The following is a 576,716-nucleotide window of genomic DNA, read 5'->3' as shown; positions in this document are numbered from 1 at the left end:
GAAAAAACTTTCACGGATCATGCAAGAATTCTCTGTAACTGTCCTATTCTCTTACCCAATTCTCAGGCCTCCATAGACACAGCCAGAAGAAAGTCTCCAAAGTTATCCATCCGACTCCCCTCACCTCCTCTCTAGATGGCAAACCCTAAGCAATGAACAGAGCAGACCAAATCAGTAAGTAGTTCTCATAGTGCCTTACATGTAAGCAGCAGAGAATCTTCTATGATATTCCAGGGGTTTTCTGTTGGTTCAAAACCTCGGGAGCTTCTGAGGGGAAATCTAAAACTGGCCACTTACTTAGAGCACAAGGAGAGAATTATCTGGGTTCAGTCATGTGTACCATCCAGATGGTCTCAATACCACCTTATTCCCTCAAGTCTAGTTCTTGAAACAGATCCTAATGCAGAAAGAGTGGGCAGAGCAGAGACGTTCCACGGACAGGAGAGTGGGCGAGGAGCCTTCCACTGCCTGGGACCAGCTCCCTGGTTGACCAGCAGTCATGTCCTGTTCATGAACTTCTCCAACACTTTCCCAGGATTCCACCTCTTAGCGTCCCAGTCAGGCGTCTTCACAAGTTCTCAGACCTCAATGGCTTGGGCCCTCCTGCTTTGCAAAACAGCACACTAAGGTCCCCAATGGTTTATCCTGCTAGCCTACCTTGTCTGCCAGAGCAGGAGCTAGCAGAGAAGGACACGGCATGTTCTTCTCGGACCTCAGCTCTTTCTCCAGCTCCCTAAGCAGAGCTTCAGACTCCGGCTGGGCGTCTGCGGAAGCTAAACTGCCCAGTGAGGCCAGCACCCTGCAGCCAGGCGGGCCTCTTCTCCACGCACGCACCCTGTGCAGCCCCTGAAGGACAGACGATCCAGCCCCGCAAAGAGGCCAAGGCCAACTCCAGGTTCCCCTCCGATGCCTCTTTCCCAAGGCCCATTATTACCTGGCCAACTGTTGCTTCGCAAACTTGGGAGCTTCCTGGGTTATGTTTGGGCTGGTACTCAGAGACCAAGACAGAGGGGACACGGGGGCCACTCCAGAATGTACGTGGTGGTTTAATTAGCAAGGAACATGCAAGGCTGGTCACTGTAAGGTGACAGATCTCCACCACCACCCACCCCCCCGCCCACCAGAAGCTAAACAGTTTATACCGAGGTCTTAATAGGCTCCAGTCACATATACTGTCCAGGTGGTCTCAACACCGCAATGCTCTCTGAAGGCTGCGTCCTTGATGAAGGGTCCAGCTGTGAGAGCAGCAGACAGAGCAGGCATTTCAACTGCAGGGGAAGAAGGAGGAGCCTCTGATTGCGGGATCCAGCCTCCATTTAGTGGAGTTCCCGTCCAGTAGATGACCGACACCAACAGTGTCATCGGGAACTAAGATGCTAGCTACTGTAATATAATTAGTTAAGATACAGTCATTAGGGTGGGTCCTAATCCAATGTGACTAGTGTCCATATATACATACACACTATATATATATGTATGTATGTATATAGTTTGTATATACAGTGTGTCCGTAAAGTCATGGTGCACTTTTGACCAGTCACAAGAAAGCAACAAAAGACAAAGAAATGTGAATCTGCACCAAATTAAAAGAAAACTCTCCCAGTTTCATACCTATTCAGTGCAGTTTGATGTGAGCTCACGCACAGATTTTTTAGGGCTCCTTAGGTAGCTATCCTGTATAGCCTCTACAGGGGTCCCCAAACTACGGCACACGGGCCGCATGCGGCCCCCCTGAGGCCATTTATCCGGCCCCCGGCCCCTGCCACACTTCCAGAAGGGGCACCTGTTTCATTGGTGGTCAGTGAGAGGAGCACAGGATGCCGCAAAGAGCAACGTGGCTCACATACAGTACTACTTCCGGCAACACGGGAGGCATGCGTTACGGCTCCGGAAGCGTGTCATATCACTTGTTAGGCTAGCAGTGACAAATATGAAACCGAACATTGACCATCTCATTAACCAAAAGCAGGCCCATAGTTCCCATTGAAATACTGGTCAGTTTGTTGATTTAAATTTACTTGTTCTTTATTTTAAATATTGTATTTGTTCCCATTTTGTTTTTTACTTTAAAATAAGATATGTGCAGTGTGCATAGGGATTTGTTCATAGTTTTTTTTATACTCCGGCCCTCCAACGATCTGAGGGACAGTGAACTGGCCCCCTATGTAAAAAGTTTGGGGACCCATGCTCTACAGACTCGTCACTGACTGATGGCCTACCAGAACGGGGTTTCTCCACCAAACTGCTGGTTTCCTTCAACTGCTTATCCCACCGAGTAATGTTATTCCTATGTGGTGGTGCTTCGTTATAAATGTGCCGATATTCACGTTGCACTTTGGTCACGGATTCTAATTTAGTGAGCCACAGAACACACTGAACTTTCCTCTGTACCGTCCACATCTTGACTGGCATGGCCGTGGCCTGCTCCACTGTATACATGGTGTTACGTCATCATCTGTGCATGCGCACATGCTACCACACATCCTACAGAAACTGGGAGGGTTTTTCTTGTATTTGGTGCAGATTTCACATTTCTGTCGTCTTTTGTTGCTTTCCTATGACCGGTCAAAAGTGCACCATGATTTTACGGACACACTGTATATGTATATGGCCAAACAATGAGTGTCAAGCCTGCTATACTGTTTTGGGGACAGGAGTGGTAGTGTGGAGGAGAGCCCCTAAGAGCCGGCCTGGAGAGTGGCTAAAAAAATGGCAGTGAGAACAAAATGGTATCTTGTGATACTGGAAAATGTTTAACAAAACAACCTGAGGATATGTCAGTAAACAATGAAAAATAACTAGCAACCATTGATCATCTTCTGTGTGCCGTGTGCTTTTTTCTTATCTGCATGATAGATCATCTTTTATTTCTATATCATCTTCATCCTCACATATCCTTACAAAATGGATATCTTGCAATGCTTACTTTACAGATCAGGAAAGCAAAGCTCAGAGAGATTGAGTAACTTGTCCAAGGTCACACAGCTTATAGAAGTGGTAGTCAGGAGCTGGATCTGGTTTTGTCAGGCTCTAAAGCCACACTCTAAATTTTATTATAAAGTTATGGTCAGAATGAATAGCACAATGTTTAAGTAGCACAATGTTTGACACTCTGAGTCAAAGTGTCCTGAAACCCTAACGATGCTACTTACTGGCTGTGCAACTGTATAAGTTCCCTGGGGCTGCTATAATTAAGTAACACAAACTGGGTGGCTTAAAGAACAGAAATGTATCACTTCACAGTTCTGAAGTTCCAAAATCAAGGTGTGCTGGCTAAGTTGGTCACTCCTGGGGGCTGTGAGAGAGAAATCCTGTTCCATGTGTCTTCCTGCCAATCTGACCTCTGCCTTCATCTTCATATGGAGTTTTCCCTGCTTGCATCTCTGGGTCCAAATTCCCCTCTTTATAAGACCACCAGTCATATTGTATGATATTAGGACCCACCCCAATGACCTCATCTTAACTAATTGTATCTGCACCAACACTATTTCCAAAAAGGTTATGTTCTGAGGTCCTGGATTTGGAACTTCAACATATGAATTCTCAGGGGGACACGCTTCAATGCATGAGAGCAACCACTGACAATCACTTTTTCTCTCTGTGCTTATCCATCCGGCAAAGTGCTGACTGCAGGGTTAGAAGCAGTAAAAGAGTTAACATATACAGTGGCTAGAACAAGAAGCAAATACGGCCTGTATTACCTATTTTTGGACAGCCAGCCAGCTAAGAATGGTTTCTATATTTTCAAAGAGTTGAAAAAAAAATCAAAGGAAGAATAATATTTCATGACACATGAAAAGTGAAATTTACATTTCAATGTCCATAAATAAAGTTTTAGTGGAACTCAACCACGCCCATTCATTTACATACTGTCCTGGGTTATTTTTACACCACAGGAAGAGAGTTGAGTAGTTGCAGTTCCTACAGAGACCATATGGACACAGCCTAAAATATCTACTGTCTGGCCATTTACAGACAACGTTTGCCAAATACTAACCTAGAAGGTTATCTAGTATGTAGTAAGAACTGTCTTAACTTTTTTTTTTTTCCATTTTCTTTCACTGTGGTTGCAGTCTCTAGGATCCTTTTTGTAGCAAGGGGCATTTTCAACCCATGTGACGCAGGTGTCCCCATCCACAGCCACCCCTGTGTGCCTTGGGGGGGCGGGAGCAATCTTCTCCTGAATTTGCTGCTTCCCTCTGCCCTGCTCCTCAGCTGCTCCCCTGGTGGAATCAAGTCCAGGCCAGTAAGCCTGCTTTGCTTTTCTCCCGCTTGTCTCAGCAATTTTGTTTCCCCCGCTGCACAAGTTCCCAACAGTTCCAATCGGGTCCAAAGGTGAGCACTTCCAAACCTTAAATTATTTACATCTGAGGAACTCGAGGGCTTTTTCTCCATCAGTCATGGCAGCCAGTGGCATCTCTCACCCCACACCCCTCCTTCCTGTCAGAAGCTCCTGCCTCCTTACCACAAACCATGGGACACCTGCCTCATTAAAAAAAAAAAAGAAGAAGAAGTGTGTGCACATCTCCCCCCCCCTCTATTTTTCACTGTCATTAAAAAGAAGAGAAGCCTCATTTTAGTCAGAGGCTCAGGTGGGATACCCGGGAAGAAGGCAGCAGAGGAGGATAGAAGTTGACCAGACTGCAACCTGTGGGGGCGTTTGGGGGAGGGAGCAGGGAATTGATTCTGCACTGAGTCGGCAGAATTGGCAGGCGAGGAGAAAAATCTGCAGTTCAGATGGGGAGAAGAAACACGTTTTTTTTTTCTTGCAGCCATCTGAAGAGTGCAGTGTTTAATTGCCAAAGAGAACACAATTGTTTTGGCTCAACATGTTATGGTTTTGTATTGGATGGCATTTTGTGTCCTCTCAATTTCTTTTTCTTTGAAAAATTGTGGGATTTAGGAATAAAACCAAGTTATAGGCAGATTGAAGCCTTTAACTCTTAATTAAAGGTTTTTGTTCATCCGTTCACATCCAGCCCCAGAATTTTTTATCCAGACATTTCAGTTGCTGTTGAGGAGAAATGAGATATTCTAAAAATAAGTCAGTTGCATGCACAGTCCCTCTGAGGTCAGGCCATTGTCCCCAAGGAGGACACAGCTGTTGTTGCTGCTGTTGTTATGCCAGTCAGGCTAGAGTCAGGCTCGGATGGAGACACCTCCCCGCTGAAAACCCCGCAGGAGAAAACACTCCCCTAAGAGGACCCCAGTATAGTTCCCAAGTGACCTCCTGTTCTAGAAAATTCCCTCTCTCTGCAAGTCTCTCTGTTCCCTAACCCCAGTCATCCCTCAAGTTTTCTCATCTCACTCAGTGGCAACTCTAGTGTCAGTTGCTGAGGCCCAAAGCCTTTGTGTTATCTATGACACCTCTCTTCCTCTCCTAACTCACATCCAGTATCTGTCGACAAACCCTGTCGGTTCTATTCAGGACCAGGTCTGTAATCTGTGAGGCCCAGAGTGAAAGGAAAACGGGGGTCTTTCTGAGCAAGAGACCTTGTATGACATCATAGGTCACAAGCCTGTGGTTCTACCCACAAAAACATACCTAAAATCTGACCACTTGTCATCATCTCTATGCTGACCACCTGGCTTATGTCCTCCCTTTGCCCCTTCAGTCAATTTGCAGCAACCAGAGTAGGTGGATAATGTCCCTCCTCTGCTCAGAATCCTCCACTGGCTCTCTGTTTCGCCCAGGGTAAAAGCCAAAGTTCTTACAATGGCAGACAAGTGTGTTCACACCCCCTGGATAGGCTCACCGCTGACTCTCGTTGCTCCCCGTGCCCCAGCCGTCCTCAAACAAGCCAGGTGTGTTCCTTCCTCTGCCTGGACTCTCGTCCTGTGTGCACACTAGCTGTGCTCGCCCTCACATCTCTCAGGTTTATTCATTCAACAAATATCTACTGAGCACTGACGATGTGCTGGACACTGTCCTAAACACAGATGGCTGGACCCACCGTTTCTGTGATCATTACTGACATGGAGCATCTTTTTGTAAACTGATAGGCTAGTTTATACCTATTTTTCTAAATATTTGGGGTTTTATTATTTTTTATTTTTCAATAGACGAATTCAATTTTTTAAACAGCTTCCTTGAGAAATATTTTACATATAACCCAGAAATAAACTCACACCTGTATGGACAACTGATATTTGACAAAGGAAGTAAGAGCATACATTGGAGTAAAGACAGCCTTTTCAACAAATGGTGTTGGGAAAATGGAACAGCTACCTGCAAAAAAATGAAACTAGACCACCAACTTGCACCATTCACAAAAATAAACTCAAAATGGATAAAAGACTTAAATGTAAGCCGTGAAACCATAAGCATCTTAGAAGAAAACATAGACAGTAAGCTCTCCGACATCTCTTGCAGCAATATATTTGCTGATTTATCTCCGCAGGCAAGTGAAATAAAAGACAGGATAAACAAATGGGACTATATCAAACTAAAAAGCTTTTGTACAGCTAAAGACAATTAAGAATAGAATAAAGAGACAAACTACACAATGGGAGAACATATTCGATAATACATCTGATAAGGGGTTAATAACCAAAATTTATAAAGAACTTGTGAAACTCAACACCAGGAAGACAAACAATCCAATCAAAAAATGGGAAAAAGAAATGAATAGACACTTCTCCAAAGAGAACATACAGATGGCTAGTAGGCATATGAAAAAATGCTCAACATCACTAATCATTAGAGAAATGCAAATTAAAACCACAATGAGATACCACCTCACACCAGTCAGAATGGCGCTCATCAACAAAACAACACAGAATAAGTGCTGGCGAGGATGTGGAGAAAAGGGAACCCTCCTGCACTGCTGGTGGGAATGCAGACTGGTGCAGCCACTGTGGAAACCAGTATGGAGATTCCTCAAAAAATTAAAAATCAAACTGCCTTTTGACCCAGCTACCCCACTTTTAGGAATATACCCCAAGAATATACTGTTTCAAAAGGAGAAATGCACCCCCATGTTTATGGCAGCATTGTTCACAATAGCGAAGATCTGGAAACAGCCCAAGTGTCCATCACTGGACAAGTGGATTAAAAAGCAGTGGTATATATATACAATGGAATACTATGGGACTATGAAAAAGAAGGAAATCTTACCTTTTGCAACAACATGGATGGACCTGGAAACTATTATGTTGAGTGAAATAAGCCAGACAGAAAAAGAAAAATATCATATGACCTCACTCATTTGAGGAATCCAAGGAACAATGTGAACTGAGGAACGGAATTGAGACAGAGGAGGGATCAAAGGGACCAGAGGAAAAGAGGACAGAGGGAAAGGGAATGATAGGATGGGATAAAGCTGAAGGGAAGGGGGGAGGGCACTATTGGGAGGGGGACAAGGAAGATGTTGAGGGGAATATGGGGGAGGAGGGATGCATTCGGGGCAACACTAGAATCTATGTAAACACAATAAATTAAAATCAATTAAAAAATAAAATAAAATGTGCAACTTGATATTTTAACATAGATATACATTGTGAATATACACATTGCATATATATATATATATACACCATGATCAACTAATTAACATGTCCATTACCTCTATATAGTTACCAATGTGTGTATGTTGAGAAGATTTAAGATCGATCCTCTTTGCAAATTTCAAGTATACGACACAGTATTGTTAACTATGGTCACCATACTGCAACATTAGATCTCTATACCTTATTCATTCTATATAAATGAAATTTTGTACCCTTTGATCAACATCTCCCAATTTCCTCACTTCCCCAACCCCCGCACCTGCTACCCACCATTCTACACTCTACTTCTGAATTTGACTATTTTAGATTCCGCATATAAACAAGATCACACTATATTTCCCTATGGAAATTACCAATTTGTTTTATGTAACAAACACCTAGTGATTACTCTGTGCCAAGCAGGACTTTGTAAAAGAATCACTTGATTTTCCCAATTTTACAAATGAGGGAACAGATTAAGTGACTTTACCCAAGGTCACAGACCCATTTTTCTGTTGTGTAATAAATCTTTCGCATATTGATTTATAGAAACTTTTTATATATAATAGCCATTACCCACTTGTGTGTTATATATTCTACTTTCTGCATAATAGGAGAAAGACTTGTCATGTTGCCTCCAAGTATCTTTGTGGCATGCTTTCTATCCACTGAACTACATACTAACTAGCAAGATCATTTTATTTAACTTTGTGTTACATTTATCTATTACTGTATAACAAATTATTTCTCTCCCACCCTCTATAAATTAACTGTTTAAATCCCACAAATTATCTCACCAGTCCTAAGGGTCTTATCCAGGTGGTTCTGGCTCAGAACTGCTCATGAAATTTTAAAAAGCAAAAGATGTATAGGAGTGAATAGTCGTAGTTAAGTTTGGAAAGGAGAGGGTGGCATAGCTATTGGGAAGGGGCACAAGAGGACTTCTGGGTACCAGAAATGGTCTATGTTATTAACCAGGGTAATGGTTTCACATGGGCTTGCTTTGAACTATTTCATTAAGCTTTACGTGTATGGTTATTTTTTTACTTTTCTGCATGTATGTATACATTAAAAACATATTGAAATCTTATTTCATGCATAAACAGGAAGCAGAAGGGACATCTAAGGCATTTAAAAAACAAATCCTATGGCCTGACCTGTGGTGGCGCAGTGGGATAAAGCGTCGACCTGGAACACTGAGGTCACCGGTTCGAAACCTTGGGCTTGCCTGGTCAAGGCACATATGGGAGTTGATGCTTCCTGCTCCTCCCCCTTCTCTCTCTCTCTCTGTCTCTCTCTCTCTCACTCCTCTCTCTAAAAAATCAATAAATAAAATGTTTAAAAAAAAAAAAACAAGTCCCAGCTGGCACCATGCCATCACCAGTTCCACAGGTCACTTGGCAGGTTACAGCCCTCTTCATGGGCTGCAGACACCAGACACAATGATAGGTGCTGTGGTTCAAGACCTTTTAAAGCAGGCCTCAGAGCACACCCAGCCTCAAGCATGGGCAGAGGAAAGGCTTTTGTCAAGCAGCTGTCTGCATGACGGGAGCCCAGAAAAACACTGCCATATGGCACGGCTCTTAAGTAGGGGAGCCTGAGGGACTGAGAAAGAGAATGAAATTCAAAGTGCTACTTAGGATGACATCCAATTTCGGTTTGGGGTTTTCTATGGGGGCAGGTTGGGGGATTTTTCTCTGGTTTTTAGAAGCCACAGTAAGGTTTGTTTTCTGTTTCCCTTCTTAGTGGTATGTCTACCAGCCTCTCTCCAAGAATGGAGGGGACTTCTAATGACCCCAGGAAACTGCTCTTCCAAGTGGGAAAAGGACACACCTGAACCGGAGAGGGCAGCACCGTGATCTGTATTAGTTTCCTATTGCTGCTGTAACAACTCACCATAAACTCATTGGCTTAAACAACACATTTATTGTCTTGCAGTTCCAGAGGTCAGAAGTCCAAACTGTGTCTCATTGAGTTACCACCTAGGTGTTGATAAGGCGATGAGCCTTTCCAGGGACTCAAGAAGAGAAGCCATTTTCTTGCCCTTTCCAGCCTTGAGAGACTGCCCGCATCACGGGGTTCATGATCTCCCATCTTCAAAGCCAGTAATGGCCTGTCTAGTATTTCCCTAATTCTTTCTCTGACTGAATTTCTGCCTCCCTCTTCCACTTTCAAGGGTCCTTATGAATATATTGAGCCCAATTGCATAATCCAGGATAATCTCCCTATTTTATGGTTCATTGATTTACCACCTTAATTTCATCTGCTATTGATAGAGTAGGCGTTAGACAGACATGGGCAGGGTAGGAACAATAGGCCAGGTACAGAGGGTCACCAGGGTGGAAAATCTCAGGTGCCTAGCAACAGAGGACCTTGTCCCCTAAAATTCCCACCTTTGGAAACCAGGTAAAACCCATTAAGATGAAGGACCCAGCACTAGCACATTTCTTCTCCCTCTATCTCTCTCTCTCTCTTTTTCTCTTTCTTTCTCTCTCTTGAGCATTCCCCCCTCCTTACCATTCTTCCTTCTTTCTTCCCTCAAAGCACGTACCTTTGCTTTCTCTCTCCTGAGCTCCACAGACAGTTCTTCTGCCTCTGTAACCTGTTGCCTGAGCCCACGCAGCCCAGCTGGCTCACTTCTTCCATGCCTGTGACTTTCTAAATAAACTTTTACTTGTATTTGAGTTCTTGCCTCTGAATTCTTTCTTAGCCAGAACTCAAGTACGAAGATCTAATTAATATCTAGTGCCCTTTGCCGTTAACACTACCTTAATTCCCACTTGCCATGTAATGCAATACAATCAAAGATTCTGGTGACTAGGACATGGACATCCTTAGGGGGGGAATTATTCTGCCACCCATCCCCATTGTGGATTCATTTCTTGCTGTCTGTCGCCTTGTTGTCTCTGTGAGGGCAGGAACCTTTTCTCCCTCACTACCATTTCCCCAGCATTTGGATCAATATTAGTCTCAAAATAAGTATCAATACTTATTTGTTTGGTGCTGGAACATCTTTACACATTCACTGCACGACTTAAGAGCAATTAATTTTAAGAAATCCTTTTCACATAACATAAATATGCTAGTATTTTAATGCACATGCACGTAGGAGCCGTAGAAGTCAGAGGACAAAGAGTGGACAGAGTGAAGGGAAGTTTCATTTGGAAACTTCAGAAGCCTCCAGAAACCAACTCTCAGGTTCACTGAGGACTTGTGGTGGCATTGGCCTGGGACTTACAAAGTGCTCAGCAAAATAGGGGGGGGGGGGGTTAAATGACTCAGAAGAAGTATAAAGTACAGACACTAAATAATTATAGGAGATTGGAATTTTAAACAGGTCTTATAGGGTATTGACCCCAGTATCCCTTTGATGCTAATTATTAAATCCAATTATTGATCCCAAGTCTGTATGACGCTAATTATTTTAGGTAGGACACAAACAGGGCATCAAAACACAGATTCACAAAATAGGAAGTTTATCTCCCTTTCTATCCTCTGCAATCCTTATTATGTAAAACAAAGTCTCTTCTTGGTGTTGCTCTGCCTTTACTTTAACACCTGGCTAACACCTGATAATCTTTCTCTTTTTTTAAGTTTTTTATTTTATTATTTTTTAAGTGTTCCGAACACTGGGTTAGAATCTTTTTTCTATTTTATTTATTGATTTTTAGAGGGAGGAGAGGGGAGAGAGAGACAGAGACAGAGAGAGAGAAAGGGGGAGGAGCAGGAAGCATCAACTCCCATATGTGCCTTGACCAGGCAAGCCCAGGGTTTTGAACTGGTGACCTCAGCATTCCAGGTTGACGTTTTATCCACTGCACCACTACAGGTCAGGCCTGATCATCTTTTTAATAGAGAGAGCAGGCCTCAGGCTAGAGGCTTGGAGGGGCTCCATCGAGATGTGGCGTTTGTGGCCAAACAGTGCAGGTGGCTCCAGATGGCTGGTTTGGGCAGCACTGGGGCCAACTCCCTGTCTTCGCAGCGGAGGACACAGAGCTGGTCTCCTGAACCTTCCTCCAGTGTCTGCCTCTTGGGTGAGAAGGTACTCAGGATAGAACAGGGGAGAAAACAGACTGCCCATCACTAAAATGATGATACAAGAGACAAGAAAAGGGGCAGGAGAGTGGCTGTTTCCTTCTCTGGCCTGGCCGGGGACACCAGGCCTGGGAGAGAAGACAGAGCATTGGGAGGGAAGAGAGGGAAAATGAAGCAGTCAAACACCCCGCTGTCAGGAAACCTGCTCCATTCTGGCCACAGCCACCGGCAGGAGGGATGAGCTGGGTGCACAGAAGGAGGAGGAGCAGTGCCAGGAAGCAGCAAGGGGCCGACCGAGAGCCAGGGCGCAGGACTGCCCAGCACCCACGAGGGCGGACAAGAGGAAGGGGTCCTAAAACGACCTTGCGGGCCAGTCAGTCCTCTTCAAAGTGCTGCCCTGCACTCCCCAGCCTCCCAGACCTCAAGGAAGCCGGCCCCTGCCCCCTCCAGCCAGGCCAGACTCCTGGGAGCCATGCAGATGGCTTGCCTTAACTACAGCCAAAACTACCTTTCCAGGAAAATGCTTCCACCTTCTGAAAAGGACACTGAGAAAATACTGCACATAGCAAAAGATTTCAAACTTTTTTTTTCTTTTTGTATTTTTCTGAAATGAAAATCAAGGAGACAGAGAGACAGACTCCCACATGCGCCCGACCCGGATACACCCAGCATGCCCACCAGGGGGCGATGCTCTGCCCATCTGGGGCACTGCTCTGTTGCAACCGGAGCCATTCTAGTGCCTGAGGCAGAGGCCATGGAGCCGTCCTCAGCGCCCGGGCCATCTTTGCTCCAATGGAGCTTTGGCTGCAGGAGGGGAAGAGAGAGACAGAGAAGAAAGAGAGGAGGAAGAGTAGAGAAGCAGATGGGCACTTCTCCTGTGTGCCCTGGCCGGGAATCAAACCTGGGACTCCTGCACACCAGGCTGATGCTCTACCACTGAGCCAACCAGCCAGTTCAAAAAGATTTCAAATTTTTTTAAAAAGATGAATCTTTTTGTCATGAATGAAGGGTGCTCATCATTTCATGACCTGACAATCAGAGCTTTTAAAAAGTATTTGACTGGAACAGAATTAGTACAGAAAATGTATTTGTTAAATGAAATTGGTACAGTAGGCAGTTAGACATGAGCAGAGCAGGAACAATAGGCTAGTATAGAAGGTCACCGGTTGGAAAGCCCTGGGTGTCTAGCAATGGACAACACTGGGAACACAAGTGTTGCAGGGTAGAACCTCACCCTCAGGGTAACCTTTCTTCCCCTAACATATTGCTGATAATGCGGTTTAGAACCCCTGACCTGTCATATCACTGACCGTGTGCTTCCAACCCTCCCCTGACCTTTCATCTCCAGGAATGTCACACTAGTCATGCAGTTGACCCCCTTAGAGGAGGAACAAGAGGGAGAAGTGTAGCCTCCTAGGACTCCCATACAAGCCCTTGCATAAGCACTGCCTTAAACATTAAGCCCGTAGGACAATGAGGTTCTAACCCACATCAAACAATCTTAAGAACAAAGCCTCGAATCTGTTGACCGCAGAGACAGAGTTTTGGACAAACTATAGATAACACCTATGTCTCAGTTGTGTTTCAGCTCCAGGCTCAGAAAAGGCAGCAAAAACAGATTATGTGACACCATGGCTGGCATCAGGACCAGCTGCAACAACTAATGACCCCCTACCTTAGTGCTGACCAATCAGTAGGGACCATGACCCTGAAAAGGACACACCTTTAAAGCTGATGAATATTCTATTGAGGTCCTCCTCTGAGACCTTCCTTAAAATCCCCGCTTTAAGAGAACAGATAAAACCCCTTAAGATGAAGGATCCAGTGCACACTCTCTCCCTCTCTAGAGCATGCCCGCGCCTTTCCTTTCCTTCCCCTCTTTCTTCCCCCAGACACATTTTTTTTCGTTCTTTTTCTTCTAAGCTCCAAGGGCCCTTCTTCTGCCCCTTGTAACTTGTTGCCAGAGTCCAAACAGCCCAACTGGCTCCCTTCTCCCACCCCTGTGACTTTCTAAATAAACTTTCACTTGAATTTGAATCTTGGCTCTGAACCGTTTCTTCGCCAAACTCAGAGACCTAAGTTGAACATCTGGTGCTGTTCACCATTAACAAAATGAATGTGTATATATCAGCAAACAAAACTAGAGCTGCTCTGATTAAAGTTGGTTGGGGATAAGGGGTGCAGGTGGGGGGGGGAGCAGGTGGCAGGTTCCAGAATTTCAGCTTCTTGCCCCATCTTAGTCACCTCTTGTGAACGGCTAATCGTAGATCAGGAAGGCATCTATCCTACTCCCTTCTCTGCAATGTTGGGAGGGACCTGGGTCCAGGATTTCCTTAGGTCTAAAGTTGCTCGTATTTGAGGAGTCAATGATGAGAGACATTTAGAGTCTAAAATAAAATGATTTTTACCTAGAAAACTCTTGACTGTATGTCAGGGATACAAAATCAAGATTTTCAAACTAAGCCTTGGGTTCTCTTGGCAGTTTTGGTGAGTTTAGCTTTGCCACCCATCCCTACACAGCCAGTGAATCAGGTACTTATGGCAGTGCAACGAATCACCCCAAAACTTAGTGGTTCAAAGCACCAATCATTTATTTCATTCACCATTTTATGGATCCGCAACTTGGACTGGGCTGGGGGGGGGGTTCTTCTGGTATGGGCTGGTTTAGTTGAACTCACGTGGGGTTCATGCATGTGTCCGTGGTCAGCTGGTAGTCAGCCGGGCTTCCCTGGGGATAGCCTCACTAATGTGGCTGGTGGTTGGCAGGCTGTAGCAGGAGTAAAATGGGGTTTCCAACCACATGTCTCTCATCCTCCATTATGCTATGGTGATGGGTTCCGAAAATATTAAGAGGAAACTGCAAGCAAGCCTAGGCTCAGAACAGATACTATCCTGTCTATCACTTTCTATTGGTCAAAACAAATCACATGGACATTCCTGATTCAAAGGGTAGATAAAGTGGCTCCACTGCTTGCAGAAAGGAGCGTATGGCCAGTTTTGCAATCTACTACAGAGACACAAGAGGCACTTGCCAGAAGTGGTGGGAAGGAGAATAGTTTATTTTGGAAGTCCCAGTTGTCTGCTGAGTGAATGATTCACCTGTTAGCCATCAACTTATATCCACAAGGTCCAGGAGCTTATGGAACTGGGTTCCCAATTGTCCTTTTCCTCCCAACACATCCAATAATGAAACACAGGAGAGCACTCTGTCTCATCTGCTTCCTGCCACCCTCCCCTCAGGAAAAAGACGTAACCCATTCCCTCATCAAAGGCCGGGCTCCTGAGTCCCCAGGCTTCTCTGATCTTCCCTCACTCATAATACACCCCTCATCCAACCCCACATCCTGGCTTTTCCGGCAGTATACCTTGTCTCCCGCTTCTACGTGTTAGCCAATGCACACAGACTGTGGCGACAACAGCTCCTAAGTTTCAGAGCCAGAATTCACACCTAGACAGTCTGGCTCCTAATGTGTGCTCCAGCCACCGCATTTACTTCTTACATGACAGCTAGGTTTCATTGCCACGTCAATTCCACTTACTCAATAGAAATCTGAAGGGTTATTTTGGGAAACACAGTGAGATGGAGTACATGATCAGTGGAGAATGTGTGCTGGGATTGATTGACAATGTCTACCAAGCCACAAGACTGTGGACCAATGGTATGGTCCCAGGACATTGCTTGCATTTCTGTCTTATCTTCCCCACACTGGTTCCCAGCACTGTCTGATTCAAAAGTGAAGCCCCTCCAGATTGAACAAAACACATGTATTTACAGAATCTCTATCCAGGAATTCACATGGCATATCTGCACATTAAAGGTGCTTCCTCTCTCCCTCCTACCCCCTTGACTTCTATACCAGTCTTTTTTTTTTTTTTTTTTTTTTAGTATATATAAAATTTATTTGTGTGTTTGTTAAAACTTGAGGTGTAGCCTGTGGACCCACAATTTTTTTTTTTAGGGTGAAAGGTTTGGAAGATATTTATTAAATTAAGTACATCTAGTATGTCCTTTAAGTCTGCTGTTTCTTTGTTAATTTTTTAATTTATTTTTAATTTTTTTAATTTTTATTAATTTTAATGGGGTGATATCAATAAATCAGGGTACATATATTCAAAGGAAACATGTCCAGGTTATCTTGTCATTCAATTATGTTGCATACCCATCACCCAAAGTCAGATTGTCCTTCCTCACCTTCTATCTAGTTTTCTTGGTGCCCCTCCCCCTCCCCCTCTCCTTTCTTCCCTCCCCCTGCCCCCTGTAACCACCACACTCTTGTCCATGTCTCTTAGTCTCGTTTTTATGTCCCACCAATGTGTGGAATCCTGCAGTTCTTGTTTTTTTCTGATTTACTTATTTCACTCCATAAAATGTTATCAAGATCCCACCATTTTGTTGTAAGTGATCCCTGATGTCATCATTTCTTATGGCTGAGTAGTATACCATGGTGTATATATACCTGTTTTTCACATTTGTGTTTCCATGGCCCGCTTAGTCTGCTCTTGAGGTGGGCTAACAATCTACAGGACCATTTAGGAGGATGAGCTGCTGTCAAACACACTTGGCTGGTTTTAGGAAGGTGATAACCATGAAATGCCCTGATGCTTGCTAACTACAAAGAAGAACATTTAGACCAGATGTCCCCAAACTACTGCCCGCGGGCCATATGCGGCCCCCTGAGGCCATCTTTCCGGCCCCTGCCGCTCTTCTGGAAGGGACATCTCTTTCATTGGTGGTCAGTGAGAGGAGCACTGTATGTGGCGGCCCTCCAACAGTCTGAGGGACAGTGAACTGGTCCCCTGTGTAAAAAGTTTGGGGACCCCTGATTTAGACACTGTAGGGAAAGGATTTTGAAAAAAGCAAGGAATTTTCCTGACTTCTTCAATTTTATCTTTACAACTCATGTGACTTCTGCATATGACTTTGTGTTATACCTGTATTTGTTTTAATATAAACCTAACTTTTTTATTACTTTCATCAGGAACAAATGATGCACCAAGAAAGTGGGCCTCATTTATCCTGTGGCTTGTCATTCTGCCTGGAAGCTGGCCTCATCCCTTCTACTTTAGACAACCTCATCCTGCAAATTATGATGAAGTGAAAAGATTGTAGGATAAATGAACCCTATGCAGACCTGGCTCAAATCCTAGCTTGCCTGCTCAGTAGCTGGATGACCTGAGGTAAATTGCTTCACCCTCAAAGGCTCAGTTTCCTCATATGCACTATAGGGAAGTTGTAAGAATTAAAGAAAATCTATTGCTCACAAAAATTAGGGGATATTTCAAGATGAATATGAAACAATGTTGGTCAAATAAGTTTGTAAATATGATATATAGGTTTGCTCACTTATAGTTTACATTGGGTGTGGGGGACAGACTGTAAGCAGGCAGGGTCATTATACCCTAAGGCTTAGTTTTATTTATATTTTTATTTTTATTTATTATTTTTTTTTTTTACAGAGGCAGAGATAGACAGGGACAGACAGACAGGAACGGAGAGAGATGAGAAGCATCAATCATTAGTTTCTCGTTGCGCGTTGCGACTTTTTAGTTGCTCATTGATTGCTTTCTCATATGTGCCTTGACCATGGGCCTTCAGCAGACCGAGTAACCCCTTGCTGGAGCCAGTGACCTTAGGTCCAAGCTGGTGAGCTTTTTGCTCAAACCAGATGAGCCCACGCTCAAGCTGGCGACCTTGGGGTCTCGAACCTGGATTCTTCTGCATCCCAGTCCAACGCTCTATTTACTGCGCCACCACCTGGTCAGGCCTAAGGCTTAGTTTTAAGACTAAGGTTTTCCCACTCTAAGTGACTTTGTATCAGAGACTTCATTGTTTGTATACTGGATTAAAGGTTTGGATTTCTACACTATAAAATGGGGCAGACCAGGAGCTTATTCTCTCTTGGTTCCTGAGATTAGCATTAGAGGAAAGAGCAGAGAAAGGAGAGCAGAGAAAGGCCACGTGGAGCAGAGAGAAGCAGCCAAGATGGCAGAGTGCTAAGGAGAAGCCAGTTTGTGCAGAGAGAAGGAGATGGGGAACTGAGGTGAATAAGGCTGATGAGGTAGAAAACTTTGATTCTAGAAAACGCGGATAAGTCAGAGGCTTTGGGAGCCCTGAATGGAAAGGGAAGTGTTTTCTCACTGTGTGTATTTCTTGCCCGCTAGTGCAAGCTAGGATAAAAATGATGGTCCACCATTTCCTGGCTCCATTGTTTCATTACCATCTGTCCGAATATAATGCAAACCTGCATGGGCCAGGCAGCTGTGATGGTGGCCATGGCTACTGGCTTTACAAGCAATAAAAAAAGAAGAAGCACTTGATTTTTCTTTTTATTAAACAAGAACATCAGAAAAGCAAATGACAAGTCAGAGAAAGTTATTTGATTATGCAAATGAGATGCAAAACCAACTTTTATTTTATTGGTGAAAATACACTATACAGAAGGCTGAAAGTACTGGAGTATCTGTGGGTTCAATGACCCCCTAATTCTTGTGAGCAGTGTATCTTTGAAAGTCCTGAGGACTTAATAAATGCTACTTCCTTTCCCCTCCTGTCACACCCTCCAGGTTATTGCCAGCAAGCTTTGGTCTGGGTCAGGAGTAAATGCCTCACTGGTGAATTAACATGACAAAGGAATTGGAAGTTTCTCACTGTCCCTCCCATTGCCCCCCCCACTTTCAGAATAACTGAACTTGATTGAATCAGTTGGAGTCTCTCTTTGTACCTGGAGGCTTAGAAAAGATTAAAACCTTAAAGCTGCAGTTTAGCTAAAATCAGATTCTGCCTGGTAAATTAACTTTAACCTCTATCCCTAGGTCCTGTGTTTGTGCGTGCCTGGTTTTTTGTTTTATTTTTATTTGTTTGTTTTTTAGTTTCTAATTTTAAAAATATTTTCAATAATACATGCAAATCATTTTCAAATAGAGAGTATTTCTCCTCTTGTTCCCGACTTCTTACCTACCCCACTCCCCATTTCTTCCTCAGAAATGCAACAAAAGGTATTAGATTCCTATAAAGCTTGCCAGAAATAATCTATTTGTAAAAGTAAACAAAACAAATATAAACAGGCTTTTAGATGGGTATAGCTGTAGGTGTAGGTATTGTTGTAAGGTACCAAAAAACTGAAAAATTAATATTGATATTCTAAGAGGAAAGGTCAGGCTTTCCTGTCCAGTCCCTCCTTCAGGGAGGGGAGGGAGAAGAATATAGAAGTTTCTGGCTTGCAAGAACAATGGGTCATTTAGTTTTATATCTAAAATAAAGGTTAATGGAGAAATTTCTTCTCTTTCAATGGGAGACAGAATTTACATATCACCTTGCATTGACTGTAGTTCCTCCCCCTCCCTGGAATCTTGAGAGTAAAATACTTCTAGGTTAGTGAGGGAAGATGAACCCTGAAAGACTTATAAACATATTTGATTATGTTATCTTGAAAGTCTTTTTTTTTTTTTTAATGGGGTGACATCAGTAAATCAAGATACATATATTCAAAGATAACATGTCCAGGTTATCTTGTCGTTCAATTATGTTGCATACCCATCACCCAAAGTCAGATTGTCCTGTCACCCTCTATCTAGTTCTCTTTGTGCCCCTCCCCCTCCCCCTTCCCTCTCCCTCTCCCCCCTCCCCCCGTAACCACCACACTCTTATCAATGTCTCTTGGTCTCACTTTTATGTCCCATCTATGTATGGAATAATGCAGTTCCTGATTTTTTCTGATTTACTTATTTCACTCCGTATAATGTTGTCAAGATCCCACCATTTTGCTATAAATGATCCGATGTCATCATTTCTTATGGCTGAGTAGTATTCCATAGTGTATATGTGCCACATCTTCTTTATCCAGTCATCTATTGATGGGCTTTTTGGTTGTTTCCATGTCCTGGCCACTGTGAACAATGCTGCAATGAACATGGGGCTGCATGTGTCTTTACGAGTCAATGTTTCTGAGTTTTTGGGGTATATACCCAGTAGAGGGATTGCTGGGTCATAAGGTAGTTCTATTTTCAGTTTTTTGAGGAACCACCATACTTTCTTCCATAATGGTTGTACTACTTTACATTCCCACCAACAGTGGATGAGGGTTCCTTTTTCTCCACAACCTCTCCAACATTTGCTATTACCTGTCTTGTTAATAATAGCTAATCTAACAGGTGTGAGGTGGTACCTCATTGCATTTTTGATTTGCATTTCTCTAATAACTAATGAAGATGAGCATCTTTTCATATATCTGTTGGCCATTTGTATTTCTTCCTGGGAGAAGTGTCTGTTCATATTCTCTTCCCATTTTTTATTGGATTGTTTGTTTGTTTGTTGTTGAGTTTTATGAGTTCTTTGTATATTTTGGATATTAGGCCCTTATCTGAGCAGGTGTTTAAAAATATCATTTCCCAATTAGTTGGCTGTCTATTTATCTTGTTATCAGTTTCTCTTGCTGAGCAAAAACTTCTTAGTCTGATGTAGTCCCATTCATTAATTTTTGCCTTCACTTCTCTTGCCTGTGGAGTCAAATTCATAAAATGCTCTTTAAAGCCCAGGTCCATGAGTTTGGTACCTATGTCTTCTTCTATGTACTTTATTGTTTCAGGTCTTATGTTTAGATCTTTGATCCATTTTGAGTTAATTTTAGTACAGGGGGACAAACTGTAGTCCAGCTTCATTCTTTTGCATGTGGCTTTCCAGTTTTCCCAGCACCATTTGTTGAAGAGGCTTTCTTTTCTCCATTGTGTGTTGTTGGCCCCTTTATCAAAAATTATTTGACTATATATATGTGGTCTTATTTCTGGGCTTTCTATTCTGTTCCATTGGTCTGAGTGTCTATTTTTCTGCCAATACCATGCTGTTTTGATTGTCATGGCCCTATAATAGAGTTTGAAGTCAGGTATTGTAATGCCCCCAGCTTCATTCCTTTTCTTTAGGATTGCTTTGGCTATTCGGGGCTTTTTATAGTTCCATATAAATCTGATGATTTTTTGCTCCATTTCTTTAAAAAATGTCATTGGAATTTTGATGGGAATTGCATTAAATTTGTATATTGCTTTGGGTAATATGGCCATCTTGATTATATTTATTCTACCTAACCAAGAACAAGGTATATTCTTCCATCTCATTATATCTTTTTCGATTTCCCTTAACAATGGTTTATAGTTTTCATTGTATAAGTCCTTTACATTCTTTGTTATGTTTATTCCTAGGTATTTAATTTTTTTTGTTGCAACCGTGAAGGGGATTATTCTTTTGAGTTCATTCTCAAATGTTTCATTGTTGGCATATAGAAAGGCTATTGACTTCTGTATGTTAATTTTGTATCCTGCGACCTTACTGTATTGGCTTATTATTTCTAGTAGTCTTTTTGTGGATTCTTTGGGGTTTTCGATGTATAGGATCATATCATCTGCAAAAAGTGATACCTTTACTTCTTCTTTTCCGATATGGATGCCTTTTATTTCTTTGTCTTGTCTGATTGCTGTGGCAAGAACCTCTAGTACCACATTAAATAAGAGTGCAGAGAGTGGACAACCCTGTCTTGTTCCTGATTTAAGAGGGAAAGCCTTCAGTTTTGTGCCATTTAGTATGATGTTAGCTGATGGTTTATCATATATGGCCTTTATCATGTTGAGATATTTTCCTTCTATACCCATTTTGTTGAGAGTCTTAAACATAAAATTGTGTTGTATTTTATCAAAAGCCTTTTCTGCATCTATTGATAATATCATGTGGTTCTTGTTCTTTGTTTTGTTGATATGGTGTATTATGTTAACCGTTTTACGTATGTTGAACCATCCTTGAGATTCTGGGATGAATCCCACTTGATCATGATGTATTATTTTTTTAATATGTTGTTGTATTCGATTTGCTAGTATTTTGTTTAGTATTTTAGCATCTGTATTCATTAGAGATATTGGTCTGTAGTTTTCTTTTTTTGTGCCATCCTTGCCTGGTTTTGGTATAAGGGTTATGTTTGCCTCATAAAATGTGTTTGGAAGTATTGCTTCTTCTTCAATTTTTTGGAAGACTTTCTGTAGAATAGGAACCAAGTCTTCTTTGAAGGTTTGATAAAATTCACTGGTATAGCCGTCTGGGCCTGAACTTTTATTTTGGGGGAGGTTTTTAATGGTTTTTTCTATTTCTTCTCTACTGATAGGTCTGTTTAGGCTTTCTGCTTCTTCTTGACTCAGTCTAGGAAGGTTGTATTGTTCTAGGAATTTATCCATTTCTTCTAGGTTGTTGAATTTAGTGGCATAAAGTTTTTCATAGTATTCTACAATAATTCTTTGTATATCTACGGTGTCCGTGGTGATTTCTCCTCTTTCATTTTGGATTTTGTTTATATGAGTTCTTTCTCTTTTTTCCTTGGTAAGTCTTGCCAAGGGTTTGTCAATTTTGTTGATCTTTTCAAAGAATCAGCTCCTTGTTCTATTAATTTTTTCTATAGTTTTTCTGTTCTCTATTTCATTTATTTCTGCTTTGATTTTTATTATCTCCTTTCTTCGGCTGGTTTTGGGTTGTCTTTGTTCTTCATTTTCTAGTTCCTTAAGGTGTGAAGTTAAGTGGTTCACTTGGGCTCTCTCTTGTTTGTTCATATAGGCCTGAAGTGATATGAACTTCCCTCTTATCACTGCTTTTGCTGCATCCCATAGATTCTGATATGTCATATTGTCATTTTCATTTGTCTGTATGTATCTTTTGATCTCTGCACTTATTTCTTCCTTGACCCATTCATTCTTTAAAAGTATGTTGTTTAGTTTCCACATTTTTGTGGGATTTTTTCCCTCTTTTTTGCTGTTGAATTCTAGTTTCAAGGCTTTATGATCAGAAAATATGCTTGGAAGAACTTCGATTTTTCTGAATTTGCTGATGTTGTTTTTGTGGCCCAACATATGGTCAATTCTTGAGAATGATCCATGTACATTGGAGAAAAATGTATACTCAGTCACTTTGGGATGAAATGTCCTGTAGATGTCTATCATATCCAGGTGCTCTAGTGTTTTGTTTAAGGCCACTATATCTTTGTTGATTCTCTGTTTGGATGACCGATCTAGAGCCGACAGCGGTGTATTGAGGTCTCCAAGTATGATTGTATTTTTGTCAGTTTTTGTTTTAAGGTCAATAAGTAGCTTTCTTATATATTTTGGTGCTCCTTGGTTTGGTGCATATATATTAAGAATTGTTATGTCTTCTTGATTCAGTGTCCCCTTAGCCATTATGAAATGGCCATTTTTGTCTCTGAGTACTTTTGCTGTCTTGTAGTCAGCATCATCAGATATGAGTATTGCTACGCCTGCTTTTTTGTGGATGTTATTTGCTTGGAGCATAGTTTTCCAGCCTTTCACTTTGAATTTGTTTTTATCCTTGTTACTTAGATGAGTTTCTTGTAGGCAGCATACAGTTGGATTTTCTTTTTTGATCCATTCGGCTACTCTGTGCCTTTTTATTGGTGAGTTTAATCCGTTTACATTTAGTGTAATTATTGACACTTGTGAGTTCCTTATTGCCATTTTATAGATTGCTTTCTGTTAGTTTTGTGCCTTGTTTGATTCTTCTCTTTTGTTTTTCTATCTTTTGTTTTTATTTGGTTGTGTTCCATACATCTTTCCTCTGTTGCTATCTTTTTTAAATCATGTGCTTCTGTGGTGGTTTTTTCAATGATGGTTACCATTAAGTAATCAAAAGGGTTCCTACCCTGTTCATTATCTTGAAAGTCTTAATGTTTCTGTGTATCCCCTAAACAAATGTTGCCAGCCTGTGCCATGATGTCATGCTCCTCCCCCCCCACCGTGTGTGATTAAGGGTATATAAACAGCCCCTGAAATATTTTGGGGGCTTGCACATGATTTGGGCTTCCAGAATGCCCCATGTAAGCTATATGCAGCCGGCATATTTAATAAGTCTCCTCCTTTAATAAAACTCTTCAAAATTCATCTGGACTTGGTGTCTCTACATAAACCCACAGAATTGAGGTATGGGTACTTTACAACAGTAGAGCCATAGATACAAATAGAAATACAAACACAGATATTGTGGATAAAAAGGGTCACATACGAAACTTGACAAGCTCAGGGGAAGTCTGCATGCTGGCCTTATAAACTCAGAGACCTAAAGTAATCACACAGGATGTTCTGAAATTAAAACTTCCTAATTAGCCTGACCAAGCAGTGGTACAGTGAAAAGAGTGTTGGCCTGGGATGCTGAGGACTCAGGTTCTAAACCCTGAGGTCTCCAGCTTGAGTGTGGGCTCACCTGGCTTGAGCGTTGGCTCACTAGCTTGAGTGTGGGCTCACTAGCTTGAGCATGGGATCATAGACATGAACTCATGATCACTGGCTTGAGCCCAAGGTCGTTGTCTTGAGCAAGGGGTCACTGGCTCAGCCAGAGCTCCCCCTTTTCAGTCAAAGCACATATGAGAAAGCAATCAATGAATAACTAAAGTGCTGCAACTACAAGTTGATACTTCTCATCTCTCCCCCTTTCTGTTTGTCTGTCTCTTTCATTAAATTAAAAAAACAAAAAACAGTGCCTGACCAGGCGGTGGTGCAGTGGATAGGGTATCAGACTGGGATGCGGAGGACCCAGGTTCAAGACCCTGAGGTCGCCAGCTTGAGCACAGGCTCATCTGGTTTGAGCAAAAGCTCACCAGCTTGGACCCAAGGTCTCTGGCTCGAGCAAGGGGTTACTTGGTCTGCTAAAGGCCCGTGGTCAAGGCGCATATGAGAAAGCAATCAGTGAACAACTAAGGTGTCGCAATGCAAAACGAAAAACTAATAATTGATGCTTCTCATCTCTCCGTTCCTGTCTGTCTGTCCCTATCTATCCCTCTCTCTCTGACTCTCTCCCTGTCTCTTTAAAACAAACAAACAAACAAAAAACATTAGTAGAATAAAAACACCCTCATACTAGGTCTTATGCACCTCAGTTTTTGGTAGTGGGCTTTTGGCAGCTGGTCCAAACAGCTCAGCATGTTGGTACATTCCAAAAGTTTGGTGAGTATAGACGCTGCCTAAATAAACCCCTCTATCAGTGATGGATAAAAATAAAGAAGCTCTCCCATTCTCTTCCCCTTGTCCCCAAAAGGAGCCAGATTAGATTGCCATAGCCCCAACATGCCTATTGTTATTATGACAAGAAAAAATATTAATTTTTGAGATCAAATACTATTAGAGCATCTTAGAGAACTGAGGATGCTCATTGCTCCCAGCCCCTTTGGAAAAAAATGAACCTACAGCTGATTTGGGGTATCAGGTTCACACACATTACCCCTCTAATATGCAGATATAATGAAGCTTCCTTTATTACTGATCTACTCTTCTTCCTGACCCCCCACCTACTAGGTAGCAGGGGAAAAAACCCCACAAAAAATAAATTTGAGTCCAGTCGAATGCAACAATTTAACCCATTTCTTCAGGTTAAGCACAGCCTTTCAGGTTACTCATGTTCCACAAAGCACTATTTAAAGTACTTTAAAGGGGGCAGATGCAGGAGGTGGACACATGGTCATTGTCAACAGAAAGAGTCCATCTCAGTCCATAAAATAGAGATGCTCTACCTACCAATAACATTGTTGGGTGGAATAACTCAAAGCCTGATGAATGGACATCACCAGGCACATGATGGGCACTTTACCCCTCCCCCTTTCTTCCCTTGTGTTACCCGTTCCCTGTGTGAAAAGGAGGCTCCCAGATTGAGATCCAGTTGCTCAAAGAGGACTTAATACAGAGGAGGTGTCCAGGGCAGGTGGCAGAATTCCACAGACATCATCGAGAATACCAAGAGCCCAGATGGACGCATATCAAATGTGCCACCTGCATAAGATTTGGTCACCTCCCTGCCCAGCAAGCCAAATATCTACAATTTAACAGTTTTGAAACATAAAGGTTTGCTGCTGGTTTTTCATTCCCAAATTTGGGAGGGGGGTGATCATCACTGGCCTGGCCAGGCAGCTTTAGAGGCCTTCTGAGCACTAGATGCTTATCAGCATCCTTTGCGATTGTTTTAGATGACCATGCACTTACTGGCTTCCAAACACGAGCAACACAGGGCTTGTTATCTGTGTGCAGGGCCAGGCGAATGTTGGAAAGAGACATGGTGAGCAGGGCAAATGCCACGTGGGGCAACAAAGCTCTGCAGTCACAATGATCAGATGAGGGCAGGTCCGACACCCTCCAAGATGCATGGATGCATGCAGGGATGTCCTGAGTGTGTGTGGACTGGGGGAGCCGGACTGGGATATCACTGCTCTCCATCTCATAGAAATAAAAAGTTCCTGAGGGCTCTTTCGCACACTAAGTTATTAACTCTTATGACTCAACCATTCATCACAGCCCCTCTTGGCCCATTTCAGGGTGACACGTTCTCAAAATGTTCAAGCCTCTGCAAAGAGCGTTCCAGGCAATTTCGAGAACTAGAGCCGAAATGCCACGTTTTGGTCGAGAGTCACCCACTCACAACACAGAGCACCCAGTGCTGAAATTCTATTGAGCTTTTTTATTAAATCTTCCTTTGAGATCCAAAAAGCATGTCAGGGTTTTTCAGAACCTGGTCCTGGAAGGAAATCTGATGTCGGATGTTAAAGATAGAGGGACGGAGCTGAATTGAAGAAGACCTTTTAATCACCCCAGGCGGAAGACTTACTCGTTTGATACGGTCCCAAGGGAAGCTGGTTTTATCAGACACTTCCAATAAAAACAGAACAAATTCATATCACAATATTTTAAAATTCCAGTTGTTTACCTTGTTTTAAAAAAAATCATAACATACCCAGGAAAATGACTGAAAGGAAATAAAGACACCGATTTTTTTCTTTTTTCTTTTTTTTCGTGAGAAAGAGAGAGAAAGGGACAGACAAGAAGGGAGAGAGATGAGAAGCATCAACTCTTTGTTGCAGGACCTTAGTTGTTCGTTGATCACTTTCTCATGTGTGCATTGAACAGGGGCTCCAGCCGAGCCAGTGACCCCTTGCTCAAGCCAGTGACCATAGGCTCAAGCCAGCAACCATTGGGTTATGTCTATGATCCCATGCTCAAGCCAGTAATCCCATGTTCTAGCTGGTGAGTCTGCACTCAAGCCGGTAACCTTGGGGTTTCGAACCTGGGTCCTCAGCGTCCCAGGCTGATGCTCTATCCACTGTTCCACCACCTGGATATTACTAACTGCAGATATTATTAATGCTCTATCCACTGCACCACCAAATTATTAACTGGAGTTTTGTTTTGGTCATGATTTTTATTTCCCTCTTAAAGTACTTTTTAATTTTTTCCAAAATTTCTTCAATAAGCAACTATTTACTATTATGAACTTTTTATAAAGATTGGTATTGTGTTTTAAATTCCTCTATTTGACCTTTCTACTTGAGATTTATTTTTACAGCAAACATTTATGTGCTATACCCTCGGCCCACAACCTCCTTTTATAAATAAAGCTTTATTGATACACAGCCACACCCTTGGTTTCCTTATTGTCTAATGGCTGTTTTTGCACTTCAGAAGCAGAGCTGAATAGTTGGCAGGCCATTCACCACATGGCACACAGTGTCTAAAATATTGTTTACCTGGCTCTTACCTGAAAGCTTGCTGACTCCTGTGCTATACGAGAGGCTCTAGGTTAGGTAATTAATAGAAATCAACAGTTAACAACAACAACAAAAATATATCCCCAGGAACATGGAATTTGTTGCTTTTTGCCTGCAACTTCAGGGGTTCCCCTATCCCTAAGAACAGCACTCTGCGGTTTCAGGAAAATGCAACACGGCTGTGATTGTCACAGCTCTAGTCTCTTGGTTAGAGCAGATTCTTAATGGTCCAGAGATGGAGAGACCGCCAATTTTGTTTTCCCAATTAACAATGGAGGCAATATTAACCTGTGCTCCGCCCCCCCCCCATCCCAACACAGTGCCTGGCATATGGTTAAGCACTCAATAAACTTTGCCTGTTAGTATCAGCACATCCAGGAGCCCCCCACACACACACACACACATACTCACCCTCCTCTGCCTAGCAGTCAAACTTCACCCCAAGTTTAAGAGGTCCATGTCCCTTACTTCAAGCCAGCGGAACTCTCAGTTCAGGGGAATTTAATAAGCCTCTGTGTTTACCCGAAATAGCTTCTTTGCAGGCCACAGAACTGGAAGTTTCAGCTTCATGGTACATAGAATGCATACAATTCCTTCTCTCACCCAGCCTGGGAACCAGAGACGAATAATAAAAGAAATGAGTTTGAAGTTTCTAAACCCAGTTCTGTAAACAAGCTTCCAGCAGCCACCTTTTGCCTTCTGCTGGACTTCATCTCCTTGGAAACATCATAATAGGTTTAACAAAAGCTCAGAAGATTCTTCAAAGACCTGCTGTTCACCCCGCAACAGGAACGTGCTTATGTATTCTATTAAAGAAGCGTGCCGTGGGGTTGGCCTCCGCGTGAACCCGCTAAGCACGCAAACACATCAGAAACAGGTGGGGAGAAGAGCTGGGCTCAGCGCCTCCTCTGCAAAGGGAACTCTGCGGGTACATTCTCAAATTAGGAGCTCAGGGTCCGTCCAGCATTTGATAGGAGCCTTCCAAGTCTGTCTCTTTTATTCAATTAAGAAATGATAGGAACCTGAAATTTTCCCTATGATTCAAAATAATGATAAATAATCAGGTAGAGTTTGCGGGGTTTGTTTTTTGGGTTTTTTTTTTTTTTTTTTTTTTTTTGGCACATCTCTAAGAAACTTCTGCTGAATTTAATCATGTCTGCTTCTGGGAAACAGTCATCAGGCAGGCTATTCGCAATTCAAATCATCTTGCCCACACAAACACACCCTTTGTCGGTGGCGGTACCAGTCTCAGAATAAGTCATTCAGACATGTGAGGCAGCGCGGTGTTTCCAAGATAAACAAGACAACAACAATAATAATAATAATAGTTGTTATTATTATTAAGCTAATTTGGTTCAGAAAGAGAGAGTAGACGTGACTCAGGTAAATGTTCAACTTGGAAGGGGTAACAAAAGAAGAAAGAAAGAAAAATACCCAGTGATGGGTAGATATATTTGGTGAGCTGCACCACCTGCGTGGGTCTCACTGCTTGGAGGACCATTTTTTTTCTGTCATATTCTGAATCTAGTGCCTAGTATGCTTGAATTTTTTTCCTGTAAAGTATTTTCTATTATTCAGGGTCCAACTACCCAAGATATTTTTTTTTAATTTTTTTTTTCTGTATTTTTCTGAAGCCGGAAACGGGGAGAGACAGACTGACTCCCGCATGCACCCGACCGGGATCCACCCGGCACGCCCACCAGGGGGCGACGCTCTGCCCCTCTGGGGCGTCGCTCTGTTGCGACCAGAGCCACTCTAGCGCCTGGGGCAGAGGCCGAGGAGCCATCCCCAGCGCCCGGGCCATCTTTGCTCCAATGGAGCCTCGGCTGCGGGAGGGGAAGAGAGAGACAGAGAGGAAGGAGGGGGAGGGGTGGAGAAGCAGATGGGCACTTCTCCTGTGTGCCCTGGCCGGGAATCGAACCCGGGACTTCTGCACGCCAGGCCGGCGCTCTACCACTGAGCCAACTGGCCAGGGCCAAGATATTTTTTTTAATTCACCTTTTTTATTTGGGGGCCATTTCTGGAATGAGGAATAAGAAAAAGGAGGTGAAATCTTATGAGCTTTTGGGGAGCTGGAGTGGAATAAGGTTCACCTAAGCCAAAGTATAGTTTTGGGGTTCACACTGAATTTAAATCTTGCTCATGGGATGAAATGACCTTTCCCAAGTTACCTAACTTCTTCTTTTGCCATGTGGTGATAGTAGTAATATGTCCTCGGGCTGTTATTGTGATGATTAAATGAGATAGCACTTATCATGGTGCCTGGAAAACAGGAAGTGTGCAGAGCTGTTAGCTGCCAGTATTATTATTATTATTAAGCAGCCTAATCCTGGAGCTAATGCTTAAATCCTCTGGACAACACCACATGTAAGTGGTTGACCAGCCTTTGTCTGAAAACCTCCAAAGGTAGGAAGCTCACTATCTACATCTATGTATATCTCTGGCTCTTAGAATGTTCTTTCATGTATTCAGCTGAAATTTCTTCCACTGTGACTTGTGCTCTTTGGTCTTAGTTCTATCCGTTGGGAGTCTTAAAGGATGGGGATAATTCCTCTTGTATTTGTACTAGGGAAGGTTTGGCTTTATTGTAAGTAATAAAAGCCAACTTTGGGAAACTTTAGCATGAAAAGAAATCAACTCCCGCATGCGCCCGACTGGGATCCACCCGGCACGCCCACCATGGGGCGCGCCAGGTGGATCCCGGAAGGAGGAAGAGTAGGAGCAGGAGGAGGGGGAGAGGAAGAAGGAGGAAGAGGAGAAGGAGGTGAAGGAGAAGAAGAAAGAAGGGAAGAGAAAGAAGAACGAAGAAGAGGAAGGAAGAAGAGAATGGGATGAAAGGGAAGGGGAAGGAAGGGGGCAGGGAGAAGAAGGAGGAGGTTGAGGAGGAGGAGGAGCAGTTGAGGAGAGGAAAAGGAAAAGGAGGAGGAGAATCAGCCTCAGGGAATGCAGGAACCAGGGCAAGTTCAGAACCGACATTATCAGGAGTCACCAAAACTAGGTCTCCAGCAGTACCCTTACCCACAGCCACAAGAGTATGACTATTTCAGCCTGAGTCAGGTGTCCACCCCTGAATCAATCAACTCTGGCCAGAGGCAGAGTCACCTCCTGCAGATCTTGGTGCTGGGAGCCCACCTGTATATAAAGGGGTGAAAAGGCATCCCACAGAAGGGCAAGTTGTTGTGAACTTAGCAGCCTCTCAGCAACCATACTATGAGGAAGCTCAAACCATGTGAGGGAACCATGGCTTTGAAAACCTATTCTCAATACTTTGAGAACCTATTCTCTAGGATAAACATCCTTCAGTCCTTTCAATCACAAAGATTAAATTAATTATTAATTTAAAATAATTATGTGATTCTTTATTCAGTTTTCTGACTGTTAAGCTTCCTAAATGTTAGGCTTCCTGAAGACAGAAGACCGTGTCTAACTCATTCACTGACACATCTCATTACCTAGCTAGGGACTTAGACCACAACTCAAATAATTGTGGAATTAGTAAATTGATTGATTAATGCATTAACAAAATTATCAGTTTGGAAATCTTGTGGTTACCTGCTTTCAAATGTCGTTAAATCTCTCTCAGTAAATTGTCACTCATAGTAAAAGGAACTCCATTGTTAGAAGATCTTTTGTACAAACTAGGAAAGAAGGTCAAATCATGCAAATAAGTCTTATTTTCAATCACCTGAGGGTTTTATTTGTCTGTCCACTGGCTGTCTATTCCTGCATAACACATTCTAAAACAAAGTAGCTTTAAACAACAATCATCACTGACTTGGCTCATAAATTGGTTAGGGCATGATGGGCTGGCTCATCTCTGCTCTACATGCCATCAGCTGAAGTAGCTTGGCTGGGAGCTGGAGAATCCACTTCCAAGATGGCTGGCAAGTTGGTGCTGGCTGTCAGCTGAAAGCTCAGCTGAGGACACAGATCAGAACCTCAGGTCCTCCGCACAGGTATCTCCCTGTACCCATGCTTGGTCACGCCCAGAGCATGGTGGCTGGGTTCCAAGAGTGAGCATCCCAAGAAAGCAAGACAAAGAAGAACACGGAGTTTTTATGACGCAACCTCAGAACTCACATGGTACTACTACTCCTGCCATATGCGATTGGTAACGGCAGTCAGAAAGGTCTGCCCATTTCAAAGGGAAAAGGCATAGACCTCATCATACTATGAGTGGTGTGAAGGTCACAATAAAAGGTGAGAGATATTGCTGGGAGCATCTTTGGAAAGTACAGTCTTCCCCAGCATCTCTTCTCTTTTTGGCACGGGCAAACAAACTGAATTTCATCCTTGAAAGCTTGAACACTGTTGCCCAGTCCTCCACTTAGTCATCATTTTTTAGTCATCTATGCCGGGCATTGAATGAAGTTCTGAAATTACAAAGATAAATGAGAAAACGTTCTTCCATTGGGAGTCCACAGAGGGGTAGAGAAGATGAATAATGAAAATTCAATGTGATAAGTGATTCAGCCAAGGTATAGATAGGCAGTGTTGACGTAGAAAGAAACAGTCGACTTTGCCTAGAATGGAAGTTTGATTACCTTAACACTTTTTTCTGCAGTAGACATGGGTTCTGTCATGTTTCTAGGTTATCATTTTCGGAGTTAATATTTCCCTAGATGAGCTTGTGGACAGCCAGATCACTCAAGTTGTACCATGTGGGAACCACAACCAAAGAGCAGTACTTATTGGCCAACAAAGGCTGTCATGAGTAGGATTGATGTCTAGACTAATAGGTCCTCCTGGGAGCCTTGAAATTTTCATAGAAGAGAGAACTCAAATAGTGATGATGATGATGATAATTTTTTTAAATATACTTTTTTCAAAACATTTTTATTTTTATTACTTTTTTATTGGATTTAATGAGGCAACATTAGTTAATAAAGTTATATAAATTTCAGGTGTACAATTCCATAGTACATCATCTAGATATTGTATTGTGTGTTCACAACCCCAAGTCAAGTATCTTTTCATCACTGTTTATCCCGTTACCCTCTCCTACCCCCCCACTCTCCTTTCCCTCTGTTAATCACCATACTATTGTCTGTGTCTATGAGGCTCTTTGTTTCTTTTTTTGCTTAATCCCTTCACCTTTTTCACCCAGCCCTGCAACTCTCTCCCCTCTGACAGCTATCAGTCTGTTCTCTATATGAGTCTGTTTCTATTTTGTTTGTTAGTTTATTTTGTTCATTAGACAACACAAAGAATTCCCATATGCCTTAAGCCCAGTGTCCATTGTTACCATCTTAGATTAGTTTGGTAATTTATTACAATTAATGAACTGGTAATGGTACATTATTATTAACTCAAGTCCATGATTTATTCAGACTTTCTTAATTTTTACCTAGTGTTTTTTTTTTTCTATTCCAGGATTTCATCCAAGATACCATATCACATTCAGTTGCTGTCTCCTTAGGCTCCTTTTCACTGGGACAGTTTTTAGACTTTCTAAATCTTTGAAAACCTTGACAGTTTTGAGGAGTACTGTCATGTGTTTTGTAAGATTTCCCCTCTATTGGGATTTGTTTGATGTTTTCCTCATGATTAGACTGGGATTTTGGATTTGAGGAGGAAGACCACAGAGAAATATTATCATTTTTATCGCACCATCTCAAGGGCACATAGTATCAGCCCTGGCCAGTTGGCTCAGTGGTAGAGCATCGGCCTGGTGTGTAGGAGTCCCGGGTTCGATTCCCGGCCAGGGCACACAGGAGAAGCGCCCACCTGCTTCTCCACCCCTCCCCCTCTCCTTCCTCTCTGTCTCTCGCTTCCCCTCCCGCAGCCAAGGCTCCATTGGAGCAGGGTTGGCCCAGGCGCTGGGGATGGCTCTATGGCCTCTGCCTCAGGCGCTAGAATGGCTCTGGTTGTGGCACAGCAACACCTCAGATGGGAAGAGCATCACTCCCTGGTGGGCATGCTGGGTGGATCCTGGTCAGGCACATGTGGGAGTCTGTCTGACTGCCTCCCCATTTCTAACTTCAGAAAAATACAAAAAAAAAAAAAGAAAATATATGAACTAGTCAAAATCTCTCTTTAAAAAAAAAAGGGGGGCACTTAGTATCAACATGATTTATCACTGTTGACTTTAACCTTGACTTGGAGGAGGTAGTGCTTATCGAATTTCTTCACTGTACAATTGCTCCTTCTCCCACTGTTTTACTGCCCACTTTGGAAGGAAGTTACTGTGTGCATCTCACACTTAGGGAGTGGGGAGCGATGCTCCACCTCCTTGAGGAAGGCGTGGCCACATACACTGTCAATCATTTCTTTGTGAGTATGGACTCATGGATGTTTACTTTATACTTTGGGTTATAATCCAACACACATTTATTTTTGTTGCTCCAAGTGTTCAGCTTTGCCATTGGGAGATTTTTAGGTGGAGCCATCCATCCCTTTAAGATGCCCCCATTATTGGGGTGTCATAATAACTTTTTTGTCTATACATACCAGCACTCAAATAGTAAGGGCATGTTGTTAAGTGTATTCCTAACTTGATAGTTCAAATAAGCCTATGGTGTGCTTTCATTTACAGATAAGGAGACTGAGATGCAAAAGGGTTCGGTATAATGTCCAAGGTCACAAAGCTTGTAAGTGGTAGAGCTAGGATGTGAAGCCATGCTGGCTCGCCCCACACCCCCACTTGTAACAAGCCGTGTGAGCGTTCAAAGGAATACAACCTTATGTTATTCCTCTACTTGTTGAAACACAAACATTGGTTATATATATTGGTATATAAAAGAAACACAGAGCCAACTGAAAGAGCTTCCAATGACCTCAAGCAGTGGCAGGCACTCCTTTGTATCTTTTGGCCTCCATCCTTCACCCCACACCCACAGTGCATAGTCAAGAAGAGAACCACCCACATGGAAGTGTTACAGACTTAATGTGCTTTCCCCTTGTAGGAAGTTGTGGAAAGATGTGATGGACAGAGAGGGATGAATGCAAAAGCTGACATTTCCCAAATCTGAAGGGGTGATATTTTGGGGGGTTGAGTGGGTCTTCTTGGAGTCCCTTAAATTAGACCACAGAAGCCCAATCTGCCCACTCAGGAGCAAGCCCTCTGCACAATACACTCCCTTCCAAACCTTGGAGCTTAACTCCCTCCATGTTCCCCTCTAACCCTGAAAGATGCCAAAATATCTCCAGGAGAGCCTGTTGAGAATTGCTAATCATTTTGACACTGGGTTGGACAAAGCTCAGAGCAGAAGGAAAAACAGAGACCCACATTCCCTTTTGAAAGCCCCACAATAACCAGAGATCTGGGACCAAAGACAGAGTCCAGTGTCCCTGTGCTCTATGCCCAGAACACAGGAAGCTTGGGTAAGTTGGTGTCTGCTCTATCAGACACCAGCCTGGTATTACAATATAGAGCATTCATTTCTGTGTCACTAGATTCTATACCAGTCCTCTTACCTCCCCCAAATCATACCCTGTTCCTTCCAAGCTATCAGCTTGCTTTCTGTTGGTTAGAAGACAGTAGCATCTTGCACAATACAAGTCCATTTTAGCAATTTCTCTGCTGCCTCCGAGAACAGGGGCAAAAAAAAAATCTCAGTATGAGGACAGCCTATCTTTATTAGCTTCTGCTTTGGAAAATGACAATGCCATCCTTTAGATTTCTTAAGGAACTAGAGCAGAGCCAAAGTAGTCGGTGGCACTCAGCTGGAGTTTAAGACCTTGTTCACAATGCCTAAAAACTTCAAAAAGTCTCAAGGACAATACCTAGTGTAATGTCCTCATCGACATCTAAAGAGCCAAAAAAAAAACTAGGCCATGGATACAATGAGAAGCCAAAGTACTGATGAATGGGAGGGGAGATGCCCCAGAGCCCCCCTGTGAGCTTCTGCTTCCTGCTTTAAGGATAAAATTGGATGGGAGCAGTGGCTTTCAGAAGATGTCAAAGCTGCCTCACCACTCTGGCAGGAGCTAACTCGATTTCCTAAATTTAAAGATATTGAGTTCTGTAATTTGTCCTCAAAGAAGCTATGTCAATGTTTGGGATCCTGGCTTTGCAGCTACTCACTGTGTAGACACAGTTTACCCTCTTTAAGAATATTCGGTTTACTTGTCCATAAATCAGAGACCCCCCACACGATTACAGAGAGGTTTTTACCTGAAAGATTTCTTCCCCAGGCACTTGGGCCAGATGTGAGTTAAGATGCCCAGGTCCCTCTGAGACAAAGCAGAGATGGTTCCTGTCCTCCAGAAGCTTAATTATGTAACAGAGCATGTGGAGTACATATTGACACACGATGAAAAATTGTCTGGAACACTCACACAAACACACAAACACAATCCCAGAGCTGCTGGATACTCCCTAAATTCTTGTCTCTTCCTGATTTAATATACTTGCCAGAAAATAGCAGTTAATTCACTTAAAGGTAAAAGTGGTTGTTTTCATGCAAGGACACTTTCCCCTGGTTTAGGTCAAGGTCATTGGTCAAGGTTAAAGAGTATCTTGACCTTTTGCTGTGCAAGTCTTCTCAGCAACCTTCTCCCCTGGGACCATCGCCCATTAATTAGCATGACCCTAACAGAGGGATCCAAAGAACGAGAAGGGACAAAAATCCAAAATGAGCTGTGTTCTGCTGGAAGCAGCTATGTTCAAAGATCTCATTGGTACATTTAGTCATTTGTTCCTTCAACAAATACTTACTGAACTGTACTAGCTGGTCAAGTACTTCATTAGGCACTGAGAATAGAGCAGTGAGTGAGATGCTCACAGCCTGGGGGAGGAGATGGAAGTAGGGGTCGTCAAACTTTTTATAAAAACCGCCCACTTTTGCAGTGCTGGTCAACCTGGTCCCTACCGCCCACTAGTGGGTGGTCCAGCTTTCATGGTGGGCCAATCGCAGCGCTGTTTGGTTGTGCGGTAGGGACCAGGTTGACCAGCACTGCAAAAGTGGGCGGTTTTATAAAAAGTTTGAAGACCCCTGTGCGGGAGCACAGATACTAGGCACCTTCTCTCCTTTGAGGCAGTAAGAAAAGACCTCCTGGAGGGGGAGGATGACATGGAAGCCAGGACCAGGACAAGTAGGAGCTGACTAGGTGAAATGACAAGGGCTGAGCTGAGAGGGCTCAAGAAAGGGAACAGCAGGTGCGAAGGCAGAGATGGTGGGAGAGAGAGAGCATAATGCATTCCTGGTGAGGGCTGCAGGGGGAGGGCAGGGTGGAAACACTGAGGCTGCAAAGATCAGTTTGGGTGCACAACAGGAGTCCGTGCAAAACCGCCAACGGCCTTTAAGGAGGGAAGTGAAAGGGTCAGATCTGCATTTTAGGAAGATCTCTGTGACTATGGTAGATTAGGTAAAGAAAGAAGATCTGGGGATTCCCTAGAGATCTCAATCCTCAGTGAAGATGGCCACCACTTGTAGAAAGCGTTCTCTGCCATATTACCATCTTTAATACCTAGAACAACAAAGTGAAAGAAGTATAGCAGCTACTCCCCTTTTACAGATGAAGGAACAGAAACCCTAAAACAGGGTTCTCACTCTCAGTTTTATCGATATTTTGGATTAGACAATTCTTTGTGGAGGAGGCCGCCCTGTGCATTGTAGGATATTTAGCAGCATCCCTGGTCTTTACCCATAAGATGCCAGAAGTACCCTCCCACCAAATGTGACCATTAAAAATGGCTCTAGACATTGCCAAATGTCCTCTAGGAGGGTACAATGACCCCTAGTTGAGAACTACTATTCTAAAAGGTCAAACCCCAATTTTACACGAGCAAGGATGCCAATCAGGCTTCTGTCTGCCTGGTCTACCCTCTTCCCACCCTGTCAAACACAAGCATACTCCCTTCTCTGCTGGCCTCACCCCTCGTGGCCTCGACACATCATACGCATCAATTTGCCTCTAAATGACCGAAGTTTTCACTGGGAATCTTAAGAACAGATGTCGCCTTCTGCTGTCATTTTGGTTTTCCCCGTACATTTAAAGCAAGGACTCTTTTTTTGTCTTGTGAGCTAAAAATTGTTAGCTTAACACTCTGGAAGCGAAAGAGATTTCTCTCATCACATGTTCATTCTCATACATTGCCTTTCAAACCAGTAGAACCCTGGCACCAAAAATGGTGGGGAGTGAGTGGCGTGACATCAGAGTCCATTTCTGCCCGATTCCGAGGTTGTTTGTCCTTTGCCTGGGACGGCACAACCCATTTGGTGATTTGAAGCTTCCTCCCAGAAGTATGCATTTTTTGAAAAACCCAAATTACTCTTCTCATGGATCTTCATCAGAAACGTTACCTTGTGATTAAATTTGCAGATGTAAAAAGAAAAAAAAAATAGAATTTCCGAGTGGTAGAGGCAGCAAGAGCATGCAAGAGCCAATTTCCTCTGCTTCCCTGTTCCGTGCGAGTGCGGCAGCCGGGGAGCTTGTCTACCCCATACCCAATTACTCTGCTAGGCAAAGAGAGTTTTTCGGTCCTGAGCATGTAATTTTATTACCTAAGCACCAATTTTAATATAATTCATGTAATTTTTTTCTGCAGGAGAAAAGTTATTTTCTAAATGCCTGGTAAAATAAGAGCTGATGGATTTTTTTTTTTTACTTCCACCAACTCTCTCTGTAGAATTTTCCACTAAAAGAAGCAACCTTAGAGAGGTGCTCAGCTCAAACAGCCTCACCCGCAAGCAGAGAGGGTTTGAAGGGCCTTTCAAGCTCGTTGATGTCTAATGACTCAGTGTCTCAGAAGATACCAAATGTATCTCAAAAACTGCCACCTTATCCAGATCACACCAAGGTCAGACTCAGTCAGGGTTCTCGATCCCTGCAATATGGCCAGTTAGGGTTGAATAATTCTTTGTTGTAGAGGCTGTCCTTGTGTTGTGAGATGTTCAGCAGTATCCCTCGTCTCTACCCATGTGATGCCAGTTGCATACTACCCAAGTTGCGGCAACTGAAAATGTTCCCATTCATTGTCACATGTGAGAATCAGTGAGTTTTGTCTCTTTGTTCCAGGACCCCTCTGGCTTTCTCCTGGGACCCATCTAAGTAGTAGAGAGGAGAAAGCTGCTGCATTCAGTGCTCAAAATTAATTTTTAGGCAATCAAGAGTTGTTGTTGGATGACCCAAGATAACTGCAAAGGTAGGTTTAGCAGGTATCCAACATAATTACAACCTGCAGTTTCCCTCCAGTACTTAAGGGTGAGTGTGCAGAGCAGGACGCTAGAGTTGGATGTTACTTTTCTTTCTGTTATTTACTTAGCAATATTCATAGAGTCTACCATGGGCCAGGCACTGTTCTAAGTGCTTCAAAGAAGCAACTCATTTATTTTTGATCCTTACTAAAATCCTGCAAGGTAGGTACTATTATCACCCCATTTCACAGATTAGAAAAATGAAGCACAGAGACATTAAGTATGAGTTACTGAGTAGCACACAAGAATTCAGACTAAGGCATTTGACATAGTCTGGACTCTTAATCAGTAGGCTATGGTGAGTACAGTATACCTGGGGAAAGTTAATTGAATTAAGACTCAGATTTATCTGGGTTCAACTCTTGGCTCTGTCACTAACTAGCTGGTGAACTTGGTTAAGTTTCTTGATGTTTCCAAACTTAATTACCTCCCATTTCCAACACCATTACATTGGTATTCAATACATACATTTGGGAGGGTAGGGAAGACACAATTCAGTTCATAATAAACTTTATCCAAACAATTGCTGGCATGATCATTTTAAAACCTATGTCAGAGTATGCTTCTCCCCTGATTATAACTCTTTAGTGGTAACTATCACAATTAGAATAGAATTCAGATCCCAAACAGTGATCCTACTAACCCTGCCTATCTCTGTAATCTTAGTGCTCACCACTCTCCATTACTCTGCTCTGGTCATGCTGGCGTTTTTTCTGTCCCCATCACACAGCAACTTTGTTCCTGCCTCCAAGCCCAGCACATCACAAGAGCTCATTAAATAACCAGTGACTGAGGGAAGAACAGCAAGGAGGCCCTTTAGCTCAGGCACAGACAGCTCTTTCTCCACCATCACTCTTCAAGCCTCCCTCCAAGCTAAGTAGCTCATGAAAAATATAGAGAGAATTCTGTCCGACAATCACCAGATGTGCCACTCAAGAACAAAGTGGAATTAGACTTGAAAATTACATCACAGGCAAACCCATGCTGTGAGGCCTTATTAAAACCAAGGAGAGCTGACTGCTTGTCACCTCCCATCACCGGATCATAAAAGGAGAGAAAAAAACACACTCCCACCTTTCTTTGTGGCTCATAAGGGGGGGGGGGTGAGAAAGGGGTGGGGATTCTCCTTTGCTCCCTAAATCTCGTCCATCTTTTAGTCCTATGTGTGACTTTCCTAAATAACAAGCAGAAATACACAAAAGAAGAGGAACCTGAACCATGGCTGTCTGAAGAAGCAAGACACACATGGCGCTGAACACCCCTTATGACCAGATGCCTATGGTGGTGCCTCTAAGTCCCACCCCCGCCAGAGAAAGAAACAAATTCCTCTCATCTTCATCCTGCGGCAGGGCTCATCCTAGCAGCCCCCATGCAGACAGGAACCCAGAATCACCCCCTAGTAACACTGTGAATGTCAGAGGTCCCTAACTGCCAGATCCCGGGTGCCGAACCCACAGATATGTCTTGTCTGACCTGCAGTATTCATTTTATTTGAATTAGATGCCAGCATTTGAGATTCAGATTTTATAGAAAAATCTATATTGCCAACCTCTCTGAAAAAAAAAAAATCAATCTGACAACGGGCTCATATGCCTGCAATGCAAAATTCTCCTGGGACTGGGAAGAAACTGCCCACAGTAGCGTTCTGGAACTCTCAATTTCATTACAGTTTCCACTCCGCCCTCTTGGCTCATTGATATTACCTGTCTGGACCTCATTGGTATTGAGTTTGCAAGCCTGGTTTCACACACACACACACACACACACACACACACACACACGAAATGAATAGTCTCAGAACTCCCTTGGGGGCCAATAGCATCATCGCACATCTTGAGTGGAGGTGCTCTTTACAAGCCAACCCTCTTGAATCAAATGGGAGCAGCCAGAATTCTAAACCTCTCCTTGGCCACATCTCTGCTGCCACCTCGCAGGAAATAAGGCAGAAGAGCCACAAATCCTGTCTCCTCCCGCAAGAGCGGCATTTGCTGCAACAAACAGGAAGATATCATTCTCATGAAAATAGATTCACCCAAGGGCAGGAATCTGATTTTAAAGACACTCAATGTGGCAGAGATTGTTATCTGTTGACCATAATCCATTTCTTCCTCCTGGGCACGCAGCTAGCCTGTATTTCTCCTGCCTTCTCTTGCGGTTAGCTGTCACCACATGACTGGTTCTCCGGAAGGGACACAGCTGGAGACCGATGATGGAGGGGCTCTAAGGACAGTGCAATGACACAAGATAAGAGGATCTTGGGTTCCTGAATCACCACCCAGAAGTGAGCCATCCAACTTGGATTGGTACATGTATGTAACAAATCATCTTGTGTTGAAGCCACTAGACATTTGGAAGACAATTTGTTGCCTCAACTATTTATCCTAATGTACCCTGTAAACTTCCAAGAAAAAAGTAAATAAAATAAAAACTCAGTGCACATGCTGAGCCACTTTAGTAGCTGCCACAGGTAGGTGTCAACTATGTGCCAGGTGCTTTCGTGGAGACTCACAGGAACTAAGTCATTTTCCCAGTTTCATGGCAACAGGGTGGAGGGAGGTCTGGAATTGAAACTCAGATCTGGCTCTGAAGTCCATGTTTTTCTTTTTTTCCTTTTTTCTTCTTTTCCAAGTGTGAGGAGGGGAGATAAAGAGACTGACTTCCATACCTGCCCTAACTGGGATCCACCTGGCAAACCCTGTCTGGGGCCGATGCTCTGCCCATCTGGAGCCATGCTCACAACCGAGTTATTTCTAGTGCCTGAGGCAGAGGATCCACAGAGTCATCCTCAGTGCCTGGGGCCAATACACTCAAACCAATCAAACCAATCAAATCAATCGAACCAGGGATGCTGTAGGGGAAACGAGAGAAAGAGAGAGGAGGGGTAGAGGTGAAGAAGCAGATGGTCACTTTTCCTGTGTGCCTTGACCAGGAATCGAACCCGGGACTTCCACATGCCAGGCCAATGCTCTACCACTGAGCCAACCAACCAGGGCTCATGTTTTTCCATATGAATACTCACTCAGGAGTTCCTAGGATGGACCAGTTTCTCCACAGATTGTTTTATCACCCTTCCTTGAATCTGCCCTACAAACAAATGAGGTAGACAGCATTATTATCTCCATTTTATATCGGAAATTGGGGCCCAGAGACAAAAAAGTACCTTTCCTGAGGTCCCTGTTTGTGTGAAATCCAGACCCATAACTTTCCGACTCTTTCCACTGTTTGCCACCTGGCAAACCCTGTCTGGGGTCGATGCTCTGTCTGTCTGAAGCCATGCTCACAACTGAGCTATTTCTAGCTATTTCTTTGCACAGCAAGAAGGTTTGGCAAGACTAAGGAATGCTGACACATTTTTCTCATTTTTGATAAATGAATGACAGTGTTTATTACTTTCAAATTAGAAACTGTAAATATTTTCCTTTATAAAAACTTATATTATTAATGCATTACTTCTAATATCATTATGTTCATATTAATGTAGTAAATGTAATATTAATGATATTAATTAATATTGGTGACATTCATGTAATATTACTTGCCATAACATGTGACTTGAAATAGCATTACAAATATTTTCATTTGTATCTTTATACTTGAAAGATCAAGTACATCCGATGGAAATGATGGTGTCATATTATAGGCACTACAGTATAGCATCATAGTATGTATACTACATTTTAATGTCATATTGTAGACACAATAAAGGTTGAGTGAAGTCACATGAACATGAAACTCCTTGGAGGTCCCCACACATATACTACTTCTTCATTTTTCCATGATTTCGCCTTTTCTGTTTCTTTTGCCGGGGAAAAATCGATCTTAGTTACCTGACCAATTTCTGCACATCTCTGAAGACTCAGCTCCGGCCCCTCTCCTGTTCTATTGAAACTAAATACATGTTCCTCTGTGTCTTCCTCACTAATCTGTAAATCTCTTAAGGACAAGAACTAAATATTTCTGTATATTTTTGTATGAAAAATAACAGTGTTCTGCCATGACAGCATTCTTCACAGCATCTCAGTTGTGTACACACCTGTCTCAGCCCACCCCTGGGGGAGGGGCACCCCTCCGCACCTCTGTAGACCCAGAGCCTACAGACAGCAGGAACTCTCAGTGAACATCTGTTGGAGTACGTTCGCGAGAAAATGCTTTGAAAGCCCGCATTCAAGAGTTTTGCCTCTTTCACTGATATTTCCAATTTACTTAAAATGTGAATATTCCTGTAAAACAGTGTTTGATTTTTTAAAATTAATTTTTAGAGAGAGAGAGAGAGAGAGGGAGGCAGAGAGAAAAAAAAATCAGTTAAATGTTCCACTTATTTATACATCCATTCATTGATTCTTGTATGTGCCCTGGCCAGAGATCAAACCCACAACCTTGACATGTTGGAATGACATTCTAACCGAATAAGCTATCGGGCCAGGGTTGTAAAACAGTGTGTTAAAGCTTTATTTATTTTAACCCTTGTATTCAGACAAGGAGAGGCCAGATGGGCACCAAATACATAAAGAAAAAGTTGAATGAATTAGAGGAAAGCAAAGTCCCTACAGACAAATTTCCTTTCCTCACAATGTTGTCCAGAGCCCACAACTTTGGACTTATTCATTGGTAACTCTTACTAATTCCCACAGTCCCAGGACTATATTTGGTAAAGGAAGACATGTATGAATCACCAACACAGAAGTACCGCAGTTCTCCCACTGATGAGGTTATCCAGTCCAAGTGGTGAATACAGTCCTGGAATCCAGCAGATCTGGATTCAAATGCTGATGTCACTCACTATCTTTGCAACAGCCATTTTCAGCCAGTATGCCCGAAGAATTTTTTTCCTTTTTGTTGAATTTATTGGGGTGACCCTGATTAACAAAATTATACAGTTTTCAGGTGCACAATTCCACAACACGTCACCTGTGCACTGTATTGTGTGTTCACCACCCCAAGTCAAGTCTCTTTCCATCACATCACCATTTATCTCCTCTCTACCCTCCTTACAAGACCTGACTAGTCAGAGGCACTGACCTCTTTTCCCTTAGATTGTCAAATAAAAAAAATGATGACAGCCAACACAAAAATTGCCATCTGGTATGAATAAACAAAAATTATGCCTTTTTTTCACCAAATTGGCAAAAAATACATTTTCTGGTGTGCCACAGAATTTTAGTCATTAGTGTATGTGTGCCACAAGATGAAAAAGGCTGAAGATCACTGTTTGTGATCTTTAGTAAGTCTTTTAGTCTTAGTTTCCTCATCTGGAAAATGGGGATAACGTACACTGGGCAGAATAAATCAGTTAATGAATGGAATATGCCCAGCACAATATCTGCCATACAATAGGACTTAATAAATGTTTTCATTATCATCTTTCAAATACGACCTTGAGTTCCCGGAAAACCTCTGTGTCTCTGTCAGGGACAGAAAGATATGGATTTCTTGAATAAGGGTCAAAGCATCAGCCCGTGCCAGAGCCTGTAAGAGAAAGGCTGAAAGGACAGATGATGCAAGAAGGGAATAGTTCCAGAGGGGAAGTCAGAAAGGGATTTACAGGCACGCGAAGGTTGGCAGGACCTGATTTCTCCCTAATACACCATCCCCTGCCATGACTGTCTGCTGAGATAAGCCACCTGCTAGGAATCATCAGGAGAGAACTGCCACAGCCAAGTTCCAAAATTTGAGCATAAAATATAAATATTACAGTCTCAAAGGAAAACCATAGGGTTCCTCAGGGGTGGAAATGGTTTTGAATGTCTCCAAGAAGCAGGACTAATCAGAGGGAGGAAAGGCAGCTGTCACCATGAAACCATGTGCAAAAGAACAATCTCCTCTAAATGAAGAAACACTAAATAAATGGCTCCCAGGGTTCCAGGAGCCATGAACAAACCCCCACCCAGAGCTAGAGCATCCAGGGGTATGGACTGCGTACTACATCACACCAACCCGCACCGGAGACTGGAGATGTGCGTGAGAAGAAAACCATGTCAAGAAATGTGACTTCCCCGTGTTGATTTCCCATCTCTCTCCAGACACCTCCAGGGGGCTTAACCCTCCGTGGAGGAAGCAATAGGCAGGAAAAACAGTAAGGTACCAAGTCACCACAAGAGATAACAGCCTATATTAACCAACATCTTTTTATTGTCTGTATTCTGATGCTTTGAAAGATGAGGCCTTGCTGACCTAGAGGGACTACCCCTCCGAAAGTTAGCCAGTTCCTAGAGAAAGCAAACAACTGTGAGTGTGCTTTTCATACATAAGCCCATCAATCTGGGGCCCAAACCCCCAACTGCCTCCTTTACAGGGCTCTCACACTCTAGACAACTCCATCACCCCATGTGATCACCCCTGGGGCAGGTACCAGACAACTAGGGACACTCCCTACCCCCCCAAGAGCCTGCTGAAAATATTCAAACTAGCCCAACCTAACCCTGTGTATCCTGCTCCACCCTTCCTTTCAGTGGAAACCCCGATAAAGCCTCTGGCTATGTCTTCAACAGCAGCTCTTCCCTGATCGGTTGGCCCTGCCATACCTAAATAAAATAAAACCTACATTTTAAAACATACCTTAAGCCATCTCCCAGAAGCCACCAGTCCATGAGATCGTCGTCTCCCAGTCTCAGAGTTTCCTTCCATGCAAGAGTAGCCACCAGATGAGACCAGCTGAGACAAGGTAGATTTACAGAACAGATTCATTTGCACTGACAATGACTTTGGAGAGTTCCCTTTTACTGACAACACAAATGTATCTTCTTGAGGTCTTCTGGCATGAGTAACTCTCTTTATGTACCAGCTCACCCAAAAGCCCAAGCCAAAAGATTTGATTTAAACAACACAGAATTAGTGCTGGCGAGGATGTGGAGAAAAGGGAACCCTCCTGCACTGCTGGTGGGAATGCAGACTGGTGCAACCACTGTGGAAAACAGTATGGAGATTCCTCAAAAAACTGAAAATCGAACTGCCTTTTGACCCAGCTATCCTACTTTTAGGAATATACCCCAAGGACACCATAGAACGGCTCCAAAAGCAGAAATGCACCCCCATGTTTGTGGCAGCATTGTTCACAATAGCGAAGATCTGGAAACAGCCCAAGCGTCCGTCAGAGGACGAGTGGATTAAAAAGCTTGGGTACATATATACTATGGAATACTACTCAGCCATAAGAAATGATGACATCGGATCATTTACTATAACATGGATGGACCTTGATAACATTATACGGAGTGAAATAAGTAAATCAGAAAAAAAACTAAGAACTATATGAATCTGTACATAGAAGGGACATAAAAATGAGACTCAGAGACATGAACAAGAATGTGATGGCAACAAGGGTGGAGGGTGGGGGGAGGGGGGAGGGGGCGAAGAAGGAGAGAGGGGTTGGGGGAGGGGAGGGGCACAAAGAAAACCAGATAGAAGGTGACAGAAGACAATTTAACTTTGGGGGAGGGGTATACAGCACAATCAAATGTCAAAATAATCTAGAGATGTTTTCTCTCAACATATGTACCCTGATTTATCAATGTCACTGCATTAAATTTAATAAATAAATTTTTTAAAAAAAGATTTGATTTGCTGGAACTTTCCCAAAGAATAACCAGTGTTTAACGAGACCAGCAGGTCCCGCTGGGGAGGCAGAAAGGATATTGTAAACACAGCAGCAGCCCTAACTAAAAATACATCATTTCATTTCTCCGCTTTCTGTTTCTCCTTTCTGCCCCCAGGGAAAAAGCTCATTACTAATAGACTCAAACCAGCTCATGCCCACTTTTCTGTGTCTTCCAATACTTAACCCAGTGGTTCTCAAAGTGTGTGCCCTAGAAGATTTCCAGGTGCCCCTTATGGTAAGTATTCCAGAGAAATATGTGCCTGTTGGGGACCAAAAAACCAACAGGATTTTTGGAATTTAGATTTTTGGGGGACAGAGGTGTGGGGAATTGGTTGTAAGCTGACAGTCTGCCCAACCCCACACCTCACTTGCCTGATTAGGTTGCAAAAGGCTGTTAAGCTGTGGTGCTGGATTGTTTACACTCCCCCACATGTTACCTGGAAAGACTGGAGGCAAGTTTCTTCTATCCTTTGTTTAGAGTAAAGTTTAAATGACATGTATGGTGGGGGTTTTCTGCACTCAACACAATTAAGAGTAAAAAGAGAAGAATTCTTTGATGTATTGACGAGGAACTGAGAGTTTGCCTTTCAAATATATGCCCAAACATTGAAGAAATCGCTAGAACACATCAGGCTCATGTTTCTCATAAACACAAGAATGAAAAAACTTAACACATTCATGCCAGGACCTGCTGAATTTACTAAATCTTACTAAGAAAGTATCTATATATACATATATATAAAAAGATAACTTCTTTGTTGTTTTTTTTTTAACCCCTCTTTTTTACAAGTTCTAAAAAGCATAACTCAAAAAATATAAAAGTGTTTTTTAATGTCAGAATAAATTTAATTGTGTCATATTTATTTCATTTAATTACCATAAAGGCATGCTTGGACTTTTTTTTTCTTTAATATTTGACTTAATTATTATAACATATTTCTCAGAAATTTGTATATAGTGCACCTACAATTATTTATAGCACATTTAAATTATTTTAAATGTGCCCCGACTTCAAAAAGTTTGAGAACCACTGACTTACCCTAACGCCAGCTTTTTATCTGGCGTCTTTGAATTGAATCGTCTCCATCCTGCTTCCCGTTCTTCTCCCCTTTGATTGAATCGTCTCCATCCTGCTTCCCGTTCTTCTCCCCTTTGATTGAATCGTCTCCATCCTGCTTCCCGTTCTTCTCCACCTAGATCCTTCAGGCTTGGGTCAGAAGAACTTTTTAACAGAAAACTTTATCATGTTAATGTTAATGCCCTGCTCTGAGACATTAGATGACTCCCCACTGCTAATATAATAAAGTTTCCATTCAAACAGGGACTCCATGGCAGGGTGACGCCAACCCCTTCCTTCTGCTGCCAGCCCCATTCCTAATGGAATGAACACCGTCACCAACCATTCTATCAAGTTTTTGTTTCATTGCTTATCCTTTCTCTGCCAGAAATATCTGTCCATCCTTCCTTCTTCTGTCTATAAAATCTGTCTCATCCTTCCAGGCCCACACCTGTCACCAATTTGGGGACATCTCTGCCAACTTTCACCCTCAGTCAAGCTCCCTTTTCTATCCTCAGTGGCATTAGTCGGGCTGATGTGTTCATGATAAGAACATCTCAGGCAGATAAGGCCTGCCTTGAAGATGGGCACCTTGCCTTGGTTAGCACGTGGGTCAGGTCAGTCCCTAACCCAATGACGGTCCCATGTGCGCCAGGACATAAACCGGTTTGAGAATTCTCAAGGACACCAAAAGGATGTTTAGCGAGGCATCCCGGACTTCCTGAGCCTTCTCGCTTCCATCCAGATGAGATCTGCAGCGGAGACCTTGGGTACTAATTAAGCATTAGGACATTTCTGTGCTCAGACTCAGGCATCCGTGTACTTCAGTCACACTCCCACAGAATGACACCACCAGCCCATGTTCTTCTTTCTTAATTCATGAATATTTGACTTCTCCGGCTCTCAGATGTCTTGAATATTTTAATTACAGAATCTTATTACATGCTTTGGGACTTTTTTTAAAAAAAAACACACAATTTCCATAAAAGTTTTATGAATCTGACTCAATATGAGAATATATTTCAATCTAAGAAGTATTAATAGTAATTAAAATTTATGGCACACTTACTCAGTGCCAAGCATTAGCTCATTTAATCCTGACTGCTGTCTTAATGAGGTGCAGAGAAGTTAAGTATTTTTCCCCAAGGTCACATGGGAGTCTGACTCAACCAACATAATTTGCCAATTTCCAAAGTTGATTGTCTCATTTTTTTTTATTATTATTATTAAGAGCTACTACTTATGGAACCCTGACTACATTCAAGATGGTAGGATTCTGATCTGAAATGGCAGGAAATCAATACTATCCTCCTTCCCCAACGCAGCCCTCAGCCAGCACCTGATTCTACTTCCTAGGCAGAATAACTCAAAGGCCAGATTCCACACTGATCCCCAGAGCTGCCCAGTGGGATTAAGTTCCCTTGGATAATACACCCATCATTGGTCACTTTTCCTTTTCACTCTTCAGTGATGTTTCATGGAATCACCTCCCAAACAAATACTTGCCTTCAAATTCTGTATCAAGGCCTACCTCTGAGGTAACCCAAGTCAAGGTAACTCTTTCCCTCAGAGTCAAGAAACTTTTTCTGCCAGGGGCCAGGCAGTAAATATTTTCAGCTTTGCAAGCCAAACTGTCTTTATCATGGCTACTGAACTCTGCTCTTGTAGCACAATTGTGTAGAGAATATATACAAAAGAATTAAAGTTTCTATAAAACTTTACCTGTGACACTGAAATTTGAACTTCATATAACTTTGATATATCATGAAATATTACTTTTTATATTTTCTTTGAACATTAAAAAGTGTAAAATCCATTCTTAGCTCATAGACAGTGGTTTGCAGGCCACTGCTTTAGAATTTTCTCTTGTGACCCCACCCTTCACCATCATTGTTCCCATTTTCCAAAGGAGGAAAACTAAAAGTTGAGGAAGGTTAAGTGGCTTTCAGATAACACACATCCAAGTTCCAATGAATGAGCATGGTCTCCTGGGTCACCTGTTCGAAAATTCTCAACCTCGCAACACTAAGACGAACACAGCGAGGACTGCTCCAGAGGTCCCTGGAGGGCACCTTCCTCTCTGCACAACTCAGCTATTTCAGAGCCACGTGGTGACTTAACATACAGTAGGGACAGCAGCTGCATTGCAGAAACCTAAGACGCATTGCTGGAGTGCGTCTTAGAAGCAGCTGTTCCCCTGACTGTGCTAAGACACCATGCGTTGTCACAGCAGGACAGGACAGTTTAGAAGATCCGAGGGTCGAATGAGCAACACCCTGGAGACAGGATAGCTGGAGCAAGCCTCTGTTTCCTTGCTGTTCTCTCGGCACGAGACCAACCTGCATTTCTCTATGATGTTTTTGTACATATACAGATATAACTGTAGGTGTGATTAAGAACACAGTACATCGCACACCTGGGGCTGAACAGAGCTTGGCTCAGACAAACTCGAGGCTCAAAGCTTAGTCAATATAGCACAGAAGCTCTGCCTCGCTTTATCCAGTCCCTCCAGAGCCCCTGTGGAGTAATAATACTAGGTAGAACTAACATGGCGCTTACCATGTGCCAAGCACTGGAGTAGGACTCTACATGCAATAGTTCATTTAATCCCCACAGCGATCCTATGAGACAGGTGCTATTGAAATGATTTTACAGGTGAAGAATCTGAGTAGTCAGGTCATTTGCCCAAGTTTACAAAGCCAGTAAGTGGTTTTGGACCCAAGAGGACTAACTCTAGAATCCATGCTGTAAACCAGGGGTTGGCAAACGTTTTCTGTAAAGGATGAGATAATAAATATTGTAGGTTTTTCAGGACACAGATGGTCTTGGTCACAAATTTTTACTTCATTATTTTTACAACCTTTTAAAAATGTAAAGTCATTCTTAGCTCAAGCCCCGTTCAGAAACATCCTTCTCTAAACCATTATCCTATGGCGTAGAAGTTAGTAAAACTCTCCATCACCCCCTCGCCCCCATGTCTGCCCACACCCTTTGTCACACAACTCTGCAGCGCCTGCCCACTCTTTGGTTTGACCAAGTGACCTGCTTGGGCTAATCGGATGTAAACAAATGTGATACAGACAGAGAAAGGCTTGAAAAGCTTTTGCAAATTTCTCACTCTGGAATCTTATCTGAACTCACCACAAGAACACGTCCATGCTGGTTGGCTGGAGGGTGAGAATCACGCAGGGCAGAACTCAGATGTCCAATCCCCCTAGCGGAAACCAGCCTAAATTAGCCAATCCCCCATCGACCTCCAGACTCACTCTTTCACAATGTTCAAACCATTCAACCAATACCTGCAATTGCATACATTTGGGGATTCTCATTACAGGAGAAAAATACAGTCTGAAGGGGTATCCTGAAACTCATGAGAATACAATACAAATGGAGCCAGCTGAGTCTGATCCTACAAGATGCTTCTCCACGAGACGATAGTACGAATAAGTTTGAGATATGCTGCATCCTCGTACTAAATACCTAGTACAACGTACTAGGAGCTCCTGAATTGTGCATGTTGTGGGGAAAGACTGCTTCTCTTTGCTCTAGGCTCCAAGTACAAATCCCAGGAGAAAGGGTCCATCAGTTTAAGGGGCTGGCATAGTGTGAATGTTCCAGTTTGATTCAAACAATCACTGTCGGTGGCCACCGGACCTCGGTACACAGCTGCTCCTGCTATCCACCTGTGCCACAGGAGGAGGGGCAACCCCTAGAAAGGGATGCTGTGTATCCCCCACTGGAGTGCGTCCCAAGGTGAGTCTCCTAGAGTGAGGAAATCACTGTGGTGAAGGTTATAGGACATTAAAGGCTCTGAAAAGTCCTGCAGTAAAGATACCTATACAATTTTACTTAAGTCAATATGTATCCAACACATGGGATCATGACCCTCTTTTCCAATTTTTTAAACATTTTTACCTTGCTTAAAAATCAGCTTAACATGTCATAATAACAAACCATGAATTTTGTGTTTTTCAAAATTCGCTTTGGGAAACTAAGCTAGAACAAAGCCAGCCTTTTCACTGGCCCGGTCCAGGGGCATTTTCATGTTGGCACTGATGTTAATTTATTTACGCACAAGACTTCTCCAGGGAGAAGGACAGAGATGAAAATAGTCAAAGATGGGCTGAGATAAAAAGAGGCCTTAGAAATGAGCCGGTTCAAAGTTTTCTTTGTACACATGAGGAAACGGACGATCCAGGGAGTAGCTCACTCAAGGGGCCAGCGGTTCTGGCTGTTGGCGGAGCACGGTTTCTCTGAGCGCAGAGCACCCTCTCTCCCACGGTGTGGGCTCGGGTCCTGGAGGGCTTCCCTCTTGAGAGGACAATCCTAAGGGTATCAGGTTTCACACATGGAGGTTGCCCACCATAGAGCACCCCCATGGAGCAAACGGCAGGGCAAGGCCCAGAATGTGGCTCCGGATCACCTTAGTTTTCACGTTTCCTCAGAGCTCGTCATTAAAGGTTAAGAATACATTTGGGGCCCTGGCCGGTTGGCTCAGCGGTAGAGCGTCGGCCTGGCGTGCAGAAGTCCCGGGTTCGATTCCCGGCCAGGGCACATAGGAGAAGCGCCCATTTGCTTCTCCACGCCCCCCCCCTCCTTCCTCTCTGTCTCTCTCTTCCCCTCCCTCAGCCAAGGCTCCATTGGAGCAAAGATGGCCAGGGCACTGGGGATGGCTCCTTGGCCTCTGCCCCAGGTGCTAGAGTGGCTCTGGTCGCAGCAGAGCGACGCCCCGGAGGGGCAGAGCATGGCCCCCTGGTGGGCGTGCCGAGTGGATCCCGGTCGGGCGCATGCGGGAGTCTGTCTGACTGTCTCTTCCCGTTTCCAGCTTCAGAAAAATACAAAAAAAAAAAAAAAAAAAAAAAGAATACATTTGGGGCAGACCACCTGGCAACAAATGGCTGTCACTTAATAGCTGTGTAACCTTGGAGAAGCCAGTTAGCCTCTCTGTGCTTCCGTCTTCTCTGACATATGGGTCCGGGGGGTCTCCTCTTGATAGGCTCGTTGATGAGGATTAACTTGATTAATACCCTTCAAACGTTGTGCCTGGCATAGAGAGAAAGTGCCCAGTCACGTCTGCCTTTATTGTCTGGTTCCATCTATATAAAATTCCCAGAACAGGCAAATCTTTGGAGATAGACTGCAGATGCGTGGTAGCCAGGGGTTAGGGTTACTTTTCTGTATGTGCTTTTTATTTAGAAAGTGGATGGAATTAGAAGCCTCCTATAGACTTCAATGTCAAATAAGAAGACCCAGGCACACAAGGAAATGAAGAAAGAGAGAAGACTTCAAGATCAAATCTGGAAGATCACAGTGTCTGCCGCCCCACCACACACAAGAGAAGAGCTCTGGGGAGGCATCTCCTGCCCAAGTAACTGAGAGGAAGGGTCTGCTCCACACCAACGTCTCGCAGAGAAATCTGCAAGGTGACCCCACGCAGGAACTTCAGGCTATGGGGGGCGGGGCGGAGGGAGCACTCCACCGAGGCATAGGACAGGAGAGGGTGATATTCACTTTCCCAAGTGGCTCAAAACCCAGCGCTGCACCTACACTTAGCAATTTAAAACTGAATAAGGGAATTCAAGCAGAACCATTTCCATCGAAAGCAGCAAGCACTTTGGGCTACACTGTCAAGTGGAGACCATCGCACTGAAAAGCGGAAATGAATCTGGGAGATGAGACAGATAAGATGGACAAGGAGAAAAGTGCCTTTGGAAAGTCCAGATCGGGGGGTCCGATTCTGTCACCGGCGGTAAAGCAGACCCCCCTTCCGCCCGGCCCTTCGAGACATTTGCCTGCCTTAGAACATGTGGTGTTGCCCCTGGAAAACTTTCTACAAAGAAAAAAATCTTAGAAGTCCCCCTGGATATTACTCAATAAAAAGCCCTTTTTAAAAATGTCTAAGACAACCTGTTGTGTGTTTTAATGAGTTGAAAAGTGCGCCTCCATTGGCTGAGATTTTAAAGAGAGCTTCTTCCTGCCTGCTGCCCCTGGCTTCTCCTAGGTCCTGTTCGATTCTGCATGTTCATAAAATACTCAGCAGGACACATCACAGTTCAAGTACACTTTCAGCTTTGACAATAAGCCTGTTCTTCTCCACAGGGCAGTAAATTCACTGAGCTCCGGAAGACGCTCCTACTGGGCATGTTGAGCTGTGAGTTGGCGGAACAGCCTGCAGATTTCAAAGGCTGATAACCACCTTTGTTGGGGGACCAGGGGAAAGGGGCTCACCAGATGGGCTCCTACCCACTTCTGATTAGCATAGGAATTAAAAGCCGTCCCCCATGCCAGTTTGCAAAAGTTTGTACTTTCCTTTCCTTTGTCATCTTCTCTTTGGGGAATTTCTGTTAAGCAAGAAGGCAGTTGTAAAACCCAAAGAAGAAAACGGAACGTAGAGAAATGCCAGTAACTTGTTAAAAACAAACGTCCTTCCTAGCTCTTGACATCATCCACTTCCCCTCATCTGTGTGTCGATATCTTAGGTCAAGGCCACCTTGATTTACTTGGTTTAGATCATCAGCTTCCTCACTGGTCTCCCTGCCTCCACTGTGTCCCAGTATCCTCTCTGCCAGGCGACTAGAGTGACACTTCTAGACCACAACACTGCTCTATGTTTCTTCAGTTATTCACTAAATAACATATGGAGCATCTACTACTGTGTAGATGTTAAGCTTTGGGGCAGCGGTTCTCAACCTGTGGGTCGCGACCCCAGCGGAGTCGCCTAAAGCCATCGGAAAATACATAATGCATATCAGGTATTTACATTCCGAATCATAACTGTAGCAAAATTACAGTTATGAAGTAGCCACCAAAATTATTTTTTGGTTTGGGGTCACCGCAACATGAGGAACTGTATTGCGGGGTCACGGCATTAGAAAGGTTGAGAGCCACTGCTCTAGGGGGATAATGGTGAGCAAAGCCATTGGTTTTGTCATATAACTGCACAAACAAATGTGAAACTACAGGTGTTTGGGGGTGGAGGTTGAGAAAATGTGGACTCCTGGAAGCATATAACAGGTAGGAGCAGGAGATCGGGTAGGCTTCCCTGTGGAGGTGATGGGTGAGAGTCATCTGGGAGACCTTCAGAAATTATATAAATGCAGGATGGGTTTGAGTCAGGAGACCCAAAAAGAGCATCCTTGCAGCCTGACCAGGCGGTGGCGCAGTGGATAGAGCATCTGATTGGGATACAGAGGACCCAGGTTTGAGATCCCGAGGTGGCCAGCTTGAGCATGGGTTCATCTGGTTTGAGCAAAGCTCACCAGCTTGGACCTAAGGTCGCTGGCTTGAGCAAGGGGTTACTCGGTCTGCTGAAGGCCCGCGATAAAGGAACATATGAGAAAGCAATCAATGAACAACTAAGGTGTTGCAAAGAAAAACTAATGTTTGATGCTTCTCATCTCTCTCCATTCCTGTCTGTCCCTATCTATCCCTCTCTCTGACTCTCTCTGTCTCTGAAAAAAGGAGCATACTTGCAAAGGGGACAAGCTTAAACAAAGTTCTAGGGTGGGAGGAGGCATGAGAAACTGGGGCTCTGAAATCTGTCCATCTTCTGCTTTATTTGATCTAAAAAAAAAAAAAAAGACAAAAGGCCCTATCCTGACCTCCAGACACTGCATGATCTAGCCCCTAACTGCCCCATCTTCTTCCAATCCTGTTCCACCTCTCACACTTCTACCTTCCAGCCAACACCAAGCATGTCCTTCAAACTCATCTGTGGGACTCTTTATAGGGAAAACAAAGGCATCTCATTTGTGGAGCATCTAGCCAAGCATTGTGCTAGATACATTGTCTTTACACACACATACACACACATCCCCCACTACCATAATCACAACATTTCCTACAAGGTAGATGATGATATTTGTCCCCATTTCATAGGAGAGAAAGTTGAGGCTCAGTATGGATAGCAATAAGACAAAAATCACACAAGATCAAGGTGGATATAGAATTCAAACCACAGTGGTCTGATTCCAGAACCCTAACTAATGTGTTATGCTGCTTTCCTCCAAATGAGGGAAGTCCGGAAGAAGAAAATGGGTGAGATCCTGGGAAGGGCATCAAGGAAGCTCAGTCAAGTCCCTCTTTCAAGCCAAATCCATTTGATTGGTAGTGGCTGCCTAGAATGCAGTGTTGAAAGGGCAGGGAAGCCACATCCAGGCTCCCAGGACAGCCCATTGTAATTGATTAGCGATGTCTGCCATGAGTGCAGGACAGGAAAAAGGGTGCACATGTGCCAGGTATATATCATCCCTGGGCTGGCCAAATGCATACTCTCAACTCCTCCCTCAAGCTCAAATTTGGGATATGTGGACTAGAGTTTCTTCTCGAAAGACTTTCCTGGGCCTCTTCTCACTGCTCCAGGGCATCTGTTTGAGACATCCCAACTCAGTTGCAGGCAAAGTGAGAGATGCAACCTAAACTAAGTCAGCCAAACTCTCCCCCAAAGCTGCCACATTTCTTCTCACCAGGCTCTTCCTCCCAGGGTCCCCAGAGTCCTTATGTGTAAGAGAATTAAACCCTTCTCTCTCACACCATGTGTGAAAACCATTAGCTCCGCGGCTTCATCTTCACTACCTCCAACAAAAACCAAGCACAGCCCTGGCCGGTTGGCTCAGTGGTAGAGCATCGGCCTAGCGTGCAGGAGTCGCAGGTTCGATTCCCAGCCAGGGCACACAAGAGAAGTGCCCATCTGCTTCTCCACCCCTCCCCCTCTCCTTCCTCTCTGTCTCTCTCTTCCCCTCCCGCAGCCAAGGCTCCATTGGAGCAAAGTTGGCCCCGGACGATGAGGGTGGCTCCATGGCCTCTGCCTCAGGCGCTAGAATGGCTCTGGTTGCAACAGAACGACACCCCAGATGGGCAGAACATCGCCCCCTGGTGGGCATGCCGGGTGGATCCCTGTCGGGCGCATGCAGGAGTTTGTCTGACTGCCTCCCCGTTTCCAACTTCAGAAAAATACAAAACAAACAAACAAAAAAAAAAACCCACTAAGCACAGACAGCAAGGACCTCATGATGTCAGACTCCAGGATCAGCCCTCTCCCACCTGCAGGCCTCCCACGTTGGGAGGCCCTCACTGGTTGGAGGCCCAACACCCCTGCAGGGGCTTCACCTGCACTTGGAATACCAGCATGGCATCACTTCCCCTATCCATCTATTACAGTAACACCTGCGGGCTGGCAGGGTCCAAAGCCGTGCCCACATCTGCTGGTGAAGTTGAAGCAATTTTGACCACACCAGCTGTGTCAAGGGCAGCAGAGAGAAGTGGCTGCTCCTCTTTTCCACACAGAGCTCCCGAGCCTGGAGCTTTCTGGATGAAACATCAATATGCACACGACTTTCATCCCTCGCTCCTCCTCCGCTCTGATGCTCGCATTACGAAGAACACTCTTGATGACTGAAAATGCATTCAGATGTGGCTGCCTTTTTTTTTTTTTAAGGCAGCCTTTATAACCATCTCTCTGGGTCTAATTATTTTTTATAGGGAGACTAATCTTTACGTAATTCCTCTGTGTTTTTTCAGGCTTAGCAGCCATCTTCTCTCCCTGTGATAATCTAGCCACATTACAAAACACACAAGAATGGTCTTCACGGGACTCCGGGGTGCTTTCTGGGAGGGAGACAGAGAAGGAAATGGCTGGTCCTCACCACGCTTTCCCAAAACTTAACCACCTCAGCCTCAGAGCAGTCTGGCTCATTTGCATTCTCTTTTCTCAACTCCTCCAGCGGGACTTTACATTAACTACAAAGCAAAGGTTCCTTTTTCTGCTTTGTTTTGAAAAGCTGTTGGAATAAAGGTTTAAAATATAGGCTCTGCAGTCAAACTTCCTCCATTTGATTCCTGGCTGCATCCCTTATTAACCACATGTCTGCAAGTTGCACGACCGCTCTGGCCTCAGTTGCTCATGTGCACTATGGGATTAACAGTAGTAACACCCTGTCACGTTGTTATGAGGGTGAAACCAGCAGATATTTGTGCTTAGGACGGGGCTAGTACGTAGTAAGCAGTAAGTACTATGTACTGCTTTAAGTATTTGTTTAATAAAGTTAATATTTATATTTTGGTCAAACATCTGCGCCTTGACACCTCGCTTTTCCATCCCGACAGCTGACTGTGTCTCAGAACGGCATGTGGACAGTGAGGACACACAGACACTATGAAGTCAGCTGCCGTGGACTTTCTAAAGGACACGAAAGTGTTGCCGCCTCACAGCCAAGTGGACAAGTTCTCAAGGAACCTCAGATTTCTCCTTTCTCTTCCGTCCCCCCCCCCCACAATGTCTAAAAAGGGTTAACTAGTCTTTTTTTTTAATATTTATTTTTTTTAATTTTTATTTAATTAATTGTGTTTACATAGAATGCCTCCCCTCTCCTCTCCTATTCCCCTCAACATCTCCCTTGCCCCCCTCCCTACAGCGCCCTCCCCCCTTCCCTTCAGGTTTATCCCATCCTATCCTCCCCTTTCCCTCTGTCCTCTTTTCCTCTGGTCCCTTTGATCCCTCCTCTGTCTCTATTCCGTTCCTCAGTTCTCATTATTCCTTGGATTCCTCAAATGAATGAGGTCATATGATATTTTTCTTTCTCTGCCTGGCTTATTTCACTCAACATAATAGTTTCCAGGTCCCTCCATATTGTTGCAAAAGGTAAGATTTCCTTCTTTTTCATAGTCCCATAGTATTCCATTGTGTATATGTACCACTGCTTTTTAATCCACTCGTCCACTGACGGACACTTGGGCTGTTTCCAGATCTTCGCTATTGTGAACAATGCTGCCATAAACATGAGGGTGCATTTCTTTTTTTCAGTCGGTGATATGGTGTCCTTGGGATATATTCCTATAGGTGGGATGGCTGGGTCAAAGGGCAGTTCCATTTCTAATTTTTTGAAGAATCTCCATATTGTTTTCCACAGTAGCTGCACCAGTCTGCATTCCCACCAGCAGTGCAGGAGGGTTCCCCTTTCTCCACATCCTCGCCAGCACCTATCGTGTGTTGTTTTGTCAATGAGCGCCATTCTGACTGGTGTGAGGTGGTATCTCATTGTGGTTTTAATTTGCATTTCTCTAATGATTAGTGATGTTGAACATTTTTTTCATTTGTCTATTGGCCATCTGTATGTCCTCTTTGGAGAAGTGTCTATTCATTTCTTTTTCCCATTTTTTGATTGGATTGTTTGTCTTCCTGGTGTTTAGTTTTACAAGTTCTTTATAAATTTTGGTTATTAATCTCTTATCAGATGTATTGTCGAATATGTTCTCCCATTGTGTGATTTGTCTTTTTATTCTGTTCATATTATCTTTAGCTGTACAAAAGCTTTTTAGTTTGAAATAGTCCCATTTGTTTATCCTGTCTTTTATTTCACTTGCCCGTGGAGGTAATTCAGCAAAGATATTGATGCGATAGATATCGGTGAGCTTACTGCCTGTGTTTTCTTCTAGGATACTAATGGTTTCATGATTTACATTTAAGTCCTTTATCCATTTTGAGTTTATTTTTGTGCATGGTGTAAGTTGGTGGTCTAGTTTCATTTTTTTGCAGGTAGCTGTCCAGTTTTCCCAACACCATTTGTTTTTTTTGTTTTGTTTTGTTTTGTTTTGTTTTTTTTACAGAGGCAGAGATAGACAGGGACAGACAGACAGGAACAGAGAGAGATGAGAAGCATCAATCATCAGTTTCTCGTCACGCGTTGCGACTTCTTAGTTGTTCATTGATTGCTTTCTCACATGTGCCTTGACCGCGGGCCCTCAGCAGACCGAGCAACCCCTTGCTGGAGCCAGCGACCTTGGGTCCAAGCTGGCGAGCTCTTTGCTCAAGCCAGATGAGCCCACGCGCGACCTCGGAGTCTCGAACCTGGGTACTTCCGCATCCCAGTCCGACGCTCTATCCACTGCGCCACCGCCTGGTCAGGCCCAACACCATTTGTTAAAGAGACTGTCTTTACTCCACTGTATGCTCTTACCTCCTTTGTCAAATATCAGTTGTCCATAAAGATGTGAGTTTATTTCTGGGTTCTCTGTTCTGTTCCATTGATCTATATGTCTGTTCTTATGCCAGTACCAGGCTGTTTTGAGTACAATGGCCTTGTAGTATAACTTGATATCCGGAAGTGTGATACCTCCCACTTTATTCTTCCTTTTCAAGATTGCTGATGCTATTCGTGTTCTTTTTTGGTTCTATATAAATTTTTGGAATATGTGATCTATATCTTTGAAGTATGTCATTGGTATTTTAATTGGTATTGCATTAAATTTATAAATTGCTTTAGGGAATATAGACATTTTAATTATGTTTATTCTTTCTAACCATGAGCATGGTATATGCCTCCACTTGTTTGTGTCTTCCTTGATTTCTTTTATCAATGTTTTATAATTTTTTAAAGGGGGGAATGTTTTAAATTAAAATAAAATCTTATGGTTTCTCTTAAAAAAAATTAGAAGATTTACCCCCTGGGCTCACATCCCCACACAGGAGGCATAGGATGGATGGGGCAGGCTCTCTGCAGCTCTCTCTACCCCCTCTCTGCCTGCCTTGTCATCTGCTTCACCCACCTGGGCCTGGTGGGTATTAGAGGCCATCACCCCCACCCTGTGTCCTGGGAGTGATTCCACAGGAGGGAGATACCCAAAGTTCAGACACTGGCAGATGGATCTGAGCCAGCCTCCTTCTGTTCCTGGCCCGGGCGTTTGGCCAAATGTCTCCTGGGGTGCCCCCCCACCTCCCCCCCCACCCCCGCGCCTGTTGAGAACCCCTGGTCTAGAGGTAATCAGGGTCTATTGTTAGAAAAAGAAAGGTGTTAGTATCCTTTGATTTTAAAAGTTTTAAAAGGAAACACTGCCTCTCCCTGGGTGTATGGGGCCCCTGGGAAGAAGAGGAAGTGGTCGCAAATGTGTAAGCTGTAAGAAGCTTGTGCCCAGATCACTTGTGCTGCTGTTACCAGTGCAGCTGTGTTTGAGACCAAATGTACTGAATACTAAGTTGGAACATCCTCAGCCAGATTTGGTACCAACAGATCATCTAAGGAAGATGATTTATGTGGACCACAGGGAGCCCTGAATTAGCTGTGGACCCGCTTTGCCCATTACACTTGGCCCAGTGTTCCACAGTGACACCGTGTGGCAGTAAGAAGTAATGGCAGTAGTAGACTGCTGTGGCTTCAGCCTCTTCCACTGAACACCTACCTCTCCCTTAGACTAAATCACCAATTTTTCTTGGCCAATTCATAAGGGGGAGGGGTAGAACCCCTAAAAGAGATATTAAAATTCCTACGAATATCTCACGTGGGGACTTTTACCCATTTTTATTTTAAGTTAAAATAAAACAATATAGCCATATTTGCACCCCACGTTTGTGAAGATGATCCCGGTTTCTAGAAGATTTGATGCCATTGGGAAGGTGCTGCATGACACCTTCATGGCAGCCAGGGGCCCCAGCTCTGCCATGGACTAGCTGTGGGATCTTGGGAGAATCACTTCACCTCCCAGGGTCTCAAAGCTTTGAGGGAGGGTTTTTTTTTTTATCTCTGAGGATCTCTGCATCTATGCCCTCTGCTCATAAGTGAAGCTTTAATCTAATTTTATGTGTCACTTAGAGCTTCATGATTTTGTCTTTTGTATTTTACTTGACCTTTGTAAGTTCTCTTTCGTTCTTCACAAGTTTGCAAAGACTTGGAAGAAACATCCCTGTGAGTCTCATGTTAAGAATGATTATGACATCTAAATAACTGAAACTAAGGAAAAAGAGTGAGGCCAGCATCTCTGACACCAACTGGTCAAATGTCAAAAGATGCCTAAATAGCACAGAAAGATAGACAGTGGACCTCAAATACCAAAGGTCATCTACAGTTCACTCTTCCAAACTGTGATGGCTGAATCAGGATCCAGGTTTAAGTTTAAATTAGTAAACAACACATTGGAGATCATTTAAACAGGGCACTTGAGTGGTCCATTACTTTGTAAGATGAGAAGCATTAACTTTTACAGCCTAGAAGAGCGGCGTCAAGGTCATATAGAAAGGGCGGGAAATGCACAGCAATTGCACTGCGTCTCCCATTCCTGCATCCATGACAGACATCACCAACTGACCATGGTGTTCAGCCTCCAGATTCTTCTCAACACGGAACTCCAGACACCATCAGCTGTGGAATGAGCTGAAATCTATTTGATGTCCCTCATCTATGATTGTTCTCCTATTTTCATAAGTCAAGATCTTGAGTCCTTTGAGATGATACACTTGGCCCAAGGTCACAGAACATTTAAATAGCCAAGCCAGTATCCTGACCCTTTGATTTGCTACTAATCTTTCAAATACCATGCTGCCCTAAAACCTCAATAAAACATAATTTTAAGGTTGCCTTATTAAAACAAAACATCAAGTTTATGTTATTGCTCTAAAAGTCAAAGAAAACTTTTAAAAATGAAATAGAGGACTACCTGATCACATTGAAAACTCAATTTCCTTTGCATCTCATCAGAAAGGTTTTCTCAAGCACCTTTCTTGCTTACTTATAACAGCTATAGAGAAGGAACCTGAGCATTATTAGAAAGAAAATGGCAAAAATGAGGTGGTTTCAGGCACTCTAGTTGGACATTTTCAATACCTAGAAAATCCATGCTGTGCTGTTATTAATTCAGAAGACAATATTAAGTCCCAGAAAAAAGTTCTCAAGTACTACAGCTCCTTTGAACAAGAACTGCCTAACCTATCCATCTACAGAAACTGTCCTGGTGCTTGAACCTCAAATGGAGATTCATGTCCATATTAGTGTGAGTTAATATTGAACTATAAAAAGATAATTAAAATTTGCCAGTGTTCTGCTATCTGTTATTGCTTACTTAATTGCTCCCCAAATCTGCAAATGGAATCTGGTCTTGAAAAGCTCTTATCTCATGAAGGTATTTGTGATTAAAAAAAAAGTGAAAGATGAAAACCAGGAGACAAAAGGAGAGACAGTAAGATGTTATCAAAGCCAAAAAGGAGCCCTGGCCGGTTGGCTCAGTGGTAGAGCGTCGGCCTGGCGTGCAGGAGTCCCGGGTTTGATTCCCAGGCAGAGCACACAGGAGAAGTGCCCATCTGCTTCTCCACCCATCCCCTCTTCTTCCTCTCTGTCTCTCTCTTCCCCTCCCGCAGCCAAGGCTCCACTGGAGCAAAGTTGGCCTGGGCGCTGAGGATGGCTCCGTGGCCTCTGCCTCAGGCACTAGAATGGCTCTGGTTGCAACAGAGCGACACCCCAGATGGGCAGAGTATCGCCCCCTGGTGGGCATACCGGGTGGATCCCGGTCAGGCACATGCAGGAGTCTGTCTGACTGCCTTCCCGTTTCCAACTTCAGAAAAATATAAATTTAAAAAAATCCAAAAAGGGCATTTTTTCCAAAAGAGGCTCTAAAGAGTGTCATCCCGATACACCAGGATTATAGGTTCGATCCCTAGTTAGGGCACATACAAGAATCAACCAATGAACACATGGATAAGTGGAACAATAAAACTTCTCTCTTCTCTTCCTTCCTCTCTCTCTAAAATCAATAATTAAAAACTTTAAAAAAGAAGAAATAGGCACAGTTCTTGCATAGTGCACATATCTTTAAAAATAAAATAGACAAAGAATTCTGTTGGCCAGTTAAAGAATGCAGAGAATTTAGAAACAGAAGGCTAGGAGACTTAAGGGCTGTGAGAGTAATTCCTGTGAGAGATGATAAAGTCTGAACTAATAAGCCAGTGGCAGGAAGAAGAGTTGTCAGCTGGGGAATGCTAATATGAAAATTAAGCTGAGAATCAACAGGACCTGACAATAGAAAGGGAGGGAGAGTGAGCAGTTGAGTAAGACTATAGGAGACAGTAGCTTCATTAACACATTTGTTTAGCCATCAGATCCGTTGCCAGCTGTGGTCCTGTTGATGTATGGCTACCTGCCTCATGTCAGTGCAGCCTGCAAGCCTTCTAGAAGCCTCCAGATAGTTCTAAAGTACACTGTTCATGAACCACGGCCAGAGAAGCTCAGCCCGCACCATGCTGTGATGTATAAGTCATTCTTCACATTCGTGTCTTCTCTCCGAGAAGCATCAACTCATAGTTGCGGCACCTTAGTTGTTCATTGATTCCTTTCTCATATGTGCCTTGACGGGGGTAGGGGCTCCAGCCAAGCCACCGCCCCCTTGTTCAAGCCAGCAACCTTGGACTAAAGCTAGAGACTCCACACTCAAGCTAGATGAGCCCACGTTCAAGCTGACAACCTCGAGGTTTTGAACCTGGGTCCTCAGTATCCCAGGCTGACATTCTATCCACTGTGCCACCGCCTGGTCAGGTGCACTGTAGTGTCTTAAAACAATCTTTTCTCCCTGTGTTCTTCTCATTGTGTTAGTTCTATAGACAGCTACAAAGCTGTTTTCCATTTCTCACTTAAGCCCAGGAGTAATCACAAAGCAATCCTGGCTTAGTTTCCATGCTCAAGTTCTGCCCCTGTCTGGTAAATTACTTCACTTAATATCTTGGCCACATGAAAATGAAGACCTTTAATGACAATGATATTGGACACTGAAGCAAACACCAGTGTATTGCTTTCAGAGTTACAGGAAAAGTCATTTTGATCCATAAGGGTGAGAGGAGAGAAATGTTCTTCAGGAGATTATCAGGTCTCAATAAATTTTATTATCTCCCAAGCACTTCCTGAGTGTGAGCCCCACCCCCCACTGCCATCATATGTAGCACTGTGGTTTGAACTTACCTATTTATTTGTTTGTCTAGATTTGGGGTTCAATGTGGGCAAGGGCCATGCTTTCTCTTTACCTGGATGAAGAGAAACAGCGTTACCCTCTTTCTAGGATGTTTTCCCCGAGCCCTGTCCCCATGTTTCTAACAATTGGCCAATTCCAAAACACCTTAGAGCACTTACTAGGAGTTGACTTCCTCCAGGAAGCCTTCCCAGACCTCCAAAGTACCAACACATTTTGTACTTGTATTTAACACATATTTCACCATATTGTAATGTCCTGGCTCCCTTTGCCCCTCCCAGATATTTAAACTGGGGAAAACCTCAATTAAACAGCCCATGATCTCTGTGAGTTCCCTCCCCCAGGTTCCTCCCGCTTCTCTCTGCCTCTGTTTCAGCTCCCTAAGGAGACTGATGCAATACTCACAGATTGCCCAGGAACTGGGACGTGTAGTATGTGTTTTCCACCCCCACCCCACGCCCGTGCTCCTCAGAATGAGGGGAGTCTGGGCAGCCCTGAGTTAGCCCCGGTTCCTTGGTTTCATTCCCATGCTGAGAACTCTCCCAGGGGATTCAGAAGTCTCAGAAAATGCCACGTTATTTTCTCATCTCTACCCCTAAAAGACTATTCTATACAGTTCTTTAAAAAGAGATAGAGAGAGATGTTTAAATGAGCAATAAATTATACATGTGGATCAAGATGTAACCACGGGGATTTTCGGAGCAACATTCTCTACAATAAACATCGAAATCAACCTAAATGTCCACCAATAGGGAGCCGGTTAAATATTGAACATTTTAACAACATGGTGGAATTTTAAGCAGCCATTAAAACTGACGAGATATTTCTAAATGTGTTGACCCAGAAAGAGGACTGTGGCCCAGTGATGAGTAAAAAAAGCAGGTTCCAGAATACAAGAACAAGCAGGATGTGATCTTATTTGCATAGAAATGTATGTGGGTGTACGTGTGTGTGTGCGCTCATGGGTATGAGTGTGTGTGTGAGAGAGAGAGAAAAAAATGTGAATATATATTTAGAAATTCCCAGAATATTTATCAAAAAGTTAACAGTGATTATCTCTGGGTAGTAAGAAAGTTTTCCTCCTTCTTCTGTATATCTGTATACATGTTTACATCAATACATATATCCTTCTTGTTTGTCTAGTTATACTGCGTGAATTTTTCATAATGAGCATTTATGGCTTTACAGTAGAGAGGGCTCTTTCCTGGGTTTTATGACTTTCAAGGAAAGCTATGAACAGGGCCCAGAGCCACGGTGAAACTACCTCTCTCCTTTTTGCTTCTTGATAAAGAGAAAAGGGTCATGAGCTGTCTGACTATAAATGAGTTTGGCTTCTTTTAAAAAAATTTTGTGCCTGCAACCCAGAATCACTCTCTTGCTCAAAAGAATCTAAAACTGCAGACCCCCTTCCAGGGCCCCAGTGGGGGCATTTGCCTCAGTTTTCCACTCCTGGGATGCCTCTTTGCCCACACGCAGCAGAGATTTTCAGTTGCATCTAGAAATTTCCAAGAGGATCTGTGGTTAGCTGTGCAATCTCCCTGTGAGTCCTCCATAAGGAAGGGTCTTCTCCCCTGAGAGCAGCGCTGTGGCTGCTAGACTCCTTTGCAAAGGCTTCAGATGTCACCTGTGGTCCTGCCACCAACCACCTGTCTCCTCTAACCGGGGGCCTTCCATAGACATACACCTCAAAGCCCACCCACCGCCATCCCGAACCCTTTCAGCATGAGGGGAAGGCGATGGACCACAAGGGAAAAGAATAAAAAACCTTTAGAGCTATTTTGTGACGGGAGCCATCAGCACTAAAAATGCTCACCTGGACTTCATGGAGTTCTGCTCACAGTCCCAGTAGGTTCACCCTTAAAATGCTAATTAAGCATGGCCAGGAAAACGTACCAGCCCTGTAAGAGATGATCAGTAAATAGGGTCTGAACAGGCGAGCCCTGTTATGGAGGAAAATATCAAAGGTGTGATGAAATCATTCAGGGGTACAAAGTGAGCTGTCCCAAACCCTGACTTTGGCTAAAATTTCCCTCTTTCAGGTTGAAAGGGTGCGTGAGGGGTAGTCGTGTGGGCTGAAGGTACCCACAGGCCTTGATCAACTGCTTTCCCTCCTCCCCTCATTCAGACCATGAGCAAAACTTCATGGCCTGCCCTTGAAATAGATTCCAAATGTGTTGTATTAGGCAAGGTTTCAACAGAGACACAGAGCGATACGCAGTGAGTTGTTAAAACTATTTAAACTGTGTGGTCACAGAATGGCCAATCAGGTGCAGTCACGGGAGACACGGGAAATGCGTGTTAAACAACGTATATTATTTTCACAGGTTTTTTGGGGGGAGCATCATAGGAGACACAAGGTCACAGGAAAAACATATCAGGGTTAAGGTGAAGATGTTAAGAGGCAGAAGACAGTAGTGGAGAAAGCTCTTAGAGCACAACCTTAATCGTAGTTTCTGCAGGGAAAGCAAGGCAAGAGAGGATAAGCAGTCTATGATCAGTTAGTCTGAACCACTCCTATGGTCTTTGGGCTATAGGTCAGTGGTCCCCAACCCCCGGGCCACAGACCGGTACTGGTTCATGGGCCATTTGGTACCGGTCCGCAGAGAAAGAATAAATAACTTACATTATTTCCGTTTTATTTATATTTAAGTCTGAATGATGTTTTATTTTTAAAAATGACCAGATTCCCTCTGTTACATCTGTCTAAGACTCACTCTTGACGCTTGTCTTGGTCACGTGATACATTTATCCGTCCCACCTTAAAGGCCGGTCCATGAAAATATTTTCTGACATTAAACCAGTCTGTGGCCCAAAAAAGGTTGGGGACCACTGCTATAGGTGGACTCTAGTGGCCTGGTATCTGACCCTGGGATGATTAATGCAGAGGAATATTGTCTCTTGGGGTGTGAGGGCCAAAGAAAGGAGGTGTGATTCTGGATTAGTTTGCACATCAAAGGCGTGCTGGGACCTTTACTCTAACTCAGAATTGGCTCACCTGGGAGGGGTAGTTTCTCCTTACAGAAAGCAAGGCTTTTTAAGATGTCAAAACATCATAATATATAGGCAATAAATATGCATATAAAATATATATGCAATTTAGACAGAGATAGAGATCTCTAGTTAACAAGTTACATATGTGTGTGTGTGTGTGTGTCACTAGTAGAATGTCAGTAGTACCTACATCAGACTAAGAAGTTTTTGCTCAGCAAGAGAAACTGATAACAAAATAAACAGAAAGCCAACTAAATGGGAAATGATTTTTTCAAACAACAGCTCAGATAAGGGCCTAATATCCAAAATATACAAAGAACTCATAAAACTCAACAACAAACAAACAAACAATCCAATAAAAAAATGGGAAGAGGATATGAATAGACACTTCTCCCAGGAAGAAATACAAATGGCCAACAGATATATGAAAAGATGCTCATCTTCTTTAGTTATTAGAGAAATGCAAATCAAAACGGCAATGAGATACCACCTCACACCTGTTCGATTAGCTGTTATTAGCAAGTCAGGTAATAGCAAATGTTGGAGAGGCTGTGGAGAAAAAGGAACCCTCATACACTGTTGGTGGGAATGTAAAGTAGTACAACCATTATGGAAGAAAGTATGGTGGTTCCTCAAAAAACTGAAAATAGAACTACCTTATGACCCAGCAATCCCTCTACTGGGTATATATCCCCAAAACTCAGAAACATTGATACGTAAAGACACATGCAGCCCCATGTTTATTGCAGCATTGTTCACAGTGGCCAGGACATGGAAACAACCAAAAAGCCCATCAATAGATGACTGGATAAAGAAGATGTGGCACATATACACTATGGAATACTACTCAGCCATAAGAAATGATGACATCGGAACATTTACAGCAAAATGGTGGGATCTTGATAACATGATACGAAGCGAAATAAGTAAATCAGAAAAAACCAGGAACTGTATTATTCCATACGTAGGTGGGACATAATACTGAAACTAAGAGACATTGACAAGAGTGTGGTGGTTACGGGGGGGAGGGGGGAATGGGAGAGGGATAGGGGGTGGGGAGGGGCACAAAGAAAACAAGATAGAAGGTGACAGAGGACAATCTGACTTTGGGTGGTGGGTATGCAACATAATTGAACGACAAGATAACCTGGACTTGTTATCTTTGAATATATGTATCCTGATTTATTGATGTCACCCCATTAAAAAAATAAAATTATAAAAAATAAAAAAAAAAGTAAAAAAAAATAAAAATAAAAAAATAAAACTGAAAAAAAAAGAATGTCAGTAGTACCAAGGTTGAGAAACCCTAATCTTTGGTATGTAGGACCATGTCTAGGAGCTGACTTCTGAAGCAAGTCAAATATCAGATCAACTGTGTAATAAACAGATCAAGAGATATGTGTTTTTTTAAAAAACCTTCCAAGTTGTTGGCAACCAAGCAAATTAAAACAAAGGCCCACTTTTGGCCTGTTGCTTTAACAAAGATGGTTTTAGATGTTTTATTAGATGCTTTACAGGCTACAGGGAGGCCGGTGCAGGCTATGATGATAGCCCATTGCTGGAGGGAGTATAATTGGTCTGTCTTTTCCTGAAAGCAATTTGGCAATTGTCAGCAAGCTCTTTACAATGATCCTACCTTTGACCAAGTAACTGCACTTCTAGGACAGTATCCTCAAGAAATAATTAAGGAAACAAAACTCATAGTAACTGTTGGGAAAACAGCTGTATTGGGCTTGCTCACTGGTTTACTGGCTGCAAGCACTTTGCTTGATTAGTGCATGACTACGTGGAAGGGCCATGTGTGCACAGCCTATATAAGGCTGTGGGTGCTTGCAGTCAGAGGAGATTGCAGATGGATTAAGGGTTGCCTGCCCATTACTGCAAAGGGATGTTTTGCTGTTCGTTCGCCTGCTGCTGTGAGAAGAGGATTCCCCTGCCTGTGTGCTTGCCCGCTATTGCGAGACTCTATTACACTGGAATGGCCCAACACTTTTTGGCTCCACCGTTTTTCTACCATCTGCCCGAATCCAATGTGAACCCGCCTGGCTTTGGCCACCAGCATTACAATAACCTAAATGCTCAATAATTAAGCAGAGATAACAGACTAGAATATGGAGGAAGCCATTTTAAATAATGCTTACAGTAATTTTAATCACATGGAGAGATGCTAAGAGGGAGGAAAAAAATCAGGATTAAATTAAATATACTACATAATCTCAACAATGTAAAATCAAGTAAAATGTCTTTTGTGGAAACATTGAAAAATGATCTCTGGCCACATCTGTTCTTTGCCAGAGGTTTCTATATTTTAATTTAACCAAAATCCTCCGTATTGGTTAATATGTTTCAATCGCAAGTGATAAAGCACCCACCTCAAACCACATCAACAATATGGGATTTATTTATTGACTAACAATACTAGAACTTCAAGACACAGGACGAGCTGCAGGAAAAACATAAACTAGCCTCAAATAAAATCAGCAAGAATCTGGTCTGTCTGTCTCAGGGCTCTGTGTTCCATATATTGGTTTTAGCCTCTGTCTCTAAGCAGTAGTCTTGACCCTCTCTTTCTCTCTGCTTTATACACATACACGCATGCGCGCGCGCACACACACACACACACACACACACACACATACACTCTTGCACATGCAGGCAGCTCCAAGATGACTCTCTCATGATAGCAAAATGACAATAACAGAAGCTGTTTCAGACCTCACCAACTCACACAGAAAATAAAAGAGAGGGTCTTTCAGACCACTCTGGCACAAATCTTAGGATTCACTTTTCCCATTGGCCTGAATATATGATGACCCCATCCCTAACCTAGTCACTGGGGTGCATGGTATGTGATTTACTAATTGGTTTACACGGAGCACAGCCCACCCACTGTGGTAAGAAATAGCATCAACTTCATCTAAATCACATGGCTGAGAATGGTAGAGGGTGAATCCACCAAGGAAAACCAAAGTGCTTTCTATTGTGACAAATGGGTGCTACAGAGGCAACCAGGCAATATCTCTGGGTCATTTGTTGCTGTTGGGAAGTTGCCCAAGCATGTCTACATTTCCCAGCATGCTTTGTGTGAAAGTTGGACCATTAATTAGTTCTTACCAATGGAATAGAATGGAAACTAACATAAAATGGTACTAGACTTATCAGGATCATCACTTCATAAGGTATATAAATGTCTAATTACTATATTGTACACCTGAAATTAATCTAATGTATGTCAACTGTAAGTATAAATGAAAAGTAATTTTTAAAAATAATATTTAAAAAAAAACAGAAAGAGGCCTGACCTGTGGTGGTGCAGTGGATAGAGCGTCGACCTGGAAATGCTGAGGTCGCCGGTTCAAAACCCTGGGCTTGCCTGGTCAAGGCACATATGGGAGTTGATGCTTCCAGCTCCTCCCCCCTGTCTCTCTCTCTCTCTCTCTCTCTCCTCTCTAAAATGAATAAATAAAATAAAAATTAAAAAAAAAAAAAAAAAGAAAAAAAAAAAAAAAAAACAGAAAGAAAACTAAAGTGGGAGTAGAGAATCCATAGGCCCTTAGAGGAGGGAGAAACACAAATTAAAGGAGATCATTCCCCCGTTAACCACATGGAAGGCTACCTGCCCACTGAGAATACCCACTCTGCAGTTCTGTGTAAGCTAGAAAAATTTTAATAACCCATCAATATGTATGATTTTCTCCCTACCTAATACATGCCCTGAAATCATATATTATTTCTACATAAACGATCATAATATTTTTTAAATATTTTTTATGCTTGGGAGAAAAAGTCATGAGCTTATCCTCCCTGATTTGTGTATGCACCATAGGCAACCATAAAACAAGTTATGATTAATAGGCAAACTAGAATAAAGTCATGAAGCTTTAAATAGAGCCTAGTATTAAATCTGCTACTTATACAAATTTAGTGTATGGGAAGTTTCAAATGCTCCTGACTGAACCTTCTCAGATCAAAGAATCTGATTGACAGCCAGAAGATTAAAGGCCATCTGATCCACAGATGAAACGCTCAACCTCCTAGGTGAAAGATTTACATAAAAGCAATTATGTAATTTTTTACATAATCTTTTTAATGGCTATGTTCTTGAAAGGGTCATTTATTCCTTCTCTTTTTTCATGTATTCAATAGCTATTTAGTGAACCCCTACCATGTGCTGTGTTGGATTAGGTGCAAGGGATGCTAATGAGAAATGACTTCTAGTTCTTTTGCTCAATGAGCTTATAGGTTTGGGGCTTGGCTGTGTTAGTAAACAAGCAATTACAAAAAAAGAGAGAGAGGGTCTGTGATTGAATAATTTGAGAACACATAGGAAGGACACTCAGCCTAGTCTTGAGGAAGTAGCAGAGATTGTTAATCCTCCACAAATAGTCCATGGTCTCCCCTACATGTCCAGCTTCCTCTGCAGTTAGGATGGAACCATGTGACTAGTTTTGACCAATAGACTGTGAGCAGAAGAAACACATGTCACGTCCAGTTTAAGGCCATTAAGACAGTGGTCCCCAACCTTTTTTGGGCCATGGACCAGTTTAATGTCAGAAAATATTTTCACGGATTGGCCTTTAAGGTAGGATGAATAAATGCACAAAATAAAATTATGCAACCGGCGTAAAAACTGTGGTATTTTTAAATATAATTGTCGAACTTACAAGACAAGCATCAAGAGTGAGTCTTAGATGGATGTAACAGAGGGAATATGGTCATTTTTTTTTTAAATAAAACATCGTTCAGACTTAAATATAAATAAAATAGAAATAATGTAAGTTATTTATTCTTTCTCTGCGGACCAGTAGCAAATGGCCCACAGCCCAATACCGGTCCGCGGCCCAGGGGTTGGGGACCACTGCATTAAGAGATCTGTGCCTCCCTTCCCTGCCTCAGAGGACTTGGTGGCCACACGGTCCAGATGCCTCAGCAGCAAGACAGAAGACTGAATAGGATCAGGCAGACAAAGGGGGGCTGCAAAGAGTGGTCCAAGCAGAGGGAACGGTGTCTGGCAAGCTTTGGAACTATTTGCTTATAAGTAGAATTTGGATTAAAAGGATCCATTTTTTCAAGTTTTTGTGTTTAATTTACCTTGGGGTTTTAGAAATTTCCTCGCATCCATTTCTTTATGTTCAATGGAAAAAATTCTAACTTCTAATTTGAAGCTTTTCAACATATTGTTCCCCATCTTCTCCTTCAAACAGCTAATGACCAGTAAATAAGCCCGCTAGAGCCCAGCCTAGCTGCTGTTTAAACAAACATTTTATTGAAATGCTCTGCAAAGAGAAGCAGCCTGCAAGCTCTCCCGAAAGTCAGCAGTTTAGTTTATTGGCATTACTGAAACTTGCACTTTTGCATCATAAGCCTTTTTCTTTACTTTCAACTGTGCTGGAAATGGTCTGCTTTAAACTGTTTAGTGAGAGGGGTTTGCTTCCACCTATAGTTTCCAGCCCCCAGAACTTGCTTCCCATAATGCACCACGGCAAACCTATCTCTAATGATACCCCAGCCTTCGCAGAAAGAACTTCCTGCCAGGAGCTCCTGGATGCCTGGCCCTCAAGTGATCAGTTTCAGTAGCCAGTGGGTGGAACTTTAACCTAAGCCAGTGACAGTTGAATTTCCTATCTACCTACCTATCTATCTGTCTGTCTGTCTGTCTGTCTATCTGTCTATCTACCTATCTATCTCTCTGTCATTTATCTGTTTCTTACAGACAGTTCCAAAAAGAACAATTGCAAGTAGTGGTAAATGTCAGAAGAGAGAAGACCAATTTACAGCAGTTACAGGCAGAAATTCAAGTCCCAGTAGCCAAGAAAAATATATTCAACCCTAATTTCCAGAGGTAGGGATCCATCTCATTGTCTTCTACTCCAGGAAAAAAGAAAAGTGACGCAGGGGCTCTGGGCTGCCATTTGGAGCCCGAATAATGCACAAGATCAGGCAGCAGAGAAGCTGGGATATTCTGTAGCCCTGAGGTATGAGTGGAAAGAGTTATTTAGCAGTGATATAAGGAAGAGGGCACAAGCCTAAGAGTGAGATGTATCTGAGTTCAAGTCCTGGCACCCCCCTTTACTTCAGTTTCCACTTCTGTAAAATGAAGTGGCATTCTCTATCTTGCATAGCTGTCACGAGGATTAAGAGATAACGTGTTGGAATGCTGCTGCTGCTGCTGCCTGAAACTTCTAGAGGCTGTACATACATTAGCTCGTTTAGTCTTCACTACAACACAAAGGAGCAGGTACAATCAATATCCTCATTTTGCAGATATGAACATTTTACAGAGATGACCGGGAGTTTATCCAAGACCGCATGGAGTATGCCAGTTGGACTCAAACACATACAATCTGGCTCCCAAGTCCATAGTCTTAGCTGTCTAGTATGTAGTTACCTTTCAAACAGAAGTTACTTGTGTTAAGTCTCAGGGAGGTTAATAAGTCAACCATATGTGAAGCACCATGTTAAATGCTTTATCACCAACCCATTTAGTCCTCATGATAACCTGGTCACAGGATGACTGTTACTGATTTACAGATGGGGAATGGAGGGGATCAAAGACTGAGTATTAACCACTGTGCATACCACCTCTCCAGGATAGGAGCAAAGGGCTAAAAAGGAATTGTTTGTAATAGCAAAATACATGGGAAAATCATAAACACTCATCATGGAGGGGGCGTCTAACTCAAATGTGGTTCAGTTACACAAGGGTTAAAGTTGCGCACAGCAGTTTAAAATAATGAACCAGATCTCTCTTAACACAGGGAGCAATCCTAAACACATATTTTTCATTTTATTTTATTTTATTTTTACAGAGACAGAGAGAGGAATAGACAGGGACAGACAGGAACGGAGAGAGATGAGAAGCATCAAGCATTAGTTTTTCATTACGCATTGCAACACCTTAGTTGTTCATTGATTGCTCCCTCATATGTGCCTTGACCGTGGGCCTTCAGCAGACCAAGTAACCCCTTGCTGGAGCCAGCGACCTTGGGTTCAAGCTGGTGGGCCTTTCCTCAAACCAGATGAGCCCGCGCTCAAGCTGGTGACCTTGGGGTCTTGAACCTGGGTCCTCTGCATCCCAGTCTGATGCTCCATCCACTGCGCCACCACCTGGTCAGGCTTTCCTAAACACATATTGAGTGAGAAAAGCCAGGTGCAGAACCATTCACACACGATACCATTCATAAAATTATTTAAAACCCATGAAAGTATATATAGTTGATATATTAGCCACAAGTTTGTTTGTTTGTTTGTTTTTTAATGTAGATCAGGAGCATTTACACCAACTTCATGGAAGTGATTGTCTCTGATGAGTGAAGAGGAGGATGAAAAGAAAGGGAGGTGTCCAGTTCGCATTCCTCTGAAAACAGAGCCTGAAATAAGGAGTTGAGTTCAGATCATTTATCAGAGAGAGCCCATCGCAGAAAGCACAGTGAGGATGTGAGGAGAGACAAGGATGGGAGAAAAGCCAATGAAGTGTGCATTCGTCTGAGGGTCACTGCTGTGGGCTACTGGGGTGACTGTCACTGGAGACCCTCAGAAGAGCCAGGGAGAACATCACTCCGAATTGATTCACAGTGAGACGAGGAATCTGGGATACCTACTTTCCAACTCCCATCTCTCATTGATTGAGAGTTGGCCTCCAGCATTACATCTCTGGGCCCTTATTGGTTGCCCTGTGGACAGGCTGAGCCAGCTCCCTTGTCACTGGAGGGAGCCCTGCTCCACAGAATCTTAAAGATGCCGCCACGGATGTGGCAAGCAGTCAGCATGCACCAGAATTGTCCGCCAGAGCTGCGAGGGGCTCAGACACTGGCCACGGAGACGTGACAGGGGCATTAATCACGTATGTTACAAGGGAATAACTTGGTCAGCAATGTTTTATTTTCTAAATATCTAAGGAAAATATAGTCAAACATTAATATCCCTTCATTCTACCCAATGGGCATGTGTGATGGTTTTACATTCTGTTGTTGCTTAATTTTTTCTGAATTTTTCTACTTTTATGTTTTCTTTTGGTATTTCTTTCTTTAAATTTTCTTAATTACATTGATGGTGTTGTGCAACTATCTCCACTATCCATTTCTAAGACCATTTCATCATCCTACAGAGAAATTCTGTACCCTTTAAGTAATATGTCTTCATTCCCCTCTGCCTCAGCCCTTGGTAACCTCTAATCTACTTTCCGTCTGTATGATGCATATTCTAGATATTTCATACACATGGAATCATACAATATTTGTCATTTTATGTTGGCTTATTTCACCTAGCATAATGTTTTCAAGATTCGTCCATGTTGTAGCATGTAGCAGAACATCATTCCTTTTACTGTCGAATAATATTCCTTTATGTGCATACATTACATTTTGTTTATCCATTCATCTGTTGACGAACACTTGGCTGGGTTTCTATGTTTTGGTGGCTACTGTGAATAATCTTGCAATAAATATTGGCATACAACTATCTGGTTGAGTCCCTGTTTCAAGACTTTGTAGTCTATGCCTAGGAATGGAACTGCTGGGTTCTATACTGACTCTATATTTAAATATTTGAGGACTTCCCATGCTGTTTTCCATGTTGAATGTACCACTTTCCATTCTCACCAACAGTGCACAAGGGTGCCAATTTCTCCACATCTGTGCCAAAACTTGTTATTCTCTTCTCTCTTCTTTTAAATATATAGCTATCCTAATAGGTCTGAAGTTGTGTCTTATTGATGTTTTGATTGGCATTTCCCTAATGACAATATCGAGCATCTTTTCATGTGCCATTTGTATCTCTTCTCTGGAGAAATATGTATACAAACTCTGTATTTTTTAAACGTTTCAAAAGTAAAAACAATCCCGGACAAGCCCCTCCCCCCAAAAAAAGTAAAAACGTAAGGTCTGGCACATGCAATGTAGCTGATTACTTGACTAAAACTGTTCCTTTTTTCCAGAAAAGTTACTTTCTTAATATTTCAGACAATCTACAGTTCACCCTACTTCATCTCTCGGCAAATTTCAACCTCACTGCATCACTCATTCCTCGGTCAGCAAGTTCTCAGGGAGCATTTTGCAAAGCTTCTCTGCAGCATGAGACGTGACGGGCAAATCCAACTTGGGCAAAGGTCCAAGAAGTCACACTCCAGGAAGCAGGAGCAAGGGTTAGATCAACCTGTCATCGGTCGTCAGCCTATCTTTCATTCTGGACTAACAAGACATTGACATTTCTGGACTAACAAGATTTTGACATTTTCCTTTGGTTTAAATAAGAAAATTATCTTTTCCCATGCCCTAGTCACAGAGCAAGAAATATATTGTAGAAATGAGGAAGATAAAAAGGCGGAGGGGGGGGATGTTTCCTTCAAAAATATACAAAAGCATCAGTGTTAATTTATATGCAGTTTCAAGTCCTATGAAGTTTATCAAAAGTTATAACATAACTATTTGTTTCACTAGAGTTTGGACCTAACCAATTTTTTCCATGTGCCATTGTCTATTATTCCACGTTCTATGAAAATAATGAGCCTTAGTCAATATTCTCCAAAATTTCCCTCCCCTAGTTGTAAGTTTTCTCTCTCTCTCGGCCCCAAAGTTCTGGCTAACTCCCACACACTTTCTGCATTGTGTCACTGAGAGGCAACAGCCTGGGCTTGGATTCAGGGCTTGAAAGGTGGTCTGTAGAGTCAGACTGTCATGGGTTACAAAACTGTCTCTGTCACTTACTATTGTTGTTGCTGGTTCTGTTGTTGTTGTTTCACCTCTCTGAACTTCAATTTCTTTTTTATCTGTTAAAAGAGCCATAATATTACTAAAACTAGTCAAAACACCAACTTTATCTGGCACAATCAATAAAAGTGTTTGTAATATATCTGATTATCAGAAGCCCAGAGGTTGAGTGGGCTTCATGGCTGGTTGATTCAGCTCCTCAATGGTGTCATTAAGGACCAAGCCAAAGCTTTAAAGCCATCTTAAGGTTAGTGCCCTTCCAGTTATAAGAAAGCTATCAGCTACAGGCTTCTCTGCCCATATCCCACAGAAGGGAGCAAGCTTCCCCCTCAATTTGGTAATGGCTGGGGGGTTGTTCTTTCCTAGACCAATTGCATCCACTTGGGTCACATACTCACCTCTGGATCAAGACGTATACAGAAGAGTGTTGAACATTACTTGTCTTAAGCCTAGTTCTGGAAACAAACACTGGCATGAAGGGTGAATTTATCACAAATGGCTTCAACCTAACATGGAGCTGAGACAGGAATGGTCAGCTGTATATAGGATGGAAAAAAACTGGAAAAAATATTAAGTATTTTATTGAGAAAGAAGAAGAGAACAATTAAATGCTAGAAAGACAACAGTAGTAACCATTACACTAAATAGCAAACTTCTTTTAAGTGCGTATTAATACATATAACTCATAAGTTTATAGATGTTATGTATAAGAGCATATATTTATACATGGTTAAAAGAAGCAGATCTATTATAAATATAAATATAAACCTGGGCCTGACCAGGTGGTGGCGCAGTGGATAGAGTGTCGGGCTGGGATGCAGAGGACCCAGGTTCGAGACCCCAAGGTCGCCAGCTTGAGCATAGGCTCATCTGGTTAGAGCAAAAAGCCCACCAGCTTGAACCCAAGGTCCCTGGCTCCAGCAAGGGGTTACTCGGTCTGCTGAAGGCCCGCGGTCAAGGCACATATGAGAAAGCAATCAATGAACAACTAAGGTGTCGCAATGTGCAACAAAAACTAATGATTGATGCTTCTCATCTCTCTCTGTTCCTGTCTGTCTGTCCCTGTCTATCCCTCTCTCTGACTCACTCTCTGTCTCTGTAAAAAAATAAACAAATAAAAAAAATTTTTTTTAATATAAACCTGGTATATAGTAAGTAGGTGCTCCACAGATGGTAGTTTTTACAATCATTTAATAATTATCAACATATCTCAAATTTCTTAACAAGACTCTATGCTTTTTAAGAATGGAAATTATTAAAGGTGATCCTTAATTTTTATTTAAAAAGGTCAATGTTTCACCCTGTCAACTGGTGTGAAATCATACAATACTCTTTCAGCTAGCAATAGAAGGGTTCAATTATCCATCCGCCTACCTGCCCATCCACCCCACCCCCCTCCATCCATTCAGTCAGATATTCCTAGAGCTCTTACTTCGGAGTCAGGCCTCCAAACTCCTAAGAGAGCCACCGGATGGGGCAGGGGAACTCCGGGAAACTGGAAATCCTTTGCGTGTCTTTGACACCTGAGGAGCTCAGCTTTGTAAAGCAGTGACAGATGGAAAGGACAGTGTCTCAGGGGAAAAACTAGCCCCTCTGGCACCTCCTCTTCTTTACAATTCAGGCCAGACCCCAAGAATCCCAGGTTACACTTTGAGGGGCAGATAACTTGAGTGCAGACAGGATGTGGCCCGCATTGATTACAGTGGTAAAGACTTGGGGTCTCACCTTTAAGGATGACTGGACCCCCAATGAAGCAAGGTATCCAGTAATAATCAGAAAGAAAGGGATTCGATGAAGGGATCAGAGATATGAGAGAAGGCAAACCAGACAATCATCTCTCCGCTTCTGAAATCCCTCATCCTGGCCGGGGTACAAACAGCAGTGGAGCCTCCTATCTAGCGGAGGCCAGAGGACAGGGTCTATGTGAGCCACAAGCCCGGAGAAATCCGCATTGCAGCATGCTAACACAAAATACATAAATAAATAGAATTTATAGCTGAAGCAAGCCGGAGTGGGCAAACTTTCCTGTTCTTCCCCCACCTGCTTCTCTCTCCCCTCTCCTCTTGGCCCTGAACGCTGTCCTCTGTCCCGGATTCAGGCAAGAATCCTTGGCAAACTCAATAATATTTACACATTTGGAATAAAATCACTGCATCTTGTCAGCATAGAAATGTAAAGCAAACATGGATGAGGGCTGCAGCCTTCTGCTTGTGCTTTCGTCCAAAGAGCCCTCTCTCCAGCCAGCCCGGCTTCCAACGCAAGCATCGGAGTGCCATCTTGTGGTAAAAAATAGGAAGGACACTGCTTTCCAAGCTAGGAGCACCCCAGGTTCCGAAGCCACACCTGGGCACATTTTTCTGCCATTTAGAAAGAGAAGAAAAGCAAGCACTTCGCTCCACATTTTCTCTCTCAAGTTGGGCCACATCTCATCAAATCTCACCACAGCTTCCTGGCCCAGAGTCCCAGTGCTCATCTCCTTTGTTTTCGATTGCAGAAAAGGTTGGAAACTCTAGAAACTTCTTGTTCTACACTCAGTAAAGCTGTGTTTGGGGAGAGTAATCAGTGATTTGGCCAAGAATCAGTGATAGGGAGTTTTCTTTTTCAAAACTGAGCTTCACTGGTCAAACTTCTTCAGTGCCTGAACTCTCCCGTCCCAACCCTTCCCCCGCCAAAAAAAATTGTGGCCTCCCCTGGGTACTGCAGGAAGCACAGAATATGGAGGTGAGTCTGTGAGTCTGTGGGGCAGAATGTCATGAAATTTTCCAGGCTTTGCTGGGCCTGCCATATTCTAGCACTAACTACTTGCAGGTCAAAGGAGCAAGCTTTTGTAAAATTTTGCAGAGCCCAGGACTTTCACCCCATTGTCACATGACCCAAAATCTGCCCCAGGCTCAAACCTTTCTCTTCACATATTGAGCCAATGGAGGCAGCAGAGACTGTCATGGGGGAGCTGGGAAGGCTGGGCGTTGACCTTATTGGGTTGTTAAAGGATTAGGAAAGTGGACGCAAGTGAGGTGCTTAGAACACTGCACCTGGCACATAGTAAAAACTCTTTGTTTGGGCCAGTATCACTTTTATTAGTATTATTTTATACAAATTTTGGTGCTTGTCTTCAGAGGCACCTGGATATATAATATATTCTGTAATAATAAACATTTATTAAGCATTTGTAAAATGTTTGTTTAAACCACGTTTGAGATTCTCAGCCATCACAAATAAGAATTGACATTTATAAATGCCAGGAATTGTTCTGATCTAATTGTCCTCAACTGGGAAGGGGGTCAACTGTGGCCCCAGGGACCATTGGCAATGTCTAGAAATATTTTTAGTTGTCAAAATGAGCGGGAAGGGTGCTATTAGAATCTAATAGGTAGAGAGCAGGGCTGCTACTAAAATAAACATCCTACTGTGCAGCTCCCCTCCCCCGAAATGAAGAATTATTCAGCCCAAAATGTCAATAGTGTCAAGGTTGTGAAGCCTTGCTCTTACTCTATATATGTTTCATCCTTTAATGTTCTCAACACTCCAATAGAGTAGGTGTTATTATTACTCCCATTCTATAGATGAGGAAACTAAGACATAGAGAAGTTCTACCACTCACTCAAGGCCATACAGTTGGCAAGTGAAGATGGAATTAGAACCTAGGCCTTTCCAGCTCCAGAGCCTGGGATTTAACCTCCCCAGTGGGGCCCTTCCAGCAGCCTAGTGTTGGAGACATACTCGGAACTCCCCCAAATAACATCAGTTGGCAAATTTCCAATTATACATGAACCCAACACAGAAAATACAAGGAAGGGAAAATTGAGACTCTAATTCTACCCCAACTGCTACAGAAAACCTTAAAGTATTCTGAAACAAGAAATGCAGCTGCACCTGTGTAGCCCAACCATATCACAAGGCTCTGAAGACCCTAGACCAGGGGTTGCCAAACTACAGCTACCAGGCCAAATCCAGCTCCCTGCTTGTTTTTGTAAATAACACTTTATCGGGACAGAGCCGTCCATTCATTTACAGATTGTGTATGATTTTGTTCTGTAATAGTAGCATCGAATAGGTGAACAGAGACTGTCTGCTCCGTAAAAGCTAAGTATTTACTACTTGGTCCTTTATAGGAAGTGTTTCCAATGTCAGCTCTAGAACAACATGGGCAACTGGCTAAACAGCTGAGACATTCACTGCCAACATTTGCCTTTTATTTACGCCCTGGGTGAGAAGGTTTATACCATGCCTAAATGAATACGTCTCTGCCCCTGGGTACCTCCTCAGCACAAACAAACCACAGCAAAACAGGATAATGATCAGAAAACTTTGTTTAGTCTAAATCATCCATGTTCTGCCCTTTCTGCCAACTGTCTGTCCACCCATAAAACATGGGCTGTAGACTGTAGGAAGGCCCTGACCCATTCTAACTATCTTTTATGTGCCTCACCTTCATGTGTCCCAAACAGATGACATCACAGAGACCAAAACCACCAACAATAAACATTTATTGAGCATTCAAATGGTTTGTCACATATTTTACTAATGAGGTATGAGCTCTGTTAATCCTCACAACAATGCACATGGTATTATCATTATTCCCATTTTAGAGATGGAGACCTTTTCTTTGCCTAATCCAAGGTAGGAAAGCAATTTGCCCCCATCTGAGAAAATTCAATGTTATCTTGTTCAGCAAACCTTATAAACAAGTCAGGTCCAGGCATTAGCTACAATGCATAAGACACAAGCTCTGTCCTCACAGCTCAATAACCTGTAGGAAATATAGGTTGTGAGCGGAAAATGAGAAAATACCCTAAGAATCTCACTAAGGAGAAGCCCGATACCGTAAGAGCAGAAAGGGTGTCTTACCCAGTGTGGAGCTTCCCTGAGGAAAGGACATCAAATGATTCTTGAAGGGTAAACAGGCAGTGAGCAGAGCCTGAGGAAAAACACAGTAGTGGGGCAGAGTTCACATGGACAAGTGTAAGAGTCTAAGACCAGCTAACCAGCAAACAGCTTTCTGCCCCAAACCTGACTACTCATCACTCTGTTAGTGGCCCTCCAGTGAGTCATCCACAAGAGGTCTCATGTGGTGGCCCTAGGTTGACTTCTGCCTATAGATATATATCGTATATATTGTTTGTTCTGCACAAACTTCTTGATGTTGCTTGATTTCAACATTTTCATCTTTATCTCCTTGGCATTGCACATGTTGTTCCATCTGCCAAGACCCTCCATTTTTTGTCCTGTTTACCCAGAAAACTCCTCATTCTTCTTTCAAGACAGTTTAAATGTCATCAATTCCTCTATAACACTTCCTTTGAATCCTACCAACCCTCAAACACACCTTTCTGCTGGGGTCTCATAACACTATATGCCTTGCTCTACATTTGCCAAATTTATTTTCCATTGATTTGAGAGAGAGAGAGAAAGAAGGGAGAGAGAGAGAGAAGCATCAACTCGCTGTTTCACTTAGTTCTTCCATTTAGTTGTGTACTCATTGATTGCTTCTCATACATGCCCTGATCTGGGGTCAAACCTGTAACCTTTGGCATGCCAGGACGATGCTTTATTCACTGAACCATCCAGTCAGGGCACCAAACTTTATTAACCACAATCCATACTAGGCCGTCTATTTTTTATTGTGACTCAACACAAACCAAAGTTTAATAAGTTCTCTTGTGTCTCTTATTCTCTTATGTGTCTTACTTATTCATGGAAGAAGTGTATGGAGACCCCCAATGATGACATTTTCCTTCACCGCCCCCTCAGCCTAGCCACAGACTTTAAATCTGAAGCCATGCTCTCACTCCACCACTTTCTCTCACCACCACAGCCTGGATATAGGCCGCCCACCTAAACACCGGAAACAACTCTGAAACACACTAGGCAATAAGTTCTTATCTGAAAAAAAACTAGAAATGATGCTTCACGTGCTTTCTTAAATACCCATATTGTTCTATCCAATAATATTTCTCTTGTGATTCTACTATACTGAAAAAATCAGAGGTTCAGTACAAAGGTTCGCCTTCAAAGATAGTCAGGGTAGCATTATTTATTAAAGTGGAAAATTAGAAACAATTAAAATTTCCCATAATGGGGATTTAAAATGATAAAATATGATTCACCTATGCAATGGAAAAAATTTTTAAGTGTTTTTGAAGAATATTGAAAAACATAGGAAACTTCAAATTATGTTAAGTGGAAAAGAATGATAAAAGTTTTATATACAAAGATGTTTAGAGGCAAATTGTACAGATGTCTGTAACTTACCTTAAAAAGCACCACAAAAATAAGGTGCATGGATAGAGGTACGGATAGATGAATAGAGGGAGAGAGATGGGTGGATGGATGGATGGATGGATGGAGACATAGGTGGGTAGAGGGATGGAAGGAAGGATGAGTGATCGAACAAGAGAAGGAGGGAAAGAAGAAGAGAAGAATAAAGATAAATGTTTATGGCAGAATCTACGTGGTGAGTATATACTATACATTTCTTTCCATTTTTCTGTATGTTTAAAATATTTTTACAATTTAATGTGAAAAACTATGCACAAAGGTATAATAATCTTGTAATATATGCTTGCAATCATATAAATATAACTATATTTATACAGATATTCACACATATACTCACTCATTTAGATAATACTGACATAAAATTAACCGAAATAATAATAGTAGTTATTTTTGACAGTAGAATTATTGGTGCTTTGGACTTTCTTTTTAACACTCTCTTTTTTTTTTTTATTTCCCAAATTTTGAACATGCCTGTATCCCTTTGATAACCAGGGGGGAAAAAGATATTTGAGAGAAAAAGGATTGCCAGAAAAGAATGTCCAATGCCCCTTCTTTTCTTGTTTGGGATTTAAAAACTGGAAACAGCTCTGAAAATAATAAATTGTAAATAATGGAAGATCTCACTGAGGCTCCCTCCTGGGTTATAACCCTCTCAGGCAATTAAACAGAAGGAAAACTGGAACATTCTTCTGGAGCAGAGCCACAGAACGCGTCTGCAGCTAGGACTTGGGCGGCACGCTAATATGCTTGTGGCAAAGGGAATGATTTTCCCATGAGAGACTCTGGGAAAAGGTCCGGGACTCGAATGGGGTGGCAGTTATGAGGGTTTTCAGGTGCCTGTTTTGACCAAAACCTGAGTCAAAGTCTGTGAGTCAAAATATAAACCCTTTTATCTCTCTCTGTTCCTTCCAGATTCAGAGCAGCCTTTCTGGGAACTTCTTTCATCCCTGACCAGGAAAAGAGACCAAAGGCCCCCTGTGGGAGAAGCCTGGCTCCGAATCCCTGGATCCCCACCCATCTCTGTCTGGGAGCAGAATCTTCCACCCAAACCGGCCAGTCTTGAGCCACCACCCAGTTTCTGATCATTCACCATTTTATAAGGCCAAAGTTCATGCAAATCATTTTTTCTTAAAGTTCAAAACCATGTGTCAGAGTTCACATCGTCACAAATAGCAAGACCCTAGAGGAAATCAGAATTATTTTTAAGCAACACTTGCTATTTCTTTTTAGATGATTATTTCCTCTATTCAAAGCATATACCTATAAATGGACTCTGATTATTTTAGACCTATTACACCATTCATGTAGGGCACATAACACACACACCGAGTCCTCATATTCCAAATTAATTCATCGGTAAGTGATACATTAACCAAAGCATCTTTAGCAGAGAGAAAACATACTATCTTACAATTCTCAGTGCTAACACTGGTGGAAAATACTTCATTCACTTTTTCATTCACTTTCAAACAATACTTATTGTACCACTGCTACATGCTGAGCATTGTCTAGTTACTGGGGATAGAGTGTACTTGGGAGGGGGGGAGGCAGACAAAAAATTCAACCCTCTTGGTGCTTATAACCTAGTAACTAGGTCCTAGTTGAAGGATTTAATGGTTTGAATGGTAGTTCCCTAAAAGATATGTCTATCTAGAACCAGTGAATATGATCTTATTTTGAAAAAGGTCTTTTCAGATCTAATTAAGAGTCTCTAGATGAGGTCATCCTGGATTAGCGTGGACCCTAAATCCAACAAGTGTCCTGATAAGAGAAGCGAAGAGGCCTGACCTGTGGTGGTGCAGTGGATAAAGTGTTGACCTGGAAATGCTGAGGTCGCCGGTTCGAAACCCTGGGCTTGCCTGGTCAAGGCACATATGGGAGTTGATGCTTCCAGCTCCTCCCCACCTTCTCTCTTTGTCTCTCTCTCTCTCTCTCTCTCCATTTCTCTCTCCTCTCTAAAATGAATAAATAAAATAAAATTTAAAAAAAAGAAGTAATTTTAAGAGAAGCGAAGAGCAGCACACAGAGAGGAGAAGACATTATGAAGATGGAGGCAAAGACTAGACTGACGTATCTACAAGCTACGGAACACTAAAGATTGATGGCCAGCCTGACCTGTGGTGGTGCAGTGGATAAAGCGTCGATCTGGAAATGCTGAGGTCGCTGATTCGAAACCCTGGGCTTGCCTGGTCAAGGCACATATGGGAGTTGATGCTTCCTGCTCCTCCCCCTTCTCTCTCTCTCTCTCTCTTCTCTCTCTCTCTCCTTTCTAAAAAAATGAATAAATAAATAAATAAATAAATAAATAAATAAAGATTGATGGCCACCTCCAGCGTCTAGGAGAGAGATGGAATCAATTTCTCTCAGACTCCCAAAGGAGGCAACCTGCCAACACCGTGATGGCAGACTTCTGACTTCAGAACCATGAAACAATGCGCTTGTGTTGTTTGAAGCCACCAAGCTTGTGGTCATTTGTTACTGCAGCCACAGAAACTAATCCAGCAAGGATGGAAAATAGTCAGATTGGCGAGGGGGGGGGGTGGGGGAGGGGGGGACAAGAAATGCCATGGAGTGAGGATTTTAAGATAGGACAGTTCGGGAAGGCATGTCTGAGAAGGTGACATTGGAGCGAACTTGAAGGAAGTGAGGGATGAGCCACCTGGACGGTGGGCCAAGAGCTTTCCAGAGAAAGGAGACAGGAGGCCAGCATGTCGAAGAAGAGAGGGAGGAAGAGGCTCCTGGAGGGGGGATGTGGCAAGGCCTTGTAAAACTTTTGGTTTTCATTCTGAATAAAAGGAATCATTGGAGGGTTCTGAGCAAAGGGGAGCCGCAATCTGGCTTTCACTGAAAACAATGATGCTGGCTGCTATGGTGAGGGCAGACTGTAGGGAACCAGCTAGAAGAGGAGAATCCAGAATGGGAGACAGTCATGGCCACTCCAGACCAGGATAGGAAGAGGGAAAAGTGTTCAGATGATGAGTATACTTTCTTTTTTTCCTTTTTTTTTAAGTTTACAGACCAGGATGGGAAGAGGGAGAAGTGTTCAGATTCTGAGGATATTTTCTTTTTCTTTTTTAAGTTTAGTTATTGATTTTACAGAGAGAAGAGAGGGTAGGGGGGAGCGAGAAGTAACAACTCATAGTTGCTTCACTTCAGTTGCTCATTGGTTCTTTGTCATATGTGCCTTGATCGGGCAAGCCCAGGGTTTTGAACTGGCGACCTCAGCGTTCCAGGTTGAGGATCTATACACTGCACCACCATAGGCCAGGCTGAGGATACGTCTAAGGTAGAGAAAACATGATTTGCTACTTGATATTTCTGTCTTTCTTTGGTGTGTTAAGGAAGGATAAAGAGAAGAATAGACTTTCACTTTAAATATTCAACACAAATATTCTTCAGTGGGGATGGGGAAGTATATAAAACAGGTCTCATCCCATCTTCTACTAATCAACACCTACCCTCTCCAGGGCTCAATGTTATGGCTGTTGCCTCTGTGTCCCCAAAATTCTTTCCAAATACTGAGGACAAAAATTACATATATTATACTATACATATGCATTAGGAATATACATATATATATATGATAACATAAAGACATATAATTTAAGAATGAAACTATTACCAACATGGAAAGTTCTCCAAGATATATTATTAACTGACAAAAAGCAAGTATATATATTTTTTCTCTTTATATATATGTATATATAAAGAAATAATACTGTATATTTTATTATGTACATGCAGAGATTATCTCTGGAAGAATAAACAGGAGGTCGTGGAGGGGGCCCAGGTGGATGAGAGAGAGAGTGGGAAGGAGATTTACTCTCCAGACCACACCCGAAGAATCTTGTCTTGTGCATCTATGACCTACACAGAATCATACATTTTTGTAGAACGATCTCACAGATATTACAGCAATGTATTATATGTATCAAGCATTTTATTTGTGATCTAATGTGATTGAGACAGTGTTAGTAGAGAAACACTGTTTTGTGATAGTAATTGTGTGAACCCTATATGTTTTATACATCAATTGTACTTAAAAAACTTTTTCTTTTTTTTAAATTAATTTTAATGGGGTGACATTGATCAATCAGGGTACATATGTTCAGAGAAAACATCTCCAGGTTATTTTGACATATGATTATGTTGCATACCCATCACCCAAAGTCAAATTGTATTCCATCACCTTCTATCTGGTTTTCTTTGTGCCCCTCCCCTCTGCCTACCCCTTCCCTCTACTCCCCCCCCCCCATTACCATCACACTCTTGTCCATGTCTCTGAGTCTCTTTTTTATGTCCCATCTATGTATGGAATCATATAGTTCTTAGTTTTTTCTGATTTACTTATTTCACTCAGTATAATGTTATCAGGGTCCATCCATGTTGTTGGAAATGATCCGATGTCATCATTTCTTATGGCTGAGTAGTATTCCATAGCATATATGTACCATGAGTGGATTCTTTATCCAGTCATCTATTGAAGGGCTTTTCGGTTGTTTCCAATGTCTTGGCCACTGTGAACAATGCTGCAATGAACATGGGGCTGCTTGTGTATTTACGTAGCAATGTTTTTGAGTTTTGGGGGTATATATCCAGTAGAGGGTTTGCTGGGTCATACAGTAGCTCTATTTTTAATTTTTTGAGGAACCACCATACTTTCTTCCATAATGGTTGTACTACTTTACATTCCCACCAACAATAGATGAAAGTCCCTTTTTCTCCACAGCCTCTCCAACATTTGTTATTACTTGCCTTGTTGATAATAGCTAATCTAACAGGTGTGATGTGGTATCTCTTTGTAGTTTTGATTTGCATTTCTCTAATAGCTAATGAAGATGAGCATCTTTTCATATATCTGTTGGCCATTTGTATTTCTTCCTGGGAGAAGTGTCTGTCCATGTCCTCTTTCCATTTTTTTTTATTGGATTGTTTGTTTGTTTGTTGTTGAGTTTTATGAGTTCTTTGTATATTTTGAATATTAGGCCCTTATCTGAGCTGTTGTTTGAAAATATTATCTCACATTTAGTTGGCTATCTGTTTGTTCTGTTGTCAGTTTCTCTTGTTGTGCAAAAGCTTCTTAGTCTGATGTAGTCCCATTCTTTTATCTTTGCCTTCACTTCCCTTGCCTTTGGAGTCAAATCCATAAAGTGCTCTTTATGACCGAGTTCAGTACCTATGTTTTCTTCTATGTAATTTATTGTTTCAGGTCTTATATTTAGATCTTTATCCATTTTGAATTAATTTTAGTACAAGGGGACAAACTGTAGTCAAGTTTCATTCTTTTGCATGTGGTTTTCCAGTTTGCCCAGTACCATTTGTTGAAGAGGCTTTCTTTTCTCTATTGTGTGTTGTTGGCCCCTTTATTGAAAATTATTTGACCATATATATGTGGTTTTATTTCTGGGCTTCCTATTCTGTTCCATTGGTCGGAGTGTCTATTTTTCTGCCAATACCATGCTGTTTTGATTGTCGTGGCTCTATAATATAATTTGAAGTCAGGTATTGTAATGCCCCCAGCTTTGTTCTTTTTCCTTAGGATTGCCTCGGCTATTTGGGGGTTTTTATAGTTCCATATAAATCTGATGATTTTTTGTTCCATTTCTTTAAAAAATGACATTGGCATTTTGATGGGAATTGCATTAAATTTGTTTTTAGGTCAGTCAGTAGCTGTCATATATTTTAGTGCTTCTTGGTTTGGTGCATATATATTAAGAAGTATTATGTCTTCTTGATTCAATGTCACCTTTATCGTTATGAAATGACCATTTTTGTCTCTGATTACCTTTGCTTCTTGTAGTCAGCATTGTTAGATATGAGTATTGCTACACCTGCCTTTTTTTGGATGTTATTTGCTTGGAGTATTGTTTTCCAGCCTTTCACTTTGAATTTGTTTTTATCCTTATAGCTTAGATGTGTTTCTTGTAGGCAGCATACAGTGGATTTTCTTTTTTAATCCATTCTGCTGCTCTGTGTCTTTTTATTGGTGAGTTCAATCCATTTACATTTAGTGTAATTATTGACATTTGAGGGTTTCCTATTGCCATTTTATATATTGCTTTCTGATAGTTTTGTATCTTGTTTGGTTTTTCTCTTTTGTTTTTCTATCATTTGTTTTTGTTTGGCTCAGTGGTAGAGTGTCGGCCTGGCATGCAGAAGTCCTGGGTTTGATTCCCGGCCAGGGCACACAGGAGAAGCACCCATCTGCTTCTCCACCCCTCCCCCTCTCCTTCCTCTCTGTCTCTCTCTTCCCCTCCTGCAGCCAAGGCTCCATTGGAGCAAAGATGGCCCAGGCGCTGGGGATGGCTCCTTGGCCTCTGCCCCAGGTGCTAGAGTGGCTCTGGTCGTGACAGAGTGACGCCCCGGAGGGGCAGAGCATCGCCCCCTGGTGGGCGTGCCGGGTGGATCCCGGTCGGGCGCATGTGGGAGTCTGTCTGACTGTCTCTCCCCGTTTCCAGCTTCAGGAAAAAAAAAAAAAAAAAGGTAGTCCATACTTCTTTTCTCTGTTGCTGCTTTTTTCAAGACGTGCTTCTGTGGTGGTTTTTTCAGGGGTAGTTACCATTAAGTAATGGAAAGGGTACCTATCATGTTCATTATAGTACATTATCTCATGAGTGCTTCTGCACTCCATCCTCCTTTCCTACTGTTAATCTTTGTTCTCTCCCATTTTTGTTTTTGTTGTAACAAATTAAATTTGATTTTATTGTGTTCTTGATGGAATTTTTACTTGTGGTTTTGTTTTGTTTTGTTCTTGTATCTGGTCAAAAAACCCACTTTAGTATTTCCTGAAGTGGGGGTTTTCTGGTGATAAATTCCCTCATCTTTTCTGTATCTGTGAATGTTTTTATTTCTCCTTCATATTTAAAGCAGTGTTTTTCAACCAGTGTGCCGCGGCACACTAGTGTGCCGTGAGACATGGTCAGGTGTGAGTATAAATACATTTAGAAACTATATTATTAACTATATGTATAATATGTACTGTGTTAGAGTGTCATTTTGTGTCATTTTGGTAGGTGGTGTGCCCCAGGATTTTGTAAATGTAAAAAATGTGCTGCAGCTTAAAAAAGGTTGAAAATCACTGATTTAAAGGATAGCTTTGATGGGTATAGTATTCTTGGCTGGAATTTCCTCTCGTTCAGAATTTTAAATATTGGAGTCCACTCTCTCCTAGCTTTTAGAGTTTCTGCTGAGAAATCTGATGATAATCTAATGGGCCTTCCTTTACATGTTGTATTCTTCTTTTCCCTGGCTGCCTTGAGAATTTTTTTTTTTGTCATTGGTTTGTGCCAATTTCATTATGATGTGCCTTGGAGTAGGTTTGTTAGGGTTAAGATAACTCAGTGTTCTGTTTGCTTCTTGAATTTGAGGCTTTAGTTCTTTCTACAGGCTTGGGAAGTTCTCGTTTATTATTTGTTTGAATATGTTCTCCATTCCATTTTCTCTCTCTTCTCTTTCTGATATACCCATTATTCATATGTTGCTCTTTTTGATGGAGTCAGACAATTCCTATAGGGCTTTCTCATTTTTTTAAATTCATGATTCTCTCTCCTCTTCTTTCTGTAGTCTCTCTAGTTGCCTATCTTCTTTTTTTTTTTTTTTTTTTTCATTTTTCTGAAGCTGGAAACAGGGAGAGACAGTCAGACAGACTCCCGCATGCGCCCGACCGGGATCCACCCGGCACGCCCACCAGGGGCGACGCTCTGCCCACCAGGGGGCGATGCTCTGCCCATCCTGGGCGTCGCCATGTTGCGACCAGAGCCACTCTAGCGCCTGGGGCAGAGGCCACAGAGCCATCCCCAGCGCCTGGGCCATCTTTGCTCCAATGGAGCCTTGGCTGCGGGAGGGGAAGAGAGAGACAGAGAGGGAAAGCGCGGCGGAGGGGTGGAGAAGCAAATGGGCACTTCTCCTGTGTGCCCTGGCTGGGAATCGAACCCGGGTCCTCCGCACGCTAGGCCAATGCTCTACCGCTGAGCCAACCAGCCAGGGCTGCCTATCTTCTATGTCACTAATTCTCTCCTCTATCTGGCCTGTTCTATTAGCTAAGTTTGTTATCTCATTTTTCAGTTCATGAACTGAGTTTTTCATCTCTGTTTGATTTGTTTTCAATTTGATAGTTTCAATTTCCCTGGTGATGTATTCTTTCTGTTCGTTGAACTGTTTTTTGAGCTCCTTAAATTGCCTTTCTGTGCTTTCTTGTATATCCCTGAGTATTTTTAGGATTTCAATTTAAAATTCTCTGTCATTTAACTCCAAGGTCTCCAAGCTATTTAATTTTTTTTTCTATAGATTTTTCCTCATCTATCTGAGTTAGATCTCTGTCTTTTATCCACGATATTCCATTTATTTTTCCTTAATGGCATTTGAGAGTGGTATTGTTAATAACACTAATAAGAGTTGATAAAAAATTTAAAAATAAAGATAAAAAGTAAAAAAAAATTTTTGAGAAAATACAGTGAAAAACTGAAAATTATATTGTGCTAAATGGAACAAAAACTACACAGAACAGAGGGCCTGAGTTGGGGAGAAGTGAAAAAGAGGCAAAAAATGAGGTAAGAACCCACAAAATGCTACAAGGAAAAAATTTGAATCAAGAATAAAATGATTTGTTTGTAAATGATGGTCAAATGAGAGATATAGTGAAAGAGAAAAGAAAAAGAAAAAAATACAGTGAAAGAAGCAGATTATATTGTATTAAGTGAAACAAAAACTACATAGAATGGAGAGCTAGAGTTGAGGGAATGCTAATGAGATAAACAGCAAAGTAAAAAGCACACAAAATGCCACAAAGAGAAAATTTGAATCCAAAATAAAATAATTTGTTTGTGAGTGAGGATTGAATGAGAGGAAAAGTGAAAGAGAAAAGAAGAAACCAAAAGAGAGGGAGAAAAAAGAGAAAAAATGAGAGAGTTAAGGTTTTTGAAATATAACCCTGATAGAGAGAGAAAAAAAGAATGGAAAATGTAACACCTATGAGTAATGAAGTTCAAAATGAAAAGAACAGAATAAAACAAAAAGACTATAAAAGGACCAAGGTGGAAGAAAAAATATACAAAATTGAAAAGAAAAAAAAGTGTAAAAAGTTATAAAGACTGTATTTTTTTTCTGGTTTTGAAAGGTTATCTTCTTCCTTTTTCTTCTTTCTCTCTCTTTTTGGCCAGTAGCACTGTACCCCAGGTTCTGCCCCTGTGGCACTCTTAGGTAGGGATTTGTAGTTGATGTGTTGCTATGGCAATGACATAAACTAGGCCTCAGTCCCGTTGGTAGGCAGGGCTTGTTAGCGTTTGCAGGCTCTGACAATGGGAGAGTCCATTTTCCCGGAGCCTCTCCCCCAGTCTCTCCTTCCTGAACCAGTAGCCTGGGGATCCAGCTGTGAAGTTGCTGCTGCCACTGCCTGAAGAGCAAGAGGCTCTAAGAGCTGCCAGAATCCCCCTCTATCCTCACTCAATGCAGGGTTCTGGGTAAGGCCTTGCCAGCCTGAGCCGCCAGCGTAATCAGGCAGGGCTGAGAGTAGATTGCTCCTCAGGTGTCTTTCTATGAGCCTCCAGGTATGTCTAGTGTGCCTCAGCACTTTGTGGGATCACTCTCCCCAGGTTTTTTGCACTTTGTAACCTGTATTGGCTGGCAGGAAGATGCCCTAGTCACTGCCTGCAGAACAGGAGGTCTTAAAAGCTGCCAAGTCCCTCTTCCAGGTCCTTTTAAAGCACAGCCCTGGGTATAAAAGCTCTGCCAACCAGAGCCACCAGTTTAAGCAGGCAGGGGGGTGAGCTGACTTCTGGTCAGGCTCCTTTCTAAGGTTCCCAGGTATGTCTAGTTAAATTTGCCCTAGCACTCCATGGGTCTGCTCTTCACAGGCTTCTCCCTTGTTGGGAAGCCTACAGCCCAGCCTGTCCAACTTCTGCAGTGTTCTCTGAGGTCTGCTCTGTAGAAATGTGTTTTTTACCCTGTATCAGCTGGCAGGAAGTTGCCCCAGCCACTGCCTGCTGAGTGAGAGGCCCTAAGAACTATCAAGTCCCTCCTCTGGGTTCTCTTAAATCATAGACCTGGGAAAGAAGACCTTATCAGCCAGAGCTGCTGCCAGCATAAGCCAGCTGGACAATGAGCAGACTGCGGGTTAGGCTCCTTTCAGCGATCCACGGATCTGCTCTCCAGAGGCTGCCTGCAAGCTGCCTGTGCGCCCTTTCCCCAGCACTTCCATAGTTTTCTTCCTGGGGAATTTGCTTTGTTAGCCTGTACGGCTGGAGGAGGTGCCCCGCTCGGAGAGGTTCGGGCGTAGGGAAGCCGGCTTTCGTGCACTCCTCATGTGCTGTTGTTTGGGGCACAGGGATTATATACAGAGACTCTGGCTGCAGCCCACTCAGAGGGCCACTGCTGACAGTCTCCAACCCAGCCCCTCTGTCCAGGAATGCAGGTGCCCACACCCCAGGCGCCAGGAGGAACCACTTGTACACTGCCCGCGTTTGCTGATCCGGAGACCAGGGGTAAACAAAGCCCACTCTGCAGGCAAACCACTCGCCGTCCTCTGCTAGGGTTTGCTGCTGGTGTTAGCTCAGCGTAGGTTGAGCCGTGGGCACACTGTCTCCTCGGCTTGAATATTTCCGCCCTAGCCCTTCCTTCCTCTCAGTTCCAAGTGAAAAAAAGTTTCCTCGATTCAGTGAGGGAAGCAGAATACTCCGTTCTCCATCCTATTTCCTTCAGGGTGGTTTCTCAGCCACCTTTTCACCCAATTGTACCTTTGGTGTATGTGTATTTCAGATGCTCCTGGGATTGTTTTTCTGTCTCTAGTTGTTGAATTTGTTGAAATTTCAGGGAGAGGTATCGGGAGCCCTCCTCATGACACCATTTCTCTGATGTCCAGGGCTGTACTTAAAATTTTAATTATAAATTATTTTAAACATAAGCAGAAGTAGAAATTTAAAATTGTATAAATCAAGGGATGGCAAACTCTTTCTGTATGGGGCCAGATAGTATATTATTTTAGGCTTTGAGGACCAAATGATCTCTGTTGCAACCACTCAACTCTACCATTGTAGTGCAAAATTAGCCAGAGAAACTATATGGCTCACAAAAATTGGGGGATATTTCAAAATGAATATGAAGCAATAAAATATCCCCTGATTTTTGTGAGCAGTATATGTAAAACAGGCAGGGCTTTGTTCCAATAAAACTTAATTTTCAAAAACAGGCAGGAGGTTGGATTTGGTCCTCAGGACACGGTTTACTAATCTCTGATATTAATGAGCCCCTGTGAACCCATTGCACAGCCCTAACTAGCATCCACCCTCAACCAATGCTACCCATCACCTGGTCCCCCAAATTACTTGGAAGAAAATCTCAGATATCATATTATTTTATCTTTAATGTTTCCAAATGTAGTACTTCTCAAAGATAAAGGCTCATTTTTAACATCACATCTAAAAAGTCAACATAAGGTCTTAATATCGTCAAAATTTAGTCACCATTCACATGTCTAATTGTCTAATACATGTAATTCATTTTAACATTTGTTTTCTTTTTATTGATCAGATACAATTTTAATTAATTGTACCACAAAATGCTTTTAAGTCTTCTTTATTTCTTTTACATTAATTCTATTTTTATGAATTTAACTCTAAGTCAAAGTTGGATTTTTCTGAAAAATATAATCAAGTCCAATGATTTTCTGTGCTTCCTCCAGATATTTTTATTACTATCTGAGGAACTGCTACCGAGTAGATAGTGACACCAAAATTATAGTCACCTGTCCACGACTGGTTAAATAAATCTAATATTGTTGCACAAAGTAGTAACCACTTCCCTCCCAGGCTTCAGGTATTAAAAAAAAAAAATTCATCTGCATGTGCCAATCATCTCACTCCTAGGAATTTTTGCTATAAAATATTCAGAGATACAGTCAAAGATGCCTGAGGAAAGATTTCATGGCTACATTATTTATAACAGTATGATATTAAAAACAACCGAAGCATCCAATAATAAGGAAATGATAGCATTAATTATATACTGGTTCATTGACTAATTCATTACCTGCAATACAGGTAGAATATTAAACGATGATTAAAAATCATGGTTTTAAAGGAGAAAAAGCAAACTCCAAACTGCATACACATAGAATCACGTGAACATCTCAATGGAAAGCAATAAAAGGTTGCCTCATTATAGCTAGACATGCAGTAATGTGGCTTTAACTTAAATATTTACCCTTTGGTAGACTTTCTAAATTTTTTTCTAATATGCTTGCTTTACTTTTTTAATGATAAAAACAAAAATAGTATTAATTTTATATAAAGACTTCCAGCTCTACCTTTCTCGGTCTTCTATTGTATGCCTCTCTTTGTTCTTGTCTGTTCTAACTCTCTTTCTTGCCTCCTTTCTCGGGCTTGTAAATGTATCAGGCATTATTACATCATCCCATTAATTTTGCTCAGGGCCAGAAAGGCTGCCATTCCTGGCCCTAGAGGTCAACGGCATCACGCCTCCACAAACCCAAATGAATGGGTGTTGAGAACAATGACTCAAAGATTCACCCCACATGTGAAGATGGGCTGGCACTGAGCCCCCTTTCCTGCCTCTGCTTCCCTTCTTTGGAGCGTGACAATCAGTAAGTGAAAACCACAACAAATAACCCATCATGTTGGAAAACTAGAAATGACGTGAAAGTCCAGTAATGGGTAATGGGCTACATTTATGAGGGCCCATAAGGAAGCTGCCCTTAGAGATCCTGTCTTAGAAACACAGTGAACAATAAGGAAGGAGCCTCAATCTCTCCCTCTGTTCTCTCCACTCACCCCGGTGGGTCTCCTCACAGTTCCTGGGACAAGTCAGGCACACTGCGTGCTCTGGCTTTCACACTGACTGTCACCTCTCCCTGGGAATGCTCTTCTCCCTTGTCTTCTCCAGAACTTTCCTCAGAAATCACCTTTTTCATGGGCATTCCAGATCAAGTTTCAACTCTTCTTAACACACACATTCACACACCCATGCATTCTTCATATCCTTGTTTCTTTATATTTTCTCTTTAATTTTTATTATTTGACAAATATGTATTATTATTATTATTATTATGTGTTTTGTTTCTTCTTCATCAGCCCCTACCCCACTTAGAAGGCAAGATGCTGGTGGGTAAGGGGTTTGCCAGTACTGTATGTCCAGTGCCTAGAAAAGTGCCTGGCACGTGGCAGCCACTCAATATAGAACTTTGAATGAATTCGTGAATAATGTATCCTCAGAAAAAAACAAGCTATAATACAATACTAAGTATTTCAATCTTGTTTATATGTGGGTAGGTACAAGGAAAAGAGATTGAAATTATATCAATACATACAGAATTTCAACTGGGTGACTCTAGATGGTGGAATCATGGGTGAGCAAGTGATTTTATTGTCTCTATTTATGTGTATTTTTTAAGTTTCCCACAATGGGCAAGCACTGCTTTCATAGCAAAATGCCTGCAAGCTGTTTCTTAAGATGTTGCAGTGAATGAAAGGAAGACTGTTCCTTTGGCTCTGTAGGCATAGGAAACTTCTCAGAGAGAGAGGATCCTCTCGGAGTCTTCCCTGAACTCCTGCGTGGGCAGGTTTCAGGTTCACAGGCACCCACTACCCAGGAGGCAGGAGTAATAAGAGCCTCATAGCTTGGCAGGGGCTGCCCCTTCTAATACTTTGAACTGGCAGCTGGGGAGGGTATGGGAAGATCCGTCAAGGGGGCCATGAGTATTTTGAGGAGATAGGGATGAAGAGACCTCTCTTCCTCTGAGATGATAGTGAATCCTCCTAGAATCTCCAGAATGCTCTGAGGTGGTTAGTGTTTGGAAACGGACACCAAGGCTGCCAAGGGGCTGCTCACCTCGAGGGCCTCTAGACCAGTGACTGGGCCTCAGCACCAGCCACTGGAGGTAGGCGTTACAAGATTGGTTTCAGTCCAGCACCGGAAACAATCACGAAGCTGAGGGCAGACTAGACAGGTGGTGAGAGCTCACACGGCAGTTCAAGCAGGACCCTCAGCAGCGAGTGAAAGATACACCAAGTTGGCAGGGCTAGTTCCCAAATTGCTAGTTCTCTCTTTGCCTGGATTTGGAAGCCAAAATATCCCCTTCATACTGCATAGCCTCCTTCTTGGATTCATGTATAATTTGGAGAAGGGTTAAAGTTCTCAAGAGGGAAGATACTGGAATTATTAATGTGAGTATGAGGGGTGATTAATTAGAAAAATTGAAGAAGTAGTATACTTTACTCCCATCTGAGGAAGTAACAATTCTGCTCATAAATAAATTAACATTACCTCTAGTAAAGGAATAAGTAAATAATACATATACATTATATATAATGAATAAGTAAATGAATAAGTTAATAGGTAAGTAAACAAGTGAGTAACTGAACAGGTTGTTTAAAAAGAAAGACAGAAACATGCCCTTCGAGTCTTTGAAGCATTGCATGCCCGCTTTCGATTCATGTGAGTTCTGCTTTCCGGAATGTTATGCTTCAGTTCACATCATGAAAAAAAAAAAAAGCCCAGCTTGCACCCATCTCACAGTGAGGAGACAGATCTCTACTGCAGTGCCTCTGCATCCATCAGCATCTTTCATCATCCCCTTCCCACAGAGCTTTGTCATCCTTCTGGTGATTCTATTAGTCAGTCTGCTATTAGGAGGGCAAGAACCATTTCATCTTTGTGTTGTCAGATCATATCTTTCCATTATAAAATATTGAAAACCAACAGCATAAAAACCAGGGATCCACCGCTCAATGGCTCTCTCTCATGCAGTGCTAATGGAAGGCCCCTATTTCTGAATGTGGCCATGTTGAATGACTTAAGGTAACTTCAGATAAGTTTTTCTACAAAACGTTTAATTGCAATCCCAAAGATGGTAAATGAAAGTAATGAACACATGTTAATGGCCACTTTAATGATGCCAGCAAAGGGCTGTGTGTAAATGCTTGTGCAGAAATAGAACTGAAATGGGGCGCTTTGGGAGAAGATAGTGGAAGGAGAAGGCGTAGGTGTTAGTCAGGGTTCTCCAGAGAAAAAGAACCAATAAGATATATAGATATAAAAAGGTTCATTATAAGAAATTGGCTCATGCAATTTCATGAAGGCTGACAAGTTCCAAGATCTGCAGTTGGCAAGCTGGAGACCCAGGAGAGCTGAAGGTGGAAGTTCCGGTCCAAAAACTGGCAATCTGGAGACACAGGAAGAACTGATGTTTCGGTTCAAGTCTGAAAGCAGAAAACAACTTAGGTCCAGCTCAAAGGCAGGCAGGGAAGAGGCGGTCTCTGTTACTCACAGAAGGGTCAACTCTTGTTTTATTCAGGCCTTCAACTGATTAGATAAGGCCTACCCACATTAAGGAGTGAGTACAATCTGCTTTGCTCAGTCTATCGATTTAAATATTAATCTCATCCAAAAACATGCTCACAGAATAACGTTTGACCAAATGTCTGGACAGCCTATGGCCCAGTCAAGTTGACACATAAAATTAATTATCACAGGGTATTTAGAGTAATTACACAGGGAAGAAGGTGACATCCATTATCTAGAGTCAGGAGGGAAATGGTGTTCAGTTTAGGCCCTAATTTGGAAATTACTCTCCCACTAATAGGAAAAATGTGAACTGGCTATAAATGCAAGGCACATAAAAAGATGGTCGGCCCTGGCCGGTTGGCTCAGCGGTAGAGCATTGGCCTGGTGTGCGGGGGACCCGGGTTCGATTCCCGGCCAGGGCACATAGGAGAAGCGCCCATCTGCTTCTCCACCCCCTCCCCCTCCTTCCTCTCTGTCTCTCTCTTCCCCTCCCACAGCCAAGGCTCCATTGGAGCAAAGATGGCCCCGGGCGCTGGGGATGGCTCCTTGGCCTCTGCCCCAGGTGCTAGAGTGGCTCTGGTCGCGGCAAAGCGACGCCCCGGAGGGGCAGAGCATCGCCCCCTGGTGGGCAGAGCATCGCCCCTGGTGGGCGTGCTGGGTGGATCCCGGTTGGGCGCATGCGGGAGTCTGTCTGACTGTCCCCGTTTCCAGCTTCAGAAAAATACAAAAAAAAAAAAAAGATGGTCAACATCATTAGTCATTATCCACTAAAATGGCTAAAATAAAAAGGTCTGACCATTTTAAGTGCTGGTGAAGAAGACACCAAGCAACTGAAGGTCATGAAATGCAAAATGGGCAAGTCCTATAGGCATTCACTTACTACTATATGACTCAGGAACTACCCTCTAACGTTCACGAAAGTAAATGAAAACATATGTCCACAAAAATTCTTATAAAGAATGTTAATTGCTGCTTAATTCATAATATGTATAGTTTAAAACTGGAAACAACCCTAACATTAATAAGTACAAATATGGGTAAATAAACCACAGAATAATCAAAGTAGAACACTACTGAACAAAAACAAGGAATGAACTTCTAATCCATGCAACAAGGATAAATCTCACAGACATAGACAGCAAAATAAGTTCAAGAACATGCAAAACTAATCTATAAAGATAAAATTCAGAACAGTTATCTTTGAAGAAGAGGATTGATGGGAAATGGGTAGATAGATCTCTCTAGGGTAATAAAAATGCTCAGTATCTTTATATGAGTTTGGATGATATAACTATAAGTATTTTTCAAACTCATTCAACTGTACACTTAAATTCTGTGCATTTTATTTTCTATAATTATGTACCAGAAAAAAAAATCCTGCAAAAGTGCAGGTCTCAAGATTGGTAGATAAAGACGAAAAGTTGTAGAGATGAGCAAAGAGGAAAACTAAAAACTTTCTTGGGCAAATAGCATAGGTATTTTGCAGAGTTAATTGGAGGGAAGCTAAGTCTCTGGAAATAGAAGTGAAGATGTCCTTGTTGTTAGACATCAAAACTTCAACAAATTGGCAAGGCAGAGTCTAAGAATGAATGTCCAGAAACAAACAGGTCCAAAGCATTATCCCACTACAGACCAGGAGGTTCAAGTACAAGGAGAGAAATGCAAATGCTCCAAGCCCACAAGAGGAAACTCACTCTCTTAGCCACAGCAGACTAATTGTCTTGGTAATCCCTCTGTACTTCCTTTATGATTATGGTAAATATTTTAATGAACTAATTCTGTAGCAAACTCTATCAAAATCTCCTGCCATTGGATAGATGCAGTCAGCTAATGTTAATGTCTTTGTTAAGTCCTGAGTTAACAGAAATAAGAGAGAGGGCTTATTAGATGCCAGGAATGTGCTAAGCACTCAACATGCATTCATTTATTTAATATTGTTCCACTCATGTAGTAGGCATTGACAACAGAATTCCTATTTTTACAGATAAAGAAACTGAGGCCCAACAGGGTAAAAATTTGCCTAAAGTTACTGAGCCAGGAAAAGAGAAACAGGATCCAAACCTGGGCCATCAGACTTCAGAGGTGACTAACACTAGTGCTCTATTTCCTTCTTCTAGGAATTTTTCAAAGTGAATGGCTGCCACTCAATCATTGTAGAATCCGAGGGATTCTTGGAATCCTTACATTATATGTGAATATCCAGCAAACCTACAGAAAGAAATTGTGACCGGCAGGACCAAGAAAGATACTACCCAAGAGCCTATTTATTAATTCATTAGTTCAACAAACATTTAAGAGACTACTGTTTGCTAGGCATCACTTACTCCTGGAAAAATTAGAACCAAAAACTATTCTAATACACTTGACAAGACCCTACTCCAAAAAGCACTCATAGGCAACAAAGCAAAAAGCTGTAACCTGATGGCCAATATCTCTTTAAGAAGACTGGAAACTGAAGTGTAGAGCTGGTGTAGCATCAGCTAGAAATCTGTAGAATGGTAGCCATGGGCAATCTGGTATGAGGCTGAGCATTCCATTCCTGCTCAGGGGCTGCCTCTGCGTCTTGAACAGTTTCATCAGACCCTATGATTACTCTGTAATGTAGAATTTGATCATAAATCAATGTTGCCTAAGCAACACACTTAGAATAATAAATCAAGACAGGCTCCTCAACAACCCAGCTCTGGGAAATTCCTGGCATATTAGCATTGACCGATTGCTGAGACACTACTCTTCTTGGCAGAAGGGAGATGCAGGATGGATGATAAGATGTTGCAAAAACAGATACTGCTGGATGAGCAGACTCAGTGAGACTCCCCAAAGGGGATGTAGAATAAATACTGGAGGAACACAGTGTCACCTACTGAAGTAGGGAGAGCAGGCTTGAATTCTGCCTGTGCCAACACTAGCTGTGTGTGTCTCACATCAGTATCGCACTTGTCCTCTCCAGGCTAAGTTTCCTCATCTGTAAAGTGGGGTAAAAGAATTTCTGTGGCTGGTGGGAATGCAGACTGGTGCAGCCTCTGTGGAAAACAGTATGGAGAGTCCTCAAAAAATTGAAAAATCGAACTGCCTTTTGACCCAGCTATCCCACTTTTAGGAATATACCCCAAGAACACCATAGAACTGCTCCAAAAGGGAAATGCACCCCCATGTTTGTGGCAGCATTATTCACAATAGCAAAGATCTGGAAACAACCCAAGTGTCCGTTAGAGGACGAGTGGATTAAAAAGCTTTGGTACATATATACTATGGAATACTACTCAGCCATACGAAAATATGACATCATATCATTTACAATAACATGGATGGACCTTGATAACATTATACGGAGTGAAATAAGTAAATCAGAAAAAACTAAGAACTATATGAATCCATACATAGATGGGACATAAAAATAAGACTCAGAGACATGGACAAGAATGTGATGGTAATGGGGGGGATGTGGGGTGGGGGTTGGGGCGAGGAAGGAGAGAGAGGGGGGATGGGCACAAAGAAAACCAGATAGAAGGTGACAGAAGACAATTTGACTTTGGGTGAGGGGTATGCAGTATAATCAAATGTCAAAATAATCTGGAAAAGTTTTCTCTCAACATGTGTACCTTGATTTATCAATGTCACTGCATTAAATTTAATAATAATAATAAAAAAAGAATTCCTGTGATGTTGAACTCATCAAGTTACTGTTAAATGGATGCAAAATTGTGTAACCTATGATAGCACAAAAATGAAGGTTTTTTGGGTCTGGGGGTGTTCATCTCTATCCAAAATATTGACCCAACTAAAGACAATAAGATAGGAAGTATCAGAACATCAGCTTCACCAGTGGTAGCTGAACCCTTTGCTTGCATTCAAGATTTCTGCCTTTTCTTGCCTTGCTTAAGCTGAGTATCAGAAAAACAGTAGAAGGGAGAAGAAGAGGAGAAAGAGAAGAAAAGCGTGCCTCGTCTGCCAGCAGAGACCATAAACAAGAAGACAACTCTTGATCATTCTCAGCAATCAGACAAGCTACTCTTGCACCCACAAGGAGAAGTATCTGAAGCTTCCTTTACTTAGTTTCTATTTTTTCCCTTTTTATTAAATAATTGGCATGACACTGGTTAACAAAATTAGACAAGTTTCAGTTGCACAATCCTACAACACATCATATGGCTAATGTAGGCAAACTAGTAAAGCTTCTAGACCAGGGGTCGGGAACCTATGGCTCGAGAGCCAGATGTGGCTCTTTTGATGGCTGCATCTGGCTCACAGGCAAATCTTTAATAAAAAAAATAATAACATTAAAAATATAAAACATTCTCATGTATTACAATCCATTCATTTCCTACTGCTCATGTTCATGGTTGCGGGTGGCTGGAGCCAATCACAGCTGTCCTCCAGGAAAACACCAAATTTTTGTTGGATAATGCATAACGTACATGGGTCGTTGTATGGCTCTCACAGAATTACATTTTAAAATATGTAATTGGTGTTTATGGCTCTCTCAGCCAAAAAGGTTCCCGACTCCTGTTCTAGACAGGTCATCTCTCCATGTGTCTCTTGCCATTGAAGGAGCTGTGGCTTCCTAGAGTATGTTCTTCTCATATAAAAAGTTGGAAATGTCCAAAGAAATGAGAAGATATATACCGTACATACCTCTGAAGGTCTAAGCTTGGAAATTCATACTGTCACAATTCAGTCTATAGCAATGCCTAAGCTGTAAGACTTTAGCCCCTATGAGAGCACAGCATTTAGCCCCGGGAGATATCAGCATTTGTCTGATTCTGCTAAACCAATGATAATTTTATTGTTTATCATCATAAATAATGTACTGAAGCTTGGAGCATTTATGCAGTCATTTACTCAACAGATATGTATTAACCACCCACTATACACGGGCCACTACTTTAAGCATGGGGAATGGAGCAGAGAACAAGGCACATACAATCCCCATCCTTGCAGAGCTGACATTCTAATAGTGTGTTAGGGGTTTGAGAGCAGCAATAAATACAGAAACAAATAAAATAAATATAAAATGTGATAAGTGATAAGTGCTAGTAGAAAATTAAATAGCAGAAGGAAATAGAGAATGATGAGGAAGGGAATGATAAGTTCAGATGGTCAGGAAAGTCCTCATTTCTGATTAGCACATATTTAATTAAAGAATTGGATTAAACCAGGAAGAGAGAGAGCCATGTGATAATGGGGGAACAGCATTCCAGACAGAAGGAGCAGTCAGTGCAAAGGTTTAAAGAAGACCAAGGCCCTGTCCTGTTGGCTCAGTGATAGAGCATTGGCCCTGCGTGCAGATGTTACGGGTTCAATCCTGGGTCAGGGCACACAGGAGAAGCGACAATCTGCATCTCTTCCCCTCCCTCTTCCCCTTCTCTCTCTCTTCCCGTCTCACAGCCAATGGCTCAGTTGGTTCAAGCATTGGCCCTGGACACTGAGTATGACTCGGTTGATTTGAGCATCGGCCTCAGATGGGAGTTGCAGGTGGATCCCGGTTGGAACACATGCAGGAGTCTGTCTCTCTATTGCCCCTCCTTTCACCTAAAAAGGAAATAAAGAAAGAAATCAAATAAAGGAGATCAAGACCTTTGGGGGCAAGAGTGAAAGAAGCAAGGAAAACGTGGTAGAAGAAGAGAAAAGGGGAAGAGACAGGAGGCAGACCACGTAGACCTTGTAGTGATAGATCTAATGAGTTATCGTTCTTAGACATATGCCTTTAAAGGGAGAGGAGGGGAAACTAACTAAATTGTACAGCTATTGTTTTAGTCAGTGCAGGCTAAAATATCCCATAGACTGGGTGACTTAAACAACAAACATTTACTTCTCACAGTTCTGGAGGTTAGGAAGCCCAAGACCAAAGCACCGGCAGATGGGATGTCTGGTGAGTGCCTGCTTCCTGCTTCATAGATAGCCTTCTTCTCGCCGTTCCCACGCATGATGGAAAAGGGTACAAGAAGAGCTCTCTGAGGTCTCTTTTTTAAGGACACTAATCCTGCTCATTCAGGCTTTACTCTTCTGACCTAATCACTGCCCAAAGCCCCACTTCCTAATACTCTCACATTGGAGGTTAGGTTTCAACATACAAATTTGAGGGGGGGGTCACAAACATTCAGTCTATAGTACCTGTTATATGTCAGAAACTACACTAGGAACTGTATGCCCTCCATATGCTGATTTGCATTTAAATAACAAAGCATAATCAGCAGTTCTAGAAATCAAGACCCATTTTATATTTCAAATCAACAGGAAGGTGTGAGGGGAACAGGTGTGCATGTATACCTCTCTGATCCTTCCTTGGTTCATGATGGAATAGATGCCTGATTTCACATGGGGGCTGTGAAGGGCATATCAACAGCACATTAGATTCATCCACATAATAGCCTGTTTTCTATCCCACTTGGCAGGTTAAATATCCAACTTTTAATTTCCAAAGGGTGTCTTAGGCAATCATCAAAATTACCATCCTATTCAACTGCTGAGGTAATTTACACTGTGGGTTGCTTCTGCATCAAACAATCTATGTGTAATGTGCAATTCTGGCTTGGATTTCAAGGATAAATATTATCCTCCAAACAAATTGAAGTTAAAGGTAATTCACAAATAATGGTTTGTAAAGAAATAAACGGTGTGCCGACAAAACGATTGAATAATCAAGAAAATTAGTTGATGAAATATAGGAATTAATAAAAGAGTTCAGTCAGATGGCTGGATATAAGATAAATATACAGAAATCAACAGCTCTCCCACAAATCAACATCCTACCAAGGTTCCACTCACCAAATTATATATGCTGGTCTAAAGTCTAGTAATGACCTTTACAAAAAGAGTCTGGCTTTTATATGAAGAAACTACAAAACTACTGCTTAAACACAAATTAAGAGTAACTAGACTGAATATGAACAAAAATAATATCTTTATGTATAAATGCCGCTGCCATGGGATTCTGCCCCCAAGAGACCTGATTGGCTGCAGGAGGAAGAGGGAACATACTTCCTGGTTTTTGCTTTCTATTCCTGTCCGCGCCACCCCTGCAATGCTTTTTTTTGTCACAGCAGCGGTCATTTATTCCAGAAACAGCAGTTGGTTACAGTTTGCAGTTGTTTTCAACACTCATAGCCTCCCTGCCTCCCCTCAGTGACACGGAAACCAGCACCAAGACATTCCTTCCTTAGAGTTCTGAAGTGTCAACCACCTGTCCACGCTTCTTAGCTCTAATCATTCCCTTTTATTCCCTTTATTCTTTTAGCTCTAACAGCAGGTAATTCTAGCAGGTTCCTTCTCTATCCTACCTTACTGTTCTCTTTTTCCTTTCAACATTTTGCTATCCCTTTACTATGTAAAATCGGTGGTCACTAAACTTTTTCTTGTAAAAGATTGTATAAATATTTAGTCGACCTGGAACATTGAGGTTGCCAGTTTAAAACCCTGGGCTTGCCTGGTCAAAGCACATATGGGAGTTGATGCTTCCAGCTCCTCCCTCACTTCTCTTTCTGTCTTTCTCTCTCTCCTCTCTTTAAAAATCAATAAATAAAATCTTTTTAAATTTTTTTTTAGATTTTATTTATTCATTTTGGAGAGAGAGAGGGTGGTAAGGGAGGAGCAGGTAACATCAACTCATAGTAGTTGCTTCTCATATGTGCCTTGACCCAGCAAGCCCGGGGTTTCGAAGAGGTGACCTCAATGTTCCAGGGGTGATGCTTTGCCCACTGCACCACCACAGGTCAGGCAGTAAACTTTTTCTGTCAAGAGCCAGATAGTGAATATTATAGGCTTATGAATCACACAGTCTCTGTTGGTGCTATTCCATTCCTCCATCTCTTAGCATGAGGGCAGCCATAGTCAATACTTACATGTATGAGCATAGCTGCCTCCCATAAAACTTTATTTACAAAAATCAGCAGTGAACTGGATTTGGCCCACCTGTATTTAATGATAGCCGTGTGTTACTTCATGTGAGTCAGTAGGCAATTTCATTACTGGGCAAACATAGAGTGCACTTACACAAACATAGATGGTGTAACCCAGTGTTTTTCAACCCCTGGTCCATGACCAGTCCATCAGAAATTCCATGCCAGTCGGCAAAAGAGTTAACCACCCTGATGCTGTATGAAGATTATAGAGCCAGTGATCTTAGTAGAATTCACTTAGTAGAATTTGCGGTCCCCAAAATAATTCTATTTTCACCGGTCTCCAAGAGTAAAAGGGTTAAAAACCACTGGTAACCTATTGGTCCTAGCCTGCAAGCCTATACAGCTTATTACTGTACTGAATACTGTAGCAATTGTAACATGATGTTAAATATTTGTGTATCTAAACATATCTAAACATTGAAAAGATACCTTAAGTATTTGTTTGTCTAAACATAGAAAATATACCATAAAACTATAAAAGATAAAAATAGTACAACTGAGTAGAGCATTGGCCTGGCATGTGGAAGTCCTGGGTTTGATTCCCAGTCAGGGCACATAGGAGAAGTGCCCATCTGCTTCTCCATTCTTCCCCCTCTCCTTCCTCTCTATCTCCCTCTTCCCCTCCCGCAGCCAAGGCTCCATTGGAGCAAAGTTGGCCCCGGGCACTGAGGATGGTGCCATGGCCTCCACCTCAGGCGCTAGAATGGCTCTAGCTGCAATGGAGCAATACCCCAGATGGACAGAGCATCGCCCCCTGTTGGGCATGCCAGATGGATCCTGGTTGGGCACATGCGGGAGTCTGTCTGACTGCCTCCCCACTTCTAACTTTGGAAAAAATAGTACAACTGCACAGAGCACTACCATGAATGGCGCTCAGAGGACTGAAAGTTGCCCTGGGGAGTCAATGAGTGAGCGGTGAGTGACTGTGAAGGCTAGGACTTTCCACTGTACACCACTGTAGACATTATAAACACTGCACCCTTAGGCTAAATGTATTTTAAAATTTTTTCTTCAATAACATATTAACCTTAGCTTAGTTTAACTTTCTAAACTTTCTATTTTTTAACTTTTGACTTTCTTATATTAACATTTAGCTTATAATACACATTGTATAACTGTCCAAAAATATTTTCTTTCTTTTTTTTTTTTTTTTTTTTGTATTTTTCTGAAGCTGGAAACAGGGAGAGACAGTCAGACAGACTCCCGCATGCACCCGATCAGGATCCACCTGGCACGCCCACCAGGGGCGACGCTCTGCCCACCAGGGGGCGATGCTCTGCCCCTCCAGGACGTCGCTCTGCCGCGACCAGAGCCACTCTAGCGCCTGGGGCAGAGACCAAGGAGCCATCCCCAGCGCCCCAGCCATCTTTGCTCCAATGGAGCCTTGGCTGCAGGAGGGGAAGAGAGAGACAGAGAGGAAGGAGGGGGGGTGGAGAAGCAAATGGGCGCTTCTCCTATGTGCCCTGGCCGGGAATCGAACCCGGGCACCCCGCACGCCAGGCTGACGCTTTACCGCTGAGCCAACCGGCCAGGACCTTATTTTCTTTCTTTCTATCCCAATTCTATAATATTCTATAATATTTTTCCTTCTATTTTTTTTTTTTTTACTTTTTTAAACTTTCTTGTTAAAAACTAAGACACAAACATACATACTAGCCTAGGCTTACACAAGGTCAGGATCATCCATGTCACGGTCTCCTGCCTCCATGTCTTGTCCCCATGGGTGGTCTTCAGGGGCAGTCACATGCATGGAGCTGTCATCTCCTATGATAACAACGCTTTCTCCCAGAACACCTCCACCTCCTGCGGGACCTGCCTGAGGCTCTGCTTGAGGAGGTGTGAATCTTCAGAAATATGTCCGTGGTGGTTTGCTTGGGTTGTTTCTTTTTTCATCATTGATTTGCTGTGAGCAGATAATGTTCCGTGAATAGCCCTCATTTAATAAAAACCTTTCGGTGTTGGGGTCCATGTTTTCAAATATTTTAAGGCACTTGCTTCTGCTAACTCCTTCACTGTGAATTTTCTAGAGGGTTCTTTTCTTTTGCTCCATCAGTTTCCTTTTCTCTTCTTCAGCTCTGCATTCCTGCTCCAGTTCCAGCAGCAACTCCTCACTGGTCAGGCGCTCAGGAGCCACCTCTAGGAGCCCCTCAATGTCATCCTCGTCCACAGCCAGGTTTGGCTTTTCTGCCATCACACCATAGTTTGTTCATTTATGCAACCTTTGTGCTGCGGTGTATGGTGGCTATGATGCTACAGCTACTATGATGTCCTTAGGTGACAGGAATTTTTCAGCATTGTAATCTTATGGGATCACCACATACGTGTGGTCTGTCATTGACCAAAACATCATTATGGGGTGTATGAAAGTATTCCTGTTAAAATAACAGTGTGTTTTTCTTATTTTTGACTGGTCCCTGATTGACATAGTGGGCATATGTCTTAAAACCTGCCATATTCTAGTAAAAGGTTCTGAGAAGGATTTTGATCCCAAGTCAGAACAATCAGAGCCAATAAGACTTTGGTTGACAGACATTCTTACTCCTGTCTGAGACAAGATATTCTTATCACCTGAACTCAAAGCTAAAAATTAAGTCTTCACAGAGGTACTAACAGTCATTCTACCATCATGAGGGTATAGGATACCTGAGAATAAATCCAATAGAGAGGAAAAATTCATTGGAAAAGACAGAATCTTGTTCTAAGAATTCATTGAAGCCCTAGATCCAGCCATGCCTGAAGCCCATAGTTTAAATTATAAGAACTAGTAAATTACATTTTGTCTCTCTCTCCTCTGCTCTGCCAGCTCAGAAACCTAGAAATCTTTACAAGGCCCCATTTTCTTTTTTTTTTTCTTTTTTTATTTTATTTTATTTGTTTATTTTATTTTAATTTTTTTTTTTTTTTTGTATTTTTCTGAAGCTGGAAACGGGGAGAGACAGTCAGACTCCCACATGCGCCCAACCGGGATCCATCCGGCACGCCCACCAGGGGCGATGCTCTGCCCACCAGGGGGCGACGCTCTGCCCACCAGGGGGCGATGCTCTGCCCCACCGGGGCATCGCTCTGCTGCGACCAGAGCCACTCTAGCACCTGGGGCAGAGGCCAAGGAGCCATCCCCAGCGCCCTGGCCATCTCTGCTCCAATGGAGCCTTGGCTGCGGGAGGGGAAGAGAGAGACAGAGAGGAAGGAGGGGGGGGGATGTGGAGAAGCAAATGGGTGCTTCTCCTATGTGCCCAGGCCGGAAATCAAACCCGGGTCCCCCGCACACCAGGCCGACGCTCTACCGCTGAGCCAACCGGCCAGGGCAAGGCCTCATTTTCTAAGTCCAGAGATAACCGGGTCTGTAGTTAAACCACATTCTTATGAATGGGTTTAGGACTTTGAAGTGGGAAGGAGTAAAAGGAGCCGGGCCCACCACAACCCTGCCTGGGGCAAGGAGCACAGAGCACCACACTGTTTAAATGGGGAAGGTAGGAGAGAAACACCAGGAGACGCAGGAAAATAGGCACATCTCAAAACATGATCCGACACACGATTCTTGAAGAAGTTTAGCAAACGATTCCTCAGCCTCCCTCTGAAAACATTACATTTTTTTTCTTCTCTTCTGGGAAACCCTGGCAACAGTTTTTGCAAGATCATACTTCTACAAAAAGTTGTAAGTTTCCACTTAATAAACACTGCCAATTGAGAAATTCATAATACATGAAAGCAATCCTGAAGGCCATGAAATCAGACGGATTTGAAGTAATACCATAAGCCTTATTGTGAAGAAAAACAGTTGTCAAGTTGATCTTTGAAGTAAAGAAAATAATGAAAGCAAGCGCGCACAGTCTAAGAAAATTAAAACGGATAATCTTCCCCCAAATGGTATGATTAAATATGCTAACACACGCAGGATTCTGTTCTCTGGCCCCCGAGGCCTGTGCGCGTGATGATCTGCACTTTGTTCTAGAAAACCTGTGATTGTCTGCAAGTCTCTTAAATGATTAAGGAGCAGAGATGCGAAGGATAACAAATGAAACAACGCAAGTTTCATATTTTATGGCGAACTGGGCCTGACTTCAAAGTCAGACTGAGCTACTAATCAAAATATGAAATGGGGAGAGAGCTTGAAAGTGATGTTAAGCATTAATTCAGGAGGAGTACTTAAGGTTAGGAACTCTTCAAGGGTTTCATGAAATTTGCAGCACTTTTTCCAATAACGCTGGGAGGTTGTGTATTTTTATTTGCCTCCCCCTCAAGATCCTTTTAAAGAAATATTTAAAATAGTCTCAGGGTCGGCCCTGGCTGGTTGGCTCAGCGGTAGAGCGTTGGCCTGGCGTGCGGGGGACCCGGGTTCAATTCCCGGCCAGGGCACATAGGAGAAGCGCCCATTTGCTTCTCCACCCCCCCTCCTTCCTCTCTGTCTCTCTCTTCCCCTCCTGCAGCCAAGGCTCCATTGGAGCAAAGATGGCCCCGGCGCTGGGGACGGGCTCCTTGGCCTCTGCCCCAGGCGCTAGAGTGGCTCTGGTCTCGACAGAGCGATGCCCCAGAGGGGCAGAGCATCGCCCTGATGGGCGGAGCGTCGCCCCTGGTGGGCGTGCCGGGTGGGTGGATCCTGGTCGGGCGCATGTGGGAGTCTGTCTGACTGTCTCTCCCGGTTTCCAGCTTCAGAAAAATACAAAAAAAAAAAAAGTCTCAGGGTCAAGATCACTTAAAGAAAGGAACATTGTTTGGAGTTATCCCTTTAGAAAATGCCTCAGAAAACAACACACAGGACATTTGTTTTTAAGTAATTAACAGTGACATCATAATTTCTTTCCTGTGGTGTCATTAAATGCTGGGTCACTGGAAGCTATTATACTGGCCATAAAGGTTTGCTTTGCCTTTTACAGTTTAAGTTTAATAAATGGACAAGCCCCCTTTGTGAGGCCCTGGAGCCATTCCCCTTGGTGGCTTAATTCTTAAATCAATAGTTAACAAACTCCCAGGTTTTGCTTTTGGCACATTTCAGCTTTGTGGCAGCATTTTTCTTTTAAGGCAGGAAAGGAAGAATAAAGTTTAAATCTATAAAATGGAAACCTTCCCAAGAAGAAAATATATATATACTGTATATATTTCCAAAGGAATATATGAAATTAACATTGATTCATCTGTCAGTCTCCATTTTTCAACTGACTCACGAGTAGAAATTAGTTACCAACATGTTTCAGATGAGAACACTAAGACAAAGAGACTCACATGAAGTCACAAGTTCACTTCAGATGTGACAGAATGAGGCACAAGTCAGTCTCTACCAGGTTGCAAACACAATACCCTTTCTACTACCCAGGTTAAGAATCACCTTTGACTATACTCCTTGTGCCTAGTTCAGTGATTTGCAAAATAGTGGAGAAAAGAGGGAGGGAGGGGAAGTTACTTCAGAGTCAAATTTTATTTCTATGACTCAGAAAGTGAAACGGAGATTTGACAACTATCTAATCATTTTGATCTGGGTAAACAGCTCAAACAGGACTTGACTCAATTCAGTGATTCTAAAAATGTGGTCCCTGGACCACCAGCATCATTGTCATCACCTGAGAACTTGCTGGAAGTCCAAATTTTGGGTTTACTCCAGAGCTGCTGAATCTGAAATTCTGTGGGTGGCCTCAGCAAGTCTGAGTTCTAACAAGCCTGTCTGGTGATTTTAACACAAGTTCAAGTCTGAGAAACAGACTTGAAACCAGCTTGCTAGAAACCTGGCACTGCCTCTGTCAGCCGTCTGAATGTGGACACGTCATTTAACCTTTTCTGAGAACTTCTCAACCTGTTAGGGAATACTTCTCAACACTGTCATGGGAATGAAAAACAAGGAAAAACTGAGAGACTAACACAGACCAGAGAAGACAGGGCAGCATGATGACCACATGTAATGTGTGTGGTACAGTGGGACAGACCTTGATCAGAAAGAGGACTGCTATGAACTGAATGATTGTGTTGCCTCAAAATTCTTAGGTTGAGGTCCTAGCCAGTGGCTCAGTAGATAGAAGGTCAGCCGGATATATAAACATCCTGGGTTCAATTCTGGTCAGGGCACACAGGAGAAGCAACCATCTGCTTCTCCTCCCCTTCCTCTCCCCCTGTCTCTCCCCCTTCCCCTCCCACAGCCGGTGGCTTGATTGGTTCGAGCATGGCCCCAGGTGCTGAGGATAGCTGAGTTGGCCGGACTGCATCAGCTTCAAGAGCTAAAAATAGCCCAGTACTGGAGCATCTGCCCCAGATGGAGTTCCCAGGTGGATCCCAGTCAGGGTACATGCAAGATTCTGCCTCACTATCTACCCTGCCCATCTAAAATAAAAATAAAAATTCTTATGTTGAAACTCAGAGTCATGGCATCAGGAGGCAGGACCTGTGGTAATTAGGTCATGTGGGTGAAGCCCTCATGAAAGGAATTGGTGCCCTAATAAGAGAGAACTGGTAGAACTCCTTTGCCCCTTCCATCATGAGGACACAATGAGGAGACAGTCATTTATGATGGAGAAAATGGGCTCTCACCAGACACCAAATCTATCATTACCTTCATCTTGGACTTCCAGCCTCTAAAACTGTTAGAAAAAATTTCTGTGTTTAAGCCACACATTTTTTTTTTGGGTAATTTTTTCCAAATGGAGTAAGACAAAGGCATTAATGAAATGCAAATAGAGTGTGGAACTTGGTTAATAGTAACCTAACAATGTCAGCTGCTTAGCTTTGACATATGCACCTGGTGCTATAAAAGAGTGACAAGGGGGAAACTTGGGAAGGGAGGACACTGGACGTCTTTGTACTATCTTTGCAACTTTTCTCTAAATCTAAAGTGTTGGGCAGATAAGTTATTTTACGCTCACTCTGTTAAAGATGGACGCTGCTCTCACGGGGTGATGCTCTCACATGATACAGCTAATTGCCTTTCACACTTGGGAAGGGGCTTGGTTATTCTAATGTGTGTTGGGGGAGGGCTTTCGCGCAGAAAAGTTTTAAAAGGAGGAGGTAGGAGGCCATTTTGAAGGCAGAGAGACCACGTTCCTGCAGAGAAGGGAGGAGCCCATGTTGTAACAAGGCAGGGAGGCCACGTGGAGGCGGGGAGGCAACCAAGATGGAGGTGAACAGAGGTGGGGGCCTTTGATTCTAGGAAATAAACGGAAAAAATGGGTTTTGGTGCCCGTGTGTTTTTAACTCGTTGGCTGGTTCAAGTCTAGAATAAGGGGAAATGGCCCACCAGTTCCTGGTTCAACTGTTTCTTTACAATCTGTCCAAATTAAATGCGAACCTAAACCTGCATGGGCCAGGTGGCTTTGAGGGTGGCCGCGGCTACTGGCCTTACATAAAGCTATTCCAAAATTAAGTGATTATTTTAAAATAGAGACAATGCTACCTAACTTTTACAGATACTGTGATCATTGAAGATAACACCATAAGCCAAGTGCTCTCTGCACATAACAGAACCCAATAAAGTAGAGAGCTGTGATGAAACTGGCTTTCCATGAGCCCTGGGTACCTTTCCTCTCCCCACATCGGCGCCTTTCAACAGATATCAGTGTAGGGAATAGCGTGAGATCAGCAGCTTTCATCTCACCCTGAGTTCTCTTCTCCCTCCTCTGCCTCCTACCAAGCCATCCCTCTTCCCCAAGAAGAGAGCAGCAGAAGCCTTCCCACACAGCTATGACTACTTCTTGAGTAGCTTGGACCAAGATTTATTGTCAACAGCCCAGTAAGTAACAGCTGTTTGCATTTCTTATCCCTCTTATTGCCTCTTGAATGTCAAGCCTCTCAGCTAAAAGAGCATCCTTCATTTGGCTTTGCTTGCTTTAAGAATTATTTTTGCATGGCATTATCTCCAGCCACCCATCCTGCACTTCCACTCTGACAAGTCGGAGACAAATAGGAACGGAATGGCAGATTAATTCCACGTACTACCTAATTAATTAATTTAGCACACATCTGATTGTCCATCATTGCTATTCTGGCTGAGCCTTTGCATTTCCCTTTCCCACTGCCCTTTGGCCTCGGTTTGTAAATATGCAGTAATCGGAGTTGAATTCGACTCCTGTCACTTTCTTCTGGGAGCCTCGCTGGAGGAGATGCTACCCCAGCATCATACCCCAGCATACAGACACATTTTCCCTCTTACCAGTGTTTCTAGATCCTGCTCTTGTTCCTCATTTGTAATCTTACCCTGGTGGACTACCTGAATAAATTCAGCACCCTAGAGGTATGTATTTGTCATCAAAAGGTGACAGCAAAAGCACCATCACGGTGAAAAGCAACAGGAGGAGGGGAGAGAAAGGAGACCTGAGGGCACTCCCTTCCCGGTTAGAGTAAGAAGAATGAGGCTTCTTGAAGAATCCTTGGTTGGGGCTTGCTGCAGAGACAAAGCAGGCAGTAGCCACCTGATTTTTGTTTCCTCTGCAGTCTTGTTCTGTTTTTAATACAGCTGTTCTGACTAAGCCATTATAAAGCTGAAATGCATGCCCAAAGAAAACACTGATTTATCCTGGGCCACGTTAAACACGATCTCCTGTCTACCTTCACAGATATCTTTCCCTCCTGCCTCCGCCTGCTGGGCTCCCTTTAAAGGGGATGAAAAAATGCCCGAAGGATGGCAGTGTGGACCCGCCCAGCGCGCCTGCGCGCTGAGTGTGTTTATTTACCCAGCATGAAGTTTCCAGCAAAGTTCACCGAAGAGAAGAGCGACATTTCTGAACTAAGGATTTAGAGGAGGGTGGGGGTGATGCTGGCATTTCCATCTACGATGAGAAAGCAAAGGTTTTAAAAAAGCCAAATATTCTTCTTTCAGACCTTTCCGACGCCTTCCTGCCGGGAGCTCAGCTCCCTGCAGCTGGGACCACATCGCTCCTGTTGCCCTGGCACCGGGCGGGAAATGGCAGCCCACGTGTACTGACAGCATCACGCCAAGTGCTCTCCATGTAGTAACTCATCAAATCCTTCCCATACATCTAAAAGCTAGGAACTACTGTTACTCCCATTTTACAAATGAGGAAACTGAAGCCCAGAGAGGTTAAGGACATGTCCTAGAAACACCCAGCTGTAGATGATGGAGACAGAATTCAGATTCAGGCAGTCTGCACACACTCTCCCTCAGAAAACCTGCCCTGAGCTTTCCATTTGGGAGTTGCAAGCTGTGGTATAAACAGAGATGAGGGTAAGGAAGGTAAATTCCCCAGCAAGCTGGAAAGAAAACAAATCAATGTCTATACAAAGCAAGCATCAGACAAAAAAGCAAAAAATGAATTTCTAAAAATAAAAGTATTTTTTTTGTTTGATCAATAGAACAAGAGGGAAATTAAAACTGCATCAAAAATCCCAAGGTATAGTGATGAAAGGGAACAGATTTTTTTTCCTTTCCCTTCGGTATCAAACAAATTAATAGATTTCAGCTCAGGCAAATTCCACAAATGTCATGACAGAAGAGAGCAATATTCTGCCCCTTCCCAAGCCTGTCTACCTTTGAACATGCTGTTCCCTCTTCCAGGAATGCCTGTCTCTCCTTCCCATTTGATAAGCTTGCTCTCACCCTGGAGACCCAGTTTAGCTATGGCCCGCTTTATGACATTTTCTCCAACTCTCTGCTCTGTGCTTTCAAAGACTCTGATTTCACATTCTCTGTTGTACTCATTATGCCTCATTGTACAGAGATTACAGACGCAACTGCCACAGGACCAGCATGTGTGTAATGAAAGTGGATCAGGTGCATAGTAGGGAGTAGTGGGGAGTGGGGAACAGGGAAGAAACTAAGTGGAGAAGCTTAGCTTACTTAGCTCCAACCAACCACTGCCGTCTGTGTGTACTGCTCCTGTGTTGCGAAAGATGTTGAGTAGGTTGTTGTTGTTTTTAATTTCCCAAGAAAAACCAGTTGTAATAATTAATTTTTTGTGTCGAGTTGACTGGGCTAAGGGATACCTTCCATAGCTGGTAATGGTCTGGGTGTGTGTGAGGGAGAGTTTTCAGAAGAGATTAGGATTTGAATCAGTAGATGGGCTGAACAACATCACTTTGCCAATGTGGCTCAGGCAATAAGACCTCAGATGGGACAAAGAGGTAGGGGAGGGGTAATTCTCTCTCTCTGCTTGAACTGAGGTGTCCGTCTGCTTCTGCCCCAGACATTGGCGCTCCTGGCTCTGGAGCCTTCAGACTCAGACTGAAACTGACACCACTGCCCTGCCTGGTTCTCAAGCCCTCAGGTCGGGACTGGAACTCCACCACCAGCAGCTGTCCTGGGCCTTCAGCCTGCAGACAGTGGACTCTGGCACTTCTCAGCCTCCATAATCACATGAGCCAATCTCTCATAATAAATATCTTTTCATATATCTAATACACACTTTTTTTTTTTTTTTTTGTATTTTTCTGAAGCTGGAAATGGGGAGAGACAGTCAGACAGACTCCCCCATGCGCCTGACCGGGATCCACCCAGCACGCCCACCAGGGGTGACGCTCTGCCCACCAGGGGGCGATGCTCTGCCCCTCTGGGGCATCACTCTGTTGTGACCAGAGCCACTCTAGCACCTGGGGCAGAGGCCAAGGAGCCATCCCCAGCGCCCGGGCCATCTTTGCTCCAATGGAGTCTCGCTGCAGGAGGGGAAGAGAGAGACAGAGAGGAAGGAAAGGGGGAGGGGTGGAGAAGCAAATGGGCGCTTCTCCTGTGTGCCCTGGCCTGGAATCGAACCCGGGACTTCTGCACACCAGGCCGACACTCTACCACTGAGCCAACCGGCCAGGACCTCTATATACACACATATTTTATTGGTTCTGTTTCTTGGAGAACCCCTACAAATTCACCTGGATTCCAGATTTTTGTGGGGAAATTATTTTGTTTTAAACAATTTGGCATTTAATTTTTTAATGTTTGAAATACTGTCTAGGACAGTCACCGATAACTTCTGCCTACTGGTTAGTTGCTCAAGCAATTGCTTCCAATACTAAATATCAAGGCCTTAAAGGTTCAATAGCAGTTAAGAACATGGACCCACATTAAAATTATGATATTGCCAGTTGCCAGTCTCAGAGAGTTCAGTACATTACTTACCCTTTCTGTGCCTCAGTGTTTTCATCTTTCATAAATTTGGTGAAATAATAATACCAACCTCCTAGGGTTGTTGTGAGGAATCCATTAGCTAATATGAGCAAAGTCCTGAAAATACTGATTTGCACAGGATAAGTAGCATTAGTCATTAACATCATCATCGTTGTCATCATCCTCATCACCATCATCATCATCAATATTACCAGTATTGACATCATCATCTTTACATCCTGCACAATGCCAGGCACATAACTGTCATGCATTAGATATTTATTAGGCTGAGGAATATTAATATTTCTATGATGGCCTAAAATGAAAATAATGAAATTCTCAAGGAGTTAGGAAACTTTAAATGTGACACAAGTTTTCCAGTCTCTTTAAGATCTCCCAGGCAGGCCCTGGCCAGTTGGCTCAGCGGTAGAGTGTCGGCCTGGCATGCGGGGGACCCGGGTTCGATTCCCGGCCAGGGCACATAGGAGAAGCGCCCATTTGCTTCTCCACCCCCCCTCCTTCCTCTCTGTCTTTCTCTTCCCCTCCCGCAGCCAAGGCTCCATTGGAGCAAAGATGGCCCGGGCACTGGGGATGACTCCTTGGCCTCTGCCCCAGGTGCTAGAGTGGCTCTGGTCACGGCAGAGCGACGCCCTGGAGGGGCAGAGCATCGCCCCCTGGTGGGCAGAGCGTCGCCCCTGGTGGGCGTGCTGGGTGGATCCCGGTCAGGCACATGCGGGAGTCTGTCTGACTGTCTCTCCCTGTTTCCAGCTTCGGAGAAATACAAAAAAAAAAAAAAATTCTCCCAGGCAAATTGGCTCTGTGGTCAGGTATCTTTCCAGATAATTGAGCAGGAACACATATATATATATGTTAAACAAAATTCTCTCTATGACTTAGATCTGTTACAACTCTTTCTTAATAAATCTGTCAGTAACAATGATAGAGAACTATCTAGCAATGTGCCTCACTAAAATACTCACTGTCCCAGACTCCCTTGCAGCTACAGATGGCTATGTGATAACTTTCAGGCCAAGGAGATATAGCTGGACACCCCTTCTCAAGACAAAGGTTCTCAAGGAAAAAACGCTTTTGCTTTTTTTCCTTTATTCTCCCTTCTTTCTGCCTGGAATGTAGAAATGACACCTGGAAGCACAGAAGCCATCTTGAGACCATGAGGACAAAACCTACCCACAAAATGCTGCGGAACAAGGAGGTAGACGGGCTTAGTTCTTAAATGACTTTCTTGAATACCTATTCAGTTAGTTCTACCATAATGCTTGTTTTGAATTTGTTCCTAAGTGATTGATATCACAGGGATCTGAGCAGAGTACAAATCTCACTTTCGCTTGTAATTTTATCCATGAGAAACACCAAGTAATGCAGAATACAGTGCTCAGCTGAACTGAGCCACATACCCTTCCAACATAAATTTCCCCAAAACTTCAGGTCTTTTTCAAGATAAAATGCCACACTTATTTATTTTTTAACCATTTAACATAAAAATATTCTACTAGTTTTATTGTTTCTATCTTTTGTTAAGATGTCCCTGATGAAGTTTTTTAATGTAATGCCCCAACCCTATTTTTCCCATAAGCTTGTATAATTTTGAAGCACAGTGATTTTTATGATTTATGTCCTATCATAGTAAAACTGATTGTACCTTCTTTGGACTGCTTACTCCTGATCTTTTGCCACATTAAAAAAAAGTAACAATGGTTAAGCAACTATTCGTTACATGTAATCAAATGCATTCCCAATTGATACATCGACATAAAATTTAGAATTAGAACCTCTGAGGTTTGTAAAGGGTGACAAAGGATCTCACCCAACGTATATTTGGGATACCAGGTCATTCGGGCCAAAAGGTGAAGGTGTTCTCTGATAAGTGTCCCTCTGGCTTCCCCCACCACATACTGTGACCACATATGAATGGGAGACTATTGTGTTATGCTGGGAAGGGGAAAGGATTGATGGGAGAAGACTTTTGAACTTATAAAATCTTTGTTAAAGCCTCTCTCCCTGAGTAAGGCTTGGGCCAGGGTGTTTTATGAGTCCCATGTTGTGGGATGCTTGAATTCTCCCCAAAGCTGTGAGAAGTTCTCCTGGGTGACTCAGGGAGTGTGAAGTTTTCCCCACTTCTGAACTACCCCACCCCCCTAACCACAGGTGCTAGTGACCTAAGAAGTACATCAAGGAAACTTCTGACATAGGTTTTTATCTGAGGATCAATTTTTTAGTAACTGATCCTCCTGAATAGCTGTTCAAGAACGTCATTTAAGAACTCGTGAAAAGGCTACCTACACGGTTGTACCTGAACCCACTGTTCTCAACCCCATGACCTCACAGTTGTGTTAAGCTCTTAAGCTCCCTGGACATATGGGTCGGCCTCAACTCCCCAAGCCAGAGATGCCTGCCAGGCACCAGTCCTTATCAGGAAATACATCTTTATAGCTCTTATTCTTGTTTCTTATTGGTGGGGGAATAAGACACACAGACATCTGAGATTCTATAAGAATGATCTCATCAGGGTTTTAGGCATTTTTGACAAAGTCTTCATGAACAATGCATGCTGCCTATCTGAGTTCGCTTTCCAGCCCAGCTTTGGGTTCAACATGTGGCCCAAAATGCTCAAATTGTATAAATAGAACCAATCCCTTTAATTCTCTCAAATCAGTGGTCTTTGTTTTCATTTAAAGTGCAGTAGCTACACGGGAGGACTGGGTCCTGGGGGCCATGACAAAATAATAAAATCAAAATGTCTCTTGTCCTGTCCTCCTATCTGTCCCACCAGCCTCCCCCTTCCCATTCTCAGCTCCCCCACCTTCCCCACCTGCCAGTCAAACCAGACAAGGGTGAACAATGAATGATGACCATGATTAGTCCCCCATGCTGCTCCATTGGAGAGACTTTTTCTCACGAGGCAGACTGTGTCTCTAATAGTCAGGACAGCCTGTCCAACAGGACAGCCCTCAGTGGTTTGAGAGACAGAGACAAGGCGGGGAGGAAGGAAGACAGGCTGAGAGAACTGACAAAGTTGTTGGCCTCAGGAGTCCTTGAGCGAATAAATCCTGATTAAAGTCTCTCTGAAGGGGATGAGGGAGGACAGCCAGCAGCCTCTTTCCCTAAGTGGCTCCAAGTGAGTGCACTTTCAGAGATGGAAGGTGAGGAGTTGGATGATTTTCCCTTTGAGGGATGGAGTGGGAAAAGGAAGCCATTTGCCATGGTCCCCCGCCCTCATATGACGTCTCTGATTTGATGTACACCATCTCCCTGGGAGCAAAGTGACAGAAGCCTGTACTTCAAGGAGACCATTGCCCCAGGAGCTAAACAGAGCTTGTAGCCAACCCCACTGCTGGGGTGCACCTTCCTGCGTGCCGCTGACCATTAGGATTTCGTGTGGGAGTTGGGGGTGGGGAGTGTGGAATATACCCACATGAACGCAATTCATCTGTGAATGACTTTACATAATGGCCATTTTTTTAAAGCCTGGCTGATGATTTAATTAAAAATTATAAAAATAATGTTTGGAAAGGATGGCAAAAAGTTTGAAAAAGGACTCATATTTTTATCTATAATAATAGAAAATCAATGACTAAAGTTTCAAAATGATAAATCAAAATGTTGAATAGCCATCATATTATTTAGAAATATGGAGGTAAGAAGGATGCTGTACAAGCAGTGGAGAACCTCTGCTATACAGTCATTTAAATCTGTCCATTAACTTATAGATCAAAGGCACACTCAGTACTTACACGGGATATATGGTACAGCAAAGACTCACCCACCATGAACTCTTCACTCTGGCTACAAATATCCATGTTTCTTGTCCACTCTTTTTCTTATGCCTGGAAATTGCTTTCTCCATGTCTCCCTCTGGTGAAGCCCTATTCAAACCCTTGCCCTTAACAGAGTTAATCACTTCTTCCTCTGGTTCCCATAAAATGATGCTCAGTCCTCAATTTAGCAGTAGGTAACTCTACTGGAGTATCATTTCACACTGTCTATGTGATTGGCTCTGGAAAGGGTTGGAGAAGGGTTGGAGAAGCAAGCCCAGCCAATCAGAGCCAAAGAGAGGCAGTTCCAACACACTTGTTGGAAATGTTGGGAAATAATCTCTTTCCACTACAGTTACTAAAAGAAGAGAATATGGACTTATATTTGCTGACAGTTGTCTTATCCCCAGTGGGAAAACTTGACTGAGTGAGGCCAACACAGAAAAGAAGCCAAGAGACAGAACAAGACATATATTTTTATTGTGGCAAAATAAAATGTAGCATTTTAAAGTATGCAATTCAGTGGCATTTAGTACACTTACAATGTTGTGCCACCATCACTAGTTCTAGAATGTTTTTATCATCCCAAAAGGAAGCCTACTACCTGATTAGCTGTCATTCCCTACTCATTAGCTCTCCCACCAGACCCTGGTAATTACTAACCTACTTTCTGTCTTTATAAATGTCCTATTTAAGGTATTTCATATAAGTAGACCCATACAATACTTGTCCTTTTATGTTAGGCTTATTTCATTTAGCTTAATGTTTTCAAGGATCATTCATGTTGTAACATGTATCAGAACTTTCTTTTATGACTAAATAATATTCTATTGTGTGTATATGATACAGCTTGTTTACCCATTCATTTATTAATGGACATGAGTTGGTTTCACAATTTTGTATATTAGTATACAAGTGTCTGTTTGAGTTCCTGTTTTCAATTTGGGGAGTATATATCTAGGAGTACAAATGGTGGTTCATATGGCAATTCTCTTTTCCTTCTGAGACCTCCCTAAACTGTTTTCCAAGGAAGCTGCACTATTTTCCATTCTCACCAGCAATTCACAAGGGTCCTAATTTCTCCACATCCTCACCAATACTTATCATATGATTATTATTATTATCATTACTATTACCATTCTAGTGGGTGTGAGGTTGCATTTTTTTTAACACGAGAGTCAGAGAGAGGGATAGATAGGGACAGACAGGAACAGAGAGAGAGAGAAGCATCAATCATCAGTTTTTCGTTGCGGCACCTTAGTTGTTCATTGATTGCTTTCTCATATGTGCCTTGACCGTGGGCCTTCAGCAGACCAAGTAACCCCTTGCTCGAACCAGTGACCTTGGGTCCAAAGCTGGTGAGCTTTTTGCTCAAGCCAGATGAGCCCGCACTCAGGCTGGCGACCTCGGGGGTCTCGAACCTGGGTCCTCTGCATCCCAGTCCAATGCTCTATATACTGTGCCACCGCCTGGTCAGGCTGAGGTTGCATTTTATTGTAGTTTGGATTTGTATTTCCCTACTAACCAATGGCACTGAGCATCTTTTCATGTGCTTTTTGACCATTTTTTCATGTGACTTCTGGCCATCTATTTTCTCTGGATAAATATCTGTTCAAGTCTTTTGCCCATTTTTTTAATCAGGTTGTTTGGAGAGACACCATCTTAATGACATCATATGAACCCTGGGTCCAGTCATGCCTGAAGTCTTGTCCTAGTCAACTATAAATCAATATATTTCCTTTTCTGATTCAGCCGTGTTCAATGTGTCTGTGTCACTCGCAACCAAAAACTCCTGATGAATAGGCCAAGTCTAAGGCAACAATTCTGCATTCAACCTATCACCCAAGTCACCAGACAGTGGCTCATTAAGTGAATTGCTCCTGCAGTTGTATTTGTTTCTGCCAGAATCTTGTTGTTGTTGTTGCTGTTGTTTTAATCAGCAACCAACGTTTTTAAATTAGGGCAATTTTTTAAGGGCAGTGAAAATATTCTATATAATATTATAATAATAAAATATATGGCCCTGGCCAGTTGGCTCAGCAGTAGAGCATCATCCCAGCATGTGGAAGTCCGAGGTTCAATTCCTAGTCAGGGCACATAGGAGAATCAACCATCTGCTTCTCTATCCATCCCCCTACCCCTTCTCTCTCTCTCCATCTCTCTTCCCCATCCACAGCCATGGCTGTAATGGTTTGAGCCAGTTGGTCCTGGACACTGAGGATGGCTCCATGGCTTCAACCCAGGTGCTAAAATAGCTTGGTTGACAAACAACAGAACAGTAGCCCCAGATGGACAGAATGTCGTCCTGTAGAAAGGGTTGGGAGAAGGGAGCTTGCCAGGTGGATTTCAGTCAGGGTACATGCAAGAGTCTGTCTCTCTGCCTCCCCACTACCCTGTCTCTCACTTAATAAATAAATAAATAAATAAATAAATAAATAAATAAATATTATTATACTGTCATCCAAATCAATAAAAAGTACAACACCAACAGTGAATCCTTAGGTAAACTATGGACTTCAAGTAGGTTTGATGTGTCAATGAAGGACCACCCTTGGGAAATAATGTCCCTCTCTGGTGAGTGATGTTGATAATGAGGTAGGTTGTGCATGTGTGGGGGGAAAGGAGATACAAGAGAAATTTTTGTACCTTCCTCTCAATTTTGTTGTAAACCTAAAACTGACCCCAAAAGTAAATTCTTTTTTTTAAAAAAATTAGAGAGTTTTAATTATAACCTGAAGAATGACAGTGAGCTGGCCCAAGCAGAAGCTGTCTGCTTAGGCATATCGAGTACTCTCTGGTCCATGAAAGTCCTGCCTCTTCCATTTCATTAATGGAGCTTCCTGTCCGGCCCCTTCAGGGTTGCATTGAGTTTGCAATTCCTGACTTACAAGATGTGTAAATTTAGCCAAGTCTCTTAACTTTCTCTTTTCTCAGTGGTTAAAATGAGAGTTATAATACTTCAAAGGTTAATGTATGGTTTAGGTACCAAGTAATAACAGTTATCATTGCTATTTATTATCATCATTACTGATGACTGTCATTGTGGCAGACACATTCTGAGGGTGGTCCCCATCATCACCGCCTCCTGGTGTTCACGTATTTCACGTATTGTGTGTCCTTCTCCCTCAAGTGTAGAAATGACTTGCAACTTGCTTATAACCGGTAGAATATGGCCAAGTTGACAGGCTACCCATGAATACCTGATATAACCTTGTAGCTCCTGTTCTGCTGGAGTCTTTCTCACCTTTTTTGGCTTTGGGGAAACGAGTGGTACTGTCGAGGAGCTCCAGGTTGGGAGGAATTAGAGGCAGCCTCTGTGAGCTGAGGACAAGCCACTGAAGCCCTTCTCCTCATAGCAAGGAACTGAATTTTTCTAACAACCTTGTGAGCTTGGCAACAACCTCATGAGCATTGGATGAAATGACAGCCTCCTGACACCTTGATTGTAGTCTTAGAGGACACAGCCATGCCACATCTAAAGTCTTGACCCAGAGAAACTGTGAGATAACAGATTTGAGTTGTTCTTTTTAAGCTGCAAAATTTGTTGTAATATGACTGTGGAGCAAAAGATAACTAGTATATTAAGTATTAATGCACCAAGTATTAATACATCAAATGTTAAGTGATAACACATTAAGTATTAATGTATTAAGTATTAAAATACATGAACTCAGAGGAAGAGTATAGAAGAGATGGTCTGGATTAGAAGGAAGAGGAGGAAAAACGACTTGTAGGAGATTTCTAATAATTCCAGAACTGCAATCGGTCACACAGACAAGCACCACAAAATGCTTCATTTCCCCAGTTTCCAAGGCTGGTTTGCCTCCTTTCTGATTCTCCCCAAGCAAGCACTGCTTTAGACTGTCAATGAGAAGTTCCATGCAAAGAGACATCACCCCAGAAAAGATGGATGATCCCAGGGTTGGAGAGCAAAGAAGAAATCTTATTCAGTGGATTCTAACCAAGGCACTTATGAAACCAATATTTCAGGCCCTAACTTGTAATAAAACACCCAGCTAAAGCTTGATAAAGTGCATCGCTGGAGAAAGGAAAGAGAGAGAGAGACAGTCCCTATCTCAAAGCTGCAATACAACCACATTTGAAGCTGTAAGTCCAGAGATTAATGGCTCCTCACAGCCATGAATACATATTTTTTTCTCTTTGATGAGTCCTGGGGGACAGGAATCTGGTTATAATTGGATGTGCTGCGATATTACTTTTCATTTACGGCCACAGAATCTAGAAAATTAAAAAGAATAACATAAGTTTGAGTGCAGTGGTGACTGAAAATGGCGCCCACCACTGTGCCAGCACCCTGGCACACTGTGCCAGCTCTTCCTACTCCCTCTCCTTTCTTTTGCCTGGCACCTGCTCTGGGGGAAAATGGGGGCCTTGAACAGAGGCAGGCACTGGGAGATTGCAACCACCACCCATCCTTTGGCTGACGTTCAAGGCAGGGCACGTACATTCTTCAGCTTCTTCTCTGTGTTGTGCCCATCTCAGATTATGACAATTATCCAAGCTCAGGAATCAAGAGAAACAGAAACTCTAATTTCTCCTGCCTTATCTCTGCTACCTCCTTCTCAGTCTCCACAGTGGCATAAATGGTCAGCCCCCAGACCCTCGGCTTTACTTGTTCCCATGACATCCTCTCTGTGAACACATTTATCAACCAAGGAGGATACTAAAGAAAATAATAGATGTACAATGCATCACACCTAGCACCTCGTGCATTGCAGGGGCTTAATAAATGGGCTGCTCCCTTCACTCCTTCTAACCCTGGCTCACTCATATTCTTATTGAAATGCTCCAGGGTTGGACCCTGACTCTAATCCAGAAGTTCTAAAAGTGTGAAGTAGACCAGTAGCATCAGCACCACCTGAGAGCATGCTAGACATGCAAATTCTCGACCTTGGTGCAAACCTGCTGAATCTAAAACTCAGAAGGTGAGGACCAGCAATCTGAGTGTTAACAGCCACCCAGAGGATTCTGAGGCCGATTCAAGTGTGAGAGATAACCACTACTCTAGTCTCTTTTAATGCCTGATGAATCCTTCCTGTCAATTCCCTTTCCAACAAATTCTAGATTTACTGGAATTGATTTTGGAAGAACAGAAGGCCGGTTGTCATAGTTTAGAAATCTATTTGAGAGATTTTGCTAGCTACATATGAGTTGTGAGAGGCTTTCATTTGAATACTAATTTATTGATGAATTACTCTCTAGCTCCACCCTGTGGAACTTTTATGTTTATACATACCTGCATTCAGAGGTGTGCTGGTAAGAGTTTCAACAACAAGCTCTCTGGGAATAAGATGCCCTGGTGTATAGCATTTGCCAATTATCATGGTGTAAACACTCCCCCTGTGGCCTATGTCAGGCCACCAATATGACATCGCCACATGCAGAGGTGGGAAAAGACACATACTGTTGGCTCTTTTAAGCCAGCATCCGCTGGTTCCAGCACTTCACAGCCTGCTTTCCAACGACAATAGAACCAAAATTTCGCATGTCGGTAGAGAATATGTCTCCAGCTTCTCTGGCATTGCCTTCCAAGGGCCCTGCCGGGGAAGGAGGAATGTTTAAGCCTTGGTACTTAGGGGACTACAACTCTCCCCAACAGTTCTGCCTCTTCATGCCAGCCCCAGGAGAGGAAGACTCGCTGTGATTGGATGAGACAGTCAGTGGGGCACATTTGACTACTCCGCAGGGTACTTTGATAAAGACAGACCTGTTCTCCTTCTCCTCTGTGCCCATGCGGGGTGGGCGTGAACCCCTTCCCACTTCTGTTTCTCTTTCCCTCTCGTCAGGCAAGAAGCCAGAGCAGCACCTGGCTCCTCCTCCGACGGCTGTTGGCATCTGTGGTCCCAGAGTGGCTCACACACCAGACGTAATGAATTCTAGGGAGTACAGTCCAGGAAGCACTTTGACTCTCATACCTGGACACACACACAGGAGAAGCCCGCTTCTGTGGGGACAGAGGGAAGAAGGCACCAGGCACTCTGTCTACCATAAGGCAGCCCGCACTTCACTGCCCTCTTGACAATTGTCCTTGGGGGAGGGGGGATGAAGCAACTTTAGCCACAAACCCTAAAGCCCTAAACCTTAGCTCACCGCTTTGAAAAGAACAAGTACTTCGTTCTTTACAGGATAAGAGCCTGGGTTTAGTGTCAGACAGACCTGAGCTGAAATCCCACTCTACCACTTATGAGCCAATGGCTCTTGAACAACCACTCAACTGTTCTGAGCCTGTTTCCTCATCTATAAAATAGTAATAGTAAAAGCTACCTTTCAGAAAGGATTTGAGTTGAATGAGATGAGGCAGCTAGATTGGTGTCTGGTAGATAGTGAGTGCTCCATAAATGAGACACTTTATAAGTTTGTTTCATGGTGTCTGGAGCCAAAAGGCTCAAGTTCAGCCCAGTGTCTCAAGTGCAGCCCTTTAAGAGCTCTTCAGCCCTAAAGACCCTGTATGTCTCCCCTGCCAAGCCCTTCCCCAAAACCACAAGCCCTGTCGGGGAAGGTGGACCCCACAGTGGCCAGCCCAGTCCACGTGGAGCCCAGCCCATTCAGGCCAAGATTTCCTCTACACAAGTAATTTGCATCAGAGACCATTCTCTCCACCACCTAGCAGACCTCTTTCAAGGACAAGAAAGTAGGCCAAGTTCAAGTTCTCTGCCTCTTTGTTTAAGGGTCCTACAAATCAGGGGATGCAGCTAAACATTTGTTACAGTGTACTTGACATGTAAAGATATCCTTATATAAGGACGGGTGTGCCCAAGAGCCTAGAAGGAAGTCAAGGGTGGTAAAGATAGATTCTGGTGTTTCTCACTAACCATGTACAGGAATCCCCCAGGTAGCGTGTTAAAATGCAGATTCTTTTGACAACAATACAAACAGACAGACTACTAAATGGGAGATGATATTTTCAAACAACAGCTCAGATAAGGGCCTAATATCCAAAATATACAAAGAACTCATAAAACTCAACATCAAACAAGCAAACAATCCAATAAAAAAATGAGAAGAGGACATGAACAGATACTTCTCCTAGGAAGAAATACAAATGGCCAACAGATATATGAAGAGATGCTTATCTTCATTAGCTATTAGAGAAATGCAAATCAAAACTACAAAGAGATACCATCTCACACCTGTTAGATTAGCTATTATCAACAAGACAGGTAATAACAAGTGTTGGAGAGGCTGTAGAGAAAAAGGAACCCTCATCCACTGTTGATGGGAATGTAAAGTAGTACAACCATTATGAAAGAAAGTATGGTGGTTCCTCAAAAAATTAAAAATAGAACTACCATATGACCCAGCAATCCCTCTACTGGGAATATACCCCCATAACTCAAAAACACTGGTACATAAAGACACATGCAGCCCATGTTCATTGCAGCATTGTTCACAGTGGCCAAGACATGGAAACAACCAAAAAGCCCATCAATAGATGACTGGATAAAGAAGATATGGTACATATATACTATGTAATACTACTCAGCCATAAGAAATGATGACATCAGATCATTTACAACAACATGTATGGACCTTGATAACATTATACTGAGTGAAATAAGTAAATCAGAAAAATCTAAGAACTATATGATTCCATACATAGGTGGGACATAAAAATGAAACTCAGGGACATGGACAAGAGTGTGGTGGTTACCAGGGGTAGGGAGGGGAAGGGAGAGGAGGGGCACAAAGAAAACCAATTGAAGGTGACGGAAGACTATATGACTTTGGGTGATGGGTATGCAACATAATCAAATGTCAAAATAACCTGGAGATGTTTTCTCTGAACCTATGTACCCTGATTGATTAATGTCACCCCATTAAAATTAATTTAAAACATGCGGATTCTTTTTTTTTTCTTTTTCCAAGTGAGAAGAGGGGAAATAGAGAAACAGATTCCTGCATGTGCCCAGACCGAGATCCATGCACTTAGGGCCATGCTCACAACCAAGCTATTTTTAACGCCTGAGGTAGAGGCTCCACAGAGCCATCCTCAGTATCTGGGGCTGATATGCTTGAACCAATCGAGCCATAGCTATGGGAGGAAAAGAGAGAGAGTGAAAGAAAGATGGAGGTAGGTGGGGAGAAGCAGATGGTCACGTCTCCTGTGTGCCCTGACTAGGAATCAAACCTGGGACATCCACATGCTGGTCTGACACTCTACCACTGAACCAACTGGCCAGGGCCAAAATAAAGATTCTAATACAAAAAAAATCTGAGGAAGAGCCTGACATTCTGCATTTCTATCAACTCCCAGGTGAGGCCAATGCTGCAGGTCCATGGGCCATAATTTTAATAGTCAAATATTGAGCAGTAATGAAACTGCAGGCTGAGAGACTGAGGAACTACCAGCCTTCAGGGTATAAAGCCCCAGTAGACTGACTTCAAAAACAAATGAGGTTCTCTAGCACCTCATTGTAAGGGAAGCATTTAGAAAATGAGAAAAGTTTGGCTCCTGACTATATAAAAACTTCAGGAAGATAAAGTTAAACTTATCTGTGTTTTTCTATTTCTATCGTTAAAAATTATTGGTGTGCAAATTCCATCTTTTTCTTTTATGACTCCATGCTTTTGTTACCATGACATAACCCAGTCATAAATTATACTTACTGTGATTTTGAATCTAATTTGGAATTTTCTTTTATATTATAATCATGCTTAGAAGGATATGCAAAATCAATATATCATGCTTTTGTGTTTTATTAGCTAGGGTTTAAATACATTTGTTCATTTGACTACTCACTGATTGCATTCTTAAAGATAATCTATGGTAATGTTATTTTTCTCTCCCACACACAAAATATTTTAAGGCCATAAAATTTGGTGATAAATAGTGACTCCCATTAGAAACCCATGCATCAGTGATTCCTTTGAAGAATTTTTTAAAATTGACCCTTCAAAGATGCTATAATGTGGTTGTGTCTATGTAACATCAAAAACAGCTGTAGCAAAACTGTTTTGTCTACACTGAGCCGACTCTTGAGATAGGTACATATTTGAAGACACAGAGGAAAAAGCACCCTCGAAAATGACTGATTTTTTCCCTTCATAGTCTGCCCACGAGTAAAGATGGGGACCATACCAAATAACAGATCAGGAGTTAAAGCATCCAAATAAAGAAGCCAGCAAAAGCCACGAAGTACCCAGACATCCTGATGAAATTACAGTCCACTTCACCCTAATTAGTGACAGCCTCCAACAGAATCCAGTCCAGAGCTAGAAATAGAGGCTAATACCACCAGGCCAGTTCTACATCAGAGATGATGATTCTGTCAGGTTTAAAGTAGAACTGGGCTAATTCTGTTGCAATGTGACCCAAATTTAAAAAGTGGAATGGATTATTTCAGAAAACAGGGCTCTACTGTGAGGGAACCCCAGATCTATCAGTCAATTATTGTCACAATAATGTTGCGTACTCATGCTCCCCTCCCCCAAATCTCAATGGCTTACAAAAACAAGTACTTTTTGTGTGTGTTCATGGGTCTGTTGATCGGATAGTTTGGCTGATCTAGGCTGCAACCAGGAAGCTGCCTTGGCTCCAAGCTCTAAGTTCCTTCAGTTCAAGTTTGCTCCAGGGCCCAAACTGAAGGATTCATGGTTTCATGGTCACTAGAATGCAAGAGGACACGTCCTACTACACAAGCACATTGCAAGCCTCTACTCACGTGACAGGCTCTACAATCCCACTAGCCAAAGCAAATGACACAGTTGAACTCAAAGTCAGGAAATGAGGTCAAGGATGGAAGAATCAGGACCACTAATGTAATCTACCACACTAGATGCACCAGTGTTTATCTTATTTTCACTGTCCTCCCCACACACATACACAATAGTCTTTTTTGACTTTTCCCCCCTAATCTCCCCTCCTGTCTTGAAATGTTAATACTACAGAGATCCTGGGTGAAAATTTTGGTACTGTGTTTATATCTGTGTTTTATACATAAAAAGCATAAGATTTATTTATACACCACCCCAAACCAGGATTTGTCCCCTTGGAGGCAAGGGTGACTCTGTTGAGAATGCATGAGATGCTCCTTACTGGAAGTAAAAGGAAAATGCGCTCATTCGTTTCCGCCCAATGTCGCAATTGGAGCCCCCATCCACGGCTTGGGGGAAAGGAGAAGCCTGCCACACGTTTTTACTCCCCATTTGTTGTGCACTTCTACTCAAGTGCCCTGTGACCTGGCTTTCATGTTGACAAGCACCATTTTCTTTATTTAAAGAAATCGTCTTAGGCATGAAAGCCTCTCAAATACAACAGGAGTGTTATTACCGATTTGCCCAAGTTTGCCTGCTTCTCAACCAACCAGAGAATCAGAGCACTGATCTGCTGTTGCTACCAAGATCCTGGCTGCAGCTGGAAGTGTCGTCTTCTATTAGAGTCAACACAGTTTGCATCTAACTTCAGAGCATGCTACAAATGCCCAGTGTAATATCACTAAATTAATATTAGAGTCTAATTCTCCTTAAATAAAAACACTACCATTTTTCATATTAATTACAACAGTGATTAATGTGTTTGTTTACAAGCGCATCACAGAGACAGCAAAAAATGTCTCTGCATCAGTTAGGAATTACATTCAGCAGCGGCTAGTGACAAATCCCTAAAAGATAACAATGGCTTAAACAAATTCAGGGTTTATTATTTCACCCAGAGGTATACAGAAGTAGATGTACATTATGAAATTATGCTTCTGCTTTCTCTCTCCAGTGTTATCCTTAGCACATGGCTTCCATCCTCAATGTTGTCATGGTTAAAAACTGGCTGATAGAGCTCCAGATATCACTTCCACACACCAGGCAGAAGAAAGGGGGAAAGCTGGAAGGGCAAAGGGTGTGTGCATTTCAGCTGATTCCATTGAGTTCATTTATTTTAGGTGCTACTGATGTTATTTCTGTGTACCATCTAAAATGATTTCATGTACCATGGGAGGAACATGTTACATGCTTTGGCCATAAGAACATGGTGCAAAATTGTTGCTCTTGAGTCTGAGTGCTCTGAAACACTTCTCTTCCCCCTGCTGTGGTGTCTTTCATTCTCTTCGAGGCCACCGGCCCCTCACCAAAGTGTGCAGTTACTGTGTCGTGACATTCTTTGTCAAAGACTTGGGTCAACTGCAGAAGGAAACGTTGATGTAGGAAGGAAAAGTTTAAAGTCTTCACTACTAGGGCTTTTCCTTGAGTTGCAAAAGAAAGTCACCTAAAAACACAAACCCTTCTCAAGGAGTAAGTCCTTCACATGCCATCCTCCCTGCACTTGACCTGGCTTACCCAAAATCGGTTCTGCAATTCTCTCGCAAAATTCTTCTTCATATCTCTCTGTTCAAATCTTTATCACCTTCCTGGGAAAGGAGAGCCACTATTTTCTTTAAAAGTAAAGAACACCCTCCCCGGACCTCACTTTCTCTCCCCAGTTTGCAGTGCCCTAACTAAGGCTGAATCAGTTAGCAGCTATAGAAGAGACTGTTAGTTGCCTTACAAATTTCCTCTCTTCTCTAATAAAAGAAACTCAATTTTGGCTCAGAGGACCATGTGATCAGCAAAAGGAGTACTTTCTGGCCTCTCTTACCACTGGAACTAGTCAAAATTATATAAGAATAAGTTGTTAGGTGGAGTTTCCAGGGAGGCTTCTTAAAGAAGGTTGATTTAGCCCTGGCCGGTTGGCTCAGCGGTAGAGCGTCGGCCTAGCGTGCAGAGGACCCGGGTTCGATTCCGGCCAGGGCACACAGGAGAAGCGCCCATTTGCTTCTCCACCCCTCCGCCGTGCTTTCCTCTCTGTCTCTCTCCTCCCCTCCCGCAGCCGAGGCTCCATTGGAGCAAAGATGGCCCGGGCACTGGGGATGGCTCTGTGGCCTCTGCCTCAGGCGCTAGAGTGGCTCTGGTCGCAACATGGCGACACCCAGGATGGGCAGAGCATCGCCCCCTGGTGAGCAGAGCGTCGCCCCTGGTGGGCGTGCCGGGTGGATCCCGGTCGGGCGCATGCGGGAGTCTGTCTGACTGTCTCTCCCTGTTTCCAGCTTCAGAAAAAAAAAAAAAAAAAAGAAGGTTGATTTATCTAGAAACTGTACCTTTTCCCCTTCCCCCTTGCTTTCTACTGCCTGCCTGGAAAAGTTGACGTGATTGCAGGAGTGCCAACAGCTATTTTGAACTATGAGACACTCTGCCTATGACAACCTACATTGTGGTAGAGCAAAAATATATATATATAAGAAGTACAGTATATATCCTTGATGACCACAAAGCCACACTACCAATTATAAATTCCTACTTCTGAACAAGGAAAATAAATAGCTCTCTTTGTTAAACCACTGGGTTTCTTTGGTTTTCTTTTACATGCATCTGCTAAAATCTTTTCCTAACTGATACAACAACCCCCAGCTTAAAGATCTCATTTTGAATGTGAGTGAATTCACTAGCTCGGGGGTTCTCAAACCTAGGCATGCATCAGTCACTGGTTGGCTTGTTCCTGATTTGGTCCTTCTGAGGTAAGCCTGAAGATCTGCGCTTCTTTCTAACCAGCGCCAGGTAAGGCTGGTCGTGCTCCAAGGACCACACTTTGAGAAACATTAAACCGGCTCGTTCCTAATTTTTTAGGTAATTTTCTTCTTCAAGGCTGAGAAGAAAACAAGCCACTTGGAACTGAATCATTCTTGTCTTTCTTTTTCTGGTTTTTTTTTTTTGGCCCAAGAATTCTTTCCCCAGACATAATAAACTGTACCTTTTGCCTGAATTTTTTCTTCTTTGGCAGCCTGTCCCTCCCAGTCTATGAGTGTAAGAACCCTTGCTAACTCACTCACATGGATCCGTGGTCCTGGCGGAGACCTACGCCATTAACACAAGTCCACAATTTGTGATCCCTTTTCCTTCTACATCTTCTCTTCTCCTTTGATCTTCAGTGCCAGGGTTTTCACAGACCATAGTTCAAAATTTCATTGCAAAAAAACCCGGTGTTCATGTTTATGGCTTTGGTTTTGCCATTGTCTTTTGCATTTGAACATAATTGTACATATTTTTTTCTTCTAGCATAGTATTTTGACTCATTATCTCCATAGTAAGTCAGTTTACCCATGACCAAACATGATATTTTTCCCCTTAAGATCCCTCCAGTTGACCTAAATGTTTTTTATCTTCTAGAGGATTCAAACCAATAATAATGTATCACTTGACTTTTTTTTTTTTTTTTTTTTACCACCCAGCATCCATTCTCCTGTATTTTTATGATAACATTCTGGTTTCCACTTAAAAATTACCTCCCCTAACTCTTAGCCCCTCACTCACAGTGGAACATGGGACCCAGCCATAGCCAATGATGGCACATACTCTTTTTGTTTTGGGCTAAATTGTGCCCACTCCCCAAATTCATGTTAGAATCCTAACCCTCAAAACCTCAGAATGTGAGTGTATTGGAAGATGAGGTCTTTAAAAAGGTAATTAATTTAAAATGAGGTCATTCATGTGGGCCGTAATCCAATATGACTGATGTCCTTATAAGAAGAGGAAAGTTGGACACAGACACAGAAAAAGGAAGACCATGTGAACACAAGAAGAACTCAGCCATGTATAAGCCAAGGAGACAGGCCTCAGAAGAAACCTACTGACCTCTCAATCTCATACTTCTAGCACCCAGAATCATAAGGCAATAAAAGACTGTGGTTTTGTGATAGCAGCATGAGAAAATGAATACACCCCTAGCCCATGGGTTGGCAAACATTTTTCTCTAAAGGTCCAGACAATAAATATTTTAGGTTTTGTGAGCCATACAGGCTTTGTTACAACGACTCAACTCTGCTATTGTAGCATCAATGCAGCCATAGGCAACACTCAAAAAGGAATGAGTGTGACTGTGTTCCAATGAAACTTTATTAACAAAAATAAGCAGGTTGTCCTTGTACTGTGACTTTCTGTCTCCTGCCCTCGAAGACTGCTTCAGGAGTAGATATGTGACTGAGTCCTAATCAATCAGCATAATTCCATTCCTTTAGCCAGAATGTTTCAGTGTCCAATGAGAGAATCTCTCAGCGCTTCCTCCAAATTAAAGGGAAAAGATACTTTCAATTTTTAGTAATGAGAATGTGCAGATGCAGCTGTTGTTTTCAGAATAAAACCCAAAGTCCTTTGTATAATTCCCAGGCATCCTGAACTTCAGGCACAGACACCTGCCATCTTTCACCTCTTTTTACCGGAGATCAAAATTCAGTAGGTGCATATAAATTCATAAAGAACAAATAAGCAGTAATCAACAATTTAACTTTTTTAAATAAATGGTCTTGGCTGCTGGCTTGAACCAAGTCAACTGGAAACTATCAATTGCACTATTTGAAAACAACCTAAAATAATATATCATGCTGTATTTACCTGGCACTGATGTAATAGGAGTTTTAAGGAATAACAAGACCCTGGGGAATATGTGGGAGGGAAGTCATTTATCCAGATCCTCTGAGAATGCCCAGAAACAAAGCAACTTTAAAAACACATCTGGTCAATAATAAAGGAGATTCAGTGCTGACTGAATTTTTTTCCTCCAACTAATTTATGAGATTTTAATGTATATCATCAGTGAGAAAATTCAACATAGCTCTTCAGTATGGGTCAGAGGGAAGAAAATATTGAAGTTTTAAAAAATAAAAAATAAAAAATTAGGAAATATTTTTCAGATTGATATTTATTTTTTTATAGTAATTATTAATGAAATCAGAAAGAAGCTGACTAAAGTCAAACAGGTCTTGGTGGGGGTGTTAGAGCAGACCAAGTTATACTGCAGTAATAAATATCGAAATCTCAGGGGATTTATACAAGGTTATTTTTTGTTCCACCCTCCATGTTGTAGCTGCTTCCATTTGTGGCACTTCCACTGCAACAGACGCTTCACTCTAGAGCAGGGGTCCCCAAACTTTTTACACAGGGGGCCAGTTCACTGTCCCTCAGACCGTTGGAGGGCCGGACTATAAAAAAAAACTATGAACAAATCCCTATGCACACTGCACATATCTTATTTTAAAGTAAAAAAACAAAACGGGAACAAATACAATATTTACAATAAAGAACAAGTAAATTTAAATCAACAAACTGACCAGTATTTCAATGGGAACTACGGGCCTGCTTTTGGCTAATGAGATGGTCAATGTGCTCCTCTCACTGACCACCAGTGAAAGAGGTGCCCCTTCTGGAAGTGCGGTGGGGGCCGGATAAATGGCCTCAGGGGGCCGCATGTGGCCCGCAGGCCGTAGTTTGAGGACCCCTGCTCTAGAGGGAGAAAGAACATGGAGAGTCATACACTGGCTCTTAAAGATTTTCACGCAGGAGTAAGAGATGAAATTTCTACTCCCACCCAACCCATTGGCCAGCACTAGTCACATGAGTTTGTCCACTATGGGAGGCTGGGAAATGTAGTCTTTTAGGTGTCAAGGAAGAGAGGGATGGGAAACAGTGACTACTACATAGTGGGATACCTTCAAGAAGGGATAAAAGAGAGTAACAGATTTCCTGCAAACCAATGAGAAGGAAGCAAAGAAGAATAAGGGATGCCCTAAATGAAAGAAGGGAGACTGGATTCAGCTGCTATTCAGTTCAGTTGTTCTTCAAAATGTACCTGTATACCACCAGAGCCTGCCCATGACACTGTTCACTGACCTGTAGTATAAGGGGAAAAAAACGAGAAACATGTTATTATAAAGCTATTGACATTTTGGTCCTCCATAATTGCTAAGTTGACAATAATGAATGACCTTCCTACATTTTTTATTTTTGGTTTTAAAATGTCATTGCTTTTGTGAATTGATGGTGATCATAGTTAGAAATTGCTTATCTAAGTCCTCACTTGGCAAAATAAAAAGTTGGCAACCACCCATAACTTTCCCCCTTTTTTAGAAAAGTTACTGCATCCATCTGTACAATAAAATTCTGGAAGCCACTGATCCAGTTAATGGTCATGCCTAGATCTTGCTTCAGCTGTGTAAGGAAATGTACTTTTTGAGTACCACTCTTCACTGTTTATCATGTTCCTTCATTCTTCTCTTACAGCAACAAAGAGGAAGGCATTATTATCCCGAATTTACCATAAGGTAAGAGAGACTCCAAAGAAACTGCTCCAAAGAAACGGCTATAATTTCTCATTTGTTCTACTTTTCAGCCCTATAACAAATCCCTTATCCCATATTATTCCTGTGGCTTTGCTTCTCTGATTGACCCCTGGCTGGTACACACAGAGATCCTCATCTCAGGGCCTGATTCTAGGGAATCTGACTTCAGACAAAGTGCTTCAATAATGGGCTATGTGTTTTACCAAGACCACATGGTTAATTAAAGCAATGCTGCACCTCAGTCCAGATCTGCATGGCTGGAGTCCGTGTTCTGTTCCCAGAGCACACTGCCACTTGAGATACTGAGCTACCCCAAAAGAGTGAATTAAGAGGAACTTTGGGGTCACAATCATCTGGTGTATATATTGGCAGAAATCCCACAAGATGTATAAGAATATTTAATACTGAAGTCCATTAATTAGGAACACTCTGCCTGTACACTGGCCACAAGAATGAGTTACCATGGTAGAGAATCACATAGCAGCACATCTGAGAGCAGAAACTGACTAATTCTCAGCACAGGTGCTCATGTCGAATATTGATAGCTGGTCTGATGTCAAAATAGAGTATCTCTGACTCTTCCTACACCAGCAGGTGTTTCTCACTCCCAGCGTGCAAAATGTATGTGCCTTCTCAGACTGTAAAAATAGACACCTCTTACATTTCTCTATAGGAACACTTAGAAACAAACAACATTTGGAAAGCAGCGTATGACTTATAGGAAGTTGTTCCACTTTACAAGGGATTTGCTAAGTCTAATGTGGGAGCATAGATATTTGTATATTCATAAATTTCTGGTGCTGATGTATTTAAAATTCACTGTTCCTGCCTGACCTGTGGTGGCGCAGTGGATAAAGCGTCAACCTGAAAATACTGAGGTTGCCGGTTCAAAACCCTGGGCTTGCCTGGTCAAGGCACATATGGGAGTTGATGCTTCCTGCTCCTCCCCCCCCTTCTCTATAATAAATAAATAAAATCTTTAAAAAAAAAATAGAAACAAAATTCACTGTTCCTGAGAAAGACAGGAAGAGACAGGACAACTGTGAATAGCATTGCCTTTTTTGAAAGTTCTCCACTAAACAGATTTGTAAATATCCAAATTGTTCTATGTTGTCAACACCCTAAATATGATGAATTAAGATTAAAATTTCAAACTTTAAGTAGAATATTGGGAAAACCTCAAATAAAATTTAATTTTTCTTTTTTAAGTATTATTACCAAATGAGGAGATTTTTATACCCAACATTTTCCTTCTATACAAATTTCTAACTATCCCTCCTATATTTAGACTCTATTCTCAGTAGGTGAAAATAAGTTCTACAGATCATAAATTATTTTAAAATGACTTTTATTCTGGGACTTCAAAAAACAGGATTTGTTTTCTTTTAAGTGCTCTGTCACTTGGGCCTCATAGTCCATTGTCATAAAATAGCACAGATCTTATTATTCATAGGCAGCATTTTGATGGAATAGTTAACTAAATGTGGAAACATTTGCTTCCTTAGACTTATGATTCATATTGAAGGCCTATAAAAGGCACTAAAGCATAAGGAAAAAGAATCATTTATCCTAAAGATCAGAGAAAAAACATAAATTTAAATTTTTTTCTAAAAGACCAGAATTTTTAAAAAATATGTTTTTGGTAAATAGTAAGTAATTTTATATCTATCTAGCTATAGGTAGATAGAAAGAAATTAAGAAATTAGAAAGAAAGAAAGAAAGAAAGAAAGAAAGAAAGAAAGAAAGAAAGAAAGAAAGAAAAAAAGAAAGAGTCAAGAATCCATTAGGAAACAAAAGGAGTGAAAAGAGATAAAGGGAAAAAATAACATTTCTTTAAAAAGAATTTAAAGTCTAAAAAGAATTAAAATTCACATTGGAGATAGTTTAAAACAGTAAGGACACTGTAGAAAACTTGCAGAGAACAAACTTGATAAACTCAATTTTTCTGAGGAAAACAAAAGCAATTAATTATTTTCCTTAATTTTTCTGAAGTGAGAAGCAGGGAGGCAGACAGACAGACTCCTGCATGCACCCAGCCAGGATCCACCCAGCATGCCCATCAGGGGGTGATGCTTTGCCCATATGGGTCATTGCTCCGTTGTGGCTGGAGCCATTCCAGCACCTGAGGCAGAGGCCATGGAGCCATCTTCAGCACCTGGGCCAACTTCACTCCAATGGAGCCTTGGCTGTGGGAGGGGAAGAGAGGGACAGAGAGGAAGGAGAGGGGGAGGGGTGGAGAAGCAGATGAGCACTTCTCCCGTGTGCCCTGGCCTGGAATCAAACCTGGGACTTCCACACACCAGGCTGACATTCTACTGCTGAACCAACCAGCCAGGGCCAAAAATTTTTTTTAAATATACAAATACAAAAGCAGTAATCATAAAAAAAAGTATAAGATACAAGACCAAACAAGTTTGTTGTGACAATACATATAAACATATGGGTTAAATTTCTCTGTCAAATGGTTAGAAATTTCAACTAAGGTTTTAAAAAATAAAATTCAATTTTGCTTAAACTATATATACCAAAAAGGGAAATTAAAATAATTGAGGAAGCTCTCTCAGGCAAAAGCATACAAAAAAATTAAGCATGAGTGAGAAGAAAAGTAGGTGAGAGTTCAGCATCTATGCACATCCACATGAACAAGGTGTGCTGAAGGCGTCTTGTACTGGCTCATAGAGCTGATTATGCACATCTCTTCTCACCTCTCCATTTGGTGAAATCACCTTGGTTTTGGAGAGCTGGTTTACCAGCACATCACTTTATGTACTTCTTTTCTTAACTCCTCAACACTTCCCAGTGCTATTAATATAATTTGTCCTTTTCGATTATGGTTATTATCATTAAAGAACTTAATTTATTATGATGGTGAATTTTATATGTCAACTTTATTGGGCTCTGAGGTAGCCTCATATTTGGTCATTATTGTGGAAGTCTCTATAGAGATTGACATTTTAATCAATGATGTAAAACAGATTGCCCTCCAGGATGCAGGTGAATTGCCTAATCCAATCAACTGAAGGCTGAATAAAAAAAAATAATGACCTTCTCCCAAGTAAGAGGGAAGTCTCTAACAGATTACTTTTGGACTTCATCTCTATGATTGGCTGTCCTGGATTTTGAGCCCAATGACCCACACTGCCGATTTGAACCTGTCAATCTTCACAATCATGTGAGCCAATTTCTTATAATAAATTTCTTTCTATAATATGCACGTCCCATAGGTTCTGTTTTTCCGAGCAACCTTGATTGATTAATACATTTATTCATTGTATGCTTCTCTTTAAAAATGTTTTTAACATCTAAATTGTTTTATAGCTGTATTATCGATAATTATTTAGATTTAATGTAAGCAGTTATCTTTTATCATGAATTTCACATTGTTAATTTCTTTAATTTAGTTCTCTAGAATATGATGGTATGTATCCTCATGCAGAATACATCAAAGGTACACTGCTCAATCATGTCTGAGATTGTCTTTTTTGATGCATTCTTTCTTGAACAGCAGATGAGACAGGTATCACAGTCTAAGTTCAATATCTTTTCTTCTCCAAATTCTGTGCAAGTTGTTCTATTGTCTTTGATCACTGGTTTTTCAGATAAGAGAAAAATGAGCCTCATTTTTTTCTTAATAAGTAAACTTTTATCCTGTCTGAATACTTATTAGCTTCTTTTTCTCTCCTTAAAAATTTTATTTCATCAGAGTAATAGTGTTATTACTCTCCAAACCCCTTTTATTAACACCTCTAAAAAAATCAAGCGTAAAAACCTCTTAGCCTTGGTGCTGTATAGATTGTATTGTTAATTGGTTTTTATTAGTCCATTTTACCCACAGTCAGAAAACCATACATTTGACACCAAAGTCCTTATACAGCCAAAAAAAGTTAGCTTCTGTTATCCCTTTGAATTATTTCTTCTCTATATGTTGTTTGTGCCTTACAAAGTTCTTCTCATTCTTCTCCCTCTGTTCTACAGTTCTTTTATCTTTTCTTAAGTTGATGTTTGTTTTTATCCTCTTTCTCTTAATTCTGGGGAAAAAAAATTTTAGCATGTCTCCCACTTCACTGATTTCATTTTCTGCAATAGAAGACCTATTAATTGACAACTGTGTTCATTACAGATTTTAATTTATCTATCATGTATTTTTTCTGCATTCAATTCTTATCAACCTCTACCTCTTTCCTCTTTAAGGCAATCTGAACATGTAGGGCTTACAATTGTAACACCGTTCCAAAGAATTGTGTTAAAAAATAATTTAGAAATATTCTAAATTCTAGCTAAGTATTCTCCCATTTCTTGAAGCACCTCTAGCTCACAAGGCAACTTTTGCTCCGATTGCTGGGTGTGATCCCACTCTTCGGAACTCTGGTACTCTTTCCTACATCAATTTTTTTCATGTGCTTGTACATCTGTGGTGATGGACAGCGATGTCAAAGCCATTGTGTCTGGAGCTAGTGGTATATCTGTCAGGCTTAGTATTTGAGTTAAAACATGATTTACCCCTTCCTTATTCAACTTCAGGTAGCCTTTCCTCCACTTCTTTCCATCTCCTCACCCTGTAAGAGAAACTTCTCCCAGAAAATTAAACTGTTTATTCTTCCTCTATTAGAGTGGAAATCACTTCATCTATTGGCCTTGTCCACTCTTTCCCTAACACCTGTCCCTCTTTGCCCTGATAACCAGTGTTTTTCCCCTCTTACCTCTAAAAAGCCACTCTCCTGAGTCCAGTCAACATATGTGAGTCATGTGTTCTTTTTGCAAGAATTTGCTACATAAATACACTGCTATTCCCTAGGCCTTACCAGTCATTAGTCTTAACAAGATGAAGTATGCCCCAGAGGGACGTTTTGTTCTTCCTAAAAAATGATGAGAGATCATTAAGATGCTATTAACTAGTCTTGAATCATTTGGGAGTCTTTTAAATTCTTTATTTGATGAGACTAGGGGCTCACACTAATATTATGGTAAGATAAATTATTCTTTCACCAAAATAAACAAACTATTGCTCACATCCCAAAAAGATGGTAACACTATATTTGTGATTATATTTGGTAATAAGACACGAAAAGATAATAAAGACTGCATAATGTATTGCTGATTCCATCAAGGTGGAAATCTGTATTTATGCTAGTCAATTAGAACAAAAATAATAAAGTATCCTAATTATTATAGACACAGAAATCAAGGTTAAGTTTTTGTAGCTGTATTGACACACACTCTATAGGCTATGTATTGGCAAAAAACAAACTCATTGATCTAATTATATATAAATCAATACTATATGTGTTTGTAGGTATGTTTATATGTATGTATGTATACTATATTCTAAAAATGCATCTATATTTAAGCCAATTGGATCTTTATATCTATCTTCAGTTTCTTCACTTGGATTTATTACTCACTCAAAATAAACTCACCCAAAAAGTTCATACTCAGTTTCCACTTATTTAATTGCAATCTTCTTTCTTTAGAACCATAGTAATTTTGCTGGGGGGAAAATGAGGAAAAGTTTTATCTAAATGTATTTCTTTACTTAATTTTAATGATATATTTTAATATGCCACTGGTGTTAGGAACAAGTTATGTGCTGAATAAAAGCTTGGAGGAGAAATATGTGTTTTCTCAGAGTGCTGACGACTTAATATGAAATATAGTTCTTTGAAGCTGCAGCTCATAACAGCAAAATTACCTATGTACTGTCTCTTGGCATCTTTGGTTACCAAATTGCTCTGCTCTCACAGGAATCCACTTCATTCAAAAGTATCCTTCTTCTAATATTTAGTGAGTTCTGACTATGCATTCCGTTAACTCAGTTAATCTTCAAACGTTCTCATGAGTTACCTTCCATTTCTGCATACCCATTTTATTCATGAAAAACTCAAGAACCTTGCCAGTTGCCATGTAGTTGGTAAGATGCAGAAGCAGGGCTCAAGGACATGGCTCCCTGGTTCCAGAGCCTGTGTTTTGCTAGTACATTGGACTGAATGTAACCCCTTGGAATGGGGCTATCAAGAGTACACCCCATGGATACACTGCTACAGACTTTCATAAAGGTTCCACATCTGGCACAGCAGCTATGTTCCAGCTATCTATTGCTGTGTAACAAACCATAACAGTGTCCTAAACAATGCGCATTTATTTTGTTCCAATTCTGGTGGCCAACTGGGTTCAGCTAAGCAATTCTCATTCAGCATCTCTCATGTGCTTACAGTGAGTTGGTGACTTGGGCTGGGATTATCATAAAGGCTTTTCTCTCATGTTTGTCCCCTGGGTCTGGGAAGGCTCAAACACCTAAGGGCTGAAATGTTTAGAGTTCCTTAAACAAATCTCAATTTCTCTCTCTCTCTCTCTCTCTCTCTCTCTCTCTCTCTCTCTCTCTCACACACACACACACACACACACACACACACACACCTCCAAGTAGTCTCCCTACATGGTGATTTTAGCATAGCCAGACTTGTTACCTGGCAACTAAAGGTTTCCAGAGTGAATGTCCCAAAAGACACCAACATGGCCTTTACTAAACTAACCTTGGAAGTCATACGGCATCATCCCTTCTGCCACATTTTTTTCATCCAAGCAGTTACAATGTCCCATCCAGATTTAAAGACAGGGATATGGAAAGTACCTAGTGATGGAAGACTGTCCAAGAGTTTGCCAGTAGGTTTCACACACTGCAACCAGGGCTGTTCTTGTGTTGAGTTCCCAGGGTTCAGTCTCACCCATCCTGATTCATCTGACTTGTAAGGGACAGGCCAGTGAATTAAACGAGACATGAAGAGTATGGCTACTCCGACAATACTGGTTTTATTTACCACATGGCTAAGTGAAGGGGTCTGGCACTTTTTGCTGTTGGCCTGCTCCCACTCTGATAGTTTTTACTCCACAGGCCAAGGAACCAATGTGGGGTTCTGCCAACCACCAAATACGTCCACGCCACTTATACGTGACTAGGCCCAGGAAGGAGAAGTAATGTTGGGCAAGGCAGCCCTCTTCAGCTGAGAGTAAGTCTTAGGGAGAGACCCAGATGAGAATCGTTGGCCTCCAGCACTTCCGGCAGACAGGGAAATGAGTGTACTACTTTTGAGTAGACTATGGGGAGGGGGGAATCTGGGTGGCACACACAGCATCCACTACACTCACTTACCTTCATATTCTTTAATAAAATTCATGGTTGAAAAATCAAGGATTTATCTGGAAATTGCACAGGAGATAAAAAAAAAAAAAAAAAAGAAAGCATGCCATTGACTTCCTTTTATCCAGATTGGGTAAAGAACTAACCTTTTGATTCATTTATCTTAAAGAGTAATTCCCATGAATAGGCCATTCCACAACCTCAGTTCTCCTGCAGAAACAATCCAGAAACTATTATACCATTTCCTCCTTTCTGTCATTCCAGACAGTTGTCTTGACTTCTAAACATAATTCCTATTCTAAATGTCAATGCTATATTTCATATCTCCCTGTGAAGGTAAAAATGGGCAATGATTAGATCTACATTCAATAATTAACAATTTCACTTTTGAAATGAGCCAACTTTCAATTTTCTAAACCTATTTTTTATGGAGAAAGTCTTCACCCCAAGGCAATTGTTAGAAAAATATAAGTAGCAGACACTAAATCAAGCATCTCAGAGGTCAAGAAAAGACCAGGCCAGGAAAAAATTACAGGACAAAGTTGTTGTTGTTTTTTCAAATAAGCTATAATTTAGATTTTTTTTAACAAATTACTGCTTTTAACCCAAGATTTAGTGCAATATATAACTGATTTTTATTGAATTTTATATATGTTAATTTTATTTAATTTTTCATACATTTTTTACTATATGATTCAAAAAATTAAAAGATAAACAATAGGAAAAAATTTCCTCTCATTTTTATTCCAATCTGTTCAATTTCTTTCAATAGAAAACCAACAGTCTTAGCTTCTTATATATGCTGCCAGGTCTTCTTTATATATATTCAAGCATAAATCTATATGCACAAAAAGTCTCTTATATATTATTCTGCACTTTGCTTTACTCACTTAGCAAAATCAAGTGTTTCTGATTAATGAGAAACCATAGGGTCTGGGGACAGGATTTGAAGCAAAATATTATTGCTTAGGTTATCTTTGATAATTATAGTATCATTACATGTATGCTTGGGATCTATCTGTTATTTATAATTTATAGATTTAATTCTGTGTACATACTCCACTCCAATGACAAGGTCCTGCAATTAAAAGTACATGATTTTTTTTTCTTTTAGTATTAAGTCACAGGTCACTACAAACAATGTGGTCCAATAACCAGACCCAAAAGTGTCCTCCACCTGTACTTCTTCCCCCGTTAGTGCTTCCATGAGACTGTAAATAGAACCAAACTTAGAGAGAATATTAAGTGTCTACATTTAAGTCCCCTTGTAAATAAGATGCCCAGAGAAATGCCCCCAGCACCACTAACTTTCCCCTCTCCCACAAGAGCCTCTTACTCCAACTCAGGCCATTTTTTTTCTTCTTTTCCAAGTTGAGAGGAGGGGAGACAGACTCCCACATGTGTCCAGACCAGGATAACACTCAGCAACTTCCATATGGGGCCATGCTTACAGCTGAGTTATTTTTAGCTCCTGAGGCAGAGACTCCACTGAACCATCCTCAGCTCCTGGGGCCAATGAGCTTGAACCAATTGAGCCATGGCTATGGGAGGGGGAAAGAGAAAGCAAGAGAGAGAGGAGGAGGGGAGAAGAAGCAGATAGTCTTCCTGACTGGGAATCAAACCCAGGACATCTATGTGCCAGGATGACGCTCTACCACTGAGCTAACCAGCCAGGGCCAACTCAGGCAATTATGTATAACAGCAGCATCATCAATGCGTACTGACAAAGACAGAGAACACTGCCATTTGCAAGGTCAAAGCTCTTTTCCAGGACCAGCTTCCAGGCATGTGCAGTCACACAGGGCCCCATGCTCGGAAAGACCCTAGGTTTGGTTGACTACTCAGCTGTTGCCATCTTGAAAGTCTTTATAATTTTTTCAACAGGATGCCCTGTATTTTCATTTTGCACTGGTCCCCACAAATTATATAGCTCGTCTTGTCCTCTGCCCCTTCTCAGAAGACATTCTAAGAGAGTGAAAGCAGTAAAGGAAAAGGAATGTCCCTATAAATCTATAAATAAGGAAAAACACACTTCACAAAGCTTGCCTGACTTAAGTGTTATTTTCCCCATGGGAGAGTTTCCTTGGGCTGCTCATAAATCCCTACAAAAGGTTAATTGCCTATCCGTAAGAACCACTAACATTTTCAGGAAGGCCTACTTGTCATTGCAAAGAGGGGCAGGTAATTAGTTTTCATGTTCAGCTTCATTTTTATGGGTTTTTTTCCTTTTTCTGTTATGATGGATAGCTTGTCAAATAGTAAAAATATTTTTATTATAATTACAGTCATCAAAAGTCTTTATTTCCAAGAGAAAAGATAAATTTAATGATTAAATTTCCCGTCTCAATGTGTGGGATAATTAGTTAACCAAATACTAAGTCTTCTCTCTGTGGACTTATGATACAATATTAGTATGCAGGTGACTTCATTTTCAGAGAATTAATGTAAGTGATACACACCAGTGGCTCTCCCAGGTCCTGGCAGAGCTCTACAAGTATTGCAACTTCTTCCCCAGTTCTGTCTGTACAAACTATTACCTGTGGAAGAAATCAGTAAGAAACTTCTTTATATATAAAACTTTACAAATGTTTGTAAATGCTTTGGGGGTTAATAGGTCCCAAATTTACATGGAAGTGTTGCTGAATTCATAGTAGCCTTTTACAAGTATTGTGAAAACCAATAGACACAAAACTTTTACTGTCATCATGAGGGACTGATCCAAAAGTATTCTGAGTTTATGTTAAAGGACAGGGACTATCTGAGACACATGTTCAGGGCTAATTGATTCAGGATAGCATTCAAAGGCTTGCAGTGTCAGGCATCTAAGAAGGCAGTCAGGGTAGGAGTGAATGAATAGACAGACATTTAGAAGTCAGATGGACTGGGTTCTATGAACCACACTTGGCTGATTGGTATTGGACAAGCCACTTACCTTCTCTAAGTCTTAGTCTCCTCACTTGTAAAATAAGGAAAATAATACTGTCTACCTTATTACCTTAGTGGACACCACCTCATAATGCCCCAGAACATCTTGATCTCAAAATAGGAGGATCCTGATAACAGGGAGAGAGGAAGGAGCTAAACAGAGCAAGCCGGACCCAAGATAGTGGTTAACAATGGATCCTGCATATGCCTATAAAAGTCTAACCATAGTGTCTGCACACTGCAAGCCTGCAGTAAGTATTGCTTAGTTGTTGTTACAATAGTTACATCCCTTGCCCACCTGTCTCTAGCTGGTTAGTTGCCCTAACCTGTGTAATCATTTAAAGCACACTCTAGCCCCATGTCTCTCCATCTTTTTGTTCATCATCTTTGAAGATGTTATTTTTCCTAATTGCCTGCCCATGAAATTTTAATTCCACAGATATACTGTAATTTTGTTAGTGATGATCAATTTCATGTGTCGACTTGGCTGGGCCATGGGTGCCAAAGATGCAAATCCCGCCCCTTACATACAAAGTTGGGGGTGAAGGGGTTATAGACTCTGCTTTGGAGATTCTTGAGCAAGTGAGGCTGTGACACATGGCCTCTTGGGGCCTCTTTCTCAGTCCTCCCCTCCAGACCGAGCGAGACGTCTTCCCTGAGAGTTAGTCCTGGGACTTGCAGGCCCCACCTAGAAACCTCTTCTCTTGCTTCTCATTCCCCACACCCCAATCTTCCTTCAAGTCCTTAGCCTAAATTCCCTTTAGTCCTTCACATAAAACCTCCTAATTTCCCCTCACAGTCACCTTTAAGACATTTTAAAATCAGGGCTCAAATGATTCATAACCACAAAATACTTTCCCCTTATTAGAGGGCAGGGAGGATCAAAGCATCAAAAGTTCCTTGAAAGTAAGAAGGAATGTTTGGTTTCCATCCTTAGAAGTACATATAACTCATGTCCTAGAATATGTTAGATCATGTTAAAGCAGTTGTCATTACATTTCTGAATTAAAATTGATTGAATAGCCATATCCTGCTGTATTCTTCATCTCAGTTAAACTCTAGAATTGACCCTATGAGGTTGGTTGGTCATAAGATCAGCCCAATTTTAAAGATGAGGCAACTCAGATACAAAGAGGTTAAGTAACTTGCATGAGGTCACACAGCTAGTAGGCAATCAAACTGAGAACCTGAACCCTTAAACCATGCAAGCAAACTCTAAGTGTCTCAGTGGTGACTTGCCCTTAGGAGAGAAATTAATCACAGGAAGCTTTCACTCTTTATCCTTTCTCCAGCCTCTGGATTATGTAGGCATTTCATATATATCTGTGGAATACCAAGGTTTCTAAGAGAAATACAGTGGCCTACTTATGGCAGCCAAACTAAGGGTAACAGGTGTCCTGGATGTCCCTCAGGTCAGCAGGAAAATAAAGCTTAATTTCACTTCCAGCCCAATGCCAAAGGCCAAACAATGCATCCTGCCCTGTGTCCTCCCATGCAAAATTAAAACTTGTAAAGTGACCTGGATGGAGAGTTTGCACTGAATATTTTTCAGAATACTGAAAAAAGAAGAAAGGTTTAGAAAATTATTGTGTCAGTGACACAGTAAAAAGAAAAATCTCTTTACTTTAAACTTGAAAGTTTTCACTCATGAACAAAACTAAAATGTCTAGGTAAACTCAGTTAGAATCTACACAAGTCTACTTTCCCAGATTTTTACTTTTGACATTAAGTATTTCTGACCATATACATGTTGAATCTAGAATTCATCAGGTAGTGTGAACCAAGATGGCAGTGGAGTAGGCAGACACACAGACTCCCACCTCAAACTGGATTACAAATTAATTTAGAGACAATCATCATGAAAAACCAATGTTGGATTAAAAGAACAGGTCTCAAAAACTAAGGAGCAAAGAAGAAGCCACACTGAGCCTGGTAGAGAGCTCCAAGCCGTGGTAAGGGGGCTCCCTTGCTTCCAGGAGTGAAGGTGGGGTGAGATTGAGAGCCCAGAAGGGCTCTCATTACAAGGAAAAGAGCAGAAAATATCGCTCACAGCCACTTGCCTGGGGACCTGGGAATGAGGTGTGCTGAGAGGGCTGGCTTGTCTTCCAAAAGGAAAGTGGGGAGAGAGAGACAGACAGTGATGGGCAGAGGAATGCATGGGATGACCTGAGAAGCTTACTCATCCAGTGCAGAGGCAGCCATAGCTGGGGGAGGGATTGAACCCTCAACAAAGCACAAGCCTAAAGTGGTTCCGGGTGACCCACCTCCAGAAAGTTCTCCAGCTCTAATCAGAGCAACAAGACACAGCTGAAAACAGGAAGTGGGGAGGAGAGGCAGTAACTCAGGTCTCCATGGAGATCTGAGATACACCTCCCCCTACTGAAATGGAGAAAGCACACCCCCCACCCCCAGAGAAGCTGGCAGATCAGGCCTTCAGAGTCTTAGGTCACACCCACTGCATTCCTGGATACAGCTTCAAATAAGCCCCCTGCTGAGATCAGTAAACAAGACTACCACTGAGTTAAGAAAACTGAGAAGAAAACAAACAAATCAAGACTTCAAAGAGGCTCTACTAGGTAAGGAGATCACAGCTGGAAGAAGCCTACAAGTCATAGAGAATAATGGGTAGGCAGAGAAGCATAAGTCATATGCTTCAACAAGATTAAATCCTCTGATAAAGTCTTGGATGAATCGGAAGTAATTAAATTACCAGATGCAGAGTATAAAATAATGATTTTTAGGATGCTTAAACATCTCAAAGCTACAATGAATGGACTTAATAAACACTTCAATAAAGAAATTGAAAGCATCAAAAAGGACACGGAAATCATAAAGAAGAATCAGACAGAAATGACAAACAATATCAGAAATGAAGACTACATTGGAAGGAATTAAAAGCAGGCTGGATAATTCAGAGGATCAAATCAGCGACTTAGAGGACAAGATAAGTGAAAGCATGGAAGAGGAGCAGCAAAAAGAAAAGAGACTGAAAAAATCTGAGGAAACTCTAAGAGAGCTCTGTGAAAACCTAAAGATAAACAACATCCGCATGATAGGGGTTCCTGAAGAAGAAGAGAAAGAACAAGGGCTAGAGATCTTGTTCCATAAAATCATAGCTGAAAACTTCCCTAAATTGATGCAGGAAAAAGTCACACAAGTTCAAGAAGCACAGAGAATTCCATTAAAGAGAAACCCAAAAAAATCTACACCAAGACACATCATAATTAAAATATGAAAGCTAAGAGATAAAGAGACAATATTAAAAGCTGCTAGAGGGGAAAAAAAAGGCTATCACCTACAAAGGAGCCCCCATAAGGATGACACTAACTTCTTAACAGAAACACTTGAGGCCAGAAGGGAATGAATGGCAAGACATATTCAAAGTAATGCAGAACAAGAGCCTACAACCAAGACTTCTTTATCCAGCAAGGCTATCGTTTAAAATTGAAGGAGAAATAAAAAGCTTCCCAGGAAAAAAAAAGCTCGAGGAATTCATTACAACAAAACCAATGCTTCAAGAAATGTTAAGGGGCCTGTTGTAAACAGAACAAAGGGGGAAAGGAGTTTAGTAAAAGAGGAATATAACTTTAAAGAATAAAATGGCAATAGAATTCACCAGGTAGTATTTTTTAGTGATCATGAAGTATTTATACAGTACCTGGGAAATGTTTTCCTTAGTTTTTATTATATAAAATATATGTTTATTGTAAGAAAGTCAAACAGAGCAAAAGGAATGAACTGAAATATAAAGGTCTTACCCTAATGGCAGCCACTCATTCCAACTCCCCAGAAACAATTGCTATTATTAATAGCTTTTTTATGCAGTCATAAAAAAGTATTGTTTGTTTGTTGACATTTTTAAACAAATGGGAGGATACTATGCATTATAGTTTTGCAAATACTTGTTTCCATATATAATAGCATGTGTTGTGTATCTTGCCATATACAGCTTTTAATAGTTGCATGATACTCCACTTATTAGAGATGCATGAAGAAATTTTGACTAGTCTCCTAGTAATAAACAGTTAAGAGAAATATCTGAGAATTAAGATAGTTCATAAAATAGTGTAATGAATAAACGTCTTTGTACACAAACTCCCCCCTAGAATATAAGTCCTATGATGGCAAATATTTTGCCTGTTTTGCTCACTAATGAATTCTTGGCACATTGTGGGTGCTCCATAAACATTCATTGGGTGAATATATCTTCCTGTGTATATGTATCTATACAGATACTTTAAATTTCTATATATTGTTCAATCACCCTCCAAAATTATTGCTTCACTATATTCTCCCATGCATTTTTTGCTTTTTTTTTTTTTTTTTGATCAGCAGGGGACTTCATTTTTAGAGCTCAGTGTAGTAGAAATAGTGACTGTGCATTAGTTTCCTGCTGCTCCTGTAACGAGTTACTACAAATTTAGTGGCTTAAAACAACACAGATTTATTATCTTTTGGTTCTGGAGGTCAGAAACCCAAAATGGCTTGTCAGGACTGTATTTCTTCTGGAGGTTTTAGGGTAGAATTCATTTCCTTGCTTTTTCTAGCTTCCAAAGGCTGTACTCCTTGGCCTGTGGCCCTTCCATATCATTCCAACCTCTGCTTCCATTGTCACATCTCCTTCTCTGCCTCTGACCCTCTTGTCTCCCTCCTTCCCTTGGGATTACATTGGGCCCATCCTGATAATCCAAGATGGTCTCCCCATCTTGAAATCTCTACCTTAATCACACCTGCAAAATCCCATTTGCCACATAAGAGACATATTCACAGTTTTGAGGGATTAGGATGTGGACATCTTTGGGGAGCCATTATTCTGCATACCACAGTGTAGGAATGAGGTCTGAATTTCAGCATTGTCACTTCAACTGCATATCCTAACTATGTGTTGAGCCCCTACTTACCAGGTCCTGAACTAAATCTGAGACGAACGTTAACTAGCTCGGTGCTCTTGCACCAGTAATATATCCTCCCTGAGCCTCCATTTTCCCACTTGCAGAACTGGAGAGATTAATACCTGTTTCATAGAAAATGATGTACAGAGATGTCTGAAGACATCCCTTTCCATTTAATCAGCCTTCAGAAAATTGGTATATGCTGTTCTAATCTTGAAAAAATGTAAATTAAAATGCTGGATTAAGCAGTAACGAGGTAAAGAAACAGATGCTTTTGTAACATGCTGGGGTGAATGTAAATTAGTCAGTCTTTTTAGAGGGCATTGTGGCACTGTGACTATAATGAAGAGACTTACAAATGTTTTTTCTCTTTATTCCAGTAGTTATCCATTTCTAAAGTGTATCTTAGAAACATGGTTAAATTTATGCAGAAAGATGTTCAGTGAAATATTATTTATAATGCTGGGGTGGAGGAAGTGGAAACTGTCAACCCCAAGAAAGAAGATACTTACTAAGAAGAACTTAGTAAGTGACTCACTGGGCTCAAATTTTAAAGAAAGAGTATAGTGGCCATTTCTAAGCAAAGGCCTCTCATGCAACCTGCCCGCACTAAAGCTGCCTGTTTCTCACCCTGAACTGCCTGCCTTCACTGTATTCCTAACTACTGAGCCAACCCTTATAAAGGAGTTCCTGGAATCATTTTTTGACCAATAGAACTGAGACTTTCCCCATCAAATTAGTACTATGTAGCTATATTGTATTCACACCTTCACAGACCAATCAGAGAGGCTCCATAGTGACCAATCAGAACAGTGCTTTTTGCACCAAACTGTACGGATATGCAGTACTCATTTGCATGAGGATGGACCAATCAGGGATCAAGGACAAAGACTTCTCTGTATATAGTCAGCTCTCCTGGCTCCAAGAGCATACTTCCCCTTTCCACAAGTGACTGGGGATAGTGTTTTCCTGGCTGGAGCTGAAATACCAAAGACATCTCAGCAATCCAGAGTGGATGGGACTGGAGTGGAGCATAGCAAAGGGAGTGGAAAGGGGCCTCAACCTAGAGATGCTGTTCCACAGCAGGGCTGTAGCATCGTCGAGCTGTTTGCAATGAATAATTTCCTTCCTCACTGCACCATAAATTGGGAATTGCTGTTGACATTGAATTGGCATTAATAAAGGATTAGGCAAATAAGCGCTATATATTCTCATTTCAGAATTCTCACCATATGCAAGGATTTTGTGAAATGATATTAAACACCATAGTCCGAGGTTTCTCAAATGTTAGTGACACACTTGGAGTTTAAACTAAGGTTACTGTTTAGCTCATACTAGAAAGAGCTCTGTGTGGTGAGTGTGTATATATTTGTATATATATTAAAAGTATAGATTTTATGTTGCAGTGGTTATTTCTAGGTAAAAAAATAACAGATGATTTTTATTTTGGCTTACTTATATTTTCTATTTTCTAACAATGAAGGTTGGAGAGGAAAAGGATTTCTACAAGAATAATTCCTCTCATTAGATTAACAGGCATATCTAGACCTAGAACAAATACTACCAAATACTACCCAAGGTGTCCCTCTAGTGGAAGGCGGGGCAGGACTGCAGCAACACATGGTGGAGACTTGATTTTAAATAGCTTATTTTTATTTGAGACCTACTGGGAAAAAAAAAAAAAAAAAAAAAAAAAAGAGCCCTGAAACTAGTAAGCTATTCTGCTTACTCAAAACATTTTCGTTCTAGGCTCATTTGGACGACTGTCAATTACCTATTTCTACAGTCAAGGTCGGGGACCTAAACTCTTTAGGTTTCATTCTCCTCTCCTACTTTTTGTTAGCTAGCATCCTAAGTCCACGTCTAGGAGGCCCGACTCTCATATCCAAGGTACCAAAGTGGAATAACTGCAGTCTCATGGTGGAGCCTGAGGCATGTAGGGGACACCTGTCCCGAGCGCGAGTGCCGGCCGGTGACTCTACCAATCTTCGGCTGCACTCGACTTCTCTTCGACTGAGTTTCGTCAACACTCGCGATCTCGGGCTCGGAGCTCTTCGGCTACGTTCGGGAGATTGTCGCCTCGGCCTCGGTTACTGTTCGGCGACATTCGGCTACATTCGGCCACCGCTCGTCTTCTCGGGTTCGGCTCTTTTCGGCTTCCTTCGGGAGACGCTCGTCTCGGTTTCGGCTCCTCTTCGGCGGAGCTCGGCTGACTCTCGTCCTGAGAGGCTCGGCTCTCCTCGTCTGCGTTCGGCCGCGGCCCGGAAGGGCGCCCATGGAGCCGCGACTGTCGGCTCGACGGGCGGCTATGGCGCCGCTGCTGGAATATGAGCGGCAGCTGGTGCTGGAACTACTCGACACCGACGGCCTGGTAGTGTGCGCCCGCGGGCTCGGCGCGGACAGGCTCCTCTACCACTTCCTCCGGCTGCACTGTCACCCGGCGTGCCTGGTGCTGGTGCTCAACACGCAGACGGCCGAGGAGGTGCGGCCGCCGGCGCGGGGCGCGGGGGACCCCAAGAGCGCCGGGGCCTCCTGGGCGGGTGCAGGCCCGGCGCGGAGGCCAGGCCTCCGCGGGCGGCGCAGGGCCCTGAGGCAGATGCGGGCCCCTGACACGGATGCGAGGGGACCCGAAAGGGATGCAGGTCCCTGACAGGGGCGCGGGGACACTGAGAGGGACGCAGGGGCGTCACTGGAGGCGGATGGGGGCGGAGAGAAGGATTGGAGGCTCCGGAAGGGGATGGGGATGGATGTCTGTAGAAGGGAAGGAGTCAGGAGAGAATCCCGAAGTTGGACGTCCAGAGGGTTTGCAGGGGTGAAAGGCGTGGAGTCCGTGCGCGGGGTGGGGACGGGGGTGGCGGGGCTCTGAGGCTGGCGGCAGACGCGGACGATGCTGAGGCTGGGTGTAGGGAGAGGAGAGACCGAAAGGGACCCCCAGAGTTGTGGAAGGAGGGCATAGGATCAGAAAGGGTGGGGAGCTGGGGTCAAGGAGGGGGTACACCTGTGCGGGGATGTGGACAGGTGGCAGGGCCTGCCAGGAGGGAAATGTCAGCTGAGAACAGTGACCACAGTCTTCCTGAGGGCAGGGATCCTGTTCCATTCATCTGGGTGTCTGCACTGCTTGCCTGGTCTTAGCCCAGTGCGGTCCGTCCTCCCCCCGTTCCCCCAGCCCCCGCCCCCGCCCCCGGGGAAGGTAGTAATAATGAACTGAGGGTGTGCGGTCCAAGGGCCGTATTGACCAGATGAGATTCCCTCCAGGGGGGATCTTGACAGAGCTAGTAGCCTAAACATTGCCTGGGAGAAGGATGCCCTGGATTTCTCCTCACGAGGTGCAAACCTGGCTTTGGTGGGAAGTATTTTCTAGGTAGCAGAAGTCTTTCAACCCAGGGTTTAAAAGCCTTTTTTTTAATTGTTGTTTAAAATGCTCATGACAGGTGCCATGATACCTTAGTGTCAACCCCAAAACAAAACAAAAACAAGAAAACCCTAGGTAAATGTAGACTGGCTGGTTGATCAACATAAATTAGTAACTTAGTTTGTAAATTCCTTAAGTTCGTTATCTCTGCAAAAGGCAACATATCATTTTAAATACAAATTCCTGCAACTGAGTAAAAACTTCCCCCGGGATTAAACAGCCTACTAATCAAGTTTCATTTGATTTAGGAGTATTTTATCAATCAGCTGAAGATAGAAGGAGTGGAGCACCTCCCTCGTCGTGTAACAAATGAAATTGCAAGCAACAGTCGCTATGAGGTTTACACACAAGGAGGTGTGATATTTGCAACAAGTCGAATACTTGTGGTTGATTTCTTGACTGATAGAATACCTTCAGATTTAATCACTGGTAAGAATTTGAAACCTTATCATACACAAATTTGCCTTTCTTTTTTCTTTTTGTCTGTCTCCTCTGCGAAACACTAAACGAGAACTTTTTTGTGATTAGCACTAGATGGATTTGCTCAACATTGCCCTTTCAGTCATTAGCACAATATTTGACACATTATAGATGCTCAATAAATATTAGTTGCCTGAATATGTAAATAGAGGTAAGACTGACCTTTCCTTGTTTTCTAAGCTCATATTCCTAAGTAATTCATAAGTACATGATAATTGGGTGCCATTTGCTTTGAGAACCTAATCAGACTTGAAATACTGATTAATATTCTTTATGTATTTCCAACAATATTTGATTTTCCTCATTAAAGAGTGTTTTTCTCAGGATGTGAATTCAACGAAATGGTTGCTTAATTATTTTGAGAAGAATGGTTTAATTTTAGCTAGAGTTACTATAAAAAAGGATTGTTCTTCTTACTTTTTGCAGGGGGAATCTTTTCTGATTTGCCCAAAGCTAATTTAGAGGCCCTACCTCTGCGCCCTGAGGTTACCTGTGCTTCTCACAGCACTCAGAACACCACATAAACTTGTCTACATATTTGTCTATCTCGCTCAGGAGATAACAAACATTGTAGGCACAAGGAGCAACGTGTTCACCCCAGGCCAAGGAACTGCTTCACAGGAGGTGCTAGACACGTATTTGTTGGATGAGTGACACATGGATATGTTGTGATCCATTGTGCACTTCCGGAGGGCAGAGAGACTTAGGAGATTCATAACTGTACTTCCTGCCTTGTCTGTAATATGGCCCTGAACCTAGGACACCCTCAAAAAATATTTTTTTTAATTTTTTTTTTTTTTTTTTTGTATTTTTCTGAAGCCGACCGGGATCCACCCGGCACGCCCACCAGGGGCGATGCTCTGCCCCTCCGGGGCGTCGCTCTGCCGCGACCAGAGCCACTTTAGTGCCTGGGGCAGAGGCCAAGGAGCCATCCCCAGCGCCGGGGCCATCTTTGCTCCAATGGAGCCTCGGCTGCGGGAGGGGAAGAGAGAGACAGAGAGGAAGGAGAGGGGGAGGGGTGGAGAAGCAAATGGGCGCTTCTCCTGTGTGCCCTGGCCGGGAATCGAGTCCCCCGCACGCCAGGCCGACGCTCTACCGCTGAGCCAACCGGCCAGGGCCCTAGGACACCCTCAAAAAATATTTAGTGACTAAACTTATGATGAATTCTTCATGTGGTTCATGGTAAACGGATGGGGGAAAAGCTTCGTTATACTTTCATATAACATGATTGTGATCAGCTGTGGCGCACACCATGCGGTCAGAATCACCTGATTTTGAGTGGTAATGCCACTGCTTACAAACAAGTTACTTAATTTTTTATTAATTTTCTTCCCCAGTTTTCTCATTTGTTAAATTGAGAAAAAAAGTGCCTCCTAGAATTATTATAAGGGTTAAGTGGGATAAAATAAATTGCTTACTGTTAGCACCTGGTATGCAGTAAAAACTTACTAGATAATAGCAAAAAAGAAAATTACTGTCTTTTTATAACCAGAAATCTTGATAAATCATAAAATCTTTCACTTCATGTATTTGCTCTTTTCTTATGTTGTTTTTTAATAAAATGAAAAAAAATACATTGAAACTACCACTAGATGTCAGTATTGCTCTTTCAATAATAGTCCAACCTACTCAGGCCGAGAGCAATCTGAGTCCATTATCTAAAGTAGAGCGTATAGGGAGTTTTTAATTCAAAGTAAATTTCTGTATGATTCAGTTAACTCATGTGTAAATTGGAGGCAGTAATTCTACCTTCCTCCTAGGATTCCTGTTGGTGAAATGAGACAACCTACCTAAAATTCTTAGCACTCTGCAGGGCACATAGTAGGCATTCTGTGGTTACTATGTGTTACCATGTTCCTGTCCTCAAGCAGTTTAATGGAGGAGACCCATATAAAGAAGTTATTTACGTACAATATGAGATATGAACTGTTTTAGGAGCATAAAAATTTTCAGTAGCCTTTTATGGCACTAGAATTGCTCCAGAAATATGACCTGCTTATGTTGTTTTCATTTATTTTTTTAACAGAGGCGGAGGGCCTCTCAGATGGTAGGAAAAATCTGGCTTTGTTCCCAGACACTTGATCTGGCACCTTTGGTCTCCCATTACTTGTTGGATGACCTTGATTAGGTTTTTTCCCTTTCCTTGTCTCGTAATAATGACCACCCCATAGAATTATTGTGAGGATTAAATGAAATAAAACTATAAAAAGTAGCTAACCCGGCCCTGGCCGGTTGGCTCGGTGGTAGAGCGTCGGCCTGGCGTGCAGGGGACCCGGGTTCGATTCCCGGCCAGGGCACATAGGAGAGGCGCCCATTTGCTTCTCCAACCGCCCCCTCCTTCCTCTCTGTCTCTCTCTTCCCCTCCCGCAGCCGAGGCTCCATTGGAGCAGGGATGGCCCCGGGCGCTGGGGATGGCTCCTTGGCCTCTGCCCCAGGCGCTAGAGTGGCTCTGGTCGTGGCAGAGCGATGCCCCGGAGGGGCAGAGCATCGCCCCCTGGTGGGCGTGCCGGGTGGATCCCAGTCGGGCGCGTGCGGGAGTCTGTCTGGCTGTCTCTCCCCGTTTCCAGCTTCAAAAAAAAAAAAAAGGTAGCTAACCCCAGGGCCTCAGATATAATGCTAGTTCTTTTCTCCTTCCTCTTCCTGGGTTCCAAAAGAATGATAACCTTTTGGAGCACAACATTTCCTTAAATTGAGGTTCACCTTTTCTTTAGAAGTTATTGTTATTATTTTTAATTTTATGTAATAATTCAGTTCAGGACAGCAAGCGTGGCTCAGTCGTGTACCTGGAAAAACCTGCCTTCTAGGCACAGAATCTTATCTGAATAGTGAATTAGTTATGTACATATGTTGGGGTGGTTAAAAAGTCTTTGTCTACAAATTCCTAAATAATACTAGTACTTTTTACCATATCAATTTTCTTCGGTAAAATAAAGGTTAGCTCCATCTACCTTGATCCATAATTTAAACACTAAAATGGTAGAATCTGAATAGAGTTTATTGAACTACTAAAAGGGATCGTAAATTACTACTGGTGTCATTTTCCAGGCTGTAGGAGTGACGACAACTGGAGCAAAAACATGCAGGCATACTTATAGCAAATATGTAGAAGGTAACTGGCTTGCTTTATGTCTAAAAGACTGAGATGGTAAACATAATTGAGGTTTTGATCCAGAAATGATGTCCGTGTACTCTTATGTCATGTCATGTCTTCCTAATTTTTCGCTAATCACACCACATCAATATTCTGTATATATCTGAAAGGTCATCTAGTCCAGTACTCATTTTATAAATAAGGGAACATGCATAATTATTCTTGTTTTTGTGATTCAGAGGTGTTATCACTAAATCCACACCAAAATATGTGTATGTATGTGTGTGTGTGTGTGTGTGTAGTAAACATACTCATTAAAGGTTTTTATTTTAAATGGACTAATTTACCTCTCGATTGAATACTGTGATTCTGAAAACAGAACTATTCTAATAGGCTATGCAGATTTTGCCCAAACTTTCAAGCGGCAGTGATTTTGTGTAGTCCACAGCTGATTCACATACAAAGGGAGAATTAGTGACCCACTCAACTTTCAGAAATTCATCCTCCGCTATGCCAGCCACACCCCACTCCAGGGTCTTCGGTCATATCATTTCCTCTGCCTGGAACTCTCTTGGTCCACGTGGTCACAAGGCTCACCTCATGTCCATCCAGCCTTTCCTCACATGACCTGATCCAAAATCACAAACCACCACCCTCCACACAAACTCCCTCTCCTGCTCCTCTGATTTACTTTTTCTCCTCATCCCTTATCGCCTTATAACCTACTGACTATTTTACTTGTTCATTTAAGTGCCATGAGGACAGGGATCTCTGTGTTTTCTTTGAGGTACTGTCCCCAGCCTAGCACACTGCTTGCCCATGCTCAAGTAGGCACTCAAGAAAAATGTGATGAATAAATGAATGAAAGTGAGCCTGAAAGTTACGTGTCTGTTCTGTAACTGAAGGGCTAATCCCCCACCCCCATCTCCAGGCATCTTGGTGTATAGAGCTCACAGAATAATCGAGTCTTGTCAAGAAGCATTCATCTTGCGCCTCTTCCGCCAGAAAAACAAACGTGGTTTTATCAAAGCTTTCACAGACAATGCTGTTGCCTTTGATACTGGATTCTGCCATGTGGAAAGAGTGATGAGAAATCTTTTTGTGAAGAAGCTGTATCTATGGCCAAGGTAAGCAGCATTATGGGATCGCTTTTAGAGAGAATCTGCTGTCATTTAAGTTTGCACTAGAATGTAATGTAAAATTTACTGTCATTGGACTTGAAACATGCTAACCAGGTTCATAACAAGTGCATCCAAATATAAATACTGTATGGTTACAACATTTGTGATTCTCTTAGAAGGAGAGAGTTGATAGTTATATTTCGGATAGCCCATCAAATCCAGCCAATGCTGCCACGTTACCCTTCTCAGAAATCCACTCAGTAAAACCCCACTCACATAGGCAACAGCTTTAGGAGAACCACAGATTTATTGGCTATAAAATTACCCATCAGGGAAATAATGCCCAAAGATTTTGAAGAATTTCTGTAAATCTCTAGGAAAAACAGAAGGTTTTAATTTTCAAACATTTTGCAACCTATGCTAATAGATAATTTAGTTAAACTGTCTGGTATTTAAGAGTAGTTGTTGTAGTCTATTTTGTTTCTTTTTTATACCTTATTTTGGGGATCAACAGACATTTCCTAGAAGGGGCCAGGCGGTAAAGATTTAGGCTTTGCAGGCCATGTGCTCTGTTACTCGACTGCTGTCCTAGCATGAAAGCAGCCCTAGACAATACATGAACAATGGGCGTAGCTGTGTTCCAGTGTTTATAAAAATAGGCCCTGGATTTAGCCTAGATCGTAATTTGCTGACTCCTGCCTTCTTTGAATAATTTCTATTCATTGAGGTTAAACGTATTCCTGAAAACATTGTCCTTTTGCTTTCTGTTTTGTTTGTTTCTTAATTGCATTTACAAAAAACTGTGAGTATATTAAACCGAGACCAGAAATACATAGCTCTTGAAACTCTAGAAAATATTTGAAAAACGCTTGTCTCTTTAGGTTCCATGTAGCAGTGAATTCGTTTTTAGAGCAGCACAAACCTGAGGTCGTAGAGATCCACGTTTCTATGACACCTGCCATGCTTGCTGTACAGACTGCTATCCTGGACATTTTAAATGCCTGTCTAAAGGAACTAAAATGCCATAACCCGTCACTTGAAGTCGAAGATTTATCTTTAGAAAACGCTATTGGCAAACCTTTTGACAAGGTATTTTATTTTTTTTCCTTTTTAAGCACACTTTGTGATGTTATAGTTTTAAAGAATGCAAGTTATTTTAATATTTGCAGTGTTCTTAATAGGAATTTGCTGTAGTTTATAATTAAATTAGAGGTGGTTTAAAGTGTAATAGCGTCTTTGGTTTATAAGAAGCAATTATTTGTAGAAAAATATGTAGATTGGCATAAAAGTACAGTTCTGATTTTTGCAGTGATTATCTCTTATTTAAGGTATAATTAAGAGAAGGATAAATAACCTTTTTGCTCTTAAATGACAACATTTGGATATCTGTTGATAGAAGAGTTTTACATAAGAATGCTTCAGAATGTATGATCTCTTGTATAGAGTAAAAATAATTTAGATGAGTTTTCATTACTGAGGAATGTGAAATTTGTTATCTTAATATTAGTCTGAATTGAGAATATGATAAGACTTGAATTCAAGGAATTTTTATTATAATTTTTTCCATTATAGATTAATGTTAATCCAGACAGGTAAATGTCTAAGACCAAATTGTAGATCCAGAAAATGCTGACCTTTTAAGAATTCCAGGCAGCTTCTTAGTCACATTAAGGGAGCCTAAGTTTCTGTCTCAAACTCTGAATCAGTCTCTGTCCCCAGAAATGGTACAGACTAGTTATAAAAAAGGAAAATTTAATTCCTCATTGCTTTGACTCTTCCAAAGAGTCATTTATTTTGCTGTGAAATAATAATACATTAAACTAATTTCATGATACATAAAACTAATTTCCTCTATTATTAAAGTAAAGCTTTATTATGATTTAGTGCCTGGTAAAACCACAAAAATATTTGTTTTAAACTTTCACATTCTTTTAATAGAATTCTATAACCCTAGAAAAACAAAACATAGTCTAATATATTTTGCACTAAATATCTGTTTATTATACCCTGGCTAGTAAAAGTCAAAGTATTATTTTACTAATTCTTTTAGTAACCAAATCTAAATACAGGTTTAACTTGCATCTTGTTAGAAAATTTAACTTCTGTAGATGATTTTATAAAAGAGATGGGTATCTGCCTGTCCCAGTATCTGCCTGTTGTCCTGGAGTAATTATTAATAGTATCGTTTCATTTTTACAAGCATTCAAGTTTGTACAATAAATTATATGGTTATCCACATGTTACTCCTGCGCAGTGTTAAATTTGTTAGCTAAGATGCCATATAGTGATACTGCTGTCACATCACGCTACCAGTTTTATCATTTTTAGTTACAGAATCAGTTCGTAAAGGAAATGTACATATATGTAGCTGTGGATGTGTAGAAATCTACATTGTATTTACAGCACATAAAGCTGCTGTATGTTAGGCAACCTTTTAGGATCTTAAAAAATATTCAAATTTAATCTGTTAATTTAACAATTTAGTCAATTGGTAATTTAATAGTATTTTCCCATCCACGAATCACACTTAAAATAAACTAAAACCTGTACACCAACAAATTATGCATTGTTATTTAATTTAATGCCATATAGTTTCCCTGGTTTATGCCTTCTGCTCCATTGTCCAACTAGAGCTCCCAACTTTCTCATTCCAGATTAAGGTCACAGCCAAATTTGTCAGAAATTGAATGTTTGAGCTATATGTTTTCACTTTTTCTAAAAAAGAAATCTTAATTATCTGATGTTTATCAGGCCTTTTGTCTTCTGGCTAATAATGTAAATATGGATAATTATAAATTGACTCTATCTGATCATAAAGATTCTACTGATAAGGCACTCTGCTTTGTATTTGAAAAATTAAACATAATTTTTAGAATCTTGTGAACTGAAATTTTCTACCTCCTTGGAAGATACTATTTTGGATTTTTTTTATTGTGATAAAATATACCTAACACAAAATTTATTTTTTAACCATTTTTTAGGTATATAGGGGATGATGTTTGTTGGAAGTATAATCAGTATTAATAATAGCTATGTTGAACATATTTTAGCGATACTAAATTATATTCTTGTTTTAGACAATCCGCCATTATCTGGATCCTTTGTGGCATCAGCTTGGAGCCAAGACTAAATCCTTGGTTCAGGATTTGAAGATATTACGAACTTTACTGCAGTATCTCTCTCAGTATGATTGTGTCACATTTCTTAATCTTCTGGAATCTCTGAGAGCAACCGAGAAGGTTTTTGGTCAAAATTCAGGTGGGAGAAAAAATACTATTAACCTGGGAGCTGATTTGAATCTAGTTTTGGGTTTTGTTGAGGAATCAGATGGGGGAGTGCTGTGTATTCACCTACATGGTATACTAAAGTTTCAAGTTACATATTATGTTCATAGCACAAGGATGTAAGTTTTATTGATAGGTAATGTTTCCGCCTACTTAACTTCTGTTCTGTATAATAAATATTCATATCCATTCTGGCAATTTTATTTCTAGAAAAGACTGTGTAATACAGGCGGTTCCTAACCTAAGAAATAGCTTGTATTCTGGAAGTTAGTTGTTAAGAATTTAAAATTCATTTTCCCTGTAGAAACAGTAAGGCAGTATGGAATTTCATCAGCTAGAGTGCTAAAGACCAAAGATAAGAGATTTGTAAGGAAACATACACATATGACTAGGCACTATCTTGCTTTCTTGTCAATCATGTCCTTCCCCCACTATTGTGGCCTCTCTCCCTGTTTGGCTAGACCAGTAATTTTCAAAGTGTGGTCCATGGGCCCCTGAGGCTAAGATTGAATAGGATTAATAATTTTTACTGCTCCATCAAGGACATTCTTGAGTGACAAACTGCAAATGCATTGAAATGAAGAATATGCCGCTTGCTGGTACACTTTGGTTCTACTGCCTTGATTGTGCTCAGGCACTGGCAGTGTTACCCACTAGTGCTTTTGTACCATCACAGGCAATGTCAACACAATGGGGAAACTCAAATAATGAGTTAGAGTTATTATGAGAATATTTCTGGGGTGTCCGAAAATATATTGGGGACCCCAGGGTTCTATAAGCAGCACTTAGATAACCACTGGTCTAACCAAACAATGACAGAGGCCACACCAAGGGAGAACGTGTGGTTCAGAGAAGAACAAGATGGCAGAGATGGCAGCCAGGGGTGTGTGTGTGTGTGTGTATGTGTGTGTGTGTGTGTGATGTAACCATTAGAGATTCTTTAAAATTAACTGTAAATTGTAAAGTTGGGTTTTTTTATAACTCTTTACATTAGGTTGGCTATTTCTTGACTCCAGCACCTCAATGTTTGTAAATGCTCGAGCAAGGGTTTATCGTGTTCCAGATGCCAAAATGAGTAAAAAAGGCAAAATACCCGAAAAAACAGAGATTAAAGAAGAGCAAGGTATGTTGTAGGCTGAAGTCTTTAAATGTGTCTTTTATTTAAATGTTTAGTATGAAATGGCTTATCAACTTACACTATAATTTAAAAACATTTTTGGCCAAGTTAAAAATATGTGCCTGTCTGTTAAATGTAGATTCTATTTAATCTGTGTTAAAAGTATTCACCGTGGCAAGTCATAGAATCCATTACCAGGGAATTCCAAATAACAAATGCCAAGTATCAATCAAATGTATTCTTACTGCTACATAAGAACTACAGATATATTCTTTTAACTTCAGAATAATTACTATTTTGGGCACTTAAAGTCTTAGTGGAACATTTTAATAACCCTCTCATTTTTAGAGAACAGAAATATACTAGAATGAGGCAAACACAGATTTTATTCCAACATCATCAAACCTAATAAATATTAGGTTTTTAATTATAATTATCGGGGTAACATTGGTTCAGTTTCAGGTGCACAGTTTTATAATACATCATCTGTATATTGCATTGTCTGCTCACCACCCAAAGTTTAGTCTCCTTTCATCACCATGTATTTGACCCTCCTTACTCTCTTCTTCTCCCCCAACTGTCTTTCCTCTCTTATAACCACCATACTGTTGTCTGTGTCTGTGAGCTTGTTGGTTTTCTTTGTTCATATATTGCTTTCTGTTTTATAACCCACATATGAGTGAAATCATATGGTTCTTATCCTTTTCCGTCTGACCTGTTTTACTTAGCATAGTATCTCAACCTACATCAAACTAAAAAGCTTCTGCACAGCAAAAGAAACCATCAGCAAAGCAAAAAGGCAACCAACTGAATGGGAAAAGATATTTGCAAATAATATCTCCAATAAGGGGCTAATATTCAAAATACTATATAAAGAATTCATACAACTCAAAAGTGGAGATTAAGTGACAAATATATCATTAGTTTTTAAGGCATGGGTTAAGATTAATGCTTTCTTTCTAGTTCAAAGGTATATTTCAAAACTTAATTAGATACATTAGTAATATGAAATAAAAATTTGTTGTCTACTTCTATTTCATGTGCAGTATTGTGAAACTCATAGGGTTTTTAGAAATAATACATACTGTTACTTTCTACTGATTATTTTTTATAGCAGGTCATATATAGCATCACAATTGACAACTAATACAGAATTCTTTCTTATCACTGACCATATGTCACTCTCCACAAGGCTTTATGAAACCTGTGTTACTGTTGGGATGAAGTGTCTTAGATTGAACCCACAGGGGACCTTTTCAAGGAGGCAGATTCCCTCTGGCATCACGGAGGAAGCTCAGAGGAATGAGCTTACAGAATGGAGCTTGTGCTCTCTGTTGTTTTGAAGTCCTCAGAATACTTCATGGATAAATAAATATTATCGCATAGAATGAAATTACCTGTTATTTCTACACAGAAACAAAAAAAGAACTGGTCCTAGAAAGCAACCCAAAGTGGGAAGCGCTGACTGAAGTACTGAAAGAAATTGAGGCAGAAAATGCAGAGAGTGAAGCCCTTGGTGGTCCAGGTAGGAGAGAAGGAGATGGTAACATCTCCTTTCAAAATCAAGCAAATGAGTCTTTTTGATTAGCTCTTTAAAAAGAACTTTCTCTTTTGTTTATAAAATGTAGAAGAATAAATGCCAAATGAACACTAAAATTCTAGCTGCAACACCCTTTCTGTTGGTTTGGTATGACTTTCTCCGGGTTGAATCATTGTATATTCATGAAAGCAGCTTATTTTACTGGTTGGGTTCTCAGGAATTCTGTTTAAAGATGTAGCTAATCTCCACATAATGTATTTACCAGGCTTGACATCTGGAATCCCCAAGGAGAAAGCTAATGGGTCTTAATGTTTTATTTTCTCAGCAAGTATCTTTCCAGAGAAACCTAAACTATTTAATAGAATGACATTGATCTAGCCTTACAAAAATTCCAAATTTTAGGGCTACTCTCTTCAAACGTGAGCATTCTAGTAGATTGTTAATCTACTAACTAAACCTGAACTAAATTAGAAAGTAAAACCAAAGAGAAAATAACATAAAGTAAGATTTTTAGAAATATCTATTGAGTCTTTGATCCTGCAAAAACAATACAGGCAAGCACACAACCCTTAATATTAGTAAATATGCTGGTGATGTTATCCCAGAACTTATGGTGCTATGATTTTGGACTCAGTCATGCATGCTCACCTAGAAAAAGTAAAAAAATATAAAGAAAAAAGAAAAGGAGTCCCTAACCAGTTGGCTCAGTGGTAGAGCATTGGCCCGACATATGGAAGTTTTGGGTTCGATTCCTGGGCAGGGCACACAGGAGAAGCACCCATCTGCTTCTTCACCCCTCCCATTCTCTCTCGCGCGTGCGTGCGCTCTCTCTCTCTCTCTCTCTCTCTCTCTCTGGGATAGCCATGGCTCGATTCATTCGAGCCCCAGACATTAAGGATGGCTCTATGGCCTTGACTCAGGCACTAAAATATATAGTTCGGTTGCCAAGCAACATAGCAGTGGCCCCAGATGGACAGAGCATCGCCGGTATAGAGCTTGCCAGTTAGATCCTGGTCAGGGTACATGCAGGAGTCTATCTCTCTGCCTCCCCAACTCTCACTTAATTAAAAAAAAAAAATAGAAAAAAAGAAGGAAAAAAATTATGTCTAACAGTCGCTATTAACTTCCGCATATTTCCTTTCAGGTTTTATTTTCTGTATTTTGTTTCACATTGTTAAAGTCATGTGTAGTTATAATTTCTGGATATAGAATTGATGAGTCAAATGATATTAACATTTTTTAAGTTCTTGAGACATATTACCATATTGATTTACAGAAAGTTTTTATCAACTTTTATTTCTTCTAGCAGTGTTAGAGTTTATTCCTTTTTCGCTTAGCTAACAATGACTAAAGTCTAGCAGTGTGTGTTTCCACATATATGTGTAATAATTTTATTAATTTGAGTGGAGGAAAATGTTATATTGTTTTACTTTTTGATATTTGATAAACTCAGTATTTTCTCAAATACATAACCTTTTTTGTGAATTGTCTTAGTTTCCTTTGCCAACTTGGGCTATCCCCTTAGTTTGTATCAGCTTTTTATATAGTAAGGACATTAACCTTTACCTTTGTTGCATAAAGTTGTTTTCTTTGTCTTTAATGTTTTGGAATTTTTTAGTGAGTAGTTTTCTATTCTTATAGAGTCATAAGATATCTTAACTTACAAATATCAATCTTCTCTGAGATTTCTTCCATTATTTTTAAGCCTAGAAAATTATCTGCAGCCAGACAGATAAAGAATAATCACCTTTTTTATAATTTAATATTTAATATTTGACTCTGTAATGCACTGGGAATTTATTTTGGTGTATGAGATCCTCTGGAAATTGCTAATTAAAAAGAGCTTCATTAAAGCCTCCATTATACCATGGCTATACTTTCATAAGACCTAGTATGTCTGGCTTCAACTTTACTCAAAGCTTTATGTAATCCTGCACTGAGACCCTTTTCAAACAAATTGTAAATGTGGTATCTTTGGCAGTAGGAAGTAAAATGTTTCTTTCTTGTGAGAAAGAGGGTAAGGGGCCCATGGGGAATAGGAAGACCCACAAGGTAATAGTAACATAACATTGTTTTCTGATTTTAGGTCAAGTACTTATTTGTGCAAGCGATGACCGCACGTGTTCCCAGCTGAGAGAGTACATTACTGTGGGAGCAGAGGCCTTCTTGCTGAGACTGTACAGGAAAGCCTTTGAGAAGGATAGCAAAGCTGAAGAAGTGTGGATGAATTTCAGAAAGGAGGATGGCTCAAAGAGAATGATGAAATCTAACAAAAGACCCAAAGACCCCCAGAGCAAAGAAAGACCTTCCACCAAAGAAAAGACTCTCAAAAAGAAAAAACGAAAGTTAACTTTAACTCAAATGATGGAGAAATCTGAAGAACTTGAAGAGGAAGGGGACGACAAGGAAGAATATTCTAGAGGCTTACACAGTAGCCCAGAAAACTGCCTACAAGAAATTAAGCACGAGGAGTTTGATGTAAACTTGTCATCTGATGCCGCTTACGGAATTCTGAAAGACCCCCTCACTATCATCCACCCCCTTCTGGGTTGTAGTGACCCCTACGCTCTGACAAGGGTACTCCACGAAGTAGAGCCAAGATATGTGGTTCTGTATGACGCAGAGCTAACGTTTGTTCGTCAGCTTGAAATTTACAGGGCAAGTAGGCCCGGAAAACCTCTCAGGCAAGTTATGAGGAATATGAACTATAGTATATCTTCAAGGCTTCAGTTCCACAGTTCTTTAGGAATTTAACCCAGAAGCTATACCAGTTGCATGCGGGTTTTCTATCTTTAACCTTCTGTATGGTGTCGGTTACATTGATGAAAGTTTACTTTGCTTTCTGATGAATCTGGGCACCTTGCATAAGAAGGCTACCCAGTGTAACACAACGGCGAACCCAGGGTACTGCTCGTGTTCTCGTTACTTGCTGCTCTACTGTTATGTACCGCATTCTTTATGCACTGGTTTGCGGCTTATGGGGTGCTCTAGCTGAACAAGTCTAGGAAACTTATACCATCTTAACTTTTCCCCCAAATTAATATAATTATAACTCAGCTACATAATTTCAGTGTTATAAAATGTCTTTCTTATAAATTTTAAGAAGTGACTCAGTTACATTATATTTGAGGGATTATTGTACTAAGTTTTCTTGAGTGTCAAGAAATATCAGATGAAAATTTTATAGAAATAACAGATGATAGAACAATGCCCCCCAAAGAATATAGTGTCCTGGCTCTCCAGTTATCTGAGAGGAAGTAAACAGCAAAATTAATATCCTGAACGTAGCCTGAACCAAAAACCAAGCCAGAAGAAAATTTTCTAGCGGTTTAACTAGTGCAGCTTTTCAGAGGAGAGATGAATAGAGGAAGCGGACCAGAAGTAATGCAGGATGAAGAGGTTAGATGAAGCTGGTAAAATAATTACAGGCTGGTAAACTTTTTATACTTTGCTATTGATCAACTCTGGAGATAGCTCGTCTGTTCTTTGTTGCCTGAGAATAAAATGGTGTGATATTTGCAAACACAGTGTCAGAATCAGAGGGGACCTGGGAATTCAGTTCTATCAGTGGGAAATTGAAGCCCACAAATAGCGAATGACTTGCCCTCAGCCACATGGCACATTCATGGGAGAGCTGAGTTCTCTGGATATTGTCTAATGATCTCTTCCCTGTTCACACATCAAAGAATCTAGGAAGATGAAATCTAAATGAAAAACTAAAGGCTAAAAAAGGAAAATATCTCTGATAGAAGGTGAAGAACAGGTACGGAAGAGATGTTCAATTCATTTAGCAACAAACAAGATAGAAAATCAGGCCTTTTTCTAAGAGAAGAAAATACAGTCTGTCTGTAAAGTCATGGTTCACTTTTGACCGGTCACAGGAAAGCAACAAAAGACGATAGAAATGTGAAATCTACACCAAATAAAAGGAAAACCCTCCCAGTTTCTGCAAGATGATGTGGCAGCATGTGCGCATGCGCAGATGATGATGTAACACCATGTATACAGCGGAGCAGCCCACGGCCATGCCAGTCGAGATGTGGATGGTACAGAGGAAAGTTCAGTGTGTTCTGTGGCTCACTAAATTCGAATCCGTGACCAAAGTGCAACATGAATATCGGCGCGTTTATAACGAAGCGCCACCACATAGGAATAACATTACTCGGTGGGATAAGCAGTTGAAGGAAACCGGCAGTTTGGTGGAGAAACCCCATTCTGGTAGGCCATCAGTCAGTGACGAGTCTGTAGAGGCTATACGGGATAGCTACCTAAGGAGCCCTAAAAAATCTGTGCGTGAGCCCACATCGAACTGCACTGAATAGGTATGAAACTGGGAGAGTTTTCCTTTTATTTGGTGCAGATTTCACATTTCTATCATCTTTTGTTGCTTTCCTGTGACCGGTCAAAAGTGCACCATGACTTTATGGACACACTGTATATCAAATTATTTCATGAGAAGCCTGATATAATCCATATGTCTTTAGTGTCTGTGTGTTTATATAAAATGTGTGATGGCTCAGTTCTGAATAAAAAGAACTGAGAAATTACTTGTGAAGTTAAAGTTCATATAGATTTTATTTGTTTATTTTTCACTAACAGGAACTTTCATAAGCTGGTTTTATAACTACTCTCCAGCTTTTTAAATGCTTGTCTGGCAGAGATGCAAAGAAAAATTGAAAAAAGAGAAGCCACTGAGATTTTGTGTTTTCTGATTTGTTTATAGTTATAAGGAAAGAATTATTCTTTCCCTCTAGTTATATTTCAGTGTTGACCTAAACTCTGTTCCTCCTCCTGGCAAAAGAAAAGAAGCTCGTGTGGTAATGAGACCTTTAACAGGTGGGTTTTAGGCGGCTTAATTTCAGTAAGGATGTGATTAATGGGACCTTTTATCTGTAGTCAAATATTTATTATTTGAGCACTACACATTGCTGATTTCAAATGCTATGCTCTTCCTTTCAGGGATTAAAAGTGATGTGTTTACAGTCTAAAAGAGTTCTGTCTTAACTTGCAGGGTTTACTTTCTTATATACGGAGGTTCGACCGAGGAACAACGCTATCTCACTGCTTTGCGTAAAGAAAAGGAAGCTTTTGAAAAACTCATAAGGTAATGCATAAATAGATGAGTGTGAAAGCGCAGACTATACTGGAGGCCTTTCAAGATCCAGAGGCTTACCTGGGTGGGGCCGGGGCTGCCACACAGCCCTCTGGACAGATGGAGACCAGAGGACGTTGGGAGGGATCACATCAGGATGAGCCAGGACAGAGCTCAGCATGTTTCCTTTTCCTCCTCCCTCTCTTCACCATCTTCAGTGGCTTCTCAGTGGTTTAATGGGACAGCAGAAATGTAAGGAGAACTGCCTTTCTGCTTTTAAAGAAATATAACCCAAAACATCAGAAATATAACGAAAACAGTACTCTTTTAGGAAATAGGTTCTGAAAGCTCCCTCTCCCATTTACAAATTTTCCCCCATTTCTCTGAATTCTGATTTTTTTTTCCCTCTTTGTACAACTTCCATTGTCTCTGGGGAGATGACTGCTGGGCTGTTTACTGGGAAATACTTTTATATCCCAGTCAGTTCAGATCAATAGAGTGCTCTGGGAAAATATTTTGGGAAAGATGTGACATTTGTGTGAACATATGTGCATATTTTTAAGAATGAGTGTCCTTTAATATTCTATATCCAAATAGAAAAAGTTTTGCATTTTAATATAAGGAAAGTTTCTAACTGAGATATTTACAAACTGCATGTGGCTACCTCTCACCCCAGCAAGTGTTTGAGAAGTCTGGTAACCTACTACCTGGGGCGTTGTCAAGGAGATCACAGCTTGGTGAGGGAAGGTGGATCAGATGATCTCTGAGGGGGCTCAGAAGCTAGGACAAGGGCTGGACGGGGCATCCTTGAGCCAAGGCAGAGAAAAGGTTAGACCAGAAAAGAGTATGACCTAGGCTGAGTGTGACCAGGCCAGACCCATCTTCCAAACCTCAGACATTGGTGATGTATCAATGGCAGTGAGAAGGCAGAGATCATTTTTAGTGGCAGTTAGCATGCAGTTAGCAAATCCCTTGACAAAATTTCAAGACACAACCACCCTTCAACACTAGCAGTGGACTCTCAGTAGATGCATAATATACATCTGCCCCAGTTTGTTCAGGGCAAGCATTCCTGGAAACAGGGATGATAACTGAGTCGGTACCATTGAGTCCCTGTGGAGGGACTCAGCATACTACATGGGCAGTACCATACCTTCCTTTCAAAGCCCCTGTGATTGCCATATACCTTGTTCGTGGATTCTTCCAGCTACTAGTCATACAGCTATTGGTCAGTTCTTTCAGCCTATACAAATATTTTTTTATTAAAATGCTCTGTGCAATGATTTATAATTTTTTTTCAGAAAGAGTTGTAACAAATAAGGTATTATACAAGCTATTTGTTCTTGTCCAAAGTTTTTAGTTCCTGTTTCTTTAGATCTTCACTTTCCCAGGACTCAGTCAACAGATATTTATTGAGCATCTTTTCTGTGCCAAGCCCTGTGCTAATATTAAAATGCTTGAGTTAGAGTGGTGCAGAAAGGGTCTCTGTCCTAGAGCTTGTCCTCCAGTGGAAAAGACCAATGATTGAGCATTACATTAATATTAGAATAAATATGCAGAGTACTGCTGGCTATGAAGGTAGAAGGGATGGGTGTAATGAGAGTGTGTTGGAGAGATTAGGGACAGCTTCACTGAAGAGTGATATTTAAGCTGATACATGAAAAATATGTGCTGCTTGTCAGGTAGACGAGATGGACAAGGGGGTTGTATGGACCAAGGGTGAAGGCTCAAAGGTATAATAAGGCTGTTAATAACTTAAGACTTGACTCTAAAGGCAATAAGACACCGTTGAAGAGTTCTGAGTAGGAAAGTGACATAAGTATATTTTCAAAGCTCTCTCTGGCATCAAAGTGAGGCATGGAGAGAGCAGGGAGGAGAGTCAGAAGGCTACTTACTGCAGTTGCCTGATAAGAAAAGGTGGTAGCCAAGATCCAGCTGAAGAGAAGAGAGGAATGGATTTAAGATCGTTAGGAGATGGAATCAGAGAATTGGTGCTACTGGATGTGAGCCAGTACCTCCTAAACATTCCTTCTTTTTGAAACATCCTTTGCCTAAGCCTTCACCAAGTTATAAATGAGAACATAAAGCTAAGATATTCAGATGAGGTTATTGGTGTTCATGCTGAGGATTCCCGAGACCCCCTAAGGGTCAGTGATTCACTATAAGGAACCACAGGAATCATAAAAACTGGTCCCTCACAGTTATGGTTTATTACTGCAACAGAATACCGATTAAAATCAGCTGAGGGAAAGGACACATGGGGCAAAGTCCAGGGAAAGCTAAGCTAAGCTTCTGGGTGTCCTCTCCCAGTGGAGTCACCCAGATGTTCTTAATTCTCCCAGCAGCAGTGCGTGACAGCACACACAGTGTAGTCAGTGGGACACTCACCTAAGCCTTGGGGTCAGTCACTTAGACACAGGCCTGGAGCATCCCTGGAGCAAAACCACATTTTAGCATAAAGCATCTGATCCAGCTGGTACTGTGTGGCCCCAGGCAGAATATTCCAGAGGCTCAGAGCTCAGCTCCCAGAAGCTGGCGGAGGGCCAGTCCGAAGGAGACAGACCTTTTGCCGGGTTTGAGCAGCCCAAGCCTGCTGAGTTCACCCTTTCTGCACAGTGTTGTAGCCCAGGAACCTGGATGAATGTGGAGAGGAGGGTGCCTGAGGAGGGGAGTTCTTATGCTCCAGGCTTCCTGCATGGGGCTGCCTCTTCTGGGACCACAGGGAACCCAACCTTTAAAGAGCTCTTTTAGTAGATGGAAACAAGGTGTTGGGGACCCCGTGTCATTCCCGGCTTATATAAGTGATTCTGCACATCAGAAGGCTCACTGATAGGGTGTGGATGAGACTGGCACTTGATGGAAATCTTACTCAGCAGAACCCAGAATATGGACTGTCTCCTACATTTCAGTCTGTGCAGTAATCTCCATAGCAGATTGTAATGTAATTTTATCTATGGTCTGGCATAATCCTCTATTTTTTTAGTGGTGATTGTCTGCTTATTATAAGTTAGGTCTTCCCATACTACATAGCAATCTGAGAATTACACTATTTAGCATCTTAAGATGTTTACTTTCCCAGAAAACCTGGGGAATTTGAGAAGTGTTTGTTTTGAAAAGGAAAATATACATGAGGTGCATTGCTGCAAGAACACTTGCACTGAACCTGTCCTTGGAGGAAAATTTACTGTCAGAGTCAGTGTGTGCTTTGCCAGGACCTCCATGGCTGATGTCAGAACAAAAGCAGTGCGACTGTTGAAAGTAACCCGGGAGAATGAATCACGAGAGCTGACAGCGAACGGCTTGTTTGACTGGACTGCGGATCAGTAGATTACAGATGAGGAAAAGGAAAAAAAAATTACACTTCTAAGTATTGATAATTAAATGCTCCCTGGGTAGAAAAATTAGTAACAACATTCTGAGTATACATAGTTTTGCAGAGGTCACTGCTTTTCAAAGGAAGGGGTAAGATTATCTGAAATGTTACAGTTAGAAAATATGATCACAAAATGGGTTAGCATGCGTGTTTGAATAAATGCTTCTGGTTCAGCGCCTTCTCCCTATAATGTCAGCTACGAGATGTTCAGGTAATCATTGAAGATGTTAAAGCAAAAAGAAAGAAACTTTAGTACTTTAGATTAAATGAAAATAGGAATCTGAATTTTTAGTTATTCTGTGTCTATCTCAGAGAGTAACTTTAATAATTATGCTCAATGTTGAAAGCAAGGGACTGAATATTTATAATTATGGTAAACTTCTGTTAAATTAATTTGAATTATTTATTAGGAAGACAATATTTTCTTTACAACTGTGGTTTCATTTCAGGAGTACTGAATATTTTTTTCTCAGATACAATTTGCAGTTATAACATTTCATGGTAAACTAGACTATATCATTAAACAATATTAATTGAAACAGTTGTGGAATCATTTGAAAGTAATCTTCAGTTATTTAGCATAATTATGGATAATTAGGGTATGAGGTTACCACATTCTAAGACACTTAGAATAACAGCTAACCTTTATATAGTGCTTACTGCAGGCCAGCCACTGTCTGAGTGCCTTACATAGAATGTGTAAACCTTATAACAGCCTTTTGACATAGGATTCATTATTATCCCCATTTTTCAGTTGAAATCGAGGCACTGAGACATTAAATGACTTGCCTAAGGCTGCACTACCAGTAATCGGTTTCAAATCTAGGACATAAGGATCATCCAGAGCAGGCGTCCCCAAACTTTTTACATAGGGGGCCAGTTCTCTGTCCCTCAGACCATTGGAGGGCCAGAGTATAAAAAAAACTATAAACAAATCCCTATGCACACTGCACATATCTTATTTTTAAGTAAAAAAACAAAACGGAAAAAATACAATATTTAAAATAAAGAACAAGTAAATTTAAATCAACAAACTGACCAGTATTTCAATGGGAACTATGCTCCTCTCACTGACCACCAATGAAAGAGGTGCCCCTTCCGGAAGTGCGGCGGGGGCCAGATAAATGGCCTCAGGGGGCCGCATGTGGCCCGCGGGCCGTAGTTTGGAGACCCCTGATCCAGAGGCTACCTTGTAACCATGCTATCCAGCACTCACAGATTAAAAATCAACCAGGAGGCTGGAGTACCCCCTATGTGATTGTAGTTTAGCCAGTAAAGTATAGAAGTAGCGAGAGAAATCTCTAATGTTAACCCAAATGATAAAGAAAAAGAAATATAAGAACTAATTTTTTTTGAATGATTGGTCCTTTGTCTTCAATTGGTCCTTTGTCTTCATTACTGTCTAGTATAAGTAATGGAACAGTAATGAGTGGCCACCAGTGCCACTGTCATTGCAGAGCAGGCAACACTTGACACTGGCATTGAGAATAATGAGGGAAAATAGAACTGGGACTATTGTCTACCACCTTGTGATCTATGTATAACATGCTGTACTGATTATAACTGTACATTTGTATATCATTTCAAATACTATAGAAATTGAAATTATAATTACTGTTCTTTAATGGTATCATTTAGTGGTGCCCTGCTCTAAAACGTCCTTTATTGTCCACAGTGGTTGGAGAATTGGTCCATCTGTTTCCATTTCTTTCCATTGGAAAATCTTTTTTGTTTTAACCCTTGTTGAAACAATTAGTTAATATTGAAGATTCCCCTTCTGTTTCACCTTACCCTAGTGTCTTTGGTGGCAGTTTGTCCCACACTGTATTTTTCCCCATAGTTGAATTGTCCCCTCAGCTCAGTTGCAAGCCCTATAAGGGAAGAGAATAGCCTTCTACGTCTTTTCTGATCAGACACACAACACATGCTGTTTCATGAATTGAATATAACATACTTTACTGGTTTTGAAAAATAAAACTGTAGCAAACCGGTTTACTCTTTGGTTACTGACGATCTTGTCATGGTTATAGTTCTGATTATAAATCTTCGCTGTGATTGTGCAGTCCTGTTAATCTACCAGGTATAATGAACTGAGCTACCTTGAAGACAGGAATTACTGTGTAACCATATTTATATCCAGAGTACTTAGCACAGCACACTGGGGCACTCAGGAAATGCACTTCAAGTAAATGCACCAGGGAGGCAATCAGTGATGCTCCACCTCACAGCCTGAGCTGTTGACTTGTCTGTTAAATCTCTGTTGGAAATTTGCTTCCTTGAATTAACCCTGATTTTTTTTTTTTTTTTTTTTTTTGGTATTTTTTCGAAGCTGGAAACGGGGAGGCAGTCAGACAGATTCCTGCATGCGCTTGACTGGGATCCACCCGGCATGCCCACCAGGGGGCGATTCTCTGCCACAATCAGAGCCATTCTAGCGCCTGAGGCAGAGGCCACAGAGCCATCCTCAGCGCCTGGGCAAACTTTGCTCCAGTGGAGCCTTGGCTGCGGGAGGGGAAGAGAGAGACAGAGAGGAAGGAGAGGGGGAGGGGTGGAGAAGCAGATGGGTGCTTCTCCTGTGTGCCCTGGCCAGGAATCAAACCCGGGACTCCTGCACTCCAGGCCGATGCTCTACCACTGAGCCAACTGGCCAGGGCCAACCCTGATTTTTTAAATTCAAAGTTCTATTGTGGATGTTTTCATTTTCTAAAGTCCTTGATTTTTAACCGTTCCTATATATGATTATTCTGAAAATATTAGAATATAAGTGATTTAAATTATTTTTAATGCTCTATAACACATTAGCATATTTTTTATTAAAAGTCTTAATAATCTCGGCATTTTTTACATGCTTGTCTCATGTCTGAAAGTATTTGAAGGACGCATAGAAGAAAATAAGGCCCTGGCTGGTTGGCCCAGTGGTAGAGCATCGGCCCAGCTGTGGAGTCCAGGATTCAATTCCCAGTCAGGGCACACAGGAGAGGTGACCATCTGCTTCTCCACCCCTCCCCCTCCTCCTTCTCTCTCTCTCTTTCTTTTTCCCTCACACAGCCATGGCTTGAATGGTTCAAGCAAGTTGGTCCTGGGCACTGAGGATGGCTCCATGGCCTCACCTCAGACACTAAAATAGCTCGGTTGCCAAGCAATGGAGCAGTGGCCCCAGATGAGCAGAGCATCACCTGGTAGGGGGCTTGCCAAGTGAATTCCGGTCCCAGCGCATGTGGAGTTGTCTGTCGACCTCTCTGCCTCTCACTTAATAATAAAGGAAAGGAGGGAGGGAAAGAGAGAGAGAGAGAAAGGAAAGGAAGGGAAAGAGGGAGGGAGGGAAGGAAGGAAAAGAAAACTACCACCTTTTTTAACTGGAAGACAGATGGGAAGCAGTACTCAACCAAAAAACTTCCTCCTTTACTCATCACTTGTCTGGGCATACTGACTTCTGACATATTTCTTGTATTCTCCTTTACCACTACAGACACATGAATCATTTTCTATATTATAATTTATCAAAGATTAAAATCTGGAATTTCTAAATTAGTTCAAAAAATGTGTAAAATGTGTTTCTCTCCCAGGGAAAAGGCCAGCATGGTTGTTCCTGAAGAAAGAGAAGGCAGAAACGAAACAAACCAGGACCTGGTAAGAGGCTCCGTGTCTACAGGCGTTCCCACTGACACTCGGAAAGCCGGTGAGTCCTGCCCTCCTGCCGCTGCTGACGAGGCTGAGAGGTCCAGAGTTTCTCTGCAGACTTGCTTTTTCTCAGCAAACTTAAAAATGGATGTCTGCTTCCATACCCTGGTCTCAACTCTGCCATTAACCATGTGTCCTTCCTGAGCCTACGGCTCCCAGTGGTGGGATTCAAATAGTTTAGTTAACCAGTTCTCTGTCCGAGTGACCATTTTAAATATAAAGAAAGTATACCAAAAAAAAAAGTACCAAAAAGTAGTTTATTATTTCATACATTTAATGCTTTAATAAGAACAATAAAAGAGCTACATAAAACTAGATTATAAGAAAGCTTTAAACTATTAATGAAAAAATATTAAATAATACCTGACAAGGCCTGACCTGTGGTGGCGCAGTAGATCAAGCATTGACCTGGAATGCTGAGGTCGCCGGTTCAAAACCCTGCACTTGCCTGGTCTAAGGCACATACAGGAGTTGATGCTTCCTGATCCTCCCCTCCCTCTCTCTCTCTCTCTCTCTCTCTCTCTCTCTCTATCTCTATCTCTATCTCTCACTCTGTATTCTCTAAAATGAATAAATAAATAAAAATAATTTTAAAAATAATAATACCTGACAAAAAAAACAATAAAACTGTTATTTAAGATATTTCCATATTGCTTCTTGATTGGCATCCTCACTTGCAAGTTTTTTCTTTTTTTTTTTTTTGCAATTTTTTTTCACTTATGGACATTACTACTGGCACTTAGAATACGCTGTTGCACAGATGAACGTTAAAAAAGAGTAAGGAATGTAGGTAAATTTGTGATTTCCACATTGGGCGGCTGCCCAGGCGTCCACCTTAGAACCCTGATTACAAGTGCCATTTTAACAACCAGTTCTCTGAACTCAACGAAAAATTGGGTATTGGTTCTGCCGAACCGGTGGGAACCAGCTGGATCCCACCACTGAAGCCTCCTTATCTGTAATGTAAGTGGGGATGTGTTTGCTGCACCCCAGCTTGGAAATTAGTTATGTACCAGCATTGCTTTTAAATAGGGTTGGTTGAGACTCTGAATGTACTTTTGCAAAGAAACTTTGTAAATCGTGATTAGGTTCTTATCTAAACTGGAAGAAGCCAGTTTAAGCAGAGGCAAGTAGACAGAGTTGTTTGAGGTGCATTCCCACTTGTCTCTGGGTGCATTTGTTGCTTCTTGCCACCTGTCCAGTCCCAGCTGATGGTGCTCTCGTTGCTGTGCCGTCTCCGAACTGTGGCTGACCACCAAGACCTGCTGGATGCCAAGCGCACCGTGACCCAGGAGTAACCATTTCCCATTCCCATGTCCCATGTCCCATTTCCCATTTCCCCCTGGCAGCAGCTGAGATGTGCCAAGTGACACAAGAAAAGCAATATGATTGAGTTGATTTAACCTTTGGTGAGGTCAAGCACAGTTAGAGCAGTGGGTCTCAGAATTTAGTATGATTAAGAATAACCTCAGGTGTTTGTTAAAACTGTCGATGTACAGGCCTCAGTTCATAGACATTCCAATTCAGCACATCTGAAATGGCATCATTGTCTCAGGGGCTTCTGATGGAAGTGGTCCTTGGATCAGCCTTTGACAAACAACGCCTCAGAGCATCTAGGTCTTTTGGAAAAAAAGTCCTATTAACTTGAACAGGTTAGTGACATTTCATGCAGAACTTCAGAATGTAAGGCAGTAGAAGGAAGATAGATGTGGACATGCAGGTACCGCTCAGAAAGCTGCTCACAGAAGTCTGACCTTTTAAGTCCAGTCCTCCAAGCCCTGTGTTCATTTCCTCTGATTGCTATAACAAATTACCACAAACTCAGTGGCTTGAAACAACACACGTTTATTATGTTACAATTATTATCTTGCATCTCCAAAGTCCAGTGGTTCTCACTGGGCTGAAATGAAGGTGTTGGCAGGGTTACATTCCTTCTGGAGGCTGGAGGGGAGAATCCCTTTTCTTTTCCGTTTCTAGAGGCTGTCTGCATTCCTTGGCTTGTGGCCCCCTTCACTACCTTCAAAGCCAGAAGTTCCAACTCTAACTCTCCTACTGTTTCACTTAAAAGGAACTTTGGGCCTGCCTGGGTAATGCTGAGTAATCTCCCAATCTTAAAATCTGTAATTTAATCACATTTTCAAAGTCCCTGTTGTCATGTAGAGTCACATATTTATAGGTCCCAGGGTTTAGGACATGGCCATCTTTATGGGCCATTATTCTGCCTGCTACAACCCTGGTAAAGTCCTAAATCAGAAGCAAATGTGAGCTTATTAGAAATGCAAAGCCTTAGACCCCATCCCAGACTGACTATAAGTATTGGCAAAAGTAGGTTTACAGTTCTGATACAAACAAATAATATAATAATGAATAATAATACAAGTATAAACTCTGTGATTCACATTCTCATAGCTGTAAACCTACTTTTGCCCACCCCGTATAGAATTTGCTTTTTACTGTATGATTTTATTAATATGTAGGATATAAAACCAAAAGTAACAAAAACAAAAAAACAGGCCCTGGCTGGTTGGCTCAGCGTGTGGAAATCCCAGGTTCGATTTTCTGCCAGGGCACACAGGAGAAGCGCCCATCTGCTTCTCTATCCTTCTCCCTCTCCTTCCTCTCTGTCTCTCTCTTCCCCTCCTGCAGCCACTGGAGCATAGTTGGCCCAGGCGCTGAGGCACTGAGGTTGCAACAGAATATCGCCCCAGAGGGGCAGAGCATCGCCCCCTAGTGGGCATGCCCGGTGGATCCCGGTCGGGTACATGTGGGAGTCTGTCTGACTGCCTCCCTGCTTCTCACTTCAGAAAAATACAAAAACAAAACAAAAAAAACTAACAAACTCATAGACCCAGGCAACAAATATGGGGGTTACCGGTAGGGAAGAGGTAGGGGGAGGTGAGAGAGGTAAAAGTGGCCCAATATATGGTGACCAAAGAACACTAGACATTGGATGCTGAGCACAATAGAGTATGTATTATGGAATCATACACCTGAAACATAATATTAAGTAGTGCTACCCCAATAAATCTAATTTTAAAAATAGTAAATGTAGGTGGTAGGAATTAAAAAACAAAAAAGGAGCTTGCTCTTGAACTCGATCCTGGATGACTCACATGCACATTAGAGTGTGGGAGCCCTGTGCTACAGTGTTCTTGTTTTCCTACCCTCTTCCGCTCGCCCGTCTTTGGATTCATTGATGCAAGCTCTCAGAGCTTCATAATTATTCACAGCAGCTCATAAGGCAGTCCTTCCAGTGAGCATTTTTAGGCAGCTCCTGTGTGCTGGGCTTTGTCCTTGGAATTGGGATTTTAGTGACGAGTGAATTGTGGTCAGTGCAGCGGTAAGGAACTGTAGGGGAAACTACAGAGGGAAATGATAGCAAGGGCTGCTGTGTATGAGTCATTCATTGTAAGTTAAGGAACTGCCCGTTGATTCTAACTTTCCTATTAGTTCTATTTAGTTTAAGAGAAATTGCCTTTACTTTGTAAATTAAGTCTTTTGGAAAAATGTAATAATAACACAGTGTTATATAACCATGCATCATAGATTAACAAAAGAAACTTACTTTTAACCTTTAATTGTTATAGTCCATCTTTGCAAATTCTTCCTCAGTGACATTAATTATCATAAAATGCTACTATTTCTTACTAGGTGGCCAGGAGCAGAAAGGTGTACAGCAAACCATAGTGGTGGATATGCGTGAGTTTCGAAGTGAACTCCCATCTCTGATCCATCGTCGGGGCATTGACATTGAGCCGGTGACCTTGGAGGTTGGAGATTACATTCTGACTCCAGAAATGTGCGTGGAGCGCAAGAGCATCAGTGATCTGATCGGCTCTTTAAACAATGGGCGCCTCTACAGCCAGTGCATCGCCATGTCCCGCTACTACAAGCGGCCAGTGCTTCTGATAGAGTTCGACCCCAGTAAGCCTTTCTCTCTCATTGCCCGAGGTGCCTTCCATCAGGAGATCTCCAGCAACGACATTAGTTCCAAGCTCACCCTCCTCACCCTCCACTTCCCCAGACTCCGGATTCTCTGGTGCCCCTCCCCTCACGCCACCGCCGAGTTGTTTGAGGAGCTGAAACAGAGTAAGCCGCAGCCTGATGCAGCGGCAGCCATGGCTGTTACAGCAGATTCGGAAACCCTCCCGGAGTCAGACAAGTATAATCCGGGCCCCCAGGACTTCTTGTTAAAAATGCCAGGGGTGAATGCCAAAAACTGTCGCTCCCTGATGAGCCACGTCAAGAACATTGCAGAATTAGCAAGCCTGTCACAAGACAGGCTCGGGAGTATTCTGGGGAATGCTGCAAATGCTAAACAGCTTTATGACTTCATTCACTCCTCTTATGCAGAGATTCTATCTAAAGAGAAAATGAAAAAATGAACAATGTTGGCTATTTTCTGATCCCGTGACTGTGCTTCTCAACTGCTCTTTGCCAGCCATAATAGGTCATTATTAATCATTAGCTCAGTATTCCATTCTCTCCCAATGTTTTTAATGATTGTACTGTCTGTTTCCTAGTTCAAGGGATCGGAAGTCAAGGTTCCTCCCTGAACTTTGCTTTTAGGCATCTTCTTAAGGTTCCCATGCCAGCCCTCCTCCCCCCCTCCCCCCACGCTGTCCAGGCCAGGCTTCCTGTGTTCGGTTTCTAAATGAGGTTTGTCATATGTCAGTGTCAGGTCAAGTGTCTGGATGCGCTTGTAGAAGGCCACTTTTGAGGCCAGCCGAAATTGCCATCTTCTATACAATCATGTTCTTACCCTGTGTCTGCAGAGGGCCCCGCCCTGAACACTGAGAGGGTACCATCTCTGCCATTCCACCCACCAGTTTCTCCCCACCACGTCTCCCCCAACCGCCTACTTCTCCCACCTGTCTGCTCTAAGCAAACTCATGGGGACTTCCTCCTACTGACTTAAGACAACCACCTCTCAAACTAGCTGATGCATTTCTGGTCACCTGACTAGATGTAGATGTAGCACTCAATTGTTCAAAACCATTATTTTTAAAACAAAATGAATTACCTATTTACATAGTTTTATGGTGTAGATGAGGAACCCTTAGAATTCTCAGTTTTCACTGAGATATTTAACCTAAAGATTTAGTTTTTCCTCCTTAAATTGAGATTAAAGGACTGTAAGTAAATGGAAAATCAATGCATAGGTTACCATATTTTTCACTCCATAAGATGCACTTTTTTCCCCCAAAAGTGGAGGGGAAAATGCCTGTGTGTCTTATGGAACAAAAAATACGGTATTTTATTATTTTAACGCACCCTTTGGTTCAGAATATTTTTTTTCTTATCTTCTTCCTTAAAACCCCAGGTGTGTCTTATGGTAAAGTACGTTTTATGGAGCAAAAAATACGGTATATAAAAATTCTTAAAGAAAACAATCTCATTCTAAACCTGCTAGTTGATTCCATTTAGCTTTGTGCCGAGCTGTACATAAGCGGCATTCATAGCATCTTTGTGCAGTTTTTAAACTTTTATATTTAAACATTATTAACTTAGGTACTATTCACATATTTAGTAATGAGGAGTAAATTTTCTCCCTCAACAGCTGATATAGACGTCAGTTCCGCTCGCCATAGCATGCAGTGTAGTGCTTTATCAGTGTCAGCCATGTTTTTGTCACTCTGTTTGAACTCAGAGGAGGCAGTGGACCAGGTAACACAAAATGGTCTTCACATTTAACAAAAGTACTTTTAACTGTCCTCTTCAAACTGAACCATACTGACTCCTCAACTTCTTGGTATGTCAGTGTATGTCAAATACGGTTAAAGTATACGTGGCTTTTGAACTCTCTGCAAGGGTACTGCAAGAATGAATTGAGGGTATCAGAGAGCCCCCTACTGGTTATTATTGAACTCTGTACAGTGACTTGAAGAGTAGAGAAGAGAACAATAAACAAAAATTAGTTTAAGGTCAAATAAAGGCTTGGGCTACCAATTTTGTCCTAGGCTTAAAAATATGCCCTTGAGAGTAGGAAAAAATGTCCCAAACACATGTTAACTTTCACTTGTGTGTGTATTGCTTTATCTAAGAGTTCAGCCATAGTTAACAGTATAATATAATAGGCATACCACCTCAAAGTCATAGTTATTATCATTTTTCTTCATCCTATTCTAGCACATTTGCTTGAGGTATGTAATTTCTGTTTCTTCTTGTATAATTCCATCTGCTTTTATTCTTTCATTACATAAAAGGGAAAATCTAACAGAGCACATTCTTTGTTAAGGGTTTTATTTCTATTTAAGTTTTTTTTTTAAAAAAAGCTTTTCTTAAAGCTACCATTTTAGACAATCCTAGTTATTAGTACAATCGCAGTAACAGTGTTAGTTTAATTGAGAAAGCCAGTGTCCTTTGACTTTCAAATTCTGTTATTTGCCGCTGTACCTAGTGGACAATTTGAAGGTGGTGCACGCACCTCATGTGTTTGAATTATGAATGATACTTTCTAATGAACTTAGATATGGTCATTATAGATGAAAGGCTCTGTCTCACTGACACTCTCCAAGCTAAATACATATTTATATTTTAATATGTCTCCAGCTGTGGAATACCTTTAATACAACCATCAAGTATTTACTTTTATCAAATATTTTTAGAAGTTTTTACAGTCCGGCAAAGGAACTAGAACTGCACAGTTATCAATTACTGTATCATTTTATTTTCTAGCATCAGTTTGTTTTTCCTTTAAAATAATAAATATCCAGTGTACATATGAACTCATGCTTAGCGTTTTTAAAACTTTGTTTTAAAACTTGAAATCTGCATTATTCTATTTTGTAAGATTTTTACATAAACATTTGAGTATATGAAATGTGAGAAATTGGTTTTGTTTGCTTAAACCAGTGTGCTTTATATTTCCTTAAAATTATACAAGAAGAAATCACTTTTAGTAGTGGCCATGAATAACGTCCTTTTGGCAATGAGTTGCTGTTTCTTCAATCTGAGGCTCAGCATGTCTACATATGTTTCAGTACAGAATGCCGCTTCCCAGCTCATGAGGGACTAAAAGTAATTGTCCCGCTCATCAACACATTGGAACCCAGAGGGTTAAGTCCAGATGTAGTTGTGTTGAGAGTATAAGATTAATAAGTGGCCTTGAGCAGGAAAACCTGCACTGAAGCCAGTCAGAAGGAGTGGGTGGGGGCAAAGAGGCAGACATTATTAGTCTTTGCTTTTGTTTTTCAAGCATAATTGGATTTTCCTTTGGCTCAGAAAACTCTTTAGGGAAAGTCTCTCCTCTCTGGTGTCCAGTTTAACTTAGAAATGTCCTCTTAAAAACCAACTTTGTAAGAAAATTCTTTTCTCAGACTTGAGTATATGAAAATTTATCCAGACTTCCACACAAATCATTTTTCTTCATTATTTTGTTTTATATTTTGGTTTTATAGCTCTTTCCTGTTTGATTCTCAGCTTCAGCACGTAATTTACTGTCTTTAGCCACAGGTTTCTGGTGGCCTGCAACACTGTTGTCTTTGTGATTTAAGGGTTTGTAAGCCAAAATTTGGATGGGATGGAGACATAACTGATTTATATCAATTTGTAACAGAGTTGATGTGTTTCTAATAAAATGTGTATTTATTCAGTATTTTCCTCAGCATCCTGTGGGCAAAGTAAAAATAACAATGTATACTGAAAGGGCATAAATTCCCAGTGCATTATATTTGCCATTGTGTTAGTAAACATAACTTTTGATTCAGAGAATACTTACTTTGGTTTTTTGTTGTTCTGTAGAATAAATGATTAAAGCTGGATGCCCTTTGAACCACTGCTCATGTGCTTGACCTGCTTGGTACACCCACTTTCTAAGGTTTCAGTATGCTTTTCTTTTGGTTGGTTTTTTATTTTGTAGCAATTCTCCTTAAGGAAGAAAGAAAAACTATTCTCGTTCTGAAAATACTCATTTGTTGACATGTAATGAATATGTGGTGAGCACATGGCTTGGGCCGTCTTAAATCAACTGAGATTAATTTCCTGCCTCCCTCCACTCATACATTTTTGTTCCTCTAATATCAAAGTTGAAAGAAGCAAATTATCCTTTTGACACATCTAGATTCTAGTAATCCCTTAACAAGTTTAATTATTAGTTAACTAATTGGCTTCATTCTAGGATTTAATTATTTTTGCTTCAGCTTCAAACTGTAGAACCAAATCCCAAATCCCTTTTTAACAAGGCGTAAGACATTATTTCTCAAAATGTTGTAATGTCGTAATAAAGATGGCTAAAATAATTAACCCTTTCTTAGTAGTCGTAATATAACTTAGATTTATTGAGAGCCTGTGTGTTATCTCAATTAATCCCCATAACAAAGCTATAAAGGTACTACTATTTAAAATCTTCTATTACACCAGTAAAACTGAGGCACAGAGACGTTAAGTAATTTGCCCAAGGTAACCCAGTAGTTAATGATGGAACAAACCACCATTGAACCCAAGGGTCTGACTCCAGTGTCCATGATGAAACACTGATGGTGAGTGGTGGGAGGAGAGGATGGGAGACTGGTTAGTGTCCACTTTTATGTATCTCATTACAGATGTGTCATTGAAGAAGAAACTGGTTTGTTTTCATGGTCTCTTAGTTAATAGTGTCAAGAGCAAGTACGCACAATTTGGAAAGAGGTCAGAGAATCCTGAGTCCCCTCTCTGGGAAGAGCTGGGTGTTGGCTAGCAGCCTGTGCTTCCTGGCGATGATCTGATTTTCTAGGCTGTCAACCTTTTGCTGACTGATGAGGAAGGCTATCTGCAGCTTTTTAAGAATAGATAGGTTAACTTGTAGAAAACTCAGTAGTGGAATAGGAATCCCCACTTTTCAAAAGTTCACATTACGCCAGTTAGCTTTTATAAAAGACCTTCACAGTACCTGTTTTTGTTAACCGAGAGAAATCCAGATGATTTTTACTTTTACAGGAAAAGGCAAAAAGCAAACATAGAGTTTAGTATTTGTTTTGCAGCAAGCTGTTATAAAATCAACAGGTACCCCAGCAGTGAGTGGCCCCATCAAGCTCCTTCCCCTAGGAACCAGTCAGCATCCAAGCCACCAAGGCTCTGAACTGTGTCCGTGGGCATCTGAGCCTTCTCTGGATCTATGTTGCTCATCTGTTAGCAAGATGAGTTCATACGGTGTCAATAAAGCCTAGGAGAGCTTATAAGGGTGCTCCACTTAGTGTAAAACTGGACATAATTAAGTGTTTCGACTGCGTTGAGCAAAAAGACATTGTATGTCTATTGAATATGGGTCTGGGGAGGCTCAAAGTTTTTTTCACATAAATTAATGGTATTACTTCTTCCCTTTACGCCAGTGGTCCCCAACCTTTTTTGGGCCACGGACCGGATTAATGTCAGAAAATATTTTCACGGACCGGCCTTTAGGGTGGGACGGATAAATGTATCACGTGACCAAGACAAGCGTCAAGAGCGAGTCTTAGACGGATGTAACAGAGGGAATCTGGTCATTTTTAAAAATAAAACATCATTCAGACTTAAATATAAATAAAATGGAAATAATGTAAGTTATTTATTCTTTCTCTGCAGACCGGTACCAGATGGCCCTCGGACCGGTAGCGGCCCGCGGCCCAGGGGTTGGGGAGCCCTGCTCTACGCCATTGCAGTTTAGGAAAGTTTTCGTAGGAACCGCCACCGTCAGGTCCGAAGGGAAACACATACAACTTATTCTCGTCCAGTAGCATCGCACAAGTTATTGCCTAGTGACGTTAACCACTTTTGTATTCATATTTCTGCCTTCCTTTGACCAACTACAAGTCTTTGGGGCCCTGAATTTTCTTTTGAAAAAATTAATTGAATCAAATAAAACCTTTGACTTTTTTTTTTCTCTTTGTATGACAGTTATGTTTATACCTTTTGAAAATTATACTTTGCAAGTGGTAATGGCAGCATGAGCTCCCATATAATGATAAAGCCATATTTCCAGCTTCAATCATCCTAAGGTAAACCTTGTAAACTAGAGGATAGATCAGGGGTCCCCAAACTTTTTACACAGGGGGCCAGTTTACTGTCCCTCAGACCGTTGGAGGGCCAGACCATAAAAAAAAACTATGAACAAATCCCTATACACATTGCACATATCTTATTTTAAAGTAAAAAAAAAAAAAAAAAAAAGGGAACAAATACAATATTTAAAATAAAGAACAAGTAAATTTAAATCAACAAACTGACCAGTATTTCAATGGGAACTATGGGCCTCCTTTTGGCTAATGAGATGGTCAATGTGCTCCTCTCACTGACCACCAATGAAAGAGGTGCCCCTTCCAGAAGTGCGGCAGGGGCCGGATAAATGGCCTCAGGGGGCCGCATGTGGCCCGAGAGCCGTAGTTTGGGGGCCCCTGGGATAGATAATATACAGCTGCAGATATCTACACAGATATTTAAGAATTGTTCTTTGATACTCAATATTAAAGACTATAAGAATCTCAATATTAAAAATGATAAATTGATCAAATACTTGAAAACTGTATACTGTATATTTTAAGATGCTGACTCCGTGGACCCATTTCTCATTTTGTTTTTAAAAGCACAACTAAATATTTACCCTGAGGGGCTTTTTCTATGTAGGCATTGACTATCAGTGTTAAAGAGACTGATTCACGAATGAGAAAGGAATTTTAGATATTTCCAAGGATCCATTCGCATGACGAAGATGTTTGTACATCAAAAGAACATTGCTCCCTCCGGGCCAAAGAGACAGGTAAACAAAACCAACTTGTCATTTCAACCAAGGGAGTTTCCAGGGATTCGTGAGAACAATAAATAAATCATGTCCAATGAAATGGTTGCACAGTGTATTTGAGATGATGGTATTTGGGAACATTTTTATGTAACTATGAGCTCCAGAATTTAATGTTAGTGAGAGAATGTCCCTTTACTGACTAAGAGATTTGCTTTCTTATGCAGTTTCTGGGAAAGGTGACACAACAGAAGCTTCTGGAAAAAGATGGTTTAGTAGGCGAAGGGAAGCATGATTGGGCAGGTTTGCTTTCAGCAGAAGGCAGTTACTGCGCAGGGCAGAGGGCCTTCTAGGTTTGAAGCTACAGCAGCCGCTGCCATTGAGGGGTGTTCAGTCTTGCGGAGAAGAGAAGTCGCACAATTGACATGAGCAAGTGGGATAATAAAAATGCCCCGAGAGGTATAAATGGTCCAGAGTTCAGAGGAAGAGGACATATCCAGTTGTAGGAATCAGGAGTGGCCTTGGAGAGAAGGTAGAATTCAAGACGAGTCTGTTTTATTTTTTTTAAATTAAATTTATTGAGGTAACATTGGTTAATAATGTGTGATTTTCAGGTATACAAGATTATAAGCCAACACCTGTATATTCTATTGTGTGCTCACCACCTGAAGTCTAGTTTCCTTCTGTTACCTTATTTTTGAACAAACACATTTTAAAGACACCGATATAAGGATGAATAATTTTATTCTTTTTTCCTATATATTACTAACTGAAGATGAGTCTTAAAGAACAGCTAGTATTTCATCAGACAGAGATGCGGGCCATGTACTTCAGTCCAAGTCCAGAGTCTTAGCAAAGAAACAGGTGGAAAATAGAATAGTGGTGTTTAAAGAAAAAGTCGTGAACATTAGAATCGAAATAGTACACGGGCCATACTACAGGAATCTCATAAGTGCTAGGCTTGAGGAGTTTGTTCTTATTTCAGTAGGAAAATGAATGTTTGAGTAACAAACATTGACTGTGATTGAGAAGGTTGTTTTAAAACTTCAATCTGGCAATAGTGAGTTTAAATGGAAGGGAATTAATACTAATTGAGCACCTAGAGTATACCAGATATTTTATGTGTGCTCCCGTATTAAATCCTCACACCCCCTAGTAGGGATGATACCTGCTTTACAGATGATGAGACTAAGACTGAGAGATTACAAAATTAAAGCCAGGCCCTGGCCGGTTGGCTCAGTGGTAGAGCGTCGGCCTGGCGTACGGGAGTCCCGGGTTCGATTCCCAGCCAGGGCACACAGGAGAAGCGCCCATCTGCTTCTCCACCCCTCCCCCTCTCCTTCCTCTCTGTCTCTCTCTTCCCCTCCCACAGACAAGGCTCCATTGGAGCAAAGTTTGCCCAGGTGCTGAGGATGGCTCTGTGGCCTCTGCCTCAGGCGCTAGAATGGCTCTGATTGTGGCAGAGCGACACCCCAGATGGGCAGAGCATCGCCCTCTGGTGGGCATGCTGGGTGGATTCTGGTCGGGCGCATGCGGGAGTCTGTCTGACTGCCTCCCCGTTTCCAACCTCAGAAAAATACAAAAATTAAAAAAAAAAGCCACAGTTGAAGTAAATGGCAGTGATGGGGCTCAAACTCCAAAGCCTACTTTCCTTCTCCCATACCTTGTGCCATCTGGAAGCAAAAAAGAGGTGAAAAAACCATTTTGGAAGCTGTTGTAACAATCCAAGTCATAGGTGATGACAGCCAGAACTAAGATTATAGCTTTGAAAACAGAAAGAAGGACATAAAGAAGCATCAAAGGACAGTCTGTGTGGCAAAGAGAATATATGCCTAGGAAGAATCTAAATAAGAGCAAGCTTTTAAGCTCGGCTCAGGAAAGGAGGATGCTGTTCACAGAAATAGAATTTGGAGAAGGGCCTGATTGTGTTGGGAAGAAGATTAAGTTCAGTTTTATCAAATCGATTTTGAGATCAGCTCTGGTCAGGCAGACAGTCTCTATTTAAGGTGTAGCAGACATCTGAATAGAAGTGAGAGTTGAAGACATCAGATAACTGGTTAAAGCAAAGAAATCCGAAACAGAAAGTACCTAAATTTAGGAGGTGAGAAGATAGAGGAGACAGACTATTAGAAGAAAATTCTGAATCACAGGGGAGGATTTCAAGGGAGTGACTCACAGGATTAGGAGTTGAACAGTATGGACACTGGTGGCCTCAGGGTACAGCAATGCAAAGAGCTCTGGTCATCCTGAGTGATGGTCCAGGGAGCCCATAGGCCGACTGAGGGGCTGAGAAAGCCATGGACAGTGCAGATGCCGAAAAAGAGAAGGTGGTGAGCAACACGCCAAAGGTGATTTGTGTCTGCTGGTGATCTGAAGGAGGAACTGAGTGGGGTGGGAAAAGGAAGATGCCAGAGAGAACAGATAATTAATGGACCCAAAGCCCGGTGTTGGGGGTGGAGGGAAAAAAATGATGTTGGCCCTGGCAGGTTGGCTGAATGTAGAACATCGGCTGGCATGTGGAAGTCCTGGGTTCGATTGTGGCCAGGGCACACAGGAGAAGTGCCCATCTGCTTCTCCACCCCTCCCCCTCTTGCTTCTCTCTCTCTCTGCTCCCTCTCTTCTCCTCCTCTCCTGTAGCCATGGCTCAGTTAGAGCCGGTTGGCCCCCAATGCTGAGGATGGCTCCATGGCCTCCGCCTCAGGCACTAAAGAAAAATGGCTGCGGTTGCAAAGGAGCAAGGGCCCCAGATGGGCAGAGCATTGCCCTCTAGCGGGCTTGCCAGGTGGATCCTGGTCGGGGCGCATGCAGGAGTCTCTCTCTGCCTCCCCTCCAGTCACTAAAATAAAATTTAAAAGAAAGAGTGATTTTGCTTTTATTCCTTTCCCATCAACAGAAAACCTGCTTTTGTATTGATTTGTCTCTTCTTAAAATACCTCCACTTGGAATGGAACTGGTAAGTCACAAGCAACACTGAGCCCTTTTCTGAAGCCTGACATTTTAACAACCAGATGCTGCTGTTGGGCAGTGAGGTCTGCTTGTGTCTAAGCTGGCAGAGGGCACAGCCCAGAACCCCTCTGTTTGTAACCTGGCTGTATAAGTTCTATTACTGTTTAAAGTATCCCTTTCGGCGATTTATGAAACCAAACTATGCGCTGGCTAATGTCTTCTGGAAACTGAAAGTCAACGGTCAGCCGCTCTCACTAGCCAATCCTCAGACTCGGTAAGGATTTTTATTTTGGTCGTACTGAGCTGACTGTAACCGAGGTGGCTGAGTTGCTATGGTGATTTGTTCTCAAAACAGCAGATGGATCTACTTTATGTTGACTTGATCATGACATTAATGCTGGTTGAAACATCCCCCACAGTCCCAATCAGGACTTGTGTGTAGGACTTTCAAATCGGTGCCAAGGAGGCACTGGCTAAAAGAATCACAACTTGGGCTTTTTAAACCTGGGCCTTCACAATTCGTGCGGTTGAATACTGTTGGCTTCCAGCCCAGAGCTCTCACGGGGGCGGGTTGCAGCTGGGGAAGGTTCATCATTGCAGCAATTATGTGGTTAATTGCTCCATTGTGGGCATATGCTGAAAGTTGTGACTCACGCCCCATTCTGTCACTAATAATTGGGGGACAGGGGAGACAGGATGCACAAAAAGTCAACTGCTTCTTCCCATTCCTCTTGCAAATCTGCTCACTAAGATCTGTCCTTGAGGTGTGGGAAGAAAGGCAATCTCAATGCCAAGACGCGGCACTCCTGGTCACCACCGGTAGGCGTCCCCATTGAGTCACAGGTCCTAACCTTAGCTACGCTGGAGTCACCGGACACTTTAAGGATGACTGCACTTTGAATGGGGGTGTATCTGCCTCTGATTCTTGCCTAACCATGACATGAGAGGAAAAAAAAAAGTAGCTGCCTGATTTCCAGCATGACTCATTATAAACAAAGAGAGAACAGATTGACTGCCTCTTATCAGAGCCCGAGTATGTGCCCCAGGACTGAGGGTGAGTCAGACTGCAAGTCGCAAGTCTTTCGTTGGTCAGAGAGATTTTTTTTCCTGTGGAAGAGGTGGACTTGAGGGTGTGTGTGTGGGGTGGGGGGTGGCACTGCTCTCTTAAATACTATCAGTGACTCCATGGTAAGCCCTGGACTTCTAGGTGAGGTCAAATTCCCTTACAACCGGAAGGACTTCCAAGTTGAAGGAAAAAAAACTGAACCATATCCACCAGGTAATTCATTTGGCGTTGATAGAAATATTAGGGCTTCTATGGTGATGGTTGCACAACATGTACAGATGCCAATAATCATCAAAGTGTACACTTTAAGTATGTGCAGTTAGTTGTACGTAAATTATACCTCAAAGGCTTTTTATAAGAAAATACAGTCAACAGTTTAATGGAGGGGGAGAGGAAACCCCCGCCAACCTATTTTTATTGTGATGTATCATAAAGCTGTGCACACCCCGTCGCTTCCTCATCTGCTGTTTGTTTCTGGGTGCACACACAGACAAAGGGGACATGCCTGAAGGGCTCGTGATGTCATACCATCTAATACAGATATGCTGATCCCAAACTCCCTGAGGGAGTGTTGGGAGGCGAGTTGTTTGTTTTTACTGAATGGAGGCAGTACGGATAGGCATGGGAAGGACAGGTTGGCACCAAATTTGGAGTGGGGGGAGAAATTGGGTAGCAAAGGACAAAAGAAGCATCTTGACTGTGTCTGCCCCACCCTCTGCTGAGCGGCCAAGAGACTGGAGAAGTCTGTTGATGCCTCAGGTGCCTTCACATTTCAGCAAATGCAAGTCAGGTCAAGCCAGCAGCACGAAGCACTGGAGCTCGGCTGAGGGGCCGTGCGGGCAGAACCTGCACACACGTGAAATGACTTAACACTTGGAAGCTAGCAAACCAGCAAGCAAGTTAATTCAGAGGGAAATGCGCACATGTGTCCAGATGGCACAAAAGAAGTCGTTTAAGGGGGGGCGGGTCTAAGAGAAGAAAGAGCAGCAGTGAGGGAGGGGTAGTCCAGAGGTTTTGTGGGGGTTTTTTCCAATGGAAATGACCTCAATTGGGAAAGTACGAACATGTGTTTACACACGGACTTGGTTATGATCTTCTGCAAAGTGTGTGAGAGTTTTCTCCTCTCAGATAATATGCCCTTAGTCACCGGAAATGTGACCCTTGTTCCTCTTGCTACGGTCTCTTACCAATACTTGCTTCTGACCACTAACCTTATGGGAAAAGTCTGAATTATTTCTTTCATTTTTCCATGTCTGTTCCTGCTGGTGTCCTTTGGTTAATATACAGATTCAATATACATCACAAAGTGATTCGGAGAAGTTGACTGTCAGATTCATGACTCAGTTATATTCATCTAGGAGGGTTTTGTCTTAATCTGGTTATCTCTTGGTCACTGGGGTGGGGGTTGGGGGTGGTTAAGTGTGTTATATTCAAACTTCCGAGATTCTGTATATACATTGAACTTATGTCCCTGCCACAGTGGCTGACCTCCTTAATTAAAGCAGCATCTTTAATTTCCAGGGACATTCCAAAATGTCAACTATTCTTTTGACAAAACCCAATGAAGGCCCTGGCTGGTTGGCTCAGTGGTAGAGCATCGGCCTGGCGTGCAGAAGTCCCGGATTTGATTCCCGACAGGGCACATAGGAGAAGCTCCCATCTGCTTCTCCACCCCTCACCCCATCCTTCCTCTCTGTCTCTCTCTTCCCCTCCATTGGAGCAAAGATGGCCCGGGCGCTGGGGAGGGCTCCTTGGCCTCTGCCCCAGGCGCTAGAGTGGCTCTGGTCGCAACAGAGTGACGCCCCGGAGGGGCAGAGCATCGCCCCCTGGTGGGCAGAGCGTCACCCCCTGGTGGGCGTGCCGGGTGCGGGAGTCTGTCTGACTGTCTCTCCCCGTTTCCAGCTTCAGGAATAAAAAAAATAAATAAAAATAAAACCAATGAAGACATCCTTTTTTTTAGGCTGCTTTTTGCTGGTTCAAATATGATCTGTATAAAGAATGTTTCACTGAACAAGTATTTTTCTCTTGCAATCCACAGCCTTCAAAATTATTCTTGGGAAAACAATGCTCATTCACTCAAGCAAACATTCATAGAGTGCCTACATCATGTGTGTGCCCGAACAGTAGAACGCAGCTCAAAAGTTGGAGTTACAGGTGGTGGGTTTTTCCAGATCCCAGAGGGTCTGAAAAGCAGAGCCAGCTTTTGCAGCTGGAATTACAGCTTTTGTATTTGTAATAATGGTATTACACTAAAGATTACTTATATTTAAAAACATACACTCATTGCCTGGAAATGACCAAACCCTCAAAGCACTGTGATACGCATTAGGGAGTTCTGGGTGCTATGAGCCTAGGTTACAGAAGTTGTAAAAGTATCCTTCAGGGCAAACTGCCAAGCAAGGCCTTATTTCACATTTAATGCCTTGCAGGAATAAGATAGCAGGAGGAGAGTCTTTCAAGCAGATGAGAGAGCTTAGTTATATCTTGAAAAGCCCCAGAACCCACGTCCTCAGTTGTTGAAGATCTTTGGGCTCCTCACTGGTTTCAGTGAGTGGTGTCTAGAGGGCACTTCTGAAATGGAAGAAAATGTTTGCAAAAGGAAAGACATCCTCCAGGTAGGTCTGTTTCACTTCCTCCTTAGAGCAGTTTAGGACGTACCTTTGTGTGTGGCTTTTAGTTGGTGCTCCAAACGTCGGATCTAGTCCTTCAGACTGAATCTTCACTCTGTCATCCAGACTCAAGCGTCCCAAGTTTCCTCTGAGGAGCAATCCTGTTTCCTGGATCATTTTCTAGCTTTTGTTTAACATGACTTGTTGCTGTTGTTGTTGTTTTTATCTTACTGGACCACTGGTGCACAGAACCGGAGGAATCATAATCCTTGGTTCACACAGCACGCTCACGGTTGATCCATGCATGACCTGCTTGTATTTATTTAGCTTGTTATTTTTAACAATCCAAAACATACTCATAAAGCTTCCACCACCACCCCCAAAAAATAGAACCTTGCCAATAAGATTATAACTTACATACAATTCTTACGTATTTCCCTGCTTCTCCCAAGTTAAAGACACCGCTTCTCCTAATCTGTGTTCAATATATCCTTGCTTTCTTTTGTCTAGTCTGTTTCCTATATGTATTACAGCAGTGGTCCCCAACCTTTTTTGGGCCACAGACCAGTTTAATGTCAGAAAATATTTTCACGGACCGGCCTTTAGGGTGGGATGGATAAATGTATCACGTGACCGAGACAAGCGTCAAGAGTGAGTCTTAGACGGATGTAACAGAGGGAATCTGGTCATTTTAAAAAAATAAAACATTGTTCAGACTTAAATATAAATAAAAACGGAAATAATGTAAGTTATTTATTCTTTCTCTGCAGACCGGTACCAAATGGCCCATGGACTGGTAGCGGTCCATGGCCCGGGGGTTGAGGACCACTGTATTACAGTATTCCAAAAGTGTGTGTATGGATCTATCATGAATACTTATTTGTAGGACTGATAATGTCAAGGTTCATCCTATGGTCTCATGTTGCTGTCATTCATTTGTTTTGGCTTCTCTTAATATTTTATTCTATGAATATACCAGTTTATTCAGCAACCCTCTCATTGCTGGTCATTTGGGTTGTTTACAGGGTCTTGATAATGTAAACAGTAACTCTATGAACATCTTTGTACCTAGTCTTATATATTTGCAAACATTTCTCTTGGGTACATACCTACAAATGAAATTGTTGAGTTAGATCATATATGTGTGTGTTCAGTTTTAGTGGGCCATGCCAAACTGTTTTCTGAAGTGATTGCACTAAATTGCATTCACATCCACAATATGTATGAGAACTGATGGATCCACACCCTCTCCAACACTTGCTAATGTCAGACTTTCTATAAACTAGCACCTCGTTATGGTCCTGATTTGCATTTTGACCTATTATGCCAAGCATCTCTTATGTGATTGGCCCAACAGGTCTCCTCTGTTCTGAGAAGTGTCGGTTTATGTTTTTGGTTCATGTTTCTATGATTGTTTGTGGTCTTATTATTAAAGGAGTACTTAATATATTCTCAACACTAATTCTTTCTTTGTTGTACTTTCCACTTCCTTTAAGATCTCTCTTGATGGATAAAACTTCTTAATATAGTAAAATATATCAATCTTTTCTTTTATAGTTAATGCTTTTGTTTAAGAAACCTTTTAAAGCCCTGGCTGGTTGGCTCAGCGGCAGAGTGTCAGCCCGGCGTGTGGAAGTCCCGGGTTCAATTCCTGGCCAGGGCACACAGGAGAAGCGCCCATCTGCTTCTCCACCTTTCCCCCTCTCCTTCCTCTCTGTCTCTCTCTTCCCCTCCTGCAGCCAGGGCTCCACTGGAGCAAAGTTGGCCCAGGCGCTGAGAACAGCTCCATGGCCTCCACCTGAGGCACTAAAATGTCTCTGGCTGCAATGGAGCGACGCCCCAAATGGGCAGAGCATTGCCCCCTGGTGGGCATGCCGGGAGATCCCAGTGGGGCTCATGCAGCAGTCTGACTGCCTCCCTGCTTCTCACTTCAGAAAAATACAAAAAAAAAAAAAAAAACCTTTTAAGAAATTACTTCTTTTTATTCTTTTTATAAAGTGAGAGGAGGGGAGATAGTGAAACAGACTTCCATACGTGCCCCAACTGGGATCCACCCAGGATGAGCCCTGTCTTGGGCTGATGCTCAAATCAACCAAGCTATTTTTAGCACCTGAGGCTGAGGCTCAGACCAACTGAGCACTCTTCAGTGCCCAGGCATGCTCGAACCAATCGAGCCACTGGCAGCAGGAGGGGAAGAGGGAAAGAAAGGGGAGAGGGAGGGAGAGAGAAGCAGATGGTCGCTTCTCTTGTGTGCCTTGACTGAGAATCGAACTCAGGACGTCCATACGCTAGGGTGATGCCAACCCACCAGGGCCAGAAATTACTTAATATTTTCCTACCATAATTTCTAAAAGGTATTTATCTGTATTTTAAATAAAAATAAAAATGAAAAGGCTAAGAAACTGTGAAAGTACAAGTGAGAAAGAGGAAGCCATCGACTCGCAGGCACTGGTGCCCAGGAACCTGGGGAACGTGTGTGGGGGGGAGATATGTGAGTGGCAGGCTCAGGCCCTGGTGTAGTTTATACCCACTGTAGGCTTTTGCAATATTAATTAGCTGTGTACAGTTGACCCTTGAACAATGTGGGTATTAGGAGTGCTGACCCTCCCATGATGTCAAAAGTCCACCTATAACTTTTGATCTCCCCCCAAAACTTAGGTACTAGTAGCTTGCTGTTGACCAGAAACCTTACCAGTAACATATATTTTATCTGCTGTAGGTATTACATGCACTATATTCTTACAATAAAGTGAGCTAGAGAATTTTCTTATGAAGAAAATCATAAGGAAAAGAAAATATATCTACAGTATCTATTGAAAGAAAGCTGTGTACAAGTGGGCCCGCACAGTCCAAACCTGGGTTGCTGAAGGGTCAACTGTATATTTTCCCTTAGTTATAAACAAAACATAGTCTTGTCACATTTAGACTATGAAAAAGAATGTAGAAAAGAAAAACCATGATCCCATCAGTCAGTTTTTCTGTACTTATTCCTATGCAAGTCTCCTGACAGACACATATCTGTACTCTTGAAAGGCTCTGAACCTTTATCTGACCACCAGTAGCCTGACCCTAGCCGTGGACAATCTCCACACATTGCCATCCTTGACCTAAAAGTAGCCGCTACCAGTGTCAACCATTACCATAGAAAAAAAGAAAGTGAACTTCTGTTAAAGACATTATACTTAGAATCTTCTGTGGTTATTAGCAAATTAGGGTAGGCAAAAGGAAAAAAAAACAAAACAACTACATCTAATTTTACTAGCCAGAGATACATTTCTAGCATCTTTTCTGTCTTTACTTACATATACAATTTATATCACTTAAAATGGAATCTTCCTATATATGCTATTTTGTAAGGTTTTGCCTAACATTTTATAGTTTTTCAATATGATAAATGTTCTGGTACATCATTATTCGAATGATACAGAGTATTTCCTTGTGTGGGTGAAATCTAAAATATTTATAAAATGCCCATCATAGCCACAATCAAAATGAATGCTAGCTGGTGCTCTCACAACCTCGTATCAGCCCTGGACTTGATTAAACCATTTCTGTACGGTCAACCCTTTCATTTCCAATTGTTTCTGATAAAAAGCAATGATAACATGAGTGTCTTCCACACTAAACCTTTGTGCACATCCATGATAATGTTCTCAGGATAAATTCTGATAAGTCAGAATTCCTAATCAAAGGGTAAAAGCATGCTTTAACTTTTTGATATGGATACAGCTGCACTGCTCTTCAAAAAGATTGTAACCAATTTATATTTACATTAGCAGGGTATAAGCCTCTTTTCCACACCCTCGCTAAGAAAAATATTGTTGTGCTTCTTATCAGTTTGCTAAGTTCAAATGCCACTTCCCTATTTTAATTTGTATTTCTTCAATTACTGTTGAGGTTAAATTTTTTTTCATGTTTCCTGACTATTTGTTTTTTAGTGTGTGTGTGTGTTGTGTGTGTGTGTGTGTGTGTGTGAATTGTCTATTGGTGTCATTCCCCCTTTTATCTAACAAATAGTCTTCCTTTTATTTATTTGTGAGAATTATATCTTTGAGGGGTTTAACAAGTGGTATAAATATTGTAAACATTTTTCTAAATTTGTCTTCTCTCTCTTTCTCTATGCTTTTGCCTTCCAGATTCTTAAAAATTTTTATATGTTGTCAAATCTTTCAGTATTTAAAAAATTCCTCTTTTTGTTTGAAAATATATAAAATTCACTTACATTTTCTTCTGGTCCCTTATTTAATTGTTTTACATTTAAGTTTCTGTTCCATTGGAAATGTATGTTGGTTTGGGATTGAGGTATGGACTCACTTTTTTCAAAATGGTTAACCTAACACCATTTACTGAAAAATATTTTCTTTGCCTACTGATTTGAATTAGCACCTTTGCCTTAGTCTGTATTTATGCTTACACTTGGATAAGTCTCTGTGCTTTCAATTCTGTTGCTATAATGTTAATTGTTCCTATAATTATATCCTTTTTTTTTTTTTTTTTTTTTTGAGTTAGAGTAAGGGAAAAACAGAGACAGATTATCACATGCACCCCGACCGGGATCTACCTGGCAGTCCCCATCTGGGGCCAATACTCTGCCCATCTGCAACCAAGCTATTTTTAGCACCTGAGGCAGCCATCCTCAGCACCCAGAGCCAGCCTGCTCGAATCAATCAAGCCATGGCTGCAGGAGATAAGGAGAGAGAGAAAAAAAAAGGGGGGGGGGAAGAGAAGGGAAGAAGCAGAGGGTCACCTCCCCTGTGTGCCCTGACCAGGAATCGAACCTGGGACATTCACATGCCAGGTCAACCACTGAGCAAACCGGTCAGGGCCTATAATTATGTCTTATAAGTTTAATTGTCAATTTAAAATACATTTTTATAGTTTGTTGGACAGATACCTCCCTATTATTATAATGTTTGAAATTCTTATTGGCTAGTTTGCTATCCTCAAGCAGTCTACCAGATGAACATTTAAGACTCTTTTGGTCAAATTTCCCCCCCCCCAAAAGTTATTTTTAGACTTTTATTGGAATTACATTACATGTATGTTATTTTGTAATAATAGATATCCTTACAATATTGAGAAAGTGATGTGTTTACTTGTATTGAAAGTCATTTTTCATGTTCCTCAGTAGCATTTTGTACTCTGAGTCATAAATGCTGCATACTTCTTGTGAGTTCAATTTCATTCAAATAATTCAAAATTATTTGTTGTTATTGCAGATCATGACTAAACTCTCTTTCTTCCCCAACCCCTAGTCATTCTGCTATATTAATTTCTATGGATTGTATAACTGACAAAGAACTCTTTTATTTTAAAGCTATTTCAGTTGATTCTTTTGGATAGTACAGGTTGGACATCACTCCATTCAAAACTAATAATGATAGTTTTTTCCCCTTTCAATAATTATACTTCTTTGTCTATTTTTTGTTCTATAGCATGAGTTCAGAAATTCAGATGCAGATGCCCAGGGGGCCCAGGCAACAAGATAAATGATAAAGTGACCAATTTTTTTACAATAAAAAGAAGGACAAAAATAAATTGAAGAAAATATCGTAAATAAAAGAAACATTTTGCCTGACCAGGTGGTGGTACAATGGATAGAGCGTCAGACTGGGATGCAGAGGACCCAGGTTTGAGACCCTGAGGCCACCAGCTTGAGCATGGGCTCAGCTGGTTTGAGCAAAGCTCACCAGCTTGGACCCAAGGTCGCTGGCTCGAGCAAGGGGTTACTGGGTCTGCTGTAGCCCCACGGTCAAGGCACATATGAGAAAGCAATCAATGAACAACTAAGGTGTCGCAACAAAAAAACTGATGATTGATGCTTCTCAGCTCTCTCCCTTCCTGTCTGTCTATCCCTGTCTATCCCTCTTTCTGACTCTCTCTCTGTCTCTGTAAAAAAAAAATAAACATTTTGGCCCTGGCCGGTTGGCTCAGCGGTAGAGCGTCAGCCTGGCATGCGGGGGACCCGGGTTCGATTCCCGGCCAGGGCACATAGGAGAAGCGCCCATTTGCTTCTCCACTCCCACCCCCTCTTTCCTCTCTGTCTCTCTCTTCCCCTCCCACAGCCAAAGCTCCATTGGAGCAAAGATGGCACTGGGGATGGCTCCTTGGCCTCTGCCCCAGGCGCTAGAGTGGCTCTGGTTGCAGCAGAGCGACGCCCCGGAGGGGCAGAGCATCGCCCCCTGGTGGGCAGAGTGTTGCCCCTGGTGGGCATGCCGGGTGGATCCCGGTCGGGCGCATGTGGGAGTCTGTCTGACTGTCTCTCCCCGTTTCCAGCTTCAGTAAAAATAAATAAATAAATAAATAAATAAAAGAAAAAAAAAACATTTTATTCATTGCAACAATAATACACTATAGTATGATAAATGCATAATAAAAACACTTGTAATATTTTATATTGTAATTATGATTACATGCCTATTAATTTTTAATAATAATCATAAGAAAAAAGTATTCATTTAGATTCAAATACGTCACATCACACACAATGGATCAACTCTGCACCGATCGAATACGGACATTTACAGATTAGACTTCCAATATCAAAAAGGAGGACATGTAGGAGGACACTTTTTGAGGGAGGATGGAACTTTCAAAAGAAGGACTGTCCTCCCTAGAGGACGATTATAAATGCTTATAAATGAGCAGATTGGGCCAGGGGAGGTCTTCAGCAAACAAGAGAGCACAGATCTTGTCTAAAGGGGCAAGTTTGTACTTTGCTCCAGCCAATATCTGCCATTCGGGAAATAGACCTGGTGTTGACAGATGGTCAGAATTTTTAAAGCAATACACCAAAGATCTTTTTTTAAAATGTGAACTATATAAGCCTCTTAAATGTTGAAAATGAATTCAATACTTTAAAACATCAGGCAAGTCAAATATAGATAGAATATTTCATGGTCAGGTTCAGCTCAGCCTCACAATGGCTATGACTTACAGAATTTAAGAATGTACTGTGTTGGGCCCTGGCCGGTTGGCTCAGCAGTAGAGCGTCGGCCTGGTGTGTGGGGGACCTGGGTTCGATTCCCTGCCAGGGCACATAGGAGAAGCACCCATTTGCTTCTCCACCCCCCCCCCCTTCCTCTCTGTCTCTCTCTTCCCCTCCCGCAGCCAAGGCTCCATTGGAGCAAAGATGGCCCCGGGCGCTGGGGATGGCTCCTTGGCCTCTGCCCCAGGCGCTAGAGTGGCTCTGGTCGCGGCAGAGCGACGCCCCAGAGGGGCAGAGCATCGCCCCCTGGTGGGCGTGCCGGGTGGATCCCGGTCGGGCACATGCGGGAGTCTGTCTGACTGTCTCTCCCCGTTTCCAGCTTCAGAAAAATACAAAAAAAAAGAAAGAAAGAAAAAGAATGTACTGTGTTGAATACCAGACATTTTTGCCTTATCCTAGTTTAGTAAAAATGCTTTTATTATTTGACCAATGAGCTATTTTGTAGACTCTTGATTTATTATTTTTCATGTTAAGCCTCTGTCTCCAATTTAAAGGTCTGTTGTAGGAAGAGAGAAATTTGAATTTTATCAGCTGGTGTGGTTTTCTTCTTTGACCTATGCATGTTAAGAATCTATAAATTTTTGACTCTTAGTTCCTAAAAAAAAAAAAAAGAATCTATAAATTTTCTAATATCCATTAGAAACTGTGATTTCTAATGCGATTAGAAACCATTCTTCCCCTTGAGATTTGTGAGCTATACTTAGTCATGTTATAGTATTCTTTTACATATACTGTTGTATTTCATATTTTATTTAGTTATTACAAAATAGGAGTAAGAATATTTGGCTGTTTTCTGTTTTGTTTCTAGCAGTAAAACTCACGCATTTTCTCTGTATTCCATGGCCACCACTGTCTTCTACTTGTGTTCTTGAATACATAGGGTGACACATTGCTTAGAGGGAAGGAAGAGGTAATAAAACTTCATCACGTCCACCCAGATATAGCTTTTGTTTGGCTGTGAGAGAAAGTTTAAAGCTAGACTGTTTATAGTAAAGAAATCCTTTTCTTTTTTAAGAGCTCTTCGAAGGAACTGGGGAAAAGAACTTGAGGGAGGGGACCAAGATGTCTAATAACGTCCACCTTGGTTTGTATGTGGTCCCTTTCTCTGATGTCACAAAAAGCTATTAATAAAGTTTCTGTTGGTCTTCAACGTGCAGTAGTAGAGTTGGACCTTTTTTCAAAGAAGAAAACCACACCAGCTGACAAACTGCTAATCAGCACCACCCTTAGAGGCAGAAAGGACGTTTCCTGCCCTTGCATCAGAGGTTTCCTCCTCTGTCCCTCCTTTAGCCACACTCTTCCCCAATAGGTGAGGAGACCACAGGGCCAAGGAGACAGACAGTCCTGCCAGTGGGTGCAGGCTCGTTTGGGTTGGGGATTCTGAGGTCCTTGGTCCAGTGTCCTCTGCCTCCTAGACCATGTTTGAATACCTAGGACCCAAGAATTGTCTACCTAGCCTGCACCAAGGGTCTGTGCAGGCTTTCCCCCTGGGTCCATTGTCTCATGGGAGGACCACATTGCAGGCATTTGCCTGAGGAGTCAGCAAAGAGGCCTGATTGTGTGGAGGGTGGACAAAGCTTGGACATGTGCGCAGCAGTGTCCACACTGTCTCCACAAAGTGCATTATGATATAGGGCACAGCAGGGCTCTATCAGAAAACAAGAGTCAACTGTCCTTATCACACCCAATAATGTCTTGGCATGCCAAGGAGCCTGGGAGAATTCTTAACTCCAACTTGGTTATAAAGGTATATTCATCAAGGTAGAATTATAACAATTTTAAAACACAGCTGGCATCACTTACAGCTAAAGTCTATCATCAAGTCTCCTTGGGTTGCCATGACAAATTACCACAACTTGGGCAGCTTACATCAATAGAAATTGATTCTCTCATAGTTCTCCACAGTGTGGAGGCAATCAGTCCAAAATTCAGGTGTTGGGAGGGCCGTGCTCCCTCCAAAATCTCTAGGGAAGGATCCTCCCTTGTCTCTTCCAGATTCTGGTGGCTCCCAGAAGTCCTTGATGTTCCCTGATTGTAGAGCGTCATCCCTCAAGTCTCCGCTTTCATCATCACATGGCCCCCTTTCCTGAGTGTGTGTCTCTGGGTGTCCTCTCCTTCTCTCAGAAGATCACCAGTTATTGGATTTAGATTTCACCCTAATCCACTAGGATCTCATCTCAATAATTACATCTGCAAGGATCCTATTTCCAAATCGGGTCACCTTCCGAGGTTCCAGGTGGCAGTGGGTTTGGGGAGGGGCACACCTCAGCCCAGTGCACTCTCCGTAGTTAAGTTTGGTCTATGATATGCTCTTGTTTTCTCCCTTGGTGTTTCTGTCTCTGTCTTCGTGGTATTTTGTTACCGTGGCTGGGTTAACTTTGTAAAATTAATTGGGACATATTTAAACTTCTTTTATACACTGGAACCAACTAAATCATATAGACATTATCTCTTCCCATAAGGTTTGACAGAATTTGCACACCCACCTCCACCCACCCAGTCATCTGGGCCCTTCTGTTTCATCAAAGTAGCAAAGAGTTCTTGAACAATTTATCCAGTGACTTTTGATCCAGCTGGATTTGGGGTTTTTTAAATTTATTTATTGAATTTATTGAGGTGACATTGGTTAATAGAATTATAAGTTTCAGGCATACAGTTCTATAATAAATACATCATCTGTATAATGCATTGTGTGTTCACTGCCCCAAATCAAGTCTCCTTCATCACCATTTATCCCCTTTACCCTCTTCTACCTCGCCACCTCCCTTTCTCTCTGGTGATCACCGTACTGTTGTCTGCTCTATGAGTTTTGTTTTGTTTTGGTTTGGTTTTTTACTTCATCTACACCTTTCTCACCCAGCCCCCCCATCAGTAGTCAATCTGTTTTCTGTGTCTATGAGTCTGTTTCCGTTTTGTTTGTTCATTGATTTAGTTCATTAGATTCCACATCTAAGCGGCTGCACCAATCTTCATTTCTATCCCCAGGGCATGAGGGTTCCTTTTCTCCACATCCTTACCGACACTTATTGTTTGTTGATTTATTGATGGTAGACATTCTGACAGGTGTGAGGTGATAGCTCACTGTGGTTTTAATTTGCACTTCTCTGATGATTAGTGACATTAAGCATCTTTTCATATGTTTATATTAACCCCTGTATCACAAGTATCATTGGCAAATATGTTCTCCCATTCAGTGGGTTGCCTTTTCAGTTGTTAATGATTTTCCTTGCTGTGTAAAACCTTTAGTTTGATGTAGTCCCATTTATTTATTTTTTCTTTTGTTTCCCTTGCCTTAGGAGATACATCAGAAAAAATATTGCTATGAGAAATGTTCAAGATTTTACTGCCTATGTTTTCTTCTAGGATTTTTATTTCTTTCAGTCTTGAATTTAAGTCTTTAATCCACCTAAAGTCTATTCTTGTGTATGGTTAAGAAGGTAGTCTATTCCCGGCCAGGGCACACAGGAGAAGCGCCCATCTGCTTCTCCACCCCTCCCTCTCTCCTTCCTCTCTCTCTCTCTTTCCCTCCCGCAGCCAAGGCTCCATTGGAGCAAATATGGCCCGGGCGCTGAGGATGGCTCTGTGGCCTCTGCCTCAGGCACTAGAATGGCTCTGGATGCAACAGACCGACGCCCCAGAGGGGCAGAGCATCGCCCCCTGGTGGGCATGCTGGGTGGATCCCAGTAGGGTGCATGCGGGAGTCTGTCTGACTGCCTCCCAGTTTCCAGATTCGGAAAAATGCAAAAAAAAAAGAAAGAAAAAGAAAAAAAGGTAGTCTAACTTCATTTTTTTTTGCATATATCTGTCCAGTTTCTCCAACATCATTTATTGAGTAGACAATTTTTATCCCATTGTATGTTCTTGCTCCTTTGTCAAATACTAATTGACTATAAAGACGTGGGTTTATTTCTGGGCTCTCTATTCTGTTCCACTGATCTACATGTCTGTATTTATGCCAGTATCATGCTGTTTTGATTACTATGGCCTTGTGGTATAGTTTGGTATCAGGTAGTGTGATTACTCCAACTTTGTTCTTCTTTCTCAAGATTTCTGTGGCTATTTGGGGTCTTTTGTGGATCCATATAAATTTTTGGATTATGTTCTAGTTCTGTGAAATGTACCATCGATATCTTGATAGGAATTGCATTGACTCTATTGATTGCTTTGGGTAATATTGACATTTTAATAATATTAATTCTTTCTATTCATGAACCAAAAATATCTTCAGTCATTCTTTATTGTTCATTGCAAACTCACCTCTGGTTGAGCATCACTGATATATACTAATCTCCAATATCCACTAACTAATGAATTCCATTACCTCTTGGTGTGTGAGAAGAAGAAATGGACACCTTCAATGACTATGAAAATTAGTTTTAACGGGTCAGCATGTTGACTTACTGGTAAAAGCACGTGGGTGATTCACTTATGCCAGTAGCTTACCAGAAGAAGATTGGTTTGTCAGAGGATCATTGTCCTCAACCCAGAACAACACCCATTGGGTTATATTGCAGACAGGATGTAGGAAATTCTATAGATATTGAGGAAAAGTACATTATGAGAAATCCATATCTAATGGCGTCAGACCATTTAAACTGCTTAAGGTGCTATTACCACCTTAAGAGATGTGTTAGATATCTATGAAGAGTCATTCTATCATGAAAAAATGTCTTAAGAAGAAAATTATACCATTGGAATTTTTTTTTCAAAATCATATACCTGATGATCATTCCTTAAATAAGGAATTAGGGGGAAAACATCAGTGAGCAGAGAGAACCCACCAGCTGGCCACACCCCTAACTCCCAAGATGATTAGCCTATCTTGGACCTCAGAAACCTCTGGTTCTCCCAAGTTTAGGTCTATTTAGTGTCCTCGTCATTCAGCTGTCCGTCTCTCGGACCTAAATGGAATCTGTCGCCCACTCTTGGGTTTGATGGAATGAGGGCTTTCACTTTCCGTCCACATCCCAGCATCAGGGCCGGCCCAACAGTTGCCTTCCTCATGAGCTTCGGAGGGAAATTTTCACAAGAAGAGATCGATTCACACCACCTTGAATCAACCTCCAAACCTAAGCATTACAATCATTTCCCCAGAACCTTTGGATGGCTTGCTTTTTGAACTTGGATATTTTCTTTTCTTTTCTTTTTTTTTTTTTTTTTTTTTTTTTGTATTTTTCTGAAGCTGGAAACGGGGAGAGACAGTCAGACAGACTCCCGCATGCATGCGCCGGACCGGGATCCACCCGGCACGCCCACCAGGGGCAACGCTCTGCCCACCAGGGGGCGATGCTCTGCCCCTCCGGGGCGTCGCTCTGCCGAGACCAGAGCCACTCTAGCACCTGGGGCAGAGGCCAAGGAGCTATCCCCAGCGCCCGGGCCATCTTTGCTCCAATGGAGCCTCGGCTGCGGGAGGGGAAGAGAGAGACAGAGAGGAAGGAGGGGGTGGGGGTGGAGAAGCAAATGGGCGCTTCTCCTATGTGCCCTGGCCGGGAATCGAACTCGGGTCCCCCGCACGCCAGGCCGACGCTTTACCGCTGAGCCAACCGGCCAGGGCGAACTTGGATATTTTCAACGATAGTGGAAAGTGTGCTCACTCTACTCCAATGTCACAGCAGAAATGCAAGGGGAGAAATGGTATTAGTGTTCAGAGAGAACACACCCTCCCAATGAATGGATCAAGGCTGAAAATCCTGTGGAATTCCACATTAAATCATCATTATCGGTGCTAAAACATAAAATCCTGAATGGCTTTCACCACTTCCTTAAGAGCAAAATTGCAAAAAGTGCCATTAGCAACCATCCTAGAAGAATGAAACATGAGTCCCCTTTCCTAGTAAATGTGTGGTTTGTTTGTTTTTTAATAGCATTCAAGTGTATTACAATCATTTTTTTACAATAATGAAAGAAAATGCCCTTCTGTCAATTTTCTGTACTTTTGAGTACCTGGTAGAAATTATTATATTTTCTCCCTTCATGTGTCAAGTACAGAAGGCAAGGTATCTAGGCCCCTCTGCCCAGAGCGGAGAGCCTGGGACCAGCAGTAGGAAGCTGGAGGTTCCTCTGGCCTCAGAGAGCAAAGGAGTCCCCCTGAGTTCCCAGTGCGCACAGAGCGCTGGCCTGGCACGTGCAGGACCCCGTGCACAGAGGGTCCCACGTGCCAATACTCCACACTCCACGCGCTATTCTTGCACCTGGATATCAACGGCCAGCCTTCCCCTACCCATTTCCAATCTCCAAACCGTAGGAATGTGCTGAATCGGCCTGGACGACCCCAACCTCACCGCCCCTCGATCATGGGCAACTGTCTGAGCAGCTGCCTGGGCAGGTACCTGGGCATAGGTAACACTGCGCTACGGCACCCAGCTCGGGTGCGCCGGTTCCCATCCGCCCTGCGCCAGCAGACCAGGAAACAGTGGCGAGTCCCCTGTGCCCGCCTGACGCGCTGGGCCCGGTGCCAACCCCTGCTCATCCTCCCGCGGGGCCAGGACTCTGCCAGAGCCTGGCAGGAGTTCATGCCTGAAGTTCGGAGACGCCTTCCCAACCAGGTGCGGATTCAGACCCTCGGGGGGCTGGATATTTCTGACAACCCCAAGACTGCCATAAAGCTGGGGCGTTGGAATGCCCACCACTCCCGATGCATCCAGAGCCCAGTGACCGTCAGAGTTGCTCCTCCTGGGCACAGAGGGAGCCTCTACACGTGCCCACCCTCCCCAGAGTGCGGGCCATCCACTTTCAAGCCCATGTGCAGAAAGGGGGTGACCCTTGTGCCCAGACCTGAGCCTCGGGTCCCAGTGCCACAGCCTCTAGAGGAGGACACTGCTGACACCCTCCCTGAGCTTTCCGTGTCTGCCACCCACCCTCTTGCGAAGACTCCACCAGCCCAGGATACAGGGCCACAGCCTCAGCCGAAGAACGAGGATCCTTCACCATTGTGTCCTATTAATCCAGGCCCTGCCACCACCACTTACTGAGGCTCAAACCCACAGTTCTTTTACCCTGGTGAGCCCTGCTCTTCCCCTGAATGACTCATGGACGTCATCAGGTCACCTCACCACCCCAGCTGGTGGGACTGCCAAGCCCCAGCCTTGGCTGGGAGCACTGACTGCAGACTCCCCGGACCTCAAACCTGCCCCTTTCTTTCCAGCCCTTCCTTCCGCCTTTTCCCAGGAGCACACTTACCAGGAAGGCACTTTTCTCTCGTTTGTTTGCCCAGTTTGTATACTTAAACGTTTGTGGTTATTTTAAATAATGATTATAGGCATTGTTATTATCATGGAGATTGTCATAGTCTTTCTTCCAAAGATTCCTTCCCCACCACAGTTTCCCCACCTTGTTGGCACTGCGAACATTTGGGGCCAGATTGTTCTTTGCTGTTTGTTGGGTGCTGTCCTCTGCGTTGTAGAGACTGGGCAGGTCCCCAGCCTCTAGGTGCCAGCAGCATATCCACATTGTGAAAATCATGCCATTTCCAAATATTCCAGGGGGTGGGAGTGCGGGGGTGGGGGAAGGGGTGTGAGTGTGTGTGTGTGTGTGTGTCAAAAATATTACCCTGGTGGAGAGCCACTGAGGGACAGTGACCTCTACTGGCAGAAACAGTCAAGCTTAATCTCCCAAAATGTGCCATTTTATTAGTTATTCATTTATTTATTTACTCATTTTAATTATAATTGCATTTATTAGGGTGACATTAGTTAATAAAATTATATAGGTTTCAGGAGTGTAATTCTATAATGTATATTTTGTGTGTTCACCGCGCCAAGTCAAGTCTCCTTCCGTCACCATTTATCCCCCTTAACCTCTTCCACCTCCCACCCCACTTCCCTTCCGGTAATCCCGGCACTGTTGTTTGTGTCTATGAGTTTCAGGGGGGTTTTTTTTTGCTTCATCCCTTCACCGTTTTCACCCGTCCCCTGACCCCCTGCCCTCGACAGCTGTCAGTTTGTTCTCTATGTCTGTGTGTCGGCTTCTATTTTATTTATTACTTTGTTCATTAGATTCCATATAAAAGTGGCATCATATGACATTTGTCTTTCTCTGACTGGCTTGTTTTGCTTGATGTAATACTCTCCAGGTCCATTCATGCTGTGGAAAAGGTAAGATTTCCTCCTCCTCTCCCTCTTCCTCCTCCTCTGTCTCTTCCTCTTCCCCTCCTTCCTCCTCATCTTCCTCTTTTTTATTTTTTTGACAGAGACAGAGAGTCAGAGAGAGCGACAGATAGGGACAGACAGAGAGGAAGGGAGAATGATGAGAAGCATCAATTCTTCGTTGCGGCACCTTAGTTGTTCATTGATTTCTTTCTCATATGTGCTTTGACCTCAGGGCTACAGCAGAGCGAGTGACCCCTTGCTCAAGCCTTGCTCTTTATCTGGTTTTGGACCTTTGGCTCAAACCAGCAACCTTGGGCTTTTGCCCATTGTGTATGATGTCAGCTGTGGGTTTGTCATATACAGTATTGCCTTTATTATGTTGAGGCCTGTTCCCTCTGTTCCCACTTTGCTGGGAGTTGTTTTGTTTTGTTTTGTTTTTTGTATTTTTCCAAAGTTAGAAGCAGGGAGGCAATCAGACAGACTTCCACATGTGCCCAACCGGGATCCACCCAGCATGCCACCAGGGGGCGATGCTCTGCCCATCTGGGGCGTTGCTCTGTTGCAGTTGGAGCCATTATAGCGCCTGAGGCCGAGGTCATGGAGCCGTCCTCAGCATCCGGGCCAACTTTGCTCCAGTGGAGCCCTGGCCGCAGGAGGGGAAGAGAGAGACAGAGAGGAAGGAGAGGGGGAAAGGTGGAGAAGCAGATGGGCGCTTCTCCTCTGTGCCCTGGCCGGAAATCAAACCCAGGACTTCCACACGCTGGGCCAACACTCTACCACTGAGCCAACCAGCCAGGGCCTTTGCTGGAAGTTTTTATCATAAATGGGTGCTGGATTGTATCAAATGCTTTTCAGCATCTGTTGATGTGATCATGTGATTTTTATTCTTCATCTTGTTTATTTGGTATATCACATTTATTGATCTGCAGATATTGTACCAAACCTGTATCCCGGAACAAAGCCCACTTGATCTTGGTGTATAATGTTTTTGATGTATTGCTGGATCCAGTTTGTTGAGGATTTTGTCATCTATGTTCATCAGAGATACTAGCCTATAATTTTATTTCTTTTGTAGTGTCTTTATCTGGTTTTGGAATTAGGATAATGCTAGCCTTGTAAAATAAGCTTGGGAGATTTCCCTTCTTTTAAATTTTTTGGAATAGTTTGAGAAGGATAGGTGTTAGTTCTTCTTTGAATATTTGGTAAAAATCACCTGTCAAGCCATCTGATCCAGGATTTTGGTTTGTTGAGAGTTTTTTTACTACTGCTTCAATTTCACTAGTTGTATTTTGTCTGTCCAAATTCTCTGATTTTTCCTGATTCAGTTTTGGAAGATTATGTTTCTAGTAATATACCCATTTCTTCAAGATCGTCCAATTTGTTGGCCTATAGTTGTTTGTAATGTTTTCTTACAATGTTTTGTATTTTTTTTTATATTAGTTGTTACTTTTCTTTCATCTCTGATTTTATTTATTTTGGTCCCCTCTCTTTTCTTGATGAGTCTGGTTAAAAGTTTGTAAACCTAATATTTATCTTTTAAAATAATCAGTTCTTGGTTTCACTGATTTTTGTATTTTTTAGACTCATTTATTTTTCCTCTAATCTTTATTGTTTCTTTTCTTCCACTTGCTTTGGGCTTTGTTTTTGTTGTTGTAGTTTTGTTTTTGTTTTTTGGGGGGGTTTGGTTCCCTTAAATGTAAAATCAGATTCTTTATTTGAAATTTTTCTTGTTTCTTGAGGTAAGCCTGTAATGCTATGAATTTTCCCCTTAGGACTGCTTTCACTGTGTCCCATTGATTTGGGATTATTGTGGTTCTCATTTTCAATTGTTTCAAAGTATCTTTTGATGTCTTCCTTGATCTGATTGTTAACTCATTCGTTGTTTAGTATCATGTTTTTAGCCTCCATGTCTTTATGTGCTTTTCAGTTTTGTTTTTGTGATTGATTTCTAGTTTCATACTGTTATGGTCAGAGAAGATACTTGATATGATTTCAATCTTATAAACTTATTGAGAGTTGTATTGTGGCCTATCCTGAAAAATGTTCCATGTGTACTTGAGAATAATGTATATTTTGCTGTTTTGGGGTGAAATGCTCTGAAGATATCAATCCATTTGATCTAGTGTGTCATTGAAGGCCACTGTTTTCTACTTGATCTATCCATTGGAAGATCTATCTATTGATGTCAATGGGGTGCTGAAATTCCCTACTATGACTGTATTACTATTGAACTCTCCTTATATTTTTATCAAGATTTGTTTTACATTTCTAGGTGTTCTTATGTTGAACACATAAATGTTTACAAGGGTTATATCCTCTTGTGGGATTGCTCCCTTTATCATTATGTGTTGTCCTTCTTTGTCTCTTACTAAAGCTTTTGTCTTGAAGTCTATTTAGTCAGATATAAGTATTGTTACCCTAACTCTTTTTTCCTCTCCATTTGTGAAATATCTTTTTTCATCCCTTTACTTTTACTTGGTGTGTATCTTTCATTCTGAGGTGGGTCCCTTATAGATAGCATATATATGAGTCTTTCTTGTTTTCTTAGACATTCAGCTACTTATGTGTTTTGATTGGAGCATTTAAGCCATTTACATTTGAAGTGGTTATTGACAGATACGTATTTATTGTCATTTTATTCTTTTAACTATATTCTTCTGTCTCCTCCTCCTTTTCTTCTTCTTCTTCTACTTCCTCTTTCTCTCCTTCTTCAAACCCCTTTAAAGTTGCTTGTAATACTGGTTTAGTGGTAATGAGAAACTTTAGCTTTTTCTTGTCTGGGAAGCTCTTTATTTCTCCTTCAATTTTGAATGATAGCCTTGCAGGGTAAAATAGTCTTGGCTATAGGTTTTTGCTTTTCAATACTTAGAATATTTCATGCCAATCTCTTCTAGCCTTAAATTTTTCTGTTGAAAAATCAGTTGGAAGTCTTATGGGAGCTCCTTTGTAGTAACTAACTCTCTTTCTCTTGCTGCTTTTAAGATTCTCTCTTTGTCTTTTTTTTTTTTTTTTTTTTTTTACAGAGGCAGAGATAGACAGGGACAGACAGACAGGAACAGAGAGAGATGAGAAGCATCAATCATCAGTTTCTCGTTGCGCATTGCGACTTCTTAGTTGTTCATTGATTGCTTTCTCACATGTGCCTTGACCACGGGCCTTCAACAGACCGAGTAACCCCCTGCTGGAGCCAGCGACCTTGGGTCTAAGCTGGTGAGCTCTTTGCTCAAGCCAGATGAACCCGTGCTCAAGCTGGCGACCTCAGGGTCTCGAACCTGGGTCCTTCCGCATCCCAGTCCAACACTCTATCCACTGCGCCACCACCTGGTCAGGCCTCTCTTTGTCTTTAATCTTTGCCCATTTTAATTATGATCTGTCTCAGTGTGGTCCTTTTTGGGTCCATCTTGTTTGGGACTCCCTGAGCTTCCTAGACTTATATGCCTCTTTCCTTCACCAGGTTAGGGAAGTTTTCAGTCTTTTTTCTTTAAATAGGTTTTCAATCCCTTGCTCTCTCTTGTTTCCTTATGTTACCCCTGTGATGTAGGTATTGTCGCACTTCATGTTGTCCCCAAAATTATCTTAAACAATCCTCATTAAAAATATTTTTCATTTGCCCTGGCCGGTTGGCTCAGCGGTAGAGCGTCGGCCTGGCGTGCGGGGGACCCGGGTTCGATTCCCGGCCAGGGCACATAGGAGAAGCGCCCATTTGCTTCTCCACCCCCCATCCCCTTCTTCCTCTCTGTCTCTCTCTTCCCCTCCCACAGCCAAGGCTCCATTGGAGCAAAGATGGCCCGGGCGCTGGGGATGGCTCCTTGGCCTCTGCCCCAGGCACTAGAGTGGCTCTGGTCGCAGCAGAGCATCGCCCCCTGGTGGGCAGAGCTTCGCCCCTGGTGGGCGTGCCGGGTGGATCCCGGTCGGGCGCATGCGGGAGTCTGTCTGACTGTCTCTCCCCGTTTCCAGCTTCAGAAAAATACAAAAAAAAAAAAAAAAAATTTTTTTTCATTTTGCTGCTCTGATTGGATGTTTTCTGCTACCTTGTCTTCAAAATCACTGATTTAATTCTCTGCTTCATCCAACCTACTGTTTATTCCTTCTAGTGTATTCTTCATTTTAGATATTGTATTCTTTATTCCTGATTGGTTCTTTTTATGGTTTTTATGTACTTATTTATGCTTGCTAGCTGTTTCTTTAATTTCTCACTAAGTTCTTTGAACATCCTTATAACCATTTTTTTTTAACTCTATATCTGATAAATTGCTTGCTTCCGTTTCATTTAGCTCTTTTTTTCTGGAGATTTCTCCTGTTCTTTCATTTGGGGCATGTTTCTTTGTCTCTTTTGGCTGCCTCTTTTTGTTTATTTTTATGTATTAATTCAATCTACTGCTTGGCCTGTGGTAGCGCAGTGGATAAAGTGTCGACCTGGAACACTAAGGTCACCAGTTCAAAACCTTGGACTTGCCTGGTCAAGTCACATATGAGAGTTGATGCTTCCTGCTCCTCTCTAAAATGAATAAATAAAGTCATTTTTAAAAATGTCAATCTACTGTGTCTCCCAGTGTTTTTTTAGGGTGGCCTTATGAAGTAGATGTCCTGTGGGACCCAGTGGCATAGTCTCCTTGATCACCTGATCTGGGTGATCCGGAAATGTTCTTTGTGTGTGAATTATGTGGGCCCTCCTATTGTAATTGAGTCTTGATTGCTATTAGCTTGTTCATATGTGGGGTCAACCCTCAGGCTGACTGATTTATATCAACCACAACCACAGTATATGAGCTGCTACGCAGGTGCTGACCACATGAAACAGAATTTGCGTGAGCAGGGTCTGGAGCCTGTCAAGATCTCCCTTTAGATATGCTGCTTGTGAAGCTAATTGGCTCTGTTCTGATGTTGACTGAAGCTGAGTACGTTGTTTTGGGGCCTCTTGGGAGGTACTGTGGTGCAGATCAATGTCAGATGCTGCCTGGGACTGACCCTAGGCAACGTGTTTGGAGTTACAAAGAGATCCATAGCTTATGGCTACCTCTGCAGGGCCTCAGTGTGCATGGGAAGGGCCATGCTGTGCACCAGGGCAAAACTTTAATCAGCACTGAACCCAAGGCAGGTCAGTAAAAGTCCCAGTGTACCCCAAGATCCACCTCTTCCTGCATCTGCCTGCCAGCTGCCTGATATGCTCAGTTATTAACATAGCCTCTGGCAGTATTCGACTTGCATGAAGTAGGTTCTCAGTCACCAATTAGGGAAAAGAGGTGTTTACCAGATCGATACAGGTTCAAACTCAGTGTCAATGCTGGGTCTGAGACCATTCAACAAATATCCCATGGTATACCAAGTCTAGCTGCCACCTGCTGGGTGCCTGAAGACCTTTGTTGTGTATGCATATGGGTGGGGGTATCTCGGGAAGTTGTCAATGTAAGACCAGCGGTGTTTATCAGGTCCGAACAGATTAAGATTTGGCCACGTGAAGGGAGGGCTCTGCTGTTAGATGTGTGAAGGAAAAATGGCTTTCATCCTAGAGCCACGCTACTCAGTCTGTCCAAGATTCTGTCAGGAGCCAATCTCAGCAGGGTAGAACCTCCCAGCATTGGGAGGGTGGGGCTAGTGGATTTCCTGTGAGGAGAAGGTGCCAGTCAGACTTGGAGAAAAGTGGAAGGAGTGCCCCCCCCAGGGCAAGGCCACACAAGTCCGTCTGTCTGGCCTGCCCAGATCTCGAGAAGGCAGGGCCACCAGAAGTCAAGAGGGTAGGGCTACCCGGAGCCCAAAGGGTGGGGCTAGAAAATCTCCCATGAGGAGGAGACACCAATCAGGTAAATGGCGAAGTAGAGAGAATGATCCCCTGCCCCAAAGCTATGCCACTCAGTCAGTGACACCCCCTGGGTCTGCCCAGACACCTACACCCCAACCCAGGCAGCTGACTGCTCAGCAGGGCTCAGGAGCTGCAGGATGGGGCAACAGGGAACCCAGAGTCAGATGCCATAAGGAGGGAAGTGCTTTACTCAAGAAAGATGGCATCTACAGTATGAAAGAGTAACCCAGCACAGAGTTCCCATGTCTGTCCTCTCAGCTCTCTTCCCCAGAGCCACAAACTGCAGTCTCTCTTCACTTCACACTAATTCAGTCTGCTCTGCCCGCTCCTTGCTGGAGCCCAGGGTGAGTGGTTGAAAACAAGATTTTGTGCATTGACCTTTTAGGAGGGTGCCTGTGTCTCTAGCAGACTCATGTCTCTTCCTGATGGTCAGAATCGCTACTGATTTTCACAGACAGATGTTTTGTGGGCACCTCTTCCTAGCTCTGATGCTCTGGGATGGGGAGCCCAGTGTGGGATTGAAACTCCATGCTTCTCAGAGGGAACATTTGCAGCTGATATATTCCTTTAGAATCTCAACCACCACCCATGGTAGCAGATCCCACCCTTTTACATCTCTGCCCTTCCTACCAGTCCTGATGTGGCTTCTGTAAATCCTTGGTTATAAAGACTTCTATTCAGCTAGACTTCAGTTGGTTATTCAGGATGATGGTCCTATATTTTAGTTGTAATTCCAGTTTGGTGCTGGGGAAAGGTGAATGTAGCATCTACTGAATCTGCCTTCATCTTGGATCCCTTCTCCAGTTGGGTTTTTCTATCTCCTCTCGAGTGAATTATATTGTCTTATTTTGGTTAATATTTTATTAGCATAAAATTAAACACAGTATGCTCTTTAACTTTCATCTTCTTCCATGTCTTTGTTTCTAGTCCCTTTTATATTCCATTGCTATTTATTTGTGTGCTTTTTTTTTTTCTATTGTATGTTTGCCAGAGGTTTTCCTCTTTTATGGGTCTTTTTTAAAAGACCTCTCTTTGATTTATCATGAATCCTATTGTTTTTCTGTTTTCTAATTTGCTTATGCCTGCTTTTATCTTTCATTTGTTCCTTCTGCCATCCTTAGATTTATTAGTTTTTAATCTCAGTATTTTTAATTAATTGCTCATTACTTTTTTATTATTATTCAGTAACAAAACCATTTAAGCTATATATTTTCTCCAGTGAATAGCCAGAGTATTGGATGCTGTACTGTGAGAATGCCGTAGCTAGGAGAGAGGGCCCAGAAATAGAAAAGATCAAAAACACACGTCTCTGTTGGGACTTGGCTATGTATCCAAAACACCAGTTGTTCAGATAATGCTACTTTATGCATCACTTCTTTTCCATTGTTCCTTCCTGCTGAATACTAACTAGAGAGCCAAGGTGGCCTCTAGTTGCTAGAAACTGAATGTTTGTGACAACCCAAAAATTTATATGTTGAAACCTATCCCCCCATGTGATGATATTAGGAGGTGAGGCCTTTGGGAGGTAATTAGGTAATGAGAATAGAGCCCTGATTAATGGGATCCCGGGGATCTCTCTTGCCCCTTGTGCTATGTGAGGACACAATGAAAGGATGACTATCTGTGAACCAGGAAACCGGGTCCTCAGCAAATACTAAACCTGCCTGCCCCTTCACCTTGGACTTCCAGCCTCCAGAACTGTGACCAATATATTTCTGTTGTTTATAAACTACCCATAAGTCAATGGTATTTTCTTATAGCAGCTGGAAAGGACTTAAGACACTAGTGAAGGGCTGGACTCCATTTTTCCAGCCGTGATACTGTAAGTGTGACCCTTCAAACTTTATCCCATAGGATCCACGGCCTCTCTGAATTACTTTTGTCTTATTTGGGAGAGAGGAGGCTAGGGCCTATGTGCTGACTGTGTGGTGTTGCATCTGCCAGCCTGAGAATGCCTATGGCTGCATGACAGACAGCTGCATGACCTAGGCACGGTTCCTACCCCCTGGCACAAGGGCCTTCCTCTACCCCAACCTTTGCCTCTGTAACAATCCGTCCTCTTCTTCTGGCTCTGGGAAACTTACACAAGGACTCATGAAGGAGCCTCAAGATAAAGACAATAGAGTGCCTGTGATGAATGTCAATTGAAAATACGAATCGTTGTTGTCCAAACAGGGTTGAGGATTGGCGTGCAGTGGGAGTGACCCACTTTTCAGCCAGGCTGGACTCAGTCTGCTTGCAATGTCATCTTGAAAAGACTCAGTTTTGCCTGACCATGTGGTGGTACAGTGGATAGAGTGTTGGACTGGGACACCGAGGACCCAGGTTCAAAACCCCGAGGTCGCCGGCTTGAGCACGGGCTCATCTAGCTTGAGCACAGGCTCACCAGCTTGAACGCGGGGTCACTGGCTTGAGCGTGGGATCATAGACATGACCCCATGGTCACTGGCTTGAGCCCAAAGTTGCTGGCTTAAAGCCCAAGGTCGCTGGCTTGAACCCAAGGTCTCTGGCTTGAGTAAGGGGTCACTCTGCTCTGCTGTAGCCCCCCCAGTCAAGGCACATACAAGAAAGCAATCAATGAAGAATGAAGAAGCTACAAAGAAGAATTAATGCTTCTCATTTCTCTCCCTTCCTGCCTGTCTGTCCCTATCTGTTCCTCTCTCTGTCTCTCTCTTGGTCTCTGTCACAAAAAACAAAACAAAACAAAAAACTCAGCAGAGGACAGCAATGGACTGGGACCAGGATACCTTACCCTGCTTCCTGGTCTCTAAGCAGAATTCGGTGCAGGACAACGTAAATATTCACCAACTCTTTGCAGGTAGAGTTCAGCACAGAGGAAATACGTAGGGATGAAAAATGGGAATCTCTTCCAAGCCCCAAATGCCAAACCTCCCTTCTTCACTGAATGAACGTCTTCAGCCCTAATCAATTCATTGCAGAATCTCAGGCCTAGTATTTCATTCCTAAAATGATGAATAATAAGCATATACTGAGCTTTCCCCATGTGCCAGATATCATGCTTAGTTTTTTATTTTAACAACTTCATAGAGATACCAAAGAAGTGGCATGTTGTGAATGTACAATTCAGTTATTTTCAGAAAATTTATTGGATTGCACAGCCATTACCATAACCCAGTTTTAGAATATTTCATTTCCCAACACTCCCTCAAACCTGTTTTCAATCCATGTATGTTCCCACTCTTAGTTCCGGGTAACCGATGAACTGCTTTCTGTCTCCACAAATTTGTCTTTTCTGTACATTTCATAGAAGTTGAATCATGCAATATGAAGTTTTTTGCATCTGGCTTCTTTCAGTTGGTATAATGTGTTTGAGGTTCATCTGTGTGGTAGCATGTATCAGTATTTTGTTCTTTTTTTTTTTTTTGTATTTTTCTGAAGCTGGAAACGGGGAGAGACAGTCAGACAGACTCCCGCATGCGCCCGACCGGGATCCACCCGGCACGCCCACCAGGGGCGACACTTTGCCCACCAGGGGGCGATGCTCTGCCCCTCCGGGGCGTCGCTCTGCCGCGACCGGAGCCACTCCAGCGCCTGGGGCAGAGGCCAAGGAGCCATCCCCAGCGCCCGGGCCATCTTTGCTCCAATGGAGCCTTGGCTGTGGAAGGGGAAGAGAGAGATAGAGAGGAAGGAGGGGGGGGGGTGGAGAAGCAAATAGGCGCCTCTCCTATGTGCCCTGGCCGGGAATCAAACCCGGGTCCCCCGCACGCCAGGCCGACGCTCTACTGCTGAGCCAACCGGCCAGGGCTATTTTGTTCTTTTTTATTGCTGAATAGTATTCCATAGTGTGGATATATACACTGTATGTATCTATAGACCAGATGATGGCTATTAGCATCATTTCAACTTGTTAGCTATTATGAATAAGTCTGCTGTGAAATTCACTTACCAGTCTTTGTGTGGACATATGTTTTCATTTCTTTTGGACAGATACTTAAGAGTGGAATTTCTGAGTTGTATAACAAGCTTATGTTTAACATTTTCAGAAACTGTCATACTGTTTTCCAAAGTGGTTGCACCATTTTACATCCCCACCAACAGTATGTGAGGGTTCTAGTTTCTCCACATCTTTGCTAACACTTGCTATTGTCTGTCTTTTTCATTACTCAAACCACTACTACATTAAAGTTTTCATTGAGACACTGTTGATTATGGATGAATTTTTGAGACATCACCATTGGGGAAGTAAGTGAAAAACTTTGACACAGTTGACACAGGCTACGCTTGATCCCATAGTGAATAGCTCCCAGATCTGGAGAGATCCTCATTTTAGTCCCCAAGTTCTACTGGACAGTGGTGCCTGCCTTAGGCTGCACATCATCATCACCTTAAGGGTAGAGAAGACCCCTGGTCCTGTCATCACCTTCTTAACTACAAATTGTGTCCCTCTGCCCACCCCCTACATATGCACCATGTTCTTGCTCTCAAAAACTCTGGACCTGAGATCCCGGTGCAATTGGATCTGATCAAATAAACTTCTTCATTGAAATAAACAGAAACACTGGGAGAGGGTTCATTCTAGTGCACAGGACATTGCAGCAGGTGACCCTCAGCAGCCTTGGTGCCATGAAGGGGGTGTGTGTGACTGTGGTGTTCCACAGCTGAGCGCTGAGAGCAGTATACCGAGGGGTCAGGACCACAGGTACCAGGATCACACCTGATTTGGAAACCTGGTTCTGTTGGCTGACTACAAAAACTCGTGAAGGTCCTCCTCCAAGCCTCAGTTCCCTCTTTTTCCCAGGGTTGCCAGGATTTAGTCAGAAAGTACAGGAAGAGCGCTGAGCATGGTGAGCCTCCGTGCTTGTGTTAACAGTACCAGTGCCAGTACAGTCATCGTCCAAGTGCTCAGGTAGATGGAGATAGATAATTCTCCAGATTTGGTTCTCAGGGATTTGCTGGTCTTTGAATCATCTTCTTGATTGACGTGACCCTTGGATAACCTTACCCACCTCTCATCATGCCCCACTTCTGTCAACACTGGTTCAGGGCCATTTATGATTAGTTGAGGAAAGGGAAGGGAATTCAAAAAGATGAGGAGTAAGAGAATAGGCTAAAAATAGGCCAGTTAGGAACAGGGGTAAAGTCATTTCCTTGAGAGTAGAAACAGCATTCACTGTGGTTAAGAAAACGGTTCAGCCCTTTTACTCTCTCTGGACCCTAAGGAAGTCACTTTATCTGTCTGGTCTTCTGTCTAGGAAAACTCACGGAGTGAGATCAAAACAGCTTTAGCTTTGCCTCCTACTGTCTCTGTACAATTTCGGTGGAGTAAGTCAGTCCTTATCCTGGCACTGGGTGAAAATTTCAGGAAAGCACCGTGAACTTCCTTTTTCTAATTATTTGGGTTTTTTTAAGTCCTATGGTTTCTAAGTTGTAAATGAGTCTCAGTTATAAAATCGGTAAGTCCCATCCAATATATATATATATATATATCGATCAATTCTTCAAACTTTACTTAAAGATAAGCCTCTTTTCCTGTTACTTCATCTGTGGCCTACTATAACTTGCCTTGGGGGAAGAGGGAAATGGACACTATCTTCACCCAACTTATACACGCAAGGGATTGGAAGAGAGAAAATGCAAGATAAATAAGGGAGCGAGAGGAAAGAAAGTAGTTATTTGACTGTTAAAGTAAAAAAAAAACCCAAAAAACAAACAAAAAACCCGGCATTGTACCCTCTGGGAATATCCGTGTACTGCGTGGGGTGACAGGTGGGTGCTGGAGAGATGCCAGCGATAGGCCAGGGCTGTTCGGCCCACCAGCCTCTTCACATGCTTAGGAATCTGGCGATCCATCTCCGGCCGCCGCGTGATGAGAGCTCGTTGCCCGTCTAGACCGCCCTATGAGACATTATCTAATGCAATCCCTGGGCCAGCTTGTTCATGCTTGGTTGATGGACGATCTGTAGGAAACACTCATACTTTTCTCTAGAACAAGCTTCGGGTGTGCAGGCTGACGTCAGCTTCCCGGCCATGTCTTTCACCCTCTGGACTGCGCAGGCGTGAGTCAGGCATGGTTCCCTGTGCCTCGCCATCTCTCCACCTGCAGGGACCAATCATCAGTCTCCCCAGCATCTCAAAGAAGCCACTCTCATCAGACATGAGGTGAAGGAGTAGGTTAAACATCTCCACCGTGTGTGTGTGTGTGTGTGTGTGTGTGTGCGCGCGCGCGCGTGCGTGTAAGTGAATGACCGCACAGGATTCGCAAAAAGATAAAAATTTATTATAAATCTCTTAATACTTATTGAGTCTTTTATATCCTCTTCGTGGATTAGGGATTTATGAAACTGGAAGGATTAGAGCTGCAAAACTAATTCTAAAGTATTGGCTTTTAAAACCCACATCTTCATCTGGTGACTCACTGCGCAGTTTCACATCTAGTCAATCTTGGTGTCCCTCTCTAACTTTCTAATTGTTACATTTCTAATGTGTTACATGTAAAGGGGAGATATTAGTCAGAGTCACCTTGTGGGGATTTTACGAGATACAGGGACATAACTGATAGATGTGAAGTGCTGAGTGGAGTACCTGTCACTCAAGGAGACCTCAGATATATTCTGGTATTATTTGCTCTGAATCCCCGGCGCCTGGCCAAGGATACAGTACAGAGGGTGTGTTCAGGCCCTGGCCAGTTGGCTCAGTGGTAGAGCGTCAGCCTGGCGTGCAGGAGTCCCGGGTTTGATTCCCGGCCAGGACACACAGGAGAAGCGCCCATCTGCTTCTCCACCCCTCCCCCTCTCCTTCCTCTCTGTCTCTCTCTTCCCCTCCCACAGCCAAGGCTCCACTGGAGCAAAGTTTGCCCAGGCGCTGAGGATGGCTCTATGGCCTCTACCTCGGGCGCTAGAATGGCTCTGGTTGCAACAGAGCGATGCCCCAGATGGGCAGAGCATCGCCCCCTGGTGGGCATGCCAGGTGGATCCCGGTTGGGCGCATGCGGAAGTCTGTCTGACTGCCTCCCCATTTCCAACTTCAGAAAAATACAAAAAAATACAAAAAAAAAACAACAGAGGGTGTGTTCAGTAAATGTTCATGAATGACTTGTCAATCACTAACTGTGTCTCAAGGCAGAATAAAAGCAGTGCTAAAAAAGTGTGTAAGCTCTGTAGCCTGGCAGCAAATGAAGTGGTAGGTAATTCTGACTTGGTGCAACCCGAGGAAGTTCCAGCAGGGAGATGGCGTTTGGGATTTCAGTCAACAGAGGAAGCAGCATGGTCCGTGTTTCAGGAAGAACCCAACAGGGCTCTTTGATTATGGGGTGGGCTCTCTGTGAGGGAACTCTCAGCTGCCACTGATGGAAAATCAACTTTGGCCTACCCAGAAAGGGGAAAGATTGACTTCTTATAAAAGTGTAAAGTGGAAGAGCAGGGTCCAGCACCAGGACAAGCTGGATTCGGGGTTTGGACGCTGTCACCAGGATCAGTCTTTCTGCTCTGCCTTCCCCCAGGGCTGACTTCACGCTCGGCCAGGCCCCCCTCTCCCCCCCAGGAGTGGCATGGTGGTTGTCTGCCCACTGCACACATCCAGGGGTGGGTTCTGTGTGTCCTTGTCCCAGCACTCCCCACAGAAGTCCTGAGATGCATTGTCACTGGCCTGATCTAGGTCCCGTGGCCATGCCTGCATGACTCTTGTTGAAGGGGCGTTATGGACTCGGTCGGCACCAGGCAGTAAAACCAACAGATATGTCTACCTCAGATACTTAATTTTTACTACAAAAGACCAGGCTCTGTTGCTAAACCACTTGACTTCCAATCCCAGCTTACCAGCAGGGTGGCCTTGGATAGTACACACAATCTCTCAGGGCCTCGGTTTCCTCTGGTGTACAATAGAGATGACAATGGTCCCTGCCTTGTAGGGTTTGGAGAAGATTACTGAGCTTTCCCAAAGTGCTTAGAATAGTGCCCGCAATGACCTGGCCAAGTGCCGAATCAGTGCCAGCTCCTGTCATTCCTGTGTTGACTTGACCCTGTTGCCCCATCACTTGGTGTGTGTTCACAGATATCCCAGGTGTTCCCACGCGTCCATCCTGGTGACCCCTCCAGCACATCCCTCAGCGCCATTTAGAACACAGCCATGCCAGGCCTGGAGCAAACACAGCCATACTTAAAATGGGTCCTTTTACTTTGTGTTGCCCAGCTATCCCTGTGCTTGGCAACATGGAGGAAACCAAGAGGAAATCCTACCACTCAGTCCCTTCCCTTAGGGAGTTTGCAATCTAATCTAAAAGGCCAGAACACTCTGTCAAATACAGCCTGAACCAGGATCTAGTCCCAGAGGCAACTGCCAAACAGCCCAGCCAGGGTGTTGATTGAGTGACATCCTTCCTCCACGGCTCCTTCTCAGTTATAATGTGAATGAACATTTACAAAAAGAGATGGAGACAGAGTCGGGCCGAATCCCAATGTTTGACTCACCAGTTTTTTTTTTCTTCCCCTCCTGGACCACACCTAAAACGAAAAAGGACAACCCTTGCCCACGTAGTACCAGCAGGGTAACCCGAGAACATCCATTTAGCGAGTCTGTCCCTGTGAAAAGGGCCTTTCAGTGACACCGAGCCGAGTGTATCCCGCTCTATTTATAGGCACTGTTTGTTTGAGTCCGGTCTCTAAGAATAAATAATGAACTCATCCTGGGCACCAGCCAGAGCCTACAACTCTGAGACGACCTGTAAATCCCTGCCCCTTTCCTTCTGGTTCTGGAAGGGATTCTGTAGTGCAAAGGTGAGCCAGTTCTGCTTGCTGGGCTGGGGTTGGCTGGAGACCCAGGCGTGTTTGGAAGTTTGGTTTGATGGTGGTTTTTCATGATGGTTTGGGAGAGAGGTTTTTTGGCGTTTGATTTTGGATTGGTGGTGGAAAAACAGCTCTCAGACCTCTTGGTTACCTCCAAAGGAGGAACAGAGACTGGATGTCTTGAGCCCTTGGTTGGTTACATTCCAGATGCAAAGAGCCCCACGAGGACTCAGCTATCCCTCAGGAAGGAGGACAGGGCTCTGGAGAAGGAAAATCCCCATTCTTCTAGTACCCTCCTTGGAGTCAGCCTATCTCATAAGATGCGGGTCTTTCTTTTTTTCTTTTTTCTTTTCTCCAGAATGTGTGATGGGGACCAGGAGCCATAACTCAAACTAAGTATTTACCCTGGAACATGATGTATGACAGTTCAAAGTGGCATTGTCTCTAGCAAATTAGCTTACCCCCAAGCTTCCCCTGTGCTGACCTGCTTGTCTAGCAACTCCTCGAACCAGACACACTGAGTCTAATGGAAATGACCTAGATGAAACCTTTGGGTTGGGTTCAGTATATTTACATATTGCTGCTGCTGCCATTCTCCCTTCCCAGGAATTTATCTTTAGGACGGTAACCAGGCTTCACTGGAGAGGGAAAGAACAGTGTCTCTTCATTTATTTAGTCTCCCAATATCTGTTGACCATCTACTCTGTGCCAGATACTATTCTAGGCAGAGGAGACACCTTGATGAAGAGGACAGAGTGGTCATGTGGTGACAAGGTCTGATTTACATCGAAGAATATCAGCCTCTTTGCTCAGGCTGCCAGAGAGGTACTTTCCCAGCAGACCCCGAGTTTCATTCATTTATCCAGTCTTCCATTCCACAAATATTTACAAGGCATGCTTTCTATGTCAGGCACAGGCTGGGTGACTAACTGCACTAGAGAACTAAAGAGATGCATCTTTGCCCTTTAAGACATTTGGAATCCAGTGGGCAAGATGAATGTCAATCAAATATTAATAATTCTATATATATATAAATTATTACCAATACTGGGGATTCCTATAGAGTCAAGTTCAGAGTGTCATGTGAGAGCCAGAGGGAAGGATCAAACTGGCTGTGTGAGCAGAGAACTAGCAACAACTAAGAATACTTGAGTTGCCCCCAATTGTGTAGTATCTACTAAGTCAGGGGTCCCCAAACTTTTTACACAGGGGGCCAGTTTACTGTCCCTCAGACCGTTGGAGGGCCGGACTATAAAAAAAAACTATGAACAAATCCCCATGCACACTGTACATATCTTATTTTAAAATAAAAAAACAAAACGGGAACAAATATATTATTTAGAATAAATAACAAGTAAATTTAAATCAACAAACTGACCAGTATTTCAATGGGAACTATTTCCTGCTTTTGGCTAATGAGACGGTCAATGTCCAGATCCATATTTGTCACTGCTAGCCCTAACAAGTGATAGGACGCGCTTCTGGAGCCGTGACACATACGTCCCACGTCACCGGAAGTAGTACTGTACTTAAGCGACACCGTACTTTACTCCTCTCACTGACCACCAATGAAAGAGGTGCCCTTTCCGGAAGTGTGGCGGGCCAGATAAATGGTCTCAGGGGGCCGCATGTGGCCCGCGGGCCGTAGTTTGGGGACCCCTGTACTAAGTACAGAGACAACTGATGTCTATCTGGAGGAGGTATGTTTTTGAGTTTCCATTAGCTGTGCTGGGTCATCCATACTCTCCCCTGATTGTCTTGAGGACCATCACAGGCTAGTAGGTCTCGGTAGCCTTTGGGAGAGTTTGTGTCCACAGAGAGCACGTAGGTTCCTTCAGAGTCATCAGCACGTTGAGGTTTGTACGTTGACTTATGGGTCTGCAATGAGCAGGGAGGAATATCCTGTTTCTTATGGGATACTCCTCTCCTTCTGCCCCATTGGGTAAAGGAATAAACAATATCATCATCAAATGATGTTTTCATGCTTTTTTTTTTTCATTTTTGACACCTTAGTTGTTCATTGATTGCTTTCTCATAATGTGCCTTGACTGCGGGCCTTCAGCAGACCGAGTAACCAGTGACCTTGGGTCCAAGCTGGCGAGCTTTTTTTTTTTTTTTTGCTCAAACCAGATGAACCCGCGTTCAAGCTGGCGACCTTGGGGTCTCGATCCTGGGTCCTTCCACATCCCAGTCCGATGCTCTATCTACTGCGCCACCGCCTGGTCAGGCTGTTTTCACGCTTTTACTTGTGAAGGGCAGCACTGCCGCCATCCTCAGAGACATTGATAGAAGATGTCCCATGTTCCCCTTCGTAGTGTCATGTCTTCAAATGTTCACATGCATCGGCTTTGGAAAGGAAACTCCTCAGAAAAGTAGTCAACACCTCACAGATCTCTTTCTGTATTAATCTGGGTGCAGCTTTGAGCAAACCCCTTCTTCAGAGAGCTCAGTTTCTTCATTTGAAAAATGTTAGTATATTTCAGTGATTTTCAACAAGTGTGCTGCAAGAAATTTTAACTGTTTAGTCAGGGGCACTGACCTTTTTCCCCTTAGATTGTCAGATAAAAAAAATGACAACAGCCAGCACAACAATAACTGTCCAGTGTGACATCTATAGTGTGCCAGACACCTAGCCAGGAATTGGAAGGTCCTCACAGCACAGCCCTTGCTTTATGGAGCTTACAGTCTAGTGAAAGGAGAGGGATACGCAAAACATCAATGAGCAGGATTATTTCAGATGGTTTTCTACCTGCGAGGCTGGTCGGAGAAGACCTCTCAGAAGGCATGGCATTTGAGCTGAGCCCTGAGTGATGAGATGGAGTCGACTGGGAAAAGATTGAAGGGAAGAGCATTTGAGATGAAGACAAAAAGCAAGGGGGCCGCGAAGGGGGTGGGCCTGTTTCAGGGCATCCAGGAAGCTGATGCGACTGAATGTGCGGCAAGGGGCGAACGCCAGGTATGCCAGGGCGCAGAGTGGGAATTTTGTTTTGAATGCAGAGGAAGCCTTTGGCAGGTAAACAGATGGCATTTCATCCTGTACCTACCTGTCTACCTGAGGGAGATCCTGTTGCCTTGCTGAAATTTTGCGAGTGGCAGACCTGGGAGTCTTAGAACCCAGAACCCCAGGTAAACTCATAGATGGAAAGAAAAAAAATTAATGTTGGTATTGATAAGAGAGGACGGTCAACCCGAATCTCGAAGGCATTCCTGGGTAGGAGAGGATGAAACTGCCAAGTGAATAAACCACCGAACAGTCCTCTGCTTATGGCTCAGCATCCACTCCATCAAATCTCCTTTGGGAAGCCACTGCTTCCTTGTCCTTGAGAATCTGGTTTGGCAGAAGTTAAAATATTTTTCACTTCCTGCCCCTATACCAAAGTGATTAGCTCAGGGATGGGCACAGAACCCGGTTAGAGTCAATGAAACACAAGAAGACACTTTTTGGGAGCTTCTGGCAAAAAGAAGTTTCTTCTTTCTTCTTTAGGAGCCACCAGTATGAGGTTGTGAAGTCTAGAACCACTGTAGTTAGTTATAACCATGGGGGTAGATTCTAGAACTGCTAGAGGTTATGGAGGAGCACAGCACAGTGCCTAAGGATGCAGCCAACATCACAGAAGGCAGAGCCAAGAGATGGAGAGAATCAAGGCCTTGTGACAGTATCAAGCCCCTGGATCAAGCCTTACCTGAAGCCTGACCTATTGCTAGGCTTTATAGTGGCCTCCACCAATTAAAGTTCTTTATTATACAAACCAGCTTAAGTAGAGATTTCTGCATCTTGCAACATACAGAGTCCATATGATGCAAACCTTAGAATAGACACCCGACAGTGCCAAGGGACTCCTCTGCACCCCAGGGCCCCTTAGGAGGAAGTAAGCCTGTTCCAGAACCCAAATAGAAGGTCTTGCCTCCCACTTCTCTATTTCGGGGTTTCCATGCCTCCAGTCACCATAGCACTGTGACTCTCTTGGAAAGGCAGAGGAACCAGAGGAGAGGGGCCTGCTTCCAGGCTGCGTTGCCACGTTAAATGGTTGGGGAGGGGAGGGGGGCTGGTGGGAGAGAGAGGCGGCTCCAGGCTTGACATTTGGGGATAGAGATAACAGGGTAAAAATAAACTCCCAAGCGCCTGTAGTCCCGCTCTTGCTTCTCTTGCTTCACAGTTCTTATCTCTGCCGGCTTTGGGGACAGAAAGGTTCCTTTCAGGTCACACAGCACGGCTGGGCTCGCCTCTCCCCAGCCCTGGAGGTGGAGGAGAAAGCGTGGGCGGTTCGTTTACATCCGCCGGCACCTGCTCACCCGAGACTGGGAAGGGAAGTGATTCCCTCCGTCCTGCGGCCCACTTTTCATTCTGCAAATACTCTTTTCACATCTGTCCTCATTCGATGCCCCCATGGCTGGGTGAGGTGAGCAAGTCCAGCGCAGGTGGAAAAAAACAGCGGGGCTCGAAAAGACAATGTCCGAAGTCACACAGCAGATGAGTACTGCTGTGTCCTGATCCCGGGCCTTCCCACCTTTCTGTCTGCGACCTGGGGAGAAATGAAGGGTTCGATTCCCTTTCTGCAGGTGCCAGGCACAGCCACATAGGCTGGGTACCACAATCCTGTGATATCATCGTGTGCTGCACCTCAGCCCCGCCCCATGGTCCTTTCCCAATCACGCATTTTCAGAGTTTGGTACTTACCGGTGAGCATTCTACTCCTTGACTGCAGACGCACCCCGGGGATTAGCCAGTATGGAGGACCAAGCCTCGATTCTGCTGCTAAGGTTCACGGGGGCTCCCTGCGCCTCCTCAGTAAAGTCTTTGCATGTGTCAGGACTGTTTCAAGGATTAAATAAGCTGCTGCAGGCAACACCCTCAGCCTGTGTCTATTACCTGGTAATCTGCAGTTTGGGGCTTCCTGATACCACATGAACTTTTCCTGTGCCCGTGTTTGTGTATAGCAAAAATGTCACTCACTTGTGTGTCGGTAGAACAGGGCCTTTGAGCTCAGTGGCCAAGGATTTGCACCGAGTCATTGTATCAGTTAAGACTCTTGTGGTTGGCCCTGGCCGGTTGGCTCAGTGGTAGAGCGTCGGCCTGGCGTGTGGGGAACCCGGGTTCGATTCCCGGCCAGGGCACATAGGAGAAGCGCCCATTTGCTTCTCCACCCAACCCCTCCTTCCTCTCTGTCTCTCTCTTCCCCTCCCGCAGCCGAGGCTCCATTGGAGCAAAGATGGCCCGGGCGCTGGGGATGGCTCCTTGGCCTCTGCCCCAGGCGCTAGAGTGGCTCTGGTCACGGCAGAGCGGCCCCCCGGAGGGGCAGAGCATCACCCCCTGGTGGGCAGAGCTTTGCCCCCTGGTGGGCGTGCCAGGTGGATCCCGGTCAGGCGCACACGGGAGTCTGTCTGACTGTCTCTCCCCGTTTCCAGCTTCGGAAAAATACAAAAAAAAAAAAAAAAAAAAAAAAAAAAAAAAAAAAAAGACTCTTGTGGTTGCAAGCCACCGAAGCACTGGTCCTAAGCAGATAACATGAAAGGCGGATTGGTTGGCGCAGCGCAGGGGGAGCTCTACTGGCGCCCAAGGGTAGAGGCTAACTTCAGGCACAGCTGGATCCAGGGATAGAAGCAATACCATCAGGATCGGGTTCCTCAGCCCCATTCCCTCGCGGTGGACTCTCTCCTGTGGCGGCAGAAATGGCAGTAAATGCCCCTGTGTCCCATCTTCTTAGGATCAAGGCTAGCTGGAAAGAGCCCTCCCCAGCATTCCCGGAACCAGTCCTCGTGCATCTCCCTGCCTGTTCCTGAACCCATCTGTCCTTGTGGCCGGAGGAATGGGACGCCCAGAGGGAGCCAGGCCTGGACGGCGAGCCGGGCGTGGGTCTGCTCCACTCAAACCCCGGATCTGAGACGACAGAGCCGTGCTGGCCCAGAGGGAGTCAAGCAATGCTGCTCCTTGGCAGCTGCCCTCTGTGGCCTTGTGTCCCACAGGGGACATTGATGAGCTGGCTTCTGTGACCCCAGAGTGCAGAAGGAGCTACAACCGGGCTGCAAAGCCCAGCTGAGTGGCTCTCACAAAAATAAAAACTCACATCAGGGCTGGCTCAGTATCGCCGCTGACCAGCTGGACCAACTGACCTCAAACAGGATTCTTCGCTGAGCTCAACCCACAGCCGGCCGGGTGCAGAGCTGCGTCCCCAACTGGAGGCTGACAAACCCGAGGCTTTTCCGGCACCAGATCGCACTCCACCGTACTATGTACTAATGACTGGTCTTTCCTCAAGAAAGGAAGCAGCCCTAACTGAAACACCCCTTTCATGGAGCACAGAAAATAACCACAATGAAAAACTACAGTTATTCGACGGCAGCTACTAACTGCTCTTGCGCGTGCCACGGCTGGGACCCATCACTGCCACCTTGGTTGAAAGAGAGGTTAGCAAGTGTTGGAAGTGCTAACAACAAGCCGGCACAACTTGAGAATCAAATGGGGACAAAACAAATTAGAAAGAGAATTACTTCCCACCAGCTGGTTCCGCTCTGCTTAAGGCTCCTGAGGTGCTATTCATGTTAGTTGCGGACACATCTCAAACTCTCTAGAGGGGGGAGGGACAGGGAGAGTGATGTGGGTCTCACACTTTGCCTGTGAGAATATGGTTACTACTACTCAATCTGCAACCACAAAGACACTCTTTTTATTATTATTATTATTATTATTATTATTATTATTATCATTGATCTTTTAGAGAGAGAAGAAGTGAGGAGGGAGTGAAAAGAGAGAGAATGTAACATCAATCTGTTCCTGTATGTGCCCTGACCTGGGATCAAACCCACAACCTTTATCTATGGGGACGATGCTCTAACCAACTGAACTACCCGGCCAAGGTACAAAGACACTGGAAGCTTCCCTTTCCTCCTCTCCTCCTGTAGCCTGCAGCAGACATGGAAAGGAAATGGATAAGAGAGCAAGAAAGATTTAAAAAATAATAACAATAATTATGGTAATTACATATGCATTTCCAGTGGGAGATTCTGGGAATTATTCCTAAAAGGCTGGAAAGAATTTCTTCTTTTGATCTCGATTCTGAGCCAGAAAAAAAAATCAAATTAAGAAAGAAAAGGAATAGAGAGTTCCCAGTACAGGGAAGGAGCAGGCTTGGGCTGCTAATGGGGCCCTGGGGGCAGAGAACCAGCCCAGATGTTGGCCCAGGGGGAGGGCAGCTTCAGGAACGCAGAGCCAGACAGAAACTGAGAGGAGGGGTGCTGCATCCCCTTGTCTTTCCTTTGAGGCTTGTTCCCTTCCCCTGAGGGGCAGGAGAATGGCCCCCCATCAGTGATGGAGAACATGGTTCTCGCAGCTTTTCCCACAGCCCACGTGGCCAGCCAGCCTTCCTCAGCAACGTCCCTGACTTCCAGAGGAGCCCTGTGAGTCCCAGCCGACACTCCACACTCAGAGCCGCCACAACAAGATCAGCCAGTGTAGGCGTGGGAGTTCTTGAAGAATCTTCCCTTTGAGGCGCTGGGAGAAATGGTGCAGTCACTTCTCTAAATCTTCTCCGCTGGTTGCTAAGCAGCATGCCTCTGCCCCCTCTCCACTTCCCTCTGCTCCGCTGTCTGTCTCCCTCCACCCTCCACCCCCCACATACGCTTGCTCACTGGGCTCTTCCCTGCCTGTCGGTTTGGAAATCAGAGAACAGTCCCTGAGCCTTGTACAGCTCCGAGGGCCAGGGCAGTGCAAGGGCAGGCGGCCTGTGGAGGTGCCTCCATCCTGCTCTGCACAGCAGGCCTTAGATCTGCAGGAAAGACCACAGCTGGATCGCTTTGGATCCAACAGAGCCAAAGGACTCCTTTCTTCCTTCCTTCCTTCCCTCCTTCCCTCCTTCCTTCCTTCCTTGCACAAGACTGAACCCCTTCCATGTGTCAGGCATCCTCAGGGCACACAGTGGGGCACGCCATGGGCAGCACTCAGAGTCTGTCTGCTGCCCCCATGTGCAGCCTGGTCAGCAGTGGCGCTGAGGCACCTCTACCCCGGCCCCCTGAAAGCATTCTTTTGCCCCCACACAATAGCGAGGGCTGAGATTTTCCTGAGTGTGTCACGGAGCATCCAAAGGGACAGTGTGCAGCAAGCTCTGCAAGCATTCTTTGCACATTTCTCTTCTCCCAAAAACCTTCTGCAGCCCTGGGTTCTCTTTCTGGTGCTCTTCTGCCTGCCCGGCTGGGAAACCCTCTGCCTAGTCCCCCGGCTCCCACACCACCCCTTGTCCCTTACCCCGCCTGTCTAGTGTTCGTGCTGTGCAGTTTAGCAATCTTCTAGTTCTTGCCTTTAAATGTGCAGGAAGTTTCATCTAATGCTTCTCATATATCATCACTGTCCATCAGGAAAGGGTCATCTGGACCCAATCTGGCTGGGGGCGAGGGATGTGCAAAACAGTTCTCCAATAGCATTTATGGATGATTAAGAGTAGAAAGAAAGGCCCTGGCCGGTTGGCTCAGCGGTAGAGCATCGGCCTGGCGTGCAGGGGACTCGGGTTCGATTCCCGGCCAGGGCACATAGGAGAGGCGCCCATTTGCTTCTCCACCCCCCCCCCCCTTCCTCTCTGTCTCTCTCTTCCCCTCCCACAGCTGAGGCTCCATTGGAGCAAAGATGGCCCAGGCGCTGGGGATGGCTCCTTGGCCTCTGCCCCAGGCGCTAGAGTGGCTCTGGTCTCAGCAGAGCGACGCCCCGGAAGGGCAGAGCATTGCCCCCTGGTGGGCAGAGCGTTGCCCCTGGTGGGCGTGCCGGGTGGATCCCGGTCGGGCGCATGCGGGAGTCTGTCTGACTGTCTCTCCCCGTTTCCAGCTTCAGAAAGATAAAAAAAAAAAAAAGAGTAGAAAGAAAGACACATAAATGGTAACCCACAATTCTAAATCAATGTCTTCCTGTGTTGGGAAGTGGGAGGTCATGATCCGAGGAAAGGCATTCGTCGAGGAGAAGGTAGAGGAGAGTGGCACTGGGTAACCACCCTGCAGGTTTGCCCAGGACACAGGGGCCCTGGATGCAGTGCTAACATCAGGAATGTCCTGAGCAGATGGGGCTGACTTGGCCACCCTACCTGTGCTATACCTGGGATGTTTTATCTTTTCAGGACAGGGAGAGGGTACCTGGCACTTTGCTGTATTAGCTCTGTACTTTTTTGTAGATTTAAATATTTCATTGAGAGAGAAAGAGAGAGAGTGAGAGAGAAAGAGAGAGAGAGAGAGAGAGATCCTCTCTTCAAGAGATCTGTGCTCTGGAGTCACCTGAGAGTTACTGACTGTATGGAAACATCAGAAAAGAGTTGGACGTTCCAGGTGAAGCTTGAAGTAGAAGTGAGACTTCCTCCCACACTTACTGTTCAGTTTTGGAATTATTTTCTGGCTTTTCTGCATACCTTCCTAAGCTATAGGCCCCAGGAGAGCAAGGGCTAAATTTCATGTGTCAACTTGCCTGGGTGGTAGGTGCCCAGATATTTGGTGGAACATTCTATCTGGTGTGTTTTGAGGGTGTTCCTAGATGAAATTCTAGCATTTGAATCAGCAGACTGAGTAAAGCAGATTGCCCTCCCCAGTGTGGGTGGGCCTCACGCAATCCATTGAAGGCCCAAATAGAATAAAAAGGCAGTGTAAGAAAGAATTCTCTTGGAGCTGAGACATTGGTCTTTTCCTACCTTTGGACTCAGTCTTGAACTTATACCGTCAACTCCTTGAGTATCCAGCTTGCTGACCGTAGATCTTCAAATTTCAGCCTCTGTAATCACATGAGCCAATTCTTCTATCTATCTATTCTACTGGTTCTACTTCTCTGGAGAACCCAGACTAATACACTGGGTCTTCTTATCCTATTCCTAGTACCTGGCCCAGACCCCTTGTACATAGTAGGTGCTCAACATATATCTGCTGAATGCAGATAATGGGAACTACATAGGGTGGGGTACTATGCCAGTACCTTGCTTGTTTGGTGACCAGAGCCAGATTAGTGTGGCCAATGTACTAGGAGGGAAGGAACAGAGGGGTGAGCGTGAAAGCAGAGGGCACTTCATCTAGTGCATCCACGCCATACTATAAATCTTTGCCTAGAGCCTAGAGGCAGACACTCAAACATGTAGAGATACCAGGCAGGTAATGTAATGTGGGAAGGCTGTGAGGCAATAGGGACAGGTGGAGACTGTTCCCTAAAGAGTGCCAGGCTAAGGAGGGAGGCATCGTGCTCAGCTCCAGCCAACCTCTGTTATGCAGGAATAGGGTTTGGTATCTCCAGTTTTTTATGCAACACTTCCAAATTAAAACACACACATACACACAATGCAGGCCAAGAAAAAATAAAGTCCATCTATAGGCATCCAGTCTGTGGAGGGGAGCCAAGCAGGGTTCTTAAGGCGGGCCTGTGACACGATCCCTTCTGAGTTTTAGATGAATGGCTTTGGCGGCAGGGTGGAGAATGAATGGGAGGAGGATGGTGGCTGTGGGCAGCAAGCTGCCACTCCCAAGGGCTCCTTGGAGAAGCCAAGAAGGTTTGGTGGCAGCCCTGGGCCCCAACTTCCTGAGAGCCCTCATTTGGGTGGGTGTGACAGTGGCCCAGCTGGGTGCCAGAGAAATCACTGAGAGTGGAGAGAAGGGACTGTGATTTTCCTCTTAATTCCCAAAGCCACTCATCCCATTCTGTCCTCGCCCACACTGGGCCAGGAAGACCATAGGTCAATAGAGTCAGTCACTGGACAGATGTGGCCACAAGCTCTCCCAAAGGACCACAGGAGAAGCTAAAAGCAATGCATCACTTTCCAGGCTAAGCTGTGACCACAGGAAACCATAGAGGGGTAACTGCAGGTCAGTCAGAAATGGAATGAACACGGCCTGTGGTCTGACCGGCCTGGCTGCCATTCGGGGTACTGCGACCAGGCTCTCGGCACTGGCCAGGGCATAGCCCAGTGGACCTCCAGGGCTCTGGCTCCCTACCCCCTTCCCTGTTAGCCATAAAGGCTTTGGATGGCATCAAGACCCCAACCAGGCACAGAGACTGCAGCCCTCCCAAAACAAACCAGCCAAGTCCCAGAGGCAGTGAAGAAATGGCCATCTCCCAGAGGCCTGTGCGAGAACTGACATTGGGAGGAGGGAGCTTAGAGCTCAATGCTCCAGGAATGTACTTCCCAGTTCTGTTCAGTGACTGGAATTACCTCCATGAGAACCTTTTCCCAGCAGCTTCAACATCTATGCTGGGCACTGGGCGGCTGCCCGCACGGGCCCAGCTCTTTACCATCTGCCAGGCTGCCATTGGCGGGAGCGCTGAGACGCACCTGGGTTTTATCTGCCAAGGGCCTGGGCCAAGGTGTCCAACCTTTCGGTCTCTAAGAAGGGCTGAGAGAGCCAACCAGCTGTCTGGGGGCTCTCTCAGATACCACATACCATGGTCCCTTCCTGCAGCCCCTGGGGGTTGACCCTGCCTTGAGATTCTCCAGGAATTGATGAACAACAGCTGGGCACTCAGAAATGACCTAGCGAGAATGACAGAGCCAGCTTATTTATACATTTCTTGGTTTTTAAAAGTATTCAATAGTAAAAAGGAAGCTCTTTTCACAGGCCTTTTCAAAGTGCTAAGGAAAGAAGAAAGGAAGGTTGGGCTCTTAAAGTCACTTCTACTGAGCAAGTTTTGACTGATGGCCAATTGCACACCAGCGTGAGCTGGACCTCCCCACAAGATGGGACAGGAAGGGGCGGGGGGCTCAGGCAGGAATACCAGGCAAGGAGGCCAGGCACATTGTGGGGGCTTTTGCATTAAATCCACTCCAATTTTGAGGAGTAGGCGGTATTATTCCCATTTGGCAGACAGGAAAGTACAGCTCAGAGAGGTTGAGTAATTTGCACGAGGCCGCGCTGGTGATGAGGGCAGAGTGGGACTTCAAACCGGGGCTGACTGGGTGCAGAGCTCAAGCTCGCTGCTGCGGAACTCCACCCAGGGGGAATGAGGCTCGGAGATGGTGCCCTGCTTTTTTCACTTTAGGCACTCTCTCCTGAGTGTGGGGGGCCTGTAGAGGACTGGCTCCCCTTGGTCCATCCGGCCCTGTGCTCACCCGGTCAGGGAGTCCCTGAGGCCAGTCTCCCACCTCACTGCATCAAACACACAGGGCCAGCTTCCAAACCTTAGGGAAAGGCTATGAAAATTTGTCATAAAGCATTTCAAGCAGACAAAAAGGGTGTATGGAATAAGAGCCAGAATACCCACTTTCTATCACTGAACTTAATTAATAAATGTTAAAAATACAGTTTAGGCCCTGGCCAGTTGGCTCAGCAGTGGAGTGTCGGCCTGGCGTGCGGGGGACCCGGGTTCGGTTCCCGGCCAGGGCACATAGGAGGGGCACCCATTTGCTTCTCCACCCCCCCCCTTCCTCTCTGTCTCTCTCTTCCCCTCCGGCAGCCGAGGCTCCATTGGAGCAGGGATGGCCCAGGCGCTGGGGATGGCTCCTTGGCCTCTGCCCCGGGCGCTGGAGTGGCTCTGGTAGCGGCAGAGCGACGCCCCTGGTGGGCGTGCCGGGTGGATCCCAGTGGGGCGCATACGGGAGTCTGTCTGTCTTTCCCCGTTTCCAGCTTCGGAAAGGTACAAAAAAACACAAAAAATACAGTTTACGCGCCGTGTCTCCTTCACTTACTAGCTGTTCCTTCCCTGGTTTATAGCCACCATCCTGATGGGTGTGTTTCTTATTTGCACGTGTGTCTTCATACAGGGTGCAGCAAAATTAGGTTTTGACAGTTAAACATCTTTTCATGTGCTTATTGGCTATTGGTTTATCTTTGAAGAAATGTCGATCAGAGTCTTTGTCTGTTTTTTTAAATTTGGTTATTTGTCCTTTAATTATTGGGTTGCACACAAAACAGTTTATTCTTGTATTATCATTTATTGATTATTGTATTTTTCCATCTGTACAACTATAAACCAACTTTTTCCCCACCTCGTATTTTTGCTACATTTGTATGTGTTCCTGAATAAAAGTGTTGTTTGTATGTGTCAGTGTTTTTATATAAATGATATCATGTTGTACATATCCACATGCAGCACCATGCTTTTTGTAGTTTTATTGCTACCATACAGTGTACCCACTTATGATATACAATTCATTGGCTTTTAGTATATTTACAGGGCGACTATACTAAGTATAGTATATTTAGCATCTGTCACCACAATCAATTTTAGAACACTTTTATTACTCCAAAAAGAACACTGCCACCCCCTTTGACCATCACCCCAGATCTCCTCAGCCCCCACACCTTAGCAACTACTAGTCTCCTTTCTGTCTCTATAGATTTGCCTAGTCTAAACATTCCACATATGGAATTCCATTTATAAATGGAATGACCAGCCTTTTGTGTCTAACTTCCCTCCCTTAACATAATGTTTTCATGGGTCATCCATGTGGTAGCCCGTATCAGTGCTTCTTTATTGACAACTAATATTTTATTGTCTGAATAGGTCACATTTTATTTATTCATTTGTCAGTGAAAGGACATTTGGATGGTCTCCCGTTGGGGCTATTATGAATAATGCTGCTGTGAACCTTCATGTATAGGTTTTCGTGTGGACCTACTTTCACCTCAGTTCTACACACCTTGGAGTGGGACAGCTGAGTCATACAATAATTCTATGCCTAACTTTTTGAGAAACTGCCAAACTGCTTTCAAAAAGCAGTTGCACCACTTTGCATTCCCACCAGCAAAGTATGAGGGTTCCAATTTCCTGATATCGTTGCCAATGCTTGTTATGGTCTGTCTTTTTTGTTAGAGCCATCCTAGTGGGTATGAAGTGGTGTCTCACTGTGGTTTTGATTTGTGTTTCCCTAATAGCCAATGACTAGGCTACTAATAGCCAATTGAACACCTTTTTATGTGTTTATTGACTATTTCTTTATCTTTGAAGAAACGTCTATCAGATCAGATTCCTTACCTTTTTTTTTAAATTTGGTTTATTGTCTTTTAATTATTAAGTTGTCATAGTTATTTGTATATTCTAGATATAAGTCCCTTAATAGATAGATGATTTGAAATTTTTTCTCCCGTCCTGTGGATTATCTTCACTTTCTTGTTGTCTTTGAAGCACAAAATCTTTTCATTTTGGCAGAGTTCAATTCATCTATTTTTTTTTTCTTTTGTTGCTTGTACTTTGAGTGTCATATCTAAGAATCTACTGCTTAATCCAAGGTCATGGAAATTTACTCCTATGTTTTGTTGTAAGAGTTTTATAGCGTTAGATTTACATTTATGTCTTTGATCTATTTTGAATTAATTTTTGTTTATGGTGTGAGTCAAAGATCCAACTTCGTTCATTTGCATGTGGCTCTCCAGCTGCCCACCACCATTTGTTGAATTGAATTGTCTTGGTGCCCTTGTTGAAAATCAACCAGCCCTAAACATGAGGGTTTATTTCAAGACTCTCAGTTCTATTGGTCTAGAAGTCTATTCTTATGCCAATTCTACACTGTCTTGGTTACTGTAACTTTATAGTAAAAATTGAAATTAGGGAGTGTAAGTCATCCAATTTTTTTCTTTTTCAAGATTATTTTTACTCTTCTGGGTCCCTTGAATTTTCACATAAATTGTAGGATAAGCTTATCAATTTCTGCAAAGAAATTATTTGGTATTTTGATAGGGATTGCATTGAATCTGTAGATCAATTTGAGTATTGCCATCTTTATAGTGTTAAACCTTACTATCTATGAATGTGGGATATCTTGCCATTTACTTAAATCTTCTTTAATTCTTTTCAACAGTAGTTTTAGTTCAAAAAGTCTTATGCTTCTTCGGTTCAATTTATTTCTAAGTATTTATTCTTTTTGATGGTATTGTAAATGAAATTGTTTTTCTTAATTTCATTCTAGATTTACTCATTGTTAATATATGTATAGAAGAAATACAATTACTTTGTGTATGCCGATCTTGAATCCTGTCACCTGGCTGAACTCAATTAGTAATTCTAATAGTTATTATGGTGGATTTCTTAGGATTTTCTAGACAGAAATTATGTCATCTGCAAATCAAGGTAGTTTTGCTTCTCTCTTTCCAATCTAGATGCCGTGTGTGTGTGTGTGTGTGTGTGTGGTGTGTGTGTGTGTGGTGTGTGTGTGATACTTGCCCTGGCTAAAATTTCAGTGCAATATTGACTAGAAGTGTCAAGAGTGGTCATCCTTGTCTTGCTCTGGATTTTAGAGGGAAAGCATTTGGTATTTACCAAAAATAGATAAATTAGACTTTAAGTATGATGTTAGCTCTGGATTTTTTTTATATCAATAGATGTCCTTTGTCTGGTTGAGGAAGTTCCCTTCTACTCATAGTATGTTGAGTGTTTTTGCTGAGATTTATTCACATGTCACTATAGTTTGTAACGTCTACTTTTACTGAAGATTTTGTAAGGGAGACAGAAGAAAAGGTTAAGTCACATATCATCTATCTCCCTTAATTACATCTTCTTTATTTCTCTCCCCAAATGTCCCTGCTACAACTCTCTCTCCTGAAGCAAACTCTCTTCTTTCTCATTCATTTGCTCACCAGAGGGCTTTCAGCAAAACAAACACTCTCCTCTTCATCCATCTGGAGACAATTTCAGGAGAGAGGGAGTTCCATAGAAGAATTTCTTCACTCTGCTTAATGAGAAGACAGTAGATCCACAAAGGCTTCCTGAATAAGAATGCCGTTAGCCTAGATGAGAAGAATGGGTAGGATAAAATTGTTTGAGCAAAGCTGTGTCAGGTTGTATTCTGTCATTAAATGAAACTGAATGTAGCCCCTAATAAGGTCCAAGTTGAATAGACTTGATTATTATTACAATGATCTTCTGCTCATATGATAATTGCATTAATTGTATCTATAGGATCAATATCATTTCTCGTCTCTAGAGTTTCCCTGTCCAATATAGTAGCCATGAGTCACATGAGGTATTTAAATGTAAACTAATTATAGTTAAATAGCATTAAAAATTATTCCTCGTTTGCATTAGATTCATTTTAAGTGATCAATAGGCACACGTAGGTAGTGGTTTTTAGGATGGATGGTCTACAACATTTCCATCACCATTTTGGAAAGGTCTATTGAACAGCATTGTTCTTGTTTTAGAGAGAGGGACATGGAATTAAGGAATTAAGGAACTAAGGAGCAGACCCGTGAGCCCTGGGCATAAGGTAAAGGCAGCCAGGCCTGGAGGTTAGTAGGCTGCATACCAGTTAAGCTCTGCCGCCCCTAATTCTTTGGACAAACTACTACTCCTCTTTGGTCTTCTCATTGCCAAGGAAATAAAATCATTGGGCAATATAACGTTAGGAGTCCATGCAGTGATTTATAGATTCTATGGCTGCTTAGCCAGAAAGGAGCATATGAAGATGTTTCTTCCAGATGTAGAGAAAAGAGCCTTGCACTTGGAGAGAGAGCAGCTGGTTCTGGCGCTGCCCTGCTGGGCCATCACAGGCAAGTCATTTAACCTTTCTGAACTCCATTTCCGCATCTGTGAAGGGGGGACATTTGGGAGGATGAACTGAGAGCATATAAAGAAAAGCACTTAGAGAAAAGACCAGAGGTCACCGGACACCACTGGGTCCAATAAAGTGGGAAAGTTCCCAGTAAACAAAGCTAAGTGGGTGCATTTGCTGCAGGATTCCTCAGAGCCTTAAATATGCTAAATGCATATGATGTGCATCTCGAAGCATGTCCCAAATTGATGTGACCGCAGAATTCCATTTTGTTCTTTAGTTCTCCCCTGGGATGCTCATAGGCATTTGTAACTGTTACATGGAACACACTTGGGAATCGCCATTTGCTGGGAGGGAACACTTCTCTGCTGTAATTTGTATTGACGGCTGTCACCCAGAGTTGCCTCTGAAAAATGTATGACCTCCGGAAGGATTGGAAAGATCTGGGTTGGATGACATCACAGAGATTGCTTAGAGTGGAGGCAGCCCATAAGAGGAAACCAGAGAAGAGAGGGAAGAGGGCACATCTGGGAAAGGTACAGGGTGTCAGAGAGAAGCTATCACTGCTGAATGCAGATGAACTGCGTGCCAGGCACTGACCTTGACATTTTCATATGCATCAGCTCCCATCCCTGGAGCAACATTGAGAGGTAGGTGTCATATTCATCAGCAGGCAGTGCCAAGCCCGGTTCATAGATGAGGAAACTGAAGCTCAGGGAGGTTAAGCAGCCTATACACCTTTCAACATGTTGTAAGTGATAGAGCTGAGATTTGAACCCAGGACTACCAAAGCCCCATACCCTAACCTTCCTGCTTCAGGAAGCCTAAAATGGGATGGCCCTGGACTTGAACCTTGCAGGGGCTGGGAAAGCAAACTGTGGTTTGTAAATCTAGTGTTGTTGTCATCTGGCATCTTCCTTATAGCTGAGCGAGCTCTTTTGAATGGAATGAGCTTACTCCATTATCCTTCCCCAGCCTCCCAGCGAAGATGATTGAAAAGGCCCTAAATGTAGAACTAAAATCAGTCTTTCATCCTAGCCACATGCCACCCCTCGCTCCCCTGGAAATTCTGCAATTAGGGGACCAGTGTTAAGCCTGAGATTTCAGGAACTGGTTTTGAGAACCTCTCACTCCTATGCAGCCAGCCGGAGCCACTAAGGGAAGCACAGAGGAACTTGCTGGGAGGGTGGGAGCCTGGGCTTCAGGCAAGGACGAGGGGGCGTGGCACAGAGCATCGAATTCTGTGTCTCTTGGTGGATTGTACAGTCTCCACTTTGGGACAGAATATTGATCAACTGCAACCAAAAGCAGTTGCACCAATTTCTATTTCAAAACGTAATTTCTTAAGCACATTGAATCTGTGTCTCTGTGATGATCAAGACAACACAGCAAACAGAAACCCTCATCTCATGTCATCAGCACTTTAGCATTTAAAAACAGGATGGCAGGTTGGGACCTTACAAAGGGAGAAGAGGGGGAAATACTGTACATACTGTGTATTTGTGACTGTTTTGGCTGAACTTGAAAAACAGACGTTTTTGTTTACAGTTAATTAGATTAACTCTGCTGCATTTACAAATGGAATCCCCTGCTCCGGTGACAACCAATGTTTCTTAAACATGTGTTGTAATCTTGCCTTTAAATACAACCACATGTATGACATATTTTGTTTTCTCTTGGTCATTGGACTGGAAAACTATTAAGACAACATCTGCTTGGCTTTCTGATTGAATCAGGGGAAAGAGCAATTCTCTCTACTGTCCTTCAGATTATGCCTGGGATATCCAGTTTCAGCTGCTAACCACTTTCCCACTCCTGAAGAAATCTGATTCCTGAAATGAGTTTTCTACTGGAAACTCTGGGTCTCACTCACTCAAGGACCAAACTGCCTTCTGATCTCGGCTCCAGGCTGGGAAGTCCACCCTCGCACATCCCACGCCCCTCAAATTCACTCTTGTAACCCTTGGTTGGTTTAGTAGTACTCAGCCCAAGTTGAAATTATTATCCCTTTAGCTGCCTGTCTCTACCCTGAGAATATTCCCCGCAGGAGGGCAGGACCCATGTCTATCAACCATATACCCCCACTCCTCTAGAGTCTTAGTTGACAACTCAATAAACATTTGTTAAATGTGTTTTTATATAACGATGTTCCCCAATTTGGGTGGAGAATGAAGTTTGAACCATTTCGTAAGAACGTTATTGACTGTGACCACTTCAGTTCTTCTAATAACATCAAGAATTTGGGTATTGATGTGTTTCTAACATCTCACTTGCTATTTACCTCTTCACTCACCCTGCTGTGTGTGTGTGTGTGTGTGTGTGTGTGTGTGTGTGTGTATTAACAGAAAGAACATCTCTGGGCTCAGAGGTAAAGACAAGGGCTAGCTAGGATTTAATAACATCATTTTGTTTTCTGAGTGTTTAATTTTTTTAAATAATATTTGTGACTCTTTTTTTATGGTGGTGATAGAAAATCTCTTCTTAAAAGAAACTTAAGGTCAAATGTACTATTTAGGTACCAGCGCAGGTGAAATGAAGCAAAAGGTTTGAAAGTGGCAGCCTCCTGGCTGGAGCTTGGGAACGGATGCACGCGTGCGTGGGTGGGTGCTGCGTGTACACACGCTCTTCTGTGGGAACATGACGTAGAGTTCTGTTTGGCCTGTGCCTGGGGAAAGGCAATTCAGTGAAGAGAACTTTATTTTCCTCTCTTCCCCAAATAAATTAGGTCTGTGCTAAGTCCCACCTCCTAACCCCCTAACCCCTTCCTCTTCCTTCTTTCCCCAAGGCTGCTTTTGGGGGGATGGGAGCAGGGTATTATTCAGAAAGGAACTAAGAATCTGGGCCAACATTAGATGTGGTGTGGTTAGCCCCCCCCCAGGACATTGGAAGGAAATACCTAGAGCAGGGGTCCCCAAACTTTTTACACAGGGGGCCAGTTCACTGTCCCTCAGACCGTTAGAGGGCCAGACTATAAAAAAAACTATGAACAAATCCCTATGCACACTGCACATATCTTAAAGTAAAAAAACAAAATGGGAACAAATACAATATTTAAAATAAAGAACAAGTAAATTTAAATCAACAAACTGACCAGTATTTCAATGGGAACCATGCTCCTCTCACTGACCACCAATGAAAGAGGTGCCTCTCCCGGAAGTGCGGTGGGGGCCGGATAAATGGCCTCAGGAGGCCGCATGCGGCCCACAGGCCATAGTTTGGGGACCCCTGACCTAGAGCCATTATTTTAGCTGAATCCTGGAATTGCAGAGAAATCGTATGTTTTTTCTGGAAGGAGGGCCTCCCTCCGTCATTCACCAGGTTCCTAATATTCCCTCTGAAGGTTTCAGAACCCCTGGCCTGGGGGCCCACCAGGAATGAATCGTAGCTGTGGAGTTCTGACCCTTGGTTTTCTGCCACACACAGCTGGTCAGTTAATAATACAGCAAGTTAATAACTAACTTGGGGGTTATGTGATCCTTAAAGATATAGACTTGCTTGTCCTGTCTTCACTTGAAGAACACTGTCACCATCAAAATCAGAGGGATCTCCCAAATGGCGCTGTGCTTACCTGTCCTAAGAACAAGAAACGTCTGCTTTCTGGTCTGTGTTCACTCTAGACATAGTCTGTCTGGTTCACCTTCTGCTTTCATTATCCTTGAATTAATGTTTAAATGCTTATAGGACTCTGTCTCCCCTCCCCTGTAATATGTTAGTAAACCAGGATAGGAATGGGTGGACCCACTGACCTGTTTATAAGCCAGGAGGCAGGAAGTTTTTGTTGATTGCATGACTTTAAGCAAGTTACTTTACTCTCTGATTCATAGGAATGATGCTGAATTTAGATCAAATAAAGGAACAGATTTGGGAGCCTTGTGGAAAGTTAGAAGAGTCATAAGGTGTAAAAGGTCTATTTAGAGAGCTGGATTCAAATCACCTTCAGGACCCATAACTTCAAGAAGCTCTCGGAGTGAGGCAAGTTTCTCGCAGCTAGAAATAAGGTGTGGAACTTGCAACTGTTTGCAGAATTTTTCAGCTTAATTTTTTATTTTTAGATGGGTCCTACTCAGATTCTTCAAAACAGAGAAAATACCCTCTGTTGGTGACTATAGATGGTGGGTATTTTCAGTTGTCTTAAACCATTCCTTTTTATATGTGTACTGTACCCCATTCCCAGTTCATGTGAATGAGGTAGTGTTGATTGGCTTCAGATGTGGTCATGTGACTCAGACTTGGCCAATTAGATCATCCCATTCCCCCAGTCATAAACTATTGGTTCAGGTAGAATACTGTCATTTAGTTTGGGCCAATGAGATGAAAAAAGGCTTTTACAGGAAACTCTGAGATACAACTGTGTTCCTTTCAAATAAACCAGAACCTAGCTTATTGTGGAGCTGAATCCTATATAGCCCTCTTGGGAGCAAGGGGAGAGAATTTGTCTGAAAATGGCCAGGAATAAGAATGGAACAAGCGATGGAGAGGGTCAGAGTTGTGATTTTATTACTACAATAGAATCATTAAATCCAGTTGTACCCAAATCACTGTGCCTTTTGATGATGTGAGATGTGTTTCTTTCTTTCTTTTTCCTGAAGCCACTTTGGTACAAGATTTTTGTCACTTGCAACCATAAGAGAGAGTCTTGACTAAAGCATTATTTTTTCTTATTTATTGATTGATTTTTAGAGAGAAAGAGAAAGCAACGTCAATTTGTTCCACTTAATCATGCACTTATTGGTTGATTCTTGTAAATACCCCAACTGGGGATCAAACCCATAATCTTGGCTTATAGGGACTACACTCTAACCAACTGAGCTACCCAGTCAGGGTCTGACTACAGCATCCTTAACATCTTTGTCAAAAGCTATTTTTTTTTCTTTTTTAAGAAAAGTTGTTTCTTTCTTGATGTGAACCACATCCAACCTGTGGCCTCAGATCCCATCTGAACCTACTTATCCATTGGAATTATTCGTCAAATTCAAGTTTTCATTTAGTTTTTTTTGTTGGTTGGTTGGTGTTGGGCATCTATTTGGGCACCACACAATGATGGGAACCTCTATCACATTTATTTATCACTTCACAGTTTTTTCAAAAGGTTTTTGCAGGTGTTATATCAAATAGCCCTCACTTTACATGAGGAAACTGAGAGTCAGAGAATTAAAGTGACCTTGTATCCAGGGCCACACAATTAACAGGTCATGGTCTCCAGCCCCAGCCTAATGCTTCTGGTTCTCAAGGGTGTGTTCTTTAGTAATTACCGGCCACAGATAATTGAAGGGTCTGAGGAGATCAACAGGTAATACTCTAACTTCATGAACAAGATACTGGCCCTCGCCGGTTGGCTCAGTGGTACAGCGTTGGCCTGGCGTGCGGAAGTCCTGGGTTCGATTCCCAGCCAGGGCACACAAGGAGAGGCGCCCATCTGCTTCTCTACCCCTCCCCCTCTCCTTCCTCTCTGTCTCTCTCTTCCCCTCCCGCAGCCGAGGCTCCATTGGAGCAAAAGATGGCCCGGGCGCTGGGGATGGCTCCTTGGCCTCTGCCCCAGGCACTAGAGTGGCTCTGGTAGAGACAGAGCGATGCCCCAGATGGTCAGAGCATCACCCCCTGGTGGGCATGCGGGGTGGATCCTGGTCGGGCGCATGCGGGAGTCTGTCTGACTGCCTCCCCGTTTCCAGCTTCAGAAAAGAAAAAAAAAAGATACTGTATTCACTGTACCTAATGTTCTCCTTCCAACAGCTCCATCACGTGTCCCCAGAGCCCTAATCTTTTGTTCACGGTGGCAGATACCCAGCAAGTTCCTAGAAGTGTCAGGAGTATAAAAGCAACCCTAGGGTTTGTTTGCCCCCAAGCTGAAGATACTTCCTTCTCAGACTTCGGGAAAATTTATGTCCTGACCTAAACCGTTATGTTCTCCTTGCCGCGTCACACTGTCTTCCACCCCTGAGCGTAGGCCCCTTTCCTGCCTCCTTCCCTACCATTTTCCTCTACTGACTCAATCATCCTTCCTGTATTTGTCAGAGCTGTTGGTTGCAAACAACAGAATCCATTCTAGCTACTGTGAAAAGGAAGGGACAATGTTAGATGGTAGTAGGTAACTCACAGAATGCCCGGCAGGATCGGATAGATAAGCTCGGGGGATACACAGCCAGGAACAACACCTGCATCTTAGCTTCCAGGGCATCTGGGAAAGAGAGTTTCTGGCTTCCACCTTTAGCAGAAGAGATACTCAAATGAGAAAAATTTTCCAAATCTAAGAATTGTGTTTAAGAAGAGCAGCCAAATGCACAAGAAGTTGTACAATAAAATTCCTAAGATGTCACCACCGCTGCTAACTCATCCACCCCCGCGACCCCTACTCGTAGTTAGGTTCCTCTGTGTTCTCATAGGATCTGTGTCCACAGCTGTGATGGCACGTGACCCTCCGCGATCTACTCCTGCCCCCTAACCGAGGGCATGCCTTCTCCTTTCTCGGCGCCATGCAGCTCACTCTGCCTGAATTGCCCTTCGTCTCCCAACAACACCTTCCACCTTTGAATAAAGTTAACTTAGGTTTATTATTCTTCATGTCTTATCTCAAAAACAATATCCTCAGAAAAGCCAACCTGACTTCTCTCCTTAGTTATGTGCTGTTCAGGCTGCTATAACAAAAACACCATAGACTGGGTGACTTGAACAACAGAAACTTATTTCTCACAAGTCTGGAAGTTGAGAAGTCCAAGATCAAGGTACTGGCAGATTTGGTATCTGATGAGCTGTCTTCTCACTATGTCTGTACATGGCTGGTGGAAGGGGCAAAAGACCTCTTTGGGGTTTCTTTTATAAGGGCACTAATCACGTTCATGAGGGCTCCACCCTCATGACCTAATCACTGCCCAAAGGCTCTACTTCCTGATACCACTTTGGGGGCTGGGTTTCAACATATAGATATTGAAGGGACACATTCAGTCTATAGCATATGTTCACAGTATCTTGTTATTTTAAATTCATCTACTTACCATAGTTTTTATATTTTAAATCCAGTCTTTCCTACTGGACTTTAATCCTCAGGAGAGCAAGGAAACCCATCTGTTTTGTTCACCATTTTCTATCCCTTGGCCCCCAGCCCTTGGCATGGCAAGCCTTCTGTAAATAGCTATTGGATGAAATAATGAATTGAATGGACACAGTCACACTCGATTGATGTCAGCATACTTCAGATTTCTGTCCCAAGAGAAGATCACACTTTTTTTTTTTTTTTTGCCTATTAGAAGTGGTTCTCATATATTGTTGGGATCAAATGAATCTGAGTGAAAATTATGCCAGAAGAATGGACATTTATAGGGAGGATAGAGACCTGTTTTTCTTGGATAATGCAAAGAGGCTGTTACCATTCCCCAATCCTGGAGGGCAGCAGAAGCTGGGTGGCTGTGTAGGAGACATACGTTGGCGGGTCCTCTGGGCACACTGACCCCAGCTCCATATGCAAGCAGGCCTGCTGGCATGAGCCCCATAGGAGGGCAGGAAGGTGTGGGTGAGAAAAGCTCTCAGCTTTACTTCTGGGGGAGCCAGAAAAGAGGAGGGAAGCTACTCTCCCTTTGTGAAGTCTCAATTTAGTTCAGCTCAACCAGCTTTCTTGGGATCCTCATTCTTGACAGCTAAGGAATGGCCTTTTTCCAAAGGATCCTTGCTTTGTGAGAACCATAAATCCTTCCATCTCTCCCTCTCCCCTGACCCCCTTCCTCAATGGACAAAATGCCCAGATCTCTCTTATCGTAAGAATCTTCCCTTACCCCTGCTTTCTCTTCCCTCACTGCCAATATTCTACAGAGGACTCACATCGCCCCTCTACAGCTGACTTTTCCTTTTAACCCCTGACCATCCAGCTTCTGCCCCTCGCTCTGAGACTGGCTTCTCCAGCCCCAGTGTTTCTCAGGGTCCTAACTCAGTCATCCTTCTCCTTATGAGGCCTCTTCAAAAACCTTATGAAAACTATAGACTTCCTTTCCAATGAAAACACACTCTTGCACCCATGTAAACATTTGTAAGTAATTTCAGGAGTCCATGTGCCTTCTTGACCCCAGCTTAAACCCCCCAGATAATAACCCTGCTGCTGAGTGTGAAACCCAGAGGTCTTTCCTTAACCAGCTTTGGGGATAAAGAAGCCAAGTTCTGGAGTCAGACTACTTGTTGTAGGTTCTGTCTACACCCTTCCTGGCTACATGAACATGAGTCAGTCTGAACCTCAGTTTCCCCAGTTATGAAAAGGGGATAATAATATCTAACTTTGCAGGGTTGTGATGAAGCTTAAAGGGGTTAATTCAGGTAAGGGATTTAGAACAGCACTTGTCATGAATTAAACACTCACGTGTTCATTGCCTTCATTATTATTTTACTTTCATTGCTTGTTATTCTCACTGATCTCATTAATTTTAGGTCAAACATGGTTCTATATCACAGTTATGTCTTGTTGGCTACACATTGTAAATAATAATAATAATAATAAATTCATCAACAACATTTAGAAATTGAGAGTCCACATGAGCCTGACCTGTGGTGGCACAGTGGATGAAGCATTGACCTGGAATGCTGAGGTCGCCAGTACCAAATCCCGGGCTTGCCTGGTCAGGGCACATACAAGAAGCAGCTGCTAAGAGTTCCCCACCCTGGTTCTCTCTCTCTCTCTCTCTCTTTCTATCTATCTCTATCTCTATCTCCATTTATCCTCTCTCTAAAATCAATAAATCTTTTTTAAAAAGAATTCACATGAAATTCTGGATTTGTGGCTTCTCTTGGAAAACCAGGTCTGACAATCTTACCTGGTGTTTCTGCCTGGTGTGATGGGACAAAACTGAGTAGTTAGAATAGTCTTCCAAGTTGCCACGGTCCCCCCACTGTACCCAAGAATCCAGTGCACTTACATAGTTGTATTCCCTACAGTCAGGAAACAGTTCTTGTACCAAGACAATGAAAGCTAGACCAAGGGGGCCATATATTTTCCAAAAAAAAAAGGTAGAAATTAATCTGTGTGAGGAAAGACTAAGCCTGTGAGTTTTGTGTTGCAAACATCTTCGCTCGTCTGCTTTTCTGCCCGACCCCTGAGGGCATTGGAGTTTTCCACCTTGGCCTCTGCGCAGTGTGTAACCACGGCCCTTGCTTGGTTCCTTCTCACATTCTGTCCTCTACCAGCTTCCTTGTCACTGCCCCAGGGGACTTCTTTTTTTTTTATCTCACTCCTATAGTGAGAATGACATGGGTTTTAGAGCTTGGAGCTGAACAGACCTTAGTTAAATCCTAACTCTTCTGGGCTTCCTTTTTGTGTCGATGGAAAGGGTACAACATCTTTACCTTGTGGGACTGTTCACGAATTAAACAAGAGAATAAACATCCATCTGTCGGCACAGTGCCTTTAAATAGCAGTTGCTCAATGATGCTTGTTCCTGTCCCTTGACTGTCCTCTGACCCCTTCTCTCACTGTCGTCCTCTTGCTTTGAGTGAGCAATCTCATTTCTATACTTTCGACTGTTGCTTCCCTCCAGCTGACTTCCACCACCACCGGGGCCGATTTTCTTCTGCTCTTCCTCCTCTTTGACATTACATCTGACAACGAATTTTAAAAAGCATCATCTATGGAGAGAATTTTAAAAAAGATGATCCCACCCTGGCCGGTTTGCTCAGTGGTAGAGCGTCGGCCTGGCGTGCAGGAGTCCGGGGTTCGATTCCCAGCCAGGGCACACAGAAGAAGCATCCATCTGCTTCTCCACCCCTCTCCCTCTCCTTCCTCTCTGTCTCTCTCTTCCCCTCCCGCAGCCAGGGCTCCATTGGAGCAAAGATGGCCCGGGCGCTGGGGATGGCTCTGTGGCCTCTGCCTCAGGTGCTAGAATGGCTCTGGTCGCAACAGAGCAACGCCCCAGATGGGCAGAGCATCGCTCCCTGGTGGGCATGCCAGATGGATCCCGGTCGGGCGCATGCGGGAGTCTGACTGCGTCCCTGTTTCCAGCTTCAGAAAGATACATACAAAAAAAAAAAAAAAAAGATGATCCCCATCTTTCCAATAGCACGTTGATTGGATTTGGCTCTTGTATTGAAAAGCGATACAATTTTCTTTCGACTTTACAACTGTTTACCGGTAATTAATTTTTTTTGAGCTGTTGTTAAGTTTTGAGAAATCACTGTCAACTTCCTTTTAGATATGTGCTGGAAGGTTTGGAATCATTTCCCACAGACTAGCTTCAGCTCTGTATGTTTCAAGCCTCGTCGCTCCTCCGCCTCCCATGTACTTGTGGGGTATTCACATTGCCACGCATCTTCGTGTCACAGTTGCAGGTGCATGGGCCCAGTGGGTAGGAAGAGTAGTCCTGGAAACTAGTCCTAAACAAGGATAGCTAGCAATTTCTTAACTATATGAGGAAGTGGCTGGAAACTGCAGAAATATAGCTCACTCAACCCAAACTAGAAGTATCCCCATTTCAACTTCCCTCCGCTGGACCCAGAACACACCCACAAAAATTCCGGTGCCCACAAACATAAGAGAAAGAGAGATTGGTGAGCTGGCAGAGAAGTCAGGTGGAAGGAAACATTGGTCTTCACTGAGGATCACAGTTAAACCATCAGAGTCTTGCAAATTTTATAGGAACGTGTGACCATGTGGGCACCTTACTAGGGGCTTTGGAAGTGCCAATACAAGTGGTAAATGCTGAAGCTTAAGCTTACTGAGCATCACAATATATTTGCCTCTGTCTATTCAGTCTGTACACTCTTCATCCTGGCCAAACTTAATTCAGTTCCATTGCCTGAGCAGCCCCAGTGCTGTCCATGGCTTTGCCTTTGCTTGTGTTCACTCTCCTGTGGACCAACTCCTTCCCAGATCAAACAGCTTCCTCCCACGGAAACATCTTGGACCTTTTCAATTAATTCTCTTCCATTTTCCTCTGCACCCTCATAGAATCTCATCCTTTGTGTCTCTTATTGCATTTGGCAGACGCTACCTTAAATTTAAATCTTCCACTCACTGAATGTCCGTGACATTTCAGCCATTGTTTGGGCACTGGGGATCCCCCCCGGAAGAAGGCCAAGTCCAGCATCCTTGGAGCTGATAGGCAAGCTGGGGTGGGAAGTATAAGTACCTTAACGTGCAAAGAAGACCATTTCAGAGAGTGATAGGGCCATATAGAAGATCTGAGTGACTAGAGAGATCTGAGCATTAGCTAGATGGTAGCAGTAAACCTTTCTCTTTTTTTAATTTTTATTTTTAACTTATTGTGTTGACATGGTTTTAAATGCGCCACTCAATTTAATACCCTCTATGCTCTGCATGGTGTCCCCCATGCCCTATGCAAAGTCGCTCTCCATTCCAATCTTACCCCTTTGCCCCTTCCCTCTACCTTCATCCCCCCCCCTTCCCGCTGGGAATTGATACCCTGTTGTCTGTATCTATGAGTTATGTATATATAATTTGGCCAATCACTTCACCTTCTTTGATCCCATCCCTTCTTCCCCCTTCACTCTGACAGCTGCCCCTCTGTTCCCTGTCACCCTGCCTCTGTTTTGCTTTGTTCCTCAATGTATTGTGTTCATTAGATTCCTCATATAAGTGAGATCATATGATATTTGTCTTTCTCTGCCTGGCTTATTTCATTTAGCATAATAATCTCCAGGTCCATCCATGCCATTGCAAAAGGTAAGGGTTCCTTCTTTTTCACAGCTGTGTAGTATTCTAATGGAAAACCTTTCTTATGAGCTGACACTGGATGATGAGTGGAAGCCATTGCCAGGAAGAGCTGAGGGAAAGGCATTCTCAGCATAAGGAACAGCAGGTGCAAAGGCAATAAGTCAGGGCACTGCAAACCCATGGCAGCTCCAGATGAAATTATATTGGGGTCCACTCCCCTTCCTGTTGCCAATTAGCCTTAGTCCCTATAGACTATTCAGGGTCCTCCCACTTCTGTTTCTTACCTAGGTCTTCTCTTTCAGAGTAGAATCCATTTCCATTTAGAAGTTCTGGATTCTGGATCAAAACATGCCTATGCTATATTCTGGGGCAGGAAAGACTACTGGTTACATGTTAATTAGTAATATATTACTTCATCTCGGGTAGTGTCTGTGCTTATGAACAAGACTCTTAAAGAAGAAAAAATGCCTTAATTTCAAGATGTGCCTCTGATAGTAGGAATATAAGTCACTGTGGCTGATCAGTAGAAGGGATATTTTTAGACTGAGTGAGTACCGAGGCCCTGCAAATCGCTCGTGGTATGGTGACAGAAACACTGGTGTATTATTTTTCTATTGCTACTGTAAAGTATTGCCACTAGTTTAGTGGCTTAATGCAACATCTGTTTCTTATTATATCACAGATGTGTAGGTCAGAAGTTCAAATACAATGTGGCTCAATACATCCTTTGCCTGGAGTCTCACAAGACTGGGACCAAAATGTCAGTGGGAATGCATTTGATTCCAGTCAAAACTCATGTAAGTTGTTAGCTGAATATAGTTCCTTGTGGTTGTAGGACTGAGGTCCCTGTTTCCATCTGGGGGATGGTCTTTGCAACTAAAAGTTGACTACATTTCTTCTTGTGTTTCCTATGTGCCCTCTTCCAGCAACAGTGAGGCAATTCTCTTTCATGCTTCAAATATGACTTCATCAGCCACATCTCTCCAGCCAGAAAAAGATCTCTGAGTCAAAGAATGTTATTTTTAAGTGAGAGGAAGAGAGCTAGTGAGACAGACTACTGCATGCACCCTGACTGGGATCCACCTAGCAATGCCCATCTAGGGCCAGCGCTCAAATCAACCAAGCTATCCTCAGTGCCTGAGGCCAATGCTCAGACCAACCAAGATATCCTCAGCACCTGGGGCTCATGCTCGAACCAATAAAGCCACTGGCTGCGGGAGAGGAAGAAGGAGAAAAGGGGGAGAGAGAGGGAAAGAGAAGCAGATGGTTGCTTCTCCTGTGTTCCCTGGCCGGGAATTAAACCCGAGACATCCATAGGCTGGGCTGACGCTCTATCCCCTGAACCAACTGGCCAGGGCCAGGATTTTTTTTTAATAAATAAATTTTTATTTTAATGGGGTGACATAAATAAATCAGGGTACATATATTAAAAAAAAAACATGTCCAGGTTATCTTGTCATTCAATTCTGTTGCATATCCATCACCCAAAGTCAGATTGTCCTCCGTCACCTTCCATCTAGTTTTCTTTGTGCCCCTCCCCCACCCTCTCCTTCCTTCCCTCCCCCCCATCTCCCGTAACCACCACACTCCTGTCCATGTCTCTTAGTCTTGTTTTTATGTCCCATCAATGTATGGAATCCTGCAGTTCTTGTTTTTTTCTGAATTACTTATTTCACTCCGTATAATGTTATCATGCCCTGGCCGGTTGGCTCAGTGGTAGAGCGTCGGCCTGGCGTGCGGGGGACCCGGGTTCGATTCCCGGCCAGGGCACACAGGAGAAGCGCCCATCTGCTTCTCCCCCCCTTCCCCCCTCCTTCCTCTCTGTCTCTCTCTTCCCCTCCCGCAGCCGAGGCTCCATTGGAGCAAAGATGGCCTGGGCACTGGGGATGGCTCCTTGGCCTCTGCCCCAGGCACTAGAGTGGCTCTGGTCGCGGCAGAGCGACGCCCCAGAGGGGCAGAGCATCGCCCCCTGGTGGGCAGAGCGTTGCCCCCTGGTGGGCGTGCCGGGTGGATCCCGGTCGGGCGCATGCGGGAGTCTGTCTGTCTCTCCCCGTTTCCAGCTTCAGAAAAATACACACACACAAAAAAGAAAAGATACCACCATTTTGTTGTAAGTGATCCGATGTCATTATTTTTATGGCTGAATAGTATACCATGGTGTATATGTGCCACATCTTTTTTTATCCAGTCTTCTATTATTTTTTTACAGCGATTAAAGCCTTCAAGCAAACTCTTGGCCAATACAGCAAGAATCCATAAAAGAGTAGTGTCCTTAACATGTTCACCAAGTCCAAGTTGGCCCCAACACCATTCCAGATCCCTGAAAAATGCAACCAAACCCCAGTTCAGTCTGTTATGAGCTGTCACAAGGAGCAGGAGTCCAGGAAAAGTCCGCATGGCACTGGAATTGTTGTCACAATTCTATACTTTGCAGCTCACGTTCAAGTCCCAATGACCGCTGCTTCTAGCTGGTAATGATTTAGGTAGATTGGAAAAGCCATCTGCAGCATGTGTGGATATGGAGCTTCTGTTCTCCTCTGCCTGGAGAGATGAGACCAGGTTGCTTTTCCCTGGAGCTCTGTGACTATGGCTTGGTAAAGAGAACCTTGGGATACACTAAGCTGGGTGGCAAAGGTAGATTCATAATAGAAGTTAGGGCCAGGATTTTTAAAAATTATGTGATTATAATGGACCCACCAAGATACTCTTTCCATTTTAATGTCTGCAACCTTAATCACATCTGCAGAGCACCCTGATAAAGTCACATCTGCCACGTAACCTAACATCTTCACAGGTTCCAGGGATTATGGAGTGAACACCTTTTTGAGCCCATTCTGCCCACCACACTGGGCAAGGGGGAAGAATAACAGGATCTGCACCCTTGCTCTGCCACTTACTCTAACCATGGCAAACTGTTAACCCCTTGAGTTACATTTCACCATCTGTAGAGGAATGGGAGTGAAGGCTTAACAACTCTGTCATTATCCCATTTTACAGTGAAGTAAAATTACCTGTCCAGAAGTACCTCATCACGCCAACATACACATAGACATCACTGTAAGTGTGATACGCAACGGCACTGTGATTGCACTTGGGTTGTGTGGCGCCCCCTCTGCCTCCTTCACTAATTCTCCAGTGGGAAGGGGCAGCTGTGGCAGTGTTGGTTGGCAGCCTGGGGTCTGGAGCCAGGTTGCTCTGCTTCAGTCCTGATCCCTCTATGTGCTGCGTGACCCAGGGCAAGTCTCTAAGCTCTGTGCTTCAGTTTCATCATCTCTAAAACGGAGAGAGTAGCATCTGCTCCATGGGGTAGTTACAAGAGTAAATGATTTTACGTATGCAAAGGGCTTAGCACTGTGCCTGGCACCCAGCGGCGGCAGCTGGCAGTGACAGCATCCACCTTGCTATCAGCAAACACGTCGCCATGTCCTTCACAGCCCTCTCTACCATTTGCAAGCAGAATTTTTGTCTTGTGTGTTTGCTCAGTGTATATTACAACCACTAGATTTAAGCTCAATTCAGGCTGTTACATAGAGGAGAGTTGCTTATGATTCACTTTTAATTATGTAAGTCATCAAGAATATATTTTGTAAACTAATGGAAACACTTCATGTCTCCTTTGAATACCATGTTTCCTCCTGGTCCCTTCTGTCCTCCCCAGAGAGAAGTAGCCCAAAGCTGACAATATCAAGTGTTGTGGTGGGGGAGAAATAGAAACACCCAGACGTTGTAAACTGATATGGTCACCATGGCGGGTAGCTTGGCAGTGGCTATTAAAATTAAAAATGGGCATTTCTCCTGACTCAGCAGTTTCACGTCTCAGAAGACACCTTAGAGCCACATTGGCACATAAGCCAAAGAAGCCACAGAGAAGGATGCTCGTTGCTATATCCTTCATAATAGCAAAAATGGGACCACCTGCACATTCATCAATAGAGGAATGGTTCAATAAAGCACAGCAGCTCCAGAGAGGCGGGGCAAGAAGTAAATGTGAAACTTCCGTCTCTGTTATTAAATGTCAGGATTCTATTTGTACTTCATATGATTTATTTTGACAATAAAATAAATCATGTAAAGCACATGATAAGGCCCTCTTTATTCATTTAATTCTCACAATTTTATGAGGTGGATACCCTTATTATCCCTGTTTGAGACACTGAGAAGGGAAGGGACTTCCCCACGGTCACCCCGTGAACCCGGAATTTGAATCCAGGCAGTGATTCCAAGTAAGTAAGATTCATCACTAGGCTCAACAACTCTTTCTTTCCTGTAATGTACAGAATGTGTTCATAGAGCAGCTCAGGTCTTAATATGTAAAAAAGCACTATGCAGCAACTGAGGGTTGTTTAAAGTTCAAAACTTTAAAGGAGCTTGATTATAAAATTTCAAGATCACTACAGAGCAGTATACAGTCATAAATAGGATGACGTAGGTCTTTTTATTTAATATTTATTGATTCATTTGAGAGAGAGAGATAGGAAAGGAAAAATAGAGAGATAAACATTGATCTGTTGTTCCACTGATTTATGCATTTATCGGTTGATTCTTGTATGTGTCCTGACCGGGGATCAAACCCGCAACTTCAGTGTATCAGGACAATGCTCTAACCAACTGAACTAATTGGCCGGGGCTGAAGTAGGTCTTTAGGGGCCAGTTCTGTCTTGTTTATTTTGTTTCCTCAGGGCTTATCAATACACCTTGCACATAACAAGAACTCGTCAAGTACCATAGAATAAATGAATAACCTCAGTGCTATGTCTGCCCTCGTTTGAAGGTAGGAAAAGGGAGTCCAGCTAGGCCTTCGTGTTCCTCGCTTCCCCTCCTCCAGGCCCTGTGTGCTGGGATACTAGCAGGGCAGGTGCAGGGAGGCTCGGGTTTCCTGAAGCCTGGAGGTGGAGGTCTTTGAGGCTACGTGACAAAGCTAGAGATTCTTGGAAGAGCGATAAAGAAACTAAACAAAAACAAAAACAACTCCTAGAACTACTAACTGAGGATAGCAAGGTTGTAGCATGCAAGGCCAGCTCACAAAAATCAGTCATTTTTCTATAAGCAATGAACCCCTGGATTAAAAAAAAACCTCAGACTACAATATCTTTTACAGTTGTTCCAAAAAATAAAATGAAATACTTTGATATAAACCCAACAAAACATGTATGGAAATTATATGCTAAATGTTTCGAAATACTGACGAAAGAAAAATTTAAAAGACCTAAATAAATGGAGAGTCATGCCACGTTCAAAGACTCGATGTATTGTAGATGTCAGTTTTCACCAAATTGATTTATAGGTTTAACACATTTCTATAAGAATCACAGCAGTGTTTAGACAACGTGATTCTAAAATTTAGATGGAAAGGCAAAGGACCCAGAATAGCCAAAGCCACAATGAAAAAGAAGGGAAAAGGGGAAGTTATCGACTTACTTTAATGTTAAAGCTTATTATATAGTCAAAATAATCAAAATTATGTGGTATCAGCAGAGGGAGAGATCAAAACATAAAGCATAAATCTTTAAAACTTATAAGAAAACGTAGGAGATACGTTTTATGACCTAAGATTAGATGAAAGGTTCTAGATATAACACCAAAAACACAATCCTTAAAAAGGAAAATATTGTTAAGTTGGACTTTACCAGAATTTGGAATTTTAGTTTTATGAAAGAACCTGTCAAGAGAATGAAAAGGCAGCCACCGACTGTAAGACAATATTTTCAAAATTTTGGATTCAGAATATATAAAGGACTTTAAAACTCAAAAAAAAAAAAAAAGAACTGGACAAAAAAAAAATGAGAAAATGGGCAAAAAAAACAGACAATAGACATTCACTGAAGAGGAAATACAAATGACAAATAAGCACATGAAAAGATATGGCCAATAAAAAAATATAAAATAAAGCTACAATAGGATATAAGTATACATCCATCAAAGAGGCTCAAAATAATATTGCCTTACCAAGTGTTGGTGAGGATGGAGAACACCGGACCTCTCCTCCTTTGCTGGGAATGTAGAACGGTGCGGTGACTCTGGAGAGGAATTTGGCAATTTCTTATGAAGTTAATTATGCCCTCACTATCCAACCCAGTGCCTGCACACCTGCACATTCACACTACAGAAATAAAAAGATATGTCCGCATGAAAATTTATACGTGACTTTTTATAACAGCTTTGTTTGTAACAGCCCCAAACTAGAAACAACTCAAGTGTCCTTTAGCAGGCAAATGGATAAAACAACTACTACTCAGCCACAAAATTAAGGTATCGAGCCTGACCCGTAGTGGCACGGTGGATAAAGCGTTGACCTGAAATGCTAGGTTGCTGATTCGAAACCCTGGGCTTGAGCAGTCAAGACATATATGAGAAGCAACTACTGAAAGTTGATGCTTCCTGCTGCACCCCCCTTCTCTCTCACCTCTCTCTAAAACAATCAATAGATAAAATCTTTAAAAAAAAAAAAGCCCTGGCCGGTTGGCTCAGTGGTAGAGCGTCGGCCTGGTGTGCAGGAGTCCCGGGTTCGATTCCCGGCCAGGGCACACAGGAGAAGCGTCCATCTGCTTCTCCACCCCTCCCCCTCTTCTTCCTCTCTGTCTCTCTCTTCCCCTCCCGCAGCAGAGGCTCCATTGGAGCAAAGTTGGCCCTGGCACTGAGGATGGCTCTGTGGCCTCTGCCTCAGGCGCTAGAATGGCTCTGATTGAGGCAGAGCGACGCCGCAGATGGGCAGAGCATCGCCCCCTGGTGGGCATGCCAGGTGGATCCCGGTTGGGCGCATGTGGGAGTCTGTCTGACTGCCTCCCCGTTTCCAGCTTCAAAAAAATACAAAAAAAAAAAATCTTAAAAAAAAAAAAAAAAAGAATGGCGTATTGATACACCCAACAACTTGGATGGATCTCAAGGGTATTATACTGAATCAAAAAAAAAAAAAAAGCCAATCTCTAAGGGTTACATACAATATGACTCCATTTATATAATATCTTGAAATGACAAAATTATAGAGACGGAGGACAGATCAGTAGCCACCAGTGGTCAGGGTAGAGTAGGCTCTAACTAGAAGAAGTAGCATGAGGGACTTTTTTTGTGGTGGTAGAATAGCTCTTGAGCCTGATGATGATGGTAATTGCACAAATCTCTACGTGTTAACATTTTGGAGTTCTGTAAAAAGTAAAACTGAGTGCATGGAAAACTGCTGAAATCTGAAGAAGGTATGTAGTTTCGGGTTTTGAAATTGAACGTGGTTATATAAGATGTTAGCCCTGGGGCAAGCTGGGGGAAGCTACCTGAGGACTCTGTGCTATTTTTGTAACTTCTTGTAAGTCTAAAATTATTTCAAAATAAAAAGTTAGAAAAAAAACTGTCAAAGGACTTACTCATAAAAGTCTGAGGACAGCAATAGACTAGTATGCAGCCATAAAAACAAAACAGATGCAGTATCTTATGGAGCAGTTCTGCCTCATTTACTGTTATTTCCACAGTGCTCACCATCGTGCATGGCAAACAGCAAGAACTTAACAAGTGGCTGGGGACTAAATGAATAACCTTGGTGCAATGTCTGTCCTAGTCCCACTTGAAAGGTAGGAGACTTCAGTGCCCCTTGCTTCCCCTCCCCCAGGTCGTGTCCTGGAATCCTGGCTGGGCAGGTGCAGGGAGGCTCAGGTTTCCCAGAGCCTGGAGGTGAAGGCTGAGTGACAGGGCTGGGGATTCCTGGGCGTGCAATAAGCAAGTGGGCAGAGGACACCAGCTCTGGCCCAGGCCTACCAGGGTTTCTATCTGGCTGGTTGGCCCTGGGAAGAAAGACCCCCTTATCCTGGTCCAACCTTGGCCTTTGAGTCGCTTTGAACTCCCTACCTGCAGCTCTTTAAATTTTATTGATCCCCTTTGGAGCCCCTTAGGCCAGAGGTTCAATCCCCACTCCGGCTTCCTAGTTGTGTGGTCTCGAGACAGGTCACTTCCCCTCAGTGAGCCTCAGCATCTCCATCGGTAAATTGGGAATAACACCCACTTAGCTTGCTAGACTCTTGAGCGGACATTGAGATTATTCCTCTCAAGGGTTTAGGGCAAGACAGGTGATTTGTGCTCAGGCAATGTGATGCCTTTCGCCTTCTTCTTCGCGATGTTGCATCAGGCGCCAATGGAGAGGGTTGGGCCCAGCATCTGGGTTTCCTCTTCCCACTGATCCACTCCACCAACCTCTCCTTTGTATCCAGACGACGGAAGTAAGGTCAAACGAGCATCCTAGGCGACCTCAAAGGGACCTGGAAACCTTTAAAGGGCAGCCAGTGGGGCAGGGGTGTGGTCAGGGCTTCCGTGAGGGTGACAAGCAGCTGGTGGTAAGTCAGTGGCCCGGGTGGGAGTCCAAGCTTTGCTCTTTATCAAATATTAGGCACCTTCTTTAAGGTCTTAGAAGCTCAGTGTCCCCATTCTAAAATGGAGACAAAGTTCCCTGTCTCAGAGAGCTGTGTGAGTCTTTTAAATATTTAAAAAGAAAAAAAAATACTGAGTGTAAAAGCACTGTGTCCCACACCTGGGGGTTCTTTCATAAATGGCAGGGATAATAATTATTAATAATAATTATTAATCGTCTACGTCCTCTTCACCGTCACGATGCACGTCACAGGCAAGGAATGACATTATAGAATCTGCAGGCATTTGTACTGCTGGAACCGCCCCTCCTCCACCCCCGAGGCTGTCAGGAGGAATCAGTGTCCAGCCAACACAACTGCCCCTGCGTGCTGTCCCCTGGGCACAGCAGTTCACATGGGCAGCGTCCTCTGGGGACCATGCAGAGAGTGGCTATCTGGGTTACCTGCAGTCTCACCTGACTCATTCCCCGGAAACTGGGCCCAGCATTCTGGGCCAGATAACATCCTCCGTGTCCTCAGAAGCCCTGCGTTTAGTCTGGTAGATGCCCGGGCCCGAGGAGGGGAGGGCCAGGAGTGAAAGCCAGGTGACCAGCCAGCAGGCGGCCTCACGGCACACGGTAAGGCAGGGAACTCTGTGTCCTGCAGAGCTTCCGCAGTCTTTGCCCAGCCTGCTGCTGACCTGCCCTCCGCTCCAGCTGTCTGGGGCTCCCAGAAGACATAGGAGCCCCCAGAAGCATTTGGTCCAAAGCCCTTATTTTCTGATGAGGATTCTGAGATCCACCAAGGATTGGTGATGTCCCTGTACAGGCAGGAGCAAAGCAACGCCCCAAACCTGCTCTCCCAGCTCCCAGCTCAGTGCTCGGCCCTCTCCTCACATTGCTACAGATTCAGATATAACTAGGTCCAGACCCGGCTTCCATCACTTCTTTGCTGTGGGAGGTAAAGCTGCAGAGGCTGCCAGTCTCTGCCTCCATTTTATCATCTGTGAAATGGAATCATAATATGAACCTCATGCTTTGAGAATAAAATAAGATGATGGGCACATAAGATGTTGGGCATGGTAAACATGATAAGTGTGTGGGCATTAGGTTGAAATGGAGATGGGAGGCTCTGGTTGTCATGACAACAGAGCCCCTCTGCTGGCATACAATGGGAGGAGGCCAGAGATGAGAAATGTCTTCCAATGCACAGGACAGACTGACACAAAGAATCATCCTGCTTCAAATGCCAGCAGCCCTCTGATGAGAAACCCATACGTTAACCAAGATTCAGGGAGCAGAGGAATGTCTTGTGAGGACAGACCCAAGGGCAAGGCTCTGATGAGATGAGACATTTGGGGTGGCATGTCCAGAGTTCCTGCAGGACTAAGTAAGGCTCATGTAGCCTTGACTCTCTCTTTGGTCATTTGGGAGAGGGAGGAAGAAAGACTAGGATTAATTGAGGGCAGTGTTTCCAAACTGGTACATGAAGTTTATCATTTTAATAGTTCATATATTCAATACATACTAGAAAAATAACTAGCACACCAGATCCATAATTAAATGAATATTTTATTTAAGATAAATGTAAAGGAAGTATTTGTTGTTGTTTTTTTAAGTGGATAGGAAATGTTAGGTAATAAGGGCCAACAGTACACAGGTATGCAGAAATCAGGAAGGTTATTAGAAAATGACTCACAATTGGGAAGTTCTGGACGTTGGGTCCCACCAGGCCCTTCGAATAGAACAGTGAGGGTTCTTAGAATAGATATCAAAAATCATGCTGGGAGCATGAGCTGGTAAAAAAAGGAAAACCACTGTTTGAAGGGGGAAGAGAATGGAGATGAAAAGGAAGGTTCTTCACGTCACTCCTCCCTGTTCCGTGGCTGTGAGCTCAGGTCTGTCTCGGCACCAACAGGTGGTGCTACCTTGCCCTTCTAGCTATGACCTCCTGGGCCCAGGGTAGAGAGGGCCAGGCCCAAGGTCTTACATTTGTTTCCCAGGGCTGCTGTAACAGACTACCACCGGCTGGGTGACTACACAACAGAAATGTATTGTCTCACTGTTTCCAAGGCTAGAAGTCCAAGATCAAGGTCTGGCTCCTTCTGAGCCTGGGAGGGAGCATCTGTTCCCTGACTCTCTCTAGACTTCCGGTGGCCTCAGGCATCCCTTGGCTTGTAGGGGGTGCTCTTCTGGTGTCTTCACATATTTTTCCTCTGGATGTGTCTGTCTCCGTGTCCAAATTCCCCCGTATTATAAGGACGCCAGTCTTCCTGATTAGGGCCCAATCTAATCAGGTGTGACCACATCTTACCTTGATCATCTGCAAAGACCTTATTTCTAAATAAGGTCACGTGCACGGATACTGGGGGTTAAACCTCATCATCTTTTGGAGGGTGCACAATTCAACCCATAACAGGCCTGTTCCAGTGAGTGGGCAGGAGGGCCCCACCCCCCCAGGCCCGCCTCCCAGAACCCCAATCTCCTCCATAGTTTCTCTACTGGGTCAACCTGCCTTTGGCTCCAGGAAGGGCATGTTTTCCTCCATCTCATGGAGACAGAAGTATGGTCAGGAAGCACCTGGCCTTTACCCTTTGACAATTCACTCCTGAGGGGGCTATACTCCAGAATGTACTCCCCCAAACCCAAGAATAGTCAAAGCCACAAAGTATGCCCAGTTATACCCTGTAGCAGCCCCTGCATCAAACTTGACCTTGTGGAGAGTGGGTGAGGGCGTGCTCCTCTCTAGCCCGTGTGATATACTCCTTTCTATTTTTTTTTATTTTTATTTTTTGTATTTTTCTAAAGCTGGAAACGGGGAGAGACAGTCAGACAGACTCCCGCATGTGCCCGACCGGGATCCACCCAGCACGCCCACCAGGGGGCGATGCTCTGCCCCTCTGGGGTATCACTCTGCCGCAACCAGAGCCACTCTAGCACCTGGGGCAGAGGCCAAGAAGCCATCCCCAGCGCCCGGGCCATCTTTGCTCCAATGGAGCCTTGGCTGCGGGAGGGGAAGAGAGAGACAGAGAGGAAGGAGTGGGGAAGTGGAGAAGCAAATGGGCGCTTCTCCTATGTGCCCTGGCCGGGAATCGAACCCGGGTCCCCCGCACGCCAGGCCGATGCTCTACCACTGAGCCAACCGGCCAGGGCCAATATACTCCTTTCTATAAACCAGAAGATCAGAGTTTTGTGACTGCAGGGGAGCAGAGACGGCAGGTGGCAGACCCCCAGGCAGGAATCTTCTGACCCGTAGTTCTGCTTTTATTCTAACTGATCTGCTCCACAGCCCCCCTCCTGCCTTTCTCTTTTGAAAATTTAGTTATTTATTGAATGGGCAGTTTATATAGACATGGTGCAAAATTCAGAGTTGCATCTTGCAATTCTGATGGCTATAGGGAAGTAGTAATGCTACTATTATTGCCATTACTGCTACTAATATGCTTAGATTACACTTATTAAAATGTGTCCCAGACTCTTTTCTAAATGTTTATCCTATATTAATCCTCAGCGATCCGATGTGTAAGCATTATCCCTTCCCCATTTTCCTGATGAGAAAACTGAGGCTCCGTGCTGACTTGCATGCGGCCACACTGAGATCTGGCCTCCTGGTCTGAGCTCTACTCACCATGTCACAGTCTCCCACATCAGTGTGTCTGGTTGACAGATGGGCCTGAGTGCAGTTGATCAGCATCCAATCTTTTGCTATTATTATACTGCTGTGAATTTCCTCGCATACGTGTGATTTCCGCACACATGTGACTACATCTTCTAGATAAACGCCTTGGAGTGGAATTGCTGGGTCAAAGGATGTGTGTATGTGTTATTTTTATTTTTACCATGATTCTTTGCTTATCCTTTTACTAAGCAACCGGGCTATAAACTAACTTTGCCTTAGTCACCACTTCTTTTTTTTTTTTTTCTTTCCTAATTACAGTTGACATCCAGTGTTATATTAGTTTCAGGGATACAACAACATGATTAGATATTTATATAATTTAGGAAGTGATCACCCAGGTAAGTCTAATACCCACCGGGCACCACACAGTTATTACAATGTTATTGACTATATTCCCTAGGCTGTACTTTACGTCCCCATGACTGTTCTATAACTGGCGATTTGTACTTCTTAATTCCCTTCCCTTTTTCGCCCATCCTCCCGGCCCCCTCCCATCTGACAACCATCAATTTGGTCTCTCTGTATACATGAGTTTGTTTCTGTTTTGTGTGTGTTTATTTTTTTTTTTTTTTATTTTTTTGTATTTTTCTGAAGCTGGAAACGGGGAGAGACAGTCAGACAGACTCCCGCATGTGCCCGACCGGGATCCACCCGGCACGCCCACCAGGGGTGACGCTCTGCCCACCAGGGGGCGATGCTCTGCCCCTCCGGGGCTTCGCTCTGCCGTGACCAGAGCCACTCTAGCGCCTGGGGCAGAGGCCAAGGAGCCATCCCCAGCGCGCGGGCCATCTTTGCTCCAATGGAGCCTTGGCTGCGGGAGGGGAAGAGAGAGACAGAGAGGAAGGAGGGGAGGGGGGGTGGAGAAGCAAATGGGCGCTTCTCCTATGTGCCCTGGCCGGGAATCGAACCCAGGTTCCCCGCACGCCAGGCTGACGCTCTACCGCTGAGCCAACCAGCCAGGGCCTATTTTGTTTTTTTAGAGTCTTACTCCGTGTGATTTAACAAGCAGGTATTGAACAGCAGTGCCTGGGGAGACAGATAGATGCGTGAGCTTGAACGTGGCCCTCACAGTCTAGCAGAGGACACAGACCAATCTCTAGGTAACTCATACCTAGACTACCTAAGTCCGTCATAGTGCAGGGGTGCGAAGGCCTGGTGTCTCAGAGTCTGGCTGGGACAGAACCCCAGTCCCACTGGGTATACTGTCCCGGCCCTTGATGAGCGTACAGTAAACATTAGCCATCCCTACCATCATGACATTCTGGGCCCGTTCCCACCCTGCCTGCAACACTCCCCAAAGCTGAGTAGCCGCTGCCTCCTTTTTATTCTCCCTACTGAGTTCAGAGAATTTAATGATCTTGTCAAGGTTACACAGCCAGGTTACTCTTTTTCTTTTTTTTTTTTTTCCGGAGGCTCCAGAAATCTGGCTTTTTGTGGGATATGTCCTGACTTTTTAATGTGAGCAACTAATTTGGATTAAAACCCAAAAAAAGCAACAAACACCCATTGTCAAGGCCAAACAAAATCCATGTGTGGACCAGATGTGGCTGGTGGAACACCAGTTCGCCTCAGGGTCGGGCAGACGTGGGTTTGTGTCCCAACTCTGCCACTTACAAGGTCTGCAGCCACATCCTGGTTGGGAGCCTGGGTGTCCTCATCTGTGGAAAGGCAGTGATAATCCCCAGTCTGCATGGCTGAGTTTGAGCGATGGACTATTTGTGGAAATTACCTGGCATATTGCAGGTGCTCTGGAGATGGTAGATCACTGTCACTGTTATGGCAGTGACACTAAGGGAAATCAGGGCTATGGTAGGTGGAGATGTTGGAGGGAAACTGATCCATTTTGAGCTTGTCAAGATTTAGGTGTTGAGAAGACACCCCAATGGGGATGTCTAGAGACAGTGGAAATGCACCTGGGGACAGGCTATTTTCATGTGGAGAAAGGGTCTTCCACTGAGATTTGGCATTACACGGAGTGAGACTTATTTTAACTCTTTATATGCATACTTTGGGGAGTTCTGAACATTCATGGGCTTCTGGCCACCACCTTTATGTTGGATGATCTGAAGGCTTGTTGTCCTTGCTTCCTGGTCAGTAGCACAATTTCCTGAACTGTCTGCTCTTCCAACCTGAAAAAGGAAGGTCAAACTGGGGCTGGTTCTTAGAGAGAAATTGCAGCACGAGAGACAGAGGTGACGGAGGCTGTGAACAGAGGCCACTCACTTGCCAATGTGAATAAGGAACGAAGATCTCAACTGATGTCAACAAACTGAGAATTCTCCTCCACCATAGGCCCTTGGTCTCTTATTAGAAGACTCAGTGGGTTCTAGCTGGGAGATGTGGGCTCTCATTGGTACAATGCTTTACATTCTCTCTGTGACTTTGGCCAAGTCACTGCTACTCTTTGGACCTAACTAAGGTCATTATTTATAAAGCCAGTGTATTGGACTGTGTGTTAGTTTGCTAAGTCCGCCAGTACTAAGTGCTGCAGATGGGTGACTTAAACAACACAAATGTATTTTTTCACAATTCTGGAGGCTGGCAGTTCAAGACCAAAGTGTCAGCACGGTCAGGTTCTGGTGAGAACTCTCTCCTTGGACGATACGTGACTGTCTTCTTCCTGTGTCTTCACGTGGTTGCCCTGTGTCAGTTGATGTCCTAATCTTCTTGTTAGGACACAGGCATATTAGGTTAGGGGTTAGGGCCTCCCTGATGTCCTCATTTCTATTTAATTACCTCTTTAAAGGCCCTATCTCCAAATAGAGTCATATTCTGAGGTCCTGGGGATTAGGATTTCAACATATGAATTGGGGAGGGTCAGCCCTAATAGACCAGATCAGTGTTTCCCAAAGTATGGGCTTCCGCTGCTAGTGAAATTGATTTCACATCAAATGCAGAAATATATCTGTATCACTGACCTATCGCTACATAATGAATACCCCCAAACTTAGTGACTTAACACAGCTCACATTTATTGCCCCACAGTTTCTATAGGTCAGGAATTTAGAAGCAACCTAGCAGGGTGGTTCTGATTCAAGCTGTTTCATGGGATGCAGTCACATCAGGCTTGTCTGGGACTGGGACTGGTGGATACATCTGGAAAGTGGATCAAGATGGTGTTGGCTGTCGGAGGGAGCCTTCTGTTCTTTGCCATGTGGCTGCTTGAGTGTCCCCAGAACATGGCACCTGGCTTCTTCCAGAATGAGCAATGGAGAAAACAAGAAAGCTAGGAGGAAGCCACAAAGCCTTTTATGTCCTAACCTCAGAACTCAGTCGTTGCCATTTCCACAGTCCCCTGAACGGGAGACTATGAATGAACAGGACACAGGTCAGCCAGATTCGGAACCACCCAGGGCATGAGTTCCAGGAGGCGAGGATCACGGAGGGCTAGCTCAGAGACTGACGCAGTAGACACTGAGTTTTATTTTCTGATTAACTAATGTTCTGGTTATCTAATTTATATTTGTACACACAGAAAATATATACAGGGTGGGGCAAGAGTAGTTTTACAGTTGTCAGTATGCGAAACACAGAGTTTGTTTTTGTATTATTATTTATTAATTACTGTATTCCATATGAACAACTGCAAACGTAGTTTTGCCCTATCCTGTATTCTTATTTTGTGCTGTTTTAATGCGCATGAGTAATATGCTATGTATAAATATATAGCTTGCTTTTTTTTTACTCAATAATAATATGTTTTCTGAGACCAATCTGTGTTGATATAAGTAGATTTGATTCATTCCCTTAAGTTTTAAGTACATGCCATTTTTATTTATTCATTCCCCTATCAACAACCATTTATATTATTTCCAATTTTTTGTATGTGTAACAGTTATAACTCAAACATCCTAGTACATGCCCTAGGATAAGATGAGAAGAAAACTTGCTGGGTTCTTAAATATGTGCATTTTGTATTTGCTAGATGGGGCAAATTGTTCTTTACAACAGTTACGCTGATTTACAAATCCCCTACAAAACAAGAATGTTTCCTTTTCACCTCAGTATTACTAACATTTGATGTTGCCAGACATTTTAATTTTTGCCAATCTGATAGGCAGAGAAATGCTATCTCAATGTTTTAATTTTTTTAATTGTGGTAAAAAAAATAACATAAAATTGACCGACTTAACCATTTTTAAGAGTACGGTTGGGTAGTGTTAAGTACGTCCTCACTGTTGTGCAATGGGTTCTTTTCATCTAGCAAAACTGAAACTCTATACCAGGTGAATGATAACTCCCCATTCTCCCTCCACCCAGCCTCTGGTAACTTGTTTAAGTAAATAATACAGTATTTGTCTTTTTATGACTGTGGTATTACACTTTGCATAAGGTCCTCAAGGTTCATTCATGTCGTAGCATGTGACAGGATTTCCTTCTTTTTTGAGGCTGAATAATATTCCATTGTGTGGATATGCCCATTTTTTTTATCCATTCATCCATAAATGAATATTTGGGTTGGTTGCAGCTCTTGGCTATTACGAATAGTGCTGCTATGAACACGGGTGTGCAAATATCTCTTCTTTTGATTCTTTTGGCTCTCTACCCAGAAGTAGGATTGCTCAATCGTATGGTCATTGTATTTTTTTAATTTTTTTTTAGATTTTATTCATTTTTTAGAGAGAGGAGACAGAGACAGAGAGAGAGAAAGGGGGGAGGAGCAGGAAGCATCTACTCCCATTTGTGCCTTGACCAGGCAAGCCTGGGGTTTCAAACCGGTGACCTCAGCGTTCCAGGTCGATGCTTCTACCCACTGCACCACTGCAGGTCAGGCGGTCATTGTATTTTTAATTATTTTGAGGAACCTCCATCGGGTTCTCCATAGCAGCTATATCATTTTGTACTCCAACCAGTAGTGCCCAAGGGTTCCAATTTCTCCACATTTCCATTAACGCCTTGTTATTTTCCGGTTTTCTGATAGTGGCCATTCCACATTTTAAGTTTCCCTCTCCCTGAGTACAAGGAAGATCAGACATCTTTATATACTCCCCTTTCAAACAAGGGGGCAGTTACAGGTCTGGGAGATTAAATCACTTCCCCCAAAGCAAGGGCTAGTCAGAGGCGCAGCCATATCAGAATCCAGAGTACTCCCTTGTTCTCTCCACCCTGTGACCCTCCCTGCCTTTAAACTGGCTGTGCTTCTTTAAGAAAAGAAAGGAGAGGAAAGAGCGGCTCCTGGCTCTCTGGATCCCTGCCTGTTGTGCCTCTGACAAGGGGGAATCCAAGGGCATTATTTTTCTTGGATCTGCAGGCCGAGTGGCGTTACCTCCACCTAGGAGGAAGCGGTGTCTAAGCTAATACCCCGGACGGGAAATGTGTGCCCAGAAGATTAGCTCTATTGTGTGGGGCTGGACGCTTTCCATTGACTTTGTTTATGGGACAGATTGTTTTTGTGAAGTTGTTTGCTCCGGTGAGTCCCCATGCCAGCGCCCTCCTCGCCCGCCCGTGGAGAGGGTCAGGTTTATGGGTAGCCCAGAGCATGCATGCCAGGAAAGGCTACAAAGGAACAGCTCCCCTGGGGGACTTCAGGAGTGGATCGGGGGGCTTCCTCAAACAGTAAAACTGTGGCCCTCTTTTATTTTATTTCAAAAATGGTGGTATTTTCTTCCATCTTTGCTCTCAGAGCTAATATTTTCATGTCACCTTGTACACCCCATGTCAGCTCACCTCCTTACACTTCCATATACATTGCTGGGATTTTGAGGTTGTTTTTTTCCCCCCTCCCAATTTTTTTCTACCAGAAGCATCATACACCTGACCACACAAGCTCCCTTGTGCCCATTTGCTCCCAATCAGTTAGCAGATGGGGCCGCGTGTGGTTCACAGCACTGGCTCGGAGGCCACTAGGCATCTCTCCTCGGGTGGTCTAGGAGAATGCCTTGTGTCTGGCATGTGGTATGGACACCAATCACTAACATGTGCTCTGTCTTTATTGTTCCGTCTTCCTACCCGCCCGCCCAGCCACCCACCCAGCCAGACTGTCCCATCACCCTGAGCTTCCATACTGTTTGCAAACCTCAAGAATTTAGGCCAGGCACTCTGGTGGGAAGGATGTAGACATAAGGAGGAGATATAAAGTGTCTTAGCTTTTCTGAGCCTCAGCTTTCTTACCTATACAATGTCATAATAGAGACAGCCTGACTCCTGCGGTTATTGAGAAAATCAAGGACACTGGTAGCTAAAGCACTTAGTACAGGGCTAGGTACCCGGAAAACACTCAATAAATGGTTCCTATTATTTCCTGGGTGCTCACCTCGGTCAGACCCTGTGCTTAAGGACATAGGAAGATGAAATAAGATGCAACTTTGTCTCTAAGAACTCATGTTCAAGTGAAAGAAACACAATTAACAGACTAGCATATACAGTGTGATGATAAAAAGGAGACCAGAGCAGACACCTAAACCAGGCTGGGGTTAGCAGGGATGTCTTCCTGGAGGAGGTAGCATCTGAACTGAGGCTGAAAGGTGACTCCCTCTGCTACTTAGGTGATTCTGCCAAATGCATGCCAGAGCCTCACTTTATACTAGTTGGTGGTCTTGTCCGGTATAAGACCATTCTTGTCTGCTCCAGCCCCTGTTGGCCTCCTCTCTTGAACCCCTCAATTCTGTGCTGGAGAAGGAACTCTATTAACTATTTTCTCTCTTCTGTACTATGGCTTTAATGCCTATGAATATCTCCAATTCTTTATCATCTTAAAGGTTTTCATGACTCCGATCATCCCTGGCAAAGGCTTTAATCATTCATTCATTCACTCACTCAACTAACTCATTTAATCAATCTGCTAAGTGTCAATAAATACCAATTGGTGACAAGATGAATCTCACCCAAGAAATCAGGTCCACGGTCTGTACAAGCATTCAAATGCAGCCTGCTTGTATCTTTCCTGTCACTGAGCCACCAGGTCCAACAGCTCTGGGCACCACTGATGACAGCACCATGGTCATACAGCTGAATGGAAGGGGGGACAGTTTTGAAGTCACATGTCTAACGTGTGACCTATGTCATGCTCCTTCATGGCCCTCATCCTCATTTCGTCCTCTTAATCCTGGGAGGTGGACTCCACTGTTTCCATTTCCCTGGTCCCAGCAGGTTGTGCTTGTTGGGTCCACAGCTGATAGACTCCTAGTCAGTTGGCGGTCGGCTCAGTGTACTCACGGTGCCTCCCAGCCGACCAGCCTTGCCACAGCTCCTGCTGGGACTGAAGTTCCCTCTGGGGTCTGGTGGCCACACCCGTTATTCCCCTAGTCATGTAGGGTCACCTTGTAGCTCTCTGTCTTGGGACCATGTCACCCTCCCACACAAAGTCTCCCCCACTGGCATTGGTGGCTATTTTCTGTATCCCTCCCCAGGGCCCACAGAACCTTCTGGATGCAAAATCGAAGCCCTCCCTCTGCCTAACCACATTGTGTACCAATTTTTTTTTTTTCATTTTTCCGAAGCTGGAAACAGGGAGGCAGTCAGACAGACTCCCGCATGCGCCCGACCAGGATCCACCCGGCATTCTCACCAGGGGGCGATGCTCTGCCCCTCTGGGGCATTGCTCTGTTGCATCTAGAGCCATTCTAGCACCTGAGGCAGAGGCCACAGAGCCATCCTCAGTGCCCGGGCCATCTTTGCTCCAATGGAGCCTTGGCTGCGGGAGGGGAAGAGAGAGACAGAGAGGAAGGAGAGGGGGAGGGGTGGAGGAGCAGATGGGTGCTTCTCCTGTGTGCCCTGGCCAGGAATCGAACCCGGAACTCCTGCACGCCAGGCCGACGCTCTACCGCTGAGCCAACCGGCCAGGGCTGTACCAATTTTATTTTAGCGTTATCTCTTCCTAGAACGTACGGGAAATGATACAAAGGCTTCCCTGCCTTGGTTCTCCTCACACCCTCACCATCATCTCACAGTGCTGCCTAGATGGACATCCGGATGCAGTTTTCTGCTCCCCTGCCTGTCTCCCTCCTCTCCCACACTCCCCCCCTTCACTAGCCCAAGTGGGGAGGACAGGGGTTCCAGGAAGGAAGCCAGCTGACAGTGAGGGAATGTACATCGACTGACATTTAAAAGTGTGACCTGCTCCAAGAGTTACATGAGAGGTGAATACATGTGCTTCTGGATGCATGAGAATAGAGCAAGAGAGGAGAAAGAATTTGGGTTCTGGAATCAGCCTGCTGGGTTGACAGTTGACCTCCACTAGCTAGAAGCTGTCTGACTATAGGCAAATCATTTAAATTCTCTGACCCTCAGTTTGCTCAACTGTAAAGTAGGGATGGTATTAACCCCTATCTCACTGATTTGTGAGAGATAAATGAAATAATGCCCGAGTTCATTAGGATGTGTGCTTGGATCTTAATGATAAAAATTTGGCTTTCTTAATTCCTGAGACTAGCATTAGAGAGGAGAGCAGAGAAAGGCCACGTGGAGGATACCAAGGGAAGCAGCCAAGATGGTGGAGTGCTGAGTGAGAAGCCAGTTTGTGCAGAGTTTGTACAGGGAGAAGGAAGGAGATGGGGAACAGAGGTATTATTTTGAAGTGCGAAGTAGGAAGGCAAAAAGACTCTCACATGCACCCAACTGAGATTCACCCAGCAAGCCCACTAGGGGTTGATGCTCTGCCCAACAGGGGTGTCAATCCATAATAACTAGAGTCATTCTAGCACCTGATGCGGAGGCCATGGAGCTATTCTCAGTGTCCAGGCCAACTTTGCTCCAATAAAGCCTTGGCTGCAGGAGCAGAAGAGAGAGAGAAAGGAGAGGAAGAAGAGTAAAGAAGCAGATGGGTGCTTCTCCTGCATGCCCTGGTCAGGAATCAAACCCTTGACTTTCACACACTGGGCAGACACTCTACCACTGAGCCAACCAGCCAGGGCCTTAATATGATTCTTTTTTTTTTTTTTTTTTTTTTGTATTTTTCTGAAGCTGGAAACAGGGAGAGACAGTCAGACAGACTCCCGCATGCGCCCAACCGGGATCCACCCGGCATGCCCACCAGGGGGCGATGCTCTGCCCCTCCGGGGTGTCTCTCTGCCGCACCAGAGCCACTCTAGCGCCTGGGGCAGAGGCCAAGGAGCCATCCCCAGCACCCGGGCCATCTTCGCTCCAATGGAGCCTCGGCTGCGGGAGGGGAAGAGAGAGACAGAGAGGAAGGGGGGGGGTGGAGAAGCAAATGGGCGCTTCTCCTATGTGCCCTGGCCAGGAATCAAACCCGGGTCCCCCACACGCCAGGCTGACGCTCTACCGCTGAGCCAACCGGCCAGGGCCAATATGATTCTTTAATATAATTGTTAAAAAAAAAAAATTCTGTGCCAGTTTTGTTCAGGGAGAAGTGCTCTTTGGTGCCATCTGAATAAAAGTGAGTTGGGGTTTTTTTTGATTGTTGTTGTTAGTAAGAAAGAAGAAAATTGATGTTTAGTAGGTTCCTAGCAAATGGTTTCTGCTGGTAACATGTCGTCAACATAGTACCTAGTAAAGAGGAAGTGTACTGGACAGTGTTTGTAGTAGTGGTCCCGGTCATGAACTGTGTCACGTGGGATCTGAAAAGTGGGCCACGATCTACTTGGTTTGCACGATCTGCAAGGCAATTAGTGAAGAAAGACCGTCAGGTCCCTTGGAATTATGGCAGTACTCCCTGTTTCCCTGCCAGACCCCTCTTTGCATGACGCATAGCGCGTACTTAATAAGTATTTTGTCAAGTACATAAACGAATGAACCCCATTGACCTTAATGGGCTCTATCTGCCACCCCCACAACCCATTTTGAATCTCTGTCCCTATAACCTCCAACTGACCTCCAGGTGGCTTTGGCTGAGCCCTAGTTGCAATGCACAGTTCTCTTCTTCCCATAACAGCAAAATCTCATATTAGATTTCGTTTCCAGCATTTCCTGGCCTGAACTTTGGAATATGCCAGGCTTTATACACCCTGCCCTTTTGTGTGTCTGTCTCCCTCTCCACCCCTTAAAGGTGCTAATCCAGCAGCTCACCATAAATGGTGTGAATTTCTTCCAACTGCCATGGTCATGTTTCTTAATCAATAGCCTGACTTGTCAACACCAAGTAAACACGGCCTCGATTGGAGAAGGAAGAAGCCAAAGGATACAGCTGCAAAGCACACAGAGAAGGAATCCTTTCTTTCATACATTAATTAGGCCATTAAGTCGACAAATAATAGCAATCCTGTGAGTAATGATTATATGCCAGGTACTGCTGTAATCACTAAACACGTGTATTGACTCATTTAATCCCTACAATCTTTCAAGGTGTCGTGACTATCCCTATTTTATATGTGAGGAAACCAGGGAACAGATTAGTTAATATTTATTGAATGCTATCATGAGTCAAGCACTTGCCTAGGGGCTGAAGATGTTGTAATGAATAAGACAGATAGGAATTCCTGTCTCATGGCTCTTGGAGTCTAGTGGAGGAATATGGACAAAATACACAGAGCTAAATTAACACAGTACTTTCAAATGTGTTTGAATTAGGGCCACTTTTGACTGCAAGTACCAGATAATCCAATTACAGTGGTGTAAACCCTAGGGACTTATTTTACTCCCTAGAACCACAGGTGGGAAGAGATGCTGGGGCTGGTCCTGTGGCTCAAGAATCCAGTGTTTGCATGGTCTTTCCCCCATGGCCCTAGGCTGGCTGAACGGCTCCAGTCATCACCCCTGTGATTCAGCAGGGACATGGAAGAGGGGGAAGGGACAGTGACCGCATCTCTTATTGGCCAGATCTGGGACAGATGGCCACCTCTGCCTGGATGGTCACTAAGGAGAAATCAAATAGGTCTATGGGAGAAAAGAATCCTGTACATAGGGTGGTCAGAGGAGGTGACATTTTTATAGACACCTGATGACAAGGGGCCAGCCCTGCAAATATTTTGGGATAAAGCATTCCACACAGAGAAAATAGCAAAGCAAAGAGTCCTGTTCTGAAACAAGCATGGTGGGCCTGACCGGGCGGTGGCGCAGTGAATAGAGCGTCGAACTGGGATGCGGAGGACCCAGGTTCGAGACCCCGAGGTCGCCAGCTTGAGCGCGGGCTCTTCTGGTTTGAGCAAAGCTCACCAGCTTGGACCCAAGGTCACTGGCTCCAGCAAGGGGTTACTCAGTCTGCTGAAGGCCTGCGGTCAAGGCACATATGAGAAAGCAATCAATGAACAACTAAGATGTCGCAACGAAAAACTGATGATCGATGCTTCTCATCTCTCTTTGTTCCTGCCTTTCTGTCCCTCTCTCTGACTCTCTGTCTCTGTAAAAAGAAAGAAAGAAAGAAATGAAACAACAAACATGGTGGGATATTGGAAGAGAGAGAAGCTCAGAGCGGGTGGAGCAAGAGAATATTGAGGAACAACAACAACAACAACAAAAACCCCAGTAAATAAAGGCCAAGGAGGAGGACAGGAGCTGGATAGTGCAGGGACTTGTAGGTCCTGGAAGGAGTTTGGATCTTATTTGCTGTGTGATGGGAAGTGACTGGAGGCTTTGAATCAGGGGAGTGAAATAATCTGATTCATGTCTTGAAAGGAATTATTGGGGCAGAAGAGTATTGTGAGAATCACGAGGCTTAAGGGACTTAATTCTAGGTGATGGTATCGTTTTTCCAAACTCCTTTTTCCTGGGTTTGTTCTTGTCTACCCCTTGGACCTCCACTGCCCCCTTTTTGTTTCACAGAAGCTTCTGGAGAGCTAGACTGTGTCCTGATCATCTCTGTCCCCCTGGTGCCTAGCACAGGGGCAGGCACAGTGGCAACACTTGGTAACCATCTCTTGAGCTGAACTGGACAGAGGCAAGTGCTCTACTCCAGGGTTCCCAAACCTTGACCACTCACATTCCGCTGTCGTGTTACTTGGCCAGATTAGTGGCTCGCAACAAAAGGAGTTTGACTCCCAGGAGAGCATTTGGTAATGTCTGGAGATATTTTTGGTCATCACACCAGAGGGAGTGTGGGGGATGCTTCTGGCATTTAGCAGGTAGCGACCAGAGATGCTGCTGAGCGTCCTACGTTGCCCAGAACAGCCCCACACAATACAGAATTCTCTGCCCCCCAAATGCCAAGAGCATGGAGACTAAGAGGACATGGACTAGAGCTACATACATGTCTTATTATTTTCTGAACATTTCCCTTTAGATTAATGCACTTTTTAAATTAAAATTTTTAGAAAAACCTTCTATCTCTACCATACATAAGAAAGCAGTGTCACTTGTCATAACTAGATGATCACTGGAAAGATAAATACTTGGAAAACAAAAGCTGATTACAATCTGGTTGGATATTGTTCATAGTTCAAAGCTCTGAGTTTCCTTTTGTTAAAAAGGGAGTTTGGTCAATGACATGAAAGACTGAGAAAGAATGAGGATCTGTTTCAGATAAAATCAGACTGGAGAGACATGACAGATAAATACAGTGCGATTCTAGGCTGGATCCAGGATCCGAAAAGCTCTGAAATGACTTCATCGGGACAACTAGCAAACTTTTACAAAGGTAGTAAATACTGCGTAGTAGATACTGGCATGGGATTAATATAAAATTTTCTGTCCTTAGTAACTATATTATGATCATGTCCTTGTTCCTGGGAGATTCATGAGGTATTTAGGAATAAAAAGTCATGATGTTGGCCAACTTACTCTGAAGTGCTTTTTAAAAAATTGTGTGTGGTCCTGGTCGGTTGGCTCAGTGGTAGAGCGTCAGCCTGGCATGCAGAAGTCCCAGGTTCGATTCCTGGCCAGGGCACACAGGAGAAGCGCCCATCTGCTTCTCCACCCCTCCCCCTCTCCTTCCTCTCTGTCTCTCTCTTCTCCTCCCGCAGCTGAGGCTCCATTGGAACAAAGATGGCCCGGGCGCTGGGGATGGCTCCTTGGCCTCTGCCCCAGGCGCTAGAGTGGCTCTGGTTGCGGCAGAGCGACGCCCCAGAGGGGCAGAGCGTCGCCCCTGGTGGGCGTGCCGGGTGGATCCCGGTCGGGCGCATGCGGGAGTCTGTCTGACTGTCTCTCCCCGTTTCTAGCTTCAAAAAAATACAAAAAAAAATTGTGTGTGTGTTTATATGTATATATCATGTATATATGTATGTCTGTATATATACACATACATTTATTCACACACAGAGATACAATACACACATGTACACAAACCGAGAAAGCAAATGTGGTAAAAATGTAAACAGTTGGTGAATCTAGGTAAAGAGTTTGACAGTTTGGATTTTTGCAAAATAAAAACTAACAGCAAGAGCCTGGCCTAGGTTGGTACAGTGGATAGAGCACAGACCTGGAATGCTGAGGTCGCTGGTTTGAAACTCTGGGCTTGCCCGGTCAAGGCACATACGACAAGCAACCAATGAACAGCTAGAGTAAAACCCGCCCCCACCTCCCTGTAAGAATCAATAAATAAAAATCTTAAAAAAAAATTAACAGCAAGAAAACAAACAAAAGACCTCTCTCCTGAATGTACCTTTAATATCACAATAGCCTTGAATTTTTTAAAAGCTTAGGAGGGCTTCGATACTAGCTTCTAATGAGTTGAATGCTTCATATTTTACTCCCAAAATAGTTAGCAAAAAATTAAGATGTCTCCCAAATGGAAAAATATCTCTCATGCCATCACATTTATGTTGCTTAGACAGCCAAATTGACTCACGAATGATTCTAGAATCATTTTTGTCAGGGTGCTCTATTGTAACGCCACGCATCTGTAGGGCTGTGGGTATATAAAGCCAAGAGAGAGCATATTCTGATCAGTGTGCCTGAAGCTGGGATGCTCTTGGTTAATAATAAAAAAAATGTTTTCTTTAAAAAATGATCAGCAAATGTTAGAGAGGTATTAAAGACAGAGTAGCATCAATAAGAGACTTTTTCAGCAGAAGGATTGAAATTGAGAGAGGGATGATTTTCTCACTCTGATTCATTGTGTTCAGCCAACGGTCAGTCGACCCAGGAAAGTCAGAGTGGGTGTTCCGTTTCAGTCTTGAGAAAGTCCAAGCCGTGAGGCTTAAGACGCAGTTTTCTCAGCTGCAAAAAGGAGATAACACACCAGAAGCCAGGTACCCATTTGGGGGCAGGCCATCCTGCCCTTTGAAGTCTCCAGATAACACTAACCTGACCTGCCACCCCCACCCGCATTCCAAGTCCTGGGGAAATTCCAATGTCCTTGCAAAGATGTCATCTAATTCCTGAAGCCTTACATTCTTGCTGTCACCTGGGTCTTGACTCCCTCCTGTCTCTGCCCACTTCTCCTCCCGTTAACTCTTGTGGCAATTTATTTGTCTTCATTCTGCGGGCATTCAGTGCCCTGCTGTGATTTCCAACACACACACACACTCACACACACACACCTGCAGACACATAAATACAGACACACAAACTCACAAACAGAGGCATATGGAGACAAAGTCACAGCCAAGTGTACACAGGCGCAGCCATACACCAAGACTCAGATGCAAACGGTTATAGACCATACTCAGACTCACACAGACTACACACACAGGTGTGGACAGGCAGACAAACATACACATAGACTCACACAGACACGCCATATCTGAGTGTTAGGTAGACTTTACAAGTGTCTGGGGGTCTGGAAGCTTTTAATGCAAACAGAACATTGTTTGCCTTGAAGTGAGCATTGTATCTTCCTTCACGTTCCCCTGAGGATCTTTCCTTTCCTCCCTTCTTTTACTCTCCCTACCCTAAGTATTCTTCTCCACTTATTTTCTTATCAGAACAACTCATTTCTTCTAAACTACTCTCAAACTCTGCTCTGGACGTTGCCTTGTGTGACTTCCCTCTCATAAATGTGCTCTGCCTCCCAAACTGGTCTCTTCCTCTCTCCTCAGGTTTTGCCAGGGGGAGAAGAGCAGCATAGGGACGAATTTCTCCACTGATATGAATTAAGCCACACACCCTCGTACAAGAGCATGGCGGCAGCAGATTCAGTGTCTGGTGACAGCCTACTTCGTGGTTCACTGATGGCTGTCTACTCACTCTGTCCACCCATGGCAGAAAGGAGTGAGAGAGCTCTCTGAGGTCTCTTTTATAAGGGCACTAATCTCATTGATGACCTAATCACCTCATGACCTAATAATCACCTCCCAATGGTCCACATCCAGATTCCATCACATACTAAATTCCAACATCTGATTTGGCAGGGAGGGGAGGGGGGGACACAAGCGTTTCAAAGCACATGATTACATTCCATTTTGTTATCATAAATATTCATGGTGATTTGTGCCACATCTCCTCAAGCACACTGAGCTCTTACCTGGCTCAGGGCTTTGCTCATGTTGCTCCCTCTGGTTGGGACTCTTCACCCATTCTTTACATATTAGCTCCTTCCCTTTCTCTAGGTCTCAACCTCAGGGTCATCACCTTAGAAACGCTTTCCCTGGCCTCCTCATTGATTTCCTTCGGGACATGATTTTATTTACCTCTTGTACTTTACACGCAGTCTGTCCTCTTCCCTTAGATAGTAAAGTCTCTGAGGAAACGAACCACGTCTTATGTTTGTCATTATATCCCCAGAGTCCAGGACAGAACTTAATAAGCATGAGCATGTGTTTTTGAATGAAACTTCCCTCACATTCCTCCTCCCAAGAATTACATAGTTCTTAAGAGCCTTACTTCTTGTACCAGTTTTAAAAATTACATTTATTGGGGTAACAATGATTAATAATTATACCAGTTTTGGAATTGGTGGTTTCCAGGTTGCTCCTAGAAAAATCCTAGCAGCAATAACTAGGAAAATTCAGCACCTCATTAAAAAAAGGTATTTTTTTTTTATTTTAAAATGATTTTGGACATACAGAACAGTTGCAAACAAAGCAGAGTATTTCCATACACTTCACCCAGTATCTCCTAATGTTAGTATCTTTTATAGCAATAGCACGATTATCAAGACTAAGAAATTGGCCCTGGCCGGTTGGCTCAGCGGTAGAGCGTCGGCCTGGCGTTCGGGGGACCCGGTTCGATTCCCGACCAGGGCACATAGGAGAAGCGCCCATTTGCTTCTCCACCCCCTCCCTCCTTCCTCTCTGTCTCTCTCTTCCCCTCCCGCAACCAAGGCTCCATTGGAGCAAAGATGGCCCAGGCGCTGGGGATGGCTCCTTGGCCTCTGCCCCCGGCGTTAGAGTGGCTTTGGCGCAGAGCGATGCCCGGAGGGGCAGAGCATCGCCCCCTGGTGGGGACAGCTTCGCCCCTGGTGGGCGTGCCGGGTGGATCCCCGGTCGGGCGCATGCGGGAGTCTGTCTGACTCTCTTCCCGTTTCCAGCTTCAAAAAAAAAAAAAAAAAAAAAAAAGACTATGAAATTAACATGGGTACAACATAAACTAACTCATAGACTTTATTCAAATTTCACCAGTGTTTTCCTCTAATGCCTTTTTCTGTGCAGGGTCCCACACTGCATTTAGTCATCATGTCTCCTTGGTCTCCTCCAATCTGGGATAATTCCTCAGTCTCTCCTTGTTTTTCATGCTATTGGCACTTAAAAAAAATGCTGGTCAAACAATGTGGTGGGTAGAGGGAATTATATTGAATGGGACACTTGAAACCATGTCCACACAACACATTAAAATATAAAGAAAAAGAAATACTGGTCAGGTATTTTGTAGAATGTCCCTCGGTTTGCGTTTGTCCGATGTTTTTTTCTGACGTGATGGGATCTAGGAAAGGTACCACAGAGGTGAAGTGCCCTTCTCACTAAATTGTATCAGAGGTTTATAACAACATGACTTATTACTAGTGGTAATAACCTCAATCAATTGATTAATGTGATGTCTGTAATTAATATGGAATCATGGGTATTTGTTTCTATGGCTTAAAATCCAATACTATCATTTTATTGCTGAAATGATTATAGCTTCAGCCATTGTGAGCTCTTCAAGGTTAACTCCTATATTTTTTCAACAAGCCCCTAACTTTTTATGAGCAATTCCCTATTTTCTGGCAATTCTCTATTTTCTGATTCCAGATCCATTTTGTGTCTTTTTCTTGCCTCAACCCTGAAATCAACCAATTCTCTAAGGAGCTCTGATTCCTTTTATTGGGGAATGGTGTTTAGAAACCAAGATCTTGGTGGTAAATGTGCTTATTGCTACTGGGAATCCTTGCTTCTAGGCCCTCTCAGTGTTCAGAGCTTCAAAATACATTATGTATACCAATCCATGTATACACATACATATAGTATATTTATATCTGTATCTATCTGTCTCTACATATATTTAAGAAAACTTTCATTTTCTCATACCAAATACTACTGATTTCAATTCCTCCCCACAAGGTCATTCTTGCCTCTTTCCTTATTTATAACTTCTTTTTTTTTTTTTTAATTGAAGGGCTGATCTTTAAATCTTTTTTTTTTTTTTTTTTTTTTTTACAAGGACAGAGAGAGAATCAGAGAGAGGGATAGATAGGGACAGACAGACAGGAATGGAGAGAGATGAGAAGCATCAATCATCAGTTTTTCATTGCGACACCTTAGTTGTTCACTGATTGCTTTCTCATATGTGCCTTGACCAGGGGCCTTCAGCAGACTGAGTAACTCCTTGCTGGAGCCAGTGACCTTGGGTCCAAGCTTTGAGCTTTTTGTTCAAGCCAGATGAGCCCACGCTCAAGCTGGTGACCTCGGGGTCTCGAACCTGGGTCCTTTCACATCCCAGTCCGACGCTCTATCCGCTGCGCCACCACCTGGTCAGGCTGATCTTTAAATCTTGATAAGTTGTAAAAAAATGTTTCTAACTCATCCCTTTCCTTATCCTTTCTCCCCTGGAAATGGCTGACATGAGAACATGACACTACTAGATGTTGCCGTCAGAAGCTAGACAGAGGAGAGCCCAGCAGATTGCACGGTCTTTCTCAGCGCAAAAAGCACTAATTACATACTTTCTATTTTATCGGCAGTAGGGTGCATAAGGGTCAGCCCAGGCTCTGGAATGTGAGCTCATTGTTCCAGCCCAATGAGTCAGTTGAGATGGGAATGCAAATTTATTTGAGCAGTTGTGTATCATCAAGGTTCTGGGGAAAAAAAAAAGAGAGAGAGAGAAAGTTTGCCTGATTTCTTCTCCAGGCCCCTGGAGAAGACTCCCTCAATGGTCCTCTTGCCTGGACTGCTGTCATCGCTCCTGGAAGCTCCTCGCCTCCTGTTGGCTGCCTTCTCATCCCCTTGATTTCTGCTCTCTCCCCTCACGACATACATGCTGCTGTTCTCTCTCCCTATGACTTCCCATCTCTATTTCCCTTTCCACAGACTCTGTGAATTTCACCCAAAAGCAGATCTTAGCAACCTTTCATGACTAGGTCTCCAGGCTCCTTTCAATCAGGAAAGCCGAGTTTACATTTTCCTTTGTCTGAGGTTTGGGTTTTTTTTTTTTCCTTTGGTTCCCTGTTCCTGGGGGAATTTTCTGTTCTTCCGTCCTTTCATAACATCTTGGAGTTGTTCAAGAAACCTCAAGGAATGCTTTACTGAAAACCCAAAGTTTGCCCACCACGCTCCAGAGATGTGAAGATAAGTCGGGAAGGGCGGGAGTTGCTCACTCTGATGGCGTACGCGGCACTTATTATTTGAGACTCAAAAGCCTGATTCTTTAACCTCTCCCTGGGATGAAAGAAAGAAGCTCATTCCAGGTATTATTCCTTTTAGTGTTATTGATGATTACAGAAGCCCACAGGCCTGTTTGACTGGGACCCTACCACTCCCATAGCCAGGGGTGGGGGCCACCTTTGCAGTGGCCTGGTCTGACCAGGAATGATTGGAATACCTCGGAGGGAGATGATGTCAAGCCAGTGGGAGGGGGGCCGCGGGAGAGCCCATATTTCTTAACTGTATCCAGAACTCTGGATAGAAAGGTCTTGGCAGACACCAACTTCCTGAGGTACCAACTGGGCAGCTTCCTGGGGTAACAGGCATGTTAAATCATTGTGGGCACTGCACCATCAGTCAGACAATGAAGAACTCATTTCAGGAATTCCAAGAATAGTATCCTTTCTGGGAAGGAATGCTTAGCAAAGTCACCTAGGGGTGACGGAAACGAAGGGAGAATGTGTTGAGCAATAATGATAGTTATGGGGACATGCTGAGTAGCAGTAGTAACAATAATAAAAATAAGACAATGATGAGAACAATAACAGCTACGATGGTGGTTGAAATTAAATTCAGCCCTTCTTTATGAGCCAGACAGTGTGCATAAGCTTATTGTACACATTACATCTCATTGAATTCTCACAGCAATTGTGTGAGGCAGGTACTGTCATTAGTCCCATTTTACATATAAGAAACTGAGGCTTGAACGAGATTAAGTATGATGATGGTTGGGGTCACCAAGCTACCAAGTGGTAAAGGCTGGATTAAAATCTTGAACCTGCTTTCTGAAATACTTTCTATGTGGTCTTCTTGGGAGGGTCTGCCTTGTAAGCTGTAGGGCTTTGGTTTTGCTGGGCTGGTTATATTCAGGTAGCTGTGACTGATGCCTTAGCGTAAGTGCCCACAGTGCTGGTCATACGATCCAGAGACAGGAACATAAGGCTCCGCCTACCACAAGGCTACAGTCTAATGATGGTGGCACATGCAAAGCCATTTGCAGGACCACACTTTGGGGGATGGTCACAGAACCAAGGATGGGTCATCAAACTCAGTCCAAGGATTTGGCCAGTGTTTGGAGGCAGGGCGGTAGGAATGGAGGGAGGGTATGCTAAGCAGACAGACCAGCATGAGCCAAAGCATGGAGGTATGAAATAACATGTTGTGGCCCTAGACAAGCAGTTTGGTGTGGCTGGAAGACACGGTTGTAGGTGAACGCGGAGGACAAGAGCTAAACCTGGAGAGAGAAGCAGGGGCCTTGTATGAACCAGCTAAGCCCAGTGTTTAAAAAAGTTACAGAAGGACCTGGAGGTATAGCCCAGTACAGCCATGCACTGTGTGACCACTGGCTGTTTTTTAGAACTTTGCTGAGTTTCAATTTTCATATTTGGAAAACAGAGATAAATGACACTATGTATGTGAGGATGAGGAAATGGAGGCTCAGAGAGCCCAAGCACCCGGTCTTGAGTCACAGAATTGATGAGTGAATTTGCCAGAATGCAAGTCTACTTTCTAGCGCACACACTGCTTTATAGTTTACAAAGCTCCTCTATTGTCTTACTTAATTTCACAGACTTCGGATCCCTTAACCATGTTTGCATTCTTCTAGCTCTGTACCTGTCATTCCCAGCCTATGTGGCCCTCAAGGATAGGGATCCTGTCCTACTGTACCATCACATGGTGGGCCAGTAGTTAAGCAAGGGTCTCAGGCTTGCCAGTGTATCAGGAGTCCCTAACTGTAGGGGTGTGGGCCCCCATCCAGACATACTGAACCAGAATCTTCAGGACTGTAAACTGAACTTTCTCTCTTGTCCAGCTGGGATTTTGAACCATAGCAGAAAAGTGTTTCTTGAGTGAATAAATGAGTAAATCACCATACTATATGTATTAATAGGATGGACTAGTGGGTGCTATGACAACTATCAATCTCCAATTCTCAGTGACTTAAAACAATAAAGGTTTGGGCTATTTGCTCATGTTACATGTTCACGATGGATTGGCTGGGGACTCTGATCAACAGAGCAGCGCTCAGACATGACCCACACGACCTCCATTCACACTTCATGGCTAGGACTGGTCACATGACCCCACCCAAGTGGATCAGAAAGTATAATCCCAAATGTGCCCAGCAGGTGGGCAGCCAGAAGTCATGGTGAACAGTACAGATGTCAAACTTTATGGAGGTGACATCATTTACTTCACTTTCACTTCAAAGTGAGCCCTAAGTCACTTGCTCAAGGCCAGATAGCAAATATAGAGTTGGATTTGAGCTCTTTTTCTATTTTTTGTCCTGGCTAAAGACCATAATTCTTTTTTTAATGTATGGAGGCTGGATGGTGTATGGCATTAAACTTAGTGACTAAGAGCTTGGGATCTGGACTGCCTCCAGACCTCAGCTCTGCCGCTCACCAGATGTATGAGCTGAGCAAGTGACAGAACCACATGGTGTTCATCAAAGAAACAGTCAAAAGATGGGAAGGGTTAAGGAAGGATGTGTGTTCCTTGAATGAAGTGTTTGGAGCCAGGTAGGACTTAGCTGAGTGGTATGAATATTGGGTGGAAGTGTGTATGTGTTTGGGGTTGGGGATAGATGTGAAAGGTTGCTGAGGATCTGAGGTGGCTGCTAACACAGCCAGGGAAGAGAAATGCCTGTTCTCCACAAGTTGTTCCCTTCCTCCCTGCACCAGTGTGACTGTTCGGGCTGCAAGGAACAGAGAAGTCAGCTCAAATTGATTTAACCACAAGCATTAGCTCAGGAAGGGGACATCCAGGGCCTTGTAGGTCTAGGGTCATTCCATCAGCTTGCTGATGTAATTAAAGACCCAGGATCTTTTGGTTTCTCTGCTCTGCTCTGTGCCGTGGAGACCCTATCATATCCCATAGCTGTGGGAAGAGCCACTGGTGGCAGCTGAGGTCTCTGTCAGGCAGGGAGAGTGAGCTGGCTTCCTTAGGCTCTCTTACCGCAGAGAAAGCTCCCTCAACCACTGACCTTAGCAAGCTTCTCTCCAAGTCATATTGGCTTCAATTATCTTTGGCCTGTGAGGGGTTAGCGTTCTTGGTGGAAACACTAGCTGGCTTAGGCAGAAAGGGGAACGTGATAAAGATGTTGGATATCCCACAGAATAATTGGGAGGGCTGGAGAAAGGAACTTGAAGCTCAGCTTCTAGGAAAAATGCCCCAAACCACACTGCAGGCCTGGCCCGATGAGCTAGCTGCCACCTGGTCAGAGTTTGCTCACACCATGGCCGCCACTGCCATCAGCATCAGTGCAGCTTCTCCATCGGCAGCTCAACTCTGCAACCGCCATCCCCAAAGCTGGCTGCTTTGGCCACTGGTCACATCAGCAGAACCCAGGCTCATGACCAGATTCAGTCTCACGGGGTGCCTGTGGCCAGCAGAGCCGACGTCATCTCCCTTCTCCCAGTTGCAAGGGAGGCAGGAAATGTGCAGCCAGATTTCTGCTCTGGAGTGCCAGGACTTTATAATGTTCAATTTCCTCAAGTACAAATCGGCTAGAGATATGACAGCTGTGCCATCCTTGACCAAGCACTGGTGGGGCAGAGGTGGTAGGATTCCATAATGAGCTTGGATTGGCCAGCAGGGCAGATTGGGTATGTGGGGTGTAGCATCCACCGAGTATGAGAACAAACGTCGGAGATTTTCAGGAGTTAAGATGTTACTTTATTGGCCAGTTTAACCTGCGCAGGGGTGAACTCCTGAGATTTCCGGAGACACCGTGCTCACAAGGAGCTGCAAATGGGAGCCGCACCTGGAGCTTACAGCCAGGCCCTTATATATCCTAAGTGAGCAAGCATAGAACAGAAGCAGATGTGGCAGTTTAGCTATTGGCTAGGGAGGTCACACGCAGCATAGCAACAGGGGCCGGCATAGCAACAGGGGCCGGTTTTAGCTTAGTGGCGAATTTCAAACCTAAACTTCTGATAAGGGTCTTTGACCTTCTTTGTTTCCAGCCTCACAGGAGCCATATCAGCACTTACTGTTCCTTCAATAGTTACACTTTTTGCAACACTCCCTGTTCCCTCAATAGTTACACTCTTTGGCAGCTCCAGTACTCCTTGAATCTAACATGGGGACCAGTGGTGTTCCCCACTGCACTCTTCTTTCTCCAGGTGGGTTCTCGCCTCCCTCCCCCTGTGCTCAGGGTGCATATGTGTCTGAAGTGCCTCTAACGGCCCCACCATCCTCCTGTCTTCCCAGCTGCTCACGCTTACTTTCTCTTTGCTGATCGATACTGTCGTTATCTCTGGAATGTTCTCCCCTTTCCTCTTTGCCTGCTTCACTCTAACGCATCTTTCAGAACTTAACTGAAACGTTCTTTCCTACCCTTCCACTCAGCCTTTCCTTTTTGGAGGGGTGCATTCGCTCTTCTTGTTTGTTCTGCTTATCACATAGCATTTCAACAGTTACTGGTTCCATTATTTAATTAACAACCCTCTCTCCTTCCAGGCCTTAAATGTGGTAAGAGCAGGGATCGTAGTCTCTCTTACTCATAGCTACTTACACAGTAACTGGTACTTAAGTGTTTAATATATTTTTAATGAATGAATGAGCATTAAATGAATCAACTGTCGGTATTTATAAAGTTCCTTTTGGATCAAAAGATATTTTAATAGTGCTTTTTGGGAACAAAACCTTAAGCCTTTAGAGATGTGCATATTAGAATCACCCCAGCTGTTTTGTCTTTTTTCCCCTCAAACTATGTCTTCAAGTAGATCCTCTTATGTCCACCCCTTCCGGGTGAGAATCACTTCCACAGCGAGACCATGCCATTGATGGGAAAGTCCAGTGTGCCTTGTGTCAGGGTAGAAACTTTACATTGGAGCAGGGGTCCCCAAACTACGGCTGTGGGCCGCATGCGGCCCCCTGAGGCCAATTATCCGGCCCCCGCCACACTTCCGGAAGGGGCACCTCTTTCATTGGTGGTCAGTGAGAGGAGCATAGTTCCCATTGAAATACTGGTCAGTTTGTTGATTTAAATTTACTTGTTCTTTATTTTAAATATTGTATTTGTTCCCGTTTTGTTTTTTTACTTTAAAATAAGATATGTGCAGTGTGCATAGGGATTTGTTCATAGTTTTTTTTTATAGTCCGGCCCTCCAACGGTCTGAGGGACAGTGAACTGGCCCCCTGTGTAAAAAGTTTGGGGACCCCTGCTTTGGAGTATCATGACCTATGGGCAGTGGCAGCTTCGGTTCATATAAAAACCTTCTCCCCCAATCATGATATCACTGTAGTTGTATTAACCCCCTAGCCTCACCAAAATTCCTTAAAAGTTTCAGCTTAATTTTTTCCCAACAACTTAAAAACATTTGGGTGAATTTTCCTCTATAAGAGGAATCTTTTATAAAACCAGCTGCCAGTTTCCTAGGAAACTGGGCAGAACGTCTGATCAGTCTAGTCTTTTTCCACGATTAGGAGGAGGTATAGCAGTAATTCTGTCCATTAATGAGCATTTATTGTTTCCTGTGTGCTAGACACTAATTATATTCCCACATCTAAGCAAATAAGGTCACTTCTACCTCCAAACTGATTTGGAGTTTATATTGAGAGGTGGGAAAAGAATAACGTATCACAGACATCCATGTGATAATGACAGCTATGATTTATCGAGCTTAATCTGTGCAAGGCCTTTTAAAACATCCTTCACAAGTATTAACTTGGATAATCCCCCCCAACAACTCATTTATATCCTTATTTTAGGTAAGATATTGAAGCATGATTCACCAAGAATAAAATATGGGCCTGACCTGTGGTGGCGCAGTGGGATAAAGCGTTGACCTGGAACACTGAGGTCGCCGGTTCGAAACCTTGGGCTTGCCTGGTCAAGGCACATATGGGAGTTGATACTTCCTGCTCCTCCCCCTTCTCTCTCTCTCTGTCTCTCTCACTCCTCTCTCTCTAAAAAAAAAAAAAAAAAAAAAAGAAATATGCAGTATTTTAGACTGGATTCCCGACCTCAGGAAACGTTTAGGTTTTCAGTTTCATGAAGATATAGGCTTTTGGGAGCAGGGAAGAACCTTGTTGGTCCCTGAGGTCAAAATATCTGGTTTTGGGGATAGACTGACCTGGGGTGAATCCCAGCCTTCCTACGTACCTTGGCTAGTTCTCTCCCCTCTTGGTTCTATGACTTTCTTCACTTTAAAATGGGTACAGTCATACCTTTCACATGGGGTTGTTGGAAGGACTAAATGAGTTAATGAATGGATAGCCCCTGGAGTAGTATTTGATCTTGCTGCTGCTCATCAGGTGTGATTTCCCTTCTTCTCTTCATCCTCCATCAGGTGGTTTGAGTGATGCTGGCACATGGAGGGACACCGCTGACCTTTGAGAGTGACAGAGGGTAGGCAGACCAACATTTGTTGACATTGATGTGACTGTTGGGTTGGCTGAGTATGGCCTGATGCGTGGTAAAGGGAGAGCTAGGACCTCCAAGGCTGTTGATTTTACAACAGCTGTTTGGCCCAGGCTAACTAGCTCCTGTTAGCTCGTGGGACTTTATTTAGTGCAAGGCTGTACTTGGCATTAAACTCAGACTCAGGTTCAAATCCCATCTCACTACAGAACCTTAGGCCAGTTTCTTTATCTCCCTGAGTCTCCATTTCCTTATGAACTTAACTTGGAGGACAATTGATAGTGACCTTGAAATGTCTTCAATGAAGGCTAGGGCCCTCTTCTTTAGAAACAATTATAGTAGCCCCCTTAGTTGCAGGGAATATGTTCCAAGATTCCCGTGGATGCCTGACACCTCGGGTAGTATTGAACTCCATATATATGTATGTGTACACACACACACACACACACACACCCCTATGAGAAAAGGGTTACTTAAACACAAGCACTATGGTGATCCTGAAGCAGTTGAGATCATGGAGGCAGCTAGGAAGTGACTAACAGAAAGGGAGTATAGAAGGTGTGGAAGCCTTGAGATTTCATCCCACTACTCAGAAGGGCTTGCCCTGTAAAACTTATAAATAGTTTATTTCTGGAATTTTCCATTTAATATTTTCAAATTGTGGTTGACCACAGGTCACTGAAACTGCAGAGGGCAACTCTGGATAAGGGGGAACTACTATTTATAACGATCAGATTTTACCCTTAGGGAGAAGTCACATGGTTCTGAGCCCCCTAATACCATGTACATTCAGGTTCTGTGTCCTGGGTCCAATAGAACTACTATGCTCTCTACCATCATCAAAACGCCACCAGTCTGAAGAGGAGATAGAACAGAATAGGGTCAGAGTTTTCAGGGCCCGGCACAGGGTGTGGAACAGGGAGCCCTTAGTAAGTTCGTGTAATGTGGGAGAATTTTTCTGAAAGCAGCTCCAAAAATCCAGGACTGGAGCAACTAGACGCTTAGGAACACCGCTTTCACCTTGGTGAACCTTGGAAGGAAAGTAAAGACTGGCGCTGAGACTGGGCGCCTGCAGCGAAAGGAGGTGGACAAGGACAGGGCCTAGAGGAATTGTCATGGAAGGTGGAAAATGGGGCTTTGGCTTGTGAGTCAGCCAAACCTGGGTGCCAATTCCTAGCTGTGTCCTGGAGCTAGTTACTTAACCTTGTCATGACTCTGTCTCTTCCTTTCTGGAGTGGGGAGTACGGTAATGCCCATTTTGGGGGGCTGTTGCAAGGACCTAACAGGAGCTGTAAAAGTACTAGGCACCCAGTACGCACTGCCAGACCAGCTGCAGGGATTATTGTCGCTGCGCTCAGAGGCTTTGCGAAGGCTTGCAGGTCCCGGGGCTCCAGGCGCGCGCATGCGTACGCGCACCGGCTGGCCAGGTGAGAGCAAGGCGGCCGTCTCGCACCTGGTTTTTAACCCTTCACCGTCACGGAGGAGGGCGGAATGGATGTAGGGAAGGAGACGCAGATCCCTAAGCACTGTTAGGCCTGACGACTTAGGGACGGCTTACAGGGACAGCACCGAGCTGAGTCCAGGCCAGGGTCCGCTCGCGCCGCGCCGCACCGCGGGAGGGCGGGGGAGCGGCGAGGGGAGCGAAGTCTCGCGAGATTGCGCGCGGCGGCTGTAGCGGCGGCGGCGGCGGCGGCGGCGGCAGCGGCCGGGGAGGTGAGCAGCGGGCGGTGCTGACGGCCGTTGGGGGCCGAGGAAGGGGTGAGAGTGGCGGTGACCGAGGGTAGGATGGGGGAGCAGGCCAGACGAGCGGCCCGCGCCTTGGGCGGCCGTCCCAGATCGCCCCGCGGCTGCAGCGGAGCCGCCCGGTCCGCCCCGTCCCGGGACCCGCGCGGACGGGGCGGGGCGCCGGGCCGGGGCCGTGGGGCTGGCCAGGCCGGTCCCGCTGCAGCCAGTCCTTGCTCCTGGGTGCGAGCCCGGGGCCCACCTCAGTTTCCCCCAGCGGCGGTATGGCGCCGAGGACGCGGTGCAGCTGGCTGTGGCAACAGCATTTGAGCCTTTACTGTACGTTCCGCACGAAACTTGCGCGGTTCCACTCTAGCGCTGCACAGAGGTTCCACTCCAGCGCTGCTCTGCTCCAAGTTACGCCGCTGGCAAGGGGTGGAATAGGTTTCAAACCCAGGCACACTGACTCCAGCGTCCACGGCCGTCCTTGCCTCCCATCCTCTCCCCATCCCCACTCACAGGGCTTTAAGGCTCGAGTTCTATTCTGTGGGTCCCCATTAGGCAGCAGAAGGTGTGTTTGGGAGCCCCTGCCCGCCCCACCCTCCGAAATTGATGCAGCATGTCATATGAATTTCTTGGGAGATGGCCCTTGGCTTTTGTCGAATTCCCCCAAAGGGTCATTGATCCCGAAATGGTTAAGAACTATTGTTTGACCCTGTGCGGGAGCAGAAGGAAGCTTAGAGCTGCGGCGTGCGCAGGATGTGGGGTGTCAGGTCGAATGAAATTGGAATATTGGAGCCCCGGGCTTGCTTAAGTTAAGCAAAAGAAACTTTTTAAGTTTGCTTTTTCTTAAGCACGTGATTCCACTCTGTGAAGCAGTGGTGCTCAAGCTTGTCAGAACCAAGGCCCCTTTACTTTGTAGTAAATGTTTATAAAGCCCACTTTTACTGCCCTGAAAAGAAATTTATCGTGAAATACGCGTAATCTGTTCGATGCACCCAATTCAAATGCAAGGGAGAACTAAAAAAGCAACGTATGACATGCATTGCCATATCATTGTAGCACGTACTGTGTTAGAGCATGCGTCTGGGTGCGTGCACCTGCTTCAAATGAATGCATTCCGATTAAAGAGCCACAACATTTCGATGGGAGAGCTATTTCTAACAAGAAAGAGAAGGGCCAGAGATATATGTAGATGGACACTCGGTGTAAGTGTAACACCTGAGTGTTGGGATATCCTATTTATGATGATAAACAGCTTACATTAAATTAGAGGTAAAGTGCCAAGATAAATTATAGGCTATCTCAATCAACACATAAATAATACTTAGTAATAATAATAGCATCTCCATGAATATCATTTTTTCAAATTACATTGTACAGAATCTTTTGTGTCACAAACTTTGAAATACTGCTACTGCTACTCTGAGGCACAATGCTGGATTCCTACCATTTATTGATTATGAATAATAAAAGAAAATGGAAATATAAGGATTCAATGCCAGTATCTCCCTAGTTTAGATATGCTTAGTCTTATGATGTTGCTGTCTATTGAGGTAACAATATGTGATGTGAAGAAAATAGTCACTAATTTTCAGACTTTCCTCCCATTACCTATATTCACCTATATCTTAATTTTCCTCCCAATACCTATACTCACCTAAATTACTGTGGGTTTCCCATAATATCTTATCAAACCTCTTCAGTGTTGTGTCCTGAAGTAATGCCAGTTTCCAGTGATTAATGTGGTTGGATATTTAAAAGAGTCTCAGGACTGGGATGAATCTTCATTACGTGGATCTGTCCGATGTGTCTCGTGAAGTCCAGCATCTTTGCCCCCAAACACTAAATGCCAGTGGTGCCTGGTCACTCTGATAAGTGAACATGTCTGGTGGCAGACAGTACCGGCCCTTGGGAGACCTGTTCTAATGAACTGTTTCCGTTGTCTTTTCAATTATTACAGAAATGTAACTGACACAATTTTTGTTGGGAAAAAGATTTTTCCATATTCTTTCTGAAGTGTCCAACACACCAATAAATCAGGCCCTTGGATGCTGACACGTTCATTGATTATTCTAGAATCTGAGGTAGGAGACAAGTTCCTGTGTCCCTCTGCTGAAGAATTTGCTTTGTTTCATGGAAAGTCTTGCTAGACATGTTGACAACTAAACTCTTGAATCAGTGAGCAGTTTGAGATTAAAATGGAATTGCGAAGGGACAGCAATTTATTTAAATAAAATTAAATAAGATACAAATTAATTAAATAAAATGAATTAAGTAAAATACAAATTAGTATTGTATAAGCACTTTTTAAATAACCTTCATTTCTATGTACTAATACCCATATTAGAGAATTCAGAAAATGTAGATGTGTACAAAGTTGAAAATTAAAATGACCTATAATTGCATCTGTCTTCTGTCCTCCTGGTGTGATTGATTAGATACTGACTTTTCCCTTGAAACTTAGTCATGCTGTTTAGGGGGAAATGCAAATTGAGTTAAGAAAGTTCAACTCAGACTATCATATAGCTACATGGAACATTATAAATTCCTTCAACTCTTGTTAAATATACAAAGCGAGTTGATTTTTCCTTTTTGTTGAATGGATAAATTACTTCTTGCTGTACGATGTTTAGTGTTCATTGGTTGTTACTTTTGATAGGTGCAATGTAAACACACTAAGTAAAGACTTGTCAAAGTAGAAGGATGTATTTTAAATTCACTAGCAATAAATACATCGAATAATTTTGGATTGGAAAATTATTCACATTGAGAGTAATTAATTTTTATTACATTGAGCAAGTGATATCATGTTCCAGGATAAAAAGAGATCATTCCTTTTATTTTTTCTTTACTACTTGAAGAGAAAAATTCACTACTCTGGCCTTGCTCGGGTAGCTCTATTGGTTTGAGACTCGTCCTGACACATTAAGGTTGCAGGTTTGATCCCCAGTCAGGGCACACACAAGAAATCAACCAATGAACGCAGAATAGGTGGAACTACAAATTGATGTTTCCCTCCCACCCTCCTTTCTTCTCTTCTTCTCTCCCTCTTTCTCTCTTTCTCCCTTGTCCACCCTCTTCCCCTCTCCTTCCCCTTCCCCCTCTCCCCTCCTCTTTCGGTCTCCTCCTCCCCCCTTCCCTTTCTCTTTCCTCCATATCCCCTCTCCCCCTATCCTTTCTCCCCCTCTCCCCTCCCCCCACTCTTTCTCACCCTCTCCCCCTTCCTCCCCTCCCTCTTCTCTCCTCCCCTCCCCTTTCCTTCTCTCCCTAAAATCAATAAATAAAAAATTACTAATTCTTTCTATATTCATTGGTACAAAACGGAACCAAATAATATGAATTGCATATAGATATGAAACCTGTTGCAGTTTTTAGGTGTGGGGAACATATTGTTGAATGGGTAGAAATCCATGCCTATATGGATAAAAATGAGTACTTGGTTATGTACATACCTCTGAGATTTATAATTAAACAATATCCATGATTTTTTAAGATGCAGATCTAAGATGGAGTGGTATCTTAAAATTGGCAACTTTTTGGGCCCTGGCTGGTTGGCTCAGCGGTAGAGCATCGGCCTGGTGTGTGGAAGTCCCAGGTTCGATTCCAGGGCCAGGGCACACAGGAGAAGCACCAATCTGCTTCTCCACCCCTCCCCCTCTCCTTCCTTTCTTATCTCTCTCTTCCCCTCCTGCAGCCAAGGCTCCATTGAGCAAAGTTGGCCCAGGCGCTGAGGATGGCTCCATGACCTCTACCTCAAGTGCTAGAATGGCTCCAGCCACAGAGGAGCAATGCCTCAGATGGGCAGAGCATCGCCCCCTGGTGGGCATGCTGGGTAGATCCCGGTCGGGCGCATGCAGGAGTCTGACTGCCTCCCGGCTTCTAACTTCGGAAAAAAATAAAAACGATTGGCAACTTTTCTTAGTGGTACATAAAATAATTGTGTCTGAAAATTGATGGCATCTTAAATCCAGTGAAATAGGGGATATATAGAAATTTCAGCACATTGATTAACATTTAATACCAAAAACTTGATCCAAGGGGGAATGATTTGCAAGATGAAGATACACAACATGTCTAGATCTTTCCATTTAAACCAGGATTCTTTACTTGGAAGATTGCTGTAAAGATTATTCCCACGTAGAACAAATAGAGAATTAGTATTTGTAAAGGAACAAACTGCTTGGTGATTTTCATGGAGAGCAGATGATATGGTTAAGGTGTTTGCCATAAAGTTAATCAGACAATATAACCAGGCAGATGTATCAATGTGGTTCTTTGATTTTTATCATTTTCGAAGTCTTGTAGGTCCCCTTATAAAAATGTTTTCTCAAATGGGACATCTTTAAATTACATTTCAGTAATTCATAATTGTTGTTTTTAATAAGAAATATGCTTGAAAATATATTTCCTGTGTGTTAAGTACAGCATTTATAGGGGAGGCTATGCAGTATCTCTTAGCCAGGAAACCTGTGTAAGGATTTTTTTCCATTTGATATTGAAGACAGGTTCCATAGGAAACTCAACCACATGAGACTGCTTATGTTTTTCTGCAGGTAGACTTCAGCTTTTTTTTCTGAAAGTGTGGTCCCCAAATCAGCAGCATTGTGGAGTTTGGTAGAAATGCAGACTCTGTGGCCCACCCCAGACCTACTTAACCAGAATCTGCATTTGAATATGGCCCTCCAAGTGATGCAGGTGAATGTGTGGGAAGCACTGGACCCGATTTCTGGCTCACGCTCTCTTTTTTTTCCTTAAGTGAGAAGCGAGGAGACAGAGAGACAGACTCCCACAAGCCCCCTACCAGGTGATGCTCTGCCCATCTGGGGCTGTTACTCTGTTGCTCGGCAACTGAACTATTTTAGCGTCTGAGGTGAGACCATAGAGCCATCCTCTGTGCCTGGGGCCAACTTGCTCCAACAGAGCCATGGCTGCAGGAGGAGAAGAGAGAGAGATAGAGAAAGAGAGAAGGGGCGGAGAGGTGGAGAAGCAGATGGTCACTTTTTCTGTGTGCCCTGACTAGAGATCAACCCATGATATCCACACGCCAGGTCAACACTCTACCACTGAGCCAGCTGGCCAGTGCCGATTAGTGACTTATAAACTTGAGTGTGTATTATAGGAATTGCTACCTACTGCTCCCTGAATTTCTGGTTCAGAGAACTTGCATTTTCAACAAGTTCTTTTTATCTTTTTTTTTTTTTCCTGAAGCTGGAAACGGGAAACGGGAGAGACAGTCAGACAGACTCCCGCACGCACCGGACCGGGATCCACCCGGCACGCCCACCAGGGGCGACGCTCTGCCCCTCCGTGGCGTCGCTCTGCCGCAAGCAGAGCCACTCTAGCACCTGGGGCAGAGGCCAAGGAGCCATCCCCAGCGCCCGGGCCATCTTCACTCCAATGGAGCCTCGGCTGCAGGAGGGGAAGAGAGAGACAGAGAGGAGGGGGGGGGGGGGTGGAGTAGCAAATGGGCGCTTCTCCTGTGTGCCCTGGCCGGGAATCGAACCCGAGTGCCCCGCACGCCAGGCCGACGCTCTACCGCTGAGCCAACCGGCCAGGGCCTCAACAAGTTTTAAGGTGATGCTGATGCTGCTGGTCCAGGACAATGGTTCTCTACTGAGAACCATTAGACTAGAGTCTTGGTTGGCAAACTGCAGCTAGTGAGCCACACATGGCTGTTTGGCCCCTAGAGTGTGGCTCTTCCACAAAGGATACTCTACTGTAATTAAATTAATAACAATGTACCTACCTATATAGTTTAAGTTTATAAATTTGGCTCTCAAAAGAAATTTCAATGGTTGTACTGTTGATATTTGGTTCTGTTGACAAAGGAGTTTGCCGCCCACTGGTCTAGAGCATCCTTTCCGGTGCACCTTCTTCTCTTCTAATTCCTCATCCCTCCAAATAACTTCCAAATAAATTAGTATAGTCATATGCTTTAGCTTTGTTGAAGAAGAAAAATTACAGTCTTTTATAATTTTTAGTGATGTCCACACTAAAATTACTTGTCAATATCTAATTTCAAAGAAAAATCTTCTTAATGCTTGTTGGATTTTGACTTTGATTCTCTTTCTCTTCCTATGAGTTACACTTTTAACACTTTAAAATTCTTTGTGTATAAATAAAATGTTCATATGGTTTAAATATTAAAATAGCATATTTTGAGGAGTCTAACAACTCTCTTGGTCTAACCTGTGTCCCTCTCCCCACAGAAAACCCCTTTTATTTGTTTCTTATAGATGTCTATTGTTTCTTTGTGTAGATAAAAGCAAATACTGGTATACTATGTATATACTCCCTCTTTATATAAAATGTAGAATACTATGTAAATTATTCTACAACTTCGCCTTTTTTAGTTAATATATCTTTGGGATCTTGCCATATTAGTGTGAAGAAAACAAATACTTAACAGCTCAGAATATTCCATTAATGCCTGTGCCGTAGTTTTATTGAACTAGTTTTCACTGATGCATATTTGAGTTTTTTTCTAGTCTCTTACAATTGCAGACAACCTGGCGTGAATAAATGTACGCATATCATTTTGTGTATGTGAGGTGTCTCTGTTTATGTGGGACATCTTTCCCCAAGTAGGGTTGGTGGGTAAGTGAGCAGTGCAATTATAATTTTGATACATGCTGCCCTCTTTCAGGGTTGTGCCATTTTGAACCTCCACAAATAATGGATCAGAGCATCTGTTTCTCCATAGCCTTTCCAACAGACTGTTTACTAACCTTTGAATTTATATCAATTCGATAGGTGGAAAATGATCACTTGGTGTAGTTTTGATGTGCATTAGTTTGATTATGAATGAAGTTGGGCATCTTTTCATATACAGCTAGTGCTCGACTTACGACCACGATTGGTTCCGACAGACCAGTTGTAACATGATTTGGTCGTAAGTTGAGTAGGCTATATGTACAGTACTGTGAAGTGATGTTATAAAAATCTTTAAGTCATATTCTATCATAATTTTATTTCATTATTGTTATATCATAATTTTCTTTGTTCATTTTATGCCATTTGTATCATCTCTACACCATTTTGTTTCTTATTTTTACACTCATCAGGTTTAAGTAAAACACTGCATTCCCAGTGCAACTGGTTTAATATTTGCAAAGACAATTTCCTTTTGGTAGACATCTTGGGAGGGGTTTGATGAAAAATATCCAAGACACAAAACACAAATTGCTGTACCGAGTCTGGGATAACAGTTGAAATGGTGCACGCGGAGATGGTAGTGCTGCCAGAGCTGGTCCGCACTGTCGTACGCCCAGCTGGGCAACGCTTACGCTGCCAGACGCGGAGCAGTAGTGGCTAGCGATTGTGGTTGTAAAGTCGAATGGTCGTAAGTTGCATAGGTCATAAGTTGATCAATATTTGTACTTAAAGGCTATTTCTAATTCCTTTTCTGTGAACTATTTCTGCCCTTTTCCTTTTTATTGCTTTCTTTCTAATCAATTTCTACTTGTAAATGAGAGGATTAGCCCTTTGTGATGTGAGTTGCACCCCCAGTGTCATTTTTTTTTTACTTTCATGTATTTTGGTATAGAGCAGGCTCAAAAGTTGTATTTTTAAATTTTAGGTATCTAATCTTTTGTGCTGTCTGGATTGAGTCACAAAAAGGCTTCCAAGAATTTGGAATTTGCTCCTGTTTTCTTTAGTACATTTATGTATTCATTTTAAAATTAAATCTTTGATCCATTTAGAATTTATTCTGATGTTCAAAGGTGATGTATAGATTCAACCTTTTTTTCCATGTTTATCAGTTATCTTACCCGTTCATTTCAGAATACAATACAACTTGCTGTTGTATTCAGGTACACCTCTCACTTACTGTTCTATTCCATTAGTCTTTGTACTTATATATACACCAGTATGCAGCAGTATTGATTTTGTAAAATGTTTTAATATCTTGTAAAGCTAATTTCTCTGATGCCCTTTATTTTCCTGGCAATTCTTGCTTTATTTTTCCATGTGAACTTTAGAATCACTTTGTCTTGTTCGGGGGTGTGTGTGTGTAGATAACTCTTTTAAAAAATTGAATTCATGTTAAATTTATAAACTAACATAGGGCGAATCGATTTTTCTGGTGTTGAGTTTTTCTATCCAAGGACATTGTATAGTTTTTAATTTGAGATTACTCTTGAATCCTTCTAAAGCAGCAGTTCTCAACTTGTGGATCGCGACCCCGGCGGGGTCGCCTAAAGCCATCGGAAAATACATAATGCATATTAGGTATTTACATTCCGAATCATAACTGTAGCAAAATTACAGTTATGAAGTAGCCACCAAAATTATTTTTTGGTTTGGGGTCACCGCAACATGAGGAACTGTATTGTGGGGTCACAGCATTAGAAAGGTTGAGAACCACTGTTCTAAAGCTTTTAAAGTTCTTCTCATACAGGTTTTGCTCATTTCTTGTTAAAGTCATTTTAAGTATTTTTTGTTGCTTTTTTAAGTGCACTTTTTCTTTATCTTTTCTAAGTGGTTTTGATTGTGTGTATGGAGGCTGTTTATTTCTGTGTAAATTCAGAAATTAATAGACCCTGAAGTTATAAGTCACTGTTCACAGACTTTAAATTCTGCAAAATCCCGTATACATTTTTACCTAAGAGAAAAACAGACTTCAAAACCAAACTTGAAGTTTGATTTTATGTCTTTATCAGCTCTGTGGACACCAGGGATCTGTTTCTGACTTCTCTGAGTCTCAGTTTCCTATTCTGTAAAAGGAGCAATTCCGTCTTTGTTAGAAAGTTGGGAGAATTAAAAAAGCACATGGAAAGCTCATCGTGTAATGCCACTTCCTCCATCGCCGCCAATGCAGACATGCGGAGGTTGCTGTCGTTTTTTTTCTTTTTCCGTCTCTTACCCCTCTCGCCTTTAAAAGTGGGGGGAAAAAACAAGAAGAAAAACAATAAAAAGGTATTAGAATTGAAATTAAAATAAATAAAAGATACTCAAATTGAAGTGGTTCCATTCGAGCAGGGTAATCAGCATGTTTGAGAACAGAGAAGGCTCAGACCAGCATTTCTCTCTGTCCTGCTTTCTATCCATGCTCCTTATTGCCCTCTGGGACACACCCTGACAGTGAGGCTACGCAGATGTCCTGTGCTTCCTGTCGTGAATGTTCTGCTATCCAGTTCTACCAGTTCAGTTACGTACTGCTCCTTACCCAGTAAAAACATTGTCTGTCTCCTCGTGCAGCTCACCTATCCGATAGCGTGGCCCTTTATAGACTGGAAACTGTGAGGAGAGAAACTGTGTCCATCCTGTCCACTAGATAATGCCCAGAAAAATACCTGGCACTGAATAGATTCTCAGATTTGTTAAATAAATGAATAACAATTGACTTTGATCTTTCTTATATTATGTGTCTGGGTAACTCGTCTTATATTATGTGTCTGGGTAACTCGTATCTCTCTCCCAGTACCCTCTAAGCCCTTTAAAGACAAGATTATACCATTTCTCAATAATATAATAATGTTGGGGGTCCATGTGGTGAGAGGCAAATATTTATTATATGAAAGCCTATCACAGAGGCCCTGGGGACTTGCTTGAAGGAGCACACAGCTGGGAAGTGGTAGAGTGGGAGTCAGGTGCAGGTGTTCTCAGCCTAACAACCCAGCTCTTCACCTGCTTCAGGGCTCTAAGCCTGTTTATGAATATAGTTATTTAGATAGATCCTTGAGAAATTTAGGAAGTTACTTAATTGCACTTGCAACTCACACTTTCCTTCCCATCTATCCCATTTTATTGATGGCTGTTTTGTTCTTTCCGATTTACCTCGGACTTCATGCTCTCCACGAGGCTTTATTTGACCACCCTGCCTGGCATGCAAGTAGGTATTTGATAAAAAGTAATTTTCACTTTTTTTTTCTCCTCCAGGTTCACAATAAAGGTGCTAAGAAATGTAAGACAAGAAAATAATTGAATATTTGACTAAGGTAAGCTTTTTAAATGTTTAATTTTTTTAAAAAAGAAACATCTTTTATTATTATTGTTTTTAATTCCTTTCCACAACCTGCTTTCTTATGTTAGAGGGAGATTGTTTTAGGAGCATTTAAGCTCATGGAACCCTGGGTCCTTAAGGTGAATGCCAGGGACTGTGCTGTCTGAGTAAGGTCACTTACCTTCCCATTATCACCTTGTTTTAGAGTGTGCTACTGAGATGGAGATCTAGCAGGTAGAAACCCACAGCTGTTTGATGATCATATATAATATATATGTTATATATATATATTTACAACATTCAGTGAAAACTTTGTTTTTTTAAATAGGGAGTTGAAGTGATTTGAAGCCACTTCTGGTGACACAGCAGCACTTTTTCTTAAATGAAAATTTGTTGTATTTTCTTATTAAAATAATAAGAAAAAACTTCTATCAGTATAAAATAACATAATGACAAAAGTAAACACCCAACTGCTACCACCCAGAAGTGAGTGCCATTAATATTTTGGTGAACAAGCCCTGGCCGGTTGGCTCAGCGGTAGAGCGTCGGCCTAGCGTGCGGAGGACCCGGGTTCGATTCCCGGCCAGGGCACACAGGAGGAGCGCCCATTTGCTTCTCCACCCCTCCGCCGCGCTTTCCTCTCTGTCTCTCTCTTCCCCTCCGGCAGCCAAGGCTCCATTGGAGCAAAGATGGCCCGGGCGCTGGGGATGGCTCTGTGGCCTGTGCCTCAGGCGCTGGAGTGGCTCTTGTCGCAACATGGCGACGCCCAGGATGGGCAGAGCATCGCCCCCTCATGGGCAGAGCGTGGCCCCTGGTGGGCGTGCTGGGTGGATCCCGGTCGGGCGCATGCGGGAGTCTGTCTGTCTCTCCCTGTTTCCAGCTTCAGAAAAATGAAGAAAAAAAAAAAAGAAAAAAAAATATTTTGGTGAACATACTTTTAGGAATCTATGACTATGGAAGTATTTATATACAAATCTTTAAATAAACTGGTTTACACTATATATGGTGGTCTTTTTTTTTTTAATGCAACAATATGTTTTATACATCTCTACACATGATTGTAAAGGACATGCATAATCATACATGGTCATTTTTTTTTTATTTTTATAATTTTATTTTATTAATGGGGTGACATCAATAAATCAGGATACATATATTCAAAGATAACAAGTCCAGGTTATCTTGTTCAATTATGTTGCATACCCACCACCCAAAGTCAGATTGTCCTCTGTCACCTTCTATCTTGTTTTCTTTGTGCCCCTCCCCACCCCCTATCCCTCTCCCATTCCCCCCTCCCCCCCGTAACCACCACACTCTTATCAATGTCTCTTAGTTTCACTATTATGTCCCACCTACGTATGGAATAATACAGTTCCTGGTTTTTTCTGATTTACTTATTTCGCTTCGTATCATGTTATCAAGATCCCACCATTTTGCTGTAAATGTTCCGATGTCATCATTTCTTATGGCTGAGTAGTATTCCATAGTGTATATGTGCCACATCTTCTTTATCCAGTCATCTATTGATGGGCTTTTTGGTTGTTTCCATGTCCTGGCCACTGTGAACAATGCTGCAATAAACATGGGGCTGCATGTGTCTTTACGTATCAATGTTTCTGAGTTTTTGGGATATATACCCAGTAGAGGGATTGCTGGGTCATAAGGTAGTTCTATTTTCAGTTTTTTGAGGAACCACCATACTTTCTTCCATAATGGTTGTACTACTTTACATTCCCACCAACAGTGTATGAGGGTTCCTTTTTCTCCACAGCCTCTCCAACATTTGCTATTACCTGACTTGCTAATAACAGCTAATCGAACAGGTGTGAGGTGGTATCTCATTGCCGTTTTGATTTGCATTTCTCTAATAGCTAAAGAAGATGAGCATCTTTTCATATATCTGTTGGCCATTTGTATTTCTTCCTGGGAGAAGTGTCTATTCATATCCTCTTCCCATTTTTTTATTGGATTGTTTGTTTGTTGTTGAGTTTTGAGTTCTTTGTATATTTTGGATATTAGGCCCTTATCTGAGCTGTTGTTTGAAAATATCATTTCCCATTTAGTTGGCTTTCTGTTTATTTTGTTATCAGTTTCTCTTGCTGAGCAAAAACTTCTTAGTCTGATGTAGTCCCATTCATTAATTTTTGCCTTCACTTCTCTTGCCATTGGAGTCAAATTCATAAAATGCTCTTTAAAACCCAGGTCCATGAGTTGAGTACCTATGTCTTCTTCTATGTACTTAATTGTTTCAGGTCTTATGTTTAGATCTTTGATCCATTTTGAGTTAATTTTTGTACAGGGGGAGAGACTGTAGTCCAGTTTCATTCTTTTGCATGTGGCTTTCCAGTTTTCCCAGCACCATTTATTGAAGAGGCTTTCTTTTCTCCATTATGTGTTGTTGGCCCCTTTATCAAAAATTATTTGACTATATATATGTGGTTTTATTTCTGGACTTTCTATTCTGTTCCATTGGTCTGAGTGTCTATTTTTCTGCCAATACCATGCTGTTTTGATTGTCGTGGCCCTATAATAGAGTTTGAAGTCAGGTATTGTTATGCCCCCAGCTTCATTCTTTTTCTTTAGGATTGCTTTGGCTATTCGGGGTTTTTTATAGTTCTATATAAATCTGATGATTTTTTGCTCTATTTCTTTAAAAAATGTCATTGGAAGTTTGATGGGAATTGCATTAAATTTGTATATTGCTTTGGGTAATATAGCCATCTTGATTATATTTATTCTTCCTAGCCAAGAACAAGGTATATTCTTCCATCTCAGTATATCTTTTTCGATTTCCCTTAACAATGGTTTATAGTTTTCATTATATAAGTCCTTTACATTCTTTGTTATGTTTATTCCTAAGTATTTTATTTTTTTTGTTGCAATTGTGAAGGGGATTATTCTTTTGAGTTCCTTCTCAGTTGTTTCATTGTTGGCATATAGAAAGGCTATTGACTTCTGTATGTTAATTTTGTATCCTGCGACCTTACTGTATTGGCTTATTGTTTCTAGTAGTCTTTTTGTGGATTCTTTGGGGTTTTCGATGTATAGGATCATATCATCTGCAAAAAGTGATACCTTTACTTCTTCTTTTCCGATATGGATGCCTTTTATTTCTTTGTCTTGTCTGATTGCTCTGGCTAGAACCTCTAGTACCACATTAAATAAGAGTGGAGAGAGTGGACAACCCTGTCTTGTTCCTGATTTAAGGGGGAAAGCCTTCAGTTTAGTGCCATTTAATATGATGTTAGCTGATGGTTTATCATATATGGCCTTTATCATGTTGAGATATTTTCCTTCTATACCCATTTTGTTGAGAGTCTTAAACATAAAAATGTGTTGTATTTTATCGAAAGCCTTTTCTGCGTCTATTGATAAGATCATGTGGTTTTTGTTCTTTGTTTTGTTGATATGGTGTATTACATTAACCGTTTTACGTATGTTGAACCATCCTTGAGATTCTGGGATGAATCCCACTTGATCATGATGTATTATTTTTTTAATATGTTGTTGTATTCGATTTGCTAGTATTTTGTTTAGTATTTTAGCATCTGTATTCATTAGAGATATTGGTCTGTAGTTTTCTTTTTTTGTGCCATCCTTGCCTGGTTTTGGTATGAGGGTTATGTTGGCCTCATAAAATGTGTTTGGAAGTATTGCTTCTTCTTCAATTTTTTGGAAGACTTTGAGTAGAATAGGAACCAAGTCTTCTTTGAATGTTTGATAAAATTCGCTGGTATAGCCGTCAGGGCCTGGACTTTTATTTTTGGGGAGGTTTTTAATGGTTTTTTTCTATTTCTTCTCTACTGATAGGTCTGTTTAGGTTTTCTGCTTCTTCTTGACTCAGTCTAGGAAGGTTGTATTGTTCTAGGAATTTATCCATTTCTTCTAGGTTGTTGAATTTAGTGGCATAAAGTTTTTCATAGTATTCTACAATAATTCTTTGTATATCTACGGTGTCCGTGGTGATTTCTCCTCTTTCATTTTGGATTTTTTTTATATGAGTTCTTTCTCTTTTTTCCTTGGTAAGTCTTGCCAGGGGTTTGTCAATTTTGTTGATCTTTTCAAAGAACCAGCTCCTTGTTCTATTAATTTTTTTCTATAGTTTTTCTATTCTCTAATTCATTTATTTCTGCTCTGATTTTTATTATCTCCTTTCTTCGACTGGTTTTGGGTTGTCTTTGTTCTTCTTTTTCTAGTTCCTTAAGGTGGGAAGTTAAGTGGTTCACTTGGGCTCTCTCTTGTTTGTTCATATATGCCTGAAGCGATATGAACTTCCCTCTTATCACTGCTTTTGCTGCATCCCATAGATTCTGATATGTCGTATTGTCATTTTCATTAGTCTGTATATATCTTTTGATCTCTGCACTTATTTCTTCTTTGACCCATTCATTTTTTAAAAGTATGTTGTTTAGTTTCCACATTTTTGTGGGATTTTTTTCCTCTTTTTTGCAGTTGAATTCTAGTTTCAAGGCTTTATGATCAGAAAATATGCTTGGTACAACTTCAATTTTTCTGAATTTGCTGATGTTGTTTTTGTGGCCCAACATATGGTCAATTCTTGAGAATGATCCATGTACACTGGAGAAGAATGTATACTCAGTCACTTTGGGATGAAATGTCCTGTAGATGTCTATCATATCCAGGTGCTCTAGTGTTTTGTTTAAGGCCACTATGTCTCTGTTGATTCTCTGTTTGGATGACCAATCTAGAGCCGTCAGCGGTGTATTGAGGTCTCCAAGTATGATTGTATTTTTGTCAGTTTTTGTTTTAAGATCAATAAGTAGCTGTCTTATATATTTTGGTGCTCTTTGGTTTGGTGCATATATATTAAGAATTGTTGCCTGACCTGTGGTGGCGCAGTGGGATAAAGCATCAACCTGGAACACTGAGGTTGCCGGATCGAAACCCTGGGCTTGCCTGGTCAAGGCACATATGGGAGTTGATGCTATCTGCTCCTCCCCTTTCTCTCTCTCTCTCTCTCTCTCTCTCTCTCTCCCCTCTCTCTAAAAATCAATAAATAAAATATTTAAAAAATTAAAAAAAATTTACTTTAAAAAAAAAAAGAATTGTTATGTCTTCTTGATTCAGTGTCCTCTTAGCCATTATGAAATGGCCATTTTTGTCTGTGAGTACTTTTCCTGTCTTGTAGTCAGCATTATCCGATAATACATGGTCATTTTACTGGCTACCTAATATGTTATTGTTTGAGGCAATGCAATTTATTTAATCACTCCTTTGATGACAAAAATTTCCATTGTTCCTAGGAGGTAATAGATAATAGTGTGTTGATCAACCCTGTACTTATATTGTTGTGTAGTTACTCATTTCTTTTTGTAGACATATATCTGCTTAGTCAAAGATTATGCACATTTTGAGTGTTGATCCATATGGCTAAGCTGCCTTCTGTAATGACTGCGAGTCTAGTACCCACCCACCCCACCTTACCCTGGCCCCCAGCAGAGTCCGTGAGGGGCCTGTTTTCCATACCCCTGCCCACACTAAAGTTTTAAATCTTTTTAATTTTCACCAGTTCGTGGACTAGAACAAACTTTCTATGTTTTCAGAGACTTCTTTCATGTGATTTTTTACATGAAGAATTTCCTAATTGAGAACATACCTGTGATTCTTACATGTAAGTGAGACACTCTTGGACTTTGAATGTGATGAAAATGTTAAAATATTTATAATTTGTAACCCATTATAAATATTTTAAAATTATTGAGAACTAATTGTTCTGGATACTGAAAGTTTTCCTCTATAGAGAGCAGTGCCTGTTTTTTATTTATTTATAGTGGAGCTTTAAAAACTTCAAGTTCTTGCCCTGGCCGGTTGGCTCAGTGGTAGAGCGTGGGCCTGGCGTGCAGAAGTCCTGGGTTTGATTCCCGGCCAGGGCACACAGGAGAAGCGCTCATCTGCTTCTCCACCCCTCCCCCTCTCCTTCCTCTCTGTCTCTCTCTTCCCCTCCTGCAGCTGAGGCTCCATTGGAGCAAAGATGGCCCGAGCACTGGGGATGGCTCCATGGCCTCTGCCTCAGGTGCTGGAGTGGCTCCGGTTGCAACAGAAGCAACGCCCCAGATGGGCAGAGCATTGCCCCCTGGTGGGCGTGCTGGGTGGATCCCGGTCGGGCGCATGCGGGAGTCTGTCTGACTGCCTCCCCGTTTCCAGCTTCAGAAAAATACAAAAAACAAAAAACAAAAACAAAAAAAAAACCCTTTCAAGTTCTTAATATCTTTAAAATGTGGGTACCAACTGCAGAATAGCATACAGAAGCAAATTTACAAACTTGGGGGATAATGGAATATTGAGTTACATGAACTATGAGAATATGCGTTCTCATGATAAACCTATGAATATTGGTGTTGAGTCTCATCTGTCCAAAGGATTTTGCCTGTTTCTGATATGAATGTTTGCTATAATTTTGTTTGTTTTAGATTTTATTTTGATCACTTAAGATTTAAGAAAGATCTTACATGAAACACACCAACTTTGTTATTGTCCTACTCTTTGTTCTTTGATGTAATAAAAAGCCAGTTAATCTTTCTGTACATATAAAATGCATATTCTCATAATATAGATTGCTTTTCATGTGAATGGTCTTCACTGCAAGCTGACATTGTTGAGACCAGGACCAAGAGCGTTTTATTTACCAGCTTACACCTAGCAACTAACATGATACTGGGACATTCGTGGTAGACACACAAACCATTTTTGAAGGAGTCAGTGATTGGTGTATATTGTCATTAAGCTAGAATCAAGATGTAAAGGAGAAATACCCTAAATTTTAATTGAGAAATTTAATGTCTTGGAGAATAAAAATAGCCCCTGTGATTTTTAAATGCACATAAATATAGATGTACATAATTGTAGTGACACTTGCTACCATAATAATTTGTGATGTCTTGTTTGGACTATTGACTTGGACTATAACCCATTTCTGTTTTTTTTAAAAAAAAAAATGTTTGTTTTATTGAGTTTAGAGCGAGAAGGGGAGAGAGAAGGAGAGAAAGGAACATCAGTCTGTTCCTGAATGTGCTCTGACAAGGAATTGAAACGGCAACCTCTGTGCTTCTGGACAATGCTCTAATGAACTGAGCTATGTGGCTAGGGCAGGACTATATCCCGTTTCTTTTCAGATTCACATATAACACTGTGTTTTGTTTGTTTGTTTGTTTGTTTATAAGTGAGAGGAGAGGAGATAGACTCTTGCACGTGCCCTGACCGGGATCCACCTGGAACCCCTGTCTGGGGCTGATGTTCAAATCAACTGAGTTGCCCTCAGTGCCTGTGTGAGAGGGGGAGAGAGAGAGAATGGGGAGAGGAAGGGGAAGAGAAGCAGATGGTCATTTTTCATTTGTGCCCTGACCTGGGATCAAACCCTGGGATGTCTGCATGCCAGGCCAATGCTCTACCTATTGAGCCAACCAGCCAGGACCACATTACTGTGTTTTAAATATGCTTTTTTGTTTGTTTTCTTTATTGTTGCTGTTATGGGCAAAGTAGTATCTAAATTAGGTAAGATGCCAGATCTTATTAAGGAATTCTATTTCTATTTTCTGTTATAGACATGGGAGTATTTTCCAGTTATGTTATTTGCAGACAAGGATAAAATGAATGCCTAAAATATATTTTTGGTTATAATGGAGAGAAATTGAGTTGTGTTTTAATTGTGTGGTTTGACATTATTAAAAATAAAAGTAGAGAGATGGATTGCCAGCCATTCAGAATATATAAATCTTTGTTCCATATCCTGCCAATTAACCCTTTGTGACTCCTACTTGAGTTTTTCACAGCCAGAATAAACCGAAAACATGGAAACTTTTATCTAATAGTTTTAGTCATGTTGTGGACTCTTGTTTCATACATTTTGTTTCTGATAAAATATGGGATGCTCATAAGGGAATGCATGAGCTACTTTTTTTTTTTTTTGTAGTTTTCTGAAGCTGGAAACGGGGAGAGACAGTCAGACAGACTCCCGCATGCGCCCGACCGGGATCCACCCGGCACGCCCACCAGGGGCGACGCTCTGCCCACCAGGGGGCGATGCTCTGCCCCTCCGGGGCATCACTCTGCCGCAACCAGAGCCACTCTAGCGCCTGGGGCAGAGGCCAAGGAGCCATCCCCAGCGCCCAGGCCTTCTTTGCTCCAATGGAGCCTTGGCTGCGGGAGGGGAAGAGAAAGACAGAGAGGAAGGGGGGGGTGGAGAAGCAAATGGGCGCTTCTCCTATATGCCCTGGCCGGGAATTGAACCCGGGTCCCCCGCACGCCAGGCCGACGCTCTACCGCTGAGCCAACCGGCCAGGGCTGCATGAGCTACTTTTAACTAGTATTTCAGCAGCAGTTATTTTCATGTAAAATTTTAAAAATTGATTTAATAATCACCTTGCAATCTTTACTGGTGTTTTAATTTACTTCGTGACTCCTTCCTTATAAAGTAGTTCCAAGTTAAATGTCGACAGACTTGAAATGACTGAATCTTCATTTATTGGGCCTAAATCAGTGAGATTTCCTAGACTTTTCCCTCTGATGTTGTGGCTAATAGTATAATCTGTATTTGTTCTAAAATAACCAAAGTTTTGGGTTCTTCCATCTCTTTCCTGCGGCACTATGGGGCTTTGTTTACTGGTAGCTTTCATTCCACTGATGAGTTAATTTCTTTAAACCCTGTTTTAAAATCCTACTTCTAAATATACTTCTAGAAAGTGAAGCATTACTAGTAGTAGTTAAACTGAAGTCTCACTTAAAATTAAGACTTGATCAGTTATCTCTCCTTTTAGCTGCATTTGTAAAAATTTTATACTGTATTAAAACAGGTTTTAAGATATTAAGTATTTAATGGGTTTGAATATGTGCATTTCCTATTTTAGGCATCAAGTTTAAGGTTTACACTGGCAGTGTAAGTAGTTGTTTAATTGAAAAGTTGGAAGGAAGAGAAGTTCTGTCTTCATATGCAGAATTTGTGGTGGCAGAATATTTAGATGAAACTATGATCAGGGTGAGAATATAAAACTGCAGTGGGAAGGAGAAAATTTGTAAGTAGTTGTCTTCAGTGGATAATGGATCCCGAGCAGAGCCAACAGTGGGCTTTACTTCTATAGGATCTGCAACTGAGTCGATCTCTCGCAGCGGTCTTGTTAACTCAGAGTCTCAAGCGTAGAGTTTTAGAAAAAAGAATGGAGAACAGTAGCTTTGGGCCACAAGTTCCACAGAGTGCAGTGCTTAGTGAAACTCTCTAGGGATATCTTTAGCCTTTGACTCTCCCATCCTCCTTGAGAAACTTTTTCCTTGCTAACCCTAGAAGCTTTGCCTAGTGTTCTGACTTGATGGAAATGTGTATGGAGCTGGTCAGAGGCTGTCTGACTGCCTATTACAGCCTCTAGATACTTACTGTCTTTAAATAGACTTCCAGCATGGGAATGTGGCTGAACACCGTCATTTCCCCAGGATCATAGCGGTATAATGACAAATACAAGAATTCCACACAAGTTTTTCCTCGTGCCAGTTTGTTCAGAGAGGACACCTAGTTCATGGTGAGGGTTATGTTTGTGTATATTAAACCCAGTTAGTTTTGTTTTAAATAGACTTCAGTCTATTCTAATATAATAAAGTTTTTCAGTCTGACTCTTCTAGCAGCCATCACTCAAGTATTAATTGCTGTCAGTGGGAAAGGATATCCTCCTACATCTTCTCTGGAGTGCTTGAACCCATCCCACTTCCTTTTTCTTTTACCTTAAGAACTTATTACTGACACTTCGGAATTATAATCAGATTGCATCAATCTTTATGGAAAGGTTACCAATTACTGCACTGGAAAATATGCATTTTCTGTAACAGTGTTTCTCTTGATGTCTCTCTCAGTTCAGTGCTTTTAAATACCTCTTAGATGAATGCTTGCTTTGTGTCATGCCCTAATTTAACACATTTAAAACAGACTTTCTTGATGGCTTTTCTATGTTCAGTTCTATAGGAAGGGGAATACTTTTTAATATGAAATCTTTGTAGGATCTTTCAGTTGTTGAAATGTCCTTGTAGTAGAAGAAGGATGACAGGTGTCCATTATATGATGATGTGAGCTCTAAAATGAGCTTCGCAGGGTTGAGAGCAGTGAGGATTTTTAGGGCGGGGTGTACATGTAGAGGATTGGGCTCTAGCGTTTGTGTGTGTTCCCTCATTTCGTTCTCACAACTCTGAGAGGACAGATATCATCACCCCAGTTTTAAAGAATAGAAGGCTCAGTTATGAAATTTGTCCTTGGGCATAGAGCAAAAGTAAGTTAATAAAAAAACAATGACATGAATCAAGAGCTCTCCGGCTCCAAAGTCCATGTTCTCTCCTTCAGTACCTTGACAGGAAAGGGTCTCACGGTGTTAAAATGTTTCCATTATTGTAGACAGAGGCGGATTAAGGTCAGTCAAGGCCCTGGGCACAGAAGAAAATATTGGTCCCTTTACATTAGAAAAAGTGTAAAGTTGGGGTTTTGCGGGGCCCTTCAGAAATCAGGGCCCAGGGCACATGCCAGGTGCACCCGCCGTTCAATCCGCTTCTGATTGTAGATAATTGAAATATTGGACCTAATGAAAATAAAGCTACTTTGTCACCACCATCACCATTATTTTCACCATCTTATTTATTTCTAACTTTCTTTAACATCAACTGATGAAGTTTAGGAGCCTGCCAGGGTGTCTGGCTCACTGTGTCCAATACAACATAGGCTTGTTTAATTTAACAGTGCTCTGAGATGAAAGGTTCATGACGGCCAAGTACAAACAGACCTTCTGTGGGATGTTAATTTTGTTATAGGAGAGCATGCTTGTTTTTCCTTGCTCTTTGCTAATAAAGAAGCTGGCACATTTTCTCATGAGTTAAAAAGGATTTTGACTTGTTTAAATCTGTAATCAAAGGGAAGTGAACAGTTCTGCTAAACATTTTTCTTTGTGCAATCTTTGGTTAATTCCACTTCATACCTGCCAGGGAATTGCCAATTGTGTACTCTTTTGTTCTTTCCTCTTTTTACTTTGGATTTGATTTTTTCGGTTTGTTGCTGTAGGGATTTAGTGATGGGAAAAGAAATCATTTCCTGTTTGAACAGATTGTATGTTTTTACAGCAGATTATCCTATAATAGGCAAGTGATATAACCAGGCTGATGCACAGATGTGTCACTATATGGTTTTGTTCAGCCAATTTTTTTTAATGACAACTCTATTGAGAGATAAGTTACATACCATAAAGTTCACCCATTTGAAGAATATAATTTAGTGGTTTTGGTGTATTCAGAGTTGTACACTAGTCCCACTATCTAATTCCAGAACAGGGTTGTTTTTTTTTTAAGTGAGAGGAGGGGAGACAGAGAGACAGACTCCCACGTGTGCCCTGACCAGGATCTACCCAGCAACCCCCATCTAGGGCTCAATGCTAAAATCAACCTAGCTATCCTCAGCACCTAAAGCCGATGTTTGAACCAGCCGAGCTATCCTCAGTGCCTGGGGCTGATGCTCGAACCAGTTGAGCCACTGGCTGGGAGAGGGGAAGAGGGAGAGAAGAGGGATAGGGAGGGGGAGAGACGCAGATGGTTGCTTCTCTTCTGTTCCCTGACAGGGAATCAAACCCAGAACATTTATATCAGGGGTAGTCAACCTTTTTATACCTACTGTCCACTCCACTTTTGTATCTCTTGTTAGTAGTAAAATTTTCTAGCTGCCCACCAGTTCTACAGTAATGGTGATTTATAAAGTAGGGAAGTAACTTTACTTTATAAAATTTATAAAGCAGAGTTAAAGCATATAATAATAATTACTTACCAAGTACTTTATGTCAGATTTTCACTAAGTTTGGCAGAATAAATCTTTATAAAAGTATAGTTAAATCTATCTTTTTATTTATACTTTGGTTGCTCCGCTACCGCCCACTGTGAAAGCTGGAAAGCCCACTAGTGGGCGATAGGGACCAGGTTGACAACCACTGGTCTATATACCGGGCTGACGCTCTATCCACTGAGTCAACCAGCCAGGACCCAGAATGTTTCTTCACTTCAAAAAGAAACCATGTACCTATTTGCAGTCTTTCTCCATTCTTCCCTCTGGAAACTACTTTCTGTGTCTGCGGATTTTCCTACTCTGGACATGTCATATAAATAAAGTCACACAATATGTGGCCTTTGTGTCTGGCTTCTTTCACTTAGAATGGTTTTGAGGTTCATTTGTATTGTAGCATGTATCAGAATTTCATTGCTTTTTGTTGCTGAATAATATTCTATTCCATGGATAGACCACATTTTGTTTATTCAGCAATTGACGGACATTTGGGTGGTTCTACATTTTGGCTATTATGAATATAGTGCAGTGAACTTTCATGTACTGGTTTTGGGGAGGACATGTGTTTTTGTTTCTCTGGGATATATACCTAGGAGTAGAATTTGAGTCATGATAACTCTATGTTTAACTTTTTGGGAAACTACAAAACTGTTTTCCAAAGTGGCTACAATGTTAGAGGATTCGAATTTCTTTATATCTTTGCTAATACTTATTTTCTGGGTTTCTGTGTGTTTGTTTTTTATAGTAGTTATCTCAGTGGGTATGTGAAGTGGTATATCATTGTGGTTTTGATTTGCGTTTCCCTAATGACTGATGTAGCATCTTTCCATGTACTTATTGGTCACTTATATATCTTTTTTAGAGAAATAACCTATTCAAATTATTGTTCTGTCTTGAAAATTGGGTTGTCTTCTTATTGTTGAGTTGTAATAGTTATTTATTCTGGATTTATACATGTGCACACACATTCTTATCAGGTATATAAATTGTAAAATTTTCCTCCCATTCTATGGATTGCCTTTTCACTTTCTTGATGTTGTTCTTTGAAGCAAAAAGCTTTAAATTTTGATGAAGTCCAATTTATCCTTTGGTTGTTTATGCAATCTTCTCTCTGTTTGAAATTTTATACAAGTTAAAAAAATCAGGCCCTGGCTGTTGGCTCAGTGGTAGAGCATCGGCCCAGCGTGTGGATGTTCCAGGTTCAATTTCTGGTCAGGGCACACAAGAGAAGCAACCATCTGCTTCTCCAGCTCTCCTCTTCCCCTCCCTCTCTCCCTCTCTCCCTCTCTCCCTCTCTCCCTCTCTCCCTCTCTCCCTCTCTCCCTCTCTCCCTCTCCCTCTCTCTCTCTCTCCCTCTCCCTCTCTCTCTTTCTCTCTCTCCCTCTCTCTCTTTCTCTCTCTCTCTCTTTCTCTCTCTCCCTCTCTCCCTCTCCCCTCAGTACCATGGTTATCTCAGGCGCTAAAAATAGCTGAGTTGTGAGCATGACCCCACATGGGGATCACTGGATGGATCCTGGTTGGAGCGCATGAGGGAGTCTGCCTATCTCCAATCCTCTCACTTGGAAAAAGAAGAAAAAAATTATCGTTTTTTTCTAGACATCTCCCATTTTGAAAATTGGTGCAAAATTGAATGGTCAGCTAGTTAACTGTAGTCGGTTAGAGGTATTAAGCATCTTTTTTTTTTTTTTTTTTTTTTTCTGAAGCTGGAAACGGGGAGAGACAGACAGACTCCCGCATGCGCCCAACCTGGATCCACCCGGCACGCCCACCAGGGGCGAAGCTCTGCCCCCCAGGGGGCGATGCTCTGCCCCTCCGGGGCGTCGCTCTGCTGCGACCAGAGCCACTACAGCACCTGGAGCAGAGGCCAAGGAGCCATCCCCAGCGCCCGGGCCATCTTTGCTCCAATGGAGCCTCGGCTGTGGGAGGGGAAGAGAGAGACAGAGAGGAAGGAGGGGGGGTAGAGAAGCAAATGGGCGCTTCTCCTATGCGCCCTGGCCGGGAATCGAACCCGGGTCCCCCGCACGCCAGGCTGATGCTCCACCGCTAGCCAACCGGCCAGGGCCTTAAGCATCTTTTATGTTTTCAAATATTCTCATCTAATTCAACATGAGAAGACCTAAATTTCCTAATCTAATACCCAATGTGCCTTTTTTTTTTTTTTTTTTTTTTTAGAAAGATGACTTTTCAGTGTTCTGTCTAGCTCAGAATGTATGCATCATTCTGTGAACATTTATAAGTGTCTCATGTACTGAGCATTTGACTTGGGGTTCCAGAGGTGAGTGGACCATGGCCCTGTCCGCATGGAACAAGAGCTCACACACCATGCTAGTAGAAGTGTGCACAGAGGAGCTGCACAGCAGAGTGGAGGGTGAGCGCCGCTCCATCTGGGGGAGAAGACCGCAGTAAGGGGAGGCGCTGTGCTCTGTCCACACCGATGGGTAGGCTAGCAGAACTCCGTACTAGGGTCTATGATTCTCTCTCCTGGTTACTTGCTGCTCTGTCCGCCATGTTCCCTGGCACTAGATATCTTACAGCAACCGTATTTAGGATTATTGATGTATAAAATGCCAACATAGATGTGATGACTTTTGATGCCTAGAAGTGAGCCTGAAGAAACCAGTTTTATTTCTTTAGGTCTGATTAGTTCAGCATGGTTGTGTGGTGGTGATGATTGAATGAGTGTGTGTATTAAGCAGAAGAAGTCAAGTAGTTTCATATAGTCAGAGCATAAAATTTGAGGCAGGGAGTAACAGTTGTTTGTCTGGAGAGGAAGATTGATTATAGAAGGTTGGTTGTGTCCTGTTAAGGAATTCCGACTTTGCCTGTATTGATGGGGTACCATTGATGAGTCCAGCAGGGAAATGATGTGGTCACTCTGGTTACTATATTATGGATGCTGGGTACAAGGTCAGGACTGGACACAGAAAACCCATGAGGCTATTACATTGGTCCAGGAAAGAGTTGAGGAGGACCTCAACTAGGGCATTTGTGGCTGAGTTGGCTAAGATACAGGCTGGAAATATATAGGAGCTTGTTAGGAATTCTGGCTGTAGGTAACAGAAACCCTGCTCAAACTATCCTAAATTAAAAGGGGGGTTGATTGGAAGGGTCTTGGAAAAGGGCACAAAGTGAAATATTGCAGAGCCCAGCGATGTTGGGGACTAGAAGTGGTGCTTTTTATCACAGGGGCTCTCTCCTGGTCTCTGTTCTCACAGGTTTTTCCGCAGAGCAGCGGCCATCTTCACACTCTCCAATCAAGAGAAAGAAAGAGCTTCTCACTCCTGGCTATAGGTTTTAAAATCCCTGGGGCTCTTTTGGCTTTGAGTTTTGTGCTTTCACCAGGCACTGGGGTCCTTTTGGAAGCTCTCTACCACAATTATATTGAGAGTTCCCAAAGGAAGTGGGGGAAAGGTTGTCCTTGGTGGAGCCAGCCCTGTCCGTCTTCTCTGGAAATACAGACTACACTCAGAGATTGAGAAGATTTGAGGAAGGAGGAGGGTCAAGAATGCCTCCCAAGTTTGTGGTTTTGGTTACCTGTGGTGACACCAAGAAAAGGATTCAGGGGGCAAGTTGGTCGGAGTGCAATGAGTAAACTGAGTTCAGTTTTAGACTAGCCTGGTTTGGGACATAGGGATAATCACAAATTGTATATTACATATACAGTGTGTCCGTAAAGTCATGGGGCACTTTTGACCGGTTACAGGAAAGCAACAAAAGATGATAGAAATGTGAAATCTGTACCAAATCAAAGGAAAACTCTCCCAGTTTCATACCTATTCAGTGCAGTTTGATGTGGGCCCTACACACATCTAAATGATAGTGAAGTTCTTGCCACACACGGGTAAGGATGCCTGGTGTAACAGAGTGAATAACGTCTGTGATTCTCTCTTAAGTGATTAATGTCGTTGATATGTTCAATGTACACGTGTTGCTTCACATAACCCCAAAAGTAAAAGTCTAAGGGCATCAGATCCAGGGATCGTGGTGGCCATGGCTTGACAGAACCCCTGCCTATCCACTGCCTGGAGAATGTTCTATCCAGAAACTCACAAACAATGGTGGCTTAGTGTGGAGGAGCGCCATCCTGTTGAAAGATGACACCTTCTGGAAATTGTGGCACTGCATACAGTTCCAACATGTCAAGATAGGACTTTGCCGTCACAGACTGCTCCGCGAAAAAAAATGGGCCTATCACCTATCATGCATCAGACCACACCACATGTTCACTTTAGGGGTGTTACGTTCGTACTCAACGTAAGCATGAAGGTGTTCAGCAGCCCACATTTGGATGTTATAGCGATGAACATGTCCACAGATATGGAAGGTCGCCTCATTGCTAAACACAATCTTCTGCAAAAATCTTGTATCATTGTCGATCTCAAGAAGCATATCTGTAGCAAACGCACATTGTGTAGGTCTATCCGCTGGTTTGATAGCGTGCAATAGCCACAATTTGTACCCCGTAAAACAGAGACGTTTCTTTAACACATTATGAACTGTAGTCTTGCTTAGGTGTAATTGTCGAGCACATGCACGCACAGATTTTTTAGGGCTCCTTAGCTATCCCGTATAGCCTCGAACTTTCCTCTGTACCGTCTACATCTCGACTGGCATAGCCGTGGGCTGCTCTGCTGTATACACGGTGTTACATCATCATCTGCTCATGCGCACATGCTGCCACATCATCCTATAGAAACTGGGAGGGTTTTCCTTTTATTTGGTGCAGATTTCACACTTCTATCATCTTTTGTTGCTTTCCTGTGACCAGTCAAAAGTGCACCATGACTTTTGGACATACTGTGTATATATACAGTTGTGTTTTTTTGTTTGTTTGTTTTTTACAAACAAACAGAGAGAGGGATAGATAGGGACAGACAGACAGGAACGGAGAGAGATGAGAAGCATCAATCATTAGTTTTTTGTTGAGATACCTTAGTTGTTTATTGATTGCTTTCTCATATGTGCCTTGACCGTGGGACTGCAGCAGACCGAGTAACCCCTTGCTCGAACCAGCGACCTTGGGTCCAAGCTGGTGAGCTTTTGCTCAAACCAAATGAGCCCGCGCTCAAGCTGGCAACCTGGGGATCTTGAACCTGGGTCCTCTGCATCCCAGTCCGATGCTCTATCCACTGCACCACCGCCTGGTCAGGCTGTATATTACATATTTTTATCATTCTTTGAGTGATTTGACTTTCTTCACCATTGGAAGCTCCATGAGGACGAGGACTGTTTGTTCTCTTTGCTGTCAACTTCCAGAGCCTAGTATACTGTTCTTGGCAATGGAAGGTATTCAGTAAATATTGATGTGAATGAATGAAATCAAGTGAACATTTCCAGCAGGCAGCTGGATGAACATTGGATCTCAGGTGCGGACAGGAAATAGCATTTGGGAATTATCAGTGTAGGGGTAAGTGGTATACAGGCCTTGAGAGTTGTCCTTATTGGCTAAGGGACTGAAAGTTCAGATATTGGGTAAATGTGTAATTTTGATGCCCAAGTAATGAAACTGTGCCTTTTCTTTTTTCTTTGCCCTGTCTAGTATTTAATGCCAGTAATTATCTACTGGCAATCTTATCATTTTAAAAAAAAATTTGAGACAGATTAGAATTAGATTTGTGATAGGGAAATAAAGGTGATGAAGACAGATACTATTTCCTTTTAAGACTAACTGACTCATGGGATGAAAACCTTGGATATGATTTCAGATCACTCCTGTAAACTCTCACAAAAGATGTTTATAAAACACTTGGAACAATACAGATTGTACTAAGAAAATGTGCTTTGATCAGCTCTGGAGATACAAAGCAGAGAACTTAATAAATCAAGCCCTATTTGTGAATGGAAAAGACTGGAAGTTCACCTTAAAAGTAGGAATTCAGTTCGTGTCAAGACTTAAATTTTGTATTCTGAAGAGCACATGTTATCTTAGTTCCATCTTTTGTATAAAAAGAAAATGAATTGCAGATTTTAAATCTTGGCATCTTGAAATCTGACTCCTGATTTTAATCACTTAATAACTATTGGAACCCTAGTCTAGAAATGGAATTTGACTTTGGTCTTTACCCTTTAATTTTGAGGTGAGTGTGCTTCCAGTTCTGTCTTCTCTCTCTACTCAGGAAGACCAAACCACTGGTAGTTTTGATATGCCAGAACATTTCTTATTTAAATATTAGGAAAACATGGTCATGTTTATCTATAAAGTAGTAATATTATGTGTACCCTTGGGAGAAGTGTTTTTGTTGTTCTCATTTTAAGGCATTAATACAATTATATTACTTTTGTAGCCTGAACACTCATCTCATCCTACCGCTCTGCCATATGACAAGTTACTATAGTAAATTGCATACATTTCTAGTATCTTTATTACCTAGGTTCCTTTCTTTTACCTCAGGAAGCAAAGATATGAACTATTTTTTTTAACTTATTTAGTTTTTTACTGAAGAACTTCTATTAAATATGCCCGTCTCCAGTTCAGGTCCTGAAGAAAGAGGCCCGCACCCTCCAATAGTTGGTCTCTGGGCGTGCCAGCGTCACTCCTCTATGCGCCACCTAAAACGTCGGGATGGCTTTCGCATGTGCTGCTGTATTTCCACTTATTTGATTTTGGGATTTTTCTATGACTGATAAATATAATTCAAAAAGGAGCATTAAGTAAGGAGAAATCCAAACATTTCATCTCTACCTACATTTAGTCTAATTAAGAAGAATTTGTTTGAGATATGGAAAGTATAAAAGCAATTGAAGTGCCCTTCTACTTAAATGTGTATAGAAGTTAGGCTAAAGTGTTGCCTAGCGGTAATAAAGAATCTGATATGTGATTCTAAGTAATGTATATGTATTCTGTATATAATCAGGCATTCCTTCTGTGCTTCAGCTATGGTTTCTGTAGTTGAAGAGTCTGACAGATTTTGTTTGTGCTCTCTACTGAATAGTCTGCAATAGACAGAGAGGGCAAAAGCGAATCAACCAGTTCTTGATCCTTATGATAGTGAAGTCTGAATTTAAGTTGTAGTCTGCCTCTTAAAGATAGCAAAATAGTGTACAGAAATTCAGTAAGAGTAGGGAGTGTGTGGTGTCCAGACTTATTTTATGAGTGAAAGCCCAGTATGTTTTCAGAGGGCAGTGGCAGGCTGGACTGGCACCCCCAGACAGAGGCTCTGGGCGCATCCTTTGAAATTGCTGTTCTGTGCTGTTATTGATGAAATGGCAAATTGTGGGGGGACTAGAGGATAAATTATTCATGTAGACTACTTATTATAATTGTGTACTGTATTGCTTACATGATAAACACTGATATGATTTTAATAATTTTATTTTTTTAATGGGGTGACATCAATAAATCAGGATACATATATTCAAAGATAACAAGTCCAGGTTATCTTGTCGTTCAATTATGTTGCATACCCACCACTCAAAGTCAGATTGTCCTCTGTCACCTTCTATCTTGTTTTCTTTATGCCCCTCCCCACCCCCTATCCCTCTCCCATTCCCCCCTCCCCCCCGTAACCACCACACTCTTATCAATGTCTCTTAGTTTCACTTTTATGTCCCACCTACGTATGGAATAATACAGTTCCTGGTTTTTTCTGATTTACTTATTTTGCTTCGTATCATGTTATCAAGATCCCACCATTTTGCTGTAAATGTTCCGATGTCATCATTTCTTATGGCTGAGTAGTATTCCATAGTGTATATGTGCCACATCTTCTTTATCCAGTCATCTATTGATGGGCTTTTTGGTTGTTTCCATGTCCTGGCCACTGTGAACAATGCTGCAATAAATATGGGGCTGCATGTGTCTTTACGTATCAATGTTTCTGAGTTTTTGGGATATATACCCAGTAGAGGGATTGCTGGGTCATAAGGTAGTTCTATTTTCAGTTTTTTGAGGAACCACCATACTTTCTTCCATAATGGTTGTACTACTTTACATTCCCACCAACAGTGTATGAGGGTTCCTTTTTCTCCACAGCCTCTCCAACATTTGCTATTACCTGACTTGCTAATAACAGCTAATCGAACAGATGTGAGGTGGTATCTCATTGCCGTTTTGATTTGCATTTCTCTAATAGCTAAAGAAGATGAGCATCTTTTCATTGATATGATTTTAAATCAGAATTGTTTAAATTGTGTAATAACACTGGGGAATAAATTTTTTTCATTTTCTGTTGCATGAGATTTTAGAACTGTTTCTATATATTTCTGCATCGCTGATTCCAAATCTGAAATCCATTTTTTGGTGCATGCTCTAGTTTTTATGCAATTTTAATTTCTTTTTGTTACAGTTAATGGCATGCATTGGTTTTTAAATTGGAGTTAAAGGGCAACGACTCTTGGATTGAGCATAACCACAAGGCAATTAATGTTTTACAAACATCATTTTTACATAATTGTAGTTGTTTTTAAATGTAAAAAATTATTATCTGATAAAAACACCCTCTTATTTTGTTTTAAGATTGATCATGGCTTCTTCGAGTAGGTGTAAATGTAAGAATAGTCCTGACACCTTCTGTTATATATGTGGCTGTTACACACTTCAACGTCAAAGGCGCAATATTTCATCATTTGTGACACGTGCATATATTGCCTATTTTCAAGTTCCCTTTGGCGATCAAGACAAGAATTGGGCTCCTTATATTGTGTGTCATAATTGTTAGGAAATGCTTTGTGACTGGACAAAAGGAAAACTCAAAGGAATGCCTTTTGGTATTCCCATGGTTTGGTGTGAACCTAAGGACCACAGCAGTGACTGTTATTTCTGTCTGATCCATACAAAAGGCATTGGCAAGAAAAAAACAGCATATGATCGCATATCCTAATATTCTTTCAGCAATATGCCCTATCCCACACTCTGAGACACTCCCGGTTCCAGTTTTCAATGGTTTTATTTCTTCTAAGGACCAAGAAAGGGAACATGGTGATCAAGTGTATTTTGATAAGATGTATGAGGAAATGGTTGTAGAATCTGAAGGGTCTTCTGATGCCAAGCAGTCATTAACCCCTCAGCAGTTTAGCCAACCCGAATTGAATGACTTAATAAGAGATTTGGGCCTATCAAAGAAAGCAGCTGAGTTATTAGCCTTCGGGCTTCAAGAAAAGAATGCACTTCACTGGTCAGCTAAAGTATCCCATTTCAGGAAGTGTGAACAAATTTTTGTGGACTTTTTTTCTAAAGACAAACACTTTGTTTACTGTCATGATATCAGTAGTCTTCTCAGCCAGCTAGGTGTTACCACTTACAGTCCAACAGAATGGCTGCTATTTCTTGACAGCTCTAAACAGAGTCTGAAATGTGTTCTCCTACACAACGGTAATGTTTATACAGCGGTTCCAATTGGTTATTCAAGTCATCTGCGAGAAGATTATAATGACATAAAAACTGTCCTCAACTTTCTAAAGTATGAAGAGCATAACTGGATCATTTGTGTGGATCTCAAAATGGTAAATTTCCTGCTAGGACAACGGGTTTCACGAAGTATCCTTGCTTTCTGTGTTTGTGGGACAGCCAAGCTCGGGCGAAACACTGGACACAGAAGGAGTGGCTGAAACGTGAAGCTCTGAAAGTAGGGATGCAAAATATTGTGAATGAACCTGTAGTTAATCGAGACAGGATCATTTTTCTCCCACTTCACATCAAACTTGGCTGAATGAAGCAGTTTGTTCAGGCTTTGAATAGAGAAAGTGAAAGCTTTCAACATATTATTTCTGCTTTTCCTGCCTTGTCTTTCGAGAAGATAAAAGCAGGTGTATTCGATGGACCTCAAATTCGAACCCTCATACATGACGAAGAATTTTCCAGGAAGATGAATAAGGAGGAGAAAGCAGCATAGCAGTCTTTTGTGGCAGTTACAAAGAACTTCCTTGGCAACAAAACAGAAAAATATGAACTTCTGGTTCAAAGGATGCTGTTGGCTTTCCACGACATTGGATGTAACATGAGCGTTAAGATTCACTTCCTGAACAGTCACCTTGATAAGTTTCTCGAAAATCTTGGAGCTGTTAGTGAGGAGCAGACTACTGCTGGAGCATCAAACGAGATTGTCCTCCAGAAGTATACAAACACAAGAACTACAAACGCAAATTTTTGCCTGAATAGAATTTAAATAAGTTTTGCACAAATTTTATGATTAAAATAAGTGTTTTAATATGTTCTATTTTGAAATTGTAGACAAATTCTGATGCAATCACATCTTTTAGTGTATTAGTGTATTTACTGCATTATATAAATTATTATATTTTCACAAAGATGATGCCCAAGAAGACATTCTACTTCATTATGTTAAACTAAATGTTGAAAATTTTACAATAAGATGAAAACCTAAGATCTTGAATTGCAAAAAAACTGTAGCTTACAGAGAAAAACTAATGTCAGATTTGAGATCAGCACACTCAAATTAGGTAAGAACAAGTGTTTTTATGGATGCAACAAAAAATTTGTTCCCCAGTGTAATCATACTACTAGTGAATTTGTCTTCTTATAAAAGAGGCCTTGCCTGACTTTGCAAGGTTATATGAAGAGTACCTGAAAGCCAAAGCAATGAAAGATAAGTTGCCGTGTTCACTCAGTCCTGTCACAGTCCTGTCGTTTTTCTTCCCTATTAAGGCATATGATGAATGAGAGACTAATAACCACTTTGAGAATAAATAAACACCAAGTGCTCGTGGTTAGATAAGTCCACATTTGCAGGCTGGTGTGGTCCCACTTGGGACCTGGCTTGGGCGACTCACTGCTAAAGGGTTCAAGATTTCCTCTGTAATATTAAGAGTGTGAAATAACTCTGTGACCTTGGCATGTTCTTAAGGTCATTTAACACTACATAGCTGTAAAATACTCCATCACGGTGTTGTGAGGGTGAGTGGAAATGTTGCATATAAAGTATTTAGTACAGTGTCTGGCACATTATAAATTACCAGTAGAGGTTAGACAATAAAACAGTAATTTTCTTCAAAAGGAAATGTAACAGCTGGGCAATAACTGGTGGTGTCGTGAAAAAACACAGATTTGGTTCCCAGCTTGAGTGGAACTCAAACTGCAACAGGAGTCATTTTAACATTTTAATTAAGGTAGCTATTGGGGGTAAGGTGGGAAAGTTCCACAGTGTTAACTTTATGTTGACTATCAGCCCTTGGATGCTTCTGCCTTCGGATACTTTTCTTATCATTTTACCTAGAACAGAACCTTCATTATTTAAAATTCAAAAAACAAAAACAGAAGGTAAAATGACGGAGTACTATGGTTTTCCACCTTTTATTTTAATGGTTCTTGCTTCTTTACGGGAATGAGACTATTTACAGACTGCTCACAGAACCTGTGGTCTGGAATGCTCTGAGCTACTGAGTATTTTGAATATTAACTATTTTATAGTGCAGGTATGAATTTGGATATGATGTGTTTGAAACGTGGCCCGGAGGATCATTACATCAGTCATATTTCATGAAAACTTAATTGTTTAGTAAAATTATTCCTTTGAGGACACAAATTATGACAGTTCAGAGGAAACCTGACATTTTACTAAAGTAATACGTTTTCTAAGGGAATCTGAAGCACAGTGTATCGACAGCTGTCTCTAACGAGGGGTATTTATTGATTTGATATCTGTTGTGTGAGTTCACTGATTCTTTCATAGAAAAAGCCTAAAAGTACCACTGCAGGGGGAAAAAGATAGTAAAAGGTTTTCAAGTGGGTACCATTGATAAGCTGTAGAACAGGGGTCCCCAAACTTTTTACACAGGGGGCCAGTTCACTGTCTCTCAGACCATTGGAGGGCTGGACTATAAAAAAAAAACTATGAACAAATCCCTGTGCACACTGCACATATCTTATTTTAAAGTAAAAAAAACAAAACAGGAACAAATACAATATTTAAAATAAAGAACAAGTAAATTTAAATCAACAAACTGACCAAAACTGACCAGTATTTCAATGGGAACTATGCTCCTCTCACTGACCACCAATGAAAGAGGTGCCCCTTCCGGAAGTGCGGTGGGGGCCGGATAAATGGCCTCAGGGGGCCGTAGTTTGGGGACCCCTGCTGTAGAATATGCTATATATCTGTGGCAAGGTATGTAGACTTACTGAGTTTTATTTGTGATAAGTAAATAAGCTTACATCTTTTATCAGGTGTAATTACTTTCTTTTGTCCAGTTAGTATAGAATTTCCTAAAATCGACAGTAAAGAATATGATGTGGCCCAGTGTTGTCTTTGATACTAACGGGGAACTTACTTAAAGCTTCCTAGTTATTTTTAATACACATGCCATTTTGGGTCTGTCTACCTAAGTTTTCACACCTCTTTTTTTTTTCCATGCTGTAACGAGTTGGCACTGAGAGGATCCACTCTTTTTTGTCTGTGTATGGAACTACTTTTTTATATTTGTCCTGAATTCACTTGGGTTTCAAGACATACCTTTGTTCTGGAATTCTAAGCTATCAGTGAACAATTCTTTAGTCATCACTAGCATTTATTATTGAACTTTCACTGTTCTAGAAGAATCAGCTTATTTCCATTGTTATTCTTTAGTCATGTTATTTAGATGCAGTGACTAAAACCTTACAGATTATTCCCAGAGTAGATATGGAGTGGCTCTGTACTTTTGTACTGAACATTAGGCAATGAACTCCAACACTGACAACGATTCCAGACAGAATACGTGTGTGATAAAAGTTTATTTGAATTAATGAATTGGCAGGGCAGCTTGTGGATGTAATATTTTCAGTATTAACTGACCGAGCTTTCAGTACTGGTAGTTTAGCTAAATACCGTAGTCAGGCTTCGTTTGAAGCCAGTAAACAGACCACTGTGCAATCCAGAGAGACCAGTTTGTTCACTTTTCCATCCAGTAGTAAATGACTTTACAATTGTGTTTATGTAGAGTAAAGGTCAAAGGAAAAGGTGTATTTGAGGCAGTTGCATCAATTACTTTGCTACAAGATTTTCAGGTGCTGATGAAAAGGGTAATTTAGAATGGATAGTATAAAATTTAGGCAGTTATTTCCCCCTAGCTTTATTGAGGCGTAATTGACATGCAGTAAATGGCATGTTTCAGTGTACCGGTGAGTCGGTTCAGACACATGTATGCACCCCTAAAACCCCCACCACAGTATGCAACATGGAAATATTTATCACTCCTCAGAGTTCCTTTGTACCCCTCTGGACCCCTTGGTACTCCCCTTCTGCCCCTCGGCCTCCATCTCCAGGCAACCACCGACCTGCTTTCTGTCACTGCAGATTAGTTGACCTATTCTAGGGCTTTATATCAATGGGTTTGTGGAGTATGTACTCTTTTATTTTGGTCTGGCTTCTTTCACTCGGCATAATTATTTTGAGATTCATCTATGTTGAGTATATCAATAATTTATTCCTTTTTATTGTTGAGAAATATGGGTATTCCACAATTTGTATATCTATTCACTGTTGATGGCCATTTGGGTGTTTATGGTTGCTGACCATTACAAATAAAACTATTCTGAATAATTATATACAAGTATTTCTATGGACATATGCTTTCTTTTCTCTTAGGCAAATATCTAGGAGTGGGATGGCTGGATGGTATGGTAGGTATATGTTTAACTTGGTAAAAACTACCAAATTATTTTCAAGTGGTTGTATCCTTTTACTTTCCCAACCAGCAATGCATGAGAGGTCCAGTTTCTCCACCTCTCTGTCAACAGTTACATGGCTAGTCTTTTTTAATTTTAATAAGAGTGTAGTGGTATCTCATTGTGTTTTTAACTTACATTTTCCTAATGACTCAGTTGAGTATATTGTCATGTGCTTGTTTGCCATTTTATGTCAGATCTTTTACCCATTTATTTATTGGATTGTGATATTAATTATTTATTGACATGTGATTAGCAAATATTTTCTCTAGTCTGGCTTGTCTTTTCATTCTCTTCACGGTATCTTTCAAAAAGCAGAACTTTTTAACTTGGAAGAAGTTCAGTTTATCAGTTTACTCTTTCACGAGTTCTGTTTTTGGTATCATATTTAAGAAAGCTTTACCTAATCCTAAAATTCAGAGATTATCTCTTATGTTTTCTTATAAAATGTTTATGGTTTTAGGTTTTACATTTTAGGAACACAATCCATTTTGACTTAGTTTTTGTGTGTGGTGCAAGGTGAGGATCACAGTTTATGTTTTTTTGTTATGGTAACTAGTTATGTAAGCACCATTTGTTGAAATGACTGTTCGCTCTTCACTGAATTGCCATTGAACCTTTGTTGAAAATCAATTGTCTATACATTCAGATCTATTTTGGACTCTTATTTTGGTCCATTGATTTTTTTTGTCTATCTCTACATTAGTACCACACTGTTTTTGTTGTTGTTTTTGTATTTTTCTGAAGCTGGAAACAGGGAGAGACTGTCAGACAGACTCCCGCATGTGCCCGACCGGGATCCACCCGGCACGCCCACCAGGGGCGATGCTCTGCCCACCAGGGGGCGATGCTCTGCCCCTCTGGGGCGTCGCTCTGTCGCGACCAGAGCCACTCTAGCGCCTGGGGCAGAGGCCAAGGAGCCATCCCCAGCGCCCAGGCCATCTTTGCTCCAATGGAGCCTTGGCTGCGGGAGGGGAAGAGAGAGACAGAGAGGAAGGAGGGGGGGGTGTGGAGAAGCAAATGGGCGCTTCTCCTATGTGTCCTGGCTGGGAATCGAACCGGGGTCCCCCACACGCCAGGCCGACGCTCTACCGCTGAGCCAACCGGCCAGGGCCAGTACCACACTGTTTTATTTACAATAGCTTTATAATAAATCTTGAAATTTGATAGTGTTAGTCCTCCAACTTTGTGGGAGTTTTTTCCCCTGAAGTTGTTTTGGCTATTCTAGGTCCTTTAATATTCATATGAAGTTTAGAATCAGGTTGTCAACTTATACAAAATAGCCTGCTGGGATGTTGCTGGTTATTATATTATGTCTGTATATCAATTTGGAGAAAGTTTACTTCTTAACAACCCATGAACATGTTAACATTTCTCCATTTATGTCTTTAATTATCCTGCAGCTTTGCTAAACTCATTAGTTCTAGTAGCTTTTCTGTAGACTTCATTGGACTTTCTACATAAATAATGTCATTTTTTGAATGGACATTATTTCTTCCTTTCTAATCTTGATGTTTGTATTTCTTGTTCTTGACTTAATGCACTGACCAGAATCTTCTTGACTATACTAGACAGAAATGATGAGAGTGGACATTGTCATCTTGTTTCTCATCTTGGAAATAAGTTCGATTTTCACCATTGTGTGATATTAACTGCAGATTGTGTGTGTGTGTGTGTTCCGTTTATCAGATTGCAGAAATTCTATTCTTAGTTTGCTAAGAGTTTTAATCAGGAGTGGATTTGGATTTTGTTAGATATTTTTCTGCATTTATTAGGATGATCATATGGTTTTTATTTATTAGTTTGTTACTGTGGTAAATTACCTTGATTGTATTTTGAAACCCTAGCCTTGTATTCCTGGGATGAACACCACTTGATCATGATGTATTATCCTTTTTATATATTGTTGGAATTGATTTGCTAAATTTTGTATAAAATGTTTGCATCTATGTTCATAAGGGACATAATAGCCTTTTGTAATGAATTTGTTTAGCTTTAGGTTAATGCTGGCCTCATAGGGTAAGTTGGTGTTATTCTCTCCTGTTCCATTTTCTAAAAGAATTTGTGTAGAATTGATACTGGGTTTTTTCCCCTTAAATCCTTGTTTGAATTCACCAGTAAGGCCATCTGGATCCAGAGTTTTCTTTGAGGGAAGATTTTAAACTATAAATTCAATTTTAATACAAATATGACTATTCAAGTTACCGCTTTTTGAATTAGTTTTGGTACTTTGTATCAAAGAATTTGTTCATTTCATCAAAATTGTTGAATTTATTGCCATAAAGTTTTTCACAATAGTCCCTTATTATCCTTTTCTGTAGTGATATCACCTCTCTCATTCTTGATATTGGTAATTTATGTCTCTCTCTTTTTTTTCCCCTGCTCAATCCAATTGGAGGGTTATCAGTTTTATTTACCTTCTCAAACAAACCCCCAGCTTTTGGTTTCTTTCATTTCTTTCTTTCTCTTTCTTTCATTGATTTTTCTGATCTGATCTCCATTATTTCCTTTCTTCTACTTACTGTATTATGTATAATTTTAATTATCATTTTCTTTTACTAAGTTTTTCTAATTTTATATAATACGGTGTTTTTAAGGTTTTGATTTAAACTATTTCTTCCCCAAGACAAACAAGGATATTGAGGCTCAGAGAAGAAAGACCAACAGTTAAGATGTGCCGCCTTAAATTCTTCTTATAGTGTAGTCAGTGCTGTGGTGAAGGCAAGGAAGAGTGCCTGCAGAGTGGGGAATCAGAGGGCCTCCCTGGAGAAGTTGATGTCTGCGGGATCTCATTTTGTTGACATCGAGGATAAATCTATGAGGCTAAGTCCAAGTATTAGTTCTTAGAGTTATTTTGCCCTGGTTGTGGGTCTCCGTTGCTATATTCTGAAGAATGAGTTAAACTATTTCAAGAGTAATTCTGCATACAGCTAATGTTCCCTTGGGTTTAATTGCCAAATCTGCTTTTTATTTTTATTAAGACTGTTTGCAGTGGTCATGGTAACTCTAGCTGTAATAGCAGTGGCAGGTGTTGCTGATAGGATTATGTTGAATAGGAGGAAAATCTGGGGGCGGGTATGGGGGATTGTTTTAAAGCTTTACATCAGAGTTTCACTGCAAATTTAGTCTTGCTTAGGAATGAGTGGTTAACAAACTGTTCCTGTTTAACATGTTTTAACTTTTTTAAAAAGGCTTAATGTAATTACTGGTATTTTATAAATGGTGTGAAATCAACATAATATAATAACATCATCTCAGCATCTATGATATATTAGAAAGTTAAGGTTCTTTTCAATCTGAATCAAGGTGTTATATTTAGGGGGTTTGAAAACATATAACAGCTGTTTGCTGGGATGCACCGGTAAGGCTGGTGGTCAATTGTAGGGAAGAAACAAAAAGGAAAAAAATAGAGGAGTTATTTTCAAATGGCCATGAAGGTCAAGGGTTATGTACATTATTTTAGTTTCTTAATAATAATGATGACAACGTGAACCTGATCCTTTTTAAAAAAGTTATGGTTGAAAGACCAAGCTACTCCTTTAACACTTTGCTCCTCAACATTATAAAATTTTCAGTTTTTTAATTTTGTAGAAGAGCAAACAACGATGGGATTAGGTGGCTAGTGGTGATAGTGCCAGGACCGGCCCCCAGACGCCTGAGTCGGAAAAGCTGCATCCCTCCTTTATACTCCCTATAGCCAGGAACTTACCTCACCTCTTTCAGCTGTAAAATGGAAATGATACTGGTACTTTTCTTCTAGTTGTGGTTTAAATGAGAAAATACGTGAATTATCACTTGAGTTTTGGGTAGGGAATCATTTCCCTTTCTCGGGGACTCAAGGAAATAATTAAGGGTCATGTGCAGATAAGAAGCTCCTTCATTTAGAGGTTTTATTTCCTAAAGTGATCCCACCCCATCCACTCCATCTACTTTAGAATTATAAAAATACTTTCTCTAATTGAACAAATGCAACTGGATTTTCATGCTTTATAGTTGCTTTTAAACCTGTTAGCTTTTCAGTTTTGTTTGTCCTCAAACTTTGTAATGATGTGTCCAGCAAGCAATATGTGCTCATACAAATATTGGTTTCTCTCATGTCACAAGTCTTGAAGTTTATAGAAATAGTCACACGGTGTAAGAGAGCTACTTGGGCATTTTCCTCTTTTTGGCACTTCCTGAGGCTTTAACTTTCAGGTTAAAGGAGGATAGGGAGGTGGAGAATGTTGACTAATAACAAGTCTTGAAGTAGAAAGATCATTTGCCTAACAGCTCTCCCGGCCCGGATTGCTCCTTCTCTTCCTCCCTCCTCACCTTCCTATCCTTTCCCTGTGTTTTATTCTTTAAGATTTAGCTGCATTCCTTATTTCCTATGGGGTCCCTTTGCTGACCCTTTTGCCCAGTTGGGTTCAAGTCCCCATCTCCCCCACCCCTCAATGCTCCATAACACCTGGCTGTCATCTAGTATTCTTTACCACACTATGTTTTGATTGTTTCCTAACAAAACTTAAAGTCAGGGAATTGGTCTTACTCATCTCCATATCCCAGCACCCAGCAGAACTCCTGATGAAAGGTGCTCAGGCAAGTTGTGTTGTATGGGAAGCCTTGAGTTTGATGCATTCTGTTTAGAGAATAGGATATACTATTTATCTAACAAAGATATTTCTTTTTCCACATTTCAGCCTCTTGTTTTTTTCACTAAGGAAATGCTACAAGAATGAGCTCAAGGGTTTTAATATCACTGACACCTTTTGTGGTATTGCTCGGTGCTTGTTAGATCCAGGTACCTTTGTGGAACCTGGGATACATCCATGGATTCCTGTTTCCATTGCTGTGATCACAATGGAATCTTGCAGTGATGTAGCTACATTTTTGCTTTTAAGCATACAGACCGGTTGGCTACAAATACAGTTTGCTTTCAGTGCCTTCACAAAGCCAGTCCAGCAAAGCTGCAGTAAATTAGGTGTTGAATTCTAAACTATCAAAGTTGAAAGAATAGCACTTTTAAAGAGGCAACTGGCCCATGCTTCCTTTTTCTGTACTATAGAAAAATATAGAGAATTGAAGTTCTGTTGTGCTCGATTAGGTGAATGGTTAACTTCTCTACAGGTTTGTGCCTGGTTTGTGGGTGCTGAGGCATAGAAGTCATGATTTATTATTGGCTAATATTGGAAAAAAAATTACGAAACCACATAATGATGTAACATGTATTAACGTATCGTCTACCTAGTTATTGTTTGACAGTGCCTTCTCAAAGGGGACTTGAACCAGAATGAAAATAAAACTTTAATTTTGACATTCATTTGTAATAATATGATATCCTCATGGTATACAGTAGAGAGTGTTCAAGTATGTGGTCCTGAACCAAAGTTTAGCTAGAAAGACTGAACATTGTCTATTTATTCAGATAGGGAGGAACCTATTAAGGCCTAATTTGTGTCTGAACTGAGCATATTTCCTCATTCTTTCCCTTTCACCATTTTTTAGAGTTTCTGATGGAGACTTCCTGATATTCTCCTAATTTATTTCTGAAATTCGTGTTCCTCAGATGCTGCTCAGAAGCAGCAGAGATGCTGATGCGTGGACACGATGAGTGAGTCTCAATGAGTGGATTGATCCCTGGTATTTTGCACTCAGCAGGATAACATAGCGGAGTTTGGTAGTTTTGCTGAATCTTAGCTTTAAAACATATTAGTAAGTCTCAGTATTATTTCAAGGCATTCCATTTGTTATGAAAGGTCAAAAGAAAAATATAGTTTTGGTTAATATTATAAATAATATTATTTTCAGTGGTAAATTTTGAGGAAGATGGGTTTTAAGCTTTGAAAGACTCAGTAAGTTAAGATGAGATTTTTGCTTTTAAGGTATAATTAACTCAGACTTGAGGCACCCAGTCCGTTTTCATTGCGTAGCGTTCCCAGTTAGGGTGTATGATCACCACCTGTTTTGTTGGCTTCCATGCTGAAGATATTAGAGCTGAGTGTAGTTGGCCTTCCCTTGAGCTGAGACATATTTACATTTCTACTTTGTTATCCTGATAAGAACTTAGACCTGTCTGAGTTCCACCAGTGCTTTTTATTGGTCTGATAGTTAGAGGTGAAGGGAGGGGATGGGAAGGAGATAGCTGTTTTTCCAAGAAAGAGGCGAACAGCCTGACCTGTGGTGGCGCAGTGGGTAAAAGCGTCGAACTGGAATGCTAAGGTCGCCGGTTCGAAACCCTGGGCTTCCCTAGTCAAGGCACATATGGGAGTTCATGCTTTCTGCTCCTCCCTCCCTTCTCTATCTGTCTCCTCTCTCTAAAATGAATAAATAAAATCTTAAAAAAAAAAAAGAAGAAATAGGTGAACATTCCCAGAAATTGAAATTTACTGTAATATCATGGAAATTAGCAAACTTTCAGAAAGTAAGCAGCCTAATTAAAAGTGAAAGATTGAGCCCATTTTTCCTTTCCTTCACATGAAAATTACTGAGCTGAAAGAGGCCTTGAGAAGATGTCTTTATAGGACACACACACACACACACACCCCCGCCTAATTTAGGCCATGTTTAAATGAGCCCAGAGAGGTTTCTGTTGTAATCTCTTTCTTGTAGAATGGTCCATGACATCTCTCATGAAAGTCGGTAGTCAGAAAGGAGTGATGTTTACTTTGAAAATATCTTTAGGTCTGTCAGAGTCTGAAATACAGCTATGGATTGATTAGATGTCTTGTTCTCTTATAGCAGGGGTAGTCAACCTTTTTATACCTACCACCCACTTTTGTATCTCTGTTAAGTAGTAAAATTTTCTAACCACCCACTGGTTCCACAGTAATGGTGATTTATAAAGTAGGGAAGTAACTTTACTTTATAAAATTTATAAAGCAGAGTTACAGCAAGTTAAAGCATATAATAATAATTACTTACCAAGTACTTTATGTCAGATTTTTGCTAAGTTTGGCAGAGTAAATCTTTTTTTTTTTTTTTTCCTTTTTTTTTTTTTTCCATTTTTTTTTTTTTTTTCTGAAGCTGGAAACAGGGAGAGACAGTCAGACAGACTCCCGCATGCGCCCGACCGGGATCCACCCGGCACGCCCACCAGGGGCGACGCTCTGCCCCCCAGGGGGCGATGCTCTGCCCATCCTGGGCGTCGCCATATTGCGACCAGAGCCACTCTAGCGCCTGAGGCAGAGGCCACAGAGCCATCCCCAGCGCCCGGGCCATCTTTGCTCCAATGGAGCCTTGGCTGCGGGAGGGGAAGAGAGAGACAGAGAGGAAAGCGCGGCAGAGGGGTGGAGAAGCAAATGGGCGCTTCTCCTGTGTGCCCTGGCCGGGAATCGAACCCGGGTCCTCCGCACGCTAGGCCGACGCTCTACCGCTGAGCCAACCGGCCAGGGCCAGAGTAAATCTTTATAAAATAACTTACTATAGTTAAATCTATCTTTTTATTTATACTTTGGTTGCTCTGCTACTGCTCACCATGAAAGCTGGAACACCCACTAGTGGGCAGTAGGGACCAGGTTGACTATCACTGTCTTATAGCATTTTAGATTTGTGAAGAAGTAAGATACTGTTTTTTTATAAATGGAAATTATAGTCTAGTTATGTTTGAAAAAATAAGTTTTGATTTATTGTTAGTGGTAAAGTTAGAATGTTCTCAAAGAGAGAGGAAGATACAGAAAGTTAAATGCTGTCATTCTGTCTCTTCCTACTAAGAATAAAAGCAAATGATTGTGAAGTATTTCAGTGGGTTGCACCTTAAGTGTTAGCTTGCCTTCCTCAGTATCATAAGAAGCACTTTGTCTAGTTGCCATGGAAACAAATTTAAATTATTGAGTTGAAAGTTACAATGTAGATCTTGATACTGATCTGCTGTGAAAGATAGGTGTTGCAAACTAGGAATATTAATGCTACTATTTCAAGAGAAAGTATTGACCTTACACTTGCTGTGTGGTAGGTATTATGTTAGAGACCTAGGGGCATAAATGAAAAGACAGAGTTCTCAACTCTAGAAGCTCAGATTCTCATGGGCAAATAATAAGCAGACACATGGGTTAGAGCAGGACTGTTTGTAGAATGTCTGTGTGTGCAAGGTGCTAGGGGAGGTGTTGCAAAGGACTTGAAGGATGTGTGGAATTTGCCCGACAGACAGGGAGGTGGAACAAAGATGATGTTGCAACAAAGGACACTGCACTGGTAGGGGCTAGGAGGTGAAGAGTTATTTTAAAGCAGTTCTTTTATATCACTATACATCTGCTTAGCCATACTGTTAGGAAATATTTGGAGGATCTTAAGTTTTTTAAGTCGTGAGCCAGTTGAATGTAGATTCAAGAATCAGTCTGCCACCTGCTTCACTTGACATTGTAACAGGGAGATACTGAATCTCTCCAAACCTCATAAAGATTGAATGGGGCTGTGAAAGTCTGACATTCAGTAAATTCTAAATAAATGTGAATTGCTTTTTAATAGCACCAGTAGTACCATTGTTCATTCTAGTTTGCTGATAACTTTGAATGCATTTTGTAAGAGAGGTTATTATGTAAAACATTTTCTATGCTTGCTGGATTACAAATTTTATTTGCAGTACCCTAACGAATACCTGTTTACCATGCAGTTAGCGTAGGGCTAGGACTCAGTGCCGAGAAATGTTGCTCCTACCCTTAGGCAGCTTCCAACATAGTTGAAAGTAAAAATGGACAAATACAAAATAAAGTAAGTGTGTGCTGAACTGTGTGTACTACATGGCTATCTGTGGAATTGTTCAGTAGAGTAATTAAAGTAGTCTAGTTGCTTGTGTGGCCCAGTTACTGTTTTTAAGGGGGTCTGGGCATAGGCTACCATAGAGAGGACAGAGAGGATAAAGATAGGCAGAACCAAAGAAACTGAAGACTTCAAAAGAAAAATGAAATAAACAGAAAAACCTTTCTGTGTGGTGGACCTGCCTGGTGTGAGGGAAGCAGCTCCCCCTGCGGTGTGATTTCCGGGCTGCTACCAAGGGTCCCTCCCATTCCCATCTAGACAATTGGAATTCCTTCCTTTTCCAGGACCACTAAGAGAGGTCACCCACATATCTTTTTCCTTTTAAAATGAATACATTTATTATATCCTTTCCTGATAGTGGTTTTTGATCAGAGATTAGGAATGAACACTAGGCATAGAATAGGGGTTGGGCACAATTGGAGGGGGTTGTGAACATACCAGAAGACATACTTTACTTTGCTCTCTAACAACTCTCTAACAACAAGTTCAAGAACAAGTACAGGATGAGTGATTTGTGCTAACTTCTCTTCTAGAAACGAGGGAGAGATACAGAGATGAAAAAATGAGTTCCTTCACTTCAGTGACCTTAAAATCTTATGGGCAGACAAGAAGATAAACAGACAAATGTAGCGCACGCAGGGTGGCAGCTGCCGGAAGGGAGGGCGCAGCAACATTGATGGCAGTGCAGTACAAGGTGCACCAGGGACAGGGCACGGTAAGGGATGCTGGGAACTCGGGAAGACACACTTTCTGCTATTGTCAAGTGTCTGATTCCAAGTAGGGACAGGAAGCCGAGTGCTCGTTCCACATGTCAGCCACTGCCGCCTTCTGTTCCCACCACTGCCTCTCCTCCTGGCAGCTCTTCACTTCACAGGGCCCAGGTCAGGGCAGAGGGCTGCAGCGCTTCCAGGGTGGGCGCTCACACTGAGCTGCCATCCACCTGCCTTTGGTCTCCTAGGCCACAGCCATACCCTTCTCGAGTCCTGGATTTGCAACAGCTGCTGGTCCCAGTGCTGGATGCTGAGCAGGGGTAGGACTGGGGCGAGTTAAAAAACATACAGGAGACTAGAGTGTCTATAGCTACAGCTTCCCACATCTATAGTCTTCTTCCCTGAACAGTCCAAGGGGTTGGAATTTTCTAACACTTGAATCTTGAATATTTGAATAAGATGAAACATTAGCATTTGGGAAAGACTACTGCAAGAAGAATGGGTCGAATTTCATAATAAGCTTTAGTTCACTTAACAGCCCTTGATAGAAAATTTCTAAGTGCATAGTAGTGACATACTAAATTATGCATGGAGAGAACTTCGAGCTGATGGGCAGCATAATCATCTGTCTGGCTTTCCACGTGTTCACTGTGGGAGCCATCACAGGAGAGATGGCCGTGGAAGCAGCCTGCTGCTGGGTGACTTGGTGACTAGAAGTTTGAGAGGATATTTAAGGCCCATACATTGAGGAGGTGACTTCTCTCTCCCCTAGACTTTGAGCTCCTGCATGCATTTAATTTTTTTTAAAGGGAAATAGTTATCTTTGGTTCAGTTAGAGTCTGAGAAGCTACATTTAATAATAAACTTGGTGTGTTTGTGTTTTAATCAAAGTAGTTTCATAATAATGGTAGCAGCAACCACGGCAACAGAGAAAACCTTTTCCTCATCATCTCTACCAAATACAGTAACTTGATATTTGGGACTTTTAAAGCCAGAAGTCTTCATGTCTATCATTTTGTCATTTGCTGGAAGAACAATGAACTTATGATCATCTGAAAATTGTATAATTTGCTTTAAACTTTGTGCCACATTTCTATTATATTTTATTAATCTCTTTTTCTATTCCTGGTTAGATTTAACTATCAAAATTGTTGGAAGAAATAGTTTGCTCTTTAAAGAATTTGAAGCTGTCTAAAAGCTTAAATATAATTTCTCCATTGTTTCTTAGAAATTCCTATAAAAATACAGTATTATTTTCATACAGGAAGCTGAAAAAGCAGGCTGTTCTAAAGGAAGCTGTTGTGTAGTTCCTTCCGTTCTAAACTTTAAGCCGAATGCTTTTCCTCACTCCAAGTTCAAGGGCTTAGTTTACGTGCATGAAAATAAACTGAACAGCACCTGCCGCTTAGTCACGAAAGACTATCTTAAAGCGGCTAAGCAAACAGATGTGCTCAGTTTAAGCTTTTGAGATGCGCAAAACATGTGGTAAAAAAATAAAAATTTTCAAAACAAGCAGTATGAGGAAATAAAATAATAAGTAAACATAAAGCAAGGTTTCAAGTTTGGTACCTGAATTTTGTACATTTTAATTGCAATACTGTCACCACTGAAGGCAGTGTTACTTTGAAACTTTGTCCTTGAAAACACAGAATTGTCAATATTTTTCCAGAGAAGGATTTGGCATATATTATAGTTTTTCTTTCTTTAAAAGATTTTATTATAACTCTTGGGAAAAGCAAGAGGAGAAAACATAAATAATACGAAATACTTCTGTTATAAAATTATTCAGTATTATCTATTGACTTCATTCGGGCACCTATTCATAAGTTCAGATAGTTCAGGACAGTCCACTCTAACTCTGTTTCAATAGAGACGGCTTGGTCAGGTCTATGGAAGCTTGGTAAAGTCTTTCATGATACTGATAGGAAATGATATGGCCAAGTTGTCCATATTTATTTAGTGTAAATTACCATGCTTGGTCTCCATAAAACACTGGAAGCTATATTCGTGTTAACTTATATTAAACATCCAAGTTCACTAGCAAATTACCTATAAACTTCTATTTTACTAATGAATGTTGCCTGGAAAAAATGTAGAAGTCCCGCTAGAAATACAATATATTACTTTTGTTATCAGCAGAAATCTATGGGCTGACAGAATAAAGAATACCATGCAAATTCTAGCCTTGGCCTGAAAATCATACATGACTCAAGATTTCCATCGCAAATGAGGCAAACAGGATCTTACATCCTGAGTTGGAATAGGAGGAGAAGAAGAAAACAGTAAGGGTCAAAATGGTTGCCCTTCATCTCAAAGTCATTTTAATGATCCTTAGAGTAAGGTGTATGTATTATTTACTCTATTGCCTTGAGACTTACTAGAAAATTCAAAACAGTGCCTGGAGACAGCACAGTTTGAGCTGGGCTTCCCATGAAAGAACAAGGCAGGCTTATCTTCAGGAAGGTTCTGGGCTAGAGTCAGTCCAGCCACTTTGCAGCCCTGATGGTCAAGCGTTAATTCTCATGGACTGAATATGTGCAGAGGCCAAAATCTGGTGGCTGGTTCCGCAGTGTAATTTTTATCAGCGTAAGTGTGGCACCTGAGGGTCTCAGTGCGCAAGTAGGAAGCTTAGAACGGGTTCTGGAGAGGCAGCAGGCTGTGGTAGAGGGCTCCAAAGGCAGGCAGGAGAGTGTTCCTTCCAGTCCCTGCTGTCAGCAACTTGCTTTGTGACTTTGGACAAATGACTTCTTTGGGACTCTGCTTCCTCATTGATAAAGTGAGTCACGTGATCTCAGAGGTTCTGGCTCCTTCCAGCTTCCAAGTGCTGGTTCTAGGAACTTGACCAGTCTACGGCCATACCACCCTGAACACGCCCGATCTCATCTAGGAACTTGACCAGTGGAGCACTGTACCTTCTATCTTGTAGCAATTACACTGCCCCTCTCCAGGTGCTTAGTTTGAAATTAATCCACAATATGCTGTTAGTCACCAAGCTCTGTCCACTCTTTTCTGGGAAATGTCTTTTCCTTTTTTCCTTCTCATTATCTCCACATTTGGCAGGTTATCAGGATGACTGCCTCACCCTCTTACCTTCCAGCCTCCCTGCCCACAGCCCCACCCTGTTCTGTTCCAAGGTTAAATCCTTCCTTTCTCATCCCATCCCATCCTGTGCTCTGAGTCTCATTTGCTTTAACTACTACTTTCATTGTGAGCATTTTCTTGTTCAGAAATCATCAACCTACACTGTGTGGCTTTTAGTATACTCTAATCTTGTCCCACCCTCTCCATCGAACTTTATTTTCTGTCACTATCCAACACACCCTGCTATGCAATCAGACCAGTTTTTATCACTATTTTCATGAGCATTCCCTGTTTTTACTACTCATATAACTTGTTCATTTTTTTTCCTGGAATATCTTTTTCTCTTCATAACCTATAAATTTAACAAATTCAAAATTCAAGAAAGTTAGGGTAGCTGAATAAAGCTGTGTGGATTGGGGGTGGGAGTGGTAGAGAGAGGAGTGGGGTTAGCCATAGAAGGAAGGGACAGGCATCTGGGACCCAGGAGGGAAGGTCAAGTAAATGGTCACCTGCAGGGACTTTGAGTCACAGAGAAAGACAGTTTTAAAGATCCTCACTCACATCAAGTGGACTTTGCCCTCCATAAAATAGAAGCCAACTTCATCTATTTAGCATGATTGCGGTGGGAGGGGGTTGCTAAGGGCCTGAAGTAGAAAGTTCCCACTTGCTAAATACTCTGTTTCAATATCCCTTTCTCAGAGAGATCATTCTAGATTCCTTCCTTCCTACAACATTCAGTTCCTCTGCTGTATGTTGTGATCATTATGCTTTCCATCTTAGGTTTTACACCTTATTGTAACCATTGTATATGCTTCATGTCCATGTGCCCCTGAGGGGCCGTGTCTGGCTCAGATCCTGCATCCTCAGCTCGGAGCATAACCAGGCCTGGCACACAGACACTTCTTCACAGGTGTGTGTGGAGTGAACGAATGAAAGAGTGTGAGTGAGGGCTGGCCCTTCCTCCTTGCACCGCAGCTGTGGCCAGTGCCCCTGGCACAGGTATTTGCAGTACATGGCACAGGTACAGAAAGGCTTGGTCTCCTCTACCGAGAGAGTGAAGTCACGGATGTGTTTGTGGCTGTGCTAACTCGTTCTTCTGTGTGACAGTCCAAGGAGGAGGAATTATGAAGTAAATAATTTCTGTGAAATAATTTTTTTTAGTTCTTTCTCTAACTCACACAACTGTGAGTCTCCTGGGATCACATGCTAAATTTTGAGGTTTTCAAAGCAAAGTTCCATAAAAGTGAATCATATCATTATATATGGGGTATCTGGAAGTGTCGTCCTGTTAATAAGGATAAGTGGCTACAGATGGCATTGCCAGAGATGAATAAAGGATTTCCTGAGGAGCATTGAGAATCCAGTTGGAATGAGTTAATATAAGTTTGCCATGGACTCATCAGTTTTTTAATTTGTTCAGCAGTGTCTGGCTTTAGGAATCTGAATGAGGAAACCCACAGTTGCGTGTTGGTATTTTTGAAGTGGGTTTGTATCTCTTTCATCACTTCTGCCTGGTTCTAGACTGGATTAGGAGGCAAGTGAGGACGGGAGAGGCTGGTTAACGTAGAAGAGGGAGGTGCTGCAGCCTCATGGGGGTACCCATCCATTCATTCCCCACTGTGTCCTCGGTCCACTAACACCACTTTCCTGGCCGCACTCACTGGGTGGTCTTGCTCCCCCCATTCGCTGAGTATATAGAAGCAACCAAAAGGGAATGTCCTCAGACTTCTGCCAAACCTTCCCGCCTGCACAGACCTGTGCCCTGCACTGTGCTTTCCCTCCCCTTACTGCTGGTGACCGTTCTCTGCTCCTGTGCCCACCTACCTGCTCAAGAGCATTGCTCTACTGATAGCTGGCTTCCTTCCCCTCCCCCTGCGCAGGGGCAGGTGTGGCGTAGGGGTGGATTGGGAGTTGACCAGCATTGCGAGTCTGCTGAGCAGGCACAAAGAAGCAGTGGAGATCAAGTGACCATGAAGTAGAAGAGTAGAGAGACCACATCAGGAAAAAGGGACAGTTAAAAGGTGGTTGGGTCAGTATTGTGGAGACCTCAGGAAGGTGCATGGGTTGTTGGATCCAGAATTTGAAAGGGAGTGTGAGCTGGAAATCTAGGAGGTGTTGGTCAGAGAGTTGGTGCAGGAAGTTGCGATGGTGCAGGTGTATGTAGTCTTCGTTCAGTGAATGGTCATGGGGTGAGGGTGATGAGTTGTTGGATAATAGCCACTGGTGGTCGTCACAGAGTTGGATGACAGTGATATATGAGGTTCAAAGGCGAGAGGCTTTAGGGAGGAGAGAGTGGTTTGGAAGCTACAGAGATGAGCAGGGTGATACACCCACTTCACTTTCAAGCCCATTAGCATGAGGGCTTTGGAGGGAAAATACACCAGCTCTTGAGGGCGGCAGAGGGAGCAAGGCAGAGCCCGCTGTCATCCCTCTTCTCTCCCCCGGAACAGGCTGCCACTCACTCAGCAGCCCGAGCGCGCTTCATAGCAGAAGCCCCGTTGTCTGATTTCCATCTTACCCAGAGCGTTGTGTCCACCGCGGTCCCTCACCGCCTTCAGGGTTAGGGCTATTGAGGCGTTGGCCTCTCCAGGCTTTTCTGATCTCGCTCTTTGAAATGGTGTTCCTCTTGTCAAGCACTAACACCCCCTTTCCCGGCCTTTCCAGTTTTCTCTACAGCATGTATCACTATTCAGTATATACATTTTACTCAGTCTGGTTGTTTGTGTGTTACCTGGGGGCAGAGATTTCTGTCTGAGTTCATACACCTTTATTTTTTAATGCTTTCCCCCCTGCACCTAAAATAGGCTTGGCAAAAGGCAGACGTCTAATGAATGTTAGTTGAACGTGGGATGGATGAATGGGTAGATGAAAGGAGGAATGAACGAACAGGTATAGGAGGCATAAAGGAGGAAACGATTTATTCACAGGAGGTTGTTTCAGAATTCAGGTTCTAGGGTGGGTCTAGGATGTGATTGTTATTGTGGGAGCTTGGAGAGAATGGGAAGGTTCCTGTTTTTGAGGAAGTTGCATTACTGGGACACTGGCTAAGGGCATTCCAGCTCCTCGCGCTCGAGGGCAGGAGATGACGCAGAGAGAAAAGCTACAGATCAGTCCTGGCGACTAAGGGATTCCGAGGGTCTGGGTGGCCAGTAGATGACTAACAACAACGGAAGGAGAGGACGGTTTAAAAACAAGAAGCAGCATATCCACAAAGAAGCTAGGTAGCAGTTGTGCAGTGTGCTTCCCTTATCTTATCAAACTTGATTCCTCCATTCCCTCTTCAGTTCTCCCAGGTGCATTTAGTTAAATATGATGAGCTCTTTTAGTTTAGTAGGTCTCATGGATTCTTTTAGGGTAAAAGGTATTAGAACTAAAATGTGCTAACACTGTTTGTTATTTTTGAGAGAGAGAAAAGCATCAACTTGTTGCTCTACTTGTGCCATTGATTGCTTCTCACATATGCCCTGACCGGGGCTTGAACCGGTGACCTCGGGGGGTCAGGCCAGCACCTTCGAGATTGAATGAGCACCCTTGGGATTGAGCCCTGACTGCAACCTTGGGAACAAGCCAGCACCCTTGGGATGGAGCAACCCCAGGGTCGCTCTGTCCACTATGCCACTGGCCAGGGCACTAACACTGGTTTTTAAAAGTCTATTATTCTGGTGTGGGATAACAAGTATCCGTCAATTAAAATAATTGCTGTGGATGGCTGGTTCCTTGAGGTCTTTGGGATAGATAGAGTACAAGCATTTGCTTTTCAAGCTGTCATAGATTCAAAATAGAGAGTATGATTTATGTGGTTGGAAACTTGAATGTCGCCAAATCTTCCCAGTTGACATCTGAATATCTCAATTATGTTTCTGGTCAATTTATTATTTTAAAACACCCTGCCAGACCATAGTGCTTTCCAAAGTTGGCAGCATATTGCTGATGACCTAATTTATTATTCAAACTCACTGTTAAGTGTTCTAAGAGTTTCTACAACTATTCATTTTACCCATTTGAAGTGCATTTTAGGTGCACTTTATTACATAGGAGGGTTGTTTTTCCCTAGACCATATAAGCACAAAATAAATGTTTAAGTGTTGTAAACCCCACTTCCAGATTTATTTTATTTTTAGGTGCAGAATACTTTCCAGAACACCAGGAAGCGTAGTCTAGTTTCCAGTAGGGTTTCTTCCAGGTGACGGCCCCTTCCTGCTACACCTGCGGCTGTGTTCTACCACGTTTCTGCGGGCTCTGACCTTCGCCAACTCGACCTCCTGCCCTCGGCTTCCTTTCAGCTTATTTCTTGTTTTCTGCTTTGATTCAGTTTCTTTATTTCTTCCTGTTACCTTCAGATCAGTAATTATCTAATTATCCTCAGGTCTCAGAGTCAGTATCACTTTCTGAGAGAGGTCTTTCTAGATTCCTTCCTTCCTGTGGCATTTGCTGTATATTGTGATCCTTATGCTTTCCCATCATAAGTTTTACATCTTACTGTAACCATATGCTTCATGTCCATGTGCCCCTGTGGAATCCACAACCTCTGAGGGGCCGTGTCTGGCTCAGGTCCTGCATCCTCAGCTCGGAGCATAACCAGGCCTGGCACACAGACACTTCTTCACAGGTGTGTGTGGAGTGAAGGAATGAATGAGTGAGAGTGAGGGCTGGCCCTTCCTCCTTGCCCCGCAGCTGTGACCAGTGCCCCCTGGCACAGGTATTTGCAGTACATGGCACAGGTACAGAAAGGCCTGGTCTCCTCTACCAGGAAAGGTAAGACATGGATGTGTTTGTGGCTGTGCTAACTCTTCTTTGTGGCAATCCCAGGAGGATGAATTTTGAAGTAAATAGATACATTTCTGTGAATAATTTCTGTTTAGTTCTTCTCCAGATCTGACTACTGTGAGTCTGCCGGGACCACATGTCAAATTTCTAGGTTTTGAAGGCAAAATTCCATAAAGTGAATCATTTATATATATCCCATATCTGGAAGTTTTATCTTGTTGTTAGTAAGGATAATGCTTTAGGAAAATATTTTGAACACATTATCATTCAGAAACTCACTTTGTCCTGTTTAATGTAGTTTGACAAAAGTTTATGCAGCACCTCATACAGGTCTTCAGTCCTGCATCTTAAACCGTTGGGCCCAGCTGCATTTTGGCATAAAGACAAATATGTTACCCATTGGGGTTTGGCACCCCGTAATCAAACATTAATACTTCTATTTTGAAATAGTCATAAAGTAGGATAACTGTCCTATAAATAGCCTCAAGTCATTTCAGGTTCTGGTTTTGCTGCCACATAATTCTAATTAGGTTGGGCTACTGATGAATTGTGAAGAGACTTTAGGTTTGGGAGTTTGGAGGCTTTGGAATTACAAGGCAGAGAGAGAACCACGGTAGGTACACGTCTTGGTGTAATGCTGACTGTTTAAGTATCCTAAATAGTTCCCCTCTATCCTCAGAACAACCATTGGGTCAAACCACAGCTCTGTCACCTGGATTGCAGGAATATTTCCCTGCTTAGCAATCCATTCTCCAGAGTGAAGGTCTAAAACAAGTTCTGGTCATATTACTTTTCTGTGTAAATCCTCTCAGTGGTGTTTATAGCCCTAAAGATCAAGTACACATATCTTAACTCATCAGACAAGCTCATTATGAGTTGGGCCTTTTGCCTCTCAGTTCTTCAGTAGCCACTCCCCACTTCACTGTGCAAACACGTCTTTTATTCCATGGTCCCACTTGCCTACTGGCTGTACCTTCTGCTGAAATAGTTCCTTTATCCTGCCTCCATCCTTACATCCCTTTGTAACTTGTTTACTTTTCAGGTTCTGGATTAGATGTCACTTTTTCTTTCTTTCTTTTTTAACGAGAGGAGGGAAGATAGACTCCTGCATGTGCGCTGACCAGGATCCACCTGTCAACTTCTAAGGCTGATGTTTGAATCAGCCAAGCTATTTTTAGTGCCTGAGGCTGGCATTCAGACCAACCAAGCCATCCTCAGTGCCTGGGGATGACACTTGGACCAGTCTCCTCTCACAGGATATGAGAGGAAAAGAGAGAGAGAAGGGGGAGCTAGAGAGAAAGAGAAGCAGATGGTTGCTTCTCATGTGTGCCCTGACCAGGGATCAAACCTGGGATCAAACCTGGGATGTCCACATGGTGGGCCAACTCTCAATCCACTGAGCCAGTGTGCCAGGGCTTAGTTGTCACTTCTAAGGAAGCTTTCCACCCCAGTTCTAGACTATATGTCCCACCTTTGTACATATTTGGTTGACACTTTATACTCCTGCCATATAAATTATGATATAATTATGTCATGTGATATAATTATGTCACTAATTCTCTAGGTAGATTTCTTAACCTAGGCGCTGTTGACATTTTTTATGTATTTATCTAATGACCTGGTATTTATACTCTCCTCTGACACTTGACCTGCTTACCTCTTGTCCTTGACCTCTAACATTTGCCTTGCTTTGAATTAACCTTAGCTAGGTTTCTCTATCTTGGCATTATTGACTTTTGGGGCCAGATAAATCTTTCTCGTGGGGGCTGTCATTGTAAGCAGTATTGTAAGATTCTGAGTAGCACCCTGGACTCTGCCCACTTGATGCCAGTAGCACACCCCCACCCCACCCTATTGTGACAACCAAAAATGCTTCCAGACATTGTCAAATGTCCTCTGAAGCTACAATCATCTGTAGTTGAGATTCATGTCTGGAAGGAAAGTTCTTTGAGGTAGAGGCTATGCTTATGTGGGTTTTCATATCCCTAGCTTGGCATACATAGGTCCCCTTAAATGTATTGAACTAAATTGTTGAACTAGGTGGGGTTGAGGGTACTGGACAAGGAAGGGTATGGGTGGATGGACAGATGAAGAGAGGTGGATTAGCTCGCATGTTGTGGGGATGAGAGAATAGATAGCAAATGCTGTTTGAGGGGTTGAGCTAGCACACATAATGGGCCCAGGCTCTGTTCCGCCTCTTCAGATGACTATACCTTTGCCTTGGGGCCATCCTCCAGGGACTGCTTTCCCGCCTTAGATCAGCAGGCACAGATCTCCAGGTTGCTCAGAGACTGCCTCAGGATCACCCAGGGAGCCTTAGGTAAGCACTGTGTAAAGACTGGGTATAGATATGACCAGAGGCAATTTGCCCTCGAGGTGTTCCAGCCCAGTGACAGAGACATGGTGGGTTCTGCCTCTCACTCTGTGCAGAAGGCCCTTCCAACCCTTCCCTTCCAACCCTTCTCTTCCAACCCTTCTCTTCCGGACAAATTTCTGTTTCTCCTATCTAATCTAGATTATATTAGGCCTTTCTCCTGTACTGTCCCATAGTGCCTATTCTTCTTTCATAGCATTCTTTACAATTTCTAACTATATACTATACAGTAGTTTTTTCTATGTTTACTTAATGTTTCTATTCATTGAGATGAAACTGTGGAGGAAAGGAAATGCATGTTTTGTTCATTTATGTTTTTCTCGCTGCTGGCACAGTAATTGACACCTTAGACATTCAGTATGTAATTTATATAAAACGAGACTGCATGTGGTATGCCCTCCAAGAACCTGTGTTCAAGTGGAGGAGGCACCTGTGTGCGTACTTTTCTGCCAAGGTTTCCACCAAAGAAGCAATAAAGTACAGTGTTGAATTGGAGAGTAAAATAGGAGAATAAATTGGGCTAGAAGTATCTGGGTTGACTTTATAAAAGAAAAAAAACCTTGAAAATATAGACGACTAGAAGGGAATAAATAAAAACTATTCATAGCTAAAGGCTCAATATCAAGAGACAGCCATTTTGGTAAATTTCAGCCTCTGTTTCTTTCTCTCATTCTTTAAAATACAAATTGCTTCATATTTGTAATATTCCATGAGTACATAAAAGTGGAATAATCTCTATACAGTGTATTATAGTTAAATCTTAATATTGTGTTATCTTTGTTTTACATTAAAAGCTTAAAATGATATAAAATAAAACATTACACATATAGCCAGTGCTCCCTGGGTACCCTCTCAGGTGCCATTTCCCGTTCTCCTGCAGAACCATCATCCTGCAGTGTGTGTCATCCCCTCACGTGGCTTTCTACTTACATTATATGCACATATATTTATAAGCAAGGTGTTTAGTTTATGAATCCTGAACCTTGTACAGTGTGATATCATGCTGTGTAAATATTTCTGCAACTTGCTTTTTCTTTTAACATTCCGTATGAAATATATCCATGTAGATGTGGGTGGCAGTAATTCCTTCATTTTTGCTATATGGTATTCTTGGATTATAGTATAGTTTATTCATCCTGTCAATGGATATTTTGGATTATTTCCGTGCTTTGCTATTAAACAGTGTTGCTGGAAACGTAGTACATTATTTTCTTGTGCACAACGAACAGCTTCTCTAGAGTTTGTACCTAGAGGTAGAATTGCTGTACATAGGGTATGTGCATCCTTGACTTCCTTAAATGTTGCCAGATCGTTCTCCAAAGTAGTTGTTTGAATTTCAGCACCTGACATCACTGTATGGGAGTTCCTGTTGCTGCACTTCTTTGCCAAGCCTTGGTATTGTCCAACTTTCAAATTTTGGTAATTTGAAATAGTGTATTTTTTTAATTTCTGGTTTGTTTGAGCATCATTTCTTATGTTTATTTGGCTTTTAATTTCCTCTTTTGTGATGTTTGTTTGCTTTTGTATGTTTTTCTATTAGATTGCTTCCCCCCTCCTATATAGCTTTAGTTCTTTATATATTCTTTTTGTGTGTGTGTGTGATTGTGTATGTATATTTTTCTGACGTGAGAAGTGAGGAGGCAGAGAGACAGACTCCTGGGTGTGCCTGATTGGGATCCACCCGGCATGCCCACCAGGGGACGATGCTCTGCCCATCTGGGGCATTGCTCCGTTGCAACCAGAGCCATTCTAGCACCCAAGGCGGAGGTCATAGAGCCATCCTCAGCGCCTGGGCCAACTTTTCTCTAATGGAGCCTTGGCTGCAGGGGGGGAAGAGAGAGATAGAAATGAGAGGGGGAAGGGTGGAGAAGCAGGTGGGTGCTTCTCCTGTGTGCCCTGCCAGGAATTGAACCCGGGACTTCCATGTGCCTGGCCAACGCTCTGCTGCTGAGCCAACCAGCCAGGGCCTATATATTCTTGTTATTTATCTTCTGTTGATATTTTAAACTTCAAATATGTTCTCCTTATCATTTCACTTCGTTTATCGTGTGCTTTGTTGTGTTCACATTTTACATTTTAATTAAGTCATATTTATTAGTCTGTTCATTTATGGTTGGTGCTTTTTGCATCATGTTTAATAAATTTTATTCTGAGTAGTTTAGTGTAATAGATTCTATCCTATTTTTGTCTGTTTGTTCTGCTCTTCAGCATAAGTCATATCCACATGGAATTTATTTCTTTGTGTGGGTATGAAATAGGGAATAATTTTCAATGTAAATAAGCTACTGTAGTTGCGTAAACCAGCATCTCGGATGCGTAGTCCGTCTTTCCCTTTAATTTGTAATGTCGCTTAGTCTTGTATTTGGTCCGATTCCTTGGTCTGTAATATATTCTTTGGTCACTTCTACAGTCTTTCTTACTGGGGATATATAGAGTTACATATTATGCAAGACCCTGGGGTAAGAACCTTAGGTGGTTATGGTTGGAACTGGGTTCTGGCAATAAATAGTGGGTGGTTGCATTAGGAAAATAGGTAGACGTGCTGTTGTGAAGGGGTTCGAACAGAACTTTGAGGACAAGATTAGCCTGTGGGGCCCAGCTGGTCACTGGATGTTGGTGGGAAAAAAGCAGTAGGGACTAGGCTGTGATCTTTCAGTACCAACCAATGTTTTTTTGTAGGGGATGAATAGTCTCCAAATATTATTATTTGCACATTCCCCACAAACTTGTATATATGCTTTATGCTTTTTTCTGGAGACCTTTCTGATAACTTTTCCTTAAAATGTTACCCTCTTAAAATCTCACCAGAAGCTTCAATCTTGTATTACCTGAGAAAACCTTTAGAAACTGGTTATTATGGACATGCAGTGTTTTGGTGTTACGGCCTTCATTTGAAAACTGGTTCTTAGCATTGCCTTTTTTTTTTTTTTTAGTGTGACACTTTTTTTTAAAACTTTAGGTTGACTTTTTTTCTTCTCTATTTTGTACTGGATTGAGTCATAAAAAATGGATGCTATTTTTAAGTGCTGTTATTCTTTTGAAGAAAAGGTTCAATTTAAAATGTTTGTCTAAACTGAAGAGGATTTCTGTCAACTGTGCTTCTTGTACTAAGAATGAGTAACGTGGCCTTCTTTTGATTTTAGAGAACAAGAGTGATGTCACGATGCCCCAAATGTATGTTGTCTTCCTTATTTTGGTGGCATTTAAACTCTTATTAAGTAGAACTGAGTCAGAATAAAAAAAAACTCAGAGAAAATTGGCAAAATACAAGTCATTAAGCCCTTATGAAACCTGTAGTACTTCTGTGATGTTTGAAAAAAAACCTGTTAGATGCAGAATTGGGGAGAATAAAAAAAAACTGTATTTTTTCAAACTGGAAATGTCTTTATTCTCTCTACAAACTGTAAAAGTACAAAAGTTGCCACCATACCAACGGGTATAGAACGCTCCCCAGGAGAACTTCTGCAGTGATGGAAATGGTCTATCCAGGCGTCCCCAAACTACGGCCTGCGGGCCGCATGTGGCCCCCTGAGGCCATTTATCCGGCCCCCCGCCGCACTCCCGGAAGGGGCACCTCTTTCATTGTTGATCAGTGAGAGGAGCACTGTATGTGGCGGCCCTCCAACGGTCTGAGGGACAGTGAACTGGCCCCCTGTGTAAAAAGTTTGGGGACCTCTGGATGTGGCCGATATAGTAGCCATGAGTGGCTGTTGAGCACTTGAAATGTGACTAGCACAATTGCAAGAATGGAATTTTAAATTTCATTTGATTTTAATTAATTTAGATTTAAACACACACATGTGACTAGTGGCTGTTGTATGGGGCACTCAAAGTGATAGCCATTTTGGTGTGTGCACTTCAGTGTCTATCCCTGTGCACCTGCTGGTCTTTGCCTGCTTCCTGCCCATTTTTACTCTTTCCCGTTTTCCTCTGACATTCCCCCTGGGTCTTTGATTCTCAACTTGCCTTTGTCTGCCAGCCTACCTGCTGCTCTCCTTACCTGTCTCATTCTTTTTCTTGCTCTCTCTTTGTATGTGTTATATACACACATAATCCAATCTGTTTGGAAGGCAGGTTTTTCTGCTTAATTATCATGGACATTTCCTTTTTCTGCACATTCAGCTCTATCCCCCCCCCCCCCCACACACACACACCATTATAGTGTCATTTCAGTGGCATGAATGTGCCGATACTTATTTAACCTGATGGGCAGTGGGTTGTTTTCAGTTTTTTCCTCTATAAATAGATATACTTTTAACTGCTACTGTTTATCCTATTATACTTTTTCCTGTGTGTTCTTTGAATACTTTGCTTTTGTGCATAGGGTTGGGTTGTTCAAAACTGAAATCTGCCTTTTGTTTTGTCCTTTGGTACCTGTTGGAATTCCCGTAGCACTTCAAATAAAGACCCCTCTAGGAGTCACTTGCCTACAGCCTCAAGGACTATATTAAAGTCACCAGTCTTTAACAGTACATAGTGCAAGGAGAAAGAGACTAGCATGCTATGTGGACATGAGTGTGTGCCCATTGCTGTATGTCTCAGGTAGGTCGGCCAGGTGCACCTGCCTCACCATCTTTGAGGCCATCTTGGCGAGGGTGAATGTCAAAGCCTCAGCCAGAGCATGCTCTGTTCAACCTCTCTATCTCTGCTTTATGACTGGAATTCCATTGGGGGAGAATACTTGGGGCTCCAGGTTTCTCTTGTGTTTGGAAGGAACTCTTAATTCCTGTCCGATGTTTAATTGAAATCCTGGCTTGGCAAAGAGAATGGTCATGTCGGCCAAAGGAGGCATACTGATAGAGAAGCCTCGGAGAAGCCTAGGGTCGCGGTGGGGGTGAGTGAGCGCTGGCATGGTCCTTCTCTGCTCACACCTCAGTCAGGTTGGCAGCCTTTTTAAGTCCTGTCTCTCAGAATTTTCAAAAAGTATTCTGTTGCCACTCATCTGATAAAAACCCTTAAGTCTTTCTGAAATAACTTGTTTAATGAAGTTCCATGTGATAGTTGCTTTTCTTATTTGGCTAATGGGCTTTCATGCACTAAATCTGTTTTGAAGGTTTAGAATATGCTGAGGTCATTTCCAAGTGATGGTCCAAATGATGATTAAAGATTTTTAATGTTTATCTGAAAAATGTTATCCTTCAGGACAATAATAAATTTATAGGAAATAATTAAAATAATGCTGCTTTGAAAAACAAAAGGCTTGCGGAACCCAGAAATCAGAGGCTCCTTCCCCTTCATAAGTTTAGTCATTTCCAGTACAGAAATTGTAACCCTACAGAATCTTTTCAAGGACTAAATTCAAAATCCTGGATGCCTTTGGCTACTATAAGAAAAAGCTAGAGATAACAATATTCTAAGGAATAAAAAGTAAACGGAGAGCTTTTATTTTATTAATTTTATTTTAAAAGGAACAACTTTGGGAAATAACTCACTGAGACTAATTTGAGTACTTAGTTTTAAGAAGTGACTGTAGGAATAGTACCTACCTTTTCTTTAAAAAAATCAAGTTTTTTTCTTTCTGAAACCTTAGTTTATACATAATAGCCATGTTATTTTGCCAAATATCTAGAAATCCAAAGCCTGTTAAATCCTAAATGTTGGAAAAAACAATATAAAAATATTGATAATGATTTCAGCCTCTGTTACTTTTAGAGCTGGCCTGTGTTATGCCTGGTTAGGGAAAAATTTAAACCCTATGATCATGTATTCATTAGAATATTTTTGTGTGTGTGTCAGAACAGTTGGTAGGAATTAACTTTTTTTATTTGGAAGTTTTAAGTATAATTAGAAAGTCAAGACAAGAGAAAAATGAGGTTTAGCATGACGTGTATGTTATTTTGCATGATAGGGAGCCAGGAATGTCGTTGACAAAATAATAACACTAATTGCTAACATTTATTGACTACTTAGTATGTGCCCAAAGCTCTGCTGTGCACCTCACATCTAATATTTCTTTACTTCTTCCTTTAGTACTGTGAACTAAAATCTTTGTCATCCCCATTTTTAAATAAAGATTCTGTGGCTTTGAAAGTGTAAGTAGCTTGCCCACCAACTAGAAAATTGCAGAGCTGGAATGGGAACCCAAGCAGGCCAACAAGCAGCGGAGAAAGCTTTCACCAGCACAGGTCTTTTGTGACAAGGTCTCTCATGACATATGGGCTGAATATTATGGCAGTTAGGTGAATACATCAGCCAGGAAACAACCATAACTGAAAATGAAGCCAATAAGCAGTTATTGAATGCCTTCTGCCAAGCTTGGTTGCAAGCACTTGACATACAGTTTCATTTAATTTGTACCCTGCAAGGGAAATATTATCTAAACCCATTTTACCAAGAGGCTTAGGGAAGTTAAATTACTTGCCCTTAGTTGTGCTTTTTGTAACTTCTGAAGTTGGGCTAGTGCAGAGTAGTAGATTAACATCAATAGGAAAGATTTTTTTAATTCTGCTTTTTTTAATATTATTTATTTTAATGGGGTGGCATTGATAAATCAGGGCACATATGTTCAGAGAAAACATCTCCAGATCATTTTGACATTTTGATTATATTGTATATCCATCACCCAAAGTCAATCTGTCTTCGTCACCTTCTATCTGGTTTTCTTTGTGCCCTGCCCCGCCCCTCCCCCTATCCCCTCCCTCTCCTCCCTCACCCCCCCCCCGCGGTAACCACCACACTCTTGTCCATGTCCATGAGTCTCATTTTTATATCCCACCTATGAATGGAATCATATAGCTCTTAGTTTTTTCTGATTTACTTATTTCACTCAGTATAATGTTATCAAGGTCCATACATGTTGTTGTAAATGATCCAATGTCATCATTTCTTATGGCTGAGTAGTATTCCATAGTATATATGTACCACATCTTCTTTATCCAGTCACCTATTGAAGGGCTTTTTGGTTGTTTCCATGTCTTGGCCACTGTGAACAATGCTGCAATGAACATGGGGCTGCATGTGTCTTTATGTAGCAATGTTTTTGAATTTTAGGGGTATATACCCAGTAGAGGGTTTGCTGGGTCATATGGTAGCTTCATTTTTAATTTTTTGAGGAACCACCATACTTTCTTCTATAGTGGTTGGACTACTTTACATTCCCACCAACAGTGAATGAGGGTTGCTTCTTCTCCACAGCCTCTCCAACACTTGTTATCACATGTCTTATTGATAATAGCTAATCTAACAGGTGTAAGGTAGTATCTCATTGTAGTTTTGATTTGCATTTCTCTAATAGCTAATGAAGATGAGCATCTTTTCATATATCTATTGGCCATTTGTATTTCTTCCTGGGAGAAGTGTTTGTTCATGTCCTCTTCCTATTTTTATATTGGATTGTTTATTTGTTTGTTTGTTGTTGAGTTGTAGAAGTTCTTTGTATTTTTGGGGTATTAGGCCCTTATCTGAGCTGTTGTTTGAAAATATCATCTCCCATTTAGTTGGCTGGGGGTTTTTTTTGTTTTGTTTTGTTTTTTTGTTTGTTTGTTTGTATTTTTCCGAAGCTAGAAACGGGGAGAGGCAGTCAGACTCCCGCATGCGCCTGACCGGGATCCACCCGGCACGCCCACCAGGGGCCGACGCTCTGCCCACCAGGGGGCGACGCTCTGCCCCTCTGGGGTGTTGCTCTGTCGTGACCAGAGCCACTCTAGCGCCTGGGGCAGAGGCCAAGGAGCCATCCCCAGCTCCCAGGCCATCTTTGCTCCAATGGAGCCTCGGCTGCGGGAGGGGAAGAGAGAGACAGAGAGGAAGGAGAGGGGGAGGGGTAGAGAAGCAGATGGGCGCTTCTCCTGTGTGCCCTGGCCGGGAATCGAACCCGGGACTTCCGCACACCAGGCCGACGCTCTACCACTGAGCCAACCGGCCAGGGCTTAGTTGGCTGTTTTGTTGTCAGTTTCTCTTGCTGTGTAAAAGCTTCATAGTCTGATGTGGTCCCATTCATTTATCTTTGCCTTCACTTCCCTTGCCTTTGGAGTCAAATTCATAAAGTACTCTTTATAACCAAGGTCCATGAGTTTAGTACCTATGTTTTCTATGTAATTTATTGTTTCAGGTCTTTTATTTTTAGGTCTTTGGTCTATTTTGAATTAATTTTAGTACAAGGGGACAAACTGTAGTCGAGTTTCATTCTTTTGTATGTGGCTTTCCAGTTTTCCCAGCACCATTTGTTGAAGAGGCTTTCTTTTCTCCATTGTGTGTTGTTGGCCCCTTTATCAAAAATGATTTGACCATATATATGTGGTTTTATTTCTGGGCTTTCTATTCTGTTCCATTGGTCTGAGTGTTTATTTTTCTGCCAATACCATGCTGTTTTGATTGTGGTGGCTCTATAATATAGTTTGAAGTCAGGTATTGTAATGCCCCCAGCTTCATTCTTTTTTCTTAGGATTGCTTTGGCTATTTGGGTTTTTTTTATAAATCTGATGGCTTTTTGTTCCATTTCTTTAAAAAATGCCATTGGAATTTTGATGGGAATTGCATTAAATTTGTATATCACTTTGGGTAATATAGTCATTTTGACTATATTTATTCTTCCTATCCAGGAACAAGGAATATTTTTCCATTTCATTGTATCTTTTTTTATTTCCCTTAATAATGCTTTGTAGTTTTCATTATATAGGTTCTTTACATTCTTTGTTATGTTTATTCCTAGGTATTTTTTTGTTGTTGTTGTAACCATGAGGGAGATTGCTTTTTTGAGTTCATTTTCTGATGTTTCATTGTTGGCATATAGGAAGGCAATGGACTTTTGTATATTAATTTTGTATCCTGCGACCTTACTGTATTAGTTTATTGTTTCTAGTAGTCTTTTTGTGGAGTCTTAGGGGTTTTCAATGTATAGGATCATATCATCTGCAAAAAGTGAAACCTTTACTTCTTCTTTTCCAGCACTATGTTAAATAAGAGTGGATAGAGTGGACTACCTGTCTTTTTCCTGATTTTAGGGGAAAAGTCCTCAGTTTTATGCCATTTAATATGATGTTAGCTGATGGTTTATCATAAATGGCCTTTATTATGTTGAGATATTTTCCTTCTGTACCCAAAAGTTGAGTGTTTTAAACATAAAATTTTGTTGTATTTTATCGAATACCTTGTCTGCATCTATTGATAGGATCATGTGTTTTGTTTTGTTTTTTTTTCATTTTTCTGAAGCTGGAAACAGGGAGAGACAGTCAGACAGACTCCCCCGCATGCGCCCGACTGGGATCCACCCGGCATGCCCACCAGGGGCGAAGCTCTGCCCACCAGGGAGCGATGCTCTGCCCATCCTGGGTGTCGCCATGTTGCAACCAGAGCCGTTCTAGCGCCCGAGGCAGAGGCCACAGAGCCATGCCCAGCGCCCGGGCCATCTTTGCTCCAATGGAGCCTTGGCTGCGGGAGGGGAAGAGAGAGACAGAGAGGAAAGCGCGGTGGAGGGGTGGAGAAGCAAATGGGCGCTTCTCCTGTGTGCCCTGGCCGGGAATCGAACCCGGGTCCTCCGCACGCTAGGCCGACGCTCTACCACTGAGCCAACCGGCCAGGGCCGATCATGTGGTTTTTGTTCTTTGTTTTGTTGATATGATGTGTTACGTTAACTGATTTACGTATGTTGAACCATCCTTGTGATTCTGGGATGAATCCCACTTGATCATGATGAATTATTTTTTTAATGTGTTGTTGTATTCGATTTGCTAGTATTTTGTTTAGTATTTTAGCATTTGTATTCATTAGAGATATTGGTCTGTAGTTTTCTTTTTCTGTGCCGTCCTTGCCAGGTTTCAGTATGAGGGTTATGTTGGCCTCATAAAATATGTTTGGAAGTATTGCTTCTTCAATTTTTTGGAAGACTTTGAGTAGAATAGGAACCAAGTTTTCTTTGAATGTTTGATAGAATTCACTAGTATAGTCGTCTGGCCCTGGACTTTTATTTTGGGGGAGGTTTTTATAAGTTGTTTCTATTTCCTCCCTGCTTATGGGTCTGTTTCGGCTTTCTGCTTCATCGTGATTCAGTCTAGGAAGATTGTATTGTTCTAGGAATTTATCCATTTCTTCTAGATTGTTAAATTTGGTGGCATATAGTTTTTCATAGTATTCTACAATAATTCTTTGTATATCTATGATATCTGTGGTGATTTCTCCTCTTTCATTTTGGATTTTGTTTGAGTCCTTTCTCTTTTTTCCTTAGTGAGTCTTGCCAAGGGTTTGTCAATTTTGTTGATCTTTTCAAAGAACCAGCTCTTTGTTTTATTAATTTTTTCTATTGTTTTTCTGTTTTCTATTTTATTTCTTCTCTAATTTTTATTATTTCCTTTTGTCTAATGGTTTGGGTTGCCTTTGTTCTTCTTTTTCTAGTTCCTTAAGATGTGGTTTACTTGGGCTCTCTCTTGTTTGTTCATATAGGCTTGTAGTGATATGAACTTCCCTCTTATTACTGCTTTTGCTGCATCCCAGAGATTCTGATATGTCGTATTGTTATTTTCGTTTGTATGTAACTTTTGATCTCTGTTTTTATTTCTTCTTTGACCCATTCATTTTTTAAAAGTATGTTGTTTAGTTTCCACATTTTTGTGGGTTTACCTATTTTTTGCAGTTGAATTCCAGTTTCAAAGCTTTATGAACAGAGAATATGCTTGGTATAATCTCAATCTTTCTGAATTTGTTGATGTTATTTTTGTGGCCCAACATATGGTCAATTCTTGAGAATGTTCCATGTACACTAGAGAAAAATGTATACTCTGGTACTTTGGGATGAAATGTCCTGTAGATGTCTATCATACCCAGTTGTTCTAGTGTTTCGTTTAAGGCCAATATTTCTTTATTGATTTTCTGTTTGGATGAACAATCTTGAGCCATCAGCAGTGTATTGAGGTCTCCAAGTATGATTGTATTTTTATCGGTTTTTGTTTTTAGGTCAGTCAGTAGCTGTCTTATATATTTTGGTGCTCCCTGGTTTGATGCATATATATTAAGAAGTGTTATATCTCCTTGAAAGGCTGGAAAACAATACTCCAAGCAAATAACATCCAAAAAAAAATCAGGTATAGCAATACTCATATCTAACAATGCTGACTACAAGACAACAAAGGTAATCAGAGACAAAAACGGTCATTTCATAATGGTAAAGGAGACATTGAATAGGAAAGATTTTTATTAGTTTATGCAAAGATTAGCCGAGTTCTCTTCAGTTCAATATTTTAATCATCGACTAAGATGAATATACAAAAGGCAAATTTCAAATGACATGAAGCTGAGAGAGAGTGTGTATATATATATATATATATATATATATATATATATATATATATATTGGAGGATGGAACAAGATCTTTTTGTTTCCTTTTTGCACAATTAGTACATTTACTTGTTCAAATATGAGAAAATAATACGAAAATTCCCTCTAACCTCTGCCAGCATCACTCCATTGCATCCCCGCAGTCACGCACAGTTCAGGACTGCTCTACTGTATTCTTGTGTATTTATCCAGAATTTCATTTTAGCAATAAATGAATATACTCCTATTCTTCTTTCTGTTTCTAATGCATTCTTTCATTAGCAATAAAGCAGATATTTTTCATATCAGTGTTATCTGGAGAACTTTCTCATTCTTTCTTGTAACTGTAGTATTGTATTATGGATATACAATAATTTAACCTATCTCCCATTTTTAATTTGATTTATTTTCCAATTACAGTTTACATACAGTATTATAGGCCAATATCATCAGCCAGGAAACAACCAAGTGTAAAACATAGTGGTTAAACATTTATACAACATAGAATGGTCCCCCTGCTAGTCTATTACTCATCTGACACCATACATAGTTATTACAATATTATTGAATGTTTTCTCTATGCTGTACTTTACATCCCTGTGACTTTTTATAAATGGCAATTTGTACTTCCTACTCACTCCCCCTTTTTCAACCATCCCCCAAATGCCCCTCCCATCTGACAACCATCAATTTCTTCTCTATGTGTTTGTTTCTGTTTTGTTTGTTGATTTATTGTGTTTTTTATATTCGGCTTGAATAAAATTATATGGTATTTGTCTTTCTCTGTCTTATTTCACTTAGAATAATTATCAAGGTCCCTTGATGTTGTCACGGATGGCAGAATTTCATTTGTTCTTATCGTTTGTATATATCTACCACATCTTATCTATTCATCTGTGGATGGACACTTGAGTGCTTCCATCTCCTCCTGGCTGTTATGAGTAGTGCTGTGATGTTGATAGGGGTGCATGTATCTTTTCAAATTAGTGTTTTAGATTTCTTCAGGTAAATACTCAAAAGTAGGATTGCTCTGTCATATAATAGTTCAATTTTAATTTTTTTTTTTTTGAGGAACTGCTTTGCTGTTTTCATAGTGGCTGTACTAATTTACATTCCCATCAATAGTGCACAAGAGTTCCTTTTTCTCCATATCCTCAACAACACATGTTGTTCGTTGATTTATTGATGATAGACATTCTGACAGGTATGAGGTGATATCTCATTGTGGTTCAGTTTGCATTTCCATGATGACATGTAACATTGATTATCTTTTTATATGTCTGTGGCCATCTGTATGGCCTCTGGAGATAGGTCTCTTGAGGCCCTCTGAGCATTTTTAAATTGGATTGTTTATATTTTTATGAGTTCCTAATATATTTTGGATATTAACCCCTTATCAGATGAATCATGGGCAAATTTCTTTTCCCATCCAGTAGGTTATCTTATTGTTATTTTTAAATTTTTTATTTATTAATTTTAGAGAGAGAGGAATGGAAGGAAGAAAGAGAGTGAGGCAGAAACATCGATCCGTTCCTGGAAATGCCCTGACTGGGGTTCAAACCTGCAACTTTTGAATATCGGGATGATGCTCTAACTGAACACGCTATCCAGTCAGGGTCTCTTACTGTTTTATAGATGATTTCCTTCACTATACAAAATCTTTTAATTTGACATAGTTCTTTTGTTTCCATACCTAAGGAGGCATATCCAAAAAACATTACTTAGAGCAGTGTCAAAAAGTTTACTGCCTATGTTTTCTTCTAAAAATTTTACGGTCTTAAGTCTTACATCTTACATTTAAGTCTTTAATTCTTGTATATGGTGTAAGAAAGTGTTCTAGTTTCAGTTTTTTGTATGTATTTGTTGAGATTTCCTGTCACCATTTATGGAAGTAACTATTTTTACCCCATTGTATATTCTTGCTTCCTTTGTCATAGATTAATTGACCATATAGGGATGAGTTTGTTTCTGGGTCCTCTGTTCTGTATCATTGATCTGTGTGTCTTTTCATGTGAGTTCCATGTTGTATTGATGACTGACTATAGCCTTGCAATACAGTTTGTTATCATGTAGCCTGGTTCCTCCCAACTTTGATCTTTCTTTACAAGATTGCTTTGGCCATTCAAGGTCTTTTGTGGTTCCCTATAAATTTTAGGATTAATTGTTCTAACTTTGTGAAAAATGCCATTGGCATTTTGAGAGAGATTGCATTAAATTGGTAGATTGTTTTGGATAATATGGATTATTTTTATTTTTATTTTATTTATTCATTTTAGAGAGGAGAGAGAGAGACAGAGAGAGAGAGAGAGAGAGGAGAGACAGAGAGAGAGGGGGGGGAGGAGCTGGAAGCATCAACTCCCATATGTGCCTTGACCAGGCAAGCCCAGGGTTTCGAACCGGTGACCTTAGCACTTCCAGGTCGACGCTTTATCCACTGCACCACCACAGGTCAGGCCAGTATGGATATTTTAACAGTGTTAATTCTCTCTGTCAATGAACACAGTGTAGCCTTCCATTTATTTGTATCGTAACTATCTTTCTTCAGTGTCTTACAGTTTTTAGAGTATAGGTCTTTTACATCCTTGGTTAAATTTAGTCTTAGGTATTTTACTGGTTTGGGCATAATTGTGAATGGCATTGTTTTCTTAATTTTTCTTTCTATTAGTTCGCTATTGGTTTATAAAAATGCAACTGATTTCTGAATATTAATTTTTTATCCTGCTACTTTAGTTCTAATAGCTTTTGGTTTTATGGTGAACTCTTTAAAATTCTCTATATATAGTGTTATGTCATCTGCAAATTAAGGAAAATTTACTTCTGTCTTTTCAATTCAAGTGCTTTTTATTTTTCTTGTCAGATTGCTGTGCCTAGCACTTGCAATTTTGCTTCCTTTGTCATAGATTAATTGTGTAGAATAAAGGTAGTAAAAATGGACATCCTTATCTTGTTCCTGATTTCAGAGAAAAAGCTTTCAGCTTTTCACCTTTGAATATTGATGTTAGCTGTGGGTTTGTCATATACGCCCTTCATTATTTTGAGGTATACTTCCTCCAGTCCCACTTTCTTTTTTTTTCCTTGCACTTTTCTGAAGTTGGAAACGGGGAGGCAGTCAGACAGACTCCCGCATGTGCCTGACCGGGATCCACCTGACATGCCCACCAGGGGGCGATGCTCTGCCCATCTGGGGCGTCGCTCTGCCGCAGTCAGAGCCATTCTAGTGAGGCAGAGCCCACAGAGCCATCCCCAGCGCCCGGGTAAACTTTGCTCCAATGGAGCCTTGGCTACGGGAGGGGAAGAGAGAGACAGAGGAAAGAGAGGGGAGGGGTGGAGAAGCAGATGGGCGCTTCTCCTGTGTGCCCTGGCCAGGAATCGAACCCGGGACTCCTGCATGCCAGGCCAATGCTCTACCACTGAGCCAACTGGCCAGGGCCCAGTCCCACTTTCTTGAGAGTTTTTATTAAAAATATATACAGAATTTTGTTAAATTCTTTTTCTAATCTATTGATATGATCATATGCTGTTTATCTTTCATTTTATGTGATGTATTATTATGTCAATTGACTTGCAGATGTTGAACTAACCTTACATCCCAGGAGTAAATCCCACTTGATCATGGTGGATGTTACTTTTAATGTATTGCTGAATTCAGTTTGCTAGTTTGGGTTTGTTTGTTATTTTTAGGATTTTTGTCCGGTTTTGGTACCAGGGTAATGCTAGTGTCATAAAATGGGTTTTGGGTTTTCCTCCTCTATATTTTTTGGATTAGTTTGGAAAAGTTAAGTACTGATTCTCAGAATGTTTTATAAAATTTACCTGTGAAGCCATCTGGTCCATGACTTCTCTTTGATTGGAGTTTTTGATTACTAAATTAATTTTGTTAGTAGTTATCAGTCTGTTCAGATTTTCTATTTCTTCTGATTCGTTCTTAGAAGATTGTATGCTCCTAGGAACTTATCCATTTCTTCCCAGTTGTCCAATTTGTTGGCATATACACTGCTCACAAAAATTAGGGGATACAGTGGTACCTGGAGATACGAGCAGACCAACATACAAATTTTTTAAGATATGAGCTGCGACTTGGTCCGTATTTTTGTTTGAGATTTGAGTGATATTCCAAGATATGAGCCATGATTCGGGAAGCTGCTGCTAGTTGGCGCGTTGGCGCACAGGTCCAGTATCAGCAGCACAACACCAGCATCTCATTCTTTCTCACATGTTACCCACAGAATCAAGTCGAATCTCGTGTGCTGTACTCGTTCTTGCATCATTTTTGCATTTTTTACTAACTTTTTTTGTGTGTTATCATGGGGCCGAAGAAAGTGAGTGTAAAGGATAGTGGTGAGAAGGAAAAGAGAATGATGTCAATAGAAATAAAGCAAGAAATAATAGAAAAACATGAGCGTGATGTATGAGTGATCGCACTGGCAAGGCTGTATGACTGCAATACATCTACAATTTGTACCATCCTTAAACAAAAGGATGCCATCAAAAGGGCAAATCCAGAGAAAGTAGCTATAATTCTGTCCCAATTAAGAACAAATATTCAGGAAGAAATGGAGAAGCTTCTGCTGGTGTGGGTGAAAGAGAAAGAGCTGGCAGGAAATACAGTGATGGAGACTGTAATATGCGAAAAGGCACGTATTATTTACGGTGACTTGAAGAAGAAAGAACCATCAACCTCAAAAGAGGCAGCAGAAGATACGTTTAAGGCAAGTCACAGCTGGTTTGAAAATTTCAAGAAGAGATCTGGCATCCGCTCGGTGGTGAGGCATGGTGAAGCTGTGAGTGCTGACGTTAAGGCAGCTGAGGAGTACATCGCACGTTTTGCTGCGCTTATCACAAAGGAAGGCTACATCCCCCAACAAGTGTTCAACTGTTATAAAACAGGATTATTTTGGAAAAAAATGCCCCGGAGGACTTTCATCACCACAGAAGAGAGGAAACTGCCAGACCATAAACCCATGAAGGACCATCTGACCCTTGCATTGTGTGCAAATGCTAGCGGTGACTGTAAAGTAAAGCCACTGCTAGTGTATCATTCCAAAAATCCTCGAGCCTATAACCTTTTTTGGGCCATGGACCAGTTTAATGTCAGAAAATATTTTCACAGACCGGCCTTTAGGGTGGGACAAATAAATGCACAAAATAAAATTATGCGACCGGCGTAAAAACTGTGGTATTTTAAAATATAATTGTCAAACTTATGAGACAAGAGTCAAGAGTGAGTTTTAGACGGATGTAACAGAGGGAATCTGGTCATTTTTAAAAAATAAAACATCATTCAGACTTAAATATAAATGGAAATAATGTAAATTATTTATTCTTTCTCTGAGGACTGGTACCAAATGGCCCACGGGGTTGGGGACCACTGCTGTAAGACTCACAAAATTCTTAAAGAAAAACTGCAGGTTATGTGGCGCACCAATGCTAGGGCATGGGTTACGCTGCAATTTTTTTATTGAATGGGTAAATCTCGTCTTTGGTCCTGCAGTAAAGAAATATCTTCAAGAAAATAAACTCCCGATGAAAGCGTTACTAATCCTTGATAATGCTCCAGCCCACCCACCTGGTCTTGAAGATGACATTCTCTATGAGTTCAAATTCTTGAAAGTCCTCTACTTCCCACCAAATACGACTTTAATCTTGCAACCTATGGATCAGCAGGTCATTCCAGCCTTAAAAAGCTTTACACAAAGCACTTGTTCCGCCACTGCTTTGAGATGACTGAGAATACCATTCTAACCCTTCAAGAGTTTTGGAAAGATCACTACATTGTAATATGTTTACGCATTATTGACTTGGCATGGCAAGAGGTTACAAGAAGAACCTTGAACTCGGCATGGAAAAAGTTATAGCCTGATGTTGTTGCAGACAGGGATTTTGAAGGATTCAAACTGGAGACCGAGACCGAGGTAGAAGCGTTGGAGGAGATTGTGTCCCTTGGAAAGTCGATGGGTCTAGAGCAGGGGTCTCAAACTCAACTCAGCATGTGGGCCACAGAGCAAGATCACAGCCCTTCGGCGGGACGCACTAGGTCTACAAAAGGCAACTGTTATGCAACACTTTTCTCACTGCAGTTGAAAACAAAAAAAAAATCAGTACAACAAGCACAATCGTACATGCAGTTTACTCAGTGTCACAAAACGACCAGAAACTGTAGTTCGCATCACAACTGCTGTCAACTAAGCTAATATCTAGCTAGGATGCTAGAGAAATGAAAAATACAAGTAGGCCCCTAGGCTTACTTAATTTTATCCAAAATATTTTGAACTTCGTGGATTAGTCTGTGGGCCGCACAAAATTGTTTGGCGGGCCGCATGCGGCCCGCAGGCCACGAGTTTGAGACCCCTGGTCTAGAGGTATATGAGGGTGACGTAAACGAGCTCGTCGAGGAACATGAGGAGGAACTCTCAACTGAGGAGTTGAAGGAGCTACAGATGATGCAACATATGGAGCTTCTGCAAGAGATTAGTAGTGAGGAGGAGGTAGAGTCAGAGGAAGTGATTTCTATAAGTGAAATTAAAGATATGCTGGCAATGTGGGAGAAGCTTTCAAGTTTTTAATTTTTGTGACAGAGACAGATAGGGACAGATAGGGACATACAGGAAGGGAGAGAGATGAGAAGCATCAATTCTTTGTTTCAGCACCTTAGTTGTTCATCTATTGCTTTCTCATATGTGCGTTGACTGGGGGGCCACAGGAGACCAAGTGACCCCTTGCTCAAGCCAGCAACCTTGGGCTCAAGCTGGTGAGCCCTGCTCAAACCAGATGAGCCCATGCTCAAGCCGGCGACCTTGGGGTTTCAAACCTGGCTCCTCCGTGTCCCAGTCTGACACTCTATCCACTGTGCCACCGCCTGGTCAGGCAAGCTTTCAAGTTTTATTGAAACTTTTTCTAGCGCTTTTTAATGACACTTGTTTGTCACATTTCCGTAACATTTTAAAAGGCAGGCAAAAGCAAACCTCTTTAGATAGATTTTTATTCAAAAGTCCTGCAAGTGAAAGTGCCGAAAGTATAGCCAAAAAGGCAAAAACAGGTGATGATTAAATGAAAAATACATAATGTTAAGCTCAGGTTAAGTTTAAAGTTAAGAAAGTGCGTTTTTTTACAATTAAGTTTTTGTGGTTTCATTTTAAGTAAGAAAGTGCAGTTATAGTTTTGTTTAAGTTAAAGAAAATGCAGTTTTAGTTTACATTTAGGTTAAGAAAGTGCAGTTTTATTTAGTTTATGTGTCTACAGTGCCTGCATCCCTTCCTCCCTCCCTCCCTCCTCCATCATTCACCTCCATTAGCCGCACTCGTCTGTCTCCAAGGTAAGAAGACAGTACTAAATAACACTTTTTTCTTTTATTTTGTATATTTTGTTTTGCATTTGTAAAGTATACATGTGTGTTTCTTAATTAAAGACGTCTTTTTTTATAATTTAGGATGGTTTGGGGATGTTTCACAGGGCTGGAACGGATTAAATATCTTTCAGTTATTTAAAATGGTAGACATTTGTTTGATATACAAGTTGACTGACTTACGAGCTCAGTTACAGAACAAATTAAACTCGTATCTCAAGGTACCACTGTATTTCAAAATGAATATGAAGCATCGAAATTTTCCCTTACCTTTTGTGAGCAGTGTACTTGTTTTTGTAGTATTTTGTTAGGATCCTTTGTATTTCTGTGGTGTCGGTTGTCACTTCTCTTTATATTTCTGATTTTATTTGAGCCACTCTTTTTTTTTTCTTTATGAGTTTGGCTAAAGATTTGTCAGTTTATCTCTTCAAAGAACTAGCTATTGGTTTTATTGATCTTTTCTGTTCATTAGACTATATTTTCTTTATTTTTCACTCTGGTTTTTATCATTTCTTTCCTTCTTTTCACTTTGTGTCTTGTTTGTTCTTCTTGTTCTTACTCCTTTAGGCGTAAGGTTAGATTGTTAACTATTTGATATTTTCTCCTTGTTTCTTTGTTTATTTTACTTTTGGTGACAGAGACAGTGAGAGAGAAGGAGAGGGACAGAGATACAGGAAGTGAGAGAGATGAGAAGCATCAGTTCTTTGTTGTGGCTCCTTAATTGTTCATTGATTGCTTTCTCATACGTGCCTTGACCAGTGGGGCTACAGCAGAGCGAGTGACCCCTTGCCAGCGACCTTGAGCTTCAAGCCAGTGACCTTTGAGCTCAAGCCAGCAACCATGGGGTCATGTCTATGATCCCCCGCTCAAGCCAGTGACCCTGTGCTCAAGCTGGTGAGCCCATTCTCAAACCAGTGACCTTGAGGATTCAAACCTAGGTCCTCTGCGTCCCAGTCCAGTGCTCTGTTCACTGTGACACCTCCTTGTCAGGCTCTCCTTGTTTCTTGAGGTAGGCTTGTTTGCTATACATTTCCCTCTTAGAATTGCTTTGGCTCTGCCTCATAGATTTGGGGTCATTATGTTTTTATTTTCATTTGTCTCAAGACATCTCTTTTTTTTTTTAATTTTTTATGTGAAAGAAGGGGACATAGTGAGACAGTCTCCCACATGCACCCCGACCAGGATCCACCTGGCAACCCATGTCTAGGTCTGATGCTTGGATCAACCCAGTTATTTTAAGCACCTGACGCTGATGCGTTGTGAACAATCGAGCTATCCTCAGTGCCTGGGGCTGATGCGTTCTTAACAACCGAACTATCCTCAGCACCTGGGGCTGATGCTCAAACCAGTTGAGCCACTGGCTGCAAGAGGAGAAAAGAGAGAGAAGGGGGAGCAGATGGTCGCTTCCTTTGTGTGCCCAACCAGGAATCAAACCCAGGATGTACACACACTGGGCTGATGCTCCATCCACTGAACTAACTGGCCAGAGACTCAAGGCATCTTTTGATTTCTTTCTTGATCTCATTGTTAGCCCAGTTATTGTGCAGTAGCATGTTTTTAGCCTCCCCCCCTTTTTTCCTTCAGTATTCTTCTTGTAATTGATTTCTGTTTCATACCATAATGATTTGAAAAGATGCTTAGTATGATTTCGATCTTCTTAAATTTACTTAGGTTTTTTTTTGTGTGTGTGTGTGTGTGTGACCTAATATGTAGTATGTCCAGAGAATGGTCATTGTGCATTTCAAAGGAATATTTATTCTGCCACTGTTGGGTGAATTGTTCTAAAATGTCAGTTACCACCATCTGATATAATGTCATTTAAGGTTACTCTTTCCTTGTTGATTTTCTGTGTTTATGATCTATCCATTGATGCTAATGTGGTGTTAAAGTCTCTTACTATTACTTTATCTTTCAAATTCTATCTTTATGTCTGTTAATATTGACTTTACATGTTTACATTGGATGCTTAAATATTTACAAGAGTTATATCCTCTTTTTGGATTTATCCATTTATCATTATGAAATGCCTGTCTTTGTCTCTTGTTAGAGCTGTTGTTTTAGTCTTTGTCTGATGTAAGTATTGCTGTCCCAGCTTTTTGTTTGTTGCATTTGCATAAAATATCTTTTTCCATCTTTTTATATTTAGTCTGTGCCTGTCTTTTGAGTTAAAGTAGGTCTCTTGTAGGCAGCATATGCACGGGTCTTTTTTTTTTTTTTAACTCATTCAGCCACCCTAGCTAGGTCTTTTGATCAGAGCATTTCGTCCATTTACATTTAAGGTCTATTACATTTCGTCCATTTACATTATTGATAGATATGTAGTTATTGCCATTTTATTGTTTTCTAATCTCTTCGTATTTATTCTCTGTTCCTTTTTTATTCTCTTGTTCTCCTCTCTTTTATATTGATAACTTTATATAGTGTTGTGTTTGGATTCCCTTCTCTTTATGTCTTGTATATCTCTTGTGGTTTTTGTTTCATGGTTACTATGTGCTTCATGTATACCAAGCTGTGTTTATAGCAGTCTGCTTTAAGTTGATGATAACTTAAATACATTCTAAAGTCACTACAGTTTTTACTAACTCTTCATATTTATGTTTTTCATTATTGTTTACATCTTTTATATGTGTGTTTATGTCTATCCCTTAATTTATTGTTGTAATTACACATGATATTTCTACTTCTTTGTCTTTTAATCTTTTTACTAGCTTTATAGTTGGTTGAATAGTTTTTATTATGTGTGTTTGCTATTGTTAGGGAGAATTAATTTTTTTTCTGTATTATTCATATTTCTGATCTTAAAGAAGTCCCTGTAATATTTTTTGTAATACTAGTTTGGTGGTGATGAACTCCTTTAGCTTTATTTTCTTGGTCTGGAAATTATTAATCTCTCCTTCAATTCTAAATGATACATTTGCTGGGTAGAATAATCTTGGCTGTAGGTCTTTTTTATCACTTTGAATATTTTATGCCAGTTCCTTCTGACCTGCAAAGTTCCTGTTGAGCAATCAGCTGACAGTCTTATGGGAGCTTCCTTGTAGGTAACTAATGGCTTTTCTCTTGCTACTTTTAAGATTCTTGCTTTGTTTTTAATCTTTGGCATTTTAATTATTTTGTAACTTGGTATGAGCCTCTTTGGATTCATCTTGTTTAGGATTCCCTGAACTTCCTGGACTTGTGTGTTTATTTCCTTTGTCAGGGTAGGGAAGTTTTTAGTCATTATACCTTAAAATCAGTTTTTAGTCCCTTACCTTTTCTCTTCTCCTTCTGGTACCCCTCTGATGCTAATGTTCATATGCTTGGTGTCCCAGAGGTGCCTTAAATTATCCTCATTTTTTTTTTCTGAAGTGAGAAGTGGGAAGCAGAGAGACTTCCGCATGTGCCCAACCAGGATCCACCCGGCATGCTCGCCAGGGGGCGATGCTCTGCCCATCTGGGGCTGTTGCTCTGTTGCCACTGGAGCCATTCTAGCACATGAGACAGAGGCCATGGAGCCATCCTCAGTGCCCGGGCCTACTTTGCTCCAATGGAGCCTTGGCTGCAGGAGGGGAAAAGAGAGATAGAGATGAAGGAGAGGGGGAAGAGTGGAGAAGCAGGTGGGCACTTCTCCTGTGTGCCCTGGCTGGGAATTGAACCCAGGACTTCCACACACCGGCCCGACGCTCTACCACTGAGCCAAACGGCTAGGGCCCACTTTTACATAATGTATAGAAGTGTAAGGATGTTGTAATATGGTAACCTCTTCCTCATTCTTTATAACTGCCATATATACTACATCTGTATACATTATAAACTCCATAACAGTGTTTTAATTTTTACTTTGAATCATAATATTAAAGAAATGAAGAGGAAAAACTAGTCTTGGTATTTATTTACATGTTCACTGTTTCTGATGCTTTTCAGTCCTAAGATCCAGGTTTCTATATGGTAACATGGCCCTTCAACCTGAAGAAATTCTTTTAGCATTTCTTGTAGTTTTTGTCTTGGTGACAATTATGCCTTCATTATTAGAGGGTATTTTTGTTGCATGTTTAATTCTGGAAGCACAGTTATAAGAGACTCTGGTTTCTATAAGGTTCTCTCTCAGGAGTATTGCTTTATTTTAACAGGCAGTTAATTTTGCTGAAGTCACGTTTGCAGATTTCATCTTTCCTATGGTGAACAGCAGCTGGAACAGTTTTCTGTTCTTTTTGCCTTAGTTGCCCTACGTATGCATAATTTAGGGATCAGCCAGAGGCTTGGGCAGAGTTTACACAAAGAATTTAGAGGCTCCTGTTTTGTGGCTTTCTCCTCCCTGGAAACTAAATATAGAGTCAAGAAATTGACCTAGATGTTCATCATGGTCATTTGACCTACAACAAAGGTGCAAAGGCAAGTTAGTGAAGAAAAGATTACCTTTCAATAATGTGCTGAAACAGTCACATAGCCTTACTTACCCCTCCCCCAAAAAACTTGGATTCAAATCTTGTAGTATATGTATAAACTAACCCAAAGTGCATCATGGACTTAAATATAAAAACAAAACCTGTAAAACATTTAAAGAAAACAAAAGAGGTAATCTTTGTGAACTTGGGTTAATCATAGATTGCTTAGTTAAAATACTAGAAATGTGATCTATAAAAGAAAAAAATGGGTAAGTTGAACTTCAAATTAAAAACATCTGTTCTTTATAAAACACTATTAAGAACATAGACTTGGGGAAAATATTTTCAAATTTTATATATTCTGGACAAATTTTATATATTTGTCTAGAATATATAAAGAACTCTCAAAACTGATAAGAAAATAAACCCCCTAATTTTAAAAATGAAAAGATTTGATTAGATACTTAACCAAAGATATAGATAGGAAATAAGCACAGTAAAAGATCCTCAACATTATTAGAGAAATGCAAATTAAAACCACAATGAAATACCACTACAGTCTCATTAAAATAACTAAAATAGAAAAGATTGACCATGTCAAGTGTTGGTTGGAAAATGGAACTCTCATTCACTGCACATAAGAGGCAAAATGGCACAACCACTTTGGAAAACAGTTTGTTAGTTGTTTTTTTTTTGAACATGCAGCTGCCATATGATCCAGCCATTTCATTCCTAGATATTTACCCAAAGAAGTGAAAGTATATATCCCTATAAATATTTGTACAAGAATGTTCATGGCGTCTTTATTTCTAATAGGATAAAACTATAAACAACTCAAATGTCCACCAATAGATAAGTGGATAAACAAACTGGTATGACATGCTACTAAGCAGGCAACAGTTTGATCAAATGTTTTGCCATTACCTAATATGGACAGCCATTTTTCTAGCTTTCAAGAACAATTTTGTTGCTGTGCACCACTCAGCCCCTAAGCCAGTGTCACATACTTAGTTTTAGTTGTGTCTTTGGTACTTCAATTACAGATTTCTCTGTCAATCAGGATGATTTGTAGCAGTTAAGATAGATTTTCAAGCCAGACTGCTTTTTTATTTTATCAGCATTATTTGACTTTTGTCTCATTTTAAGATGCATTAAAATATTTAATGTCATTAGTAACATAACTTTTTTTTATACTATATAAAAAATGATTCAAAATACTTTCGACTTTAATTTATCCGGTTTTTAGATGGGAAATATATTATTGCTGTGTGTTGTACAAGGAACCTGAGATCCATTTGTCACACAGCCGTGAAACTGAACCAGAACCAAGAGATCTCGTTTTAATACTTTTATACAATTTAGAGAAAAAATAAATGTATCACATACTTACAAATTTTTTTATGTTGACAGTCTCTTCAGCAGTTTAAGAAGTGTTTCATACTCCCTGTCGTCAGTTGCTGGAACACAATGGATCACACAGGGGCACTAGACACCGAGGACGAATTGGGACCTTTAGCCCATCTTGCTCCAAGTCCTCAGAGTGAAGCCGTTGCCCACGAATTCCAGGAGCTCTCCTTGCAGTCCAGTCAGTACTTACCCCCTCTGAACGAAAGGAAGAATGGTGAGTTCTTCAGCGTGTGCAGTGGGGATTTTGGTTTGAAGACTTACCTCTTGTGAGCCCAATTTATTTCTCTTTGGTAGTAATTTTTATTTACATATTTATGTTTTTATTTATTTACTTATTTATCGCCAGTTACATTTGGCAGTCTGTCACAGAGGAGAAAACCTCATAGGGGTACTGGCTGGTTTTGAGTAACAGGCAGAATTTCAATTTCCATCCAGTTCTTCCATCATTTCCCCAGTATTTTTGGTAGCAGCATTATCTTTGGAAATAAACTTTAGATTCAACCATCTTAGCACAAGTGGATAATTTCATGCTGGAATGGTATCGGAAAGTAGCTTCCTGTGCTGATTCCAGGAAAAATAGATTGTGGATTTAAAGATTCTCCTTCCAATATCCTCATCTCCAATGTGTTGCACCTTATTTTCAGAATTGGCAAAATTTGCACTATCTTAATGATCACTAAGAAAACAATAGTGTTTGAGTATTTTCTATATTAATGGATATTGGATATGGCCATATTTTCCACCTTTAGCTGGCTCATCCTTGTATACAAAATGAATATTTTCTTTTTATTTATTATCTGTTCAGGAATTTTTCATTGATCACAGAGGCATCCCAGAGTTCCCAAAAAAACACAATACTGACAATTTTTAGCATAACTGAATATAGAGAAATGATATACACTTATTCTTAATACTTAAAACATAAAAACAAAGATATATAAAAATTTATGAAAACACTAAGTTTGCATATTAAAAGTACAGAATTAAGAATTTCAACTGGACTTATTTTGCTTTCCTCAGTTCTGATGAGTCTTATATTCACAATATATATTTTACGTTTCACTTTTAAAAGCCAGAAGAAATGAAACTATTTCCCTATAGAACACTTCCATATGCACTATCTTGTTACTTATTTTTCTGGGTTCTGGGTGTTCCCAATTCTTTTCATTATTGGCTTTATCTTATTCAGGAAAATGGATAAAGGACATATACTACTATTCTCAGTTCTTTAGTACATGTTTGGAATAGAACTTGTTCTCCCTTCTGATGCTTGCTGATAGGCACAATTCTTGTGTAGTTTAATTGGTCTACAGTGATATCTTGGCTAAAGTGCTATCAAAACCTTCATGAGACTGTGGTTGACAGGTGATGGCTTTAGAACCTTCCATCAATTAGGGGCCTAGCTTTACCTTAGTGGTATGTGACCAAATTTACACAGTGTACTTGGATTAGTATAATAATGTTGAAATTATTACCTGCCAGAAAAAGTAATAAAAAGAATTGAGTAGGTATAAAATTGCTCCTAATGTACAGTTGCTCAAGAAAATGGTCATATGTAGCAGAGGAGAGAAGTGAAGCATGTGGAATCAGTTTATACTCTGTGGGTTTACTGGACCAGCTCACCACATTCTCTTGCAAGAATGTTCTCTTAAATATGTATGCCTGAATATAAGGGAAGCTCAAATACAAGGTAGTCTCCCCTTAAAAACTTTTGGGAGGTTGATGAAATGGTAGAAGTTTTAATTTATTAATTTAGTTCCATACGTATAATTTAAGTCACATTTTATGAAGCAGGGCAATAATATAAAAGGATTGCTTTATCCACACTTATATTTAATAGAACTATCTTGCTCAAACTCTATCCATGAATCTTGGTGAGATTTTTTTTTGATCATGAGTATAACCCCTTTACATTACCCATCTAGCATGAAAATCCAGGGTGCATCTCCATTTCTGTCTTTTGTTTGAGTTACAGCAGTTTTTGAATACATGCAGGATCTGATACTGAAGATTTTGTACCATTCACAAAACAGTGGGACTGCGTTTTTTTGCTTTTTTTTTTGTATGTTTTATTGTTGTATATTCATAATCTCTGTAACATAATTACTCATGTTTGATATGTGATTAGTTATAACATTTCATGGGGCTGTAATTTGTTTCTGAATTCTATCCCTTTTTTGAATAGTAATGTATTCACACAATTTAAAAAGTAAAGAGTATATATGAGTACACAGGGAAAAGTAGGTTACCCCCCAGTCTTGTCCCTTAGCTACCCAGTTACTTCCCTGGAATTAGCCGTTTTTAACCTGTGTCCTTTCTGAGAAAATAGTAGTTTGATAACTCTTTTAAAAGCAGTTTTGAAAGTCTTTGTAACAACATCCAACACTTAAAATTTTAAGGTTATATAACCTAAGAATAATTAATGTTTTGATTTTCTTCTCCCACTTTTTTTCTGATTCTATTAAGATATTTCTGTAAACATCCTAAAACCACCTTCTAATGAAGTTGATTTAAAACTTTTTGGTAAATTTATTGGGATGACATTTGTTAATAAAATTATTTAGGTTTCAAGTGTACAATACTATAATACATTATCTGTACATTGATTGCATTGTGTGTTTACCACCCAAAATCAAATCTCCTTTCATCACCATATATTTGACCCCCCTTTTTTTTTACTACCTCTTCCCCAGTCCCCTTTCTCTCTGGTAACCAACATACTGTTGTCTGTGTCTATGAATTTTTGTTTATTTGTCTTGTTTGTTCATTTGTTGCTTTAAGTTTTATGTCCCACATATGAATGAAATCATGTGGTTCTTGACTTTTTCTGTCTTATTTCACCTAGCATGATATTCTCAAGCTCTCTCCATGTTGTCACAAATGCCAGTATTTGTGGCTGAGTAGTATACCATAGTTTTTATGTACCACATCTTTATCCAGTCATCTATCAAAGGACACCTCAGTTCTTTCCATGTGTCAGCCACCATGAATAATGCTGCAGTGAACATATGAGATACATATATACATCTTTATGAATTAATATATTCAAATTTCTTTGGTAGATGCCCACAAGAGGGATCTCTAGGTCATATGGTAACTCTAGTCCAAATTTTTTGAGAAACCTCCATGTTGTTTTTCATAGCTAATGAGTTTTTCTCAAATGTTTTTTGTTTAATAATAAGTAAATGAAAGATTATCTCATAATATGAGATATTGTATAAGGACCCAAATATAAGAGAATCTCTTTTTCTAACAAATGCCTTTAGGAAGTTAAAAATCTTACCTTATATTTAGGCATACACTCTAATTTTAGGTTTATGGAATATTAACCTAATTTGCATATACATTCCAAAGCATAAATGGAATCATTGTACAGCTATAAGAAATCTAGATTTTTGATACAGTTATGTGAGTATAGTAGAACCACATCAAATAATATATAGGGGGACAAACCATAACTTTCTTACCTTAATGATTTCTTTCAAGTTTATTCTTCATTTTGCAGATATTCTTGAGGCCATGTTTAAATCATAGGTTTTGGCCTCAGAATTAATACCAAGTATGGTTTAGATATTTTGAGATAACCAGATTTAGATATTTTCTTGATGGTTATGTTTTGTTGTTATTCCTATGTATTTGAATTTCACTTGTTGGAATCTTTTCTGTTGGGTTAAAATGAAGACATTTCCATTTGAGTTTAGCATATAGAAGGCTTATGTCACCAGATAGTTTATAAATAAACTTGCAAGGAACATGAAGTTGACATTCAAGTATGATTCCAGGATCTCCCCTTATTTTTGATTAGTATTTATGTTGGCAGTTTTAGTAGAGTGGCAAAATATTTCCACTACTGGAGTAAACATGAAAGATGTTCAGTAAAGATAAGCTAGGGTTTTGCTTTACCCATGAACGTGACCAAAATAATTCTGTAGTTAGTGGCATACTTCAGAGTAAGGCGTAGGCAAGTAACTCTTCCCAACAAGTCCTTCATAAGAGAAAGTGAATATATAGAAACACATAAAGAATGCACCTTTACTAAGACAATGCATACACAAGGATACTGAGTTTTGTTTTGACATTTTATACACACAATAGACTCATTTTCATGTTGCAGTATTAACATTCCTTCCGATGGTGGGAATAAAAGGGAAATCAAAGGGACAGTTAGTTCTTTTATTGTTTAAACAGGAAAAGCTCAGATGCTATAAATTGGATATATATTATAGCTTTGTAAAAGGAGGGAAAGGCAGACTTGATGGAAACAGCATGCCTGAAAGAGCTGCAGCTCCTCTGCCAGGGCCCCCGCCAGGTGAGACAAGAAGCGTTTCTTTCATGAGGCTGTTTGCAAGACCAATCTGTGCTGGTGGGTGAATTTCAGCTTTTAAGATCTTGCCAGCAATATCATACAGTAAGGAGGTAAGTTGACATAATACGCGTTTATGAAACTGCTTGGTATTCAGTACTTCGTGGTCTGTCTCTGAAGATGAGGCTCAGTCATGTTCACATGGCCACAGATACACCACGGGCAGTATCAGTGGTAGTGTCAAGTATGTGGAAAATAAGCATTTCCCACCTTCCTCTTCCCATATTAACAGGCCTTTTGAGCTGTATTTACTATGAAATAGCATGTTTTAGGCACCAGTGAAGAAGAGAGACTTATTTATCATTTTAATTTTAAAGTTTGTTATTACTAGTCACTATACTTGTTAGATTTTTGAGTGTATAGTCCCATCTTGAAAATATTTTTCTAAGATTTCCATTTATTAAAAAAAAAAGATTTCCATTCATTAAATTTATCACACTGAACAATTTTAGAACATCTCTTGTTCTATTCTGGAATGACCACTTACTAGAGAGAAAATAATTTATTCGAAAGTTAATTGCATACAAGGAAACGCAAGGTGGCTCTTTGTATTGGCTCCAATACCGACATTAATACGCTTGCAGTCAGATGAACCCAGCCTGCCGTGTACCATGGAAAATAAATGGCACGCGGTCACAGTAGGTCTTTTCTTTGGATTTTACTTTGAAAACATTTCCCTACTCATTAACCTGTAAGGCTTACAGGCAGTCCAGGTGTTGGAAGTGTACAAAGGTGATGAGCACTTGTCTTGAGCACAACCCTTTTCCTTAGAATGGACCGGCGCTGGCATGGCCCAACGGAGATTGGCGAGGGAAAGAGAGAATGAAGCTTTCTCTGGAGCAGACAGCCAGGCATAGAATTCATTGTGTCATAAATGGGAGAGAGACTTAAGAGGCCAAATAGCCAAGACAGGGAACTATGGATTCTTGCTTTTCCTTTCTACAGCTGAAGGTAAAAGAAATGAATAATGTTTTGTAAAATTGTCTTGTCATTGGCTTTACTGTTAACATGTTTAGGTTCTTAAATATTTAAAATAATTATCAAAGATTAATGAATATTCTGGTACATTTAGATAATTTTCTTTCTGTTTTCAGGCCTTACTTAAGAATATTTAGACTTAGAAGAGAAATATATACTCCTTAAATGTAATTTTCCGTAGTTCTTGAATATCTTTTGAAAATTAGGCTTTAGGACTTATACTCACCACAAATAGAAAAGTTTGAAAGCCAACCATGAACCTCCTGACAACTGCAAATAAAATTCTTGATTAACTGTGCCAACTCTCATACTGTTTTACTTGTGACAACCTCTTGAACCCTTCCAAATGAAAAAGAAGCCATATAAGTAGCTTAAAGGTGAGGAGCTATCTTTCACAAGAACTTTGTCAAGTTTCCCATTAAGTGGCATGTTTTGTTTCACAATGTAAATAAGCTTCTGTAACCCCGCCCACCTTCTTTTTTCTACTCTGGGCTTCTTATTTAGGTAATTTTCCTCTTACTGAGGGTTTAGTTTGCTTCAGTGCATTGCTGAACAAACACCCAAGCAGAGTGTATGTGTGTGTTGGGGGGCAGGCAGGCATTAATTTACAGTTTTGCATTTGCAGCCGGCATGTTCAGAACACTAACATAGGTGAACTTTAGTTATCGCTGAGGCGGTAGATGAAGCTAACAGTTTCCAAAGTGCATCAGTAAGACCGTAGGCCCCAGTTATGTAACACTCTGAAGCCTCATTTTCAGTTATTTATTCAGTCTTTCAATTGTGTTCCCCTGAAGAAATACCCTTAGAGTACCAGCAGTTAACATACTTATATTAAAAGTAGGATTTAAAACGTAATAATTAGCATTTTTATCCAGCATGAGACCACATTATCTTAAATTATAAAAACTATTTGCCCAATAATGTTACAAGGCTTTTCTAGAGTTACTAGAGTCATAGAAGTACATTATTTCTTATATAGATTTTTAAGATAGTTTTCTTAAAACTAGGGTCCACCATATGATTTATATTAGATATTGACCAGTGAATACACTGAACCTAATTTATCATTATCTATTAAGCTAATTTATTATTATTTAGCAGTCTCCTGTTTCTCAGGAAGCAATTTTAAAAGGTAATATATAAAATATAAATGATTAGTTAGTAAATATTACTCAGCTATAACCCTCTAGCCTCCTTAGTTGAATGATTGAGTCAGATCCTGTGTTGGGTCAAGAGACTTCATTACAGTTAAGTCAGGGCTCTTTTTACTTATGTCTGCCCTCTAACCCAACCACAGTCACCTCTTCTAGCTGAAAAGGAAGAAAAAGGATAGACACTGGATACCTGTTTTCTACCATAACTCTAAAAAGCCTAATAAATATAGGGAATGTACTAGAAAAATGTGATCCATGATTATTTTTCTTCTTTTATTTTAAGACATCAGTAATAAAATAATATTGTGACAGCAAAAAGACAAATATGTTGGAATAACAAATGTATTGGAATTTTCTCTTGGGTTTGTAGTTAATAATCACCCAGCCTAATGAGTAAATATCATACCCAATGTTTTTCTAACTCCTTTAAATTAATCTGTTCTGTTGGCTGCCCTCACCTGCTTCCCTCACTGTTATTAACAGGAGGTATAGTCTTTTGGGAGTCAGGACTCCAGTCTCCTCTGCTGACTCAGTCTGTGAGCATGGGTAAGTCTCAGAAGCTCTCTGTGTCACGATATGCTTATTGTAATATTCGTGTGGTAGCTTTCAGCCCGTGTGTCTTTCTCTGGCTCTCTGGCTGCCCTCCCTCATTACATCATGTGTTCTTATACCTCATTATCACTTTGCTTTGGGCTGTTCATTGGCAGCAGAAACAAAGAATGGAAGATAACTTCCATCTCAGTTAACTGATGGAATTTTTCATGGATAGAAATTAGTAATGTCGCTGTTTAATACATTCCTCACAGATATTATTAAACATACATGCAATTTCATTCAATTAGACCTTCCCCCTTATTGAAAAGGAAAGAAGGCCTTGGCCAATGGCTCAGTAGATAGAGCGTTGGCCCTGTGTATGAACCACCTGGGTTCCATTCCCGGTCAGGGCACACAGTAGAAGTGACCATCTGTTTGTCCCCCCTGCCTCTTTCCCTTCTCTCCCACTCCCCCTCCCATAGCCAGTGGCTCAGTTGATTTGAGCATGGCCCCAGGCACTGAGGATAGCTCAGTTGGTCAGAGCACATCAGCCTCAGGTGCTAAAAATAACTCAGTTGATTCGAGCATCAGCTCTAGACAGGGCTACAGTATTACTAGTTATGTGAATTTAGACAAATTAGGTAACTTCCCTCTGCCTCAATTCCTCATCCACAAAATGGTGATCATACTAGTAGTACCTGCTTCTTAGGGTTGCTATGAAATTAAACTAGTTCATAGAAGTCAAGTACTTGAATAGTATGGGCATATAACTGGCATGCTATAACTTTTTTATTAGTATGTATATTTTGATAATACAGCATTTCAATTCATATTAGGTGAATATCATTTTTTAGGGTTTCATCATGGTGTTTTATAACAGTGTTTTTCTCAATAGTGCCAGTAATTTTTGTCCCCATTATCCACAAGCATTTCTTTTTTAAAATGTCAGAGTGACATGCAATTCCTTAACGTCTTACTGTGTACCTTCATAGCATTTGAGCAGCAGCTTCTCTGATGAGAGCTGAGAGGGCAAATGTAGTAGGCACTGATTTCCCATGAAATTTGTCTCTCTTGTTGGTACTGCCAGTTCCCACAATCCTAGCATTCCCTGGGCATCAGTCAGTGTCTACAAGGAATGATTTTCAAATAGTAAAGCATGTGAAAAGACAAACAGGCCAAAACTCAGAGCTCTCTAGGGACTCTGACCTCCAAAACAGACTCCATTCTGACATTTTCACAGGCTACTTGAAGGAATTCCAGCAGGGTCAGTCCATTGGGTAGACTCCTAAACAGACCCTCTGTCATCGAGGACTGATTTACAGATTTTCTATTTCTTATGTACTTGTTCTGAAGAGATGAAGATAATAGATATGGTTACTAAGACTCTTTTAAGGTATTCAATGTATATAATAAGTACTATACAGAAGACTTTTAGTATTTTGAAATAGTAAAACAATTATTTGTTGTGTGCAAAGAAATTTCTTGCTCTGAGTTTTCTTTTTGATTCCGGGAAATCTATTTCATAACCATATCTCTAAATTAGAATTTTTTTATTACTAACCTAATTATTTAACAAAGAAATTGACTAAATTCAGAAACAATCATTAAAACAAACATATGTTAAAATGTGTGTGTGATTACATGTTTCATAGTGATCTTTGGAATGTGTGAAAACAGAAACAGTTCTAGTGTTGTAGAATATTCTATGAAATCTTGGTGTGATGGCAGTTGTGTAGATGAGGCTTTAAAGTAACTGGGGCTGAGGGCAGATCTATAAGTTGCTTTTCAAGTAATCTGAATCCTCTAAAAATATTTTACTATTATTACTATATATATTTCTTCCTTTCTTCTCTCTCTTTCTTTCTTTCTTTCTTTCTTTCTTTCTTTCTTTCTTTCTTTCTTTCTTTCTTTCTTTCTTTCTTTCCTTCCTTTTTACAAAAAGAATACACTCCTAAAAATAAATGAGAAGGGCAGAACCCAAGAGATTTGGAGCCTGGACAACTTAAGGAAATGGGTAATTAGGCCTTACTTGATTTATAGTTGGCTGTAAAGGCCTCAACCTCGTGGTTGTCCAAGTCTGAAGTTTGTGAGTAGCATGTATGAAGTTCCAGAGGTGAATAACATTCTTCATCTGAAAAGGTCAGGTTTACTGGGGGGGTTTGTATGGCCTATTTCCTTCTTTGCATGTTCATTTCCAATGAGTTAATCCTTTGGATGAGTGTACAAAATTTTAGCTATTAAATAAAAGAGTCCTTACACAATGATAAATTTCTTATGATTTGATACCTCATTCTGTTGTAGGATTATAATATGTTTTGAACAAATTTAAAAATGGAACACAGGCAAGTAAATTAATATATGATCCCAACCAAGTCTCTCAAAATGAGTAGCAAAAAAAACATTAATTTTATTATATACATTTTAATAACCTGTCAGGAACTCAGGAGGTCTCTTAGTAATATAAAATGGAAACAAATATGAAATAATAAGTTGCTTCTTAATAAATCATATATAGTTTTTGGATGTACTAAAATTTGTGTGACTCTTGATTGATATATAACATATATATGATGAAAAAGATATGTATGTTTATGTTACTGTTTTCTCAGGCCAAGAATAACAGTGATATTTAACTAGAAATGCTCTTAATATGAGAAAGTATTACTTTTCTAATACTGTATTTTTCTAACATAGATTTTTTTCTTTCTCACTATTTCTGTTATCTAGTGTCTTCATTTTTCAAATAAATGGAATTTGGTTAAACAGCAACTAGCTGATAAACTAGTAAAATCTCTGATTACATAATTGCATTCTTGTTTATTTTTGCATAGATGTAGAGTAGTGACTTGATTGATTGCTGAATGGTTCTGAACTCTCAACAGAAACAAAATGCTCACACCTTCAAAATGTTGAAGACTTTATTTGCACACCTAAATATTATAATTTGGAGAATTTTCCAAATAAAGGAATTTAAACTTACACCAATCAGATCAAGTTAGTACTGAACAAGCTGAAATGTAAAGAAACCCAAGAACTTAGTCCTGAATTGAGTTTTGGCTTCCAGTGATTTTAGACAGTACAATTGGTCCTTGAACAACACAGGTTTGAATTGTGTGAGTCCACTATATGTAGATTTTTTTTCTTCAGTAAATACATAGTTGGCTCTCCCTGTCCCCAGGTTTTGCATCATGGATTCAACCAAATGTAGATCAAAAACTTTTTTTTTTTAAATATATTTTTTAATTTTTATTTATTCATTTTAGAGAGGATAGAGAAAGAGAGAGAGAGAGGGAGAGAGAGAGAGAGACAGAGAGAGAAGGTGGGGAGGAGCTGGAAGCATCAACTCCCATATGTGCCTTGACCAGGCAAGCCCAGGGTTTTGAACTGGCGACCTCAGCATTTCCAGGTCGACGCTTTATCCACTACGCCACCACAGGTCAGGCCTAGATCAAAAACTTTTGATCCTCCATTGGGAATCCACAGATAGAGGACCACGTTAAGTTATATGCGAATCTTCAACTACACAGGAGTCAGAATCTCTAACCCCCCTGTGTTCAAGAGTCAACTGTACTTCGGTTTCTGTTTTCTTTAAATATTACACAAAAACTATTTTAAAGTATACTCTCTTGTGGAAATGTATACATTTCTTAAATGACCATGAATGTTTCCTGTACCCTTGAGGATGCGGTCAGTTAGGTCCAGTTGGTTTATTAGGTTGTTCAAGTTATGTGTCTTTACTGGCTTTCTTTTTACTTGTTCTATCAATGACTTAGAGCAGGGGTCCCCAAACTTTTTACACAGGGAGCCAGTTCATTGTCCCTCAGACCATTGGAGGGCCGGACTATAAAAAAATACTATGAACAAATCCCTATGCACACTGCACAGATCTTATTTTAAAGTAAAAAAAAAAACAAAATGGGAACAAATACAATATTTAAAATAAAGAACAAGTAAATTTAAATCAACAAACTGACCAGTATTTCAATGGGAACTATGCTCCTCTCACTGACCACCAATGAAAGAGGTGCCCCTTCCGGAAGTGCGGCGGGGGGCCGGATAAGTGGCCTCGGGGCCACATGCGGCCCGTGGGCCATAGTTTGGGGACCCCTGACTTAGAGAGAGGTATGTTGAAAACTCCAGTTACTATTGTGGATTTGTTTGTCCTTTCAGTATTGTTTTTTCTTCCTGTACTTGGAGGCTCTATTATGTGTTCTTGATGAATTTATCCCTTTACATTATGAAATGTCCCTCTATCCCTGGTATTGATTCTTCCACTAAAGTCTTCTCTCTGTTTGATAGTAGTATAGCCCCTTGAAGTTTCTTAAGCTTCACATTGCATGATAAATCTTTTCCCAGTTTTTACCTTTAACTCATCCGTACCTTTATACGTATTTAAAGTACATTTCTTTTAGAAAGCATAGAATTGGATCTTTTAAAATCTGGCCCAATAGTCTCTGTCATTCAATTGCAGTATTTTTATATTGTTTGCATTTAAGGTAATTACTGATATGTCTGGTGTACTGGTTATCTATTTCTGTGTAATAAATTACTTCCTAAACACATTTATCACCTCCCAGTTTATGTGGGTCTGGAACTCAGGCACAGTGTAGATGGGTACCTCTGCCTCTGGATTTCTCATAAGCCTGTGTTCAGGTGTCAGCCAAGGCTGGGGTTTCCTCTGAAGGTTCCACTGAGGAAGGATCCACTTCTAAACTTACATTGTCCTTGGTGAGATTCATTTCCTTATGGGCTGCTGGACCCTCGGTTCCTGCCATGTGGCCCTCTCCAACATGACAGCTTACTTTAGCAAGGCCAGTAAGACAAAGTGTGCTAGCAAGAAACGTAGCAGTTCTTTGCACCGTTTCCTCAGCATTGCCTGATTTTATTGATTAGCAACAAATTACTCAAGAGGAGAGGATTCTATAAGGCCATACATACCAGAGGGCAGGGGTCTCTGGGGGCTGTCTTAAACACTATCTACCATTCTTGAGTTTAGATCCATCATTTTGCTGTCTCTTCTCTGTTTCTTTAGTCCTCTTTTCTTGCCTTTTTAATTTCTTTTTTTTAGTATTTCACTATTTTTACATCTTATTAACTATACTTTTATTTCAAGAGCTCACTGATCTTTTCTAATGCAGGTCAAATAAGCTGCTAGTCCTGTCTAATGAAATGTGTATCTTAGATACTATATTTTTATCTGTACAAGTTCCATTTAGTCTTTTTCTGCATTGTCCATTTCTCTGGTCATTATATACCGTTATTTCCCCATGTATAAGACGTACCTTAATTTTGGGACCCGAAATTTGAAAAATAAATGTATTACATAAAGTTATTGAACTCAAGTTTTATTCATCATAAAATTCATACATTTCCTCATCACTGTCAAGACTTCTATCCATTAGCTTGTCCTCATCTGTGTCTGATGACAAATCACTATCTTCAACAATGAGCACAAAAACTAGCACGAAAAAAGTGGGAAATGCAAGTAAAAAAATCTACAACTACTGTATAAGACGCACTCAGTTTTTAGACACCAAATTTTTCTGAAAATGTGTGTCTTAAACATGGGGAAATATGGTACATCTTTTCTTTAAATATTTGGTTATAATAGCTATTATAGCTGTTAATAGTTCCATTTTTTCTGTCATTTCTGGGTCTGTTTTTATTGACAGTTTTTCTCCTATGAAAAGAGACATTTTTCTGCCTCTTGGCAAGTAGTCTAGAAAAATATATATTTTGGCTATATAATATTGTGAATGTTACATTGCAGTGCGTGGATTTTGTTTTTGTTGTCTTCCTTTAAAGAGTGTCAGATTTTGGTTCAGTGAGAATCTTGGTCTTTTAGATCACTATCAAGACCTTTTTTAAGCTCCTTAGGAAAGATCTAGGGTTATGTTCATGCCAGGGATGATACCTTAGCTACTAGGGCTTGACCTTCTTTGGAATCTCTGCTTAATGTCCACGGAATGCCCCAGGAAGAACTTTTCACTTGCCCAGTGGGAGCTTGAGCGTCCTCCAACTTTGTGTGTACTTTGGGTATTATTTAGCTTATGTTCCATTTCTTGCCCAGCCTTGTGAAATGTCACGCTATGCACGTATAACTGAGTACTCCGCAGACTCAAAGGCACCCTTATGCGGACTCTAGAGCTCTTTTTCATCATCGGTCTCTCTGCAGAAATCTGCCCCACGCTTCCAGCCGCCTTCCCCTCCTCCCTGGCTCTCATGTCCGCCTCCTCAACTCAGCTAGCCTGACCAGCTCTGAATCACCCCTTGGACTCACAGTCTGGAAATTGCCTTCAGGCAGAAAGCTAGGGCAGCTCAGCTGTAAGGTTTATCTCATTTGCTTCCTTTTAGTAGAGGTCACAGTTCTGCATTGCCTATTTCCCAAAGCAGTTGTCTCATGTATTTTGTCCAGTTTTCTAACTTTTAATGGCGAGAGATAAAGTGCAGCCTTTTAGCCTATCGTAGCCGAAAACAGAAGCCTGGAATCGGGTTTTGACACGAGGCCTCTGCTTTTTGACCGAAGCACGTTTCTTCTCTGAGTACACATCACTGAGCTTTCTCACTAGACCATGGTTTGGATCCACCCAAACCCTCAGACCTTACTGAGCACACCAAGTTGCTCCCAGCTTTTTGGTCCGTGAACAGATGAAACCAAATTATTGGTTGAAAACTGAGGTCCATAGTGACGGTTGGTTCTCGTGGAAAGTAGCTTTTCAGCTTTGGCTGTGGGCTCAGTATGGTCAGTGAGATGTTCAGAAAAGGAATCATAGGGTCTCTTGGAGCCCGTGGCATATTATCAAGTTGGTTCAAGGAATCGTCATTTTGGTGGCGGTGGGGACCACCAAGAAGGAAAGGTTTCACTGGTTAGCAGGACTCATTCTTCATTAATAAAGAACTGACCGGATAGTAATTTCTCTGTATAGAAATATTGAAATTAAGAAAAAAAATTGCCTCAGTATTTGAATTTGATTCAACTCAGCAAGAGTCAGCCTTAAGAAAAGATATCTAAAGATTATATTTTTCTTCTCACATGTGTATTAATGTGAATTTTCTCATCAAGAATATGTAGGTTATATTAAGTGAAAATGCAAGGAGTAAAATTGTAGATTTATCATGAGTACAAATAATCATTCTCTTTGTATCCTCCCATCAAACTCTCTACCTGTTTCCAACACAGGAAGCCTATACAAAGGGGGAAAATGCCCTGGAACGAATTATATTAGATTATCTTTGGCAGTTTACACACATATATACACTCCTCCACCTGCTTTTTATTCTTGTAGTTTGGGTTTTTCATATGCACGTATAATACTTTATACCAGTGAAGGGTAAAGTACTTTAGGATAAAACATCTCCATAAATTTGGAGTGAGCAAAGCTTTCTTAAACAAGACACAAATAGCACTACCCATAAAAGGTAAATCTATATTTAAATTAATAACTCATGTACAACAAAAGACATCATTGAGAGAAAAGGCAGTACACAGTGTGGGGAGAGCTCATTCTCAATGCATATATTGAACAAAAGATTGTTCTCCAGAATATGTAAAGGACAGATGCAAGCCAATATAAATAAATGCACAAAAATGCCTTGACACAAACTCCACAAAAGAAAGATGGTATGCATATATATGGAGATGTAGTAATTCCTCATCAGACCAGTGCAAATGAAAACTATACACCTTCCAGAATGGCTAAAAAGAAAAATACCAGGTATCAAGGGTATCAAGCAATCAGTGGGTATGTAACTGCTGTAATCATTTTAGAAAATTATTTGCATAATTCTAAGTATCAGCAGTTCCACTCCTAGATTTTTTTAGTGTGTGTGACAGAAACAGAGAGAGACAGAGAGAGGGACAGACAGGAAGGGGGAGAGATGAGAAGCATCAATTCTTTGTTGAGGCACCTTAGGTCATTGATTCCTTTCTCATATGTGTACCTTGATGGGGGGGGGCTACAGCAGAGCAAGTAACCCCTTGCTCAACCTTGAGCTCAAGCCAGTGACTTCGGGCTTCACGCCAGCAACCTTTGGGCTCAAGCCAGCAACCATGGGGTCATGTCTATGACCCCATGCTCAAGCCAGCAACTCCGCGCTCAAGCTGGTGAGCCTACACTCAAGCTGGATGAGCCCATGCTTAAGCCAGTGATCTTGGGGTTTTGAACCTGGGTCCTCTGCATCCTAGTCTGATGCTCCATACACTGCACCACCTCCTGCTCAGGCCCACTCCTAGATTTTACTCAACAGAAATGTATACATGTTCATCAGAAGATGATGCATTAATTTAATTTATATGCAATTGCCATTTTTTTAAGACACTCAACAATTTCATATGGTTCCATCTACTGTAATGCTTATAGCAGCACTGTTTGTTAAAAGGAAAGCTGGAAATTACCCAAACGTCCACCTACACTGGAATGGTTAAAAAAATTGTGATATATATCACCCAGCAGAATATAGCAATGGGAATGAACAGATTATAGCTCCATGTAAGAATATGCATAAATCTCACAACAGTAACATTGAGCAAAGGTAGCTAGTCACAAAAGAGTATACTATATGATTCCATTTATATTTATAAAGTACAAAACAGACAACACCACTCTGGTGTTAGAAATCAGGATAGTAGTTAGGCCTTTGTCAGGGCGGAAGTGACTAGAAGGGAAGCACAGAACAACAGCTCTTAGAGTACAAGTCATGTTTGGGTTTTATTGTAGGTATCTACAGTAAAATTAAAAGTTAAAAAATAAAATTCTAAGTCTAGTTTTAATCCAACACCTTAGGTTTTTTTCTCTCCTTTTTCCTCATATCTTATTTGTATATCTTGTCTTCAAAATGAAAACCTTGGTTTCCAAAACATCAGTATATTTACTCATTTGCTCAGTCCTACAATATACAAACTAAATTCAGGATTGCATCCAATATAACTACTAACAACAAACCTATTAAGTTAAGATTTCTTTGCACTTTGGTTTGTCCTTAGACTCTCTCCCATTGAAGGTGTACACTCATGACTGTTTAAAAGTTTCTCAGGTTAATTCTTTTTTTTTCTTTTGGAATATTGTGTTATCAGTTTGATATATACAATATAATTAGGTTCATTTGTTTATTTGTTCCCCATCTTTATTGCTTTAACTCTTATTTTTTGAAATATGTAAAAAATTACTATGGTCCAAAAGTCAACTATATAAAAGGGCTAACCCAAAAGGATTCATTCCCTTCTCCTGCATCCACACTTATCCTTTTGCCTTGTAAATAAATTATTATTCCTGGCACATTTTTGTTGTTGTTGAAAGAAATGACATTTCACATTGTACAGTTTTTATACTTTAATTCTTTTGGATAGTTTTTCTTGGGACCCAGTTGGAAGAAAGTTAATTATGACCATTTAAAGATTTTTTAAAGAGGTGGCTCAACTTCCCAAAAAGATAAATATTTTAATTTGCAGGGAAATCAATAGTCATTACAGCCTGCACTTCTGTCATCAACACATTTCTTAATATTTTAGCATTATATGTCAATTTATTCTAGATCTATGCCTGACCTACATTTTTATTAAAGGAGGCTGTTTACTTTTCAGTGATAAAAGGCCCTGTGAAAGCCATTTTTCCAAATAGTTCACATATGTTTATTTGGCACTTGAGGAAACAAACCTTTATCCTCTTTTTTCTTCATTACTTTTACTAGAAAACCGAGGTGTTAGGAAGAATGGAATACATACTCATGTTTATTGATGGCTTCTTCTGAGGTGGGCACTGCATTTGGTCTCTACTTGGATTGCCCCATTTAATCCTCCCAGCACTTCTGCAAGAGGGGTGAGAGCTGTCCTCTCTGTCTTTGTCTAGGGAACAAATAGAAGTGAAGTTAGAGAGATTTGGAAACTTACCCAAAGTTACATGGCTGCAAGTGGCAGATTGGAATTTGTCTGAATCCAGATTTTTATAACTCCAAAGCAGATGCTCAATTATGAGCCTTTTTCCTGTTTTTAGGGTAATATCCTTTTTAATTGAGGTTTAGGGTCGACTCTGTATGGGTAAGAAGAAAAGAAAAAAACTGAAGACAAAGAAAAATAGTGATTTCAAATTCTGTCTTCCTTTCTATTCAGGTTTCAGGTTTGAGGTTCTAGCCCTTCTTTCCAGGCAGAGGAAGGTCAAACAGTTGCTGCTCTCTTGGCTCCTGGAAACATAGTTTTCAGGATCAATTACTGACGTTTTATCCCAATACTGAATTTCCTTTAAGATGGGGAGGCATAATATTAGTAGGTTGTAAATTTAAATAATCTAATTGCCTGATAGGTTGCTCTAAAGTATAATTAGCACTGTGATTGAGGATGGATAATATGGTTAATATCAGGATTATCTGAGAAACCACAGGAAAATAATGTATAATCTCCTCCTCCTCCATCTTTGCTGCCATGAGCATTGTAATGGACTGCTAACTGGTCTGTTCCTCTTGAGCCTGACCCTCCACTTCACACAGCTACTGGCTGATCTTTCTACTGCTTATATTTAGGCACGGCACCCTTGCCCATTGAGAAGTGACTGCACATTATCCTGAGAATAAAGATCAAGCATATTATGGGCTTATAAGTCCTTTTATGCCCCAATTTTGCCTAGCCTTTTTTTTTAATTTTATTTTAGAGAGAGAAGAAAGGAGAGAGAAAGAGACAGGAACATTGACCTGTTCCTGTATGTGCCCTGACCAGGGATCGAACCAGCAACCTCTGTACTTCAGAACAATGCTCTCCACAACTGAGCTATCCGCCAGGGCTATCCAGTCTTCTCTTGTGCCATACGGCCTTGCTGAACCCTAGCTCCTTCTCATACATTATTCATTCTTAGGACTCTGTATTTTTGTACGTGTTGTTCTCTCTGCCTTCTGGTGCATGTTCTCCCTGTCCTCCTTCCCTTTCTCCCTTCTCACCCCCATAGCCTTGTTCGTGTGGCACCATCTCCATCACTCCTACTTCTTGCGCTGTGCCATAAACGGCTTCATCCACCTAGCTGATTCAGAGTATATCATTGCTAGTGTGTCATTCTAAATCATAGTTAACAGCCTTTGAGTGTTAAACCTGAATTTCTTATTACCATTCTGTGTATCTTCTCAGTTCTGGTACACTTAGTTATATAAAATATTTAGTGTTCCCTGTTTTTCAGATTCTGTTTTGTAATTTAACATTCTCTGAATGTTTTACTTGAAATGACAAGAGGCAGAGTTTTTCTGCAGTGAAAGCCGTGTGTTTCTATTTCCCCTTCCCTGTAGTTGAAAGGAATAAGTAGAGCACTGTAACTTTGAAGGAAGAAATTGTGGTAATATTTGCTTTCTATGCAAAACAGAGCAATTGTTTCCCATCTTGTCCATCTTCTTTAAAAATTAACAAGAATTAGATGACATGTTACTCACTTATTACAGAAGTTACAGGATAACCAGAGTTCTAACCTGGGTTTTTGTTTTTTTTGTTTTTTTTTTAATTTTTTATTTATTCATTTTAGAGAGAGAGGGAGAGAAGAGAGAGACAGAGAGAGAGAAGGGGGAGGAGCAGGAAGCATCAACTCCCATATGTGCCTTGACCAGGCAAGCCCAGGGTTTCGAACCGGGGACCTCAGCATTTCCAGGTCGACGCTTTATCCACTGCGCCACCACAGGTCAGGCTAACCTGGGTTTTTAAATTTTTTTTTTTTGGCCATCTTATTTTGAAAATTTTCAAAATACTGAAAAATTTCATTGTACCATAAATACTCATAATAGTCACCTAGATTCTCTAATTAATATTTTATATACTCGATTTATTATGTATACATCTTTACCCATTTATGAATCCATCAGATTTTTGGTGTACTTCAAAAAGTTGTAGATACTTCATCTCTAAATACTTCAGAATGAGTACTATTATGTAAAATTCAATAGTGTTTTACATTTTTAAAGCAAAAAATGCATACATATGTATAATGACATGCACAAATTTAAAGTAAACCATTAAGTGAGTTTTTGCATATGCATATGTGCCATATATCCTTATCAGTCAAGAGCGGTGGTAGTCAACCTGGTCCCTACCGCCCAACTAGTGGCCGTTCCAGCTTTCATGGTGGGTGGTAGTGGAGCAACCAAAGTATAAATAAAAAGATAGATTTAACTATAGTAAGTTGTTTTATTAAGATTTATTCTGCCAAACTTGGTGAAAAGTACTTTATTCTGATATAAAGTACTTGGTAAGTAATTATTATTATATGCTTTAACTTGCTGTAACTCTGCTTTATAAATTTTATAAAGTAAAGTTACTTCCCTACTTTATAAATCACCATTACTGTGGAACCAGTGGGCAGTTAGAAAATTTTACTACTAACAGAGATACAAAAGTGGGCGGTAGGTATAAAAAGGTTGGCTACCACTGATCTAGAGCATGCTGTCACCCCAGAAAGTTTCTCTGTGTCCCTTCCCAGCCAGTCTTCACCACAGCCGCTCAGAGACAGTGTCACTGTTCCAGGTTTGTTCACCACAGATTAGGTTTCTCTTTTTAGAGTTTTATATAAGTAGAATCATACTATATATAAAGTAAGGATTCTTGAACTCAGCATAATGTTTTTGAAATTTATCGTATGTTATCAGTACTTTATTCTTTTTTATCACTTCGTGTTGTTATTCCACTGTCTGAGTGTATCAGAATTTGTTTAATCCATTTTCCTTGTAGTGGCACCTGAACTTCTTCATTTTGGGGTCATGAATATTCTTCTACTACTCATTGATCATCCTGATAAATCTCGTACCCATTGACACCATACATAGTTATTACAATACTGTTGACTAGATTGCCTATTTTATACTTTACATTCCCACAACTGTTCTATAACTATCAATTTTTACTTCTTAATCCCTTCACATTTTTCTTTTTTTCACCATTCCCCACCCCCCTCCCATCTGGTAACCATCAGAGTATGTTTCTATTCTGCTTGTTTATTTTGACTTTTAGATTCAATTGTTGATAGATATGTATTAACTGCCACTTTCTTGTTCATATTTTTTTCTTATTTTTTCTTCTTCTTCTTAAAGAAAACCCTTTAACATTTCATGTAATACTAGTTTGATGGTTATGAACTCCTTTAGTTTTTATCTTGTCTGGGATGATCTTTATCTGTCCTTCGATTCTCAATGATAGCTTTGCTGGGTAGAGTAATCTTGGTTGTCGGTCCTTGCTTTTCATCACTTTGAATATTTCATGCCAATCCCTTCTGGCTTGCAAAGTTGCAATTGAGAAATTAACAGATAGTCTTATAGGAGATCCCTTCTAGGTAACTAACTGCATTGCCTGGCTGCTTTTGAGATTTTCTTTGCCTCTAACATTTTGCAGTTCAATTATGATGTGTCTTGGTGTGGGCCTTTTTGGGTCATCTTATTTGAGACTCTCTGTGCCTCCTGGGCTTGTATGTCTGTTTCCGTCACTGGGCTAGAGAAGTTTTCTGTCATTATTTTTTCATATAAGTTTTTCAATTCCTTGCTCTCTTCTTTTGGGACCCCCATAATGTGAATGGTGATACTCTTGATGATGTCCCAGAGGTCCCCATATATCCTCAATTTTTGGATTTTATATTTTCTTTTTGCTCTTCTGACTGGGTATTTTCTGCTTTCTTATCCTCTGCTTTATCTACTCTACTGTTGACTTCCTGTAATGTATTCTTCATGCCAGTTAATGAATTATTTATTTCTGGCTGATTCTTTTTTGTTGTCCATTTTTATGTTTCCTGTCTCTTTGTTGATGTTCACACTAAGTTTATCTACACTTTCCTTAAGTTCATTGAGCATCCTTATAACCATTGTTTTGAATTCTGCATCTAATAGATTGCTTATCTCCACTTCATTATTTTTTCTGGAGTTTTGTTTTGTTCTTTCATTTGGAACATGTTTGTCTCCTCATTTTGGCAGCCTCCCTGTGTTTGTTTCTCTGTATTAGGTAGAGCTGCTACATCTGCTGGGCTTGGTAGAATGGTCTTACATAGTAAGTCAGGGGTCTCCAAACTTTTTACACGGGGCCAGTTCACTGTCCCTCAGACTGTTGGAGGGCCGTACTATAAAAAGACTATGAACAAATCCCTATGCACACTGCACATATCTTATTTTAAAGTAAAAAAACAAAACGGGAACAAATACAATATTTAAAATAAAGAACAAATAAATTTAAATCAACAAGCTGACCAGGATTCAATGGGAACTATGCTCCTCTCACTGACCACCAATGAAAGAGGTGCCCCTTCCAGAAGTGCAGCAGGGGCCGGATAAATGGCCTCAGGGGGCCGCATGCGGCCCGCGGGCCGTAGTTTGGGGACCCCTGTAGTAAGTGCCCTGAAGGGTCCAGTGGCACAGCCTCCCTATTCACCAAAGATGGGCAATCCAAGTATGCTCCCCTTGCCCCCATGGGCTGTGTATTCCCCCCTGTTTTAGTTGAACCTTGATTGCTGGTGGCACATCAATGGAAGGAATTTACCCCCAGGCCTATTGGCTGCAAGGACTGGCTGCATCCACCTTGGAGAATCAGCTGCTCACCCCATAAAACAGGACTTGTTACAGAGGTTCTGGTGCCCACTGACTCCATCCCTTGAGTATGTTAATAAAGAGGTGGTTGGGTACTGCTTCGATGGGATCTGACATTGTCTACCATATGCCCTGGCTCTGGGGCCTCCCGGGAAGTACAGACAGTGATCAGCCTCTGCCCAAGTTCTGCCCAGGGAGGGCCACCTAACATGAACTACAAAGCAATCTGCAGATGGCTGCTACTTGTGCTGGCCTTGAAGGTGCCTGGGAGAAGGCAAGCTGTGAACCAAGGCCAGCTGCCACTAGTGCCCAGCCTGGCCACTTAGCAAGACGTATGGGGCATGCTGAGGCCAAATGCTGCTTATTTGAGAGATTTTAGGAAAGTCTGAAGCATGAGCCAAGACAGGTAGTGAGTATGGAAAATCCACTGGAAACAGCTTGGTTGGGCCTACAACGAGGTGAGGCAGGGTCTCAAGGAATCACCAGGGTAGAGCAGACACTGTTAGCCAGGTTGATGAAGACTCATATGGTTCCCACCTGCTAGCTCTATAGGGGAAGAATAGGAACAAAGGCCTCTGGGAGAAAGCTGTCCCCTGGTTCCTGCCTTGATGCCACTTTTCAGTTCTTCCTTATATGTCCCTAGAGCCTTTCAAGCTGCTGCCCCAGTGCTGGAGCTCAGAGCAAGTCCTACTCAGGTTCTTTAAGAGGAAACCTTGGCCTGACCTGTGGTGGCACAGTGGATAAAGCGTCGACCTGGAAATGCTGAGGTCGTCGGTTCAAAACCCTGGGCTTGCCAGGCCGAGGCACATATGGGAGTTGATGCTTCCAGCTCCTCCCCCCTTCTCTCTCTCTGTCTCTCTCCTCTCTAAAATGAATAAATAAAATAAAAAAATTTTAAAAAAAAGAAAAAAAAAAAAAAAAAAAAGAGGAAACCTTGGCATTGAAGCAGCCCTCCATCTCCCTCAGCCTTAATCTCTGCTGGTTCTTATAGCCAGAAGTTGTGGAGACTTCTCTTCCTGGTACTGGAACTCTGAGCTGGGGACCTGGTGTGGGGTTGGGACCCCTTGCTCCTCAGGGGGTGTCGCCACAGCCCAGATACTCCCAATGTTTATTGGGAGGTGGAACCAGAGGGTTCCACATCTCTGCCCCTCCTACCAGTCTCCATGTGACTGCTTCTCTGTAACCACAGTGATAGGACCTCTGTTCAGCTAGAGTTCAAGCAGTTCTGAATGACCGTTGTTCTGTAGTTTAATTGTAACTCTGATGTGGTTGTGGGAGGATTTACTTATACTGCCATCTAGACTGGAACCTTACTCATTTTTTTAAAGTGTCTTCTCATGAGCAAAAATTTTAATTTTTGATGAAACCTATTTTATGAATTTTCTTATTATTTTACCCCCAAACCATGGAAATATTCTCCTTTATATTTTCTAAAGACTTTATAGGTTGATGACATGTATTATACAGTGGAAACAGTTCTTAGACAATGCAGTCAAATCATTCAAAAATAATGGTAAAGGATAATAGTAATAAAATAACATGTAAAGGACATAAAAAAGACTATAGGTTGTTATTTTCCATTTATGTCTATGCTAAATGTCAGATTAACTTTTGTGTCTGTAAGGTAGGGGATGAGGCTCCTCTTTTCTCATGTGGATGTCTGGCTTTTTTCAACACTCTTTGTAAAAGAAATCTCCCTTTGCTTGGGCACCTTTGTCTAAAATCCAATGATCATTTAAGTGTGAATCTGTGTCTGGACTCTATTGTGTTCCATTGATCAGTTTCTTCATCTTTCTGCCAGCCCTGCACTGTGTTGGCTGCTGCAGCTTTATGATCTGTCTTGAAATCAGGCGTGGGTAAGCCCTCCAACTTTGTTCCCCTTTTACAGATTGCTCTGGATGGTCTGGGTCCTTTGCATTGTCACTTCTGTCTTAGAGTCCGCTTGATTTTAAAAACTAGCAGGAATATGATTGGGATTAATTTGGAGTGAACTGACAACAGAGGCTTTCCTTAATCTCTCTCAGCAGTGTTTTTCTAGTTTTTAGTATAGAGGTCTTTTATGTAAATCTGTTTTTGATAGTGTTGTCAATGAAACTGGTTTTTAAATTTCATTTTAGATACTCTGACTTTATGACCTAAACATTGCTTTCTGCTCTGCTTTGCTGATGGTTTTGTAGACTTCTAATAACCTTTCTTAACTGTCATTGATGTAGGAAGTCACGTATTAATTTATGCTTTTCTGAACACCCCTTTGAAAGACCTTTCATTCTGCATCAATTCAGATAAGAACGTATTTCCACCAAAACTGCTAGAAACCTCCCAGAGCGAGTTTATTTGTGCCTGTATGTCCTGGTCATATGTAACAGTGTAGATACATGTATTTTAAAGAAAGTAATAGATAACAGTTACATTACCATCATTGTTGGTGGCTGCATTTTGACCTAACTGGTTTTGTGACTCTTGTTTATTGATGCAGCATATATTGTTTAAGTGTTGGACTCTAAAGTGCTAGGGCTAAAAGGGGGGGAAAGTTACAATTTCTTCTTTCACGAACAGTTCAACAGTATAGTTCATCCCCGAGCCATTGATACTGGTCATTGGTGGTGTACTTTCCATAGAAACAACCACCAAATATAAAATCTATGTTTTTTGAACGATTTTGATAATAATAAGGCTCCTATATTATTACTGAACAGCATATTCTTTAACTTGTTTCAGTTCTGTGGTATGACCCTATATATATTCAGTGAACATCTCCCAGCAGCCTTGCTATTTTTGACTGAAAATTACTGTGACTGGTACAAACTTTAGGAAATCAGCTTTTCCCCCCTGATTTATAGTACTAGCACCAGACTCTGACAGTGAAAAGACTGTGTAGGCCCTAGAGAGTATATCCATCTCAGCAGCTGTTTGATGCTCATAAAGTTCCATGCTCAGGTGAATATTCGGAACTGGTAGTGAGCCTCATTTTGAAAAGAACTGACTATTGGTGACATTACTATTGTTCTAAGCTGTATTTATTTAGCTATTGACACAATTTAGCACTTTATAGATCTCTATGTTCATGAGAGTGCCCTGTTATTTTTAAGACTATTTCTTGAATATTCTAGTTTTCCAGCCTTTATTTTTCTCGGCTTATTTGGAAATTATATGTAACCTGGTAAAAACAATAGAGATGAACTTTGTCATGTTATTTCTCAAGGTTTTTTGTTCTTCCTTATTAAATGTTGTCTATGTACATGTGTATATATAGAAATCTTAATATTGTTTGAATACCCCATATCCCACTTCTTGTTTTCTTTTGATTTTTTTGTTTATATTTGTACTCTGTGTATATATGAGTAGACTCTAATATTGTGACTAAGAAAGTGTTTCTCCTTGACAATGCTTTAGGTAAATTTGCCCTTCTGTTTTCTTTCTGTTTCTCTCTTCCTTGTTAGAAGTTCTAACCCTCCTCTTCGAAATACCCATATCCTCTTATTAATGTGTAAGTAATGCCCTCTTAAAGTTTATTTTTTTAAACTTGATGTTTCCAAAATAATATTTAGGGAAAAAATTGAAATCACAACAAACACAACTCTGGAAAACCATTGTGATCATACAGAAATAAATAGTTGATGTCAGTTTTTATGAGAAGGGATTTCATGGTCAGTCATTGTTTGCACTTCTCATTCTTGGTTTTGCATTTCTTTTTGTCTTTTCTGTTGCTTAGATACTTAACCTCTTAGCTTTTTAAAAACAATTTGATTATTCATTCTAAAATGGTACTAGTATATACTTTAGGCAAATTTATGAGAAGGAGAGACAGAAAGGTTAGTACATATTCCTACTACTCAGATAATCACTGTATGATTTTGTAGCATCACCTTAATCTTTTTCTGTATGCTATTTTGGTTTTAAAATGTCACTAATGTACATTTATTTCCTGATTTTTTCCAATTGTACATATTTTTTGTCATAATTTTTTTGCTGTTTTATAAGTAGCAGTTTAATTATTGCATACTAGCTCAAGTGAGTGCATCAGTTAACCAGATCCTTACTGTTGAACACCTTTTTTATGTTTTGCCACAGATTAAAATCTTTTTGCTATTACTTTTGAAACTGTTAAAATACATTTTTAGTTCCATTTAGATTAAGAACCCAGCCATTACCTTTCCATTCTTTGTTTCTTTGCCTGTGAATGGAGACGAAGTATAATAAATATGCCAATCTGTTAGGGTTGTTGAGGTAATTAAATTAAATGAAACAAAGCTCTTAGCATAGTGTCTTATACACAGAGCAAAATAAAAATCTGTAGTAATGATTGTCGGATTGTTTCTATAAGTATTTTATAAGAATACAGGAGTTGTCTCTGGATGGATGGCTGAGCAGTAGAATGTCGGCCCGGTGTGTGGATGTCCAAGGTTCAGTTCCTGGTCAGGGCACACAGGAGAAGTGACCATCTGCTTCTCTACCCCTTTCCCCCTCCTCCCTCTCTCTCTCTCTGTCTCTCTCTCTCTCTGTCTCTCTCTCTCTCTTTCTCTCTCTCTCTCTCCCCCTCCCTTCCTGCAGCCATCACTCGATTGGTTCTAGCGCAGTGACCCTGGGCACTGAGGATGGCTCTGTGGAGCCTCCACATCAGGTGCTAAAAATTGCTCAGTTGTGAACATGGCCCCAAATGAGCAGAGCATCGGTCCCAAACACAGTTGCCAGGTGGATCCCAGGCAGGGCACATGAGGGAGTCTGTCTCCCTATGTTCCCTCCACTTCCTTGGAAAAGAAGGGAAAAAAAATAAAGGTATTAAAATGAAATTTAGTTTCCTTTACATATTATACCTAAAATGCCATCTCCTCTATTGGAGTAGTAGATCATTGAAATATGTTTACTTAGTAAAGGAGAGAGTTTCAGTTTGTGAGATGGCAGAATTCTCTCATTGTAAATTAATTTTGTAGATAGAAGTTCTGGAATGCTTGTTACTCAAGTACAGCATAAATGCCATTAATATATATTTCCCTAGTATTATTGTACTGCTTTACAAAAATGTAGCTTTGGAGTTGGTAGTATCTTATATCCTCTGACTGTCCCTAATGTAGCCAAACTAGCTGGAATCCATGTTATGTAGAAAAGTTTTTTGACTTGTTAATTATTTTTAAGTGGCTTTATTCTTAATGTTTAAACAAGAAATGTCAGGCATAACTTATGTGCCAAATAACACAGAGAATGACGATAGTGTGTACTACATCAGAGTCATTTCCTAGAACAATATCAGAATTACATGAGGTAAGGAAATACCTATTTTGCAAAGAGTCAGAATGTAATGATTTGCTGACAGTTCTCATGAAATAAATTACTCACTACTTCTTGATCTTAAATCTGTGGTAAAGCTTTAAAATTGTTAAGTGCTTTCTCAATAGCTGTCTTGCTTCTTTTTATAACAGAGGTATATATTTGCTTATCTGTAATTATATTTCCTTACCTCATATAATTCTGATAATTATTCTAGGAAATGACTGATAAAAGTACACATTATCGTCATTCTCTGTTATTTGGCAGATACATTATGTCTGACATTTCTTGTGTAAACATTAAGAATATAGCCATTGGAAAATAACAGTTATGAGATGACATTCTACTTTAAAGACAAGCTTTCCTTTCTGCCCCCTTTATTAATTTATATCAGTATGGAATCATAGAGTCTTATTCTATTTATTAGCAAATAACACTACTTACTATTAGTAATTGTTACGGTTATTTATTTTGATGCTCAAATTGTCTTAAATTCAGCTCCTTCAAGTTGGTTTGTATGTGCTTTTGACAAGTTCCCATAATTCTTTGAGTTCTTGTTTGTTTCCTAGCATAGCAAGATGTTATAGGCTCAACTTATATTTTTTTCTGCCCTAGCCCTGGAATCAGCCATTTCTTCTAGGAACTCTGGTTCTTTTTAGTGGAATGTTTAGAAACCAAGATCTTGGGAACTAGGTGTGTTCATTGCCACTGTTTGTTCATTACTTCTAGATCCTCTCAGTAGACAGAAATAGGAAATACATGTGTTTATTCATATATATGCACATACCTCTATATCTGTTCCTGGCTACCTATATTGTTGTATATATTAAAAATCGTGCATCCTTGCTGATACTTCCTATTTCAGCCCAGCATCACAGGGTTTATTCTAGTCTTTTCTTTTTCCTTATTTGTGATTCCCTTCTCTAACAGTGAGAAACCCTGCTCCCATCTTCCACAGTAGATTTTCCCATGTGTTTAATTCTAGAATACACAGAAGTTAGTTTCAGAATTGCTAACTCCTATCACTGCGATAAACAAATCTGCTATACTTTAAGCAGTGAACTTTATAGTCTGTATAGTATATCTCAGTAAAGCTGTTTAAAAACCATTTGCTAACTGGAATTGATTAATTTTTTACATTCTTTTTATCTTTAGCCCAAAGCTATATAGTTGAAATATTGTGTTTGAAAGTTGATAAGGTTGGTTCTATCCCCTCTTCAGTGTTTCCATGTCATTTATTTGCAAACAGTTAGGTTTATTTGTTGTGTTTGTATTCAAATTTGGGTCTTCCCCCATCCTTGCAGATTTCATTACTTTGCTTTTGAGTATATAATATATTAACAAGGTTCTAAAAAGTCAGAGCTATATGAAAAAAGTCCTCAGAGAAGGTCATGGCCCACCTCTCTCTCCTGTCCCCTTCACATCCCCTTGTCCTTCCCACTCCGTTCCCCTACACTCATTAGTCTTTAGTTTATCCTTCCTTTCCTTACACCCCGCAAACAAGCAGCTATAAGTATATTTTCTTGTTTTTTCTTATTTTTTACACAAGAGGTAACACTGATACTGGTTTTCTTTGATTATATCACTTAAAATCAGAAGACTCTTATATCAGTTCATAGGGATCTTCCCTAGTTCTTTAACATCTATATGGTATTTCATGGTGTAGATGTACTGGAGTTTATTCAACCAATCTCCTGTGTATGGGCATTTAAATTATTTCCAGTATTTTTTAGTTACAAACAATACTGCAGTAAATAACTTTTGGCATGTACCATTTTATAATGTTGGAGGTGTATCTTTGAGATAATTTTTTTCCCTTTTTTATTTTTAAATTTTTATTAAATTATTTGGGGTGACATTGGTTAATAAAATCATATAGGTTTCAAGTGTACAATTCTATATACATCACCTGTATACTGTATTCTGTACTCACCTCTCCAAGTCAGGTTTCCTCCATCACCATTTATCCCCTTGGCTCTCCTCTACCTCCTCCACCGCCTTTCCCTCTGGTGATCACCACACTATTGCCTGTGCCTATGTGCATTTTTTCTTTGCTTAATCCCTTCACCTTTTTACCCAGCCCCCCAAACCCCCTTTCCTCTGACAGCTGTCAGCCTCTTCTCTTTGTCTATGAGTCTGCTTCTGTTTTGTTTTTTAGCTTGTTTTGTTCATTAGAGTTCACATCTAAGTGAAATCACATAGTATTTATCTTTCTTTGGCTGACTTATTTCATTTAGCATAGTACTCTGGTAAATTTTTAAATATGAGATTGAAGGGTCAAAAGGTAAATTCATTTGTAGTTTTCTTAAATATTGCCAAATTCCTCTCCGGAAGGGTTATGCCAGTTTGCATTCCAAACAGCAATGTATGAGAATGTTTATTTCCATCAGAGCCTCACCATCAGAATGTGCTGTTGTATTTTTTGCAATATGGTATTTTGTTGTAATTTAATTGCCTTTCTCTAGCTTTGAGTAAGGTTGAACATTTTTTTGTATGTGTAAGGGCTACTTCAGAATCTTTTCTGGAGCAGAGTGTAAATTATATATTCATTTCTCTGTCAGATTTTTAAACTTTTTAATTTAAGATTAGCCCTTTCTCTTCAATGTTTTGTGTGTGTGTGTGTGTGTGTGTGTGTGTGTTTCTGGAAACGGGGTGGGGGCAGTCAGACAGACTCCCGCATGTGCCCGACCGGGATCCACCCGGCATGCCCACCAGGGGGCGATGCTCTGCCCACCAGGGGGCAATGCTCTGCCCATCTGGGGCACCACTCTGCCACAACCAGAGCCATCCTAGCGCCTGAGGCAGAGGCCACGGAGCCATCCTCAGCGCCCCGGGCCAACTTTGCTCCAGTGGAGCCTCCGCTGCTGCGGGAGGGGAAGAGAGAGACAGAGAGGAAGGAGAGGGGGAGGGGTGGAGAAGTAGATGGGCGCTTCTCCTGTGTGCCCTGGCCGGGAATCGAACCCGGGACTCCTGCACGCCAGGCCGACGCTCTACTACTGAGCCAACCGGCCAGGGCCTTTGTTTTAATGGCCAAAATTTGCCAGTCTTTTATTGCCTTTGTTTTGGGAGTCATAGTTAGAAAACTTTTTCCTATATTCAGGTTGTAGAAGTACCTCATCAATATTCACTTAGATGCCCTGGCCAGGTGGCGTGGTTAGAGCATAGGCTGGAAGTGCTAGAGATTCCCACTTTGATCCCCAGTCAGGGCACATACAGGAGCAGATTGATGTTTCTGTCTCCCTCTTTCTCCCCCTTCTTCTCTCTAAAATCAATAAAAATAAACATTAAAAAATATTTACTTAGAGTATTATATGGTCTGATATTTTTTAACATTTTTTATCCCTGATCCAGTTGCAGTTTATTTTTATCTAATAAGGATCTTTATTCCTCCCCTACATGACACTTTTTTTCTTCTATGTTTTCTGATTTGACTTTCGTGTTTTTATTTTTCCCATGTGACCTTAAGTATCAACTTGTCTAGTTTCATTAAAAAACTTATTGGGCCCTGGCCAGTGTCACAGTGGATAAAGCGTCATCCCAGAGTACCGAGGTCACCAGTTTCATCCTTGGGCACCGGCTGGACCTCAAGGTTGCCAGCTTGAGCCCAGGTCAAGGCACATATGAGAAGCAATCAACAGGTGCACAGCTAAGTGGGGCAATGAGTTGATGCTTCTCTTTCTCTTTCTCTTTTTCACTTTCTCTGCCTCCCTTCCTCTCTCTCAAAATCAATGGAAAAAAATTTGTTGGTATTTTTATTGAGATTGCATTAAATTTGTAAATTACAGGAAACCAATATTTTTATGCTATATTAGTCAAAAACAAGGACCATCTTTCTGTTTGTCTAAGCCCACTTTTGCATTGTCAGTTTTGCACATTTCATGTTAAGCTTACTCATGTTGCTGTTACTCTTGTACTTTCTGTTTATTGTGTTTGTGTATCTGAAGGCTATTGATTTCTATTTGTGTTCGAATTTATCCCACTTGAAGTTTGCCAGGTTTCTTGACTCTAATTTTATATATTTTATTCAAATTTAGGGAATTTTTAAGCAATATTTTTGCAAATATATTTTCTGCCTCATTTTCTCTCTGCCCTTCTGCAACTCCAGTTGCACATTAGATAGACCTAATATCATCCCATGAATCCCTGGGACTCTGTTCTTTGTTGTTGTTTGGGGGGTTTTTTGGGGGGGGTGTTGGTGCACATGTGAACAAGAGAGACAGACAGGAAGGAAGGGAGAGAGATGAGAAGCATCAACTCATAGTTGCAGCACTGTAGTTGATCATTGATTGCTTTCTCATACGTGCCTTGACTATGGAGCTCCAGCTGAGCCAGTGACCCCTTGCTCAAGCCAGAGACCTTGGGGTCATGTCAGTAATCCCATGCTCAAGCCGGACAGGCCCATGCTCAAGTCAACAACCTTGGGGTTTTGAACCTGGGACCTCAGCGTCCCAAGTTAATGTTCTATTCATTGTGCCACCGCTGGTCAGGCTGCTATAGTTTTTTTTAGTCTTTTTTCCCCCTTAGACACATAGTTTAGTTTCATTTTTATTAATATAATGGTTATGGGATTTGAATTTTTCTCTGATCACTGCTTTAAATATATGCCATAGATTTTGGTTATACAAAAAAAAACTATCTTTTTTATTTCATTTATTTTTGTTATCCTCTTTTCTATGAGTTAATAGATGCTATTAATTTTCATATACACAGACCTTTAAAATTTTTTAAATAATTTCTAGTATTACATTAACATCAGAGTGTTGTTTATAATATTATTTTATGGAACTCATTTGAGTTTTCTTTGTGACCTAATATGTGATGGTATTTAAATATTCCATGTATATTTGAGAAGGTACTTTATGTACAGGGTATAAAGTTCACTGTATATCAGTAAGATTTCTGGATTGATTATACTGTTTTGGCCTTGTGTATATATCTTTTCTGTCTACTTCATCTGTGTGTACTGAGAGTGTTAGGTTAAAGCCTCCTAATATCTGCATGTTTCTGTCTATGTCATTTTGCATTTCCTGTTATTTTTGTTTTAGAATGATGGTTATGTTATTTGGGGCATAATCATAAGTGGTATATTCTCATTATCAGTTATGGCTTTGAGCATTAAAAGATGTCCTTCTTTGTCACATATAATGTTTACTTAAATTCTATGTTATCTGTGCTCAGGAACACTACTCCTTCACCATCCTGGTCCGTGACACATATCAGCCCCCCAGAATCACAGGGGCCCCTCAGTCAGTCAGTCCCAGCGACGGAGCCCCCACAGCATATACTCAAGGAACCGTTGTGATTGCACAAGGGGTTTATGTTATTTTATTTTAGATGGATAAATGACTTTGTTGCTTTGGTCTTTTTATCTTTTTTATTTTCTTTTTAGATTTTATAGAGCAATTCTGCTGCTTAGTTGCTTTCAGATTTTAGACACCCAGATAAAGAATTCTGTTGCATTAAAGTTTCATAAATAGGAGACTTTCAGAGTTACCATATTACATAAAGGAATTTTTCTGTCTGTTCCCACAAGTACCATTGTGTTTTTAAAGCAAATTTATTGAAGTATAATTGACATACAATAAATGTACATATTTCAAGTATTCAACTTGAGGAATTTTTTCATCACTACAACCAAGATAACATTTTTATCACCCTTAAAAATCCCTTAGACATCCAGTCCTCTTTCCACCTCAGATCCCAAGCAACCACTGATCTCCTTTCTGTTACTACACATTAGTTTTATTTTCTTTTTCTTTTTTGTATTTTTCTGAAGTGAGAAGTGGGGGCGACAGAAAGACATTCCCACATGCGCTCAACCAGGACCCACCTGGCATGCCCACCAGGGGGTGATGCTCCACCCATCTGGGGCATTGCTCCACTGCAACCAGAGTTATTCTAGTGCCTGAGACTGAGGTCATGGAGCCATCCTCAGCGCCCGGGCCAACTTTGCTCTAGTGGAGCCTTGGCTGTGGGAGGGGAAGAGAGAGACAGAGAGGAAGGAGAGGGAGAGGGTGGAAAAGCAGATGGGCGCTTCTCCTGTGTGCCCTGGCCGGGAATCGAACCCAGGACCTCCACACGCCAGGCCGACGCTCTACCACTGAGCCAACTGTCCAGGGCCCATTAGTTTGCATTTTCTAGATTAAAAAAAAAAAAGGAAACATATGCTTTTTTTGTCTGACTTTTCATTTGGCATAACTATTTTGAGATTTACCCATATTACTGTATGTTACGCTTTTTTATTGCTGAGTGGTATTCCATTGTATGGGTACACCAAAATTTATTCACTCACCTGAGTATAGATGGTTATTTGCAGTTTTGGGCTATGAAGAGAAAAATAAGAGGGAAATCTTATCTTCATAAACATTTGATAAAATTCAACATTCGCATATGATAACAAAGAACCTTTAGCACTTCAAAGGGAAATAAATTTCCTTAGTTTTTTCAAAAGCTAAGCATACACCTATGGTATGACAAAGTCTTTATATAAAAGAAAGGAGTGTAAATAGCTATGCAAAGATTTATATAAATGTTCACGACAGATTTATTCATAGTGGCTCAAAACTGGAAACTACTCAAATGTTCATCAACGGATAAATGGATAAACAAAATATGGTATATTCATGCAATGGGTTACAACTCACTAATAGAAAAGAACTAACTACCAATATATGCAGCAGCATGGATGAATCTCAGAATCACTGGCATAGTGAAAGAATTCAAACAAAAGACTACATACTATATGGTTTCATTTACATGAAATTCTAGAAAAGGCAAACTAATTATAGTGATAGAAAGCAGATCGGTGATGGCTTGGGCGGTGGTGCAGTAGAAAGATATATGCAAAGGGGCAAGAAAACTTTTGGGAACGATTCAGACATTCTGTATCTCAAGTGGGACCATGGTTTCACAGGTGTATACCTCCATCACAGCTCACCAAATTGTATACTTTAAATGGATGTATTTTATTTTCTTTATACTTCAGTAATATTATTTTTAACTGTCAGATACAATCAAATTATTGTAACAGATAGTTTTTGTTATTAGTTTATTATAAGGACAATGCTTATCCATCCTAGTTAGGACTACTGAATGTAAGAAGTTACTTAAAGAGAAACTTGACCATACACACATGTTTAAAACACTGGAATAGATCTCATAGGAAATAAAAAGATGAGTGAGATGCAGTTTCAGCTTTTGAAGATGTAAAATTTACTAAGATGGAGAAGGGATATGGGAATATGAAACGTATTCAGACAGGTGCTGAGAGAAAGCCTAGAGGAGTGGTTAAAAGCACCCAGTCTCTCTCAACCAAGGCTTTGAAAAAATAAAAAGTTCCTACAGATGTGATTGGATTGACTGTTCTCTCAATTATCCCAATGATAACATAGCTAATACCTTTATAGATGCACAGGCAAGAAGTTAATTCATCCTGTATAGTGGACAACTTTGGCATTAGAGTTTAATTCTCTCACAGAACCCTCTGAGAAAAGCAAGTAGACTGAAATCTCCTGTGCTGCTTGTTAAAAATCTGTCTTCGTCTCCTTAAAACCAGTGTATCTGGACAAATGAACCTGTTGGAGCCTCACTATCAAATGGAGATAGTAGGAGATAGAGTTATTGAGAAGAGGAAACTGGGTGAATTTATGTGAAGCACTTAACACCACACATAAATATAGTGCTCCAGTACACAAGTGACATACAAATGTTACCAGAATCATCGTCATCTTTGTTATTATTCACAGAATGCTGCATCTTTCCATGAAGGGTATAAATGTTCAGAGTGTGCAGAGAAAGATGAATTGATTCTTTGGGGGAATTGACAGGCACCCTGGAAAGCTTGGGGAAGACTGGTCTGGAACTTGTTCTTGAGGATTGGCTGACCACAGTTTCCATGGGCAGAGGTCAAAGTAGGGAATTTCAGGGAGAAGAAAACACCAGTATACAGATGATGTGTTATAGAATTGCACACCCGAAACAGTATAATTTAACCAGTGTTATCCCGATAAATTTAATAGTTTTTTTAAAAAGCAAAGATAAGGAAAACGGCGTATTTGGGGATACTACACAGTTTGATTTAGCTGAGGCGTAGGGAACATGCCAGGGTTCATAATGTTGCTCCAGAAAGTGGTAGACAGGCCAATGAGGGCCCTTAGGCCAAGCTAAAAAAGATGGGCAGAAGTAGGGAGGCAGGGAAAGGACCGGGTGAGATTGGGCCGCGTAAGTGATATCTGTTTATTCTCACAGGCAGCATTAATTGAGTGGTCATAGTGTCTCAGGCATTGGGACTACAAAGATGAGTAAAACAGCATGGATTGGTTTTTAAGTGCATTGTCTGAGTTGGGCCAACCTGAGGTATAGGCTAGATGCTAGACAGTCACCTTTTTTTAACCTCTGTTTTTTTCATGAAAGTCAATCAAAGTCTATCTTATAAAATCGTAGATTATTTAGTCTTGTGTATAGCATATAATCTTAAAATTAAGGGTATCTTAACTGCAGAGGAGTTAGAAAGCCATTTAGAAAGCAAGAAGTGCGCGATCCAGAGGCAGGGTCTGTGTGTTTGTGTGGGGATTGGTGGCTACTAACGGTTGATCCGTGCAAAGGATGAGATTACTAAGGGAGAGCATTTAAAAATAGTCAGACTCTCAGGAGGTCAGAAAAGAGAGGAGTACAGGGGGAACTGCAATATCTTGGTAGTCACAAAGGATTTTAATGGAGAAGTGTAACTTATTGATTACATTTTTACATTTTTATAAGTAGGTGGGAGATAACTGTCCCTTAAACAAGATTTCTGGATTCCGCTTGATAAGGGACAAGATTACTTTTTTCCTCAAAAACAGGAGGTAGAATGGGAGTGAGAGGATGGATTGGAGCTTATTAATGTATGAAGACCGCAATATGAGTTAATACAGGAGCCCCGGTTACTCGCTGAGAGAGTTGTGAGGGTGGTAATGCGGTGTGATCTCGGGGGAAATGGAAATGTTTTGGAACGCGGGCACAGTTAAGTCAAAGTAGTCAATAAGAGAGACAAAGGAAACATTTTGAAGCATGTGCAGATCGTGACATGATTTTATATTGAATTATGATGGTCATTTTGCCTCCTTAAATTCTGAAGCCATGCTTGCTGTTATCTCCACCTTTGTCATGACTTCCAAGATGGCAAAAGAGGATACCCAGTAATATTAGGTAAACAAAAGTGAATGTTTAATTCCCACCCCAAGGTAACATTGTAGAAGCCAGCAGTGGAGTAAATGAGTCCCCTCTCCCCGTTTGAGTTGCGCAGTGAAGTAATGTTTCACAAACTTAAGAAATAATAGACCTTTAAAAGCAATTAGTAATTGACTTCATTTATATTAGTATAATGTTGCTGAATTATGTGCAACCATAAATGAAGTATAAACTCCATGTGCTTAGTAACACCTACACAGCTATAAAACAGAAACACTTCTGCATGTTGTTTATAGAAATCTACAAAGAATAAATTCAAACCAATATTAATATACTGTTGCATGTTGCATTTTTGCATAAATGGGACTCCTGCTGGACATCTTAGGATGGTGCTCACTGCTCTAGCACATGCTCATAGCCTGTCCTGCCATATGTCTGATGACCCATTTTTCCCATCCCTTTTTTCTATTGAAACTACTGTAGACTGCATGCCATTTTGCCTTCCCTGTGCTTAAATATATCATCATAATGTTCACATCTCATTGCTTTTCATTTTTATATGGCAACACTTGATTTTTAATCAAGGTTGACAAAATAAAAACAAAGAATTTTAAACTTTTCATAAAGAATTTACTCAAGAATACCCAAAGAACACATTCTTGGATTCCTGCAATTCTGACCTAGTGTTTCTTCTTCCAAAAAAATTTTTTTTCAGTTACAGTTGACACATATTAGTTTTAAATGTACAACATAATGATTAGACATTATCTATATCTTACAAAGGGAACACCCCATAATCTAGTACCCACCTGACACTACAGTTACTGTAATATTGTTGACTCTATTCCCTATGCTGTACTTTGCATGCCCTTCACTGATTTTATAACTGGCAATTTGATACCTTAATTCCATCCCTCTTTCACCTATCCCCACAACCACCCCTCCCCTCTTACAACCATCAGTTTGTTCTCTGTGTATATGAGTTTGTTTCTGTTTTCTTTATTTTGTATTTTAAATTATACATATAAGTTAAAACATATATTTGTCTTTCTCTGTATGATTTATTTCCCTTAGCAAAATACCCTGTAGGTGAGCGATTTTCAACTGGTGTGCCATGAGAGGTTTTAAAACATGCAGTACCTGACTACTTACAAGCATTGACCTCTTTTCCCTTAGAGTGTCAAATAAAAAACAATAGCCATCAAGTGTAAGTGGATCAAAATTATATCTTTTTTTCTTGTCAGATTGGCAAAAAATATATTTTTGTGTGTGCTGCAGAATTTTAGTAGTTTATGTATGCCGTGAGACGAAAAAGGTTGAAAATTCCCATTACAGGTCCATCTATGTTGCATAAATGGTAAGATTTTATTCTTTTTTTAATGGCCAAGTGACATTCCATTGTACCACTTCCTCTTTATCCAGTTGTCTGTTAATGAGCACTAGCTTGCTTCCATATCTTGGCTATTATAAATAATTATACAATTAACATAGAAGTGCATAGATAGATAGATAGATAGATAGATATCTTTCAAACTAGTGTTTTGTATTTCTTCAGATAAATACCCAGGAGCAGGATTGCTGGGTCACATGATAGTTCTCTTTTTAATTTTTGAGGAACCTCCACATTGCTTTCCACAGTGGCTGCACCAGTATACAATCCCAGAAAAAGGAGTCCAGGAGGGCTCTTTTTTCTCCACTTCCTCGCCACCACTTGTTTCTTGATTGATTTTTTTTTTATTGATTGATTTTTAGAGGGGGGGGGGAGAGAGAGAGAGAGAGAGAGAGAGAGAGAGAGAGAGAGAGAGAGAAAGAGAGAAAGGAATAGGAGGAGCAGGAAGCATCAACTCCCATATGTGCCTTGACCTGGCAAGCCCAAGATTTCGAACCGGCAACCTCAGTGTTCCAGGTCAACGCTTTATCCCACTGTGCCACCACAGGTCAGGCTGTTGATTTATTTTATATCAAACACACAGCCTTGATATATTGGGACAACACTCTAATTAAGTTACTCAACCAGGGCTTCAGTTTCTTGTTTTCAATGTCTTATAGTTATTTAAATACAGGCATTTTACCTCCACGGTTAAATTTATCTCTGGTTATTTTATTCTTTTTGATGCAGTTGTAAGTGGGATTGTTTTTTTAGTTTCTCCAAATAACCTTGTTATGGTTGTATAAAATGCCACCATTTCTGAATATTAATTTTGTATCCTGCTACTTTACTGAATTCATTTATTAGATCCAATATTTTTTTTTTGGTGGAATCTTTAGGGTTCTCTCTATATATTATCACTTCATGTATGAATATGACAGTTTCACTTTTTCCTTTCCAATTCAGATGCATTTTATTTCTTTTTCTTCTCTGATTGTTGTAGGCAGGGCTTCCCCTATATTGAGTAAAAGTGGTGAAAGTGGCCATCCTTGTCTTTCTTCCTGATCTTAAAGTAAAAGCTTTCAGCTTTTCACCATTGAGTATCATGTTAGTTCTGGGTTTGTATATAAGGCCTGTACTATATTGAGATATATTCCCTCGCTGATACTTTTTTTTTTAACATAAATGGTTGTTGGCTTTTGTCAGATATTTTTTCTTCATCTATTGAGCTGATCATGTGATTCTTATTCTTTATGTGGTATATCACGTTAATTGATTTGCAGATATTGAATTTTGCATCCCAGGAGTAAATCTCACTTAATAATGGCGAATGATTGTTTTAATGTGTTGCTGAATTTGAATGGCTAATATTTTGTTGAGTATTTTGTATCTATGTTCATCAGGGATGTTGGCCTGTTTTATTATTATTATTATTATTATTATTATTATTGGTAATTGTCTGGTTTTGATATCAGGGTTGGCTTTGTAAAATGAGTTTTGGAACCTTCCAAAAGTTTGAGAAGGGATAGTGTAAAGCCAGTAGCCAGGGCTACCATCACAGCCGCCTGGCCCATGCAGGTTCGCATTGGACTCGGACAGTCAGTAGAGAAACAACGGAGCCAAAAACTGGTGGGCCATCATCTTTAATCCTAGCTTGCACCTGGCGGGCAAGTAAAAACACACACTGGGCTTCAAAACCCACTCATTCAGTGCTCACAAAGCTACTGACTTACCCGAGTTTCCTAGAATCAAAGGTTTCTAGCTCACCAGACTTATTCACCTCTATTCCCCATCTTCTTCCTTCTCCCTGCACAAACTCTGCACAGACTGTCTTCTCACTCAGCACTCCACCATCTTGGCTGCTTCTCCTGGCCTCCTCCATGTGGCCTTTCTCTGCTCTACCCTCTAATGCTAATCCCAGGAACTGAGAGAGAGCAAGCTCCCGGTCTGACCCACTTTATAGTGTAGAAATCCAAACCTTTAATCCAATATACAAATAGGGAAGTCTCTAATACAAAGTCACTTATCTGAGGCATGATGGGATTCCTCATGGGAGTGCACCACCCTACATCAAAAAGGGTGGGAAAGGCTTAGTCCTAAAACCAAGCCGCAAGATACAAGGATCCTGTCTGCCCACAGCCTGCCCCCAACACACACTATATAATCACGCCCATCCCAAGCAATCACGTGGGCAATGGGCTTCCATGTGGGCAGCGCCATCTTTAACAAAGTGAGCATAATATATTTTATCTGCCCAACAGATAGATATTAATTTCTTTTTGATTGTGATAATATTCACCTGTGAAGCCATCTGGTCCAGAGCTTTTGTTTGTTGGGAATTTTTATTATTACTTTTATTAATTCTATCTCATTAGCTGTTATCAGTCTATTCAGATTTTCTGTTTCTTGATTTCAGTCTTGGAACACCGTATGTTTCTAGGAATTTCTTTATTTCTTCCAGGTTGTCCAATTTGTTGGCATATGATTGTTTGTAGTATTTCCTTGTAATCTTGTGTATTTCTGTGGTATCAGTTGTCATTTCTTTTTCATTTCTGAATTTATTTGGGCTCTCTTTTTCTTGATGATTCTGGCTAAAGGTGCTTAATTTTGTTTATCTTTTCAAAGAATAAGCTCTTGGTTTTATTGATCTTTTCTATTTTCTCTTAATATTTTTAGTATTTTTTCAAATTACAGTTGCTATTCCGTATTATTTTATATTAGTTTTAGGTGTACATCATGGTAGTTAGACTTTTTTTTTTTTTACTCTTTCATTTATTCTTCTCTGATGTTAATTGTTTCCTTCCTTCTACTCACTTTGGGCTTTGTTGTTCTTTTTCTAGTTTCTTTGATTGTAAGGCCAGATTATTTATTTGAGATTTTTCTTTTTTTTTTGATTGAAGCCTCTATTGCTATCAGTTTTTCCTCTTAGAATTTCTTTGCCTGTGTCCCATAGATTCTGGGTTGTGTTTTCATTTTCACTTCTGAAGGTATCTTTTGATTTCTTCCTTGATCTTATTGTTAACCCACTCATTGTTTAGTTAGTCACGTGTTATTTAGCCTCCACGTTTGTGTTGTTTCAGTTTTCTTCTTATAACTGATTTCTAGTTTCATACCTTGTTATCAGAGTAGACGCTTGATGTTTTCGATTTTAAGTCCATCTCTTCCTTAAGGCCTCTGTTTCCTTGTTGATTTTCTGTCTGGATGATCTATTCATTGATGTCCATGGGGGGTTAAATTTCCCTGCTATTACTGTGTTACTGTCCACCTCTCCCTTTTTGTCATCAATATTTGTTTTATCTATTTAGGTATTCCTATGTGGGGTGTCGATGTTTTTGAGAGTTGCAACCACTTGTTGAATTGATTTCTGTATCATTATGAAATGCCATTCTCTGTTCTTGTTACAGTGTTAGTTTTCAAGTTTATTTTCTCTGACATAAGTATTTGTACTCCAGTTTGTTTTTTGTTTTTCCCTTTGCATGAAATTATTTTTTCCATTACTTTCAGTCTGTGTGCATCTTCCACTCTAAAATGGGTCTCTTGTAAGTCTTGTTTTTTAATCCATTTAAACCCTGTGTCTTTTGATTGGAGTATTTAGTCCACTGACATTTAAAGTAATTATTGATAGGTATGTTGTCATTGCTATTTTATTAACTTTTTTCTGATTGTGTTGTTTGTAGTTCTCTGTCCCTTTCTTATTCCCTTGCTCTCTTCTCTTATACGTGTGGCTTTCTATAGTGTTGTGTTTGGATTTCTTTCTCTTTATTTCTTGTATATCTGTTTTAGATTTTTGGTTTGTGGCTACCATGTGCTTCATGTATACCAGACTTCGTGTTTGGCTTTTGTGTAGATGAGCTACAAAGTGAGTTCCTCTTCCTCACCTGCCACTTGCCCCAACCCACAGGAAGTTCTCTGTCAGTCTAAGCAGAAGTTAATTAGCAGACCATTAATGGTAGTATTCCAATACTGAAAACCCTTACTAGAGTTGCAGTTCCCATCCTCAGAGCAGATAAAGCAAACGCAAGAGGATGGTGCCATCTCTGCCAATATGGTCTGTATTCCAGGTTGATAGATGGTAATAAGTACAAATTATAAACCAAGTTATTAGGCTGTTTTTCCGTTGTAGTGTTGTTTAGTTATGCTGATATCTTTAATTGCTCAAATCACTGATATTCCTTTAAAATCTTATCTTAGAAATGGCAGGAAAATGAATCCTTCCTCATCAAACAATAGCTTTCTTTTTTTTTTTTTTTTTTTTTTTTAATGGGGTGACATCAATAAATCAGGGTACATACATTCAAAGAAAACATTTCCAGGTTATCTTGTCATTTAGTTATGTTGCATACCCATCACCCAAAGAGAGATCGTCCTCTGCCACCCTCCATCCAGTTCTCTCTGTACCCCTCCCCCTCCCCTCCCCCTGTCCCTCCTTCCCTCCCCCCACCCCCCTTAGCCACCACACTCCTGTTCATGCCTCTCAGTCTCGCTTTTATGTCCCACTAATGTATGGAATCCTGCAGTTCCTGTTTTTTTCTGATTCGCTCATTTCACTCCGCACAATGCTACCAAGACTCTACCATTCCGCTATAAGTGATCCAATGTCACCATTTCTCCTAGCTGAATAATATACCATGGTGTATATGTGCCCCATCTTCTTCATCCAGTCCTCTATTTTTTTTACAGTGATTAAAAGCCTTTAAGCAAACTCTTGGCCAATACAGCAAGAATCCATAAATGAGTAGTGTCCTTAACATGTTCCCCAAGTCCAAGTTGGCCCCCTCACCATGCCAAATCCCTGAAAAATGCAACCCAACCACAGTTCAGTCTGTTAGGAGCTGTCACAGGGAGCAGGAGTCCAGGAAAGTTCCCCACAGGAAAAGTCCGTATGGCACTGGATTTGTTGTCACCATTCTATACTTTGCAGCTCATGTCCAAGTCCCAATGACTGCTGCTTCTAGCTGGTAATGATTCAGGTAGACTGGAAAAAGCCATTTGCAGCATGCGTGGATATGGAGCTTCTGTTCTCCTCTGCCTGGAGAGTTGAGACCAGGTTGCTTTTCCCTGGAGCTCTGTGACTGTGGCCTGGTAAAGAGAACCTTGGGATACACTAAGCTGGGTGGCAAAGGTAAATTCATAATACAAGTTGGCAAAAGGAGGAAAGAGAGCTCTAAATTAAGAGTAGGTCCCAGCCTGAAATATGAGTGGGGCATTGAGGTAGGAGGAATAAAGGAATCACTATATATTAAGCAAAGCAGCAGAAAATAGGACTATCAACACCCACAACAGAGATCTTTGAGGGAAGAATAAAGAACCTGACTATTCAGGCAAAACATAGTTAAGTGGCCCTTGTTCAAATGAGATCAGTTTACCTGCTTCTTGGAAGAAATACCCTAGGCTCGTCCACAGTGTCATAGATGGGGTCGACGGCCCTGGGCACCTTCAACCTTCAGTGGCAAACCCCAGCATTCTGGGCAAGGTTAGGTCATAGGTGGCTGGAGCAGGCCTGGAAGAGACTGAACCCTCCCTTAGAGGAGCGAGGGGGAAGCCCACCTTCCAGTGTCCCTGTTTCCTCACAGCAGAGGTGTGTAAGCCTGGCAGGCTTTAGCTCAATGACCTTCCTTTCCACTATTGAAGCAGGACCCAGATGGCATCCTATGAGACCCCTTTGGGGTGCTGGAGCCTTTAAGGGTGTATCCTAAAAGCTGGTAGTTCCCCCTGATCTCTATTGGGCTTTTTCTGCCTCTAGGTATCTTAAAAGCCATTCTCAGAAGATCTTGCTGAGGGGTTTGAGGATCCCCATCCGCCTATATAAATCTTTTCCATGTATCTGGGGCTATTTGGACAAAAGACAGAACAGTGTTGTTATTAGCTAGATCTAATAAAGAAGGTAGATTAGGTGTCTCCTGTTCATCAGCTTTCAAAAGAAATGTAAATTTTTTTTTTTTTAAGTAAAAAGCATGATATGGTAGACCCGTCGGAGTCATTGGCCTGGTGTGCAGGATTCCTGGGTTCGATTCCCGGCCAGAGCACACAGGAGAAGCGCCCATCTACCTCTCCACCCCTCCCCCTCTCCCCCCTCCCGGTCCCTCTCCTCCTGCCCACAGCCAAGGCTCCACCGGAGCAAATCCACCCTGGGCACTAAGAATGGCCCCATGGCCTCCGCCCTAGTTGCCAGAATGACTCCGGTTGTAACAGAGCAACATCCCAGATGGGCAGAGCATTCCCCCCAGTAGGCATGCCAGGTGGATCCCAGTCAGGCACATGCAGGAGTCTGTCTGCTTGCCTCCCCATCCCCATCCTCAGAAATATACAAAAAATAAATAAATAAAAGAAAAAATACAAAAAAAAAAAGGGGGGGGGGCATTCCCTTGTGCTAAAGCACCAGGAAGCATGGAGTGAGCTTGAGTATGTCCTATGAAACATGGAGCTCTATGTTTACATATAAGACTTTGAAGAAGGAGGAACTGCTGAAATAGTTTGTCAGCATTTGTCCCTAAGACAGCAGTCTTTATAGTGGGAACACCATACGTAAATATTTGCTGTCTGTCTATAGATTAAGGGGGGAATATGGCCAATGCTGAAAAGCCATGATCTTTGTGCCCCTCCCCCAACCCCCTCCCTCTCCTCCCCCCACCCTGTAACCCCAACACTGTTGTTCATGTCTCTGAGTCTCATCTTTATGTCCCACCTATGTGTGGAAACATATAGTTCTTAGTTTTTTCTGATTTACTTCTTTCACTCAGTATAATGTTATCAAGGCCCATCCATGTTGTTGTAAAAGATCCTATGTCATCATTTCTTATGGCTGAGTAGTATTCCATAGTATATATATATACCAAAGCTTTTTAATCCACTCATCCTCTGATGGACACTTGGGCTGTTTCCAAATCTTTGCTATTGTGAACAATGATGCCATAAACATAGGGGTGCATTTCTTCTTTTCAAACAGTGCTATGGTGTTCTTGGGGTATATTCCTAACAGTGGTATAGCTGGGTCAAAAGGCAGTTCGATTTTTAATTTCTTGAGGTATCTCCATACTGTTTTCCACTGTGGCTGCACCAGTCTGCATTCCCACCAGCAGTGCAGGAGGGTTCCCTTTTCTCCACATCCCCGCCAGCACTTATTCTGTGTTGTTTTATTGATGAGCGCCATTCTGACTGGTGTGAGGTGATATCTCATTGTGGTTTTAATTTGCATTTCTCTAATCATTAATGATGTTGAACATTTTTTCATATGCCTATTGGCCATCTGTGTGTCCTCTTTGGAGAAATGTCTATTCATTTCTTTTGCCCATTTTTGGATTGGATTGTTTGTCTTCCTGGTATTAAGTTTTACAAGTTCTTTATAAATTTTGGTTATTAACGCCTTATCAGACGCTATGTCAAATATATTCTCCCATTGTGTAGTATGTCTTTTTATTCTGTTCTTATTGTCTTTAGCTGTGCAGAAGCTTTTTAGTTTGATAAAGTCCCATTTGTTTATCCTGTCTTTTATTTCACTTGCCTGTGGAGACAAATCAGCAAATATATTGCTGCGAGAGATGTCAAAGAGCTTACTGCCTATGTTTTCTTCTAAAATGCTTATGGTTTCATGGCTTACATTCAAGTCTTTTATCCATTTTGAGTTTATTTTTGTGAGTGGTGTAAGTTGGTGGTCTAGTTTCATTTTTTTGCAGGTAGCTGTCCAGTTTTCCCAACACCCATTTGTTGAAGAGGCTGTCTTTACTCCATTGTATTGTCTTACCTCCTTTGTCAAATATCAGTTGTCCATAGAGCTGTGGGTTTATTTCTGAGTTCTCTGTTCTGTTCCATTGATCTATGTGCCTGTTCTTATGCCAGTACCATGCTGTTTTGAGTACAATGGCCTTATAATATAACTTGATATCTGGAAGTGTGATACCTCCCGCTTTTTTCTTCCTTTTCAGGATTGCTGAGGCTATTCGTGTTCTTTTTTGGTTCCATATAAATTTTTGGAATATCTGTTCTATGTCTTTGAAGTAAGTCATTGGTATTTTCATTGGTATTGCATTGAATTTATAAATTGCTTTGGGTAATATAGACATTTTAATGATGTTTATTCTTCCTAACCATGAGCATGGTATATGCCTCCACTTATTCGTATCTTCCCTGATTTCTTTTATCAATGTTTTATAATTTTCTGAGTACAAGTCTTTAATCTCCTTGGTTAGATTTATTCCTAGGTACTTTATTTTTTTGGTTGCAATGGTAAAGGGGATTGATTCCCTGATTTCTCTTTCTGACAGTTCATTATTAGTGTATAAAAATGCCTCTGATTTCTGAGTATTGATTTTATATCCTGCCACCTTGCCAAATTCTTTTATCAGGTCTAGTAGTTTTTTGACTGAAACTTTAGGGTTTTCTATATACAATATCATGTCATCTGCAAATAATGATAGTTTTACTTCTTCTTTTCCAATTTGGATGCCTTTTATTTCTTTTTCTTGTCTGATTGCTGTGGCGAGGACTTCCAGAACTATGTTGAATAAGAGTGGTGAAAGGGGGCACCCCTGCCTTGTTCCTGATCTTAAGGGGATAGCTTTTAATTTTTGCCCATTGAGTATTATGTTGGCTGTGGGTTTGTCATAGATGGCCTTTATCATGTTGAGGTATGTTCCCTGTATTCCCACTTTGCTGAGAGTTTTGATCATGAATGGGTGCTGGACTTTATCAAATGCTTTTTCTGCATCTATTGAAATTATCATGTGGTTTTTCTCCTTTCTTTTGTTTATGTGATGAATCACATTGATTGATTTGCGAATATTGTACCAGCCTTGCCTCCCAAGAATAAATCCTACTTGATCATGGTGTATGATTTTTTCCATATATTGCTGGATCCGGTTTGCTAATATTTTATTGAGGATTTTTGCATCTAAGTTCATCAGGGATATTGGCCTATAATTTTCTTTTTTTGTGTTGTCTTTGCCTGGTTTTGGAATCAGAATTATGCTCGCCTCATAAAAGGAGTTTGGAAGTCTTCCTTCCTCTTGAATTTTTTGAAATAGCTTGAGAAAGATAGGAGTTAGTTCTTCTTTGAATATTTGGTAGAATTCACTTGTGAAGCCATCAGGCCCAGGACTTTTCTTTTTTGGGAGTTTTTTGATAGCTGTTTCAATCTCATTTGTTGTAATTGGTCTGTTTAGGTTTTCTGATTCTTCCAGGTTGATTTTTGGTAGATTATATGATTCAAGGAATTTGTCCATTTCATCTAGGTTGTCTAGTTTTTTGGCGTACAGTTCTTCATAGTATTTTCTTACAATATTTTGTATTTCTGTTGTGTCAGTTGTTATTTCTCCACTCTCGTTTCTAATTTTATTTATTTGAGTCCTCTCTCTTTTTTTTCTCGGTGAGTCTTGTTAAAGGTTCATCGATCTTGTTTACCTTTTCAAAGAACCAGCTCCTGGTTTCATTGATCCTCTGTATTGTTTCTTTAGCCTCTATGTCACTTATTTCTGCTCTGATCTTTATTATTTACTTCCTTCTACTAGCTCTGGGCTTTACTTGCTGTTCTTTTTCTAGTTCTTTTAGATGCAGGGTTAAGTTGTTAATTTGAGCTTTTTCTAGCTTCTTGAGGTATGCCTGTAATGCTATAAACTTCCCTCTCAGGACTGCTTTTGCTGTGTCCCATACATTTTGAGTTGATGTATGCTCATTATCGTTTGTTTCTAGGAATTTTTTAATTTCTTCTTTGATCTCAATGTTAACCCATTCATTGTTTAATAACGTGCTATTTAGTTTCCAAGTGTTTGAATGTTTTTCAATTTTTCTATTGTGGTTGATTTCTAGTTTAATGCCATTGTGATCAGAGAAAGTGTTCGATATGATTTCAATCTTCTTAAATTTGTTGAGCCCGCTTTTGTGCCCTAACATGTGGTCTATTCTAGAGAATGTCCCATGAGCGCTTGAAAAGAATGTATATTCTGCTCTTTTAGGGTGAAAGGTTCTGAAGATATCTATTAAATCGAGTTCATCTAATATGTCCTTTAAGTCTGCTGTTTCTTTGTTAATTTTCTTTCTTGAGGACCTATCTAATGATGTTAATGGGGTATTGAAATCTCCTACTATTATAGTATTGCTATTGATCTCGCCCTTTAAGTCTATCAAAGTCTGCTTTATATATTTAGGTGCTCCTATATTAGGTGCGTAGATATTTATAATGGTTATATCTTCCTTTTGTATTGCTCCCTTTATCATTATGTAGTGACCTTCTTTATCTCTAACTATGGTCTTTGTTCTAAAGTCCATTTTGTCTGATATAAGTATTGCTACCCCAGCTTTATTTTCATTTCCATTTGCGTGAAATATTTTTTTCCATCCTTTTATCTTCAGTCTGTGTGCATCTTTTGATTTAAGGTGTGTCTCTTGTAGACAGCATATGTATGGGTCCTGTTTTCTTATCCACGCAGCTACCCTATGTCTCTTGATCGGATCATTTAATCCATTAACATTTGTTATTACTGATATGTAATTGTTTATTGCCATTTTTTTTCTTTAAAACTGTTTTTCTCTTTTGCTATATTCTTTTTTTCCTTTGATCTGTTTACAACAGGTCCCTTAGCATTTCTTGCAGCCTTGGTTTGGTTGTAGTGAAATCCTTTAGTTTTTTTTTGTCTGTAAAGCTTTTTATTTCTCCTTCAATTTTAAATGATAGCCTTGCTGGATAAAGTAGTCTTGGTTGTAGGTTCTTGTTCTGCATTACTTTGAATATTTCTTGCCATTCCCTTCTGGCCTCAAGTGTTTCTGTTGAGAAGTCAGAAGTCATCCTTATGGGGGCTCCTTTGTAGGTGATTGTCTTTTTTTCTCTAGCAGCTTTTAATATTTTCTCTTTATCATTTAGCTTTGGTAATTTAATTATGATGTGTCTTAGTGTTGGTTTCTTTGGATTTCTCCTTAATGGAGTTCTCTGTGCTTCCTGAACATGTGAAATATTTTCCTGCCTTAATTGGGGGAAGTTTTCCGCTATAATATGTTTGAACAAAGTCTCTATCCCTTGTTCTTTCTCTTCTTCTTCAGGAACCCCTATGATGCGGATGTTATTTCTCTTCATGTTGTCACAGAGCTCTCTTAGAGTTTCCTCAGACTTTTTGAGTCTCTTTTCTTTTTTCTGCTCTGCTTCCATGCCTTTATTTATTGTGTCCTCTAACTCACTGATTCGATTCTCTGCTTCATCCATCCTGCTTTTAATTCCTTCCATTGTATTCTTTATTTCAGATATTGTATTTGTCATTTCTGTCTGATTCTTTTTTATTATTTCAATGTCCTTTTTTATATTTGTTATCTCTTTATTTAGGTTTTCGTAATGGCCATCTATGGTGGTTCTAATATCTTTGAGCATCCTAACAATTGTTATTTTAAACTCTGCATCTGGTAATTTGGTTATATCCGATTCACTTAGGTCCTTTTCTGGGGATTTCTCTTGGTTTATTTGTGTTGTATTTCTCTGCCTCCGCATTTTCTCTTCACGAGAGTGGCTGTGATCACGTGCTCGGGTGCACAAGGGTTGGTGGCCTTGGCCTTTGCCCCGCCCCCGTGTGTGATGTTATGCTCGGTCCTGAGGGCACTGGCGAGCACCTTTGCTCAGCTGCGGGTCTCTGCCTGTTTCCGAGCTTTCGCCCTGCCTTTGCAGGATGATCCCACTCAAGGAACAGCTGCTAGCCTTGGCTCTACCACCAGGAAAGGCTGCTGTGCCCAAGCTCAGCTTCGTAGCGGAACTCCGCCTCTTCTGGGCTTTTGGCTCCACCCCCACGGGAGGAGCCTGCTACCAAGTCAGACCGCAAGCCTGGGTTGCACAGGCGGGGCAGGGATGTGCTCCTCTGCCCTTGCTCCGGGGCTGGTTTCTACCCTTTCTGGGTTTCCCGCCCTTCTCCCGGAGGCTGGATTACAGGCTGCCGGCAGCTGAGCTTAGCCGCTTTTGCACGCCCCCTTCTCCCTAGCCGGGCAAGATTGAGCTCACACCTGAGCCCACTGGTGGCCAGCCGGCTTCCGCCCCTGCCAGCAGAACCGCGCTTTTGTCTCCCGCTGCCGCCCGCTCTCCGGTGCGCCCTCAGCCGTGTGGGTGGGGGCGTTGCAGCTCGGACCCTAAGGCTCACTACCGTAGACCCGAAAGCTCCCTCCTTCTATGCGACTCTGCTCTGAATGCCGCGGGGGAGCTTGTTTGGCTGCTCTCCTGCTTCCCTTTGCTGGTATTGCTGTTTCCGGGGGAAATATTCACTTCAGCTTTGGGGAGTGACTCGTCCCAGGGGTTAGAGTGGCTATCTCCCAAAAATGTTTCTCCCTATGCCTCCTAGATTGCACTCTCTTCCTGTTACTGTGGTTCTCTCCCCTCTCCCTCCGTCTCCAGGAGCCCCGGGTGAGTGTTTGTGAGAGAGATGTTCTGTGTGGTCCCTTTAAGAAGGATCCTGGGTCTGAGAAATCAGACTCTCTCACAAACAGTATCCTGACTTGTTTCCAGCTAAATACTGTCCTTACGCTTCTTCTGGGTTCTGGGGCTGCAGGCTGGGGCTTTGTTCCTGGGGCTCAGGACCCTTTCCCCTCTGCTAAACTCACTTCCCGCCACGCGAGTCTCTCCCTGCTGCCGTTCGCTCCGAGAAGCTGGGCAGCCCTCTCCGCGTTTCCGCTTTTCCTACCAGTCTCTGGGTGGCTTCTTCAGCGTTCCTGGGTTGAAGAGTCCTTTTAGTTTAGTCCAAAGTTGGTTTTTCCAGTTGATAGTTCATAAAATTAGTTTGTAATCCACATTGGTTCTGGGAGGTAGATGCTGGTACGTTCGCCTACTCCAGCGCCATCTTGTCTCCCCCAAACAATAGCTTTCATAAGAACAATCTCTTTATACCTGAAGTACTACGTTTGATATCCACGTATTTAAAAAAATTATAAAAAATGAAGGCCTCAATAAGATAGGCTGTCTGATTTCAGATACAGCATCTTTTAATTGTCCTTTATTACAAAAATTTTAAATTAGCAAGATTATTAAATTGGGCTTAATAAGTATTAAATTATTGGGATTTATCATTACCAGTTAATAATTACCTAAAGCCTGACCTGTGGTGGCACGGTGGGATAAGGCATCAACCTGGAACATGCGGTTGCCGGTTCGAAACCCTGGGCTTGCCTGGTCAAGGCACATATGGGAGTTGATGCTTCCTGCTCCTCCCCCTTCTCTCTCTCTCTATCTCACACACACACTCCTCTCTAAAAATCAATAAATAAAATATTTTAAAAAAAATAATAATTACCTAAAGATAAAAATATTTTATAGTGGTATTTATTATGTTAAAAAGAGAAAATAAGGATCAAATATATATTTTACTAAAAATACAGTATCCCTAGAAAAAAATTTAGATGTAACCTAGACTGCAATTTTTCTCCCTAAATGAATACGGTCTAATCGAGTACATCTACACAAATTTTGTAGTCCTGTGACTCACACTCAATGATTGGCTGCTTGAGGTGTTACAAAGTATCAAGACATGGAGATGGAGAAGGGCAGTGTGGAGAGTGGTTGGAGAGAGATGTCAGAAATGCCACACAGTATTTATTTAGCAGTCTCTTTGCATTCTGCTACTAATTACTTTATTCATTACCTTTGCAAGTTTTTACCTTGGTGAACATTGCCCACTTGGTGATAGTCTAAGGTTTTCTTTATTGAAGTCCAGCATCATTATGGCGATAACCTTTGTTATCAACAATTTTGTAAGCATATATTAACTCGGCCAAATTTTTAGAGTAGGTCCCTTGAGCCAGGTTTGCTTATCTTCTGATTCCCTGAAGGCTTCCTTGCATTGTTTCTAGTCTCCAAGCCATACAGTTTTTCTCACGCTTATTACTGTATTTTTCGCTCCATAAGACACACCTTTTACCCCCCAAAAGTGGAGGGGAAAATGCCCGTGCATCTTATGGAGCAAAAATACGGTATTTTATTAAATATTTTAACACACCATTTGGATCAGAATTTTTTTTTCTTATTTTCCTCCTTAAAACCCTAGGTGTGTTTTATGGCCAGGTGTGTCTTATGGAGCGAAAAATACTGAAAATATCTGTAGTGAGAAAATTGACTTGATTTATGGTATTCTTCTTTCATACTGAAACAGCTTTTTTGAGTATGTGTACCCACAAACCCATGAAAGTAAATTTATCATAACCAAAGTGACTTTAATCACCTGTCATTTGAAGTTAAATGTCTGTCACTCATGACGATAGAGCCAAGTGACACTGAAGAGGATGTGTAGCATATATAGTCAGGGACGAGGGCAGGCCAAAGGAGAGGAGTTCATATGACAACTGTGGGCTTCTCTGGCCCAGAGAGAATGCAAGTCTCCTTCCGTCCTTCATTCCGTACTCAATCCTGAAGACATGTGTGGGGCCGGGCAAGGCAGCTGCCCTGTGGGATTGCCCAGTGGAAGGCTTCAGCGGCTGTGTGGGATGGGGGACATCTACACAGGGCTTGGCTACAGCAGTCCCACAGTGTGAATGGGGCATTCGTGAGTTGGGCTGGCAGAGACCATGGAAGACAAGGTTCTCATTACAGGAGAAGAGCATTACAAATACAGAAAAGAGAAAATTAGAGTGAACTTGTGGCATTGCATTAGGATTGGAGGCATCAAGGTGAACTTATGGTTTTTCGTGTATATAGATAAATGTAGATGTACATATTATATTTAAATATAGATCTATATTTTATATCTATTAATATGTAGAGATGTAAATGTGTGTTTGCACAGGTATAGGCAGAGAGACTCGCATACCCCTAACTAAACCTACAGAGAAGGTAAGAAGGGAACAGGGACCCCTGATAGCCATGCTCACACTTAGCTTTCATATCTTGGTTTCTCAACAGAATAGGAAACGTAAAAGGTGGGCCTGGAACATCTTGTCCAGAAAGTAAGAAGGTGCTCAGAGAATGATGGGGTCATGACAATAATAAAATGGAACCAACTTGCAGCTGTACCCACTGGCCAAATCTGGAGTAATTAGCATCAAAATAAATTATGATAGGAACTGTTATAACCAACAGAAATCCATAAGTACATGTTGTTATAAATAGATACCATAGACTGGACAAAGAAGATTATTTTGATTATAGTAAGGTGTGCCACTAATAATTACAGAAGGAATGATAGAATTTTTTAAATCACCATCTGGCAATCATCGTAGTAATAAATAATTCATCCCCACAAAATGGTTACAAAGAGGAAAAGCTTTACAATGAAGAAACCTGACCAATACTGCCTTAATAAAAACAAACATTATCAGTTATGAAATTGTACACCACCCGATAGGATACGGAGAACTCATCCTTACCTTCACAGTATTCCTGCCAAAACTATTTCTGCCATAACTTGAATCTAATCATGAAGACACATCAGGCAAACTCAAATTGAAGGTAATTCTACAAAATAACATGCCTGTAATGTTCAAAAGTCAAGGAAAGAAAAGTCAAGAAAGGTGGAAGGGAAGAAAACTAAACAGACTTGATAAGTCAGTGCCATACATGATCCTGGTTTGGGTGCTGTTTTGGGGACAGTTTGTGGAACTTGAATGGAGTCTGTGGATTAGATGGTGGTGATATGTCAATGTTAATTTCCTGATATTGATGGTTATTTTACAGTTATATAAGATAATCTCCTTGTTTGTGGGAACTAACCAGAGCACTGAAGGTAGAGAGGTAGAGGTATCACATCAGAACCTACTCATAGGTGGTTTAGGAAAAGAAATGGTCTTGTAAATCTGAAATTATTTCCAATTTTTAAAAATAAAATAAATATTCTCTCAGACATATTCACCACTAAAGAAATTACTTCCTTTTGAAACTACAGAGACAAGACTTCTGATATAAACCCACAGCAGAACAATGTGTTTCCTTGTTGAAATTCTTGGTATTTATCAGACACAAAAATAATAAACTTAGAAAGGAACTTTAAAAGAGAAGTTTTGTTTTTTAACACATTAAACACACACACAATTCACACACAACAAAACACAAAGCCAGTCAAAAATTTCAAAGTGATAGGTGTAGTTGTATATATACTCAGGTTTCTAAACTTCTGACTTAAAATCAGTTGGGTAGGATTTAAAAAGCAACATCCTTAAAAAGAGAATGTTGAGCTTTATTGTTTGTTGTGTTCTTTTTGCAAGGTAATGAAGAATGCAGGCCCTGGAGCCAAGCTTCCTGTGTGAAATTCTGGCCACCTTTTACAAGATATAACTTAGATTTTTCTAGACCTCAGTTTTCTCATCTGTAGATCAGGATAATAATGTTGAACTCACAAGTTAACAGAATGCATGAGATAAGACATGAAAAGCACTTAGCGGGAGGCACATTGTTAGCACTAAGTAAAGCTGGCTACTGCTTTATTATTGCAAGAGAAGTTAAAAGGCTTTCATAAAAGCCTTCTTTTATGATTATGTTGACTTCCTTTTCCCTCAGCAGGAAAAAAATTACTAGGAGGCCATCAAAGTTCTGTCCTCTGCTGTTAAACCTGTCCCAAGATCAAACCAAAGCCTGAAAATGGAGCATCTTCTAGAACACAGCAGGCATTGCAGTGTGACAGCGAAAAGACTTGGGCTTTAGAGAACGTGGAATTGGTTATGTTTCAGACCTGCCTCGTCCCAGCTTTGTAATATTGGTCTTAGTCTGTAGATCACAACGGCTGTTGGGGGTTAAATGAGATAAACTTCATAAAACTTCTTATAAAATTACCACCTTGAAGATTGTCTTTCAAGCCCTGGCCAGATAGCTCAATAGAGCGTCATCCCAATACACAGAGGCTGCCGGTTTGATCCCTGGTCAGGGCACGTACAGGAACAGATTGATGTTTCTCCCTGTCCCTCCCTCCCCCACCCACTTTTTCCTCTGTCTCTTAAAATTAATAATTTTTTAAAAAGAATTTCTTTAAAAATGATGGTTATATTTCTTACTCCTTTGTAGGTGCAGGAACAGTTAATTTAGAATAAAGGTCTTGGCATCAGAAGTAGTAGCAGAGCATCTGAGGGCATTTTTGAGAAGCGTGATAAGCTTGCTGTGGCTTTTTGTTCCTGCAGAGGTTTAGACTACCAGTGATGGGCTTAAATTGCTTCAGAAGGAATTTCAGTTGACAAGAAGCATGTCATGTGTTGTGTAATCCCATTCTCGAGAGACGCTGGAGAAGGACAGATAACTATCTTTCTGGAACAGCACGGGTTTAGTGCACACCAGCCTTGGCACCAGGGACAAAGGAAAGACTTCACCTAGTTCCCATGTATGTTTATGGTGAAGAGAATACTGACTTTGTGGATCTAAAAATGTATTGCCTTTCTCTGTCCCACAGAAGGATCATGTCAAATAAACATTCATAGTGCTTTCTTTTAAAGAGAAAATATGCCTCTTTTAGAGAACACTTAGTTGTTCATCTAAAATGAGTGACTTCTGGGCCAGCTAGCTCAACTTGCTGGATCGTCGTCCCAGTACACCAAGGTTGCAGCTTCAGTCCCCAGTCAGGGCACATACAAAGCCAACCAAAGGATGCATAAATAAGTGGAACAACAGAGCAATCATTTTCTCTTTCTCTCTCTCTCTTGCTTTCCGTCTCTCCCTTCCTCTCTCTCTAAAATCAATTTAAAAAAAAAATTTTAATGAATGACTCTTGGTCATTAATGTAGGACTTCTTTAGAAGTCTAGAGTATTATTAAAAGTTTTCCTGTTGCACTTTCTTCTGCTTTAATTCATTCACTCAGCCATGCAACAAGTATTTATTGAGAACTAATATTCCAGGCACTGTGCTAGATCTTGGTTATAAAAACATGAACAGAACAGGTCCCCAAAGGAAGAGAATTCAGTGTACTGCCCTTACAACCTCTAATGGGCTTTATAGAAGCTCTTTGCAAAGGAACATACTCTGAGTCATTTTAAAGAATTATATATTTTTAGCTACAGTTACAGATAGATATATGTTTGGGGTGTATGAAAACAGGCTTGGCTCCACCTTTGCCTGGAATTGTATCCCTAGAGGTTTCTGTCAAGCTGCATCCCTTTAGTCTGGTGCCGTGTTTTTCAACCCCCAGTCCAAGGACGGGTTCGCCAGAAATTTTGTACCGGTCCACAAGTGTTAACCAGCCTGATGTTGTATGAAGATTATAGACCCAGTGATCTTAGTCACATTTGCTTATGCTCAGGGTGATTTCTGCCTTAGCAGTCCCTAAAATAATTCTGTTTTCACTGGTCCCCAAGTATAAAAAGGTTGAAGCCACTGGTCTAGGGACAGCAGTCTGTGATCTGCAGAAGAGGAGCCCATTGTTGATAGCTCATGTGAAATTAAGCTTGGGCTGGTCGCTGTTTGAATGTTACGAAATAGAAGCTCTCGGTGTCTCTGCTTTTAATACAGAGGAAGAGATTTTTCCTTAGAACAATCATGGCGATGTTAACTCTCTCGGCCGACTAGCAGCACGGAGGAAAAGTGCTGCTCAGGTCTGAACTGGCGAGGCCGAAAGCTGCAATGACAGTACATGCCCCTATTACAAAGAGCACTGCTTTGCCAGGAAGAACCGGACACAGCAAAAAGCACGGCACAAAAGAACTTTGGTAGTGCCGTGCCTCTGTTTGTATCCAGAAAGGCTAGTAGCATGTTTATTCAGCATGGTGCCTCTGCTGAGATAAGACCCGCTTCCTTCAGATGCCCTGCGCTGCCGTTTGTTTAGCTGCAGAACTTAATGAGTAATGAATGTGCTTGTCTGGCTGATAGAAAGTGTTTTCACAGACTGCGGCTGTGTTTATAGGGAGCCGGAGAGAGACCACAGGCAGCAATTTGTCGTCTTAGGTATCAGCAAAGTCTTCTCTTTTAACGACTAGAGGATTTATTTTTAACTGCTTGACTCAGGGTTTGTCAGATGATTCGGACCATCAAACTGCAGATTGAAGTGCCCAGCGCGGGGGAAGCCAGAATGGCAAGGGAAGGGGGCTGGCTAGGAAAAGGGGTGGGATTTCAGCATCACCGTGCCTCCGCAGCTCTGCCTCCCAATGTGGGAGAGTTTAGGGCTTCCAGCAGCATGAGTGTCTGTGCAGGTCAGGCTGGGATCTGGATCTAAAGGCTGATTGATGGGTGCCTTCAGCTGCTTTAAAGACATAATTGCCCACTGGTGATTGGAGTATTGTGAGGACGCGCCCAGGACCCAGGGACCAGAGTTTTTTGAGCGCCAGCCTCTCCTGTTCGGCAAATTGAGCTCTTCTGCTTGATGCTGCCTGTCTCCGGAAGCCTCTCACCATGATCGATAGCTCCAAGAAGCAGCAACAGGGATTCCCAGAGATTTTAACTGCGGGGGATTTGGAGCCATTAAAAGAAAAGGAATGCCTTGAGGGAAGCAACCAGAAAAGTCTCAAGGAAGGTCAGTGTTTCTATGGACAGGGCCAAAACTGCCAAATCCCCATTCCCGTGAACCAGGCTGAACGTGTCTGTCTGATTACCATGCCCTGTGTCTCTCTCTTCCTTGCTGTACCTTACGCGGTCTAAGTTCTTTGAAATGAAAGCTAAATACTGTTCTTGGTAATGCTCTCTAAACATTCATTAACTGATGGAACTCTAGGGATTCTGCAATAATGAATACAGTGAGGGGACTTAAGAAGCCGGTCCTAATTTCACTAAAATCCTTCCAGGTTCATTTTGTATGTTTTCTCATGGGTTGTTTTGTGTGTGTGTGGGGGGGGGGGGTTGTCCCCCTCCCCCCTTAGGAGAGGCCATTTCCTTTTCAATATTATTCAGGAACTGCTTCTTTTAGGTTTACACATAATTCCAGGAAAATTCATTTCTTCCAATTAACGAGTTTATGGATTTTATTGTTTAAAACGAAGGAGGTAGCTAGCTCTTTCTTAATTATATCTTTAAATCATTGGTTTAATTGGTTATAATGCATACTGCATTGTTTTGTTTTAATGCACATTGCATAGTTTTGTGGTTTTGTAATGAAACAAAGAATAAGTTTGAGGATACTGGTAATTGTTGTGGTGGCCACTGCGCAGGCACCTCAGGATTAGTTTAGGGACTGGAGGAAGGCAGGGCAGTGCTGTCCTGTGTCCTGGCAGACTGAGTGTGACAAGTCCAGTGCACTGCGTGCTTTGCTGGAGCCGCTGGAGATCAGGGCTGTGGTGTAAGAGATTCAGAATCCAGAGAGAATAAGTTTTTCCTAAATTTGAGATATGAAGATCACCTCTCTCAATACTTGTTTAATTTGATTTGCTAGTGTTCTTCGGAAGGAAAAACCCCACAGTAACCTTTTTCATTTTATCTGCTTTCAGTTCCTGCCATGAGCTACCCCCTCACCTCTCCGTTCGCTCTTGCTCATCTTATAGAGAACCAGAGAGTAAATGTATACTTACCCACCTAAGTAGCAATTTGAGCTTTTTCCAAAAGGATATTCTTCCTTTTTTTTTCTCATTTAGAATATGAGCATGACCGATTAATACAGACTTAAAAGATAATAAGAAACAATAGTTGTACTTGCTGAAGTTGAACTACTTTTGGGTATAGATAGGAAAAAATATCTAGATGGAAGCTAATGACACACAATGAGGTATAAATAGCTGTTGCCAGGAACCAAACAATGGGCCGCCTCTGCATGGGCACAGCAAGCCTTATGGAAGGTTGTTATAGAATCTATACTGGTGGAGATTGTAGGACACATTCTGGAGACTCACTAAGGGGGACTTAAAATTTTCTCAATTATTCACTTAAAAAAAAAGTTAACAATTATCCATGCACCATTTAATTCAAGTTCCAGTGTTAAGCTACTATTACTACCTTAAATTTAAAACAATTTTAGTGCTACTTTAAAAACTGAGAAAGTAGAGGAAAATGAAATAGGAAAATAAAGATATCACAACAGCAGAATCTGATGAGCATATAAAGCAAGGATTAAAAATATAAAAACAAGGTATGGAGGAATTATCTACAGAACAGCCAAGTAGAGTTGAGATGATTACATAATGTGTAGATTGTTTCCCTAACAAGTGGGACCATGCTTTCCATTTATACATGTGTGATAGTATAAGGTCAAAGAGCAAGAGCATGGACTCTCAAATGAGATATATCCTTGGGGTCAAATCGCAGGCATACCATTTTCTAGCTTTGTGACCCTGGACAAGTTTTGTACTATGAGGAGAAACCATAAGTACTTCATAGCGCTTTTGTGAGATGCCTGGTATAATGCTAGCTTATCATCCCTCTTCTTGTTTTTTTAAACCCTTTGTTATTTTTTTCTTATTTAAAATTAAATTTTGGGGATCCTATACATTAGAAAATATAGAAGGATTCTATATTTTACTGTCATGTGAATTTATGGATATAAAGAGATAAAGGGAGAGAACTCTCATATTTTAAAACACTCCACAGAAATTATAGGGTGATAAAATTTATCTCTCTCACTACAGTTGCACTGAATTGGGTTTTGCTTTATATCTCAACAGACTACAGTCTCATTTTCCTATACAGCTAGCACTAAGGGCAAAACAGTGTGGAGGATCTGAGGGTGATCTGTTACGGAAAGAAGGTTAGACCCCGTTTAATAAGAACAGAAAAAATCAGGGAAATTTTGTACAAAGCTACTTTCTTACTTGAAGTAGTATGAAAATACCTTGGTTCCTATGCAACATTGAATTCATGGAATTCAGTGTGTCACCATCACTGCCCACAGATGAACACTAGTGGTCAGCTTATCAGACTTGTAGGATAAAAACAAGGGACAAGCCACTGCAGAACTTCATCTGCTTTTAAATAGGGGTCAGATGTCAGTGGTATTAATCCACACAAGTTGGCAGCAGTTGTTTAAACACTAACTTATGCTGTTTTGTCAAAAGAGACAAGTATGTAAGTGATTGTTAGTAATGTCTAATGGTTTATGCCTCTTGTTAAGGAACACAAAATAGTTACTGTATTTCACACCAACAGTGTTTGCTTTTCCGTTCATTTTTGGCAAAGTTGGTTTTTGTTTGTTTTTCTGAAAGAACAACCTTGGATTATTTTTAATGTCTGGCTCAAAAGTTTCTATGTAATGAAGGAAGGATAAATTTGGGTTCGTTTAATTCTAATCAGACAGAGCTTGGTCTTACTGGTGGTTCTGACATGTATCTACTGTAGGGGTTGAAAGTCCACTCTGCTTTGCATATAGTTGGCCTCGTTCTTGCTTACATTGGGGTATTCTGGAATTTTTATTATTGTTAAGAGTACCAGTTAGCTGAAATTATTATTGGGGGGGGGACAGACTTTGTAAGCAAACAGTCATAGGTTTTAAGAGTTTATGTGACACCTTAACAAGAAAATTTAGTAATACCTATAGAAATGTTTGTGTCCACTGCCTATCAGTAGTTGTTATCTCATACCAGAGAACTATTTGCATAACAAAACATGACACCTCACAGTTTTGTTAATGGTTGTGTAAACTTTTTGATAAATACCAACCTGTTTGGTATGTAGTTGGTGAATTTAATTATTTTTTACTTTAGGTGATAATAGCGATAAATGTCATAAATTCTGATCAAATTCAAAATAGGAAATTTACCTTAGACTGAATTCTTTTATCAGAGCAGCAATAAGGAATAAGGATATTATTGGTCACCAAATTGACAACTTAAGAATTAAAAGTTATTAATTTTGAGGGTTAATTAAATAAATTGAGATGATTTAATATGAGACATTATTAAAGTAGTAAATCATAATGCCAATGCTACCAGTTAGTGATAGCTCATACTTATCAAGACAAAATGGTAGCAAATGAATGTAAAGAAGAATTGATGTTCAGTGTAGTACAAAGCTCCCTAATGGTAAAAATGATATACCACAGAAAGAAAACTGGGTTTTGCATTAATTACCTGAACTAAACTAACTGCTCTAACAAACAACCTCCAGACGCAGTTTTTTAAACCAATCAAAGTGATTGCTGAAAACGGAGTCCAAGATGGACTGGATAAGCTATCTTAGTCAGTTGCCTCCAGGAAGTGACTTGGGAATCTGAGCCTCTTTCATTGTGTGGCTCAATCATGGGGGAGAAGGGAGAAGTTACAGATTTGTGGAACCACATGCCAGTCTGGCACAGGCTAGTAAATAACAGTTGAGATAAAGAATGTGACAGTCCATGGTACATTGCGTAGTAGACAGTGTAGTAGATTAATGTGATTTACTGGGGACATGCCTATCGTAGATCTATTTATGAAAAAGATACATCTTCGTCTGTCATATTCTGAGTAATCTAGCCTGGAGAAATAGATTAATTAAATACCTTCCTATATTGAAGTACCAAAACTTTTTTAAGTGATGGAAGTTATACATACTCTACCTGTGCTGTTCTGGAGCCCCATATGGCTAAATTTAAATTTAAAATAATTTGGCTGTTTATATTTAAAATGAAATATAATTTTCAGAAATTCAGCCATGTTCAATTTACACGAGCCAGATTTCAGCTACTCAGTAGCCATATGTGGTTAGTGGCTACTGTATTAAACAGTGTAGATCAGTGATCCCCAACCCCCGGGCCGTGGACTGGTACTGGTCCATGGGCCATTTGGTACTGATCCGCCGAGAAAGAATAAATAACTTACATTATTTCCGTTTTTACTTATATTTAAGTCTGAACGATGTTTTATTTTTTAAAAATGACCAAATTCCCTCTGTTACATCCGTCTAAGACTCACTCTTGACGCTTGTCTCGATCACGTGATACATTTATCCGTCCCACCCTAAAGGCCAGTCCGTGAAAATATTTTCTGACATTAAACCAGTCTGTGGCCCAAAAATGTTGGGGACCACTGGTGTATATTATAAAGCATTTCCATCTCTGCAGCAAGTTCTGTTGGACAGCACTGCTCCACACTTCCCTCCTCCATGCCTTTGCTCAGTGTTCCTCTCACCCCAGCTTTTCAGGTCCATGGTCTCTTTCAATCTAATCCCCATGCCATATCCTAAAGAAGTTCACTTGATCCTATCAGCTAAAAATAATGTCTCTGTCCTGTATATTCCTGATATCTTGATCTGCATCTCTTTAAGGCATTTCACCTTTTGCCATTTTGATATATAGCTGTACTATCTTCATTATTACAATAGATCATAGTATTTCTTGAAAATAGAAGCATTGTTTGAATCATTTTAATACCTTACCCCCCAGTGTCCTGCATCTCATAGACACATTATTATTACAAGTATCTAGAGATTATTATACCCCACCCTGCCTTCTTACACAGGATATAATTTGAACTCTTACCTTCAGATATAATTTATAATTCAATTACAAATTAGTGGCTGGCCCAAAGTGTAATGTAACATTGCCTTAAACTGTTGAAGTGTATAAAATAGTTTATCCGTGCTCAGAATAATCCCCAGATCATTACTAGATTACTAGAATGATTATTATTGTTTGATTTTTGTCTTCTTCCACCTCGGGCTGTGCTCCTTTTTGATGTGGTGCTACTCATCTTCTTTAAAGTAAGCAACAAGTTAACAAAATTAAATAGTGGAATCCTGATTCTGTTGTTGATTCAACTACAGTGTATTGAGCTATAGTGGGAGAAACAGGCAAGTAGTTGAAGTAAAGCCTACTACAAAGCCTCTATAAGTAAAACACATGAACTTTGCAACATCTATTTTGATTGCTCTGGAATTCCTTCTTTGTTTTTTGCCAGTGTTCTACTAACTGAACGTGATGTACAAGTGAGGTATCACTAAATGTTTTTAAAAAAGACATTTGAAAAATAAGGTATGATCCTTATAAGAAATTTAAATATCATATAGGTGTGATGGAAAAGATAAAAGATTCCTCTTCCCAGACGTGATTCATTGTGATCACATGCTACTTTTGAGATGACATTATATAATTTAGTTTTTTATTAGAAATAAGTTCATTTGGCAGAAATTTGAGTGCTTCTACACAGCAGCATGGCAGAAGTAGTAAACCTGTAAGCCACAGCATTCAGGGAGCTCTCAACCTAAAAATCATGAAACTAAATGATAATATGCAGTTAAAATATGCACACACATATATAAAAGAGAAACAGAAGAAACCATGTATACTTTGGTCCAAAAGAGTGGGAATGACAAGCTGTGAGGGCCAGGCCTGTCTCTTGTGTGCCAGACCTGTATGGTCACCTACAGCCCTGATGTCTCCAGGAGCCCCTTACTACTTCTATTAAAACATACTCCTCACAGTTTCCTGTCTCAGTTAATGGCACCTCTGTCTACCCATTGGCTTACACCAGGAAGCTAAATGAGAGTGTTTCTTGACCTCCTCATTATCACCAAACCTATTACCAAATCTGTCAGTTCTGCCTCAAAAGTAATTTCATAAATTTCACCATGGGTACCCATTCTCATACAGTCTCTGTAGAAATCTTTACTCAAGTAGAGACAGCCAGCAGCTGACCTCTACCTACCCACCCTGGTCCCCTTTACTGAGTGAGGCCCTGCCGCTCTCCCAGAACCATGTGGTACTTCTCTCTCCTCCCCCCACTGCTGTTCTCTCCCAGAATGCCTCTTCCCGCCCACACCACCCCCACCCCATTGGCCTGAACAACTACAACTCCTTCCCCCTGCACCATCATGCACTGTTGCTATGGTATTAGGATAGCACACAAGTTATTACAGTTCAGGGATCTCTTTATATATATTTTGGTTGGTGGGCACATTGACGTGTAGGTATGTATATGAATGTATATATGTCTACATGTACACAAGCGTGCACGTGTGTGTGTGTGTGTGTGTGTGTGTGTGTCCCACTCCTGAATCCACAAAATAGGAAGAAGGACCGAAATACTGAGCCAGGATGAAGTGAAAATTTGGAGGTAAAAAACATCCTATTATTTTTCTTTTTCATTGTTAATTGTTCTTTTCTTCAGGGAGCCTCCCTTAGGAATTTACATTAAGCCATTTCAGAATCTTTTTGCACTGCATACATTTCCCCATTTCAGAGGAATTAGGAAAAAGCTTTAACTCGTAAATTCCTCTCCCTATAGAGGCACACTGGAATTCTAGTACTGTAGACTTCCTGATTGCCCCCCAAAATAAGGAAAATAAACCTTATCTTCTTTTAGAATCATATATAGTAAAAAAAAAATCTAGAAGTTCGGGTGCAGAACCAGCATGTTCTTACAGATTAAAAACTATGAAAAAAACAAATTGTTGTTTTCAGCTCCTTACATTGCTGGTGATCAGGCAAGTGGATGATTTTGCTTTTGAAGTGTTCTTTATTTGTGTTATACTTTCATTTATTCCACTGTGTACTTTATGTGTACTACTTTTTAACCAAATGAGATTTTTTAAAGTTCATACATGTATACTATCTTTCTGTGTGTCTGCCACAGGGTAATGTTATCTCTCTGTTCTGCACCAGGCCCCTGGCTTGACATCACGTTGTCATACCACGGGAAGCATACTTTAAATTCATCCAACTTTTGACAAAAAGGAGAAGGGAATTTGTGTGAAGGTATGATCAGTTTAAAGAAAAATGCCCCATTTTTAGCAGTCTGTTTCTATGGTAACAGAGCAGGAACCAATCAGAGTTATCAAAGTGCCTGTAAATTTCCAAGACACTATGTTGAAAACATTGTCTTCCTGACCTCATGCTGCAGATTAATGCAGAAAGCCTACGGTGTGTTAGCCCGGAGTGTTAGCATTTTAGTTTTTACTTCATTTTTGCTCTTTAATTCCTAATAGAGTAAATCCTGCACTCAAGACTGTGACCTCCTTCACAGCAAGGGAGGCGGGTGGTTTAGGATTCCACAGTTTGTACCACCTTCCTCTCCCCCACACTCCCCACCCCAGTGGGCTTCATAAGGAGGTAGACTTCCTGACATTAGGATGAAAGGCAGTATTTTCTATGTAGTCTAAGGCCTTTTTCCAACATTAATTTGTGTAAATTTTTTGTTTAACTTAATGTTCTCTCTCTCTTTTTTAAATGACAAATAATCGTAGTATTGAAATTTCAGATGAAAATGCTGTTTGCTGTCCGCCGTGTGTCGGGGTTAGATTGACGTGCACACTGTAACTCTGGCGTGTGCTTCAGACAGGAAGTGGGGATGGAAGTTTGCTTAATCAGTGCAGATAGCCAGGCTCTTAACAGGACAAACCACCATTTTATTTTTGGCCTCTTTGCTTTCCATTTTTAAAATTACTTGAGGAACCTTATTTTTTAATTAGCAGATTAGACCCCTGAAAATACAACCAAAGGTCTGTAATCTTTGGTTGCTAATTTTTATCACCTATGAGAGTGCTTAAGTTTTTTTCTCTCCTTTAATGCAGAGTGAATTTCACATGAATTATAAGTGGAGATGAAAGAAATTAGTATCTACAGTTTTTCCTTTGTTTACCCTTCACAACGACATAGATTTTATCTTCTGGTCTACCAGAATCTGAGCCTCAGATTCATACAACAAAACAAAACAGCGTTGATTCCAGCCTGTGATCATCGCTTGCCCATGGAAAATCCTTTTGGTGATTTATTCTTAAATTTGGCATAGTATTTTCTTCCCTTAGAAATAATAACTCAGTTATATACTTTAAATATACCATGCAAAATTGAATGAAACATGTTTATTAAAAGTTCTATATGGTGAGCATTGTAGACAGTGTTAGAAGTTATGATGAGGTCTAGAAGGGGAAACAAGCCAGAAAAACCCCCAACAAAAGCTAGAATTCAGTATGACCAGGAATATAGTTGTTTTTGTAGTTATCAAGTCATTAAAAGACGAAGCCACCATTTGTGGTTAATGGAATTACGGTGGTAGAGGGAGGGTGGGTGGGGAAAAAGGAAATCTAATTATTATGTAATTAGTTTCTTAAAGTCTATTCTAGTAATTGATTTCTTTTAATTGAAGTAAAATTCACATAACATAAAATTAACCATTTTCAAATAACTCAGAGACATCTAGTATATTCACAGTGTTATGCAACCACACATCTGTCTAGTTCCAAAACATTTTCATCACCCTAAAAGAAAACCCTGTAGCCATTAAGCATTCATTCTGATGCCCCTTTCCCCCCAGTTCCTGGCAACCAACAATCTGAGCCATCTGTGAGTTTACCAATTCTGGATATTTTACATATCTGGAATCATATAATATGTGATTTTTTTGTGTGTCTGGTTTTTTCCACTTAGTATAATGTTTTTCAGGTTCATCCATGTGTTGGCATGTATCAGTATTTTATTTCTTTTTATGGCTGAATAACATTTAATTGCATGGATGGCCCACATTTGTTTAACCATGCGTCTGTTGATCTATTCTCACCTTTTGGAATGTTCCCACCTTTAGCTATTGTGAATAGTGCTGCTTTGAGCATGTGTGTACATGTAGGTGTTTGGGCATCGGTTTTCAATTCACCTAGAAGTGGAATTGCTGGGCTGCAACTGCTCTTAACTAAAAATTTTACATATTGAGCTTTAGAAAGAACTGCCAAATGTTCTAATTTTGTATATTGTGGTCTTCTCTTTTAAAAGTGATACAGTTCAGAGCTAATAAGTGACTTGCTAGTTTCCTAACCGACTTCTCTCCCCCAAACTGTCGTCATTATTAGTTGGAGCCTTTCTTTTTTTAATTTGATTTTTAAGAAAGGAAGGGAAAGAGAAACATTGATTTATTGTTCTACTTATTTATGCATTCATTAGTTGATTATTGTATGTGCCCTGACTGGGGTTGGAACCTGCAACCTTGGCGTATTATGACGACACTAACCAATTGAGCCCCCCGGCCAGGAACAGTTGGAGCTTTTCTGTAATAAGTAACCATGTTTCCTTTCAACTTTCTTTTCGCAGTCTCAGTGATATTTTAAACCTTCTTCACTGGCCTCAAAACTAACTTTTCCTTCATTTCACTTTCAACAGATGACCCTTCTTCCTCCTTGTCTGAGAAAATAAAAGCCATTATTTAGGAAATCCCTGGACATCCCAGATCAAATCTATAACTCTTCTACAGCTATATGCAATCCACCCTGCCCTTCTCTTGTGATGGAGGAATTATCTCTTAGCAAAGGCTGTCCTTATGTGCTCTGTGCCCCTGCCCCTTCAGGAGACCTGCTGCCTGCCTCTTAGTCTCTTGTCCATTCTCATCCATATTCATTCATGCCTGTTCTTTCCCTTCCTTTCCCTTTCCTTTCTCTTCCTTCCCCTTCCCTCTCCCTTGCTCTTCACTGGTTAGAAACTTGCTCAAATATGTTCCAGTCTGAAGTTTCATACCCTCTCAAGCTTTTCACCCTCTTTCCTACCCTTCATAGGCAACATCTGGAAAGTATTTCCATTAATGTCATTCATACTCTTGCTCCTCCTTTGTTCCTTAATCTCCTCCAGTGTGACTTCCATTCATCACTCCAAAAAGTGACTCTGTGGATCGTAACCCCCTTGTAGAAACACTTGACGTGACCCCGCAGGCTCCTCCTCCCAGGCTGCCTCCTCTGACTTCTTTGTCGGATCTTCATCCCCTGGCAGACCTAAAAATGGGCTTTTAATTGTTAACTTTTCTAAGAACACACTCCAGGCTGCTTTTGCCTTTCATTTTTATATTCTCTACCTCGGCAAACCCCTCTGACTTCATACTACATAAGTGACAACTTCCAAATTTCAATCTCCTGCTAAGACCTACCTTCTGAAATCCGGGCCCCTAGAGCCAGCTGTCACTTTCACATCTTCACTTCCAGTTCAGACATGTCCAAGACGGAACTCTCTAGTGGCCAACTTGTGCTCTTCATTGAAGTAAATGGTCTACTTGGGCGCTTCAGTCAGAAACCCAGCAGTCACCTGTATTTCTTTCTCTTCCAAACACAACATCCAGTCCCTTACCACATACTGTTGGTTTCATTTGAAAGAAATCTCGCCCTGGCCGGTTGGCTCAGCGGTAGAGCGTCAGCCTAGCGTGCGGAGGACCCGGGTTCGATTCCCGGCCAGGGCACACAGGAGAAGCGCCCATTTGCTTCTCCACCCCTCCGCCGCGCTTTCCTCTCTGTCTCTCTCTTCCCCTCCCGCAGCCAAGGCTCCATTGGAGCAAAGATGGCCCGGGCACTGGGGATGGCTCTGTGGCCTCTGCCTCAGGCGCTAGAGTGGCTCTGGTCGCAACATGGCGACGCCCAGGATGGGCAGAGCATCGCCCCCTGGTGGGCAGAGCGTCGCCCCTGGTGGGCGTGCCGGGTGGATCCCGGTCGGGCGCATGCGGGAGTCTGTCTGACTGTCTCTCCCTGTTTCCAGCTTCAGAAAAGTCAAAAAAAAAAAAAAAGAAAGAAATCTCAAATCTAGCCATTATATCTCTCAGCTGTGTTGGAGTCTAAGGGAAACAATGAGAAGGCTTATTCTTAAGTTTTCTACCCTGGAATATCAGGAAAACTTCTACCAAATTTATAAATGTGTAATTTACAAAACAAAGCTTCATCTGAGTTTCTGACAACCAGTCAAAAACAGCCCCATCACCCTTACTGATCCCTTTGATATCTTTTGGTCTTCTACTGTTTATTATACCAAATTTTACTATTTTGGGGGGCATTATATTGCCAGGTCCAGGTAAGGTGAGATGAATTTAAAGTTACTTTATAACATGATGCACATTGTGGGAAAGGGATGAACAAAAGGGTACTCTCTTACCTTGTAAGTGGGAATATAGATTGGCACAACCACTTGGTTTGCAGAGTGCTCCTGTCAAAATTTTAAGTGTCAGCCCTGGCCAGTAGGCTCAGTGGTAGAGCGTCAGCCAGGCATGTGGATGTCCAGGGTTCAGTTCCCGGTAAAGGCACATAGGAGAAGCACCCGTCTGCTTCTCCACCCTTCCCCCTCTCCTTTCTCTCTATCTCTCTCTTCCTGTCCTGCAGCCAAGGCTCCATGGCCTTTGCCTCAGGCACTAGAATGGCTCCAGTTGCAATGGAGCAACAGCCCAGATGGGGAGAGCATCACCCCCTAGTGGGCATGCCAGGTGGATCCCAGTCGGGCGTGTGCAGGAGTCTGTATCTGCCTCCCTGCTTCTCACTTCAGAAAAATAAAAAAAAATGTAAGTGTCCCATTATTAGAAGTGCAGTGTATATATGTGTGTATATAATGAAAGGATGCCACAAAGGAACCAGGAGAATCACTGCAGCCTTGTTTATAACAGCAAAAAAGTCTCAAAACTTAATCATTATATTCATGTGTTGGATACAGCCATTAAATACACCCAGTAAGAATGAGCTAGACTTCATGTTGTTGTTTTATAAGCAAACTACAAATTACATGACTAGTGTCATCCCACCACATGTATTTCCTTTGCATATTTTATATTTAATATTGTCAGCATATTCACAAAACCTTCTCTGGAGCCCTAGAATTTAACAGCAGTTACCTTGTGTGGAGAAGGGCTGGAAGTCTAGGCTGGCATGAACCGACTTTCACTTTTCTTCTTAATGCCTTTTTTTTTTATTTGCATGTGTCACTGTTATTTTACAAATAATTAGAAAAAGTTTTTCTAAACATAGATTTTTAAATAAAGGCATTAGTGGTACATCTATCTAGTAGGGTATTTCTGAGTCCCAGACCCAAAAGTAAACCCTTCAGGATGTAACTTCTTACCTTTTAACTGCAAAATAAACCATACACAGCAGAGGACTATGAACATGTGAGTTTTTGTAGAACTATGGGTTTTTTTAAGAATCCTGTTGATAATGGGGGAGACTCTATATGTATAGAAGCAGAAGTATATGGGAAATCTCTGTATCTTCTCAACTTAGTTGTAAACCTAAAACTGCTCTAAAAAATAGTCTTTAAAAAAAGAAAAGAAAAATATCTTATCTTGGGTAAGTTACTAAGCCTCTCAAGCGTTGTTTTCCTCTTCAAATTTAAAAAAAAGAAAAAGAATACTTATGTTTGAAATTTTGACTACTAAATCTAAAGTCACTAAAAGCTTTGTCAACTGATTTAATTGTAAGTATTAATACTTTTTCCTTTTTAAAATAATTAAAAGCATTTATAACTTTGAGTCAGCATGAGATAAATCAGGCTTTCATAATAAATTATACAATTTTGCAAAAAGAAGTCTTTAAAAGTCTTATAGTTTTATATTTGAAAAAAGTGGTTATTTTCAGCAAGTATCTGAAATAATAGTAGTAATTGTAACAATAATAGTAGTTTAACATTTATTTATAAGGTAGAGGAAAAGTAGTTCATTATTCGCCCTTTCAATATACATTTTTAAGATACTGCCCTACTTGAACAAACGGATGCAACTGTAAACATTACTGCTGAGCTGCTGTTTGATGAAAACACTGAAACCAGGATTGAGTGGGGCCGCAGACTTCACTGTCCTGAGTTACCGAGGGGACGGTTAACCCCTCCTGTATCTAAGTTCAAAAGATAACATGAGCATGTGGGCTTTCCTAAATTGTCTTGTTTTTATGGGATCAAGCTCCTGGTTTAACACTATTTACACAATGCATAATCAATTTTTGCCAGCCAATCACTTTATTCTCTACTCAAACATCTGTCTGAAAATATTTTTTATCAAACCCTGAAATCAGGGTCTTTTTGCCTAGTACTGCCTTCAGAGTCAATACGTAGTCAGTTCCAAGAGTGTTCTTAGTTTTCCATCTTTGCTTTTACCTCTGGTTTACCCAGCGATCACCTGACTGCTCGTTTTCTTTGTTTTTTACACCCTCATGATTCTGCAATTTTTCTGTCCAGCGTCTTATTATTAAGTAATATACATTGGATCCTCTCACTAGCTTGCAGACAGCTGCTTATCTCTCCTCCCCCTTCAACCCACCCGTTTTCATATCCCATAACTAGCTATTTATAAAGAATTTCCAAGACCTTGGCTGCCTGCCATACTGCTTCCCAGAAAGTGTCATTTCTGCCTTGTTTTTATAATATACAGCCCTCAGATGTCCCCTACCACCCCCCTGCACCAAAACTGAGCTTTGTTTCGGCTTACTCAATTCATGCTAAATTGCTATATATTATTAAAATGCTGCATAATATGTTTTTTTCTTTAGCATGAAAAAGCACTTTAATTATGTCATATTAAGGAAACATTTCAAACATTCTACTTACAGAAATAAAAAAGAATAGACATCACGTTGGTTCACAAAGCAGCTGGAAATTTTGAAGTGGAATATAAGTATTATGTGAATGACAGTGTGGTATTTTAAGGTTTTTCATATTGGAAACTAACCCTAAAATTTTTGTTCTAAAGGCACTTAAAACCATTTAAGAAGCAGGAGAATGGAACTAAGAAAAGATAGTTTGAAATATCTGAACTATTTATAATGCTGAATAAGAAAGACATTTTATCTTTACCATTACATAAGCTACCTTTCATTTTTTTGGAATGGTAGTTAAAATCAAATTTTTCCTTTTCCTGTATATAAAAAGAGCAAGTTCCAAACACTTTTGTTGACACAATATTGTTTTTCTGTTCTAACAAGGAAAATACTAAGTAGAATTTTCAAAATTATATGCATTTCTCTTTGTTGGAATGTAATCACCTAGGAAAATTTTAACAATTAAAATTTTTTTCTCTAAATGCAGCGGATATAAAGTAGTATGTATGATTGTTTCCACACAAAGAAATGAATCTTCTTACTTTCTATGGACTACGTAGGAATAGGAAACATCCATCACTTTTATAATAGGTGCAGAGGTTTTTTTTAATAAGAAACAAAAGCCTTGGACTTAAGGCTAAAGATGTGATACATATATTTATATATGATAAGCAAGTGGCTTTAGAACAGTGGTTCTCAACCTGTGGGTCGCGACCCTGGCGGGGGTCGAACGACCAAAACACAGGGTCACCTAAATATTTACCGATGGCTTTAGGCGACTCCTGTGTTTTGGTCGTTCGACCCCCGCCGGGGTCGCAACCCACAGGTTGAGAACCGCTGTTCTAGAACCTCATCTCCTCCTAAGGATGAGGGCCCTTTGCATGCCTCTTGTGAGTTTTTTTTTGTTTTTTGTTTTTTACAGGGACAGAGAGAGTCAGAGAGAGGGATAGACAGGGACAGACAGACAGGAATGGAGAGAGATGAGAAGATCAATCTTCAGTTTTATGTTGTGACACCTTAGTTGTTCATTGATTGTTTTCTCATATGTGCCTTGACCGTGGACCTTCAGCAGACCGAGTGACCCCTTGGTCAAGCCAGCAACCTTGAGTCCAAGCTGGTGAGCTTTTTGCTCAAGCCAGATGAGCCCGCACTCAAGCTGGTGACCACGGGGTCTCGAACCTGGGTCCTCCACATCCCAGTCCGACACTCTATCTACTGTGCCACTGCCTGGTCAGGGGTGAGTTTTAGCATCAGGAATACAGAGCTATTGTAGAATTCTTAACTTGTGGAAACTGTCTTTGCATGGAGAAGACAGTACAGTGGTACCTTGAGATATGAGCAGACCAACATACCTTTTTAAGATACAAGCTGCGACTCAGTTCGTAATTTCGTTCGAGTTCCAAGCAAAATTTCGAGATACAGGTCGTGATTCGGGAAGCTGCCACTAGTTGGTGCATTGGCGCATGGGTCCAGTATCGGCAGCACAACACCAGCATCTCATTCTTTCTCACGTGTTACCCACAGAATCAAGTTGAATCTTGTGTGCTGTACTTGTTCTTGCATCATTTTTGTATTTTTTACTAACTTTTTTTGTGTGCTATCATGGGGCCAAAGAAAGTGAGTGTAAAGGATAGTGGTGAGAAGAAGAGAATGATGTCAATAGAAGTAAAGCAAGAAATAATAGAAAAACATGAGCGTGATGTACGAGTGATTGAACTGGCGAGGCTGTACGACCGCAATACATATACAATTTGTACCATCCTTAAACAAAAGGATGCCATCAAAAGTGCAAATCCAGTGAAAGGAACTACAATTCTGTCCCAATTAAGGACAAATATCCATGAGGAAATGGAGAAGCTTCTGCTGGTGTAGGTGAAAGAGAAAGAGCTGGCAGGAGATACAGTGACGGAGACTGTAATATGTGAAAAGACATGTATTATTTACAGCGACTTGAAGAAGAAAGAACCATCAACCTCAAAAGAAGCAGCAGAAGATACGTTTAAGGCAAGTCACGGCTGGTTTGAAAATTTCAAGAAGAGATCTGGCATCCACCCGGTTGTGAGGCATGGTGAAGCTGTGAGTGCTGACATTAAGGCAGCTGAGGAGTACATCGCACGTTTTGCTGCGCTTATCACAAAGGCTACAAGTGTTCAACTGTGACAACAGGATTGTTTTGGGGGGAAAAAATGCCCTGGAGGACTTTCATCACCGCAGAGAAGAAATTGCCAGGCCATAAACCCATGAAGGACCATCTGACCCTTGCATTGTGTGACTGTAAAGTAAAGCCACTGCTAGTGTATCATTCTGAAAATCCTCAATTTAAAACTCAAGATTCTTAAAGAAAAACCTCAGGTTATGTGGCACACCAATGCTAGGGCATGGGTTATGCGGCAGGTTTTTATTGAATGGTTAAATCTTATCTTTGGTCCTGCAGTGAAGAAATATCTTCAAGAAAATAAACTCCCGATGAAAGCATTACTAATCCTTGATAATGCTCTAGCCCACCCACCTGGTCTTGAAGATGACATTCTCGATGAGTTCAAATTCTTGAAAGTCCTCTACCTCCTACCCAACATGACTTTAGTCTTGCAACCTATGGATCAGCAGGTCATTTCCAGCTTTAAAAAGCTTTACACAAAGCACTTGTTCCACCGCTGCTCTGAGGTGACTGAGAATACAAATCTAACCCTTCAAGAGTTTTGGAAAGATCATTACAACATCGTGATATGTTTACGCATTATTGACTTGGCATGGCAAGAGGTTACAAGAAGAACCTTGAACTCGGCATGGAAAAAGTTATGGCCTGATGTTGTTGCAGACAGGGACTTGGAAGGATTCGAACTGGAGACCAAAACCGAAGTAGAAGTGTTGAAGGAGATTGTGTCCCTCGGAAAGTTGATGGGTCTGGAGGTAGATGAGGGTGTGTAAACAAGCTCGTTGAGGAGGAACATGAGGAGGAACTCTCAACTGAGGAGTTGAAGGAGCTACAGATGATGCAACATATGGAGCTTCTGCAAGAGATTAGTAATGAGGAGGAGGTAGAGTCCGAGGAAGTGATTTCTACAAGTGAAATTAAAGACATGCTGGCAATATGGGAGAAGCTTTCAAGTTTCACTGAAAAGAAACACCCAGAAAAAGTTTCAACAGGTCGTGCTTCAGCACTTTTTAATCACACTTGTTTGTCACATTTCCGTAACATTTTAAAAGGCAGGCAAAAGCAAATCTCTTTGGATAGATTTTTATTCAAAAGTCCTGCAAGTGAAAGTGGCAAAAGTGTAGCAAAAAAGGCAAAAACAGGTGATGATTAAATGAAAATATGTAATGTTAAGCTTAGGTTCAGTTTAAAGTTAAGAAAGTGCATTTTTTTTACAATTAAGTTTTTGTGGTTTCATTTTAAGTAAAGAAAGTGCAGTTATAGTTTTGTTTAAAGAAAATGCAGTTTTAGTTTACATTTAGGTTAAGAAAGTGCAGTTTTAGTTTCCGTGTCTACAGTGCCTGCATCCCTTCCTCCCTCCCTCCTCCTCCGCCATTCACCTCCATTAGCCACACTTGTCTGTCTCCAAGGTAAGAATACAGTACTTAACACTTTTTTCTTTTATTTTGTATATTTTGTTATGCATTGATAAAGTATACATGTGTGTTTCTCAATTAAAAACATGTCTTTTTACATAATTTAGGATGGTTTGGGGATGTTTCACCGGGCTGGAATGGATTAACTCTCTTTCAGTTATTTAAAATGGTAGAAATTTGTTTGATATACGAGTTGACTGACTTATGAGCTCGGTTACAGAACGAATTAAACTCGTATCTCAAGGTACCACTAGCTGTATAATGCGATATATACACTTTATGTGCCCTGCTTTTGGGGAGAAAATTAAACAAGTTTAAACCCAAACTTGTTAAACTTAAGGACTTAGGACCATAAGTTGCATTATTTTTGTTTAACGTTTTTCAAAGATAAATACATTTTCTGAAAATGTTCAAATGTGAGCAGTTATAACATGAACTCTATCTCAACTCTATTACTATGTCCTTGGTTTTCTGAAAGATGTAGCCGCTCACTCAGTGTTTTGAACTTTTTCTCCCTGAGAATTCGGTAGACTTACATATTTTCTTTTCTTATGTGTAATTATTGGCAACTAACTAATTGGGATGGACACTGTGTCAACCCAGTAGCACAGTTCATCAACTCAACTAGGCGCCACGGGAGAACGCTCTTGGGTTCAGTTTTCAGACCCGAGGCTGCTGCCCCGGAAATTGTCTGCGTAGGCAGCTGTACACCACTTCTACCCATTTGCCGCCACAGAAACGCCGTGCTGGACCGGTACTTAGTCTTCAGTTTTCAGAGCTGCAGCCTTGTCAACATATTCAGTGTCGGGTTTTCCAGAGATCAGCCCCGTACCAGTTCATTCATTGTTCTTAATCGAGTCAACAAAGTAAACTGACAAAATAGAAACAGACTCATAGGAATGGAGAACAGACCAACAGCTTTCAGAGGGGAGGGGCTGGGGGCTGGGTGAAAAAGGTAAAGGGATGAAACAAAGAAAAAACTCATAGACACCGACAACAGGAGGGTTATTACCAGAACGAAAGGAGGTGGGGGGAGGCAGGAGAGAGTAAAGTGGGGATCTGTGGGAATGGAAGGAGACTTGACTTGGGTGGTGAACACACAAACAATATACAGATAGTGTATTACACAGTTGTACACTTGAAACCTATATATTTCTATTACCCAGTCACCCCAATAAATTTTATTTAAAAAAATAAAAAACTATAACTGTGTGCAACAGGCTAAGTAGCATTCAGTGATCGGAGCCTTCTCTTCTTCCATACAGAGAGGCTATGTGAATGTGGAGGCTACAAAGAGGGGAAGATGGTCTCCAGGCTTAATTCGTAAGGGTCCCAGGGAAACTTGATAAAGCATCTTGATCCCACAACTGTGAAAGCCTCTGATCATTAAGAGAGTCTGGTCCTCTCCCTTCGCAGTCCTGGATAAGCACTACCGAAATCTGCCCAACTCTAGTTTTCCGGTGCTGTGGGACATTTAAACTGTTTACATAATTCGAGCCTTGTTCTTCCTGGGCTTTGACATTCTGAAAGATGCAAATATCAGTTGTCATTTATTATATAGTAATTTTTTTTCTTTACAAATGTGGTGAGTGTTTAGTACTAAAAGGAAGTTTGATATTTCCTAGAATTATGAGTCTGTACCTATTTGATTGGTATTCTTTTTTTTTTTTTTTTTTTTTTTTTGTATTTTTCTGAAGCTGGAAACGGGGAGGCAGTCAGACAGACTCCCGCATGCGCCGACCGGGATCCACCCGGCATGCCCACCAGGGGGCGATGCTCTGCCCATCCGGGGCGTCACTCTGTCGCGACCAGAGCCACTCTAGCGCCTGGGGCAGAGGCGAAGGAGCCATCCCCAGCGCCCGGGCCATCTTTTCCTCCAATGGAGCCTCGGCTGCAGGAGGGGAAGAGAGAGACAGGAAGGAGAGGGGGTGGGGTGGAGAAGCAGATGGGCGCCTCTCCTGTGTGCCCTGGCCGGAAATTGAACCCGGGACCTCCGCACGCCAGGCCAACACTCTACCGCTGAGCCAACCGGCCAGGGCCTAGATTGGTATTCTTTATAACTATTAGTTGTTCTTAGGAGAGCCTCCTTCAAGTTGTGAGTGACTGATTATACTTAATATGAATGAATATTATAATTGTGTTTTAACATTGACCCAAAGTCGCAATGTACCCAAGTCTCTAGTGGGCCATTGTGCCTCATACTCAATATGTGCCCAGTACTGCCCATCTTTCGGTGTAGAGTAAAACTAAATCAAGCAGGCTCATCAACAGTGTTAGCAACATGACTAATGATAGGCCTCCTCTTTCATTCATGTTCTTCCTAATATCTTAATGATCATGCCGCTTCATCTGTGGTGGCGCAGTAGATAAAGCATCGACCTGGAATGCTGAGGTCACTGGTTTGAAACCTTGGGCTTGCCTGGTCAAGTCACATATGGGAAGCAACTACTACAAGCTGATGCTTGCCGCTTCTCCTCTCTATCTCTCTCTATCCCTCCCTCTCCCCCTCTATCTAAAAATCAATACATAAAATTTAAAATAAATATATAAATAAGCATGCCTGGGAAGGCTGCCTGCCATACTTTTTTAAGTAATAGTCTAGTGTAATGATAGTGCTTCGTTGAAAGATTATACAGGCAACGAGGAGAGCACTGATTGAGAAGATTGCTATCCTATCTTCAAGTGGTATGACAAGACAGATCGACTGTTTTGCCATCAAACTGGATAGAAGGGATTTGCGTTTGGTTTTTGTCTTATTTTAACAATTGGTGATTGGTGACATGCATTAATTTTGTGTTACCCTTGTGTTAGCAGATACCTTTACACGTCAGCATGAAAGTGTAATTTCTAATCAAAGATGCTGATAAGGTTGCTATCAAAGTGCATGAGGGCAGCTGACCAGTGTACTCTCAGGAGATGCTTCAAGACTAACAAGCTGTTGTCCTTAGTGTTGGTTTGCTACTCAATCTGTTGCAAATGTATCCATTATTCCAAGACACCATGACCCAGAAACATATATTGTGTTTGATACATTTGTCTCACAAGTATGGTGCTTTGTTTGTTTGCTTATTTGTTTGTTTAAACCAAAGAAGGGGGCTGTTGATGTTTTCTTTACCTTTTCTATTTTACTCCTTTCTTGAGGACTCCCTCAGGAGAATGGAAAGATACTGCTAGAGATTCTCCAACAGATGAGGACTGCCATGTTCCAGAAGCGTCAGCCTTTGAACTGGAGATTGTTCTGACCCTTTCTCCTCTCAGTATTCCTTTTCTTGGGATTCTGCCTCTTGCATAGGACCATCTTCCTTTCAGACAAGCATTAACTTTAGCATTCATACAAGATGTTAGAATATGCAGCCATTTGGGTTCTATCTGATTCACAGATCAACTCCTTGGTTACTTTTGTTCCTAGTAAAGTACAGTGGGAACGTACTATGCTCAATAAACTGTAAGTTATCAGGGAGAAGATCTTTGTGTTAGAGCATAATGGATCCAAAGTATCACAAAGCATTTTAATATGAGAAACATGCATATAATATTTTTTACCCATTAAGTTTTTCTTTTGCCTGTGTAGTAGAGTCTTACGTCAGTTGCTTCTCTTCTAAATAGGATGTCGTGAAGCTTTGTGATCCTGTGGCCCTGAAAAGAGGCAAAAACATTCTTTTTCAGTACTTGATAAAGGATGACATTCATATCTAGCAATGAATTTAAAAATATGTTTAAAAGTTATTTGAGAGTCTAGTCTATTTTTAAAGTATGTCTAAGATTGTGTTTTGCTCTACAGTCAGTACAAGGGCAAGCAAAAGGCAAAGTATGAGGACCACAGGCCCTGCATCTTCAGACCTTGAGTTTGTTGCAAGTGGGAGCCACCACATACGCTGCATTTGCACCTGGTCTCATTAGAGAGCAGTCTAAGCCAGCTCCTGTTCCAGCCATCACCCCGTGCTAGACACTTCTATCTTCCTTCCCTACATTTAAGAAATACACATAGGAATTTTTTATTTATTTATTTGGGGGGGGGGGCATATTGACATCCCTTAAGCAGATACTTAATAATTCTAAACTTGGTTTTCATCCAGGGTTTGAAACAAAAATTTCTGGCTGGTTGGCTCAGTGGTAGAGCATCAGCCTGGTGTGTGGATGTCCCAGGTTTGATTCCCAGTCAAGGCATACAGGAGAAGTGTCCATCTGCTTCTCTACCTCTCCCTCTCTCATTGCTGTCTCTCTCTCTCCCTCTGCAGCCTGGCTCTATTGGAGCGAGTTGGCCCCAGGCACTGAGGATGGCTCCATGGCCTCCACCTCAGGTGCTAAGAATAGCTTGGTTGCTGACCAATGGAGCAATGCCCTAGATGGGCAGAGCATCTCCCCCTAATGGACTTGCTGGGTAGATCCCAGTGGGGGTTCATGTGGGAGTCTGTCTCTCTGTCTCCCCTCCTCTCACTGAAGAAAAAAAAAGAAAAAGAAAAGTGGGAACTTAAATTTTAATATAAGGTAAACCAAGGAAAGTATTTTTCAAAGTTACTTTCTATATTTCTCTTTTGAAATTGGCTTATTTCCCAGCTAAAACTATAGAAATGCTATGAAAGAAATCCACTTGAGAAATTGAGGGGGGAAAATTATTTTGATTAAATTGGCAAATTAGATTTTCATATTTTATAATGTATACATTGTTTTCTACAAGTTCTAATGGTTTATTTCCCCTTTATTAAAATAATGTGTCGATCAATTTAGAACTTGTAGAATGAGAGATAGTATTTTGTTTCTGAAAAGATTATTAAACTTTGAATTCTTAATTTAGAAATTTTCCCTTGGGTCATTAATACTGTCTTCATAGGTCTAATTTTTATCATGCAGTTGACCTTCATTAAAGCGATTTAAAATTTGTTCCAGATAGAATAAATTCCTCCAAATAATTCAACCTTTCCTTACATTTTAGCTATAACTTGGTTTTTCTTTTTTTCATTATTATTTTTTTATTGATTCTAGCATGAGAGGAAGGGGGAGAGAGACAGGAACAGGAACATTGATCTGTTCCTCTGTGTGCCTTGACCAGGGCTCAAACCAGCAACCTCTGCACTTTAGGACAGTGCTCTAACCAACGGAGCTGTCTGGCCAGAGCTAAAGCTTGTTTTTAACAAAAAAACTATCTCTTAGTTAATATTCATCAAGGAATCTCACATTTCTGTTCCTACAAATAACACAATGTATGAGCCAGTTATTTTTGCTCATTTGCCAAGTACTATGTGATTGTATTTAAACAACAGATACTCCATTTTATTCATCAAGTTAAGATTATAAACTACCTAAACATGAAGTATTCTGAGGGAACTTCCAGGTTCACCCACAGGCAGAAATCATGAACTGATTTCTTTTACAGGTTGGATGCTGCCAGGTAGTATTCAGTTATGAATTACATGCTTAATAAAGTGTTGAGTCCTGCACTTGCCTCCAAACTCTAATAGTAATTATCTCCTTTCACAGTGCTCCAGCTGAGGCTGCAACAAAGGAGGACGAGAGAACAGCTAGTGGACCAGGGCATCATGCCACGTAAGATTTAAATGTTCTTGTCATCTCTAATGGATGTAGCAAAACAGGCTGTCCAAGAAGAGTCTGTATCACACTGTACTTCCAGTTGTATCCTTATAATCGATACATAATTAATTACCAGAGGAGTTTATAAGGAAAAACCAGGCTTCAGCATTACCAACTGAAGAGAATAATTTAAAACACATTTTGAAAACCTGATGCCACTTAAAAGATGGACTGGGATTTTATATTATACATAAAAACACCTTTAAAGCTGCAACGGGGCTAACATCAGTTCTTCAAACTGTAACGTTTTGAGTTTTAAATAATGGAAGTAATCACTTTACATAACAGATCCAGAGTTACTTAATCTTGCAAAAGTAGCATGATAAAATTAAATCAAAACCTTATTCTGCTTGAAATTCTTTAAATCAGTTGTCTTTGATGCTTTAGTGTGGGCTATAATATTAAGTGTGTCTCAGTTACAGAACTAATAAACATTGTATTTATAGTTCATAAATCTTTTTTGTCCAAGTACGATACTTTCCAGCTGTCTTGGAGCTTCAGTCCTTCATTTTTTGAGACTTGATTAATTTTAGACTCTGTCCTGGTTGTCTTCTTTACCTTTAATCACCAAGTTTGAAGATGATGTTATATTTCAGAGGGAAAGAATCATTGTTTTGTATAGGCTATTAGGATTTTTTATATGGATTCTGTCTAAAAATTGATTTCTCCAAGAAGTAAGTTATTTGGCTTAAAACAAACAAAAAAACAGAAAGAAATTACAAGATGCATTTATGTTTCCCCATCTTCTGAATCCTTTTTTGGTTTATAAGAAACAGTTTTTTCTCTGCAGTAGATTTTTCCCATTGAAATCTTTTTTTCTGGACATTAAATGAGTATCTGAATATTTTAAAGCTTGCATTGTGACAGAGTCAGAAATGGTTGAATTATCTGCCAGATTCCTCCACCACTACATTCCTGACTAAGTACAGGATCAATCAGATAGGATCAACTTATGATGTTTAAGACACCGCTACTAAGCCAGCTGTAATCTGGTTTTGGAAGCTGGTCCCTAGCCAAACTTGTTGGGACAGGGCTGCTGGGAGTCTTTGCAGTGCTTCCAGTAGCAAAGCTGACAACTGTAATGCTACCAAGAGCTGACTGGCCAGGTTTTGGAGATGACAGCCCAAGTAGGCCGAGCCCCGTTTCACCCACACCATCTGACTGCCCGGAGTTATAAGTGCAAGGTGTTATCAGACGGTGGTGGACATACACACAAAAGATTTTGCACAGATTGTTGATAGAAATATTGCTCTCGGCAATAATAGCTTAGTAAATAAACACTGTTAACCCTCATTCTGGGATTCTGGAATATTTAATGAACTAGCATTAACATTATAGAATCACTATATCTTTAAAGTGATTTGCATTGTGGTGTGGTAGAAACAGCATGAACCTTTCCAATTCAAAATTCTAGATTTAAATCTCACTTTGACCACCATCTAGCTAGCTATATGACTTCAAAAATTCATTCTCCTATACTTTTTTGAGCCTTTCCTCTGTACTGGGCTAATGCCCGCCTTGCACCTTGCCAGGCTGTTGTGATGACCAACAGCAATGTGATTGTGACTGACCACAGGGCACTGGGCTCAGCCTGTTTTGGCTTCTCAGTAAATGGTAAATCAGACCTGTGAGACATGGAGTAGGGAGTGTCCTAATATTCAAGGTTGGATCAGTCAAGGTTAAATGTCCTGAGGACGCGTGGGCTTTTCCCAGTAGTTATATGGCCATTAAAAGCAAAGGCTGGCCTATCAAGAAACTATCAAAAAATTCCCTTGGTGATGGTAATTTTGGAATTAGTCTGACCTGGTATTTTTATTGCCATTATGTATACAACTCCATTTTAAATGTTAACATGTTTTATTTATCAAACACATAATTTAAAAAGCTTTTTTATAAGAGTTTATAAAAATTGAGCCAAACTGACAAAATATGCCGGGGAGCAAGATCTGAGATGTTCCCGTGAAATTACAAAATTTTAATTCTGAAACATTGAAGTTCCAAATTTTTCAGATCTCCAGGAATTAGTAAATAAATGGAACTGTAGATGCAAACTAATAACCTTAAGACTAAACATCAACAAGACAGACCGCAATGTTTGACTGAAGTACTAACTTTTTTATTTATACCACGGAACTGATTTCTTTTCCTCTCTCAGCTTTGAAGAGCCCAGCGGCATTCCATGAGCAGATAAAAAGCTTGGAACGAGCCAGAGTAAGAAATCTCAATTTAAAATGTTCTACTTCTCTGCTTCTCTCTTTTATTTCAAAGTACTTGTGGACAAGTAGCAGTCTTACTCCCAAATACGTCCAAAGAGCAAATGCAGTGTATTTCCAGGAGGCACGGCATACTGAGTAATACATACAGTCTGGGGTGGGTAGTTTTATCTTGGAGGTTGGTTAAAAATGCATGATCCTCAAATTTTGTTCTTTTAAAACTAGTGACTAATTTAGTATATAAAGGACAAATCATCCTTCTTTTCTTGCTTTCGGGACATGACCTCAGTTTTTAGAATAATAATGGAGTAATTCTGCCATTTGTTACCCAGCAAGCGAACACATACCTGCTGTGTTACCTGTACTTTGACCAAGGGTAGGAGAGTCTGGCCAAAGGAGACTAAGGCTGAATTCCACACTGCTGTATTCTTTGAGTTGACTCCATCACAGTTGTACACCAAATTTATATATATTATTATTATTATTTTATTCAGAGGAGAGGAGGCAGAGAGACAGACTCCGCATGCACCTCAACCAGGATCCACCCGGCAAGCCCACTAGAGGGCAATGCTCTGCCCATCTGGGGCGTTGCTCCGTTGCTTAGGAACCGAGCTCTTCCTAGGGGAGGCTATAGAGCAGGGATCCCCAAGCTGCGGCCCCCTGAGGCCATTTTTCTGCCCCCGCCGCACTTCTGGAAGTGGCACCTCTTTCCTTGGTGGTCAGTGAGAGGAGCATAGTTCCCATTGAAATACTGGTCAGTTTGTTGATTTAAATTTACTTGTTCTTTATTTTAAATATTGTATTTGTTCCCGTTTTGGTTTTTTACTTTAAAATAAGATAGGTGCAGTGTGCATAGGGATTTGTTCATAGCTTTTTTTATAGTCCGGCCTTCCAACGGTCTGAGGGACAGTGAACTGGCCCCCTGTGTAAAAAGTTTGGGAACCCCTGCTATAGAGCCATCCTCAGTGCCCAGGGCCAGCTCGCTCCAATCGAGCCATGGCTGCAGGAGGAGAAAACAGAGAGAGAGAGAGAAGCAAGAGGGGAAGGGGTAGAAAAGCAGATGGATACTTCTCCTGTGTGCCCTGACCAGAAATTAAACCCGGGACTTCCACACGTGAGGCCAAGGCTCTACCTACCACTGAGCCAGCTGGCCAGGGTCTAATTTTCATTATGCACAATTTTTCTTTTTGTTTTAGGAAAAATTTCTATCATTTTATGAAAAGCCTGTTTATGATACCTTAGCATTTTGTAAAGTAAAAAACCCTATTATTTGGAGTTGAATACATTTCTGAATAAGAAAATATAATCAAGGATATGAACTCATCAAAGAAAATACATGAGAAATTTTTAGGAAATTTAGGTGGATTTTTTACTTGACCTGAAGTTTAGATTTTATTGATATTAGATATTTAAATGATCAAAATTCTATGTCTGTTAAAAAATCAACTTAAAATTATGAGCTTTTGCCTTTCCCAAGTTTTAAAATAAAACTATAAATTGATTACTTTATTCCAACATACACTTCAAGTCCTTGTACTGAATGCTGAAGGCTACAATTTAAATTATATATTGGATAGTAATTTTTCAAGTAATTTCTACTCTTTTCCTCCTCTTAAAATCATGACCAGAAGGGTATCAATTAATTTAAATGGAGTACCTTGAAAGAAAAAGATTTAAAACAACAATAAGTCATAAACAATTTATGGTAAGACTTTCTCTATCTTCCTTTTTAAGACTGAAAACTTTTTGAAGCACAAGATTAGAAGTCGACCAGATCGTTCTGAACTTGTCAGGATGCACATTTTAGAAGGTAAAAGCTTTATTTCTGCTTATTTTGCTTCCTTTTCTCAAGAAAGTAAGTGAGAATACTGTCATTTCTGTTTATCCCCATTTTAATAACTTTTACTCCACAGGCTGACATCATCCAAATTGGATAGCAACATGAAGACCCAGAGTTAAATGATATGTTAGATACATGGGGAAGGTTGCATTCTCCAAATAACCAACTGCTGAGCTGCCTCTTCCTTACCAGCTGGTGCCATAGGTATCCCTACCATACTGTTCTGGAAAAATGTTTTCTGTCCAGAGGACTTCTTTATCAGCAAGGGACATGTGCCCACTCATTAATTCATAAAGGGTGCAGTAGCCACAAGTCTAACCACGGATTTTCAGCTACTTGGACCCTGTTATGTCCACCTGGCATGATGTCTACACCTAACATTTTCTCTTTGTTGCCTCTTACCCACAGCAGTCCAGCTTGATCTGACCATTATGTTAAACACCCTCCACTCTGCCCACCAGATTTTCTCAGTGATTTAACCTCATCACTCACAGCTGGTAGGGACAGTTCTCTTCCATCCTTGGTGAGATGCGTAGCTAAGGGCAGGAGATTTTCCTCTCCAGAAGACAGCATTCTTGAAGGCTGGTATCTGTCTCCACCATAGATTCCTCAAGTTACGTTTTCTTCCCTTATTTTGCTGCTTTAACTTATTGAGCAAGACTAAGAGTTGGACCCTGTGATAGTCTTGAGGTGTGTTCAGCTTTGGGAAGATAAAGAATCTGAAAACTCAAATATTTAGACACAACTATCAGATAGATGGAAGATTAGATTTGTCCTCTCTAGCCTGATGACAGACTTAGTATTAGAATTAGGTTGACATTATAAAGTATCAGATTGTAGATCAACATAAGGAATAATATCCTTTATAAAGGTCAGACGTGTCCAAATAAAAAAATCTTCAGGAAACCATAAGGTTGCTTTTATCAGAGGTGTTTACTCATTGGCCAGTGAGCCAGACACCAGAGACCCAACACATGAGCCTGTCTTCATGGAGTTTGCATTCTAATGGCACAAACAGGGAAAACATCCTGAATTACAGAGTCAGAGAAGTACTCTGTGGGGCATAAACAGGCTGCTGTGATAGGGAGCAAGCACAGGCTGACACCACATTAAGAATGTTGTAAAGAAGCCCCAAGAATGAGGTTGGCCTCTATAACCCCAAGTGAGGTCTCTTCTAATCCAACGCACCTTCAGTTATGTGACCATCTTCATATCTGGGGCAGGAAGTGGAAGCCCCAGACCGATAAACTCCACTGTGGGTTGTGTGCTCAGAAGTCCATTGGACTAGAAAAGCTTTTCCAGAACTCCAGTAGTCCAGTAGGAGCAGCTACCAGCTATCAGGGATGAGTGCATATTCAGAGAAGCAAGTTTACCTGTAAGGAACTAGCTTCTTTCTGCCTGCAGATACCTTGACCTCTAAGGAACATTTTTGTGGGAATAATGCTCCCTGTTTCAACTTAGCTGCTAACTATATAACAGGCTTTATTAATATAATTAAAACCAAGGCGAAAACATGTAACTATCTAAAGAAATCATTCTTTTTATAAGACTACCCAGCATTTAAAAACCTAATCATGAACATGAATGAACTATAAGCAATGTTTTTAGAACATCTATTCTCAAGTTGGGATTTTTGAAATTAGAAAAATATGTCACCTATAATTTTTAAAATGCCTTAAAGACCACTCCAACTTATTTTAATATTATACAGGTTTTGATTGGATTGGATGTTTGGCAGGCAAAAGTCTTAAATTATTTTCTGAAATTTAGCATTTAGCAGCTAAAATTCATGCTCAGCCTAATGAAAGTGAGGCGGTAATAAGACTAGAAACAGAAACATACCAAAATGCCAACCTCTGGTTATTTATTTTTAGAATATTTTCTTCTCAAACATGTTTCTGATACCACTTAGATAAGAGTTTATGGGAGAAAAGAGAAAGGCAGAAGACTATCCTACCTAGATCTTAACAGAAGCACTTAAAATATCAACCTAAGAGTGGTTTGCAGGATCTAAGTCTCCCACCTATCATCTTCCTGTATTGTTAAAAGTGTTTTATCCAACAGATTAGGGCCCCAGTTATATAGCAAAATTATAAAAATGAGATGACCACACATGTTACTTTAATTTATAAAGTGTGCGTTTATTTGCCAAGATTCTGCTTAAGGGTTAGGACCTTCTCTTTGGGGAGGCTTTACCGAGTGGAGTTCACTTTACCTTTCTTGCATAGAGCTCTCAACAATTGTGCGCTGTCTACAATTTTCATTTATGGTGAAACAAAAACTTAAAGGGACTTGAAAAGCAATCTTTAGTTTAAAAACCCTAAGTTTTACAATTTTCCCCAAATCCTTTACAGTTGTTACAATTGTTAATTGCCCTAATTTGACAGTGAGTTTTTTAATGACTTGCCTTTATCAAGTTCTGAAGCATTTAACATAGGTTTCCAAGAAATAATCATTTCATTTTGGAAATTTATCCTTTTCCTATGACATTTATATTATGTATTGACAGTAGCAATTCCAACAGATGTGAGCTATAACTGCTCACAAAAATTAGGAGATAGTTCAAAATGAATATGAAGTGATAAAATATCCTCTAATTTTGTGAACAATCAAGGTTGCCCTCTGGTAAGCATATAAATCAACTGTACAATCTAAAATACAGTGACCATTGAACATGGGTTTGAACTGTACAGGTCCACTTACACACAATTTTTTCCAATAAACAGTTAAATGTATTTTATCTTCCTTATGATTTTCTTTATAATATTTTCTCTAGTAGCTTACTTTATTAGAAAAATACAGTATACAATGCATATACCATATACAAAATATGTTTTCATCGGCTATTTATGTTATCAATGATGCTTCTGGTCAACAGTAGACTTAGTTAAGTTTGGAAGCAATCAAGTTATTTGTGAATTTTTGACTGTGTAGGAGAGTTAGCATGCTATACACAGTCAGCTGTACTCAGATGTGCAGGAAATGTGTAGTTTATCAGCCATGATCTTGCAGTGAGCTCTGGGCTTCAACAAAGATATTTACCTACAAAATAAAGAACATCAGGCCCTGGCCAGTCGGTTCAGTGGATAGAGTGCCAGCCCTGCGTATGGATATACCAGGTTTGATTCCCCATCAGGGCACACAAGAGAAGCAACCATCTGCTTCTCTCCTCCTCCTTCTCTTCCCCCTCTCTTCCCCTCTTGCAGCCAGTGGCTCGGTTGGTTCAAGCATGGCCCTGGGCGCTGAGGATAGCTTGGTTGCGCTGAGTGTTGGCCTCAGGTGCTGAGGTTAGCTCTGCTTATTGGCAGTCGCCCCAGACGCATGTTGCTGGGTGGATCCCAGTCATGGAGAATGTGGGAGTCTCTTTCTCTCCCCTCTTCTCACTTAAAAAAAAAGAAAGGGAAAAAAATAGAAAGAACATCAGTTAATCCTGAGGATACTTATGAGGAATTTTATTAAAAGACCTTCTCTTGTATAATTTAATAAGCGAACTTGACTTAAAGGAACCACTGAGCTAAAGCCAGCCCCTATTGTATAATTTAAGAGGCAAGCAACTCTAAGCTCAGAATATTGGGTTAATACCTCATCATTGTTTTTAATCAATTATAAACATTATTTAGAACAATATAATAAAATGTTAGAGTTATGAGAAACAAGTAATTGATAAAAATGCACAAATGAACAAGTTATATAAATTGATAGTAGTTTCACATCTGTTATACAACTTCATGTATTTGTAAGTAGATGAGTTGATGCTTCCATATGACTGTTAATTACGGTGTCTGGTAATTAAATGTTCTGTTTGCAGAAATAAACCCAAATTCTTAATTATGATGATCGGCTCTGAGACACACAGGGATCAATACAAGAATATGACTTGAATCTTTTCTCACTGACTCATGCAGAGAAGTTTATATCCTAAGATACAATGTCTTTCCTTCTAGAAATTGACTTTCCAATTACTCTCCTTCTAGAAATTGTCTTTCCAATAAAGCCAAATCTAAAATAGCGAACTTCTAGAGCCACGGACCCCATCTGTCTTGTTTACCCTCTGCACATTTACCCGATATCAAGTAAATGTGAATATAACCCTCCTACCATAAATGAACAATAGCAGTACCCCATTTTTGGCTTGTGTTCATGTTAATTTGAGTCTGTGGGCATCTGTATTATATAGGCAGTGTAAAGCTATCCAGGACTAAAAATATAAAATGTAAACTGGAACTTTCTTAAGAGTGATTTTCTTTTTCCATAAATATGTTAAGAATACATCAGTATGTTTAAACCAGTTTAACTTAAATTAGTTGGCCTGAACAGAAATAGTAATTCAAATAATGGTTAAAACTATTTCTTCTTTTAGAAACATTTGCAGAGCCATCCCTGCAGGCCACTCAGATGAAGTTGAAAAGAGCTCGCCTCGCTGATGATCTGAATGAAAAGATTGCTCAGAGACCTGGCCCTATGGAGCTGGTAGAGAAGAACATCCTGCCTGTAGACTCCAGTGTTAAGGAAGCAATTATAGGCAAGACTCTGAACATTTATTCGGGGAGAAAAAATATTGACTGTTTTAGATACAACAATTTTTTTTTATATTTTTTAATTGAATTTATTGGGGTAAATTTAAAAGGTCAGCACCAATTATAAGTATTGTTCTCTGGTTGAATTAGAAATTAATACGTGTACTGATTCCATTATTATTGTTATTATTGCAGTCATCCTCAGTGTCCAGGGTAGATTGGTTCCAGGACCCACTTCGGATACCAAAACCCTTGGATGTTCAAGTCCTGCATAATGGCATAGTATTTGTATTTGACCTACCCACCATTCTCCCATATACTTTAAACCATCTCTAGATTATTCATAATACCTAATACAGTGTAAATGCTAATAGTTGTTAGACTGTATTGTTTAGGGAATAATGATAAAAAAAAAAAGACTGTACATGTTCACTACAGATGCAGTCATTAGTAGGCCTAATTACATAGCACATATCAGCAACAATGTAACTGTGGGGGGATATATTTGATCAGGAGTTGTCTGAATCTAAGGATGCAGAATTCAGACACAGAGAGCCAACTGTATATTAAATATTGTAAGAGTAGCATCTCTTACAATTAACCAGAGAATCTCCTTACATCTGAGGTTTAAGTCTTTTAAGTTCTGATTTCATTATCACATTTTCTAAGTTAAACTTAATACAGTATTATAGTGTTTAGTTTCTGTTGTTTAAAATTTTTACAAAATTTTTATTATATTTACTTCCAGAAAAGATAAATAGCTCAGTGTTAGCTCAGCAAGGTAAATAGCCTATGAGTATAGATGTATTCATTAAAAAATGGTAGTATATGTCCATTTTATTTTGGTCTTATCATACTTAGTTACTGATTCCATTTTTTTCTGGCATAAGCTTTAGAAGAAGAAAAAAATCCAAAATAATGCCACTTATTCAGCAAGCAATTTTTAAACGTTAATATTGTACTTGAAAAATTATGATAGTTTTCATTACTCATGGGGACTTTCTATTTTGCATTAGAAAGAGTTTCAAGCTTAGGCCATTTTTTTTCATAACTGTGTACAATCAACTATGATTCCTTTCAGTCTCAAGGATATGGGCTTCCAGAAGTAAGGTGTCCGTATAGCTGGGCTGCTCCCTGAAGTGGGGCTTACCAAGATACCCACCCAGTCATCGCCTCACTTCCCCATTGCCTGATAATGTTTTGTAACAGTAGGATTCCAAATAAGCATCTAAACAAGGTCCACATGTTGCTTTTCTATCTCTTAAGTCTTAATCTTGTGGGTAGGTCTCCCTCCTCCTTTCTTTTCTTAGTATTTGTTGATGAACGTGCTGGTTTTATCTGTAGCGTTTCCACATTCTGGATTTTTCTGGATGCATTTGCATCCCCAGGTGTCATTAAAAACTTTCTTGTCTCCTGTACTTCCTGTAACTGGCAGTCAGAGCCAAAGGCCTGATCTGATTTAGCTTTGATTTTTTTTCCCCCTGTATTTATGGTAGGTAGTGGTGGGTTCTTCCACTGGGAACAACATGACTTTTTTTGTTCTTAGTTTGTTTGTTTTTGTACCGGCTTCTTAAATTAAAAAAATAAATAAAGTTTCTCCTTTTATTTTAAGCTTGGTATTCCAGGCCAAGATAAGTTACAAATCATTTCTTTCTTCAGGCGTTGGGAAGGAGGACTATCCCCAAACTCAGGGTGATTTCTCATTTGACGAAGACAGCAGTGATGCTTTGTCTCCGGACCAGCCCGCCAGCCAGGAGTCACAGGGGTCGGCTGCGTCCCCCAGTGAGCCAAAAGTTAGTGAATCGCCATCTCCTGTGACTACAAACACTCCAGCCCAGGTATCATCTTTCTCATTTTTACCCCTTAATAAATAATGTGCCTTGATTATTTTATACATCAAGTATAATATCTTGTATTTTACATATCAATACATTCTCACCCAAAGAAAAGTCTAAAAATATGGGAAAACAATTTTTCACCTATAATCAAACCACTGTTAACATTTTTTAATAATTTACATTTTATTTCTGTTCTATATACACATTATTTTACAGTTTTGTAACTTAAATTTTTTTCACATAACTTCTTTGAGATATAACTTACACATATAGCATAAAGTTCACCTTTTTTTTTTTACCTTCTTCACCGTTTTAAAGTGTACACCGCTCAGTAGTGTAAAGTATACTCACATTATTGTGCAACAGATCGCCAAAACATTTTCATCTTGCAACACTGAAACTATACCCATTAAACAACTCCCAGTTACCCCTTCCCCCAGGCCCTGGAAACAACCATTCGTTTCTGTCTTTATGAATTTGACTGCTTTAGCTCTCTCATATAAGAGAATCATACAGTATCTTATCTTTTTGTGACTGTCTTATTTTACTTAATGTTCTCAAGATTCGTCCATGTTGTAGTACTGTCAGAATCTCCTTTATTTTTAAGGCTGAATAATACTGCGTTGTATGGATTTGCAACATTTTGTTTATCCATTTGTTGGTGAACATTAGGTTACTTCCACCTCTTGACTATTGTGAGTGATGGTACTATGTACGTGGGTGTAGAAGTCTGTCTTTGAGACCCGGTTTTCAGTTCTTTTGGGCATATACCCAGAAGTAGGATTGCTGGGTCATATGGTCATTCTATAATTTGTTAAGGAACCTCTATACTGATCTCCATGGGTGGCCATACTATTTCTCCACATCCTTGATGATATTTGTTAATTTATGTTCTTTTACTACTAGTGATTCCAGAGGTGTGAAGCTATGTTTTTGATTTGCATTTCCCTAATGATTAGTGATGTTGAACATCTTTTCATATGCTTGTTGGCCATTTGTATATTATCTTTGGAGAAATGTCTGTTCAAGTCTTTTGTCCATTTTTAAATCAGGTTTCCTATTGTTGAGTTGTAGGAATTCTTTATATATTCTGGATATTGGTGCTCTGAATATTAAGCTCTTATCAGATATGTGATTTGCAAATATTTTCTCCCATGTGTCACTTGTTCTCTCTTTTGATAGTGTCCTTTAATGCACAGAAGTTTTTAAGTTTGATATAGTCCCTTGTCAGTAAATATATATCATTTTAATTGCTACATAGTATTCAGTATCTCTTTTAACCAATTTCCTATTATTGGTTACTTGGAGGTTTTTTTCCTGGTTTTCACTCATACACACAAGAGCCCCTGTTGTGTTCTTACATATTGCTATACTACTTGGTTTTTTTATACATACATTGTTGGCACTTATTTTTTTCTTTGGATAAATACTAGATGTTGAAATGGACTTGAATCTTTTGTTGGACAAAAGATACACTTTAACTGCCTTCCAGGAAGGTAATACAGATTTCCAGTGCCTATGTGTTCCACAAGTAGGTAGTGGCGTTACCTTAAATCTTGCACACTGTTTGGATATTTGACTAAAAAATTTTAATTGATTCCTTGATTTTGGTTAGGTTGAATTTATTCAACAAATATTTATTGAGCACCTATTATGTATCAGATTGTATTGGAAACTAAGAATCTAGTACATGCAAAGGTAGGGACTATGTTTTATAAATTTTTTTGATATTTGCATTGGAAGTTCATCTTTCTTATGTCTCAATGGATTTTCATGTTTTTTTTGGTTTTATAAGAATTCCTATGCTGCATGCACATAATTTGTTGTGCTCTCCTTATGGTTGTCAACTGATGGTCATTGGCACCAATTCATTGCCAATAGGAATCCCCAATTTGAGGTGTGCTAAAGAAGGAAACTACTCCATGCAAAACAGCTCAAATGTTGCACAGCAGTGCTGTGAAAATAACACAACTGTGGGCAGCCCTGGGACTAGGCTCCTCTCCAGCTGGACAACTCTGCTCTGTTCCTCACTGGTCTGCTTTATGCTGTGCTGGTTTGCCCTGCTCTGTTCTGCTCTGGCAAGACATCTTTGGTATTTTAGCTCAGCCAGGGAGAGACAAACTTCACTCTTCAGTGGAATGCGAAAGTATGCTCTCAGAACCAGAGGGGAGCTGGCTTTTATGGACAGAAGTCCCCACCCTGATCCAATTGGTCTGTTCTCATGCAAATGAGGACTCCAAATCCTCGCAGTGTGATTGGTCCAAAAGGCACTGTCCTAATTGGTCAGAATAGAACCACTATGGTTGGTTGGAGCTATGCAGCTTTGGTTGGATCTGTGCAGCTCTGATTAGATGGTGAAAGCCTCAGTTCTATTGGTTGAAATAGGATTCTAAAAACTCTTTTATAAGGGCTGACTCAGAAGGCAAGAGTACAGTACAGTGGGTAGTTCAATGCAGGCTTCTCCCTGAAGTTCAGTTTGCATGCAGGGGCCGTGGCTGTTTTGTTTTGTTTTATAACTTGAGCCCAGTTAGCCACTAGGAGCCTTTCTTAGTAGGCATCTTCTTTCTTAGGGTTCACATGGTGTTTATTGAAATTTTAATAGTATTTTGTTATTGTAAAGTCAAAACTATTGAGCTACTTAATGGAATTGCTCAAGTTCAGTAGAAAATGTTCTTGTTAAAGCCTAACAGAATTTTTAAGTTGGAAAGGAATTGAGCAATTATCTGCCTTAACTCTTACACCACGGGAGGCCTAGGTTTAGAGAGGTATGGAAGTTTGGGGATTAAAAATATTTGCATAATTTCTTACAGCATTTCTTCACAATCATGAATATCTATTTGTTAGGTAGGGACTATGTCTTTCAGCATTATTCCTTATACTTACTACCACAACCTGAAATACATTAATTAATTTATTTATTGTATCTGTGCCTCTAAATTAAATGTGAAAATGTGAACCTATAAGGAGGACTTTGTCTCTTAGATGACAAGAGGTTGTGTGTGTGTGTGTGTGTGTGTTCAATATCTAGCACAGGGCCTGGTTCAGAAAAAGTGCTCAGTAAACATTGACTTGAATTCAGTACCACAACAGCTAACTGATATCCACCCATGTAGAAGTGTTTGTGTTCTTCCTTTGAGAATAGATCCTCTCCAACTTGGATTCATCAAAGGCAGTGTGGGTAGCTACAATTCATATTCTCCTGTCAGAGTTTACAGGGCAAGAGTGACTGGCCCCTCGGCTTTGCTGGAACCTAGCAAAGTGTACATGGCTAGCTTGGAAGAAGGGTACATGGCTAGCCCATGGTCTGAGGTCTATGAAGGCAGAGAGGGAGAGCAAGGGAAACCAGCCCCTACTGTATTCTCACATATTTGCTGCGCCCTGGTTTGCTTTAAAAAATAGGGCCAAAAAGAATGTCAAATATGCAAGTGAATAACATTAAAAAAACAGTACTATTTATTCATTTGGGTTGATCTCTGCTTCTGTCTGAGTAGGTCAAAATATCAGACAGCTAGTAGCATAGCCTTATCTTCTAGTAACAGGACTTTTGTCACCTCAGCCACCCTACCTGGTAATGGCTTCACAACAGTTCCACCTATGTAGGAGATAGTCATTCTCCTTTTCTCAGCATGGCTTGTACTATTAGGGTTTTTTGTTTGTTTGTTTTATTTTTTATTTTGCTCTGAAACTTGGTCTCCAGCTAAGTTTGTAAGCCAGGAACTTTATTTAACCAGAAGTGGTCCCGCCCAGTGGCTGACATTTCAGAACTTCTTGAAGGAAAAAAGCAATAGCAGTGTTTCTTGAAGAATAAATATGCTCTCTTTATTGCCAGTGCAACACACAGTAGGCCTTGGGTCATTCCTGAGCTCAAAACAGTTTTTATAAGACTCTTCAGTATTGCTGCCTGCTACATGCAGACCATTAACAGTCTGTCCTTTACCTGTCAACTGAGCCTGTGGGAAAAGACCCACTTTAGAGAATGGTACACTCCCTACTTACAGTCAAGTAAAAGAACCTAGAATCAGAGCTGGCTTCTGCAACTTTACCTGTTACATGATTTCTGTATCATATACTTGGAGGCCTTAAGTTGTGTGTCCTTCATAAAATTCCCTTGTGTTATGTGTTATAGTATTTATAAGTAGGAACCTGACAAAGACTATTATTATTTATACTTTTGTTCCTGCAATTAAAGAAACATCTCTCTGTTAACTGTGCTATATAGTTTTGGCAAATTTTGTATTTTATTTTTGCTGTTATCCAGTATTTACACAATTTATCCAAGCATCTCACTTGATATATACAAAATATATTTATCTCCCTAAATACAATTACTTTCACACTTGTAGTTCAAGGACAAAGTACCTGAAAACTGTTTTTCATTAGACTTCAAAGTTCCAATGAACAGGGTTGTCCCATCATTATATCTTCGTAATTTCATATTAAACGCATAGGGCCCAACACATAGCAAGTGCTTATTGCCTTAATGAATGAAAAATTCTAGATGATCTCTATAATATATTTTCCCTGATTCTGAATTGTCATTGTACCCCCCCCACAGTCAGTCTTATTACTATTATTAAAACAGTCCTTACAAAGCAAAGAGCAACATAAATGTCTTATATTTTGGGTATTTTTTCAGATTGTTAGTTTTTTATTATTTTTTAATTTATTTATTTTTAAGAGAGAGTGGAAGGGAGAGAGAAAGACGGGCACATCAATCTGTTTCTGTAGTGCCCTGACTGGGGATCTAACAGCAACCTTTGCACTTCGGGATAAAGCTCTAACCAACCGAGCTACCCATCCAGGGATTTCAATTTTTTTAATTTTTTAAATTGATTTTAGAGAGAGAGGAAGGGGAGGAGAGAGAGAGTGAGAGGGAAATGCATTTCTGTATGTGCCCTGACCAGGGATCAAACCCACAACCTCTGTGTATTGGGACAATGCTCTAATCAAATGAACTAGCCAGGGCGATTCTTAGTTTTTAATCTTTACAATGGAAACTCTGGAAGAGCTTGATGGTGAATTTAGTTACTGTAGACCAGTGGTCCTCCAGTTGCCTATAGGAGAGGATTAGTGTGTTTGTTTTTTATATATACTGCTCATAAAAATTAGGGGATACTTGATAGCTTCACATTCATTTAGAAATATCCCCTAATTGTTGTGAGCAGTGTAGTTTAATTCCCAATACATTGCAGGCTAATTTTCTCATAAAATACAATAAAAGTAGTGGAGTGACATTAGATTTCCATAAGTCTTCCTGTACTTGATGCAGGCAGATAGCAAAGGTCCACAGACCATACTTTGAGTAGCACTGCCATAGGATTCGCTTTGCTTCTTGTTTACCTGGACCAGTTTGTTCTCATATGTTGACTAATCATCATTTTGTACTGCACATTTAATCCTATGGCTTAAATATATTTTCCTAGTTTTCTTTTTTTTTAATGTTTCTTTTTCTTTCTTTATTTTTATTTTTTTCAGAGACAGAGAGAGAGTCAGAGAGGGATAGACAGACAGGAATAGAGAGAGATGAGAAGTATCAATCATCAGTTTTCGTTGCGACACCTTAGTTGTTCATTGATTGCTTTCTCATATGTGCCTTGACCATGGGCCTTCAGCAGACCGAGTAACCCCTTGCTCAAGCCAGCGACCTTGGGTCCAAGCTGGTGAGCTTTGCTCAAACCAGATGAGCGCAGATGAGCCTGCACTCAAGCTGGCGACCTCGGGGTCTCGAACCTGGGTCCTCCGCATCCCAGTCCGGTGCTCTATCCACTGCACCAGAGCCTGGTCAGACTTTCCTAGTTTTCTTGTTCATTTTTTTTAAGTAGTTGGCCTAAAGTTCAAGGTCAGTGTAGAAAATTTCTTTTAGATTTTTTAAAAGTTGTTTACAGATAGTTGAGAGAAAATTAGAAGTTCTAAGTTCTTAATGCCTTGCTTTATTCCAGAATGTCTTATGACATATAGTCTCCTTAATTCTTTTCAGAACACCCAGATACCAGAAGATTAAATCCTACAAGAAAGTATTCAAATAAAAGAAACATTCCCTATAAAACAAAAACATGTAATACATAATATTTAAGTAAAAAACAGATTTTCCAGGCACTTCTCTTGAAATCCCAGTGCTAAAATGCTAATGACCTTGCAATGTGGACAATACAATACACCACCATGGGTTTCCTTTCAAATGTAAATTTTAATGGTGAAACAGTTCTTTAATATGTCATTCTGTGTGGTCTGTAAGAGGCTAAAACTGACTTTCCTTGCACTTTTCTCTTGTCTTTTCAATTCTTATTAAAAGTATAGCTGGAAAGGAATTTAGCAAAATATTAATGGAACACACATCATATATTGAAGCTCAGTATACTTTATGCTTGAGCAATTCTTGAACAATGAAAAGCTGTAGAAAATTAAGTACAGTTAGCCACATGTGGGCACCAGGAGCTGTTACACTGGTTCTTTTAAGCTGAAGGTTTGTTTCTCTCAGCAGTTTCTTAAGCCATTTAATTATTTATTATAAACACACGGAAGTTTAACTGTAAGTGTGGTCTGACAAGACCTGTGTAATTTTCAAGCCTACATTTTGTGCTATAAGGCCAAAACCTGCGCGTAATTCAAAGTAGTGCTGAAGGAGCTTTGCTGGTCAGTTTTTTTCCCATTGTATCCGTGACTTTCAGGTAGATAACCTTTTGCCAAGTAGTATAGAAAGCTTAGGTTCAAGCTAACAGAATGTGCAAGGTCAAGTAGGTAAGCCATGTACACATACATTAAATAATCAGCATTACACTAACTTTTATTACAAATACTCATTGATGAAGGCCTAAATAGGGTATCAAAGATATTTACTGTGATTTCTTTGTTACCCCTTGAATAATGCTTTTTATGACTTATACATCATGAGAACTCTACTGCTCTTAATGCTTATTAGATTTTGAGTTAGTTCTAGCATTAACAGCAAAGTTCTATTCCATTTGCTATTCTTAACTCTCCTGTGGTCAATAGGAAAATGCCTATTATGGTGTATTTGCAGAATAGACCTCTTCAATTTATTTATAAATAAATAAATGTTTATTGACTATAATTGAGATAATAAAAATTTTTTAAAAGTCCACCATGTGCCAAGCACTTACCTCAACCAGACACAGAGCTGCTTCTTCTAAATGTGTTGCCTGGGGCAGTGTCATGAAAACCGAGCATCTGTCAGAGTTTGAACTTTGGACCTTGTTCTTATTAGGCCACAGTTTGAGATTTTTCTTTAGACCAGTTGTCCCCAAGCCCCGGGCCACGGACCGGTACCAGTCCATGGGCTATTTGGTACTGGTCCACAGAGAAAGAATAAATAACTTACATTATTTCCATTTTATTTATATTTAAGACCGAACGATGTTTTATTTTTAAAAAATGACCAGATTCCCTCTGTTACATCCGTCAAAGACTCTCTTGATGCTTGTCTCATAGGTTTGACAATTATATTTTAAAATACCACAGTTTTTACGCTGATTGCATAATTTTATTTTGTGCATTTATCTGTCCCACCCTAAAGGCCGGTCCATGAAAATATTTTCTGACATTAAATCAGTCTGTGGCCCAAAAAAGGTTGGGGACCACTGCTTTAGACCATTTTCCAGTACATCACCCTACATTATCCTACTATGACTCAGTGACAGTTGTTACTTCTATTCCTCAAGAAATGCATGCATATCATTGTTTCCTCAATTATGTAGTCTACTCAAGTAGTATAATTTAGTTACCAAAAAATGATAATAATAATTCTAATATTTATTATGCTTTTGTATCTGGCCCCTGATGGTCACTTTGACTAACTCATGAATCACCAACAGGGTCACACTAAGGTTGTAATAGACATCTGGGGATGTTGCTCAGCAACTGAACTGTTTTTAGCAGCTGAGGTGGAGCCTCCATGGAGCCATCCTTAGTGCCCAGGGCCAGCTCACATATACCAATCAAGCCATGGCTGTGGGAGGGGAAGAGAGAGAGAGACAGAAGGGGGGAGGGGTGGAGCAGATGGTCATTTCTCTAGTGTGCATGCAGGAGTTTGTCTCTCTATCTCCCTTCCTCTCACTTAAAAAAATAAAATAAAAAATAAAAATGAAATGTTTAAATTCATAATTTTGTATTATAGAAACAAATGGTCAGTTCTAGGTGATATGTTTTAACAAAGCTAGAATTTTACATAAAATATCCATCCATCTATTAAATACACAAAGCACATGTTTTTTATTTATATTTAACTCATTCATTGACTAGTGTTCATTTTACTTGTCTGGGGATTGAATATAGAAACAGTATTCTTAAAATAATTGCATTTTGAATTTATTTGCATATTACCATTGAAATTAAAATCTGCATTCTAAATTAACAAATTTTTACAGATCTTAAATCAACAATACAAAAATAAAAAAATACCTTTGTTTTTAATTTATCCGGTTTCTATCCCTTTAAATTGCATAAAGAAATTATAATGAAAAAGGAACTTACCAGAGAACAGTGATTGGTCCTTGGCAAGTGTTATCATTTCTTTAGAAGGATCCAGTGCAGATACCTGAAATGGTATTAAACTTTAGTCAGTTTAAACATTTTCCTCTGACTTCTTTTTTTTCATATCAGTACTTTCCCATAACAATTTCTAATAAAAGAAGAGTTAGTCTTTAAAACTGTAACTGCTATCTTTTAAGTTTTATTTAACATATAAATATCCATTGTTCAACAGTGTTTTCTGACATTTTTCTTCTTCTTTTTCCAAGTGAGAGGAAGGGAGATAGTCAGACTCCCGCATGCACCCTTACTGGGATCCACCCAGCAACCCGTCTGGGGCTGATGCTCTGTCCATCTGGGGCCACTGACAACCAAGCTGTTTTAGCACCTGAGGTGGAGGCTCCATGGAGCCGTTCTCAGCACTTGGCGATGCGTTCAAACCAATTGAGCTATAGCTACGGGAGGGGAAGAAAGAGAGAGTAGGGGAAGGGAAAGGGGGAGTGAAGCAGATGGTTGCCATTCCTGTGTGCCCTGACCGGGAATCGAACCCAGGACGTCCCCACACCAGGCTACCACTGAGCCAACTGGCCAGGGCCACTGACATTTCTTTTCATGATGTTATGCTGACAGTTAAAGAACTGGTAGTCATAAGACCTATAACTCGTGATGAAAATCGTGATCGGATCCAGTAAAACAAAGCACAGTTTGCATTTTTGTTTCTTTGGAAAAAAGATTCTGAGTTGTTTTGAGATTAAATTTTGATAATATATAAGGTAAACTTAAGTCTCAGTGGCAATTTAAACATATTTAAAGCATTCTTTTAAGATTTTAACATATTACTCAATCTGTTGTGAAACAAAATAAGTATATTTTTTATTGCTTGAATATTTTCTTCACCCTTTTAAGAATACCGTCATTTCAGAAGTATTAATACCCAGGGGGGGTTCTTTTTTTTTTTTTTTTTTTTTTTTTAAATCTAGCCAGTAGGGTACTAACATCTAGATATGACCCGAGGTTTTTTGAAGGATCCTTCCTAAAGCTATCCATAAAAAAGACTGGCAAAGTATAAAATATTTCTCCCTTTTTAAGCAGAATTTATATTCAGATTAGGTAAAGTTAATCGCTGGTATCTTAGTTGAGTTATTCTTGTGGTGTGCTGGAATCTGTGGTTTTCTGAATAGCAAAGTCACCCTGAAATACCAGAAGAGCTACTAAGATGGGCGAGTCAGTAATCAAGGCTGAAGTCAATTGGCAGGGTCTAGAAATATACGCAAAACATCATAAATATTACAGTTAACACCATATTCGTGTTCCTGGGTTATTTTTCAGATTATTAACACTTGACTACTTGAATGTATCATTACTATCAAATCAGCCAGTGAGGGCTTGACTGGTAAAATAGCTTGGCAGATGAGTAGAATTTATCCTCAAGGAAATATATATTTTAAAATTCAAATATCTGATTCTGTTTCTTATGTCAATTACTTAATAGCCAAGGAATGTTTTCTCCCCTGTGTGAAAATTAACCGAGATAAGTATCCTTAAAAATGCGCAAAGTGAAAGGAAAACAAATAGTGTAAACCCTGTCCCTGACAGCATAGATCAGCTTTCTGACGTCTCACACTTCAGGTCAGAGGTTCCCTGACCAGCTGGCTGTCGCAGGGCCATTTGGGGGCAGGAGTCAGCCTGGAACATAGGTGTCAAAACTTGTAGATACGTTCTTTCCTTTCATTTGTTTGAAAATGAAATTGAGTTTAGCCATCTTTAAAAAGGCACATCTTTCATACTGTCAACATGTAATGGTTACTGATAATTAATTAAAGCTGAAGTCAATGGCAAAATAAAACACTTTAAGGAGAGAGCTGACATGGGCACAATTAATTGCACACTCACACACAGTCTCAGCAGGCAGAGTGTGACCTAGCATGAGTAAAGCCACAAGGAATTTCCATTCACCCATTAAACAAATATTTATTGAGTAACTAGTATGTGCCAAGCTTCATATTTCTTGTAGTTAATGGCCCTCTGACTTTTCAGGTCATTTATTTTAAGGAGGGAAAACACAGTTTGCTATTTTTAAACCCAAATACTTCAACAAGAGAACTGATTTTGATTGTTGTACTGAATTTGAGAGTTGTTCAGAGACGTGTAAATGACAAGGACATTTTTTCTTAAGATAAGGCTGGTAATAGAAAGTTCAAGTAGTAATCAATAGTCAACATTTAACTTATTTACTGTAATAGTAATATCTCTTTCTACTAAATGAATACTTAAAATAGATTGCTAGAGGGAATAGGTTGATGAGTGGTGGATAAAAACCTAACAAAACCTTCTGTAGTTTCCTTTGCTAATATATGACTCCAAATTGAGATTGCATAATTGCCCAGGTAACAAATTAGCGTCTTTCTTCAAATGTCAGTGAAACAGGTCAATCTTACCAGAATATATTCTTCAAATTTTCTTCTTTGCAAGAAATGGAAAGGATTAATAAGTACTAGTCAGGTCTGGAGGCAGGAACATAAGTTGTAAGGGACATTTAAGGACACGTTCATGGAGGGGGCCTCCAGGGAGTGGGAGCTTTCTCACCGCCGCCGCCTGACGGTGGCTCTGGGGGTGGTAGCGGGGGTTCGTCAGGCTCTGTGACAGACACAACAGAGACGAAGGATGACGTCTCAATCGGCCTGGCTTAGAGTGGCCTGGATGGCAAGAAAACCTTATGAAAACTGTGTATTGTTTTCATCATTTTTATAAGAGTCTTGTACCTTTTCCTGCCAAAAAAGGGTGGTACTACCCATATTTCTGAGAAAACGCGATAGTTTAGTCAACCTAACCATATTTAGCTTTAGCTTTAGCTTTGCAGTACTCTTGGGCAAAGTGTTGGCTTCACAGAGATAAGGTGTGTTACTCCTTCATCAGGGTCTCAGACATAGTAGTATACTATTGTTTCTTTTCTAGTAGACTTTTTTTTAAAATGAGGTCACTTTATTATAATTCTGGTTTTTCTATTTTTACTGTCATTGATTTCACAGACTTGTTCCCTTTCTGCCTTTTCCACCAGTTTACTTCAGTGTCCCCAGCCGTTCCTGAATTCTTGAAAACTCCTCCTGTGACGGATCAGCCCCCCTCAAGGTCCACAGCTCCTGTGCTCCCCACAAACACTGTGTCCTCAGCAAAGCCCGGGCCAGCTCTGGTGAAGGTGGGTACCGCATACGCACTGGTTGGAGTCCCTTTCCTTGTGACTCTTGTCCGTAGTCCAGCACGTGTCCACATTGCCTGGCCTGAAGCAATTGAAAACAAACCGTGGGCAGACTTGCTAGACCAGGCCTTAATATTTGACACTTGCCACCTTCCACACGTGATGCATTGTAGTCACAGAACAGCGCACAGTGTGGTCTGTATACACTACTGGAGCAGTGAGGAAGACTGTAGGGGCATTCTGTCAGCAGTGCCCAGTTCTCCTCCTGTCCAGGCCTTGAAGACAGAACGGGGGCCCTGGGGTCAGATGGAGGGGCTCTCACACCGCACGTGAGGGTCCTGAATGAATCTCACAAACAGATGTCTTTAATGGTGATGTGATTTTGCACTTCCTACACAAGGTTAAACTCAGTGGTATTCCAGAGATATTACATGATAGGTTAAAGGTTTTATAGAAGCAGATATTTTTTTTTGATTTAGCAGATTTGGCCCGATGAAGGTTGTTGGTTTGTTCTTCAGATAAGCTGCAGATTTGTGGCACTGTTCCTGCATTTTATTTGGTCAAAATAATTCAGTTAGAATAAGTCCCAAGGAAGATTAAAAGTTTTAACATATACTACATTTTTAAAGTTTGTTGAAGAACTACTAAATAAAGTGGGGGTGGTGGATAACCTGTGGAATATTTTAATCATTTCAGATGTGGCTTTTGCCATAACTAGCAGAACACAGAGCTCAAACTTTCCAAACTATTGTAAAAAGGACGTTAGAGAGCTAGCTAACCCTCTAGCCCCACCTTTCCGACGAGGCGACAGGCCCACAGAAGTAAGGAAGCGGAGAGGCCGGGCAGGACCGCGCTCTCCTGAAGGCCAGGCCAGGCTCCTTTCGCCTCCTGTTAACCCACTGCAGGGCTCGCCAGGGGTCAGCCTGGTGCATGCTCCTCGTCTCCCTCTGTCCCCCGAGCCTGCCCCTGTCCTGACCTCCCTGGAGGGAAGGTTCCCTTTCTACTCCTGGCTCTCTTTGTCAGTGTGGCGAGTGTGTGGCCAGCCTATTTCACCATCTTCCATCCCTTAGTACTGGGGCCAGACATTCCAGAGGGTGGCAGGTGGCAACTGGTTCCGTAAAATCAGCTCTTATCTCATCTTCTTACATCCGCAGGCATGTACTGCTAAGAATGCTAACCCACCTTTCCCTGCAGATACTCAGAATTTGTTCTCTGCCTCTCCTGATTTTCAAAATTCTGCTCTCCACTAGTGGATGTGTTTAAGGAGGGCCTCAGTTCCAGGGCAGGCGGCCTTGTTAAGACTTCGGGATTCAGAGGTTAAGGAGGGAATCCTAGGACTCTGCCGGTTGAGGAAAAGATGGGCACATGTTAGGAAACAGATCATAATGCTTTTATTTATTTATTTATTGACTTTATTTATTCATTTTTATTAGAGAGAGAGGAGAGAGAGAAAGGAAAGAGATAGAGAGACAGGGGAGGAGCAGGAAGCATCAACTCCCATATGTGCCTTGACCAGGCAAGCCCGGGGTTTCAAACCAGCAAACTCAGCATTCGAGGTCACTGCTTTACCCTCTGCACCACCACAGGTCAGGCCCAGATCATAACTCTTTGCATTTGTCTAGGGGAGAGCTATTTCCCACCCTCGCTTCTGAGAGAATTGGGTGTGTCAGCTAGTAGGTCATAGCGGATTTGGTCTGAGGAACACTGGTTCTTGTGTTCGTGTCCCCTCCCTTGTCAACAGGTCTCTTCCTGATTGCATCTGGGTCCTGTGTTTACCATTACATAATAGTTACAGTCAACCCTCCGTAACCCAGACTCCGTTCATTGTTGTGCTCAGTTTGAAAAGACTAGAAATAGAATATATTATTGATAACAACATAAGCAGATGACAGTGAATTAATATTGTGAGATTACCGGAGAATTTTTAATAAGCAGTGATATTTTCTGACATTGTAATGGTTTTTAAGTGCCTGATAATTAAAGTGATTCATAATTACATACACATTCATCAGTAATTCACTCAGCAGATGCTTATCTCGCGCCTTCTATGAGCCAGGGAGCGGTTCTGGGTACGAGGAGTCAGTGAAGCAGAGAGGAAACACCACAGAGCACAGAGCACCCCGCATTGGTTAGGAAGGGAGGTGAACAGACACAGCAGAGTGGGCCGCGGAAGGGTCAAGTGAGGCTCGGGGCTGCGGGGGTGCCGAGGGGAGACAGGCGCTGTGCAGGGGGCGCCGACAGCATCTGGGCAGAGACCTGCAGGAGGGGAGGGAGTTGCCATGAGGATATCTGTGGGTGAAAAGTGAATATTAATAGTGATGCTTTCTGGTCTGTAGAATATGGTGGTTGTTATTTTTTTTATTTTTGTGAGTTTTTTTAATTTCCTAATTCTTCCAATATGAACTAAATAACATGGTCACACCAATAACCATATTTAATGTAGTGCTTCTCAAAGTCTTCTTATTGAGTATTTTACCTAAGGAGGCTTAGGAATAATTTCTTATAACTTGTTTTGTTGATGGGCTTTTTTTTAGATGAAGTTATAATATGAATACTAAAAAGGAGAAAGTTATCTGGTAACTATAAATGGAGAAGAAAGAAAACTCAGGAAAAAGTCATCTGATTCTTAATCATAAAATAAGGTTTCACTCCCCATTGTAAAAATAAGAACATAGTAGACTGACCTGTGGTAGCACAGTTCATAAAGCGTCAACCTGAAATATTGAGGTCACCAGTTCAAAACCATGGGCTTTGCCCAGTCAAGGCACCTAAGAGCAACGTGCTTCCCGCTGCTTCCTTTCTCCCACCCCGCCTTTCTCTCTCTCTCTCCCTCTCTCTCTCTCTCTCTCTCCCCCCCTCTCCCTCCCACTCCCTCTCTAAGATCAATAAATAAAACCTTAAAAAAAAAAAGCCAGGGCTTTAAAAAAATAAAATAAGGCCCTGGCCAGTTGGCTCAGTGGATAGAGTATCAACCTGGCGTACTGATGTCCTGGGTTCGATTTCTGGTCAGGGCATACAAGAGAAGTGACCATCTGCTTCTCTTTCCCTTCCTCTCCCCCTTCTCTTCCACTTTCCCTCCTGCTGCCAGTGGCTTGGTTGGTCCGAGTATTGGCCTCAGTTACTAAGAATAGCTTGGGTGATTTGAGCATCGGCCCCAGATGGGGTTGCTAGGTGGATCCTGGTCAGGGCGCGTGTAGGAGTCTGTCTCACTATCTCCCTCCTCTCACTTATAATAATAATAATAATTTAAAAATAAATAAAAACTATTTTTGAAAGATTAAGCTGATAATCACATTACTCAAAATTTTTGTGTGATATTTTCCATAGAAATGCATAGCTTTTTATTCTGCTTTATTCTCATTGAAGTACTTTTCTGTTTTTGCATATACTTTATTAATTTTAATAGCTATAAAATATTATAGTAAAATATACTTAATCTTTTTGTTGTATGTTTAAAGGAGGTAATAAATGTAAACACTTAGCAGTGTGTCTACACAGAAAATTCGGTGAATGTTTGTTGAATTTGAATGGATAATGCTAAGCTGAACACCTTGCCCGTAATCTAAGGCAGTGGTCCCCAACCCCCAGCCCCCGGGCCGTGGACCAGTACCGGTCCGTGGGCCATTTGGTACCGGTCTGCAGAGAAAGAATAAATAACTTACATTATTTTCGTTTTATTTATATTTAAGTCTGAACAATGTTTTATTTTTAAAAAATGACCAGATTCCCTCAGTTACATCTGTCTAAGACTCACTCTTGATGCTTGTCTCGGTCACGTGATACATTTATCCGTCCCACCCTAAAGGCCGGTCCATGAAAATATCTTCTGACATTAAACCAGTCCATGGCCCAAAAAAGGTTGGGGACCACTGATCTAAGGGAACAAGGCAACAGGAGAAATAAGTTCTTAGGAGCAAGATTTCTTGGTCAGCAGAATATGCAAATGTTTTCCTGGCTCTCCAAATGTATGTGGTATATTGCTTTCCCAAGCGGCCCTACCAGTTCTGAAGCTGCTTTTTCATTTCAAATCACTGAGGCACAGTGAAATAGATTGCATGTGGTGGCATCTCTTAAAATGTTCTTACTCCCTGTTTCTCACAAACAGCAAAGCCATCCCAAGAATCCAAATGACAAGCACCGCAGCAAAAAATGCAAAGATCCCAAACCACGGGTAAAGAAGCTGAAGTACCACCAGTACATTCCACCAGACCAGAAGGGTGAGAAGAGCGAGCCCCAGCTGGACTCCAACTACGCCCGCCTGCTGCAGCAGCAGCAGCTGTTCCTGCAGCTACAGATCCTGAGCCAACAGCAGCAACACTACAACTACCAGACCATCCTGCCCGCACCGCTCAAGTACGGGGCCGGGGCGGGCCTGGCTGCTAGCGTGCATTGTTCTGGGGGGTTTGTGAGGACACGTTACTTACTGAAGGTTGGATGTTGTGATTTATTTGTACTTAATGACCATTTTCATTTTCTTGTCATCAAAGCTTCTCATAAGGTATCTGAAGTCCTCGTGAGAATAGCCTGCATGACAGTCCAGGTTTCGTCCTCCAAAATAGGTTCTGCATTTTTGCAGTTAGAAGTGACTTTTCAGATACTCACCAAAGAAAGATTTGCCTAGTAGTAAATACTATGAGAATATGAGAAAAACATAAGCGTATAAGACTGGTGTACACAGTTTAAAAAGCATGACCGTAAAAACTGGGGTGGTCTCAGTGCACAACTGAAAAACAGAACTCAGTGGAACGAGTTGATGCTTCTCTCTCCTTTCTCTCCCCCTCCCTCTTTCTCCCCCTCCCTCTTTCTCCCCCTCCCTCTTTCTCCCCCCTCCCTCTCTCTCCCCCCCCTCTCTTTCTCCCCCTCCCTCTTTCTCACCCCTCCCTCTTTCTCCCCCTCCCTCTTTCTCCCCCCTCTCTTTCTCCCCCCTCTCTTTCTCCCCCCTCTCTCTTTTTCCCCCCTCCCTCTTTCTCACCCCTCCCTCTTTCTCACCCCTCCCTCTTTCTCACCCTCCCTCTTTCTCACCCTCCCTCTTTCTCACCCTCCCTCTTTCTCACCCTCCTTCTTTCTCACCCTCCCTCTTTCTCCCCCCTCCCTCTTTCTCCCCCCTCCCTCTTTCTCACCCTCCCTCTTTCTCACCCCTCCCTCTTTCTCACCCCTCCCTCTTTCTCACCCTCCCTCTTTCTCACCCCTCCCTCTTTCTCACCCCTCCCTCTTTCTCTCCCCTCCCTCTTTCTCCCCCCACTTTCCCCCCCTTCCCTCTTTCTCCCCCCCCATCACCCTCTCTACCCCTTCCCCCTCTCTCAAATCAATGGAAAATTTAAAACAAAAAACTAGAGTGGTCAAGAAAAGTGTAATGAAAAGAGAGGATATTTATGTGGGAAAGAGTCTGAAACTCAGAAAGGCCCCTCCAAGCAAAGGGGATGGTATGTGTGGAAGTACAGAGAGCAATGCCTGTTTATTGGATGGTGAGGAAAATGGCTGTTAAATAATGAACATGTTTAATTTTTAAGAAAATTGGAGAACAGAATTGAGTAGAGCCAGTGTCCAGAGAAACCCAAAGTTGGGCCGACTCTAATCTTGATGTGGTAGATACTTCAGAGGGCCATAGGAACATGGTAAATAACTTGCAGGAAAGGATAGTTTGAAGGGGAGTCTGGCAATAGGAAGCCCCAGTGAGAAACTTTGCAGCAAAGTTGATGTGAGGAGGTAAAAGGGCAGTGATAATGGAGAGGAAGGAACAGAGGAGAGAAGGGCATTCCAAGACAGTAAATAAAAGGTCTTTGCAACCAATAACCGTGGAGAAGAACATGTTTCCAACGTTTGAGCCCAACTGACAGTTTCTGGGATTGAATCCACAGCAAGACATCCATAGTTTGTTTTAATTAGGTAATAAAGGACACTTCTAGTTATATATCCTCAGTGTGCTTTTTCTGGGAGACATAAAATTGCAGAACCCCCGTCCTTCATTATGTTTACTTTTTAGGAGAAAGGGCTATTTACATTCACCTTGAAAAAAGAAACTCTAGAAAATGATTTAATTTCATACAAAGGAAAATGGTTCTTTTTTATTAAGCCCCTTGACTTATAACCACAGGATCTGTATACACTTTGTTTCTACAGGCAGGCTAAGCCTTCCTCCATGGGAGCCCCTTGTTTTCTAGTAGAAAACAAGACCCACTAAAAAGTGTCTCTGTAAGAAACAGCTCCTCGCCCTGGCTGGTTGGCTCAGTTGTAGAGCGTTGGCCTGGTGTGCAGGAGTCCCGGGTTCGATTCCCGGCCAGGGCACACAGGAGAAGCGCCCATCTGCTTCTCCACCCCTCCCCCTCTCCTTCCTCTCTGTCTCTCTCTTCCCCTCCCACAGCCAAGGCTCCATTGGAGCAAAGTTGGCCCAGGCGCTGAGGATGGCTCTGTGGCCTCTGCCTTAGGCGCTAGAGTGGCTCTGGTTGTAACAGAGCAACACCCCAGATGGGCACAGCATCGCCCTCTGGTGGGCGTGCCGGGTGGACCCCAGTTGGGCTCATGCAGGAGTCTATCTGGCTACCTCCCCGTTTCCAGCTTCGGAAAAAGAAAAAGAAAAAGAAACAGCTCCTCACATGCTAATGATTATCAGTTCACTGTTTTCTTTCAAGAACCAAATATGTCAAGGAAGGTTAGACCAGTCAGTCATTCAGACCTTACTGTGAAGTGTTTAAATCTACAACATCAAGGCAGAGATGGAGGAGGGAAGAATCTTGTAGCAGGTTATTATTTACAAGCAAACAGGCCTGAGAGAGCTGTTGATACTGGCAGGGGAGCAGGAAGGCCAGGAGAGCTGGAAGAGCACGAGAGACAGGCGGCCACCACTCTGCAGCTCTGTCCAGGTCTAGGGAGGCTCCCGCTGCGCCGCCCTCCGTGGGCACCGCGGGATGGCAGCAGCGATGGCTGTGTTTGTGCTCCAAGCAGTGGGCTCTCACCACATCGGCATCATCTTCCACAGCTCCTCTAGCTAGGAGGACTGATGTGTTTGACCATTCCCAGATGAGGAAGCTGTTCAACTGATACCCCATAAAAGGGTGTTTTGTGCTGTGTATGAAATAGTCTTTTCTCTAATGAAAAATTGGCTGCACGGGGCTGGCTCTGTAGATGGGAAGATATGTATGAGGTGCAGGGTTTCTGAACTCTGACAGCTGTCTTTCCATCAAGGCTAAGTTCCCCAGTCCTTCTCAAACATCCTACTGCTAATGTGACCCAGCCAAGCCATCCAAAGCAAACATCACACAAAAGGACCCAGGAGCGGGAGGAGGGAAGGTCACTGAGTTTTGAGAATGATTTCACCACACAAAGTCTTACCATCGGTCCTCAAGGGCAGATGTTTTCTAACACACTTCATTTTTTTTATTGATTTTACTTTATTGTGTTTACATAGATTCTAGTGTCCCCCTGAATGCATTCCCTCCTCCCCATGTTCCCCTTGTCCCCCTCCCCTCATACCTTTTCCCCCTTCCCTCTAGGATTTGGTTTTCCACTCTGTATAAAGCTGTGTTATGTGTATATAATTTCACCAATCTCTTTCCCTTCTCTGATCCCATCCTCTCATCCCCTTTCCCTCTGTCCACTTTCCCTCTGGACCCTTTGATCCCGCCTCTGTCTCTATTCCATTCCTCAGTTCAGTTGTTCATTGGATTCCTCAAATGAGTGAGGGCATATTATATTTTTCTTTCTCTGACTGGCTTATTTCACTTAACAGAATAGTTTCCAGGTCCATCCATGTTGTCGCACACTTTATTTTTACCCAAACTCCATACAAGAAACTAAATGCAGACGTCCTGCAGGACCCGCAGGAGTGGAATGTGCTTGGTAGTGCAGCCCTGCGGTGCCGTGGGCTGGAGCAAGAGCCTGAGGACAACGCTGTCATCCCAGCGCGGCCACACCCTGGCCGAAGGGTCCCGGGCGGTCACGCCGCTCTCTCCACTTCAGCTTTCTCATCTACACAGTGATCACATTCGTCACCCCGCTCCTGGCCTTTTACTCTTGATTTGAGGAAAAGACTAAAGCAACTCATTTCTATAATTTTAAAGGTTAAATTAAACACTGAACTGTTAATCATAGTAACCAAGAGTATTGTAGAATCTAAATCACGCATTCTCAAGGAGATGGTCTCATTCGCAAGGGAGCAGATGTTGGTTGAGGGGAATCCTGCACTTTTATTTAATAAGCACAGACGCACACAGAGTATACCTATGGGTTCAAACTTCATAGGGGGAGTGATTAGGAAAAGAGCGTCTAAAAAGCCTCCTTGCAGGGACCGTATTGAATAAAGTTAATAAACTGATTTAAATAAAATGTTTTCATAATTCGGAAATAAGATTTAAAAGTTGAATTTTTAGAAAGGAGAATAACAGAAAATATTTGTCATTTCATCCAATATTCAAGAAACTTCAAGTACTTCAGGTATTTAACTTCAACAGAATGTAAAGCAGATTTAAAAGATTCAAGTGAACGTACAAAGTTGGCTGTTGACAAGGCCAGAGCTGGCTTGAGCCGCAGGTTCCGGGCTGACCCTCAAGGGAGAATGCTCACCGGTCACGGACCACCCATCAGTGGTCACCTCAGACCCTTGCTTCAGAATGTGAGCCCAGAGTCTCCGGCTTCGGTACCAAGGCTTATATGATGGTAAAGCCTCGGGCTGCCATGGAATTGATTGTAGTGTCAGCCATCATGTCCCCTGCCTTTCATAGGAGTCCAGGAAATGCCATTGTTGCCAGGAATGTCACAAAGAAAGTTAGCGGGATCTCGGTTTGGTATGGACAGGCACCTAGGGAAGGTAGTACAGGAACACCTAACTTGGAAATTTGGAAACTGATTAAACAGCAGTTTGTAATAAACTTTTAAAGATTCAGTATAACTTACATAGAGAAGTCTATAAATCTTAAGTAAAAATGGATGCCAAAGCAAGCACCCCCCTGTAACCACTCAAATCAAGACATGGAACATTAGCAGTCGGCCTCTGGGTGACTACCTGACTTCTATCCCGCAGATCAGTCTTGCCTGCTTTGAATGTTGTATAAATCCAACCCTATACTACATGTGTGTGGGGTTTTTTTTCCTCAACATTATATTTATGAGATGCATCTTTATTGGTGCAAATAGTAGTTCATTTTTATTGCTGTCTAGTCTTCTATAATGTATCCACTCATCATACTCTTGATGGACAATTGGATTGCTTCCTATTGGGGCTGTTAGGGAAAATGCCATAATAAATAGCTTGTGTTTTTTGGTTGACAAGTGTATATCTTTGTCGGGTGTCTGTCTAGGAAGTTGTTGGGTCAGAGGACAGGTGTGGGTTTTCCCCGCTCTGCCAGCTGTGTGAGAGTGAGCTCTGGCTGTTCCCAGTAGTCGGTGTGGGCAGTCTCACCCAGTAAGCTCACTCAGTAGAGCCACGATGCTCTGGACGTGCCGGACTGTTTTGTTGTGCTTTTCATGTGCATTTTCCTCAAACCTGTTGAAGTCTAGGCCTTGTTAACATATTTATTGACCATTTGGATACTTTCTGGTGGTATCCTTATTCAGGATTTTCCCATTGGATCTTTTTCTTACTGACTTGTAAGACTTCTTTCTATATTGTAGATATGAGGCCTTTGTCAGAAAAAAAAAATGTATTACAAGTATTTCTCCTATGACTTGACTCTTTACCCTCTTACAGTTCCTTTTAGTTAGTACTTTTTGTGTCCAGTTTAAGAATCTTTGCCTATCCAGAGGCCACAAGGATATTATCCTAGCCCTCTTCTGAAGGCTTTATTGTTTTCAGATTGGGGGATAAGGCAAGGCAGGGGTCAGTCAAGAGCTCTGCTTTTTCCAGTATGAATACCCAGTTTGGCCCAATACCTTTTAATTGTACTGCAGTGCCGTGTCGCCTCTGTGATAAGTCAGGGGCTGATGTAGGAGGGAGTCTGTCTCTGCATTCTCTGATCTCTCCCGTCTGTTATTCTGTCCCCGCACCGGCACCATCTGAGTGACTGGCTTTGTCATAAATGTCGGTGTGTCTGGCGGACGGTTCATCCAGCTTTGCTTTCCTTCTTCAAGGATGCCGTGACCGTCTGTGGGCCTTTGCATCTCCATAGAAAGCTCAGGATCACTTTCTCAATTTCTACAAAACAAGCAGATAAATCCTGCATGATTTTATTGGCAACTAATTTGATTGATATCTTTACCATATTGAATCTTCTAATTGATGACCATGATATTTTTCTCCTCCTAAGTTAACAAATTTTTAGCAGAAGCAGTGTCAAATCCAGAAATTATTTTATTACAATTACTAATTTCTCTTTTTTTTTTTTGAAGGCCAGTCAATGACAAAAATAACAACAGTGGGAATTCAGCTTTGAACAATAGCACATCGAACACGCCAAGACAGAATACATCTGCTCCCGTGAGAAAGCCAGGGCCCCTGCCTTCTAGCTTGGATGACTTAAAGGTGATCATTCTACATAGACTTTATTCACCCGTAAGCACCCAAAAATGTAATGTAAATGTCTGCCAGATTTGTCTAGCAGATGTAGATAGTTTTCAGTAGGCATTCTACTTTACCAACAATATAACTCTTATAGAGGTACTTTCTATTTATATCCATTAAGTTTATTTTACAATGTTACTGCAATTACCAGTAATAACTCATTTATGGAGCATATACCATGTGCCAGCATATATACCTGTTCTGATTCCAGAGGCACGTTTTTTTTCTTCCCTGCTCACTGCCAAGTTTGGGAGGAGCAAGGAAATGTAACAGTTAAGAATGTGATCTCTAGCTCAGCCTCTGTTATCTGTGTTAACTTGGACTAGTGATTCAACTTCTCTCTGCCTCAATCTCCTCATTTTTAAAATGGGAACAATAATAACTACACCTAATATGTAGATAATTGAAAGAATAAAGCACTTCCAATAGTGTCTGGCGCATAGTAAACACTCCATAAATCTAGCTGTTACCATCGTTTCCAGTAGTAAATCTTTTCTGTGACATAACAGGAATTACCCACTGAAAGCCCTTGCTTTATTATCACTGGTCTGAGGTTGTGGGTGTTCCGTGTGTGAGAAGAAAGCTGTCCCACTCTCAGATACGCAATACTCTGGGGTCATCTGACAGATGTGGCACCTCTGCTGGTCACAGGTGTGTCCTGTAGTTTTGTCAGAAAGCTGTAGTACCAGGAAAGCTAATTTGTTTGTACTTCCAGGTGTCGGAGCTGAAGACAGAACTGAAGTTAAGGGGTCTTCCGGTGTCAGGCACCAAACCGAACCTGATTGAACGCCTGAAACCCTACCAGGAAATGAACAGCAACGGTGTTGCTGCTGATGGCATTGTGGCAGTGTCAACATCTGCCGTTGTCACCAGTAACCCAGATGTCACCATGGCCTTGCCAGTTACCACACTACAGAGCAGCGTGACCAGCTCAGGCACCACGTGCAAGGCAGAGTTGCCACCTGCTGGACCCAGCAACGCAGCCCATGCGGACAGTGTGACCTCGCCACTGCCCATCTCGCCGGCTCCCTCCGAACAGTCCAGTCTCAGCACCGAGGACACTAACATGGCAGACACTTTCACTGAGATTATGACCATGATGTCCCCTTCCCAGTTCCTGTGCTCCTCTCCCCTGAGAGTGGCAAGCAATGAAGACAGCCTGAGTCCCACCAGCAGCACCCTGTCAAGTCTGGAGCTGGATGCCGCCGAGAAGGACCGCAAGCTGCAGGAGAAGGAGAAGCAGATCGAAGAGCTGAAGCGGAAACTGGAACAAGAGCAGAAGCTCGTGGAGGTTCTGAAGATGCAGCTCGAGGTTGAGAAACGAGGGCAGCAGCGGCGGCCGCTGGACCCCCTGCCGGGCACCCCCGCTAATCCCGGCACTCAGTTAGAGCAGAAGCATGGTGGCGTCGGCCCCTCCGTCAAAGACGAGGCCTTGCTCGCGGACTGCGCCAGCCCCAGGCAGCCTGTGCCTGGAGCCAGCCATTCTGTTGGCCAGCCTGTCTCTGCAGGTGGCCCAACCCTTGTTGCCAAAAAGGCTGTAGTGATCAAACAAGAGGTGCCCGTGGCCCAGGCGGAGCAGCAGAGCATCGTCCCCCAGTTTTACGTGAGCTCCCGGGGACAGCCACCGCCCGTCGTGGCCCAGCCGCAGGCTCTGCTGACGGCACAGACTGCCCAGCTGCTGCTGCCGGTGTCCCTGCATGGCCCCAGCGTCGCCTCTGTGCAGCTCCCTGTCAGCAGCCTCAAACTCCAGGTGTGAAGTCTGTCTTCTAACGACTTTGCCTCGCAGCCTGCACGGGACAAAACTCCACTAGTGACAGGCACCTGAGCTGTTGCATAAATGCATCCCAATCAGGCTTCACAGTTGCAGAAAACTGTTTGGGGGTGGGGAGGTTTATAAATTTGAATCATCAGCGCTGGTTTTATAGAGTAAAAAAACAGTGTGTTGCCCTGGCTGGTTGGCTCAGTGGTCGAGCGTCGACCCTGCATGTTGAAGTCCCGCGTTTGATTCCCGGCCAGGGCACACAGGAGACGCTCCCATCTGCTTCGCCATCCTTCCCCCTCTCCTTCCTCTCTGTCTCTCTCTTCCCCTCTCACAGCCAAGGTTCCATTGGAGCAAAGTTGGTCCAGGGGCTGAGGATGGCTCCATGGCCACTGCCCCAGGCGCTAGAATGGCTTAGGCCGCAGCGGAGCAATGCCCCCGATGGGCAGAGCATCACCCCCTGGTGGGCATGCCGGGTGGATTCTGGTTGGGCACATGCCGGAGTCTGTCTGTCTGTCTGCCTCCCCGCTTCTCAGTTCAGAAAAATACAAAAAAAAACCCACAAAAAACGGGTGCTTTTTTTACCCTTTACCTTTAATGAAGTTATTGTACCCATAGTTTTTAAAAGCCTAGGACATTATCATAATAATAGCTACTGTCACTGAGTACTTTGACTGGCTTACTTCAGTTAATTCTCCCTTCCCAGAAGGCCTTATCCAAGTGATAAAAGCCGTTTCTGGGTAGGAAACCGAGGCCCTTGAAGGTTTGGCAAGTTGCAGGAGGACAGAATCATGTTTAAACCGCAGCCTTCTGCCTCCAGAGTTTTCAATCCTTTGTGTCCCTCTTCTGTTCTGCCCCCCAAATGTAGTCCTCAAAAGGCACCATTAACGTGAGGATGCCACGTGAAGGCACAGGTGACCACAAGGCAGGAACGAGCATGTCATTGAGGCTGCTGAGAGTTGTTATTGGCGGGACTTCCGTTTAGGCCCACATAACCTTACTCTTTTTATGTATGTTGTGTTTTATGTGATTTCCTTGGGGTTAACGTGGACCACAAGCAGTGATCCTCAACCTTGACTACCCAGATACTCTTAGCGCAGTGTTCCCTGGGGTTTGGAGGCATGACCCCCAGACCCTTGGCATTAGCAGTCGCCCTGTTAGTCTGCTCTTAATACAGGTTTTCTAAACGTTTTTCGTTAGGGCTGACGTTCTGGGAGAGGAGGGCGCTTCACTCGCCCTGTGTGTGCTGACACAGGTGACTGTCCCCAGAGTGCGTGTTGCAGCTTACACGCAGGAATTTGGACTCTTGGGTCTCACGCTTCCCTGCCGCTCTTAAAATCATTATCATGCCTGACTTACTAGGTGTATAGTTGCTACAGTTCCTTTTTATTTCAGTTTTCTGTTTTCACAAAATTTTCAAATGAACATCATAGCCACTTAAGTAATAATAAGAGCACATTTGATGAAAATAACTGGTCCAGTGTTAAACTCTATGGTTTAGAATTATTAAGGCTCAAATTTAGGCATGAGTGAGTTGAAGTGTGTATCTATAAACATTTTATTTCGTTTTAGATATCCCCAAAAGACCAGTCATTCCACATCCACACTCTTGATTCTGACGATTGATTTTTTTTTCCTTAGACGCCAGCACAAGCAGGAGTCCAGACTCAGCCTCAGATAGCAGCCCCCACCCTGTCCCCAGGTGTGGCCCCGACTGGACCTCAGAAAGCAGATGCGTTCCCGCCCCGCGTGCTCAGCCAGCCACAGCAAGTCAGAAAGGTGGGTGGACGGAACCGGTGCGTTGCTGCCCCCAGGGCGTCGCCCCCAGAGCCCCTCCTGGGAGCTCCGTGTTCTCTGTGATCGGGGGAACCTCCGGCCGGACGCCATCAGGCTGCCGGGTATCCACCGACTTTGGAAAGAGAAAGCCTCCATTAGTGAGACAGAGTGTCTTCACAGTTCAACTTCTCTAAGTAAAAGTTTCAAAGGTCTTCTTTTACTCTTCATAGATAGAATTTTCTAGGTTTTAAATAAATTTTTATTAAATTACCCATTTTTGTGAAGGGGGAAAGTGCTGTACCCAGGGAAAAGATATTTGAAGATGACAGAGATACTTTCTGAAAAGTGTCTCTTAAAGAGGATCCTTACATATTTTGAGTTTGCTGCCGCACAGATTAAGAACCAGCAGCCCAGGTGTCTGGTTATCATTCTGGTTCACTATACGTTGGGCCTTAGACACAGTTCACTTTCTCCCTGAGGGTCCACATCCTCATCTTTAAAATTATGGTGTTTATCTAGGGCTCAGTGTCCTCTACACAAGTTCCTACTCAAAAGTTCTGATGTTAAATAGCCCCCAAAGTAACCAAAATTCCCACTTACCCAGTAGGTGGAGCTGTGTGCCCATCTCCTTGCCAGAAAGATCTTAAGACCTCAAAAATAGGTCTTATGGCCCTGGCTGGTTGGCTCAATGGTAGAGCGTCGGCCTGGCGTGCAAGGGTCCTGGGTTCGATTCCCGGCCAGGGCACACAGGAGAAGCGCCCATCTGCTTCTCCACCCCCCCCCTCCTTCCTCTCTGTCTCTCTCTTCCTCTCCCACAGCCGAGGCTCCATTGGAGCAAGGATGGCCCGGGGCGCTGGGGATGGCTCCTTGGCCTCTGCCCCAGGCGCTGGAGTGGCTCTGGTCGCGACAGAGCGACGCCCCAGAGAGGCAGAGCTTCGCCCCCTGGTGGGCGTGCCAGGTGGATCCCAGTCTGGTGCATGCAGGAGTCTGTCTGACTGTCTCTCCCTATTTCCAGCTTCAGAAAAATGCAAAAAAAAAAAAAATAGGTCTTACGTTTTATTATAAACCTTGAGAACCAGTATTGGTCCCAGCGTTTTCATCTTCTATATTAGGGAACCTAGATAATTAGATGGACCTATAGATAAGCTCCAAGTGGTGTGAGCTGTCTGGGCTGAGACAGCTTTAGGGACAGAAAAGACTTCTTGGGTCAGAACAACCATATCAACATGAGGTCTCTCTTTTGGACTCTCCTCTGAAACATGCAGGGGTTCTAGCTGCATGTTACTTATTGGGACTCAAAGTAACATTTTAGTGTACTGACAAGCCCAGTGAATGTTCACATGTTGAGATGGTTTTGTTTTAGGGAGAGAAAAATAGTATCTAGACAGGACAAGTAATGGCTTATTCACTGAGTCTCAGTACTAAAATTAGGAATCATTACTTCCAACTTAAAGGAAAAAATTTTTTACCAAATACTAGGAAATTTAAATTTTTATAAGAGAAGTATATTTATAGAACTCACCACCCAGAGAATTAATCCTGTTTAGAGGGATATAAATACACACACATTTACACATACTTTCATGTTTAAGAAATACTTATATTTATTTATAATAAAAATACAGGGTATAAGTTTTTTTCTTTCAAGATATCAATAGCATAAAGTATATTAAATATTTTTATGAGCAAACAAGTTCTGTGAAATACAGCTGCAATATCAGTAGTCTGGCTATATACATTTGTAACAAGCTTTTTTTTTTTTTTAAAGGCTTTTTTTTTTTTTAATTTTTTATTTATTTATTTATTTTTACAGAGGCAGAGATAGACAGGGACAGACAGACAGGAACGGAGAGAGATGAGAAGCATCAATCATCAGTTTCTCGTTGCGCGTTGCGACTTCTTAGTTGTTCATTGATTGCTTTCTCACATGTGCCTTGACCGCGGGCCTTCAGCAGACCGAGTAACCCCCTGCTGGAGCCAGCGACCTTGGGTCCAAGCTGGTGAGCTCTTTGCTCAAGCTGGCCACCTCGGGGTCTCGAACCTGGGTCCTTCCGCATCCCAGTCCGACGCTCTATCCACTGCGCCACCACCTGGTCAGGCTGTAACAAGCTTTAAATGTAACCCTTCGGCTCTTCATGGGAGCTAAACAGATCACTTTGTAGTTCCACAGGAAGAAAGTCTCTCACCTCTGCCTGACAGAACAGGAGACAGCTTCTCAGCAGGTGGGGTTTAAGTGGGGCATGTGAGACTTTGAAGAACTTTTCAAGCAACTGGCAAATGGAGCACGTGTAGCCTCTCTGGTAGGATGGCAGGGGCCAGGCAGTGATAAGGCTTTCGCCCTAAAGGCAGAGGAGCCCCTGCATGTGGCAGGCCCGTCAGGTGTGCACTCGAGTTAAGATGACCCCGGAGGTGGAGGGCTGACAGGTAGGGAGGCACAGTGAGGGCTTAGGGCAGGCTTTCAGCGACAAATAATAAGGACCTGGGTCAGGACGGCGGAAAACAGGTCTGAGCCGAGAGTCATTGCTGAGAAGTGTGAGCTCAGCAGGGACGAGGCAGGATGGCTGATGGCTCCATTTATTCAAGTTTAAGAAGTACATATGAAAGCAAAATCGGGAATTAATTTCCCTCAGATGCTGGGGGTAGAAGAAAGAGGGAGGTTCAGTTTGGAATATATGAAATTGGAGATGTCCCAAATTTATGTATGTATGTGGCCTTGGCACTGGGAGCAGGGTTGGGAGAGAGAGGTGGGCCTGGGAACATTAGGTTCATCAGGAACATTAAAGCCCAAAGAGTAGATGCGATCATCCTACTGAAGAATATAAGAAATTCAGCTTGTCGTTCACAAGGGAAATTAGACTCAGCGAATGCTGGTTTCCCGCAAAGCACTGTCCACACTGCCATTGAAGACAGGCCACTGAGCAAAGGGACCTCTTGACACTTGAAATCAGGGTGGCAAACAATGCCTGTGGCTCAGACCCCCCCACACACCTGGTTTTGTAAAGTGGGTTTGGAACCCTACCCCGCGCCCAGTTACCCAGGCTGCGTCTGTGCACGGCGGCTGAGTGCACAGTCAGCAGGGGCCGCGCGGCCGCAGACCCAGAACTGTGCACACTGTGGCCTTTGGCAGAAAAGTTTGCCGACCCATTTGAAAACATGGTTTTCTTTAGTAGGAACAGCAAAAGGACAAACTGATGGGGAAAATATTCATTACAGGTTTTCACAAGCTCAGCATCCAATACAGTCCTGTCCTATCCGAGACCACCCGCGCCCGCCGCCCAGCAGCCCTTTACGAACAAGACGTCCAGCAGCGCCCTCCAGTCCAGAAGTGCGCCCCTTCCGTCCCTGCAAAATGGACCGAACCCTCCCAGCAAGGTAAGCCTGGAGGACTGCAGCAGTGACAACGAATACTGGGTACAGAGCATGCCAGAGCATTCGGCTTGGGGTGATTGATGGTCAGTATTCGTGGGGGTCATAGCTGGGAATACCGTGGTGACGTTGTTCAGGGGCAGCTTAGCTGTTACCACGGTGAAGGCAGCCCACCCGTGCCGTCAGCCTCACAGGCTTGGGAGGGCCGTGGGAGGAGCTGCGGCACTGAGCGCAGCCCGGGCGGGCGTGAGGAGGCTCACTGCCCAGAGCTGACATATGCCCCCGCCCCCGTCTGCTCTGCACAGCCGAGCTCGCCCCCACCCCCCCAGCAGTTTGTCGTCCAGCACTCTCTGTTTGGGAGCCCCGTCCCCAAGACGAAGGACCCTCCCCGCTACGAGGAGGCCATCAAGCAGACGCGCAGCACGCCGTCTTGTCTTCCAGAGGTGAGTGAGGCCAGTGGTTTGTTTCATCTGTCGTTCCAAATCGAACCCCTTTTCTGTGATGGACTCACCGCAATAGAAATACAGAGTTCAAGGCTAGAAGCCCTGTTCGCATTTAAATGCTACTTAGAATTAAAATACCCCTTACTATGAAGACTCCAACTCCCAGCTAGCTTTCAGCAGCCCTGTAACCTTCAAGTACTCGGAAATTCAGGTTTTAGCTTGTAACTTTTTTTTTTTTTTTTGTATTTTGTATTTTTCTGAAGCTGGAAACGGGGAGAGACAGACAGTCTCTCACATGCGCCAGACCCGGATCCACCCAGGCACGCCCACCAGGGGGCGACGCTCTGCCCCTCCGGGGCGTCGCTCTGCTGCGACCAGAGCCACTCTAGTGCCTAGGGCAGAGGCCAAGGAGCCATCCCCAGTGCCCGGGCCATCTTTGCTCCAATGGAGCCTCGGCTGTGGGAGGGGAAGAGAGAGACAGAGAGGAAGGAGAGGGGGAGGGGTGGAGAAGCAGATGGGCGCTTCTCCTGTGTGCCCTGGCTGAGAATTGAACCCGGGACTTCTGCACGCCAGGACGCTCTACCACTGAGCCATCTGGCCAGGGCCTTATCTTGTAACTTTTTGTAACTTTTTCCTCTGGGGCCCAGGGATGGATCATGTTAGCATACACGTGACTGATACAGGTCCCTGTTTTCTTTTTTCTTTTTTTTCCTATATAAGACCTTTCTTCTAAGGGAAATTGACAAGTTGCTAGTTATGGAGAGTGAAGAAAAATCTAAGTCAGCTCTGAGCATTCCTCTTCAGTTCTCACACATTTAGAGACATGTTGATGTGTGAGATTTTGAAACAATCTGATATCCTTTTTTTTCCTGGGCTCCCACGAGCTTGTTACAACCATTTCACTTAATGTTTATGTTTTGCTCACATCTAGTCTCTTGACAATCTTTGCATGACTTGTTTCCTAATTGCAAAACTGTGTGTTCATTTAGAAAATGTGGACATCCCAGAAAAGTATAAGATAGGAAAGAATCCCCAGTCGTCCTACCACCCAGAGTCCTTTCATTAACATTCTGCGGTATATAAGCCATTCTACGTCCAGAGCCTGTTTTTAAAAATATAGTTGGCAGGCGCATGCGGGAGTCTGTCTGACTGTCTCTCCCTGTTTCCAGCTTCCGAAAAATACAAAAAAATAAAAATATATATATAGTTGGGATCATACTATACTACTTCATAATTCAGTCTTTTAAATGTCTATTGAATGGGTGGGCTGTATACAGTCCGCATTTTGTTGTAACGTTTTTATTTCCATCCCTCCAAACCCTCCCCGTTGGCAACCATCAGCTTGTTCTCTGTGTGTATGGGTCTGTTTCTGGGGTATTTTTCATCATTTTTGTTTCTTTAGAGTTTACATATCAATGGGATCCCAGGTAGTGATTCTGGAAGATGGGAGGGAGGGAGAGGAGGAAAGGACGTGCCTGCACTAAGGATACAGGAGGCCAGGCATGACGATGTCTATGGCTTGGGAATGGCAGCTTCTATGTTATTTTTTTATGCACATTTACATGCATTATTATATTTTTGGTATGGAACATTCTGATTACACATTTTCATAACTTACAAACTGATCACCAGGAAAATGGCAGTTTTACAGCTTATTTTATGCATTAGACTCAAAGGATCAGAATTAAGGAGGGTTACCTGAACTCGAGTGTTGGTAGATTAAGGAGGCGGAAAAAATCCTATGGAGAAACACATACCTTGTTCACAGTGGTGGGTACAGGAGAGCTACTTCACAGGGCCAGCGCATAGTGACAGTCTGCAGGAACGAGAGACCACTGAGCGCTCCTGGGCTGGGCGCTGTTGGTAGTGATGGTGCTTTGAGGAAGAAAAGAAAGTGGTCTGTTTCCCGGAGCAGAAAGACAGTGGATAGGGCTCACTTAAGGTAAACACTGACCTCGGCTGTAGCCTGGGACGTGACTGCGACTACAGTTAGGAATGTATGATCCTCCCGTCCTGTGTGGTTCCTTCCAGTCTCTGTGTTGACCAGGCCTGCCCTGTCATCTGTGTGCTAACAGTAGCTGTCTCTTTTCAGTATCTGTGGCCACTGTAATGGAAAATGGGCAGGATCAGGAGACAGAAAACATCTGGATTTTCATTTGCATTTTGACACCCTAGCAACTGCTTTCGGAGGGGTGGGAGCAAGAATAAGTCATTTCAAATGCTTTCTATCATCAAATGTAAAAGGGATAAGAAGTGTGACAGCAATTTGATACATTATGAAATCTTTTTGTTGCAGGTAATTATGCCTTTGACTCACTTGACCACAAACTCACTCACTTGAAGCCCCTCTGCTGGGGCAGCAGCTCTGAAAGCACCAGGGAGGACTAAACTGACGGACTCAGGGCGAGAGTGGGAGGAGTAGGTCTCTCCGGGGCTGGAAGCATGGGACTGTCATAAAAACAGACACATGGTCAGTGGAACAGTAGACAGCCCAGAAATAATCCCATGCCTATATGGTCAATCTGGGATAACGGAGGCAAGAGCATACAATGGAGTAAAGACAGCCTCTTCAATAAATGATGTTGGGAAAAATAAACTAAAAATGGGCTAAAGACTTAAATGTAAGACCTGAAACCATAAAAGTCTTAGAAGAAAACCTAGGCAGTAAACTTTTTGATAGCACTCTTAGTAATATTGCCTTGGCTATGTCTCCTCAGGCAAGGAAAAAAAAAATGGGACTACATCAAACCAAAGTTTGCACAGCAAAGGAAACCATCTACAAAATGAAAAAACAGCCTGCTGAAAGGGAGAACACACAGTGTGTCCGTAAAGTCATGGTGCACTTTTGACCGGTCACAGGAAAGCAACAAAAGACCATAGAAATGTGAAATCTGCACCAAATAAAAGGAAAACCCTCCCAGTTTCTGTAGGATGATGTGGCAGCATGTGCGCATGTGCAGATGATGACGTAACACCGTGTATACAGCAGAGCAGCCCACGGCCATGCCAGTCGAGATGTGGATGGTACAGAGGAAAGCTCAGTGTGTGCTGTGGCTCGCTAAATTCGAATCCGTGACCAAAGTGCAATGTGAATATCGGCGCATTTATAACGAAGCGCCACCACATAGGAATAACATTACTCGGTGGGATAAGCAGTTGAAGGAAACCGGCAGTTTGGTGGAGAAACCCCGTTCTGGTAGGCCATCAGTCAGTGACGAGTCTGTAGAGGCTATACGGGATAGTTACCTAAGGAGCCCTAAAAAATCTGTGTGAGCCCACATTGAATTGCACTGAATAGGTATGAAACTGGGAGAGTTTTCCTTTTATTTGGTGCAGATTTCACATTTCTGTCGTCTTTTGTTGCTTTCCTGTGACCAGTCAAAAGTGCACCATGACTTTACAGACGCACTGTATTTGCCAGTGATACATCTGATAGGGACTGATGTCCTAAATCCAGGGTGGGGCAAAAGTAGGTTTCCAGTTGTGAGTACACAAAACAGTTTATTCTTTTATTATTATTATTGTATTATTTTCCATATGAACAACTGGAAATCTACTTTTGCCCTACCCTGTATATAAGGACCTCATACAACTTCTCACGCACACAAAAAATGTCTGATTAAAAAATGGACAGAGGACGTACAAATAGCCAACAAACATGAAAAGATGCTCCAAATAACTAATCACTGGGGAAATACAAATGAAAACCACAAGGTGATATCACCTCACACCTGTCAGAATGGTTATCAGTATATCAACAAACAAGTGCTGGTGAGGAGGTAGAGAAAGGGGAACCCTTGTGCACTGTGGGTGGGATTGGTGCAGCCACCATGGAAAACAGTATGGAAGTTCCTCAAAAAATTAAAAAGAGAACTAGGACCCAGCAATTCCACTTCTGGGTATTTATCCAAAGAAATCCAAACACTAATTTGAAAAGACATATGCAACCTTATGTTCACTGGTACATTATTTACAGCAACCAAGATACAGAAGCAACCCAAGTCATCAATGGATAAAGATAATGTGGTACATAGACATAATGGAGTATTACTCAGCCATAAGAAAGAATGAAATCTTACCTTTTGTGACAGCATGGATGTATTATGCTAAGTGAAGTAAGCCAGAGAGAGAAGGACACATATTGTGTGATTTCACTTTTATGTAGAATCTAAACAAAATAAACTCGGAACAAATTAATGGTTTTTAGATGGGAAAATCAAAAATTTTTAAAGGACAGGAGAGGAAAAACACAAAATAGGATAAATAGAAAAAATACAATGGCGAGTGTAAACTTAACCATATCAGTGATTACACAAGACAGACCAGTAAACAATATAATTGTAGAGATTATCAGAATGAGATAAAATAAAAACAGCCAAGTATATGCTGTTGGTAGTTTTAAGATATAACTGCCAATTTTTTTATATTTCTTCCGAGGTTGAACTTAGTGACTGGCTTCTAATGAGCAGAACTGGCCAGAGCGATGGTGTGCGACTTCTGACACAGTGTAAAAGGCACACCCCTCCTGCCTTGCTCTCGGACTGCTGGCTGTGAGGAGAGCCAGCTGCACACCACATGGACAGCCCAGCAGCTGTTGCGGAGGCCATGTGGACAGGAATTGATGCGCCCCCATCCCCAGACAAGCAGCACCAGCTTACCAGTCATGTAGTGAGCCACCTTTATAAGAACAGACCCAGCCCAGCCTGGAGGTGGCTGGAACCTGGCCCACATCTTGCCTACAACCTCATGAAAGACCCCAAACCAGAACTACCCATCTAAACTCTTCCTAAATTCCTAACTCACAGACTCTGAGATCATAATTATTCAGTGTCTTAAGCCACTAAGTGTTTTGGAAAATTTGTAATAGAGCAATAGATAACTAAGTGTGCATCCACAAAAAGCATACTTTAAATCCAAAGACACAGGTTGAAAGTAAATGGTTGGAAAAAGATATACCATAAAAATAGTAAGCATAAGAAGTCTGGAGTAGGCAAAGGGTTTGAACAGACATCTCCAAAGATTGTATATATGGCAAACAAGCACATGAAAAGATGCCCAGCATCAAGTCATTAAGCAGAAGCACATGAACTCCACAGCTATTAGCCCTTTGAGTAGTGAGTATTTTTCATGCTCGCTGACCCCCAGGAGTGAGTTTTTTTTTCCCAAAAAAATGAAATTAGTTCTAGTTACAGTTTTATTAACTTAAAATCGTGTTTGTTTGATAACCAATTTATGGAAACAAGAAGAACATACATTTGCCTTTTTTTTTCTGATTTGAGTTTTCATTTATTTATACTTAAAACTTCAGACAACTATAATAAAAGAAAGAATAAAGAGAAGATTTTCACTTTTTTTTTCTGAAGTTAGAAGTGGGAAGGCAGTCAGACAGACTCTGGCATGCCCACCAGGAGGTGATGCTCTGCCCATCTGGAGTGTTGCTCCCTTGTGGCCAGAGCCATTCTAGCACCGGGAGGCAGAGGCCATGGAGCCATCCTCAGTGCTCGGGCCAACTTTACTCCAATGGAGCCTTGGCTGCGGGAGGGGAAGAGAGAGACAGAGAGGAAGGAGAAGGGGAGGGGTGGAGAAGCAGATGGGCGCTTCTCCTGTGTGCCCCGGCCGGGAATCGAACCCAGGATATCCACACGCCTGGCCAGCGCTCTACTGCTGAGCCAACCAGCCAGAGCCACATTTGCCTTTTTTAATGTTGCCATCGTACAGGTACGATCGTACTCTGGATGGTCAGGAGACTCGAAGATGTACATGAACGTTCATACTACTCAAAGTGTTAGATGTCTAAAATTAAAATGACTGTACCAAATGTTGAAGAGTGTGGGGCCACTGGAAGCCTCATATGTTGCTGGTGGAAATGTAAAATGGTGCAATTGCTTTGGAAAACAGCCATTTCTTTAAAAATTAAACACACCTACTACCCTGCCAGTCATTCCACTCCTTGGTGTTTATCCAAGAGAAAAGAAAGCATAAGTCTATACAAAAACTTGTACACAAATGTTCAAGCAGCTTTATCTGTAATAGCCAAAATCTGGAAACAACCCACACAAACTTCTGATTCTTACAAAGAAACTTCTCAGCAATAAAAAGGAATGAACTAGTCACTCCTAAGGTGTAATCTACAACATGGATAAACCTCAAAATCATGCGGAGTGGAAAGAAGCCACCTCCCCACCATCAGAAAAAGTACATATTTTATGAGTCCACTTATGTAAGACTCTAGAAAATGTAAACTAATCTTTCATGAAATGAATCAGTGTTGCCTGGGAATGATACTGTCACGCAGGCGTGTGAGGAAACCGGCAGCAGTGGAACATTCATTAGCTTGATTTTGCCGATTATTCTGTGGGTGTATACATGTCAAATCTTACCAAATTGTATACTTCAGATAAATAACTGCAATTTACTATATGTCAGGTTACTGTCATAAAGCTGAAAAAATATAGCATGGTCACTTTTATACATACCTTATACTTTTACCAAAGTGCAAGTGAATTAAGACATTTTTAAAAGAAAGTATGAGAAGCCTCTCAAAATGCAGTCAGTGCACAAGTCAGCAGAGCTGGGGATGAGCCCATTCTTGCTCTGTCAGCTAACCAGCTCTAACACTTTGGATAAATGATTTCACTCCTCAGGAGACCTCAGTGCTTTCAAAATTATCAAATGACTGATTAAAACTACATGTTCTGTAAGGTCCCTTGGTGCTCCCAGTTCCGGCTTTGTACGAAAGAAAATAATTTATATTCTCCTCGGTTGTAGGTCTCCAGTGCACACAGTCAGCAGATGGACGACCTCTTTGATATCCTCATTAAGAGTGGAGGTAGGTCAAACGTCACACCAGACCCCTAAACCCTTATCACAGGTTTATGGAAGTTTTCCACTAAAGTTCACACTCTTCTCATTCTAACTGGTTGCTGTTTTAAAATCTGTTATATTTAGGTCATTAAAACAACTTACTTATAAATGGAGGAAAAGCCATTGTTCAGGTTAAAATGTTAGAAAAAGACAAACTGTCTCAAAATAGCAAAGTAAAACCAGATTTAAATTCCACATTGAAAACTTCAAAACTGATTCCATCTGTTGTGTGTTATTGCAACGGGATAAAAATATCCCCATTCCTGAGTTAATTTTGTAACCACCAAGTCACCTCTCTTGGGGTCTAGTAACTTTATTAATATTCAAAAGCAATTCTAAAATACTTTCTACCTACAGTTGAAAAATCTTAAGTTTTACAATGGCTCATCTTAAAAAGAGAAAAGGAACATAAACCACACACACAAAATCAAGGCAATCTCAGTCTCAGCTTATGTAGCCTTAAAAATAAGTATAGGCCCTGGCTGGTTGGCTCAGTGGTAGAGCATCAGCCCAGTGTGTAGAAGTCCCAGGTTCGATTCCCGACTAGGGCACACAGGAGAAGCAACCATTTGCTTCTTCACCCCTCCCCCTCTCCTTTCTCTCTTTCTCTTCCCCTCCTGCAGCCAAGGCTCCATTAGAGCAAAGGTGGCCCAGGCGCTGGGGACAGCTCCGTGGCCTCTGCCTCAGGTGCTAGAGTGATGCCCCAGAGGGGCAGAGCATCGCCCCCTGGTGGGCATGCCGGGTGGATCCTGGTCGGGCGCATGCGGGAGTCTGTCTGACTGCCTCCCTGTTTCCAACTTCGGAAAAATACAAAAAAAAAAAGAGAGAAAGCCTGACCAGGCGGTGGCGCAGTGGATAGAGCATTGGCCTGGGACACAGAAGACCCAGGTTTGAAACCCTGAGGTTGCCAGCTTGAACACGGGCTCACCAGCTTAAGCTCGGGGTCGCTGGCTTGAACGTGGGATCATAGACATGACCCCATGGTCGTTGGCTTGAGCCCAAAGGTCACTGGCTTAAGCAAGGGTCACTAGCTCAGCTTGATCCCCCCACTCCCGTCAAGGCACATATGAGAAGCAATCAGTGAACTAAGGTGCCACAACAAGTTGATGATTCTCCCCTCTCTCCCTTCTGTCTCTCTGTCTCTCTAAAAAAATTAAAATTTTAAAAATAAAAATAAAATTTCTAGAGATGACTTCCAGATGATGAAAAGTAACAAACTGTCCTTAAAACACCCACAGTTCACACAATGACAGTTGACCTAGAGGAATCAAATCTCTAGGTACAGTCTTAGAGATAAGAGAATGCTATTGGTTCTTGCATCTGTCTATCCTGTTGGCGTTGCAATCACTGAGTTGTAAGAGCTGTTATAAGTCATTTGTTTAGTGTATCTGCAGATCCATAAAACCAAATCAGATACTCATAACAGTGAAAAAGATACTTCTTAAAATATATGTAGCTAAGTGAACACTGGTATCTATAGCAGATGGTCCATTAATCTATTGTTTGATGTAGTGAGGAATAATACATAAATAGTGCTTCTTAGGACATTACCAAATTCTCAAGATTTTATATAAACTCAAAAAACAAGATAAAAAAGTGAGAAAAATAGGATGATCCACATGATGTTAAATAAGTTTAAAAGAGTCATGTGTTTGCTTTAATTCCAAAATGACATAAGACGGCATTATATCTTTTCAGAACTTTATATAGAATGTATATGGCTAAACTGGGCACAGAGTTCAACTAAAATGATAAAAAAGAAAAAATATAATTAGCTCTTTGATGATATTGAGGATGTCCGTGCCCACATTCGCTTCAGGGAGGGGTGCTGCTGGGAGCAGATGCGTGGCACAGAGTAAGGAGGGCCCCGGCTCAAGTCCAGAGTGACTGAGAACAGGACCCAGCGATCAACGAAGCTAGAACCAGCCATTCCTACCTGCTGGGATAGAATTGCTAGTAATGCTTACTCTTACTAAAATGAATTGAAAATATATTAAACTGTTTATACATGTTTATTTAAATGATCCATCATTCTAAGAGTTATCAAAAACCAATAGCATTCTCTTATCTCTAAGACTGTACTAAGTCATCTCAAAATAGCAAAATAAGTGTCTTACTAATTAATAAAAGCTTTAAATAGTAAATCTTTACTTACTAATTATGTTCTTTTGCACAGAGATTTCCCTTCCTATAAAGGAAGAACCTTCTCCTATTTCCAAAATGAGACCAGTGACAGCCAGCATCACTACAATGCCGGTCAACACAGTGGTGTCCCGGCCACCACCCCAAGTGCAAATGGCACCACCCATATCCTTAGAACCTATGAGCAGTTTATCTGCCAGCTTAGAGAACCAACTAGAAGCTTTCTTGGATGGAACTTTACCTTCATCCAATGAAATTACTCCACTCCAAAGCAGCAGTGAGGACAGAGAGCCCTTCTCTCTGATCGAAGATCTCCAGAATGATCTGCTGAGCCACTCGGGCGTGCTGGACCATTCTCACTCGCCCATGGAAACGTCCGAGGCCCAGTTTGCTGCCAGTACTCCGTGTCTGTCACTTGACCTCTCTGACTCAAATTTGGACAACATGGAGTGGTTAGACATCACCATGCCCAACACGTCGTCGGGGCTCACTCCGCTCAGCGCCACTGCTCCGAGTATGTTCTCTGCTGACTTTCTAGATCCACAAGACCTGCCGTTGCCCTGGGACTAATGTCACAGGTTTCTCCTCTCAGTTCATGAGGTTTAAGACCATGAAGATGATTCTAAAAGGTCAGTTTTTAGAGACAGATCATAGTTGCATTGTTGCAATGAAAATACGTGGTCACGGAAAGAATGGATAGGTGGTCACAGCCTGGAAACCAAGTTTGAGAACATTTCATTGCATCCAGCAGTGAATGTCTGCAGTTGAATATAGCACAGGGCCTTATGAAAAATCACTAGTCAAAGAAGACTCATCTATTCCTCCAGACTTCAGTAAAGAATGAAAAGTACCTTCAGATGAAAACATAAGCAGTAATGGGCGCAGGATAATGACGTGAAGATTCTCTGGTGGTCCACGACATTTACACCTCTGAGGTCACTTTCAGGCCCTAAATTAAAAGACTGCCGAAGGGAGGTGAGAGGTCATTTCTAAGCGGCCTGCGCCCGGCCTGAGGGCAGGAGGGCAGCGGGGGGCCAGGCAGCCAGCGCACCAGCCAGGCCCGCGGCAGCTTCCAGCTGGACACTTCTGCTTCCATTCAGAAACCAATGTAATTTTCTGTGTGTTGTAGTTCCTTTTGTGATTTTTGGGATCTTATTTTAGATTTCCAAATTTACATTTAAGTGAAAGTTCTTTTACTAGACAAGACGATGTCTACAAAATACTTTTTCATCAGCAACTCCCCTGTAAAAAGTCCAGGTCTATTGATAACACTGAAAATTCTGGTAGCAACCCTCTGGGTTGATGAGATTTAATGTAGACATTAGACACTCATATGTGCACTCTATGTTGGGATTTGTACAGCCTGCATTGGGGTAAGGAATTGGCCCTACTGTTAATCACTCGAATATTTCTAGATACCTGAGCCACGTGTATTTCCGTGTTTTAAGAACTTTCAGGTAACCAGACCCATCTCAAAGAACCAAGAAAAGGCTTTAGTGTGAAATGCCTTTCTGAGCCAGTGAGTTGCAAAGCGAAGGCAAGGGAGCCTGTTCGCAGGCCATTCCCAGCACGGGTCCAGGCTAGACTGTCGCCAGCCCGCCCCTTCTCTGTTGCTCACCCTGGTCATCGCTTGCGGGCGTGGCACTGGATGGCGCGCCTGAGCTCTCACTGTATTATCAAGCTGAAGATTGAAAAACTGGAGATTTCATTAGTTTTTTTATAGAGACAAAAAGTTATCACATTTTTGAGTAGTTTCTTAAGAAGTTTCTAAAATGCCAACTATCACAAGATTTCCAAAATGATTTCAAACTAGTCATTTAAATATATGACATAATGTATATAACTGAAAAAATAATGAAATCTACCAAAAAGTGTGGAGGTTTTTATTAAATAACATTATCTATTACTCGTGCTCTCCACCTCACCTGTGTAAGCCCAGGTCAGGTAGCTTCCTCCAGGTCATTCTGCGGTGACTGTTCCCACAGTGACAATGTAGAGGCAACCTGACCCATTATTTGGAAAGAATTTGTGAATCACTTCTGGGTTTGTGTTTTCCCGAAGAGCTGATCTTATTTTACATTTTTATTTGTTTGTAAATTTTACTACATGTAAGAAAAATCCATTTTTCCAGAATTCAGTCACCCAGAACACTGGAGCCCTCTGTTAACTGGCACTTCCCACCCTGAAAGTGCTTCTGAATGGTTCAAGGCTCAGTGGGGTCTGTGATGAGTAGTTTCATTGTTTAGAAAACGGTGACCCAACGCAGGGAATCCAGAACGCGGCCAGCTGACCACGCCCAGCAGGGGAATGCTACCGTCTTGGGCGTGATGTGCATCTTGGGGACATTGCCTTTCAGAAGGGCTGTCTCTGGGGGGCAGGGCTGTGAGCTTAGAAAGACACTTTCTTAGGGCAGGTCTTAGCGATGGGTTTGTCTGGAGCTTATCTGGTCCATACTTGGACTTAAGCATCATATTTATCAGAGTTAAATGGCTGTTAGCTCCAAACAGCAGTGGGACTGTGGGAGGCGACTGAACAGGTAGTGCTGTTGACTCCTATTGAGTCACTTTTATTCCATCTTTCCAGGCTGTGTACACAATGGTCTCCCAGCCCTCAGGTCCCCTTATTGCTTTTTGAAAATAGGGTTTGAAACACGCGACAGGAAGGCTGCTCTCCAGAAACACACACTGTGGTGCAAAGAACGCCATCTCGTTAGCCTGCTCTCTTCTGACTACGCTGCTCATGTGCCCGCTTTACATACGTGTTCGGACCTTTACGTACCAGCATTTCCTTTAAATGGCAGGAGCCACCCCCTCGCCCCTTTCCGCGGGGCCATTCCCCCCGTCTGAGCAGCAGGCGGGCACCTGTGCTGCTCCCCAGGGTCCCAGCTGTGTGTTCCGGGTCAAAGTGGGGACAGACTGTGTGCCGCGGGGCACGTGACCAAAGGTGAGTCTGTAATGAAGGCTCCTCTGAGTGTGTTTAAAGAGAAATACAACAGGAAAGGTGTGTGTTTACTGAAGAGGAGTATTGTTATTGTTGGAGGTGAGTTCACGGCCATTAAAAGTCAGAACAGCCGCTCGGGTTTTCAGGATGCACGTGTGGAGTCCGGAGGGGGCACTGCTGTGCGTTGTCTTGTAGAACGTTCTATTGCCAAGAAAACAACTCCTGGAAACGTTATCTCACATCTAGTCTTACATCCCTAAATATTCCAGAAACAGTAGAATCAAGCTTACCTTTCTAGTGTAAATAGGTGTCAGGCCGTGTCTTTGGAGTGGATGCACAGAAAGTTATACCAAAGCTTCCACGGCCTTTGGAAGTGCGGGGGTATGTGGTCATCTTGTACATTTCAGCAAAGCATGTACCAGGAAACCTTAGGGACAGTGCTAGTGGTTCACAGTCTAGTGTTTTTCCTGAAATGTGCAATCTACTGTATAGTATTTGCCATGTATTTGTACATAGATGTATTCTGAATTCGTGGAATTTCTCGTTCAGATACTATTTGTGTTTGTTTTATATGAATATTTTTATAACACTAAAGAGATCTTATTTAAATTTCCTTTTTAAAAACTGCACAGTTCTGTGGCCCATGCCACTGACACTTTCATAAGTGCAGCTTAAGAACCATGGCAAAAGCAGTCTGGTGTCTCCTCCACACTGCCGCCTGTTGTGGGCCGTCACAGCCACAGCGCCACCGAACTGTGCCGTCGGCAGACACTGGGCGGTGTCGGCAGCGTGTTCCGTCCACTTGGTCACCAGAGCCGACTCCGGCTTTCTCTCCCCTCAGTCCCAGACCATTCCAGGCCACACAGCTTTCCTCGATCCTTTCCGAACTCCCAGTCTGAAGCCAGCCTCAACAGCTGACAGAACAGCTGTCCCCACCAGTGACGGGACAAGCCCTCTGCTGACCACCCACACACGAGGCCCTGGGGAAGCGGTCAAGCACGCCGGCAGCGTTCCCAGGGCCACCTGGCCAAGCCTCACCCAAGCCGCTATCAGCCGGGGGGGGGGGGGGGTGCCCAGCTCCAGAGCAGCACAGGTCCCTGAACCACGACCACAACCAACCCTCTGTTCTGCCGTCCGGCACGACCAACGTGCCACAGGTGACAGCAGAATACCAAACACTGCCCACTGCCCTGGAGGCCACAGAATTAGCAGATTATCAAAAACACTAACTGGAAGGTGAGGTTTACCAAGGAACACGGCTTCCCAGGAGCACAGGTGTGTATTTGGAGAGCATCCTACCTGCATTTCAGCTAATCTTTTAAGTGGCTTCAGTCAAAACTGGAAAATAATTCAGATGTAATCATTCTTTTTCAAATTTTAGGTATCTTGCTCAACAATCTTCCCAGCTACACTTCTCTGTGGGAAGTGACCCTGTCCGCATGGCACTAGGTTTTCCCGTTTCCCCCCTTTCAGTGTTTGAGGAAATGCATCATTGCAAAGGGTTTCTTCCAGAAATCTTTGACATGAGGCCTGTAATTCAAAAGCTGCACATGTTTACAAAAGCGCTCCAACCCTCCACACAAACACATTGCTCTGTGAATCATTACGGAAAAACATTACCGGTTTTTGACAACAGGATGGTGATCTCAGATATACAAGGTGCTGTTTGGAATCAGAGAAAATATATCATTGGCGATATCAACACAGCTATTGTGTTTAACAGAGCTTTGTGCCAACTACTAAGACAAAGCTTTAACCAAATTCATAGAATCACCGAGACTCGTAACAATTACCTCTCTACATTATGCTGTAAGAAATCTCGCTGATTGGTAGGAGGAAGAAGCGTTTAGGAAAGGGTTTAGTATCTACCAAAAGGACTTCACCTCAAGTAACCAATAGTAATGCAAACTTGCTCTAAAGGAACCAAAGGCATTGCCAAGTATTTGCCAAAAGGAGGCACTTTTTATTTAAAGTGTGAGACTAGTGAGATCTCAAAAATCAGTCCCAAAAAGGTATTATCCATTTAAGGTTATAATTTTCACAAAGGTGTAGATATTTCTCTTGTTTTCATGTAAAATAGTATAGATTTGTTTTTGTTGGCTTAGGAATAGTACGTATTTAGTAGTAATACAAAGTTTTTTCCTTTCTACGTACAAATTAGTTTTCTTTCCTTGCTTGCAATAGAAATGCAACATGATAGATATTTCTCTTATTTTCATTGTCACAATACGTCTTAGCATCTCATTTTATGGAGAAAAAAAAAAGGAGAAAGATACCAATCTACAGAGCCCTGCTTATCAAAGCACTCATTTAAGAAACAAAAAATTATGGCAATCGGGGGTCCATTCATGTATTGCCTTTATGTTGTTTTTTAAAAGAGAAACCATGATGCCTTTGTATTTGCTGTTTGCACCCCTGCAGTCAATTCCACATCAAGTTTGAATGCCATGCGTTTTGCACATGTACTGTACATAGGTAATGCATACTGTATTTTTATATGTGTACGCATTTATCATCAGATCTTTTGTACATAGTGGCAGTATTGTAGCGGATCGGAAAATGTTTGATATCTCAGCAATTTTGCATTTTTGTGTCTCAAATAAAAAACGTTTTGATGTACTGATTGTTGCTCTGCAGAGACAAGATCGCCCTGTGGACCGGAAGAGCCACTGCAGACCTGCAGGGTGGGGGGTTTGGGAGGAGTCCCTGCCTTTAGAACACATGTCACAGCTAGTCACCACACTAAACAGGTGGACTCAAGGCGGGTTTTGTAGATCACACATCAAGTGAGCCCCCTCCCCCAGGACCGGGGACATAGAACAGAAACAGGTACTTACTGAACTTGAACATGACAAAATTTACACCGAAATAATGTTCCTTCTTCCGATGATAAGGAAAGACCAAGCGGAAGACGTGGTTAATACGTAGTTCCGCCCTGGCCGGTTGGCTCAGCGGTAGAGCGTCGGCCTAGCGTGCGGAGGACCCGGGTTCGATTCCCGGCCAGGGCACACAGGAGAAGCGCCCATTTGCTTCTCCACCCCTCTGCCGCGCTTTCCTCTCTGTCTCTCTCTTCCCCTCCGGCAGCCAAGGCTCCATTGGAGCAAAGATGGCCCGGGCGCTGGGGATGGCTCTGTGGCCTCTGCCCCAGGCGCTAGAGTGGCTCTGGTCGCAACATGGCGACACCCAGGATGGGCAGAGCATCGCTCCCTGGAGGGCAGAGCGTGGCCCCATGGTGGGCGTGCTGGGTGGATCCCAGTCAGGCGCATGCGGGAGTCTGTCTGTCCCTGTTTCAAGCTTCAGAAAAATGAAAAAAAAAAAAAAAACGTAGTTCCCCCTCGGGGTTGACAAATACATGCTCGGAGAGGACTGACTCACCCTTTGATTGTAATAAGTGCAACTCCAATAAAATTCCTGAAAAACCACCATAATCCTTCAATTTAGCCAAGTTTCAAAAGCAACTATGTGGGGTGTTTTTACAGAGTATTATTTTGGTAAGATGGCATTTAATTTTCAACTCAAAAGCCCATAAGTGAAATCGTTTTGAGAATACTATTATATATATTTTCCTCCATGCTTTGATGAAATAACATAACTTGCATATCAATATCTGATTAGGAAAATGGGTGTTGTATCGACCATAGGAAGAGAGAAAGGAAAGATCACTGATTGCCTAAATACAACAAAATGTTCATTACCCGTGACATTTAGAGACCAAGAGAACAGCCTCAACAGACCAGTAGGGAAATGATGCTTCAAAGAGCTAAACCATTTGTAACATCCTCTGTCACCAGCCAAGATCTTGCCCTTGGGGATAGAAAATGTGGACATTACCCCTACGGGAGAAAAGGATGTCGGAGGGAGCTCAGGAAGGGACTGAGCTGGAAGAGACGGCACTAGGACGTGGAGGGAACTTCCAAGCAGAGAAAGCGGTGTGGGTGAGGTCAAAGTTAACGACACTTTGGTGGAGGTGAGGCCCCCTGTTCCAGGCCGAGGGGCCAGATGCTGGCACGCAGCTACAGCAGGACAATCCAGACAAGAAGTGCTGAGACAGTCTGGGTAAGAGAAGCGGGCGTTTAAGGGTCCCAGTCCTCGGAAGACTTGGGAGCGTTGGTAGATAATTGTTTCCATTGGGTAATACAGGGCCTTCGAAAGCTTTTCAGATCTTGAACACAGTCATCCGTTAGCATCTGAATAACCCTCTACAGCAGTGTGCTCTAGAATTGAGGTAAATACCGAAGCCATTGTAAATGCAGGACATCCACACACTTAGTGATAACTGACATAAATGACAGCTAGGCCACTTACACTAAAAGGCAAGACCAACTTCAGGGTACATGTGAACTAAATGTCACCAAGTTTCTTATGTCACATATCCTGAAGATTTCCTAAGTCACCTAGTGACCATTCCTTCACACACACACACACACACACAGCTTATCTTCCATTTCTGATGAATATTAACTCTCAGGCAGAAACTTCATCCTGATATCCTGGCTCTCTTCTACTGACTTTATGACAAGTTATTAAAACTAAAGCCACCTTGCCTGACCTGTGGTGGCGCAGTGGATAAAGCGTCGACCTGGAAATGCTGAGGTCGCCGGTTCGAAACCCTGGGCTTGCCTGGTCAAGGCACATATGGGAGTTGATGCTTCCAGCTCCTCCCCCCTGTCTCTCTCTCCTCTCTCTCCTCTCTCTCTCTCTCTCTCTGCCTCTCTCTCTCTCCTCTCTAAAATGAATTAAAAAAAAAAAAAAACAACTAAAGCCACATTGTATCATTAGACAAAAAACAAGGACATTCATCAACTTTTTGAATTCCTCCTCCCTTGGCCACAACTGCGTGATGTCATCCCGGAGGGAACCATGCACGGCCCCGGGGAGGGTGACTCCTGTGTACTCCCGCTGTGCTCCGCGGACAGGAGACTCACGCCTCCAGATGTTGGCACTGTCCTGTCCAAAGCTGAAGTTTTTGATTGATGGTGAGGAGGGAGGGGTTTTTTATATATCCAGATTGATAGCTAACAATTTAAAGTGTTTCCCATCAGAGACTCAAATATAACTGAGCGCTTGTTGGGTTTCCTCACCACAGCCAGGTGGAGTCCAGGTCTCATCAGGCAGAGGGCGGACGAAGCTGTCTGCACAGGAATTCTCTAGACCAGGGATTCCCAAACTATGGCCCGCGGGCCACATGCGGCCCCCTGAGGCCATTTATCCGGCCCCCGCCGCACTTCTGGAAAGGGCACCTCTTTCATTGGTGGTCAGTGAGAGGAGCATAGTTCCCATTGAAATACTGGTCAGTTTGTTGATTTAAATTTACTTGTTTTTTATTTTAAATATTGTATTCATTCCCATTTTGTTTTTTTACTTTAAAATAAGGTATGTGCAGTGTGCATAGTGATTTGTTCATAGTTTTTTTTTTTAGTCCGGCCCTCCAATGGTCTGAGGGACAGTGAACTGGCCCCCTGTGTAAAAAGTTTGGGGACGCCTGCTCTAGACAGAGTGAGCTACAGTGGTGTCAGTACAAGACTTCTTGAAGCACTAAGAAAGGTCTGTAAAGCTAATTAAATAAGTACCCTTATTTTCTTTAAATTGTTTATTAACCTGGAACGTTGACCAGGATGTCCCATTCACTAGAGCTACAGAAACTACACTAGGAAGACCAAATAAAGGTGCTGCAACCAAATGCTCTTTACCCTTCTCCCCACGTTCCGGGCACACAGTAGCAAGGAAATGGAATGACACTCAGACAGAAGGATACAGAAGCAGCGGATTTACTAAGTGCTGCTAGATGGCAGGCCCTGTGCCAAACACTGTATATGCATAACCTCATTTAGCTATAAGTCTATGAACTAGGAAGTCTTATTAATACCCCGTTCACAGACGTGGCAACTAAAGACAGAGGGGAAATGACTTGCTTGACAATTACAAAGGAGGAAGAACGTGAATTTGAGACCAAGCTCAGAACCCTGACCATTTCGGTACACTCAGTACATACAAGTTTTCCTCTTTGTTCAAATACATTACAAATTCAACAAATTGGCTGACTTAATTCATGTCAATCATGAAGTTCACCCCAACTCGATGCCTCTCCAGTCTCTTCAATCTCACATGTTTTAAAAAGTAACTACACAGATGATTAAGAGCATCCACATTACTGCATGACTGGTGGTGGTGCAGTGGATAGAGCATCAACCTGGAATGCTGAGGTCCCTGGTTCAAAACCCCAAGGTCACCGGCTTGAGTATGGGTTTGTTGGCTTGAGCGTGGGATCACTGACGCTCCCAGGGTTGCTGGTTTGAGACCAAAGGTCGCTGGCTTGAAGCCCAAGGTCACTGACTAGCTTGAGCATGGGGTCACTGGCTCAGCTTGAGCCCCTCCACTCTCCCCCCCCATCAAGGCACATATGAGATGCACTCAGTGAACAACTAAAGTAAAGCAACTACAGGTTATGCTTCTAATCTCTATTCTCCTGTCTCACCCTTCCTGTCTCTCCCCCCTCCCCCCCCAAAAAAAGAGCATCCATATTACAGCTTATACAAGCTTAACTCCAACCAGAACCTGGGTAACAAGTCTAGGGCACCTTAAATGAACCCCAGTGACCGGCCATACACAATGGCTCATTATGGAACATTGCCTGTCTAGGTTGGGACTTCTGTAGCCACCTGAGCATACCCAAAACCCCAAGAGTCACAGTCACAGAACAATTTTAAAATGTCTAGTAAAATTGAAGATACAAATTCTGTAGCAGTTCAACATTTTTGGTATATATATATATATATATCCTTGAGACAGACACACATACACACAGCCAGTCACTTGCAAGAATTAGCACTGAAGCACTGATAAAGCAGACACTGGACACTACCCATCTGCCTTTTATTTGCCTTTCATTTGAAAGTTTAAACAGCAAGTGACATAAATGAATTAAATCCAATAAGACAGTGTAAAAGAAACTTGCAGTAAAATGCTGAGGGGAAGAAAAGTATAGCATAAAGCCTTCATAATTCAAGTAACATTTTAAAACATTAATGCTGTGGCCTGACCAGGCGGTGGCACAGTGGATAGAGCGTGGGACTGGGACGCGGAGGGCCCAGGTTCGAGACCTCGAAGTCGCCAGCTTGAGCAAGGGCTCATCTGGTTTGAGCAAGGCTCACCAGATTGGACCCAAGGTCGCTGGCTCGAGCAAGGGGTTACTCACTCTGCCCACCATAAAGGCACATATGAGAAAGCAATCAATGAACAACTAAGGTGTCACAACAATAAAACATTAATGCTGCGTATTTTTATATACACAAAGATATAAAGTATAATAATATGTGTAGTAATAATTCATGTCAATATCAAGATTCGCAATGCTTCTGGAAAGAAATTAGATTGTGGAAGGTGTAAAGTACGCTTCAATTAACACTGAATCTAGAAGTCTAGCCAACTAGAAAAAATATTAACATTTATTTATGGGCAGTTAATTTCTTTATTCTTGCCCATTCTTTTCTGTGAGTTTGGAATATTTCATGTAAAAAGAAAAAGTAAATTTTTTTTTTTAAATTTTCTGAAGCTGGAAACGGGGAGGCAGCCAGACAGACTCCCGCATGCGCCCGACCAGGATCCACCCGGCATGCCTACCAGGGGGCGATGCTCTGCCCATCTGGGGCGTCGCTCTGTCGCGACCAGAGCCAGTCTAGCACCTGGGGCAGAGGCCAAGGAGCCATCCCCAGCGCCCGGGCCATCTTTTTGCTCCAATGGAGCCTCAGCTGCGGGAGGGGAAGAGAGAGACAGAGAGGAAGGAGGGGGGGTGGAGAAGCAGATGGGCGCTTCTCCTGTGTGCCCTGGCCAGGAATCGAACCCGGGACTCCTGCACGCCAGGCCGAAGCTCTACCACTGAGCCAACCGGCCAGGGCAAGAAAAATTAATTTTAAAGTAAAAAGGTCCCTGGCCGGTTGGCTCAGCGGTAGAACATTGGCCCAGCATGTGGAAGTCCCAGGTTCAATTCCCAGTCAGAGCACACAGGAGAAGTGACCATCTGCTTCTCCACCCCTTTCCCTCCCGTTTCTTTCTCTCTCTCTCTCTCTCTCTCTCTCTCTCTCTCTCTCTCCTACTACTACTACTCCTCTTCCCATAGCCATGGCTTGAATGGTTTGAGCAAGCTGGCCCCAGGCGCTGAGGAAGGCTCCATGGCCTCAACTCAGGTACTAAAATAGCTTGGTTGCTGAGCAACAGAACAGTGGCTCCAGATGGGCAGAGCAACACCCCATAGAGGGCTTGCCAGGTGGATCCTGGTCAGGGTGCATGCAGGAGTCTGTCTCTCTGCCTCTCCACTTCTCACTTAATTTAAAAAAAAAGAAAAAAGAAAAAAAGAAGGAAAGAAATGTAAAAACAGCCCTGTCTGGGTAGCTTAGCTGATTAGAGCATTGTCTCAACATATCAAGGTTTCGGGTTCAATCCTCAGTCAGGGCACATACAAGAGTTAATCAAGGAATGCATAAATAAGTGGAACAACAAATTGATGTTTCTCTCTCTCTCTCTCTCTCTCTCTCTCTCTTTCTTTTCCATCCCTTCTTCTCTATAAACTCAATAAAAAAGGTTTTTTAAGTAAAAAGAATTACAAGGGAATCTATTAACAACTACATGCCAATAAACTAGTTAACGAAGATAAAACAGGAGAATTCCTAGAAAGACACAAACTACCAAAAGTTGACTCAAGAAATAGAATTTTGACTAGATTTATAACAAGTAAAGAAACTGAATTAGTAATTTCAAAAACCACCAAGAAAAGAGAGCCCAGTCCCAAATAGCTTCACTGGTGAATTCTACCAAACATTTAAAAAAAAAAAAAAGATTTATTTTTTTTTTACAAACTCTTTGAAAAAATACAAAAGGAAAGAATACTTCCCAACTCACTCAACTAGACCAGTATTATCCTGATATAACACCACACAAAGACATCACAAGGGAAAAAATACTCATATTCCTAATGAATATACATACAAACACCCTAAACAAAATTCTATCAAACCAAGTCTGGCAACATATAGAAAGTATTACACAACATGACGGAGTGGAGTTTATCCCAAGCAAAGTTGATCTAACATCTGAAAATCAATTAGTGTAATACACTATATTAACAGAATAAGGTACAAAAGCTACAAATAGACAAAAGATAAAGGAGTCCAAGTATACTGTAACACCAATAAAAAATCATCAAACCATAGAGGAAGATAGGAACAAAAGAACTACAAAACTTTCAGAAAACAATGAACGAAACGGCAACAATATATCCTTACTTATCAATAATTCCTTTAAGTTTAAATCAATTAAATTTTCCAAGTCAAAAGACACACACACAGTAGCTGAATGGATTAAAAAACAAGATCCAGGCCCTGGCCGGTTGGCTCAGTGGTAGAGCGTCGGCCTGGCAGGCAGGAGTCCCGGGTTCGATTCCCGGCCAGGGCACACAGGAGAAGCGCCCATCTGCTTCTCCACCCCTCCCCCTCTCCTTCCTCTCTGTCTCTCTCTTCGCCTCCCGCAGCCGAGGCTCCACTGGAGCAAAGTTTGCCCGGGCGCTAAGGATGGCTCTGTGGCCTCTGCCTCAGGCGCTAGAATGGATCTGATTGTGGCAGAGCAACACCCCAAGATGGGCAGAGCATCGCCCCCTGGTGGGCATGCGGGGTGGATCCTGGTCGGGCGCATGCGGGAGTCTGTCGGACTACCTCCCTGTTTCCAGCTTTGGAAAATACAAAAAAAAAAAAAAAACAAGATTCAAGCGGGAGGGCCCCCAATCCTGAGGAGCAAGGGGTCCCAGCCCCGCACCAGGCTCCCCAGGGCACATACAAGAGTCAACCAGGAATGCATAAATAAGTGGAACAGCAAATTGATGTTTCTCTTTCTTTCTCCCTTCCTCTCTCTAAACTCAATAGATTAAAAAAAAAGTAAAAAGAATTACAAGGGAAATCCATTAACAGCTACATGTCAATAAATTAGTTAACAACAGTTCCAGTGCTGGGAAGAGAAGTCCCCATAACTTCTGGCAGAAAACCAGCAGGGATCGAGGCTGAGGGAGAGGAGGGCTGCTGGAGTCCCAGGCAGCTCCTCTTAAAGGGCCCACACACAGACGTACTTCATTCACTTGCTCACTCACTCACTCAGAGTCCCGGTGCCGAGCAGCAGCTCAAAGGGCACCAAGGCCACACTGAATTGTCTGGCTTTGAGGCAAGGGCTGGCGGGGCAGCTTTCTTCCAGAGAGACATGCTGGCAGAGGCCTTTGTTCCTCGGCTGAGCCCTGCCCCTGCAGGGGCAGGCGGGAGACATGTCTGAGGCTCCATCAAGCTGGCTCCCATTATCCATCCCACCCTGGTGATTCCCTGAGACCCTGCCCACCCAACTTTTCTGGTCCACTGAGGCTGTTTCCAGCAGCCTTCCCATACAAACCTCCTGTGTTGGCTCATGCTATAGACTGAACCTAAAATCTCTCAAACAAGCAGCATCTGGCACTGGTGTGCCCCGTACCTTTTGCTAAGTGGCCCCAGGCCTGGCACTAGCAGGAACCAACCCTGGTTTGCAGCTTGGCCTCTCCTGGGCACCTCCAAGCCCAGCACAAGTAACAGCCATCTGCAGATCACTCAGTACCTCACTCTGGGTGCCCCAGGGCAGGGCACAGGCAGACCTTGGCCTGCACCTCCCAGGAGGCCCCAGAGCCAGCACACCTGGCAGACAGCTTCAGACCACGTAGTAGCACCACTCAACTTCCTCCACAAGTGACACACACAGTCAGGGGCAGACTCTGCAGGCACCAGAGACTGATGTAAATAGCGGCTTGGTGTGGGCAGCCCCTGCACAGCAGCTCCTCCCCAGGGGCCAGTCCTCACAGCCAATTGGCCTGGAGCTAAGTCCCTCCCACTGACGTGCCAACAGCAATCAAGGCTCAACTACCACAGCAGGCTGCACAGCTCACATGGGACACACCTGGAGCGCCATGCTCAGGGGACCAGAGAGGCTGTGCCACTGGTCTCCACAGGACACCCACTGCACAAAGCCACTCTACCAACACTGGGAAACATAACAGCTTCACCTCACCCACAGAAACAAACAAAGGGAAATAGTCAAAAATTAAGAGACAAAGAAACATGTCCCAAATGAAAGAACAGAAAAAAACTCCAGAAAAATAACTAAACCCGCAATGGAGCTCAGCAGTCTACCAGCGTCAGAGTTCAAACCAGCGATGGAGCTCAGCAGTCTACCAGAGTCAGAGTTCAAACCAGCGATGGAGCTCAGCAGTCTACCAGCGTCAGAGTTCAAACCAGCGATGGAGCTCAGCAGTCTACCAGCGTCAGAGTTCAAACCAGCGATGGAGCTCAGCAGTCTACCAGAGTCAGAGTTCAAACCAGCGATGGAGCTCAGCAGTCTACCAGAGTCAGAGTTCAAACCAGCGATGGAGCTCAGCAGTCTACCAGAGTCAGAGTTCAAACCAGCGATGGAGCTCAGCAGTCTACCAGTGTCAGAGTTCAAACCAGCGATGGAGCTCAGCAGTCTACCAGAGTCAGAGTTCAAACCAGCGATGGGGCTCAGCAGTCTACCAGAGTCAGAGTTCAAACCAGCGATGGAGCTCAGCAGTCTACCAGAGTCAGAGTTCAAACCAGCGATGGAGCTCAGCAGTCTACCAGAGTCAGAGTTCACAACGCTGGTTGTAAGGATGCTCAGTGAACTTAGGGGAAGAGTAGATGCACTTAGAGAGGACCTCAACAAAGAGAAAAGAAACATAAAAATGGAAATAGAAAACCAAACAAAACAGAACCAGTCAAAAATAAAGGTTATACTAACTGAAATGAAAAATACATTACAGAGAATCAACAGTAGAGTAGACGAAGCAGAGGATCGAATCAGCGATTCAGAAGATAAGGAAGCAGAAAACACCCAATCAGAACAGCAAAAAAGAAAATGAATCCAGAAGTGTGAGACTAGTTTAAGGAACCTCTGGGACTACATTAAGTATACCAACATTCACATCATAGGGTACCAGAAGGGGAGAGAGAGCAAGGAACTGAAAAAAAAAAAAAAATGAAGGAAATAGACACACAAGTCCAGGAAGCACAGAGAGTCCCACACAAGATGAACCCAAAGAGGCCCACGCTAAGACACATCATAATTAAAATGCCAAAGTTTAAAGACAAAGAGAGAATCTTAAAAGCAGCAAGAGAAAAACTTACCTACAAGGGAGCACCCATAAGATTGTCACCTGAGGCCCTGGTCGGTTGGCTCAGCGGTAGAGCGTCGGCCTGGCGTGCGGGAGACCCGGGTTCGATTCCCGGCCAGGGCACATAGGAGAGGCGCCCATTTGCTTCTCCACCCCTACCCCTTCCTTCCTCTCTGTCCCTCTCTTCCCCTCCTGCAGCCAAGGCTCCATTGGAGCAAAGATGGCCCGGGCACTGGGGATGGCTCCTTGGCCTCTGCCCCAGGCGCTGAAGTGGCTCTGGTCGCGGCAGAGCGACGCCCCGGAGGGGCAGAGCATCGCCCCCCGGTGGGCAGAGCGTTGCCCCTGGTGGGCGTGCCGTGCCGGGTGGATCCCGGTCGGGCGCATGCGGGAGTCTGTCTGACTGTCTCTCCCTGTTTCCAGCTTCAGAAAAATACAAAAAAAAAAAAAAAAAAAAAAAAAGATTGTCACCTGATTTCTCAACAGAAACTACAGGCCAGAGGGACTGACAAGAAATAAAGTGATGAAAAGCCAGGGCCTACCTACAGCCTAGATCAGGGATCCCCAAACTTTTTATACAGGGGGCCAGTTCACTGTCCCTCAGACCATTGGAAGGCCAGACTATAAAAAAAAACTATGAACAAATCCCTATGCACACTGCACAGATCTTACTTTAAAGTAAAGAACCAAAATGGGAACAAATACAATATTTAAAATAAAGAACAAGTAAATTTAAATCAACAAACTGACCAGTATTTCAATGGGAACTATGGACCTGCTTTTGGCTAATGAGATGGTCAATGTGCTCCTCTCACTGACCACCAATGAAAGAGATGCCCCTTCTGGAAGTGCGGTGGGGGCTGAATAAATGGCCTCAGGGGGCTGCATGTGGCCCGCAGGCCTTAGTTTGGGGACCCCTGGCCTAGATTACTCTACCCAGCAAAGCTGTCATTTAGAATTAAAGGACATATAAAGAGCTTCCCAGATAAGAAAAAGCTAAAGGAATTCATTACCACTGAACTAGTATTACATGAAATATTAAAGGGCTTTCTTTGAGAAGGAAAATAAGATAAAAAATATAAATAATAAAATGGCAATAAATACATATTGATCAATGATTATTTTAAATGCAAATAGAGTAAATGCTCCAATCAAAAGACATGGGTAGCTGAATGGATGACTAAACAAGACCCTTACCATGCTATTTACAGGAGATGCACTTCAGCTCAAAAGATACCTACAGACTAAAAGTAAAGGGATACAAAAAGATATTTCATGAAAATAGAAATGAAAGAAAAGAAAAGCTGGGGTAGCAATACTTATACTGGACAAAATAGACTTTAAAATGAAAACTATATAACAAAGGACAAAGAAGGACCCAGCAAGTCCACTCCTGGTTATTTATCCAAAGAAACCCAAAACACCAAATCCAAAAACCATATACACCCATATGTTTATTGCAACGATATTTACAATAGCCAAGACAAGGAAGCAATGCAAGTGCCCATCGACAGATGAATGGATGAAGAAGATGTGGTGCACATATACAATGGAATACGACTCAGCCATGAGAAAAGCACGAAATCATCTGCAACAACGGTACTGCGCTGAGGGAAATAAGTCAGACAGAGAAACACAAACACCAGATGACTTCACTTATGTGTGGAGTGTAAACAAACAAGCAGAACGGAAACAGCCTCAGATTCAGAGAACATTTGATGGTCACCAGATGAGAAGGGAGATGGGGGGACGGGTGAACAAGGTGAAGGGGTTAAGAAGTACAGATTGGCAGTTACAGAATAGTCAAGGAGATGTCAAGTACAGCATAGGGAACACAGTCAACGAGACTGTAATAACTATGTGTGGTGTCAGGAGGGTACTAGACTTATCAGAATGACCCATTCTATAAGTTATATAAATGTCTAATCACTGGGTTATACACCTGAAACTAAAATTGTATGTCGACTGTATTTAAAAAATAAAAAGAAGTTATTTAAAATTTTTTTAGAAAATAAGACCAACAATATTCTGCCTACAAGAGATTCACCTTAGCTTTCAGGATACACACAAAGTCTGAAAGTGACAGGATGGAAAAAGATGTTCCATGCAAATGACAACCAAAAGAGAGCAGACGTAAGCCCTGGCCGGTTGGCTCAGTGGTAGAGTGTCAGCCTGGCATGCAGGAGTCCCGGGTTCAATTCCTGGCCAGGGCACACAGGAGAAGCACCCATCTGCTTCTCCACCCCTCCCCCTCTCCTTCCTCTCTGTCTCTCTCTTCCCCTCCTGCAGCTGAGGCTCCATTGGAGCAAAGTTGGCCCAGGCGCTGAGGATGGCTCTATGCCTCAGGCGCTAGAATGGCTCTGGTTGCAACAGAGCAACGCCCCAGATGGGCAGAGCATCGCCCCCTGGTGGGCATGCCGGGTGGATCCTGGTCGGGCACATGCAGGAGTCTGTCTGACTGCCTCCCCGTTTCCAACTTCAGAAAAATACAAAAAAAAAAGACAGAGAGAGAGAGCAGACGTAACTATATTTAGATCAGGCAAAATAGACTTTCAGTCAAAATCTACCAGGAGAGATAGGGAAAGGCACTAGATAATGACAGAGGGGTCAGTTCATCAACAGGATGTGACAACTGTAAATATATATGTATCGAACACTGGAGCACCCAAATAGATATTAACAGAATTAGAGAGAAATAAAAAGCAATACAATAATAGTAGGGACTTCAATGCCCCACTTTCAGCAATGGATAAATCATCTAGAGAGAAAATCAATAAGGAAACAGTGGATTTAAATAACATTATAGACCAAATGGACCTAGCAAACATACAAAGACCACCCCACCCTATAGCAGTAGATAAATTCTTCTCAAGAGGACACGGAACATTCTCCCAGTTAGATCATATATTGGGCCACAAAATAAGTATTAAATTTAAGTAGATTGCATTGATATGTTTTCCAACCACAGTGGCATGAAACTGGAAATCAATAACAGGAAGAAAATTAGAAAATTCTCAAATATTTGGAAATTCAACAACACTCTTGAACAACCAATGGGTCAAAGAAGAAATCAAAAAGTATCCTGAGGCCCTGGCCGGTTGGCTCAGTGGTAGAGCATCAGTCTAGCGTGCTGGAGTCTGGGTTCAATTCCCAGCCAGGGCACACAGGAGAAGTGCCCATCTGCTTCTCTACCCCTCCTCCTCTCCTTCCTCTCTGTCTCTCTCTTCCCCTCCCGCAGCCAAGGTTCCATTGGAGCAAAGTTGGCCGGGGCGCTGAGGATGGCTCTGTGGCCTCTGCCTCAGGCGCTAGAATGGCTCTGGTCGTAACAGAGCGACGCCCCAGATGGGCAGAGCATCGCGCCCTGGTGGGCATGCAGGTGGATCCCGGTGGGGCGCATGCGGGAGTCTGTCTGACTGCCTCCCCGTTTCCAACTTCAGAAAAATGCAAAAAAAAAAAAAAAAAAGTATCCTGAGACAGACAAAAATGGGATCACAGCATCCCAAAACATGGCATGCAGCAAAAGCAGTTCTAAGAAGTTTATAATGATAAATGCTTACATTAAGAAAAATGAAAGATCTCAAATAAACAACATAACTTTACATCTCAAGAAAAGAGAAAAAAACAAAGCCCAAAATCAACAGAAGGAATGACATAAAAAGGTTAAGCAGAAATAAATAAAATAGAAACTAGAAAGACAATAGAAAAGATCAATAAAACTAAGTTGGTTTTTGAAAAGAAAACTAAATTTGACATTTAGCTACACTAACCAAGAAAAAAATGGAGAGAGCTCAAATAAAATTATAAACAAAAGAGAAGATATTACAACTGATATCACAGAAATACAAAAGTTCATAACAGACTACTATCAATAATTATATACCAACAATTAAGATAAACTACAAATACCAGATAAACTCCTAGAAACATACAGCCTACCAAGACTGAATAATGAAGAAGCAGAAAAATCTGAACAGACCAAGAAACAAGTAAAGCAACTGAAGCAGTAATCAAAAACCTCCCAACAAAGAAAAATCCCAAGCGTTGGCCTGGCGTGCGGGGGACCCGGGTTCGATTCCCGGCCAGGGCACATAGGAGAAGCGCCCATTTGCTTCTCCACCCCCACCCCTCCTTCCTCTCTGTCTCTCTCTTCCCCTCCTGCAGCCAAGGCTCCATTGGAGCAAAGATGCCCGGGCACTGGGGATGGCTCCTTGGCCTCTGCCCCAGGCGCTAGAGTGGCTCTGGTCGCGGCAGAGCGTCGCCCCCTGGTGGGCGGAGCGTCGCCCCTGGTGGGCGTGCCGGGTGGATCCTGGTTGGGCGCATGCGGGAGTCTGTCTGTCTCTCCCCAATTCCAGCTTCAGGAAAAAAAAAAAAGAAAAAAGAAAAAAGCTAAGTGGCTTCACAGGTGACTTCTACCAAACATTTTTTAAAAGAATACTAATCCTTCTCAAACTCTTCCAAGAAACTGAACCTGAAGGAACACCCCCAAACTCAGTCTACATGGCCAGCATTACCCTCATACCCAAGCAAGATAAAGCCATTTACAAAAAGAAAATTATAGGCCAGTATCCCTGATGAACATAGATGCAAAAATCCTCAACAAAATGCCAGCAAACCAAATTCAACAGCACCTTAAAAGTAGGATTTATCACTGGGATGCAAGGCTGGTTCAGCAGATGCAAATCAATAAATGTGCTACAACACACTAACAGAGGGGAGGGTAAAAATTGTATGATCACCTTGATAGATGCAGAAAAAGCATCTGACAAAAGTCAACACCTTTCAGAATAAAAACTCTCGACAAACTGATAATACAGGGAACGTACCTGAACATAATAATAAAGGCCATATGTGACAAGCCCACGACCAACATCATACTCAACAGTGCAAAGCTCAAAGCTTTTCCTATGAGATCAGCAACAAGATAAGGGAGCACACTCTTATCACTCCTATTCAACATCTGTCCTTGCCAGAACCATTAGGCAAGGGGGAAAAAGCCATCCAAAACAGAAAGGAAAAAGTTAAATCATCTCTGTGTTGCGGATGACATACCGCACAGAGAAAACCCTAAAGGTCCCACCCAAAAAGTGTTAGAACAAATGAATTCAGTAATGTTGCAGAATGCAAAATAACCCTAATAAAATCAGTATTATTTCAATACACTAGCAATGAACTATCCAGGAAGAAATTAAGAAAACCATCTCATTTACAATAGCGTCAAAAGAATAAAGTACTTAGGAATATATTTAACCAAAGAGATGGACAATCTACACTGAAAATGACAAGACAGTGACGAAAGATACTGAAGATTTGTAAAAAGATTTGTAAAAACACGTGGTGATATTCCATGTCCAGGGATTAGAATGATTTAATATTTTTCAGATACCCAGAGTGATCTACAGAGTCAATGCCATCCCTATCAAAATTTCAATGGTATTTTTCACAACAGAACAAACAATCCTAAAAGTCATATGGAACCACAACAGACCACAAATAGTCAAAGCAATCTTAAGAAAGAAAAACAAAACTGGAGGTATGACACTTCCTGAACAAAGTGTATTACAAAACTATAGTGTGGTACTGGCATAAAAGCAGACACACAGACCAATGGAACAGAATAGAGATCCCAGAAATAAACTCATATATATATATATATATATACAACTATGTATAGTAAACTAATATGTATATATACATATACGTAGTTAACCATGTGTATGTGTGTGTGTGTGTAGTTAACTAATCTTTGAAAAGGGTGCAAAAATAAACAATGAGGAAAAGATTGTCCCTCCAATAAATGATGTCAGGAAAATGGAACATCCACATGCAAAGCAATAAAATTGGACCCTTATCTGACACCAAGCACAAAAATTAATTCAAAGTGGATTAAAGCCTTAAATGTAAGACCTGAAACAATAAAACTTCTCTGAGAAAAACATAAGAAAAAGGCTCCCTGCCATTGGTGTTGGCAATGATTTTTTTGGCTATAACATCAAAAGCACAGGCAACAAAAGCCAAAATAAACACACAGGACTACATCAAGCTAGAAAGCTTCTGCACAGCAAAGGAAACCACCAACAAAACGAAAAGGTAACCTACAGAATGAGAGAACATACTTGTACACCGTATATCTGATAAGAGATTATATCAAAAATAAACTAACACAGCCTGACCTGTGGTGGCGCAGTGGATAAAGTGTCGACCTGGAACACTGAGGTTGCTGGTTTGAAACCCTGGGCTTGCCTGGTCAAGGCACATAGGGGGATTGGTGCTTCCTGCTCCTCCCTTCTCTCTCTCTCTCTCTCTCTCTTTCTCTCTTTCCCTCCCCTCTCTAAAATAAACTTTTTAAAAAGATAAATAAAGAATCTTTAAAAAAAATATCATAGATTACCATATGATCCGCTCTGGGTATATACTCAAAATAGAGAAGCAATTCTACTCCAGGTACACATACAAAAGAATTAAAAGCGGGGTCTTGAAGAAATCCTTGTACGCTCATAGCAGAATTATTCACAATAGCCTAAAGATGGCAGCAACATCAGTGAATGAATGGGTAAATAAAATGTAGTATATATGTACAGAGGAATATCATTCAGCTTTAAAAAGGGAATTCTGACACGTTCTACAGTGTGGATGAACCTTGAAGAAATTACTCTAAATGAAATAAAGCACTCACAAAAAGACAAATACTGTATAATTCCACTCATATGAGATACCTGCAATAGTCATAATCACAGGCAGTCTGTAAAACGGTGGTTGTCAGAGGTTCTCATAGGAGATAATCAGGTGTTACTGCTTAAGGGGCACAAAGTTTTAGTTTTGTAAGACAAAAAAACTTCTGGAGCTAGATAATGATGGTTGCTCAATGTAAATGTATTTAATGCCACTGAATTGTACACTTAAAAATGATTAAGATGGGGGCCTGGCTGATTGGCTCAGTGGTAGATCGACCTGGTGTTTGGATGTCCCAGGTTCGATTCCTAGTCAGGGCACACAGGAGAAGCACCCATCTGCTTCTCTCTCTTTCTCTGTCTTCCCCTCCTGCAGCCATGGCTCCATTGGAGCAAGTTAGCCCCGGGCCCTGAGGATGGTTCTATGGCCTCTGCCTCAGGTGCTAAGAAGAGCTCAGTTGCTGAGCAACAAAGCAAAGCCCCAGATAGGCAGAACATTGCCCCCTAGTGGGCTTGCCGTGTGGATCCCAGTCACAGTGCATATGGGAGTCTGTCTCTGCCTCCCCTCCTCTCACTGAATTAAAAAAAAAATGGTTAAGATAGTAAAATTTATGTTATGTGTATTTTGCCATTTAAAAAAAATTTTTAAACACAGAGAGAAAAAAAGACATGTATAACAGAGAAAAGGTTAAGTATGATGGCAAATTCCTTATTGGAAACAATGCAAGCTAGCAGGTACTGTTGTTCCATCTTTCAAGTACCAAAAAACAGCCCTGGAAAGGTGGTTCAGTGGATAAAGCATCATCCTGGCACACCAAGGTGTGGGTTCAATCCCAGTCAGAGCAAGCTGGAGAAGCAATCAGTGAGTGCACAGCTAAGTGGAACAATGAGTTGATGCTTTTCTCTCCCTTCCCCTCTCTTTCTCTCAATTAAAAAATATTTTTTAATCAAATTTTTAAAAATTACCAAGAAAAGAGGAAAAAAAACTGTTAACCTAGAGTTCTATAACCTGTGAAAATATTTTTCAAAAAAAATGAAAATGAAGGCAAAACATTATCAGACAGCCTGACTTGTGGTGGTGCAGTGGACAGAACATCAACCTGAGACACTGAGGTCCCAGGTTCGAAACCCTGAGGTCGCAGGCTCATGTGGCTTGAGTACAGGCTCACCAGCTTGAGCGTGGGTTGCCGACTTGAGTGTGGAATCACTGAAATGGTCCTGTGGTCACTGGATTGAGCCCAAAAGTCACTGGCTTGAAGCCCAAGGTCGCTGGCTTGACCAAGGGTTCACTGGCTCGGCGCCTGAGTCCCCTGGTCAAGGCACATATGAGAAAGCAATCAATGAACAACTAAAGTGACACAACTATGAGTTGATGCTTCTCATCTCTCTCCCTTCCTGTCTCTGTCTCTCTCTCTCAATAAAAAAAAAAAAGGAGTATCAGACATAAAAGCTGAAACAATTCATCATCTTCAGATTCTTACAAACGTTAAAGGAAGTCCTTCAGACAGAAAGAAAATGATACCAGATGGAAGTCTGGATCTAGACAAAGAAATGAAAAGCATCGGAAACAGTAACTATATAAATAAGTATGTGACAGTTTTACTTAGTATGCTGTCTCCTAAAGGATAACTAGCTTTTTTTTTTTTTTTTGCATTTTTCTGAAGCTGGAAACAGGGAGAGACAGACAGACTCCCGCATGCGCCCGACCGGGATCCACCCGGCACGCCCACCAGGGGGCGATGCTCTGCCCATCCTGGGCGTCGCCATGTTGCGACCAGAGCCACTCCAGCACCTGGGGCAGAGGCCAAGGAGCCATCCCCAGCGCCCGGGCCATCTTTGCTCCAATGGAGCCTTGGCTGCGGGAGGGGAAGAGAGAGACAGAGAGGAAGGCGCGGCGGAGGGGTGGAGAAGCAGATGGGCGCTTCTCCTATATGCCCTGGCCGGGAATCGAACCCAGGTCCTCCGCACGCTAGGCCGACGCTCTACCGCTGAGCCAACTGGCCAGGGCGATAACTAGCTATTTAAAAGTAACAAGTTGTGTGGGGTTTATAACATATGTGAAAATAAAATATATGAACAACAGCATAAACCTCAGGTGGAGAAAATGGAAGTATACTATTGTGAAATGTTTTATTAGAAGTGAAGTGGTATAATATCAATGGTGGACCATGATAAGTTTAAAGTGTATATGATGAATCCTATAGCAAATACTAAACTAACAAAATAAAGAGATATAGCTAATAAGCCAAGCAAGGGGATAAATGGAACCATAAAATCTCAAGAAGTTCAAAGATGAACAAAAAGGGAAAAGGGGGAACAAAAGCAGAGAGGACAAACAGAAAACTAGGATGATAAATTTAAACCTAATCATATCAGTATTCTCATTAAATGTAAATAATTTAAATAATCCAATTAAAAGGAAGAGATTTTTCAGGATGGCTATAAAAGCAACACCTAACTCTATGCAGCCTTAAAAATATATATTTCAAATATAAAGACACAAATATAGGTTAAAAGTAAATATATAAAACAATATATATGCTACGCTAATACCAATCAATTATTGGAGTAGCTTATTTATATCAGACAAAATTTCAGAGCTTCAGAGAAAATAATATTACTAGGATAAAGAAAGCCATTTCATAATGATAAACTCATCACAAGAAGTCCAAATCATTTTATTTTGTAATTTCTTGTTTAAAGAATTGTCTCAAATCAATAACCTCAGTGTCCACGTAAAAAAACCCAAAAAACTAGAACTATAAAAGCAAATTAAAGCTAAAGTAGAAGAAAGTAAAAGATAAATGTCAGAGCTTATATCAATGAAATAGAAAACAAAAAAGAAACGGGAAAAAATCCATTGAACTATTGATAGAAGGTGGTCCCTGGGGAAGATCTGTGAAACTGATAAACCTCTATCAGACACATCAGGGAAATGAAAAGAAGACACAAATTATCAATATGAGGAATGAGGGAGGTGATGTCACTACCGATTTCTATAAATACAAAATGGATAATAAGGCAATAGAATGAAAATTTTAAAATCAATAAATTCAACAATTTAGATGAAATAATTTCCTTGAAAAACACAAACTATAGGCCCTGGCTGGTTGGTTTAGTGGTAGAGCATCGGCCTAGCGTGTGGATGTCCTGGGTTCGATTCTTGGTCAGAATACATAAAAGAAGCAATCATCTGCTTCTCCACCCTTCCCCCTCTTCCTTCTCTCTCTCTATCTCTCTCTCTTCCCTTCCTGCAGCCAAGGCTCCATTAGAGCAAGTTGGTCCTGGGCACTGAGGATAGCTCCATGGCCTCCGCCTCAGGCACTAGAATGGCTCCAGTAGCAATAGAGCAATGGCCCAGATGGGCAGAGCATCGCCCCCTGGTGGGCACACCGGGTGGATCCAGGTCTGGTGCATGCGGGAGTCTGTCTCTGCCTCCCCACTTCTCAGTTAAGAAAAAAAGGAAAAAAATACAAAGTATAGTGGTAGTGGTTCACTTAAGTTAGAACTGATGATTTGATTAGTCCTTTATTTATTACAGAAATTGAACATTGAAAAGGAGAGAATACTTCCCAACTTATTCTATGATGCCAATATTATCCTGATACCAAAGTCAGACAAAGACATTACTAGAAAGGAAATTACTGACCAATATCCTTCATGAACATGCAAAATTTCTAAACAAACTTTTAGAAAATTGGGTCCAACAATATATAAAAATAATAATACATCCTGACCAAAAGAAAAAACACCATTAAGAGTCACAGACCAGGAGAAAATATTTGGAAATCACATATCTGGTAAAGCATTTGTATCCAGAATACATCGAGAACTTTGAAAATTCAATAATAAGAAAACAACCCAGGCCCTGGCCGGTTGGCTCAGCAGTAGAGCGTCGGCCTGGCGTGCGGGGGACCCGGGTTCGATTCCCGGCCAGGGCACATAGGAGAAGTGCCCATTTGCTTCTCCACCCCCCCCTTCCTCTCTGTCTCTCTCTTCCCCTCCCGCAGCCAAGGTTCCATTGGAGCAAAGATGGCCCAGGCGCTGGGGATGGCTCCTTGGCCCCTGCCCCAGGTGCTAGAGTGGCTCTGGTCTCGGCAGAGCGATGCCCCAGAGGGGCAGAGCATCGCCCCCTGGTGGGCAGAGCCTCGCCCCTGGTGGGCGTGCCGGGTGGAACCTGGTCGGGCACATGCGGGAGTCTGTCTGACTGTCTCTCCCCGTTTCCAGCTTCAGAAAAATACAAAAAAAAAAAAAAAAACAACCCAATAAAAATGCATAAGGTATTTAAACAGACACTTCTCCAAAGAAGATAGATAAGTAATTAAACACATGAATAAATAATCAACATTATTATTTATTTTAAAAATGGTCCATATTAAGGTCCTGGTCGGTTGGCTCAGTGGTAGAGCATCGGCCCGGTGTGTAGAAGTCTTGAGTTTGACTCCCAGCCAGGGCACACAGGAGAAGCGCCCATCTACTTCTCCACCCTTCCCCCTCTCCTTTCTCTCTCTCTCCCTCTTCCCCTCCCACAGCCAAGGCTGCACTGGAGCAAAGTTGCCCAGGTGCTGAGGATAGCTCTATGGCAGAAGGCTCTATGGCCTCCACCTCAGGCATAAAATGGCTCCGGTTACAACGGAGCAATGCCCTAAATGGGCATCTCCCCCTAGTGGGCATGCCGGGTGGATCCCAGTCAGGCTCATGTGGGAGTCTCTCTGCCTCCCTGCTTCTCACTTCAGAAAAATTAAAAATTTAAATTCAAAAAAACCCCCAAAATACATATTAATAATACCACAATGAGATAACACTATAAACTGTTAGAATGACTAAATAAAATGACCATAACGAAGTGTTGACAAGGATATGAAGAAACTAGAACTCTCTTATTGTGTTGGTGGGAAAACAAAATGGCACAACTACTTTGGGAAACAGTTCGTCAATTTCTTTAAAAGATAAACATATAAGTCTAACCAGTGGTGGTGCAGTGGATAGAGCATTGACCTGGGACCTCAGTGTTCGAAATAGCAAGGTTGCAGGCTTGAGCACATACTCATCTAGCTTGAGCGCAAGCCGCTTGACTACAGGGTTGCAGGCTTGAGAGTAAGATCATTGAAATGACCCCACAGTTGCTGGCTTGAAGCCCAAAGGTAGCTGGCTTGAGCCCAAGGTCATTGGCTCAGCTGGAGGCCCCTTAGCCCCCATCAAGGCACATAAGGAGAAAGCAATAAATGAACAACGAACAACTCAAGTGTTGCAACTACGAATTGATGTTTCTCATCTCTCCCTTCCTGACTGACTCACACGCCCATGTGCGCGCGCGCGCGCGCGCACCTACACCCCCCCCACACACAAAGATAAACATCCAATCCAGTCATTTCACTCCTATGTATTTACCCAAGAGGAATAAAAGACTTTTAAGTGTCCTTTCAAAGGTTTGCATATGAATGTTCATAATAGTTTATTTGTAATCACCTAAAATAGGAAACAACTCAAATGTCCATACCACTTGGTGATTACAAGGAATGAATTCTTGCTACACAATAATGTACAATATGGATGAGTCTCAAAATAATCATGCTGAGTGAAAGAAGCCAAAAAAACCCCATACTGTTTGATTCCATTTATATAAAACTCTAAGACAGGCAAACTAACATAGTGACAGAGAGCAGAATGGTGGCTTTGTGCGGGTGGTAGAAAAAGACTACAAAAAGGGCGTGAAAAAATTAATCAAAGAAATCAACCCATTCAAAAGAAAGAAGCCACCTTAATTTCTCCAGGTGTCTTTTCTGACGTGGCTTTCATCTGCAATAAGCTTGAGGTCTGGGTACGGTGTTTATGCTTTCTCTAAATATTTTCCCTTGTGTTATTTTTTTTTCTTTGTATTTTTCTGAAGTTGGAAACGGGGAGGCAGTCAGACAGACTCCCGCATGCGCCCAACCGGGATCCACCCGGCATGCCCACCAGGGGGTGATGCTCTGCCCATCTGGGGCTTCGCTCTGTTTCAACCAGAGCCATTCTAGTGCCTGAGGCAGAGGCCATGGAGCCATCCTCAGCACCCAGGCCAACTTTGCTCCAATGGAGCCTTGGCTGCAGGAGGGGAAGAGAGAGACAGAGAGGAAGAAGAGGGGGAAGGGTGGAGAAGCAGATGGGCGCCTCTCCTGTGTGCCCTGGCCGGGAATCGAACCCAGGACTCCAGCACACCAGGCCAACGCTCTACCACTGAACCAACCGGCCAGGGTCCCTTGTGTTATTTTTTAAGATAACGTCAGATTAAAATGTGCTCACTAATATATGGTGACAACCAGCAAACAGACAGAGGTAAACACAGAAAAACTATTCACACTTCCAGGGCATCTTGCAGACATCCGACAAGCAGCGACAGGGGCCAAAAGCGTCGCAGGAAACACGGTGACAGCTTTTTAAGAACTGTGAAATGAGACAGAACAGCAATGAAAGGTTTCTGATAAAATCTTACTCATGTTTCCATAAAAGAAATCCTAAGGTGTCCGTGACAGAATGAAGAGAAAGGAAAAAGTCGCATTGCGTGTTAAACACTTTTACATCTGAGTTTTACACACGCATTGAAGATTTAATAGCACTAGTGCAGAGCCGTGAGGGCAACGGGAAAGGGATGTTCTCCTCTGTAGGACGGCTGATCGTCACATGTGCTTTCACTTCCTTCCACCCGTTTATCTTTCCACGTTGCCAAGAACAGACCTGGGAATAATCACCGCCCACGCGAACGCTGGGGAGATGGTAATTGGTATCGGGTGGTGGGAAATGACATTTTTTAAGTAGTCACTTTCAACTTAATGATATGTATTTCTTTAACCGCGTACATGCTGCTTCAACTCCTAGACTTTAAAAGGGGGGAGTGCATGTGGAACACGGCCCAATGGCAAGCATTAATTCATCAGAACTTTACACAGGTGTCATTTATGTAACTGTGATCTTGAAATAGAAGGCCTAGCAAGAGGTCATTATCTATCAGTCTATCAAAATGACTTCCTAGGCCTGACCTGTGGTGGCACAGTGGATAAAGCATCGACCTGGAAATGCTGAGGTCGCCGGTTTGAAACCCTGGGCTTGCCTGGTCAAGGTACATATGGGAGTTGATGCTTCTAGTTCCTCCCCCCTGTCTCTCTCTCCTCTCTAAAAAAAAAAAAAAGAATAAATAAAATAAAAGTTTTTTAAAAAATGACTTCCTGGTTAATATGAGTAAAGATTTGAGTTGCTGAAACATCATATAATACTAATAAATCAGCAGGAAAAGAAACGATTCCTTGCTGCCCTGAGAAACACACACCACGTGTCACTCGTGTGTGAGCTGCCTGTACTACTTTATAGGAAGTGGCAACATATGTGAAGGAACCAATTTGGGACACTCACATATTGTTTCTTACAAGCTCACAGTACTAACAAGAACCCAAGGAATGTGTTCAGTTTGATACCAACACACTCACACCCACGACACATGTCTCCACCAGTTCGGGAGACCTTAGCCACGTCGTCACACAAAGTGGCTGGCTGATCGTTGCTGCCTCTTCATCAACAAACTCCACACACAGTTAAAAAGGAGAGACTCTGCCTGACCAGGCGGTGGCGCAGTGGATAAAGAGTCAGACTGGGATGAAGAGGACCCAGGTTCAAAACCCCAAGGATGCCAGCTTGAGCGCAGGCTCATCTGATTTGAGCAAAGCTCACCAGCTTGAGCTAGGGGTCACTCAGTCTGCTGTAGTCCCCAGTTCAAGGCACATATGAGAAAGCAATCAATGATCAACTAAGGAGCCGCAACAAAGAATTGATGTTTCTTATCTCTCTCCTTCCAGTCTGTCCCTCTCTGTCTTTCTCTATCTCTGTCACACACACACACACACACAAAAAAAAAAAAAAAAAGAGAGAGAGAGAGAGAGAGAGAGAGAGAGAGAGACTCAAGCCAGAGCAAGTATCACTCCTGGAGGCCCGTGGCACTGATGGCTGGTTCAATTACTGGCAAGCAGGTATTTGCAAAAACTGTTTGCACTACTAAAATACAACAGAAAAGCCATCATAGGAAAGCAATGACCCTGGCATCCATGCTAACGGACCCTCATGTGTGTGAACAGGGAGGCCCATGCAAAGACGTAAAAGCAGCTTGTTTATCACAAGGAAAAATCAGAAATAACCTAGGTAGCCAGCAATAGGGGATTCGTTAAAAACTCTGCTACAATCACCCAGTGGACTAGAACACAGCAGTAAAAAGGTAGAGGGAATGACAGAGCTGGACCTCTGATGCTTTGTAAAGTAAAAACAAAACAAGACATCTCAAATAATATGTATAATATGATACAATTTCTGGGGAGAAAAATCTCATCCAAAACACTACATTTCCTTTGCATAAACATATATCAACACAAAAGCAAAGAAAAAGATATGGAAAAATCCAAAATCAACTCATACTAGTGGTCACTTTGAAAAGGAGGGAGAGGGTAGAGGGCAGTGAGAGTTGGGCAATTCGGAATCCTCTGCTAAATGCAGAACAAACAATAAGAGAAACAGCCGTTTTATTCTCTGTCACTGCCTACTGCTTTTTATAAACACAAAACCACTGTCAACTCTGTGTGCAAATTTGTATCACAGATAATCTGGATGGCCTTTTCTGGAGTTTATCTTTTTAAAAAAAAGGAAAAAAAAGAAAGAACAAAACTTTGTATTGTTCATAGCTTAATCTTCTTCTGGTTCCAAAAGGAACCAATTAAAACATACTTTTCACCTGACCAGGCGGTAGTGCAGTGGATAGAGCGTCAGACTGGGATGCAGAGGACCCAGGTTCAAGACCCCAGGGTTGCCAGCTTGAGCGCAGGATCATCTGGTTTGAGCAAAAGCTCACCAGCTTGGACCCAAGGTTACTGGCTCGAGCAAGGGGTTGCTCGGTCTGCTGAAGGCCCACAGTCAAGGCACATATGAGAAAGCAATCAATGAACAAATAAGGTGTCGCAACGCGCAACGAAAAACTAATGATTGATGCTTCTCATCTCTCCGTTCCTGTCTGTCTGTCCCTGTCTATCCCTCTTTCTGACTCTCTCTGTCTCTGTTAAAAAAAAAAAAAAAAGAAAAAAACAACAACAACAACAAAACATACTTTCCAAGGTTAAAGGTTCTAAGGTTGAGTTGTCAAGGTGATACCAGGGCAATTTGTACAACTGTCATTTTTCTGCAGAAAAAGTTACTTTTCATCTTTACATTTTGTGTATGGTTGGCATGATCTGTTAATGTTGAAACTATCACTGCCTCTCTTTCTAAGCTGGGACACCTTTGCTTCTTCTGACTTTTGTCACAGCGGTTCCAGAGGCTACACATCTTGTTTCACTCTTCATCTTGGGGCATCTGTGGGGGACCCCACACAATTACTACACGTGGCAGAGATCTGTGGTTGGATGAGTGCCAAAGGAGGTGAATGTTTACCATGAACATTCTAGCTACTCTCCTATTGAAAACACGGGAAACACACAATGAAAGGCCAAAGAAATAAGTTTATAATTCAAAACTCATTGGCATCAGCAACAAACATCTTTTTTTTTTTTTTTTTTTTTTTTTTTTTTTTTTTCATTTTTCTGAAGCTGGAAACAGGGAGAGACAGTCAGACAGACTCCCGCATGCGCCCGACCGGGATCCACCCGGCACGCCCACCAGGGGCGACGCTCAGCAACAAACATCTTAAGTATTCATAAACAGGACACAGTACAGTTAAGACAACAACTTGCCCAAAATTCACCTATAGATTTAATGCATTTTATAATCAAAATCCCAACCAGCATTTTATAGAAATTGATGAGCTGATTCTAAGAATTACACAGAAATGCAAAGGACTAGAACAGGCAGAACAATTTTGTAAAAGGACAAAGTTGGAGGATTTACAATACTTGACTTCACTACTCCCCATAAAATATAATAATCAAGACCAGGAGTCCCCAAACTACGGCCCGCGGGCCACATGCGGCCCCCTAAGGCCATTTATCCGGCCCCCGCCGCACTTCCGGAAGGGGCACCTCTTTCATTGGTGGTCAGTGAGAGGAGCCTAGTTCCTATTGAAATACTGGTCAGTTTGTTGATTTAAATTTACTTGGTCTTTATTTTAAATATTGTATTTGTTCCCGTTTTGTTTTTGTTTTTTTTTTTACTTTAAAATAAAATATGTGCAGTGTGCATAGGGATTTATTCATAGTTTTTTTTTATAGTCCGGCCCTCCAACGGTCTGAGGCACAGTGAACTGGCCCCCTGTGTAAAAAGGTTGGGGACCCCTGATCAAGACTGTGCGGTAACTGGCATGAAGACAGACATACACATCTTTGGAAACCAACAGAAACTCCCGGAACAGACCACACACACACAATCAACTGAATTTTAACAAAGGTTCCACAGCAATCCCAGGAGGAGAGGATAATCATTTCAGCAAATGGTGCTGGATGTCCGTATGGGAAAAAGTGAATAGCAGTCCTACCTCACATCATACACAAAAATTAACTCAAAATGGATCACAGATCTAAACATAAAAGCTAAAAACAATAAAAATTGTAGGTGAAAACATTCATGACCTAGGTAGACAGAGATTTCTTAGAATAGACAAAAAAGCATGAAGCATAAAAGAAAAAACACTGATAAATAGGGACTTCATCAAAATTTAAAACTTTAGCACTTTGAAAGACGCTATTTTAGAACAGGAACAAGCAAGCCACAGAGGAGAAAATATTGACAACACATCTGACAGAAGACTTGTACCCAGAATATGCACCCAACTCTAATGATCAACAGCAGGAAGACAAGCAAGCTATACTGCTCACAAAAATTAGGGGATATTTCAAAATGAATATGAAGCAATAAAAAGAAGCATTTGATTTTTTTTTATAAAACAAGAACATCTGAAAAGCAAATGACAAGTCAAGGAAAGTTGTTTGATTATGCAAATGAGATGCAAAACCAATTTTTATTTCATTGGTGAAAATGTACTATACAAAAGGCTGAAAGTACTGGAGTATCTGCGTGTTCCCTGATCCCCTAATTTTTGTGAGCAGTGTATAAAAATACCCAGAAGATTTGAGCAGCACTTCACAAAAGATGTAACAAATGGCTACCAAAGTGCTTAATATCATAAGCTGTCAGGGAAATGCAAATCAGAGATACCACCACATACTCGCTAGAAGAGCTAAAATTAAAAAGATAGAATGAGACAGACATGAAGTCACTAGAACTCATGTATTTCTGATGGAATATATATACAAAATCACCACCTCAGCTGGCCCTGGGCCCTGGGCCCTTTACCCCGTGGGTCCTGCACGGGCTCAGTTGACAGTTCCATACAACCTGCCTAGCTCCACCAGCATTTGAAGTGCCCAGCCTGCTCTAAACCACTGACTTGTTCAGGTCAAGCAATGAAAGGGAGCTGTGTTCTCTGGCGCTCGTACTGGATTTTAAACCAACCATTCCTAACTCTCTAGGATCCTGAGTAGCTAAGTGAGCTTTCCTGAGGTCAGTCTTGATTTAGGTAATTAGTAAAAAGTCTGCCGTCATTACCTCAGGTGCTTTAAACACCCAAGCCTGAGGGCTCCCCCTCCTTCCTCATGCCAATGAATTTCTCCAAGAATACTTCAGAGCAGTGGTTCTCAAAGTAAAGGCAGGGAACAGAGGCATCAACATGATTTGGGAGGTCAGACGTGCAGAACCCCGGGCCCAGCCCAGACCTTCCTGATCAGCCTGCGTCTTCATGAGAGGTGCAGGTCTGAGAAGCACCGCAAGACCACAGCTGAGGCTCCATGGAGCTGACACAGGTGAGAGCCCCTATCAGACTGGGCGCTGCTCCACAGCTGAGGCTCCGTGGGGCTGACACAGGTGAGAGCCCCTATCAGACTGGGCGCTGCTCCACAGCTGAGGCTCCGTGGGGCTGACACAGGTGAGAGCCCCTATCAGACTGGGCGCTGCTGTTAAAATGAACGCTATCCTTGCTCTGTGGAGGGGGTGGGGGAGACAGGGCTACCAGGATGGAGCCACTGGCTTTGGCAGGGGAGAGCATCTTGGAGATATCTTCATTTTTTCTAAGCAACTTCAGCTGCAGCTGAACAACTAAGATACTGCATCTCAGTGGGGATTGGGTGGATCACAAACCGTAGAAAGTGAAAACGCTTGAAACCTTCTAAGCCAGGGGTCCCCAAACTTTTTACACAGGGGGCCAGTTCACTGTCCCTCAGACCGTTGGAGGGCTGGACTATAAAAAAAACTATGAACAAATCCCTATGCACACTGCACATATCTTATTTTAAAGTAAAAAACAAAACGGGAACAAATACAATATTTAAAATAAAGAACAAGTAAATTTAAATCAACAAACTGACCTGTATTTCAATGGGAACTATGGGCCTGCTTTTGGCTAATGGGATGTTCAATATGCTCCTCTCACTGACCACCAATGAAAGAGGTGCCCCTTCCAGAAGTGCAGCGGGGGCCGGATAAATGGCCTCAGGGGGCCGCATGCAGCCCGCGGGCCGTAGTTTGGGGACTCCTGTTCTAAGCCCTTCAGGAGTCCTTTCTGAAAACCTGATCAAAACTGTGTCCTCTCTTTCCCAGAAACACACACTACTTTACATACTCTTGGAGAATTCACCGATTTCCTGGTCTTGAGTGCCAGTTAGGAATTCCTGCTTTCGGGACAGGCCCAAAGAAACAAAGAGGTGTAGGGGGGAAAAAAAACGATTTCAAATATTCTTTTTCTAAAATGGAAAAAAAAAAGTGACAAAGTTTCAACAGAAAAGAAATGCTGATGCTTATAAATTATTCAGATCTAGGCAACTTAATTATACAGATGAAACAGAAAAAAAAAAAAAAAAAGTATATTCTATGGTGTCACCTGGCTTTGTCACCAATTAGTTTTGACATTTTCTCAGTTAAAATGTCACCTTCCCAGATTTCTCACAGCACCATCTGCTTCACCCAACCCTGGTTTCTCACCCTAGCATTTCGGACGCCTGGGATGGGGTCACAACTACGGTACTTGTGGGCCATGGGGACCCACCTCCCCCAGGGACTCTGTGAAGGTGCAGGAAACGCTTCTTTCCAGAAGAGCGAACCACGGACATCTTATCACCGAGAAGTCAGAAGTTTCTGCTTGATCAGAGAAGAGTCTATAGGAAGTTCAATGCCAGACTGTCATGGCACAGTGGTTGGAGGACACCGGCCAAGGAGGTTCCCCAGAACCACACGGAGAAGCAGGGATCCTGCTTCCCTTTGCAAGGGATCCTGCATGTTAATTCTTTCTCAATACCTTTGAAGGACTTACCTTGTGCGAACAGCACTGTCAGGCGCGGGAACCAGGACAAGCAGGTCCTCCGTCCAGGTGTCCAAGGTCTGGGTGGAAGATAAATAGGGTCAGAGCCCCCAGTGCTTGTCCTCTCTACTTTAGGGCTCACAGCAGGCTGGATGATCAGCCTCTTCAGGGCCTCCCAGACCCTGGATACCTTCGGCATCCCACCTGCCCATCAGGGTGCAAATGCAGCTCTATCATTCAACTCCTTCCATTCCCTCAGAAGACAAAGCTGAAAAAAGCACCTATCAGACTGTGATTCTCATTCCACCTGCCAGTTAATTCTCGACTCCGCTCCTCTGTGATGTTCTCTCGTTTGCTAATTTCTTTTCACTTTTTACAAACCCCTGTCATTTCTGCACAATAATTTCAACGACTTAATGAACACTCTAAAAAGGAGGGGGACAATGGAACCAATGGAACCAATTTTATCAACTAGTCGAAGCAATGCTCAGGAATGCATATTTTAACTCTGAAAATGGTTTTTTTTTAATTAGCAAGCTGCAGTGAGGGTTGCACGCAGACCTCAAGCACTTGGGGTGCGGTGTCTCAGGGCTCCTCGGTAGTGTCTGAGGGTAACTGGCAGGGCCTTTTCCACTCACCTGCCCAAACCACTTAAAGCAACTTGTTGAATTGCTTCTCCGCCTTTTGGGTAAGATTAAGTATAGCAACTTGGTGAACAGAACTTCCTGGTATTTCTAAGTTTCCTATTTGCCTACACACCTGCCTGCTGGGCTGAGGACACTCTTTTTTTTTTTTTTTTTTTCATTTTTTTCTGAAGCTGGAAACGGGGAGAGACAGTCAGACTCCCGCATGCGCCCGACCGGGATCCACCCGGCACGCCCACCATGGGGCCACGCTCTGCCCACCAGGGGCGATGCTCTGCCCATCCTGGGCGTCGCCATGTTGCGACCAGAGCCACTCCAGCGCCTGAGGCAGAGGCCACAGAGCCAACCCCAGCGCCCGGGCCATCCTTGCTCCAATGGAGCCTCAGCTGCGGGAGGGGAAGAGAGAGACAGAGAGGAAAGCGCGGCGGAGGGGTGGAGAAGCAAATGGGCGCTTCTCCTGTGTGCCCTGGCCGGGAATCAAACCCGGGTTATACCTTAATATACCTCCATATACCCCTACAAGCTTCGCTGGTGCCAGGTAGTAAGGACATATGTAGCAGAATGTTCTGTGCAAAGCTGCAGACAACCTAAGGCCTAAAGCCCAGAAACTGATTAAATCCATTGTGATACAGCTGTTCAATAGAAAACTATGTGCAGCTACTAAAGAGATCAAGGTAACGCATTCATGCATAATATCATGTTATAGTAATACTAATATAGATATAATTTACTACACAATAATGTATTATTCATATTAATATTAGAATGTTAATTATATTAAATAATACATGTTATAATTTATTGTGAATATATTGTATTCTGTGCTACAAGCCATTGTATTAACACATCATACATTAATTCACGAAAAATCAAAGTGTAGAGAACTGTAAAGTCATCCCGTTTGGCTAAAACTAAAAGGGCACATTTGAATATATAAAAAGAAATATGCGTATCAATAAGGTGACCAGTCGTCCTCCTTTAGAGAGAATAGTTCTTCTTTTGTAAATTCCGTCCTCCCTCGGAAAGTGTCCTCCTTTTTGATATTGGAAGACTAATCTGTAAATGTCCGTATTCGATCAATGCAGTCAATCCATTCTGTGTGATGTGACTTATTTGTATCTAAATGAGTACTTTTTTTTCTCACAATTATTATTAAAAAGTAATAGGCATATAAGTATTACAATATAAAACATTACAAATGTTTTCATTATGCATTTATCATATCATAGTGTATTGTTGTTGCAATGAATAAAATGTTTCTTTCATTTACTGATATTGTTTTTCTTCCATTTATTTTTGTCCACTTTTTCATTGTAAAAACGTTGGTCATCTTAGTATCAATCATCTGGCCCTGCGGACTCAGCCTTTCCCTCGCAGCAGCAGCCGCGGGGAGGACTCGTTAAACCCAGACTAATGGGCTCCACCTGCAGGTCCAGGTAGCGGGTCTGGACGAGCCGGAGAAGCCGGGTTTCTAACAAGCCTCCCGGGGAGGCTGCTGGTCCCGGGCCGCACACATCCTGGGCTACACCGGCAATAGAGGGAGAGAAGTTTGGGTCTTGATTTCAGAAAACTTGAATTTCATTCAACAACCAGGGCAGAGCGCCCGCTTTGTGCAGGGCAGCCGTGGGCCGCCCGGAGGTCCTAGTAAGCAGAACTGCCACCATACCTCCGCCTCGCCCCAGTGGGGAAACTGAGGCTCCGAGGCCCGTCGTTCGAGGTTGCGGAGCGACTCTGGTGGAGTTGGGTTTCGAACCCCAGACTCTAAGACGCCGACAAGCGTGCCGCCCGCTCCCGAGTTCCAGACACGCCTGCAGATGAGGCCGCGGGGACCCCGGAGACGCCACCCCTGGGCCTGCGGGACCGAGGGACCCCCGGGCCGGGTGGGCGGCTCCGAGTCCGCCAAGAACGGCCGGCGTGCAGCCGCGGGAGTCCCGCCTTATCCCGCCGGCCGCTGCGAGGGGGCGGGGCCACGGCCGCGAGAGCCGGGCGGGCGTGCTCGCGTTCGTGCTCGTGCCCGCGGGCCGAGCTCACGGGAGTGAAGCCAGGATAGAGGCTCGCCGAGCCACCGCTCCAACGCAGGCGCGGTGGCCAAGTGGTAAGGCGTCGGTCTCGTAAACCGAAGATCACGGGTTCGAACCCCGTCCGTGCCTGACTTTCCGTCTTGCTTCTTCTCCCTGGAAAACCTTTTTAGGGGCGTGATTCCTTTTCGCGATGCTCATCAGAAGTGTACATCCGCGTTCAGATCCTTGCCCCTAGGTCCCGACCCGGCCAACTGTTTTCGCTCTGTTTGCAATACAACTCCTCTCCCGACCTCGCAGTCTGGGTGGCCCTCCCGCCGCGGCAGCGCAAACTCCGCCCGCGGGGCGTTAGGGCGCCTGCGGCCCCTTGGTCCCCGCGCGCCTCGTTCTCTGGGGAAGGGTGAGGGCCTCGCTAGGCGGGGGTCGCAAACTCCAGTGCCCTAGGGGTCCCCTGGAAATCGTGACCCCCGCCAAGTCCCAACACCTTTCGGGCAAGACACTGTAGGCGTATGACACTTGGCTCAGGAGCCACTAAGCACTTTTCTGCACATTGAAGTCCAGTTGTATCCTCTCGGGAGAGGACTGCCGTGCTTGACACCGAGCCCACACCCAGAGTCAGCTGGCGGCTGGCTTGCTATTTTTAAAAGGAAATCCACTGTAGGCTCCGCATTAGAGAGAGGAAATCCTGCCCCGCCGGGGAGCAGTTCTGACATGAAAACTGAACCCTCTCTCTGGGCCTCGGTTTGCCCCTCTGTCAAATGGGTTTCTGGCTGGTGAAGCACCTGCCAAAGACACGGGCCTAAGTAAAAGGGGCTACGGTCATGTGGCACCTGTGTCCTTCGCACCACGAAAGGGTGGCCACAGGCCTGCTCGAGTGAGTTTACAGAGAGTGCGCCACAACCTCAGTCAACCTCCAGGAACGGGCATGCTGTATAATCTGAAAAACAGCCTGAAACTCGGGAAACCTGCCTCAGCCCGAGATACCTACCTGAAGGAAGCATTCATGGAGCTCCTGATTGAACTGGATCTGAGGGTACTTCGGTCAACCAGCCAGATCAGGGCAGGCTCTCTCTTCTTTTTTTTTTTCTTTTTTCTTTCTTTTTTTTTTTTTTGTATTTTTCTGAAGTTGGAAACGGGGAGGCAGTCAGACAGACTGCGCCCGACTGGGATCCACCCGGCATGCCCACCAGGGGGCGATGCTCTGCCCATCTGGGGCGTTGCTCTGTTGCAATCAGAGCCATTCTAGCGCCTGAGGCAGAGGCCACAGAGCCATCCTCAGCGCTTGGGCCAACTTTGCTCCAGGCGGATGCTCTACCACTGAGCCAACCGGCCAGGGGCCCTCTCTTGATAGAGAGGGGAGGGATAGATGGGGTGGGATGGGGTGGGATGGGGTGGGATGGGAGCCAGGCAGGAGCGGCCCGCGGGTAAAAGTCCCAACTCTCAGCAGCAGTTCCGCACGTGAAGTCCATCAGCACCCCTGGAGGACTTGTTAAAACACTGATTGCTGGGCCCACCTCCACTGGGTCTGCATTCAGTAATTGTGATCTGGAGCCTGATCATTTGCACACCCACCTACTTCCCAGGTGGTGCTGCCGCCGCTGGTGTCCCAACCACACTGTGACCACTCTTCCAAAAAGAGACAAAATCTAAATCCACATTCTGACCCCAGGAGCAGGTATGTTTGCACGTATACAAATATGTAAGGTGACAGATAAAAACAGTGAACGCCAGTCCTCACACGTCAACCTGGGGATCGGGTTAAAATGAAGTTCTGACTGGTGATCTGGGATGGAACGAAGACTCTGCATTTCTACCTTTCCTCTGGGCGACGCTGGTGTCCTGGTCCCCATCCTCACCGAGTAGCCAGATCAGAGCAGGAGCCACACCGGAGTAACAGCTGTTGCCTCCACGGAAGGAAGGAGTGTGGGGGAGCTGTTGAAAAAACTCCTTCACTTCTTACCCTGTGAACTTTCACATTGTTTGGATTTTCTGCAAGATGACTCTAGTATATGTGTAACTTTTATTTTCCAGAATAACTTCCAAAGCCCACAAACGCAAAGATAACTTCCTAGAAAACAAGGCAAATTAGAATCATCCAGAATTAAGACAGATAAATGATTGAGTATTCTCTTCTCTCCCTGGGGCATCCATTCATTTCTTTTTAAAGAAGTGCCACAAAAGAAAACTGATGTTCTTCCCCAGTAAAAATGAAAATAGAAAGGACCACACTGCCCCCCACAGGTAGCATGTCCACACATTTTCCTGTCCTCCCCAGAGTGAAGCAGCACTCCAGTGACATCATCCTAGGAAATAGCCCATTGTCATCCGGGCCTATTATTGCCCCCACCCGACCCCACCCTACACAGGGCACCACGTTCTCTACCCCAGGTGAAGAATAGACTCCAGAAAAAAAGCAGTTTACATAATGCACTATAGGTAACATTTCTACCCCTCCCCCCAAAAATTGCACAAAATATCTAAGGGCTATGCATGTATGGAGACCTGCTTGCTGTTTTATTTGTTTTGTTTTTAAGCCTGAAAGATTATCCATGAATCTCAAAACTGTCACCTCTGACTGAAAGCTGAGGGTGCCACAGAGCTGTAAAACCAATTTGGCATAGGCTGCAGAATCAAAAACTGGTAAACAAACTCCTGAATTAGGGCCCTATAGACACTTAAATGGGTAAAGTCGATTATGTGTCTGAATAAGGAAGATATTTTATGTTGATTTAAGCATTCATGAATATATAAAGCTGTGTTTGGATTTCTAGAACTTTTGTATGAATTTCATCTGAAAGGCACCTTGAAGTCATCAGTCTGTTCTGTGAAGAGTCCATCTCTGGTCCCCCTTAGATATGTAAAGGGAAGACAAGAAGGCCTCTGGTGCTGGCGTAGGGAGGAGAGGCAGATAGATATAACTGAGCCTAGAAGGACCTTCTGAGACCTCATTGTGCAAACTTGACCATTGCGGAGAAAGTAGATTTGCATAAGGAGCTCAGGGATTTCTGGGGAAGAAGAAATTAAATTCTTCCAACTCATCTCCCAGTTATTCAAAGTTAGGGAGACCTATGAGGATAGATCATGATGGTCAGTGGCAGAATAAGATTTAACTGAACTCTTGAAACTGAAGAGTCCTACTGTTAGCAAGGAAGGGGGTGTTGGTTAAGAGAGGCTGCACTGGAGCAAGTTTCAACAGTGTGACCTGTGGCAGCACAAGGCAGGAGCAATGCTAGATTGATTCTGCCCCACATCGACCAGGGACTGGTGGGGAGCCATGGGCCCACCAGTGAACTTCTCTGTGCCTCAGTTTCTCCCGTACTAAAATTGAATGACACACATTCACTCACTTCAATTGAATGATACACATTCACTCACTTCCCCTCTCATGGAGTTTTTCTGACCACAACATTGCAAACACCCCCACACACACACACACACACCCCTGACCACAACATTGTAAACACCCCCTCCCACCCACTCCACCCCACCCCACCACCCACCCTCCGCCAGGATGTAAATGCTGATCCATCAACCTCCTGGCATCATGGGCAACTATTACAAAGAATGATTGATTTATTGATCGGAAGAGGTGATGAGATACAATTTAATAAGAAGAGTTGAGGTCATGTTTTAGGTGTTTTTTCTTTTTTTTACCACTTTATTGAGGTTTAATTGCTAAACAAAAAACTACATATTTAATGTATATGATTTAGTGAATTTGGCTATATGCATACACTTGTGATACCATGACCAAATTCAAGGTAATCTGCATATTCATCACCTTCAAGTTTCCTGTGGGGTTGTTTTTTTTTTTTGCATATGTGATAAGAACACTTAATGTGATATCTACCCTTTTAATAAATCTGTATGCACAAGGTTCGGTATTGTTAAGTCTAGGCACTATATTTTCCAGCAGATCTCTAGAGCTTACTCGTCCTCTACCACAGTAACTTTAGTTGATGCCCCATTTTCGTAAAAGTATGCGTATTTATCAAGACACATATGGATGTACACAGTGTTTCCTCGGAATGTAAAGAAAGTCCGCAGGGGCATGCTGTTGACCACGAATACCTTCAGGTGGAGTTAGAGGTGAAAAGCAATTGCACAGAAAATCACTAATTTTTTCCCCCTAATATCGTGGCATTGGGAAAAGAATCGATGTTACTTTTGGATTCACTATTTTTTGCAGCAAGAAAATAAAATAGTACACAACACAAAAGAGAGAAAACGTAAGGAGTAAGCAGATGTGGGGCTCTGGAAAACACGGGCATCGACACAGAGCCGCACGGCCTCGGGACGATGCCCAGTCTGCAGTGGGCAACTGGCTTCTGTCATCCAGCTGACCCTCTCCAAGGAGAGGCCTCCCGGCCACTCCCCTGGCATGCCTCCCTTCTGGGCTGACACCACGCGCTTAGAAAACCTACTTTAAAGAATTAAAAATGAGACTCTTCATCAGGGAGTGAGTGGTTTGTTGTTGTGCGTGAACTAAGAACCACATTTCAAAACCAGAAGTGTATTTCAGGCATGAGTAGCACTTAAAAGCAAATATTGTGGCAGGCCTCTGGAAGCAGCAGACGTTGTTTATGTCACATCAACTTGAGTTTTGCTTAGCAAATCACCAGGCTGGCACATGACGAACCTTTCCCGAGACTGTGTTCCCTTCAGCTCCCTCCCTGCCCTTCAAACTCAGGTGAGTGGAACTGACTTTTACTGACTGGGGGCAAAAAAACAACCTCTACACCTGACGCCCTGCTGGGTGAAAAATCTGTTAACAATTCCTGAAACACACCCAGGTGAGAAACTGCCTCTTCCTTTGAGAAGTGTTGGCGGATGGACTCTCACATCCCCAGTTATCCTTGCCTTCAGGTAGTCATGCTGTTGGGTAATTCTTTCCTCTCAAGTGTGAGTGGGACTGTGACCTGCTTCCAACCAAGAAAGTACAGCAAAGGTGACATGATGTCACTTATCTGTTACATAAGATGGAGACACCCGTCTTGCTAGCAGACTCTTTCACTAATTTAGTGAGACAAGTGGCCATGGTGGGGCGGCCCATGCTGGCAAGAAACAAGGCATCTTCTGGCCAATGATCAGGACAACACCGAAGCCCAACAGGCCACAAGGAACTGTCAACGGTATGTGAGTTTGGAAGCAAGGCCTTCCTTGGTTGTTATGGACTGAATGCTGGTGTCTCCCCAAAATTCATATGTTGCAGCCCTAATCCCCAATGTATTTGGAGGTGAGGCCTTTGGGAGGTGATTCGGAGACATATGGTAGAATTAAACACCTTATAAAAAGGACAAGACAGAGCACTCCCCCACACCGTATGAGGACACTGAGAAGGCAGACATCTGCAAGCCATGGAAGCCAGCCCTCACCAGACAGTGAATCTGCCAGTACCTCGATCCTCGACTTCTCAGCCTCCAAAACTGTGTGAGAGATAAATGTTTGTTGTTTAAGACAGCGAATCTGTGGTATTTTTTTTTTTTATAGCAGCCCAGACTGACAAAGACACCAGCTGAGTGTTCAGAGGTAAAGCCAGCCAGCACTTTACCTGTGGCCTTGCAGAGGATCCAGCTAACTTGTGCCTGGACTCCTGGTCCAAAAACACTAGGAAATAATAAATGTGCGTCACTGATTTATAATGTAAGCTGCCAAGTTCGTGGTGATATTATTATCCAGCAATAGATAGCTAACCCAGAGTTGGAACACCAACTGATCTTCCATCCAGGTCCCTCCGTGGCTCATGACGACGTCTGCCCGTAGCCCAGCTAGAAACTGAGGTTCCATCCTTGTGCTCATGTGCTCCCGCTGCTGGACCGGCTTACCGCAGCCTTAGCAGCTTGAAACAACCTGAGCAGCACAGTAGTCGTATGTCAGAAGCCCGGTTGGCTTGGCTGGTTCTTCTGCTCTAAGTTTCACAAGTTCAAAGTCAAGGTGTTGACCAGCTGGGCTATTATCAGGAGGCTCGACGTTTACTCTGGCGGTTGGTCACATTCAGTTCCATGCACTTGTAGGACTGAGTTCTCTGTTCTCTTCGCTGCTAGAGCCCTCTCTCCGGTCCTTGCACATCGTGCCCCTACATTTGTGGCTTGTGTTTCAAATCTCTCTGGCTTCCCCTTCTACTGCACCTTTCTCATGCAAGCTGAAGAAAGCTCTCCATTTTTAAGGAATCGTGTATTTAGATTGGGTCTACCTAGATCAGGGGTCCCCAAACTTTTTACACAGGGGGCCAGTTCACTGTCCCTCAGACCATTGGAGGGCCGGACTATTAAAAAAAACTATGAACAAATCCCTATGTACACTGCACATATCTTATTTTAAAGTAAAAAAAAACAAAACAAAACGGGAACAAAAACAATATTTAAAATAAAGAACAAGTAAATTTAAATCAACAAACTGACCAGTATTTCAATGGGAACTATGTATGCTCCTCTCACTGACCACCAATGAAAGAGGTGCCCCTTCTGGAAGTGCAGCGGGGGCCGGATAAATGGCCTCAGGGGGGCCGCATGCGGCCCGCAGGCTGTAGTTTGGGGACCCCTGACCTAGATCATCCAGACTCATCTCCCTGTTTTAAAGTCTATCACTTTGGCCCTGGCTGGATAGCTCAGTTAGGGCATCTTTGTGACACGCTGAGGTTGTGGGTTTGAACCCCAGTCAGGGCACATAGAAGAATCAGTCAATGACAGCATGATTATTTCTCTCTCTCTCTCCCTTCCTCACTCTCTAAAAAGTCAATAAATTAAAAAATGTTTTTAAAAGTCTGTCACTTCAATTACATCTGCAAAGTCCCTTTTGCCATGGAACATAACATATTCATAGGTTCCAGGAATTCCAGTGTGGACATATGCGGGAGGGTACCCTCTCGCCTGCCCCAGCCCTCGACTCGCCCTCCATCCTCGCCTGCTCACCCGGTTGCTCTCCACCCAAAGCTCTCTCCGAACAGTCACATCCGGGTTGCTTCAAGACATCCCGTGCCATTTCTTCTTCGGTGTCTGGTGTCCAGACCGCTGTGGGGGACTTAACTTGTATCCCTTGCTTTTCACCCTCTCTCTTCTGTCCCCCTTCCTCTGTCACCTGACCTCCCTCAAACACAGCAGTGAACATGTCACTCTCATTCTTCGGTCCTTCCTAAGAGGCCGGCCGCCACCAGGACAAACCCCAGCTCTTTTGCCTGGCATTCCAGACCCAAGTGCCTCCAACTGTTCCCTTGTGCTCTCGGCACACCAACCTTTGTTATTCCCTCTCTTCAGTTTGTTCCTTAGTCCTCTGTGCCTGTGCATAGGCTGTTCCCTCTGTCTATCATGTCCCTTCTCCACCCTGGAAAACTCCCACTCATGCCACAAAACCTTACCTTACTCTTACCAGATGAACTACTTACTCATTTTGAGTCATTCCTCAACCTCTCCGTCGGAGTTAATTGCCACCTCCTCTATGCACTTCCAGCACCTTGGGTTTATCACTTTTATAGCACCTATCACAAGCTATTACACTTGCAAGCTTACATGCTCACATTATCTCCCAAGAGACCAGAGGTTGAAAGCTCCAATGTTCGTAGATCATGTGAACATATGAAGTCACTTGGGTATAAGAAAATGGGGACTGATCGGGGACTGAGGAAAACTCAGAGAATACGCCAGGCTACAGGCCAGCAGGTCTCTGAAAACCCCATGTGGACGAGACCCAGGAACCCTCCTCGGAGATGTAAACCTGCATGTCCACGAGGCTGTTCAGAGCAGCAGCACTGGGGAGAACAGACTGGGGTGTGCTCACAGAGTTCAATTAAGTTCGGCAGTTTATTTATTTATTTATTTATTTATTTATTTATTTATTTTTGTATTTTTCTGAAGTTGGAAACAGGGAGGCAGTCAGACAGACTCCCACATGCACCCGACTGGGATCCACCCGGCACGCCCACCAGGGGGCGATGCTCTGCCCATCTGGGACGTCGCTCTGCTGCAATCAGAGCCATTCCAGTGCCTGAGGCAGAGGCCACAGAGCCATCCTCAGCACCCGAGCCAACTTTGCTCCAATGGAGCCCTGGCTGCAGGAGGGGAAGAGAGAGACAGAGAGGAAGGAGAGGGGGAGGGGTGGAGAAGCAGATCGGCGCTTCTCCTGTGTGCCCTGGCTGGGAATTGAACCCGGGACTCCTGCACACCAGGCTGATGCTCTACCACTGAGCCAACCGGCCAGGGCCAAGTTCGGCAGTTTAGATAAATAAACTATAACTATATCGCTCAACATGAACAGAACTCACAAAATGTGGAACAAAAAAATGTCAGGCATAGAAAGATGATACACCATGATTCCATTTATACAGAGTCAACATACACACAATGCTCTATTTGTTGTTTCTGGCTCCCCAGGTTATAAATGTTTCAAAACCCGACTGACAGAGCTAAAGTCTAAATTCAGGATGATGTCAGATGATGGGCTGAGGTGGGGAAAGGGCACCCGAGGGGTCTCAGCTGAATCTGGATGTGATTTATGCATTAATAAAGCTGGTGGGTAGGCTCATGGGTGTTTGTTCAATTATTTGTCGGGTGGCCTGAAATATCTCATAATTAGAAGTTTTTTTAAAAATGGGTCTACTGCTGTCTTACTCACACCTTACCAATCTCACAGACCTGAACCACACAGAGCCTGGCACATGCGTGACAGGGACAATACTACTTCTGTTTCTCAAATGGAATAATTGAAAGAAAGAGAGAGGAGGTGCTTTTCCCAGGTTCCAGAGGATTTGCTGGTGTTGAGTGCAGGGCTGCAGAAACGTGGGCAAATGCAGAACGGGCCCAGTCCTGGCCCCGCCCCGAACGAGTCCCCCCTGAATCAGATTGATGCAGACCTTTGCAGAATGTGGCCTTCTGAGGTCACAGTGGTCCAACATTGGAAAGGAACTGAATAGCCATTTAAATCTCCACTATGGAAGACATCAGAGGAGGTGTTGGTGGGGAGGGGCTCCAATAATAACACCACTCAATGGCTTTAAAATTACCCCCACTCCTTTTTCTCCACAGCTACCCGTCTCAACACGGAGCCACCCCTGCCTCTCCCCAGACTCTGTCCCAACCCAGCTGGCCGACTGGCCTCTGTCTGACCAGCTTCACACTTGTCACATACACAGTCTATTTTCTTTCTCAGACTACATGTCAAATCCCAACGTATCTCCAAACCTTCTACATTCCTTTTGGCCGGTCCCCTCACCCATTACCCTCATGGGCACATCAAGACCTTGTTCTCAATGCTAGAGAGAATTCTTCTGGGTCTTCGGGCAGAGGCTGTGGGTGTTCAAAAGACAGTACTTTCTTTTCGCAATGCCGGCCACTCTCATAGACCCAAACCAGCGACTCTCTCTGCTCCTCCCATATCCCCTGTTCAGGACTGGTAGGATGACCCATGTCCTGCTGTACCTGAGACTGCCTGAAAGTCCAATAACCCTGGAAACGCCTCAGCTTCCAGTGACCCAGAGGATGGGTTGTCCTCTCTTTGTGTCCTTCCACAGGAAGCCAGTTTGAATGCCATCCAGGGACTCTTTTCAGAGGATTGGGGTCAGGCCGTCACAACTCTCATCACTCCTGTTAGGAATGACCACCGGCCTCTGACTACTCAGCAAGCCCCTGCCCACACTGGACTCCCAGACCCAGTGGTTTTCTCTAACAAGCACCCAAACCTGAGTCTCCCCCCCGCCCCTCTAGATGTCTGCCTCCCACCACACCATGCACCTCCTGCACTAAATTCCACTCGTGCTTTTATTTAACTTAACTCGCCTTTAGAACCCGGACAATTTTATTTCAAAAGAAAATTTTATCTCACGGCCACAAACAGAAAAAGAGCACCATCTGCCATAAATAGATGTTAATTACTTAAAAATGCAGCAAAAACAAAACAGTGTTCATCTGTTCCATCTTGCTATTGCCCCCGATGGTGTGTTCTGAGCCAGAGCCTGGGCTCCCTTTCTGAACAGGGGCTGTAGGAAATGTTGGGAAGGTATGAAACACAAAGCAGCACCAGCTGAGACTGTCCTTCACAGGATCAGGAGGGTATGAAAAAAGGGAGAAGGCAATACATTTCTACGAGGTTATTCAGAGCCATCTAATGCCTCCTGTGTTCAGGCTCTAAAGTCAATTATTCCACCATAGGGGCCTCATGTTTTAGGGCCAGGTCTCCCCTAATTACCTAGTAGTTGGCAGCAAACCTTCTACCGTCTGATCACTCAGCTTCTGGACAGTGACCACACCTCCAGCCAACACCTACTGTGAACTCTGTGTGCTTAGCCTTGGGAAGGCGCCTTCATGGGTCGAGTTATTGAACCATCTGGCGGCCATCACAGCAATTGAAGTGTTAGCTTTGTGCTCAGAAGAGTACACTGAAGCTCAGAGAGGTTAACTGGCTTGCCTAAGCTCACACAGCTAAGGAGCGGTGGAGCCCAGGCTCAAATCCAACACCTGTTCATCTTGTGGTCGGCGTCACACAATGGATTGCTGCGCCCCCACGATGCAAGTGAGATCCAGACCCTGGCTGGGACCACATTGTCTTAGGAGCACAGATACTGGCATATTGCACCCCCAGGTGGTCAACACTGGATAATTTCTATTCTAGGCCACGGAGGTCAGGGCTGGCCTATTTGACCTCAGCTCTGCATTGGAAGAAGAAAGAATTTTCAGTCAAAGGGTCAAAACTCAAGTACCTACATGGCCAGGTAGGTGACCTCTTGTGACTCTAGCGAGGCAAAGACTGCTCTCCTATCAGTGTGGATACTTTATTCCACATGGAACAGGAGCTCCCCTGGCTCAAACTGGCTTAACCAGTAAGGAATTTTATTATGCATTTACGTATCAGGAAATACAGAGGTTGGGTGAGTTTCTGGATTGGTTGCTTGAACAACTCCACCAGGCCACCAGAGATGCAGGATCTTTCCATCTCTCTTCTCTGCCATCATTGTGTTGGCTTGTCCCAGAATGGCTGCTGTGGTTCCAGACGTCACGTGAAGTTTATCTTCTCTCATTGGTTGGAGTTGTATCATAGGACCATTCTTCAGCCAATAACTGGTGGTTTGCCTTGAGCCAAATGGCTGTGCTGAACAGGGGAGAAGAAGGACAAGGGGAAGGGGAAGAATAGAACTTCCATGACCAAGGAAAGAAAGCACGTAGGGCAGCCACTTGAAGCAGAGATGCTGGTGCTTGTAAGCCTCTGGCCCCTTGGGTCCCTGCTGGGGACTCACGACTGGTTCTCACCAATGTGGGACATTTCCTAGGTGACGCATTTTAAAGCTGATCTGCTTTCCCCACAACCTCCTTAGCCATCCTCCAACTCAATGCCAAAAAAAAAAATTAAGTTATAGATGTCAGAGCCATATAAATGGAAGGCACCTGAGTTCCTAAATAACTTGTGACACCCCTGCTCCCCCACCCCACCCTGCCGTCCTTTCCTGAACTGGGATATGAGGAAGAAATAAAGTTTTATTGTGGTAAGCCATTGAAAGCTTGCAGTTGTTCATCACAGCAGCTGGCCTTCGCTGGTGAATATTCTCTTATCCACTCTTCTGCTCCGACCCGCTGTTGCCCTGTGGGAATGCAGGCCCAGTGCTGCCAAATCGTTTGATCATCTGATTTTTTTAAGAGAAGCCAAAATTCTGGATTTTTTCAAAATGAAATGCCCTGATTTAAAAGTGTTGGCAACCAAATCAAATTTATTATTACAATTTTAAATGTTCTGCAGGCCAAAGACAGCACATCTGTGGGTTCCAGTTGGCCTGTGGGCTGCCAGTTTGCAACCTTTGGTCAAAAAAGCCAGCAGCATTTATTTTTAAGTTGGTATTGGACTGAGAGGTGGTGCTCTGTCCATAGTCATGTGGGTTCCTGAGAAAAGTTCTACACTGATGAACTCTCTCATTTCCTTCTGGGCTGGATGTGTGAAGCATTCTTCTAGTTTCTTGCCATAATTTGGTTGCCCTGCTAAAACTCCAAGAAGCCAGCTCTGCATTTCTAGGTGACCAGGTCCAGCTGGGCCAGGCCGGCCCACCCACTCAGACCGCAGTGCCTCTTCCACTTTGGTTCCTCTGGGGTGAGGAGCAAGGGCATTGCTGAGGCCAGGACACCAACCACATCAGAAGGAGAGAAGGGAGAACCCCTCGTCCTTAGAAATCTATTCACAGCACCCATATGCATGGCCTGTGCACCACCCCTATTCAATAGCTAATGATAACTGCTATGATTTATTGAGCATTTAGTATGTGCCAGATCCCAACAAGCTCTTTGTACAAATCATGCAGTTTAATCCTTTTAACAGCTTCATTGTTGCCAATGAAGAAGCTAAACTCAGGAGAGTTAAGGATCTGCTCCAGATCATGGCCTGATTTCTGGCTTCTTTTCATCGAAAGCTTTTCTTTCTTTCTTTTCTTTTCTTTTTCAATTGATTGATTTTTTAGAGAGGAGAGAGAGAGGGAGAGAGAGAGAGAGAGAGAGAGAGAGAGAGAAGGGGGGGAGAGCAGGAAGCATCAACTCGTAATAGTCTGTCGTATGTGCCTTGACCGGGCAAGCCTGAGGTTTGAACCAGCGACCTCAGTATTCCAGGGCAACACTTTATCCACTGCAGCTTTCTTAATTAGTCTTTTGAGTTCCTGTGTCATGATCTGCTCAGCAGGTAAGGATCTTGTTCCCAGCCCACCAGGAAGCACAGACCCCTTGGTCTTACCACATGGCAGTTTGTCTTTCTGTCCACTAAGGCCTGGAGTTCTCTGCCTCCTAGGGACCTTGACATTCTCACAGATGGGATGTAGGTTGTCCATGTTTTTCATTTTATAAATAAATGCCACAGGGACCGGTGGCTCTGGATGGCCTTATGTAAACCTGGGCAGCCTAGAAGCCCTCTCCACCTGACGTCACAGAGCCGGAGGGCTGGGGTCCCAGACACTGCGGCTTCCCTGCTCTGTCCCTGACCTTAATTTCTGCTGTCCTTTACAGGGGACAGGCAGCACTGTGGCAAGTGGACACAGCAAAATGAAAGGCCTGGAGTTGCTCCCGCCACTCAGCATCCTGTCAAGGGCCAGAGGCTAGGGTAGGGTGACCTCTGGTTTTCAGGGCGCCTAACTTGTAAGGACCAGTTGGCCTAAGTCCGCATATTCAGAAAGATTTTTTTTTTTTAAGTTTAGTTTAGATTCTTAACATTATCTCCAGAAGACACCACAATAGCGGTCACAGCCTCCTTCTGCTAGGGTTGGGGCAGGAACATGACCACTTACGATTTGTGTCCCATAAACCTGGCTGGAAACACCTAAGAAACAACTTTCTGTAAATCCCATGTCTAGCAGAACTACATTGCTATTCCTGTGTTACTGTTTGTGTGTGTCTGTTTTTTAAGCACATCATTTGTTTAATGCAAATGTTTAAAACCTATGGCACAATAATTTGTGTACGCCTGCTTTAGGAGTGTTTCATTTTTGACATTCTGGGAGTCTCAGGAGATGGCAGTGACTGATTCACACTTGAGAGGCTTGCATATCTCTCTCTCTCTCTCTTTCTCTCTCTCTCTCTCTCTCTCTCTCTCTCTCTCTCTGCCTGGGAGCCAGGAGTCCGGGCCTTTCCGGGAGCCTGCTCCTGCCTGCTGTGGCCTCTCTGCGCTTCTGGCCCAGGTCTTGGCATCATCCTTAGGGCCAGAAACCTGGGTGCGGGTGGGGCTCCTTCCTGGGAGAAGGCCAGAGGGGCCTCTGGGGCTTCCGGCTGGAACACGGGGTTGTTTTCCGGAGTCTGGCACCGCTTCCGGTGCTTAGCTGGATTTCAGGCCCGCCACTCGCTTGAGTCATGAGAAGCCGAGCCAGAATGGGCAAGGGCAGGCCTTGGAGGGACCAGGGGGGCATCTTCTGGGGGCTCTTAAAGTGGGAGATAAAGGCAGGGCCCTGGCTGCTTTCAGTGGGGCCTGGCCCAGAGGCCCTGCTAGTCCCACCAGAGCTTCTCCTTCCGCATGCAGCCCGAGCTGGGAGTGACGAGGTGAGCTTCCAGAATCCGGTGGCTCAGTGCACTGATGTGGGTGGGGGTCAGCTCCTATAAGACCCTGAGCCAGGGCTGCTTAGACAGGTGGAGCTATTTCAGCTGCCAGAGGGGCCCAGCCTTCACACCTGCTATACCTGTCACCTGGACTCCTCCCCTCCCGTGAGGCCAGTTTTTTCCTCTTTCCAGTGTCAGCTCAGACCTTCCCCTACCCCTCCTCCAGGTGATAATACCAAGAACAACCGACCATCTCATGGACTCACTCAGAGGCTCTTCCTGGTCAAATGTTGTTAAAATTCTAAGAAAAATTCAATTCTCAGTTCTGAGCTACCTAGTCTGCATTTGGCAGACTGGTTTCCCTCCCCAAGAATGAGAACAAAAAGAGAAGAAATCCAAAACAATTCTGAAGCTGTAGGAAGACCAGAACAAGAAGCAAAAGGAAGTGTGAGGACCGTGAACAGAAACATCTTTAGGGGAAAGAACAGAACAGTATGTCAACAGTATCTCAGGTGACATCGATGATGCTTGTCTGGATTACCTTCAGAAACTGAGTGACTTCCTACAACAGGTTTTGCTGGTAAAGAACTGAAGGTGTCACTACTCAGAGTCACTTAGAAATGCTAATACTTGTATAAATGTCATATAATTAAATTTCCAACGGAGTATGCATTAAGTACAAGTCTAAGTACAATGTTAATGAGGCCAATTTTTCCAGCATTTAAAATAATTTTTTTAACTTATTAGTAAGCTTTTGTTATGTATTTTCTGTTAATAATACTTGAAAGTGCAACTTCTAAACACAGAATAAAAAGAAAATATGTATAAGAGGAAATGAAAAAAAAAGCCAAATCCCGCTACCAGAACTCTGTCTCATTTACTCCCCCTGAAAGCTCTATGAGGCAGGTATTATAATTCCTAATTTACAGATGAGGAAACTGAGGCCCAGAGAGGCTAAGCAGCGCCCCAGACCTCCCAGCTGGCGAGAAGCAGACAAGGGGACAGCAAGGACAATGCAGCCTTGATGGGACCTGCAGGGAGACAGCAGCCAAGTGGGACCGGCAGGGAGGGCCCAGGCAGGACATCCCAGCCCAGCCTTGGTCCTCATGATGCCCTGAGCCAGGGCAGCCGCATCCAGACCATAACGGCTGCACAGTAATCATCTGCTGACTTGGGTCTCTCCCTGAGACCATGAATCCCTTGAGGGTAGGGACCTGTCCTATTTGCCACTGTGGCCCCAGTATCAGCTCTGTGCCTGGCACATGGAGGGCAAGCAAGCATTTGTTCGGCAAACAGCTAACCTCTTATCCTCAGTCTTCTCATCTGGACAATGGGATGAGTTTGATAGGATAGTACACTTCTTGTGCTTGACACACAGTAGGTCCTCAGGAAAAAATGGAGACTGATAATTCAGTGATTGGTCCTTTGCCTTAAGAGGTTTCTGACCTATTACCATGTTGCCACATTTCCCCTCCAAGTTGCTATGAAGGAAACCATCTCCTAAGGGTTCCCCAGCCCAGGGTGAACCCAGAGACCCCACCGCAGCCATTCTTCCCTCTGCTTGAGCATGGCCCTCCAGGCTTCTAGGATTAGGGCTCAACAAGAGAGAAAGGTCATGAGCAACAGTTTTTGTGATGCAAGCCAGGACCACCTCCTCCCCACCCCATGGAAGGAAGGGTGGGAGTGTAACTGGCACAGAAGGAGAGATGGGGGCTGACTGGCCCACTCCCTCAGGTTGGGGTCCCTCAGACCTTCCTGATGGCACCAAGAGTGCCCACTGGGTTGGGTGATATGTTTTCTGAGTGTGACACGCGTCGGCCAACAGAGGACAGCACATACATTTTTTATGATCTTGGGAAGCTCAGTCCAGTCACGTTCACTTGAAAAGAGGCTGGGCAGTCAAGGAGACAAGTCATGTCTCAGTTATTTGGATCCTCTTTAGGCAAGAGAGGACACTTCTGCCGTGACCTGAGGGTCCCTGGGCAAGGAGTACAGGTGGGGCTGACTTCAGGAAGTGGCTGAGTGTGGGGGAGGGTCACTTTACTGTTGGAACCTGATGTACTTTATGGAGGGGGAGCAGTTTGGGGGGGGGGGTCAGTGCCAGAGGCCAGACCTTTGCCAACTGGCGAGGACACCCTCATGCTCTACCCCCAATTTCCCAATTATCTCCCACAGCCTGGGGCTGTGAAAGCAGCAATAAAGCACGTTAGAATGGGTAAGGGGAATCACAACTTTATCTTTGGCCTGAAAGTGGGTCGGTATTTTGGGGAGTTCTTGGGAACAGAGGCTGTCTGTCCAGTTTCAAACCCCAGTCTTCCAGGGAACTACAGTCATCCCAAAGGAGGTTAAGTGGCCACCAAAGGGTGGGTGGCAGGTGTGGGAACAGTCTGGGCGCTGCTCAACTTATAGTTTGTTCATGGGGGTAGGGCGGGTGTTGAAAATTGGAGGAAGGACTAAAAGCGCCTGCTGGCCCTGTCACTGGGGTGGGTCTGAATCTTAAATGGATGTGTCCCCACTCGGGCACCCCTGCACCCTCTGAGGAATCCCTAGAGCGCATGTGGAGGCATCCTCCCGCCCACCAGGATGGACTGACTCCCTCCTCCTCACGGCCAAGCGGGTATGGGAAGCGGGGAAGGTCCCCACTCGCTCATCCCTGCCCCACCCCCCAGTTTGGAGACCCCCAGGCTCTGCCCCCACAGGTCGAAGCTGACGTCGCCGCCGCATTTCTAGGAATGCCCCTATCTGCTGACTAAATTAGGCGAGGGTTTCTAGGAAGGCACCCCCGGCCCGGCCACAGCCCCCACCCTAGGCAGGCGAGCGAGCGCGCGCGGCTCCAGGCTCCTGCCCTCTCTCCCGGGCTGGCCGGGGAGGAGCCGCCCCGCCGCCCCGCCGCCTGATCCACCACCGCCGCCTCCCCAGCACGGCCAACCCCGGGCTGGCCCAGCCCCCGCCCCGGGCCGGCCACAGGGCGTGGGGGGAGCGGGGGAGGGGGGCCCGGGCCGGGAGGGGGCGGGGGCGCGGCTTTGTGGCAGCAGCGGACCGGGGAGGCCGGGTGCAGCCCGGTGGGCTCTGTGCTCTCTCTGCAGAGGATATTCTGCGCCCCCACCCCATCACTTGGATCTCGTCTGGGGAAGGTGGGATTTTTTTCTGAAGTCTGCCCCCCACCCCACCCCACGGAGAAGGATTGGAGCCTGGGCTCCAATCAAGGCGGAGGCTGCAGGGCCCGCGGGACACCCCCCCACCCCTTGCCCCGCGCACGCCTCCCGGGAGCCCTGGAAGGCGCAGCCCCGGGGGACCTCCTGCACTCCGGGAGGAGGCAGCGGCGGTGAGTCTCCCCTTTTTCCTTCATGGCACCCCTCCCCCGGGCTAGGGCAGGGGCCGCGGCAGGTGGGTGCCCAGGCCCCCGGGGCTGAGAGGGGTGCGGGGCGCCTGCCCGGGGGGCGGGTGGGAACGGGAGCGGGGAGGTGGCGGCCAGGGAAGGGCAGCGCGCGGTTCTCCCGGGACCCCGTGTGAGACGCTAGTCTGGGAAGCGCGGTGGGGTGAGCTACCCCCGGCCCGCTCCCTGTCTCCGGAGAGGGGCGTGTTAGGAGAGGAGGTGGGATGGGGACGAGGCAGCCCCCCACCTCCCCGAGGCTCGGGCTGGGAAATTAACGAGGCAGTTTGAAAGGCAGCCACCCCGCCCCCACCCCGGAAAGCCCGTTCGGGAAACTGACTCGCTGCGTGACCCCGATATCAATGCCATGCGGAGAGCAGGCCGCCTGCTTGCGGGTCGGCGCCCTCCGCGCCCACCTCTCCACGTGCGCCCGGGGCACCTCCGGCACGGACGGGGGCCAGCGCCACCCTACTGCGGACGTCCGGAAGAGCCGGGAGGATAGTCCCCAGGGAGTTACCACCTCCCCAAAGTAAAGTTGGCTGCCCCCTCCCTCCTTCCCTTCCTTCCTGGAGCAGGCGGCCATAGCACGTTGGCTTTAGCTTTTGCTGGGCAGAAGTCCGAAAGACTGGGTTCCGGGTGGGGATCGGGATGTCAGGGTCGCAGACTAACAAAGTTGCTCTGGCAAAAGTTGGGGGGGGGAGCAGAAGGCATTTTGATTTGGGAGTGGGGGAAGTGGCGTTTCTGGTTTCTCCTGCTTCCAATCCCGTCGCGAGGAGCGCTGGAATGTGCCGCTCAGATCCTTTGAGGACACATCCATATTTATAATTTATTTTTAGGAGAAGTTGTGAAAAAAGGAGGGGGTTTAAGGTAGGGAGAAAAGGTGTATGTGAGGGGGTGGCCTATCAGAACCCAGAGGCTAATTGAGCTATTAAGATGGAAATAATTTCCCCCACTCTGGGCTAGCAGCAAATTTGACTTTAATGAGAGACAATTAAGGGCACAAATAACTAAGCTTCAGTCGGGTGGGGTGGGGATGGGGGTGGAAGTGTACCAGGCACCACAGGCGTGCCTTTCGCGCTTTGCTAAGGGACATTTTGGGCACCCAGCGTCTTACCTGGGAACATTTCAGGCCCAACTGTGGGTCTGGGGGCAAGAGAGGCAAAAGATGCCCCAGTGGGGTAGGCAGATATGCCCCCTCCCTTCCAGGACCCCAGCTTTTCTGTGAGATGAACCTGTAATGATTCCTTCAGTTATACAGGATTCTTCAAAATCCTGGCTCTGGCACAGCCGGCCCCCGGTGCTGTGAGCTGGGGAGGGGTCACTTCTCCAAAAAGGAGATGTTGAAGGCTGTGGTCCCAGAATCGGGGTTTTGAGGGCGAGATGAGTTTATGTTTTATCCAACTGGCCCACAAAGTCCCGCTTTTGGGGTCATTCTCAACAGCGAGGGATTCAGGTCCCAGCAGCCCCTGCAAAGGGAGGGAGGGAGAGAGCTGACACCCCTAGGCTGTGCCTCTAAAAGTCAGAGGAAAGGGGGGAGTTTTACTACTTTTGGTAAAAGTGAAAGGCTGTTTTGGGGAGTGTTCTTTTGTGTGTGTGGATGTGGATATTTCCTCAGTTTGTTGAACCTGCTGTATTCAAGGGCCTCTTTGCTTAGAAGGCCAAAAAGAGATTTGAGAAGGCAGAAGTACAATTTTTTTTTTTTTTTTTTACCCAGTGGTTTGATGAGATGTTTTCGTGGACAGGATTTGAAGGAAATGAATGGCACATGGGTCACATCAAAGCATTTGACACCCCCAAAATCAAACACCACTGAAACCGTGAATCATAATTAGATTTGCCTTTAGATTTGTCAGAGGAGCAACGCTCCGCTTGATTCCGTGTGGAATCACACTATTTCTTTGCAATTCTTTGCTGCCTCACTCTAAGTCATTTTATAAGAAACTCTGCATGATATGTTCACAGGGTATTTTCTAAGGCAAAGGTGAATAGTAGGGGACGAATGTCCCTCCCAGAACATGAACCTTATTAAGTTGTATTGATTTACATACACACACACACACACACACACACACACACACAGCCTGCTCTCCATTTGTAACCTACGGACATCCACGTACCTGAAGTTTATTTGCAAACCTGGATTTCAATCAAGTGTTCACAACAGGGAATAGAAAAGTAAACTGTACCTGAAAAGTTTTTGAACACAACAAAGTCCTTGATGGAAGGGTCAGTGCTTAGTAGACAGGGCACACAGACACACGATGACAGTCGCACTCCCCCGGCCCTGGCAAAAGCAGTGTTTTACTGCCACAGTCCTTTCTCTTTGTTATGGGACACGATGAAACAGCACAATTTTCGAGAGCCCACACACAGTTCCAGTGAAGCTGGGCGATGGGAAATTGTCACATTGTAAAAGAAATTGTGTTTGTGCTTTGCTGAATTGTCACCGCCGTCAGAGCACCGGCGGGCTGTCAGATCCTATTTGCTCTGCTAAATAAGGATATCTCACCAAATTAGCCTTTAATGATACTTCTACAAATAGGGGCGATTTCCGTGAATTACCCAGGCTGGAACACTGAATATTGCGCCAGGACCCTGAGCTGAAATTGAGGCGATGAAGCCATACGTTGAAATGACTGAATTGTTAAGTGTGGAAAATCAGGCAGGCTTTAGTGCTTAGTGTCACATGTGAGTGCTCACTATAGTCACTGCTTAAATTCAGCTCTCTGAAACTGGGCATGCAATTATGAATATACATTTAGCAAACGTTCACCCCTCTCAGCCTGGAAACAAGCTAAGCAGTATGATGAAGAGATTATAAATCAGTACTTTGCAAGTGAGAAGTCGTCATTAACTCGGGAGAAGAATCAGCTTCTTTTCACATTCTTACCACCACCCCTCCCACGACCCAATAAGGAAAAAAAAAAACAACTCAACATGGAACTGATGCACACACCTATTACATTTTGCCTTTTCTCCTTTTTTTCATTTTCTGCGTAAAATTCATTAAGCAGTTGCTATCCCCTCCCTCCCCCAAGACTTGTGGATTTAGGGGGGAAAATAGCAACTCTGAATTTCGTTCTTAGCCATACGCATAGCAAATCTCATTGCAAAAAAACTTTTTTTTTCCAATAGAAAAGAATTTGGTCTAGCTGGGGGTAAAATTTTTAAAGGTGCTGCTGCAGTGAAACCAATACTTCCTTAAAAATAAAACCTGCATGTCTGACTCAAACAAATGAAAGCTGGAAAAGTCCCCACGAGGGAGGGAACACTCCCTGTTTCTTGTTTCCTAGGCCCCCTCCCACCTTATATTAAGAACAGAAAGAAGATTCTTGCCAGATAATAAACTTCCAGCTTCCTAATAGATTGGCTCCCCCTCTTTTAATTGGGTTTGTAGAGTAAATCCAGCTACTTTAGGCGTGAGACTAGAAAATTAGTCTGATGGAAAAGTTAGGGCCAACTCCGTACTTAAAATCAATCACTGGTCAGAGAAACAAGGGCCCGTGCTAACAAAAGAAAACACTTGATTAGAGTTACTGAAGTGGGAACTTTCCTTTCTTGCCCAGCATCCCAAACTCAGGAAAATGTGAAGTCTTTTTTTGCTTCTTATTTTTGGAATGAGGTGAAAATGAACCCTGAATAAAGACACCCACAAGAACATGATATAAACAACCATAGCCTTCTCAGGCCTAAGTAGCCATGCAGGCTTTTCAGGCCAAACGGTGGGTGTTAAGGAGAGTTTGGAACGAGTGGAATTGGGGGCGGGGGTCCCTTCATTCCCCCGAACCCCCAACCCTCCTCATGGTCTCTTGTCATCACAGGCTGTTTTCTTGACGTCCTCAGCTGTAGGGGGGCATAAGCAAATCTCTGCAGCGCCTAAAAGTTTCTGATTTGACATCATCTTCTTTATATAAAGCATTTGAGTTTAAGGACCCACAAAGCCAAATTGTTTCTGAGTGTCCTTGAATGGCCGCACCAGTAGGTGAAAGGAAGACACACCTAGAAAATGAGAACTCGTGTTCGTGTCACCAGAAAGCCATTTAAAAAATGCATTGGGCAGCCGGGGGCAGCTGTAGCCTCTGGCCGAGGACTTGGCGCCGGCAGGGAAGGAGTGAGTGGCTGGCCGAGCCGCGGTGAGCTGTGCGGCCTGGTGTGAAAGTTTCCTCCGAGGTGTGCCGAAAGCCAGGCTGTCTTGTTGGACTCGTGGGTGAGATCAGTGCCCAGGCCTGTTGGCATCTCTGCCCAAGACGGCCTGGACTGCTGCCAGTGCAGGCCTGAACGTGGCCTTAGAGCCAACACCAGAGCCCAGACAAGCCCCAGACCAGTGCTCAGGGGTCTTTGCTCCTGGGGCCCAGCCTGCAGCGTTTCTTGGCCAAAATGAGGGGTGCTCGGCTCCCCAGGGCCGCCTTGTCTGCGACTCTGCAGGGTTTACTGTGCGGTGACCACGTGGGCTCGGGTGAGGGCAGAACCCGCTTTGCTAAAGGGAAACAGATGAGGCAGACTCCGAGCAAATCTGCCTGTGCAGGAGCAGACTCAAGTCTAGAAAGTTTGGGAGCAGAGCTGTGCTTTTGCAGCCCAGGCTGAGACTCTGCTCGCCAGAGATGGGGCTTCCCAGCAAGCCATCTGCTTGGGCTGGGCCCAGGGTGAGGTGCAGAGGCAGCGACAAAGCAGGCCCACGGCTGAGCTGCCTGCAAGCTACCTGAGCGTCTGTCCATCCATCCGTCTGTCCGTGTGCTCCTACCAGCAGGCCTCCCTCCACCAGGGAGCGGAGGGAGCCCCCTTGTCACGCAGGAAACCCCGGGCTGAGAGTACAGGGTTGTAGCTTTGGAATGGAAAGGGGGCTTTAAGGGACCATCACTGGGCCAGCTGGGCCGATGAAGGAACTTCCATCTGAGGCCCCTGGGACTATGCCGAGAGAGAGTGAGAGTGAGATTGAGAGAGAGAGAGAAAGAGAACTGGATGAGCAGTCTGGAGTAAAAAATGCAGGAAATCCGCCTGCCCTGCCTTGGCAGCAGAAAGAACCCGCTTGGGGCAGGTGCACCCGGCCCTGAGTCAGCCACTCCCACGGGACTCCCATTTGGCCCCAGTAACTAGACGCCAGGCCACCAAAAGGCCTCGTGGGTTCCTGATTGCATCTCAGAATGGTATTAAAAGGTCCAGCCTGGGCACTCGCAGGCCTTGCCATATTTAGCCTTAGGTTCACCCAAAGAACATTTTAGGTGCTGCTTGAAAGAACAGATCTGGTTGCCGGCTGTCACATGGCGAGTGTAGAATCGCTCCCTCGCAGGCCTGGCCCAGACAGTGGCTGGGTGCTCGCCCGTATCTGTGCCAGAGTCCCCGCCAGAGCTCCAAGGCCACACGACAGGTGTCAGTGATCCAGCAAGCGCCCGGGTAGCTGCTTCTGTGTCGGGAAGGCATTTTGCCCCGTTTTCGTCCTGTTAGTGATAAGGATGCCTCCATTCACAGAACTCACAGAGGCTGTTTTCAGTTCCTCTCTTCTGCGATGGCCCAGTATGATATGCCAGCTTGCTGAGTGAGCAGCCTCCTCCTCTGGTGTCAGTGGCTGGTGGAGAGGTTAACCCTTTCACAGCCTGGGGTGCTGGTGGGTACAAGGGGCTCCTGCCGATTGAGACTTCAGAGGCCACATGCCCAGGGGAGCCACTATCCTGGACTCCTTAATTCTTAGTTGTTAGTAGTGGGACCTCAAAGATGGCACATGGCCATTAGCTGTGATTTTCGCCTGTTTCCCCCCATCAACGATAACCACTACTCTCCCCTACCCAACCCTTCACCTTTTGGTTGGCTGGACAGCTGTGGAAACAGCTGCTTGCTTTCCAGACATTTTCATCTGGGTTTCCCAGTTGACTGACTTTCCCACATTGCAGGGGAGGAGGTACTGATGGACTCGTGGTTCTCTCAGGACATTATTGAGAGTTTGAAATAACCGTTTGGGGTCTTGGGGAATGTCACAGTCTCTGGCAAGTGGCCTGGCATTAGGGAATGATCTGTAACCTGCTCTGGGGTTCCAGATCCTGGTTCTTCTGGGCATAGAGGAGGCGCATCTATACTGAAGCCACTGTGTGGAAAGGCATTTAGCCCAATGAATATCAGCCAATCATTACCAGCCTTCGGGAGCCTGGGTGGAGCCACCGTACACCAGGAAAGCCTTGGTTTGTTGAAAGTTTGCTCTAACTTTGTACATTTTTTCCTTTTTAGTTTTGGCTCTTGGTTCTCAGAGAGCCACCACTTCCTGCCCAGCTGGTTCATTACCGCAGGGAAAATGAGGGACTTTTGGGGGCAGATGTGTTTCCATTCCACTATCATAATGCCCCTAAAAATCCTTATTGCTCTTGCAGTATTCCTCGGGGGTCACTGGGCTGGCCCTGCACAGCTGGGAAGATGGCAGGTCTGAGCTCCTCCAACAACTAAAGAAAAAGAGAAAGATGTTCCTCCCCCTACCCTCCAGTTCTCTCTTCTGGTCCCTGATAGGTCTCCCCTCAACAGCGCTCAGAACTGGTTACCATCACAAAAAAGAAAAAGATGTCATCCGCAAACACAGGTGGCTAAGCATACTCTTTGCCCTGCAGGGGCAGGATCTTGGAGGTCAGGCCTGGGAAATGGGGGGCTGTGGCTACCGTCAGCATTTGCAATGGGGGTTCCTGGGGGGAGGTGGGGAAAGTGAGAAAGAAACAAGTGCTGCCTGTTTGACGAGGCGAATTTCACATTCAGCCTGGTCCTTTCCAGCAGTGCCTCTGGGAGCCTCACCTTGGCACGGGCCCCTGGACAGAACTGGCTTGCTTACTCACAACCTGAGACAAACCACCTCCCCGCTGTCTGCCTCAGTTTCCCTATCTTCCAAGGGAGGGGCAACACCCTGTGCTCTGGTCTCAAAGGGTTCTTGGTTGTTCCAATGTTGTAATGAATTCAAGTGATACACCAGCTTCGAAGGTTCTTTGAAAATGGGGCAGTGAAAGCGTTCAACGTGGCAAGTGTGTGTTAGTGCTGATCTTTATTAATACCTGCCTGATACCCTGAGACAACTCGACAGGAGGGGAGACTGTGGCCCCACAGTAAGCTCTGGTTCCTGGAATCAGCCACCCAGAGCTCTGCCAACTCTTCTCTGTCACCCCAGGCAAGTGACTCAACCTCTCTGGGCCTCCATTTCCCCCCCGTTCAGGAATGGAAGTTTCCCAGCTCTGATGTGCCCATCCATCTACTCGGTGATTTTAAGTGGTACCTGGCTAAATTATTCTAATAAGTATTTTTTGTACAACTGATTTCTACTCGAAGCAAGCGGTTAGATTTCAATTTTGGGTAGAACTAGAGGACCCCACTTTTTTTTTTTTTTTGCTTATTTGTTTTTACATCAATTTATGTAAGTAAAAAAGGGTGAATTGTTTGAAAGAAAAATATTAAAGAGTACAGGTGGTTTGAGGATAGAGCAGAAATAAGGTTGGAAGTTTGTGAAATTTTCCAGTGTTCTTGTTTGTTTAGGGATTTTCAAGATGACTCCATGCAGCTGGGGTGGGGAGGGGTGGGACAGAAGGGTGGGCTGCCAGTTCAACTCTGTGGAGGGCTCCGTCCATGACAATCTGGCTGTCACATGTCTTCCCATCCTTGCTTGCCAACACCAATGAGACAGAGCCCCTTGGACCTCTGCCCTACACCCACCCATAGCTCTTATTTGCCTCTTAATGTTAGGCCCACGATGCCCCAGCAACCTCCTTCCCGGCCAGGGCACCTCTTGGGCCTCAGTTTTCTCAGTGAAATGGGGAGAATAATAAACCCTCTGCCTCAGAGCAGGGGCTCAGTCTGGCAGCTCTGACTGTTCCCAAATAGGGCACTAGCAGCCCTGGGGGGAGGGCGGGGGACACAGCAGTGCCCTTGGCCTGGAGGGGCTCCCCTCAAATGGGCCACCCTGTACGTGGCTGGGGCACCAGCTCCCCACCCACCTCCTGGGCTGGTTGGTGGCTTTGAGGAGGAACAGCAAGCACGGGGCAGGGGCAGACTACTGTTTTACTTTCTGCAGTATCATGGGAGGGGGTGGCATTGGGGCCCAGCCGGCCAGCTGGGGCGGGCACCTAGAGGTCAGCAAGTGGCTGCCAGCCCAGCCGCCAGAGCACAACCCACACCCACCCTGCCCAGCAGCATGCCAGATGTGGGCTGGGTCCCCGAGGCACCCCTTAAATGCCTCCAGCCTACGACATGGGAGGACCTCCGGTGAGGAAAGCCAGGAGAGGGGGGAGATGGTTTCTGCTGATTCTGGGGCAGAGTGCTCTCACCGGACACCTGCTTCTTGCCTCCTTTCACTGGGCGCATGTCTGTTGAGGAGCCACTGTGTGCAAACGCACTGTGACAGGTGCCGGAGGTACAGCAGGGAGCAATACAGCCCTGCCCTCGTGGCTCGCAGTTGAGTCGGAGGAGACAGATGAAAGAGGATGCAAAGAAAGAAAATCCCATGTTATGGGGGAAATTCCACACTGTACACTTGGCATTAGCATGTCAGGGAAGGGCGTGCATATGTGCCTGTGTATGCACATGTGCATGTCAGTAATGTGTCAACGCCCGGGACACACAGCTAGATTAAGGACACAGACCTGGGGGCCAGATGTCCCCTGTTTGAATCTGGATTCTTCTACTGACTTGTGTGTGACCTCAGATGACCTTGGGCAAGTTCCTACTTTTCAGTTTCCCTGTGTAGGTGCTAGAATAAAAATCTCTATGTGATAGGACTGCAGCGAGGATGAAATAAGCCGGCGTCCCTAAAGAACTAAGGACAGTGCCTGGCATCGACCATGTGCTATATAAGTCTCAGCTCTTATCTAAGAATAACAAATGTGCACTATTCTTATAGGAGGCAATGCAGCAGTCACGGCCGGCTGAGAACACGGGTAAGATTGGTGAGTGCATCCTCCCTGCTAAGCACTTTACACCCCTCGTCTCACTAACCACAACCAGCCCTCAGCTGGGCCTGAGCATCTCCTGTTCTGAGGCTCAGGCAGGTGGAAAAATGTGTCCAGTGTCCCCAGCTGGACAGGTGTTTGACTCCAGGTGCAGGGCCGGCTCCATGGTTGGGGGCCTGCACTTGTTTTAATGCTCTGCTGCTGTTGTCTTGAAATTCTTAATAATTTTGGAACCAGGAGCCCTGGGTTTTCAAATTATGGAGCCAGTCTTGCCCAGATCTGACTTATTCCAAATTTGCCACTCTTAACTCCCACCATCCATATATCATACAGACAGGTCCAGAGTCGGTTCCAGATCATCAGTCCTCGGGTCACGACAGTCTCGACATACGACGTTTTGAGTTTACAATGCTCACTCCAATAAAAACTTAAAAATATTGAGACATGAGTGTCTCAGCTTACGCATTAGCACCATACTTACAGACTACTTGGGTGAACTAGTTAGGTTGTGTGCGGCAGAAGAATACGCAGTAACGCGGCCATATGAGTGAGGGAGTTGGCGTCCCCCAGTACACTTACGCCATTTGGACTGTTATAAGTGCAAGTGTTCCGTTTGTGTTAGGCTAGGGCAGGTGTAGTCAACCTTTTTATACCTACCGCCCACTTCTGTATCTCTGTTAGTAGTAAAATTTTCTAACCGCCACCAGTTCCACAGTAATGGTGATTTATGAAGTAGGGAAGTAATTTTACTTTATAAAATTTATAAAGCAGAGTTAACAGCAAGTGAAAGCATATAATAATAATTATTTACCAAGTACTTTATGTTGGATTTTCACTAAGTTTGGCAGAATAAATCTTTATAAAACACCTTAATATAGTTAAATCTATCTTTTTATTTATACTTTGGTTGCTTCGCTACCGCCCACCATGAAACTAGTGGGCGGTAGGGACCAGGTTGACTACCACTGGGCTAGGGTGTGTTTCTACTTACACCAAAATTCAGGTTACATCACTGTCGTAGGGACAGAACTGTGTCGTTACCCCAGGACCCCCTCGTACAGTGTTTAGTGTGGGACTGAAATTCTGGGGAGAATATGAAGATTTATTTGGGAGCTGAATTGTCCAAGTATGTACTTGTTTGTCTGTTGCCCCTATTAGAAAGCAGGCGGGGCAGTTGCCAGGGGCAGAGGCCCCAACTCACTCATTACCATATCCCCAGGGCCTAGCATGTACTAGCTGCTCAGTTAATAGCTGTGATACAGTTAGTAAATGGGAGGCTGCTATATCTCCAGAACCAAACCTATTGGAAAGACACCTTCCAGGAAAGCAGGTTGTTGATGGTACAGTGGCAGTCCTGGCCACCTCAGCAGGCTCTCTGCACAGCCCCCAAAGGGTGTGGAGACACAAGTCTCTTCTCCTTGCCCCAAACCTGTTTGCCAAAAGCTATAGCAAATTCCTATTTAACAGGTTCTTGTGGGGAGCTCAGAGACAACATGAATACTGAAAAGCACGAGGGCCTGGATTCCCGTGCTCCTGCATTGGGGGAAATGTAGCGTTCAGCAGAAAGAATGCTCGGGTTTTAGTTCTGGGCAGGTTTCGTTGTCATCGTCAGGGGGCACAATTTCCTGAACTGATAAGTGAAAGTTTGGGTTTTTTGGATTAAATGTCCTTTTTTTCCTCTGAAATTAGAGTTTTTCAATACTCTCAAAGCTCCAAATTATAAATATTACTAAGAAGCAAAGAATAATCTCAAAAGCCTTGCAGGGATTTATAACAATAATAAACATTTAGACGATTTTTGCCAACTGTTTGCAAAGGTGTTATCTCCCTTGCTTCTGATAACCCTGTGAAGTAGGGGTTGCCATCCTCATTTTCTAGATAACATCATAATCGCCAACACATGTTGGATACCAGGCACTTGACATGTATGAAATCATTTTAGTTGCACACGCAACATATTTATATAAAAGAGGCACTGTTACCATCTCTGGCTTACTGATGAGGAAACATTAGAGAGAGGAACTGACTTGCCCAAGGTCACACATCCAGCCTTTGATCAGCTGGGCTTCCAAGTCCAGATCTCCCATCCCCAGGGCCAGTAATTCAGTATTTTAGATGTCGTGGGCCATTTGGTCTCTGCCACAGCTGTTCCACTCTGCCATTGTAACAAAACAGCTGTAGATAAACATACAAATGAATAGATATGTCTGTGTATTCCAATAAAACTTTATTTACAAAAATAGGAAGTGGCTGAATTTGGCCCACACACTAGAGTTTGCCCACCCCTGTTCCAGACCCCAATACCTGCCTTTCAGTTAAGAAAAACGTGGCCCTGGAGATGTTCTTTGCCACCTTCTCTCCCTACCTGGGAGGTGACTAAGAGTTATGTTTCAGAACAAAGACAACTGGCTCTGGAGAAGTTGAGTAGGTCTCTCTTTCCTTGAAAGAATTACGATGCTCTTGGCATTTACAGCTGTAAGGACTTACTAGTGACTGCCACAATGGCACACCATGGGGATTTTTAAGTGGTAACTTTAATAGCTGTCAACTGAGTAGCTTTTAAAGTTGTAGAAGTGCTATAATTTAGGAGAATACAGTTGTACCTCACCATATCATGGTGTACTTTTCGCGGACTCAGTGTACTGCGGATTTTTTAATTGTATATATCTAATTTCGTATCGCAAACTTTTTGCCATATTGTGGAATTTTGCAGTATATAGGTATTTTTATATATTTATTATTTTAATTATTTTTGCAACAGAATAAGCATTTTCTAGCCTAAAAAAATAGAAAACAATATAAAAATATTAATTAAAACATATTAAAAGAATATTAAATCGAAATAAAGCCTTAAAATATATAAATAATTAAACATAAGGCTGCTACTTCACAGATTTTTGCTTGTCACAGAGGGTTCTGGAACCTAGCCCTTGCAATAGATGAGGGACCACTGTACCTCAGTGGGGTACTTTGGCTTTGGAAAGGTCATCTTCTCAGAGAATTAAAAATATCTCCCCTGACTGGTTGGCTCAGTGGTAGAGCGTCGGCCTGGCGTGCGGAAGTCCCGGGTTCAATTCCCGGTCAGGGCACACAGGAGAGGTGCCCATCTGCTTCTCTACCCTTCCCCCTCTCCTTCCTCTCTGTCTCTCTCTTCCCCTCCCGCAGCCAAGGCTCCATTGGAGCAAAGTTGGCCCGGGCACTGGGGATGGCTCCGTGGCCTCTGCCCCAGGCGCTAAAGTGGCTTTGGTCGCAACAGATCGACGCCCCGGATGGGCAGAGCATTGCCCCTTGGTGGGCATGCCAGGTGGATCCCGGTCGGGCGCATGCGGGAGTCTGTCTAACTGCCTCCCCATTTCCAGCTTCAGAAAAATACAAAAAAAAAAAAATCTTAAGGCACAAAAAAAAAAAGGTAGCCAAAAGTAGGGGTGGCAGTTGGGTGTGGGGAGAGGGTGGAGGAGATTGAGGCAGGGGGATTTCCCAGGAGGCAGGAAGCTGAAGCTTAAGGATTCCTGTCAGGAGGGCCTAATTTTTTTTAAATAGTTTTATTGAGATATAATTTACTTAAAATATAGTTCACCCATTTGAAGTATATAATTCAGTGGCTTTGAGTATATTCAAAGGTGACCATCATGACAGTCAATTTTAGATTTTTGTCACCTCAGAAAAGAAACTCCATACCCTTTGGCATTGCCCTCACCCCTAATCCTCCAACACACCCCGTCTCCCACCCTAAGCAAGCACTAATCTACTTTCTGTCTATAGATTAGTCCATTCTGGCTATTTCATGTAAACGGAAATCATGAAGTATGTCACCCCTTGTGACTGGCTTGTTTCAATTAGCGCAATGCTCTCAAGGTCCATCCACGCTGTAGTACCTTTCAGAACTGCATTCCTTTTAATGGCTGAATAATATCCACATTTCTGTTTCTCCGTTTGTGTGTTGGTAGACATTTTATTTACACTTTTTGGCTTTTATGAACATTGGTGTGTAAGTTTTTGTGCGGACATAAGTTTTCATCTCTTGAGTCTATACCTAGGAGTGGAAATCCTGGGTCGTAGGGTAACTCCATATTTAACTTTCTGAGGAACTGCCTGAGACATATCTTATATTGCCTTGTCCAATTTTGTATTCTGGAAATTTCCTACCACTGAAAGCAGAGAAAACACTATAACAAGCACCCCATACTCATCATCTGGTTTCAGCAGGTATCAACTGTTGTCAGTTTTGATTCTTCAGCCTTTTCTCCTCTACTTTATTCCCCACTAAGTAGTTGGAAGCTAGTTTAAACACTGCAGTTTATGTTGTTGACTTGGCTGAGAGGTCAACATTTTCTTTTGCCCCAAACCTTCAGTTCAAATCTCCTACAACCACATCCTTGTGTGAATGGAATTTGGGGAGGATGGAGGGATTGGGGCAGGATCTAGGGTGGGTCATTGTGCGGTGGAAAAGGAGTAGCCCCTGAGTGAAGCAGGACTGGCTACATGATGTTCAAAATGCGAGTCTGGAGCCCTTCGTTCAAGAATTATTAAAATAAGTTCAAGATGACAACAGCAGAGCATCAAAGTAAACATTGACCCTATGTAACCGCAAGGGTCATGTGCCCGTGAGGCCAGCAGAAGGCTGCCCAAGCAGAATTGATTCATTGGACACAGGGATTTGGAGTCTTTGGTGCCTAGGAGAGATATAGCAGCCCTTACCCCCAATCCCTGGACAGGTTCCAAGGAATGTTGGGTCTCCCGTGTGGGATAGGGTTAAAACCCATTGCATTTGACTCTCCAAAAATAAGATAACCCCAGCTGACATGCAGGTTATAAGTACTTTAAAAAAAAATAGCCATTTGTCTTAAGCCTTCTTCCCTAAGAGCTTACAGTTGTTTTACTTGGCTACACCATTCTGTCCTGGACTCTGAGTGTACTCTGATATCACAGCAAATGACAGGGCTGCAGTCTTCAGAACAGAGGCCCACTGGTTAGCAAACAACCCAGAGCAGCGGGAGGACCAGAAATGCCCATTAGAGGCAGGTGGCCATGGCAGGCATTGGCAACCAGTCATGGCACCCGATCCCTCCCAGCTCAGACAGAGCTCCATTATCCTTCTCTAAGAGGAGCCTCTCCCAACCAATTGAACCTTATTTTTTGCATTTATCTAGACTTTCAACCCAAGAATTCATCCAGAAACTTGGATCCTTCAGTGTGTCAGGATGCCACCCAAGGAGGCACTTAGACTAACGACCTTGTCATATGTATGCAACACGACTGGGAAGAGGGAGGAGAGGGACTCATTGAGGAGAGAACAAATAAGGATATTGCAGCTCCTCCTGTCCTCTGTAGGATATTCAGTGAATGAGTGAATGTTCACTCATTCATTCAATTATTTGAGTTCCTACTATACATAAGAGGTTGTGCACTGGATGTGAGCAATATAGTAGCCAACAAGACAGACACAGTTCCTCCCCATAGAAGTAGGAGAGGCAATCATTAGCCAGAGATGAACAAAACATTTTAAATGTGATCAAAGTAATGTAATAACAATTACAAAAAAAAAAAATTACAACAGTAAGGTCTAAGTAAGTCCTGGCAGCTTTGGGGTTTATAGAAAGCTAGAGTACATGTTAAAACAAAGCCCAGCTCAACAGAGTGAATGCAGAAGTAGCATCACCAGGAGAAGGCTCCAGAGGTAGGTGGCTCTGTTTTTGTTTTTTCCTGCCAGCACTTTCTCTCCCACTTCCGGTAACAGACCTGACACCCAGTGGGAATATGGCTTAAGATGGCTGCTCATAAGACCCATCACTCAGCTACAATAATTGGTCCAGGTGTGCACCCGTTACCCAGCACCACCAATCACAGCAGCCCACTTCTAAGCCCAGCTACAGTGATTGGTCCAGGTGTGGTCATGTGACCCAAATGGCCAATTCAGGATTGTCCTAACTGGAGCTGGTGGGAAGGTTGATTTTTTTTTTTGCCCTTTCCAGTACCCAAAGCTACCAGTGGTCCCAGATATTGAGGTCAGTAAGCAGAGAGAAAGAGAAATGAGGGATGGAATGCAGGTGGGGGATAGGAGAGAAAATAGTGCTGTGTCTGACTCCGGAGCCTTCCAGTACCTAGATCCAAGAGCAGCTCAACCTCTCCCTTTCTCTGTAATAGCTGCTGGAAGGGATAGATGCCCCATTTTACCCCAATAAGATCAACTCTGGTTTCTGTGTTGCCCAAAGCATCCCAATTCCACACTTGGGGACTGTGTCCATCTTTGTGGACTATGTGAAAATAAAAGGGGCAGGTTATTCTCCCTTAGGTGTGCCTGCTTTAAGATAAGATAAGAGATAAGAGAATCCCTAGACACAGTGGTGGGATTCAGCTGGTTCGCACGGGTTCAGCAGAACCGATACCTAATTTTTTGTTGAGTTTCGTGAACCAATTGTTAAAATGACACTTGTAATCAGGGTTCTCTCTAAGGTGGGCCCCTGGGCAGCCGCCCAATGTGGAAATCACAAATTTCCATTCTTTACTCTTTTTGAACATTCATCTGTGCAACAGTGTATTCTAAGTGTCCGTAGTAATTAATGTTCATTCCGTCCATAGGTGAAAAAAAATTGAAAGTGAGGATGCCAGTCAAGAAGCAACATGGAAATATCTTAATAGTTTTATTGGTTTTTTTTCAGATATTATTTAATATTTTTTCATTAATATTTTAAAACTCATAACAATCTAGTTTTGTGTACCTCTTTTATTGTCCTTATTTAAGTATTAAATGCATGAGATAATAAATGACCTTTTAGTATATCTTTTTTTTATACTTAAAATGGTTAAGGCAGAGAACTGGTTGTTATATTGTTTGAGTCTCACCACTGCCTAGACACACCTCCATGTGCCATTCCCAATTAATTTCCCACTGAAATCAGAGCTAAACATTCCCACCCTGTTCCCTCTTGCCTCTATCTCCCGGACCCAACACACACCCACTTCTCCCGCCCTGCTCTCCAGCGTGGGCAGAGCATGAAGCTGGTCCTGGCCGCTGCGCCAATGCCCATGTTCTATTTGTAGTGATTTGTTTATGACTGTTCCTCCCATGAGTGGGGACCCAGGTCTTACTCATCTTTGCACCCCCAGCTGCTGACACACAGCAGGCTGGCAGCGAGCATGGGAAGGAGGAGGCGGGAGGAAGAAACAGGGGAGAAAGGGGAACTCATTCCTATTATTCTGGTCCAACTAGTGGTCACTTGGAAGGTCAAGTTTTGTATTGGTTTTTTCTGCTCCAATATCACCTTCCTGGTGCACGCATTCTCCCGGTCCCCTTCCTGCCTCCTTCCATTTTCTATGCTTTCTTACTCTCCTAAGCTCCTCTACTACCATCAGTTCTTCCCTATGTTCCATTTATTTTACTTACTATCTCTCACTGAAATGTCCCCTCTGGGTGGGCAGGCATCTTTGATTTGTCCTCTGCTATATCTTCAGCACCTAGAACTTTGCCTGCCACCTTGTAGATCAGGGGTCGGGAACCTTTTTGGCTGAGAGAGCCGTGTATGCCATAGGTTTTAAAATGTAATTCCGTGAGAGCCATATAATGGCCTGTGTATGTTACGCATTATCCAGTAAAAATTTGGTGTTGTCCCAGAGGACAGCTGTGATTGGCTCCAGCCACCTGCAACCATGAACATGAGCGGTAGGAAATGAATGGATTGTAATACACAAGAATGTTTTATATTTTAACGTTATTGTTTTTTTATTATTAAAGATTTGTCTGCAAGCCAGATGCAGCCATCAAAAGAGCCACATCTGGCTCGCGAGCCATAGGTTCCTGATCCCTGTTGTAGATGCTCAATAAATATCTTTGGAATGAGTGAATGCTTTTTGTTCACCAAAACCACAGTTCTGCGAAGTTTTTTTTCTTAAAAGACCTAGTCAGTGAAGTATTCGTTTACTAGGGCTGCCATAACAAATGACAGTTGACACTTGAACAACGTGGATTTGAACTGCATATGTCCACTCATACACTTTTTTTTTTCCAGTAAATACCTTAACTGTTTTCAGTCTACGGTTGGGCATCCACGGAAGCAGAGGACCAACTGTGTGCATGGATTTGTGCCATTTTATATCAGAAACTTGAACACCAGCAGATTTTGGTATCCCAGGAGTCCTAGAACCAATGCCCCATGGATACAGAGTGACAACTCAGTTTTGAGGGAGTCAAAAGTTATACACAGATTTTATTTTACTATGCAGGAGGTCATAGCCCTAACCCGTGCGTTGTTCAGGCATCAACTGTACTACAAACTAAGTGGCTTAAAACAACAAAACTTAGTCATTTCACCGTTCTGGATGCTAGAAGTCCAAAGTCTGGCAGGGCCACGTGGCCCCAGCTACTCCAGGGGAAAATCCGTTCATTGCCTTTTGTTGCTTCTGGTGGTTCTGATATTTTCTGACTTGTGGCCACACCACTCCAATCTCGGCCTGTGTCTTCTTACATTTTTCTGTCTGTCTCTGCTTCTGTCTTTAAAGGATGCATGTGAGATTACATTTAGTGTCTTATCTGGATAGTCCAGGATAAACAACTCGTCTCAACCCTTAACTTAGTCACATCTCTTGCCATATAAAGTAATATGCACCGGTTCCAGGGATTGGGAAATGGATATGTCTTATCTCTCTGGGGACCGCCACTCAGCCCACTACAGGTTATTTCCACAAAGACCAGAAAAGCAAAGGTTCTGACCACCACTCCACTGGCCCCACAGATACGTAATGACAAGAGTATTATTGTTGTATTATGTTGCTCCAATCAGAGTGTGTAAATGATTTTTGAAACACCATTTTATGCTTTTTAATTATTCCAATTTTAAAAAATAATAACATGCTTATGATAAGAAAAATAGTACAGAAGAGTATAATGTGGGCAATAGAGGAACCCCTTTAACTCCAGTTGCACTTTCTAAAAGTAACCGCTCTAGGCAGTTTGCATGAGCCCCATAAATTTTCTAAGCATATTCAGGCACATACACTTTTTTCCTCATAACATTAAGAAAACCAGGGGTGTGAGAATATATCCTGAAGACAAGACACCCCTCCCACCCACCTCATTCTTTCTAGTGAGTTCTATACTTGCACCTATTTAACCTGTCCGCACTGGCCAACATTTCAGTTAACTCCAGGATTTTGCTGTTATAACATATATGCTCTTTGGCCTGTGTCCAAGTATACTTATAGGATACACTCCAAGAAGTGGAATTTCTCAATCGGAGGATATGTGCACTTTTCATTTCTACAGCTATTGCCCAGTGTCCTTCAAAAAGTTGATATCATCCCCACACCAACCAACAATGCACGTGTGAGGGTGCCTGTTTCCAGCCCCCCGCGCACACCCTGGCAAGGACACAGTGTGTCAGGGAAAGCAAATCCCAAATGAGGTAAGTAGATGTTTCTTGTGGGCCTGGGTGGGCGGGTGGACATGTCCCTCCGAGGTCAGCCCGGTAGCTTTCTGAGGCAATAAGCTGTTCAGAGTTCTCATGAGCTTGAGCTTTATAAACAAAGGCGGAGTTTGGGGAGGTGAGCCAGGACCGTGCAGCGAGAAGCGTTGTGAAACCCAGTATTTATTTCTCTAGTACAGTGAGAACTTAAATATGGTCAAAACATACTTTTCTTTTAATTTACACAAACAAATATGTTCCCAGGCTGACACCTCCGGTGCCAAGTTTCTAGGGGAAATGAAATTCTACTGTGAGATTATCAGCCACTTAGAGAGAAGATGAGAATGGAAAAGCCATGGTGAGTTGCTTTTATGCTTCCAGAGCTGGGCTGCTGAGAGGTGTTGCTTTCTGTCTTAGTTGCAGAGACAGCTGCCAGTAATTTCAGCGAACGAAACACGGACCTTGTAAAGGCCAGAGGACGGGGAAACACTCCAGTTTTGATAAAAGGAGGTCTGCTTTGCACCGAATTCTCCCTCCTGCTGGTCAGGAGATGCAAAGATATATCCCGAGTTGCTGATGAATTGAGGGAAAAGAAACGGGCCCAGTGTGAGTGGCCTTGCGAGGGCTGTGCTAATATAAAAACCAAACAACTTGAACCTGTTCCGAGAGGGGATTAAAGCAACATGTTATTGTGAGTGCTTAATTTATTGAGCTGCGGCAAGATCTGTAATGAAATACAGCCCTCAGAACTAATAACCTCCTGCTGCAATTGAACTTGACAATTAAGGAATATTTTCCAAGGATTTTTCTGGAACAGCTTAAAATTTCTTGTATCAGTGGTGGGATGTTTCTGAGCCCTCATTTTTCCAGGCAAGCTTTTTTTTAAAGAATGAAAGGCTGATGTCAATAAGGAAATAACTGACACTTTATTGAATGCCTTGTGTGCACCAGGCACTTAATATGCATTATCTCTAATCCTGACAACCCAATAACTCTTATTGGTCCCTATTTTACAGATATGAAGTTCCTAGGTGTTAAGTGATTTTTCAGAGTGACGTTGTCCAAATCGTTAGCTACTAGCCACTTGTGGCTATTTATGTCTAAATTAGTTAAAAATTTCAAAATTTCAAAATTCACTTCCTAGGTGTCACTAGTTCAAGTGCCCACCACTCACCATGTGTGGTTAGTGGGTACCACATTGGACAGCGTAGCTACAGACCATGTTGATGATTGTGGAAAGTTCTAGCAATCGGTGCTATTCCAGAGATTTCAGTGCTAGAAACTGGCAGGGCTAGAATTCAAACCAGAGCCAGTGGGCTTCGAAGGTAGCACTGTTTTATCATTACTCCTTGCTTCTTTCTTCTCTTTCTTTGAGAAGTAAGAGGTAGAGCTGTGATTTTTTTTAAACCCTGGCTGCACATTCAAATTACCTGGACTGCTTTAAAAAATATTGATGATAGGGTCCTGGCCCTAGAGAGTCTGACTTAAGTGTGATGGGGGGGAAGGGCAGGCCTGAGGGGTTTTTATCATTTCTCAGGTGAACAGCCAGGATAGAGAGCAGCTAAATGAGCAGGTGCACCCTGTGTGATGGAAAGAACTGGCTCATCTGCCCTGAGGATGTGGTCCCTTGTGGACCCAGATGTGGGCTTCCCCTGGGGCCACATCTAAGCCTTTCTCAGACAGCTTGGAGTCCTTTCTGAAGGAAAGACTTAAGTGCTTTCTCACATGCTTCCTGCTTGATGGAGGGAGCATGTGAGGAGCTCTGCTTTCAGAAGCAGGCCTTGTCACACTGTCATGGAAGAAAGAAGATGAGGATGTAAAATCACAGAGACAGAGTGGAACCTGCAGTCCTGAATTTGAATCAGAAGCATCAGGATGAACCCATGCTATAATTTTCCTTACAGAATAAAGCATGTGTTTCCTAGCTCTGCCCACTGAAAAGGTGGGGAATAATGACCGATTCAGTAGCAGTGAGCACCTCCAGGACTCAGATTAGGGTCTCTAAACACCACTTCTAATGAGAAATCAGGGTTCTGTGCACATACGGCTGATTCCAGGTCTGAGGCAGGACAGGTGCAAGATGGACCTGGAACATTCTGTCACCCAGGTAGCATGGAAGCTCTCAAAGACTTCTGGGGTCATTTCAGAAAAGATGAAGGGGACAATGTGATAGGAAAGCTGAACCAAGGTGGGACAGTTGGAGTATCAGTAAGAATAATAACTGCACTGGACTGAAATGTATTCCGTACATCCAAATCTGAGTTCACTATGATAATTAGAAAAAAAGCATAAACTCATTTGTCATCTTTGGAGGATGTTAAGAATCCAACTCATTATCTTGAAAACTGTTGCCTGACCTGTGGTGGCAGAGTGGATAAGGCATCAACCTGGAACACTGAGGTTGCCAATTAGAAACCCTGGGTTTGCCTGGTCAAGGCACATATGGGAGTTGATGCTTCCTGCTCCTCCCCTCTTCTCTCTCTCTCTAAAAATGAATAAATAATCCCTAGCCAGTTGGCTCAGCGGTAGAGCATTGGCCTGGTGTGTGGAAGTCCTGGGTTCGATTCCTGGCCAGAGCACCCAGAAGCGCCCATCTGCTTCTCCACCCTTCCCTGTCTTCTTTCTCTCTCTCTCTCTCTCTTCCCTTCCCACAGCCAAGGCTCCATTGGAGCAAAGTTGATCTGGGCACTGAGGATGGCTTCATGGCTTCCGCCTCAGGCACTAGAATGGCTCCGATTCCAATGGAGCAATGCCCCAGATGGGCATTACCCCCTAGTGGGCATGCCGGGTGGATCCCAGTCAGGCGCATGCAAGAGTCTGTCTCTCTGCCTCCCTGCTTCTCACTTCAGAAAAATACAAAAAAAAAAGGAATAAATAAAATCTAAAAAAAGAAAAAGAAAACTGTTAAATAAAAGGAGAGAATCAAGCATATCTCCTTTCTGGTATGAACCATACCTTACAGTAACCAAATAGTTGCTAAAGGAAGCTTCTTTTTATAGAAGTACAGTATTCCAGCTAACAAAGACAGAGGATAGAATTTATTTGCCACCATTTTGCAACCTCTAATGGATCCAATAATCATGAATGCTGCTAACATCACCAGACATTATGTGCCTTCGAAAGGAAAATACAGAACAGCTACTGGGAAACCATAAACACACACACACACACACACACACACACACACACACACACACAAGCGTTAATCTAAGTAACTTCTAGATCTAACTACTGATTAATAAGAAATATAAGGGGGAGAGGAACGTGTATGGTGATGCAATAAGCAAAATCCAGATTCTGCAGAACAACCACCCCCGTTTCTCAACAAAGACATTGCAAGGGAAGAAAAAGACTGAGAGATGTAAAAAAACATATCAACCAATCACAATGGATGAGCCTTGTATGGATCCCAATTTTAACCAACTGTAAAGAAAACAGTATGAGACCACTAAAGAAATTTGAACACTGACTAGATATTTGCTGATATTAAAGCATTAGTTTTAGTAGGGGTGAAGGTGGTATAAACCCCACTCCGTTTTTTTGGAGTCAATACTAAAATATTGATATTTGCGAAAGAGATGACTGCTGTCAGGGTTTTGCTTCTAAATATCTGAGATGCAGGAGGAAGGGAGGGGTTGTAGATGGCACAAGATTGGCTGAGAGTTGGTGATTGTTGAAGCAGGGTGATGGGTAGCTGGGGTTCCTTGTACCATATACTCTATTCTTCTGTATGCTTCAAGTTTTTCATAATAAAAATAAGTTAAAAAGTGAAGGCCAGTCTTTTCCTTCCCTTCTCTCAAGGGTATTTGGTTGGTCTGCCTCCCCACTGCTGGCATCTCCGGGGCAAACCTGCGTAGCAGATTTGAGATGCGCGCGCACACGCACACACACACACACACACACACACACACACACACACCCTGTCTCCAAGACAACCAGTGAGGGGTTACAGCAGCAGCCAAAAGGTTCCTGTCCTTATAAGGATCAGGCCAGCCTGCCATTGTCACATCAGATCCATCACAGTTTGTCCCTTTAGTCCTA

At 42.4% G+C, this 576,716-nt stretch overlaps 2 protein-coding genes, 2 long non-coding RNA genes and 2 other non-coding genes across 14 annotated transcripts; 4 read left to right on the top strand and 2 right to left on the bottom strand.

The window, feature by feature from the left end:
* Positions 1-153,833: 153,833 nt before the first annotated feature.
* On the top strand, positions 153,834-185,377 carry ERCC4 (ERCC excision repair 4, endonuclease catalytic subunit). Its single transcript, XM_066274813.1, has 11 exons — positions 153,834-154,102; positions 155,281-155,461; positions 159,535-159,730; positions 160,606-160,813; positions 162,802-162,982; positions 164,003-164,131; positions 165,540-165,650; positions 167,752-168,349; positions 170,677-170,769; positions 177,697-177,809; positions 181,463-185,377. Exons 1-11 carry the CDS (start codon positions 153,896-153,898, stop codon positions 182,194-182,196), a joined length of 2,751 nt encoding a protein of 916 aa, XP_066130910.1. The 5' UTR covers positions 153,834-153,895; the 3' UTR covers positions 182,197-185,377.
* Positions 185,378-195,105: 9,728 nt separating this feature from the next.
* MRTFB (myocardin related transcription factor B) lies at positions 195,106-504,836 on the top strand. Of its 8 annotated transcripts, XM_066274808.1 has the most exons (19): positions 291,396-291,442; positions 301,337-301,395; positions 315,386-315,484; positions 370,836-371,046; positions 377,811-377,873; positions 450,234-450,299; positions 452,500-452,555; positions 454,292-454,367; positions 458,758-458,919; positions 460,574-460,752; positions 472,298-472,435; positions 476,541-476,788; positions 482,756-482,888; positions 483,643-484,677; positions 486,328-486,465; positions 489,676-489,834; positions 490,134-490,271; positions 497,040-497,100; positions 499,312-504,836. In XM_066274808.1, exons 4-19 carry the CDS (start codon positions 370,893-370,895, stop codon positions 499,845-499,847), a joined length of 3,342 nt encoding a protein of 1,113 aa, XP_066130905.1. In that variant the 5' UTR covers positions 291,396-291,442; positions 301,337-301,395; positions 315,386-315,484; positions 370,836-370,892; the 3' UTR covers positions 499,848-504,836. The 8 variants fall into 8 exon arrangements, with proteins under 8 accessions (XP_066130904.1, XP_066130902.1, XP_066130900.1 ...); XM_066274807.1 differs by lacking the exons at positions 291,396-291,442; positions 315,386-315,484 and adding an exon at positions 195,106-195,128; XM_066274805.1 differs by lacking the exons at positions 291,396-291,442; positions 315,386-315,484 and adding an exon at positions 259,997-260,368.
* On the bottom strand, positions 354,264-354,339 carry TRNAT-GGU (transfer RNA threonine (anticodon GGU)). The gene has a single exon. It is a non-coding gene; the product is annotated as a tRNA-Thr (tRNA).
* Positions 480,988-536,892, bottom strand: LOC136334515 (uncharacterized). The gene is made up of 6 exons (XR_010731170.1): positions 536,668-536,892; positions 534,370-534,437; positions 492,226-492,375; positions 492,029-492,146; positions 482,300-482,561; positions 480,988-481,229 (listed from the first exon to the last, which is right to left on the bottom strand). It is a non-coding gene; the product is annotated as an uncharacterized lncRNA (long non-coding RNA).
* Positions 536,893-537,079: 187 nt separating this feature from the next.
* TRNAT-CGU (transfer RNA threonine (anticodon CGU)) lies at positions 537,080-537,151 on the top strand. Its single transcript has one exon. It is a non-coding gene; the product is annotated as a tRNA-Thr (tRNA).
* A 16,892-nt stretch (positions 537,152-554,043) lies between these two features.
* On the top strand, positions 554,044-576,442 carry LOC136334513 (uncharacterized). 2 transcript variants are annotated; one of them, XR_010731168.1, is made up of 4 exons: positions 554,044-554,326; positions 563,229-563,274; positions 572,537-572,675; positions 573,093-576,442. It is a non-coding gene; the product is annotated as an uncharacterized lncRNA (long non-coding RNA). The 2 variants fall into 2 exon arrangements; XR_010731169.1 differs by having other exon boundaries at positions 572,940-576,442.
* Positions 576,443-576,716: the final 274 nt, after the last annotated feature.

Source organism: Saccopteryx bilineata, chromosome 4, assembly GCF_036850765.1.
Source record: "Saccopteryx bilineata isolate mSacBil1 chromosome 4, mSacBil1_pri_phased_curated, whole genome shotgun sequence".
Classification (NCBI taxonomy): domain Eukaryota; kingdom Metazoa; phylum Chordata; class Mammalia; order Chiroptera; family Emballonuridae; genus Saccopteryx; species Saccopteryx bilineata.
The sequence above is the reverse complement of the archived record's forward strand: the minus strand, read 5'-3'. Positions and strand labels throughout refer to the sequence as shown.

Bases quoted from the DNA above. Each gene is read 5' to 3' on its own strand.
- ERCC4 (XM_066274813.1), top strand. From the start codon at position 153,896: ATGGAGCCGCGACTGTCGGCTCGACGGGCGGCTATGGCGCCGCTGCTG. The intron at 164,132-165,539 runs GTATGTTGTAGG...ATTTCTACACAG, and splicing joins AGAGATTAAAGAAGAGCAAG to AAACAAAAAAAGAACTGGTC. The intron at 177,810-181,462 runs GTGAGTCCTGCC...ATTTCTTACTAG, and splicing joins CACTGACACTCGGAAAGCCG to GTGGCCAGGAGCAGAAAGGT.
- MRTFB (XM_066274807.1), top strand. From the start codon at position 370,893: ATGGATCACACAGGGGCACTAGACACCGAGGACGAATTGGGACCTTTA. The intron at 472,436-476,540 runs GTGGGTACCGCA...TCTCACAAACAG, and splicing joins CCGGGCCAGCTCTGGTGAAG to CAAAGCCATCCCAAGAATCC. The intron at 497,101-499,311 runs GTAGGTCAAACG...TCTTTTGCACAG, and splicing joins TATCCTCATTAAGAGTGGAG to AGATTTCCCTTCCTATAAAG.